This window comes from Pinus tabuliformis, chromosome J, assembly GCF_031772625.1.
Source record: "Pinus tabuliformis cultivar Carrire ecotype Pingquan chromosome J, CPIR1, whole genome shotgun sequence".
NCBI classification, from domain to species: Eukaryota; Viridiplantae; Streptophyta; class Pinopsida; order Pinales; family Pinaceae; genus Pinus; species Pinus tabuliformis.
The window spans coordinates 1,530,442,435-1,531,019,150 of record NC_142295.1 but is presented as its reverse complement, the minus strand read 5'-3'; the positions used below and the strand labels follow the sequence as shown (position 1 = coordinate 1,531,019,150).

General features: G+C 39.2%; 2 pseudogenes; both read right to left on the bottom strand.

The window, feature by feature from the left end:
* Nucleotides 1–26,604: 26,604 nt before the first annotated feature.
* On the bottom strand, nt 26,605–27,350 carry LOC149233342 (calcium-binding protein PBP1 pseudogene; annotated as a pseudogene).
* A 254,584-nt stretch (nt 27,351–281,934) lies between these two features.
* Nucleotides 281,935–282,451, bottom strand: LOC149233341 (calcium-binding protein PBP1 pseudogene; annotated as a pseudogene).
* Nucleotides 282,452–576,716: the final 294,265 nt, after the last annotated feature.

The window sequence follows — 576,716 nt, the reverse complement described above, 5'->3', positions numbered from 1 at the left end:
AATGGTGACAAATTACTATGTAATAGCTAGCCAAGGTCTTCCTAAGATGAGTGGGTGCCCTCCTAAATTACTCTTGGGAGTCAAAATCATGAAATCTATTGGATATTCCCAAGAATCTAAGGAGACTGAAATATCTTCTAATACACCATCTGGTTTGATTATTGATCTATCTACAAGTTACAGTAAGGTAGGTGTAAAAACAAGATTAGGAAGTTTAAGTTGTTCCATAGTCTGTCTACTCATAATGTTGATAGCAGCCCCTAAGTCAATCAAAGTATTTGGAATTTCTACCCCATTTATATGTGTCTTGACAATTGGACTACCAGGATCTACATACTTCTGCATGGTAATTTTTCCCATCATGATATCTGCAATTTTTCCTACCAGGTGGATTCTTCTTGTATCTCTTGGTTTCTTTCCTGGTCTTTTGAGACTCAACTCCTTTATTGTTTTTGCTAGAATAGGAATCTCTCTAATGGCTTGTAGCAAGGGAATCTTGATACAGACATTCTTTAATTCATCTAGGAAATCATAGTCAGGCAACAAGATTTGTTTTTCCACCCCTTTGTCAATTTGTAATCTTTCAGGGAAAGGAGGTGTGGATGAAGATGCAGGTTGCTCAACTATAGGAGTTGTGGGGGTTGACTCTTTTTCTTTTTCTTTTTGAGTGTTTGGGTTTTGAAGAGATGCTTCAGAACCTTTATTGACTTTAAGAGAATCTTCCTCAGAAGTATTTTTCTTTTGAGCATCTATAGAAGGTTTTTCTAAAACTCTACCAGACCTGAGTTGTACATCATTAAGAGGAACAATCATATAGGTAGGAAATTGTTTTCCTTCTACCATATAAGCATTCTGAGGATTTTTGTTATTAGGATTTGGCAATGGCTGGGTTGGTAGTTGATTTGTATTTTGTTGGAATGGAAGCAAGAGTTGGGAATTTGGATTTTGTTGAGAAGGTTGTTGTTGTTGTGGAAATGGAAATGAAAGTTGTGGGTTTTGGTTTGGAAGTTGTGGAGCTTGTTGATTTTGGAAAGATGGAGGATATTGATAAAATTGAGCAAATCTCCCATAAGGATTTTGCATACCTTGTACCCATGATTGATATGGATTTTGAGGTTGGGACCAAGGTTGTTGCCAAGGATTCCAATTTGACGGGGGCTGAAATTTCATGGGGTTGTTAAACCCTTGATTTTGTTGCCCCTGTCAAAGTCTCCTTGAAATAAAACAGAGAGATTCTACTGAATTTGGATCTTCTTGAAAGACAGCTTTGAGACCAGGAATTGAAGGACAATCCTTGGTCTCATGGCTTTTCGAGCAAATCATACATGTTTCGACAACTTTTGCATCCAAGGGCAATTCCCTTAGAGCATGTTTATTCCTACATTTTGGACAAAAGATGGCCAAGGCTTCAGCTTCTGCTTTCTGCTTGTTTTGTATTTTAAGGGTGTCTAGTTGTTCACTAAGGCTCCCTAGAATATCAGTTTTGAACTCATCAAGCATATTGCCAATCTCTGCCCTACTTACTAATCCAGTTGTAGATTTATTTGCTCTAATAAGAGAAGGATCTCTAGGCCCTTTTCTCGTTTTAGATTTTCCCCTTGAGAGATGGACACACAGTTCTACTATGTCACGAAGTGGAAGTTGAGAGATATCTCCCTTTCCCATCATGTTTAAAATATATATCCATTCATCTCTAATGTATTTTAATAGAAGTGCTTTCAAGGTCTCCTCATCTAAGTTAGTCATTTTTGCTCTTTTTAAGTTGTATTGAAAAGTTTCAAGTAAATCCTCCAAGTTTTCATCTTCTTTTCGCACCATTTTGAATACCTCATCCTTATGTTTGGTGGGCATGCAATAGTCCAGGTATCTATCCAAAAATGTTTTTTACATATCATTCCAAGTCCTAATAGATTGAGTGACTAATTCCATGAACCATTTCAAAGCAGCTCTCTTCAATGTTGAAGGAAACAATTTGAGTTTTTGAGAATCTTCCACATGGTCATAAGTTCGGCACACGACTTCAAACTCAAATAGAAATGTTTCAGGATCCTCACTTCGCAACCTATAAAAGTTTGGGAGGAAAGATGGTGAGATGTTTTTCGTTGTTGTATGAGATTCCTCATCAACTATAGGAAATCAAAATGAGTTATCTCCATCCCTATTTTCCCCATTGTTACCTCTACCTCCTCCATTGTTTCCTCCTCCTCTACCTCTACCTCTACCTCCTCCTCCAAATCCATTTACTACTTCCTCTGTCATGATAGTTTCCTCAGAGTTTTCAGAGTCCTTTGGTTCTTCTATTAATGGCGAACGAGGAGGAATTTCTCCCTCTTCTTCTTCAGGTCATTCTACTTCTTTGATTACAATATGTTCCCTTGTAGAAGTGAAGAAAGGTTCTTTCCCTAGGTTAGATTTGATGGATAGATTGGGAGAGTCTCCTAATTCAGCTAGTGCCCCTTGAATTCCAAGAATCCTAAGGCTGGGAGTGTGATTTGGAGATGATGGAGGTGTATCTTGTCTATGCCTTAAAGTAGATGGAGTTTAAAAATCGAACTCTTGGCCCTAGCTATAAACCTTCCCCTAGAATCTCTTGCTCTATGCATGTCATTTTATTTATTTTTATCTTCAAGTCAGGCTAATAATTCTCTTTCTGATCTTCCAGATCACACGAGGTGCAAGAAGAGAGCATACTCAAGAAATTATTGAACCAATAACTCTCTTTTCTGATCATCTAGATCACACTAGGTGAAAGAGGAGAGCATACTTTGAGAAGTTATCAATTTTTCCCTTCTTTGAATTTTTCTTCCTTTTTTTTTAAAGAAATTGGCTACCTAGTTACACTTCCCCAGCAACGACGCCAAAATGTTTGGTCAATTTAGAGTGTCCCAAATTGCTATATTAATTGTCAATCTAGGAGTCGTAAACTGTTGAAGTGTGGCGCACTATATGTGCAAGATAGCCTATTTCTTACTTTTTGTCATTTTTTTATTTTTTTATTTGTTTTTGGGGTTTTTATCTTCGTTTATCTCCTAATGAGAAATGGAAATTCTAAAAGACAAGTATGGATATAAATATTCAAGGCAATTATGTCCTTTAAAATGATTTCGAAAACTTCAAACTTCAGAAGGTCTTAGAACATGCAATGATGAGATTAATTCCTAAAAGAGAATGAAAATGTGCCATTATTCTAATCAAACAAACAATGAACTATTGATCATGAAACCATTATCCCTAGTGCTGTCTAAATACAAAAGAAATGAGTTAAGCTATTGTACTCAAAGAAATCCAAAAATTGCAAGCAAAGTAATGCTAAAATCAAATTATATCAGTTAATATTCTGACCCCTCGCCAGTTAGTCTCGCTATGGCTTTTGGAGGTAATCATCAACAACCTGAGCAATCTGATATCTAATTGCAGAAAAGTAAACTTAAAATCAAATCACATCAATTCATAGTCTGACCCATCGCCAGTTAGTCTCGCTATGGCTTTCGGAGGTAATCATCAACAACTTGAGCAGTCTGATATCTAATTTGCAGAAAAGTAAACTTAAAATCAAATCACATCAATTCATAGTCTGACCCCTCACCAGTGTTAGGATATTCCGACACATAGGATATAGTTAAGTTCAACTTGGTCTAGTGTAGAGTTAGGTATAGAGTTAGGTAAAGTGTGTTTCTTTACCGTTGTACATTTTGTAACTTACAATCCGACGGTCACGATATGTAGTGATCCGACGGTTCACTCTCTCCTCGGTATTACCGACACTTGATCCGTGGCTTGACACCCGATTGGTCCATGAGTTCTATTTAAAGCGCATGGAGGGTCATTGTTCGAGTAATCCGTGCATGAGAGAAGCTTATGTAAATTTTCATTCTTTGATTAATAAATTGACTGTAGTAGCCGCGTTGGCGCAGGCTGTGGACTGTTTCCCTCTTTGAGGGTTTTAACCACGTCAAAAATACTGGTGTATTGATCTGTGATCTGGTTGTGAGCGGTGTCCTTCTGGTGTTCTTTCTGAGGAACTTACCCTGTAAATTCCTACATGGTATCAGAGCTATTTGAGGGCCGCGTCCGTTGGTGATCCAAATCTGAAGCCTGTAGAACTGCATCCGACTGCCGTTTCCTAGATCTGCTGTATCTGACTGCTTTCGGGCCGAGAGGACTGCTCTGTTGTGTTCAGAGCATCTGTTCCAGTGAGGAACCCCTTTCGTTTCATGCGAAAAGGTTTCCGGTAGCCCTATCTGCGTCATTTTTAAGATCTGGAGGTATACAGTCTTTATTTGCAGTTTACTGTTATTTTCTCTCTGCTTATTTCGGTTTTGGTTTATTTAGTTTTTTTTTTAACCGGATCTATACCTTTCATTTTTGCGTATGATCTTTGCCCTGCGACTCTGTGCGATCTGGGCAAATCAGAAACAGAAAGGAAGGATTTTTCTCATGCGTATGCTCTTTTCCCTGCACCTTAGTGTGATCTCGGAAAATCAGAAACATTGAGAAAAATATTTAGTTTTTCGGCTAAAGCTAACTTTGAGCCGCAAGGTTCATTTTTAAAAATATCTAGTTTTTTGGCTAAAGCTAACTTCGAGCCATAAGGTTTGTTTTCTTTGCATGTCCATGTTGGGTTTTGTGTTTTGTGTTTTGTAGGGAAAAAGATTTTTCTCAAGGCAAGCACGCAAACCAAGCCCCCCCCCCCCCCCCCCTCTCTCTCTCTCTCAAATTTTTTGTATAGATCAATTGGTTCAAAGCTATTTTAAGAGAGTAGAGGTCTTGGGTTCAAGTCTCCATTTTGTGGGGGCGGATTTTTTCATTCCCGCACATTCGCGCACTTTGCCGGCAACTTCAACAATTTTTTTTCAAAAAAGCCATAACTTCTTCATCCGGAAGCCTTTTTTCAGAGCCGTTTTTTTTAAAACAGCCTAATTTTTCGAGATCTATCCATTCGAACACTTACTTTTAGCATCTTCAGCTTCAGTTTTAAAAAAAAATGGAAAGTCCATGCCAAGTCATTCTTGACAGCACTAACTACTTCCAATGGATAGCCTACATGGAAGATTTACTTAGAAGTAAAGGTCTCTACAGAATAGCCACAGACCAAGAGAAGAAACCAAAAGATGAAGACAAGGCTGCAAAATGGGAAAATAGACAAGATCAAGCACGTGGTTTGATAGGGATGTCTATTTCTCCTGATCTTAGATTCCATATTGCAGAACTTGAGACTCCTCATGAAGCATTGGAACAACTCACTAAAGTTTTTGGGATTAAAAATGAAATTAGAGCCCATCAACTTGAAAATGAGTTGCTTACATTGGATCCTAATAATTTTTATTGCATTGAAGATTTCTTGTCCAAATTCAAGACCCTTAGATATCTCTTGGAAGGTGTTAAGGTTAAGAAAGAAGATAGTAACCTTATTTATTCCATCCTTACTAAGTTGGGACCAGCCTACTCTGTATTTGTTTCCACCTTCCATTCTACAAGGGAAGCTTTCATTTGTCAAGGAAAAGACTACAAGGCCCCTTCCTTTGACTCTTTTTGTGATTCTTTAATAAGAGAACAAGAAAAACTCTTACACCTTGGTCTTCTTAATCTTGGAAACTCTTCCAAGAAAGCGTTAGCCGCCCAGCAGCAACCAAATTCAAAGAATCCTAAGAAGTCATATCCTAAAAAGAATGGTCCTAAACCAAACAAGGGTCCTAAGCAAACTCACCCTCAAAATGAAAGATCATTTCAGCAAAATGATAAGACCAATAAAAACAAATGGAAGAAGACTGATAGACATTGTAACTTTTGTAATCGAGATGGCCACTTAGAATCTAAATGCTTTAAGAAGATGGAAGCCTTGGAAGCCGCAATGAAGAAACATAACATCCATGTGGAGCATTCTTCAACTTCAACTTCAACTTCATCTTCAGGAATGGCACTTTCTGCATGTCGCTGTCAATCATCTCAGTCTGGTTATGCATTAAATGTATCTTCTTCTTCTCATTCTCATGAGTGGCTCATTGATTCTGGAGCCTCTTATCACATGGCCAAAAACAAAGCCATGTTTTCTTCTTTAAATGATTGTAACACCAAAAATATATATGTTGGTGATGATAGATCTCTTAATGTTGTAGGGACTGGAACTGTTCATCTAGACAATGGTCAGTTTAATGATGTATTATGTGTTCCAACCTTATCCTGCAACCTTCTATCTGTATATCAGATAACTCATTCAGGTGAAGGTAAAATTGTTGAATTTTCACCTCATGATGTTGTAATCAAGGATCTGAGAGATCCTAAACAGATTCTAGCTACTGGTATTGCTGATGATTCCACAAGGTTGTATAAGTTTCACAACTTTGGGTCATCAAATCTTCCCTCAGTATTTGTTGCTCATAATGATGAAGTGAGCAAACTTTGGCATGAGCAATTTGGTCACTTAAACTATCGCTCCCTTCAGCATCTATGTAAAGAAAATATGGTGACAGGTCTTCCTATGGTATCTTGCAGAGATGGTGTTTGTTCTGGATGTGTACTCGGAAAACATCATCGAGACAGTTTTGAAAAACGTGCCTCTTGGCACGCCTCAGCCCCTTTACAGCTTTTTGCACAGTGATTTATGTGGTCCACTTCCTGTTGCTTCATTCTCTGGCTGCAAGTATTTCTTAACTTTAATTGATGATTTCTCCATACGCACTTGGGTATACTTCTTAAAACTCAAGAGCGAAGTATTTAACACATTTTTGGCCTTCAAAGCCTTTGTTGAAAAACAATCTGGACATCAAATTCTTAAGCTAAGAACTGATAATGGTGGAGAATATGTTAAAAACACATTCATCAACTTTTGCACTGAAAATGGAATTCAAATGCAACATACTGTTCCATACACTCCACAACAAAATGGTGTAGCTGAAAGGAAAAATCGCACCTTAAAGGAAATGGCTAATTGTATGCTGCAATATAAAGGACTCAGTCTTAGTTTTTGGGCCGAAGCAATTAATTGTGCAAATTATATAATCAATCGCACTCCTACTAAGGTTCTAAAGAATATCACTCCAGAAGAAGCTTGGAGTTCCATTAAACCAGATGTAAGTCACTTTCGTGTTTTTGGAAGTGAAGCATGGGCCCATATTCCAGATGAAAAGCATAAAGCTTTAGAACCTAAGAGTGAGAAATGTACTTTTGTTGGATATTCTAAAGATGTAAAAGGTTATAGACTTATTCCATTTAAGTCCAAAAATGTTATCATTAGAAGAGATGTAAAATTTGATGAAAATAAATCGGCCTGCGAGCCTAGTCCGGCGGATGTGCCACCTCTTCCTATCTCTTCTTCAGATGATGAAAGTGAGGATGACAATCCTCCCCCACCTTCTCAGGATCCTCAACTTCCAAGATGGGTCCGTGCTACTCGGGATGCAGCAGGTGATCTTGCCGGTGATCCTACAGATCAGCGACGTACACGTTCTCAGTTTGAAAGAGCCTCTTCTTTACTGGCTCAAGCTCCAGTAAATCATGATCCTGACACTTTTGCAGAAGCTTCAGGCCATCCACATTGGGAAGCAGCTATGAATGAAGAATATCATTCATTGTTGACAAATGATACATGGGATCTTGTTCCTCTACCAAAGGGACGCAAACTTGTTAGATGTAAATGGGTTTACAGAACCAAGTATGGACCAGATGGGAAAGTTGATAAACATAAAGCTCGTCTTGTTGCTAAGGGCTTTTCACAGGTTGAAGGCATTGACTACACTGAAACCTTCTCCCCTGTTGCCAAAATGAACTCTATCCGCCTTGTTCTTTCCCTTGCTGCCTCTTTAAAATGGGAAGTCCATCAGATGGATGTTAAATCTGCCTTCTTGCATGGGGACTTGCATGAAGAAATCTATATGGAACAACCCATTGGCTTCATCCAAACAAACTCCAGCCTTGTATGTCGACTTAAGAAATCTCTTTATGGTCTCAAGAAAGCTCCTCGGGCTTGGTATGCCAAAATGGATAGCTTTCTTTTAGAATCTGGCTTTTCTAGGTGTTATTCTGACAATACTGTCTACACCAAGAAAGTGGGCAACTCTCTTTTCATCCTTGTTCTTTATGTTGATGATCTTATTCTTACTGGTAGTGATCCCAACCTTATAAACCATGTGAAGTCCAGCCTTAAAAAGAAATTTGAAATGACAGACTTAGGACACTTACACTATTTTCTCGGTCTTCAAGTCTTGCAATCCAAGGAGGGTATTTCCCTTTCCCAGTCCAAGTATGCTTGTGATATTCTTCGTCATTTTCACATGGAAGACTGTAAGCCAGCCCCTTCTCCCTTTCAGTCTGGAGTCAAACTTTCAGTCTCTTGTACTTCTCCTGAAGTTGATGCTACCTTATACCGTCAACTTGTAGGAAAACTCTTGTATTTAACCCATACTCGTCCTAACCTTTCCTTTGCTGTTGGCCTTGTTGCTCATTTTATGCAAAACCCCCGTGAAAGTCATTGGAAAGCAGCTAAAAGAATACTTCGTTATGTTCGAGGTACAGTACAGTTTGGGATTCATTACAGTGCCAAAGCAGCTCCTCTATTAGTTGGTTTCACTGATTCTGATTGGGCTGGTGACCCTGATGATCGAAAGTCTACTGCCGGTTATGTCTTCACTCTTGGTTCAGGACCTATTACATGGGCTTGTAAGAAACAGGCTGCCATTTCTCTTTCGTCAGCAGAAGCAGAATATCGTGGTGCCGTGGAAGCTAGTAAGGAAGCCTTGTGGCTTTGTCAGATCCTATCAGAGTTTGGCTTTGAGCAGCAGCATCCAACCACACTTTGGTGTGATAATCAAAGTGCCATTCAGCTATGCAAAGATCCAGTCCAGCATCAGCGCAGCAAACACATTGAACTACACATGCACTTCATCAGAAAGCTCATTCATGACCATGTTCTTGAAGTGAAATATTGTTCAACAGATGATCAAGTTGCAGACATCTTCACAAAGGCTCTCACAGAGGCGAAGTTCACTAAACTTCGATATATGCTTGGAGTTCAGGAAGTTGTCACTAACGGGGGATAGGCTCTAGTGCCTCCTTCCTTCTCCTATTGTGTCATATTTGTAAATCCTTCAATCCTATCCCAAGTTGTTCTTAAGGGGGGATGTTAGGATATTCCGACACATAGGATATAGTTAAGTTCAACTTGGTCTAGTGTAGAGTTAGGTATAGAGTTAGGTAAAGTGTGTTTCTTTACCGTTGTACATTTTGTAACTTACAATCCGACGGTCACGATATGTAGTGATCTGATGGTTCACTCTCTCCTCGATATTACTGACACTTGATCCGTGGCTTGACACCCGATTGGTCCATGAGTTCTATTTAAAGCGCATGGAGGGTCATTGTTCGGGTAATCCGTGCATGAGAGAAGCTTATGTAAATTTTCATTCTTTGATTAATAAATTGCTTGTAGTAGCCACGTTGGTGCAGGCCGTGGACTGTTTCCCTCTTTGAGGGTTTTAACCACGTCAAAAATACTGGTGTATTGATCTGTGATCTGGTTGTGAGCGGTGTCCTTCTGGTGTTCTTTCTGAGGAACTTACCCTGTAAATTCCTACAACCAGTTAGTCTCACTATGGCTTTCGAAGGTAATCATCAACAACTTGAGCAATCTGATATCTAACTTGTAGAAAAATAAAACTAATATCAAATTACACACTCATACTTCAATCCTTCACCATTAGTCTCGCTATGACTTTCAGAGGTAACTGACAATGATATGAGCAATTTAATATATAAGCTAACTAATAAAGCCAACGAATAAAACTGAAATAAACAAAACAGAACTGAAATTAAAAGCTAAGAAAAGTAAGTCAGCAGAAAGACTGATTCCATGTCATTAGTCATTGTGAAAAATATATGCAAATTCCTAGGCTGCCTACTGTAATCTGGAACATACACACTGATCAGCATTAACAACAATGTAAAGCATGTAAAATTATGAACAAAAAATGAAACGTTAGTACCATAGGAAATTCAATATACATAAGTGAATAACTATGGCATAATAAACATAAAAACACACCGTGAAACTGTACAGCAATATGAAACAAAACCTCGGCATGTGCAGGGGCCCTTTGCATAACCTCGGGCAACAACTATCAGTCAAGACTTATGCTCAGAAACAGAGTCTTCTCATATATTCAGAACACAGTCATAACAATGAAACAATGTCACGGCACAGTGGGATTTTTAACAGCAAAATTACATTACCGAAAGACTAACTACTATGCGTATAGAAACGCATTATTTATAGCAAAAGTTTACATAACTGTTTTCCTAAAAACTGCACTGACAGAGGACACGTGAATGACAGCGTCCATGGATCTAGCATCATGGCTGCCAAGATGATGCAATTTAATGAAAGTGTCTTGTTGGATTTACATCGTGGGAATCCTACAGGTGTCAGCGTGCCTCCAGAAATATAGAACTGGCCACGAAAATCTTTCACGTTCTCAGAAACAGAGACCTGTTGCCGTAGGACTCTTTTGTTGACCACCGTTGACCACGGCCTCTTCTGATGAATCCGACTGAGCCAATAGGACTCGGTCCATGTCCACATTATTTCAAACTTGCCCATGTGGCTCGATTTTCCTGAAGACACCTGCACTATAGACTTTAACAAAAACGGCTGCAGAAAGTGACAGGATTCCGCAGCTCAATGAGAAAAAATCTAATTGAAACAGCAGACACAAAACATAGTTAAAAACCACTTTAAATGCTCTTTTATGATTATATGCAATGATGTTGATAGCTTATGAGGTCCAGGTGAATGGAAAGAGTCTAGGAAAGTGTATAGGAAAGATGCAAGTTTGGGGCTCAATAGTGGGTGAGGCAAAAATATCCTTGTACTCTTCCATGACCTTGTCCATATTTTGTTGCTGTATAGAGGAGCCCTAACTGGAATCCATGGCCACAACTTATTTCCCTTGGGGAAAATCATAAGGAAAAAATATTCCTGGTCTGCGAAATGATCTTACTACATTACTTTGCAGTGATCAAAGAGATGGCGGTTGGCAGGGCTACCTCCGGTATCTTGTACAACTTGTTAGCCAAAGTAATAATCATATAGGGAGGTCTAGACTCATATACAACATGTGGCTTCCACAAGTATGGTTGTCCAAACAATACATCACAAACATCAAGAGGAGAAATGTCACACCTACCTCATCCGTGAAGGACTTGATGTTGTAGGGAAGGCGACACTATTGGCTAACATGAATATCTCTTCCTTGGTGAAACCACCTGATTGTGTATGACTATGGATGTGCTATAGTATTTAGACCCAACCGCTTCATGACCTTTGTTGAAGTGAGGTTCTTTTGGCTCCCACTGTCGACAATGAACTACAGTGAAGAACCCTTTACCCACATCTGTGAGTGGAAGAGGCATTCCCCCTCCTCTAGATATTTAGGCTCAATCTTCTGGATCTTGGTGGTGGCCATGGTGGCACTGGGCTCTACATCAATGATCTGCTTCCCTTTGTCAGTTCCCTTATCGGGTTTTGATTCAGAGTCAGAACCTGCATCTGATTTAAAAGCCTTCAGCTCAGCCACCAATGGCTGCTTGCCCTGACTCTGACTTGTATTGTGAGTGGAGCTCTTATGGAACTCACACCATTTTCCCATGTCCTTCTTCATCTTTAGGGTATTTTTATTTGCTTGTGGCTTCGGTGGGTTTTCCTGGGTAGCGCTGCCTTGGCTTGGTCCTTTGTTCTGTGGTTTGGGGGTGCCTTTTCCTTGCTTTGGATTTGTTATCACCCCAAGAAACTCTCCTAGGTTGTATCTTAGAGATCTCAGGAACATTACAAAATCAACAAAAATGTTGGAAAATGGTGGATGAATGAAAGAAATGCTGCATATTCAAACCAGATAACCACTTCTACTATGCTTAACCCCAAACATGGGTGAACACCCCCAGACTACAAGGCTTTAGACCACCAATTACTCACAGTTTTAAGAAAATGTGATAATGGAGAATATTGATCACACCAGCAGATGCACAGGACCCTATGATGGCCAACTTCAACCAGTAAAGAGGTTTGTAAATCTGTTTCCTAATACACAGATAGGATGACAATTCTCTGGCATTAAAATAACAGAAACCTACATACAAATTCAATGATACATGCTAGATCCAAACACACAGGTGGGATGACAGCCCCTCTAATGCTAAACATCTACAGCACATGAATAAATGCATAATAGGCACAACCTGGAACAAAGAAGAAGAAGTGGAAAGTGAGCAATTAACAACAAAAGAAGCTTGCATTAGCTGAAAATGAAGACCAGACACTGCAGGTATCGCAGTAGTTACAGTCTCCAGAAGTTGAACCTTACATCAAAATAACATTCATCAAACTTTTACATTTTGTCTTCTAGATATATATAGAAGTTGATTACAAAAACACTCTGTTGTGTTATACGAGGAAGGATAATAATGGGCCAACAACCATATTAACTCTTTGGAACAGTCCTCTGCCAAGATCTGCTACTTTAATGGACAAAATTGGCCTTTCTGGATATTCTTCTGTCCTCCTCGGGCAGATGGAGTACTGATTGATAGGAGCTCCATAACTAATAACTTCGTTTATCTGCTCAAGGCTGTCTTGTTTTCTTCTTGACCATGTTGTTCCTTGAATGTGGTGGTTGCAGATTGAATGTGCCAGGTACAGGGAATTGATGGTTGATTTCCTTCGCAAGCTCGTGACAATCAAAAGGAGTTGAGATTTCATGGTGGAAGCATGAGCAGGCCGGGAATAAAGCTCAGTCGTTGGATCACGTGGATCAATGGTAGGGATCTATCGGAGGAAAAAATCGGGAGGAAACGGGTGGGGACTAACAAAGGCCGTCAGATCAGGCAATAGCAGATCTAACGGTCATCGCACGCGAAAGGTGCGCGGACGATATCGGGCGGGGAAAGGCGGTTTGGTGGGCAAGCAGTATTCCCCGCACCACCCACGGAGCAACGGTGGTTTCCGTATGCAACAACGTGATCCCGTAAGATTGCAACACGTGGCAGCCAAAAACCACTGCCCCCACGAGTTAACGCGTGTGCAAGTCGCGTGATCGGGGCTTGCGACTGTCGTTCGATCGTGCGATGGACGGCCATATGACGGGGAACGAGCACAAAGTTTAATGTGCTAGAAAAATAAAATTGACCATTGGATCAGAACGATCAATGGCTACGGTTAAACAATGAGGAATAAATGGATAAGGCGCGCAGTCATGCGATTTAAACTTCGCGCCCGAGAGTTAAACAACATGGGTTTACACTAAAATTTGAAGGAAAATAGGGCTATCGGGGAAAGAAGAAATTTTGGAAACAAAGCAGAGAAAGCGAGGCTCAAAGAAAACATGGGATTAAATAGATTTTTAAAGGAGAATAGGGAAAGCAAGGGCTATGGAGTCACAAGGAGAACGAGGGGGGCAAAGGAAACCAACAACTGCGAGCACCCTTCTCGGCACAAACCAATCATCAGTCCTGAAGCTGACCTTTAAACACTGAAATTTAAGCAGAGGTAACACTGGCTCCTTCTGGGGATGAGATCCTCCCTGTGAGGTCTCAAGAACCTGCAGACCAATGCTTTCATACAAAACCAGCTTTAAAAACTGTGCCTAGTATCCATTGGGCATGGAGTCAAGCTAAGCCTATACTAAAAATTTAAAAGAAATTACTTACAATCATTATGGCCAGAGGACCTTACAAAACGTAATCATTCAAAAATTGGCCAACTGATGGGCCACCAAAACAGTTTCTTCTCCTCTTGACCGTTTCATCATAGAGCAGTAAAACTGGATTTATTTAATCCTTTACCTCAAAAAGTTTAGGACATTTGAGCTTAATAGGTAAATATGGATCAAATTTCATTTCCCTTCTATGTATTCTCCTCCTTGGATATTCTTCATGGGAGCCTTTGTACACCTGCTGAATAATCATTGTTGTTGTGTACTTGTCTGTGTCTTCTGTGGCCTGCACAATAAATATGAATGGTGTACCAATATGTTCATGTGTAGGGGACACAGAAACATTATCTGCTCCTGAATCTTTCTTTGAACAATCCTCATCCAAGGAGGAGTCCCATAACTGTACATCTTCTTCCTCTGTCATCTGAAAAGCTGCCCTTTCAATTTGTGTGGAGGCCACCTGAGCCTATTTTAGAATATCAAGACTGAGATGATCAATTTTAGCCTTGATCATTGAATTTTGTTCTGCCTCAGTGTTTAAGGGGCAACTTCGAGGGATTGCTACTTGAGCAGACAGAGGGACAAAAGATGATGGGGAACTTTCTTCTCCCTTATTGATCACTGTGCTGGGGATGATAGAAGGCTGGCTAATTTGCAGATCTGCATAGCCATGTGAAGATGGGCTAGCATCGAGCACAGATTCTTGGAGGATGAAGGTGCCTTCTGTTGATTGCTGCTGCTGATAAGCTTGTTGTTCTGCAGGCACAACAAACTGACAAGCAATGCCTCTTGATAATGCTTCTTCATATGCAGCTTTGGTTAGGAAAGGAGCACCTTCCAAACCATGGACCTCCTCCTCTTCTTCAGGTTGCTCTTCTCCATGACTAAATTTTGACAAAGGGTCTTCACCCTTTGATCTTCGTTTGCATCTTTGTTTCTCTGCAAAATCTGTGATTGCTCCCGTGTTTCTTTACATGGATATGGAGTTGGAAAAGAAAAGGAACAACGAGCTCTTGCTTCGTCAAAATGCTACTCAACCTTTAGCTTGGAAACTTCAGAGGCCAAAAACTCAATCATCCCAGCTAATTCATCTATCTCAGGCTCAGAGGATGATGAGGATTCACCTCCCTATCTTCTCCATTCAACATCGCCTTTGAGTATTTCTGCAGCAATGATGTTTGCTTCTACTTCAAAGGTTGCATCTTGCATATCAGCCAAAGAAGCACACCCTCTTTCTCTTAACAGCAGGCAGAACTGAGAATCGAAGGCATTAGCATAAGTGAGCATGGCAGAAGCAGGGGTGGGCTTTACTTCAACTGGAATTCTGTTGTACATATGATTGAATCTGATGTTGAAATCAGACAGCAGCTCACCATCTTCTCTCTAAAAGTTCCTAAATTCAGTATAATAAAAGAGCAGATCTTTATTATTCCCCTAGTGCCTTAGGAACACATCATCTAAGGCCTCAATGTCTGCAATAGACATAGGGGGTAATTCTCTAAACCATTTTCTAGCTTCCCTATTTAGGCTTTGGAAAAAAACCCTCATCCACACATCCTCTTCATTGATATCTAGATTATCAACATAGCTATAAAAGGACTCTAAATGCTCTTCAGCTGTTACTCCTTCTTTACCAGTAAACTTTGGAATAAATTCTTGATAATCTCCTGCAGGCATGGCATTCAAAGGGGTAGGCAAGACTAAGGGTCCATACCTAGCAGCAACTATTCTTTCTATCTTTGTGAGGGCTTGCTGGCCTGCCATGACTTAGCTAGGTGGAAGGATACTGGTAGACTAAGTGGAATGGATCAATGAAAAGAATGATAGAAATAGAGGAATATGATGGACAACATGGATGCTTTTTTCAACTGAGGTCGGAAAGGGAAATGAAAGACTAAGGAGCTAAATGAATCTCTGAAGGTGACTTTCACTGACAGAGATGCATGGAATTTCTAAGGCTTACATGGTCCTGATGCTCCTTACTGCGATATTTTCTTCTGCTTAACGATCCTCTCATGATCAGGCACTGATTCAGCTAATGGTTTCTAAGGATTTCTCCGAGCATACCTCACCAGTTGCGCCAGAACTTCAATGTGGAGTCACCAAAGGTTGGTCTTCCTCCAGTGGAGTCACCAGATAGATGATTACAACCAAATTATGTGCCCAGACCTTGTCTATCATTAAAATCTGGAACTGTGTCGTTCTCCCAGGGAAGCTGAGCTTCAATTCTCCTCTCCCCAGCAACGGCGCCAATTAATGTTATCACCCCAAGAAACTCTCCTAGTTTGTATCTCAGAGATGCTCGAGAACATTAAAAACTCAACAAAAATGTTGGAAAATGGTGGATGAATGAAAGAAATGCTGCATATTCAAGCTAGATAACCACTTCCACTATGCTTAACCCTAGAAATGGGTGAACACCCCCAGACTACAAGGCTTTAGACCACCAATTACTCAGAGTTTTAAGAAAATGTGATAATGGAGAATAGTGATCACACCAGCAGATGCACAGGACCCTATGATGGCCAGCTGCAACTAGTAAAAAGAGGTCTGTAAAACTGTTTCCTAATACACAGACAGGATGATAGCTCTCTGGCATTAAAATAACAGAAACCTGCATACAAGTTCAATGATACATGCTAGATCCAAACACAGAGGTGGGATGATAGCCCCTCTAATGCTAAACATCTACAGAACATGAATAAATGCATAACAGGCATAGTCTGGAACAAAGAAGAAGAAGTGGAAAGTGAGAAATTAACAACAAAAGAAGCTTGCATTAGCTGAAAATGAAGACCAGACGTTGCAGGTATCACAGTAGTTACAGTCTCCAGAAGTTGAACCTTACATCAAAATAACATTCATCAACCTATTATATATTGTCTTATATATATATATATATATATATATATATATATATATATATATCTATATATATATATATATATATATATATATATATATATATATATATATATATATATATATATATATATATATATATATATATATATATATAAGTTGATTACAAAAAAAACTCTGTTGTGTTATACGAGGAAGGATAATAATGGGCCAGCAACCATATTAACTCTTTGGAATAGTCCTCTGCCATGATTTGCTGCTTTAATGGAAAAAATCAGCCTTTCTGGATATTCTACTGTCCTCCTCGGGCAGATGGAGTATTGACTGATAGGAGCTCCATAACTAATAACTTCGTTTATCTGCTCAAGGCTATCCTATTTCCTTCTCGACCATGCTGTTCCTTGAATGCGGTGGTTGCAGATTGAATGTGCTGGGTACAGGTAATTGATGGTTGATGTCCTTCGCGAGCTTGCGACAATCAAAAGGAGTTGAGATTTCATGGCAGAAGCATGAGTAGGCCGGGAATAAAGCTCAGCCATTGGATCGCGTGGATCAATGACAGGGATCTATCGGAGGAAAAAATTGGGAGGAAATGGGCGGGGACTAATAAAGGTCGTCAGATCAGGCAACAGCGAATCCAATGGTCATCGCGTGTGAAAGGTGCGCAGACGATATCGGGCGGGGAAAGGCGGTTTGGCGGGCAAGCGGTATTCCCCGCACTGCCCACGGAGCAATGGTGGTTTCTGTATGCAACAGCGTGATCCCGTAAGATTGTGACACGTGGCAGCCAAAAACCACCGCCCCCGCAGGTTAATGCACGTGCAAGTCACGCGATCGGGGCTTGCAACTGCCGTCCGATCGTGTGACAGACGGCCAGATGACGGGGAACGAGCGCAGAGTTTAATGTGCGGGAAAAAGAAAATTGACCGTTGGATCGGGACGATCAACGGCTACGGTTAAATGATGAGGAATAAATGGATAAGGCATGTGGTCATGCGATTTAAACTTCGCACCCGAGAGTTAAACAACATGGGTTTACACTGAAATTTGAAGGAAAACAGGGCTAGCGGGGAAAGAAGAAATTTTGGAAACAAAGCAGAGAAAGCGGGGCTCAGAGAAAACACGGGATTAAATAGAGTTTTAAAGGAGAATAGGGAAAGAAGGGGCTATGGAGTTACAAGGATTATGAGGGGGGCAAAGGAAACCAATATCTGTGAGCACCCTTCTCCGCACAAACCAATCATCAGTCCTGAAGTTGACCTTTAAACACTGAAATTTATAGCAGAGCTAACAGGATTCGCAGATCCAAGGTCCTACTTCTTCTGTTTAAAATTATGCTCAATCTTGACAGAGTACTGATATGCCATTTCAAGCGAGGAAATGTCAAGGAACTCCATCTCGTCCTGGATGTACTTTTATAGATAGTCGTGGTACTTGAGCACCAAATGCCACTCAGTATCCTTGATACCCAGCTTCGTGCAAAGGGCATGGAAAGTATTTGTGAACTCTGGCACATCTTTGTCCCTTCCCTGTTGTAGCTTGGTCCACTTTATGTATTTGTCTTCATAGCTCCTGACAAGGTACTATTGTTCCTTGATGGCATCCCAGAAACAATTCCAAGTGGGTGTGGTTGAAAACAGTGAGGGTTCACTCTTGTCCTTTTGTTCACAGTAGGTTTCCCATCAATCCTTGATGTGTGGGGCAGCTTTAAGAAGTGCAAAAGCAATCTTTTCCCGATTGGAAAAGTCATGAATTGAAAAATATCCTTCCAATATATTTAACCATTTATCTACAGCATCTGCATCTATCAGGCCTTCTAATATGGGAATATCGAAGTTAACTTGTACCTTAAAAGGAGTGTCGCCTCCAGAGTGGCTACTACATGAAGATGCATCACCTGTGGGTAGTCGTCGAAGGATCTAGGAAAATTTATCCATCATCATGTCCCTCTATCACTCGAGAGCTTCCTCGACCGACATTTTGAAAGGATCTCCTACCCCCTCGTCTTTCTTTTCTTCCTCCATGGGAGGTCATTGGGTTTTGCGAGGTTGATCTTGCAATGGTTCAACTAGATCAAACCCTAACTCCTTATACCCTAACCTCATTGGGGACATGTAAAGAAAAACAAAGAAAGAGAAAATTGTTCTAATAACACTGATCCGAACTTAAACATGAATGCAACAACTTACATATATAATCATAAACACAAATATGCAATAGAAAAACACTTCATTTCATCAATAGAAAAATATTGAACTATGCTTACAAACAGAATGGAAATAAGATAACTTGGGTGATGGTAGATTATCTCTGAGTAGAGATGTGGTGGCTACATGCCTCTGAATTGTGTTACAATGAGGCTCAAGGGCCTATTTATTATTGGAAAACATGAGAAAACCCTAAACAACCAAAACCCTAACCCCAAGAGATGTAACACCAAGCGTTTGTGGGCCCTGTTGGGGTTAGTTGGGCATCCAAATTCACGAGGTTGTAACGTGGTCATATTATCTCCGTTTGGCACATACTATACCTTGTTGGAAAGGTCTCTTTAAGTATTGTAGGTTTCACCACAAGCCCTTAACCATGGCTTTAGGCCTACTGTGGACCCCAAAAAAATGTCGTTTAGGGGGTCAAAACTGCTCTGGAAGTTCAGGACCTGAAAAAACTACTAAAAATAGTAAATGATGAAATGAACAAGGAAACAGATGAAACTGATTGGGGGGTCTAGGTGGAATAGGCAGATGGCCACCAATATCCACCTGGATCAATCCTTGAGTTAGTCCTTAATCACTCCATTTTTTGTCAAAATTTGGCATGAGTTTCGTGTCGTAGACCCTCCTATGATGGATCGCTTCCTGTCGACTTCAGCTCATTATCTAGGAAGTTGATCTATTAACCTCTTTTAGTACCTTGGAGCCTGCATGCCTTAATTTTATGTTTCTCTCTTTCAACGACAGGTTCTCATCATTGAACTTCGATTGGAAGATTCTATGAGTGTTCGACTTCAAGAAATCTTTTCACACTCCATAAATTGTACTAGAGTACCTTGAGAGCCATTGCCATTATTGGTGGTTTCTCTCAAAACTATTAATGGTTCACATCATTAACTAGTAATCAGGTGGTTTCTACCATGTTCTACTTCAATACATTCACTCACATGGTCATATTCATACTATGGATCGATAGCAATGGAGACCAAGACCCTAGATCTAGTTTTATCCATCCAGGCTAGATGGAGTTTTAAATATTCATGATTGTATATATGGATCCATATCTGATGGTTGCGTCCATATTGTTTCTTCTATTGACATGGATCTTTGCACATTTCCACACTTGTTCTTTGAGATACTTATATTATGAGTATGGGAATGCCTACCTCAGTGATGATTATATGAAGATGTTGTATTGTAATCCTTGATTTTTTGTTTCAAGTCTCTAACCAATTGGTCTCTAATTTGAACTTTTGCATGATAAATCACTTCATTCCTCCAACATATTTTTTGACTTTGCACTTTAGGGGGCAATCTGTTACACATCATTTTGTCACCATTAGGAAAATGACCGCCAATTCAGATCTCTTGCTATCTGATGAAGTGTTCCAAAGCAGTCCCCTACATTGTTGGAAGCAAAAAAATCCCAAAGATAACAAGAATCCTAGATTACATTGCTAAAAAACCTATTTTCAAGCACTTGCGCACTTCTGCGCAATCCTATGATCTATTCTCCATTGAAAGGCACGAAAACCTATTAACGTAGGTAAAATAATAAAAAACTATTTCTAAAAGATTTTTTGCAGGAATATTTCCTAACTTAAGGCCTCAAGCCTGTGATTACTTGGGCCTCATCCCTTGGTTCATGGATAAAACTCCCTCTTTGTGGAACCCTAATCCATCTCTTTATGGATCTCATCCCTTGAGAAGAGGATCTCAAACCTCCTCCTCTTGGCCTATAAATTCAACATAGACTAGAGGGTAAACGAGAACTTTTTGAATGTAAACTTATGCTAGCACAATTGAGGTTGGAAGCTTTTCATTTAAAGGAGGATTGGAGACTATTGGAAGGAGGTTTTCAACATCAAGGCTTAGGTTGTATTTCTCCTTTTCATTCATTTATAATAAAAAAGAGTATTTCTTTCCCACTATATTGTTCAATGGAGCTGATATATTGTGTGTTTACTTCCATTTTTCCATCGATAATGATATTAGGCACTAATCTCCTTGATCACTAGTATGGGTTTTATTGAGTCATTTATCTATCATATGCCTTTGATCCTTTGTCGTTATTGCATTTTCAAGTATGGATTATGAGCATTGGAAAGATGCATCAAACCATAGCGAGGATCTTCATTAGGCATTTCATTGGAAAGGTATGGATTTCATATTTCAGTACCCTTGCTTATGATTCCATAGAAATGAACCTAGGGGAAGATTTACTAATTTGTTTGTTTGTTACTAGATTCAACCATTAAATCTAGGGAGATATTGTCTTGTCTGCGAGACGAGATTTTGTCTACCTAACATTAGCATCCAAGATTAATCTTAAGAAATTTACTTTACAATAACATAAAAGATTTAAAAGTGAGATATTTTAAATCAATGATATAAAATCTTATAAAAAATGGGCAAACAAAGTAAATATGATTTAAGACACTCTTTTTCTTTAAACACTCTCTTATGTTTTCTTGTTTGTAAAATCATAAAGGAAAATAATAACAATAAAATTGAAATAAAAACTCTTATAAAAAATGATAAAGGTAATATGGTTCAAGTTTTACTCCTATTTCCCGAGATGGGATGTCTAATGGTGACAAGTGGAGGTTTGCATTGTTGTTGTCCTACTAATATTTAAGGGGCAAGGAGGTGGCAATGCGTCCCCGTTTAAAACCTATGCTGGCATGCACCTTCACATTGCAGGTGATATAAGTTAATGTTTGATGACAAGTTTTGTGGTGTGATCATATACAATTTTAATGGAAAATTTCATCTTTTGTCTCAACAATCTACAATCCTAAAGGTTGGTTGGTACTAAGTTGTTGCTCGACCCACTCCAGTTTAGCCCCCCCATGGGCCACCATCCTTGCTAGTTAGAGTATTCCTTCATGATGCTTAGTACCATAAATTAGCATGAGGATTTGCTTCCCACGATGATTATGAATGATTTGAAGACCAAATCATGCAACATGATTTCCTTATTCAATCCTACATCGTTGGTTCATCATATTGTCATAATTGTTTTCTCTTTCTATTTAAATCCCTCATTTTTTGGGGTTTTCCCTGGCTTATCTCTTGGCTCATCGATGCCTTTACATATATTTCTCACTTTAACTTTGCCTTGACTTAGTTGGGGAAGATAGGGAGCTCAAAAATTCTAAGTTGTTCTCTCTTCATGGTGCCTATCATGTAGCTCTAGTTGGGTATTCCATCTTCATTGTGGCTTCTCCCTCAGTCCCCCATACTCTAGCCTATTTCCTGGTTCCTAGGCCTCCCCTCCTTGTTAGGGAAGATAACTTAATTCTCTATCACCCAATTTTCTATTGGGATCCTGTCTCTTCCCCCATTAGCAACACTCAACACTCTCTTGACCCCCTCTTGGTCAACTCCTAGGGAAATTAGTGTGTCTGTTGGTTTTGGTTCACCATGCCTTATTAACAAGCAAAAATTTAGCAAGGGACATCGTATTATAAAGAGAAAGGAGGATCTGAAGCACGCCAATGGGTTGACAAATTATTTTCATTATTGAGAGCATACCCCTTAGCTTATTTAGGAAGAAATAATGCAAGTGGTATGAGACATCATAAAAGAAACACATTGTTTAACAAAGACTAAATTTTTAGCTAAGGTAGTTGATTAGATGCCATATACTGGTCACACTTGTGAGCACTACAACTAGTACATGTACATGGTGTACATATGCTGACAGTTGAAGTTATTGTTAGGTATAAATTTATTGGATTGGAATGAGGAAAATGATGAGATTATTCTAATGCTTGATGAGGTGAACCTTACAATGGAGTCTTTGGATTATAGGCTCAACCACGTGGAGGCTCAGCTTGGCATACCCCTAAATATTGTATGCTCCCTTGGTGGCAACAAGGAACCTATTCCAATGGAGGCCTTTGAATATGATAAGTCCAAATGAAAATTTCTATGATAGTTATTGTTATAATATATTTCTTTAGTTCTATTTGTTCAATATATTCACAACCCTAGATGCAAAACTCTTGAATTTGTTTTTTTGTTTGTCAAACAGTTTTATCTCAACAGATACATTGTTGGATTGATACTCAAACTTAAATTATGTATCTGGTCTGGTTTCCCAAATGAAAAACCACGATCGACATAACTTTATTTTGTTGTTGTTTTTTTTTTGTTTCTAAATAATTTTTTGGCTTCTAAAAAAGAGTTTTACTACATTTAAAACATAATCCTATACCATCCCACTTGAAAAAGCATATGGAAAAAAACAACATTATTGAAACAAGAAAATAGAAGAGAAATTAATATTGAAAAAATATAATAATAAAAATAATTTATAAAATATAGATATGGTAATATAACTTTTTCCTGATAACATATAACCAGCCTAGATCCATCTTAATCTAGATCTATCAAGCATTGAGAGCAATCCAATCTCTCAAGGTGCAAATCTATTTTTTGAGTGCAAAAATTGAGGAAAGGTTTGCACCTCGAGAGATTTGAACCCTCTCGACACTTGATGGATCCGAGTTAAGATGGATATAGGCTGGTTATATAATACTATATAATATCTATATTTGTATCTATGTGTCTCTTTCTTATTCCCTCTATCTATCTCATCCTCCAAACATACACACACTCTCTCCATATCTATCTATGTCTCTCTCCCTCCCTCCTCTTCTCTGACTCTCTCTCTTCCCTCCTACTCTCCTCTCTCCCTCACTCACTCTCTATCACTCCCTTGTCACTCCCTCTTTCTCTCTCTACATTTCTCCCTATATGTCTTTATTCTTCCTTCCCTCTCTCCCCCCTCCAACTCCATCTCTCTCTCCTCTCTGGAGTCCTCTCTCTCTCTTTCTTTCCCACGCTCCTCTATCTCTCCCCCTCATCTCTCACTCCCCCATCTCTCTCTCTATCCCTCTCCCCAACTCTATCATTGTCTCGCTCCCTCTCCCCTTCTCTTTCTCCTCTCCATCTTTGTTCCTCCCTCTCTTTCTCTTACGCTTCCCTCCCTATCTCTTCCCCTCCTCTTCGCTCTCTTTCCTCCTCTCCTCTCTCCTTCACTCTCTCTCCATCTCTCCCTTGTCACACACTCTCTCTGTCTCCACCTATATCTCTCTATGTTTGTGTTCATTCCTCCCTCTCTCCCCCACTCCAAATCCATCTATCTCTCTCTCCCCTCCTCTCTCTCCCTTCCTCTCTCTCCCACCTCCCTCTTTCCGTCTCCCCCCATCACTCTCTTTCTCTTTTTCTCTCTCTTTGCCCTCCAACTTTGTCACTATCTCCCTCCCTCTCTCCCCCTCCCCCTCTCTTCCCTTCACTTTGCTTGTTGTCATCGCTTGGATCCTTAGTTAAGATGGATCTATGTTGGTTCTTACTAATACTATTTGTATTATATAAATTTCACATCTTTAAATATAAAAGTATTCTCATTTTTAATTTTATTAAAACCTTAATTTAATTTCTATGGGAATATTTTTAGTAGTCGTGAGGATAGAGGGTTTAGATATATCTCAAAACTAATTATAACCTTTTTCCTATTAGCTTCAATTAAAAAATTGTTATAAAATTAAATTAAAATAAAATATTTTTATTGTGAAATAAGTTATGGTTTTTGGGCATGTGGTATTGATAAGCCATGGTATTGGCCCATGGTATTATAACAAATCCTATTTACAAGTTAATAATATTCATGGTCAAGTGGAGGTGAGTAACAATGGTTAAGAATCTTGTCATATTGTTATAAAATATTTTGATTGTGAAATAAGTTATGATTTTTTGGCATGTGGTATTGATAAGCCATGGTATTAGCCCATGCTATTGTAACAAAGCCTATTCACAAGTTCATAATATCAATGGCAAAGTGGAAGTGAATATCCATGATTAAGAATCTTGTCATATTGTTATAAAATATTTTGATTGTGAAATAAGTTATTTTTTATTGGGCATGTGGTATTGATAAGCCATGGTATTGGCCCATGGTATTGTAACACAACCTCTTTACAAGTTAATAATATCCATGGTAAGGTGGGGATGAATATCCATGGTTAAGAATATTTTCGTATTGTTATAAAATATTTTGATTGTGAAATAAATTATGTTTTTTGGGCATGTGGTATTGATAAGCCATGGTATTGACCCATGGTATTGTAACAAAGCCTAATTTTTACAAGTTAATAATATCCACCGTAAAGTGGGGGTGAATAAGCATGATTAAGAATTTTGTCATATTGTTATAAAATATTTTGGTTGTGAAATAAGTTATGGTTTTTGGGCAATGTGGTATTGATAAGCCATGGTATTAGCTCATGGTATTGTAACAAATCCTATTCACAAGTTAATAACAAAATCAATATACAATAAATTGAATTCTATTATTTTTATTACTTTAACTTTTTGTTATTAATTGAGCACTCATCCCTCGACCATTTTTAACCCTTTTTTTTTAATTAAGCCAAATTGTTTACATACATTACACTTACACATCTACTCTATACTGGGTTGTAGAGTGCTTCTCGGCACAATAAATGCTTATTGAAACATATATAAAACATGAAACATATAAGGATAGGATCAAAAATCTATAAATAAGCAATAATCTATCAACAATATCATAACTAAACAATAATGTATCAACAATATCATAACTAGTACAACCACATTAAAAAGTATAAAAAGATTATGGGTCAACTTTAACTTGAGAAAAAAAAAAAAAGAATTACACATCTTATTGTAAAATGGGTCATTTTGTTAAATAAAATTTGGTTATACATTAATTTCCCCATCTAATTATAATATGAACTTATTAGAATTGGAATAATCACAAATCCCCAAGAAATTGGTGGACGGGAGCCACTTATAAGCTTATATATTAATTTCCCCATCTATAAACTTATTAAAATTGGAATAATCTAAAATCCCCAAGAAATTGGTGGGCGGAAGCTATGTCTAATTTAACTTAAAGGAATTACACATCTTATTGTAAAATGGACCATTTTTCTAAATAAAATTTGCTTATATATTAATTTCCCCATCTAATTAGAATATAGACATATTGGAATTGGAATAATCTCAAATCCCTAGGAAATTGGTGGGTAAGAGCTAGTGACGCAAATATAATTTTTTTAAATATATTAAAACTCAATGCAACTTAACAAACTAACACACTAAAAAAAGTCAACAAATATTATAATGTAAAAATTAAAAGTTCAAAAATTTAAGCGAGTATCCTAATAGCCTACTCACTTTACATTACAACATTTCTAGAGAGTCTCTTAGGACAATAATATTAACACTTTTAAGACTTATTATATTTTACTTAAATTTATTATGAATTTAGATTTTATAAATATTAAAAAAAAAATTATTATTTTTTAAATTTATATATAATTAAAATTTATATTTGAATTAAAAAATTATTGAAAAATTTAACTTAATTTTTTTTTTAATTTAAATAAAAAATAGCTTCAAATATATCACTTATAAATTGGATGGGAAAAAATAAAATCATAAAATAAAATTGTTGATTTCACTTTACTCTTAATTCATAGCATTAATAAATCGAATCACAAAAGCAAATTTCAAAGATATTTGATGGGAAATACAATTAATTATCTTATTTGTTAAATTTTTATATAATTATAATCAATTAAATCATTACCAAATTCAACAAATATATCATTAAAAAGTACAAAATAATTCCAAATATTAGTTTGGAACCTAACGCTTTCTGCAATAAACGCCCAATCATCTGGTTCATATCAACCATCAGCGAGGCCAAAAACTACAACTCTTCATTTTAAGCAGATACAGGAATTAACATATTTCAAAATAAAAGAGTGTACCTTTTTGTATTTCTGTAAAGGGAAGTCTCTTGGAATTCATACATAATCTATATGTGCAGGAGAGCTAAGCTATCATTTTTCCAAGCCGTTGGTTTTCTCTTGTACAGACTTCTGCAAATCATCAATGGCCGCCTTGCGGGCCTCTTCCTCCAGGAACGAGGGGCTCAATCTGACCATTAAAACACAGAAGTCCCTTTCGTCGAGGGCTCCATCGCCGTCCGTAGCTTTTTATTTCCATAAAGGGAAGTCTCATGGTATATATACATAATCTATATGTGCAGGAGAGCTAAGCTATCACTTTTCCAAGCCGTTTGTTTTCTCTTGTACAGTCTTCTGCAAATCATGGGTGGCATCATCCATGGCCGCCTTGCGGGCCTCCTCCGCCAGGAACGAGGGGCTCAACCTGACCATTACAATACAGAATTCCCTTTCGTCGAGGGCTCCGTCGCCGTCCAAGTCACCTTCTTCGATCATCGCCTGAAGCTCCTCATCATTTATATAATCGATTCCCATTCCCATTCCCAGGAGCGCGGCGTTCCTCTTGAGACTATTGAAGGTGATAACACCTTTCTCTGGATCTGCCAGGAGACGGAAGCCATTGCAGAGCTCCTCCATGAACCCCTCCTCCCCCAATTTCTCCGCCATCATGGGCAGATAGTCCTCAAACTGAAACCCGGCAGTGGGTTGCTCCTTAATTCCCTTTGGCATTTGGGCATGCAACCCTGTTTTCTCGGCCATGGCAAATTTCAGTGCCTCCGATGAAGAAGAAAGGATGCAGCGAAAGGAATGAAGGTGTCGATATATATTCAGCGATGAAGTCGAAAGATAAAGGAAGAGATTGAGGTGATATTCCCAGAAGGTGCAGAGGGAAGGCACGGAAGCTTCCCGGAAGGGAATGATAGACGGTGAGACGCACTCCCCAAGTTCCTACACAGCCACGTGCCCTGAATTTGTAAAGTAAGTTAACTCAGATGCGTCCAGAACTTGAAACCCACGAGAAGAGGAAGACAATTTAAACTTGGTATTTTAATTAAAAATATCTTTGCGTGATTAATTCTCTAAATTTATTGAAAAAACACAGATTAAACAGAATGAGCTTCTTATATTTCATCAAAGCGAAGCTTCCATTTGCTTTATTCTATTCGAAATCCACAAATAGAAACATACCATTATGTAATTAAAACTGATTGGGGATTAAAAATCCAAAAACATGTCCATGTAGAATAGGTTTACTTCTTCCCGAGTTGAAATAGCGGCGGATTTCATTTCCATTTGAATATGTAATTATGATATATTTGTTAATTTAGCTTGAAAATATTCATATTAATTTTAGATGTGTTGAATGGGATTGAACTTTTTAATTTAGTTTTATTTTTGAAAAGTGATTGGATTTTTTTCGAAATTTTATAGGTTAAGAATTAATTAAGATAAATTTATGCTTATTTTATTTTATTTTTATTATTAAATTGTATTAAATTAGAATAAAATAATTATTAATTTAATATATTAAATTAATAATTAATAATTTAGAATATTTAATTATTTAATGGAGATATTTAGAATTAATATATTGTTGTAACAAGATATTACTCTACAAATGTGTAGTATTTTAGGTTCTAATTTATCAGAATTGTTAGTAAGTTGGACACTTGTTATTTTATAAATGATGCACAATTAGAGGTAGTTAGGACATTGAGCTTATAAATAGCTTATTGCAAGAGAGTTTTGTTGTTCGGTTGTAAACTCTTGGCAAAATCAATATGTAATTTCTTTTTTCTGATTAATAAAATTACGTGTCTGAGGACACTTCTGCCATTATTGTGCATTATTGTGATATCAGAGCTCCAGTAATGTTGCAACTGATGTGAGGAGGAAATTCCAGCGCTACAAACACATGGAAAACTCCATTAATTTGAGTTTGAGTCAGGGCAAAATAGATAAATAAAAAGAAAGGAACTGTGGGTTGCAATTGCTAAAGGATGAAATGATGACGAATTCCATGTAAAGAAAATTGTTGTTGATTTCAGAGTTGCATCTTGTGAGGCCAAAGAAAAGCTCCCATTGCAAAGTGACACTTCTACTGGAGATCGCCCATATTCGCGCAATAATATGTCCAATTCGCACTCATCTTTTGTCTCGTAGTTGGCCTTCCCATATATCGAAAATGGAGAGGCACTCGAAAACATGTCTCTCCAGTCCATGCTGCGATTCTAGGCAATTAGTGTATTAATTACAACTCGCCCAGATTAGATACTGATTAAGATTCCAAACATCATTCGAATGGTAAGAAACTACAAGCAATTAGTATACCAAAGCTTTGCATTCAACATTTCTTTGATTTTTTTTAACATTATAAATGAATTAGCATGGTTGGATTTGGTTTTCTAACCCGGTAGGACGAGTTCAAATTCTGGTGATGGATAGAGGGCCCGGGCCTAGTGCGCTTGCACCCCAGAGGTCAATCTCGTGCAGCTTTTGTTGGTTCTTATTGCCGTACTAGTCGCGATATGTATTCCTACTTCAGCAGCACAAAACGTGTGGCCTGCAAAGTCCGAGCATATTTGTAAGCGTAATTCTGTCTACACTCTTTTTTCTTTCTTTGAAAACACAGCAAACGGAAACACCCACTTGTAAGCGTAATTTTATCTCTTATTTTTTCCTTCTTTGAAAACGCAACAAAAGGGTTTATGTAATCTTCATATATCTTTTTGTATTTCGATTCTATATCTGAACTGAACCCACTCTCTACATCTTCAGCACGCTTTCTCTGTCCTCGAGAGAGAGGCCAATTCTTTGTATAATCTTGTATGTAACGAATTTTCTCATACCACTTAACATTATCTGCTGTATTCTTTTTCAAATCGGGCTTGCGTTATATTTTCGCCGGTGAAGAGAGTATTGGGACCGGAAGAATAGCCAAGATCTGCGATGAAAAGTGTTGCATTCCATCAACATGTTCATTGATAAATTGGCTTCCTCCAAATAGGCTTTACAATCTCTAACGCACTCCTCTGTGAAAAGTTTATGGAGAGAAAAGCTTTTTTGGTAATGGGGCAATAAAGTTTTTTTGTAATGGAGAAATAAGGAGAATTGGATAATTTCTCAAAGAAGTGACTTTTTATTTTTCTGTAAATTTGGGTTCATCTCATTGTAACTCAAAGTAATTCTACTTTGAGGGGAGGTAACATTTTTGTTTACCAGGATTTGTAAGAGCGTCATTGTAAAAGTCAAATTTCGAAAGTTACCTTGTAAATATTTGAGAAATTGACTAGAGCCAAGTGCAAAGCTCAGTCATTTTTCTCCTGTTTCAATGACTATACGAGGGTCAAGGCCCAGCGCCGATAGATTGTTTTTTCATTTTGCGTAGTGTGTTGCATGTTGTGTTGCCCATCCTAATATTTTTTTTGAGCCTGATTCTTGGTGTGAAGTTTCAACACTACAATGTCAAAGTTGATTAATTTGTTTTCTGACTCTGACAAACTTGAAGGCACAAAATCTTACAAAACATGGCGACGCATCATCGAAAGCACTCTTATTTATAATGAACTATGACATGATATATGTGATGGTGATATTAAGCCAAATAAACCCACAGATGCAGTTGCACTAGAAAAATGGGAAGTTAAGAATGCCAAAGCCTTAGCTATCATTAAATCTTCTGTTAATGATGAAATGTATGTCCATATAGCAAATGCTACAGATGCATGGTCTGCTTTGTGAATTTTCAAGGACTTTTTTGATATTCAGCCTGAATCAAAGAAAGTTGATCTACAATTAAAATTGTTGCAACAAAAATTGACTGAAGGAGGTGATGTTCTTGAATACATCTCCAGACTTAAGAATATAAAGAAGGAAATCATTAATGTTGGTTTTCAAGTAGTAGATGATAGTTTTATGGTCACAATTTTAATTTATGGACTTCCTTCTTCCTACACACATTTTTTAGAAACTCTGCAATTAACTGGAAATTTAGAGAAGCTAAAGTTTGATGAGCTCTGCGAAATGTTGACCCAACATGATAAAACCTTTGGGAAGAAAAGAAAGTTGGTGAAAATGTCTTTTTCACAGAGGCTAGCACTAGTAAATCATCAACTGACAGTTCTAGAAACAGAGGCAGAGGGAATTTCAATCAAAATCAAGCAGCACATAATGTACAAAGTCGAGGTTGAAGCCAAAGCAGAGGAAACAACTTTAACAGTGGCAACAGTTCAGGCAGGAGTAATTTTCAAGGCAGAGGAAACAATCAAGGAAGAGCTATTTTCAAGGAAGAGGAAATAATAATCAAGGTAGAGGACAACCTCAAAACAGAAGTCAAAGCAGAGGCAGAGGACAATCTCCAGGAAGAGGAAGAGACTTAAGTCAAATTGTGTGTCGAAGATGTAACAAAGTTGGACATTATGCTGAAGATTATCGAACATCTCTTAATAAAATTCCCAAGTTTCATCAGCGCTCATCAAAATTTGCAAATGATCAAGAAGACGATAACTCAGAATATGTTTTTACTTCTTCGTTGACATTACAACTTTGATCCCATCTTAGAAGTGATTATGAAGATGCTTGGATCTTGGATTCAGGGGCAACTCAGCACATGACTTGTCAACGTGACTTTTTCTGGAATTTTCAAAATTGCCAACTTAATTCCATTTTTCTTGCAGATGATACAAAACATACTCCTTATGGAAAAGGAGCAGTTAAAGTTTTTCTCCTTGACATTGGAGAAAAAATGATTTCAAATGTATGGTATGTACCAACCTTTAAGAAAAAATTATTATCTTTAGTCATAATTCGACAAGTAGGACATCAGGTAATTATGGAAGATGGCCTAGTTAAGATTAATTCAGTCAAATAGAGCTTGCAAATTGTGATGACAAGTTATGAAGATGGGAAATTATTAAGGATGAAAGGGACAGTTAGTCCAAGGAATTATGACTTTGCAGGGTTAGTGACTATAGGAATTTCACCTATAAGATTATGGCATGTAAGATATGGACATTTAAATTTTGATAGTCTTTCTCAATTGTAGAAACAAGGGACGGTTAAGGGACTTCCAACTTTTAAAAAGGAAAATGAAAAATGTGAAGCTTGCATTTATGGAAAACAAAGTCAATAAAGTTTTCCAACAAGCTCATGGCGTGCAAACAGGCTGCTGCAACTAGTTCATAGTGATATTTGTGGACCACTACAAACTTCATTCGATGGTTGCAAATATTTCTTACTATTCATTGATGATTTCAGTAGAATGACTTGGGTTTATTTCTTAAAGCAAAAGTCAGAAGCATTTGAAAAGTTTAAAATTTTTCACCAACTTTTTGAAAATGAAGTCAAAGAAAAGATAGGCACTCTCAGGACAGATAATGGGGGAGAATTCACTTCAAATAAATTCAAAACTTATTGTAGTGATAATGGCATAAGAAGACATCTTACAAATATTTACACTCCATAGCAAAATGGAGTAGTAGAAAGAATGAATCACACCTTGTTAGGAATGACGAGATCTATGTTAACTTTCAAAAGGTTGAAGTCCAACATATTGGGCAGAAGCTACATCATTATTCATTGACAGCCAGTCAGCCATCAAGCTTGCCAAGAACCCAATTTTCATTCAAAGAAAAAGCATGTGGACACCAAGTATAATCATATCAGATCTCTCATTGCCAAAGATGTCCTCAAGCCAATTTATTGTCCTTCAGAAGATCAGATCTCCGACATTTTCATGAAACCTCTTGGTAGAATAAAATTTACTAAGTTCAGGGATGAACTTGGTATCTGTTGTAATGTATATTTGGATCATAGGGGGGAATTTTAGATGATCCAAAATAAATATTATCATAGGTTATCAAGTTAGAATAAAATAATTATTAATTTAAGGTATTAAATTAATAATTATAAATCTAGAATATCTAATTATTTAATGAAGACATTTAGAATTAGTGTATTGTTGTAACAAGATATGACTCTACAAATGTGTCGTATCTTAGGCTCTAATTTAGGAGAATTGTAGTAAGTTGTTTGAATAGCTTTTATTGTAAGTGGAAACTTGTTATTTTATAAGTGATCCACAATTAGGGGTAGTTAGGATATTGAGCTTATAAATAGCTCATTGCAAGAGTGTTTTGTTGTTTGGGTGTAAACTCTTGCCAAAATCAATATGTAATTTCTTTTTCTGATTAATAAAATTACGTGTCTAAGGAAACTTCTGCCAATAAATTGTAAAACATTTCACTTTGAATAGGGTGAACATGGACATGAGAGGGGTGAGGATGGCATAATTGTTATCATCTAAAGTATCCACTAAGGGAAAAATGGTTACTACCTTCTCTCATAAGTTGTGACATGGAGCAAGTTTGATGTGTTTCCCATTCATTCTATACTGAATTATTCTATAGGTCGGTTCTCTCTTGCATGTGTTGTGATTTTTATTAGATTGGATTTTGGCTCCTCTCCATCTACTCCACTAGAGTGACTATCATTACTCATTCTTCTAAACACATTGGATTCCTTTTTTCCATGACTTGAGATGAACTTGGGTGAACCTGAGGTCTTGAAGTTGGAGGAGAATTTATAGGCTTTCTACCCCTTTCTTTGTTTTTCCCTCTCGAAGTGATGTTGGTTTATTCAACAATTTGTTCAATAGGTGTAGGTGTTTCTCTTTCCTTTGATGGGCCATTTTGAATTTCTCCACTTTCTTCAATATTCTCACAATCAAATTATTAAATCTAACTATGGCGAGGTGTCTTTAAAAAATTCCTTCTGGGTTGAATCCTTGCATTACTTCTACTTTAGCTAAATTGAAAGTTTTCAATGCTTCAGAAAATTTCGCCAGGTGAGCTATGTTTTCTACAGTAATTGCTGCTACTGTAAAAGGAAAAGAAAAAAAATGCTTATTCTTCTTTCTTTCAAGAAAAATGAGCCACAGATGATCCTGTCTACATACTTCAACAACAAACTACCTATCCAATACAAAATTTGGAAGCAACAGGGCTTCTCCTAGATTTTGTAGATGCAAACAAGTGAGTTTTCCTCCCTCTCTCTTCATGTATCCCTTCCCCCATAGGAAGGCTTGTGCTTCATTTAAAATTGTGTTGGGCTCTTTCCTAGTTAATGTATAACTAACTTCTTCAACAAAAAATTCTTGTATATGAAAAAAATGAAATGGGGCCTTATGCTTCCATAGCACTAAATAACAAAATTGTGTTGATTCCATGTTTGGATTCAAATTGTTCTTATGGGGTAGACCGTTGAATGTATGACATGAGACTAGGGCTATGATAAAATAGGTTATCATGAAAATTTTATGATTTTTGGACGAATTAGTGAGTTGTAAGGAAAATTCAGTAGAGGTGAGGTCTACTAAGTAGAAAAGAACATCCCTTTTAAAAAAATAATATAATGTGTAAAGAACATACCTAGAGAAATTTGCAGTAGTTTCTCATCCCATTATTTGGGCGAAAAGCCATGAAAAAACTTTGAAGGGATCAACAAATATTGAAGTATCTAAGAAAGAAATGTCAGAAGGAATTTGTATAGAAGGAAACATGGACTCGTGAATAATGTTCATTCCATCAACTTGAGTGATCCAGGAGGATTCCGTTGATTCATTTGTACAGGTGTTCAAGTGTCATCATGAGTGTTCAGTGTCGTCATCGCTTCAGTTCAGCTTCGACAGATCGACAATGTTGGTTAGGGATTAGGTTGTTCAGGTAATGTTCATAGTTTTCATGGCATTCAGTTGGTATGGGTTTGTACCTGGCTATCGACTTATGTTCATCGAAAGTTCCACTAGGATTGGTTGATGACATGTGTTTTTGTCGTTCGTCTTTGCAGGATTGGTGTCGACATGTGTGTCTTCGTGGCAAAGGGTTGATATGATCGTCATCTAGTGTCGATTCAGTGTTTTGGTTCATGGATAATCATGTAGTGATTAATGTCGCTTAGTGACAGAATGATTGTAAATGGGTTGATGAACTTTATGTAGTAAACCCTAATCTACACCTAAGTCATAAACCTAAGCTAAATCCATGTATCAAACATGTTATATCCTAACTCTATACATGAAAATGTATTACAAACCATGTAACTAAACCTACCTAATCCATACCTACCACATTCAAACTAAACCTAAAAACCTATCACATATTTCTATGTGTTAAAATCCTACACATAAAACCATTTTAATTAACCCTCGGCCTATGTTTAATTATAAACTAAATGTAAAACACAGTTGACTGCACAGGTAGTCTAACTGCGTCGGAGAAAACATGTGACCAGGTTTATGGATAACCGTGGGGTCTTGGAACCGCAATAGCTTTGGAGTTAACTACCAACTGTAACCACGTCAGAGGTCCTAACCGCAATAGTCACATGTGAACGCTGCAGTGATAGACCGTCAGGGTCTTCAAAACTGCAGAGTTCTCACCATGGCAGAGTAACCAGGTCATGTGAATAGTCCAGTGATAAACCGCAAAGTTAATGTTACCGAAGGGTTAGCAGTGACTTGGCGTCTTCGGGAACTGCAGAGCAGCTGTCACATGTGGTAGTTAGCGCAACCGTCTCCGGAACCGCCAGGGGCAACATGGTAGTCCATGGTTTGACCGTGAGCTTGTTCACATGACAACCGGCTATCTAGTGCACCGTTAAATAACTATTTGCGATTTTATGGTTAATCCAATTTATTTTTGGGTTTTTATTAAGTTTTTTGTTACAAAAATTAATTCGACCATCATGGTGCTAGCCTAGGTGTCTCATGTCAACAGGATCGAGCTCAAACACAAACCAAATTCACCTCAAATGCAATCAGAGGAGGTTATCATGTATCCACAGGCCTATAAGAGGCAATTTTGTCCATGGAGGAAATTAGGAGTGGTTTTTGGCTTTTGTATGTAGATTCTCGAGGACATAGGCAATTTTGTTTTCAGTGTTTCAGGAGCATCTGGGCTCAGTTTTGGAAACCGTAAGCAGCGTTGGAAAGCTAGTTCAGAGGGTTGTCTGATGATAGTGATCATAAGTGCATGTGTGCACATCCATTCTAGTCTTTTATCTGTGTAATCAACACCTTCTCATTCCTAATAAAAATGGTCACCCATATTGAAAGCAGACCCAGAGATGTAGTCCATCAGGGACGAACTCTGTCATCAATTTGTTGTCTGGTATCGTTGTGTTTTTACTGTTTTCACTTCTGTTATGCATCGATTTTATGTTTAATCAACTGTTGTAAAGTGTTCTTTTCAAACAATTTTTCCTCGATTTGTGTGCTTCAACTTACATTCAAATCATTAATAGTTAATCAATTCTACATCAGTATTTAGTTTATGATAATTTTAGATCATATAATTTGGTATCAGAGTAGGTTGTGTTTGTAGAAATTTGCCATTGAATGTTAACTAGGTTAAAGTCTCAACAAGGAGAAGGAATCCTTGAGTAGATCAATCCAAAGATTGGAATCGACCATGTTAGGACCTGATGCAGGTGAAAACACTGAAACTAAGATGAGTGAAGAATAGTTTCAGCAGGCGTTCTTAAACATGTAGCAGATGTTGGGAGAATTGTACGAAGACAAGAAGGTGAGAGATGCAGCTTCTTCTTCAAAATCATCGAATAAGGACAAAGGTAAAGGGAAGACTGATAAACATCCTTCACCTCCATCATCTCCATCATCCTCTTCTTCTTCTTCTTCTTCTTCTTCCAGTGCAGAATCTTAAATGGAAAAGAAACCTAAGAAAACATCTCTTTTGAAACTTGATGTTAAATTTGAGTTACTTATTTATGATGGCGAAATGAATCCTAAAAAGTTAGATAATTAGATAAAGCGATTAGAAGTGTATTGTTGCATTTAGAATATTTCTAGTGATAAAAGTAAAATTCATTTAGCTACACTTAGAATGGGGGAACAACTTTAATCTGGTGGGAAAGTAAAACTCAGCTAGATGTAAAGCATAAAGGAAAAGCCATCTCTTCATGGTCTAAGTTTTTAAAAGCTCTTAGGAAACAATTCTATCCTTTAAGATACATGCATCAAGATGTTATTGACTGGAAGCATCTAAGGCAAGGTAAAGGGCAGAGTGTTCAGGAGTTTACTCAGTAGTTCAGAAAGAAAGCATTGGTGCTTGGTATTTCATTAGATACACGTGAAACTTTGTTAAAATACATTGGCAATTTACATTCGTATTTGTAGCATACTTTACTGATGTTTAATCTTGATGATTTTGATGAGGTGTGTGTTTAGGCCATACATATTGAATTAGGTGGTAGACCATTCAATTTTTCATTGTAGTCATCCAAAGAGTTGGAAACCAAAGATTCCAGTGATAGTAAGGGGAAGAACAATTCAAAGAGAAAGAAATCAGTGATCGTTCAGAAGGAAAGACCTACTTGTTCTCATTGCCAGAGAATCAGTCATGATGAATCGAAGTGCTGGAAACTTCATCCAGAACTTAAGCCCAAAAAGTTCCTTAAGGCGAAGGATGAAAAGAAGGCCATTGCAGCAGTCCAGCAAGATCTAGGTTCAGATTCAGGTGATGAAAGTAGGATAACTGTTACGGTTACGATAGGTAAAACTTCTGAAACTGGTTCAAGTTTGGAAACTATTGTATCTTCTTCAAACATAAATCCTTCACATGAAGATAAAAGAGTTGAACTCTTCCACATAAGGATAAATTCTAAGCATACAAAGATTGACACAATATTTGACAGTGGATCGCAAGCAAATTTAATATCTGAACATATAGTTAATCAATTGGGATTGGAGACACAAAATCATCCAAGACCATACCCTTTAGGTTGGATTAATAAATCAACTCAGATACATGTTACAAAGCAGTGTCGGTTGAAATTTGTAATTACATATAAGTACATTGATGAAGTGGAGTTAGATGTGGTCCCAATAGACATATTTAGAGTTGTCTTAGGAAGTCCTTATCTTTATGATAGAGGTGCAGTGTTTTACAGAAAAGAACATAAATATCACCTGAAGAAAGAAGGGGTTGAATTTATTGTTAGGGCACATAAAGTCAAAGTAAACTTGGATTTAATTGTTACAATTCAAGTTAAGCAGTTAATAAGTTCAAGTAAATATGTATTCATGTTTATTAAGGAACAACATAAGGATGATTGTTCGGAATGTGAGATTTAGTTTATAGATCAATTGGTCAAGGTGGTTAATTCTTTTCCAAGAAATCTTATTCATAAACAGGATAAGCAACATGAGATACATTTCATGTCCTATGAACATCTTCTTAAAGACAGAATGACTCTTAACTCATTCATTCAATTGAATTCTAGAAACTTTCATCATCAACAGTGTATTGCAGGGAATGGTACATGTGAGTCTAATCAGAGACTTGTTTCAGATGTTATGTTTATTTTCAGTTTCAAGGATACAGGTTAGTATTGGGGAAAGTCAGTGTTCAATTTCTCTTGTATTGTGTCGCCATGTCATGTCTCGAATAGTTGGGAAACCTCTTTTTAAGTGGAGAGGAAGCCCATTTTTTTTCATGTCAAAGACTTTTCTAAAGCAGTGTCAAAATGTTTAATGGGAACATATGCATCAGAGGAAAGTGCTAATCAATGGAAACATCATGTAATGAATGAGGGAAAAGTGATTCAAACAAATCAACAACTAAATCAATTCTTTCAGCATGAAACTAAGTTGCAACAAATTTCACCTTATAGTTGGATAGGTTTAGTGCAACAAGTTCACTTAGTAATCAGTAAGCAGGAAAGCATGTTAAATCAAGTAGCTGGTTTGATGTCGAAAGTATCTTTGAATGTCTTTGTTATTCCACAAAATATATTGTTTATATAGGTTGATGGTATTAAACAACATCTAGTAGAGATTGTTTTCAAATATTGTGAATCACTAACTCATGATTCTTCGTGGAAAAAATTCAATTTCCATTTTGATAACAGGTTTTTTTCCCATCGTCGCAAGTTGTGTATACTGTAGATGGATGAAACAGGTGACCGATTTAAAATGTGCCATGGTCAGCATCATTAGGGTCATCACTTTTAGGTGATTGATCGAATGTATTGGTACATTGTCAGGTCAAGGTGGAAAGAGAGGGAGTTCTACCCTCATTGACTAATTGTTTAGTCAAACTTTTGTTGTCCGAAATATTTTAAGTGGAGAGGAATGATCCAGGAGGATTCCGTTGATTCAGTTGTACAGGTGTTCAAGTGTCGTCATCAGTGTTCAGTGTTGTCATCGCTTCAGTTCAGCTTCTACTTTTCGACAGTGTTGGTTAGGGATTAGGTTGTTCAGGTAATGTTCATAGTTTTCATGGTGTTCATTTGGTATGTGTTTGTACCTGGCTGTCAACTTATTTTCATCGACAGTTCCACCAGGAGTGGTCGACGACATGTGTTTTTGTCATTTGTCTTTGCAGGATTGGTGTCAACATGGGTGTCGTCATGGCAAAGGGTTTATATGATCGTTGTCCAGTGTCGATTCAATGTTTTGGTTCATGGATCGTCATGTAGTGATTATTTTTTCTTAGTGACGGAATGATTATAAATGGGTTGATGAAATTTATGTAGTAAACCCTAATCTACACCTAAGTCATAAGCTAAATCCATGTACCAAACATGTTATATCATAACTCTATACATGACAATGTATTACAAAACATGTAACTAAACCTACATAATCCATACCTACCACATTCAAACTAAACCTTAAAAACCTATCACATATTTCTATGTGTTAAAATCCTACACATAAAACCATTTTAATTAACCCTCAGCCTATGTTTAATTATAAACTAAATGTAAAACACAGTTGACCGTGCGAGTAGTCTAACCATGTCGGAGAAAACATGTGACCATGTTTATGGATAACCATGGGGTCTTGGAACCACAGTTGCCTTGGATTTAACTACCAATTGTAATCATGTCGAAGGTCCTAACCGCAACAGTCACATGTGAATGTTGCAGTGATAGACCATCGGGGTCTTCGAAACCGCAGAGTTCTCACCGTGGTGGAGCAACCAGGCCATGTGAATAGTCCAGGACTAAACCGCGGAGTTAACGTTACCGCAGGGTTAGCAGTGACTGCCAGGTCTTCGGGAACCATGGAGCAGCTGTCACATGCGGCAGTTAGTGCAATCGTCACTGGAACCACCAGGGGCATATGTTACTGTGGCAGTCCATGGTTTGACCGCGAGCCTGTTCACATGACAACTGGCTGTCCAGCATGCCGTTAAATAACCATTTGTTGTTTTATGGTTAATCCAATGTATTTTTGGGTTTTTATTAAGTTTTTTGTTACAAAAACTAATTCGACCACCATGGTGCTAGGTTAGGTGTCTCATGTCAACAGGACCGAGCTCAAACACTAACCAAATTCACCTCAAATGCAGTCAGAGGAGGTTATCATGTATCCACAGGCCTATAAGAGGCAGTTTTTCCCATGGAGGAAATTAGGAGTGGTTTTTTACTTTTGTATGCAGATTCTGGAGGACATAGGCGATTTTGTTTTCAGTGTTTCGGGAGCATCCGGGGTTGGTTTTGGAAACCGTAAGTAGCGTTGGAAATCTGGTTCAGAGGGCTATCTGGTGAAAGTGATTAGAAGTTCCTGTGTGCACATTAATCTGGTCTTTTCTCTGTGTAATCAACACCTTCTTCTCATTCTAATAAAAACAGCTGCCCATCTTGAAAGCAGATCCAGAGACATAGTCCATCAGGGACAAACTATGTCATCAATTTGTTGTCTGGTATCGTTGTGTTTTTACTGTTTGCACTTCTGGTATGCATCAATTTTATGTTTAATCAGTTGTCGTAAAGTGTTCTTTTCAAGCAGTTTTTCCTCGATTTGCGTTCTTTAGCTTACATTCAAATCATTAATGGTTAATCAATTCTACATTAGTATTTAGTTTATGATCATTTCAGATCATTGAGAGTGCAAGAAAGTATAAGCTTCTGATAACTTGAGTAGTTTCGTAGGTTTCAGCTGCTTATGAAGAATTCTGAATGCTTTTGGATTAAGGAGGATCAAATTCTTCTTGAGTCCAAGCTTGATAGTTATGGTTTTTGGATCAAAATGCCTTGCACATAAGTAAATTATTTTTCTGAAATCAAAAACTTCAGGGACACATGCAACATTTGCTAGTCCTATGGTCCAAATCTCTTCTTGTTTGATGACAAGTTTAAATACCATTGGTATGTAGTCAACCAATGAATTTTTTTTATTTATGCGAGCAAGTGAATTGAATGTGTCACGACAAATTGACTCTTTCTTCTTGTAATAGTCATTTGTTTGTTGTACTTAGGGAATTATGTCTTTATCAATAAATCCATTTAAGGAATCTTAGCTATTAATTCCTCGTTCTTTGGTGCAATTACTAATATATTGAATTCTCTCATGCCATTCCATTGTTACGGCAAAATAATAAGTAGAATTTACTAGCCATGATCCATGTTTTACGAGGAGCAATGGCAACAGATCTCAAAGTACAATTTCCATCACATCGCCTTCACCTCGAGATAGATTTCATTTATTGATGCTTTAAGAGACCTCGAAACAAGCAAAGAGAGGAGTGGGAGAGTAAGGGTGGTGGAATGATTTTCTAACATGTGATATCCAGAATTAATGTTAAATATTAATAAGGAGTATCGATGAATGGATTGTGTAGAGTCTCATGTTGTGTGGGAGATGAGTGTGTATAGATGTATGGTGTGTGGAAGGGGGTGAGTGAAGAACATAAGTGAGTGAAACAAGATGTGTAAAGAGGAAGAGTGCAAAGAAATAATGTGTAGATGGAGATATGTGTGAAATTTCCCCATACATTAACAAACCAATTGTTGTACATAGAGGAGAGTGTGTAGGGAACTTATGTAGAGCCTTTTCAATGGAATTCTCTTTTCTGCATAGGACTAGACTATTTATTGGGTGAACAAGTATATTTTCCAATTTTAAGTTTTCCTTTTTCAATTACAAGTCAATTTTTGAGGTCTAAAATGGGTCTCCTAGGGAAAATACTAAAATAATATTATATATAGAATTTTTAAAGGAAAAGAAAAAAAATACAATTCTTAATTGTATTTTCAACTTATCAACTCATAGGTTTACTAAAGAAATAATGTGCAGAGGGAGATATGTGTGCAATTTCTCCATACATTGACAAACCAAGTGTTGTATATAGAGGAGAGTGTGTAGGGAACTTATGTAGATCATTTTCAATGGAATTCTCTTTTCTGCATAGGACTAGACTATTTATTGGTTCAATAGGTATATTTTCCAATTTCAAGTTTTCCTTTTTCAATTACAAGTCATCTTTTGAGGTCTAAAATGGGTATCTAAGGGAAAATACTAAAATAATATTAAAAATATACTTTTGAAAGGAAAAGAAAGAAAAATACAATTCATAGTTGTATTTTCAACTTATCAACTCATAGGTTTACTAAAGAAATAATGTGCAGAGGGAGATGTGTGTGCCGTTTCTCCATACATTGACAAATCAACTGTTGTATATAGAGGAGAGTGTGTAGGGAACTTATGTAAATCCTTTTGAATAGAATTCTCTTCTCTGCATAGGACTAGACTATTTATTAGGTCAACATTGTATATTTTCCAATTTTAAATTTTCGTTCTTCAATTACAAGTCATTTTTTGAGGTTTAAAATATGTTTCCTAGGGAAAACACTAAACTAATATTAAAACGTATTTTTTAAAGGAAAAGAAAGAAAAATAAAATTCTTAATTGTATTTTCAACTTATCAACTCATAGTTTTACTCAATTTCCAAGTGTAGGCACTCATTAGACACATACTTTATTTTAAATTGCAGAAATACCAAGTCTACATACTTCTGACAGCCCCATAATGAGATACACATGGAATACATGAAAAAATGTGTTTCCTAAAAAGAAACATGTTTTTTTTTTTCCATGTATTTATGTTTTATCTCACTTTGGGCTATCAAGAACACTTTACCCCCAACCCCAAATGTATTTATACTTTATCCCATTGTGGGGCTATCAAAAGTATATAGAGTTGGTACTCAGAGATGTAGATATCAATTCCACATCAAATGACCGCCTACACATAAAATTTGACTAAACCTATGAGGATATAAGTGAAAAATATAATTAAAGTACTTTTTAAATATTTCCCTCCTAAATTATTTACACTTACGGTTTTTGTTATCATCTTGATTCTATTAGCCATTTTTAAATTTGACTTTGCTACCCTTTTTTTAGGCTCAATTTTTCACTCATAATTTCTCTAATGTATTTAGTTACCTCTTATTATTCAATTTGTTCCTAGAGATCTATTAGTTTTTGTTGCAAATCTTTTCTTTCCACTATTAGTTACTTATATTTTGATTTAGGTTATACCTTTAGGGAAACCTTGATGGGTTTAAGTTTAATCTCATGTATAAATCCCAAGGAACCTTCAAGATTTTGATCATGCCTTTGCAATTGTTTCCATGGATTTTCTATCTGGTAACCACAATGAATTGAACTTCATTAAAAGGGGCTAAAATATATTTTTTGAAGGATCAAGAAAGTGATTGGGAGGTGATCGAAATATGCATAAATAATAATGGAAGATGATATTTCTATATCTTCTTTCATAAATTCCCATGGAGGAGAAATATATATTGTCATGTAGTAATATGTCCTTGGCCAACCCTTCTATTCAATTAAGTGTACTTCCCTCTTAGTAGTTTTACATATATAAAGTCCCATTCTACCATAATACCTTCCACATTTTTCTTATAAATATCATGGAGAGAATTTCCTCCTTGTTTCTCTTCTTGTGTTAACACCACGTTGAAGTCACCTGCTAGGATATAGGATTTTACCTAAACTTTACCTTTCACCTCCTCAATATCGCTCCAATATTCTTGGTTTTCTCTATAATGCATGGGGGCATAGAATTAAATGTCTTGAGGTGCATAATAACGTTTTGAAAAACTAGATTTGTGTAGATACAATGTTGTGAGTAGATAAATATATTTTCCTCTAGAGTATCATTATTACAAAGAGTGCAAATCCCTCTCAATGCTCATATGTGGCTTATTCCTATTGCTTCACTTCATCTCCCTTACCTCTTGCTCACTTCCTTAATTTCTAAATGAAATAATTTGGTTTCTTGCATTAGGAGGAGGTTTGGATGTTAAGATCTCATAAGATCTCTAATAACCTTTAGCGTGAACATATTGTCTACTTCTTGGAAGTTCCATAAGACTACTATCATTATTTGACTAGATGGTTTGTGGTGGTGTTGATTCTATTGGATTTTGTAGTCATGATATTTTAATGAGAATATGCTTGTTGCTTCCAGCTAACATGCTTTCAATGGATGCTTGAAGGCCCATATTCTTTTCTTTGTTAACTAGTTATTCTCGCTTTTCCTTGTGATACTTTCCTTCAAGATTCTTTAATGATTGATATTTTTGTTTTTTTCTCCTCATGATTACTCTAGAGAAGAGAGGGAGAGAGAGAGGATATTTTCTCAGGAATTTCTTGGGACCCCTTCAATGGTTTTGTAAATGGCGAAATGAGAGATTTAATTTGTGAATTAGAAAAGGGTGGGCTATAAATGAAGTGGAGGTTAGATTCAAGTAGGGGGTAGGTGGGAGGTGTTTGTGGGGGTGGACTACTTTTTAGAGGGATTTGATCAAGGAAGAATTAGAATGGACAAGTTCAAGATTCTCCAAATAAAATCACCCATTGAGAAGAAAGGTATTGATTCTAAATGTATGATGAAGTTATTGCTTGTAGAATAATATAAGGAATCTAAGATAGCCTTTCAAATATATTAGCCACAAAGATACAATTATTGGTTTCTGTCATAAAATATAATGTGTCCTTCAAGATCTTAAGAGAATTGCTAATCACATCTTATTTTTGACAACTTCCATTGTTTATCCTTTTATATTGGTCTTATTTTTGACAGCTTTTCATTGTTTATATTTTTATATTGGGCTTGGATCATGATTTTATTTTTGGTATTTTAGGGTGAAATGACCATATTCATGATCAATTTTATATTCAAATACGAGTTGCACATTTGGGGAATTTTGAGGTCTAGAATGTGTTGGCGTTGATAGTGTTTGGTGGGCATTGATGTCAACCTTGTAGCATGTGATTGATTGGTTGCATGTGTTTGGCTATGAAGTTTTGAGTGCATTCGATTGGTTACAGGCATTGGGCTAAAATTACCAAGGATTTTTTCCATGGTACTTGGTATGAGAGCTTAATGGTTTCTCATGGTATTTGGTGTGAGAGATTATTGGTTAATTAATTTTATTTTATTAGATATCCTCATTATGAGGTATGGAAGGTATTTAATGATTTGATTTGGTCCATTGTGATGAGAAGAATATTATAAAAGTATTATGCTAGTATTGGAGGATGTGTGAGTGAATGTGAGAGAGATACAATGCATAATCATTGATTCTTGTATATCTGTATCATTGATCAGCATGCCTTTTTAGAGATTATTTTGTAGATTTGAGATGTTTTTGTTGCATGCATGTTGAGCAGATCATATTGGACCTAGTTTGAAAATTTTGAAACAATGTCCACATAGAGGTTGAGGAGGTTTGGGCCTTCGGCAAGTGGTGGCTTGCCAATATAGGAGTATGGCTTCTTGCTGATGGTGGCCAATAAAAAGGTGACAAAAAGTTGGGATTTTCCACCTGTTGGTGACCAACAAACTGTAGTTGGGGTCGTATGTCATAGCTGGTAGAGGCCAACTAATCTATGCAAAGTTTTGCTTGACAAATAATAGAAAATTAGAGCAACACAACAATAGCAGGGTGGTTTTTCTCCCCTTGAGGATTTCTAGTAGAAAACATTATGTCTCTTTATGCATGATTTTCTTGATATCTATTATGGTATTTATGTGTTAAATTTATGTTGCATTTTCTTATTCAGGTCTGTTGTATTATATGTTGGTTTATTGATTGTTTAGCATTTTGAAGAAAAACTTTAAACCTTAGCACTACTTATTCACCCACCCCCACCCCCCCCGCCCTCAGTAGTGATTTGATTTTTAACAAGTGGTATCAGAGCTGGTGCCTTTTTTGCAGCTTAATCACTAGAAGGTGGATCTGGGTGAATCATGGATAATTAAGATGCTCCATGACTCCATGCCACAATTTTTTGAGCATGGAGAGAGAAGGTGAAATTAGAAATATTTGTTAGAGGACCTGAAGTTTGGAAAATGGTGATAAATGATTATGATGATAAACGTTTTCAAAATAAGCTCAACTATTGGATGCACAAGCCAAATGTGTAATGTATGATAAAATTCATGTTCGAGACATTGAGGAAATCACATATCTCAATACTACAAGAAAAATTTGGGATAGGTTGCATGCATTGCATGGAGGAAGAAATCTGGAGAAACGATAAATGAAATGAGAGATCCACTGAAGATCAATCTAAGCTTAGCTTAGCTTTGACAGAAATAGATTAGCTCTCAATAGAAAATAGAGATATGAAAAAGATTCTCCAAATACTTGAAGAAAAAGAGTACAATTTCAAGAAAGAAATTATGGATCTAAAAACCCAGTTGGAGGAAGCAAGGAGATTTGAAGAGGATATTGGAAGCCAACTCAAAGATCAAATCAACCTTTGTGAAAAATTGAAGGCTGAGGTGGTTTCAACAAGAGAAGAGTTCAAAAAGAGTAGATCTATCTCAAAGGGAGCTAATGAAGCAACAATAAAAAAACAAAGGCTTGTAGCAGTAAGAAAGGGAACCAACATCAAAACCAGGAGCCAAAGAACGTGTCAAGAAAAGTGTTAGATGTTTCAGCTGCCAAAAACTTGGACACATTTAACCTGACTGCGGGAGTAAAAATATCAAATAGTTTCAGCAAAAAAAATATCGAATAAGGATCATTCTCAAGCAATAAGTCAAGTAAGATCACTCTCATCACTATTTAGGTACACAAAACTCTTTTATGGCTATTGTTATTTTAGTAACGATTTTGGGAATAAAGTTGTGGATTGTAAGGTTGATGTAAAGAAGGTGAAAAAGATTAGAAGAAAGATTAGCAAAAGATTTGAGCCTTTTCCTCTATTTCTTGGGCACGTAAGATGTTTTACATGTGACCATCTTGGGCATATGGCCAAATATGACAAGCGTTCGGTGGCTCTTATGGGATCTAGTCAACAAAGAAGAACTTGGAAAAGAAAAGAAAAATTGGAAGGAGATTATACCATACCAAAAAACAACATATTGAGTTTGGAAAAAGAAGGAGCATCAAAAGGTTTCAAAGAGAAATTGAAGCCAAGTCGGTCTCATTGGTAGCATGTAGCAGAAGGCACGTAATCTCAGGGAGAGATCCTCAAAGAAAATCATTTTCTTAAGCGTAGATAACAACTGTGTAAAATGTTATGTCTTCTTTCTTGTTTGATTCGAATTGTAACATACCCTCTTTTGATCCCGTGTACCAGTATGCAACACCATGATCCGATTTAGAATTGATTCAATGCATGCTTGCAATATGTTGCATTGATGAACTTGGGAACCTGTAGTAGCCCATGGTTAAATTGCACATCTGCAACAAGGAGAAAGATAATTTAGTGTCCTATATTTTGTAAATGTAGACCATGAACATAACAGATTATATTAAAAAAAAGGATGAAAAGAAGCCCACTGAGCAATTTGACTGCAATTTTATTGGTTCGATTTATTTTAATTTCATAAATCTTTGAGTTCTTTTGGCATATATGGCTCAATCAAATAGAGCATATAGTGCGTATTTACACGATGGACATGAATGGAGATGTGCATATGGAGTTTAAAGCGCACTATAAAAAGTAATGGATTGTTGTGTTAATATTCATGTCAACGCCTTAATAGAAATATGGTCACTTTGATGGATTACTAATGGGTCTTAAGGTTTTGGTTGGGTTTTTTTCTTGAGGTGCTGAAATTGGTGATGGAACACTTTAATGAACAAGACATGACCATCTTGTACGGCCATGCCGAGGCTTCTTCAGTACTGAAAAAAGAAATGCGTTGGCATCGTGTGGATCTAACTGTGGGAATGTTTTTGGCCGAACAGTCGACCTACTGATGGAATGCTTTAATGAAATGCATTTCCATTGTGTGGATCTGACTGTGCTAATTGATTTGGTCCAACAGTAGTTCTAGTCTAGATTGTTGTGAACATATTCAATTGATTTAAATTAGTCTTAAACAGTTAGTTGATCTGGTCAAATGTTAGTGGTTTGACATTAATCTATTTATTTGGTCATCGATATGAATCTCATGCATGGATCTAAAGTTTACGGTGTGTACGTTGGTGATCTGCATATAGAATAAGTCGAGTGTCCTGCCTGGAGGTTCCTGCACATTGAAAACCTTATGAAACATCTGCTTTGCGACCAGAAAAATCATGGAGAGAGCTCTACCTTGAGAGAGAAGCTCGTAGCAAGGCTTTCCTAGGCCGTTTTTAAATAGATGTTTTCCATGGCCATATTGAACCTATACGGCCGGTTTGTCTTCTGCCATTTGCAAATCACATTTTTACTGCAGCATATGATACAATGATCAGAATGTGGAACATAGAGGAAATTATGTGTTATTGTATGGGACTCGACATTTTGATTTGGTACTTGAGTGAAATCATTGTTGAGGGAAAGCAAAATTGGTGAATGTGGAATAATTTTGACTCCTGCCGAAGTGTAGAGCAAGGGGAAATCTCCATGTGGCTACATGGAGGAGTGAGCCACCCATGGTAAGTGATGTGAATGTGTATGTCTTCTGAATTTTATCTCAGAAGAAAGGTGTGGCTTGTGTGGTTCTTCACTATAACTGACTAGTTGATTAGAAGTTCTGGAATAGACTACTAAACTGTGTGTTGACTTGTGTTAAGCTTACTAGTGAATAGTGAAGGAGTTGAAGCGTCAAAAGGGTTCAAGTGCTAGAGCATTGGGTGCTAGATAGTGGCGATTATTTGCATTGGGATACTTCTTTTACAACATATGAGTGAAATCAATGGTTGTTATGACTATTTTCCGGTGCAATGTTTCTTGACAAAGCTGGTAGACATTCCGTTCTTGGCATTGTAACACAACAAATTCTTTAGTTGGGTGTGTGATTTTGCAGATTTAGGTAGTGATTTTGTGTGCATGATGCTAGAATCTCTTCACATTTTAGAAAGTGAATGAGGAGACAATGTTGTGAAGGTGAATAACAAGGAGCCACCATCATCATTTAGGTTTAATGAGTAGTAGTGTTTGTAGAGACTGGAGCCACGATGAAGACGCATATGTTTTAATCATGTTGAAGTCGGGATGAGCGAGGGAACTTGACTTGCACAAAACATATGATCATCTATTTTGGGGTTCGTAGAAGTTGGAGGACATGGAGACACTCATGTATACAATGTGGTGGTTCACCAGAGCTGGTATTGGATCAAAATGGGCATTGAAGATTTCAAGATGGTCGTTATAATAATAAGTGTAAAGACACTAGACTCCACCTCAAAAGCACTGTGGCCAAATATAACATTTCATACTCAAATACTTTTAACTTTCAAGACGTTTAATTAGCATGAATATTTTTCTCAAATGGAACACTTTCATACTGCTCGTTCATTCTCTTTTCTTCATGGGTATGAAGAAATTTCAACCCCCACTCCGGTTATCAGTTTTCCTTATCAATCTATGCATTTAGTTTTAAATCCAAGCATGATAAAAATTCTAAAATCTGGAAATGACAATATTTTCTGAAAACAAAAATTTAGAGATTTCACATCTACTAAAATTGCATAAATAAAACACATGAAAAATATGACAGCCACACACAAAAAATAACACAGTGATTTTTGGTCAATGTGACCTTGGAAAAACCCCCTACAACTATTGGGGAAAACCAGTTTGAGAGGTCTTCTTTATTTCTGAAAATGCTTTTATAGAAAAACTGAAATACACAGTAAAAATTCCAGCAACCACAAATTACAACTTATCTCGATTTCCGTGCTTGAACTCCACCTCGAAAATCATGCCAATCAGCAAATAGCCAAAACAAAAATCTTGCAGCAATAAAACAACATTAAATGCTATATGGCCTGCCTCAGAAAACGTGCCCAGAACTTGTTTTACGAACTACATTGACCATATGGATTTCAACAGTACGACTGCCTCAAAAATCATACCCAAAACCTGCCTTGAAATTCGTGCCCTTGTTGTGGTCCCTCTTCCTCGATTTCTGTGCCTTTCTCTTGCTGTACGGTTTTTCTTTGGGATGCGTGCCAATAAATTTTGCTATCTAGATTTGCTGAAATGTCTTCTTGCTACTCTCCTTCACTTCCTCGCTGCATAAAATTTTTCTCTTTTCTCTCTCTTCTCTTTCTCTCAAATGCTCATGAAAGAATGAATTGATCTCTTTCTCTTCTCTTCTCCTTTTACTCTCTAAATGACCTTTTGGGTTACCCTAAGATCTAATGGCTTAGATTCATTTAGATCTAGGGATGAGAATAAATGTGCATTTAATTCTCACTTTCTATTTTTTTAACTCACCCACTTAAATAAAGATCCACTTAGCTTTTTATTTCCATATTCACTTTTTCACTTTCTAATTCTTCATTGACTTTAATAAAGTCACCTTTAAATTAGAATGTAACTTTACATTTATAAAGTAACTTTAGGAGAAAAGTACAAATAAATTTGGACACTTTTCCCTAGGCCAAAGATCAAATCCTTAGGGAACCATTTGTGTCTGGTACCCAAATTTTAACACTCCATCTTACCGAGAAAAGTGTTCCTCACCACTCCCATCTTGTCTCTGAAGTAGACATGCTTGTCCTGTGGTAAGGCTTTGGTGAAAATGTTCGCTACCTGCCCATTTGTGGAAATGTACTCAAGCTTGATAGCTCCCTTTTGGACATAGTCTCTAATGAAGTGATACTTGATCTCAATATGCTTTGACCTGTCATGAAAAACTAGATTCTCTGTGAGTTTTATGCAACTCTTATTATCATAGTAAATTACTGAAGGTCTCAATGCCTAACCAAATAGACCAAACAACATCTTGCGAAGCCATATGGCCTCACAACTAGCCAAACTAGCAGCCATATACTCTGCCCCAGCTGAGCTCAATGCCACTGACTATTGTTTTCAGCTGATCCACGACACAACTGCCGAACCCAACCCAAAACAACACCTGGAAGTACTCTTTCTATCTGAAGCACAACCTGCCCAATATGAATCCGTGTACCCTGCCAATGTCACTCCATCACCCTGTCTATAATCTAGACCAAAATCCACAGTCCCCCACAAGTAACGAAGAATGTATTTTGTAGCCACATAGTGCACTCTCCTTGGCTCACACATGAACTGACTCATAATGTTAACTGCAAAACATATATATGGTCGAGTGTTGACCAAATACATCAAACAACCAACCAGATGTCTGTATAGAGTAGGATCCACCAACTCGGAATCAGAAGTGTGAATCTTCTTCCAGTTAGTGATCATAGGTGTAGACATGGGTTTACAGTCCTCCATGTGAAATCTGATAAGAATATCCACAGTGTACTTCCCTTGTCTTAGGAAGAAATGACCCTCCTCCTGCCACACCTCAAATCCTAGAAAATAATGCATCAAGCTGATATCCTTCATCTCAAACTTTGAAGCAAGATCTTTCTTGTAGCCCTCAATGAGTCTCTCTGCACCAATGATGATCAAGTCATCAACATACAACACCAGAATGAGAGGCTCCTCACCCACCACATTGAAGTATAGGTTCGGATCAACCTCACTCTTTGTGAAACCCAACTGCTGCAAGTATGTATTAATCGTCGAGTACCAAGCTCTAGGAGCTTGCTTCAGGCCATAGAGTGTCTTTTTGAATTTGCATACATGGGACTCCTTCCCATGCACCTCAAAGCCCTGCGGCTGCTCAATATAAACCTCCTCTTGAATGAAGCCATTGAGAAATGCGGTCTTCACATCAATTTGGTGGATCTTCCAACCCATCTCTGCTGCAACTGATATAATGGAGCGAATAGATGTATACTGAGATACGGGAGTGAAGGTCTCCTCATAGTCAACTCCCTATACCTGTGAGAACCCCTCGCCACAAATCGAGCCTTAAACTTCTCGATGTTCCCATCTATAGCATGATTTAACTTGTAGAGCCATCTGGAAGTAACAACTAATTTACCTTCAGGCCTTAGCACTACCTTGCAAACATCATTCTTCATAATAGAAGAATACTCCTCCATCATGGCCTCTCTCTAAACCTGCTGGTTGGCTGCCTCCTCATAACTAGAAGGCTCGAAGTCAATAATGCTTGCTACCAATTCCATGTAACTACAGAACCACTCAGGTGGTTTACTCTCTCTAACTTGTCTCTTTGGCCCATCAATTGATGTGGCCTCACGCAAGGTATCCTTAAGCCACTTGGGCTTCCTCTTCCCTAAGCATACTTCTCCCACCGGAGTGAAAGAATCCTCATCATCATCAGAATCTTGAACTCCTGAAGGCCTGCCAACTGATTTCATGCCTGAACCTATGCCTGTAGAAGCTGAAGTACCATGCGAACTGTCCATTAGTGGACTACCCTGTGAACTGCTCAGCGGATTGCCCTGCATGTTGCCTGTTGGGCATGGAATCCCCCCAAGGCAAGTTTTGGGGCTCAAAGCCCAAGTTTTGACCAAATCTTGTTGTAAAGCTTTGCGAATTGCGGGCTTGGGGTGCGAAAGTATGATAGAGTCACAGGGTTTTCTGCCCTAGTGTTGTAATGTAATGTCAGCTAGATAGACCTACCCATGGCTCACGGATCATGGGATTGTATAAATAGAGTGAGGCTCTAAGTAGGGAGAAGAAAGAAGTAGGAAAGTCTAAGTGATTGAGTCGCAAGTTGAAGTGTGTCTTTGGGTCGTAGAGTGGGAGAAGGCTCGACAACTGAGTGCACAGAGGCCTAGTAGTTTGCAGCTGAGTGCGCGGACCCCTGCAGTTCAGTGCGTTGGGCGAGTCAAGTCTGTAACCAAGGAAGGAATTAATAAAGGGAAGTTTTGTCATAATTCTACGTATCTGTTCTTGGGTTAATGCATGTTTGATATAATTTGCAAATATACTGTTTATTTACTACGCGCACCTGTATGAATGGTTTATGTTGTTAAGTATAACTTAAAGCACGCAAGTAGGCTAAAATAATCAAATAACATTAGAATACTAGTAAGGTCTTGGGTAATAATGTAGAAGCGTGACGTTCAGCCCCTGGGTAGGGCTGTGCAAAGGCAGTACATCAGGCTGCGAGGTACAGGAAAGTGCGCGAAGTGACCTGCGCGTAGGGTCAAACCGCAGACCACTTGAACTCATCAGACATCTCCAGGGTGCGGAAACCTGGTTCTAGCACCATCCCATACTACTTCAGGTGAGACCTCAGTCTGCGCTCCACGGGATGTTGCCGAAAGGGCCAGTAGTACTAGGATTTGTTTGGCTAAATTAACTCTAAACCTGGGTCAAGGCCTAATAAGCCAACAAATAATTCCGTTGCCGAGACTGGGATCTGCATAGAGATGTTTGATGTCGTATCACTGGAATTCGACAAAGAAAGGAATTGAAGAGTGTTTGGATAGAAAGATTGACGAGTTCGCGGCGCAGGAAAACCGGAATCTGTGATTATCAAAGGAAGAGTGGTTAGATTGCTACTTATATACAGAAATCCATGAAATTTTCTTTGCATCCTTCCCCTCTGAGTTGTAAGAGTGGATCACGAAGCTAGCAAACAGTCAAGGAAGGTGTAGGCTCAACAAACTTATTGTGTTGACTCCAGAGTTGGTGCGCAGACTGGAAGCATCAGAAGATAAGATTGCGCATGCTGTGGATCACTGGCTTGATCGAATTATAGGAGGATTTATCACAAAGTTCACGGTAGATACTTTAGTTAGATATAGCGAGGCAGAACGATGCTTCCTCTAAGGACCGCGAGGTAAGTATGATAAATATTTGAACACTTGGATTAAGATGCTACTGTGTGAAAAGTGGGTTATGTGAATAAATTGATGTTTGGGGTTATGCAGAGTGGGAGGATCTATAGAAACAAAGGTAGCGAGGAACTAAAAACTAGCCCCTTGATTTCACCTCTGCGAGAAAGCAAGGAAGAGCTCGTGAAGGTTTCACCAAGAAGTGTGATCAGTTTGATAAAGCAACAAATTCCGCGTATACCACTTCCACCTACACCACCGCCAGTTTCACCATCTTCACCCACGTCTTCGCCCACGCCACCTTTTCCACCACCACAGTTCAATATGGAAAGCGCGTTAAAGTTGTTGGTGTTCAAAGGAGTAGGGAATGAAAATCCAGACCAGTTTTTGTTCATGGTAAGGGTTGTATGGCAAGTGCAAGGAGTCACAAATGACAATATAAAGAAAGCAACGTTGGTCAGCACTCTGCAGGATCATGCACTGACTTGGTACATTAAGCATTCCAATGACAATCTGAATGTAGGGATTGCAGATATCCAAGCTGAACTAAACAAGGAATTTAGCAAGCCCAAATCAGAGACACAATCGATCATTGGATTTAAGGAAATTGCGATGCTTCCAGGCAAGATCCCCTGAGAGCTGGATCAGAGATTGAAGTGTACAATTCATGAAGCCAATATGACTTTGATAGATGGGAAACACCGCGCATGGTTCGTAGCATTGCTAACACCGCATCTAAGGAACGCGTTGTCACAGTAGAAGCTAACCACTCAGGCTGAGGCCTTAGAGATCACAATGAGACTGCACGAGACCCCGATACAAGATCCTAACTTGGGAATTCAACAAATCCACGCGTGGTTGAAAAACTTGTGCCTTGAGATGCAGAGTTTGAAACAAGACATGACAGCTCGCCCAGAAGCGCGTGAGGAGGTATGGTGCACAAAGTGCAAGGGCCAAGGACATGACGAGGACCATTGTCTAGTCTTCGTGAAATACCTGGCAAGAGGAGGACCAATGCCATTGAGATGAGAGGCACAAGCAGGACTGAGCACGGCACTTGCATTATGGTGCGATTTGTTAGATAGGAGGGAAGCATGCTATAGATAACTGTCATCTATTATAGAAGTAAACACAGAATTCCCAGCAGTTGTTCTGTAATTTCTGTAGGTCAGTAGGCCACGATGAGTGCACCTATAGAAGTTATGAACTCATGATGGATTGGACTCCTACCTACAGAGTTCAGATTGAGACACGGGCCCTTGATCAAAATACATGGATGGCGTGCACTGGATTTCAACGGCGCAGACGAGGTCGAGGTGGAATGGGACTAGGAAGAGGTCGTGGACAACTGATATGTTACAATTGCGGAGGACCGGGGCATTATGCCTGCGATTGTACAAATCCGATGAGACCATCATGCTTATATTGTACCCAATTTGATCATGAGACAGAGGACTGTCCCACGCTGATAGCGAGGTTGCATGATAAAGGAGCACTCCAACCTCCCCCAACTCAAAACCTGCAAATGATGAGGTCTAAGCCACACGAGGAAGACCCAAATATAAATATCGTGCTCCGAAGTGGTATCACGACAGGAGATGACAAAGGCAAGCAGGGCGAAGAGAGTGTCAGGGTTCGCAAGGCTCCAACAAAGGAACTAGAATTTGATTTAGAGCATGCTAAGGAGACATTCATAAAAGCTAAGAAGAGCTTCGCGAAGGCCTCCAATTCAGGAAGTAAAGAAAAACTAGAACCGGAAATGGACCCATCAATGCTCACTACATTTTGGAGACATGCATGAAGCTACTGAATGACAACAATGCTGTAAAGGGGCTACAAGAACTCATAACTAGATGTGCTGGGACCGCGCCAGGAGAATCATGCGTAGTCCGGAAGCTTGGAAAGCACACAACGCGAACAGGAAGGGAGATGAGATTGACCGCGCAGATCGGGGAATAAGAGATGGATCAAGTGATTCTGGATCTAGGATCGGATGCGAACGTCCTACTAAAACAGACGTGGGAGCGCATGGGCAGGCCTGTGTTGTAATGGTCTCCGATTCAATTGCGAATGGCGAGCCATCAAAGGATCCTACCTATGGGAAGATTGCAGGGAATAATGGTAGATATCGAAGGTGCGAATGCGCTTGCAGATTTTGAAGTGATAGAGATTGTTGATGACAATAATCCCTATCCCGCAATATTGGGAATAGATTGGGCCACTGACATGAATGGAGTGATAAATCTAAAGAAGCGCAAGATGATTTTCGATAAAAAGTCACTGCACATAGTGGTACCTTTAGACCCTGTAGAAGGATCATGCTACATAGAGCCAGTAAGAGACTACGATGCGATGACGATCTTGACTGTATCTACAATATAACTGCACAAAAGTAGGACTTGGTAAATCCAACAGTGGATAGCAGGATTTCGTGGGAGCACGAAAGCTCCTACAACTCAGATTTGGACGAGGAAATAGAACGATGGCAGAACCGGTTACATAAGGTGATCACGCTCAACTGTAACATGATGACAAGGTTGCTGCGCTACGTGGAAAAAAAGGTAAGAGATTTGCATATGTATGATGGGTTGAGCGAGGTGGATGATTTCCTAAACAAATTTGAAAGAGAAGTACCATAACAACAATGTTTCAATGCTCTGAAATGGGTAATGCGCACTACGCGCGCAAGATGGTGGGGTACGCATCAAAGAAGTTTTGAGGACTAGTGCGAATGCAAAAGGATGATGCGCATGTTGTTTGGGACGCCTTAGATGCGGCTAACAGACAAGTATGACAGACAGGATGATCCACGTGCACACCTCACGAAATGGACCAAGGTCTACGGGGAAGAGCCAAAACCTGAGTGGGTGCACTTGTTCTATCATACCCTGGATATCATACCCATGAATTGGTATATGAGACGGAGCTCCGCCATGGCACGAGTGAATGGGATATCTTGCACGAAGGATTCCTGTTAACCTTCACGTTTGAGGATCATTGGTGGGATATTGTTGATGATGCGCTACAAGCAGTAAAAGCAGCTATCTTCAGAATACCCTAGGAGCCAATGGAAGTGCTTCAGCCGGAATGGGCGACCCAGCTGAGCTGCGCGCTAGAGTGTTACAATGTAAATATTGAGGAGGATGATGAAGATCCATGAAAAATTAACATTCCAGAAATTGAAGGCTATCGCGAGGTTCAAGGACCATTGATTGAAAATCTTGAAATCAATGCGCCAATAAAAACAAAGCAAATAAACATTGGGATGGAGGCTGAACCAAAGTATGCAATGCTCAGTGACTATTGGGATGATGCCACGGTGGATAAGGTCGTTGAGTTACTTCGCGAGTACCAAGACTTATTCCCAACCAAGATTATGGACTTAAAGGGGATCATTGGCGATTTAGGGATGATGAAGATCACCCTAAAACCCGACATGAAGACAGTTAAGCAGAGGCCTTACTGCTTGAATCCGAAGTACAAGGAAAAGGTCCATGTAGAACTAGACAAAATGCTCACAGTCAGAATTATTGAGCCGGTGGAAGAATCCGACTGGGTAAGCCCTATGGTAGTGCAGGAGAAAAAGTAGAAGGGTGAGATAAGAATATGCATAGACCTCAGGAATTTGAATGACGCCTATGTACACGACCTATTCCCGACCCCATTCATAGATGAAGTATTAGAAAATGTCAGTGGACAAGAAGCATATTCTTTCACCGATGGGTTCTCAAGGTACCACCAGATCAAAATCGCACTGGAAGACAAGAGCAAGACCACCTTCACCACTGAATGGGGCTGATTTCAATACACCGTCATGCCATTTGGGTTAAAAAATGCGCCAGCCATATTTTCGCGCATAGTTGTTGCCGCCTTCAAAGAATATGTCCACAAATTCCTAGAGGTCTATCTAGATGATTGGACTGTCTTTGGATTCGTTAAGCACCACGTAGCAAGCTTTCGCCTAATGCTAGGTACTTGCCGATGACACTAGATTGTGCTGAACCTTAAGAAGTGTACGTTCCTCGTTTCCTTTGGGAACCTACTAGGACATGTGGTCTACAAACAGGGACTAATGGTAGACCCTGCGAAGATTTCAGTAATTCTAAATTTGGAAGAATCATGAAGTGTTAAACAGTTGCATGCTACCTTGGGACACACAGGGTACTATAGGAAGTTCATCAAAAGATATGCCTAGATCACCGCGCCGATGGAGAAACTATTGAAAAAGGATGTCACATTCTGCTAGAATGATGATTGCATGAAGAGCTTAGATGTCCTAAAAGGGAAATTGGCCTCCGCTCTAATCCTAGTCTTCCCAAAATGGGATGTGGAGTTTCATGTCCATGTTGATGCGTCATGTATAGCGTTGGGAGCAGTGCTCACACAAGAGGGTGAGGAGGGCTTGGATCACCCTATTGCATTTGCAAGTCATAGATTGTCCAAAGTCGAAAAGAACTATTCCACAACTGAGTGTGAGGGATTGGCTATGGTGTACGTGCTCCAAAAATACAGGCACTATTTTCTAGGAGGACATTTCAAGATGTATACAGACCATTCCATGATAAAATACTTGGTCAATAAGCCTGTGCTGGGAGGGCGCATATGTAGCTGGCTCTTATTGTTCCAATAATATGACTTTGAGGTCGTGGTAAAACCTGGACACCTGAACACAGGACTGGATCACTTATCACGTATTGAGACAGGCGAGGAACCTACTAGTTTGGAGGAAGGATTCCCTGATGCACAACTCTTTGTTGTGTGCGTCGCGGACAGACACTTCGAAGATATAATCCACTTTCTGACAATAGGGACTGTGCTGAAGGAATACTCTGTCCAACAGAAGAAGGAATTAGTGGTGTGCGCGATGGATTTTTCTATCATCGCGGGGCACCTATACAAAATGGGAAATGATGAGATATTGTGAAGGTACGTACCTTAATTTGAACGAAGTCAGATCCTCGGGGAAGCACACGAGGGCACTGCAGGAGGACACTATGCAGGATGAGCAACCACACAAAAGATTCTCCGTGCATAGTTGTGGTGGCTAACCCTTCATCCAGATTTAAAAGCACACTGTAAGGCCTGCGATATATGTCAAAGGGCCGGTAAACCATCGTAGAGGGACGAGATGCTGTTGAATCCACAAATGACGTTGCAGCCCTTTGAAAAATGGGCAATTGACTTTGTAGGACCTGTCAAACCTCATTGGAAAATGGGCGTGCGATACATCATCACCGCGACAGAGTACCTGACTCGCTGGACAGAAGCGTAGCCGGTCAAAGACTGCACAGCCACCACAGTTGAAATTTTTTTGTTTGAACACGTGTTGACTCGATTTGGTTGTCCAAAAATCTTAATGAGTGATCGCAATACACATTTCCTGAACGAAACCATCAGCGCGCTCACATAAGAGTTCCTGGTGTATCATCAAAAAATCACAGTGTATCACCCACAAGCCAATGGGATAGTAGAAGCATTCAACAAAATACTCGAGACTGTGCTAACCAAACTGTGCAACGCACAGTGAAGCGATTGGGACCTATGCGTACCTGCAGTACTATGGGCTTATAGGACAACGTGCAAGAAACTGACGGGACAAACACCTTTCCGGTTAGTTTATGGCATGGAAGTTGTCATGCCGATGGAGTATATTGTACCTAGTCTATGCATAACAGTGCTCACAGGTATGATGGAACGCGAAGCTCTGGAAGAAAGGCTCGTGCAATTGGAAGAAATTGAGGAGGAATGGTTCCTTGGTGGCTTTCATCAGCAGTTACAAAAGAAATGTGAAAAGGCCTGACACAATCGCCATATTAAGTTGCGCACCTTCAAGGTAAATGACTTAGTGCTGTTGTATGACAGTAAGTTTGAAAAATTCCCAGGAAAGTTCAAAATGCATTGGCTGGGACCATACGTGGTTAAGGAGGTCACAGATGGAGGCGCATTACATCTAGTCAAACTAAATGGAGCGCCTTTCCTAGGCAAAGTGAATGGAAGCTGCTTGAAGCTCTACATGAGTGGCTCGGTTATCTGACTAACCGGTGGAAGCACAGTCTTCGCGCTCCAAGGATCTGGACAAAGGAAGAGGACTATAAAAAAATGCAAGGGATACCAGCACAGATGCAGAGAAGCAGTTCAGACATAGAGGTCTCAGAATAACGTATGCAGCAGATCCAGCAAGGAGCAGCTCAGTGCGTCGCTGACCTTCGCACAGTTCGAGAATAGCTAGAGGGACTCCGTGCAAAGATCGCCATGCTGACAGAGTGACTCGAGGGCGAGTCATGATGTTTGTGTTGGGGGCTTGTTGGGCATGGAATACCCCCAAGGCATTTTTTGGGGCTCAAAGCCGAAGTTTTGACTGAATCTTGTTGTAAAGCTCCGCGAATTGCGGGCACGAGGTGCGAAAGTATGATAAAGTCACAAGGTTGTCCACCCTAGTGTTGTAATGTAATGTCGGCTGGATAGACCTAGCCATGGCCCGCAGACCATGGGATTTTATAAATAGAGCGAGGTTCTAAGTAGGGAGAAGAAAGAAGTATGAAGGTCTAAGTGATTGAGTCACAAGTTGAAGTGTGTCTTTGGGTTGTAGAGTAGGAGAAGGCTCTGCAGCTGAGTGTGCAGAGGCTTAGTAGTTCGCAGCTGAGTGTGTAAACCCCTGCAGTTGAGTGCATAGGGAGAGTCGAGTCTGTAACCAAGGAAGGAATTAATAAAGAGAAGTTTTGTCATAACTCTGTGTATCTATTCTTGGGTTAATGCATGTTTGATATAATTTGCAAATATACTGTTTATTTACTGCACACACCTGTATGAATGGTTTATGTTGTTAAGTATAACTTAAAGCATGCAAGTAGGCTAAAATAATCAACTAAAATTGGAATACCAGTAAGGTATTGGGTAATAACGTAGAAGTGCGGCATTCAACCCCTGGGTAGGGCTACGCGAAGGCAATATATCAGGCTGTGAGGTACGGGAAAGTGTGCGAAGCAACCTACACGTAGGGTCAAACCGCGGACCACTTGAACTCATCAGACATCTCCAGGGTGTGGAAACCTGGATCTAGCACCCTCCCATACTGCTTCGGGTGAGACCTCATTCTACACTCCGTGGACTGTTGCCGAAAGGGCTAGTAGTATCAGGATTTGGTTGGCTAAATTAACTTTGAACCTAGGTTACGCCCCAATAAGCCAACACTGCGCGAAGAACCACCCACCTGACTTTGAGAGCCACTGCTCACTGATGGACCTGACACTGTAATCGATGTACCTCCTGATCCCTAACCACTGGATCCCTATGACTGACTTAGCTACTCTTGAGAGTCTGGTGACTCTGGATACTCTAACTCCCATGACCTCTTGAAAGCTCTCTCCTCCTCGAACTTCACATCCCACCTCACAACCACTTTCCTCTGTGTAGGAATATAAATCCGATAAGCTTTCGAGGTCTCACTATATCCGACAAAGATGCCCTTGTCTATAGTGGGCTCTAGCTTGGTCCTATTCTCCTTGGGGACGTAGGAACATGTAAGGCACCCAAAGATACAAAAGTGCCCAACATCAAGCTTCTTCCCAGAAAAAGCCTCCTTCAAAGTCACATTCCCCAAGGCATGATGTAGAATCCTATTCTGCAAGTAATAAAGGTAACCCCCGATCATGAAGCATGGCTTTGGCAACCCCTACAATGGATCTGTTCTTCCTCTCTACGACCCCATTCTGTTGGGGGTTGTAAGGAATTGTGAACTCCCTCCTAATGCATGCCTCAGCACAAAATCAACAAACTCACCAAGGGTATACTCCCCTCCATTTTCCGACTTGAGGACCTTGATCTTCCTACCTGTTTGGGTCTCCACAAGAGCTTTGAACTCTTGAAATTGCTTGAATACCTCACTCTTGGTCTTCAAGAAATAAATCCAAGTCTTCCTGGAGTGGTCATAAATGAATAAAACATAGTACTCATAGCCATTCAAGGATACATGAGACATCCGACCACTCACATCGGTATGAATCAAGTCAAGGATCTCAGTTGCTTTGTTGTCACTGTTGAGAAAATGGTATCTAGCAAAGTTCCCCATAGCACATCCTCTTCATACATCAAGGTGATCATAATTGAAATCTGACACACCAATGGTGATCTCCCGTAATGTACTCAAGGCCCCATGATACATGTGCCCCATCCTGCGGTGCCAAATCTCACACAACTCTAAACTGCTAGATCTGTTGTCGATCCTATCTCGGGTGCTGCTACTCAATGCCATCAGGGGCTGGAATGAGAACTTGTACACCTTGGCATGGCGCACACCAATCACTCTAGCTGAAGAAGCTAGAGCTTCCCTAGGATATATAAGCACCTGCCCTCTACTGAAAAACACATCATACCCTCTGTCCTTAAGTGCTCAGACAAATATCAGGTTCTTCTTCATTCCAGGCACATATAGAACATCTGACACTTTCAAGGGAGGTTTGGGTCCCCTATCAAATGTCAATGTCCCCACACCGACTGCTCTAACCATGCTATCATCACCAAGTACTACCTCCATATCAGTATCATCCTCTGAAAGCTCTGAGAAGTACTCTCTGACTCCTATCATGTGGAGGGAAGCACCACTGTCAACATACCAAATGCTAGAAGATGCTCTACTAGTAGCGGGGAGTGCACACTCCCTCTGAACCTATATGGCAGGTGATCCTACACTAGTGGCCTCACAAGCTATGAACCCAAACTCCTGATCAAAGATCTCTAAGAAACTCTCTATCTTTGTAGAAGATGCCATGGGTTTGCCTTTCCCTTTCCTGTTCTTCTTCTATAGACACACAACAACATAGTGTCCCAACTTTTGACAATTCCAACATTTGACTTTGGAATAGTCCTTCTCCTTGTTCTGTTGCTTGCCTTTACCTTTGCCTTTGCCTCCACTGTTGGAAGCTTGCTTCTTTTCTCTGCCCTTCTTGCCTCTTGCTAGCAATGCCACATTTTCATCCTCCTCCACCTGTTTGGCTGCCTCAAGATGGTTTTTTCTGATCTCATTCTGAATGAAATCATTCCACAACCTCTCCCAATCGGGAAGGTTTTCCCGTGCAACAATGCCATCCACAAAATTCTCCCAAGTATTGGGAAGACCATTCAAAGCAATCCTCACCAACTCAGTGGGTGCAATGATCTCACCTACGGCTGCCAACTCATCTCCCACTGAAGTGATCTTTGTGAGGTATGCTATAGCACTATCAGTCTTAGCCATTTAATGGCCTTTAGTTTCTCCTTTAGGACCATTTTTCTATTTTCATTTGAGCTTTGGTAAAGACTGGTCAAGGCTGTCCACATCTCATGTGCATAAGTCTTTCCTCTCACATGAGGAATGACATGGTCTTTGATTCCTTCCAGAATCAATTTTATTCCTTAGAATTCTTTTTTTTAAACTTTGCTAACTGTACAGCGTCACCAGGTCTACTATTGGGTTCTTTGTGGTATTTACCATAATGCCTCATACTTCTACTTCCGCAAAGATGCTCTGGATTCTATCCTTCCATGCACTGTAGTTGTTCTGCCCATCCAACTTGTCTTCAACTCTCAAACCCAAAGACATGTTTCATTGTCCTACCAAACTGGAATTTTCAAATAAGTGGTAAAGGTTTATGTTTTTTGTGTAAAAATCAGCTTGCTGTAATTTTCACTTTGTTGTACCAAACTGCACTTTTCAGCCAACCAAGCTCCAATACCATGAAGAAATTTCAACCCCCACTCCAATTATTAGTTTTCCTTATCACTCCATGCATTTAGTTTTAAATCCAAGCATGATAAAAATTCTAAAATCTTGAAATGACAATATTTTCTGAAAACACAAATTTAGAGATTTCACAACTGTTGAAATTGCAGAAATAAAACACAACAAAATTATGACAGCCACACACAGAAAATAACACAATGATATTTGGTCAATGTGACCCTGGAAAAAGCCCCTACAACACTTGGGGAAAACCAGTTTGAGAGCTTTTCTTTATTTCTGAAAATGCTTTTACAGAGAAACTGAAATACACAGTAAAAATTCCAGCAACGACAAATTACAACTTATCTCGATTTTCTGTGCTTGAACTCCACCTCGAAAATCGTGCCAATCATCAAACATCCAAAACAGAAATTTTCCAGCAATAAAACAACATTAAATGTTGTACTGCTTGCCTCGAAAAATTTTCCTAGAACTCACTGTATGGGTTGTATAGACCGTATAGATTTCAACAGTACGACTTCCTTGAAAATCATGCCCAAAACCTGCCTCGAATTCGTGCCCTTGCTACTGTCTCTCTTCCTCAATTTCTGTGCCTTTCTCCTACTGTACGGTTTTGCCTTGGGATGCGTGACAATAAATGTTGTTGTCTAGATTTGTTGAAATATATTCTTGTTGGTCTCCTTCGCTTCCTCACTGCTCATAATTTTTCTCCTTGCTCTCTCTTCTCTTTCTCAAATGCTCATGAAAGAATGAATTGATCTCTTTCTCTTCTCTTCTCATTTTACTTTCTAAATGACCTTTTGGGTTACCCTAAGATCTAATGGCTGAGATTCATTTAGATCTAGGGATGAGAATAAATGTGCATTTAATTCTCATTTTCTATTTTTTTAACTTGCCCACTTAAATAAAGACCCACTTAGCCTTTTATTTCCATAGTCACTTTTTCACTTTCTAATTCTTCATTGACTTTAATAAAGTCACCTTTAAATTAGAATGTAACTTTACCACTTCTAAAGTCACTTTTAAATTAAATTGACTTTACCACTTATAAAGTCACTTTAGGAGAAATGTAGAAATAAATTTGGACACTTTTCCCTAGGCTAAAGATCAAAGCCTTAGGGAACCACTTGTCCTCTGGTACCCAAATTTTAACAGGGTATGTGTGGGAAGATTGTGCTCATCGATGGATTTCTATCTGACTCCTACTAATAATATGAACATGTGCATATATGTCTTTACAATAGTTTAGGAATCTCCTTTTCCCTATTTGAATCCCAGGAGTTGTAATTTCCATTATAGAAGATATGTATATACAAGTATCTTTATAATATATTTGCTATGAAATATGAACTAGACCTTGGGTTTTGATGGAACGACGTGATTTTGATGGTAAATTCTTTAGCTACTGATTTCGATGGGAAAAAGAGCATATTTGCAACCTTAGAAATGGTAGTGACAAAGCTCGATGGAAAGTCAAAAGTGAGAGACCAAGCAGTGCACATGTGTAGAGTCTATCAAATGAAAAATAAGATTTCCAAAAAGAATGATGGATTGACTTTTTCATTGCCAAAGCATAGTGGATCAATTTTTGATTGCGACATTATGTTTTTGGTAGAACTATATCTATTTTTTTGAACATCATAATAAAATGTTCGAAGGGAGAATCACGGAGATCGATATATGTAGAAATGTGTTGTAGAGTGGCTAGAGTAAAAGTGTTGTGTGCATAGACCATAGGGAGAATATACAACACCTAATTGTATTGATCGATTAAGGAAAATTAACATGTTACATTATCCATTATGTGGGATGGTGTAACCTTGGGTATGGTTTGATGCATGCAAGATCAACTTTGTATTCACATTGCATAATATTGAATTTGAGTTGTCATAGATATAAAAATAGGTTTATGTTTATGTTATAATTTTGTTGTCTTTAGAATTTGGTAAACACATAATTGTATGCAAAAATGCACTTATTGTTGTTGTTGTAAATATTTTGAGTTAGTATATGTCAGGATGTGTGGAATCTTATCAAGTTGTTACCAGGGTTAAAAGCATGAGGAGATGTGATTATGATGTCTTGTGGTTTCCTTGATGCTAAGCCATGGAAACATTAGAGAAATTTTGAGATATAAAATGGGTTTCCTAAGGAAAATATTATTGGAAATAATAAAATAATATTAGATTACATAATCAAATTTTAGCGGGGAAAAAGAAAAAACTACTTTTTCAACTTGTATTTTCAACTTATCTCCCTTCGATTTCACTCAAATTTCGAGAGGGAGCACTCGTTGGATGTGGAATTTAATTCCTCATCCAAGGAGTACCCATGTTGCATACTTTCGATGGACCCTGCTACACGAAAAATGATACATACATGAAAAATGTGATTTGGATGTGGAATTTAATTCCTCATCCAAGGAGTACCCATGTTGGATACTTTTGAAAGACCCCGCTACACGAAAAATAAGAATTACATGAAAAACATGATTACAATCATGTTTTTCATGTATTTCTCAATTTATGTGTAGCAAGTGTTGTCGATTTTTCTAGCACCCATAGCACAAGTGCTTTGGGAGACATAGAAAGCTTCCTAGAGACAACCTCTAGGTTGATTGTAGACTAGTGCCTAGGACATCTTATATAGAGGAGTGCATGGAAGATTATCAATGGGGGCTTTCGGTTGCACTCCAATTTTCACGAGGTATTAAAAAATATAATAAGAGGGGGCTTGGTTCAATAGCCGTTCATTAAGGTAGACTCAAGCCGACACATGGATCCAAATGTTCAGGGAGTAAATTAGGCCAACCTTAAAGAGAAATGTCTGGTTCTAGTGGCTGACACACAACAACAGACAAGTTTATATTGACGTTGTAGTAAAGTGAAAAGGAGGAAAAGGAAGAGGGGATTCAGTGTGTAGGGATGATTTCAATGCAGTTGCCTAAGCCACGATGTTCCAACAGATATATGGAAGAGGGAGGCAGTGAAAGAGCGGGAAAAATGGAGCGTTAGTCAAGGTTTCGTACCATATACCTCATGGGCATATTTTTCACCAAAAACAGAAGTATATCTGTGCACATTACAAGTACTTAAGTAACTTTGTAGCTAACACATGTACTATTGCTACATTAGTAACAAATACACAATCATGAACAAGGGTGAAACCTGTTGCTTCACCACACTATTTCAGAGGAGGAAAAACATATATGAAAAAATATTTACAGAGGGGAAAACATACTATGCATTGATATGATAGGAATCAACAGAATAGTTTCATTAATCCTCGTGTTCCAATCCTCAGTCCATTACATTCATCAACGTACCACTGAAGTCCCTCATGAACAAGCATTTAGAACCAAAATGGAACCAAAGAATTTGGACCACTACGTGTGCAGAATTCTGGAACCTCTAGTAAGTGTTTCTCCCCCTTATTTATACATAAAAAAGGGGGGATTTGAATCAACATTTACAAAATATCTCAGCCTAGGGCCAGCTGTTAGATTGACTAGACATCTAGGCCTGCAATAGCTCTGTTGCCCGAACTGATTTCCTTGGATTTGGTTCCGTTCTTGGAAATATATAAATTACAGAATAAATGAAATTACAGAAAAATAGGAAAGAGGAAATTGAATGATGATGGAGGAAAATATCATCTTGCGGTTCTTGTGAAGGCCCCTGATCAAGACACGTCTCTACCACAATGTGTCCCTCCTGTTACTTGGTCGGTTTCTTTCACTTTCACCTTAAATGCCTGAATCGCTCATTCTCTAAAGCTGGGAGTGAATCGACTAAGAGTTGCTTATTACAGAGTATAAGTGGAGAAGTTTCTGATATTCCTTCATTGTGTATCTGAGTGAAGCCCCATGCCGAGCCATTAAGTCTTCCTGAGTCCCATACCTCCATTTACTCTCTGAAGACATGCAACAAAGCAATCAAATTCATTTATGAGGTGATTATAGTCCCGGGTTTCTTGTTGTAGCGGCTTCCATAGGATTGGCCAATATCAGTTTGCAACTGCTCCATGTCTTTATTCAAAGATTCAGTTGCCAACCCATCCTCCTTTAAAACTTTGTACCACAGTATCAGAATGTTTTCATATCGGGACTTTTATTCTAGAGGACGCTACCAACAACTAGTTTTGATGTGCCTTGGCCCCTTTTTTTTAGCCCCTTTCAGTATTTCTTCATTATAGGACTGAGGGTTGTGACCTGGGGCACAACCTCAAGACACTAGGGCCTTTAGACTCCTATCTAGGGGCCTTTTTCCCTTTATAAGTGTTTTTCGCCTGGTTTCCTTAAGTATTTATGACCATGCGCAGTTTATTAGAGCTCCTTTACTCGGCGGATCACAATTGGGGTTTATAGTCGAGACTTTTACATTGTAGTCGTAACATGTTTACGACCTCCAATTGTGATAGTGCTTTAGCGCTCGACCCTTAGTTTCTCAACCCTTTATGTGATCGCGGACTAGCCCCCTTATCGGAGCCCCCAATGACAATCAACAATTCCTTTTCGATGCACAACACACCACAACTTTCGATCGTCGATCACCAATCACCCTCTATGCTTAGCCCCTTGTTATTTTGGCTCTTTGTGTGATCACGTGATAGTACCTATCGGAGCCCGTGCTCGACGGATCGCAATCAGGGTTTTAACTTTGCGTAACAATATGTCTCAACCTACAAACACCAATTTGTGATCTCCTATGTGACATCATCCACTGTCACGTGTCACCTTATGAGTGGTGACACGTGTCACCTTGTTTTGTTCCCTTATGACCCATCAACATGTTGAATCTACATGCCACTTGTTCATCGTACTGCCACGTCATGCTGACATTAACACCACCATGTTTTTACTGGATCCAATAATACCCTACCATGTGGCCCCCTGGAGGGGAGAGGAAAAGGCCTGCCTGCCCCTGGTTTTGTATTGATTTCCTTTGTTAAATGTTTTCGTTCCTTTCCCAGTGATTTACATTATCGGCTTAAATCCCAACACTTTTAATTGCAATTGAAACTTTGAAATGGTGTCATTTGTTTTATCATTGATTGCAATGCACCGATATCGATGTCACTGTAATCTATGATATGCCATGTTTCCTAATCCTTCAATTTGCGATCTATGATTATTCTCCTGTACCTTGGACCATTGTCATTTGCGATCGCTGATTTGCGGGATCGCTGGAACCCCCGATCTGCGATTTACGATATGCTATCGGACCCTCGATCTTTGATAATCGATGATTGGTGATCATTGGTTTTCTCTACCCTCCCCTACACATACTTTTGGAAATCTTTGATTGCGATTTGTGATCAGCTGGGACCTCCGACATATCGAGAGCGTACCCTTGGTCGTTTTCTCTTTGTTTTCTTGCTTTTGAAGGGAAACTTCAATCTGCTCTAACTTATGATCCAGAAGTCCATTTTTGGACTTCCACATACTGTTGGAAAGCTTATTCCAATAAATATCCAATGGAGAGGGTACAATTTAGCTTTTAGAGCTTCTATGCCTTAGAATATGGCTTCAATATTCACTGCTCTTTTGCACTTCAAGCAATTCAAAACACATTTAGCAGTGAGTGACAACATTGGCTCCAATTGGAGACAGTGTCTTGCTGGCAAGGTGCTGAGAACCTGCAGAACAGTAGCCTTCACCATTGGGCATGGAGTCAAAAATATAATGAATCTATACAACCAGAAAATCTCCATGGGACTTTGTTTGTAGAGAGTCATTTCCTCATCAAACTGAAATGCTGAAAAATAAATTCTATCAACTGGAAAGTAAATTCTCAACTAGTGAGCTTATTTATGTATAAATCCTACTTATGTACAGGGCTCAACTCACCTAAGTGAGTTCAACCCTCCAATGGAGCCAAGACAACATTTGGGTGTTGGATCTAATGCCTCCATGCTATTGAAATTTGAAAATCAAAACAAGCATTCACAATAAAAAATATCCAACCGAAAAACCTGATACATGCTCTAGGAACAACCTTTGTTTCTGACTTAAATTTTGTCATGTAGTTAGCTACAGGGTCACAGAACTGACATGAAATATTTGCAGCTACCTTTTTTTCATGCAAAGTCTGCTGACCAATATCTTCTTGGTCAAGGCAACCACAAATACTGTTTAGCTCCTCATCTTTAGATTTTTTTAGAAAAAGGTTTTGATTGAAGCTTACTCCCCGCTTGCTGGTAAACCACTCCCTTTGAACAACTGTGACCATCTCATCCTCCTATGAATAATATGAATCATAAATCAGAGGATGTTCTTGAACATGTTCTCTAGGTGAGGGGTGTGCATTGTAAATTGAGACCTCTTTATTAACCTCCTAGTGGGCCCCCTCTTCTTGTGTAGCTTCCCATGATTGGGATTGTTGCGTCCCTGCATCACTTGAATCTCCATCAGAGCCATATACATCATAAGAAGGAGAAACATCAAATTCATCTGAATAAGACCTCTGAGGGTTTATTTGCAGCTTGATGATGTTTTCCTCTTCTCTTTCTGGATCATTGGGTGATGCTCCTTGATGCGAGTAGATTTTTTCTTGGAGTGAAGCTCCACAAACATCTTCAACAGGATCATTAACCTCAGGAATATTCTCAACATTAAAATGTGTGCAAAAATCTTCAAACAGAGCATTCAGTGGATATAATACTCTACAGTAATGATGGAATGCCATATGACATTATTTTAAGGAGGATATGTTTCCACGAGGTGTTGTTCTGTACCAAACTCTAAAATCTTCTTCTAAAGAGTACATGAGCAATTTCATTTGCGCATCTTCAAAAATAATACCTTGTTTCTCCATGCATTCATGAAATCCTTTGAGGTGCTGGTCAGGCCTTCTATATGTGTTCCCATTGAATCTAGGGAAATAGGTATTCCATTCATGAAATGAAGGGACATGATTGGGATAACCAGAAATAGAAGAAAAATCTTGTGGGGCAAATTGGTTCGCCAAGAATGCAGGAATGACCATTTTGAAAAACCCCTAGGTGAGTGATTTCAGGTTCAACGGTAGGGAAAGTTTTCAGCTGCTTTAGCATCATAGTGACTATGAGGTTGCTTGAAAGCCAGGATGATCAAATAGAGATATGGACAGTAGAGTCGCCAAGATGTTTACCATAAAATTGAAATAGTGGAGTCACCAAGGTGAGAGATATTCAACCCACACTTCCCTTGCTCACCTAATAGAGGGAATGTAAAAATTTGTCATACCCAGGGAAAAATATTCTAATCCAAATCCCCGACAACGGCCCCAGAAAGATGTTGTTGCTTTTTCTAGAACTTGTAGCACAAGCTTCAGGAGAAATAGAAGGCTTCCTAGAGACAATCTCTAGGTTGATTGTAGACCAGTGCATAGGACATCTTAGATAGAGGAGTGCATTTGAGATTATTTGAGGGATTGGTTGCACTCTAATTGTCACGAAATTTGAAAAAATAGAATTAAAGGGGCTTGGTTCAATCGGACTTCATGAAGGTAAACTCAAGCCAATACATGGATCCAAATGTTATGCTCTTGACCCGCGAGAAGATACTAGAATACCAAATATACGAAGAAATATACCCAAAACATAGAATAATAAGAAATAACTGCATGTATTTTATTATTCATAAAGGAAAGCAATGTTCACTTGCCTCTTCGAGGGGGCAACCTCCAATAGAGCTGGGCTCAATTACAAAATAAGACACGACGCTCCTCAAGGAGAGTCTCTATCCTTTATATAGGATTCATACATGCAATACCATGGGTCAGTACCATGGTTCTTATTAACACCATCTATCTAATACCATGGCCCATTTGCAACTAACCGTGGTCCCTTATTTAAATGCGGGTCAACCACTTACAATTATTAATATGGGCTTTATTGACTCTTTAACTAACTATAACTATGACTCGACCCTATTACATAAACAAGGGGGTTAGGGTTGGACCCTAACATCCCCTCCCCCATAAAAATAGCCTTGTACTCAAGGCTGAAGCTGCAGAAACTGCTGAAGAACAGTGGCTGGTTCCCAGGTCGCATCTTCTGGAGAGGTGTCTTTCCACTTGACGAGGACTTCCTTGATCGTGCGGTCGCGCAGGTGCCGTTCTCACGTGTTAAGAACCGGTTTAGGTTGGAGCCAGATTGAACCTTCTTCATCCAATTTTGGTAGATTGGTTTGAATTCTGCAATGGTTCCCAACCACTTTCTTGAGGCATGAGACATGGAAGACGGGATGGATTTTTGTAGTGGGTGGCAAGGCTAGCTTGTAGGCTACTTCTTCGATGCGCTGAAGTATGTGATATGGTCTGTAGAATTTTAGAGATAATTTCTGACAACCCTTGTCTTTGAGTGATGTTTGCTTATATGGTTGCAGCCTCAAGAATACCTGATCCCCTTCTTGAAATTTGCGCTCTGAACAATGTTGATCTGCCTGTTGCTTCATGCGATTTTGAGCTTGATGGAGATTCTCTTTGAGGTGGGCCAGCATGGTTGCATGGTTCTGTAGGAGTTGGTCCACTACTTGTACCTTCGAGAATCCCTGGACATAAGAAGTAGGTGAAGGAGGGATTTGACCATAAACTGCTTCATATGGAGTCATTTTGGTGGATGATAGTTAGTATTATACCACCATTCAGTTAGAGGTAACCACTGTACCCATAGATGTTGATTTTTTGAAGTGAAACACCTGAGGTAGGTCTCCAAACATTTGTTGACTGCTTCAGTTTGACCATCAATTTGGGGATGATAGGAAGTATTGAGTTGTAGTTGGGTACCTTGTCGCTTCAAGAGTTCCTGCCAAAAGTTACTGGTGAAGATCGGGTCACGATCAGACACAATGGAAGTGGGCATGCCATGCAATTTGAAGCTCTGGTCCATGAAAGTTTGAGCCACCAAACCTGGTGTAAAAGGGTGGGGTAGGGCGCAAAAATAAGCATAATTAGAAATTATGTCCACAACCACCATGATGACTGACTTTTTGCCTGACTTCGGAAGACCCGTAATGAAATCCATAGAAACCTCCATCCAGATTGAGGCCGGGATGGGCAATGGTTGTAATGTGCCCGGGGATTTGGCTGTTTCTCCTTTGTGGTGCTGACACACATCACACTCAACTACAAAAGTAAGAATGTCCTTTTTCATGCCTGTCCAAAAGAATGAACATCGAGTGCAAGCATAAGTCTTCTGAAAGCTTGAATGGCCTACAGTGGAAGATGAGTGCAACTCTGCCAAAAAACGACTTTTAATGGTGGATGTTGGTGATATCACTACTTTGTCCTTGTAGCGAAGAATCTCATCCTGCCAAGATTAGCCCACTATGGAATTTGGATCTGCTTGCAATTTATTAATGAGTTGGGAGAGCAAAGGATGTGAAAACCATTCCTTGCGAGCCTCTTAAATCGACTCTGGAATGGGAAGAGAGATTGCTAGCAAGGTGCTTTCCTCCTCACATTGGCATGATAAAGCATCCGCTACGACATTTTCTCGCCCTTTCTTGTAAATTATCTCATAATCATATCCCAACATTTTGGCTAGCCATTTATTTTTTTGTGGCGAGGATAGGCATTGCTCCAAAAAATATTTAAGGCTTTGATGGTTTGTGCGGATTTGGAAATGTCGCCCCAATAAGTATGGTCGCCAGGTATCCACTGCATGTAAGATGGCCATCATCTCCTTCTCATAGGTAGATTGTCCCAGATTCGTCCTACTTAGTTGTTGGCTAGTGAAGGCCAAGGGTTGGCCTTCCTGCATTAAGATAGCCCCAATACCCATACCTGAAGCATCACATTCAATCACAAAAGATTTGGTGAAGTCGGGTAGTGCCAATACAGGAGTGGAACACATGGCATGTTTGAGAGCTATAAATGCCTGTTGTGCTTCATCATTCTAGAGGAATGAATTTTTCTTGAGAAGGTGAGTGAGGGGTCTAGCAATGCGACCATAATTGCGGACAAATTTGTGATAGTAGTCAGTGAGACCCAAAAATCCTCTCAAGCTCTTCAAGGTCTTTGGTTGAGGCCAATCCTGCATTGCCTGGATCATTTTGGGATCCACCTTGACACCTTCACTCCCCACAATGTGGCCCAAATACTCAAATTCTTCCATGCCAAAAGAGCACTTAGACAATTTGACAAATGATTTATGCTTCCGAAGCTGTTGCAAGAGTAGATCTACATGTTGAAGATGTTTTTCCCAGGTGAGGCTGTAGATGAGGATGTCATCAAAGAAAACAAGGACAAATTTTCTGAGATATGGTTTGAGCAGGTGATTCATGAGGCTCTAAAAAGTGGATGGGGCATTACAGAGACCAAGTGGCATGACCAGGAATTCATAATGGCCTTCATGAGTTCGTAAAGCAGTCTTTGGAATGTCTACTTCTTTCATGCGAATTTGGTGATAGCCCGAGCGAAGGTCGAGCTTAATAAAGAATTGAGCCCCATTTAGTTCATCTAGCAAATCATCAACAACTAAGATGGGAAATTTATCTTTGACCGTCAGTTTGTTGAGGGCCCTGAAGTCTGGACACATACGCCATTCCCCATCTTTCTTAAGCACCATGACCACAGGTGATGAATAAGGACTAATGCTAGGACGAATGACACCGGCTTCTAGGAGTTCCTTGATGATTTTTTCAATTTCATTATTTTGGGCGAACAGAAATTTATATGGCCGCACATTTGGTGGTTGTGCCCCTGGGACCAAAGTAATGTTATGATCATGTTCCCCTCTCAAGGGTGGAAGCTCATGAGGCTTTTCAAAGACCTGCAGATGGTTGTTTAAGACCTATTGCATCTTAGGATGAATATGAAGAGAAGTGGGTTTGAAGGTCTAGATGGCATTAAATTGGGCTATAACTCCATGGTGGCCCTTTTTTAACAATTTTTCCATCTTATGTGAGCTAATGACAGAAGGAGCACCTGCCTGGAGTCTGCGGAGGGTATGTGTGTGGTTACTCTGCTTGAAGCTCATATATAACACTTGGAAATCCATTGTGATTGGGCCGAGTGTGCGGAGCCATTCAGCACCCAAGACAATGTCACACCCACCCATGTTGATGGCAAACATGTGGGTCTTTAGGTGATACTCCCCCATTTGAAGTTTGACATTTTCATAGCGGTTGTCACATTTCATTGTCCCCCCATCAGCAATCTGGACCTGGAAATTAGAGACTACTCTGACAAAATAATGTACTGCTTCCACGACGCTTTGATGTATAAAGTTATGCGTACTACCACTATCAATCAAGACTACTACAGGGTGATGCTTAATAAAACCTTGATTTTGAGAGTTTTGGGAGAAGAAATTCCTGCCAAAGCATGAAGTGAGATAACTGGTTCTTCCGGTGTAGATGGGAGCTCATTGTCTAGCTGGTTGTCCTCATCTTCCTCCTCTGGTCCCTCAAATGGTGGGGCTTCCTTAGAAGAACTGTGATCAGTAGCATCAATTTGAAAGAATTTGGGTTCCTTTCATTTATGCCCTGGGGAGTATTTCTCATCACAGTAATAAAACAATCCTTGCTTTCTTCTTTCCGCCATTTCCGCTGCTGACACCTTTTGAACCTTAAGTGTTTGGGTAGTGCTCGGAGGTTGGGTTGGGCGTCCCTTGGCTATGAAATTTGGATGAGTTGACTGGGCCACTAACGCGCGTTCTACTTCACGAGCTATCTTGCAAGCTGCCAACTATGAGACTGGGTGTTGTAGTTGGACGTGGGCTTGTATGGCATCTTTGAGACCACTAATAAAACATTCCAAGTAGAATTCATTTGTTAGAAGTCCTGTGCAGAAGGCTAATGCTTCAAAGGGTTTATGTTAAGATTAGGTATGTTCTATGCTAGAGCAATTTATTTAAATTTTCACAGTTAGCAATCACATCAGCATTATGATAAACTGCAGATAGAACATAAATATAAAACGCAGAAGACAAGCCAAGACAAGAGGACACAAGATATGGCGCGAGCCAGGGACAAACCCCACAATGTGTGGGGAAACCCTTTGATCAATCTTCTTTTATCTTCAAAGTTCAGCAGAGAAAGAGAGAGAGAGAGAGAGAGTACAATTACAACAGAAGTCAACAATTTGACTTATCTAGATCTAGCATAGATCATTTCGTATAGCGATGAGATCAGTTGAAGACATTCTGCTTCAACTGATTCTCAAGGTGACTCCTTCACCTATCATTCTGTTGTATCTTGTCCATGTGCTGCACCTCATCATATTGCAACATCATACCATGTTCCTGAGCTGCACCATGCTGCTTTACTGCTGAGTTGTACGCTGTACATAACTTGCTGCTCTTAATCATCATGCTGCTGCTCTAGCTGTCACTGCTTATTAGATAGGTCACCTTAAACTGTCCTCATGAACAACCTCATCACTACACTGGTTGGGGCACAAACTCCGTCTGCTACAGCACCCTATTCACACCCATCAGATTCAACACAGCCTCTTGATCAGGCATAATAGACTGCGGTATTGTCTCCCTTCCTAGCTGTTGTCAAACGCTGGAATATAAGGCTAGAACCAGCCCCTGTACTCACCCAACAGCTCACTAAAAGGGCTCAGTCCATCCGCAATGTTTTCTGTGCAATCCGCTGCTCAAGACAGAGATAAACCTTGCCACAAATGCCCTTACAAACAACCCAGAAGTAGACTCCTGTAATGTGGCCTTGATGTTGGTTCATTTGCACTTCAAAACAGTCATGAGAATGACCCTAACGTCCTTCTCTTCTTCGCTGAAGTTTCCCTAACCTGCGGCCCTAAAACAGAGACCCTTCTCCTTGTCTTAAGGCTCCTTCTCTTGCTGTGGATTAGGGCCTTCTTGACTGTGGCTAGATATCTCTTCAAGGCGGCTAGGACTTGTGATTGAGTCTCCTCTTCACCTGCGGCTAGATCTTCCTTCAAGACTACGGCTAGGTCTCCTTAATGATTGAAGCTATGGCTTCATAATCTGCAGCTACGGCTTTATTATGATAGTAGCTAGGTTTCCTCTCTAGGGCTGCAGTTAGATGTCTCCCAAGACTGCGTATAGGATGGCTCCATTTCAACTGCGGTTGTGCCTCCTTTTATCACTGCAGCTAGGGCTTATTACGATCACCTTTATACATCGTATAAGGATCCTCTGTGACTGTGTCTAGATGTCCAGCATTTCATCTTCGTTAGGGCAACGTAGATATTAGGGCACTCCTTTTAGATCTCTTCTCCATCAAAACCCAAAACAGGATGAAGAGAGATCACGAGAGAGTGAGCTGCCAAATGACTTCAAATCCTCTTCTATTTATACTAATGTGTAGATGATGAATAGACACGAAGTTTGGGCTTCTAGAGCCTACATAAGAGCTGGTCGGCTTGATAATAATTACATAAACAAAATAAATTCATATCTCCATAAATACTTATCGGAATCGAATGATCTTTGGATCAATCCTACACCTCTCGACGAGAGGGATCCAATAAAATTATCAGCTGCCATAAATAAGCTGACCCACATGGAGTTTTGCCCTAGTTGCCAATTTAACACTCCCTCTCAACTAGGGGGAACTCCATCTGCTGATCCATATGTTCGACTGTACTATCTCTGCCATCAGTGCCCTGCACTGCTCTGCTCATCTTTGCTCAACTCTGCTGGCTCGGCTCTGCTCTGCTCAGCGCTGCTGGCTCTGCTAGCTCTGCTCTGCCCAGCTCAGCTCTGCTAGCTTTGCTCTGCTGGCTTTGCTCTGCTCTGCTCATCTCTGCTGAACTATGAAGAAGAAGAATTGATCGAGAATGAGTCATATCATTCTCCACTGACCTGAAGTCAGTCTCAGAGTGCATACCACTAGTCCCAGACCAGTCTCAATTGACCCGAAGTCAGCTTCATAGTAAGTACCACTCCTACCACTGGTCCCAGACTAGTATCGCAGTCTCAGAGAGTGTACCACTGGTCCCAGACCAGTCTCAACCGACCCGAAGTCAGCGTCATAGTATGTACCACTCTCACTGGTCCCAGACCAGTACTGCACTGACACGAAGTCAGTCTCAGAGTATGTACCACTGGTCCCAGACCAGTCTCAGCCGACCCGAAGTCAACGTCATAGCATGTACAACTCCTACCACTGGTCCCAGACCAGTATCATTGATCCCAGATCAATGGAGGACATCCTAGCGTAGGGAGTACGATAGATACAACGATGCGTCCATCGGTATTACTATGGTCCCTAACTTCATTTCCCTACTCATTGATCAGATGAGAGGTACTTCCCATGAGTCCTAGACTACATGGGTAGGAAGCCTCGACAGGAGAACTTAATCAATCCTGTCCTCACAGGAGAACACATCAATCCTGCTACAATCGCCATGGAGAACACATCAATCTAGGCCTCACAGGAGAACACATCAATCCTGTTACAATCGCCATGGAGAACACATCAATCCAGGCCTCACAGGATAACACATCAATCCTGCTACAATTGCCATGGAGAACACATCAATCCAGGCCTCACAGGAGAACTAATCATCCTGCTACACAAGAGAGCGAATCATCTTGTCCCACAAGAGAGCGGATCATCTTGTCCCACAAGAGATCGAATCATCTTGTTTCAATGCGCACCACCAGGGGAGGGTGAGTCACCCTGTGGTCGTATGTTGCTCCAATAGAACTGCAAGCACCCCAAAGCTCCTAGAGCTCAATGTATGCAGCATGCAGGACCCTTTTACAAAGGTCTCTCGACGACTCCAAGTCGTTTGGGAAAATCACAAATTTGATCTTTCCTCAGGGCTCTGTCCTGTACATCATCTCAGTGTGATGGAGCCTCCTTGATCATCGACTTACCATATCTCAAATAAGGCAGTAATTGATGTCTATCTGCTGGAGCAATTGTCAAATACGGGATTCCTCAATAATTGAATCCCATCTCTGGTTGTCACAGAGATTCACAGTGGTATTCATCATGTGTACAAACAGCTCACTGAAGAGCTTCAGCAACCAGACTGCCTCATAGAAGGCCATACTATCAGTAATGTATTCTGCCTTGGTGGTGCTCAGAGTCACCGATTTCTGCTTCCTGCTCATCCAGGATATCAAGGCAGATTCCAAACAGCACTGAGAAGTGCTCTAGTGATCTTCCATACTTCCTGCCCACTCATCATTCGAATAATCATGTGGTTTCATATTTCCGGCAGTGTATCTCAATTCATGAGAGATTGTGCCCTAAAGATATCTTAGAAGATTCTTGGCACTAATCAAGTGAGGCTCAACCAAATATGAGCTCACCATGCTAACTGCAACATAGATGTCCAGACGGAGGTTCTCCAAGAACATCAACACGAATGAGTTTATGAAACTCAGAGGCATTTCCCAAATCTGGTCCGACATCATTACCATATAACTTCTGAAAGTTAAGATCCTCGAGGCAGTCACAAGCTTGCATCTTATCTTCCCACATTCAGAATCCAACTCCCTCTGTCTCCTATAAATGAGAGGGTCTGCACCTGTCAGACATAGGTGCCGATACGAGAGGTTTATCATCCACAACCTTTGAGTAATGGTTTGGATCGGTTTCACTCCTAGTGAATCTCAGCTGCATTAGACAGCTATCAATGTTTTTCTTCAAGCCATAGAGGGCTTTCTTCCACCTGTATACATGAGATTCCTTGATCATGATTCTCAAACTCCTCGGGTTGTTCCAAACCTGTGAACCTGCTGCATGAGGGGAATGGTACCCTTATAATATTTTCCTTTGGTACATTTCAGACATGTACCTTCATGCTTCCTTTTGAATTTAGGCATCCTAGTCACCATTTGACTCACAGACCTCTAGAGCTGAGTCAATGGACATGGTCCTCAGTGGACTTCCTGCGACTTGATACAACCCTGAACTAAAAATCATCTTTAAAAGATCTATTTTCAAACACGTACCTTTCCATCGATAAGTGCCACCCTGCAACCTTTGACTTCCATTTCCAAGATGGACATCAGGTTCGATCGGGTACATAAAAGAGATTTTGGGGTTCCTTGCTTTCGTGGAAGAGTCGACCATTTCCTTGATGACCTGCATTACTAGTCATTCTTTTGATCATTGAAGATGTCCCAGGAATGATTGTTATCTTCATCAAGAGATGTGTCTCTACCATTCGGACACTCCTTCGCATAATGGCCGAACTTATTTCAACAAGGCATCCGCCTTTCCTTCCACCCTTAGATCCGAACTTCCCAATGAAGTAATCTTAAAATGGACCATCAAAATCTTCCGCTGCGCCATTCTGATAACATTCTTTGCTTTGATTCCACCCTCAGTGAATTATGAGGAACCCATTGATCCTTCTGTCTTGTCCCAACTGTCTTCGGTGATTGCTATTTCACTCTTGCTTGGGCATTGTCTTCACCTCAGCTCTGATACCATGTTAAGATTAGGTATGTTCTATGCTAGAGCAATTTATTTAAATTTTCATAGTTAGCAATCACATCAGCATTATGATAAACTGCAGATAGAACATAAATATAAAACGCAGAAGACAAGCCAAGACAAGAGGACACAAGATATGGCGCGAGCCAGGGAAAAACCCCACATTGTGTGGGGAAACCCTTTGATCAATCTTCTTTTATCTTCAAAGTTTAGCAGAGAAAGAGAGAGAGAGAGAGAGAGTACAATTACAACAGAAGTCAACAATTTGACTTATCTAGATCTAGCATAGATCATTTCGTATAGCGATGAGATCAGTTGAAGACATTCTGCTTCAACTGATTCTCAAGGTGACTCCTTCACCTATCATTCTGTTGTATCTTGTCCATGTGCTGCACCTCATCATATTGCAACATCATACCATGTTCCTGAGCTGCACCATGCTGCTTTACTGTTGAGTTGTACGCTGTACATAACTTGCTGCTCTTAATCATCATGCTGCTGCTCTAGCTGTCACTGCTTATTAGATAGGTCACCTTAAACTGTCCTCATGAACAACCTCATCACTACACTGGTTGGGGCACAAACTCCGTCTGCTACAGCACCCTATTCACACCCATCAGATTCAACACAGCCTCTTGATCAGGCATAATAGACTGCGGTATTGTCTCCCTTCCTAGCTGTTGTCAAACGCTGGAATATAAGGCTAGAACCAGCCCCTGTACTCACCCAACAGCTCACTAAAAGGGCTCAGTCCATCCGCAATGTTTTCTGTGCAATCCGCTGCTCAAGACAGAGATAAACCTTGCCACAAATTCCCTTACAAACAACCCAGAAGTAGCCTCCAGTAATGTGGCCTTGATGTTGGTTCATTTGCACTTCAAAACAGTCATGAGAATGACCCTAACGTCCTTCTCTTCTTTGCTGAAGTTGCCCTAACCTGCGGCCCTAAAACAGAGACCCTTATCCTTGTCTTAAGGCTCCTTCTCTTGCTGTGGATTAGGGCCTTCTTGACTGTGGCTAGATATCTCTTCAAGGCAGCTAGGACTTGTGATTGAGTCTCCTCTTCACTTGCGGCTAGATCTTCCTTCAAGACTACGGCTAGGTCTCCTTAATGATTGCAGCTATGGCTTCATAATCTGCAGCTACGGCTTTATTATGATAGCAGCTAGGTTTCCTCTCTAGGGCTGCGGTTAGATGTCTCCCAAGACTGCGTATAGGATGGCTCCATTTCAACTGCGGTTGTGCCTCCTTTTATCACTGCAGCTAGGGCTTATTACGATCACCTTTATACATCGTATAAGGATCCTCTGTGACTGCGTCTAGATGTCCAGCATTTCATCTTCGTTAGGGCAACGTAGATATTAGGGCACTCCTTTTAGATCTCTTCTCCATCAAAACCCAAAACAGGATGAAGAGAGATCACGAGAGAGTGAGCTGCCAAATGACTTCAAATCCTCTTCTATTTATACTAATGTGTAGATGATGAATAGACACGACGTTTGGGCTTCTAGAGCCTACATAAGAGCTGGTCGGCTTGATAATAATTACATAAACAAAATAAATTCATATCTCCATAAATACTTATCGGAATCGAATGATCTTTGGATCAATCCTACACCTCTCGACGAGAGGGATCCAATAAAATTATTAGCTGCCATAAATAAGCTGACCCACATGGAGTTTTGCCCTAGTTTCCAATTTAACAGTTTAATATATTCTTGCACTATGCATATTTATCGGAGCTTAGTAAGACGACCCAAAAAGTTAGATTCATGGTCAAAGCGATCAGAAAGGGCTTTTGAGAATATCTTCCAAGTCAGTGGCATTGCATAGTAGTGTTGATGCCACTACCACCATTTCCATCTTTCTTGGTCCAAGTACAGGCTTCCCACACTTAGCTTTGTCGCATCATCTCTGATGTGATTCAATGTGAAATATTGCTCCATTTGTGCTAGCCATATAGCCAGATGAGAGCCATCAAACCTATACATGTCCAGCTTGGGTGGTCGAAGCTGGGACTGTTGGTGGTTTGCATAGAAGTGAAGAGAATGGCTAGATTCGCCCTCAAGGTTTTCATTAAAAGCATATGCCTCCGATTGTTCCCCTGACTTGCCCTTTGTGAGTGAGTCAGCTAATATCTGGATCTGCTTCGTTAATGCATCCAACAATCTTCTCATTGGCCATAGCTTGAGCTCTAGTTTGTACCATGCACCGATCCGGTGCACTTTTTGTTACTGTGAATTTTTTTTTTGGGACCACTTGAGATTTTGATGCTAGCAAGTGAATGGTACCACCTTGCTCAGCCTATTGACATGATTCTTATGGGCTAAGTCTCCTACTTCAAAAGGAGTTTTACTCCTCTCTTAGGAATACTGTAGTAGCCGATTCCCAGAAAAGTTACCTCTGCCCAATGTCCTGTGAGAATCACGCCCAGGTATAGGAGCCACACAAATAGTTAGATCTGTCGGTGAAACCCTCAACTGCAGAGTATGAGTAGGAATGTGGTAGTGATTAAACCCCTGCTACTATATCTGAATGGCGGATTTGATTGTTGCGACTGTTGTGGAACCCAAAATGATCGATCTGAATGGCGGATCTAATATATCTAATTGGCGGATCTGATAGATTGGAATGGCGGATCTGAGAGATCTGAATGGCGGAATTGATTGTTGCAGCTACGACATAACCCAACCTACTAGATATGATCTAGAAAAGATGATGCTTGATCTAGAGAGAGACAAGGGAACTATGGTCTTAAGGAGTGTCAAGTGCTATAGATCGCAATATACGTAAGGGTCCAACAATAGTACTCGGCCCAATATTTCAGGGCAGTAACCAAGGAGGGTCAACCATACCCTTAGTCGTACAACCTGACTACCCTATCGTACGCGCGAGTAATCTCCCCGAGTGCTGTTTTTGGTGTACTATAGTAGCAAGACGTTCGATGGTTTATCTATGGCGAGGTTTCAAGAGAGCCTATGGGGCTTCCAATATACCCATAGGGTACTTGGAAGACAGTCTGTGCGTGGTTCTATCTAATCGGCTACTACTCGAAGGGGTACCCAAATGGGTTACAAAGGAGTCCAACAAGCATGAACACCTCTTGTATTTCCTGTGTGCATGCCTCCCCAAATCCGCAGGTTTATGCGCTCAACGACAGATCCTGTGGTTTAAAGACGCCGGAACACATCTCTAGCAATTTTTTTTATACTAAAAATGGAGACCCCACCGGCCCTAGAAAGTGCTTGGATACCACTTGTTATGCTCTTGACCTGCGAGAAGATACCAGAATACCAAATATGCAAAGAAATATACCCAAAACATAGAACAATAAGAAAAAACCCCATGTATTTTATTATTCAGAAAGGAAAGCAATGTTCACTTGCCTCTTCGAGGGGGCAACCTCCAATAGAGCTGGGCTCAATTACAAAATAAGTCACAACGCTCCTATTACAGAATAGAAGTAGATAACGTCCTGATAGTCCTTCGTTGTGTATTTGAGTGGAGCCCCATGCTGAGCCATTATGTCTTCCTGAGACTCATACCTCCATTTACTCTCCCAAGATGTGCAGTGAAGCAATCGAATTCATTTCTGAGGCGATTGTTGTGGTGGGTTTCTTGTTGCAGAGGCCTCCATAGGATCGACCCATATCATTTTACAACTACTCCATGCTTCTATTCAAAGTCTCAATTGCCAACCCATCCTCCTTTAAAACTCTATACCTCATTATCGGAATATTTCCATATCGGGACTTTTATTCTAGAGGATGCTACCAACATCGAGTTTCAATGTTCCTTGGCCCCCTTTGGTTTAACCCCCTTCAATATTTCTTCATTATAGGAGTGAGGGCTATGACTTGGGGCTTGGCCTCAAGGCGCTAGGGCCTTTAGACTCTTGTGTGGGAGCCTTTTTTGCCTTTATAAGTGCTTTGCGTCTGATTTCCTTAAGTCTTCAGGACCGTGCACCCTTTATTGGAGCTCCTTTACTTGAAGGATCACAATTAGGGTTTCCGGTTGAGACTTTTACATTTGATTTGTAACATGTTTGCAACTACCGATTATGATAGCCCTTTAGCACTCGACACTTGGTTCCTCGGCCCTTTATGTGATCGCGGGCCAACCCCCTTATCAGAGCCCCCCAATCGGAGGTTCACAATCGACGATTCCTTTTCGATGCAAAACACACCACAACTACTAATCGTCGATCGTTGATCGCCCTCCATGCTTAGCCCCCAATTCCTTTATCTCTTTATGTGATCGCATGCTGGCCCCTATCGGAGCCCCTTTCTTGGTGGATCACAATCGAGGTTTGAACTTTACATAACATCTATCAACTTGCAAACACCGATTTTTGATCTTCAATGTGATGTCATCCACTGCGATGTGTCACCTTGTGAGTGGTGACAGTTGTCACCCTATTTTGGCCCCTTATGACCCGTCAACATGTTCAATTTGCATGCCACGTGTTCGCCATAATGCCACATCATGTTGATGTTAGTGCCACTGTGTTTTTACCAGATCCAATAATGCCCTACCACATGGACCCCCAGGAGGAGAGAGAAAAAGGCCTGCCATCCCTAATTTTGCATTGATTCCCTTTGCTAAATGTTTTCAGCCCTTTTCGGTGATTTGCACTATCGGCTTAAATCCTTACACTTTTAATCACAATTGAAAATTTGGAAGGATGCCACTTGTTTTGTCGCCAATTTTGATGCGCCGATATGCAATGTCATTGGAACCTACGATATGCCATGTTGCCTGATCCTAAGATTTGCGATCTACGATTATGCTCCTGTGCCTTGGACCACTGCCATTTGCGATCGCTGATTTGCGGGATCGTTAGAACCCCTGATCTACGATTTGCAATATGCTATTGGACCTCCAATCTCTGATAATATGTGATCTTTGATCGCTGGTTTTCTCTGCCCTCCCCTACAATTGCTTTCTGAAAGCTCCAATTGTGATTTGCAATGAGTCGGGACCTGTGATATGTCGGGAGCTTACCCTTGGTCGTTTTCTCTTTGTTTTCTCACTTTTCAAGGGCAACTTCAATCTACTCTAACTTTTGATCGAGAAGTCCATTTTTGGACTTCCACATAGTGTTGGAAATCTTATTCTGAGCACTATCCAATGGAGAGGGTCTGATTTAGATTTGAGAGCCTTTGTGGTTTGAAGATGGCTTCAAACTTCATTGCTTTTTTGCACTTCAAGCAACTGAAAACACATTTAGAAGTGAGTGACAATAGCAGGGTCCATCGAAAGTATGCAACCTGGGTACTCCTTGGACGAGGAATTAAATTCCACATCCAATGAGTACTCCCACTCGGAATTTGAGTAAACCTGTAGGGCAATAAGTTGAAAATACGAGTTGAAAAAGTAGTTTTTTTTTATTCTTTTATTTTTTAATCTTTTTACCTTTTTACTCCAAAAATGGTGAATCATCCCCCATGGTTTACATCATCATATTGAATCCTATTAGCTCTTACAAAATTGATTTTGGTTGTACATTTTTGCTTTGAGGCCCATTTTAGACCTCAAAATTTCTCTAATGGCTACGAATAAAGGTTGTTGATCTGAGTTGTCATATAATGGCATATTGTGTTAGATGATCCAAAAATACAAATTTTATCATAGGTTATAAAATTAGAATAAAATAATTATTAATTTAAGATATTAAATTAATAATTATTATTCTAGAATGTTTAATTATTTAATGGAGACTTTTAGAATTAGCATATTGTCGTAACTAGATATGACTCTCCAAATGTGTCGTATCTTAGGCTCTATTATAGGAGATTAGTTAGCTAGTTGGTTTGAATAGCATTTATTGTAAATGGACACTTGTTATTTAATAAGTGATCCATAATTAGAGGTAGTTAGGAAATGGAGCTTATAAATAGCTCATTGCAAGAGTGTTTGGTTGTTCAGGTGTAAGCTCTTGCAAATCAATTATGTAATTATTCTGATTAATAAAATTATGTGTCTGAGGACACTTCTGCCATTATTGTGGTATCAGAGCTCCAGTAATGATGCAGTGGATGTGAGGAGGATATTCCAGCTCAACAAAGTCCTGGAAAACTCCATTCAGTTGGCCAGCAAATCATTGGTATGGAAATTGTACAGTTTTGTTTAAAAGGAAAATAAATTTTATCATAAATTTTAGATTTTTTTAAATCTAAAATTCATTTTTTTTTTATTATAAAAAATTGCCTCTGCTCAGCCTTCACACTTTTCTTCTGCTTAGCCTTCACACTTTTCTTCTTCTCTTTAGAGAAAATGGAAGTGAGACTAGGATCCTCCTCGGTTTTATTATAAATTGAGTTTTCAATTTTCTTCTGTTCTTTAGAGATGAATTTTTTGACAGCAGAACCCTCCGCTTCATTTGTTTCCATTGCATCAAGTTTTGAAAATTCATCATCTTGAGATTCACAGAACTGTATAATCGATCGAGCACTTTGCATGCGATATGGGATAATCTGATCATTGAGACAGGCCTTAAAGATTATTATGATAAAGACATTGAGGAATTGATAACAGCGCTTCAGGAAAATATTACGGGTACCTGGTCTGATGAAGTACCTACATGGGAGAAATGCGGCTCGGATGAACTTGCTTGCCCAGGAAAGTATGCTAGTGAAAGTATCAAGCTAGCTTGCAATTGGGGTTACAAGGATGCTGAGAATAACACTGTTTTAGGAGATGACTATTTCCTCTCTCGCTGGCCCATTGTCGAGACTCAACTTGCAAAAGCAGGTGTAAGGTTGGCTGCAACTCTCAACCGCATATTCAGTTGAACATGAAGTTATTAGCATCATTGCGAACTATTGCATCATAGCAATTTGCCGAAGGAGAGAAAGGCAGATGTCTTGATGGTGCCATACAAAATTACACTTCATCAGCTGAAATTAAAAACTATTTACTGTTCAATGTAAAATAACTATGAATCAGCTGGCATTTTTATTGGTAACTGCTTTCCGGTCCCCTTGTATAAGTAACTATCGATTTTCAGTTAATTCCTGTGAAGCCTGTGAAACTGCTCTCGGATTGGTTTCTGCAGATGTTTCGTTATCTTTTTCTGTCACTCCTTAAGGTATCCCATTTCTTGATAATTATCTTTTTATTAATCTAGTTTTGGAATAGTCGGAACACCGAACATGCCGTCATTCACTGGCATGCAATAAGAATGTTATCTGCCATTCAACAGTGGGTTTTTGATAGAGATCTGGCGCTCCAGCGTTTTCAAATGTCATTTTCTCTCAGTCCAGGTTGATCTTATAACTTACAGGACATAATTTGTCTCAAGGAGAGAGAGATCATATACAAGACAACATTCTATAACATTACAATGTTGTTCAAAATTTGCCCTTTATAAACTGTCTGTAAGTCCAGTTGGAGTAATAAGGAGGTTTATTTGTAATTTGTAAATTGGGGAGATAAGGTGATTGTAATTTTTTGGAGCAATAAGGAGTTTTTTTTTTCTAATTTTTTGAAGGAGATAAATGTAACTCAAAGTAATTTTACTTTGAGGGGGGGTAAATTTTTTTTACCATATTGTGCAAAAGCACCATTGTAAAAAGTCAAATTTTGAAAGTTGCCCTGTAAAAATTTGAGAAATTGACTAGAGCCAAGTGCAAAGCTCAGTCAATATTCTCCTGTTTTGATGACTATTCGAGGGTCACGGCCAAGCCCCGATAGATCGTGTTTTTTGCATGGTGTGTTGTGCTGACTATCTTGTCCTTTCTGTTCTACTTCTTGGTGCGTCTCTTCAACGCTAAAAATGTCTAAGTTGATTAATTTATTTTCTGATTCCGACAAACTTGAAGGCACCAAATCTTATAAAACATGGCATCGTCTTATTGAAAGCACACTCATTTACAATGAATTATGGCAAGGAATATGTGATGGAGGTGTTAAGCCGAATAAACCCACAGATGCAGATGCACTGGCAAAATGGGAAATCAAGAATGCTAAAGCCTTAGCTCTTATTAAATCGTCTGTGAGTGATGAAATGTATGTTCATATAGAAAATGCCACAGATGCATGGACTGCCTTGAAAACTTTTAAAGACCTCTTTGATACTCAGCCTGAATCAAAGAAGGTTGATCTACAGTTAAAATTGTTGCAACAAAAATTAACTGAAGATGGTGATATTCTTGAATATCTCTCCAGACTTAAGAATATTAAGCAGGAAATTATTAATGTTGGTTTTCCCACAATTGATGATAGCTTTATGGTCACAATTGTAATTGCTGGGCTTCCTTCTTCCTATACGCATTTTTTAGAGACTTTACAAGTAACTGGGAAATTAGAAAAACTAAATTTTGATGAACTTTGTGAAATGTTAAATCAACATGATAAAACTTTTGGGAAGAAGAAGAAAGTTGGCGAAGATGTTTTTCTCACAGAAGCCAGCACAAGTAAGTCTTCAGCAGATAGCTCTCGAGGAAGAGGCAGATGGAATTAGAATCAAGCAACACATAATCGAGGTCGAAGCCAAAGCAGAGGCAACAATTTTAACAGAGGAGGAAGAAATAATTTTCAAGGTAGAGGAAACAACCAAGGAAGAGGCAATTTTCAAGGACAAGGATATAATAGTCAAGGTAGAGGACAATCTCAAAATAGAGGTCAAAGCAGAGGTAGAGGACAATCTTCAGGACGAGGAAGAGACTTAAGTCAAATTGTGTGCCGAAGATGTAACAAAGTTGGCCATTATGCTGAAGATTGTCGAACTTCACTTAATAAAATTCCCAAGTTTCAGTAGCATTCAGCACAATTTGCAAATGATCAAGATGAAGATAACTCAGAATATGTTTTTACTTCCTCACCAGCATCACAAATTTCATCTCATCTTAGAAGTGACTATGAAGATGCCTGGATCTTGGATTCCGGGGCAACTCAGCACATGACTTGTCGACGTGATTTTTTCTGGAATTTTCAAGAATGCCAACTTAATTCAATTTTTCTTGCTGATGATACAAAACATACTCCTTATGGAAAAGGAGTAGTAAAAGTTTTTCTCCCTGACATTGGAGAAAAAATGATTTCCAATGTATGGTATGTACCCAGTTTCAAGAAAAATTTGCTCTCTTTAGTCACGATCGACAAGCAGGACATCAGGTGATTATGGAAGATGGTTTAGTGAAGATTAATTTAGTAAAACAAAACTTGAAAACAGTTATAACAGGTTATGAAGATGGAAAACTGTTACAGATGAAAGGGACAGTTATTCCAAGGCATTCTGATTTTGCAGGGGCAGTGACTACAGGTATTTCCCCTATAAGACTATGGCATGTAAGATATGGACATTTGAATTTTGAGAGTCTTTCTCAATTGCAGAAACAAGGAATGGTTAAAGGACTTCCCACATTCAAAAGGGAAAATGAAAAATGTGAAGCTTGCATTTATGGCAAACAAAATCGAGAAAGTTTTCCAACAAGTTCATGGCGTGCAAACAGGCGGCTACAACTAGTTCACAGTGATGTTTGTGGTCCACTACAAACTTCATTTGGTGGTTGCAAATATTTCTTACTATTCATTGATGATTTCAGCAGAATGACTTGGGTTTACTTCTTGAAGAACAAGTTAGAAGCATTTGATAAGTTTAAAATTTTTCGCCAACTTGTTGAAAATGAAGTCAAAGAAAAGATAGGTACTCTCAGGACGGATAATGGGGGAGAATTCACTTCAAATGAATTCAAAACTTATTGAAGTGAAAATGGCATAAGACGACATCTCACTAATGTTTACACTCCACAGCAAAATGGAGTAGTCGAAAGAATGAATCGCACTTTGTTAGGAATGGCGAGATCCATGTTAACCTTCAAGAGGTTAAGTCCAACATATTGGGCGGAAGCAATTCATACAACTGTCTACTTAAGAAACAGATCTCCAACTGCTTCTTTAGACGGAATCAAACCTTATGAAGCTTGGTTTGGTTTCAAACCTCGAGTTAAACATCTTAGAGTTTTTGGGTCAGTATGTTATGCCTTAGTTCCGAAAGAAAAACGAACTAAGCTTGACTCAAGAAGTTTAAAATGCACAATGATTGGCTATTCTGATGAGAAGAAAGGGTATCATCTTTTGACCAATGGAAAATTCATTGTGAGCAGGGATGTCATTTTTGATGAAATAGAGAGTAAGAGTGCTGAAGAAATTGAAAATCTTCTTCACAAATTAGAAACTAAGGGAAGTAAAAGAAATGGAAAAATGCAAAGTCAACCAACTTCACCAAATTGGTATGAACTTGATTTTCCTTCCTCTGAAGATGAGTCATCCAGTCCATCTACATCAACAACATCATCTGGGTCTTCTAGTAGTTCATCCGCATCTCCAAGCAGCAGCAGTTCTTCTGACAGTGATTCTCCACATTCTTCACCTGAACGACGAACATCAGTTTATATTAATCCTCTTTAAAATGATGGGGACTTTACAGAAGTGCAAACAAGTGAGCACCAACTTCCGAAATGGGCAGTTCAACTTTTGAAAGATGTCAAGCCTGATGAACAGAATAAAACTGGCACCAGAAGGGCACATAGAAGTGAAGGCAATTTTGCCTTGATAGCAAATGATTTTACTGAACCTTCCACATACAAAGAAGCAGTAAAACATAAAGAATGGCAACAGGCTATGGTTGAAGAATATAAAGCAGTAATTGATAACAACACTTGGAAACTTGTTGATTGTCCAGCAAATGTTAAACCCATAGGCTGTAAATGGGTTTACAGAATTAAGTATAATCAGAAGGGTGAACTTGAAAAGTATAAAGCATGACTTGTCGCAAAGGGTTTTGCGTAGCAGGAAGGCATTGATTATGAAGAAACCTTTGCTCCAACAGCTAAATGGAACACCATCCAATTAACACTTGCATTGGCCGCTCAAAAATGATGGAAAGTTCATCAAATGGATGTGAAAAGTGCTTTTCTCAACGGGGATTTACAGGAGGAAGTGTATATGAGCCAACCACCAGGTTTTGGAATAGAAGGACAAGAACATAAAGTCTGCAAATTGATCAAGGCTTTATATGGGTTAAAACAAGCTCCCCGAGCCTGGTATGCAAAGATGGATGATTACCTTAAGAAAGTTGGTTTTCAACGAAGTGAATCTGATGATACTTTGTATGTGCGACAACAGGGAAAATATCTGGTAATTATTGTTATGTATGTCGATGATTTGATCATCACTGGCAATCATGATGATCATATTGCACAGGTCAAAAAGGAGTTACATGCAGGTTTTAAGATGACAGATTTGGGATTACTTCACTACTATCTTGGAGTTGAAGTCTTCCAACGTCCACATCATCTTTTCATTTCTCAGAGTAAGTATGCCGCAGAGATTCTTCAGAGATTTGGCATGCAAGATTGCAAGCCCGTTCTCACCCCCATGGAGCAAAACTTGAAAATTTCAAACTTTGAAGGGGGGGAAAAGGTGGACAGTACAACTTACAGACAGTTGATTGGCAGCTTGATTTATTTGACAAATACTCGTCCTGATCTATCTTATGCAGTCAGTATTCTTTCATGTTTTATGCAAGAACCACGAGACAGCCACTGGAATGCAGCCAAAAGAGTTCTTTGATATATCCAAGGAATAAAAGATTTTGGTCTTCTTTACACAAAGACTAAAAATTTTGTACTTGGTGGATATTCTGATGCCGACTTTTCTGGGAGTATTGATGATCGAGCATCAACATCAGGTTATTAATGAATATGGGGTCAGCAGCAGTATCTTGGAGTTGTAAAAAACAAGCTACAGTGGCCACTTCTTCAGCAGAAGCAGAGTACATTTCAGCATGGGAAGCAGCATGTGAAATTGTTTGGTTGCGCCGAATTTTGCAGGACTTGGGAATTTCTCAGGCAGAAGCTACATCATTGTTCATTGACAGCCAGTCAGCCATCAAACTTGCCAAGAACCCAGTTTTTCATTCAAAGACAAAGCATGTGGACACCAAGTATCATCATATCAGGTCTCTCATTGCCAAAGATGTCCTCAAACCAGTTTATTGTCCTTTCGAAGATCAGATCTCCGACATTTTCACAAAACCGCTTGGCAGAATAAAATTTACTAAGTTCAAGGATGAACTTGGTATCTGTTGTAATGTATCTTTGGATCATAGGGGGGAATGTTAGATGATCCAAAAATACAAATTTTATCATAGGTTATAAAATTAGAATAAAATAATTATTAATTTAAGATATTAAATTAATAATTATTATTCTAGAATGTTTAATTATTTAATGGAGACTTTTAGAATTAGCATATTGTTGTAACTAGATATGACTCTCCAAATGTGTCGTATCTTAGTCTCTATTATAGGAGATTAGTTAGCTAGTTGGTTTGAATAGCATTTATTGTAAATGGACACTTGTTATTTAATAAGTGATCCATAATTAGAGGTAGTTAGGACATGGAGCTTATAAATAGCTCATTGCAAGAGTGTTTGGTTGTTCGGGTGTAAGCTCTTGCAAATCAATTATGTAATTATTTTTTCTGATTAATAAAATTATGTGTCTGAGGAAACTTCTGCCATTATATTGTAATTGCTAGAGCTTGTTAGACTTGATGTATTTAGCAGAGGTGTTGGTTATGATTTGTGAGGAAGGTTTCTCTATGTGGCCACTAATGCTTGGCATAGTGATTATTCATATGTTGTTGTCAAGGTTTGGATTTCTCTTGTATGGGAGAGATGAATGCTGCTCTTTTGGGTTCATAGTCTTATTGTATGCTATACCAGCATTATTATTTCAATAATAGAGGACTTCTTGCATATGGAGCTACTAGAAAGAGAATATGGGTCAGATTATTAGTGTTGGTCCATGTTGTTAAAGTTTTATTGCCAGAGACCTATTTTCTATAATGAGTATATTTGTTATATGGTTGAGTCAATGATGTTGTTGCTACTCGCGACACAGATGTGTTGTTGTAGCTCTGATTAGAGCATTGCTATGTTGATGGCATGTATATGTCGTTGATATCGTGGAGTTTGTTGTTGCCATTTAATGGACCAAGTATTACTTACTCCCATGTGTGTATTGGGAATATATTGTTGTGTATGTTATGCATGAAACATGTTGGCCATGTCATATTTTTAAGAGTTAACATTTGTAAAGGGGGAGTTTATTGCACATATTTATCATCTATGTGATATGTTGATGACATTGATCATCTTTATCTTGTTGGAACCATTGACTTTATATCATATTTTTAGCCATAACCCTTTGCCATTGATGTCAAACGTGGAGAGTGACACAACCATTTGAGTTTGGTGTGATTATCAGTTGACATCAATGCCAAAGGGGGAGCTTGTTAGCACCGATAGTGTTTGGTTGGAATTAACTTCAACCTTGTAGCATGTGATTGTTTGTTTAAAAGTGTTAGCATGTGATTGATTAATTACAGGTGTTTGGCTATGCAATGTTGCGTGTTCAATTTTTTGCAAGTGTTGGGCTAAAATTACCAAGGATTTTTCCCATGGTGTTTGGAATGAGAGCTTAATGGTTTCCCATGTTATTTGGTGTGAGATCTTAATGGTTAAATAATTTTATTTTATTTGATATGGTCATTATGAGATATGGAAGGTAATTAATGCTTTCATTTGGTCCATTGGGTTGAGAAGAATATTATAAATGTATTATGATAGTATTGGAGGATGTGTGAGTGAGTGAGAGAGAGATACAATGCATAATGATTATTTTTGTATACTTGTAACATTGATCAACATGGTTTTTCACAAATTATTTCGCAGACGTGAGATGTTGTTGCTGCATGAACAAGGGGGGAATTCACTGGGGGAGAAATACCATACCACGTGCATTCATATTAGGGGATATATATTGAGAAAAAAATGACAATATATATTGAGCATATAATAGGGGATAACATGATTTTATATCGGTTGTTATAAAAAATGGAGCTCAAAGTTAATGAAAAAATATAAAGGTTTATAAACAATGTTAATTAAAAAATAAATACTTACAATATCTAGTGAAAATAGGGGTTTTTTATATTGGGAAGGTGTATTGGTTTCGTATTGGTAGGGGGTTAAATAATGTGATTTTTAGAGGTATTTTAAAATATGTAGTCAAATTAAGAGTATTGTTTAGTATGCCATGAACGCACATGATATGTCAGAGGTTCTTTGAGTGAAGCACTTGTGGTTGCATGCATGTTGTGCAAATCATATTGTGCCCAATTTGGAAATTTTGAAACAAGGTCCGTGTTACCACTCAAACTAGCAGGGGTCCTAAAAGGGGATCCTTGGAGGGCTACTACTAGGCTAAGGGCAACAAATGAAGTAATATCCCACTATTGCCTGGGCTAAGGCTCCCTGCTCTTTACGAAATTTCACTGATGGGAGGAGACCCGTTATGGTGAGGATCACTAAATGGATTAACCAATGATAGGGTGAGGTGTGATCCTAGAAGCCTATTCACAAGAGATGCTCAAACATATGGCTTGCTTGCTTTGGAGGCAAGGTTTAAATCTCTCAAGGAAGGGATTAAGGGGAATTTCAAGGCTTAGCTTTAGGGTATGTATCTTATAATGGAGGTTCCTAGGCCATGAAATTCTTGTGAAATCTTGAGTTCCCAATGATCCCTGAAGAATTATCCTTAATAGATTATGGGACCACACATGACCAAGTGGACTCGAGGGTAGGTCAAGGGGGTAGGGTAAGAAACCAATGATATGATTTACCTTTTTTGGAGGGGGAAGGGACCAACAAAATAATTGTTAATGCAAGACAATGTGAGGGTCCCAATGAGGCTTTTAGCCTAAGGAAACCAAGGGAAATATTCAATCTCAAGGCTAGGGCTTAAGATATCTCAAAATATCACCATATGAATCTCTTCAAAATTGGAGGGCACCTAGGAGACACACTAGCGTAGTAGGGGCCAAGAGATCAAACCTTTCTTATGGGTGGTTTGAAATATAAATGATTCCCTAGGATACCTAATGGGCTAGGCCTAGAAAAGGCAAGGGGGTTGGATGAGAAAGGCTTAAGATGATCACATTTGGTTGGACCAATGCCTAATCCTATGGAGATAAATGGAGTTAGGTATAATTATGATTATGTACCTTCAAAATTTCTAGGTCAAGGAGGCCTTAAAGACAACTTCACTTGGCACTAGGGTAGCATCAAAAGTAGCTTCAAAGACTTTATACTTCATTTTACAGATAAATGGATTATCAAGATGAATAATGAAACATTATAAATGGCCCATACATGAAGCATTCATTATCCAAAAACAAAATTTCCACAACTTTGCATAAGAGATGTAGCAAATAAGCCCCAGTATAGTGAAATCCCAACAACAATGTATGTGAAAAAACTAGAAAGAAATAATAGCATTAAAGTGTACTTACATGTATAAGAATATATCCAAACAACCAAAAAAAATTCCATCAAGAAGCTCCAAGACATATGAAAATTATCGAAACATCAAAATTCATTCCATACTTCAAAATTTCATCCTCCAAGAAGGATAACGAAAATCTCTAAAGAGATACAACTTCCAAATCCAAGTGATGATGATAAAATGAATTCCCGTCACTTCTATTTATACAGTTCTAATGAGTTCAATTTAGCTACTTGGGCCTACATTAGCCGCTAAGATAAAATAATGTGCAAAACAATTAACTTTTGGTGACAAGCCCACCAAACTAGATAATAAACAAAAGAATATTCCTCTCAAGAGTTTAAATGATCAATAATACATGTCATTGGGCCTTATAAGAAACTTGATTAAGTCCATATGTGCCACAATGATGAATAGGACTCCCAAAGGTAGTGGAAAAGGGTTTGGCCACTTCTCCAAATGATAAACTTGTGGTGCTCCCAATGGGTGTGAGGGAACACAAGTAACCTCATGGGTATCCAAGTAGGTCAAAGATGTATGTAGACCACTTGGAAGGGCTTATATCATGGTGTAAGTGATTCCACATCAACATACAAGTCCTGAGTCATCTTCCAAATTCATGGTACAACTATGGGGTCGGTGGGGCATGGCAAACCAGGTGCATCTTCCTCATCCAATAGGTGAATCTCGAACAATCTCTGAACATATCTAGGGAACCATGGAGTGTTTTCTACTATTGTGGAGGCCCATGGCTCTCAACAAACACCCTACGTGTGCCAATGTAGGCCTCTTGAGGGTTCGGATACCAAACCAGAAATGGAGACCATTTGCAATCTTGCATAAGATCCAATGCATCCCCTAGCCTTCCAGTACAAGAAGTCATGAGAGGATATTTATTAAAGGGATTACAAACCATGGAAAACAGGTGGGCACTTCATAATGGCATTCCATTCCATAGTGGTTTTCAACATGTGCTAATGTCTCCAAGCTCCAAATGGGGTTAACCAAGTATCCTATTAGGTGGTTTCTACCTTTAAACGAGATAGTATGTCCAAGGTACATCCTTCAAAGGGTGGTGGCATGTGATCAAGGGATGAATGGAGTAGGGAATGAAAGGGGAATTCCTGGGCCACATGTTGGGGTACAAGGGTAGCTAATAAAAGGGAAGCCTAGACTTGGGTATATAATGTATAGGATGGAGCCATCATGGTGTATGAGGTACCCCATCCTTGATCCTTTTATGATTTTTCTTTGATTAAATGCTCAGGGATCAAGGGATAAGAGCATGATGTGTAAGGTATAGTAGTGGATATCACCTTTAAGGTAGGGTGGTTCATTTCACACCAGGGTTTTGGACAATCATGTGTTCTTGAATGATAAATGAGGCTCATCTAGGGCCTATAGGAACTTAGGTGATGGCCATGAGAATGGGATAGAGCTCATGCGTTGACTTTTGCCCACATGCTAAATGTGTTTGCCCCGACCATCTTTTTTATTTTGTGGTGCATTTTCCTATTGAATGTGGTTAATTATGCTTTTACTTTTATTTTTAGCTGCATCAACCTTTGGGGCATCATACCAATCTCGAACCAAGGTGTGGGAAAGGGGAGGGAGAAGGCTAATCCTATGTGGACTTAGTGGAGGGATGTGGACCTAGGTGGCAAAAATTATGAATGCGGTTGTAATGAGTGGAATGGGAGTGATATATGTGGATACGGGAGTGGGACTACACAACCAAAATATGGGTTTCCCATGTAGTTCTATCACTAAAGCCCACAAGTCAGTAAAGAGATCCCACGGGACTAAGGTCCAAGGTTAACATCCAAAAGAGGTATAAGGGACAAGAGCACGGACCTAGCCCACTCTTTCCACTGAATCCCCCTATTAATCCATACCCAAAAGTATCCATGATAAGAGAACAACAATACTCAATTACTAAATGACAAGGCATACCTTTGGGTTTAGGATGCCCACCTTCAAACATACGATCACGACAGATGCGTGAAGGACCACATGGATGGATTAGGTGGTGGAGAAATGGTACAATGAGCTAGTTGGTGGCTGCAAGGGGTTGTTAGATGCTAGTTTAGGACCATCTTGGAGAAAAAATTTCTCCTAGGTATATCACCCACAAAATGGTGGGTAACATCTAGCTCCAACTTAGACGTGATCTCTCAAAAAAGTGGACGAAGCTACTAGAATAGGAGGTCATGATAACTCCAACAATCTCTTGGTTATCGTAGACCTGTTATATGCACATATAATAGATGAAAAACATGGGGCAACATGCTATCACGATGTGTCATGATCACACATGTTTGGATTAGACCCATAAAATAAACTCATAAAAATAAACTTTCAAATGCAGTCTTTTAAATCTAGATGCACCTAATCTATCATGAGAAATATCATATGATATTAGGTCAAATGAAAAATCAGAATTCAATGAAACCTACTCTAAAATACATATAATAATTCTAATGCTAAGTGTAATCATAAAGCCATTGCAACCAACATATCATTGTATCAATATAATATGCCTTCTAGTATGACTACTCATGTAGAAAATCCTAAAGGGAATGCAGAGATATTTGTATGGACAATAAAGCTGATGGGGGGTGGGAAAATAGGATCTCCATTCTAGGCAAAAGGAATCCCTAGGAGGAGAATAATCCAATCTAGAGGTGTAGGGATTTTCGTCTAAGTATGTAATGGTGGAATGAAAGATCCCTCTCAACAACTCCATATCATGATCATTGTTTATAATATCATTCTTTGTAGATACCACAAGGTCGAGATGAGAGGGGAACGAAGGGAAAGGGAAAGAAGGGGTGCAATAAATAGGTTTCTCAAGTTAATGATTACATTGGAGAGGGGAGGTCATGGAGTGATCAAAACCCTAAGGGTGTGTCCAAGGAGATAAAGTGTAGTCAATAATGGGCTTGTTCTTAACACTATACTGAAATGGGGGAAAGGGTTGATGGTCATTTGGGATCATATGACAATGGGTGAGGGAATCACTTGAGGAAGGTTAAAAATAATGAACAAGAGGAAGAGTCAAGGTGGAGGGTGAAGTGTCATATTTAACAGGCCTTTCTTCTTCAAGTGATTTGAATATAGAATCATAACGATGATAGGTAGGATCCTTATCGATTTCCTCATTATTAGCATCAAATATTGAGTATTCCCTAAAAGGAGAATCAATTACTTCCAACTTCCCCTCTTCATTCAAAGGAAAATAATAATTTTGTACTGATGGATATGTCATCATAAATAATGTCTTAGAGAAAGGGAAGACCACTCTCAACCTCATCTTCCTTGTCAATGTCATAAATGGGATCAAAATCAAATTGAGGACCAACGATTTCCCATTTCTCATTTTCAATATCGAAGTATTCCTTAGTGTCATCTTCTAATGGTAAAGTGGGATCACCTTCCTCAATGTTCTCAAAAGGAGAGTCACCAGGAGTAATATCCTCGAGAAAGGTAAGGTTGGTCTCAACTTCATCCTTCCCAACACATGTATTCTCAAGATCATCCTTTTCGTCATGTGGACCTGAGGAGGATTCATGTTCCTGCTCATTACTTAGATTCCCAATGTATTGATGATGGTTAATGAAGGCTTCCTATTGGATTGTTAATGTGGGGTATACTTGAAAATTTCCAAGAAAGTCATCAATGAACTCCTTAATAGATGAGATTCCCATAGGTTCATGATCATCCAGCTGTGAGTTATGACCACTGAGAGATTCCATGAACAACACCATAAGGACATCTTGGTGAACAACCTACTCTATTGAAGTACGTGCATTAAATATTTCTACGAGGTCAATTACGGAGAGTGGATCACCATCAAACACGGGAACCCCACGTACCATCCTTCTCGTGACATGATTAGGGTGCCTAGGGATACTAGCAATGTCCAAAGCGGGAAATTTATCAAAGAAAGACAACCTATTTGAGATATACATGAAAAATATGTAGGAGTTGTCAGGGTGAATTTAAATATGTCTAGAAAAAATGCTTTCTTCACCCAACAAGAATCGACCTTAAAGTTCAATGAAGAACTAGGGCTTCGTTCTTCCAATGGACTCGCCAATAATGTTATGTCAATATGTTGTATGCGGAACAAAACACATGTTTCATGTCCCCGATAACGACACCAAAATGTTACTGCTCAAACTAGCAGGGGTCCTAAAAGGGGATCCTTGGAGCGATACTACTAGGCTAAGGGAAACAAATGGAGCAATAACCCACTGCCACCTCGACTAAGGCTCCCTGCTCTTTAGAGACTTTCACTGATGGGAGGAGACTCATTATGATGAGGATCACTAGAGGGATAAACCAATGATAGTGTGAGGGGTGAACCTAGAATCCTATTCACAAGAGAGGCACAAATGTATGTCTTTCTTTCCTTGGAGGCAAGGTTTAAAGCTTTCAAGGAAGGTCTTAAGGGGAATTTCAAGGCTTAAGCTTAGGGTATGTATCTTATAATGGAGGTTCCTAGGACATGAAATTCTTGTGAAAGATTGGGTTCAAAGTGATCCCTGAAGAATTACCCTTAATAGATTATGGGACCACACATGACCAAGTGGACCCGAGGGTAGGTCAAGGGGGTAGGGTTTAGCAACCAATGATATGATTGACCTTTTCGGAGGAGAAAAGGGACCAACGAAAGAATTTTTAATGAAACACAATGTGAGGGTTCCAATGAGTCTTGTAGCCTAGGGAAACCAAGGGAAAGATTCAATCTCAAGGAAAGGGTTTCAGATATGTCAAAATCCCACCGTCGGAATCTCTTAAAAATTAGAGGGCACCTAGGAGACACACTAGTGCAATAGGGGCCAAGAGATTGAACTTTTTTGATGGGTGGTTTTCAAGATAAATGATGCCCTAGGAGACCTAATGGGATAGGCTTATAAAAGGTGAGGGAGTTGGATGAGAAAGGTTTAAAATGATCACCTTTGGGTTGACTAGTTCCTAATCCTTTGGGGAGAAACAAAGTGAGGTAGAATTATGACTATGGACCTTTGAATTTTCTAGGTCAAGGAGGCCTTAAAGACAACTTCGCTTGACACTAGGGAAACAATAAGAGAAGCTTCAAAGACTTTATACTTCATTTTGAAAGATAAATGGCCTATCAAGATGAATAATGAAACATCCCTAGGAGCATTCATTCATTATACATATCCCATACATGAAGCATTCACTATCCAAAAACAAAATTTCCACAACTTCACATAAGAGATGCAACAAATAAGCCCTAGTATAGTGAAATCTCGACAATAATGTATGTGACAAAATTAGAAAGAAAGAATAACATTAAAATTTACTTACATGTATAATAATATATCCAACCATCCAAAAAAAAATCCATTAAGAAGCTCCAAGACATATGAAAATTATCCAAAATCCAAAATTCATTCCATGCTCCAAAATATCATCTTCCAAGAAGGATAGTGAAATTCTCTAAAGAGATAGTAGTTCCAAATCCATTTGACAATGATAAAATGAATCCTCATGACTTCTATTTATGCACTTTTAATGAGTTCAATTTAGCTATTTGGGCCTACATTATCCCCTAAAATAAAATAATGGCAAAACAACTAACTTTTGGTGACAAGCCCACCAAACTAGCTCATAAAGAAAAGAATAACCCTCTTAAGAGGTCACATGATCAATAATACATGTCATTGGGCCTTCTAAGAAGATTTATGAAGTCCATAGGTTCCAAAATGATGAATAGAACGCCCAAAAGTAGTGGACAAGGGGTTGGTCCCTTGTTCTCCAAATGATAAAATTGTGGTGCTCCCAATGGGTGTGAGGGCACACAAGTAACCTCTTGGGTCTCCATGTAGGTCAAAGATGTCTATAGAACATTTGTAAGGGCTCAGATGATTGTGTAAGTGATTCCACATCAACATATAAGTCCTATGTCATCTTCCAAGTGCATGGTACAATTGTGGGGCCGGCTATGTGTGGTGAACCAGGTGCATCTTCCCCATCTAATATGTGAATCTCGAACAGTCTATGAACATATATGTGGATCCATAGAGTGTTTTCTACTACTGTGGAGGCCCATGCCTCTCACCACGCACCCTACATGTGCCAATGTATCGTTTTGGAGGGTTAGGACCTTGTACAGGCAGACCAAATAGAAAATGGAGACAATATGCAATCCTGCATAAGATCCAATGCATCCCCTAGCCTTCGAATACAACAAGTCATCAGAGGAAATCCAATTAAAGAGCTTACAAACCTTGGACAACAGGTGGGAACTTCATAATGGAATGCCCTTCCATAGTGGGCTTTGGAATGTGCTAATGTCTCCAAGATCTAAATGGGGTTAACTAAGTATCCTATTAGGTGATTCCTACCTTTAAAGCGGATAGTATGTCCAAGGTACATCCTTCAAAGGGTGGTGGCATGTGATAAAGGGAGGAATGCAGTAGGGAATAAAAGGGGAAGCCATGGGCCAAATTCTGGGGTACAAGAGTATCTAATAAAAGGGAATCCCACACTTGGGTATATAATGTATAGGATGGAGCCATCGTGGTGCATGAGGTGCCCCGACCTTGATTTTTCCACCCTTCTTTATATGCATTTTTCCTTTCATGATTTTTCTTTAATTAACTACTTGTGGGTTTCAATTGGTCAAGGTTGCCCAAGAGCAGTGACGTTTGGAGCCACTTTCCTAGGCCACCTAAGATCTCAGAGCTTAATCAGACCCTCTCTGTTGCCTAGTGCTTAGAAAAATATTTCCAATGATATATTGAAGTCAAAAAAAGGAATCCTGGATCAAAAGTTAGGGCATGTTGAAGATTTCCTTTAGAAAGCTTAGAAAATCCAAAAAATGCCTAAGTATGAGGGAATCTTGCAATCCTGCATCTCGCAAATCAGCTATCACAGCAGTCCCATAGTCACAGAAAACTCCATAACTTTCGGGTCCCGATCTTGCGATATAATGTGAAATTGCCAGGGGAAGGCCAAAGAAGTTTAACGAAGGAAATGTGGAACAAAACCAAGTCAGGGCCACCCCTTTCTCTCTCCTCCATGTGGCAGTATCCTACATCTCGGCAATCCTGTAGCCTCGAATCCCGGTGACCCCACAGTTCTTGTAGTCCCGCAGGTTCCCATAGTCCCGGCGAGCCCACAGTTCCCGCAGGTTCCCATAGTCCCGACGACCCTGCAGTTCCCACAGGTCCCGAGTCCCATAGGGCCCCACATCTCGCATCTCGGTGATCTCGTAGATCAACGGGTTCTAAACCTAAAAGATCATGTGGGGGGCCGATCTTGCGATATGGTGTGACATCATCAGGGAGGGACGAAAATTAAATACAAAGGAAATGCATGAAAAACAAGGGCGGGCAGCCCCCCTTCTCTCTCCTCCACTTGGCAAAATATAGTGAATCCTGCAGCCCGCATCCCACTGTCCCGCAAGATAGGCATATCAGCGGGTTCCAAACTTAAAATACCGTGCGGGGGCTGATTCTGCGGTATAGTGTAAAAGTTCTGGGGGAGGGTCAAAAACCATTAACAAAGGAAGTGCTTGAAAAAACAAAGGTTGGGCCACCCCTTTCTCTCTCCTCCATGTGGCGGTATCCCACATCCTGCAATCCTACATTATCGACGATCATAAGAATAGAGGGGCTACCTCCCCAATAACCTTGCGGGATTGCGATATTGTGATTTAGTGAAAAATCGTCGGGGAGGACCGAAATTCATTAACAAAGGAAATGCCTACAAAAACAGGGCCAGGAAAGCCTTTTTCTCTCTCCTCCAAGGGGCCACATTGTAGCCTCTAATTGGTCCTCAAAGCAGATATGGCAGCCTCTAATTGGTCCTCAGAGCAGACATGGCAGCTGACATCATAAGTGACGTGGTAGTACGGATGATGACATGGCAGATGACACGTGTCACCTAGTTTCAATGTTTTCAGGGGTGAAATGGGGCCATTTCTAGGTGCCACATGTCACCACTCATAGGGTGACACATGGTAGTGATGACATCACCCCACATATCGACAATCAAAATTGTTAATGGGAAAATCTAAAGGTAAAAGGATATCAAGTGCCCAGATGCGGGATTCCAAGTAACAAAGGAAAAAGACCCCCCACGGATGTGAAAAGTTATTACGACATGATTTATAAGGATCTCGCGTCCAGACTGTCGCCTTGCACTAAGGAAAAAGGTAAAAGTTCCCCCCATCCTGCAATGCGATTGCGATGTCTTAAGTGGGCCCGATCCTGCCAATCGATGATCGCAAGTGTCTGGGGAAGAAGCTTAAGGCAAAATCATGGTAAAGCACCGATATGCGAGATTTTGTGATACAAATGAAAAGGCTCCGAAACACGGGTCTAATGGCCTTAGCGCTTGAGGGCTAAGCCAATGGTTCCATACCCCAGGCATATGAGGAAAGCCACACAAGGGGCTATAATAAAGGGGGGCTAAGGGGAAAATAAAAAGTGCCTATTTCGCCTGTTTTAGAGGAAAAAAAGGCCCGCGCCTAAGAGACTGCAGTATTACATTGTAATGCATATCACCCACCACATCAAGGAACCGATAGTGCAGGACAAAGGTTTAAAGGGCGTGATGGGTTGGCAACTATGGTTTTAAGAGGAACAGGTGGTGCATTCAAAGCACAGGATGGGCTGATCTAGAAGAAGCCCACTGTGAAACATGTCCAGGAGCCAACATCAAATGAATTAAAGGTAGAAAATACAGAGGTGGGTGAAGTAGTGCAGGAAGCCATACCTTAAGTAGAACGACTCCTGCAGTAGAGACAATCACAGGATGGGAAAGGAGATCCTTCTATATTTTACATCTTATGTTTATTTATTTGTTGTACTGTAACATGCCTCCTTTCAATGAGGCTTTTAATTTTGTAATGTTTTGGGTCATAGAGCCATCTCTAATTGAAACAGCTAGTCGACCCGATAGCTAAGACTAGGCTAGAGATATTTTGTTGTACTGAATGTTCTTTTTCCCCTCTCTCGATAAATAGGGGAAAGCAGGACTTAGAAAAGGTTTAGAAATTCTATAGAAAAGACTACATGCTATTTTCAGACTATTTTCTTGGTAACACAAATCTTTTCAGAATATCAAGGACACAATGGTGATTCCCCCTTCAATAATTAAAGTATGTGGTCCCTCTATTAAATCTCATTTTGTGTTCATCTTTCCTCTCTGTATTCATGAAAATTATAGCTTCTGGAAATGTTTCAAGCTTCCTCATAGATTTATTTGTATTGATATGTGAATGCAAGTACCTGTAATTATATCACAAATTCACTTGTCTCAATACTGTAGATGCATATACTTGTGTGGGTTATTGAATTCGTCTCTTTAAATCTGCAACACATGAATCATAGCACTCTGCCCCTCCTTCACCCATTATTTCTACTTGTAACTCAAATAAGTATAGAAATCTTTAATGCCTCAAGCTCTATGTGTTAAGTGTATAATTATTGAAAACTTATGCTCTATGTGGTAAGTTTCTCTTTCTCTTTTTCCTCTCTCATATGATTTGCAAAATCTCATTAAGCTGTAAGCCCTTGAATTACCTGACCACCGCTCTTTTCATGCATATTTATGAGATATGATGTTGTGAGGAAATACTAGAAATCCATGTTTTATTTCTTTGGATAAATGAACCAACCCATTTCCTTTATATGTATATATGTATTTATAGAACATAAGTGATGTCTCCAGTTTCCTGTAAATCAATTGAGACACATCAATTTAGATGTTCCCAGGCACTGGTCTTGTAAGAAATCCAAGGCTATCTTTGGGAGCTACAACACGGGGCTCAAGGGCTAAGAGCATGATGTGTAAGGTATAACAGTGGATGCCCCCTTTAAGGTAGGGGGGTCCATTTCCCACTAGGGTTTGGGACAATCATGGGTTCATGAATGATAAAGGAGGATCATCTAGGGCCTATAGGAACCAGGGTGATAGTCATGAGAATGAGGTGGAGCTCATTCATTAGCTTTTTCCCACGAGCTAAATGTGTTTCTCCTTACCATCTTCTCCATTTTGTGGTACATTTTCCTGTTGAATGTGGCCAATTATGTTTTTACTTTTCTTTTCAGCTGCATCAACCTTCAAGGCATCATTCCAAGCCCGACCCAAGGTGTGGGAAAGAGGAGGGGGAAGGCTAACCCCATGTGGACCTAGTGGAGGGATATGGACCCAGGTGGGAGAAACGATGAATGGGTTTATAATGAGTGGAAGGGGAGTGATATATGTGGATGAGGGAGTAGGATCACGCAACCAGAATCTAGGTATCCCATTTAGTACCATCCCTAAAGCCCACAGGTGAGTAAATAGATCCCACAGTACTAGGGTCCAAGTTAACATCTAAAAGAGGTCTTGAGGACAAGAGAACAGACATAGCCCACTCTTTCCGCCGAATCCCCCGATTAATCCATCCCTAGAAGTATCCATGATAAGCAAACTACAATACTTAATTACCAAACGATAAGGCTTAACTTTAGGTTCGGGATGCCAAAATTCAAACATATGATCATGACATATGGGTGAGGGACCACATGGATGGCTTAGGTAGTAGAGAAATGGCACAACGAGCTAATTGGTAGCTACAAGGGGTTGTTGGTTGCCAGTTGAGAACTGTCTTGGAGAAAATGTTTCTCCTAGGGATATCACCCAAAAAATGGTGGGTAACAGTATGCAAAGAGGTTGAGGAGGTTGGGGCCTCCGGAAAGTGGTGGATTGCTAAGATATGAGTATGGCTTCTTGCTGGTAGTGGCTAACAAAAAATTGATAGAAAGTTGGAGCTTTCTAGCGGGGTGGCTAACAAAATATAGTTAGGGTCGTATGTCCTTGTTGGTAGTTGCCAGCTAATCTATGTAAAGATTTTATTGAAAAGTAATAGAAAATTAGAGCAACGCAACAACAATAGGGTGGTTTTTCTCCCCTTGAGGGTTTCCACCAGAAAAGTATGCTTCTTTGTGCATGTTTTTCTTGATATCTATTATGGCGTTTATCTGTTAAATTTATGTTGAGTTTACATGTTCAAATTTGTTGTATTATGTTGGTTTTCTATTTTTTTTAGCATTTTGAAGAAAAAATTTAAACCCTAGTGATGAGCCTTAATATTGTAACAAGAATGCTACAACTCCCATGGTTACCAACTTAAATTATCATCCCCGGGTTCGTACAACCTTAAGAGGTGTCGGCACTATATGTGCAACATGCAATGTGTACTTTTTTTGATCTAATGAAGTGAATGTCATAAAATCTAACCTAAACTAGTTGCATAAATAAACCATGCGACTCTAATTACAAACAAATCAAATAAATGATTCTACTTGAAAAATGGAAATCATTAATACAATTGCAAATTTATTAGAAAGAAGAAATTTGTTGTTTTGTGCTTGCAGTGGAGGAAGGAGGTGTCTAGAGTGGTCCTTATGTCTCCCTAATAAAGGATTTAGAGCCTAGGGGTCATTAGTCATCTATAATAAGTCAAATTTGCAGTGGGGATCAAAACTCGTGAAGGGAAGTAATGCTACAGGTTTGCTATAGGTGTTTGCTACAGAAGGCCTATAATGCTACAGGAGCGAGAATCTTGCTAAATGCACAAATAAATAAAATTGAAATGGTATGGTTTTTTTTATTATTAATCAAGATGTCTTAGGTCTCCATTCCAAGTGGAATTATTCCAAAATACCCTTGTTAACACGTGCTAAAAAATAGCAGAAAAATACTACTCTAAAAACTAGAAATTCAAAAACTAGTGAGCTAGTTAACCTATCAAATGCCTAACCTAATCAAGTGAAAATTCATTGGGGATTTTTTTTTATTAACTTGAATGTTGTTATGACCTAATTCAAGTGTAATCAACTCAAATTAAGCTCATTAACACGTTCTAAAAAATAGCGTAAAATTATTACTATTTTTCTACGAGGGACTTCCAAAAATTCTAGATTTATTTATTTATTTATTTTGAGGGGATACATGGAGTGAAACTATTTTACTTCAAAATTTTAGAATAAAGATAGCAAGAAGAGCTTCAGATCTCCAATTTCTCAATCCTATCACATAGCTCTTCTTATATCATCATTCAGATTGGTCTTGATGATGGATCCCTATTGGGATTTGAAATGTTGACAAATATGGTTTCTACTGTGGATACTCCGAGACAAAACTCAAAAAAAATGAACCACAGATGCCTAAAATCCAGAATTCTAGATTTGTGAACTAGTAAACCAATTCAAGTAGCTCAATGATGAAGATGACTTCGAAAATTTGTTCTAAGGATGCATCATGCTTGTGACTCTGTAAATAACCTGAAAAATAACTTACTTCAATCATTTAACCCAATCCTACAACAAAATAAGCATCAATACTAAATTAAACAATAGGAAAAACAAGAATAATAGATGCATGTGAATAAGAAGTGAAAAGAAGAAAAGAAAATTATACAAAAGGGCTCTGAGGCTCCTCGGATGGCCAACCTCAAGGATAATCAAATTCCTATGAAGGATGCCAAGCTTTAGAAGCTAAAAAAGGTGCCAAACTTCTTTATTTGAATCAATCCAAGTACATCCATGTTCGAAATGAAAGTGGATCTGCAAAAATACAAGTTTTCTCCAAAAGAAGACTAAGAAATACATCCCTCTAGAGGTAAATTCGAAGTGGTACTTATACCAAATGATGAGGAATAATTCTTCTTGAAAGTAGAAAGATTTCCCCTCCAAAATCCCTCAAATAGTGGATCTGGTTTCCAACACTAGGAATCTGCATTAAATAACAGGGAACGCATTTCTAGATTTTCTCAATCACTGGAGCTCCAAAATTTGTGCAATAATTTCATAATATCCTGTTGATTTATTATCCAATATTGATCCTTCTATAGTAGGGAGAAAGTCCCTTGATTATCTCTTCCTCCAAATCATCATAATCTGGCCAATATTCTCACAATATTATACAAAAATAAATAATATTAGGCACAAATATGCAATCATCTCTAAATCTTCCTAATGAACATATTAAAGCTAAAAATATGTCATCTAATGAAAAAAACAGAGGTTTAATGTACTGAAGGATGGTAAGATGGGCATTAATTTATGTCTAATTTGGAGGCCCATGATACCCCATGTTGAAAGTGTTGCTCATCTTCTGATCAACTTAGTGACCTAATTGTGCCTCATTCATGGCCCTAGTGGCCTCCTTAACATCGCAATCTACCTCACAAGGAATTTTGGCACATCTTCTCTTGCTAGATTCTCTTCATCTTCTTTTCCATCATATTCTTATGTAGATCCATCCTTTTCTCCAAGTTATAATTAGGGTTGTGATTGTGTCTTAAGAAAAGTCTCCCTGTTAATTTCCACAATGTTTTCCTCTGATACAAGTTTTTTGAACATTCTCCATAGCATATGTGATAATTAACATCCTTGATGAGTTTGTTCTTTAATTGAAACCACCCCCCATGATTGTCACTATGATTTTCCGAAGTTTGACAAACCAATACGCTGAATCGGCTACAGGGGTAAAAGAGAAATTTTATCCATACTGGTTACAGGAAGGAAAAATTTAGATTCAATTCAAAAAAAAATCTATTTCTTTTCTTATATGTCTTAACTTAAAAGAAACATTCTCATTGAACTTTTTTATTCTCAAACTGTTATCATAATTTTGTTACAGGATGCGTTGTTGAATGAATGAGAGTTTTTGTAGGTTTCTTGCCCACAGATGGTAGAGAAAAATGTGTACTTACCCTTATCTTAGATGCCCCTCTTCAAATATAGGGTTTTAGGCTTTTTGTAGCTCTCTGGACTTCCTTGTAGAAATTTTTTCTTCTCCTGTAGCAAATCTGTTTCTCTTGTAGCGCACAGTTTGTCTCTTCTGTAGCAGTCACATTTCTCCTATAGCAACCATGTTTCTCCTATAGATGTTATATTCTATCCTGTTGCACCTGCAAATCAATCGTGTATCTTTTCAGTAGCACACTAAGTAATCCCTGGTAGCATCTAGCTCTTCCTTGTTTACCTTGATTGGTTTCTCCAACGGTTTCTTGGGAATGAGTAATTGTGCAAGTGAATTTTAGCCTCTTGCTTTTATTCCCTTTTTTGGAAATGGCTCAAAGCGCTTCAGTGACTTGGCCTTTGCACAAATTTCCTCTTTTAATTGTTGTCCACACTCTTCATAATCATGACCCTTCTTAATTTGGCTTTTTCTTATTACATGAGTGAGGGAGTTAGCTGCAATTAAGTAGCTGAGGGTGGTTGAGAATGTTGACCCATCCTTAGATTATAAAACCTCATCTCTCATGCATTGACAACAAATTTCTAACCATAATATGATCAAGAAAAGAGATGAATATTATTTCATACCTATACCTACATGATGGTTATTGGAGATGCATGCATGCTGCTGCTGGGCTTCATGTCATGATGGATTAAAGGTGTTGATTGTGTTTGTTTGCTTATGTACAAGTCTTCATGGCGTGATGATTCTTTGAATGATAAAGTTTTTGTGTGCAGTCTTGTTCCCAACATTTATTCTGTGGCAGTATGAGTGGATGGATTATCTGCTAGTGTGCCCCTTCTCACTTCAGAAATGGCTTCATGATGCTCAAGGTGGATGGATCTTTTACTCTATGGGTAGAAAAAAATGATTATGGTATTTTGATGTGACTATACAAGCTACTACAGGAGGAATTTCCCCCTATAATAGTCACTTAATTCTTCTTTGAGACCTTATATTACATGTGGAACTGAGGGAAAGTCATAAAAGGTACAAGGACAAGTAAAATCATTAACAGGTGGTGTAGGTGGTGGAAAAATTGAAAGAAAAGATTTTTCTATGTTTTTTATGTATGGCAGAGTGGAATTTTAAGATGAATTTCTGCTAGATGGAGCGGATGTGTGATGAACATGGTTTTGGGGACCTATGTCAACCTTCCCTAAAGAAGACATGACCTTCTGACCCCTTTCTCTAATCAGAATTTCATCCTGTAGCATTTCAGGATAGTATCTTGTAGCAAAATTGTTTTATTCATATATCTCAAATGGTAGACTAGATTTACCTAAAAACATTTGAGCATGTTTCCATCATCCTTATGCACCTCCCCATAAAAACTCTTGGATAATGGATGCCCGAATCATGAGAAAAGTTAAAAATGGATGTAGGTGATGGAGGCCGATTTCTCGAAATGTGTGCACTAGAATTTGCTAAAATTTCTTGACCATGTTACCATCATCCATATGCATCTCCCCATGAAACCACATGGAAAATGGATGCATAGTATTCAATATACGATAAAAACAATTTTCTGCTCTGTGTATTTTGGCCTCTTGTAGCAAAATAGAGCCCTCTTGTAGCATATTAGGACAATGAGGAAAATGCATGAGAAAGGCTTGGGAATGATGGAAAATGTAAAGGAAATGGTTGAGGGTGATGGATTTACATGTCCTTGGTCCTCATTGAGCAGTTTTCCTAGAAGGTAAGAAGCCCAAGGTCGATTGTTTTTTACTTTTTTGTTTGTTTCATTGCTCATTTCTTTATTTTTCTCTTTTTGTGGTGCTAACCTATTTCTTTTACTTATGTAGGTGGAGGAGTACCTGCATGCAAGTAATTATATGCAACTTGAATATATATATATATATATATATATATATATATATATATATATATATATATATTATTATTATTATTTATTTATTTTTTCATTCTTTTTTCTTTTTTCTTTCTTTAGGCCTACTAGTTGTCTCAATGAGGTTTTCAACTAGTAGGTCTGTCTAAGCGCCTCAGAAGAGGTTTTCACCTAGGAGTTTATTAACTTTATATTTTTTTCCAACCCATTGACCACATCATGGATATTTTCAATCAATGAGACAATCTTAGGCACCTCAAAGGAGGTTTTCACCTGAGATTTTATTTTTTCCTCTTATTTTTCATTTTTTATTTCTTTTTCTATCCTACTCTACTTGAAAAAAAAAATCTATTTCAAGTATAGGAATACTTCCAATGGAGCCATGTGGAAATCAATATGATAGATAAACTCATGTGTAGGCTCGAAATGTATGCTTTGACATGTACCTGGTTTCTAGAGACAAAATACTTTGACTTTGACAATATCAAGTATTGTTGAAGAGGAGAGTGATGTTGCATTTTGTTGATTTTCTGGAACCAAACATCAATATAACTTTGATTCCATTGGTTCTCTTTCTTATCTGAATCATTCTGCATGTCTTCTTCTACCATGACATTCAATTATTCTTGTTTTTGCTGATTATTCTCTTGAGCACATGGAGGATCTGATGATAAACATGAGGGAACTTTCTCAATCTATGATTTTGATGTCTACTCTTCATCAAGTGCAGCCCATGATTCTTTGGTCATCTCATTTGATTTTCTTATTTTTATTTTTTGAATGTTGTCCTTCAATGACATCAAGATAATCTATTTTTTGCAATACTCTTCCAGAACTACGATGAATACCATTGAGATCAAGAAGAGATTTTAGGAAGTGTTGTACCTCAACATTGTAAGTGGGTTGAGCTGTTTCCTTTTGTGGGTTTGGAAATAGTGGTACATGTAGTTGAGTGGGAGTGGATATTTGAGATGGACGTGGTTGGGGTTGTGGTTATCATGGAGGTGGATGGTAGGGATAACATGGAGTTAGGTATGGAGGATATTGCAGAAAATATTGAGGATATTGTGGATTTCTCCCATACGTTTCTTGCCAACCTTGTTGCCAAGATTGGTTTTGGGTTTGGGATGGCCAATGTTGTGAAAGAAAGGGTGTGTTCCAATTACTTTGAGATAGATGTGCATAACCCTGAAATTATAAAATAGGTTCTTACATCATACTAGGTTGACTAGGCTGCCATGGTGCTCCTAGAGCTACATAAGATAGCTTCTTTGGTGATTGACTTGCTCCATCGTCCTCTTGGTAAACTTCCTTCAACATTGGTAATGATGGGAAATATTTAACAACATGTGATTCTGCATGCATTAGAGGAAATTTCATCCTAAAAGTGCCCATGAACTTTTCATGTAATTTTCGTGTCATAATATGTAAACCAATCAAAATACTTCAAATTTAAAAAGAGGTACATGTAAGTATTTTGGAGGGAAAAAAAGAAAGAAGAAAAACTGCTTTTTTTAATTGTATTTTTAGCTTAGCTCCTTATATGTTTACTAAAATTTCAAGTGTAGACACTCATTGGATGCGGAAATAAATTCCACATCCAACAAGTACCCATTATGCATAATTTTGAGAAGGCCACATTGATAAAAAAATGAAGATACATTCAAAAAGCTTGTTCAACACACCTTTTAATGTATTTTCAACTTTTATCAATGCAAGTCTTCTTAAAAGTATGCATAATGGGTACTTGTTGTATGCGAAATTTAATTCTTCATCCAACGAGTGTTCACACTTGAAATTTGTGCAAACCTATAAGAATATAAGACAAAAATACAATTCAAAAAATTAGTTTTCTCCTTTTCCCTCCAAAATTCATAACTCTTATTTTATTATTTTTCCCTAGGAGGCCATTTTTAGGCTGAAATTTCCTCTAATGGACAACAAAAATATCAACATATTCTTTTTTCTCATCTTGCATTCTTATCATTTCTACTTGTTCGCTTAGATTGCTAAGAATTTTTGTTTTAAAGTCATCAAACAAATTTCCAAGCTTAGCTTGACTTACCGATCTTGATATTAATTTACTTACTATTTCCCTTCCTCTTGATATGTGTTTGCATGTTTCACAAATTTCTTCAAATGATAATTGTATACATCACCTCTACTCATGAGATCAAGGATATCAATCCAAACATCCTTAATTGTTCTAAGTAAGATGGTTTTTAGTGTGTCAGATCGTAAATGATGTAATTTTTCCCTCTTTACATTATGCATGAACCTCTCTATTAGATCCTCAAGGCTCTCATCTTCTTTTTTAGTCATTCTAAAGATTTCTTCTTTAAGATCATGGTTTTTATATTTTTCTAGAAATATCTTTTGCATATCATTCCATGATCTTATTGAATTAGTCCCTAAACTCATTAACCATTTAAGAGCTCTATCTTTCAATGTAGTCAGAAGCAATCTCAATTTTTGAGTGTTTAATAAGTAACCATGAGATCTACAAACAATTTCAAATTCAAAGAGAAAGATTTCTAGATCCTATGACCTTATACCATGGAAGTTTGGAAGGAAAGATGAAGGGATTTTCTTCATATGAACACTGACATCAGTATCTTAAATGTGAAATCTAACATGATCTTCTTCATTGTTATCATCTCCATCTATTTCTTCTATCTTCTCTGCCACCTCTTCTTCTTTTACTTGAAAAAGTGGATGGTGATGTGGTTCTTACTGCACCGCGTGATCAAATGTGGGGGTTGGTTTTAGAGAAGTGTATATATATATATATATATATATATATATATATATATATATATATATATATATATATATATATATTGAATAAGAATGCTAATGTAATGCAATTTTTTATTTTTGAAATGAAATATTCCTAATGCAATTATTTTTTGTTTTTGTAGAAAGTAAAAGAAATGAATCAACTATGGAAGAAAAGAATAAATACTTGTACACCTCCTCAGAAATAGTGCCAAAACGTGATGAGCCCCAATATTGCAATAAGAATGCTGCGAGTCCCAAGGCTAACAACTTAAATTATCAACCCGAGGTCCGTACAAACTTAAGAGGTGTCAACACTATATCTACAACATGCAACGTGTCCTTCTTTCATTGATCTAATGAAGTGAATGTCATAAAATATAACCTAAACTAGTTGTAGAAATAAACCATGCTACTCTAATTGCAAAACATCAAATCAAATTTCTTGGAAAGAAGAAAGTTAATCTACAACACATAACTAGGAAATTCATAAACTAAGTCTACTTCACTTGCATTGAAGAGTTTCAAATGTGAAAAATGCTTCTTAACTCTATTTTTTGTTTTGTTCTTGCAGTGGAGGAAGGAGGGGTATAGGGTGGTCCTTAAGTCTCCCTAATAATGTATTTAGATCCTAGGGATCATTATTCATATAGAATAACTCAAAGTTCTAGTGGGGATCAAAACTGGTGAAGGGAAGTGATGCTACAAGTTTTCTACAAACGATTGCTACATGAGGCTTGTAATGCTACAGGAGTGAGAATCTTGATAAATGTCCAAGTAAATCAAATTAAAATGTGATGGATTTTTTATTTATTTATTAATTATGATGTCTTAGGTCTCCATTCCAAGTGGAATAAATCCAAAATACCCATGTTAACATGTGTTAAAAATAGCATAAAATTACTACTATAAAAACTATAAATTCAAGAACTAGTGAGCTAGTTAACCTATCAAACGCTTCACCTAATCAAGTGAAAATGTATTAGAGTGAATTTTTTTATTAACTTGAATGTTTTTATAACCTAATCCAAGTGGAATAAGCTCAAATAAATCTCATTAACATGTTCTAAAAAAGAGCATCAAAATACTATTATTTTGCTACAAGGGACATCCAATAATTCTAGATTTGTGAGCTAGTAAACCAATCCAAGTAGTTCAATGGTGAGGATGATTTTTCAAACTTTTCCCAAGGATGCATCATGCTTGTGACTCTGTGAATAACTTGCAAAGTAACTTACTTCAATCACTTAAGCGAATCCTACAACAAAAAAAGCATCAATACTGAACAAACAAGAGTAAGAGATGCATGTGAATAAGAAGTGAAACGAAGAAAATCAAATTATACAAAAGGACTCTGAGCCTCTCGGGGTGGCCAAGTGCAAGGATACTCACATTCCTATGAAGGAGACCAAGCTTTAGAAGCTAAAAATGACACAAAACTTCATTATTTGAATCAATCCAAGTACATCATGGCTAGAAATGAAAGTGGAGCTGCAAAATACAAGTTTTCTCCACAAGAAGTCTCAGAAATACACCCCTTTAGAGGAAACTTCGAATTGGTACTTGTTGACCACTACGTGTCAATGACCCATAGAAGTACAACCCATTTTTTCGCAAAAGGAATAGAACTTGATTGATGTGTCTGTGTCATTCATCTATCATCACTAGCCTGGTTATCATGTTATAATGTAAACCCATTTTGCATGTATATGATGTAAATAATCTCAAAAAAACCATGTCAAGTATGTAATAGACTAGGTAAACCTACTTTTGTAGTGACGATCTACATTCTGGGAGGTTTTTTGTCTCACCGATCTATTCTCGAATGGTCGGCAGAGTTTTCATTCAGTCTCACCCCAACGCCGGAATGTACCTTGTCACTGGGAACTTAGGCAAGTCCTAGTGTTCTAGATCGAGTCTATTTAAAATGATTTAGGAAAAATCCTAACTATTTGGTTAGGTTATTTTACTACAAATTGCTTAGTCTGCTCGATTATATTTGTGTCGCAGAAATGGGTAGTCTGTGAGGGTCTATTACAAACGGGTTTTCTCCCCTTGTGATGTAAAAAATATGAAAATTATGATGTAAAGTGTCTAGAGGGTTGGAAAAATATTTTATCCCCTCATATGTTAATTAATTAAATTTTCTGGCAAAAAATTAATTAAAATCCTAAGCCAGACATTTAATTGATTCTAGGTCCTAGATAAATTTAAATTCTCCAAAGGCAAAATTTGTCGGTCCTAAAAAATCAAAATTTAAAAGGTCTCATGACTAAGGTAAATTAATTATTTTGCTAAATTTTAAGCCTTTGGTCCCCCGGGGTTAAGTAAAAGTCAAATTTTTGAGGAAATTAACTCAAAATTTTTATTTTTGAGTTAATTAAAATGCATTTTATTGAAAAATTCGAATTTCCTCAAGAATTTAATATTTCGATGAATGAGATTAAAAGAAATTTTAATTCTCATCAGCGGTGGAGATTGCTTTGATGAGGATCACTCGAACTAGCCGTTGAAGGATTTATCTTTAATAGGAGGTCATTTGTCAATTGATCATTCCGATCTTTGAGTCGTCTGCTAAGCGAAAAGCTCTCATGTAAATATTATTTTTCGGATAATAAATAAAGACTTTGAGGTTAATTTTCGTCGATGTTACTCTTCATGGAAATACTGTAAGATGTGTCGTTTTTTATGCGTAACTTTGTTTTTAGTTATTGATGATAGCTTCTGAAGAGTGATTTGATTACAAGTATCTTGCTTAGTCACTGGGGTTTAAGCGATAATTTAAATTTTGAATACATAATAGAAACTATCTCCATTTATCTGAATTTTATTATCATTTTCTCACTCTATTTTAATGGTTGGATTGAGTTTTGTAGGAAAATCTTGATTTTTAGATCATCGGGTGTTCGCGGAAGCTTTTAGTTAGACTAGCCAACTCCCGATCCGTATTTTCTGAAGAGCTCAACTTAATTTGATCTTGGGCTTATTATAAGAATTTTTTTATTCGCGATGCATGAAGGGTTTTGAGCTAATCACCTCATTTAAAATTTAAAAATTTAATTTTTTATGTGCGAAATTGATAAATCTAGTTGTTGAGAGCCTTAGATTAGGAGATCTGAAAGCGGAGTTAGACTCACACGCCTCAGATATGATAGATCTATCATTCCTGTGCATAGATCTGTAAAATTATTTTTGGTTTTCTGACTTGGGGTCTCATAGGTTTTATTTTTATCATTGTATATATCGTTTGGGTGTTTCTTATTGTCTTGCAGCTACAGATCTGAGGAATAAATCTGTGTAGAGTCCAGATCTGGGCCCTGGAGGGTAAGATCCGGATCTTTGGGGTTTAACAACATGATCTTCTAGGGATATTATTTAGATTTTTTTTTGTGCAGTCAAGGGGTTTCAATTTAAATTTCATTTTAAATCTAGAAAAAATTTAAATTGTTAAGGGTTTCACTGGTAAATCTTAAGTAGAATTATAACATTAACCTAGAAATATTTCTTTGGTTTTTTGGCTAGCTATCTCTTGCTTGGTGTTTTTAATTTCTTTACTGTAGAAAAATTTTTGATTTTTTTTACAAGGTCCACAGCCTTTTGGTGCTGCCTTCTTTTTCTACGAATTTGCAAACTCCAACCTTGTTGCCATCTCTCTCATTTGCATTTTCTTCACTCATCCCATCATTGCCTTCAAACCCTCATCCCTCCTCATTCCTCCACACAACCCTTCCTTTCGATCTGTAAACCCTTTGAAATCCTCTAAAATCGCAGTCATACTTCCCGTCTGCCTATCCGCAGCCTCCCGTCCCTCATTGCTGCCACTTTTTGCACTGCCTCCTGCGTGCTTCTCCAACATTTCCCCTTGCTCCTTCAAGATTTGCATTAAACCTTCCGTCCATCTACCTATCCGTAGCCTCTGCGTGACTTCCCTTCCTCTCATCCCTCATCAATGCCATCGACCTGCGACTCTTCCAAACGCTACCTCGACCTTGCCTTCCTTGAACTCCATTTGCCCTGCCCTCTTCTCTTGCTGTGTTCTTCCATCCTCGCCACTACAAACTTGGACAAGCAAACTCAAACTAGTCCATCAATCTCCTAGACGTCGTCGAGAAGACCTCGAGCTCTCCTTCTGTCAACTTGTATGCACACACAACAAATACGAATTTCCTTTGCTTTTTTTTTTTTATTTCATAGGTTTGTATATGCATTAAGTTTTAGACTTGAGTTTTTTATATCTTTCATTAGAGTTTAGATTTTTAACGCAATTGATTTTCTTTGTTTCATTTACATTGTATATACATTAGGTTAGTGAATTTTTCATTTTTTTATTATTATTTGTGTATGCGTTAGGTGTTGGGATTAGTTTAAATTTCACTTTTGTATTGTATATACGGATTAGCATAGAATATATATATATATATATATATCTATATATATATATATATATATATATATATATATATATATATATATATATATATATTTCATTTGGAGTTCGATTTTGATTTGATTTATTCATTTTTATATTTTTATATTTTGTTTTGTTTTTACTTATGATATTGAAAAATATAAAATTTCAAAAAATCTAAAAATTTCTAAAATCTAAAAAATCCTAAAAATTTCTAAAAATCCAAAACATACAAAAAAAAAAATTTTGAAAAATTAAAAATCTAATGTATATATATATATATATATATATATATATATATCTCAAACATTTAAAAAATCTATAAAAAAAATTCTGGTGGCTAAGGAATTAAATTAAAATTGGATTTGCGCTTCCACATTAAAATTTTTAATGTGGCCTATGGTCCATTAAAATTTCAATTTATTAACCCTTTGGATTTACTTTGTCATATTAAAAGATTTTGATTTCTTCATTTACGACATTTAATTAATTTCCTAAGGAACAATTGAATTGATTACATAAATTTTCTTGGTGTCATTTTGTGGTAATATTTCTCTATTGTCAAGTGCAATTAATGTTTTAAATTTTATATTGGCGATAGGAGGAAGTTAATTAATTCTAGATCTGTGTCATTAATGAAAATAATTTTAAATTTGGAATCTCTTGTATGATAAAGTTGTGAGTGTTTATGTTTAATCGTTCATGATTATCACTATTTGTCACATTGATAAGTTTTCTCTGGATAGCTTGTTTTATTTTTTTTTTCCAAGGAAAAAAAACGGTAACCTTTTATTAAAGAATTAATGAAAAGTTACACTAGCAGATGCAATGAAGCATTCAGTAAGTTGCCACATGGGCTCGAGTGCTTTCGCACCCCACGCAACGTTAGAAGACTAACGTGCACAAAGAATAAGAAAGAGAAGAGAAAAGAGAAAGAAAAAGGGGTAAAAACCTGAATTCCGGCTGTGAGTAAGACTCACGCTTCAAGTTTTTCTCCCCTTTTTCTTTTCGACCTTGCGCCACTCTCCTTGAGTGGGCTCGATCGAAGCAATGACTAACTGTGTTGTTGTATTTAGAGGCCCTGTTTCCTTGTCTGAGTCTGAAGTATCTGAGTGATGATGCCGTTTGATGCCTCCCATGCTTTGATCCACGCTTGTCATCTCTGCCTGATTTTTCTGTGTCTCTGGCTGATTTGAGTGGAACTGAGATGCCTTGTTGTCTGCTACATTTTCCTTCTGGTTCTCTATTTCAACTTCCTCTATGGTGGTATCATCCTCTTCTGCTTCTGTTTCTTCATCTTCTGTTACCGAAGAGGCTTTCTTTTCCGCGTCTCTTTTCTTTAGGACATCATCTATATTCTGCCATCCTTTGGGCTTCCTTTGTTGTGTCTTGCTTTTGTTGAGGCTTCTGCATGCATTGAACAGATGGCCTGTTTGTTGACATCCCCTGCATCTGAATGTTGTATTCTCATAGTCCAGAGGTTGTTTCCACTGAGAATTGTTGAAGTTCAGAATGATGCTTTCAGGTAATCCTTGGCTAAGATCTACCTCGACACATATCCTAGCAAAAGTAAAGATTCCTTTTATGTGTCTCTCTGAATCAATCTTTAGCATTCTTCCAAGGGTATTCCCTATAGCTGATAAGGTCTTGTAGTGCCAAAAGTGTATTGGAAGATTATGCAGCCTTACCCATACTGGCATCCTTGATACCACCATAGTATTGGCATCAAACTCCGGGAACCATGGGGTAACAAACAATCCCGCACTGCCCCAGAACCATGGTCCTTCATCGAGAATTTTTTCCCTTTCTCCTTCTACGAGGAAAACTACTATGAAGAAACCCTTCGAGCATAGGTGGATCTGGCAGTTTTTTGTCCAGACCGTGTGAATACATTGATACAAAGCATCTGTTCTAGGCTAGAAACCGTTAAATCTACAAATAACAACATTTTTTTGTAGATCTGAGAATATGCACTTTACCTCTGGTGTATCCAGCGAGATGGAGGGACTCTCTGGCACTTGATCCACGATATACTGCCCTGGAGGTATATTGACAGCTGTGGATTCTTTCCCCTTTGGAGGTGGATAACTTGTTTTATTTCGTCTATGGTTAATTCAAATATTGAAGGAACTGATCTATACTCATTTATATCTTGTTATTGTGTCTTATTTTGATCTATCTATATTAATTGACCGAGACTTGCTTTAAATTCATCAAGTTGTTCATCCTTAAAATCTCTTAGAGCCTGTGTTCCACGGGTTATCCTCGTCCATTTATTTTAGGGACAACCCTCGTTGACTTGTCTAGGAGAGAGTCTAAACTGAATGAGTAAGTATTAAAGTGGCAACCCTTACTCTGAGCGTTGTCGCGGTGCGTAGACACTTTATGTGACAACATTTTTTGTCGCTGTTGTCGGGGATAGAGTTTTTCTATCCTTGGTGTCCTCGACATGATTTTAATCATCTCATCATTTCCGTCATTCATTAGCCCATCAAGCAGCACAAAAATTTTTGACACCGTTGTCGAGAACCAATTTATTGGGCCTTAGCTCTACGACATTCATATTTCATCTTTTTATCATTCATTTTAGTCGGCAATGCCAACATTTTTTGGTGCCGTTGTCGGGGATAGAGTTTTTTTGTCCTTGGTCCTCACGACGTTTTTCTAAATCATATAATCTTTCATCATTTCTTATCCCATTAGCACAACATTTCCTAGCGTCATATGATCTTTTCATTGCCTTATCTTTCACCATCTCATTAATTGTTTCATATGAACTTTTAGCACCTAGACATTTCGGTTCATTTCTTGTTTGGGTGGTGACTCCACTCATTCATCCATTATTTCTCAGACAAGAAATCCTCCCTTATATCCAGCTGCTTTTGCCTTTTGGATCCTAGAGTTAGATTCATATTCAAGTGGCAACTCCACTTCTTTCATTTCTTACAAGAATTTCTATTAGAAGCTCGCTTCTTGTGGATCTCTTGATTTCTTGAGCAAGGGTCTCTCTCTAGCATCCATTTGGTCCCTTTGTGTCCCTTTAATCAAGTCACCATGGATGACTTGTTTACCCCATGTCATTTTGATAACTTTCTACATGATATGCCGGAAGAGGCCATTCATAAATTTCCTTTGTTCTCGGGTGGTGATTTAGCCACTGCTAGAAAGCATCTATCTAGGGTTACTCATGTAAAAACCAGATATTGTCATTCTTCCCAATATAAACATGAAAATGTCAAGATGCGTCTATTTTCCTTTTCTTTAGAGGGTGATTCTTTGGATTGGTTTCATAATTTTCCTAAAGATTCTTTCACTTCTTTACAAGACATCACCAATGCCTTTAAAGATAGATATGGTGATCAAGGTGGCTCGCCTTGTGCCCCTAGTACTATGTAACAGGATGAAAATAATCTTGTAAATGATCCAACTGTCAATGAAAGATTTCAAGACAATTCTCCATATCAGAATGTGCCATCCACTTGTACCATTGCAAGACAAATCCATGATAGTGGAAAAGCAAGAACAAGTTGTCAAATTAGTGTCAACAATGAAAAGGAAAATGATAAGCGTCGTATAGAAGAACTAACGTAGTTGGTAAAAAATATGGAGCTTAATCAAGAAAAAATTATAGCTGATTATGCTAAGGATATGAGAACTTTGTACACCCAGCTGGAAAAACATGATAAGGAGATGGAAATCATGAAAATTAAACACTCTGATCACATAGCCACTGTAGTATAAAAGCGTGCTCAGAATATGGAGGCTATGAGGACCGACATGCAGATTCATCATGAGAAAAAAGGACTTCCATGAAAAACTATTTACTTGTCATGAGAGAAAAACATGCTAAGGAAATGGAAACCATGAAAGCTAATTATGATAGAGAAATGAGTTCTATGCAAAATTGTTTGATCACCATAAAAGAAGATAACGAAAAAGTAATAAAAGATATGGAAGCTTGTCAGATATGTCTCCAGAATAAGTCATTGACCATGGAGGAAAACCATGCCAAGGAAGTTAGTGCTATGAAGGTTGAACACTCTAACTAGATGGATGCCATAACAATACATGTATAGAAATTTCAGCACCAATCAGAGGATGAAAGAAACAAGGAAACATCAACAGATCATAAGCCTCCTTGTCTGCTGCAACAAACTCTATATTATTATGATGGGTCATTTGCTCCATTGAAAAGTGGCTAATTGACGGTGACCTGAATAAAATGGCAATTGATAAGAATCAGGTTGATGCTGACATGGTTAATCCACCAGTCATAAAAGATCAAGTTATAACTCATGACACATGTGAGACTAATCCATAATTATTGACAGAGCAGATGCTAAATGAAGAAAGACATGTCATGCATATCTTACATACTTCATTTGAGAGTTTTGAAGTAGAATGTTCCACATCATCAATGATACAGCTAGCCACAAAGAAAAAGCATAAAAGAAAGAGAATGAGAAATCTGTTTAATGCATCTAATGGCCGCAAGCAACTTGATTTTTAGATAGGAAAAAGTCATACCGTGTGTAGGATTGGACATGGCACATTTGAGAAACAACCGACAGATTTTCTTGAAAGTAGGAAAATGCTTAGTATGCACTATATTGAACGCATCTAGTGCCATGGGGCATATTTATATTGTATTTCTAGCCTTATACCCTGTTATTTCAGTATTTCATTTTGTAGTTAGATTTGTGTTTTTCATGTTATTAGGATAGTTAATAAATGAAGAGATTATATCTTTCCTGTGCTTAATGTTATATGATGATTTTTGGATGTACGCTACTTATGTTATATTGTGTGTTGCATGGATGCAGATTCTGGATTTTCACATTCCTCCGGTGCAACAACGTGTCCCCAAGTAAAGCCAGATGTTAACCACTACGTGTCAACGGCCCATAGTAGTACACCCATTTTTTTCGCAAAAGGGATAGCACCTGATCGATGTGTCTATGCCGTTTAGCTATCATCATCAACCTGGTTATCATGCTATAATGTAAACTCATTCTGCATGTATATGATGTAAATAATCTCAGCAGAACCATGTCATGTATGTAATGGTCTATGAAAACCTACTTTTGTAGTGACGATTTACATTCTGGGAGTTTTTTGGTCTCACCGATCCATTCTCGAATGGTCAACAGAGTTTTCCTTCAGTATCACCCCAAAGTTGGGATGTATCTTGTCACTAGGATCTTAGGCGAGTCCTAGTATTCTAGATCGAGTCTATGTAAAAGTGATTTGGCAATAATCATGTGGTAGTTGCGGTAGAGATAGAGATGTGCACCTCGGCGAGATGGCGTAATGACATATATAATTCATTCATGCATAATGACATATGCCCATAGGAGACAGGCCAGACGCAACAGAGCGACTGGGAGCGGATTACCCACCTAGGGGGGAAAAGAGACGGCCATCTCGAAGCACATTGTGACCTACAGGCAGCACCGGCGAGACCCAACACAAGGGAAGGCAACCCGATTGGGAGTCATAGCTGACATCTCTAAGCTACTCCTCCCTCTGACAGATCTTTACCTGACATATCTAAACTACTCCTCCCTCTGCTGTGTTTTCCCACCTAGATTGAGGTCAGTAGGTCTATTTTGTTAGGTTATTTTATTACAAATTGCTTGGTCTATTGGATTATATTTGTGTCGCGGAAATGGGTAATCTTTGAGGGTCTATTACAGATGGGTTTTCCCCCCTTATGATGTAAAAAAATGAAAATTATGATGTAAAGTGTCTTGAGGGTTGGAAAAATAATTTATCCCCACATAGGTTAATTAATTAAAATTTATGGAAAAAAATTAATTAAAATCCTAAGCCAGAAATTTAATAATTCTAGGTCCTAGATAAATTTAAATTCTCCAAAGGAAAATTCTTTGGTCCTTAAAAATCAAAATTTAAAAGGTCCTGGGACTAAGGTAAATTAATTATTTTGCTAAATTTAAGCCTTTGGTCCCTAGGGGTTAAGTCAAATCCAAATTTTTGAGGAAATTAACTCAAAATTTTTATTTTTGAGTTAATTAAAATGCATTTATTTGAAAATTTCAAATTTCCTCAAGAATTTAATATTTCGACGAATGAGATTAAAAGAAATTTTAATCTTCATCAACGGTCAAGATTGCTGTGACGAGGACCAATCGAACTAGCCGTTGGAGGATTTATCTTTAAATAGGAGGTCATTTGTTAGTTGATCCATCTGATCTTTGAGTCGTGTGCTAAGCGAAAAGCTCTCATGTAAATATTTTTTCGGATAATAAAGAAAGACTTTGGGGTTAATTTTCGCCAGTTTTACTCTTCATAGAAATACTGTAAGATGTGTCTTTTTTCATGCGTAATGTTTTTTTTAGCCATTGGTGATAGTTGGGGTTTAAGTGATAATTTAAAATTTGAATGTAATAGCACGTATCTCTATTTATCTGAATTTTATTATCATTTTCTCACTCTATTTTAATGGTTGCATTGAGTTTTTCAGGAAAATCTTGATTTTTAGATCATTGAGCATTCGAGAAGTTTTTAGTTGGACCAGCTAACTCCTGATCTGTGTTTTCTGAAGAGCCCAACTTAATTTGATATCAGGCTTGTCATAAGATTTCTTTTATTGGTGATGCATGAAGGGTTTTGAGCTAACAACCTCCTTTAAAATTAAAAAATTTTAATTTTTTATGTGTGAAATTGATAAATATGGCTATTGAGAGTCTTAGATTATTAGATCTAGGCATAGAGTTGGACTTGCACTCCTCAGATCTAATAGATCTATCATTCGTGTGCATAGATCTGTAAAATTATTTTTGATTTTCTAATTTGGGTTTTGCTGGGTTTTAGTTTTATCATTGTATATATTGTTTGATTGTTTCTTGTTGTCTTGCAGCTACATATCTAAGGAAGAAATTTGTGTAGAGTCCAGATCTAGGCCCTGGAGGGTAAGATCTGGATCACTGGGTTTACCAGCATGATCTTCTAGGGATATTATTTAGATTTTTTTCTGTAGTCTAGGGGTTTAAATTTAAATTTCATTTTAAATCTGGAAAAAAATTAAATTCTTAAGAGTTTCACTGGTAAATCTTAAGTAGAAGTATAACATCTTAATCTAAAAACTTTTCTGCGGTTCTTTGGCTACCTATCTACTGCCTAGGGTTTTCAATTTCTTTGCTGCAAAAAAATTTTGATTTTTTTTTCAAGGCCCATAGCCTCTTGTTGCTGCCTACTTTATCTACAAATATGAAAACCCCTACCTTGCTACCATCTCTCTCATCTGTGTTTTCTTCACTCATCCCATTGCTGCCTTCAAACCCTCGTCCCTCCTCATTCCTCCATGCAACCCTTCCTTTCGATCTGTAAACCCTTCGAAATCCTCCAAAACCGCAGTCATACTTCCCGTCTACCTGCCCACAGCCTCCTGTCCCTCATTACTGCCACTTTCGTGTTGCCTTCTGCGTGCTTCTCCAGGTTTCCCTTTACTCCTTAAAGATCTGCACTAAGCCTTCCGTCCATCTACCTATCCACAGCCTCTATGTGATTTCCCTTCCTCTCGTCCCTCATCACTGCCATCGTACTATAGCTCCTCCAAACGCTGCCTTGACCCTACCTTCCTTGAACTCCATTTGCCATGCCTTCTTCTCTTGTTGTGTTCTTCCATCCTCGCCACCGCAAACTTGCACAAGCAAACTCAAACCAGTCCATCGATCTCCTTACCACCGTCGAGTAGACCTCAAGCTCTCCTTCTGTCTACCTGTATGCACACACAACAAATACGAATTTCCTTTGTTTTCTTTTTTTTATTATTTCATAGGTTTGTATATACATAAGGTTTTAGACTTTTTTTTATATGTTTCATTAGAGTTTAGATTTTTAACGCATTTGATTTTCTTTATTTCATTTACATTGTATATACATTACGTTAGTTAATTTTTCATTTTTTTATTATTATTTGTGTATGTGTTAGGTGTTGGGGTTAGTTTAAATTTCATTGTTTGAGTTTTTCATTTTTGTAATATATATACATTAGTTTAGGATTAACATAGAATTTTTTTCATTTTTTATTTTATTTTCATTTGGAGTTTGATTTTGATTTGATTCATTCATTTGTTTTTTATTTCATATATATATATATATATATATATATATATATATATATATATATATATATATATATGATTTCACATCTTTTTGTTTTTTTTTTTTTACTTGTGATATTGAAAAATCTAAAAATTAAAAAAAAAAAATTTAAAGCATTTAAAAAATCTATAAAAAAAATTCCAGTGGCTAAGGAATTAAATTAAAAAGGGATTTGCACTTCCACATTAAAAATTTTAATGTGGCCTATGGTCCATTAAAATCAATTTATTAACCCTTTTGATTTACTTTGTCGTATTAAAATATTCTGATTTCTTCATCTACAACATTTAATTAGTTTCCTAAGGAACAATTGAATTGATTACGTAAATTTTGCTTCGTGTCATTCTGTGGTAATATTTCTCTATTGTCAAGTGCAATTAATGTTTTAAATTTTATATTGGCGATAGGAGGAAGTTAATTAATTCTAGATTTGGGTCATTAATGAAAATCATTTTAAATTTCGAATCTCTTGTATGATAAAGTTTTGAGCGTTTATGTTTAATCGTTCTTGATTGTCACTATTTGTCACATTTTTATGTTTTCTTTGGATAACTTGTTTTATTTAGTCTATGATTAATTCAAATATTGAAGGCAATGGTCTGTAGTCATTTATATCTTGTGATTGTGTCTTATTTTGATCTATCTATCTTAATTGGCCAAGACTTGCTTTAAATTCATCAAGTTGTTCATCCTTAAAATCTCCTAGAGCCTGTGTTCCACAGGCTATCCTCATCCATTTATCTTAGGGACTACCCCCCTTGACTTGTCTAGGAGAGAGTCTAAATGAAGTGAGTAAGGATTAGAGTGACAACCCTAACTCTGAGCATTGTTGCGGTGCCTAGAAACTTTGTGTGACAACAATACTTATACAATATGATGAGGAAGAATTATCCTTCAAAGGAAGAAGCTTTCCGCTCCAAAATCCCTCAAATAGTGGATATGGTTCCCAACACTAGGAATTTACATTAAATAACATGAAGCACATTCCTAGATTTTCTCAATCAATGGATCTCTAGAATTTGTACAATAATTTCATAATATCTTGTTGATTTGTTATCCAATCTTGATCCTCTTATAGCAGGGAGCAAGTTCCTAGATTATCTCCTCCTCCATATCTTTATAATCAGCCCAATATTCTCACAATATTCTACAAAAATTAATAATATTAGGCACAAATATGCAATTATATCTAAACGTTCCTAATGAACATATTAAAGATAAAAATATGTCATCTAATACAAAAAAGAGAGGTTTAATGTATTGAAGGATGGTCAGATGGGCCTTAATTTATGTCTAATTCGAATACCCATCACCTAGAACCACTAATTCACCCCCCTCTCTATAGTGATATGATAATAGTAAAAAAATAAAATAAGAATTATGATTTTTTAGAAAACTACATTTTTTATCGTATTTTTGACTTATCTCCTTGTAGGTTTACTCAAATTACAAATGTATACACATCTAACGAGTACCCACTCTACATACTTTTGAGTAGATCCACACTAAGAATACTCGTTGGATGTGAAATCTAATTTTGCACCCAATGAGTGTACACACTTGTAATTTAAGTAAACATACAAGGAGATAAGTCAAACATATGACTAAAAAAGTAGTTTTCTTCTTTTCCCACCAAAAAAATATCCCCTAGGGATGATATCATCATATTGAATCCTATTGGTTCTCTTAAATTTGATTTGGTTAGTACATTTTTCATTTTGAGACCCATTTTTTTATCTCAAAAATCACCTAATGTTATATTCTCGCTTTTGAACATGACTCTAGTGATCTAAGGAAAAATTGATCACTTCAAGTATCTTTTTTCCCAAATCAATTTCCACCAATATTGGAGGATAGGAAGACATGTCAGTCTTTGGCTCTTATTTATCAGCATAATTTCTAAGAGTAGTTCATATGGATATGAGATAATCATTGTTTCAACAATACAAGGGAAGGTGAGGAAGGTAGACCTAAATTGACATTGTGGAAGGAACATTAACACTTGGATTAAAATAAAGGGTTCATTTAGTGAAGTACATTCCTCTTATATCCATGAAGTAAGGGTTTTTCCTAAAGATCAAGTTGTGATTCTTGTCAAGGTCAAAGAGGAAAGTGTAAAACCCTCAAACAAAAAAGATAATTTTCTTTTATTAGAGGCATATTGTTGTTTTACATCCAAATATACATTAATTTGGAGATGGCCATAAATTAGTGAATTTCCCTATCAACCCTATTTTAGTTAGTGTTAAAGCTTTGTGTCATAGATTTGTAATAGGAAAAATTAATTTTGGTATCAATTCCATTTCTTGAGAAATCTAAATAGATGTGGTTTGGATGCCACCTTACCTAGTGAGTTGACTAGAGCATGGAAGTTTAGCGCCTTGTTCGAGGGTAGGACCCCCTTCACAAAAATTGAGTTCGGAAGGGCCATTAACAGGGTAAAAATAGGGGGACCAACCAAAGTTTTTCAGTAGCAAGAATGCTTGAGTTGTCATGCAAAACTAATATCTTAGTCCAAGAATCAAACACATATTATAAAACATTATCTTCATAACAATGGGAAGTACTGTTATTCATTACATGCAAATTATTTCATGTTCAAAATTTAAAAAAAAAAAAATTGTTAATGGTAGCACCTCTTTCCAATTTGGAGGTTTATTTTAAGGTTTAGGTTGTAACAATATTGATTAGTAGGTCTATGTTTTAAAACAAGTGTAACTTTAACCTAAAAAAAAGGGTGTCATAGGTAGCACCACTTTTTGATTTAGGGGTTGATTTTAAGATTTTGATTGCAATTACATCAATTATCAATGCCATAGCTTTAAACAAGTTGTAATTTTAATCCTTTTTTTTGTAAGCGCTTTTAGTAGCAACACTTTTTGATTTGGTCCAGTTGATTTTAACATTTTGATCACAATGGTACTAGTTGTTAAGGCCTTGGTTTCGAACAAGTTGTATAATGGCAAAAGAAAAAAAAATTATATTGATAACATCACTTTTCAATTTGGGGAATATTTTGGTTACAATGGTGTTGGTTGTTAAGGCTATGGTTTCAAACAAGTCGTAATTTTAACCTTGAAAAATAAAATTTTAGATAGGGAAAAATTTAAGGGAAAATTCGCCAATGGGGTAGTTTTCCATATCTTTTCCATAAGAAAGATGCACCAATGTTTTTTGCCTAAAAATTTGATTCACCCAAATTCTATAAGATAAAATTATTTTATATTGAAAATATCTAAGATTTTCAAAAACTATATAAAATCCTTAGAAATTTAAATATTTTTGAAAAAAATTCACCAAACATTTTATAGTTGGCATTTTAAGAATTGCTAAGATTTGATAAGCTTTCTACACTTCAAGACAAGTATGGATCATTAAAATTTATCTATTTCTAAGGTAGTACCAATTTTATATTTGATGGTAGTAACAATGACCATCACCATACATACAAAACAAGCACATATACATCTTATTTTCATGCATGACAAAGACATTCCACCCATATAGTCGAAGTGTTGAACCATGCTTTGATACCATTTTGTGGTATCAGATATCACCCAAAGAGAATGGAACCCACTCTGATGCCACTCTGTAACACCCTCCTCCCATATTTACCCAAGCTAATCGGTCCATTGGGGTAAACATGTGATGAAGAGTTACCGTGATGTTATTCAACTCCCCATGTACAATTAAGGAAGTGTAACAAACAAAACAAAACGAATCTGACCTTTCTCATGAACTACAAAAGCTTCAAGAGACAACCAACCCTTCCAGTTGCCCAACCCCTTAGACAACTTGTCATTTTTCTGAGCTAGACCCTTAGTTGCTGCCATGAAAATCCATGCACGTGACTGAGACCCTCCATTCGCTCCCATAGCAAGCCATGCATGTGAAGATGACCTTCTTCAGGCAGTTATGAGTCAGTGACCCCAAATTATATGCCATGTTTTCAGGGCTGGGTCTCAGGCCTTTGCCCATAACTTCATGAAACTTCTAGAAATGATAAACAATAATGAATTGAAGCTACTAATGCAAACATTGGTATAAGGACTTGACTTGACCCCTAGTAGCCATGATAGGAATTTCATCAAACATGTCACAAACATGTAATCTACAGGTCATTACCACAGATCTGAGAATAGGGGTCTCATACTTATCTGAGAATCATCAAGAAGGATTGATGCCTTATCACAATAGCTACAATATCATCCATTAGGTAATATATTCGTTATTCATTCATTTACTAATCCAAACATGATGAAATCCATGACTAAGATCTGTCATTAAACCATGCATATAACCAACATATATCCGACAAAATAACAAGAGTAAAACAACCATAAAAACCAAATATTAACCAATACATTTACACATGAAACACAAGAGAAAAAGAGCTCTTTTTAATATATGCAAAAGCCAAACAAGCAGGTACTTCCACGTACCACCCAACCATATATTTGGCTGAACCAAATATTTCTTTCAACCAATCACCCCGGTGCCATATTCCAAGCATGAACCTAAGACTCACAATAGAACCAATCAAGCTTTCTCAGACTTTATCATATATCCACCAAAGGATTCCTAGGCCTGAAATCCTCATCAACACAACTAGGTTTTACCGTAATCCCACCAGATCACTAGGCCCTAAACAAGCATGGGTGACTCTAGATCTCTCCACTTAAACCATGAGGAATTTGTCCATATCCACATCTAGGCTTTACCGTAATCCTGTCATTCATTGGTTGAAAATATCTAGGACCAAGGCTCCAGCCTCTAGGCTTTACCGTATATCCCTCCATTCACCAGTCATAATTAGGCTTTACCACAATCCCGCCTTCATCGATCTAGGGATTCATAGGCCTTTTGTTTCTCCCCTAAGATAACCCCACTCAGTTTTGAAAAACCATCCAACAATCTAGCTCAAACAAAACAACAAAACCCCATCACACCATGGCTATCCTGAATTGGCAAGGCAAGGCTACAAACCACTCTCACACCTGGAAATACCCTTGCCAATGACAACAAGAGAACCAAAAACACACATGCATGTACCATGCATGCCAAAACTAGTAAAGAAATCATACATGCAACTCGAAACCCGCAAGTAATTACATTGTAGCCGTTTGAATCTTGCTCTTTCTTGTTTGATCCTTGCTTCCTCTTTCTTTCTTTTCCTTCCTTTGTCTTCTTTCCTCCAATGCTAGAGTACTCTAAGAATACTCTAAGTGTCCAAGAGTATGAGAGAGTAGAGAGAATAGAGAGAGATCTACAAAACTGAACTGAAAAAAGGTTGTGAACTTATCCTCATAAGCCTTTTTATTAATGAGGCCTCTATTTTCTTCATTTTTTGTTATTTTTCTTCAATTTCCTCCTCACATGCAAACATGTGACCCTTCACCTTCCTTTTCTCCTAATTTCCATTATTTTCATAGATAAAATGCCAATTAATGTCTCTTGCCTTTTCAAATGTCTTTGCCAATTTCATTTAGCCATAATAAACCAAATGAACACCCACTAGGATGTTTTTTCTCAACATTCAGCTTGGAATACGTGTCCCATGACCTTGGTTATTATTTTGCCTTTATTACATGGAATTTTGACCAAGGTTATTACAATGTTTCTTGTTGATGACTAGACAAGGATGACGTTGTTTTCTTAAAAACAAGTTAGAAGCTTTTGAAAATTTTACAATATTTAAGGAACTTGTTGAAAATGAAACCGATTTGAAAATCAAATGCTTGACATTAGATAATGGAGGAGAATTTACTTCAAATGAATTGAATGACTACTATGAAAAACATGGAATAAGAAGACACTTCTCAACAATTATAACTCTTCAGCAAAATGGAGTGGTTGAAAGAAAGAACATAACTATGGAAGAAGTGGCTAAAACTTTGTTGCACAAATCCAAGCTATGTAATATATTTTGGGTACAAGTAGTACAAACAAATTTTCACATTTTGAACAAAGGATTTCTCAAAAGAAACAATGAAAAAGCTCCCTATGAACTGTGGCATGGAATACCAACTAGTGTCAAGCATTTCAAAATATTTAGAAACAAATGTTACATAAAGAGGGATGACCAAAAATTTGGAAAGTTTAACTCCCGAACAGTTTAAGGCATAATTGTTGGGTGCTCATGTAAAACCAAAGAATACAGGTGCTACAATCTTAGGCTAAACAAGATAGAACAAATAATCAATGTACAAATTGATGAAACAAGATTGTGGAAGACCAAGAAGGAAAGAAAAAATTTACACATCTTTGAAGAATAGGAAGAGGAGGAACCAAAGCAAGAGGAAGAAAAAGAAGAAGAGGAACACCAAGAAGAGAAGTAGCTAGAATTAGAACAAGAAGAAGTAGATAATAAATAAGATTTTCAGACACCTACTAGGACACTTAAAAATTGGCATCAAAAGAATAATCCATCAGAACAAATCATTGGGGAGAAGAGTGCAAGAGTAGAAACCATAAGAAGAAAACAAGCTCAAACACTAGAGCAAGGTCATCTATCATTATCATCCACAATTGAACCAAGTAACTTTGAGGAAGCTAGAAATTATGATTATTGGATCAAGGCCATGGAAGAATTAAATCAAATAGAGACGAATGATGTAGGGGAACTTGGTCCAAGACCTATGAACAAAAATGTGATTGGCACAAAACAGGTCTTCAGAAACAAACTAAATGAAGATGGAAAGGTGAAAAGAAACAAAAGAAGGCTAGTGTGCAAAGGATATGCTCAAGTTGAAGGGATAGACTTTGAATCAGATTTTGCTCCAATAGCCAAAATGGAAGCAATCAAAGTTCTCTTGGCCTATACAGGCTCCAAAACTATCAAAGTGTATCAAATTCATGTAAAATCAAGCTTTCTTAATGGGGAAATAGAATAAGAAATATACATAGAACAACGAGAAGGATGTATATTATAAAAAGATGAAGATTATGTTTGTAGATTGAAGAAAGCCCCTGTATGGAATTAATCAAGCCCCTAGAGCTTGGTACTCAAGATTACACATATATTTACAACAAGGATTCAAAAAGGGAAATGTAGACAATAATATCTACATAAAGGAAGATCAAGAAAATATGATCATCATTGAAGTATATGTAGTAGACATCATCTTTGGAAGTGACGATGATAGATTAAGTCAAACTTTACAAAAGATATGCAGAATGAATTTGAAATCTATTTTCTTGGAGATTTGACTTTCTTTTTGGGACTCCAAATATCTCAACTAGATGGAGGAATTTTCATTCTCAAACCAAGTACATTAAAGAAATGTTGAAGAAGGTCAAAATGGAATACTGTAAACCTATGAGCATTACTATGGTCACCAGATGTAAGTTGAGTAAAGAAGATGAATCCAAGTAAGTGGATCAAAGATTGTATTATAGATCAATGATTAATAGCCTACTTTTTGTGACAAATTCAAGACTAAATGTAATGCAAGTAGTTGGACATGTTGTAAGATTTCAAGCAACATCAAAGGAAACTCATGTTCTAGCAGTGAAAAGGATATTCATATATATCAAAGGAATGACAAAATTCAGGTTGTGGTATCCAAACGGAAAGGAATTGACATTGGTATCTTACACATATACAAATTGGGCAAGAAGTATAGATGACATAAACGTACAAGTGGAGTAGCCTTCTACTTGGGAGACTGCTTAGTATCATGGTTTAGAAAGTGTTAAGATATTCTAACACATAGGTAATAATTAAGTGTAACTTTGTCTAGTGTATATTTAGGTAAAGTGTGATTCTTTAGTATGTACTTTTTGTAACTTACAATCTGACGGTCACGATATGTTCTAGACATGAAGTGATCCAATGGTTCATTCTTTCCTTAGTATTACTGACACCTGATTCATGGCTTAGCACCCGATTGGTCCATGATCTCTATTTAAAGAGCATGAAGGGTCATTTGTTAGGTGACCTTTCATGAGAGAAGCTTATGTAAATTTTATGTCATTTACATTAATAAATTTTCTAAAGTGGCCATGTTGGCTCAGGCCGTGGATTGTTTCCCTCTTTGACGGCTTTAACCACGTCAAGAATACTGGTGTACTGATCTGTGATCTGTTTGTGAGTGGTGTCCTTTGGTGTTCTATCTAAGTAACATACCTTGTAAATTCATACATGATATCAGAGCTATTCGAGGGTTGCATCCATTAGTGATCCAAATCTGAAGTCGGTACAACTGCATTTGATTGTCGTTTCCTATATCTATTGTTTCTGACCGCTTTAGGGGCAAGAGGAATACTCTATTGTGTTAGGATCACCTGTTCCAATGAGGAATCCCTTTTGTTTCATGCGAAAAAGTTTCTGATAGCCCTAGCTACGTCATTTTTAAGATCTGGAGGTATAGAGTCTTTATTTGCAGTTATAGTTATTTATCTCTCTGTTTATTTGGGTTTATAGTCCTCTATAAAAAAAAAAATTATTACTGGATCTATGCCTTTCATTTTTGCATATGCTCTTTGCCCTACGATTCTGTGCAATCTGGGCAAACCAGAAACATAAAAAAAGAATTTTTCTCATGTGTATGCATCCATTGCACCTTAGTGTGATCTCAGAAAATCAAAAACATTAGGAAAATATTTAGTTTTCAGCCAAATCTAACTTTAAGATGTAAGGCTTGGATTACTTTATGTTTGTTTGTTTTGGGTTGTGTGGATTTTTTTGTTTTGTAGGAAAAAAAAGGTTTTTCAAGTAAGCATGCACTCCAAAGCTTCAGTAAGCAAAAAAAAAAAAAAATCCCCCCTTCCTCCTTTCCAAAAATTATTAACCTTTTAAATTAGCTCACTTGGTCCAAAGTTACTTTATGAGATTAAATGTCTTGAGTTCAATTCTTTCTTTTTGTTGAGTTATAATTCTAAATTCACTTTATATTTTATTTAAGTTACAATTTAGTGGGTAGTTCATAAAGTACCATTGTAAAAGTGAATTTCACTTATTTATAAAAGTGGGTCATATAAAGTAATATTTTTTTTTAAAGTGAGCTAATTAGATTAAGTTTGGAAAGGGGAGGAATTTTTTTTTTTTTAAATATAAAATTATCATTCACTTCCCAACATTCATGTGGTTCATTGGCATCTTCAACAACATTTCTTCAAAAAACCATAACTTTTTCATCCGGAAGCCGTTTCCAGGGCCTTTTTTTTTTTAACCAGCCTAATTTTTCAAGATTTTTCCATTGGAACACTTGGTTTCAGAATCTACAACATCAGTTTCTTTTAAAATAGAAAGTCCATGCCTAGTTATTCTTGACAGCACCAACTACTTCCAATGGATATCCTACATTATGGATTTACTTAGAAGTAAAGGTCTTTATAGAATAGTCGCAGGCCAAAAGTCTAAATCTAATGATGAAGATAAGTAAGCCAAGTGGGAAAATAAGCAAGATAAAGAATGTGGGATGATAGGGATGTCTATTTCTCTATACGTTAGATTCCATATTACAGAAATTGATGCCCCCAATGAAGCAATGAAACAACTCAATAATTTTTTTGGATTTAAAAATGAAATTAGAGTCCATTAACTTGAAAATGAGTTTCTTACGTTGGACCCCAATAAATTTTTTCCATTGAATATTTTTTGTCCAAGTTCAAGACCCTTAGATTTCTCTTGGAAGGTGTTAAGGTTAAGAAATAACATGGTAGCCTTATCTATTTCGTTCTTACTAAGTTAGGACCAACCTACTCTGTGTTTGTTTCCACCTTCCATTCTACTAGAAAAGCCTTTATTTCTCAAGGACGAGACTACAAGCCCCCCTCTTTTGATGCCTTTTGTGATTCTTTAATAAGAGAACAAGAAAAACTCTTACATATTGGTATTAATACTGGAATCTCTTCTAAGAAAGCCTTAGCAGCCCAACAATAATCAAGTTCAAAGAATCTTAAGAAGAAACATCCTAAAAAGAATGGTCCTAAACCAAACAAGGGTCCTAAGCCATTTCAATATCAAAATGAAAAATAAACTAAACAAAATGATAAGGCAACTAAAAACAATGGGAAGAAGACTGATAGACATTGCAACTTTTGTAATCATTATGGAAACTTAGAATCCAAATGATTTAATAAGATGGAAGCCTTGGAAGCAAAAATGAAGAAGTATAAAATCCATTTGGAGCAGTACTCTTCAAATTCAACTTCATCTTCAGGAATAACACTTTCTACATGTGGTTTTCAAGCATCTCGATCTGGTTATACACTAAATGTATCTTCTTTTTCTCATTGTCATGAGTCGCTCATTTATTTTGGAGCTTCTTATCACATGGAAAAAGACAAAGCCGTGTTTTCTTCTTTAAATGATTGTAACACTAAAAATATATATGTTGGTGATGATAGATCCCTTAGTGTTGTAGGGACTGGAACTATTCATCTAGACAATGGTCAATTTAATGATGTATTATGTGTTCCAACCTTATCGTGGAACCTTCTATCTGTGTATCAAATAACTCATTCAGGTGAACGTAAAACCATTGAATTTTCACCTCATGATGTTGTAATTAAGGACTGAAGAGATCCTAGAAAGATTTTTGCTACTAGCATTGCTGGTGATTCTACAAGGTTGTATAAGTTTAACAAATTTGGGTCATCAACTCTTCCCTTGGCATTTTTTGCTCATAATGATGAAGTGAGAAAACTTTGGCATGAGCGATTTGGTCAGTTAAACTATTGCTCCCTTAAAAACCTATGTAAATAAAATATGGTGACAAGTCTTCCTATGGTATCTTGAAAGGAAGGTGTTTGTTCCAAATGTGTACTCAGAAAACATCATCGGGATAGTTTTGAAAAATGTGCCTCTTGACACACCTCAGCCCCTTTGTAGCTTGTGCTTAGTGATTTATGTGGTCCACTTCGAGTTGTTTCATTCTTTGGCTACATGTATTTCTTAACTTTCATTTATGATTTTTCCAGATGCACTTGGGTATACTTCTTAAAACGCAAGAGTGAAATATTTAACATGTTCTTGGCCTTTAAGGCCTTTGTTGAGAAACAATCTAGACATCAAATTCTTAAGCTAAGATTTGATAATGGCGGAGAATATGTTAACAACAAATTCATCAACTTTTGCATTGAGCATGGACTTCAATAGCAACATACTGTTCCATATACTTCACAGCAAAATGTTGTAGCTGAAAGGAAGAATCATACCTTAAAGGAAATGGCTAGTTGTATTCTTCAATCTAAAGGACTTAGTCTTAATTTTTGGGCAAAAGCAATTAACTGTGAAGACTACATAGTAAATCGCACTCCTACTAAGGTTTTAAATAATATCACTCCAGAAGAAGCATGGAGCTCAATTAAACGAAATTTAAGTCACTTTCATGTTTTTGGAAGTGAAGCATGGGCTCATATTCCAAATGAGAAACATAAAGCCTTAGAACCTAAGAGTGAAAAATATATTTTTGTTGGATATTCTGAAGATGTCAAAGGATATAGACTTCTTCAACCTAAATCCAAAAATGTTATCATTAGAAGAGATGTAAAGTTTGTTGAAAATATATCGGCCTATGAGCCTAGTTCGACAAATGTGCCACCTCTCTCTATCCCTTCTACTTCTGAAAATATTTCTTCTTTGTATGATGAGAGTGAGGATGATAATCTGCCCCCACCTTCTCAAAATCATCCTTCAGCTCCTCAGCTTCCAAAATGGGTTTGCGCTACTCGTGATTCAACAAGTGCTCTTGTAGGTGATCCTACAGATCAATGTCGTACACGTTCTAAGTTTGATAGAGCCTCTTCTTTACTAGCTCAAGCTTCAGTGAATTATGATCCTGACACTGTTGTAGAAGATTTAGGCGATCTAGATTGGGACGCAACTATGAATGAAGAATATCATTCATTATTGGAAAATGATACATGGGACTGTGTTCCTCTTCCAAAGGGATGAAAACTTGTTAGATGTAAATGGGTTTACATAACCAAGTTTGGACCAAGTGGAAAAGTTGATAAACATAAAGCTCGTCTTGTTGCCAAGGGGTTTTTCACAAGTTGAAGTCATTGGCTATACTGAAACCTTCTCCCATGTTACCAAAATGAACTCTATCTGCCTTGTTCTTTCCCTTGTTGCCTCTTTCAAATGGGAAGTCCATCAGATGGATGTTAAATCCACCTTCTTGCATGGGGACTTGCATGAAGAAATCTATATGGAACAAACTCCTGGATTTATACAAACATACTCCAGCCTTATCTGTCAGCTTAAGAAATCCCTTTATCGTCTCAAGCAAGCCCCTCAGGCTTGGCACGCCAAATTAGATAGATTTCTTTTAGATACTCGCTTTTCTAAGTGTCATTCTGACAATAATGTCTACACCAAGAAAGTGGGTAAGTCTCTTATCATTCTTGTTCTTTATGTTGATGATCTTATCCTTACTGGTAGTGATCCCAACCCTATAAACCATGTGAAGTCTAACCTTAAAAAGTAGTTTGAAATGACAGAATTAGGACACTTGCATTATTTTCTTGGTCTTCAATTCGTGCAATCCAAAGAACATATTTCCCTTTCCTAGTCCGAGTATGCATGTGATATTCTACGCCACTTTTACATGGAAGAATGTAAGCCAGCCCCTTCTCCCTTTTAGTCTGGAGCCAAAATTTCAATCACTTGTACTTCCCCTCAAGTTGACGCCACCTTATACCATCAACTTGTTGGAAAACTTTTGTATCTAACCCATACCCGTCCTGACCTTTCCTCTTTTGTTGGCCTTGTTGCTTGGTTTATGCAAAACCCACATGAAAGTCATTGGAAAGCAGCTAAAAGAATACTTTATTATGTTTGAGGTGCATTTCAGTTTGGTATTCATTACAGTGCAGAAGCATCTCCTCTATTGGTTGGTTTCACTAATTATGATTGAGTTGATGACCCTAATGATCGGAAGTCTACTGCAGGTTATGTCTTCATTGTTGGTTATGTACCTATTACATGGGCTTGCAAGAAATAGAGTGACATTTATCTTTCTTCAGTAGAAGAAGAGTATGGTGCCATTGAAGCTAGTAAGGAAGCCCTGTGGCTTTGTCAGATCCTGTCAGAGTGCTTTTTAGCAGCAGCATCCAGCTACACTTTGGTGTGATAATCAAAGTGTCATTCAACTATGCAAAGATTCAATCCAACCTCAATGCAACAAACACATTGAACTACAAATGACCTTCACCGAAAAGCTCATTCATGACCATGTTATTGAAGTGCAATATTGTTCAACTGATGATCAAGTTGTAGACATCTTTACAAAGGCTCTCACAGAGGCGAAGTTTACTAAACTTTGATTTATGTTTGGAGTTGAGGAAGTTGTCAATAAGGGGGATAGGCTCTAATTCCTCCTCCATTCTACTATTGTGTCATCTCTGTACATCCTTCAATCCTATCCCAAGTTGTTCTTAAGGGGGGATTTTAGGATATTCCGACACATAGGAAATAATTAAGTATAACTTGGTCTAGTGTATAGTTAGGTAAAGTGTGTTTCTTTAGTATGTAATTTTTGTAAATTACAATCCGACGGTCACGATATGTTCTAGACATGAAGTGATCTGAAATTTCATTCTCTTCTCGGTATTACCGACACTTGATTCGTGGATTAACACCTAATTGGTCCGTGATCTCTATTTAAAGAGCATGGAGGGTCATTTGTTAGGTGACCGTTCATGAGAGAAGCTTATGTAAATTTTCTTTCCTTTACATTAATAAATTGCCTGAAGCAGCCGCGTTGGCTCAGACCATGGACTATTTCCCTCTTTGAGGGTTTTAATCACGTCAATAATACTGGTGTACTGATCTGTGATTTGTTCGTGAGCGGTGTCCTTTGGTGTTATATCTAAGGAACTTACCCTGTAAATTCCTATAGAAATAAGAAATATTAGTATCCTTTTCTACAACAGAAACATAATATATTATAGTAGCAACATGTTTTTCTTAGGTCACCTAAATGAATAAAAAAATTCAAGACATACAAGTAAAATATGATGAGCCTATTCCAATACTTTGTGACAACACTAGTGCAATAAACATCTCCAAGAATCCAATGATGCATTGCAAGACTAAGAATATTCCTATCAAGTTTCACCTTCTAAGGGAACAAGTAGAAGAAAAGAATATCAAGCTAGAGTATGTTAGGATGAAGGAATAGATTGCATGCATATTCACCAAACCACTTCCCATATAGACATTTAAGTATCTCAAATAGAAACTAGGAGTAATTTCTTCTCCAAATTGTTTGCACATAATCTTTAGGAAAGACAGAAAAGGGGAAGATAGTGTTAGGGGGAGTTACCCTTTGCAATTGATGTATGATCGCAGGGGGATTATAATGGTTTCCATCAATGAAAAAGGGGGAAATTGTTTAAAGAAGATTCCATTGATGTCAAAGGTTGTCCAAATGAAAGAGAAAGTTACATATTTAAATAGCACATTTCAAAATATTATTTTTGGATTTTTGTATTCCCCATTTGGATACCTATTTTTGAATGCATTTTTACTCCATTTACCTAGCTCAAATGGAAGCATATGATATAAGGTGGGAAATATTATTCCAAGACTTTTCCAATAATATATGACACTCCATCTAACTCCTCATGGTTGAAGAGAAATAATTTTTCAAATATGCACTATACATTCTCCCAGTTGCACAAGCCATTCCATCCAATGGACAAGTCAACCCAACCAGTGGATAGGTTAGCCTAATATAGGTCTCAAATGTACTGTGAATAGGCACGAGAAGGACAGTTTCAAGTCACTCACTCGAGCAAGTTCAAATATATTCAAACAAGTGAAGAGAATAAGGAGTTCTAAGGTTCATACTATCATGCACCAAAAGTGAAGAGGAGTTGATTTGGAGAGAATTTTGGGGAACTATTTTTGGCACATTTTTTAAGGGTTTTTAGCTTATGTTGGAAGGGTTTTTGACACATTTTTTGAAGGTTTCTAGTCTTCGTTACAAAATTGATTGTAGGCATGTTATTTAGGGACAAATTATGTCCCCTATGAAGGCAAAATTTCATATCTATGTAGAGAGTTGAATTCCAATGTGGAAGGCTGAATTTCAGGCATGTCTTCGAAGTAGTGACCTATCCTTGTTGAGGCCAAATTTTAGGATCGAAGTTCTAGTACAAATAAAGCCAAACTCAGGCTTATTTTGAGGACTAAATCTTAGTGTGTTTGAAGGTGAGTTTCACATCTTTTTTGAAGATATAACATTGTCCTCTGTTGAGGAGGATGAACCCTGTGGAGGAGGCATAGTTCTAGAGGCCAAGTTTTGCTAATAAGGAGGTTGAGTTCAAGGATCATTTTTCGAGGGAATTTTTGTTGCTAAGAATTCGTATTTAAGAATTCGAATGCTTGTGTGAAGGATAAAGGAGCAATTTCCAGAAGGTCATACTTTCTTTGACTAACATTGACTCTTGTACAAGCTTTGGTGCTCATAAATAAGGAATTTGGTGCTTCCATTTAGTTGATGTTGATAAATCAAGGAGTTAGTGTTGATAAACTCGAGAGTTTGTGTTTCCTTTTGACTGGTGTTGATGAACTAGGGAGTTGGTGCTTCCTTTCAGTTGGTGCTCATAAATTTGAATGTACTCTTTATATACATTAAGAAAAAATTTCAAGGTTTTCACGTAAAAATGTTTGTGTTATGTATATTTATGTGATTTTATTTGTACCTGTGGATGCATTTACAAGTTTTTGAAGTTAACTTTTTTTAATATTGATTCACCTCCCCTCTCATTGTTGTTGAATATTCCAACAAAAAATTATTAACATTTAACCTAAAATTTACCCATAAGGTGGGATATTGATCAAATTTGTTAACATTTAATTTCAACAGTGTAAACTTTGAAATGGGAAATATAAACTCAAAATGGGAAGTCTACCCAAAAAACCCCAAAAAAACATGAAAAACAGTTCTAAAAACGAAAATTGTGTATTCTGTAATGACGTTTTTTTTTAGGGTCAATTTTCAAGATTTTTAGAAAATGGCAGTAAAACCAAATTGTTTTGTGCAAAAAACATTTGTTTTTGAGGGAAAAAAACATACTAATGTTTTTGGTAGAATAACATTTTTCTTTTCAAAAATAAAATAATGGGATCTGAAACACATTAAAATTCCACTAGTTTTTATCCATGTTGTTAAACATATAATAACATGACAATTAAGATCGCTAAAATTCTAATTGTTTTCAACCATAACATTAAAGATACAAAGAAAATTGGAAAATTTTCAACCATAGAATTAAAAAACTCTTTTAACACATTATGAACGAATTACATGACTAAATTAATCAAAATGTCAATACTTGTAGATTGAATGAGACATAAATAATATCTCTAAGTTATTGTTGCATTGTAGATATTTTAAACTATAAAAATCATAATAATTAAAACATATAATCCAACAAACATAAAAATGACTCATAACTTCATTTAACACCATATGAGAATCAAAATTTGTATTTCAAGATATGATACAAACATCAGTTTTATAAACTGTCGTAGACAATTATTTAAAATCACTCATATTTTCTTGCACACCATCAAAATTCAAACCTTCAGATGAATGACTAGATGCATATGAAGATGTTCCATATTTTTCTCTTTCATCAACTAGTGCCCCATCTGAGTCCACATGCATGCCCACCATTTTAGGTTTCAAAATTATTCTGGATCTACGACTAGTTTAGTAGACTCCCATCTCAACATTTTTCCTTCTGGTAACAACCTCTTCAGAATCTCTATCGTCTTGAAGTGAAGAGTTCCTCTCTTTGTTAAACTAAAGTAATAAACAAGTATGTCAACATACTCCAATTTTAAGAGGTCTGTGCGGTGATGATTTATATTTGTACCCTTTCTTTTCCCCTTTTCACCATTTTTTTTTATCAACTACCATCTCTGGCTTGTACACGCCATTGAATGGGTGTGTATTTGTGGCATACCAATGTACTTCTACACCTGCAACATCTTCATTTTTTGTAATGACCTTGAAAACCTTAGCAACCAAGAATAGATAGCCATTGGGATCTCCATTTTCTAGCACTGCGATCATTCAACCCTCCTTAATATCCTGTATTGAACCCCTGTAAAGGTCTTCCATGGCTTCATGTTATGCACGAGATCTTCTAGAACCAATATACATTTCTCTTTCCTCTACTCGTGAAGAATTAATAATACCTTGAGATTGTTGTTGTACAACAATGTTTCTTTCCTCATGTTCATCTGACACATTTTGTGGCCAAATAAATGGAGTTTTCAAAGTTGTATCTTCATTTGTTCTTGAAATGATATCACTTTGATTATTGAAAAAGGACTCCCACTAAACTAAATCAGAAATATCAAAGTACTCATATGTATAACTATTATATTTTTTAATTTCTTCCAGGCAATCAGAATAATTTATATCTCTATTCTGCCTACGTGCATTATGAACTTCAACAACTAATTATAATAACAATATGTTTGACGCAAATATTGGATGATATAGAATGAACTTCAAAAATGCCAAACTGGATGATGGCGCCCATTATGTAGTATTTTGAATACTTCTTTCCCCATATTAGTGTTTTCCCATCAATTTTTTTGATACGAAATTGATGTTAGAAGCTAATGTCATTAAGTTGTTTAATGCATTTCTCCTCACCATGCAATCCCAAAATAAACCTTAGCATGTCCACAATTTCTTCCAACACATCAAAAATTGGCTCTGGCGTGTATGATTTCTTAATACATTCAATTAATGATGGAAATTTCCCCACTTCCTTCCTCCTCAATGTGACTGAAAAATGATTGAACATATGATCAATATGGTCATGGGTGTGCCCAACAAGAAGGAAACCAAGCTTTACTTTCTGAAAATTTCTGAATTCAACAACCATGTTTAGATATCCAAAAATAATTTTATTTTTGTTTTCATGACAAGTGTTGTCCAATTGTAGATACAAAACTTCAGGAAGATTAGCAGACCAATGAGAAAGCACATCATGAATTATGGTTATTGTCATATTTTCATCATTATGAATATTTGGCATTGTCAAGTATACCCTTGGCAACATTTTCCCATTGAAGACCATACAACTGACCAAATGATAATGAATAAATTCCTCCTATAAATTTTTGGGTGTGTGAACAAAATGTGGTAGAAGTGTTTTCTTCCAGTCCATACCATCAATTATCAAACCCAAATATTTATTTGGATTATCATAACACTTATTTCAATGCTTGTACAACTTTTTCCTTTCACTTGTTTGTTTTTCATGATGCTCTTGAAGCGCTTTAACAATGGAATCTACACAACATAAAATAAAGTCATTAATAAATACGTTTTCATAGTTGATGACTATACAATTTTAAAAATTAATGTTGTGAATGCTTACCTCTTTTTGCCCCTTCACGTTTATCCCTTTTTTATTTAAGAGAAGCACATGTACTGCAAATCTCCATCCTTGTCTTTTTAGGAATACGGACAAAGTTTAAATCTTTCTTCGATATGTTCACAAAATATTGATATGTAATAAATCGACCATGTCGTTCAGCACCTTCTGCATATTCTTTGTATAAGTTGTAGATTTATTGTCTTGAGAAATTATCTAGAATATGAATTGTCTCTCTATTTGACATACACTCTCCATGATTTGAAAATAAGTCTTCATCCATGACATTGCAGTATTTGATAATGGCCCAAACTACTGTCTATGATGTACTTCTGAATAAAATGTGGGATCCTTTTCCAAATTTTCTTGGATTCTTGACAAACAAAAATTACCCATTGAATGAAACATTTTGAAAGCCTTTCTACTGATAAATAAAGACCGAATATGATAATCATAACCTGACAATGTAGATTGCATGCACCCTGATGAGCCTCATAAATGGGTAATTATATGGGCTCATTTTACCTCCTAACCTAGTCAAATCAACCATTCTCTTAGCTTATTGTATGATTTTTTGATTATATTTATGCTTATAGAGTGAGTTGAGTTAGTTATTGTGCCATGTGGTCTAACATGTAATTAATGCAGATTATTGATGGATTTCGAGGTCAAAGTCAAGGATCAAGTGGACAAATGGCAGCAATAATTCAAAGTGGACAAAAGAGAGGACTTATAGGAGGGAATCCCCCTCATTTATTACTCCTCACTTCGAATTCTCCTTCACTTAGCTCGGAGTACAAGCAGCCAAATCATGCACTAGAAGGCAGTCGAGCAAGTGGAGGATGACTGATGATTATCTCGAATTTTGGGAACCAGGCCTCCCTGATTTTAAGGAAGCTGTTGGTAGCTTCATTTGTATAAGTAGAGAGGCCTAGGGCCTCACTAGGGTTGGATTTTTTCCTATGTAAACTCTACTCAAATTTCGAGCTTATTGTTGTGATAGTTTCATGTAATCTTGCTATTGTTTTGAAAATAAAGATGGAATTATTTTTTAGCTAGCACTGAGTCACCTCAGAGGGCTTAAGCTCTTGGGTTAAGGCCCAATCCAAGCAGCCAAGATCCTCTTTACTTTTATTTGTATGCCTTATTTTAGTTTGTAGATTATTTTGTTGTTAGATGTATTTCTCTTATGGTTAAGAATAGGTTGCTTTTGATGATTTAGTAGTTTGCTTCCATTTGTGCTTTCTGTAGTACGTTAAGCAGTGAAAAAAAGAAGATTCAAAAGGCTAGCAACAGTTCCTTGGCCTCTCTTCCTCCCTCTAGGACCATGATTTGAGTCAAAGACTCTCTTGCTGCCCCAAAAACACAGATTTTCCTCCATCATAGGACTTCTAGTGTTTGCAGTTTTTTAACAGTCTAGCTTTGTTTTGCTTTGCTTTAGATCTTCTTCATCATACTCACTTCCTGATTTGCAATAGTATTCTTTCATGCTTTCCTTTCCTACAGCATTTCCTTTCATAGATCATAGTTTAGACCATTTTTATGCAAAACTCTGTTTTTCCTAAATGCATTCATTTCACTTGTTGCTTGATTTCCTTGGTTGACTGTCAGTTTCTATGTAGCAGATCTCTTCTAGCTATAGGCCAGCTTATCACCAATCACACCCTCCATCTGATCCATGCCCTGTAGGTCTCCCAAATATCACCTCAATTCTACCCTAGTTTCCTGCATTCTTCCATAGAACTACTTCCTCTCTCCTTGAGCAAACCCAATCATATTTCTCTCTCTTGGTGATTCATGGTAGACCTTAGGTGCCCTAACACCTCATTCCAACCTTCATCCACCTTTTTCACCCACTCTCACACCCTCAAAACAGTGAAAAATTCTCTCGGCCTCCTCCTGTAGGACTCCTGTAGTTTCCCTGTTTTCCTCCTGTAGCTTTCCTATGTCTTCTTGTAGATTTTCCTGTAGGCTTTCTTTTGAAGAGTGTGGGAAAAGACTCCAGAAGGCCACTTGAGACCTCCTAGAACCCATCCACACCATCCTACATCCTCTCAAGTCCCAAAACCTCCCTTCAATGCCACCTATTCGTTGTTACACTCACACAGATTAAATTACATGCATGTCAAATTCACATAAAAATACATAAAAATCCAAAAATATGTTTTTTTGCTTATTTACTTCCAGAAATAACATATTTAGATGTTGTTTACTTCCTTGAGTAGGTAATTGCATTCCTTTCATGGTTTTCATAGTTCTTTCTGCAAAAGTAGAATTAGATGGTTAATTAGGGTTTACTAGGTTTTCTTTACATTTTAGTCTTTCTCCTTCCTACAGTTAGAATAGCATCTGAAGAGCAATCATTCTTTCCTTTCATCACATATAGAGATTCTTTTGGAAACCATAGAAGTTGGCTTGAGCTCCTAGTGATCTTGTGCCAGCTGACCAAGTGACAACCTACAGTGAGAACTAGTACTTGTGCATACAGCATCGACGCTTCCAAGTTTGTTACGAACTACCGGGTTGATAAGAGTAAAGTAGGCAGCCTAAGAGTTGCAGCATTATTGTTGCAATACTAGTGCTCACCACTTTTTGGCACCATTTCTAGGGAAGCATCAAAGTATTCTGTGATTACTTATTTCTTCTATTTCCTATTGCAACATTCTGCTAATAGTTTATTTCAACAAAAGTAGACTAGTCATTCATTTTCCTTCAGTTTTGCATTTCCTTGCTTTCCTTTTCAATTCTGAAAATTTCATTTCAGAAAGTTCATTTCAATTAGTTGCAATTTGTTTTGTTCAATCAATTTCAATTTTTGCAATTACCGTCAGTGTGGGGAAAAGAAACAAAAACCAACCAAAAAGATTTCCTTTCATGCCTTGTACGAATAGAGATAACTCAGGAAAATTTTTGCCCAACACCTCGACTGCTTCACACAACCAACCTTCTCTCGTCTTCAGTGGTTGCAATAAAGAAGAACCCTTAGGTGAACAGCCAGACATATTTGAAGAACCTATAGGGGAAGAAGAAGAAGAAAACATTCCTTTGGAGCCAATGGCTGAAAATAGAAATGCTAGGGGGAATGGAGAGAGAATAGAGGGTACCTTTCCCATTTGGGAGACCAATGGGGACACCAAAATGAAGAATATAAGCCCTTCCACCCTACCTCATTTCCATGGTTTGACTACAGAAGATCCTGACACCTTCTTGTTCGAGTTTGTTGTCATATGTCGAACTTATGACTATGCAGAAGATGAGAAAAAGTTGAAACTGTTCCCTTCTACTCTCAAGGATGCATCACTATGCTGGTTCATGGGATTATCTGGAAATAGCATCACAACTTGGGCTCAGATGTAGCAAGCCTTTAACAACAAGTATCGAGACTATTTTAGGTTAAAAGATACTAAAGAAGAAATCTTTCAAATGACCATAGGAAGTGATGAGTCCCTGGAAGACTATGAAGAGAGGCTCCAGCTTAGTTACAAAAGGGTCGGGTGTACACTTGACCCTGAGTCTTTGAAGTTGGTCCCGCTCAGGGGAATTCAGGAAGATCTTTTAGACACCCTCCATCTACTGGCCGGGGGAGACATCTACCAACTATCCTATGAGGACATAAAGACTTTTTTTAGAAACCATTCTAGAGTAGCCAAAAATAAAGGTAGGGAGAGTCAACCCATAGCCAATAACTCTTCCTCCAACTCATCCATTAAAGGAGAAATTGGAAACATGCTGGAAGACTTCAAGAGTGAGATGTTGCAGACTCTTGCCATGCAAATGGATACCTTACATATCAAAAGAAAACAAGAGGAAGCAAAGAGGGCTTTGGCCATTTTTTGCCCTAGATGCACCAGGAGGCATCCTAGGAATGAATGCCCATTGAGCTCTATAGAGGTTTGTTCAATCTGTGAAGAAAATAATTCTATAGATAAGTGTCCTTCCTTGCCCAGAATTAAAGTTGTATATCAAGGGACCGAGGGAGTCACTGAACAGCTCTATTACATAAACCAAAGAAGGCCGCATGGACCTAGACCATACCAACAGGGGGTGCAAGGGACATCTCAGGCATACTACAACCCCAACCAAGTCACCTCCATACCTTCTTGGGGCTCTCTTTCTCATCCTTCTTGGTCCACACCTCCTCCTTGGTCCTTCACATCTCAATATCATGCCCAACTAGTCACCCATTCATTTCGATCCTATGCTCAACCACAACCTCAGTGGAATGCATTTCATCAGGGGTGGAGGCCCCAATACAACCCTCTTCCCGCTCTTTTGCCTCCACCACCTGCCCAACCACAACCGTTAACTTCTACTCCACCAAAGCAACCCCAAATGCCTTCCCAGCCAAATCTAAACCCGAACAACAGACAAGCTCAACAAGTGTATAGTGGGGAACCATCATGCCCAACTTATGCTGTGGAGATTCAAGAAATTAACTTGAGATCTCAAAAAGTCCTCCCAGATAGCCAGCCTCCACCCAGGGAGTTTGAGGAAGATAAAGAGGAAAGCGAACCTAAAGCAAATCCATCCTTTCCTGAGAGACTATCCGTAACAGTCCAGCCTACCCTAGAAGAGACTAAACTCCTGGGAGAATTGAAACATCTATGTGTAAAGATACCACTTCTCCAAGCCATAAAAGATGTGCCTATCTACAATAGGTTGATCAAAGAGAAGTGCTTTAGGCATCCAGGAAGGCACAAGAGAGATGCCCCAACCATCAATGTCATAGGAAAAATGTCTGACCTGATGTTGGGGTAGGTAATCTATCCAAAATATTTGGACCCTGGAAGCCCAGTAGTTGATTTCCACATCAATGGCACAATGATCCTGCATACTTTGATTGATCTGGGAGCTGCCATTAATGTGATGACCAAGGACAAAATGTTCAAACTTAACCTCCAGGTCTCCTTCAGGAAGACCACGGCAGTGCTATAGCTAGCAAACCACTCCACAGTGACCCCTGAGGGGATTGTGGAAGATGTGGTGGTCTCCATTTATTCTTGGGAGTACCCTGCTGATTTCTTAGTTCTCCAGCCAAAGGCAAAGCTCACTAGGTATCCTCTCATTCTGGGAAGACCCTGGTTGGCTACAGCCAATGCCTACATCAACTATCGAGCTAGGAACATGACCATAAAGAATGGGCACATGTCCAAGCAGTTAATCCTATATCCTCCTGCCCAACCCTTGCTAGAACATGATCTACCTCTCTGGTTGGAGGAGGAAGATGAGGATGAAGTTTATTCTGCACCACTTTGTGCATTAGAAATTGCCATGGGGGGAAACAACAACATGAGGATGATATGATTGAAAATTTGATTCAGAATCCACCTCCCAATGTATGACCATTAGAGGACATAGTAAGAGAAACCCAAAACAACCCCTCAACTGATCTCTGTGCGGCCGAATCCACTTCTCTCCATGTTAATAATGTAAATTTTGGCCTAGAAAGAACATTGAAAATCAATCCATCCTTATCCACTTCCCAGGAGAAGGAACTGTGCAACCTACTAAGAAAACATCTAGATGCCTTCGCCTGGAGTTATAAGGAGATGAGGGGAGTGCACCCTTCAGTATGTACTCATCATATATACATTAAGGAAGATTGCAAACCAATCAGGCAGCCTCAAGGGAGGATGAATCCAGTAGTTAAAGATATTGTTATGGAAGAATTGTAGAAATTTCTTGATGCAGGATTCATCTATCCCATCCCTGACAGTGAACGGGTCTCTCCCTTGGTGCTAGTGCCAAAGAAAAATGGTAAGTGGAGAATCTTTGTCGACTATCGGGAATTCAACAAAGCCACTAAAAAGGACCATTTTCCTTTACCTTTCATAGATCAAGTGTTAGACGGTCTGGCAAGGAAAATGTTTTTCTCCTTCCTAGATGGGTTTAGTGAGTACAATCAAATTCAAACCAGCCCCGAAGACCAAGATAAGACCACTTTCACTTGTCCTTGGGATACTTTTGCATACTGGGTCCTTCCTTTTCGTTTGTGCAATGCTCTGGCCACTTTCTAAAGAGCGGTATTGAGTATATTTTCTAAACTAGTTCATGATGCAGTAGAAATATACATGGATGATTTTACTCCTTATGGTTCTGACTTTCAGGAAGCTTTATCTAACTGTTACACTAAAATTTGTCACCATGACTATTTGCAGTTAGTATGGCTCTATCAACTGTCATACTATCCTCCTTGGCAAGCCTCATACCTCTACTCTTCATGTCAAACTCCAAGAAAGAGAGAAAGTCTTTAAAAATCTATATATCTCTAGGTACGCAGTTTCTCTTAGCCTTACCTGCGTGTACGCACCTCAAGTTAACAATACCTGCGTACTTGTATGCTCTATCTGTAACGGGCTGGGTGTGTACTCCTGTAAAGGTCAAAAGGCGCAAGTTTCACTCCAAAAAAGTTACTTGTGGTCATTTCTAGAGCATTCTAGAAACTTGTTCGACGTGTATTGAGCGCCTCCAGATGGTTCATGTATCCCTATGAAAGAGGAACTTATCCCATCAAGAGGGGAGCTATCCCATCCAAAGAGGGGCTTATCCAATTGATGGTGGACCTGAATAACTTCCTCTAGAGCACTATAAATACAGGCATTGGGCCAGAAGGAGGGGAGGTTGAAAGCTGAACATTCCTAAGGGTAGATGCTGCAGGAATTAGGACTCCCATTTAGAGCTTGAGAGGAGAGATTCCCATCCTTTCCTAGCCTTATTTGGAAGTGGGTGAGCTGATCAAAGTAAAGGAAAACTCTTGTTGGACCCTAGGAGGGACCTGCACAACACCAAGGCTCAGGTTGTAATGGTTTCTTTTGTTTCCACTTAATGCAAATAAACTCATTTTTCTCAACAGATTGTTATTCATGATTTGTTTCATATACTCCTTGGTCTATATGATGAATATGTGTTATTTTATATGTTTATCAAGTGCTATTTAATCTTTTGGCTTGTTAGTGAATGCAGGTTTCGAAGAGAAGGAGGAGCTCATCCGGATCGGCGAGGCTAGACTACTACAAAGCGTTGGACTAAAGGTATGTTATAATCACCTGATTACTTGTATTCTTAATGCATATTTAGAGAAAGGTAGTGTTTATTTGTCTTGTTTGTCACTAGAAAGCCTTAGCTTCTAGGGAGGTCGGTTTTGTCTGCACTATCGAATCTTTCCGCTTGACAAAATGGCGACTCCAATCAACGCCGTGTCTTCGTTTGCATCTATTCATATGATTACTTCAGATACCATTGTTTATGACGATCCTTGGATCGTTCCTTCTGAATCTGAAATAGACTCATTTGGTGATGCGATGCCTTTGAGTCCATATGAAATTGCCTACGAAGCCGTGCAGTCTTTTTCCGACTTGAGTTCAACCAAAGTCGACCAAATGAATGTGGTCCATGAGGAATCACTTTTCACATCAACCTCGGAGTTAATAACATTTCCTGAAGTTGTGTCATCTGACGAACAACTTTGTGAAGTCCTGTGCGTAAACGATTTACCATGGGACGATCTCCATCATAGATCTTCGTTTTTACCTGAGGATGATCGTTTTGAAAATGATTTCTCATCAATCTTTACAGCTGAATATGTCAAAGAAGCTCAGAGTCCAATGAAACATCCTGATTCAGAGTTGAATTTGGGAAACATTTCTCGCACTATTCCCATTGACATTTCAGTCAAGCCCGGAATTTTTGAGCATATTCATATAGGTGCCTCATGTTCAGATGACGAAATTCAAACATACAAGGCCCTATTTCAAGAATTCCGCGACGTGTTTTCCTGGTCTTACAAGGAAATGCCAGGAATTGATCCTACTATTGTTGTCCATGAGATCAAGACTTACCTGGACGCTAAACCCGTCCGGCAACATTTGCGTCAGATTCACCCACGAAAAGCGGCTGCGATTAAAGCAGAAGTTGAGAAGCTGTTGAAAGCAGGTTTCATTTATCCGATCCTGTTAACGGATTGGGTATCGAATATTGTTACGGTTAACAAAAAACAGGGAACAATAAGAATATGTATCAACTATAGGGATATCAATCGTGCTTGTCCCAAGGACAGCTATCCAACACCCTACATCGATCAAATAATTGATGATTGTGCCGGCAGTGAAATATTTTCCTTTATGGACGGTTTTTCCGGTTACAACCAAATCAATATTCTACCTGCCGATCAACCAAAAACGGCTTTCATTTGTCCATGGGGGACATTTGCTCATTGCAAATTACCTTTTGGACTTAAGAATGCCGGAGCCACTTTTCAAAGGGCGATGTCTTATGCGTTTCATGACATCAAACACATTGTGCAACCGTATCTCGATGATTTGCCCGCTCACTCCTTACATCGAGCTGATCACCTTGTCCATTTACGAGCAATTTTTATGAGGTGTAGGCATTATCGTATACGGTTGAACCCACACAAATGTGTCTTCTGTATAGAAGTGGGACGATTGCTGGGATTTGTAGTTTCAAAAGCCAGCATCCGCGTCGACCCCTCGAAGGTAGAAGCTATCATCAAATTGCCTCCTCCTTCGAGTCTTTGCCAACTCCAAAGTTTGCAGGGGAAAGCAAACTTTTTACACCGATTCATTCCTAACTACGCTGAGATTACCAAAGGTTTTACCCAGTTACTGAAACAGAACGCTCAATTCTCTTGGGATGAGATTGCTCAGAAATCTTTTGATGCGCTTAAGCACGCGTTGACCCATGCACTGTTGCTGCATCCTCCCAATTACAACCAGGATTACTTTTTGTACCTCACCGCCGCTCATTCCACCATTGGAATGGTCTTAGTACAGGAAGATGAATTCCGAACGGAACATGTGATCTATTACCTTAGTCGGACGTTAAATCCCACTGAGCTCAAATATTCGCATGTGGAGAAATTGGCCTTGGAAGCCGTTCCAGCTGTCCAACGTTTTCGTCACTACATTCTACTCCGTAAAACTACAGTCATTTCGGATTGCAACCCTATGATCTACATTTTGACTAAACAATTGCTAGGGGGCAAGTACTCTAAATGGATCATTATCCTGCAAGAGTTTGACTTGGAATTTGAAAAATCTAAGTCTAAGAAATCTTTAGTTTTTGCAGAGTTGATGTGTGATTTCCCGCGTGCTGACACGGAAACTGTGGTAGAGGAACCCATTGCGGACGAATCTTTGTTTCTCATCAGCACTTTAGATCCATGGTATGGAGATATAATCGTCTATCTCCAAACCCAATCCTTTCGGCCCAAAATTTCAAAGTCGGAACGTCGGAAAATTCGATTCCAGTCCCAACAGTACAAAATTATTGGAGATACTCTTTATCGCCGTGGGGTGGACTTGGTTTTTCGCCGTTGCTTAACTCACGAGGAAGCTGAAAGGGTTTTGAATGACTTTCACTCTGGAGCGTGTGGCGGTCATATGTCTGGGTATGCCACAGCCCAAAAGATATTGCGCACTGGCTACTTCTGGCCATCCTTGTTTAAATACTGTATTATGGCGGTCCGGAAATGCCACAACTGTCAAGTGTTTGATCGCAAGATGCGCGCACCACCTGCTCCTCTCCACCCTATAATTGCCGTTGGTCCTTTTGACAAATGGGGTATCGATTTTATTACATGTAACCCTCACTCGGCCAGGGGCATGCGTATATCATCCTTGCGGTTGATTATTTTACTAAGTGGGCCAAGGCGATGCCTACATTCGAGGCAGATGGCAAGACAGCTGCAATTTTCGTATTCAATCACATTATTGCTAGGTTTGGTGTCCCACAAGCGATAATCACTGACCATGGGTGCCATTTTCGAAACGTTATGATGACAGAACTTACAGGCCAGCTTGGTTTGCGTCACGATCGCTCAACTCCTTATTATCCACAAGCCAATAGTTTGGTTGAGTCCATCAACAAAGTTTTAGTTATCATGATCCGACGAATCATCGGTATTCATCGGTTGAATTGGCACAACATGTTATTTTCCGCGCTTTGGGCGTACCGAACCTCAGTGAAAACATCAACAGGGTTCACTCCTTTCCAACTAGTTTATGGTTTGGAAGCAGTGCTGCCCATTGAATGCGAAATCCCGTCACTTCAAATGGCTGTCGAATTACTTCCAGCTACTTCCGAAGAGGAGAAGCGTTTGTTATACTTAGCTCAATTAGATGAGACTCGACGTGACGCTGCATTGGCAATCGAGACTCACGCAAAACAGATGAAAGCTCAGTATGATCGCAACGTGACCCCTCAAAATTTCTCGGAAGGAGACCTAGTGCTATTATATGATCAAGCTAACGATAAATTAGGTGCTGGAAAATTCGTTCCTATGTGGCATGGGCCCTACAATGTCAAGCGAAAGCTAGCAAAAGGGGCCTATGAGCTGGTAGATTTTGATGGGGACTCTTTGGGTAAACCCAGAAATGGACTTTACCTAAAGAGGTATTATGCTTAAATGATGGGTATGGAGATTTTAGTTAGGTTAGATTTTTTCTTTCTAGCTAGTGTGTTTGTTAGTATAGACAGTGTGCTTAGCCTAGAGAGTGTGTTTTTCGTCGTTATTCTGGCTTATCTTGGTTTTACTCTTGATATTGCAGATGTCGACACCTCTCCAAACGTACATTGGATTCACTGATGGTGCTTGTCATAGTACACAGAATATCTCTTCCACAGCTTGGGTTATCTATTCGCCCTCTGACGAGTTAGTTTCTATGCATGGGGTGAGCCTCGGTCAAACAACAAACAACATTGCAGAATACAATGCAGTGATTGAATTATTGTCTGAATCTATTTCGTTTGGGATTCGGAGTTTGATAGTGAGGTTAGATTCTGAACTCGTTGTATTACAGCTTAATAGAGTATATGCCATTAGAAATCCAGTGTTATTAAGGTTATTTCTGAGAGTGCGTCTCTTGGAACGTGAATTTGATTACATTGAATATTAGCATATTCCAATGTCTTTAAATACATTAGCAGATGCAATTGCTTCTCGAATGTTAGACAAACATTTGCGATAATCATACATGTAAATTTAAAAACATTTCATCACACATGTTTAACAAGATAAGCCGGTAATAATGATATATATATATATATATAGGAGTGTGTCAAAAAATACATCATCTTCGATCATAAGTTGAAAAACACCTTATGATCGGCAAAAATGATAAGTACGAAAAATCAAAATGTCACATGTGTCTACAAAAGTGACCGTCCAATCACTGGTGGTGCTCTCTATACGACACCATTGCACGGGCTACCCTACACAAGAACCTCCTAAAAGGTCTTGGGACTGCGACCACATAGCGCTGAAGTCTGATAGGAATATCGTCTATAGTCATCTCTGGTATGTCTGCCGTAAGACGCTCTAGGTCTTGTTCCAACTCAGCTAAGGTCTCTGCGGCCGCATCCTGTGGGGCCGGTGCCGGTGCAACTGGTACTCTTCTCTCGAAAGGCCGGAGATTGGCCGGACGCTGTGGACCTACATCTGCATTTTGAAAATTTGTCACTGTCAATTTTGAGACGATATAAAAAAAATATATAGATAATTTAAAAAACTTGTGAAAAATGAAGTACCTGTGTCGTCCCACTATTCTCCCGGTGGAAGAATCATGTCTGGATCTCCACGAAAATCTACTCCGGCATACGAAAAATCTTGTATCGAGAAGACCTGGTTCTCTAACCAGTGAAAATACTCCGGTCTAAATCAGACAACCTCCGTGCCCTCGTCAGGATGACGGGCCATTACCGCAACCCATCGCATCAACTTAGGCTCTCAGGGAGGCCTAACCTCAACAGTAAGCTGCTGTGGGATCAGCATCGGAACCCTCTCTAGGGCAAAACTCACAACTAAAGGCCCATAACCAAAAGTCTTCAACTGTCCATTTTTGGTCCTAGTCAGTTGGCCCTTTAAGTTGGCCAACACAGCATCGCACCAGTTGAAAATGGTGCCCTGATAGCAATCAATCGCCATCCGCATCTGGGATCCAGTGGCAATATGCAAAGCGGCAGCCCTGCAAAGTCTGGTAACTGTAAAGGCAATTACCATAAGTTCAGGTCGGGATATCTTTTTGATTTCTATCCCCTTATCCTGGTTTTGGTTATTACACCACTCTAGTCAGAGACTAGCAATGGACTGGCCACCCGGCCTAGTCCCGGACAGAGTCAATTGTTCGCCCCTCTTGGGAAAACCAGTGAGAAAGTAAATATCAGAGGGCTCTATCTCGAGCTGGTGCCCTCCAATGTAAAAGCACTGATCCTGAACGTTCCACCTTTCAACCAGCCACTCTAGAAAGCGCACCTGGGCCCTCATGCCAGGTATGGCCCAGTATTTGTAAAGACCGCATGCCTTCAAAGCATCAATGGAAGGTTGGTGATTAATCGCGGCCAAATCGACATCTTCGTGTTCCCTTTCGCGCCAATCAAGCATGGTGGGCAATCTACACACCATAAAACATCTGTTAGAGTCCATAAAATTGAAAGTTTTTGGTTCATTTTGGAGAAATGGGAGTGTCAAAATCCTTTCCGCGGTGTACGCAGCCCGCCTTTAGAGACAGGGCGTATGTACGCAGCTTCTCTTAAGGCAAGCTGCGTACGCCCGGCATTTTCCCAACTGAGAAAATGTCGGGGTACGCAGGTCACCCATGGGGCACCTGAGTACCCCGAAAAGCGGATCTTGAAACCCCCAAGGCCTCCAAAAAATAAAACTAAAGCTTAAAAACAAATTCTAAATGGATGGAAATGCAAGGGAGGATGTTGTAGAATACCTGATGAGACGGCGTTCGGTTTCGACGGTCGGATTCTCCGCAGTGTCCACGGGAAATTTCTTGCCAAAAGCCCTTTTTCTCTCCTCAACAGTGAAATGGTAAAAATGAAATAGTAAAAGCCCTTTTTATAGGTCTTTTGAGTAAATGAATGTCAAATTTGTTTATTTTCCACCATGAAAAGGTATTTTTCAAGTATTTTTATCTATCTTTAAACAGGTATGAGTAATGTGTTGGTTTTTGTGCAGGATTAAAGGATTGTCAGGGAAAATTATCATTTTTCGCAAATAAAAATATCAGAGTCATCTTTTAAGCCCTTTTCTGACTCCTAAAACATGAAAAGATTGTCGAGCGTTTCTTTTACACTCGTTAAAATGGAATTAAAAGACGGTCCCCTTATAGCCCTTTTCTGACCGTAAAAACAGGAAAAGATTGTCGGATTTTTGTCGTTTCAAATTCGATACTGGAAATAAAACGACGTGTCCTTGATCGCTTTTTACTTTTCAGGTCAAAGACACTAATCATGCAAGTACTCCTTGGTCGCAAGATCAAGCGGTTCTCTCAAGTATTATTTTATACTTTTTCGGGCTTGGGAGACACAAATTTACGAAAAAGTCCAACCTGGAGTCTTCTTAAGTTTTTTCAGACTCTCTAAAATTGAAAAACGCCGAGTTTCTCCTATACTAGACTCGTTAAAATTTCACAGTAAAGGACCTGTTCGATTACAAACAGGAACGAACCACTCCTTCTTAGGGTTCGAATCAAAACTAAGTTGGACTCATCTGAAGGATGAGCTTATAATCAAGCATATGTTATCCTCCTCAAGCTTGTAAAAAATAAAGAGGTACTTGCCAGAAATGGTGGGGGAAAAGAGAGAAAAATGAGCCTATTTGTTATCCTTTGTCTCAGAAGAAGCCTTATCACCACTCTTGAACACGACACTTTTCATTCACCTGGGTTGGGAAATCCTTTGCCTCACAGTTGATCAAACCACATTGAAAGTCTTTAGCCAGGTATTAACTTTGGGTCAAAAGTCACCAAGCCATCTGTTGTGTCGTTATGTGTTCAAGAGGTCTCTGCAAATAAACCATTCATCTGCAAAATACCCGTCATCCATCTTGACCATCCCTGAGTCAGTCCTTACAGCTACATTTCTTCAACTTGATCTATGATTTTGTGTTGTGGGCTTGCCTGCAATGGGTCGCTTTCTATCGACATCAGCACATTATCTAGAAAGATGACCTAGGAATCGTCAGTACCTTGAAGTCTGCATGCATCAATGGCAGGTTTCTCGCCTTTGACGACGGTTTACATCATTGACTTTCGATCGAAGGATTCCGTGAAATGTTCGACATCAACTCATTCATTCACATCTCATGGATTGTACTGGGTACTTTGAGAACCATTGACATCACTGGTGGTCTCTCTCACACTTGTTAACAGTTTCATCATTGACTGGTAATCAAGTGGTTTCTACCATGTTCGACATCAACTCATTTATTCGCATGGATAGAATCGTACATTTCGGGAAGTAGAAATGAAGACCCTGGATCTAGTTTCCACCATCCAAGCTGCGAGGAGTTTTGTATTCATTATACAATAGACTAACTATAAACAGATGGCTACGTCCATACTGTGTCTACAAAATTCTATGATTGTGATGTACTGCGAAATCATTCCTGTATCAGAGCAGTAGTTAGTTTCTTAGTTAAAGTTTCAATATGAGTATGGGAATGCCTACCTCAGCGATGATATGATCTTATATATGTATTTTGTGTTGAATATTTGTAGGTTCCGACTAGGCTCTCCACAAGATAATCCTTGAAATGATAAAGTACTTCACCCTTCCTAGATGATATGAAACCCTAATCTACTACAGGCTTCGCACTTTAGGGGGCAATCTGTTACACTAAAATTTGTCACCATGACTATTTGCAGTTAGTATGGCTCTATCAACTGTCATACTATCCTCCTTGGCAAGCTTCACACCTTTGCTCTTCATGTCAAACTCCAAGAAAGAGAGAAAGTCTTTAAAAATCTATATATCTCTAGGTACGCAGTTTCTCTTAGCCTTACCTGCGTGTACGCACCTCAAGTTAACAATACCTGCGTACTTGTACGCTCTGTCTGTAACGGGTTGGGTGCGTACTCCTGTAAAGGTCAAAAGGCGCAAGTTTCACTCCAAAAAAGTTACTTGTGGTCATTTCTAGAGCATTCTAGAAACTTGTTCGACGTGTATTGAGTGCCTCCAGATGGTTCATGTATCCCTATGAAAGAGGAACTTATCCCATCAAGATGGGAGCTATCCCATCTAAAGAGGGGCTTATCCCATTGATGGTGGACCTGAATAACTTCCTCTAGAGCACTATAAATACAGGCATTGGGCTAGAAGGAGGGGAGGTTGAAAGCTGAACATTCCTAAGGGTAGATGCTGCTAGAATTAGGACTCCCATTTAGAGCTTGAGAGGAGAGATTCCCATCCTTTCCTAGCCTTATTTGGAAGTGGGTGAGCTGATCAAAGTAAAGGAAAACTCTTGCTGGACCCTAGGAGGGACCTGCACAACACCAAGGCTCAGGTTGTAATGGTTTCTTTTGTTTCCACTTAATGCAAATAAACTCATTTTTCTCAACAGATTGCTATTCATGATTTGTTTCATATACTCCTTGGTCTATATGATGAATATGTGTTATTTTATATGTTTATCAGGTGCAATTTAATCTTTTGGCTTGTTAGTGAATGCAGGTTTCGAAGAGAAGGAGGAGCTCATCCGGATCGGCAAGGCTGGACTACTACAAAGCGTTGGACTAAAGGTATGTTATAATCACCTGATTACTTGTATTCTTAATGCATATTTAGAGAAAGGTAGTGTTTATTTGTCTTGTTTGTCACTAGAAAGCCTTAGCTTCTAGGGAGGTCGATTTTGTCCGCACTATCGACTCTTTCCGCTTGACACTAACCTAGGAAAAGTTCTAGACAAGTGTATTGAGATGAACCTATCCCTCAATCCGGAAAAATGTGAATTCTTGATGACTGAAGGGACCGTGTTAGGTCATGCAATATCTCAGTAAGGACTACAGGTGGACCCCAACAAAATTGCCATCATCCAAATGGTCCCACATCCTCAAAAGGTGAGAGATGTCAGAAGTTTCCTAGGCTTAGCTAGATATTACAGGAGATTCATTAAATATTTCAGCAAGCTAGCCTCTCCTTTGTTTGGCCTCTTAGTCAAAGATGTTGAGTTCACATGGTCATAACACTGTCAAGAAGCCCTAGATACCTTGAAGAGCAAGTTAGTGACTGCCCCAATTCTCAGAGGCCCAAACTAAGCCCTACCTTTCCACATTCACACAGATGCCTCAAAAAAAGCAATAGGAGTAGCCTTAGGACAAATTAATGAAAAGTTACCTTATGCCATATACTTTATAAGAAAAAACTTGTCAAAGGCAGAGTTAAACTATACAGTGACCGAGAAGGAACTCCTAGCTGTCATGCATTCCTTAAAAAAATTCAAAAATTATATCACAAGCTATCAAACCTTTGTGCAACTAATCATGCTGGAATTAGATATTTAATGAACAAACTAGATGTAAATGCTCGCAATATTAGATGGTTGCTTTTACTGCAGTAGTTTGATCTGACCATTATTGATAAGCCTGGTAAAGAAAATGTTGTTGCTGACTTTTTGTCTAGAGTAAATTTCCCTGCAGGTGAAGAAGGAATGGTGGATGACTAAATGCCAGATGAACATTTGTTTGCTATATCAGTACTCTCTCCATGGTTTGCTGATATAGAAAACTACTTTGTTTCAGCACAGTTCCCACCACACCTATCCTCAAAAGAGAAGAGCAAGATAGTAAGGAAAAGCGCCCCTTTCACTTGGATTGGAGGAAATCTCTTCAAACTTGGCCCAAATCAAATCTTGAGAAGATGTGTCAGGGAGGAGGAAGTCTTTGACATCCTCCTGGCCTGTCATGACAGGCCTTGTGGAGGTCATTTTGCAGCAAAAAGAACTACCTTCAAGATATTGCAAGCAGGATACCACTGGCCCACTCTTCATCAGGATGTGAGTAGATATACAATCCAATGTGATCGGTGTTAGAGGATGGGTAAACCTACTCCAAATGATGAGATGCCCATGCAATCTCAAGTGACCTTTGAGCCATTTGAGAAGTGGGGCATGGACTGTGTGGGGCCTATCATCCCTCCTTCAAAGCAGAAACAATACATCATTGTGTGCACCGACTACCTAACAAAGTGGGTAGAGACAAAAGCAATCAAAGAAGTGACAGAGGAAAAAGTAGTCGAGTTTTTGAGAGAAAACATATTCTTGTTTGGGTATCCGAGAGAGTTGGTCACAAATCTAGGCAGTTAGTTCACTTCCAACCTGATTGAAGACCTGCTCACACATCATAAGATCAAGCACAGGACTTCCACCCCTTACCATCCACAAGCCAATGGGCAAGTGGAGGTCACTAACAGAGCATTGGAAGGGATCCTAACCAAGGTAGTGAGCAACAACAGAAAAGACTAGGTGGAAAAATTAGTTGAGGCCACTTGGGCCTACAACACCACATTTAAGACCACCATCGGGTTCACACCCTATGAACTAGTCTATGGGAAGAAGGCTTTGATGTCAGTAGAATTCGAGTTCAGTACACTAAGGATGGCAGCTCAACTAGACCTGGACCTCAACCATGCACAGAAAGAGAGATTACTTCAACTCAATGGATTGGATGAATACAAATTGCAAGCCCTTCTCCAAACAGAGGTAGTTCAGCTTCAGAGAAAGATATGGAATGACAAAAATATCAAGGAGAAGCAATTCCAAGAGGGAGATTGGGCACTACTCTATGATTCAAGATACAAGGATTTCAAAGGCAAGATGAGGACAAGATGGATGGGACCCTACACTGTGGAGAAATGCAATGACAATGGTTCAGTTCTAATCAGAACCATTGATGATGAAGCCATCCCCATGCTTGTCAATGGACATCGGTTGAAGGTCTACAAGAAACCCATCTCCAATTGATAGTTCATCGAAGGTTTGAATAAAATAGTGATGGTAGTGGAGCATGTATTAGCTTCCACTTCACCCACTCACTGAAGAAAATAAAAAAAGAAAAAAGAAAAAATAAGGACTCAAGTGAAAACCTACATGAGGCGCTTGAATCCCATCGTTGGGTTGAAAACCTCTTCTGAGGTGGCCCAGTGATGTAAAAAAAAAAAGAGAAAAATAATAAGATCCCTAGGTGAAAACCTCCCTTGGGGGCATCCAGGGCAGGCAATTAGGGTGAAAACCTCTCTGAGGTGCCCTAGTTTTTTTCAAAAAAAAAAAGAGAAAAAGGAGAAAGAAAATGAATTTTTTTTGTTTGCAGGAGGACTAAAGGGAGCAAAAGAAGGTGCCAAGGGGACCCTAACATTCATAACAGCACCCATCTCATCTTCTCCACACATTCCTCCATCATTTTTGGCATTTCTTTCACCCCACTGTACCTCTTTTTAAAAAATTGTGTCTTCTACAGGAGGCTCTGTGTTTTCTACAGGAGGCTCCAGTAGGAATTATAGAGAGCTAGAAGTGGCTACAGAAGGTAGATTGAGGAACAAAGAAGCTTCATGAAGAACCTATAATCTCTCCTACAATCTCCAAACCCACTTGCCATCATTTCTAAACCTGCATCACACCTCAAGCATCATTTTTCTCCCTATCCAAGAAAAACACACAAAAACAATTTTTCAGTTTAAAAAAAAAACAAAAAAAAAACATTAAAAAAAACACAAAAAAATTAGAGGAAAAAGCACCATCAACCTCACCTGAAGCCTACCTACTACCTCTCCATCTTTATCTACACCTCTGGCATCATCCTCGAGCTCCAAGCACAGGAAGAAGCTGAAGTTTCAAGGGGAGAAGCAGCTACAGGAGCTCCTGTAGGAATTCCTGTAACAGCTGATCCCATAGAAATCCAGCACTAACAGCAAGAGAGTGCAAAAATAAAGGTTGAAAAGGCACCTGAAGCTTAGATCCAGCCAGAGAAGAGCCTACATAAGCACACAACCATACATCAAATACACTCGAATCGCAAGTAAGTAACTAAGTCACTCCTATGTTTGCATTTGTGTAATTAGAAGTCATGCAGAAGCAACGAGATGGTTGAGGTTGAATGAGGGAAAGGTGGCCAGTTAACTGGCCACCTTCATCTAGTTGACTCCACTCACCCGAGATGTCACCCACATGTGCGCATAGTCAACTCCAGCACAAGATGCCAAGGACAGGTAGTGGAGGAAGTGTGAACTCCAAGTATTCTCACCACCTTTTCCTTCATTCTCTCCTCGTAACTCAGTTACTATAGTCTCCTTGTGCCCCCACAGCCTTTTAACCACCATCCTCCATCGATCTCTCCCATATTCTTGCTCTCGGTGTTTTCTACAGGAGCACCTATGAGTTTTCTACAGGAGGGACAGCAGGCTTCTACAGGAGGGGCAGTGAGTCATTTTGAAGGGGGAAAACACAATTTTTAGCATGATTTTCGTTCTGAAGAGGTAGGGTTCATGCATGCCCCCTGTTGAATATCACTATGTGAAAGAAGTGGTTTCAATTTGAGGAGGAATTAAGTCTTTAGGAGAGGAGAAAATACATAAAAAAAATTCAGCTTATTTAAAAAAAATAGTCTCCTTTGTTTCTCTATTTTTCTCAAAATTCTTTGTCTCCACCTCCATATTTTGTTTTCCAAAAAACTATAAAAAATATGACAAGAGGGTTTATGAGAAAGGAGCCCACTAACTCCACTAGGCTCTATGCACATCCTCAAGTGGTGGACATCTTCACAAGGGCAAACTGGATGAATTTCTTTGGGAAATTTCAAGGGTTTGATGAGGAAATTGCCCAAGAGTTTTCTCTCTCTCTGGTCCCTCACACAAGAACTCATGCCACTGTCACCATTAGAGGTCTTTCCATGGAGATAACCCCTAAATTTATCAGTAGGGTCACTACCCTTCCTCTTGGGCTGCCTTGGAGTAAAGATGAGAAACAAATTGGCTAGGCTACCAAGAAGAACTTTTTCCAAAATAATGAAACCCCTGTTGAAGATAAAAATGGCATTAGAAGGGCTAGCATACCATATCCCTGGGATGAGGTTAGCTATCAAATAATCAAATACATTTCCTATGAGGGGAGGTACAACATTGTTTATGGTTATCACTTTAGAATCCTCCAAGAATTAAGGTATGGCATGGACACTCCAGCACCTCAAAAGCTCAGTATCCCTTACTTTCTCCTGCAGTCCCTCATTGACTCCAGCACGAAGGTTCAAACAGGAAATTCAGAGCAGCTAGCTCACCATGGCTTAATCAAAATCTTAGTAGAGGAAGCCCTCCATACCTTTACACTCCCTATAGCATGGGAGGTTTTCTGAAACATGACAGCTGAGGATGAGATAAAGGCCTTAACCTATGATGTAAGCCCTACTGGAAGTGAGGAGGAAGAATAGCAAGGGGGAGATGGTGGAGCTAGGGGTGACATAGCAGAACAAGAAAGGAAGGAGGAAGGAACTGAAATAGAGGAGGAGAGAGTTGAAGAAACAAAGTAGGAAGAGACAAAAAAAGAGACAGAAGAAGGAGAAAAAGAGGTAGAGAAGAAATAACAAGGAGAAGAGTTCCCTGAAACTTTGGAAAGGGAGGTAGTAGCTGCCCTCACTGCCCTCAATACGCCAATCAAGCCAAAGAAAAAAAGGAAAAGACAGACCTCCATGTATTTTAGGGCTAGGAAAAGCACATGAATTAAAATAGGCAAACCTCAGCCCTCTTCAAAAATTCCAATTACCATTGAAGATTCACCCTCTGCCGAGGGGAAAGAATCTCCTTCCAAGACACCTATAACATATGAAAGGGGGACTCCTAGATCTTCCATATGGAGGGAAAAGGCAGTACTACAGGACCCAAAAACAGTCCTACAGGAGGCTTAGACAATTCTATAGGAGACACTGTCAAAACTACAAGAGACCCAAAATCTTGAGAAAAGAATAGAAGGATAGCCACAGGTGAAGGAGGAAGAACAAGAGATACAAGAACCTGATCCCCAGCCTAGTCTTCCCTCCTATTACAATCTACTTGAGGGACGAAGGATAATCCCACAGAAATTTGCAATTCCACTATTTTTTGAATTGGAGAAAGAAAGAGTGAGAACACATAGGTGGATGCAGATAGCCAAATCCAAAGGAGTTGAAGATGTTGGCCATATGGAAAACAAACTCAGGGAAATGGGCAGAGTTGAGTGCTCTCAGAGACAGGGAAGAAATTACAAGAAGCCACCTTGAAACTGAAAATGAATTGCTAAGGAGGCAACTGCAAGAGAAAGAGACCCAACTGGCATGCATGGCCAGCTTATCCATGGAAGCATTGCAATGTAGAACACCAGTCAAATCCTATGGCTTATATCTAAAGGACCAATGGTTACAATTCCAAATAAAGACTTTGGCACAAATATGCACAATGTCTTTCCAAGACTATAGGAAGCTCATGGATTTGTGTGACCAGCGCACGTTAAAGGATAAAGAAAAGATGGCAGAATTCTACTTACACAACATGGCCCTCATAGACATGAATGTGTGGGATCCCAATGCCAAGCTAGGAGACCTGAAATTAATGGCCATGGCCTCATGGATGAACCATGAAGAATTTAGGGTAGTAGAAATAAAAAGATTGATGATAAAGGAGCATAATGAGCCATTAATGATAAGAGTTGAGCCATCAGATCCTATGGCACTCATCAGCACACACAACTTGCTTTCCAATCACCCTCAGATTGCCCCTAGATATCTCACCAACCAAGAAAAATCCATTGCACACTTTGAGGATATGCAAAGGCTACCTGGGGATGACTATGTGCATGCATGCATGAGGAGATGGAACACCTTACCACATCGTTTGCAGATCAGGGATATCATTCCCCCATGAAACTGAAGGAGGCATTGAGAAGAGTGCCAATGTAGAAGCGCTCCATGCAGAGGCTGAAGGTCAACTGGATTGGCCTCAAACTATGTCCCCCAATGCTATTAGGCATGCTGGAAGGAATAAGAGAAGAAGAAGAGGAGGAGTAGTGGAAGGACATAGACAGGAAGGTGGGATTCTATGGCGAAGAAGAATAGACCACATCATAAGCCCGAGATGCTAGGGAGGCCACCAAGGCCATAAAAGATGAGGAGATTGACTAGGTTGCTCAGAGGATGAGAAACACCTTCAATAGGGGGGTGATGATGAGCCTCATAAATGGGTAATTATATGGGCTCATTTTACCTCCTAACCTAGTCAAATCAACCATTCTCTTAGCTTATTGTATGATTTTCTAATTATATTTATGCTTATAGAGTGAGTTGAGTTAGTTATTGTGCCATGTGGTCTAACATGTATTTAATGCATATTATTGATGGATTTCGAGGTCAAAGTCAAGGATCCAATGGACAAATGGCATAAATAACTCAAAGTGGACAGAGGAGAGGACTTATAGGAGGGAATCCCCCTCATTTAGCTCGGAGTACAAGTAGTCAAATCATGCACTAGAAGGCAGCCAAGCAAGTGGACGATGGCTAATGATTATCTCAAGTTTTGGGAGCCAAGCCTCCCTGATTTTAAGGAAGCTATTGGTAGCTTCATTTGTATAAGTAGAGAGGCCTAGGGCCTCACTAGGGTCGAATTTTGGCTTATGTAAACTCTGCTCAAATTTCGAGCTTATTGTTGTGACGGTTTAATGTAATCTTGCTAATGTTTTGAAAATAAAGATGGAATCCTTTTTGAGCTAGCACTGAGTTACCTCAAAGGCTGAAGCTCTTGGGTTAGGGCCCAATCCAAGCAGCTAAACTCCTCTTTACTTGTATTTGTATGCCTTTTTTTAGTTTGTAGATTAGTTTGTTATTAAATGTATTTCTCTTATGGTTAAGAATAGGTTGCTTTTGATGATTTAGTAGTTTTCTTCCATTTGTGCTTTCTGTAGCAGGTTAAGCAGTGATAAAGAGAAGATTCAAAAGGCTAGCAACAGTTCCTTGGCCTCTCTTCCTCCCTCTGGGACTATGATTTGAGGCAAAGACTCTCTTGTTGCCCCAAAAACACAGATTTTCCTCCTTCATAAGGCTTCTAGTGTTTGCAGCTTTTTAATAGTCCAGCTTTGCTTTGCTTTAGATCTTCTTCATCATGCTCACTTCCTGATTTGCAATATTCTTCTTTCATTCTTTCCTTTCCTAAAACATTTCTCAACATTTCCTTTCATAGATCATAGTTTAGACCATTTTTATGCAAAACTCTGTTTTTCCTAAATGCATTCATTTCACTTATTGCTTGATTTCCTTGGTTGACTGTCAGTTTCTATGAAGTAGATCTCTTCTAGTAGTAGGCTAGATTATCAGAAATCACACCCTCCATCTGATCCATTCCCTATAGGTCTCCCAAATCTCACCTCAATTTTGCCCTAGTTTCTTGCATTTTTCCATAGAACTAATTCCTCTCTCCTTGAGAAAACCCAATCATATTTCTCTCTCCTGGTGATTCATGGTAGAACTTAGGCACCCTAAAACCTCATTCTAACCTTCATCCACCTTTTTCACCCACTCTCACATCCTCAAAATAGTGAAAACTGCTCTCGGCCTCCTCTTATAGGCCTCCTGTAGTTTCCCTATTTTCTTCCTGTAGATTTCTTGTGTCCTCCTGTAGATTTTCCTGTAGGATTTATTTTGAAAGTTGAGTGTGGGAAAAGCCTCCAGAAGGCCATTTGAGACCTCCTAGGACCCATTCACACCATCCTACATCTTCTCAAGTCCCAAAACCGGCCTTCAATGCCACCTATTCGCTGCTACAATCACACACAATAAATTACATGCATGTCAAATTCACATAAAAATACATAAAAATCCAAAATTATGTTTTTTTGCTTATTTACTTCCAGAAATAGCATAGTTAGATGTTGTTTACTTCCTTGAGTAGGTAATGGCATTCCTTTCATGGTTCTCATAGTACTTTCTGCAAAAGTAGAATTAGATGGTTAATTAGGGTTTACTAGGTTTGCTTTACATTTCAGTCTTTCTCTTTTCTGCAGTTAGAATAGCGTCTAAAGAGCAATATTTCTTTCCTTTCATCACATATAGAGCTTCTTCTGGAATCCATAGAAGTTGGCTTGAGCTCCTAGTGATCTTGTGCCGGCTGACCAAGTGACAACCTGCAGTGAGAACTAATACTTGTGCATACAGCACCGACGCTTCCAAGTTTGGTTGATAAGAGTAAAGTAGGTAGCCCAGGAGTTGCAACATTATTGCTGCAATACTGTTGCTCACCACACCCCACTATATATGAATTTTGCATGCTTCTATTCATTGACAAATATATCTTCCTTTTCTCGAATGAAAACTTGAAATCCATATGCTTCAAACAATGTTTTTGACAACATTCACTTGAAATGAGAGCACTGATAGAACTTCTTCTCGTCAGATATTCTACTCTACCCCTTGTATAACTAGAACATCTTGGATTGATACGAAAAGGTCTGTTCCTACTCCTCGATACAATATTTGCTGGAAACATCTCCATCATTAGATCATCATCTGTATAAGAATTTTCATCATCATTATGAGGAATATTATCCTCACTATGATCATTTGTGCTTTTGAAATACTGACTTGGAGGATATTCTTCATCTTTCCCTTCTTCAATGCTACCCTCATAGTCTTTAGAATTAGGACTAAATGGAAAATTTGACTCGATGTTTATTGGATATTCTTCATCATGTGCATTGACAGTGTTGCTCTCATAGTCCATATCATTAGGACTACGTGGAAAATGTGACTCTTTACTTACTGGAAATTCTTCATCTTGTCCTTCGTCACTATTGCTCGCATAGTCCTTAGGATTAGGACTAATTGCTTCATCTTGCCCTTCATCACCATTGCCCTCATAGTCCTTAGGATTAGGACTAGGTGGAAAATGTGACTCTCAATTTATTGGAAATTCTTCATCCTGGCCTTCATCACTATTGCTCTCATAGTCCATAGGATTAGGACTAAGTGGACACCGTGACTCTCTATTCATTTGAAATTATTCATCATGCTCTTCATCACTACTTCTCTCATATTCCATAGGATTAGGACTAAGTGGAAACCATGACTCTCTATTCATTTGGAATTCTTCATCATTCTCTTGATGACTGCTGCTCTCATAATCCATAGGATTAGGACTAAGTGAACACCGTGACTCTCTATTCATTTGAAATTCTTCATCATGCTCTTAATCACTGCTACTCTCATAGTCGATAGGATTAGGACTAAGTGGACATTGTTACTCTTTATTAATTTTAAATTATTCATCATGTTATTCATCATTGCTACTCTCATAGTCCATAGGATTAGGACTAAGTGGAAACCACGACTCTTTATTTATTTGAAAATCTTCATCAAGCTCTTCATTACTGCTGCTCTCATAGTCCATAGGATTAGGACTAAGTGGAAACCATGATTCGTTATTTATTTGAAATTATTCATCCTTCCCTTCATCAATGCTGCTCTCATAGTCCTTAGGATGAGGACTAAGTAGAAGATTTGACTCTCTATTCGTAGTGGAAGAATTTATGTTATATTCATCAATATGAATAGAGTTATTATGCGACAAAGATGTTAATGCTTCACAAAGCGAAATTTCACTATTAGAAGAATCCATGCCTTTCAAACAGAAGAGGTTGAATGATACAAATGAACTCTCTCCTAATGATAATATATAGCTTAAAAAATGAAAAATTCCCTACAAAATTCCCCTCTGAAATTTTTCGCCGAAATTTTTCCCTCCAAAACATTTGTTTCATGTATTTTCCTCCATAATTTTCTTCTACAATTTATTGAAAAATTTTAACTAGAATTTTCTTATGAAATAAATCTTTTACCTAAATTAAATTTTTACTTAAACTATATAACATTTACTAGACAATTGAATGTTTTGTTTAATTTTTATTATATCTTCTATTCCACATTTAAAATAAATTGTTATATCACCATAACACGATTTATATGTTACTTTTTTATAATAAAACAATTAATACCACATTCACCATGCGGTAAAACAATTCATAATGTTTGCTTTATCATAATTTACTATATCGTCATAACAAGATTTATATGTTAATTTTTTTATAAAAAAAAAAAAAAAATCCCACATTCACCTTGCAATAAAACAATTCCGTAATATTTGTTTTATCATAGTTCTCTATATCGCCATAACAAAATTTATATGTTAAAGTTTTTATGAAAAAAATTAATCCCACATTATGTAATGATCCTAAACAGGAATGTAAGTGATATACAAAGCATGCAAATAGTCCATCAATCAGAAAAATGAAATATACATTAAGCACCCATGGAAACGCTAGAAATAGAGAACTGTTGAGCCATTTTATTACTTTTTTCAGGAGAAAAATACAATAGTAAAATAGAATGGTGCACCTGGGCTTGTCTCAATGGACAAGCTTGACAAAACCCAGGTGATAAAATGTTGAACTGGAGGCCGCTACAACTGCTGCACCAAACTGAACTGCGTTTGCCTAGAAAACTACTCTATTTGTTGACTTTGAAGGGCTGGAATCACTGCTTCTCGTGCTCAGAAAATTATGAGATTTTAGATCCTTGCGCCTTGGTCTAAACCCATAAAAACCCACGAAGGGATTGGCCAAATGTTAACCTCAGAATCTTGGCCCAAATTCCACTTAGCTCCTCTAGCTACTAGATGAGTTGGGACCCTTGTTTGACCCCTTAGATTTACCTAGAAAATTCTATAAAATGAGGAGTGTTATCCTTTCCCAAAACTGAGAAAAAACCAAAAAGGGTTTCCCTTGGTTCCAACCTTCAAAAATTGACCTTTCACAGCTTGGCCCTCCTCCAATTTTGAATTTTGTTGTTGTGATTGATCTTATCAATCTATGCTCTCCCAACGCCAACAATCCTCCTCAAATGGCCCTCCAATTTATCTCCTACTTCTCCTGGCCAATTCCAACTCTACAATTCCTTCATCCCACTCCCACGTGAGCCTAGTGGTAGTTCTCTACGCAGGCCTTAGGTAACTATAAATCGAACTCTTGGGATCCTGGTTCTATTGGCTCCAAAACTCACAAGAAAGGTTGGACCTTTATTGCTCCCCCAATCCTCTAACTCTCCCAGCAAATTCTTTATCAGTGATAGGTCCAAACTCCCCTTGTGTATTCTCCAGCTAGCCAGAAATACGCACTCCCTGTTGTGGTTGAATGGTAGTGTTGTACACACTCCCAGAACTCTTGAAATACTTATGGAACTGCCTCTCTAGGGCGGGCACAGATGGTCCCCTAAAGTAGATGTTGAATCTCCCGCTTGAGAGATTCTTGGCTAATCAGCCGTTTGAATCATCTAAACAACAGAGCGAACAGTCAAGTAATTTTGATTTCAAGGTGTAACAAGGAATCCAAATGAGAGCTCTCTCCTCCTTTTATCTTTGTGGGCCTTCCTTGCCTCATATGGGCCCCTCCATCCAGCACTTCAAATTCCCTCCAACCATTCGAATGGCCTAGTTCGAATTCCCACGTGGGTGGGTCCCCCACCTTCCACTATCAACCAAATTAAGTCAAATTTCCTCCTAAGTCCCTATGTCAAAAATGATGGGTTCTTCCCTTCATCAAAATAATGCAAAAAAGTGTTGAAACACCCTATTGCAAATGTGTTTGAGAAGGGACATGATAGTCCTCCCCTCTGAAATGTTACTTTCCCTCAAGCAACCTCAAACCTGGGTGCTCCAAAATGTCGTCACCCTCCCAGGCGGCATCTTCATCCGGCAAGCTCCTCCAATGCACCAAAAATCACATGTCCTCAAGAAATTCCTAAGCAAGCATCCTCTTAAACTGCTGCTCCTCACTATCACTGTAAAATGTGCCAAGGTCCCAGATGTGCCACCGGATCGTGCCTAACCTCTTCATTGTCCTGATATAAAAGAATCCTTCAATACCAGGATCCTAGGCAATCCTGTCCAACATGAATCTCCCCTCGTTCCATTCACTATCATGTATGGTGAAAGTACCATAAGTCCCCTGCTCCATCAGTGACTCGCTAATGCCCAATGGAAGATTTGTATGATCTCCCCTTGCAATAGCTGATACATCCCTAAAGGTTACTGAGTTGTGAAGATCTGTGATGCTCCAGTTCCCTAATAATGCCAGAGTGGTGCCACCATGTTGACGTTGCGCTACTCTGACTATGTCATATTGATGCAGGAGAATTTAGACCTAGTCAGCAATGTGATGGTGTGATCACATGTTGTGGCTAAAAAGGGTTGGAAGACAAGATGAATTAAGTTTATTAATTTAAATGTATGAGAGTGTTTATTTGTTGTCAAAATATGAGCAGAAAAGGGTATAAGTGGTTAATTGATCCTCCCTGCGTGGATATCAGGCTAAACAGTTAGATTATCTAGTTTGAATAGGATATGAGGGATTTGAAAGCTTAAATTAGCATTTGTTTGAGAAAAGAGTGGGGTGAAGAGATTCTTTAGGGAAGAATGAGAAATTTCAGGATCTGAACTAAATGGGTTCATGAATCCGCATTTTGTATAAATTGTAATATTTTGGAATGAGTGGGAGGTTAGGTTAGATTCATATGGAAAGATAGGATGAATGAGTGAGGGGAGAATTGAAACAGTCGAGTGTGACTGTTCCTTCTGTAAATAGTTATTAATATGAATACAGTGTGGATTGTGTATTTCCTTGTGTAATTGAGTATTGAGTGTAATAGAGTAGGCAAAGTGTGTTACACAGAGGTTAGATAGTGTAGAGAGAGATAAGTAGAAGAGATAACATATCAGAGCACGAGATGTTATGTACACGATGTAAAGATGGTTATGAATAAAAGGGGTTTGCGTACAAAGATTGTTTTTCGAGATCTTTTGTATGTGATTGGCTTCATAGACCGTAGGTTGAATCCTCTGTAATTACAGTGAACAGTTAAGAGCCTGGATATGCTTTCAGAAATGGTGGAGCATATAGGTTAGAGACTGATTAACTTGGAGGAAGTGATAAGTCTTGGCGAAATTTGTTAAATTTGTCAAGAAACCCCTAAATAAATCAGGACCATCCGTTGGCTAGTAGATCTGATGGTGATCAGTAACTGCGTGGAGGTAGGAGTGTAAGGATATCCGATTGTGGTTGAAGCCCCGCATTAAATCCTATCCGCCGATCTCATTTTCAACTCTTATGCCACAGTCAACTGGAGGGGTTAAGCTATTTTTTTACACCATGCTCATTGCAGTTCCACAGGCTGTAGATCTAATGGCCTCTTATATACAACAGATATCGGGCCAATAAGTGATCGGGCTTTAATTTTGAAAACGAACCCGAACAATTATAAGCCAAGAATTTATATTCCTTATCGACTTCGATAGGGTGGTTAAACGTTGCGCATGGTCCCCGGGCGATATCGCTGCTGACCGTTGGATCAAGTGTGTTTTGATTGAATGGTGGAGGATCGGTGATTGGTTTCGCATCACAATATTTTTTTGCATCGCAATATTCCAAGAGAGATGAACCTGGCCTTACGAAAATTTGATTTGTGATGTACGATGATTGGTTGAACCATCAATCGTCGAATTGAAGGGTAAGATCAATGGCGAAGAATATATAGCGATAATTTTTTTGCAAAGGTGGACTCGATAGCAATGGAGCTGGGATTTATTTTATTTGGGTTCTAGTCTTTGGCGTCTAGAGTGGGACCGACGTGTGTTGGCGGGTTTTGTGTTATCCCGCTGGTTGGTGATTGGTCGAGTTTTTTTTTGGGATTAAATCCACCATGGAAAGGGCGATTGATGTATATGTGGCCCATTAACTCATAGGTCCACATGCGATTTGTAAAGGATATCCGTTACCTGGCATCATTTTTATATCAGAGCTAGACCAATGCTCTGTGGAGTTTGGTTGAAGGGCTGAATTTTATTCTCGGCAAGTAGTTGTGACAAAGAAGTGAATGAAGAAATTTCAGCAGAGAGACTATAAGGAAAAGCCTTGGAATGATCAGAAGAATATTGGGGATACCTGTCATAATTCTTAATTAGAGGCAGCTTGATATTCTGTTAGAATTATTGAAATCTGGGAAGTACTACAAAATATTGCAGATCTGGTAAGAAGATTTATGTTGCGATTTCATAGAGATTTGTTTTAAATATCTGAAGAACAACAAGGGAGTGAAATTTCAGAGGAGAATATGTTTTCCTTTCAGGACAATGAAATTTCCATGTAAGTTGATTGAATGATTGGTTTGATTTAAAAGGCAAATTGAAGTAGGAGGTTTTGAATTTAAAGTCAAATAGGAGAGTGGATTTCTATGACTGAAATCATTTAAATGATTTGAAGAATTTTAATGATTAAGGATTGCTTAAAGTGTTGTTGAAGACAATGATATTGATAGTTGAAAGAACAGAGATTGGGTTTAATAGGACTGAAAGAAGAACCAGTACAAGGAATGAATTTTGGAATTTGTAGAAGCAAGATAGGATTTACTTACAACAGATTATCAGAAGGAATTTGTAGTGTGTCATGATTTGTAAATATAGGTGAATTTCAAATTGAATCTTAATTGTAAGATGAAGAATAGTTACTGGCTGGATGGAGTCTTTTGAATGGAGAAGTTTAAATGAAATAGTGAACAAATGAATCATTTGGCAAAGATTTAACTGATGGAATGGGAATTAGTTTTAAGACATCTTTGAAGGAAAATTGGCAGGTTTGAAAGGTACTTTGATGTATCTTGAGATAAGATTGTACAGGTCAATGGAAGCAGCGAAATTGTTGGAAGGAAGAACGAATTGTATCAGCATCATAGCACATGAGCTATGTTAAAGAAGATGAAGCAAGGAGAAATCTCAGATGAGTAAAGGTGATAGTACCCAACATTAAATGAAATTACTGAATGGAAGAAGGAAGTGAGCAATTGAAGAGGCAACAGCCTAGAGAAAGGAGTGATCTAAAAATGGGGCTCTTAGGCTTCTTGTCTAACTTACAAGAACCTCTCCCACTTCCAAAGCTTTAAATTTTCCCAAGTCTATTTGAGTAACCAATGTGGAAATAAGAAATGCTTGAAAACATGGGTGTATGCTTGTATTTGTTTTCAGCGAATTATTTAGTTTTAAAATCTATTGTTTGTGTTGATATGGGAAAATACTTAAACTAATATATAAATGCATATAACAGTAGTTGAAGCAGCAGTAAAACAAACACATAAGGCAACAATATAATATGGAGTTCACCCTGATATCTTGGGCTACGTCTCCTTGAGCTCTAATCAACTCAATTAGACTCTCTGGGATTATGGCTTCAATTCTTTTACAAGTGCTACACTTAACTCCATTGGTTTACAGTTGAACCAATGAGCTTAGAATGCCATCTTACCCCTGGCTATCCTTGTTTTGCAGACAGGTCTAGGCTTCTCTAGTTTGGACTCCTTCTATCAGTGCTCTGAGCTTCTCAAGCTTTTGGCTTCTCTGATTCCCTTAGAATTCTGCCTTTGTCTCTGGAAATCCCTCTCCTGTCTTTGATACACCTCAGACAACCAGCCACAGCTCGATCATTTGATCTCTTGTTGTGCTATAACTTCACTGCAGCCTCGTGGCTCTTAGAAGTCTATTAGAGCTCTCTGGCTCTTCAGCTCTGCCTCCAACCTCTGGTGACTATGCCTATTACAGTGAGCTCGGCTCTAGTTTCTCCCAAGTCTGCTTACTGCTTCCTAGGCTGCTCTCTCTTTCTGCCTCTTTACTCTTTGTCTGTTCATGGTCTAAAACCAATTCGCTCCCCGACTGTTCGTTTCCACTTCCCAGCTCCCTAGATCTCTTGCCTCTGTCCATTGGAATCCCCTGCTCTTCGTCATCATCACTGTAACGCTTCACAAAGAGGTGGCCACCTACTTCCTCACGAACTGAGTGTCAGTTCTCTTTGAACGGTCGTTATTTCCGTTATTTCCTAGATGCTTGCGAAACAGTTCCTGCTGTCAACTCATTGGTCAAATCGGACTTCAAATCTTATGTGCCACAATTTATTTCTCCCTCGGGTCTGGTCATCCATTGGGTTAAACCTCTGCCATTGATCTGGAGCCCCCAGATCCTACGGTCTTTGCTCATATCGCACGGTTGAGTTGCTCGACCGTTACTCTGCGATGTAACCGGTTTTTCTCTCTCATCCGTCGGACACATGTCACTCGGCGTATGGAATCGCTTGGTCCTCGGCCAAACCCGCTTACCACTCGGAATGCCCCCAATATTCTGCTGGTTTTGAGTGCAGGACCTGCCTTGTCGGTTGTAGCACTTTCCCACGATTTTCCAGTTTCCCTTATGACCGAGTGCTCGGGGCTTTTCCTCTTCAAGGGGTTTTGCCGAGCGCTAATTGCGTATCAGAAACTGCCTCTGTTTCGGGATTGGGACTCCCATTTGCCAATTTTGCACCAGCACGCGGTTACCATGGGCCAACGGTCTGCGCGCTTTGACCGAGGGTCCTCGTTGCTCCGTGCTGACCACAAATTGTCGTTATTCAGAGGTTATTTCTGATAGTGACATCCACTAGAATTTAAACTTCGGTATGAGTTTTTACAGAGTTCATGTAGCTTTAAGAGAGTTTAAGGATCCAATTCGGATCACGCCTTCCCACTAAAAGAACTTTTGGTCCACCAAAATACTGATATACTGATCTAAGCAGTAAATGAGAGTAACAACATCCTCTTCTTTCAGCCTCCCTACACTTGCCTTTGCATAGTGCCTCTGAACCAAAATCTCTGACCACTTCCCTTCTTGGATGGGTTGGTCGTCTCCGGAAGAACTGTTTTCCTCCTTAACTTCATGCAGAACTTCTGCTGTGAAGTTTACAGAAGGTAGTTTGAACTTCTCTTCCTTGATCCTTGATCCAAGGTGGCTCAAAGAAATGTGAAGTACATCTGCTCCACAAAACTTTCATTTGTACCTATTTTAAAAGCTGCGACAACAACTATTAACAACAGTAGGCATACAGACAAGAACTACATGGGCTAACTCCCGCTTCAACAAAGAAACAGATTTCATGCCTTGTGAGCCCTTCCATCTCTTATATCTACATACAAATGATTAACTAGTTAACATGCCAATAAAACATGCCTTTACAACAAATGACCCTTCAAGTCAAGCATGTAGGAAAAAGACCTTTAGCACTCTTTTCCAAAATATGAAACACTTCATCGTTATCTCCATTTTAGAAACCAAGTTAACTTCTCCCAAGCCAGCATCACATGCATCTCATGCTCATGCATGCATTCCATCTTTCAACTTTCGCTTAAGTACATTGTACTTTCGAAGCTGAAATGAACATACTGTTGTAGCAATAAAGTGAGTTTCCTACTCAACTTCTTTCTATTTACCATTTTGGTAAGATCCTACAACTTGCATTTATTCCAAAGAAATGCAAACAGATGCATCACTAGACATGCAGCCTTAATTGGATAAGAATTATAACCATTTCTTACCAATCCATTTCAAAGGTCCCTCCTTTGTTTGCACATCAGCATCAATATGTGAATCATCCTGAACCACATCAATCATGGAATCTTTGTTTCCATTCCTGCCATTTTATTCCACCTTCTCCTTCAGCTTTGGTGGAAGCAGTGCTAGATTCAAAGTCCAACACCTTTCAGTAAGATGTCCTTGCTTATGGCAGTAAGTGCAACACATGTGCATCCTTTTGACAACATGATTTTCCTTGTCTTATGGACCTTTGGCTGCTTGGTTCTTTTACTGCAAAAGTTTCCTGTATGTGGCCATCCTTTTCCAACATCTAGAAACATAATGGTTATCCAAACCACAAAAGGAACATGCAATTATTTTTCCATGCTTTAAAAAATAAAAAGGAATGTGTTTAGAACCAGATTTATACCTACCTCTTTCACCTTTATTGCCTTCGTGAGGAGGTGAGACAAATGAAGAAGTAGCTCCCTTTGGAACACTATCACTTTCTTCAAGGCTGTCAGAGTTTCCACAACCCTCTAGTTCAAGTATGTGCTTCTGAACACCTGCATCATGCGAATGATGTTTCAAGCTATTGCATTCCTCCTGAATACCTTCCTCACACTTCTGAGGTAGAGGACATGCAATGAAACTCCTTTTGGGAACTATTTCAATGGACTTTATGGCAGCTTTGGAACTCTCTCCATAAGACTATCCATAGCCAAGACCCAAATACTTAGGCCTTTCCTCAACCATTATTGGCTAACCAATACCTTGTGCATGTTTTCCCAATCCTTTTCCTTCATAGCCCATCTTGGACATTAGCTTGGAACCTATGCCTCTGGTATGTTTTTCAAAAGAACCAATATAAGCATTCTTAGAAGAATTTGAAGACAAACAAGAATGGTTTAGCTCTTCTTCAAGCTGATACTTGGCCAAGGCTTCTTTTGCAACAAATAGTTGTGGCTCCAACTCATGCATCCTTTTTAGGTTCATACTTGCAATATGAAGTTGCCTCTCCATTTCCTGCAATTCTCCAGAAAGCATCTGCTTCTATTCCTCCACAAAATTCAACTACTCTCTAAGTATGTTGCTCTTCCTTCCATCCTCATACATTTCTCTCACCATATCCATCGTGGTGGACAAGTCTTGCTTCATGTCTCCATCAAAGGAACTTGGGGAGCAAGAAGAATTTGAGAACTCACTTGTAGAAGTTGTCATTTTCAAATGCACAAAATAAATTCAAACAAGATTATTAAAGAGCTTATCCAGTGACCTCTTGCAACAACCTTTTGTGCTTCAAGGATTGCCATAAGGTCCTTTGGGATAGAAGAATGCCTTCAGCCCTTTTTCCTTCTTGTCCTTCCTAGACTGAGTGATCAATAGCTTTCCCTTCACCTCTGCAAACTCAAACAATAGTCAGTCTGCAACCAAGCATACAATCGATGAGGCAATCAATTCTTGACTATCCAAACACCATTCAGACAAGCAATCTTTACCCTGTCAATCAAGCATTCTGATACAACCTTCTTTGAAGGTGGGGTTAATCAATTTTAAGCTTTGATACCACCTAATCTAAAAATGGGGCTCTTAGGCTTCTTGTCTAACTTACAAGAACCTCTCCCACTTCCAAAGCTTTAAATTTTCCCAAGTCTATTTGATCAACCAATGCGGAAATAAGAAATGCTTGAAAATATGGGTGTATGCTTGTATTTGTTTTCAACTGATTATTTACTTTAAAATCTGTTGTTTGTGTTGATATGGGAAGATACTTAAACTGATATATAAATGCATATAACAATAGTTAAAGCAACAGTAAAAACAAACACATAAGATAACAATATAATATGGAGTTCACCCTGATATCTTGGGCTACGTCTCCTTGAGCTCTAATCAACTCGATTAGGCTCTCTGGAATTATGGCTTCAATTCTTTTACAAGTGCTACAGTTAACTCCATTGGTTTACTGCTGAACCAATGGGCTTAGAATGCCATATTACCCTTGGCTATCCTTGTTCTGCAGACAGGTCTAGGCTTCTCTAGACTGGACTCCTTCTGTCAGTGCTTTGAGCTTCTCGAGCTTCTAGCTTCTCTGACTCCCTCAGAATTCTGCCTTTGTCTATGGAACTCCTTCTCCTGTCTTTGACACACCTTAGACAACTAGCCACGGCTCAATCATTTGATCTCCTATTGTGTTGTAACTTCACTACAGCCTCGTGGCTCTTAGAACTCTATTAGAGCTCTCTGGCTCTATAGATATGCCTCCAACCTCTAGTGGCTCTACCTATTACAGTGAACTCGGCTCTAGTTTCTCTGCTTCCAGGTCTGCTTACTGCTTCTTAGGTTGCTCTCTCTTTCTGCCTCTTTACTCTTTGTCTATTTTTGGCTTAAAACCAATCCACTCCCCGACTGTTTGTTTCCACTTCCCAACTCCCTGGATCTCCTGCCTCAGTCTGTTGGAATCCCTTCTTTGCATCATCATCATTGAAATGCTTCATAGAGAGGTGGCCACCTGTTTCCTCACGAACTCAGTGTCAGTTCTTTTTGAATGGTTGTTATTTCTATTATTTCCCATATGCTTGCAAAACGGATCCTTCTATCGACTAATCGGTCAAATCGGACTTCAAATCTTATGCGCCACAATTTATTTCTCCCTCGGGTCTGGTCATCCATCAAGTTAAACCTCTGCCATTGATCTGGAGCCCCCAGATCCTATCGTCTTCGCTCATATCGCACGATTGAGTTGCTCGACCGTTACTCCGAGATGTAAGCAGTTTTTCTCTCTCATCCGTTGGACATGCATCACTTGGTGTATGGAATCACTTGGTCCTGGGCCAAACCCGCTTACCGCTCGAAACACCCCCGATATTCTGCCGGTTTTGAGTGCGGGACCCGCCTTGTCGGTTGTAGCGCTTTCCCACAGTTTTCCAGTTTCCCTTGTGACCGAGCACCCGAGGCTTTTCCTCTTCAAGGGGTTTTTCCCAATGATACATGATTAGTGCTTTGCGCCGCTAATCATGTATCAGAAACTGCCTCTCTTTCAGAATTGGGCCTCCCGTTTGCCAATTTTTCACCAGCACATGGTTACCATGGGCCAACGGTTTGCACGCTTTGACCAAGGGTCCTCGTTGCTCCGTGCTGACCACAAATTGTCGTTGTTTAGAGGTTATTTCTGATAGGCTTCGACATCCACAAGACTTTAAACTTCAATATGAGTTTTTATAGAGTTCGGGTAGCTTTAAGAGAGTTTAAGGATCCAATTCGGATCAAGGAGTGTTCAAGAGAAACTGAGAACAACTTCCAACTTTGGTTGGGTAGAAGTTATTGAAGCAGCTCCACAATTGTGGTTGTGGGTACAGTTGTCTTAAAGGTAACAATTCCAGCAAGAGGAGTGATGGGTAGAATTATTAGTGAGTGAAAGGTTCGAGGAAAGAACCAATGGATGCCAAAAGGATAAACTCAGAAAATTTTGGTGAAGCATGAAGGAGACTTGTTACAGATGAAAGGAAGGGCTAGTTGTAGCTCACCAGTGAACAAGGAAAGTTCACCAAAGGAAGAAATGGAATTGACTATTGATAGTCATAACAAGGGCACATAGCAAAGTCACAGACAGAGGAAAAAGAGTGCCAAAGCAGTTGGACTCAATAGAATGAGTAAAGAATAAATGGACATAGAGTTGGCTGAGATGAAGGCAGAACTTAGTCATTTGAAGAAGTTGGTACAGAAAGGAATCAGAGAAGATTTGAAACAAGGATTTTATGTGGGGAAAAGAGTTAAGTGTCGTGTTAGAGAATTGTTTGCCAAGAAATTATACTCCAAACAGTTGAGGATGAAGGAGTAGAATACATTTGTGAACCAGGGAAAGGATCTCTGCTTGGGGAAGGAGACAGTGATGATAGTGATGATATGATGAAGAGATGATCTACATAGATCAGCATGAGAGAAAGGTGCTAGTAGCATCTTCACAGGCAAGAGAATCTCATAATTTTGGGATTAATTATTTGTGTGAATGTAAAGTTGTAGGTATGAAGCCAAATGAAATTGACTCTGTGAAAGAGGCAGAGGCAAAAAAAATAGAAAAGGAGGTGCAGGAAGACTTTCAAGACTTCGATTGGTGGAGAAAGTTAATAGGTATGAGTAAATGGTTGTGTCTTCTCTTAGTGAAAGCTTATTGGATCATGTTAGAAGGAATATTAACATGGAGAGAAAACCAATAGAAAATGGATAGAGGGAGAGAAGCTAATGCATTGCAGGGTTGTGAAGAGAAGAGAAGCAAAGCTAACACAGAAAACTCAGCTAAAGAAGTTAAGTCAAGGAAATATTTAAAAGATCAAAGTATTATCATAGAAGATAAGGAGACATTGTTTTGGATAAACTAAGTCCTAGAGAAAATTGTGAAGGATAGGGGGACGTTATGCAGACTTATGATGAAATTGTCAAGCAAAGTCAAGAAGTTGTGATCCCAGAAGTTTTCTTTAATGAAAAGGAAATCAGAGATGTTGAGGAAGAATTTCTCAATAACTTGGTGAACTATCCAAATAGTTCAAAGGAGCATGAAGGTCTAGTCAATGAGAGTTCAGATGAAGAGCCTTGTATTTTTGAAACTGACATGATGTGTATATTTTTAGGTTTGACAGGGAATGAACAAAAATTGGATAATGTGCTCATGCATGTTGATGAAGAAGTGAAACTGTTTGAGGAAATAGTTGAAATAGAAGGATATTTTGAGCATGTATTTAATACTTTTGAGAATGATGGTGTTGACAGGGAAATTGTCATGATTAAGGAAGTTGAAGACAAACAAATGGAAATTTATGATGATAACCAAAATGAAGTATATTCAATAGAAAATCTAGACAATGTGGAAATCGCAAAGGAATGTATGATGATGTTGACAAATACAGAAGTTCAGGAATTCTGTGATTTTAAAGTAGATTATTTTTATGAATCTGTAAACCATAAAGAAGCTTTAGAAAACCAAAATTTTGTTTTTGTTGTAGGTGAAGATGAAACAACATTAATTACTTGTACGAAAAGTGAAAGGATAATTCACAATGATATATTTCAGGAGATTTTAATTCTTGAATGGTTGAATGACTTTTTTGTGTCAAAACAAGGAATATTCTGTAATGAACAGGAAAGTGCTCAAATGAAATCTATTTACAGTTTTATAAATTTTGCAGAGGATCAGTATAAGGACTTCGTGGCAGAGTTACCTATGGAGACAGAAATCCATAATAACTTTAAATCCAATAATTGTGGAAGAAATTCTGCTTTATATAGGAAATAGGAGTCATATTCAATTGATGTGCTTATGGGAGATGAGGGAAGATTCAGATTACTGGAAGAACCTGATAAGATAAAGGGAAAGATTATCTTTAATGATAATGAAATGGAAGCTGTAGAGTACAAGAAACAGTTCGTAAATGGCAGAGGCAAAGAAGAAATGGACAGAAATTTCATAATTTCTATGGTAAGGGAAAATGTACAGCAAATAGATGTCAGTGGAGTTCAGCTAAGAAAAAATTGTAAAGTGGCAGTTGAGAAAGTGTGGAATATGAAGTCAGTTAAGAAGAAAGAAAGCAAGGACGAGAAATTAACAAAAGAAATTTGTATCAGCAAGGAAAGTGGACAGAAACAACATAAGATTTGGAATCCTGGAAGAACATAAGTGACAGTGGCAGAAGAATTGAATCAACAGCATGATGAAAGCGATGACTAGTTACAAAGTAAAGTTTGGGATACTAGATGATCAGCAGAAGAAACACATGACCAGGAGGTCATGAAAAATTTCAACTTTGGGAGTCTGATGCAGGAGCATTTAGACCTAGTCAGCAATGTGATGGTATGATCACATGTTGTGGCTAACAAGGGGTTAGAAGACAAGACATTAATTAATTTTATTAATTTAAATGTATGAGAGTGTTTATTTGTTGTCAAAATATGAGCAGAAAAGGGTATAAGTGGCTAATTGATCCTCCCTGCATGGAGATCAGGCCAAACAATTAGATTATCTGGTTTGAATAGGATATGAGGGATTTGAAAGCTTAAATTAGCATTTGTTTGAGAAAAGAGTGAAGTGAATAGATTCTTTAGGGAAGAATGAGAGATTTCTGCATCTAAACTAAATGGGTTCATGAATCTGCATTTTGTATAAATTATAATCTTTTGGAATGAATGGGAGGTTAGGTTAGATTCAAATGGAAAGATAGGATGAATGAGCGAGGGGAGAATTGAAACAGTCGAGTGTGACTATTCATGTAAATAGTTATTAATATGAATACAGTGTGGATTGTGTATTTCCTTGTGTAATTGAGTATTGAGTGTAATAGAGTAGGCAGAATGTGCTACACAAAGGTTAGATATTGTAGAGAGAGCTAAGTAGAAGAGAGAACATATCAGAGCACGAGATGTTCTATACACAATGTAAAGACGGTTATGAATAAAAGGGGTTTGTGTACAAAGCTTGTTTACATGATCTTTTGTATGTGATTGGTGATGAGCCCCAATTTTGGTACAATTTGGGCTCATTTTGGCCTATTCTACTTGCTCAAACCATTCATTTTTTATTGCTTATGCATGCATTTCTTAGTTTATTCGTGTTGTTTGCAGGAAGAAGGGTAGACACTTTATTTACGTGACTAATGCATTATGATTTCAGGTTTTTGCATTAAAAGGGAGAAAAGACCACATGAAAAGGAGACAAGGAGACAAGGAGGTGGCACTGCTGGTTTTTAGGAGAGGATGTCCACAGTCTTGGGACATTCCTCGTGATTCCCACCAAGAACTCTGAGCTCCAATCCATCTCCCCTCCGAGCTTAGAAGCAGCCAGCTGTTCTACAGGAACAGCAGTTACAACTGTTCTACAGGAACAGCACTTATGACTGTCCTACAGGATCAGCAGTTAAACTCTAGTTGGACAGCCGAGCTCCTAAAATCAAGGACACTTGTTGGATCGTTGTTTTGCATAAGTATAGAGACCGTAGCCTTTGATAGGTTGTTGAAACTTTCGCATTACTATTGTGATTTTGGAGCACAGCTCAGTTTTCGTTCCTCTTTGTAAGCCAATTTGGCATAACATCAGATTATGAATAAAGAAGGCAGATTTTGATCTAGCTCTGAGTTTTCTTAAGGAGACTATAGCTCTCAGGTTAGGGCCCAACCTGAGAGCCATAGATCGCCTCTGCTGTAGTGTTGTTTGCATTTTGTTTCAGCACTCTGAGTTTTCGTTTCCACATGCAATTCGAATTACAGGTTGTTAATTTAGTTGTTTTTCATGAATTCAGATAGGATTTGCTTATGGTGAGTTTGTTTACAGTTGTTTAGGTTAGCAGAGGATAGATATAATCCATTGGAGCTCCAGCAAAAAGGTTGTTAAGGCTCACTGCCATCTCCTTTGGGATTGGGGTGCAGTCCATGACTAACCACCAAAAATACGCATTTCTTTATTTCATGATTGCTGCAAACACAGTCACGTTATGTTAAATGCTTCCACATGATTCACACGTGCACACACGCCTTCATCATAGCTTCATGCACATTCTCCTTCGCGTTTTGGATTGCTGTTCATTGAATTTACAAGCACAGGTAGTTTAGGTTGATGCATTTTCGGTTTGGTGACAATCATAAGCATTTTTTTCACTTACATTGCTCTCAATCGTTCCATTACCTTCTCCATCTTGATCACGCATGCAAACACATCTTTGACCCCTGCTCCGCTCTGTTATCTCCCAAAGTCTTTCACTCCTCACGTACTTCCATTCTCTAGCCCTTTCGTTGACCTAGCCCTCTATCTTCCAACCTACTACCTACATTCACTCCCTATCCCCATTCCTCCACTTCTACAGCCATCACCAGCCTCATTCCTACCTTACACATCTCCCCCTACCATTTCATCACTCCTCCATCACGCCAAACACTCACGATAGGTCATCCTGTAGCCATTTGTAGACATCCTGTAGAAACCAGAGTATCCTGTAGGATCCCCTGCAGACTTCCTGTAGGAGGCCACTCACTCGGTTGCCGAGCTTCTGAATGCGAGGAACCTCTGTGGATGGATGCTAAGGATCCCTAGGAACCTCTCCTAGCCTCCCCAACCTGTCCCATGCTTTCCTTCCTTCTCCATCCCATCTGCACAACCAAACCCTAGTTAGCACAAAATCACAATCATTCCATTCACTTAAAGGAAAAATAAAAAAACATGTCTTTTATGATGCAAGTAGCTTAGATCCATGCATTTCCACTTATTAGAGGTAACAACAGCATTGGTAGAGGTTTCATTCACATTCTTTGCATTATAGAGGTTAGACTAGTTAAATTAGGGTTTCCTAGGTTAACATGCTTTGATTTGCTTTCAGTCCATTTTCATCAAGTAAAGTAGTTTTCCTTTGAGAATAGCTTTCGTCCATCAATTAGCAAGCTTCTTCTGAGAGCCTATAGAAGTTGGCTTGAGCCCTAGCGGACTTGTGCCAGCTGACCAAGTGACAGCTGCGACAAGAGCTAGTACTTGTGCATATAGCACCGTCGCTTCCAAGTTTGTACGAACTACCGGGTTGATAAAATGAGAGACAGGAAGCCCCAGGAGTTGTAGCATTATTGCTACAATACTGGAGCTCACCATCTTTTTGGTGCCGTTGTCGGGGAAGCATCAGAGTATTAGTAATTGTTGCTCTTCTTCTACTTTCGTACTCTTACTTCTGCTCAGTAGTTTATTTCATTTCCATTTTGCAAAAGTAGCTTAGCATTTCTTGCTTTCCTAGCTTAGTATTTCCTGCTTTCATAGATTAGCATTTCCTGCTTTCTTAGATTAATATTTCTTGCTTTCCTAGCTTAGTGTTTCCTGCTTTCATAGATTAGCATTTCCTGCTTTCCTAGCTTAATATTTCCTGCTTTCCTAGAATTAGCTTTCCAATTCCGCAAATTTCATTTGAGCAATATAGTTAGTGTAGATCACTCTGTTTCAGTTTTGCAGGTACCAAAGAAAAAGAAAAAGCACAAAAAAAAAAAAAAGTCCTTTCCATTTCATGTCTCGTAGGAACCGAGATAGATCAGGCAAATTCCTACCAAACACCCCCACCACATCACTGAGTCACCCTTCTCTCTTCTTTGGTGACAGTGACCCAGAGGAACCTATAGGTGAACATCCTAAGATATACCAAGACCCTATAGAAGAAGAAGAGTTAGAGACCACTCCATCCGAAGCCATGGCTGATAATAGAAGAGAGGATGAGAGAATAGAAGGAGCTTTCCCCATCCGAGAGACCAATGGAGAGATGAAAATGAAGAACATTAGCCCCTCCGCCTTGCCTCACTTCCATGGACTGACCACTGAGGATCCTGATACCTTCTTGTTTGAGTTTGTTGTCCTTTGTAGAACCTATGACTATACTGAAGATGAGCAAAAGCTGAAGCTTTTCCCTTCAACCCTTAAGGATGCAGCACTACGCTGGTTCATGGGACTACCTGGGAATAGCATCGCTACTTGGGCTCAAATGCAGCAAGCCTTCAATACCAAGTATAGGGATTACTGTAGGTCTAAGGAAACCAAGGGAGAGATCTTTCGGATGACCATGGGGAATGTTGAGTCCTTGGAGGATTATGAGGAGAGGTTCCAGCTTAGCTATAAGCGGGCCAGGTGCACACTTGACCCTGAATCCCTCAAGTTGGTTCTACTCCGAGGAGTCCCTGAAGATCTCTTAGACACCCTTCATATGTTAGCTGGGGGGGACATTTACCAACTGCCTTATGAGGACATCAAAACTGTGTTTAGAAATTATTCCAGGGCAGCTAGGAAACGAGGTAGAGGAAATCTCCTCTCCACTGGTGTCCCTTTCTCCAAACATGAGTTTACAAACCAATTAGAAGATCTTAAGAGTGAGGTGAGACAGACCATTGCCATGCAGCTGGACACATTTAGGATCCAGCAGAAGAAAGAGGAAGCTGAGAGAGCCTTGGCTGTCTTCTACACTAGGTGCACCAGAAGACACCCTAAGAGCGAATGCCCATTGCATTCGGTTGAAGTGTGTTTCGTTTGTGAGGAGGACCACCCAACAAATCAGTGTCCAACCTTACCTGGGTTTAAAGCCATGTACCAAGGGACCAAAGCTCCCACAGAGCCTCTCTATTACCTCAACCAAAGGAGGCCACAAGGATCTAGACCTTATCAGCAGGGGATGCAAGGGGCATCTCAAGCCTATTACAACCCCAACCAGTCAACTCCTATGCCTTCCTGGGGTCCCCCTGCTCATCCTTCATGGTCCATGCCTCCTCCATGGTCTTATCCACCTCAGTACCCCACTCAACCTACTTCTCATTCCTATCATTCACATACCCAGCCACAGCCTCAATGGAGTGCACCTCAGTCAGGGTGGAGGCCCCAGTATAACACTCCACCCGCCATTTTGCCTCCACCTCCAGTTCAACCTCGGCCTTTACCTCCTGCTCCTGCAAGGCAACCTCAGATGCCTGCTCAACCGAACCCGAACCCCAACAATAGACAGGCTCAGCAGGTATATACTGGGGAGACCTCATGCCCTACCTATGCTGTGGAGATCCAGGAGATCAATCTTAGATCTGGAAAGACTCTTCCAAATCGCCAACCTCCTCCCCCAGAGGATGAGGAAGACCATCAGGAGAGTGAACCAAAGCCTATTCCACCCTTTCCTGAGAGACTAACAGCCACCACACAACCCAACCCAAAGGAGGATGAGCTTCTGGGAGAGCTCAAGCAGTTGTGTGTGAAGATACCCCTTCTCCAAGCTATCAAGGATGTGCCAATATATAACAAGCTGGTTAAGGAGAAGTGTTTCAAACACCCAGGCAGACGGAAGAAAGATTCTTCAACTATCAATTTCATAGGACAACTGTCTGACCTTATGCTAGGACAAGTCATCTGCCCAAAGTACCTAGATCCTGGAAGTCCTGTAGTAGATGTTCACATCAATGGCACCATTATCCCCCACACCTTGATTGATCTAGGGGCGACCATCAATGTGATGACCAGGGATACCATGCTTAAACTCAATCTTCAGGGTTCCTTGAGGAAGACCTCGACAGTACTGCAATTAGCAGACCGCTCCACCGTGACTCCCGAAGGGATTGTGGAGGATGTCATGGTCTCCATCGATTCTTGGGAATACCCTGCAGACTTCCTGGTTCTGCAACCAAAGGCCAAGCTTACTGGATATCCTCTCATCTTGGGAAGGCCTTGGTTAGCTACTGCAGATGCTTACATAAGTTGTCGGGCAGGAAACATGACCATCAAAAATGGTCCCATGTCCAAGCAGCTAGTCCTATACCCTCCCGCCCAACCTTCTTTAGAGCATGATTTACCACTCTGGTTGGAGGAAGGAGAAGAAGACGAGGTGTATTCAGCACCTCTGTGTACCCTAGATACCACTAAAAGAAACCCCCCAACCGAGGATGACTTGATTGAGACTCTGATCCAAAACCCACCTACCAGTGCACTACCTTTAGAAAAATTGGTGGAGGATGCCCAAGCTAGCACCTTAGTGGATCTTTGTACAACCAACCCTGTCACTCCTAGAGTTAAGAATGTGGAGTTTGGCCCTGAGAAAGCATTGAAAATCAGCGCCTCCCTATCTCCTTCCCAGGAAAAGGAGCTGTGTAGTCTGTTGGCCAACCACCTAGATGCTTTTGCTTGGAGTTATAAAGAGATGAAAGGAGTCCATCCCTCGGTCTGTACCCATCATATATACATCAAAGAGGATTGCAAACCGGTTAGGCAACCTCAGAGGATAATGAATCCAGCACTTAAAGACATTGTCAAGGAAGAATTGCAGAAACTGTTGGATGCTGGATTCATCTACCCCATCTCAGATAGTGAATGGGTGTCCCCTCTAGTGTTGGTTCCCAAAAAGAATGGGAAGTGGAGAATCTGTGTGGATTACCGTGAGCTGAAGAAAGCTACCAAGAAAGACCATTTCCCTCTACCTTTCATAGATCAAGTGTTGGATGGACTGGCAGGAAAGAAGTTCTTCTCTTTCCTGGATGGGTTTAGCGGGTACAATCAAATCCAAATCAGCCCGGAAGACCAAGATAAGACCACCTTCACTTGTCCTTGGGGTACCTTTGCCTACCGAGTCCTTCCCTTTGGACTATGTAATGCTCCTGCTACCTTTCAGAGAGCGGTCTTGAGCATCTTCTCAGAGTTGGTCCATGATGCAGTAGAAATCTATATGGATGACTTTACTCCTTACGGGGCTAACTTCCAGGAAGCATTGTCCAACTTGGGAAAATTCCTCACCAAGTGCATCGATATGAACTTGTCCCTTAGCCCTGAAAAATGTGAATTCCTAATGACTGAAGGGACCGTGCTAGGCCATACCATCTCTTGCCAAGGGTTACAGGTGGATCCCAACAAAATTGCTCTAATCAAGAAGGTTCCACCTCCCCAAAAGGTCAGGGATGTTAGGAGTTTCTTGGGATTAGCGGGATACTACAGGAGATTCATTAAGGACTTCAGCAAGTTAGCCTCACCATTGTTTGGCCTATTGGCGAAAGATGTGGAGTTTAGGTGGACTGACGATTGTCAGAAGAGTTTGAATGAGTTAAAGGACAAGTTGGTGTCAGCACCAATCCTGAGAGGTCCAAACTGGGCCCTACCTTTCCACATCCACATTGATGCCTTGAACAAAGCCATAGGTGCAGCTTTAGGACAAGTTGAGCAGAAACTTCCATATGCCATTTACTTTGTTAGCAAAAACTTGTCCAAAGCTGAGCTGAATTACACTGTAACCGAGAAGGAATTCTTGGTTGTGGTCCATGCATTAAACAAGTTCCGACATTATATTACTGGTTACCAGACCTTTGTACATACTGACCATGCTGTTATTATATATTTGATGAATAAACCAGATGTGAATGCTCGTATTATTAGATGGTTACTTTTATTGCAGCAGTTTGATTTAACCATTGTTGATAAACCAAGTAGAGAAAATGTTGTTGCTGACTTTTTATCTAGATTGGATTTATCTGCAGATGAAGATGGGACGGTGGATGACCAGATGCCTGATGAGCATCTGTTTGCTATCTCAGTACTCTCTCCATGGTTTTCTGATATAGCAAACTACCTTGTTTCAGCTCAGTTCCCTCCGCACCTCTCTTCAAAAGAGAAGAGCAGAATCATCAGAAAAAATGCCTCATTTACTTGGATCGGGGGCAACTTGTTCAAGCTTGGCCCCGATCAGATCTTAAGGCGTTGTGTAAGGGAATAGGAAGTCTTTGACATCCTCCTCACCTGTCATGATGGGCCTTGTGGAGGACATTTTGCAGCAAAGAGAACTGCCTTCAAGATCCTGCAGGCAGGCTACTATTGGCCCACACTTCATCAAGATGTCAGAAGATATGTCAGCCAGTGTGACCAGTGCCAAAGAATGGGGAAACCGACCCAAAGGGATGCGATGCCTCTCCAACCTCAAGTGACTCTTGAGCCATTTGAGAAGTGGGGCATGGACTTTGTGGGTCCAATCAATCCCTCTTCGAGGCAAAGATCCTACATCATTGTGTGTACTGACTACTTGACAAAGTGGGCAGAGACCAAAGCAATCAAGGCAGCAACAGAAGAGAAAGTGGTCGAGTTCCTAAGAGAGAACATCTTCTACAAGTTTGGCTACCCAAGAGAGCTGGTCACCGATCAAGGGAGCCAGTTCACCTCCAACCTGGTTGAAGATCTCCTAGCTCATCGCAAGATCAAGCATAGGACTTCCACTCCCTATCATCCTCAAGCAAATGGGCAGGTGGAAGTCACCAACAGAGCATTAGAAGGGATCTTGACCAAAGTGGTGAGCACCAGCGGAAGAGATTGGGCAGATCGCCTGGTTGAGGCCACATGGGCCTACAACACCACTTGGAAGACCACCACCGGTTTCACACCATATGAGCTGGTCTATGGGAAGAGAGCTTTGCTGTCCATTGAGTTTGAGTATAACACTTTGAGGATGGCAGCTCAGCTGGATCTCAGCCATGCACAACAAGAAAGGCTACTGCAGCTGAATGGCCTGGATGAGCACCGCATGCAGGCCCTCCTTCACTCAGAAGTGGTTCAACTTCAGAGGAAGGTGTGGCATGACCAACATCTCCATGACAAGCAATTTCAGCCGGGAGATTGGGCCTTGTTGTATGACTCCAGGTTCAAAGACTTCAAGGGGAAGTTGAGAACCAGATGGCTGGGACCGTATGTAGTGGAACAATGCCATGACAATGGATCTGTCCTCATTCGAACCATTGATGAGGAAGCCATTCCCATGCTTGTCAATGGGCATCGATTGAAGATCTACAGGAGACCTATCTCAAGACAAGAGTTTATCAAAACTATGGAGAAATCTGTATTGGTCATAGAGAAGTGTTCTGCCTCTGCCTCCGGCACACCCTGAAAGAAGATCTAAAAAAAGAAAAAAAAAGAAAAAAAAAAAAAGGAAAAAAGAAAAAAAAAAAGAAAAAAGAGAAAAAAGAAGAAAATAAAGATCCTTGGGTGAAAACCTCTCTGAGGCGCCCAAGGCAGGTAGTAGGGGTGAAAACCTCATTGAGGCGCTCCTATTGCTTTTTCAAAAAAAAAAGAGAAAAGGTTGAAAAAGATCCTTGAGTGAAAACCTCTCTGAGGCGCTCAGGGCAGGTAGCAAGGGTGAAAACCTCTTTGGGGGCACCCCTGTTATCTTTTCAAAAAAAAAAAAAAAAGAAGAAAAAAGAGAAAAAATAATAAGCACAATGTGAAATTTGCATGCAGATTGCAGGTGTTCTATGGAGGAGAGGAAGCCTCTCAACTCAAGGCCAAAAGTCCTTATCATGCAGTCAGGACACCTCACCAGCTCCTCCTCCAAGAATGCTTATGTTCTTCAAGGTATATGCACTTTCATTATAGATTGAGTCTCCTATAGGAAGACACAGATTTTCTACAGGAAGGTGCAAATTTCTACAGGAAGAGCTGCCTGTCTACAGGAAGCTCTGTATTTCTACAGGAAACTTCTTGTAGAAGCTCAGAACGGCCCAGAATGTGTTTCATGAGCAGATCTGATGACTACGGGTTGGTGTGGACGCATGAAAGCCTCTTTTGGGCCCATGCACGATGCTGTTACCTTGCTCCACCACCCGTGTCGACATGCGGCCAAGTCCCTACACCCACAAAGAAAATCGATGAGTTCTCGCGGGCAAGCCATTTCCAAAGGAAACAAATGACGAGATCTCATACCATATGCATCAAGAGCACTGGGATCGTGATCGAGGAGCCAGAACCACCAGCGTGCAGCATGCACCCAAGGAGAAAGGACTGTGACGAGACCCCCCGCGGGGATCCTGTAACAGTTCAACCTGCTCAAGTGAATACCCTCCACAGCACCGCCATCCGAGATGAAACGCGGGTGCATGAAAGCAAAACCATCCACTCCAGCGTCAGCAACCTGTAACCATGAGCCTCCGGGTCTGTGTAAGCCGCGTGCAGCAGGTAGATCCGTCGTCCAAAAACTGAAAATCATGTGCAGACGCTCGCAGGTAAGTGTCTCAACCTTCTCTCCATCAAATCGCATGAATATTACTTTGATTTGTTTGCATGGCGTAAGAGTGAATGGTTGAGCAGCCGTATGGCCAGTTGACTGGCCACGTCTGCTAGTTATGGTATAGTCGGATGATCGGATGGCAGCCACGACAAAGAAAACACGCAGCACACACGTGAAGATAGTCCCGTCAACAGCGAAACGAGTTTAACCGAAAAGGGCGGTGGCAGATCTATGGGAATGAATGCGGCAGCGAGTGAATATGCAGGCGAATGATGGGTGATGTCGCCCAACGGTCCGGCGGGGACAGCTCACCCCCCGCGCCACGAGCTGCGCCGAATCAAAATCTAATCGGCTAGATTATGCGCATGTATTCATCAACCTCCACTTCAAAACTTGAGTGGCTCTTCTGATTTCCTCGGCACGTCGATACGCCAATCTTTCGGCTACCCGGTGAAGCGCACCTCAACCGCAGTCCAATTGTAGTCCTCCCCGAAGTTTGCATACTGCTCCTACAGGAACAGTTTCTACAAGAACGCAGTCCTACAGGAAGCAGTCTCTACAGGAACGCGGGTGTTCACGTAAAAAAAAGGTGGCCGAGTAACGAGGTAACCCTGGACTCCTCATGCAATTGCTCATTTAAGGTGGTAGGATTGTCAGTTACTGTCTGGGTAAATGAGAAAGTAGAAAAATTGCTGTCTGTGTGCCCATACTGCAATTCTACAGGATTGTTGCGTGGTTAGACTGTGTTGTAAAATTCTTGTGGGTTATACGCATTGTTCTGCACTCTGTCACCGAAACTAAACTCTCTCCCACCATCACCACCTCCGGTTAAGAAAATTGTGCCATCATTCCGGGTGGATTTATCAGGCGAGAACCCACAGATTCCACCAAATTAAGGAGAAATCCCGCAGTGGTAGAGCTCTTCACCAGAGCACAATGGATGCCTTTTTGTGATAAGTTGCAGGGCTACGATGATGAAGTAGCCGAGCAATTCTTGCAGGCATTGAAGCCTAAATCCCAGACACTGGCCACAGTAAGCTTCAGAGGTCTCAGCCTCCAACTCACCCCAGAGCATATAAGTCGAATCACAGAACTGCCCATGGGTCTGCCGTGGGATAAAGAAGAGCGGAAGCAGAGCCAGCAAGCAAAGAAAGAATTCTTTCCACCTGAGGAAGAATTCTCGGAGGATAAAAACGGGGTAAGAAGAACGAGTTTATCACCACCTTGGAATGAAGTCAGTTTGCAAATCATGAAATATATTACTTGTGAAAGCCGGTTCAGCATCATGTATGCATACCACTTTCGGTTACTCACTGAGTTGAGGCACCGAATTGACCTTCCTGTAGAGAAAAAGCTGAGCATCCCTTATTATCTCCTGCAGTCCTTAATGGAGTGTGCTACAAAGCTACGAGAGGGCATACCTGATCAGATAGCCCACCATGGGTTAATAAAATTGCTTGTGGAGGATGCACTGCACTCGTATAAAGTTCCCCTCTCCTGGGAGTCATTTAGGAATCTAACACGAGATGGGGACATTAAAATGTTGATCGAAGATAGTGGCTCCTCCAGCAGTGAAGACAAGGAAGCAGTGGCTGAGGAAAAGAAGGACAAAGAAAAGGGTGGCACACCTATCCTGTCAGCAAGGGAAAAGAGGATGAAGAACATAATGGACAAAGCAGAGGTGGCCCACGTCAGCCCAAGTACCTCAACAGCACATGCAACAAAGGCAAAAAGCAAAACTCCAGCAGGCAAGCAAGCGGAAGTGGAGACACCTGTGTCTACAGGAAAGCAAAAACTGGCTTCTACAGGAAGCCCGAAGATCAGTAAGGAGCAGGCTTCTACAGGAAGCCCAAGAGCAAAGACCAAGGCTTCTACAGGAAGCCCGAAAATCATTGGAGAACAGGCTTCTACAGGAAGCCCAAAAATGGAGACAAAGGCTTCTACAGGAAGCCCAAAAGTGCAACCACAGGCTTCTACAGGAAGCCCGAAAGTGCAACCACATGCTTCTACAGGAAGCCCGAAGACAGAGACAGGGGCTTCTACAAGAAGCCCGAGATTGGAAAGAGTGGCTTCTACAAGAGGCCCGAAAGTCATTGAGAAACAGCCTCCTACAGAGAGTCCGAAGACAAAGAAAGAATCTTCTACAGGAGGCCCGGAAGCGGGCAAAGCAGGGTCTTCCACAGGAAGCCCGAAATCTGAAAAGGAGGGGCCCTCTACAAGGAGCTCCGAGAGAGCAAAACGCAAGAAAGAGAAGGCTGGCATTCTCGAAAAGGAGGCAGCAGCGGCACTGGCTGCCCTCAGCACACCTCCAAAACCGAAAGAGAAAAGGGAGAGGGAGACCCCTCTACCATCTGAAGCCAGGAGAAGCAAGAGGATGACTACGGGCAAGCCACAGCCTCCACCCAGTAGCCAAACCACTTCAGGGGATGTCCCTACTTCACCCAGTGCAAGGACCCCCTCTAAAACATCAGCCACCCCGGAAAAGGGGAGCCCAAAAATAACTTCCTAGACACGAAAGATAGGCCAGTCGCCTTCCGAAGCCCGACTCAAGGAAATAGGAAAGGGGAAGGAAGCATCACCCTCGTCCCCACCAGGGGCAGAGAAGGCAGGGCCATCAAAAGCAGAAAAGAAAGAGCCTGTTCCGGTCCCGAGTCCTCGGCCAAGGACAAGGAGCAGGAGCAAGGTTGCTCAAGGATGAGCAAATGGTTCAGCTGGGGGGTGATGATGAGCCCCAATTTTGGTACAATTTGGGCTCATTTTGGCCTATTCTACTTGCTCAAACCATTCATTTTTTATTGCTTATGCATGCATTTCTTAGTTTATTCGTGTTGTTTGCAGGAAGAAGGGTAGACACTTTATCTACGTGACTAATGCATTATGATTTCAGGTTTTTGCATTAAAAGGGAGAAAAGACCACATGAAAAGGAGACAAGGAGACAAGGAGGTGGCACTGCTGGTTTTTAGGAGAGGATGTCCACAGTCTTGGGACATTCCTCGTGATTCCCACCAAGAACTCTGAGCTCCAATCCATCTCCCCTCCGAGCTTAGAAGCAGCCAGCTGTTCTACAGGAACAACAGTTACAACTGTTCTACAGGAACAACACTTATGACTGTCCTACAGGATCAACAGTTAAACTCTAGTTGGACAGCCGAGCTCCTAAAATGAAGGACACTTGTTGGATCACTGTTTTTCATAAGTATAGAGGCCGTAGCCTTTGATAGGTTGTTGAAACTTTCGCATTACTATTGTGATTTTGGAGCACAGCTTAGTTTTTGTTCCTTTTTGTAAGCCAATTTGGCATAACATCAGATTATGAATAAAGAAGGCAGATTTTGATCTAGCTCTGAGTTTTCTTAAGGAGACTATAGCTCTCAGGTTAGGGCCCAACCTAAGAGCCATAGATCCCCTCTGCTGTAGTGTTGTTTGCATTTTGTTTCAGCACTCTGAGTTTTCATTTCCACATGCAATTCGAATTACAGGTTGTTAATTTAGTTGTTTTTCATGAATTCAGATAGGATTTTCTTATGGTGAGTTTGTTTACAGTTGTTTAGGTTAGCAGAGGATAGATATAATCCATTGGAGCTCCAGCAAAAAGGTTGTTAAGGCTCACTGCCATCTCCTTTGGGATTGGGGTGCAGTCCATGACTAACCACCAAAAATACGCATTTATTTATTTCACGATTGCTGCAAACACAGTCACGTTATGTTAAATGCTTCCACATGATTCACACCTGCACACACGCCTTCATCACAGCTTCATGCACATTCTCCTTCGCGTTTTGGATTGTTGTTCATTGAATTTACAAGCACAGGTAGTTTAGGCTGATGCATTTTCGGTTTGGTGACAATCATAAGCATTTGTTTCACTTACACTGCTCTCTCTCGTTCCATTGCCTTCTCCTCCATCTTGATCACGCATGCAAACACATCTTTGACCCCTGCTCCACTCTGTTATCTCCCAAAGTCTTTCACTCCTCACGTACTTCCATTCTCTAGCCCTTTCGTTGACCTAGCCCTCTATCTTCCAACCTACTACCTACATTCACTCCCTATCCCATTCCTCCACTTCTACAGCCATCACCAGCCTCATTCCTACCTTACACATCTCCCCCTACCATTTCATCACTCCTCCATCACGCCGAACACTCACGGTAGGTCATCCTGTAGCCATTTGTAGACATCCTGTAGAAACCAGAGTATCCTGTAGGATCCCCTGCAGACTTCCTGTAGGAGGCCACTCACTCGGTTGCCGAGCTTCTGAATGTGAGGAACCTCTGTGGATGGATGCTAAGGATCCCTAGGAACCTCTCCTAGCCTCCCCAACCTGTCCCATGCTTTCCTTCCTTCTCCATCCCATCTGCACAACCAAACCCTAGTTAGCACAAAATCAAAATCATTCCATTCACTTAAAGGAAAAATACAAAAACATGTCTTTTATGATGCAAGTAGCTTAGATCCATGCATTTCCACTTATTAGAGGTAGCAGCAGCATTGGTAGAGGTTTCATTCACATTCTTTGCATTATAGAGGTTAGACTAGTTAAATTAGGGTTTCCTAGGTTTACATGCTTTGATTTGCTTTCAGTCCATTTTCGTCAAGTAAAGTAGTTTTCCTTTGAGAATAGCTTTCGTCCATCAATTAGCAAGCTTCTTCTGAGAGCCTATAGAAGTTGGCTTGAGCCCTAGCGGACTTGTGCCAGCTGACCAAGTGACAGCTGCGACAAGAGCTAGTACTTGTGCATATAGCACCGTTGCTTCCAAGTTTGTACGAACTACCGGGTTGATAAAATGAGAGATAGGAAGCCCCAGGAGTTGTAGCATTATTGCTACAATACTGGAGCTCACCAATTGGTTTCATAGACCATAGGTTGAATCCTCTACAATTACAGTGAATAGTCAAGAGCCTGGATATGCTTTCAGAAATGGTGGAGCATATAGGTTAGAGACTGATTAACTTGGTAGAAGAGATAAGTCTTGGCTGAACCTGTTAAATTTGTGAAGAAACCCCTAAATAAATCAGGACCATCTATTGGTTGGTAGATCCGATGGTGATCAATAACTGCATAGAGGTAGGAGTGTACGAATGTCCTGGTCGTGGTTGAAGCCCTGCATTAAATCCTAGCCATCGATCTCATTTTCAACGCTTATGCCACAGTCAACTGCAGGGGTTAAGCTGTTTTTTTACCGCGTGCTAGTTGTAGTTCCACAGGCCGTAGATCTGATGGCCTCTTATATCCAATGGATATCAGGCCAATAAGTGATCGGGCTTTAATTCCAAAAACAAACCCGAACAATTATAAGCCAAGAATTTATATTCCTTATTGGCTCCAATAGGGCGGTTAAATGTCGCGCATGGTCCTCGGGAAATATCGCTGCTAACTATTGGATCAAGTGTGTTTTAACAAACGGTGGAGGATTAGCGATTGGCTTCACATCGCAATATTTTTTTGCATCGCAATATTCCAAGAGTGATGAACCTGGCCTTACAAAAATGCGATTTGCGATGTGCGATGATTGGGTGAACCATCAACCGTCAGATTGAAGGGTAAGATCAACGACGGAGAATATATCGCGATAATATTTGTGGAAAAGCGGACCCGATAGGAATTGAACTGGGATTTATTTTTTTTGGGTTCTAGTCTTCAACGTCCAGAGTGGAACCGGCGTGTGTTGGAGGGTTCTGTGTTATCCCACTGGTTGGTGATTAGTCAGGTTTTTTTTTTATTAAATCCACCATGGAAAGGGTGATTGATGTATATGTGGCCCATTAACTCATAGGTCCACATGGGATTTGTAAAGGATGTTAGTTACCTAGCATCACATACTCCCCATCATGCGTAGTCAATATCCTCCTCTCCTGTAACTCGATGGTGGAGTAATGAAATAGGCGAGATACATCATGCTTGGGCATCTCCACGGAACCAATGCCTACCCATCCAAATCTAACTCCGAACCTGTGCAGCAACAGAGAATGCCTACCTCCCCATATGATGAAACCCTCTATGAACCCCCATATGTCATCCCATGAGCAAACTATATCACCTTCTGCCACGACTCCACTCATCACGAGTGATCTATTGATCAATTGAATCCCTGCATTCCATAGCCAGACTTGCTGCGACATAGCCCTGTCAATGGATGGAATCCCTCTGGCCCTCATCTCTAGTCCTTTCATGTGATCACTATATAGGCTCCATATATCGCGGGCTAATATGGTGCATGCTAATCTTCCATGTGCCTACTACTGTGTAGTACTGATGATCACTCGGAGCCACGTGTGCCAAAGAGCTACCCCCTAAATGCAACCAAAATATGGGTATCTGAAACTCATAATCGACTCAGAGTATGTTGACCCCTCCTGTCCCTGCCAACCATCTCCCCTGGGTCTACCATCCGCCCTCTCAATAATGTGCCAATACAATGTCTAGAGGTCTGACACATATTGGAAAGCTACCTCAATCATTCACGGTATCCTCTGCTCATACATGGTCCTGACATGCCCTATGGAAAGAGTGACACATGTCTCCCTCATGACCTACTCCCCAAGCGTAGGCTCACTGATGAACGATATACCACCCCTGTAGATGATCACCTCATCCCCCAACCTGTGGTTGTCAAATCGTGCATCAATGCCACCACTGAGAAGTCTCTCCCCTAGTGCATTGAGGGTCATCCCCATATCTCGAGTGAGCTCCCTGTCCCCACCTGCTCATGCCCAGAGTGTCGAAGGACAACATCCAAGTCATATGTGCTTGTAAGTGATGTATAAGAGGGACATCCATGTGAGTCCCCATGGATACCATCGAGTATCACTCATCTGCGTCCCCGTCAATCTAGGGTGAAGTACACCCAAATGTATGCTTGGTGTCTCCGTCCATAAGTCTCCTTCGAGGCAACCCTCCAAGACCTCGTTTTGCAACACCATATGCCCCTGCATCCCACCGAGTATCCATGTAGTCCTCAACCTGGCACTGTACCCTGCAGCCTATCCCTGTACACCACTGGATACCCCATGCTACTATTGTACCATCATGTACCTTCTCGCATCCTATCTGTGTCACTGTATCTGGCTCTCCCCACATGTACTCGATGCGAGGTGAGTCGCTCAATGCAAACCAACATGCTACATCAAACAACCACGCATATCCATGCTCCTCTACAGGCCACTTCTCATCACTGCATACCTCTATACAACACTTGATGCTAGGTTCGAAAATTGGGTCTATATGCGCAAGGTCACATCCCTCTGCATAAGACTGGACTCTGCAGCATATCCTTGTGCACCCCTGGGTACTACTTCCTATTGGTGTACCACCCTGTATCATATGCCATCCTGCATGTCCCAACACATCCACCAATTTGCTATATCTCCCCATCTACCCTAAAATACCTAAGCAGTCTGACTCCTCACATGCCAATGGGAATGACACTATTGTGCCTATCCTCAGTAGCTCCAATGTACAATGTATCAATGAGAGAGCATCATCTCCATGTAATTCCCTTGTCCGGTGGTCTACTGATCCTACCTCCTCCTACCAGCTCATGCCATAGTAGGCTAATCACCTTATGACCCCATGCACAATCAATATGCGAAGACAACTCATGAAATTTGTCTTCTTCCCTATCAAACCATATTTTCACTAGTGTTGTAACGAGCTCTGATGGATATTTGAAAATTTGTGTGTGCCCAAACGTCGAATCCATAACGCAACTACTACTGTCACCTAATGATTCTATGATGTGATGGGAAATGCCACCTGGATCCCAACAATAGTCTGGCCCTCGAGACCCTATGGTTATCCATGGCCCCTGCTGAAATGTGGCCATGGATGTATCCAACTGCCTAGCCCACTCCATCAGGTACCAGCTCAATACCTCTCACCACCCAATCCCAAAGGAGGGACCGAATGTACAATTCCCTATGGAAGAAACAAGCCCTCCAAGTTGATGTAATGTCATACTCAGCACATGTCGCTCAGTCCTGCTAATGTGACCATCCCCTAGGGTATGTCTAGACAATGCTGCCTCCCTCAATCCAATGCATAAGGGTGGGCTAATAACATTGTATATCTCATCACTATGCCTCTAAAACAAATTGCGTTGAAATCCCAACATGCGGTTTCTATGCTACCCCTCATCAATGGTTAGCCCAAAGGATGCTTGCACATCCTCCTCCATCATGGAATCAACATGAGCCTCCAACTTCTCCTCCATAGATAATCCAACACGTAAGACATTGTTGTTGGGAAAAGTGTCTACTCAGAATGCCCCTATCCCACTAAGGTGTGACAGTGCCTTAGCAACAAACAAGGAAAACTACTTTCGTATTCTTCTTTATGAACTGTAAATGAAGAGGAATAGGATGAACTAACCTGTGTCTTGCACTAGTCCTTTGATCCAATCTCTCTCCTCTTTGACAGCTTCCAGCTACCTGCTCCTTCACTTGCCCAGCTTCACCAAGTTCCTGCAAGATCACAGAAGAGGAAAACTACACAAAGACATGGATTTACATTCATAAATAGCTTAGGATCAGATTTAAGCTAAGCATGAAAATATAACAAAACATCATTGATACACAAGCATGTAGGAGAAACTCAAATAGTTTTATTGATATAACAAGAAGATCCAAGAGGAGATACAACCAAGTGAGTCCCGATCCAGCATCAACCTCCCAGCAAAGGAATCCCTTCTTCACCTCCAACAAAGCATAAATCACCCAATGCACTGATCTCTATCTCAAAACCAACAACAATTCTTTGCAAAGTACAAAATTCCAGCCTCTGGATCTCTGGGATGAGGGATCCATATATAGATGTATGCAAAGAGGATGATTCAGCTTATGATTTGACTTGTGGCTTCTCTCTGTCAGTTCTTGCTTCCACTTGGAGACTAAGAGCCTCTTACTCATCCTTGGTCGAACTCAGTGAGGCAAGTGTCATTGGGGAAGATTCTGGAAGCTTCCATTGTCTGTCCACCTCGCGGAATGACACTGCCATTTGTCATTTCCTGCTCAGCGCACCCTGGTAGTGCATTTAGGTGCGTTGCAATGCACCTAGATAGTGTATTGGGGTGCTATGCAACGCAGGTAGCTAGTGGAGCAGCTGAAATGATCCTGATTTGACTGATTCTGAGCAGTTTCTAGTGGAGAACTTCTGGGAGAAGCTGTAATTGGTTGACCTTGTTCCTCTAGGGGTAGGAACAACACTTTTAGGGACTTAGGATCCCTTGAATTATGGACATTTCATGCTTAGAGATGTAAGGCACAAAAATGTCTATAATAGTTGCCCCCTAAAGTATGAGGCCGTTTATTGGGTGAAATGCTTTATTAGGAGGATCCGAAGTTCTTTCAATGCTGGGAGGAGACCTGTAATAAGATACAATACAATACATTATCTTCATACTATTTTCATGATCTAGCTAAGGCGGGCATTCCCATGCTCAGCTTTGTAAATTCATCTTTATGTACACAGGACAGACAATCGTCTAATGGTAGACTGATGATTTTGATGAAGTCATCATCCTTTTGGTAGGATGATTATCTGTGCTGCAATGCTGTACATGTCAATGTCTTTATTTTTCCTAAATATATATCGCAGCCCGGATGGATGAAACTAGATCTGGGGTCTTCAATCTCGTCCGATCTTCACTCGAAGTACAAGTCGATCCATGTGAGAAATGTTTTGAAGTCGAACATGGACAGACATCGCTTTATTACCAGTCGATGATGTAAACTGTTAACAAGCGCGAGAGGAATCATCGATAATGTTGATGACCCTCAAGGTACTGCAGTACAATTCACGTGGTGTGAATAAAGGACTTGGCGTCGAACACCATGCAAAATCTTTCGGTCGAAGGTCATTGATGTATACCTATCGCCGGAAGTGAGAAACTTGCCATTGAGGCATGCAAGCTTCAAATTACTGAATGGGGTGTTCCTAGATCAACTTCTTGGATAATGAGCTGATGTCGACAAGAAGCGATCCGTCAAAGGAGGGCCTTAATGAATCCCACATCAATGACACGGAACGGAGCAAATGATTTTGATGGAGGTGAAAATGATCTGATGATATATGGTTCAGGATGGCGGTCATGAAGGAATGAAGTATAATGGATGGTAGTGGATGGAACACGGGTGACTTCTCTGGATGACTTCTCTTGAACATGTCGGCGACACTTATGTGATGGATTGGTAGCATTTACCCCAAATGTGGATGGTATGGCATGACCATGGTGATGTGACCGGTGAATGAAACAACCCAACCCGACTCAGGCACGGAGTGGAAGTGTCATGTTCAAGAGCGACGTGCTACCAATAAAGATTCTTTGAGTTTCTTCCCAATTTTTCCCAGTCATTGCTGACCAGTACCTCTTTATTTTTTTCAAGCTTGAGGAGGATAACATATGCTTGTTCTATAATTTTCCCTTTGGGCAAAACCATCGCTATGTTTTAACGAGCCTAGCGATAGTGAAACTCGTTCTCGTCTAAAGACAAGTTTGTCGCTATTAATGTTTTTAACGAGTTTAACGACAAAGATAACTTGGTCCTTTTCATTTTTAGAGAGTCTGAATAGGTACGTAAAGTTAACTCTGGAATTCCTTTTTCATCATCTAATCCCTTAAGTCCGAAAAAGTATAAAACAATACAGAAGGGATGAATTTTCGATAGTTTTAACGAGCCGAACAACACAAGCGCTCGATCTTTTTGTGCAATAATCCCTCAGGTCCAAAAAGATTAAAATCTAGAGGAGGGATAGCACTTTCGGTCGCTTTAACGAGCTGGAAGGCCAAAACTCGGCAATCTTTTCATATTTTACGAGTCAGATGAAAAGAGCTTAAAGAAGACTCATCTTTTGAGGAACGAGTGATAAAATGGGTAGCAGTTGATTCCAGGTAAGGGTTGGAATTTTCCAATCACGGCAGTGTCACAAGGATGGCTAGTGAAATCACTCTTCGCAGTTGTTCCTCAAAATGGGTAAACAATCAAATGGAGGTGAATAATCAGCCAATGAAAAGTGGAGGTGACGGTGCAAACACGACCAAGGCTTTAATGGCTGATAATGCTACATTCACGGTGGTTATTTACCGAAGGATAGTTCATTTTTTAACGAGCTTAAACGCGGATTGAAACACTTGCTCGGTCTTATGTTTATTTTTTAACGAGCTTGAACTATGTGCTAAAATTGCTCGATTAAATGGTCTTGTTTTGATTTCTTACCATAAATAGTTTCGTCTTTCCAAAGATAGTACTGTATTTTCAACTGCTTCATCAAACTAGTTAGAAATGAACAACATTTGCTTGAAAATGAGATTAAAACGCTAATATTTTACTTTGAACTACGTAAAAAGTAATTAAAAAGTGTTTTTACCTCTCATTTTACCATTTCATTTGAACTTGGTTTGTTGGAGCTTTGGAGGTGCCTTTTCCCTCTTGATTTTCATCAGCTGATTTCGGGAGATTCTGTGGACGATTCTCGGTGTCGTCTGGACCAGGTAGGAGCTAAACACGAGCTCTTTCATTTCATGGTTTCCTTTTTGCATTCTGTGCTTCATTCTCTGCTTTTCTGAGCCCTTGGGGTTTGATGGGTTCGTTCTTCCATCAACGCACCCTGGGTACATCGAAACCTGCACTGAATGTTGGCCAGTATGAAGGTAATTTGACATTCAACGCAGGTGGAACACTACTGCAGGTGCGTTGGGCGCAGAAAGGGAATTTGTTGCACAGTTTTTGATGAAAATTTTTGCCTGTTTCTCATCAAAATCAGGATCTAACTCCTCTCTTGTTTGTTTTTCAAAGATCTCAGAGCAAGATGACCCTTACATGGCGAGAACGAGAACATGAAGAAGAGGACATGATTGCCCTACATGATCCGGTTACAGTGAATGCGCTGCGGAACTGTGGCTTGTTGAAGTTCTTCCGCATCTCTAGCATGAGACAGCAGATTAACCTACTGCAGTATTTGCTCGATGCTTGGGATCCTATCAATCAAGTTTTCCAGATTAGGGGCAAATCTATCCCCTTGACTGCAGTAGACATTTACTTCTTGACTGGCTTGTCGAGGCGGGGTGCCCCCATCTCTTTGTCAGGTTCAGCCCGAGGAAGTGACTCTATGAGAGATTATGTCCGCCAGTATTGCAGGGAAGGATCTCAGCCGAGTAAAGATGGCAAGATCATCATCCGTGATGTCACTGACAGGTCCCTTAGGTCTATCTTGTTTACATTTGGTAGGATGGCCGGTAGTGCGTTTCTTCATGTAGCCAACAGATCCTATATGCAGCATGCCTTGGAATGCCTCCAACCGAAAATATTCAATTGGTGCGATGCAGTACTTCTTGTGATGAAAAATCAGCTGACCAAGATAAAGGACGGGAGATTGAAGAACTTTGGGTTCAGTTCTATTTTGACCGCCTTTGCCTTGGAGAAGATACCACTGATGCGGCCACAGTACATTGCACTCGACTTACCTTCTCCTACTGAACCACGTATGCAGAGATGGGTTGACCATATGTCTAGGCATGCTAGCCAGTCTCAGATTTCGTTTTCTGATACGTTCTTCAGGTGGTTTGATCGTCAAGAGATGGCTTATGCCGAGTATCCATATGCTGGCATGGACTTCCGGGGTGATCCAGATTTAAAACTGTCGGATGGCGAGCAGTGGGACGCTATTGGTAAAATCTTTGACCATATTACTGTTTACTGTTTTTATTTATAATGTCCTTGTGCTTTATTCTATCAAGATTTTAATCAAACTCATGTGTACATGCAGATGTTGGTCCTGTTCGTCCAGTAGTTTTCCTGAGAGTGCCAGCCGTTGCCCCAGCAGGAGAGGCTGCCGGGAGGGTTATTCTTCATGACCTTGATGTGGCCGAGACTCTCACAGCTGTGCAGGAGCAGGTTGAGAGCCTTACTCTCGGTATTCCAGATGTGAGGATTGACGAGCTACCTTTGCAGTTACAGCGGCATACTACTGGTGTGCCTAGACGATGGACTCATCTCTTACGCATGATCACACAGGCTGTGACTTTCTATCACGAGCATCATTAGACTAGGGTGCCCCCTAGCATTTTGAGTTTTTGGGTCCTGTGACCGATTTTGTCTTCGTTACAGAACATTATATGTAAACCATAAACAGCTATATATATATTTTGATTTTCGGGGTTTTATTCTGGTTGAGCTATATGATCCACATGTAAAACATTGATGATGTGTTTCCTTTTATAAATGTTGCAAATGTCTATCTAACACATAGTTTGCTAATGAGTCGGTTAATGTGTTTAAGTTTCTGGAAATATGTTGGTATTGAATAAGATCAAATTGTCTTTCCAAAATCTTAACCCTTAGGAACATGCGATAAATAGGTGGGTTTCGAAGGGAATATATACCATTGAGTTGTAGTATTACGAGTTGTGAGTCTAGCCTGACAATTAGTCGGCGTATACCATGGGTGATGGCATCAGAGAGAAGTTCTATCAATGCGCTATACTCAGCGATGTTATTCGTTGATTGACCAATACACACACCTCTGAAACTTACTAACTCGCCGCTTGGATAAAAAATGGCCCAGGCTGCAGAGGACAGGTTCCACGAACTACGACTCGCTCCGTCAGCATATCCAACACATGTCTCCAAAAGGTTTGACATCTTCAATAAATGTAAAAAGGTGGATTACTCAACCAAAACGAACACTTTAGCGAAAACAAAATACAACAAAAGCATATTGGTTACTATTTAAGCATAGTAACGCTTGAGGTACAACCCGTTACGAGGTTGCGCCAGTGGAATTCCGTCATAATCCATTAACTCGTAGGCTCCTTTTGCTAACACCCATTTAACAATATAGGGGCCCATCCATAAAGACTTAAATTCACCTGCTCCCAATTTATCGGATTCTTGGTCATAAAGCAAGACCAAGTCACCTTCTGAGAAGACACGAGGTTTGACATTTTTGTCGAACTGCGCCTTGACTCGTTTCTTATGGGCTTCGTTAGCCAAAGCGGCATCACGACGGGTTTCATCCAATTGGATTAATTCCAAGAAACGGGCCTCTTCTTCTGAAGTTCCGGGGAGGAGATCGATTGCGAGTTTAAGAGACGAGATTTCGCACTGGACTGGTAAGACTGCTTCCAGGCCATATACCAGTTGGAAGGGTGTGAACCCGGTTGCATTCCTTACCGATGTTCGGTAAGCCCACAAGGCTGAGTACAGGATTAGGTGCCACCTTCTTTTGTGAACTCCGATCATCCTTTGCAACATGCGCTTCAGGACCTTGTTGATCACTTCAACTTGTCCGTTGGCTTGCGGATAATACGAAGTAGAGCTGTCGTGAGACAATCCTAGTTTGGCAGCTAATTCGAGCATCATGTGATTGTGAAAATGCAATCCATGATCTATGACTATAGCCTGTGGTACGCCGAATCTGGCGACTACATGATTGAAAAAGAAAAGGGCAGCTGTTTCACCAGTATTATCTAATGTAGGCATCGCCTCGGCCCATTTGGTAAAATAGTCAACTGTGACTATGATATACCCATGCCCCCTAGTCGAGGTGGGGTTACATGTCATGAAATCGATGCCCCATTTGGCGAACGACCCAACAGCAACTATTGGCTGTAGAGGTGCAGGTGGTCTTCTGGTTTTGCTATCAAAAATTTGACAAGCATGGCAACTTCTGACTGCGGTTATGCAATCTTTGAACATTGTTGGCCAGAAGTATCCTGCTCGTAAGATTTTTTGTGATGTAGCATAACCAGATTGATGCCCCCCACAGGCCCCTAAATGACACTCATTCAGGGCTTTTTCGGCCTCCTCATGGGTGAGGCACCTTCTTATAACTGTATCGATACCGCGACGGTAAAGTGTATCATCGACGATCATGTAGTCTTTTGCTTGGTATCGAATACGTTTTTGTTCAGAGTGAGAGGTGTTAGGCCTAAAATTTTGGGTTTGGAGATAAATTATTATATCTCCATACCACTCATTGCTTGTAGATATTAGAAACAAATTTTCATCCACGATTGATTCTTTGGATGTTTCATCGTTGGACGATGATGGGAGATCGCATAATAGTTCTGCAAAAACTAGAGCTTTCTTTGACTTGGATTTTACAAATTCCAGATCAAACTCTTGAAGGATCGCTATCCATTTTGAATATTTGCCCCCCAGCAACTGTCGCGACAATATATAAGTCATGGGGTTGCAATCTGACAGAATGGTAGTTTTCCGAAAGAGGACATAGTGTCGAAATCTTTGTATCGCTTGAACAGCTGCAAGCACTAGTTTTTCAACATAAGAATATTTGCTTTCTGTATCATTTAAGTTTTTACTTAAATAATATATAGGGTGTTCAATTCCATCGACTTCTTGAACTAAAACCATTGCGATGGTCGTATCTGCTGCAGCCAGATACAGGTTAAAATATCTTTGATAATCGGGGGCGTACATTAATGATGCTTTGATTAGGGAATCTTTTAAAGCATCAAAGGAAGCTTGCGCAACCTGATCCCAGACGAAGGGTACCTCCTTTTTCAAAAGACGTGTATAAACTTTAACAAGTTCGGCGTAATTTGGAATGAACCTCCTCAGAAAGTTTGCTTTCCCTTGGAGTTTCTGAATCTGAAGCAAATTTGAAGGTGGAGGCAAATTTATGATTGCCTGGACCTTGCACGGGTCGAGATGAATCCCATCCTTGGAGACTACAAAGCCAAGTAAACAACCAGAACTGACGCAAAATACACATTTGTGCAGATTGAGTCGTATCTTGTAGTGTCGGCAACGTAGAAATATCGCTCTTAAATGCTGCGGATGATCAGTCCGCTTTCGCGAATGAGCCGGAAGGTCATCGAGGTATGGTTGAACGATGTGTTTGATGTCATGGAAGGCATAATTCATTGCCCTCTGAAACGTCGCCCCTGCGTTCTTTAAACCAAAAGGTAATTTTCGATATGCGAATGTGCCCCATGGACAAATGAATGCAGTCTTTGACTGGTCCTGTGGGCGGATATTTATTTGATTATACCCAGAAAATCCATCCATGCATGAAAAGATTTCGCATCCGGCGCATTCATCAATTATCTGGTCAATGAAGGGTGTAGGGTAGTTGTCTTTTGGACAAGCTTGATTTACATCCCTATAGTCGACACACACTCTAATTGTCCCTTGTTTCTTCATAACAGGGACAATATTGGATACCCAATCGGTTAAAGGAACCGGGTAGATAAAACCAGCATGGAGAAGCTTTTCAACTTCTGCCTTAACGGCAGCGGCTTTCTTGGGGTGCACCTGCCGTAGCCGTTGTCTTACCGGTTTGACATCTGGATACATCTTAATTTCGTGTTTAACGATACTCGAGTCGATGCCTGGCATTTCAGTGTATGACCAAGCAAAGACATCTCTGAATTTGCGAAAAAGAGCGTTATATATTTCCAATTCTGAAGGAGAACAACATTTTCCAACATAAATATTCTCTACAACATCTGTTTTAGTCGAGATATTTATGGCTATAGTTTCTTCAATGTTGGATAAGTTTCGCTCAAAATCCACCGTATTTACGGTATTTGAAATGAAATCAAATACTGATGGATGATAAAGGTCATTTTGAGTATCTTCTTCACAATCCGGAAGAAGGGAACAATGGTGGGAATCATTCCATGGTGCTCCTTCAATCAACATTGATTCGACAATTCCTTCGTCGGTTCCATGCACTCACGACCAAGGATCTAAAGGGGTACCGTATTCTCTAGACCTATCTATCCAAATGCTTGACGAGCGTTGATCTGGGTTTGCCTCCCATGCTAGGAACATTGATTGCTATAATATTTCTATTGGGCTTGGGGGCAAAACCATTGCATGATCCATGTTGATATCGTTTTCTGAGATCTTTGTGGAAGATATCATATTGCAGGTTCCTATCGACGCTACTTCTGCCAGATTGATTGGAGGTGGAAGAGCGAAAGTTCCCATTAGTATAGGATCTTTTAGTAGGCCTAATCCAATATTCTGAAGCGAATGGGGGCTTCCATGGATCATGGGAATGCTTCCTGTAACTTGAGAACCATTGGGGAGGAAGTTTTGTTGATTGACGATTGTAATCCCTCCTTGAAAGGGAAAAGAAATCTTTCTAAAATAGGTCGACACAACAGCTGCCATGGCATATATCCATGGTCTTCCTAATAGGATGTTGTATTCAAGATTCCCATCGATGACTTCAACATCTATTTCTACCGTTTTTCCCCCTAGTTCAACTTTCAAGTTATTTAGGATACCATATGGGGTATATGTCCTTCCGTCGTATGCTTTTAATGTCGTCAAAGATCACGACAAGGTTGGAGATCCTAAAGTTTTCCAGCAACTCATCGACATAATGCATGTGGATGCCCCCTCATCAATAATTGTTCGATGAACAGTTTTGTTGAGGGTTTTCACTTGAATAAGGAAAGCTAGTTGGGCTGGTAACTAAGGATCGTATCCTTTGTGGCCGAAGGACACAAGATTGGAATCCTTTGGGTCAACCCCACCAATGGCTGATAATAAAGCCTGCCTTTGGGATGGGCAATTTTGTAGTACTTCAAGAGTCGACATAGCGGATGGCGACTGGGCCAAATCTTCCACTATGTTATAATGTTGTGCCGCTCTAGCACGGGGATTAAATGTCGACTTGTGTACTACTCCCTTTGGCGGTTTTATTGTTAATTCAGGAATGGTGGGTGTTACAACTTCTGTCGAAGTTGTTGTCGAACTACTTGGTTGATCTTTATCCTTGTTGTTCGACAGCTGTGGATTCCCGTAATCTTTGTTCCTTGTCGAAATCAAAGCATCATTTTGTTGTTTTGAGACTGACAACATTAGCACTTGAGACGAGGAAGCATTTCCACTATCAACCAGATTTGTTCCTAGATTTGGGAATGGATCAGTTAACACAGCTGAGGTTTTCGAACTTTTAAAGAATTTCTTAAGCTCAGCTCTGTGTGGACAATCTACTATCCAATGATCCCCATCACATATATAGCATGGAGTTTTTGGTTTCCTATTTCCAGGAGGGTTTGAAGAAGATTTTTCAGGTGATGAATCATCCTGTTTCTTCTTCTTCCCTTTGCCTTTCTTCTTGCTTCCTGGTTGTTTGGTTTCTTTGCCCTTATCTGTCGATACGGCATTTACTTCTGAAGCAAGAAGTTCGTCTTTTTCATTTTGATCTGAAATCTTACGGGCCTTCTTAGATGTAGCCTTTGTCGATTTCGTGTCTGTTGTGCCAATCACGCCATCGCCGGCGTGAGAGTCATTGTTCGATTTAGGAGGAGGAGGAATTGAGATTTCCGGTCTAGGGGCGTCAGGTATTTTGTCATAGAGCATGCCGGACTGAGTATAGATCAAGTCCAGATATTGCGTGCGAGCGATAACTTGCTCTTCCGTTACGACTCCCCCCTTTGCCACATCTTCCGTAATGGAAGGTAGTAATGACTTGATAAACCATTCAGCTAATAGCTGATCGGGAACGTACGTTTTTACCATCCTATGACGATGTCGCCACTCATGTCTATGATCAGATATGTGAGTGGTTGTCGTCTGTTTGAAGTTGGTAAGGAGTTCTGTTCCCATTTCATACCTTATCGGTAATTGAAAATGGGTTAAAAAGGTTGTGGCTAAGGAACTGAAGTTGTCGAACGAAGCTCTAGGCAATTCAATATACCATTTTGCTGCTGGACCCATTAATGTCCTCTGAAAGAGGCGAAGCCTTATCAAATCATCATTTAGGGTGTTTGATGAACACCATAGATGAAATGTCATCATGTGATTTGATGGGTCTTCACCCGGATTTCCATTAAATTTAGGAATATCTGATGGAAGTTTATGAGGAATCGTTGGCCACCAAGGGGCGTAAGCAATTGGATCATTTGTTAACCGGTTTAAATCAGGTAACTCTAAAGTTGCCACGAATGGTAACTGCTGATTCAGATTAGGTGAAGCATACCCAGGGTAAGATGGGATTGCCTGAGCAGTTGGTCTTTGCATGCCGGCATAATGCATTTGATGCTGGTATGACTGATACGGTTGGTGGACATGACCATTGTAAAATGGTTGATTTTGACCGTTTTGAATGTACGGTTGTCCACTGTTCGCAAAGATTTGCTGCTCAGAACCTTGGTATACTTGTTGGAATTGTGGTTGTTGGTATTGCACCAGCCATGGTTGAGAAGCCATGTGCTGTTGCGCTATACTAACCGTTGGACCAAGGTGTGGGGTAATTGTACCCGTCTGGACCTGTGTCGCCCCACTAGTTGGCGATTGTGGTTGAGTCACAGGGTCAAGGGGTTGTTGCATTACAACCTGAGAAATCTGAGGTTGACATACAACAGGCAGCATTTGAACTTGTGACACTGTCACAATAGTTGGTGTAGTTGCGATATTCGACATAGGTACACATTGTTGCATTGAATACACAACCCTTGGTTGTTGAGGTAATATAGGTACCCAACCACTTGAGGTAATTCCAGTATAACCTGAATACTGGTGTGAACTCCCGTATGGATATCCTCCCGGAGGGGATAATGATAGGGCATACTGCCCCCCATACGGTGGTAATCCAGAACTCAAGGGGATTGTTTGCCCTTGGGGACCAGACTGCCCAAATTGACCTCCAAATGGATCAATTTGTTGAGACTCAACACAAGAGTTTCCGGATATTATTCCGATTAAACAAACAGGAACGGACCAGACTGTCGAAATAGCCCCTGAGTGGGCTCCTTCTAGCGGTTGAGAGCTAGTTGGGACAAATGGAATGCCGGCGAACATTGTCGGAGTGACGGCAGGGAGTTCTGCTGTCGCTGTGTCAGACGAAACAGTCCTAGATGTTGACGGTTGTTCATACATTTGGAGTCTATCCAAAAGATTACCTAGCGATTCTACAGGAACTTCCACTGGTGGTAGACTAACTTCTGATGAAGAAGGATATAGAGTGACCCCAACTCCAAAGTGCGTTGGAGTACTTGTTTGAGGATCTTCTACAATTTCTTCAATCGCAATCAAACTAGGTGGAAGGGGAAGACCGTGAGGTCCGTAAAATATTTCTGGTGCGGAAGAAGGGGTGGAATCAACAGCGACAGATGTTTGAAGAGCAAGACTCTCCGAACCGGTTGTAGATGGAACTGGTTCAGTAACACAAGTGTTTACTCTCAGACTAGGATTAGTATCACTGTCCCTCTGTGGCTGTTGAACTTCTTCTGTAGAGGCAGGATTTCCAGAAATGTTTGGAGTAACCGAAATCTCGGATGTTGTTGGAACACTTGTTCTAACTTTAATAGGAGATTTCGAACCGGTTAAACGAGTTCGCTTTGTCTGTACTGGTTTCGATTCCGGAGACAAAGACGGTTGACTCGTAAGCCTCCACGAACGAGGGGGTTTCAATTGACTTTCTTCCACGATTTTGGATTACTCGATCAACTAAAATACGAAAGGGGAAGTATGCTTCCAAATTAAATGAATTTTAGACGCTTTAGACAACTTGTTTTTTCAGTTTTTAAGAGTCGAGAAAAAACAAAAGATGACTCTAGTCTCCTTCGATTTTTAATGAGCCTGAAGTGACAAGTGCTCAGATGGACCTTTTCCGTTAAGGAGTCTGAAAAGGAACGAAAGGGACTGCTCTGGAGATCTAGGTAGAGGGAGTGCCAAACCAATCACAAAACTGCAGAATACGTTTTACGGTACGGCAGTCAATCTTCCCAAATGCTGTGTTTGGTGCATTGCGATCAGTAGGGCGGCCGACACAGCTTCCTATGGATAAAAGGTTTTAAGCCTATAGGGGTCTCCCAATATATACTCGATGGTACGTGGGAGCACAAGTCCATACTGGCACTTATCGTCTCACAGTGGAGGAATCACCCAACCATCAGTGAGGACAACAGTTACCAGGTTTTACGACGCCAGAACACGTCTCTACCCTAGACCTCTATGTTGTGCGTTAAGTTCCAATGCGTTGTTAGATTCATTCAATTTATTTTAAGTTGATATTTCTTAGAAGTTTGCCTTTTGGGATCACCACGATATGTTGTAATTCCTAAATGCAATCTAAAGATGATAAGCAAGCTTTTATCTCTTTTCAGCAATGAAAATCCTAGCTACAAGGGGGAAAAAAGACACAATCTTTTCTCAAAGAGCAAAGAGCACACTGTAAATGCACTTTTCCTAAATCAAGCCAAACAGACTATCAATATGCAAATGCACATATGCATGTATTTGTTTTCACTTTCTTAATATTGATGCCTAAAAAGAAAGTTGATGTGCAAATCTGAATTTGCTTTCAAGTGAAAAACACAAACAAGCTTCTTTTCGAAATCAAAAGGTAGAGAAGTTTACGACACTTTATGATTTTGAAATAAACACTCGTTTCGATACTAGAAAGAGACAAATTCAAACCAAAGGTAAAAGTAAAAAGTATAATCAACTGTCAACAGCAAACAAACTTTCTCCTAAGATCAAAATCGACACTTACGACAGATCTAAATCTAAGGACGACAGTATGACTATTCTACTCTTTCAATGGAAAACTGTAAATGATGTAACAAACACACAAAGAACATCTACAGTATTTTTGTACAAAGGAGGTGGAATTAAGGCAAAGAAAAGGAGTTTTCAGACAGGTACACACACTGATAACAGGCTGCAAAAATCAGAGATAAAACTGGACAAAATGAAGCAAAGAACCTCAGCTGCACAGGGCAAAGGCTGATCAGTGCACCTGTTGCACAGAGAAACTGAATTGCAGCGCAGGTAGCCCTCTCGGGACCTGCGTTGAAATGCAGAACCTCTTCACAGAGCCTGCGCTGGGGCAGAAACGAGACTTCTATCCGGGTTCTGGGTCACGGTTTGCAGTTTAATCTATGGTTTTTGGCCGAGTAAAAGCAATCAGTAAGGTACAATCAGAGGGATGATTTAAAGGAGGACTAAGAGCTATCACAAAGGGCAATCAGATCATTTGTGGATCAGCTATTCAAATCATAAAAAAATCCAGTGAGTGGATTGAAGTAGCAGCTACTTTGCATTTGATAATGGCAAATGCAGTTCGATTGCTACTTTTGTGTTTATGAAACAAACAACAAGAGAAACACAAACAAACTAACTAGACATGCTCCCCAGTGGAGTCGCCATTTTGTTGTTGGGAAAAGTGTCTACTCAGAACGCCCCTATCCCACTAAGGTGTGACAGTGCCTTAGCAACAAACAAGGAAAACTACTTTCGTATTCTTCTTTATGAACTGTAAATGAAGAGGAATAGGATGAACTAACCTGTGTCTTGCGCTAGTCCTTTGATCCAATCTCTCTCCTCTTTGACAGCTTCCAGCTACCTGCTCCTTCACTTGCCCAGCTTCAGCATGTTCCTGCAAGATCACAAAAGAGGAAAACTACACAAAGACATGGATTTACATTCATAAATAGCTTAGGATCAGATTTAAGCTAAACATGCAAATATAACAAAACATCATTGATACACAAGCATGTAGGAGAAACTCAAATAGTTTTATTGATATAACAAGAAGATCCAAGAGGAGATACAACCAAGTGAGTCTCGATCTAGCATCAACCTCCCAGCAAAGGAATCCCTTCTTCACCTCCAACAAAGCATAAATCACCCAATGCACTGATCTCTATCTCAAAACCAACAGCAATTCTCTGCAAAGTACAAAATTCCAGCCTCTGGATCTCTGGGATGAGGGATCCATATATAGATGTATGCAAAGAGGATGAGTCGGCTTATGATTTGACTTGTGGCTTCTCTCTGTCAGTTCTTGCTTCCACTTGGAGACTAAGAGCCTCTTACTCATCCTTGGTCGAACTTAGTGAGGCAAGTGTCATTGGGGAAGATTCTGGAAGCTTCCATTGTCGGTCCACCTCGTGGAATGACACTGCCATTTGTCATTTCCCGCTCAGCGCACCTTGGTAGTGCATTTAGGTGCGTTGCAATGCACCTAGCTAGTGTATTGGGGTGCTATGCAACGCAGGTAGCTAGTGGAGCAGCTGAAATGATCCTGATTTGACTGATTCTGAGCAGTTTCTGGTGGAGAACTTCTGGGAGAAGCTGTAATTGGTTGACCTTGTTCCTCTAGGGGTAGGAACAACACTTTTAGGGACTTAGGATCCCTTGAATTATGGACATTTCATGCTTAGAGGGGTAGCAACAACACTTTTAGGGACTTAGGATCCCTTGAATTATGGACATTTCATGCTTAGAGCTGTAAGGCACAAAAATGTCTATAACAGACATGCTCGCCAATCAGCTACAGGTGACTGTCATCTGGTAACTATGGCATAAATCTAGATGCCTCTATAGATATCAGCTCCTCATCAACAGTGGAGATGTCTCCCGACACCTCATCAACCTGTGGTGCACTACTATCACCTCAATACTTAGTCACAACCCCAAATACCTCATCAATGGATGCCTCAACAATGGATGGCACCTCCTCAATGGTGGACACCTCTGTGTCTCTTGGCACCTCGTTAACGGAAGGTCCTGTGGGTGTGTGCTCTACTATCTCCCCCAAAGTGTCAGCCAGAGCTATCAAAGGAATCTCCAACAAGGGTGACTCTGTGTCACATTGGACACATTGACAGGCTCCTCACACTCTAGTGTTCCCAAAAAAACCTCCTCCTTAGGCTCCTGATATCTAAAGCGAGGTCTTCACGAACAAAAGCGCCCCCTAGTCTCACCCTCTAACTGTCCCTGTCCTATCTGCTCCTTTTGAGGAGATCTAATGCCCTGATTTTGTCGACCTTCCCCACACAATGTAGATGGTTGCACCCCCACAACCTGCACACCACTAATGTCTCTATGTAAGGATGAGAATGGATTTGGTCTGACACCTTCCTCAACTGGGAAAATTTATCATCATTCCAGTGGATTCCATCCCAAAATTCCTGTGTACTAAATCTTCTTTGATCCACAAGTTTTCTATGGTTTAACCCGCCACTTTGCATACATGGTCAAATCTTCCATGATCTAGATGGCTACCCCACAGCTAGCCAAGATCATGGCTCTGATACCACTATAATGATCCTAAATAGGAATGTAAGTGAGATACAAAGCATGCAAACAATCCAACAATCAGACAAATGAAATATACATTAAGCACCCATGGAAACACTGGAAATAGAGAACCGATGAGCCATTTTATTACTTTTTCAGGAGAAAAATACAATAGTAAAATAGAATGGTGCACCTGGGCTTGTCTCAATGGAAAAGCTTGAAAAAACCCAGGTGAGAAAATGTTGAACTGAAGGCTGCTACAACTATTGCACCAAACTAAGCTGTGTTGTCCCAGAAAACTGCTATGTTTCTGACTTCGAAGGGTTGGAATCACTGCTTCTCATGCTCGTAAAATTATGAGATTTTATCTCCTTTCTCCTTGGCCTAAACCCAGAAAAACCCATGAAGGAATTGGCCAATGTTGACCTCGGAATTTTGGCCCAAATTCCCCCTAGCTCCTCTAGCTTCTAGCTGAGTTGGGACCCTTGTTTTACCCCTTATATCTGACCAAAAAAATCTATAAAATCGGGAGTGTGATCCTTGCCCAAAACCAAGAAAAACCCAGAAAGGGTTTCCCTTGGTTCCAACCTTCAAAAATTGACCTTTCACAGCTTGGCCCTCCTCCAATTTTGAATTTTGTTGCTCTGGATGATCTTGTCAATCTCTGCTCTTCCAACTCCAACAATCCTCCTCAAATGGCCCTCCAAGTGATCTCCTACTTCTCCCGACCAATTCCAACTCTATAATTCCTTCGTCCAACTCCCACGTGAGCCCAGTGGTAGCTCTCTGCGCAGGCCTCAAGTAACTGTAAATCAAACTACTAGGATCTTGGCTCTGTTGGCTCTAAAACTCACAAGAAAGGTTGCCCCTTTATTTCTCTCCCAATCCTCTAACTCTCTTGGCAAATTCTTGATCACAGATAGGTCTAAACTCCCCCTGCGTATTCTCCAGCTAGCCAGAAATACACACTCCCTGTTGTGGCTGAATGGTAGTGTTGTACACACTCCCGGAACTCCTGAAATAATTATGGAGTTGCCTCTCTAGAGTGGGTATGGATGGTCCCCTAAAGTAGAGGTTGAATCTCCCGCTTGAGAGATTTGTGGCTAAATAGCTGGTTGACTCAGCTAAACAATAGAGCGAACAATCAAGTAATTTTGATTGCAAGGTGTAAGAATGAATCCAAATGAGAGCTCTCTCCTCATTTTATCTTTGTGGGCCTTCCTTGTATCATGTGGGCCCCTCCATCTAGCACTTCAAATTCCCTCCAAACCATTCAAATGGCCTAGTTCAAATACCCACGTGGGTGGGGCCCCCATCTTCCACTAGCAACCAAATTAAGTAGAATATCCTCCTAAGTCCCTAAGTCGAAAATTCTGGGTTCTTTCCCTTAGCCAAAATTGTGCACAAATGTGTGGAAACACCCTGTTATAAATGTGTTTGAGAAGGGACATGACACATTAACCATGCGGTAAAACAATTCCGTAATTTCCGCCATATCATAAATTTCATTATCACTATTCCTTACATCACATCAAGGCTTTTTGAGGTTCGTTAAAAGACTTGGAGCGATTTTGTGGAGCAACTACATTGTTATCAACAACATATTCAACAGAAAATTATCGCATTTGAAAGGTTAGTTTCCCTTTTTCTATGTGCAAGTTTTAAAATTCAATAGTTTTACTAGTAGTTATGTGTCAGTTGGGTTGTTATTTTGTGTAAAGCATCTGAACAAAAACATATTCTAGTAAAATAATACTTAATTTTATATAAATGAAATTTAGATTTTTTTTTTACAAATTAAAAATTTAGATGAGCCAGGCTTACCCAACAGCCCTATGATAGGTAGAAGGTCACTACATCTGCAGTGGGCATGGTGGGCTCAGTTGTGCCTACTGGTGGCACCCACCCCTGTCGCCCAACCCACGAAGGGTGAGAGCTGATTCTGAGAATCGCGCATCCACCCCCACAGGTCTCCAACAATCATCCACCCCCACGGGCCCGTTGTGCCGCGGGGTAGCCCTCCCCCATGTCCCAATGGGTCCGTGGGGGTGGAGGCCTGTCGGAGACCTGTGGGGGTCACGAAGCCCCCTCTTGTGACCCAACAAGCCCGTGGGGGTGGAGGGTTTGTTACACTAAAATTTGTCACCATGACTATTTGCAGTTAGTATGGCTCCATCAACTGTCATACTATCCTCCTTGGCAAGTCTCATACCTCTGCTCTCCATGTCAAACTCCAAGAAAGAGAGAAAGTCTTTAAAAATCTATATATCTCTGGGTACGCAGTTTCTCTTAGCCTTACCTGCGTGTACGCACCCCAAGTTCACAATACCTGCGTACTTGTACGCTATGTCTATAAAGGAAAGGGTGCGTACTCCTGTAAAGGTCAAAAGGCGCAAGTTTCACTCCAAAAAAGTTACTTGTGGTCATTTCTAGAGCATTCTAGAAGCTTGTTTGACGTGTATGGAGTGCCTCCAGATGGTTCATGTATCCCTACCAAAGAGGAACTTATCCCATCAAGAGGGGAGCTATCCCATCCAAAGATGGGCTTATCCCATTGATGGTGGACCTAAATAACTTCCTCTAGAGCACTATAAATACAGGCATTGGGCCAGAGGGAGGGGAGGTTAAAAGCTGAACATTCCTAAGGGTAGATGCTGCTGGAATTAGGACTCCCTTGTAAAGCTTGAGAGGAGAGATTCCCATCCTTTCCTAGCCTTATTTGAGAGTGGGTGAGCTGATCAAAGTAAAGGAAAACTCTTGCTGGACCCTAGGAGGGACCTGCACAACACCAAGGCTCAGGTTGTAATGGTTTCTTTTGTTTCCACTTAATGCAAATGAACTCATTTTTCTCAACAGATTGTTATTCATGATTTGTTTCATATACTCCTTGGTCTGTATGATGGATATGTGTTATTTTATAAGTTTATCAGGTGCTATTTAATCTTTTGGCTTGTTAGTGAATGCAGGTTTCTAAGAGAAGGAGGAGCTCATCCGGATCGGCGAGGCTAGACTACTACAAAGCGTTGGACTAAAGGTATGTTACAATCACCTGATTACTTGTATTCTAAATGCATGTTTAGAGAAAGGTAGTGTTTATTTGTCTTGTTTGTCACTAGAAAGCCTTTGCTTCTAAGGAGGTCAGTTTTGTCTGCATTATCAACTCTTTCCGCATGACAAAATGGCGACTCCACTAGGGAATCCATTGATGTGAATGTTTTTTCCTTTGTATGAAATTTTGATCTGAAAAAAGTCGTTTGTTTTCTGGTTTTTGGCTGTCTGACTGTGTATTTGGGTGGGCTAGCTTAGGGTTAAATTAGATTTTAGTTTTTCTTAGTTTTGCTAGAAGTACGCAGCCTCTGCGTTGAGCACAGTGCGTACCTGTACGCACTGCAGCTTTGTGCACAGAGCGTACACGCACCTGTGCAAACAGGTTGCCTGCGTACCCTATCAAAATTGAGAAAATTCCAATTTTCTCCTTTTTTGCCTTTTAGATTTTGTTTTTCATTTGTTTTTTCTACCCAGATCCACTGGTTATCTGCCATCAATCTTCACCTAAGCTTGTTTCGTCAGTGTCGAGAGTTTTAGTGAAATTCATAGAGATTTTTCCCTAGGGTTTGATTTTTGCACTGGTCCTGTAGTGACTTTGGCTTTAGAGGTTGTCAAACTTTGGATCTCCCTGGTTTTGTTCAATCCTCTTAGGATTCGGGCCTTTCATAGAATCCACCCTTGTGAGAAACCTACCTTTGTGTCTTCTCTTTGCCGAATCTCGAAAAAGTTTGTTGTTTGAACTTTGAATTTTATTCTTGAGAAAAAGAACAAAAAATTTTGATTTTTGTTTTTGATTGGTTTTTGATTCTGCATTAACTATTCCTTAGTTACATTTTGACTAAGTAAAACATCCAGGAATCATCTTTAGTAGGCTTTTGCCTCATTAGATTTACATTTAGATTTATTTCTCTTAGATTTGCTTTTGTGTGAAATTGAGTTGATTTGATTGCCATAGTTTTTTTTAACTTTGATTTCTGTTAAAGTAAGTTTTACATGCTTTATTAATTAGGAAAAAATACAAAAAATATCTTTTGAAGGAAAGTTTGCTTTGGTAGCATTTGAGTCTTTGAAAGGAAAAGGAATTTTCGTGAAGTGATTAGTGGTCATGTGTTGTATGTTTTGAAAAGATAAAGAGTTTGTTTCTTTGATTTTCATTGCCAAGAAAGTTGTCTTTATATCAATTTTGCATTCTCCAACTCTCTTAGCTAGGGAATTCATTGAAAAAGAAAATTAGTATAAATCATCCTAAGCGCATCTTTTTAGTGGATTTGAGTCAAGTCTACACACCATCAGTTTCATCTCCACTACCTTTTGTCTTAAAGAAAAGCCATAAAAATTAACGCTTAAAGTAAAATCAACTTAGTAACTTTTTATTTACTAGGGCTCTGAAACACCAATATAGATCAGGCTAGTGTCTTGGAGTAGGAGAGTAATTAACTCTCCAAGACAGTAAAACCAAACAAGTAGCTCATCTTGTGGTAGGATAAATCCAACTGTTTCATTTGTACTCTGGGAAAGATCCTCTTAAAGGAGAAGCACGAGACTGTGTCCGAACCAGTGAGGGGATCAATCCTCCTTCCTTGGGAAAGACGCCAGATACGCACGTATTACAAACGGTAAACCTCGGATTATTGTCGAGGAGCCTGGGGTCACCTGTCGGTAAACCTTGGATTATTGTCAAGGAGCCGGCAAGGGAATTGAGCTTGTTACTCTGCCCTTGCATGCTATCGGGTCGTAGACTGTTCCCCCAGGTATATTTGTTGCTGTTGGTAACCTTAGTGACCATTATCTTTAGGATTCTACCGAGGTGACGGTGGAGGGAAGATCCCACTATACCTGGAGCAGATGTCGGCTAGACTCACTTGGATTTTCCGGGGGGTTCACTTCACTCGAGACGGTTAAAGTGGAGTAACTTGTGCTGGTCTATTCATTAAGCAGGTTTCCGGGGTAACTGTTCCACCCACCACTTCTGTACTGAATCCGGCGATGTTGGGTTTCATCTCCAACTAGTGTTTTCGGTCCGGAAGGCTACTGTTTGTGTATGGTTTGACGCCCTAGATTCTTTAGGCGTGTGATTCAAATTTGTTTGGTTCTTTAGAGACTTTAGGTGGTTTTCTTTGAGATTTTTCTTTGTTTGCGTGTGCAGTAGTTAAAAGTTTTTAACTGTGGCTGAATTACCGAGACAGTCCCGTAGACTTCGGGGCAAGTCTCCTGAGATTGTTACCGTGGCCGATTTATTGAGGAAGTCCCGTAGACTTCGGGGCGAACCTCCTGAAGAGGTTCCGGGTCATTACGAAGGTTTGAAAGTCCTTGTAACTCCTAGTGGCAGTAAAGTAGATTCACCTGAAGAAGGAGAATCGTCGTTGGTAGTCCATCCAGATTACCAAGGTCTAGAAATAGGTTATAATCCCGAAGCTGTTGCAGTTTCTGAGCTTGCTGGTAGTTTTTCATGTACTAGTGATATAGGCGAAGAACCTGAAATATCTGAACCTGTTACTCCAACTTCTAGTGCTCTTGATTCACCTAGGGTAGAAAGAGTCATCACTGAAAATCTTCCTGCTGGTTTGATTGCTATTGAAGAACTTGCTCCAGAGGAAGAATTTGGCGTCTCTATCCTTAAAGATCAACCTAATATTGATCTAAGGGAGCGTGAATCCATCTTTTACAGTCCTCCTAGAAGTACTACTTACACCTTTCGTTAACCAATTATTTAGACAACTCAGGGATAAGTTTTTCTCCACCTCGTACTCCTTATCCACCTGGAGGTATTTATACTCCTGTAAATATGTCTGGTCAGTCGTCCGTGTTCACTCAATCTCCTGAATATTTCTTGTACGATAGTCCTTCTGTTCCCTCCAGGTATCAGTCACTTTCTGGTACTTTTGCGGGAGCATCTCCTCAACCCATTGAACATGGGTTATTAGCTGGAAACAATGGTAATAAACCGTTGGGTGTAGGGGACATTTACATGATGTCAGGTTCAGTTCCCGGTTCTCAACCTCAAGGTGGCCAATTACCGCCTGGGGGGCAGCCTCAATTAATGCCTAGGGGCAACCTCAAGGTACACAAATTGCATCTGGGGGGCAACCTCAAGGACAGTATGTACCCATAGTACAATACATTCCTTAATGTCAACCCCAGCCTCAATATGTACCCCAAGGTCAAACTCAGTATCAATTTATAGCTCAAGGTCAACCCCAGTATCAGTATTTACCTCAAGGGTATCAACCTCCAGGTCAATATTCGAGTCAAGGTTATCAACCACCCCAAGGTCAGTCTTATGTTCAAGGTACGAGAAATGTACCTTTCAATTATCAATCCTACCCTCAATCCGGTTATGGATCTCAATATCCTCAACCTGTCATGGGTCAATACCCTGGAATGAACATAGTGTGGGATCCATCGCAAGTTCAACAGGTATTGCAGCCAAGCGTACAGTTTTCATCTCAAGCTGGACAACCCTTAGTTGCTGGTTCACCCCAGCAACCAGTCCAGTCTAATGTTCAAACTTATGTACCTTCGGTAGTTACTCAGTCGCCAATTGCACCTAGTACTCCATCTCAAACGACTGCTGCAACTACCGCAACATCTGTTCCTTCCACCACACTTGCTTCTGGAGTATCGACAGCTCCGGTTTCTACTGTCTCTGCAACTACTCCTCAGACATCTTTACCATTGTCTGGATCTACGATTCAAACTACGGTTTAGATGCCTGTAGGACAGCCTGGTTTAAGTACGGTTGTCACTAGTCAACCACAATTCGCTTATCAACCATACCAGCGACAGTACCAATACGGGCCTGCTGTCCAACAGCCAATTTACCAGTATCAACCGTATCCTGGGTACACTTATCAACAACCTCAGCAACCCCAGTACGGTCCGATTAATCCTGGTTTTCCAGGAGGATATAATATCCCAAATGCGATTCCTATTCCAAGTTATCCTGGATATCCTCCTCCTGGGACTGGTCTTGTGACCCAGAGTTTTAGGGATCCTAATCGGCAATTACCGTTTATCGCAACTTTGGATTTACCAGACTTGTCGCGCCTAACGAACGATCCAATAAATTATCTTCCGTTCTGGCCGCCAATGCCAAATAAGTTGCCCAGTGATATACCCAAGTTCGAAGGTAAGTCTGGAGAGGATCCATCAAATCATGTGATGACTTACCACCTCTGGTGTGCTTCAAATTCCATCTCGGATGATTCGATCCGCTTATGTCTTTTCCAGCGTACGCTCATTGGTCTCGCAGCCAAGTGGTACATTGAGTTACCACGGGCCTCTTTTTACAATTTTAGTCAGTTAGCTACCTCGTTCCTAACTCATTTTCAGTTTCCGGTCAGATATGATAATGGCACGGAGCTACTAACTTCATTAAAACAGTCGACGTCCACTTATATTTCCGATCATATACATGAATGGAGACGTCGACGGCGATTAGTGAAAGTTTTTATCCCGGACCAAATCTTAGCTGAATGGTTTGTTAAATCATTATTACCGAAGATTACTGAAGACGTAGCTAAGGCCGGAGTAGTTACTGAGGAGCAAGTAATTGCTCAAGCGCAGTACCTTGACTTAGTTTACACTCAGTCCGGTACATTACACGAAAAGATCCCAGATCTCCCAAAGTCAAATCAAATCGTTGCTGCTCCTTCGGGATCTCATGCTGCTGATGGCATGATTGGTACGGTAAATACTAAAAGCAAGAAGAAGTCTTCAAAGAATTCTTCGCCCATTATAACCTTACCAGATTCCCCGACAGGAGAATCTCCTCCTGAAATTTCCGCTGATATTCACGTTGTAGAGTCATCTACGGCTAAATCAAAAAACGGTGGAAAGAAGAAAGGTAAGAAGAAGAGTAAAGCAGACAAGACTCCAAAGGAGGAAACAGAAAAGTCGGAAACCAATGACGAAAAGCGCAAACCTCGGTATCCTTGTCTTATTTGTGAAGAGGATCATTTTACAAGAGATTGCCCTCATTGGGCCGAGGTTGTGAAAATCGTCAAAGGTTCCCCAACTCCTGCTGTCTTGAAAGATCCATTTCCAAAGCAGGAGAGTAAGATGATAGGTTCTTCCTCGAGTGCCACTGAAGAACCCATATTGATGATGTCTCATGTAAGGATTGCGACTCGATCGCAAGATTATGGTAGTAAGAGTCCTGTTGATGGATCGAAAGAAGCAGAATCTTCTCATTCAAATCCATCAACCTCAGCTCCCGGTTCCGATCCGCTACAGATCGAGAAACCTAACCCTGACTTAGTAATCAAACCGCCCGCCAAGGGTGTACTTCGAAGGTCTGCTTTCAATCCACATGCGAGAGCAGCCCAGAATTACAACATTGTTGAGGATTTAGCTGTTTCACCCTCAGCAATGTCGGCTTTAGAAGTGCTGCAATCATGCCCAGCACAGCGAAAATTACTTTTGTCGGCTATAGGAGCTGTTGATGTTCAGGACCCGAACCTAATAATCTTTGATCTAGAAAATAGTACACCGCGGTTGCCTCATCAGATGGCTTTCCAGATCCCAGTGATAGTCAAAAACAGGCCTATTCATCGGACTGTAATTGATGAGGGAGCTTCCATGTGTATTATGTCGATACAGTGTTGGAGATCGCTTGGTTCTCCTTCACTAAATCAATCCCTGACAATTCTTAAGGCCTTTGATGGCCGTGGGTTCCATCTGTTTGGCATTCTACAAGATTTGCCTATAGGGGTTGAAGGAAAAACCGTAAGTCTAGATGTGGAAGTGGTTGATGCCCCTCTAGACTACAACCTTCTTTTGGGTCGAAGTTGGTCTTACGCTATGACAGCGGTCATTTCATCGGTCTTCAGAGTAATAAAGTTTCCACACAATGGCAAGATCATAACCATAGACCAGCTGGCCTATTTTTCATCTGACCCAGCCTCTTCCGAGAGTATCCAGCATGTCGGTAAAACGACTATCCCTTACAAGGATGTTGGCGTAGGATTAGTTAAAGATGCCGGTTTACTGGGAACTTTTCCTTTTCCTCCAATCAACTCCGTGTCTTCATTTGCATCTATTCATATGATTACTTCAGACACCATTATTTACGACGATCCTTGGATCGTTCCTTCTGAATCTGAGATAGACTCATTTGGTGATGCAATGCCTTTGAGTCCATATGAAATTGCCTATGAAGCCATGCAGTCTCTTTCCGACCCGAGTTCAACCAAAATTGACCAAATGAATGTGGTCCGTGAGGAATCCCTTTTCGCGTCAATCTCGGAGTTAATAATGTTTCCCAAAGTTGTGTCATCTGACGAACAGCTTTGTGAAGTCCTGTGTGTAGACGATTTACCATGGGAAGATCTCCATCATAGATATTCGTTTTTACCTGAGGATGATCGTTTTGAAAACGATTTCTCATGAATCTTTACAGCTGAATATGTCAAAGACGCTCAGAATCCAATGAAACATCCTGATTCAGAGCTGAATTTGGGAAATATTTCTCGTACTATTCCCATTGACATTTCAGTCAAGCCCGGAATTGTTGAACACATTCATATAGGTGCCTCGTGTTCAGATGACAAAATTCAAACATACAAGGCCCTATTTCAAGAATTCTGAGACGTGTTTGCCTAGTCTTACGAGGAAATGCCAGGAATTGATCCCGCCATTTTTGTCCATGAAATCAAGACTTACCCGGACGCTAAACCCGTCCGGCAACGTCTGCGTCAGATTCACCCACGAAAAGCGGCTGCGATTAAAGCAGAAGTTGAGAAGCTGTTGGAAGCAGGTTTCATTTATCCGATCCTGTTAACGAATTGGGTATCGAATATTGTTCCGATTAACAAAAAGCAGGGAACAATAAGAATATGTATCGACTATAGGGATATCAATCGTGCTTGTCCCAAGGACAACTATCCCACACCCTATATCGATCAAATAATTGATGATTGTGCCGGCAGTGAAATATTTTCCTTTATGGACGGTTTTTCCGGTTACAACCAAATCAATATTCTACCTGCCGACCAACCAAAAACGGCTTTCATTTGTCCATGGGGGACATTTGCTTATTGCAAATTACCTTTTGGGCTTAAGAATGCCGGAGCCACTTTTCAAAGGGCAATGTCTTATGCATTTCATGACATCAAGCACATTGTGCAACCGTATCTCGATGATTTTCCTGCTCACTCCTTACATCGAGCTGATCACCTTGTCCATTTATGAGCAATTTTTATGAGGTGTAGGCATTATCGTATACGGTTGAACCCACACAAATGTGTCTTCTACATAGAAGTGGGACGATTGCTGGGATTTGTAGTTTCAAAAGCCGGCATTCGCGTCGATCCCTCGAAGGTAGAAGCTATCATCAAATTGCCTCCTCCTTCGAGTTTGCGCCAACTCCAAAGTTTGCAGGGGAAAGCAAACTTTTTACGCCGATTCATTCCGAACTACGCCGAGATTACCAAAGGTTTTACCAGGTTGTTGAAACAAAATGCTCAATTCTCTTGGGATGAGATAGCTCAGAAATATTTTGATGCACTTAAGCACGCGTTGACCCATGCACCGTTGCTGCATCCTCCCAACTACAACCAGGATTACTTTTTGTACCTCGCCGCCGCTCATTCCACCATTGGAATGGTCTTAGTCTAAGAAGATGAATTCGGAACGGAACATGTGATCTATTACCTTAGTCGGACGTTAAATCCCACTGAGCTCAAATATTCACATGTGGAGAAATTGGCCTCGGCAGCCGTTCAAGCTGTCCAACGTTTTCGTCACTACATTCTTCTCCGTAAAACTACAGTCATTTCGGATTGCAACCCTATGATCTACATTTTGACTAAACAATTGCTAGGGGGCAAGTACTCTAAATGGATCATTACCCTGCAGGAGTTCGACTTGGAATTTGAAAAGTCTAAGTCTAAGAAATCTTTAGTTTTTGCGGAATTGATGTGTGATTTCCCGTGTGCTGACACGGAAACTGTGGCAGAGGAACCCCTTGCGGACGAATATTTGTTTCTCATCAGCACTTTAGATCCATGGTATGGGGATATAATTGTCTATCTCCAAACCCAATCCTTTCGGCCCGAAGTTTCAAAGTCGGAACGTCGGAAAATTCGATTCCAGTCCCAACAGTACAAAATTATTGGAGATACTCTTTATCGTCGTGGGGAAGACTTGGTTTTTCGTCGTTGCTTAACACATGAGGAAGCTGAAAGGGTTTTGAATGACTGTCACTCTGGAGCGTGTGGCGGTCATATGTCTGGGTATGCCACAGCCCAAAAGATATTGCGCGTTGGCTACTTCTGGCCGTCCTTGTTTAAAGACTGTATTATTGCGGTTCGGAAATGCCACAACTGTCAAGTGTTTGATCGCAAGATGCGCACACCACCTGCTCCTCTCCACCCTATAATTTCCATTGGTCCTTTTGCTAAATGGGGTATCGATTTTATTACATGTAACCCTCACTCGGCCGGGGGGCATGCATATATCATCCTTGCGGTTGATTATTTTACTAAGTGGGCCAAGGCGATGCCTACATCCGAGGCAGATGGCAAGACAGCTGTGATTTTCGTATTCAATCACATTATTGCTAGGTTTGGTGTCCCACAAGCAATAATCACTGACCATGGGCGCCATTTTCGAAATGTTATGATGACAGAACTTACAGGCCAACTTGGTTTGCGTCACGATAGCTCAACTCCTTATTATCCACAAGCCAATGGCCTGGTTGAGTCTATCAACAAAGTTCTAGTTATCATGATCCGATGAATCATTGGTATTCATCGGTCGAATTGGCACAACATGTTATTTTCCGCGCTTTGGGCGTACCGAACCTCAGTGAAAACATCAACAGGGTTCACTCCTTTCCAACTAGTTTATGGTTTGGAAGCAGTGCTGCCCATTGAATGCGAAATCCCATCACTTCAAATGGCTGTCGAATTACTTCCAGCTACTTGCGAAGAGGAGAAGCGTCTATTATACTTAGCTCAATTAGATGAGACTCGACGGGAAGCTGCTTTAGCAATCGAGACTCACGCAAAACGGATGAAAGCTCAGTATGATCATAACGTGACCCCTCGAAATTTTTCGGAAGGAGACCTAGTGCTATTATATGATCAAGCTAACGATAAATTAGGTGCTGGAAAATTCGTTCCTATGTGGCATGGGCCCTACATTATCAAGCGAAAGCTAGCAAAAGGGGCCTATGAGCTGGTAGATTTTGACGGGGACTCTTTGGGTAAACCCAGAAATGGACTTTACTTAAAGAGGTATTATGCTTAAATGATGGGTATGGAGATTTAGTTAGGTTAGATTTTTCTTTCTAGCTGGTGTGTTTATTAGTATAGACAGTGTGCTTAGCTTAGAGAGTGTGTTTTTCGTCGTTATTCTGGCTTATCTTGGTTTTACTCTTGATATTGCAGGTGTCGACGCCTCTCTAAACATACATTGGATTTGCTGATGGTGCTTGTCGTAGTACATGGAATATCTCTTCCGCAACTTGGGTTATCTATTCGCCCTCTGAGGAGTTAGTTTCTATGCATGGGGTGAGCCTCGGTCAAGCAACAAACAACATTGCAGAATACAGTGCAGTGATTGAATTATTGTCTGAATCTATTTCGTTTGGGATTCGGAGTTTGATAGTGAGGTTAGATTCTGAACTCATTGTATTACAGCTTAATAGAGTATATGCCATTAGAAATCCAGTGTTATTAAGGTTATTTTTGAGAGTGCGCCTCTTGGAACATGAATTTGATTACATTGAATATCAGCATATTCCAAGGTCATTAAATACATTAGCAGATGCAATTGCTTCTCGAATGTTAGACAGACATTTGCGATAATCATACATGTAAATTTAAAAACATTTCATCACACATGTTTAACAAGATAAGCCGGTAATAATGATATATATAGATAGGAGTGTGTCAAAATATACATCGTCTTCGATCATAAGTTGAAAAACACCTTATGATCGGCAAAAATGATAAGTACAAAAAACCAAAATGTCACATGTGTCTACAAAAGTGACCAGCCAGTCACTAGTGGTGCTCTCTATACGAGACCACTGCACGCGCTACCCTACACAAGAACCTCCTAAAAGGTCCTGGGACTGCGATCATATAGCGCTGAAGTCTGATAGGAATATCGTCTATAGTCGTCTCTGGTATGTCTGCTGATGAGCCCCAATTTTTGGTACAATTTGGGCTCATATTGGCCTACTTACCTTGCTCAACCATTCATATTTTATCACTTATGCATTCATTTCTTAGTATATTTGTGTTATTTGTAGGAAGAAGGGCAGGCATTATATCTATGTGGCTAATACATGATGATTTCAGGTTTTTGGCATTAAAGAGAGCAAAAGACCACGCAAAAGGAGACAAGGAAACAGCAAAGGTGACATTGTGGGTTCATAGGGAGGTTGTCCACAGTCTTGGTGACCTTCCTCGTGATTTTCACCTTAACTACGAGCTCCAACAGCTCTCCCCACCGAGCTTAGAGGCAACCAACACGTTCTATAGGATTAGCAGTCTTACAGCAATTTGACTTTCAGTTGAACAGCCAAGCTCCACGAATGGAGGAAGCCAACTTGATCTTCATTGTGTATAAATATGAAGGCCGTAGCCTTTGTTAGGAGCTTTTTGAACTTTTGGACTGATATTGTAATTTATGAGCACAGCTCGGTGTTTGTTTTTGTAAGCCAATTTTGGCATGACATTAGACTTTTGATTATGAATAAAGGCAAGCAGATTTGGATCTAATTCTAAGCTTTTAAGGGAGCTATAGCTCTCAGGTTAGGGCCCAACCTGAGAGCAATAGATCTCCTCTTCTTGTAGTGTTATTTGCCTTTCTTTCCAGCACTTTGTTTCTTTGTTTTGATATGCATTTCAAGAACACAATCTGCTGATTTGATTTCTTTAATGAGATTGAGTAGGATTAGCTTGTGGTTAAATCACTTTCAGTTGCTTAGATTAGAATAGGAGGATTGTAATTCACTGGAGCTCCAAGAAAAGGTTGTTAGTGCCTTCACTGCCATCTCTGTTTAGGGATTGGGGTGCAGTCTATACCAACCACCAAAAAAACGCAGTCTTCTTCTACTTGTATGCAAGCTGCAACACAGTCGTTTTAATCGTGGATCCTTCCATGCATTTTTCTCTTGAGCCATACTTCTTCATCACAACTCCATGCACGACTTCTTTTCACGGTTTACATTGTTGTTCATAGGTTTAATAGCACAGGTAGCACAGGTTAATGGATTCTCGTTTTTGGTGCAAGACATAAGCAATTTGTTTTATTTACACTACTCAGTATCATTCCACTTCCTTCTTCTTCTTCTTAACCACGCCTAAAGCCACCTACTCGACCTCTGTTCAGCTCGTTTACCTTCCAACTCTTCCATTGCCACGTAGCTTCATTTTCTTGACCTTTCATTGTTTCCATCCTTCTATTCACCAACCAACTCCGTGCACTCTCTCTCCATCTTATTCCTCTGCCCCTGAGCCATCACAAGCTCCATCTCCACCTTACCTATCCACCCATACCGTTCCATCACTTCACCATCACCCAAAACTCCCACGGTAGAACATCCTGTAGAAGGTAGCAGACTTCCTGTAGAATTCCTTAGTTTCCTGTAGGATCGCCTGCAGACATCCTGTAGAAGCCTGCAAACTTGGTTGCCGAGCACCTGAACGTTGTGGACTTCTATGGACTGTTGCTAGGGACCCTCTGGGACCTCTCCTAGCCCTCCTGACCTTTCCCAAGCTTTCTCTCCCTTCGCACCACCTCTGCACAGCCAAACCCTAATAAGAAACACAACCGTAATCACTCCAACCACTTAAGCAAAAATACAAAAACAATGTTCTTTTCAATGGAAGTAGTTTGAGTTCATGCATTTCACATCATTAGAAGTAATGGCATCCTTTTTAGACATTTTCACTTTCACTATTGCATCATAGAGGTCAAACTAGTCAGATTAGGGTTTACTAGGGTTTCCATGTTTTGGTTGGCCTTCAATTCATTTTTGCAAAGTAGATTAATTTCCTTTGAAATAGCCTTCGTCCATCATTTAGAAAGCTTCTTCTGAGAGCATATAGAAGTTGGCTTGAGCCCTAGTGGTCTTGTGCCAGCTGACCAAGTGACAGCTGCGACAAGAGCTAGTACTTGTGGATACAGCACCGTCGCTTCCAAGTTTGTACGAACTACCGGGTTGATAAAATTAGAGAGAGGAAGCCCCAGGAGTTGTAGCATTATTGCTACAATACTGGAGCCCACCATCTTTTTGGCGCCGTTGCCGGGGAAGCGTCAGAGTATTATTAATTGTTGCTTTTCTTCTATTTTCTTACTCTTGCCTTCCGCTAAGTAGTTTATTTCATTTCCATTCTACAAAAGTAGCATAGACATTTCCTGCTTTCATAGATTAGCATTTCTTACTTTCATAGATTAGCATTTCCTGCTTTCATAGATTAGCATTTCCTGCTTTCATAGACTAGCATTTCATTTCTGCAAGCGTAGACTAGTGTTTTCATTCCTACAATTTCATTTGAGCAAAGTAGATTAGTTCTTTCCTGCTTTCAGTTTAATTCTGCATCTTTATAGTTATTTGTAGATCAATCTGTTTCAGTTTTGCAGGTACCAAAGAAAAAAAAAAAGCAAAAGCAATCAAAAAAGAATGTCTTTTCCATTTCATGCCTCGTAGAAACCGAGATAAATCAGGCAAATTCCTACCCAACACCCCCACCACATCACTGAGTCACCCTTCTCTCTTATTTGGTGACAGTGATCCAGAAGAACCTATAGGTGAACATCCCGAGATATACGAAGATCCTATAGCAGAAGAAGAATTAGAGACCACTCCATCTGAAGCTATGGCTGACAATAGAAGAGAAGATGAGAGAATAGAAGGTGCCTTCCCCATCCGAGAGACCAATGGAGAGATGAAAATGAAGAACATTAGCCCCTCCGCCTTACCTCACTTCCATGCACTGACTACTGAAGATCCTGATACCTTCCTGTTTGAGTTTGCTGTCCTTTGTAGAACCTATGACTATACTGAAGATGAGCAAAAGCTGAAACTCTTCCCTTCAACTCTTAAGGATGCAGCATTACGCTGGTTCATGGGCTTACCTAGGAATAGTATCACCACTTGGGCTCAGATGCAGCAAGCTTTCAATACCAAGTACAGGGATTATTGTAGGTCTAAGGAAACCAAGGGAGAAATCTTTCGGATGGCCATGGGAAATGATGAGTCCTTAGAGGATTATGAGGAGAGGTTCCAACTTAGCTATAAGCGGGCCAGGTGCACACTTGACCCTGAATCCCTCAAGTTGGTCCTGCTCCGAGGAGTCCCTGAAGACCTCTTAGATACCCTTCACATGTTAGCTGGGGGGGACATTTACTAGCTGCCTTACGAGGACATCAAGACTGTGTTTAGAAACCACTCCAGGGCAGCTCGGAAACGAGGTAGAGGAAACCTCCTCTCAACTAGTGTCCCTTTCTCCAAACATGAGCTTGCAAATCAATTAGAAGATCTTAAGAGTGAGGTGAGACAGACCATTGCCATGCAGCTGGACACATTCAGGATCCAGCAGAAGAAAGAAGAAGCTGAGAGAGCCTTGGCTGTCTTCTGCCCTAGGTGCACAAGGAGACACCCTAAGAATGAATGCCCATTGCATTCGGTTGAAGTGTGTTTTGTTTGTGAGGAGGACCATCCCACAAACCAATGTCCAACCTTACCTGGATTTAAAGCCATGTACCAAGGGACAGAAGCTCCCACTGAACCTCTCTATTACCTCAACCAAAGGAGGCCACAAGGACCTAGAACTTACCAGCAGGGGATGCAAAGGGCACCTCAAGCTTATCACAACCCCAACCAATCGACTCATATGCCTTCCTGGGGTCCCCCTGCTCATCCTTCCTGGTCCATGCCTCCTCCATGGTCTTATCCACCTCAGTACCCTACTCAACCTACTTCTCATTCATATCATTCACATGCCCAGCCACAGCCTCAGTGGAATGCACCTCAGTCGGGGTGGAGGCCCCAATACAACACTCCTCCTGCCATTTTGCCTCCACCACCAGTTCAACCTCAACCATTACCTCCTGCTCCTCCAAGGCAACCCCAAATACCTGCTCAACCGAACCCGAACCCCAACAATAGACAGGCCCAGCAGGTATACGCTGGGGAAACATCATGCCCTACCTATGCTGTGGAGATCCAGGAGATCAATCTTCGATCTGGCAAGACTCTTCCAGATCGCCAACCTCCTCCCCCAGAGGATGAGGAAGATAAACAGGAAAGTGAACCAAAGGCTATTCCACCCTTTCCTGAGAGACTAACAGCCACCACACAACCCAACCCAGAGGAGGATGAGCTTCTGGGTGAGCTCAAGCAGTTGTGTGTAAAAATACCACTTCTCCAAGCCATCAAGGATGTGCCAATATACAACAAACTGGTTAAGGAAAAGTGTTTCAAACACCCAGGCAGGCGGAAGAAAGATGCTTCAACCATCAATGTCATAGGACAACTGTCTGACCTTATGTTCGGACAAGTCATCTGCCCAAAGTACCTAGATCCTGGAAGTCCTCTAGTAGATGTCCACATCAATGGCACCATCATACCTCACACCTTGATTGATCTAGGGGCTGCCATTAATGTGATGACCAGGGATACCATGCTCAAACTCAATCTTCAAGGTTCCTTGAGGAAGACCTCGACAGTACTGCAATTAGCAGATCGCTCCACTGTGACTCCCGAAGGGATTGTGGAGGATGTCTTGGTCTCTATCGACTCTTGGGAATACCCTGCAAATTTCTTGGTTCTGCAACCCAAGGCAAAGCTTACTGGATATCCTCTCATTTTGGGAAGGCCTTGGTTAGCCACTGCAGATGCTTACATAAGTTGTCGTGCAGGAAATATGACCATCAAAAATGGTCCTATGTCCAAACAGTTAGTCCTATACCCTCCTGCCCAACCCTCCTTAGAGCATGACTTACCACTCTGGTTAGAGGAAGGAGAGGAAGATGAGGTGTACTCAGCACCTCTGTGCACCTTAGATACCACTAGAAGAGACCCCCCAACCGAGGATGACTTGATCGAGACCTTGATCCAGAATCCACCTTCCAGTGCACTATCCTTAGAGAAATTGGTGGAGGGTGCCCAAGCTAGCACCTTAGTAGATCTTTGTACAACCAACCCTGTCACTCCCAGAGTCAAGAATGTGGAGTTCGGCCCTGAGAGAATGTTAAAGATCAGCTCCTCCCTATCTCCTTCCCAGGAAAAGGAGTTGTGTAGCCTGTTGGCCAGTCACCTAGATGCTTTTGCTTGGAGCTATAAGGAGATGAAAGGATTCCATCCTTCGGTCTGTACCCATCACATATACATCAAAGAGGATTAGAAGCCGGTTAGGCAACCCCAGAGGAGAATGAATCCAGCTCTTAAGGACATTGTCAAGGAAGAATTGCAAAAACTGTTGGATGCCGGATTCATCTACCCCATCTCAGATAGTGAGTGGGTGTCCCCTCTGGTGTTGGTTCTCAAGAAAAATGGGAAATGGAGAATCTGTGTGGACTACCGAGAACTGAACAAAGCTACCAAGAAAGACCATTTCCCTCTACCTTTCATAGATCAAGTGTTGGATGGACTGGCAGGAAAGAAGTTCTTCTCTTTCCTGGATGGTTTAGCGGGTACAACCAAATCCAAATCAGCACGGAAGACCAAGATAAGACCACCTTCACTTGTCCTTGGGCCACCTTTGCCTACCGAGTCCTTCCCTTTGGGCTATGCAATGCTCCTGCTACCTTCCAGAGAGCTGTCTTAAGCATCTTCTCGGAGCTGGTCCATGATGCAGTGGAAATCTATATGGATGACTTTACTCCTTATGGGGCCAACTTCCAGGAAGCATTGTCCAATCTGGGAAAAGTCCTAACCAAATGCATTGAGATGAACTTGTCCCTTAGCCCTGAAAAATGTGAATTCCTAATGACTGAAGGGACGGTGCTAGGCCATACCATTTCTTGCCAAGGGTTGCAGGTGGATCCTAACAAAATTGCTCTCATCAAGAAGGTTCCACCTCCTCAAAAGGTAAGGGATGTTCGGAGTTTCTTGGGATTAGCAGGATATTACCGGAGATTCATTAAAGACTTCAGCAAGCTAGCCTCGCCATTGTTTGGCCTGTTGGCAAAAGATGTGGAGTTTAAATGGACTGATGATTATCAGAGGGCTTTGAATGAATTGAAGGAGAGGTTGGTGTCAGCCCCAATCCTGAGAGGTCCAAACTGGGCCCTACCTTTCCACATCCACACTGATGCCTCGAACAAAGCCATAGGTGCAGCTTTAGGACAAGTTGAGCAAAAACTTCCATATGCCATTTACTTTGTTAGTAAAAACTTGTCCAAAGCTGAGCTGAATTACACTGTAACCGAGAAGGAATTCTTGGCTGTGGTCCATGCACTGAACAAGTTCCGACATTATATCACTGGCTATCAAACCTTTGTACATACAGACCATGCTGCAATTAGATATTTAATGAATAAACCAGATGTGAATGCTCGTATTATTAGATGGTTACTTTTATTGCAGCAGTTTGATTTGACCATTGTTGACAAACCAGGTAGAGAAAATGTTGTTGTTGAATTTTTATCTAGATTGGATTTGTCTGCAGATGAGGATGGAACAGTGGATGACCAGATGCCTGATGAACATCTGTTTGCTATTTCAGTACTCTCTCCATGGTTTGCTGATATAGAAAACTACCTTGTTTCAGCACAGTTCCCTCCGCACCTATCTTCAAAAGAGAAGAGCAGAATCATCAGAAAAAGTGCCTCATTTACTTGGATCGGGGGCAATCAGTTCAAGCTTGGCCCCGATCAGATCTTAAGGCGTTGTGTAAGGTAGGAGGAAGTCTTTGATATCCTCCTCACTTGTCATGATGGGCCTTGTGGAGGACATTTTGCAGCAAAGAGAACTGCCTTCAAAATCCTACAGGCAGGCTACTATTGGCCCACACTTCATCAAGATGTCAGAAGATATGTCAGCCAGTGTGACCAATGCCAAAGAATGGGGAAACCGACCCAAAGGGATGAGATGCCTCTCCAACCTCAGGTGACTCTTGAGCCATTTGAGAAGTGGGGTATGGACTTTGTGGGCCCAATCAACCCTCCTTCGAGGCAAAGGTCTTACATCATTGTGTGAACTGACTACCTGACAAATTGGGCAGAGACCAAAGCAATCAAAGCAGCAACAGAAGAAAAGGTGGTCGAGTTCCTAAGAGAAAACATCTTCTATAAGTTTGGCTATCCAAGAGAGCTGGTCACTGATCAAGGGAGCCAGTTCACCTCCAACCTGGTTGAAGATCTACTAGCTCATCACAAGATCAAGCATAGGACTTCCACCCCCTATCACCCTCAAGCAAATGGGCAGGTGGAAGTCACCGATAGAGCATTAGAAGGGATCTTGACTAAGGTGGTGAGCAGCAGCAGAAAGGACTGGGCAGATCGCCTGGTTGAAGCCACATGGGCCTACAACACCACTTGGAAGACCACCACCGGCTTCACACCTTATGAGCTGGTCTATGGGAAGAAAGCTTTGCTGTCCATTGAGTTTGAATATAACACTTTGAGGATGGCAGCTCAGCTGGACCTAGATCTCAGTCATGCACAACAAGAAAGGTTATTGCAGCTGAATGGACTGGATGAGCACCGAATGCAGGCCCTCCTTCACTCAGAAGTGGTTCAACTTCAGAGAAAGGTGTGGCATGACCAACATCTCCATGACAAGCAATTATAGCCAGGAGATTGGGCTTTGTTGTATGACTCCAGATACAAAGATTTCAAGGGAAAGTTGAGAACCAGATGGCTAGGGCCATATTCAGTGGAAAAATGTCATGACAATGGATCTGTTCTTATTCGGACCATTGATGAGTAAGCCATCCCCATGCTTGTCAATGGGCATCGATTGAAGATCTACAGGAAGCCTCCCTCACGACAAGAGTTCATCAAAACTATGGAGAAGGCAGTGTTGGTCATAGAGAAGGGTTCTGCCTCTGCTTTGGGCATACCCTGAAGAATCTAAAAAAAAAAAAAGAGAAAAAATAATAAAGAAATAATAAAGATCCTTGGGTGAAAACCTTTCTGAGGCGCCCAAGGCAGGTGGTAGGGGTGAAAACCTCATTGAGGCGCCCCTATTGTCTTTTCAAAAAAAAAAAAAAAAAAGATTGGAAAAAGATCCTTGAGTGAAAACCTCTTTGAGGCGCTTAAGGCAGATGGCAAGGGTGAAAACCTCAATGAGGCGCCCCTGTTATCTTTCAAAAAAAAAGAAAAAAACAACAAAAGAAAGAAAACAAGGTCAGCAGATTCATTATGTAAAATTGCATGCAGGTGTTCTATGGAGGAGAGGAAGCCTCTCAACTCAAAGCCAAGGGTCCTCATCATGTAGTCAGGACACCTCACCAGCACCTCCTCCAAGAATACTCATTTTCTCCAAGGTATGTGCAATTTTATTACAGCTTGAGTCTTCTACAGGAAGACGCAGATTTTCTACAGGAAGATGCAGAGTTTCTACAGGAAGATGCAAACTCTCTACAGGAATTCAACCTTTCTACAGGAAGCTCTGTATTTCTACAGGAAACTTCCTGTAGAAGCTTAGAACGGGCCAGAATTCATTTCATGAGGAGATCTAACGGCTAAGGATCGGTTTGGACGCATGCAAGCCACTGTTGTCACCCTTGCACATTGTTGTTATCTTGTTCCACCATCCTTGTCGACATGCAACGAAGTTACCTGCACCGGCAAAGGAGATCGATGAGTCTTGAGAAAAAGTAAATTGTAAATGGGAAAAAGCGCTAGAGATCTCACACCATGTGCATCCCAGTCATCCAGAAGCTCCGGGAGCGTGATCGTGAGGCCATCCATCGTCGTGCAGCATGCACCCAAGGAGGAAAAACTGTTCCAAGACATCCCGCGGGAGTCCTGTAACAGTTAAGCCTGCTAGAGTGGATACCATTCACAGCGCAGGCCATATGCAATGAAACGTGGGCGCATGCAACTAAAGCATCCCATCCATCGTCGGCAGTTTGTGAACATGGACCTCCGGGCCTGTGTAAGTTCGCCAGCAGCAGGTAAATCCACTCATCAGCATCCAAAGAACCGAAACATCGTGTGCAGCCGCGCAGGTAAGTGTCTCGACCCTTCCTTCCATCAGATTGCATGAATGTTACTTTGATTGATTGCAAAGTGTAAAGGTGAATGGGTTGAGCGGCCGTATGGTCATTTGGCCGGCCACGTCGGCCAGTTAATGGTCTAGTTGGATGCGAGGGTGGCGGCCATGACAAAAAGAATGGGCAGCACGCACGTGAGAGCAATCCCGTCGAAAAAACGAGTTTAACAGAAGAGGCGGCGGCAGATCTGCGGGAATTGATGCAGCAGCAAGTGAACGCGCAGTTGAATGATGGGATGACATCACCCAACGGTCCGGCGGGGACAGCTCACCCCCCGCGCCACGGATTCCGCCGATTCAAAATCTAATCGGCTAGATTGCACTCATGCATTTATCAACCACCGTTTTGAACTCGAGCGGCTATCCTGATCTTGCTGCAGTTCGATACGCCGAGCCTTTGGCTATCAGAACGATTGTGAAGCACACCCAAGGCGCAAACCGACCGCAGTCCTTCCCGAAAATCGCGCGCTGCATTCTACAGGAACGCTGTCATTCTACAGGAACGCTGTCATCCTACAGGAACGCAGTTTCTACAGGAAAGCGGGTGCCTCACGTAAAAAGGTGGCCAGTTAAAAAGGTAACCCTGAACTCTTCATGCAACTGGTTATTAAAGGTGGCAGAAGTGTCGTCCACAGTCTGGTCATAGAAAAATGGTGAAATTGTTGTCTGCTGTGCCTATACTGTCATTCTACAGGATGTCGAGTAATTAAACTGTGTTAAGTTCCTCAGGGATAAGTTTTGTGGATTATGTGCATGACATTCTACGCTCTGTCTCAGTAAACCAAATTTCTTCCACAATCACCACCTCTGGTTAAGGAAACTGTTTTATCATGCCGGGTGGGTTTATTAGACGAGAACCCACTGATTCAACCAAGTTAAGGGAAAACCAGGAAGTGGTGGAGCTCTTCACACAGGTTCAATGGATATCTTTTTGTGACAAATTGCAGGGTTACGATGATGAAGTGGCAGAAGAATTTTTGCAGGCTCTGAAGCCGAAATCCAAGACACTGGCCACAGTGAACTTCAGCGGTCTAAGCCTCAATCTCACCCCGCAATATATCGGTCGAATTATTGAACTTCCAATGGGTTTGCCATGGGATAAGGAAGAAAGGAAGTTGAGCCAGCAGGCCAAGAAAGAATTCTTTCCACCTGAGGAGGAATTCTCGGAGGACAAAAATAGGGTGCGAAGAACCAGCTTGCTGCCACCATGGAATGAAGTCAGCCTGCAAATCATGAAGTATATAACCTGTGAAGGCCGTTTTAGCATCGTGTACGCATATCACTTTCGGTTGCTCACTGAATTGAGGCACCGAATTGATCTTCCTGTAGAACAGAAACTGAGCATTCCTTATTTCCTGCTACAATCCCTAATTGAGTGTGCCACAAAGTTAAAAGAAGGCATACCAGATCAGGTAGCCCACCATGGGTTGATCAAACTTCTTGTGGAAGATGCGCTTCATTCATATAAGGTTCCCCTCTCATGGGAATCATTCCGGAATTTGACAAGAGATGGAGACATAAGAATGCTGATTGAAGAAACGGGTTCCTCCAGCAGTGAGGAAAAAGAAGCAGTGGCCGAGGGAAAGAAAGAAACAGGCCAGAAGACCCCGACCACAGTGCAGAAGAAAGAAAAAAAGAAGAAGCATGAGAAAAAGGATGACAAAGAAAAAGGTGACACAACCATCTTGTCAGCAAGAGAAAAGAGGTTGAAGAGCAGAACGGACAAAGCTGAGGTGGTCCACATCAGACCAAGTACCTCATCAGCACCTGCAACCAAACCAAAAAGAAAAACCCATGCAGCAAAGCAAGAAAAGGAGGTGACACCCGTGTCTACAGGAAAGTGGAAACAGGCTTCTACAGGAAGCCCGAAAATAGAGAAAGGGTCTTCTACAGGAAGCCCGAAATTGGCAAAAGGGTCTTCTATAGGAAGCCCGAAAATTACCAAAACAGGGGCTTCTACAGGAAGCCCTGAAAAGGTGAAACCCAAGGAGAAGAAGGTGGACATTCTGGCAAGGGAGGCAGCAGCTGTATTAGCTGGCCTCAGCACGCCACCTAAGCCAAAATAAAAGAGGAAGAGGGAGACCCCTCTATACTTTAAAGCTCGAAGAAGTGTTAGGATAAAGACGGGCAAGCCACAGCCTCCGTCCAACAGCCCGATTGTCATCAAAGATACCCCTGCTTCTCCCAAGGAAAAGTCCCCCTCAAGGATAACCGTCACCTACGAGAAGGGGAGTCCAAAGAAAAATATGTGGCAAGAAAGGTTAGACCTGTTGAGTGAAAAAACTCGGCTACAGGAAGCTGAAAATGTTCTACAGGACACTCTGGCCCGGCTACAGGAAACGGAGAAGAGGGAAGGAGAAGGACCCTCATCACCACCAAGGAAGGGTGAGGTAGAGACACCTAAAGAGGCAGAAGAAGTACATACACTAGAGCCCAGCCCTCAGCCTAGTCTGAGTTCATACTACACCTTTTTAGAGGCAGGCAAAATCATACCGCAGAAATTTACTGTACCCCTATTTTTTGCATTAGAGGAAGAAAGAGTCTGTTCCCACACATGGATGCAGATCGCCAAGTCAAAGGGTGTGGCGGACATAGGCCCTTTACAAGAGCAACTCAAGGAGGTCAGGAGTGAATTCACCATGGCTAAACATGTGGCTAATTGCCAACGTGTGCTTCTACAGGAAGAAAATCAGAAGCTGAGATTGCAGCTACAGGAACTAAGGGCAGGGGCAGGTACATCCTCCAAAGACACCACAGAAGAACAACAAGGCAAAAAGGAGCTGACCACCGGTCTTGAAGAGCCAATGACACTTCTACAGGAAGCAGAACAGCAGGCACAAATTGAAGTGCAAGCCCTAAAAGAACAGCTGCAGCAAAAGGAAGCACAATTGGCCTGCATGGCCAGCTGGGCCATGGAGGCAATACAGTGCAGACAACCTGCAAAATCCTATGGATTGTACTTAAAAGATCAATGGTTGCAGTTCCAAATAAATACCTTGGCACAAAGAGGTATTTCTCAGATCCAAAACCCACAACAATTTTCTAAATTGTGCAGTACTAGTACGTCAGAAGACAAAGCCAAATTAGCAGAGTTCTACCTCCACAATTTGGCTTTGCCTAATGAAGTCTCCTGGGATCCCAATATTGCCTTGGGTGATATGCAATTAATGGCATTCGCTTCATGGTTGAACCATGAGGATCAAAGAGCAGCTAAAGCAAAATCGGTCATGAACCGAGAATTGAGCGAGCCACTGTTCATTCGAGCAGAACCAGAGGATCCGGTTACACTCATCTCAGCACACCAACAGTTGTCTACTGATCCCACAACTTCCTTGAGATTTATGGACCAACAGGCCCAAGCCATAGCTCACTTTGAAGACATGGAAAGATTGTTAGGAGAAAGTGTTTCCCAAGCATGTACACGTAGATGGAATACCTTGGCACACAGTTTGAAAATCCGAGAGTACCATACCCCAATTCGGATGAGGGAAGCTTTGGCAAGGGTAGACCTTTACAAGAAATCCATGCAAAGCCTCCAGGCCAGCTGGATTGGCCTTAAACTCAGCCCACCACTACTGCTAGGGTTGACTGAAGGCAATACAGAGGAGGATGACAGTGAACAATGGGAAGAGGTGAACAGGAAAGCAGGGTTTCATATCAGCAAGGAGGACACTACCACAGAGCCTTGGGATGTAAGGGAAGCAGTAAAAGCAATGAAGGATGAAGATTTGGATTAAGTTGCTCAACGATGAGCAAATATTTTAGCTGGGGGGTGATGATGAGCCCCAATTTTTGGTACAATTTGGGCTCATATTGGCCTACTTACCTTGCTCAACCATTCATCTTTTATCACTTATGCATTCATTTCTTAGTATATTCGTGTTATTTGTAGGAAGAAGGGCAGGCATTATATCTATGTGGCTAATACATGATGATTTCAGGTTTTTGGCATTAAAGAGAGCAAAAGACCACGCAAAAGGAGACAAGGAGACAGCAAAGGTGACATTGCGGGTTCATAGGGAGGTTGTCCACAGTCTTGGTGACCTTCCTCGTGATTTTCACCTTAACTCCGAGCTCCAACAGCTCTCCCCACCGAGCTTAGAGGCAGCCAACACGTTCTACAGGATCAACAGTCTTACAGCAGTTTGACTTTCAGTTGGACAGCCAAGCTCCACGAATGGAGGAAGCCAGCTTGATCTTCATTGTGTATAAATATGAAGGCCGTAGCCTTTGTTAGGAGCTTTTTGAACTTTTGGACTGATATTGTAATTTCTGAGCACAGCTCGGTGTTTGTTTTTGTAAGCCAGTTTTGGCATGACATTAGACTTTTGATTATGAATAAAGGCAAGCAGATTTAGATCTAATTCTGAGCTTTTAAGGGAGCTATAGCTCTCAAGTTAGGGCCCAACCTGAGAGCAATAGATCTCCTCTTCTTGTAGTGTTATTTGCCTTTCTTTCCAGCACTTTGTTTCTTTGTTTTGATATGCATTTCAAGAACACAGTCTGCTGATTTGATTTTTTTAATGAGATTGAGTAGGATTAGCTTGTGGTTAAATCACTTTCAGTTGCTTAGATTAGAATAGGAGGATTTTAATTCACTGGAGCTCCAAGAAAAGGTTGTTAGTGCCTTCACTACCATCTCTGTTTAGGGATTCGGGTACAGTCTATATCAACCACCAAAAAAACGCAGTCTTCTTCTACTTGTATGCAAGCTGCAACACAGTCATTTTAATCATGGATCCTTCCATGCATTTTTCTCTTGAGCCATACTTCTTCATCACAACTCCATGCACGACTTCTTTTCACGGTTTACATTGTTGTTCATAGGTTTAATAGCATAGGTAGCACAGGTTAATGGATTCTCGTTTTTGGTGCAAGACATAAGCAATTTGTTTTATTTACACTGCTCAGTATCATTCCACTTCCTTCTTCTTCTTCTTAACCACGCCTAAAGCCACCTAGTCGACCTCTGTTCAGCTCGTTTACCTTCCAACTCTTCCATTGCCACATAGCTTCATTTTCTTGACCTTTCGTTGTTTCCATCCTTCTATTCACCAACCAACTCCGTGCACTCTCTCTCCATCTTATTCCTCTGCCCCTGAGCCATCACAAGCTCCATCTCCACCTTACCTATCCACCCATACCGTTCCATCACTTCACCATCACCCAAAACTCCCACGGTAGAACATCCTGTAGAAGGTAGCAGACTTCCTGTAGAATTCCTTAGTTTCCTGTAGGATCGCCTGCAGACATCCTGTAGAAGCCTGCAAACTTGGTTGCTGAGCACCTGAACGTTGTGGACTTCTGTGGACTGATGCTAGGGACCCTCTGGGACCTCTCCTAGCCCTCCTGACCTTTCCCAAGCTTTCTCTCCCTTCGCACCACCTCTGCACAGCCAAACCCAAATAAGAAACACAACCGTAATCACTCCAACCACTTAAGCAAAAATACAAAAACAATGTTCTTTTCAATGGAAGTAGTTTGAGTTCATGCATTTCACATCATTAGAAGTAATGGAATCCTTTTTAGACATTTGCACTTTCACTATTGCATCATAGAGGTCAAACTAGTCAGATTAGGGTTTACTAGGGTTTCCATGTTTTGGTTGGCCTTCAGTTCATTTTTGCAAAGTAGATTAATTTCCTTTGAAATAGCCTTCGTCCATCATTTAGAAAGCTTCTTCTGAGAGCATATAGAAGTTGGCTTGAGCTCTAGCGGACTTGTGCCAGCTGACCAAGTGACAGCTGCGACAAGAGCTAGTACTTGTGCATACAACACCGTCGCTTCCAAGTTTGTACGAACTACTGGGTTGATAAAATTAGAGATAGGAAGCCCCAGGAGTTGTAGCAATATTGCTACAATACTGGAGCCCACCATCTGCCATAAGACGCTCTAGGTCCTGTTCCAACTCGGCTAAGGTCTCTGCGGCCGCATCCTGTGGGGCTGGTGCTGGTGCAACTGGTACTCTCCTCTCGAAAGGCCGGAGATTGGCCGGACGCTGTGGACCTACATCTGCATTTTGAAAATTGTCACTGTCAGTTTTGAGACGATATAAAAACAAAAAAAGAGTAAATAATTTAAAAACTTGTGGAAAATGAAGTACCTGTGTCATCCCACTGTTCTCCCGGTGGAAGAATCATGTCCGGATCTCCGCGAAAATCAACTCCGGCATATGGAAAATCCTGAATCGAGAAGACCTGGTTCTCTAACCAGTGAAAATACTCCGGTCTAAATCGGACAACCTCCGTGCCCTCGTTAGGATGACGGGCCATCACCGCAACCCATCGCATCAACTTAGGCTCTCGGGGAGGCCCAACCTCAACAGTGAGATGCTGTGGGATCAGCATCGAAACCCTCTCTAGGGAAAAACTCACAACTAAAGGCCCATAACCAAAAGTCTTCAGCTGTCCGTTTTTAGTCCTAGTCAGTTGGCCCTTTAAGTTGGCCAACACAGCATCGCACTAGTTGAAGATGGTGCCCCGATAGCAATCAATCGCCATCCGCATTTGGGACCCGGTGGCAATGTGCAAAGCGGCAGCGCCGCAAAGTCTAGTAACTGTAAAGGAAATTACCATAAGTTCAGGTAGGGATATCTTTTTGATTTCTATCCCCTTATCCTGGTTTTGGTTGTTACACCACTCTAGCCGGAGGCTAGCAACCACTCTAGCCGGAGGCTAGCAATGGACTGGCCACCCGGCCTAGTCCCAGACAGAGTCAATTGTTCGCCCCTTTTGGGAAAACCAGTGAGAAAGTAAATATCAGAGGGCTCTATCTCGAGCTGGTGCCCTCCGATGTAGAAACACTGATCCTGAACGTTCCACCTTTCGACCAGCCACTCTAGAAAGCGCACCTGGGCCCTCATGCCAGGTATGGCCCAGTATTTGTAAAGACCGCATGCCTTCAAAGCATCAATGGAAGGTTGATGATTAATCGCGGCCAAATCAACATCTTCGTGTTCCCTCTCGCGCCAATCAAGCATGGTGGGCAATCTACACACCATAAAACATCTGTTAGAGTCCATAAAATTGAAAGTTTTTGGTTCATTTTGGAGCATTGGAAGTTTCAAAATGCTTTCCGCGGGGTACGCAGCCCGCCTTTAGAGACAGAGCGTCTGTACGCACCTTCTCTTAAGGCAAGCTGCGTACACCCGGCATTTTCCCAATGGAGAAAATGTCGGGGTACGCAGGTAACCCATGGGGCACCTGCGTACCCCGAAAAGCGGACCTTGAAACCCCCAAGGCCTCCAAAAAATAAATCTAAAGCCTAAAAACGAATTCTAAACGGATGGAAATGAAGAGGGGGATGTTGTAGAATACCTGATGAGACGACGTTCGATTTCGACGGTCGGATTCTCCGCAGTGTCCACGGGAAGTTTCTTGCCAAAAGCCCTTTTTCTCTCCTCAACAGTAAAATGGTAAAAATGAAATGGTAAAAGCCCTTTTTATAGGTTTTTTGAGTAAATGAATGTCAAATTTGTTTATTTTCCACCATGAAAAGGTATTTTTCAAGTATTTTTATCTATCTTTAAACAGGTATGAGTAATGTGTTGGTTTTTGTGCAGGATAAAAGGATTTTCAGGGAAAATTGTCATTTTTTCACGAACAAAAATATCAGAGTCATCTTTTAAGCCCTTTTCTAACTCCTAAAACATGAAAATATTACCGAGCGTCTCTTTTACACTCGTTAAAACGGAATTAAAAGACGGTCCCCTTGTAGCCCTTTTTCTGACCGTAAAAACAGGAAAAGATTGCCGGATTTTTGTCGTTTCAAATTCGATACTGGAAATAAAACGACGTGTCCTTGATCGCTTTTTACTTTTCAGGTCAAAGACACTAATCATGAAAGTACTCCTTGGTCGTAAGATCAAGCGGTTCTCTCAAGTATTATTTTATACTTTTTCGGGCTTGGGAGACACAACTTTATGAAAAAGTTCAACCTGGAGTCTTCTTAAGTTTTTTCAGACTCTCTAAAATTGAAAAACGCCGAGTTTCTCCTATACTGGACTCGTTAAAATTTCACAGTAAAGGACCTTTTCGATTACAAACATGAACGGACCACTCCTTCTTAGGGTTTGAATCAAAACTAAGTTGGACTCATCCGAAGGATGAGCTTATAATCAAGCATATGTTATCCTCCTCAAGTTTGTAAAAAACAAAGAGGTACTTGCCAGAAATGGTGGGGGAAAAGAGAGAAAAATGAGCCTATTTGTTATCCTTTGTCTCGGAAGAAGCCTTATTACCACTCTTGAACATGACACTTTTCATTCACCTGGGTTGGGAAATCCTTTGCCTCACAGTTGATCAAACCACATTGAAAGTCTTCAGCCGGGTATTAACTTTGGGTAAAATGTCACCAATCCATCTGTTGTGTTGTTATGTGTTCAAGAGGTCTCTGCAATAAACCATTCATCTGCAAAATACCCGTCATCCATCTCGACCATCCCTGAGTCAGTTCTTACAGCTACATTTCTTCAAATTGATCTATGATTTCGTGTTGTGGGCTTGCCTGCAACGGGTCGCTTTCTATCGACATCAGCACATTATCTAGAAAGATGACTTAGAAATCGTCAGTACCTTGAAGTCTGCATGCATCAATGGCAGGTTTCTCGTCTTTGACAACAGTTTACATCATTGACTTTTGATCGAAGGATTTCGTGAAATGTTCGACATCAACTCATTCATTCACATCTCATGGATTGTACTGGGTACTTTGAGAACCATTGACATCACTGGTGGTCTCTCTCACGCTTGTTAACAGTTTACATCATTGACTGGTAATCAAGTGGTTTCTACCATGTTCGACATCAACTCTTTTATTCACATGGATAGAATCGTACCTATTCGGGAAGTAGAAATGAAGACCCTGGATCTAGTTTCCACCATCCAGGCTGTGAGGAGTTTTGTATTCATTGTATAAGTAGACCGACTATAAACAGATGGCTGCTTCCATACTGTGTCTACACAAGTCTATGATTATGATGTACTGCAAAATCATTCTTGTATCAGAGCAGTAGATAGTATGTTAGTTAAAGTTTTCAATCTGAGTATGGGAATGCCTACCTCAGCGATGATATGATCTTATATATGTATTTTGTGTTGAATACTTGCAAGTTCTGACTGGGCTCTCCACAAGATAATCCTTGAAATGATAAAGTACTTCACCCTTCCTAGATGATCTGAAACCCTTATCTACTACAGGCTTCGCACTTTAGGGGGCAATTTGTTACACTAAAATTTGTCACCATGACTATTTGCAGTTAGTATGGCTCCATCAACTGTCATACTATCCTCCTTGGCAAGTCTCATACCTCTACTCTCCATGTCAAACTCCAAGAAAGAGAGAAAGTCTTTAAAAATCTATATATCTCTGGGTACGCAGTTTCTCTTAGCCTTACCTGCGTGTACGCACCCCAAGTTCACAATACGTGCGTACTTGTACGCTCTGTCTGTAAAGGAAAGGGTGCGTACTCCTGTAAAGGTCAAAAGGCGCAAGTTTCACTCCAAAAAAGTTACTTGTGGTCATTTCTAGAGCATTCTAGAAGTTTGTTTGACATGTATGGAGTGCCTCCAGATGGTTCATGTATCCCTACCAAAGAGGAACTTATCCCATCAAGAGGGGAGCTATCCCATCCAAAGAGGGGCTTATCCCATTGATGGTGGACCTGAATAACTTCCTCTAGAGCACTATAAATACAGGCATTGGGCCAGAGGGAGGGGAGGTTAAAAGCTAAACATTCCTAAGGGTAGATGCTGCTGGAATTAGGACTCCCTTGTAAAGCTTGAGAGGAGAGATTCCCATCCTTTCCTAGCCTTATTTGAGAGTGGGTGAGCTGATCAAAGTAAAGGAAAACTCTTGCTGGACCCTAGGAGGGACCTGCATAACACCAAGGCTCGGGTTGTAATGGTTTCTTTTGTTTCCACTTAATGCAAATGAACTCATTTTTCTCAACAGATTGTTATTCATGATTTATTTCATATACTCCTTGGTCTGTAAGATGGATATGTGTTATTTTATAAGTTTATCAGGTGCTATTTAATCTTTTGGCTTGTTAGTGAATGCAGGTTTCGAAGAGAAGGAGGAGCTCATCCAGATCGGCGAGGCTGGACTACTACAAAGCGTTGGACTAAAGGTATGTTACAATCACCTGATTACTTGTATTCTAAATGCATGTTTAGAGAAAGGTAGTGTTTATTTGTCTTGTTTGTCACTAGAAAGCCTTTGCTTCTAGGGAGGTCGGTTTTGTCCACATTATCGACTCTTTCCGCATGATAGGGTTGATTCTTAGAATCGGGCCACCACACCCACAGTCCGATGGGCCATGGGGGTGGGGCGGAGGGGTTGCACCTAGCCCCTCCGCTCCATCCACTCGGCCCATCAGTGTCGTGGGGGTGGCAGAACGATTCTCAGAATCGAACCTCCAACCCCACGAACCTAATGGGCCATGGGGGTGGGGTCGTGGGGGTGGCAGAATGATTCTCGGAATTGAACCTCCATCCCCACAGGCCTGATGGGCCACGGGGGTGGGGCTCGAATCGAGCTACCACCCCCACAGGCCCGATGGGATGCAGGGGTGGGGCAGGGGCCTATTCTCGCAACCCCTCCGCCCCAACCCCGCGGCCCATCAGGTCCACGGTGGTGGAGGGATGATTCTGAGAATTAGGCCACCAACCCCATGGGCCCATTGGGCTGCAAGATGGCACAGGAGGGAACTTCGTTCTTTTAATTTTTTATTATTATTATTTTTAAAAGGTTATGTTTTGCAAAACGTTTTATGATTTATGATTATTTATCGGTTTTAGATTTTGTTTGTTTTTTTGTAATTTATTGATTTATATATGTGTATATTTTTTGCAGTAAAATGGCATAAAAGAAGATTTTTGTGAATCTTTCTGGACCAAAAACTGCTAAAATTAAAGGTGGATCCTCAAAAAACATTGTTGAACGAACCAAACCTCAAACGATAAGAAGACGATTTCATATTGGAAGAAATCAAAAGAAGTGAAGCTTACAGAAAATGTATGGTATTTGAAAGATAGAGAAGGCAAACAACAGGTGTAGATATATCTATATGTTCATATTCCTAACGATAATGGAATTTATGAGGTGTTGGGAAAAGTCATAGACATCTGTTTGATACTAGACACTGAATTTGTTTATGTACTTACAAAACCACCCAAGTCACATGACAAGATTAAATAGTAGTTATCATTGTCATTGTATGACACGACAGAGGAATCTACAAAGTTGTGTAAACAAATTATAAATGACATTACACAAGATATGGTACGTATTGTTATTTATATTTGTGTTTTGTGTTATTGTATCTGTATCATTATATTTTTATTAGTTTTATTGACATACGATATTTTGTTTGACATAATTTTATTGAAAATCTTTCAATTATGTTGAGAGACATTCATTTCATAGAGCAAGATATTATGAATCATGTCAGAAGGACTAATAAGTTTAATCAAAATATAAATTCTACATATATTTGTTTATTTTCTTAGAGATTAGGAAGGATGCAAATGTAGCACCAGATAGTTTCAGAACCTTTATTGAAAAAATTAAGATCGAAAGACTGAAAAAGCAATGTCTTAGGAATGTTGAACTTGATCCAACTCTTACTCGTTTCATTTGTAATGGGCTTGAAACTATTCAATATCAAGTAATACAAGATGACTATGAAGACATTGCTAAACTCATACCTAAAAGGGATTATTCCCTAGTTATTGCATATATTCCCCATGGTTTCAATATCCCAAACATTAACTATGATAGTGACCCTTATACTTATCAAACTCTTAATAAAGTGGTTACGGGATTTGTAGAAGTCACATCATCACCATTATGGAGATTTGTGACATTTCATCCAGACACACAATTGGAAATGCTATTGTAAAGCTTCAAGGGGAAAAAACTCAAGGATGTAGCTTACATGGTAAGACATTGAAAATGTATGTTTGATTAATGTTAAAAAATCATTTATGTACAAGTGAATTGAACTTTTACTATTTCATGTTACAGGGAAAAGTCAAATCTTCTTAACCGTGAAGATCAACCAATTATAAATGATTGTGAGTTCAACCATATTGATAGTTGGACAAAAGACGATGGCTATATGTCTATGCTTTTTAATTGGGTAGATGGAAAGAGTCATAACCAAGTACTAGTTTATGATGTTGTTGTGAAAAAACTAACTAACATATGAAGATAAAGAAGCAAAATGAGAGATAGTTAACATTTATCAAAAACCACAGTCATTGATTAACTATCGTATAGACTTATGTTCAAATGAAAGAGATTGGGTTCTGGATTTATTTTCTGCCTCAGGTAAGTTTTATTATATAGAATTAAATTTCAATATTCCCTTTCTTAATTTATATGTCATTATACTAATTTACTTCATTATTTCTTCTGTGCTTGATAATTAGGTACAACACTAGCATGTTGCCTACAAAAAGGAATAAATTGCATTGTCATTGAAAAAGATCCAGTACAGTGAAAATTTATTCAACAAAGGATTAATGATCTTCAATTTATTTCAGATGCAATGCAAGAAATTAGGTTGAAGAAAGGGGATTTTAGTGAATCGCGTGTGGAAAAAAAGGCAAAGGAACCTCAACCACCATTACATGGAATGATTGGAAAGACATACATTGGGAGATTCGCAAACATCAAAGATCCATTAGAAGAGGAAAATGAGAAAAATGAAACAGAAAATATTGTGGAAGAAGACAATGATGAAACTCTAGAGGATGAAGAGTTTGGATTACGTGATATTGTTGATTAAATTTAAGTTATGCTTGGAAATCAAACTCATTTTTTGTAACTATTAATTAGTTATACTTATAATTTTTTTACTTTGACATTTTATGAGAAGAATAAGCATTCAATTAATGTTGTTATGTGTTCAACATTTGTATTATGTGATTTTTGCTTTAATTTTTATGTGAATCATTATTTTTTGAAAAAAACAATGATTATTATTATTTTTTGACATGAAATTCATAAAAAAACTATTATTTAACCATTTTTTGTTAAATTTTTCCTATCAAAATTTTGATTTTGATATGTCATTTCTAGCAAAAAATTATCAAAATGTGTAATTTTTTAGTTATATTTATGTTCAAAATGGTTATTTTTATGCCAATTGTTAAAAATTGTTGTTTTTTAGAGACAATTATTTGATACGCATTGAAAAATTAATTAACGATATATAAATATATAGAATATCAAAACTTTAAAATATCGACATTCTTCTTTAACTATGCAAAAAAAATAAAAACCTCAGTACAAAAAAAAAATTAAAAAAAAAAATTTAAAAGAAAAATAAGAAAATATGAAGAATAAGACCACTTCAAAAATTGTTAAATTTAGAAAATAATTATTCACATGTAATACATTAGAAAATTAATGTCAAAAATAGGTCTTTTAAAAAAAGGGTCTGATGCACCATCAACACTTTTTAAAATCAGCATGCAAATAACTCACGTTCTAAAAACTAATGTACATAAAAAAATTGTGTCAAAAACTATGCTAAAAAAAATATGTGTATTCTACATCACCACTTTTCAAAATCGGTTGACATTTTTGCTACCTCAACAAAACGAGTAATCGTATTAGTTCATGTTTCAAAGTTTACATTGTTTTTTAAATTTTCTCTAAATAATGTCATTCATAGATAACTTTGAAGAAATCAATTTCAATAACATCAAATAAGGAAATAATAAAATGCCAAAAGTTTTAACAAACATTAGGCTCATCCAATATTAGTCTTAAGAAATTTACTTCAAAATAAAATAAAGATAAGAAATTTACTTTAGAATAAAAGGAAGGATTTAAAAGTGAGATATATTAAATCAGTTTATAAACTCTTTGAAAAAAATGGACAAACAAAGGCAATACCATTTGCAAGATCATAAAGGAAAACAACAACAATAACATTGAAATCGAAACTCTTATAAAAAATGATAAAGGTGATATGATTCAAGCTTTACTCTTTTTTCTTCAAATGGGGTGTCTAATGGTGACAGTTGGAGGGCTACATTGGTGATTTCCTACTAAGCCTTAAGGGGTGAGGACATGGAAATGCATCCCCCCTTGAAACCTATGTTAGGATGCACCTTTGCATGGTGGGTAATTGAATTTAATGTTTAATGACAAGTTTTGTGGTGTGATCTAATACAATTTTAATAGGGAAAATGATGGTTTGTCTCAATAATCTACAATCTTAAAGTTTGGATGGTACTAAGTTATCGCTTGACCCACTCCAATCTAGCCCCCCAAATGGGACATTGTCCTTTCTAGCTAGAGTATTCCTTCATGGCGCTTGGTGCCATATATTAGCATGAAAGTCAGTTTCCCAATGTGATTATGAATGGTTTGAAGGTGAAATCATGTAGCATGATTACCTTGTTTAGTCCTACATGGTTGGTTCCTATTCTTATAATTTCCATCTCTTTTTATTTAAATATCTCACTTTTTTATAAAAAAATTCCTTGCCTTCTCTCTTGGCTCATTGGTGCTTTTGTTGGTCTTTCTCCCTTTTACTGTGCCTTAGCTTAGTTGGGGGAAAATGGGGAAATTTGAATTCTAGGTTTATTTCTCTATGTGGTGCCTATATCATAGTTCTAGATATGTATTGCATCTTCATTGTGGTTGCTCCCTAGTCCCTCATCCTATAGCCTTTTGTCCAGTTTTTGGGCCTGCTCTCCTTGTTGGTGCAGATAACGTAATCCTCTATCACCCAGTTCACTATTGGGATCTAGGTTCTTCCCACATTTACAACACTCGTAACTATATTAACTCCCTCTTGTTCAACTCCTAGGTACAGTAGTGTGTTTTTTGCTTTTGGTGAGCATCATTCCTTAACAAGTAAAAAGTAAAATAGGGAAAAATGTATTCTAGAGAGAAAGGAAGCTCTTAGGCACAACAATGGGCTGTGAGTTCTTCTTTATCTAAAGCATATCCCTTATCAAATCAATAAGAAATAATACAAGTGTAAAAAGATATCGTGTATTAAAGAAGTTGTTTAATAGACACTAAAGTTATAACTAAGGTAGTTGATTAGGTGCCACATATTGGTCACACTCATGGGTGCTACAACCAGTACATGTACATAGCGGACATATACTGACACCTGAAGTTATTGTTAGGAAAAAAATTATTTGATTGGAATGAGGAAAATAAATAAATTATTCTTATAATTGATGAGATGAAGCTTACCATTGATTCTTTGGATTGCAGGCTCAACTACGTGGAGGGTCACCTTGGAATACCCCTAGATCTTGTTTGCTCCCCCCACAACAACAAGGAACCTATTCCAGCAGAGGCATGTGAATATGATAAGTCTAAATGACGATTTCTATGATAGTTTTGTTTCTAAATTATATTTCTTTAACTCTATTGGTTCAATCTATTCACAACCTTGGATGCAGGACCTTCAGTTCGATTTTTTGGTTAAGTAGTTTTATCTTAGCAAACACTTTTTCTAGTTGATACTCAAACTTAAGTTCTGTATTTATTTTGATTTCCTCACAAACCAAAATAGACATAACTTTGTTTTTCTAATTTTGGGACATGGGTGTGACTTAGGGTACATGTCGATGGATTTGGGTTTAATTAGAAAAATAAATGTAAATGACAGTTAAATTCACATGTAAAGAAAATGAAATTGAAATTAGATGCACATGAGATGTGAATTTGTAATGGAGGGAAAAGTAGGCGGGAGATTTATTTTAAAGTATCCCCCTATCTTCTCATTTAATATTTTTTTTGAGTTTGACTTTAGGGTTGGTTTGTAGCATTCGAGTTTGTCTCTTTTTGGATTTTTGCATATAAGGGTTTTAGGGCCTGGCGATTTTTAGAGGCAATGCCCCTCCCTACTGCCATGGCAATGACGGACTAGTTGTTTTTTATGTTACTGAAAGAGAGAATCCGGATTCCTGTCAACAACTTTTCATGTGCAACAATTTGTGTAATTTAATTTGTTGTTCATATAATATTTTTTGAGGTTATATTTCTACAATTAGTTGGTTCTGTTTTGTTGGCTTTCTTGGCCAAAAAGTTCTCCAACAACTATATTTTTTATTTCTAAACTAAATTTACCTTAAAAAAAATAGTTCATTTTAAAGCTATACTATCCTACCTAAAAACGAGAAGGAGAAAACCATTAATGAAAAAAAATAAAAAATTAAATTAATAATTAAAATTATATATATTTATGGGGTGATATAGCTTTTTCTCAATAATATATAATAAATGTTTACTCAAAAATATATAAAACAGGAAAGGACAGGGTCAAAAGTCTCCCGAAGTAAACAATAATCTATCAATAATAATAATTAAAAAATAATTTAATAATTATAAAAAAATATCATAATAATTAAAAATCAAAATTTTAAAACTATTATAATATAAAAATTAAAAACCATTTTTTAAAAATATTATGATATAAAAAATAATAGTGTTTTGTTTTTTAATTTTTATTACATAATTGGTAAAAATATAACATGTAAATAGGGATTAAGTTTAGGATTTATATGCTTAAATAGATAAATTTATTAATTAATAAAGTATTTTTAATATTCAAATACAAATTAAATTTGCAATTTAGATATTTAGAAAAACATTTGATTTAAAAATATTTCGTTAACTATTAAATTAATAAGGCTTATAGAATGTACAATATACACTCATGGCTGTATCGTTAAGATATTCTCTGATGTGAAGGTCATTGGTTTGAAATTTTATGGGAAAAAATCCAGCCATGTTAAGGGATGGTGTACCCTAGGAAGGGTGCGATCCCCAGATGATTTTGACGACGTAGATGCCCTAGGTCATGGTTTCTCAAGCAAAAGGTTAAGTGTGCAACACAACCTAGCAAACAAAAAAAATATAAATTAATAATATTTCTAATACATAAATAAAAATTAAATTTAAAATTTATATATTTAGTAAAACAATATAAATTTAAAATTGATATATTTAATAAAATAATTATTCAAAAAATAAATTAAAATAAATTACTTAAATAAAAAATATAAAAATATATCACTCATAAGATGAAGTCATAAAACAACCACCAATGGGTCAACTCTAAGTGATGTGGTTTTCTTGCATAATATTGATGAGTCAACTTGGGTTTACATATATTAGCTAATGATCATTGTCCCATTACTAATTTGACAACTAATTTATAACATATTTTCGCATTGTATAAAAAAACTAATATTTTTATTATGTCACAGAATTTTTATTATGTCCCTCCTCCTCAGTGACATATATGATTGTTGCAATGGTATTATTTTATGCAGTACCAAAAATTTTACACAAAAATTTGGCTTTTTGCATAATCGACTTTGTCATCTGCAGGGCCACCACTCTAGGGCTGCAAAAACCAAGGCATAAGGTCATCCTCTAGTATTGCATAATTATTTTTGAGTCCTTCTACATCAATCACTTGTCCCCACATAAATTGAAGCACCTATGATCATTATGCAATGGATCAAGAATTTCTACATTGTCGACGATGATCATTAGGAATCTCTCTCCACCTGTTACCATAGTTTTTGTTTTGCCAGAAAATTTCCAAGGATAATCGGGCAATGTCTTAGTTTCTATTCCATCGAACGATGATCCTCTCTAAAATTAATTGATCTCAAGTTTGTGTCGAATTTCGTTCCTTATGGATCAAAATAAATGTTAGTTTGATTGAAAATCACTAGATTCTGCTTCATTATGTTCCATATTCCCTGATTCATCTGCAGATGAATGACGTCCTTGTTTCAGTAATTGTTAGCCCCATTCCATCACAGGGATAACAACAAATAACGATGCCATAATCTTCGTTGCAACATTGCGGTGCGACATTGCGTACGCCAGTATAGAGAAAGGAAACATATAAATCCTGAATACTGAAAATTGTGGTGTGGTTCATGTGAAAATTGTCCGTTGTCAAAATGCATCAGTAAAGTCTTTTGTGGTAGTAGGAAACAGGGTGTAAAGTCCTCACAAGGATAAGAAGGTTCACATATGGAACCATCCAAGAAGGCCTCCTTTGTCTCTGAAAATATCAAGCACAATGCCAACCGACCATCTCGAGAATATTTTCTGATTAAACAATTTTGTTGAAAGAAGACACAACAAAATCCCATGATTTAAGCATTCTAATGAAATATCTTACTTGGCCATAGGGCTGGATGTTGACTTTCTGTATTCAGGTTCATGGGATAAGAGCGTGAAGGATGTTGTATTTAGTTTGGTGTGCGTGGAGTCAATCAAATCCCATGACTATGTTATTTCCATTGGTGGGCATAAGATGATGTTTACAGCTTTCGTTGATGGAACAGTAAAATTGTGGAATGGAGTGAATTTGAGTGAAAAGGGTCGATCTCATCATAAATTGGTCATAGAACTCAAACAAGGTAAGGATGTTCCCGCATCCTTGTCAATGCTATAGCGCTAAGCATAGATGAATCTCTTTTGCATAGTGTGAATTTAACATATGATATCAACTTCTCGACTACAAATGAGAAATCTCAAGAAATTATATCTTACAAAGGAACCATAAAGGGTCATGGACGTTCGGTTTCGTGCTTGACAAACGTTGGGAAATTACTATGCAGTAGATCCACAAACAAAACTATTAGGCTCTATAAGAGGGAGTTTGTATCAACCAACAAAATTTATCATGCTTGGTCAATTTTGTTAGACAGTTAATTTTTAGATTAGGTTTTTGTTATTGTGAGTGGTTATTGTCAGGAATTTCTGGTTATTCCAAACAAAATACAATGGAAAAATCCTCTGTTTCCACTGTTGAGAATTTTCTGATAAATTCCGAAACAACAAAAATATGAACAGAGAGTAATACTCTGTTTTCTGATAATTCAAAAACACAAGAACAGAGCATAAAATAATACTCTACTTTGCCTCAGGATCAAAAACTGATCAAAATAATACTCTGTTTTTGACACAGAAAAATACTCTGTTTTTAACTCAGAAAAATAGAAAAATTCGTTCTCTGGAAACGGTGTTGCAGCAACACAGTTTTTTTTTCAGTTGCTGTAACTTGTGTTGCAGCAACGCTGTTCGTGGTGTTGCAGCAACGTAAATTTTTTACGTCAAGTATTTTTTGAGTTACGGTGTAACAGCAACAGGGATTTTTGACGTCAAGTATTTTTCGACTTACGGTGTAACAGCAACAGGAAAAAAGAAACTTCTATTTATGAACGATAAACTAACTGATAAAATAAGTCTTCCTCACGTAGAGGGATCTTCACAAAATATTATGCTAAAGAGCATCTTCCTCTTGACAGAGGGATTACAACAGGAACGCTTCAGTTCCACAAAACAACTATCTCAGAAAATTTCAGCACTGCTGTGCAATACAAAAAAAAACTCTCTTGTTCTACACTGTTGTGTGTTACAAAAGGACTTTCAATCTATTTCCTCTGTTTTCTACTTCTGTTTCTGTTTCTATTTATAGTGCGGGAAAGGGTCTTCACCGCTTTAACTTGCTGATGAAGTCTCTGCTGCTCATGATTAACAGATTTGATCTTTTGCTGTATTTCTTGAGTCGGTGGTGATGAAATCTATGACTGATAAATGCTACGTCGGCTCGAGGCTGGTTCTTTTCTCTTTCAGCCGTTCTGCTCATTAATATGGTTGTTGAGAAGTAATGATGTAGTGCTGTATCTGATCTTCATCCTTCGGGAACTCAAAAATAATTAAAGAGTGAAAAGATGGTAATGGCGGTGACTTAAAAGATCGGGAAAAAATGTGGGGCGCCGGATCACGACAAATGAATAAAGTAGCTGCTGCTGTTCTGTTCACTGCAGTTGAAATTATAATTTCAACAGTTATTAATGTGCAAGAAAACTCCAAAATTGATTCAACAGTTTCTTGTATATATTTATATGTACACATTATACTGAAACATTCATTAATATATATTTGAATTTGGTTTCCAATATCATGTGTTTAACAGTGATATCAGAACTAGATTGAAATACTCTGTTGAATGAAAGTGTGGTTGATATGATCCGTCTAATAGAATGAGCCACAGTTGTGTGGCATTTTTATAGAGTGTTGGTGAAGCGGAGTGAGAAATATCATAGTGCAGTCATCTGAACTCTAGTCAGAAGGCTTAACAACAATTCCAATGAGATGCACGACAATTCATGTTTTCTTCTTTTTGGTTCAACCTGCTTTTGGGTATCATCGAGAAGAAATATTTCGGGCAAAACAAACTTGTAAATTCTGGCTTGAATGATTAGCGTTGTGTGGACCAGGCTATGATAAAATTTTTATGCCGATTGTTTACGCTGAAATCACTTATTTTCAAAAGCGTGTTATCCAAGGAGAGTCGATATGTGTTAATGGATTAGTATCAACGATGTTGGACTGCCTATGTTGAAGGATAAAACCGTAATTTATTGATTAGCATATATTCGAACGGTCTTCCAAGGAGGTATAAAGAGATTGGGATCGATCCGAGGATCTATGCCTCTGATTTCTACAACATATGCATGAGGGAGCAACACATGCTTGGTTGTTGTAATAATCAATTACATACATTCCCATTTGTCAAATTATCAATTAAACTCTGCACTGGTCATACGATGGGTTGATCAGAATGTGTCATTAACATAAAAAAATCTGAAGTTATGGATCTTCAAGGGTGGTAAATGTTGTTGTATACCTAAGAAGGGGCGGAGTCTAACATGAAAGAATCGTACTTTGTTACTACTCAATCCTTACCGATATTGTGATTAACCGTGCAGGATATGACGACATCTATAAGCTTTGTTGTATGCAATTGTCGTTGAATTCATGGTGGGATAAGTAAGAATACTCTCAAAGAAATTCATTCATAATACCAAACAAAGGCAATGTTTGAAGTCATGTGCAGTGAGGAGGAGTTGAAGCTGCTGATTAGCATATTGAGCATATAAGATTATGTTATATGAATTAATGTGTGTTTGAATTTGACTATTATGTGCCTGACAACACAACCCGCTGATTGAAAATAAATATTTATCGGTGAAATCATGGGAAATGTCAGAGCGTAGGTGGAGAAAAGACCGCACGACACAGTAGGTAAAACTGTCCAGAATTCTTGATATTTTCATCCCTTTGATGTCATGGTAAGAATGCAATGATAATTAAGAAATTGGCATCAAAATTTCATTGAGCTTTGAATTTTTTTGGTGAAGTTTCAATTATGCCATCTATGATTATGAAATCAATAAAAGGCATTGTGGTTAGAAGAGTTCACTTGGTATATTAAAGTTCACAAGGTTACAAGGTCAAATCCTCATTCTTGATGATTTTGTTTTTACAAAACAATAGGGAAATTAAATTTTGAAGTTGTGGTACTCACTACACTCTTTGGGAAGCAAGAAAAGGACATTTTGGTTACAGTGATTCCACTTTTATTTGAGCGTGTCACTATTTGTTATCTAGTAATTTTTTGTTTTTATTATAAAACGGGTGCATTTTCAGTTGAACGACACCTGAGATTGACAAAAATGGCTTAAATTAAAAATGTATTGTAAATTTTAAGCAATCTCATTAGTTCTATTGTTAATGAAAGTATAAATATCAACAAAGTAAGTCTTATTAATATTAGAGTCTGTTTACATGATGCATTGGAGACATATGAATTTCTCTAGATTGAGTCTCAAAGTACAATGAGACGATCCTAATTCCAAACAATAGTTGAAGAGTAATGAAGCCATTTCAAGAGAAAATTTGGATGCAACTGAAAGTCTTGATGAGAAGCATGTCTTTCCCAAAACCTTTATAAGACCATGGGAAGAGATTACGCATAACAAACATAGAACTCGTTTGGGATATAACAAGGATATCTTGGATGTATCTTTTAATCTTCCTGATTTTTCTAAACCTATACAATTTTGTAGTGTTGGAATTCTGGATGGTGTTGTTCTAGAACAAGTTGATCGATGTCAATAGTGTAATAGACTTCAACATGTGAAAGATCAACATTTTTATCTTCACTCGCGTGAGCATTTTGGAAAGCGAAATCACCATTCAAAGAAATGTTCCAGAAAAATGATGTAAACTATCAAACAGGAACTGTACCGAGTACCCCTTTTTTTGAGGTAGAAAAAAATAATCTGATTTTGAAAAGTGCAGATTCAGAATAAACTTTTTTTTTAACATATTTTTGACACTTCAAATTTTCTTGTATCAAGTATGAACATTATTTTTAAAATGTTAATTATTTTCATGTTGATTTTGAAAAGTGTTGATGCAACATCGACCCCTCTTTTTAGAAGACTTATTTTTGACACATTAAATTTTATGATGTATTAAGTGTTGATAATTATTTTTTAAATTTAACATTTTTTGAAATAGTCATCTTCTTTTTCTTCTTCTTCTTTCCTCGGATATTTATTTTTAAGTGTTTTCAGGTTTGTGTTTTTTGTTTTTCTTTTCATTTTATTTTTTTGTAGTGATATCTTCGTTTTTTTGCATATTATATTTTAAGTTACGATTTTCTATATATTTATCCATCATTAATTAATATTTCAATGCATATCAAATAATTGTCACTAAAAAAACAATATTTTTTAACACTTGACATAAAAACGCACATTTTGAATATAGATATAACAAAAAATACACATTTTGAGACTTTTTTGCTAAAATGACATGTCAAATAAGCGATTTTAATGGAATTTTGTGACAATTTTTTTTAAAAAGAGAAAATTTTATGAATTTTATGTCAAAAAATAATAATAATCACAATTTTTTTTCAAAAAATAGTGATTCACATAAATATTAAAGTGAAAATCACATAATACAAATATTAAACATATAACAACAATAATTGAATACGTATTCTTCTCATAAAATCTCAAAGTCAAAACATTACAAGTATAACTATTGAATAGTTCCAAAAAATGAACTTGATTTGCAAGCATAACATAAATTTAATCAATAATATCATAAAATCCATGCTCATCATCTTCTAGAGTTTCATTATTGTCTTCTTCCATAATATTTTGTGCTTCAGTTTGGTCATTTTCCTCTCCTAATGGATATTTGATGTCTGCAAATCTCCCAAAGTATCTTCTCATGGATCTTTGATGTCTACAAATCTTGCCCGCCCGTGCCCAGGTTTGCGACCCAAGGGCACTGCGCGCGCAGTCTCGCAAGCTTGGGCAAGGACACCTCATCTACCCCCGCCCAGGCCCATGGCCTAGGGGCCCTAGGTCGTGGGCCTTGCTTGCCCCCACCTAGGCCAATGACCCAAAGGCCTTGGGGGCCTATGGTCGATTCTCGGAATTGACCTTGGGTGCCCCAAGCCAATTCCAGGAATCGTCCTTGGGTGCCCAGGGCCCCTGGGTCATGGGCTTCAGTGGGGACAGGTGAGGCAAACCCATCACGGCCCAAGGGCCCTGGGCGCCCAAGGTCGATTTCAGGAATCAACCCTAGGCACCTAGGGCCCCTCGATTGTAGACCTTGGTGGGGGTGGGCAAGGCGCCCATGCCCAACCCCACGACCTAGGGGCCCTGGGCGCCTAGGAGCAATTCTCGAAATCAATCCTAAGCAATTCCTGGAATCAACCTGTGATTCCCGAAATTGACCCTAAGCGATTCTTGGAATCAACCCTGGGTGATTCTATGGATCGACCTTGGGCGATTCCTGGAATCGACCCTAGGTGATTCTTAAAATCGACCATATGCGATTCTCATAATGGACCCTGGCCCTGGGTGCCCAGGGGTGATTCCCATAATCGACCCTGGCCCTGGGCGCCCAAGGGAAATTCTCAGAATCAACCTTGGGAGATTCCTAAAATCGACCCTCAAAGATTCTCAGAACTGACCCTTGGAGATTCTCAAAATCGACCATGGGTGATTCTCGGAATCGACCCTTGGCGATTCCTAAAATTGATCCAGGGCGATTGCCCAACTCGACCCTGGCCTTAGGCCCCCAGGGGCGATTCCTAGAATCGACCCTAGCCTTAGGCCCCCAAGGGCAATTCCTAGAATTGACCCTAGACTTAGGCCCCCACAGGTGATTCCTGGAATCGACCTTGGCCTTGGGTGCCTACGGGTGATTTCCGAAATCGACCCAGGTCAATCTGTGGAGTTGACCCTGGCCTTAGTCACTCATGGGTGATTCCTAGAATCAAACCTGGGTGATTCCTGAAATCGACCCTAGGTGATTCCTCGAATTGACCCTCGAAGATTCCTGGAATCGACCCTAGGTGATTCTAGAAATTGACCATGAGTGATTCTTGAAATCAACCTTGGCCCTGGCCATGCAACGGAAATTCCCAAAATCGACCCTGGCCCTGGGTGCTGAGGGGCGACTCCCAGAATCGACCATCGGCAATTCCTGAAATCAACTCTGGGCGATTCCCGGAATTGACCCTAGGTGATTCCCGAAATCGACCCTGGACAATTCTGGGAATCAAACCTAGGTGACTACCAGACTCAAACTTAGGCGATTCCCAGAATCTACCTTGGCCCTGGGCACCAAGGGGCGATTTCCATAATCAACCTCTTGCGATTCCCAAAATCGACCCTAGGAGATTCCCATAATCGACCCTAGGTAATTCTTTAAATCGACCCTGGGAGATTCCTAGAATTGACCCTGGCCCTGAGCCTAGAATCGATATATGGTTTGATAACCTAGGTGATTCCCAAAATCGACCCAGGGTGATTCCCATAATCGACCCTAGGAGATTCTTGGAATCAGCCCTGGGAAATTCCTAGAATTGACCCTCGACAATTCATGGAATCAACCCAAGGAGATTCCCTGAATCAACCGTGCGTGATTCTCGAAATCAACCTTGGGCGATTCTCGAAATCGACCCTGGGTGATTCCCAAAATCGACCTAGGGAAACTCCCGGAATCCACCCTAGGCGATTCCCATAATCAACCCTAGGTGATTCTCGGAATCGATACCTAGGGTAATATCTGGAATTGACCCTAAGCGATTCCTGGAATCGACCCTGTGTGATTCCTGGAATCGACCTTGGCCTTGGGTGCCTAGGGGTGATTCCAAAAATTGACCCTTGGCAATTCCCAAAACCAACCCTGGAGGCCTAAGGCCCCTAAGCCGCGGGCTTGGGCAGGGGCACCTTGCACGCATTCGCTTAGGCCTGTGGCCCAGGGTCAATTAAGGGAATCAACCATGGTCACCCAAGAACCCTGGGTCACAAGCTTTGGTGGCGGCACCTTGCTCAGGCCCATAACATACGGGTGGGCGAGGCACACCCGCCTAGGCCCATGGCCGAGAAGCCCTGGGCGATTCCTAGAATTTACTTTAGGTGATTCCCAGAATCAACCTATGGCGATCCCCAAAATTGACCCTAGCCCTAGGCACTCTAGGACGATTCCTGAAATCGAACTAGGGTGAATCCCATAATTGACCCTGGCCCTAGGCACCCAGGGACGATTCCCAAAATCAAACCTAGCCCTGGGCACCCAAGGGCGATTCCCGGAATCAACCCTGGCCCTAAGCCCAGAATCGAACCTATGCACTTTTGGGAATCAACCCTGGGCAATTCCGGGAATCGACCCTAACCCTTGGTGCCCAATAGTGATTCCCGGAATTGACCCTAGATGATACCTAAAATGGGCCTTGGGTGATTCTTGGAATCAACCCTGGACAATACCCAAAATGGGCCTTGGGTGATTCTCATAATCAACCCTAGGCAATTCCCTAAATTGACCCTTGGCAATCCTTGGAATCGAACCTATCCTTAGGCACCTAAGGGAAATTCTCAGAATTGACCAGGATCGATTCCAGGAATCGTCTCTCGCTCTAGGTGCCAAGGGGTAGTTCCTGGAATCGACCCTTGCCCTTGGCCCAAAATTGACCTTGGACAAAACATTCGACGCTCTCCATAATTAACCCTGGGCAATTCCCGGAATTGACCCTGGGCAATTCCCGGAATTGACCCCAGTTGTTGCCGCCCAAGGGAAATTCCTGGAATGGACCCTTGGTGATACCGAGAATCGACTTTAGGCAATTCCTGGAGTAGACCATGGGCAATTCCCAGAATCGACCCTAGGTGATTCCCAGAATCAATACCCTTGGCGATACCCAAAATCGACATTGGTTGTTTCCACGAATCGACCCTTAGCAATACCCTAGATTCCTGGGGCGATTCTCATAATCGACCCTGAGCGATTCCTAGAATCGACCCTAGGAGATTTCTAGAATCAAGCCTGTACGATACCCATAATAGACCTTGGGTGATTCCTAGAATCGACCCTGGGCGATTCCTAGAATCGACCCTAGGCGATTCCTAGAACCAACCCTGGGCGATTCCTAGAACCGACCCTGGGCGATTGCCCATTATGGGAGTTTTGAGGTCTAAAATGGGCCTCCTAAGAAAAATGTACAACCAAAATAAAATTTCTAAGAACTAATAGAATTCAAGATGATGATGTCAACCATGGGGGATGATTCACCATTTTTGGAGTAAAAAAGTAAAAATATTAGAAATAATAAAATAATAAAACTATTTTTTCAACTCGTATTTTCATCTTATCTCCCTAAGGTTTTACTCAAATTTCGTGCAAGAGTACTCATTAGATGCCAAATTTAATTCCTCATCCAAAGATTACCCATGTTGCATACTTTTGATGGACCCTACTACATGAAAAATTGGAAATACATGAAAAATGTGATTGCAATCACGTTTTTTCATGTATTTCTTGTTTTTTTTGTAGTAGGGGCCATTGAAAGTATGCAACATGGGCACTCCTTAGATGATGAATCAAGTTTTGCATCCAACGAGTGTTTCCACTTGAAATTTGAGTAAACCATAGCGAGATAAGTTGAATATTCGAGTTGAAAAAATATTTTTTATTTTTTCCCTCTAAAATTTGATGATGTAATATAATCTTATTTTATTATTTCAACTATTATTTTATAATTTCTTTAGGAGGCCCATTTTAGACTTCAAAATTCCCCTAATGCAAAATTGACCCTGGACGATTACCAGAATCAACCTTGGGCGATTCTCAAAATGAACCCTAGGTGATTCCTAGGATCGATACCTTGGGTAATACCCATAATCGACCCTGGGCTATTCCTGGAATCGACCCTGGGCGATTCCCATAGTCAACCCTTTGTGCTTCCTGGAATTGAACTTGGTCGTAGGTGCCCAAGTATGATTCCTGGAATCAACCCTAGGTGATTCCTGGAATTGACCTTGGGCGATTCACAGAATTGGCCTCAGGAAACCCTGGGTGTGGGCGCCTAGGGACCCTGGGCTGGGGTGCCTGACCCACCACTACCCAGGCCCACAACCTAGGGGCCCTGGGTGGCCAGGGTCGATTCCCTTGCTCGTAGTCTGAGGGCCCTGGGCTGCGGGTCTGACCGGGGTTGTCTCTCTTGCCCCCACTGAGGTTCACGACCTAGGGGCCCTTGGTGTCAACACCACTAGGTCGTAGGCCTAATCTGGGGCACCTCGCATGCCCCTGCCCAAGCCCGTGGCCCACAGGCCCGGGGTCGATTTCAGGAATCATCCCTAGGCACCCAAGACCTGCTTGGGCCACAAGCCTTGTTGGGATCACTCTTGAGCACCCAGGGCCCCTGGGATTCAGGCTTGCGCGAGGGCACCTCGTCCACCTATGCTTGCGCCCATGCCTGCAACCTAGGGCCGGTGATACCCAGGGTTGATTCCTAGAATCAACCCTGGGTACCTATGTTGGCATTTTGGCACCGGTGTGGTGCTATGGTACATGTGTTGTCCTTGATGGCAACTCACTTTGGTGACATATCTCAGTTCAGGCGCTCAGAATGAAGGAAATCTTGTATACGCAGGTTCACCTTGCCGAAGATGCGTATACACGCGGGTTAGATGTTCAAAAGTCGCGTATGCGTATACACGCACTTTTATGCACAGAAAAGCATGTACATGGTGGGAAACTTATTTTTGGTCTGTGGTTGTTAGTCCTTGGAATTTGAACCTATGGTTTTGGACCATGGTATCTCGTTAGAAGTGTTGACCCCAGGTTTTGGGCCCTTGGTATTGGTTTATTATGGTTTTGGACCGTGGTATTTTGGAAGGCCTCAAACTATAAAAGGGGAAGGAGATCATGTGGCAAAGTATCATCTGATTTATTGAATATCTGATATTGTTCTAGATCTGGAATACTGGTGATTGGGTTATGGTGCAGATCTAGATCTGAATGAAGGCACTGACTACACTGAAACCTTCTCCCCTGTTGCCAAAATGAACTCTATCCGCCTTGTTCTTTCCCTTGCTGCTTCTTTCAAATGGAAAGTCCATCAGATGGATGTTAAATCCGCCTTCTTGCATGGGGACTTGCATGAAGAAATCTATATGGAACAACCTATTGTCTTTATACAAACAGACTCCAGCCTTGTATGTTGGCTTAAGAAATCCCTTTATGGTCTCAAGCAAGCTCCTCGAGCTTGGTATGCCAAAATGGATAACTTTCTTTTAGAAAATGGCTTTTCTAGGTGTCATTCTGACAATACTGTCTACACCAAGAAAGTGGGCAAGTCTCTTATCATTCTTGTTCTTTATGTTGATGATCTTATCCTGACTGGTAGTGATCCCAACCTTATAAACCATGTGAAGTCTAGCCTTAAAAGGAAGTTTGAAATGACAGACTTAGGACACTTACATTATTTTCTTGGTCTTCAAGTCTTGCAATCCAAGGAAGGTATTTCCCTTTCCCAATCCAAGTATGCCTGTGATATTCTACGCCTTTTTCACATGGAAGACTATAAGCCAACCCCTTCTCCCTTTCAGTCTGAAGTCAAACTTTGAGTCACTTGTACTTCTCCTGAAGTTGATGCTACCTTATACCGTCAACTTGTAGGAAAACTTTTGTATCTAACCCATACTCATCCTGACCTTTCCTTTATTGTTGGCCTTGTTGCTCAGTTTATGCAAAACCCACGTGAAAGTCATTGGAAAGCAGCTAAAAAAATACTTCGTTATGTTCGAGGTACAGTTCAGTTTGGGATTCATTACAGTGCCAAAGCATCTCCTCTATTGGTTGGTTTCACTGATTCCGATTGGGCTGGTGACCCTGATGATCGGAAGTCTACTGCAGGTTATGTGTTCACTCTTGGTTTAGGACCTATTACATGGGCTTGCAAGAAACAAGGTTCCATTTCTCTTTCTTCAGCAGAAGCAGAGTATCGTGGTGCCGTAGAAGCTAGTAAGGAAGCCTTGTGGCTTCGTCAGATCCTGTCAGAGTTTGGCTTTCAGCAGTAGCATCCGACTACACTTTGGTGTGATAATCAAAGTGCCATTCAACTATGCAAAGATCCATTCCAACATCAGCGCAACAAACACATTGAATTTCACATGCACTTCATCATAAAGCTCATTCATGACCATGTTCTTGAAGTGCAATATTGTTCAACAGATGATCAAGTTGCAGACATCTTTACAAAGGCTCTCACAGAGGCGAAGTTCACTAAACTTCGATTTATGGTTGGAGTTCAGGAAGTTGTCACTAAGGGGGGATAGGCTCTAGTGCCTCCTTCCTTCTCCTATTGTGTCATATTTGTAAATCCTTCAATCCTATCCCAAGTTGTTCTTAAGGGGGGATGTTAGGATATTCCGACACATAGGAAATAGTTAAGTACAGCTTGTTCTATTATAGAGTTAGGTAAAGTGTGTTTCTTTACTATGTACATTTTGTAACTTACAATCCGACGGTCACGATATGTAGTGATCCGACGGTTCATTCTCTCCTCGGTATTACCGACACTTGATCCGTGGCTTAACACCCGATTGGTCCATGATCTCTATTTAAAGAGCATGGAGGGTCATTTGTAAGTTAACCTTTCATGAGAGAAGCTTATGTAAATTTTCATTATTTTATTAATAAATTGCCCGAAGTGGCCGCGTTGGCTCAGGCCGTGGACTGTTTCCCTCTTTGAGGGTTTTAACCACGTCAAAAGTACTGGTGTATTGATCTGTGATCTGTTTGTGAGCGGTGTCCTTTGGTGTTCTTTCTGAGGAACTTACCCTTTAAATTCCTACAGGATAAGGACTATTGATGGATCAAAATCTCAAGGCTTGAACATTGGTATCTCTGTATGATTTTGATCTGTTATATGTGGCGCTCTCTTGATCTATAAATCTGATAATCTGGGTTAACTAATGGCTAAATGTTTTAAAAGAATAAATTATCCTTTATAGATCTGTACGCAGGTTCAGTGAAGTGCAGGTGCGTATACACGCTTTTTCTGTAAATGAAAGAAGCGTATACGTAGGTTGGTTGTGCGTATACACGCAGGTTGCTGAATAGTGAAGTAGCGTACATATCTTGATTTATGTTCTAGCTGCTTTTGTTTTATTGCTGCAGTGTTCTGGGTTCAGAATTGGTGTTTGATTACAGTTACTGTGTTCTGGGTACAGCGGTCAGAGAAGTGTTTATTTGATTCAGTTTTGATTGGTGAAAAGAAGTTTGGTTGATGCAGAAATTCTTGATGTTTGATTGATGCTATCTGTGGATCCAGTCTGAAAATTAATGAAACGAGGTCCCTGAAAGCAAAGAGAAGGTTGCAGCCTTCTGCAGGTAGAAGCCTGCGTACTAGTATCTCAAGCTAGTACAAGAACTAAGGGGGTTGGAGCTCCCTTCCAGGAGAAGCTGGAAAACGAGAGAGGGTTGTAGCTCTCTGTAGGTTGCAGCCTACGTACTGGTAAAGGACTGCACCAGTACAATTGTAAAAAGAAGTTTCTAATTAAAGAAAAGATAGAGACGAATTGCAGCAGGTGGTTTTCACCCACATTGGGTTTCCACCTTATATCTTGTGTTCTTGTGTGCGATTGTCTTTTGCTCTGTTTTACTGGTTCTGGTTACTGGTTATTTGCTTATGAATCACAGATTAACAATCAACATCAGAAAGATAAAGTAAATTAAAAAGTTTGCATTATATACGCGGGTTTTCTTCTGCATAGTTGTGTATATACGCGGGTTCAATTAACTGAAGTAGCGTATATCATTTGATTTTGAAAAAGGAACATTTGACTTAATAATACTGATTCACCCCCCCTCTCAGTATTATTTCCAACAATTGGTATCAGAGCAGGTCCTTCAGGAGAAGCTTGATCGCTTGAAGGAAGATCGTTCATCATGAGCAACTACGAGAGGGAAGCATCAATCAGGCCACCAATTTTTGATGGGACAAACTTCGTTTATTGGAAGGTAAGAGTTACTGCCTATCTTCAATCTCTTGGTACAGAAGTCTGGGATATCATAGATACAGGGTATACTTTTCCATCAGCAACTCCTACAGATCCGGCTGAGAAGAAGAAATATGAAACAAATGCAAAGGCGGTCAATACTCTATTAGGATGCCTATCTCAATCAGAATTTGTCAAGGTAATGCAGTTTAAATCTGCAAAAGAGATATGGGACAAGATTGTTCTGAGCTATGAAGGAGATGATCAGGTAAAACGAGCAAAACTTCAAACCCTCAGGATTCAGTATGAAAATCTCAGGATGTATAATGATGAAAGTGTGGCTAACTATTTTCTTCGTGTAGATGAGATTGTTAATTTTATGAAAAATTTGGGTGAAGAAATAAAAGAGGCTGTTGTGGTTGAAAAAGTTCTAAGATCTTTGTCCCCTAGGTTTGAATCTAAAGTTTTTGCAATAGAAGAAAAAGAGAATCTACAAAGCCTTAAAATGTCACAGCTGCACGGAATTCTGACTGCTTATGAAATGAGGAAAGGAGGTCCATCAGACAGGAGAGAAGTTGCCTTCAAGGCTTTAGGCAAAGGCGAGTACTACGAGTCAGGACACGTGTCAGAAGAAGAAGAAGAATCAAATTTTGTCAGGAATCTTCAACGGCGTACTGGACGGTTCCGAGGTAAGTTACCTTTCAAATGCTTTGCTTGTGGAAGAGTCGGTCACTATGCAGCCAAATGTCCTCACAAGGATAAGATTGACAAAGGAAAGGAACCTGTTAGATGGAACAAGAAACAAAATGCAAATAAGAAAAGCTATTACACTCATGAAGACAGTGATGGACTTTCAAATAGTGACGAAGATGAACGAGGTAATGAGTATAAACTTTTAATGGCTTTTGAAGATGATGACTACATGGATGCTATAGATGTAGAAGGTTTTTATAAAGAGATATCTAATCTCAAAATTTGCTTAGAAGGGAAAAATGCAATTATTGATTCTTTGCAATGTCAACTGGCTGAAAGGGAAAAACATCTTGAAAAATTGGAATGTGAAATTGTCGATCTTAGAAAGGAGATTGAGAAAACAAAAGCTATTAATCTTAAATTTGTTAAAGGATCTGAAACTCTGGATGAGATTATCAATGTGCAGCGTTCTCCACTAATCAAGACAGGTCTGGGATATAATGAAGAAACATCTCAAGCATCCACCTCCAAAAGTTATCTTGATGCAGCAAGGAGGAGCGAGCAAAGGCCTAATAGAAATCATCAGGTATATCAAGGATAGTTTACCTCAAGAACGAACAAAGACTATCAAGGAAATCGGGGGAAAGCTACCTTAAGGACAAATAGAAGCTACAATCAACCACAGGTAAAATCTTCCCAATTTGCCTCAAGAATGGATGTCAGTAGAAACTACAATCGGTTGGATGATAGATTTGATAATCGCAAGAGTTTCTTCAATGGCCAATGCTTCTCTTGCCATAACTTTGGTCACAAAGCAGCCCAATGTGTTGCCTTTAAGACAATCATGACTAGAGAAGCTCAAAAACAAAGGAATATGACTGGGATCACGAAAAGGACTTATAACAACTTTTCGGCCCTTGAAAATGAAGTTGAATGTTCTATTTATAATAAATTTGGTCATGAAGATTCTGAATGCAGAAGCAGGTTTTGGAAGACAACTCAGAAGGAACAAACCTCAAGTGCCAGAACATGGAGAATAAAGGGACCACAACCAGAATGATGTGGGATAGCCTTTTATGCAGAAGGACAGGAAAATCTATGGTATATTGACAGTGGATGTTCGAAGCATATGACAGGTGATAAAGAAAAACTTGAATCATATACTGCATTAGAAAAGGGAAAGAAGGTTTCTTTTGGAAACGATACCCCTGCAGCCATAAAAGGAAATGGCACTGCTCAGTTGAAAGAAAAGGTCAAGGGTGGAAATGTTTGTATGTTGATGGCTTGAAGCATAATCTACTGAGTGTTAGTCAGATGTGCGATCAAGGAACCGAGGTAATATTTCGATCAAATGGAGTTCGTGATCTTGATACAGGAAAAACAGTGATCAAAGGCAGAAGAACTCCAAATAATCTATACATATTTGAAGAAGGACAACAACAGTGCTATTTGATCAAGGATGATGAACACTGGTTATGGCACCGGAGGTTGGGGCATCTAAGCTTTTCACAAATAAGGAAAGCATGCAAATTCCAGGCAGTTCGTGGTCTTCTAGATATCAAAATTCCAGACAACACCATATGTAAATCATGTCAGTTTGGTAAGCAAACCAGAACTAACTTTCCTGAGAAGGAAGGATCAGCTAGTAGGCCTCTTGAGCTAGTCCATACAGATGTATGTGGTCCATTTAGGACAAGGTCACCTCGAGGAGAAGAATACCTTATATTATTCATTGACGACTTCTCCAGGTTTGTTTGGTTAGGGATTATGAAGCACAAAGACGAAGCATTCGAAAAAATCAAATCCTCCAAAGCTTTGGCTGTAAATGAAGCAGATTACAAAATTAAGTGCCTCAGGTCCGACAGAGGTGGGGAATTTACCTCAAATGAATTTTTCAATTTCTGTGAAGAACATGGAATAAGAAGGGAATTCTCTACAGTTAGGACTTCTCAACAAAATGGAGTGGCGGAAAGGATGAACAGAACAGTCCAACAAATGGCTCGTGCTATGCTTGATGAGTCTGGAACTCCCGCAACCTTCTGGGGTGAAGCTGCATATGCTGCGGTTGTTATTCTCAACAAAACAGATGTTCGAGTGAACAGCACTCAAACTCCTCATGAGCTCTGGTATGGTGAGACTCCTTCGGTAAAGCATTTCAAGATTTTTGGGAGTAAATGCTATATTAAGAATACTGATGAGCAGCTTGGAAAACTTGAACCTAGAGCAGATGAAGGCATTCTCCTTGGTTATTCTCCCCACAGCAAAGCATATAAGTGTTACAATAAAAGACTTGGAAGAATTGTTGACAACATTGATGTAGTGGTTGATGAAAAAGGATACATTCCTAGGCAAGTAAATCATGAAGATATCGAAGAGGATGAAGACTACTCTCCAAATCAGACTGATGATGAAGAAGAACCTCAAGAGGCACCAGAGGAGCAGATAAGGATAGAAGAAAAGACTCCATCCAGGTATGTTCAGAAGAATCATCCAGAATCTCAAATCTTGGGGCAAAAAGAGGCTGGCGTACAAACAAGAAGAACAATTGCAGAAGCCTCAAGCTATTTGGCATTACTCTCCTCCACTGAGCCACAAAATGTAAGAGAGGCATGCAAAGATGAATGTTGGGTCAAGGCAATGGATGAAGAACTTGAGCAGATAGAAAAGAATAACACTTGGGAGTTGGTCCCTAGACCAAAAGATAAGAATGTCATAGGGACAAAATGGGTGTTCAAAAATAAGTTGAATGAAAATGGGGAAGTAATTAGAAACAAGGCCAGACTTGTTTGTAAAGGGTATGCTCAACAAGAGGGAATAGACTTTGAAGAAACTTTTGCTCCTGTTGCAAGACTTGAGGCCATCCGAATGTTCCTTGCTCTCTCAAGCTTTCAGAAGTTCAAAGTATTTCAAATGGACGTAAAATCAGCCTTTCTGAATGGAGATTTAGAAGAAGAAGTATACATTGAACAACCAGATGGTTTCATTCTTGGGAATGATCCAAATCTTGTATGCAGACTGAAAAAGGCTCTCTATGGTCTTAAACAGGCTCCAAGGGCTTGGTACTACCGCTTGGACAAATACCTTCATCAACAAGGTTTTTCAAAAGGATCAGCAAATAGCAATCTTTATATAAAAATTGAAAATGACAAATTGTTAATACTTGTTGTGTATGTAGATGATATTATCTTTGGTAGCAATGAAGAAGCTATGAGTCAAAGCTTTGCCTTGGTGATGCAGAAAGAATTCGAAATGTCTTTGCTTGGAGAACTGACATACTTTCTTGGATTGCAAATCCAACAAAATGAGGGCGGTATCTTCTTGTCTCAAACCAAGTACCTCAAGCAGATTCTGAAGAAGTATGGCATGGAAGATTTGAAACCAGTATGTACCCCTATGGTTACAGGATGCAGTCTCAGTGCAAATGATGAATCAGCAGCAGTACATCAACCAACCTATAGATCTATGATTGGAAGTCTACTTTATTTGACAGGTACCCGACTAGACATCATGCATGCAGTGGGAATAGTTATAAGATTTCAGGCAAATCCAAAGGAAACTCATCTTCAGGTAGTCAAGAGAATCTTCAAGTACCTTCAAGGAACTCAAAACTATGGCTTATGGTACCCTAGAGATACAAATCTCAGACTTCATGCTTACACAGATGCAGAATGGGCCGGAAGCATGGATGACAGGAAGAGCACAAGTGGTGGTGCATTCTTTATGGGTTCCAGATTAGTATCTTGGTTCAGCAAGAAACAGAGTTCGATTGCTTTATCTACAGCTGAAGCGGAATATGTGGTTGCTGCATCTTGTTGCACTCAACTTCTTTGGATGATGCAAACCTTGCAGGATTTTCAAATCACTTGTACTCCACCTGTCTCTATCTTATGTGATAATACAAGTGCAATAAGCATTTCAAAGAATCCTGTCATGCATTCAAAGACCAAGCACATACCTATCAAATATCACTTTCTTCGGGAACAAGTGCTTGAGCAAAAAGTCAAGTTGGAGTATGTTCCTTCTAAGGAACAAATTGCTGATATCCTCACCAAACCACTACCCAGGGAAACTTTTGAATATCTCAGACAGAAGCTGGGAGTAGTTGATGCTTCATCCTGTTGTTGAAGCTTTTCTGTTTCAAAGAAAAGTTGGTGTACGCGAGTTGGATAAGGGGAATCCGCGTACATACGCTGATTTATGTAGGTGCAGTCGCGTATATGGAGTTCTGAAGAAAATCAACAAGGACAGACTCTAGTTGAAGAGAGTCTGATATGGGTCTGTCAGAGACCATCAGGCACAGGTTCATGGGGAGCAGATAATCTTCTAATAATGCATTGTTGGCATTACCTTAGAAGCTCTTGGTTCTAGTACTCAAGCTGTTTTTGGTTCAGGTGGATCAGCTGCAGAAAGAAGAACAGAAGGGGAACATGGTTGCTGATATATACAGTGATTGTCAGATGCTGTTGATAGTAGTTATTGGTGATTTGCATAGTCTTGATATTTTGTCTCTATGTCATGTATATGTTTTTTTTATCAAGGTCATGTAACAGCCTATTTTGGTTTCCCCACTATGCCTGGGATGATTGATGCACTTGGTTGTTATATGTAAATTTCTGATGTATCCCCACTTGGTTGGGTGGATGATCCCCACTTGGTTGGGTGATGGTTGTATGTATTGAGTCTTTTGGTGATAGGAAGGTCTTTTATGATGTATAAGTCATGGTTCTTCTTGAAGAACACCTTTTTCCAGATCTTGCCTACAGTCAGGAGGAGCATGTTCAGCACAGCACAGCAGAGATATCAGCATGTACTCAGGGGGAGCACATCCCTTTGCCCTTGATGAAAAAGGGGGAGAATGACTTTGAGGATCTTGGGATTGCCATCAAGTCCAAAGGGGGAGATTATTGGCATTTTGGCACCAGTGTGATGCTATGGTACAGGTGTTGTCCTTGATGGCAACTCACTTTGGTGACAGATCTCAGTTCAAGCGCTCAGAATGAAGGAAATCTTATATACACAGGTTCACCTTGCTGAAGATGCATATACACGCGGGTTATACGTTCAAAAGTCGCGTATGCGTATACACGCACTTTTATGCACAGAAAAGCGCGTACATGGTGGGAAACTTATTTTTGGTCCGTGGTTATTAGTCCTTGGAATTTGAACCTATGGTTTTGGACCATGGTATCTCGTCAGAAGTGTTGACCCCAGGTTTTGGGCCCTTGGTATTGGTTTATTATGGTTTTGGACCGTGGTATTTTGGAAGGCCTCAAACTATAAAAGGGGAAGGAGATCATGTGGCAAAGTATCATCTGATTTATTGAATATCTGATATTGTTCTAGATCTGGAATACTGGTGAATGGGTTATGGTGCAGATCTAGATCTGAATGAAGGAGGAACCTGAGCGCGTGAAGGATAAGGACTATTGATGGATCAAAATATCAAGGCTTGAACATTGGTATCTCTGTATGATTTTGATCTGTTATATGTGGTGCTCTCTTGATCTATAAATCTGATAATCTGGGTTAACTAATGACTAAATGTTTTAAAAGAATAAATTATCCTTTATAGATTTGTACGCAGGTTCAGTGAAGTGCAGGTGCGTATACACGCTTTTTCTGTAAATGAAAGAAGCGTATACGCAGGTTGGTTGTGCGTATACACGCAGGTTGCTGAATAGTGAAGTAGCATACATATCTTGATTTATGTTCTAGCTACTCTTGTTTTATTGCTGCAGTGTTCTAGTTTCAGAATTGGTGTTTGATTACAGTTACTGTATTCTGGGTACAGCGATCAGAGAAGTGTTTATTTGATTCAGTTTTGATTGGTGAAAAGAAGTTTGGTTGATGCAGAAATTCTCGATGTTTGATTGATGCTATCTGTGGATCCAGACTGAAAATTAATGAAACGAGGTCCCTGAAAGTGAAGAGAATGTTGCAGCCTTCTGCAGGTAGAAGCCTACGTACTAGTATCTCAAGCTAGTACAAGAACTAAGGGGGTTGGAGCTCCCTTCCAGGAGAAGCTGGAAAACGAGAGAGGGTTGTAGCTCTCTGCAGGTTGCAGCCTGCGTACTGGTAAAGGACTACACCATTACAATTGTAAAAAGAAGTTTCTAATTAAAGAAAAGATAGAGACAAATTGCAGCAGGTGGTTTTCACCGACATTAGGTTTCCACCTTATATCTTGTGTTCTTGTGTGCGATTGTCTTTTGCTCTATTTTACTGGTTCTGGTTATTGGTTATTTGCTTATGAATCACAGATTAACAATCAACATCAGAAAGATAAAGTAAATTAAAAAGTTTTCATTATATACGCGGGTTTTCTTCTGCATAGTTGCATATATACGTGAGTTCAATTAACTGAAGTAGTGTATATCATTTGATTTTGAAAAAGGAACATTTGACTTAATAATACTGATTCACCCCCCCCAAGTATTATTTCCAACAAACTAGGGTCACAGACATGGGCAGAGGCGCCTTAGGTGTCCCCACCCAATCTAGTGGCCCAGGAGCCTGGGGCACCCAAGGCCCCAGGCTCAGACTCGACCCTGGGCACTAAGGGCCTCTAGTAATCAACCCTAAGCAAATAGGGCCCTTTAGTCATGGGCATATGCTGGGGCAAGTGAGGCGCTCCTGCCCAAGCTTGCAACCCAGGGGCCTAAGGATCCCAGGGCCCCTGGGGCACGAGCTAGAGCGCGGGAGGGATAAGTTGTCTTAGGCTAAGTTTTCAAAAGAGCTATACTTTTAGCCTTTAATATAAAAATATTCTCTTGGAATAATGACTCTTTCATTCAAGTATTCATTTTTTAGATTTTTTTTAGTCATATAATTTGTTCATAATGTCATGGTTGAAATATGTTGAAAACTTAAGGTCTTTTAATTCCATGGTTAAAATATTGTCAAAATTTTAAGGTTATTTTGAATTATGATGGTTTATCTTTAATTTTATGGTTGAAAACAATTATAATTTTAGGGTTTTTTAGAGTCATGATATTTTATCTTTAACAACATGGATGAAAATTGTTGGAATTTTAAGCTTTTCCGAGTCCTGTTATTTTATCTTTAACACCATTGCTAAAAGATGTTGAAATTGTACCCCGAAGAAAAAAAATACGCTATTCTAGCATCAACACTTTTCGTTTTCAGTATGTTTTTTTCATTTTTTTTGCAAAAAAAAATTGGTTTTTACTGTCATTTTAAAAAAATGTTGAAAAATTACTCTTAAAAAAAAACATTGTTCCAAAATACACACTTTTCATTTTTGGGTTGTTTTTCATGTTTTTGGGGGGTTTTTTGGTTAAATTTCTCGTTTTGAGTTTACAATTCCCGTTTGAAAGTTTACATTATTGCAATAAGACTACTGCAAGAAAGAAACTAAATTTCGGATGGATTGCTTGTTGGGATTAGTCGAAAATAGTGAAGAAGATTTATAGGTCATATCTCAGGATATGTTCAAGAGTGTTGACCAATCTTGCACTGATGAAGAATACTTATCACCCAGTATCTAACAAGGGGGGAATTGTTGATGGTTTACTACATGCTCGAGATGTCAAGCGAGTTTGAGTCAGAGATCCACTAGTGAGCCTGAGCCACGGCCTGTATCAGTTGGAGCCAAAGTTGTAGCCAAAGAGACTTCAATTTTTGTTTGATGAATTATTTATTAACGAGCACTTCCAAATTCAGAATTGTTCGAGGAACTACATTGATAGTTCCAGAGTTAGTGGTCATCTTAAAACCACATTTTTTGTTGTTTTGAGAACTGCTATGAAGGTTCCAGAGTTGGTGTTGGTTAAGACATTGAGCTCTCCCACATTGGTTTGTGGTCATCCTTAAAATCCATTTCTAAGAAACATTCAACTCTTGGCTGAGATGCATTTTTGCATTTTTAGCTCTCATTCTTGGACTTTGATACATCCCTTCGAATTAAGGGAGGAATATTAGACAACTAATCCTCGGGATTAGGTTTGTGTTATTGTGAGTTGTTATTAGAGTCCAAGAAGACCCAGAAACTGATTCAATGATTTCTTGTATGTATTTATATGTACACATTATACATCATTCATTGAGACATTCATTAATATACGTTTGAGTTTTGTTTCCAATATCGTGTGTATAACAGTTTTGGAAGGTCATGTCATCCTAATGAAATGCACGGCAATTGTTACTCCTGCACAGATGACATATTCTTCCTCATTCTCACCAATTTCCTCAAATTTCTTGTCATTTTCTTCATATCAAGACAATAACAATTGTAGTACTAGTTTAGATGATGATTATGAAGAAGAAGGGTTTGAGAGTGATTTCCAACAATTTACATTATACAGTGGGAGCTTAGATGGCAACCTAAGGGTATGGTGGATAAATACTGAAGGCATCCTATGTGAAAACTCTAGCAGTTGTTAATTTAAGAAAGTTTTGTAATCTTAGGGGTGTGAATCTTAGGCATTCATGTCACTATTATGTTAATCCTTTCAGAATATAATACATTTAATCCTCAATATATTGCGTTGCAACATTAAGGATGATGCATATCAATATATTTTGTCGTAACATTTACCTGAACAACATGAATCAAGCGAAACAACAATATGAGTTTTCATTGATTTGGAATTCTAATTGAAATTGAGGTTTTAGGTTGACCTTTAGGCAATGTTTCGGGTAAAATTGGGACAATAATGAAACTTTAATAAGCGGGATTTTTTATCAAATAGAATTTTGCCATGAAATTACACTGGAATCAAGGTCTTTGTCCAACAAGATTAACATATTGTTGCTCTAAAAAATGAATTTATAACAAGTTCTTGGCTTTCCTGGTGCTCAACGCATAAAGGAAATTAACAATGGCTTTGTTGCTATTGAACACATTTTGATAAATGGAGATCGTCAAAATTTCAAGTCTATGTCAAAAATTTAGACTTGATATTGCGACTTCGAATTCAGCTCATCTATGCAACCCATAGATGCCTGCAAAGTTAATGCGCACCAACAGTGAATATGTGTGAAGAGATTACCCTACCTCCTATGGTATGTACAATGCATACAAAATGCATACAAATTTATCATAACGTATTTTTTGTTCATTGCTAATCGAGTTTTGTTAAACACACAATATAACCATAAAAAATGGATAATACATGACTCAATTTCAAGATTCTTTAGTTCTAGTATGTCACTGCTCATTAAATTTTATATGTCACAAACTAAAACTACATGCAAAAAAAATACATCTATACAAAAAAGCAGTAACATTGCCACTACATGACTCTTATTTTAGTATTAGAAAAATGAAACACAAATACAATTTTCAAAAAATATTAATATAGAAAATACAATATCACAAAATTTATATAAAAAAAGATAAATGCATAAATAAATTTATTATTTAAATAAAAAATAACTAAAAATATGTCAATGAAAAAAAAAATCATAAACTTAAATTTATGTTTTTTCTAAGTGTTAATTCATAAAATTGATGTGTTTACTTCGTTATGAAAATAATATATAAATCTATTAAAGAAACAAAAGCATATATGAATCTATTAAAAAACAATTTTTGAAGATATTGGGATATGAAATACAATATCAATTATTAAATGGTTATTTGTTTTAATTGGAATGAGAATTTATTGAAAATCAATGATTTCTATCACATCTTACTGTTACACAAGATACAACTATGTCACGAAGGGTCAATGATAATATATCTTGAAAAACTTGAACCCACATAATTTAGGAAACAAATTATTCACCAAACCCACAAAGGGGCAATGATAATATATCTTGAAAAACTTAAACCCACGTAATTCAAAAAACAAATCATTCACCAAACCACTAAAACTAAGATCCTTTCACATAAATTACATAATAACTTAATATTAATATTAATGGGCGAATAATTATAATTTATTAAAGTTTATCATGAATTATGATGATCCGAATTTAAACACGAACACAACAAATTACAGATATAACCATAAATACAGAGATGTAGCGGAAATAACACTTCCTTTCATTAATATCAAATAATAAAATGTGCTTACAAACAGAATGGAAATGAGACTAGCTTGAGCGATGGTAGGTTATCTCTGAGAAGAGATGTGGAGGACGAAGTGCATTTTTATTATTGAACAATAAAAGAAAACCTTAAACAACCAAAACCCTAACCCAAGGAGATGTAACACCAAGAGTTTATAGGCCCCGTTGGGGTTAGTTGGGCAGCCAACTTCCCAGGACCATAACTTGGTCATATTATCTCCGTTTGAAGCCCATGATACCTCGTTGGAAAGATCTCTTCGAGAAATACAATTGAAAACGCGATTTCATTGAAATCGCCTAAAAGAATATTGCCAAAAAAACATCGTTTAGGGCCGGAAAACGGCTCCAAAAGTTCAAAACCTGAAAAACTGCCAAAAATAACAAATTGTGCTACAATTAAAAAAAAAAACAACAAAACAATAATAGGGTTCAAGTAAAATAAGCAAGGAAGCAGCAATATCCACCTAAATCATAAGATCTTAGGTTTCATATATCATATAATCTTGAGTTTCGGGTAAAAATGAGAAAAATATTAATCCACCTAAATCATAAGATCTTAGGTTTCATATATCATATAATCTTGAGTTTCGGGTAAAAATGAGAAAAATATTAATTATTTTATGTGTTAACATCCTATGCAATTATAACCAATTAGATCATTAAGAAATACAAAATAATTCCAAAAATAAGATTGGAATCTAAGACCTTCTGCAATAAAAGCTCAATCGTCTGGTTCATATCAACCATCTGCGAGGCCCAGTAACTACAACTCTTCATTTTAAGCATATATAAGAATTAACGTATTTCAAAATAAGAAGAGTCCGTAGCTTTTTATTTCCATAAAGGGAAGTCTCATGGTATATATACATAATCTATATGTGCATGAGAGCTAAGCCATCATTTTTCCAAACCGTTGGTTTTCTCTTGTACAGACTTCTGCAAATCATGGGTGGCATCATCCATGGCCGCCTTGCGGGCCTCCTCCACCAGGAACGAGGGGCTCAACCTGACCATTACAATACAGAATTCCCTTTCGTCGAGGGCTCCGTCGCCGTCCAAGTCACCTTCTTCGATCATCGCCTGAAGCTCCTCGTCCTTTATATAATCCATTCCCATTCCCAGGAGCGCGGCGTTCCTCTTGAGACTATTGAAGGTAATGAGACCTTTCTCTGGATCTGCCAGAAGACGGAAGCCATTGCAGAGCTCCTCCATGAACCCCTCCTCCCCCAATTTCTCCGCCATCATGGGCAGATAGTCCTCAAACTGAAACTGCTCCGTCATTCCCTTTGGCATTTGGGCATGCAACCCTGTTTTCTCGGCCATGGCAAATTTCAATACCTCCGATGAAGAAAAAATATGCGCATGTTTTAAGTGAAAGGGATGAAGGTGTTGGTATATAAACAGCGATGGCAGCGAAAGATGGGAGGAAGAAATTGAAGTGATATTCGCAGAAGGTGCAGGGAGAAGGCACGGAAGCTTCCCGGAACGGAATGACAGCCGCTGAGACGCATTCCCGAAGGCCCTACTCAGTCTCGTGCCCTATATAATGTTGCCACGTCTTTCTAATTCCTAGGGTCGTCGTCAACCACATGTCACCCGTTATGGCTTATTTGAAGCGTAGGTGGTTCCCTACGGATGTTTTGGGTGCTGTCAAGTTGGTAACTTGTTTAGAATTTATAGATTTAAATAGATTTAACGACTTTTAATTACAAATACCTATGGCTGATTAATTCCCTAATTTACTTTAAAAATACAATTTAAATATATTGAACTTCTTGTATTTCATTAAAATGAAACTTCCATTTGCTTTATTCTATTTGAAATCCACACGCTAACATACCATTATGTAATTAAAATTGACCGGGCATTAAAAGAATCGAACACTATGTCGATGTGGGCCCATGTTTACCTCTCCCCTAGTGGGAGTAGTTGTGGTTGTGATTCCATTTCCATTTGAATATATGATCTTTTTAATTTAGGTTTAAAATGTTTATATTAATTTTAGATTTGTTGAGATTTGCCGAGAAAGATTGAATTCTTTAGAGATGTGTTTTAAGTGATTTGAATTTTAAAGATTCAATTTTTTTTAAAAAATTATACATGAGAATTAATTAAGATAAATTTATATAAATTTAATTTTTTATATCACTACATCTTTTATATATTGAATGGTAAAACATCTCATTTTATATAAGATGAGCATGGGTGTAGAAGGAGGTGAGGGCAATATATTTATCATCATTTTAAGTATTAACTAAAGGAGACATGGTTACCACTTTCTTTTATAAGTTGCGACGTGGAGCCAACTTGATGTATTGCACATACATTATATAATAAATTATTGTATAAGTTGATCCTTTCTCGCATGTCTTATGAGTTTTGTTGGATTGGATTTTGGATTCAAGAAACTTTTCGATATCCCTCCATGCTAGATAATGATGCTACTTGGTACAATTCAATTTGGTTATGTTAGTTTGTACCCAACTTTGACAAGTTATTTTCTCCTCCCACTTTTCTTCGTTGTACCTTGGGAAACATGCTTCTTTGGTAATTAGCGAGTGGCTTGGTGTAGTCACTCTTTGCTTGGTGTTTTATTGGGTGAAGGGCCAGGTCCTTCTCACCTAGGTCCTTACACTATATATTGTTTCATTTCTTGTTTACGTCTTCTCATCCTATAACTGAAGGGCTTGAGCTAGAAGGTGACTTTTTTTCCTATACATGTTGGGGGAGCTCAAAAGTGGCTCAAGCGATTGGCTATTTATAGTATTCAATCACTTCCTACATATAAGTATTGGTGGTCTTCAATGCTTGGTCAGTATGGCCCTGCATATCTCTTGCATTTCAGGTGGTCGTTTACTCTGTTGGGTGGCTATAATCACAACTAAATTACAACCTCTATTAGCTTCATTTTTGGTTTACATCCTCATAGGCTATAATTGAAGGGCTCAAATCTAGAGGCAAGTTATTCTTTATTCCATACTAGGGAGTTGTAAAGTGGCTGGTCGAAGTCTGTAGTACTTGGTCAACATGTCTCTAGGTTTGTTCTCTCCTATTTTTGGATTGGTTGGTTATTCTAGGGGATAGCTACAATCATAAGCGAATTCAATGTTAGACATGATGCCAAGGAAACAAGCTAGGTCTTGCAATGGTGTAAGTGCAAGGGGTTTGCATGGGGGAGCAAGAACAATCCTCCACAAGGCTTTACTACATGTAGACACCACACCAAATTCAACAAGAGATAAGAGAAGCAGAGGAGAAGATCATCAAAGGCCATGATTGGCATCATGCTTCTAAGGTGATTGTGACTATGTCTCAATGGGTGCTTGTCACTAGTCACATGAGAGGTTGACAAAATCAATATCTACACACAATCAACCTCTATTGATAGCTTAATTTTCCCTTGGGTAAATCCATCATAGAGAGGAATGACTCAAAATATGAGGTTTTATTGATGATGGCTGAGCTCAACCTACGGTTTAGAGAAATGGACAAGTGCTTAGTGAGGAGAGAGAGAATCATTTTGCATGGAAAAGGACAAACTCATCCTAACAATACTATGGATCCAATGGCTATTAAGTTATCCACCTCCACTTAATTCTCTAAATGATAGCGGTTATTTTATATAGTTGGTTTCTTAGTTGGTATTTACCTATGAATGTTATGACTCTAGTTTTTATTGAAATTTTCTGGTGTCTAGACGTTAGTCTTTGGTTAGTTCTACTATAGGCATTTAGGCTAAAAAGACTTGGTTTTGTTTAAGTTTGATATTGTATGCTTCATTTTTAAAAATGTATGTTATTCATTACTATTTTGGAGAAGATCCATCCCGTTTTGTCAATGTTCTAGTTTTCCAATATACACAAAAGACATAAAAAAAACTAGACAATATATCTTGTTCACTAATAAATTTGTTTAATTTTAAAAAACAATGGTAGATCATCTCTTCTTATAATAAATAGAATCATTCAAAATTATAATAATAATATAAAAATGTAAATACAATGTGAAAAATAATTTGGATTATTTCATGGTGTTAACTTAAAATTTCCATTATTGACCTTGGCATAGGTCATTTATTATTGACATTTTCTAATCAACCTATGTAATTTCATAAAGAAAAACATGATATGTTGTAGCGAATGTATCCACACTTGAAATAGGTGTCTTTGGTTGTGCATAAGTCGGAGGTATGAATAATTCATTGCATAATCTAAGCATTATGGTTATATTAAATTTTGGATGGACTTAATTTTCATTTCTAAGTTTGCAAATATGTCATTGCTTATCCATTAAGGATAAAATTTCGAAGTTTTAGGTTTATATATATGTTAGGGTAATAAGGATAAATTTCGAAGTTTTAGGTTTATATATATGCTAGGGTAATAAGAATAAACTTCACTGGGTCATAGAGTTAACGATAGGGTTATTAATGAGTTTATGGCTGATGGGTTAGAAGCTCAAGATTTTAGTAATTTATGGTTTTGTGTATGGTAATTTTATAATGCGTGATGATTTATTGTATTTTTTTTTGGATTAAATAAGAATATATCTATTATTAAGAGTTGGTTTAATATATTTTATGGTGTCTATGTATTGTTTCTTTTATGTGTTGTTACTATGTTTTTATTTATCTTTTTTTATATAATAATGGTAATAGAGCTAAGGGAAGAACTCTCTATGTAAAAGAGATTGTGTGGTTGCGCGTGGGCCAAGAGATATGGGTGTAGTAGATCTAGGTTGCATGAAGGATCCTCAAAATACAATAAAGAGGCCACATAAGTGCATGGAAAAATATCTCCAAGGTAGCTATTTAATATATGGCGAGGTGTTCTGTTGAAAGTGGCAATAACTTGCATCCATTGGTACATAAAACATTGTCAAGGCTAATGAGGAGCTTCCAATAGAGTGTGGGGCATGCTGAGAGTCCCATTGGGTGCCTAGAATATCGAGCCTAGGAGAGTAGGGAATGAGTGGTGAAGTGAGGCTTAAAGAGCACACATATGTTGTGTCTATGACAATTATTGAAGCACGTGATTTGAATTGGTCCAGGGAGTGAGTCACTAATCTCAATTGATTTGATTAGATTAGTGGAGATTAAGAAGTATGTGCAAACTATCACATGGGTTAGACATATAGCAAGAGAAAGGTCACGTAGCTACATGGTTGAGAGAATGTAGATAGAGTGATAGTGGTGAGACTTGGTGAAAGAACTAGCATGACGAGCACAATAGATGGTTGCTAAGTGGAGATTCAAGAGTACATCCAAATTATGGTTTGACATGGGCTAGAGATATAGTGAGAGAAATGTCACATAGATACTTGGATGAGAGACTGTGGATGAGGAATATGGAAAGCCTTAGTAGTGCATGAACACCCTAGAGTGCTTGATCCAAGTTGTAAATCCTAGCTATAGACTAGATGTATTCCATAAGGTTGTTGTAAGACCTATTATTCAAGCATCCACGATCTGTAAACTCCCGTGGATATTCCATTAGATAGTTCGTCACAACATATATGATAATATTATATTAAAAATCTAAAATTCTACATTATTACAATTTTATTAGATTTATGGAAATAAAAATTATGCAGAAAACAGAGAACGGAAAAATAAAAGCTCACATACACATTAGACACAATATTTTCTCTGAGAAACCCTTTTGGAGAAAAACCCAACTCGAAGGTGAGGTTGCTCTGCTCTCTTTTTCTGTATGGAAATATGGTTGTGAATACAAAGAAGTATGGCCTGTGGCCCATGGGCTACTACAATGCATAGATCATCTCTATGTGCTCTACCTCTTATCCCTCTTGACTATTTTTGCTCAATTATGGAAGAAATGCATTCGAAAGAATGGAATCCCTTTGCCTCTTAGTGGCCTAGTTATAACACAACCCAATAGCCTACTAGTGGTTAGGTTTGAATACCTCAAATCTTAACTAGAGTTACAATCTGAACTATTTTAGAGTATTTTACATCATAATCACATGGCTAGCCCCTTTGCCATGAATAATGGGAGCTGACGTGGAATTTTCTCGAATTATGGTGGTGAAAATAGGAAGTTCAACTTTTGAGTGGCATAATTTTCGCATAGAAAATACGATTGACACGCTTCTTACATCATTTGAAAGGTCTCCATGTGTAGAATAGAATGAAATATGACACACTAAAGAGACAAAGTTTTACTCCCCCCGCCCCCCCAAAAAAATCATTGTTTGATGCCTCAAAACGCTCTCGGAAGGTTGCAAACCATGTTTTTCCAAATTGGATCATGCCAGTAAAAGCGGTCCCGTGATAGGATTCCTCCACTTTTTCCACTCTGAAAACATCAAGATGGATGAAAAATAATATAATGAACCAATCTTGATCAATACATTTTGTAGTGTAGGAGCACATGATGTTATCCCTCTCATGCATACAAAGAGCATGAAGGATCAAGTTATGAAATGAATCACTTGAATAGACAAGGATGGTAGGTGTACTTTATGCTAACTCGAGGTTAATTTCTTGTCAGACTTGTTAGTCAAGCACAAATGTTGTAGTGTAGTTGTGCATAGAGTTATGTATCATCAAATTGTGGAATGGACCACTTGAATAGGTACGAGAGTGGCAAGTGTACTTATATTCTAGCTTGAGGGTGGAATGTGAGATGATTGATGAACCGTGTATAAGAAAAAGTGTCCTAGAACACAAAAGAATATAGTAACTGATTACCCATGGATTACGATGGATGGTAACTTTGTTATATGGACTTCAACAAAGATAGAGACTCTACCTAAGCTAAGATCAAGGGGGGAATCATTAGATTAGTTAGGGTAAACTTAATGTTGAAATGTGGCAACAAGAATATTCCAATTTAATTTGTCCTTGAATTAAATTGTGAATTAAAATCGAATTTAGTCTTAACAGCTACTTGGAAATAATTAATTAATATATTTTGACTTAAATAGTTGGAGAAATTCAAGTTAGAACTCTTTCTGAAGTCATGCAAGAGTTATCCCTTAAATTAAGGAGACAAGCCTTAAATTAAGGAGATAAGATTGAGTTATATTTGAGTTGTAATTAGTTAACTCAGTTTACTAAGTTAAGTCTAGTTAAATTAGTTCCAAACTGTTTGAGGAACTAATGGTGAGTTATCAATCAGTTGATGCATGCATGCACTCAACTAGTGTACTCCAGTTAACTAAAGATTCCCTCGTCAGTAACTCATGCATGTCTATTATGAGAAAGACCAAGTTGAGATTAAAGTCAAGGACAATGTACTATCAGTTTCATGTGTTTTCCTATAAAGAAAACTCATGCATGTAGAAGGAATCAATTCCTTGAGGATTGCGCAGTTCTGACAGTGTGTGAGAGCATTGTTCCACTTGGTGAGGTGAGAATCATCCACTAGGAACAATGCAAGGAAATAGGAGCTTGGAGGGCAAAGAGGAAGGCTTGAGAGAAGCCTGGATTGCCTGTGAGCATTTGTGAGGGTTATATTGAGAGCTTGCTAGCTGCGAGAGCTAAGGCTTTGTATAATTCCTATGTATTTCCACCTTGTATGATAATACAGATAGTGGGTTTTTTAGCTGAGGCTTTCCCCAAAGTATTTTCATGTGTATTGTGCATTGATTCTTCTTCTTCTGGTTATATTGTTCAGGTCGATCTTTAAGCTTCCGCAAATTGATATTAGAAGTCGGTTATAGTATTTTTCTTTGGTTATATTGCATTATCGAGTTAATCTACAGTCATATTTTCTACATGGTCTTAGAAGAGCGAGATTTGTAGAGAATTTGCAGAATTTCTACATGGTATCAGAGCCTAGCTTATCGAAGCTGTGAAAAATATATTAAGAATAGAATTCAAAGTTTGAAGTTCAAGGTTGCAAGAGAAAATCGAATTCATATCATACTTCAATTGAGATGGGACATTATGTGACTAACTGCCCATAGAAGAAGTCCAAGAAGGGATCCTCTAAAGGATCGGAAGGTGAGGCATTAGCCTCTCAATTCAAAATGGACTTTACCCTCATCGCATGCATGGTGTCATCGATGATGGGTTGTGTTTGGTATCTTGACAATGGAGCCTCATTCCACATGACTGGTGATAAAAGTTATTTAGTTCCTTGGAGGAGGAAGACCTCAAGATGCGCATAGAGATGGGTGACGACGGAAGGTATAATGCTTCAGGAGTGGGCACAGTTGCTTTTCAGAGGGAGTATGGAGCTCCTCTCACCTTGACAAATGTGATGTATGTAACTGGACTGAAGAAGAACTTGGTATTGGTCACAATATTGGAGGACAAAGGCTATGATGTTGTCTTTAGTAAAGGAAAGGTGTTCCTAAGACACATAGCCACAGGTCAGACCAAGAGGATAGGGATTCGGGTGAAGAATCTTTATAAACTAGAGGTAGATGATTGTGTAGCATTGAGTACGAAAGCGAAATTGGTGCAAATCCAAGACACTGGTGAGTTGTGGCACAGGCAGTTGGGCCATTTGCATCATGGGGCTTTGAAGATAATGCAGCAGATATCTACATGACTTCCCAAAGGTAAACATGAGCAAGTTGACACATGTAACGATTGTACCTTGGGAAAGTACACCAAGTCTTCCTTTCATGATTGAGACAGTCGAGTAGAGGCTATCTTAGAGCAAGTTCATACTGATGTGTGTGGACCATTCTCGACGACATCCACAGTGAAGCAAAGGTATTTTGTGATTTTCATTGATGACTATTCTCGTAAATCCTGGATTTATTTCTTGCAGAAGAAGGACCAAAACTTCATAAGGTTTTGTGAGTTCAAAGCTTTGGTCAAGAAAGAGTCAGGGAAGAATATCAAGGCCTTGAGAAGTGACAATAGTGGAGAATATGTCTCTCAAGAGTTTAAGGACTTCTGTGTAGCGAAAGGCATTAAACGAGAGTTGACGACACCTCATAAGCCACAACAGAATGGGGTGTCCGAGAGGAAGAACATAACTATTGTAGGGGTAGCACGGGTAATGCTGCATGACCAAGGCCTACCACTTCACTTGTGGGCTAGGGCATGCCACATAGTAGACTATTTGCAGAATAGAAGCCTGCATCACATACTTGGGATGAAGACACCAGAGGAAGATTTCTCTGGTAAGAGACCAGACATGGGTCACTTCAAGATCTTTGGCTCATTCGTATATTGCCATGTGACAAAGGATGCACAGAAGAAGCTTGAGCTGACAACAGAGTTGGGGATACTTGTGGGGCACACAGATACACCTCACAACTATCGGGTGTACTTGCCTACCAGTTGGAGGATAGTGGTTCGCAGAGATCTCAAGTTTGATGAGCAGAAGGCCATGCAAGTTTCCCTTAAGAGGGAGCTCCAACTACAGGCTATGGAGGAACTGTTGGTTCCTAAGGAGGAGGAGCCTCAGACTGATGCGGAGCAGCTGCATGCAGAGGTTCCAGGAGTGGAGACATCCACTCAAGCAGAGTCTTACAGAGATGGATGGAAGCGCACAAGAGAAGCTGACAGATTGTTGAAGGATGCGAGAGAGAATATGGGAGCACCATATTCTTAGTGCAAATAGAGAAGGTCACCTGATAGGTACACTGGATACATGGCCATTGCTGGAGAATGTGTTGAGACCGAGCCATCTTCCTTTGAGGAAGTAGTGCAACAGCTGATTTGGGTTGATGCTATGGTGGAGGAGTATGACTCCATAGTTTGTAACAGTGTTTGGGACGTGGTTCTGAGACCAGAGAAAAAGTCAGTTGTGAGTTCCTGTTGGCTTTACAAGGTAAAGAAAGCTATTAATGGTAGTGTGGAGAAGCATAAGGCAAGATTTGTTTCCTGTGGCTTTTCACAAGTCGAGGGATTGACTATGATGAGACTTTTGCTCCTGTCGCAAGGTACTCATCTATCAGATCTATGTTGGCAGTATCAGCACAGATGGGTTGGAATATCCATCAAATGGATGTGAAGACTGCATTTCTCAATGGTGAGATTGAGGAAGAGGTGTACATAGAGTAGCTGGAAGGTTTTGAGACCTTTGATCAGGAGTTGCATGTGTGCCGACTCAAGAGAGCATTGTACGGGCTAAAGCAAGCACCTCATGCTTGGTACACCAAGATAGACAACTACTTCACCAGGTTGGGCTTCACAAAGAGTGAAGCGGATGCGAACCTGTACAACATCGTGGTGGAAGATAAGTTTTTGATCATCATTCTTTGTGTTGATGATCTCATATTGACTGGTGATGATCAGTTGATCGTGTCTTGCAAGGAGGACCTTGTAAGAGAATTCGAGATGAAAGACATGGGTTTCATGCATTACTTCCTTGGCATGGAAGTGTGGCAAAAGGATGGGGAGTTGTTTGTGTCTCATGGAAAGTATGCCAACGAGATACTCAAGAGATTCCACATGGAGAAGTGCAAGCCCATGCAAACTCCTCTAGCAGGTAACTGGAGGAAGGAGGATGCTACTTTAGGAGAAGTAGTGGAGGCTACTGTGTATAGGTAGCTTGTGGGTTCACTGATGTAATTAGTGAACACATGACCAGATTTGTGCTATGCGGTGAAGCAACTGAGTTAAGCGATGGTTCAGCCTACCAAGATGTTTTGGAAGGCGGGAAAGCATGTATTAAGATACCTCAGAGGCACATCTCAGTATGGATTATGGTACAAATGGATAGAGGGTGTGAAGCTACAGGGCTTCACTGATGCAGATTGGGTAGGGAGTCCATCAGATCAGAAGAGCACATTAGGAGGGATTTTCAACCTTAGTTCAGTGATAGTTTCTTGGTACAACAGGAAAGAGAGGTCGGTTGCACACAGCTCGGTAGAGACAAAATACATGGCTGCAATTCAAGCAACATGTGAGGCCATCTGGATGCAGAAAATCTTAGTTGGTTTGTTTGATCAGAGGATGGATCCAATTGTGATCTATTGTGATAATCAGAGTTGTATCAAACTCTCTGAGAATCCAGTATTTCATGATAGGTCCAAGCACATCGACATCGGTATCATCATCTTAGAGACTATGTAGCAAGGAGGATCATGTTGCTGCAGTATATTTTGATAGAGGAGCCAGATGCTAAAATTTTGACAAAGGCATTATCAAAGTGTAAGTTTGAGTTCCATAGAAACAGGATCGGGGTGGTAGATAATCCCTTTCTTGTTGAGAGGGAGTGTTGAAATGTGGCAACAAAAATATTCCAATTTAATTTGTCTTTGAATTAAATTGTGAATTAAAATCGAATTTAGTCTTAACAACTAATTGGAAATAATTAATTAAGTTATTTTGACTTAATTAGTTGGAGAAATTCAAGTTAGAAGTCTTTCTGAAGTCATGCAAGAGTTATCCCTTAAATTAAGGAGATAAGCCTTAAATTAAGGAGATAAGATTGAGCTATATTTGAGTTGTAATTAGTTAACTCAGTCTACTGAGTTAAGTCCAGTTAAATTAGTTCCAAACTGTTTTAGGAACTATTGGTGAGTTATCAATCAATTGATGCATTCATGCACTCAACTAGTGTACTCCAGTTAACTAAAGATTCCCTCATCAGTAACTCATGCATGTCTATTCTGAGAAAGACCAAGTTGAGATTAAAGTCAAGGACAGTGTACTATCAGTTGCATGTGTTTTCCTATAAAGAAAACTCATGCATGCAGAAGGAATCAATTCCCTTAGGATTGCGCAGTTCTGACAGTGTGTGAGAGCAGCGTTCCACTTGGTGAGGTGAGAATCATCCACTAGGAATAGCGCAAGGAAATAGGAGCTTGGAGGGCAGAGAGGAAGGCTTGTGACACAACGCAAAAGTGGAACTCACAAAAACCCCAAAATCACCCCACGGATCCCCTTTTATACTATATCCAAATATTTCCCTTTTTAATCGAAATACATTGAAAAACAAAGCAAAACAATGGGATTTACCTTTTTTATATTGGCGCTCTTATCGTACACCGAAAGTGAATGAACTAATGCTTTGGAACCATCGATCTGGATCGGTGAGATCTAACGGTTGTCAGAGATTTCGGGAGGAACAATAGATCGGGGTTTAACCGCCCGATATACAGTTTTATTCCCTCCGCCTTTTAAAATACGTGGCAATGTTTCACTGGAATCAGGTGTGAGACCACTAAAACCACTTACAACTTATAACGCACCTGAAATAACATTTACTGTCGCAAAAAAGCATGGCGATCCAACAGTCACGATTGACCGTGATCCAACGATTGCGATCTAATCAGCCAATGGCAAGTCATGATGCTCGCCGTCTAGACTCCTTCCTCATCAAAGCGCCGATGTGATAGCACTTGCGGACCCAATAGACTATCACCCCTTCTCTATAACACTTTGGATCCGGTTATATCACGATGTCGGAATTCGGCGATTCAACAAGTCGGTTCCTCTCCACTTAAGCGATGTGATTTGGGCCTACGGACCCGATAACCTTAAAAGCCTCCATCCATAATTTTTGAAGTTCGGATTCTAAATCTGAATGTGTTTTGCATCGATCCTTAGTGTATTTTGGGTTTTCCGCTTGCGGAACCAAAATGATAAAATAAACTCCCCGATTGTTCTTTTAACTCAATGTTATCTATTGTAAAGCGTGAAAACACAGAGCAAGCATCAATATCATCTGAATACAAAGAACACAAATCATTCAAGGATTTCCACGGGCTGTAAATATAATCATGCGCACAACAACAATTTATTCATAAAAAAATAGTTACAGAGTCTCGGCCTTGGGATTGATTATATAAATAAATACCTCTGTCTCCAATACAATCCACACATGATCTTGTTCTTGCTCTACTAAATCCACTCCTCAATCCTCTCTCTGTTTCATTACATTTTTCCTCCTTTTTATAAGTTGGATACCACTCTAACTGTATCTAACAAATCAATCCCTATTTTTATTAAATCTAACAGAAAATCTTCTAATTCTTAGCTCTATCTCACACCTATGCTAACAACTCATCTTTGAGCCTAAATAAGACAATTTCTAACTTATTACAATAATGAAATACAACTCATTTCTTAAGAGATCAAACCCTCTCACTAAAACCTATTTTTGACCCATCAGGTCAATGAAATTCACTTGTTTAGCCACAACATGTGAAAAAACTTTCACATTGCCGCTAAGTCCGGATGCTCCTGCATCAGAATCCCAGGGAAGAAAAGAATCGTCCTTCAAACTTTCAGGACTTACTCCATACTTCTGTAATTCTGCTGTTGTCAACCAGCTACCATCCTCTACTGGTTGTCCTTTCCATTTGACTAGATATTGGAAATAATTCAATCCTCTGGTTCTTTTGGATACTCTCTTCTCCAAAACAGCTTCCACTTCTTTCTCAGCTGTATTTGGCATTTTTTCTTCCTAGTTCATAGTTTGAACTTCATCTCTTGTAGTTTCCTCCTGTAGCTCTGTCTCTGCCTCTTTGTATGGATACAAATCTACAACATTAAATATGGGGGATATTCCAATTCCTTCTGGCAACTCAATTTCATATGTATTAGCTGAAAACTTTCTTTTAGTTCTACATGGTCCTATCTTTTTCATTTTCAGTTTATTGTAAGTTTTAACAAGAAATCTTTATTTTCTCAAATACACCATCACTAAATCTCCTACTTGGAATTCTTTCTCTTTTCTTTTCATATCTACCCTCTGTTTGTATTTGTTGCTGCTTTCCTGTAATTTGCCTTTGACATCTTCCTATAGTCTCACCATCTGTTCGGCAAACTCTTCAACTTTTGCACTTCTGGTCTCCTACTTTCCCAAATCTCTGAGCTCATACACACCTCATGGATTCCAAAAACAATCTGAAATGGACTCATTCCAGTACTTCAGTTTGGAGTATCATTATAAGCAAACTCAACTTGAGCTAGTACTAAATCCCACTGATTAGGATTTTGACACACTAAACTTCTCAATATATTCCCCAAGCTCCTGTTTACTACTTCGGTCTTTCCATCTGTTTGAGGATGGTATGCTGAACTAAAACTGTGTTTAGCTCCCAGTTTCTTCCAAAGAGTTCTCCAAAAATTCTCTACAAACTTTGTATCTCTATCAGACACAATACTTGCAGGCAATCCATGTAATCTTACAATTTCTAAAAAGAATAAATTAGCTATGTGTGTTGCATCACTAGTCTTCCTACATGCAATGAAATGTGCCATTTTGGAAAATATATCTACTACAACATAAATAGAATCATTCCCTCTCTGGGTTTTTGGTAATCCCAAAACAAAATCCATGCTAACTGCATCCCACGGTCAGTCTGGTATTAGCAATGGTTGATACAATCCTGTATTCTGACTCCTTCCTTTTGCATGTTGACATATCCTGCACTTCTCAACAAACTTCTTAACATCAGTATGCATTTTTGGCCAATAATAAAAAGCATTCACCTGAGCAAAGGTTTTATCTTATCCAAAGTGACCAGATAATCCTCCACTATGTTTCTCCTTTATTATGTTTTCCCTCATGGAACATTTGGGAATACACAACTTGTTGCTTTTAAACAATAGGCCTCCTTGAATGAGATAGTCCAACCACTGACTTCTGTTATGACTCATTGGATTCTGAACTGTTGTATACATATCTTTGAAATCTGCATCATCCTTGTACATTTCAATCATTTCTTCAAATCCAAGAACACCCACTTTGAATTCTTTCACGATAAAACTTACCCTTCTCAATGCATCTGCTACTTTATTTGACTTACCACTCTTGTGATTTATTACAAAAGTAAAGCTTTGCAGAAATTCTACCCACTTGGCATGTTTTTGATTCAGCTTCGGCTGGTTATTGATGAACTGTAAGGCATGATTGTCTAAATACAATATGAATTCCTTTGGCAGCAAATAATGTCTCCATTTCTTTAAGGCCTGCACAATAGCATAAAACTCTTTATCATAAGAAGAATATTTCTTCTTTGCATCATTCAATTTCTCACTGAAGTATGCTATCGGTCTTTGCTCCTGACTCAGAACTGCTCCAACTGCAACTCCACTAGCATCTGTTTCTACTTGAAAGACTTTCTCAAAATCAGGTAAAGCCAAAATTGGTTCCTCTGTGATTTTCTTCTTCAGCAAATTAAAATTTCTGTCTATTGCTTCTGTCCACTTGAATGGTTGATTGATCTCCTTGATTGTTTCAAGAATAGGTGCACAAATCTGACTAAAGCTTTTGATAAACTTTCTGTAAAAACTTGCAAGACCATGGAAGCTTCTTACCTCAAATATATTTCTGGGAGTAGGCTAGTTCCAAATTGCTTGGACTTTCTCTGGATCCATCTTCAAGCCTTCTTTAGAAACTACAAATCCCAAGTAAACCAGTTCTTCCTTCATGAAACTACATTTCTTCAGATTTATTAGTAGTTTCTCTTTCTGCAGAGTTCTTAGAACCAACTTAAGATGCTCTAAATGTTCTTCTTTACTTTTACTAAAAACTAGAATATCATCAAGATAAACAATAACAAACTTGCCTACATATTCCTTCAAGACTTCATTCATTAATCTCATGAATGTGCTAGGTGCATTAGTGAGTCCAAAAGGCATCACTAACCACTCATACAACCCACTATTTGTTTTAAATGCAGTCTTCCACTCATCTCCTTCTCAGATTCTTATTTGATGATATCCACTCTTCAAATCTATTTTAGTAAAGTATTTTGGTCCACTGAAACATTCCATTAAATCATCCATGTGTGGAAAAGAAAATCTGTACCTGATTGTGATCTTGTTGATGGCTCTGGAATCTATGCACATGCGCCATTCTCCTCCTTTATTTGGAATGAGTACTGTTGGTACAACATATGGACTAAGACTTTATTTGATTAGCCCCTTATCCATCAGCTCCTGCACTTGTCTTCCAACTTCTGCATTCCCTTGAGGAGTTAATCTATATGCTGCTTTATTTGGCAAACTTGCTCTTGGTATTAGGTCAATATGATGACTAATGCTCTTGATCAGTGGCAATGCATTTGGCAACTCATCCACAATAATATCAACAAAATCATCTAACAACATTTTAACTTCTTCAGGCAAATCATCTAAGTTTGTGGAAGTCAAAATTACCTTTGGCCTTCCCACAATAGCAAAATGCAACTCCTCATTCTTCACTACTTCCTGCAGCAGCTCCTTTCCACTTATCAGCATAATACTACTTCCAGGTGTTCCTTTGTTAGCATCGTCCTTCAATGGCAACAATGTGTGTTTAGTTCCATCCTTCTCCAGAGTATAAGTGTTTCTCCTTCCATCATGAATAACTTTTCGAGAAAATTTCCACTGTCTTCCCAGCAATACATGGCATACATCCATGGGCATTACATCACATAATATCACATCTTTATACGTACCAATTTGTATCTCCACCTTGCATTGTTTAGTCACAATAATCTGATGTCCCTTCTGTAACCATGATACCTTGTAAGGAGTAGGGTGCATGGTCTTTGCTAGTCCTAGCTTGTCCACCCTCTCTATAGAAACAAGATTGTCAGTGCTTCCACTGTCAATTACTAATTTGCAGCGCTTACCTTTTGATTTACATGTAGTTTTAAATAAATTCTTCCTCTGTGTTGGTTCTCCAATCTCGAGCTCTGCCCTAAGCAAAGTCTTTCTCAATAACAGTGATTCACCTTCTTCAGGGGTTTCTTCCTTTTCCATAAGTCAAGGTGGTTCTGGCTTTGCCTCAGCTACATTCACATTCCTTTGACTTGTTGGTTTATTATGAGGACAGTCCCATGACACATGTCCCCATTCTCCACATGTATAACACTGAACATCTCTTCCTCGCCTTCTTCCTCTAGGCACAAATATTCCTCTGTTAGATTCTCCCCTCTGTGGTAGTCTGCTACTTGAGCTTCCTGCTTCGTTCGCATGTTGTTGTCCCCTTGGTTTGGTAGTTCCTCTACCTCTTACTGAGCTTTTTCCTCTATTCCTTTGACTCTGTTTCCTCAATATCTTTTCTTCTGCCTTCAAACTTGCTTGATAGGCATCCTCAATAGTTTTCAGACTTAACAAGCTAATTTCATCTTGTATGTCATACCTTAAGCCATTGATATATCTAGCTACCTTTTCCACATCATCCTCTACATGCCCTGCTCTAATACTCAATCTATAAAACTCTTTTGTATATTCTTTAACAAACATTCCTTTTTGCCTTAAATTTTGCAATTGCTTAAAAAGATTTAAATGATAGTATTTAGGAAAAAACTTGGCTTTCATTTTACTTACCATTTTGTCCCATAGCTTGATCTTGGACTTCCCTTTCCTCGTTCTTGATGTCTGTAACTCGTCCCACCAGATAGCTGCATGACCCTTCAATTTGGTAACTGCAAACTTCACCATCTTCTTCTCCTCAACCTCTTCATAGTCAAAGTACTGGTCTAAGGATCTGATCCAATCCATTAGCTCTTCTACGTTCAGACTCCCTTCATACATAGGGATTTCCGCCTTAGGTTTTCCTCCTACTTTCGCCAACATCTTAATGACTTTGGAAATTTCATTATCTTCGTCTATTACCTCCTCCGTAGGAGATTCTTCCGAAGAAATTTCATCTCCTTCATCAAGTTCTCTTCTTTGGGCAGTCTCAATTGTCTCAATTCTCATACGCAGACTTCATACCTCTTCCAATAAAATTGCATCTTCTCCAGGTCTTCCTCAACCAATGCCTTTCCTTGACAGTATTTTCACTGCAAACAACCCTTTCTTATGCTCTGATACCACAAATGATGCAGTGCGGAAGTGGGACTCACAAAACCCCAAAAGAACCCTGTGAATTCCCTTTTATACTATATCCAACTGTTTCCCTTTTTAATCAAAATACATTGAAAACCAATGCAAAACAATGGGATTTACCTTTTTTATATTGGTGCACTTATCGTATGCTAAAAGTCAACACATCGATGCTTTGGAACTGTCGATCTGAATCGGTGAGATCTGACGGTTGTCAGAGATTTCGGGTGGAACAATAGATCGGAGTTTAACTGCTCGATATACGGTTTTATTCCCTCTGCCTTTGCTACATGACAACGTTTCAATGGAATCGGGTGTCGGACCACTAAAACCACTTACAATTTCTAACATGCCCGAATCACCATTTATTGTCGCAAAACTGCTTGGCGATCCAAAGGTCGTGATTGATCGCAATCCAACGGTTGCGATTTAATCGTCCAATCGCAAGTCGTGATGCCCACCGTCTAGACTCCTTCCTCTTCAAAGTGCCGATGCGATAGTGCTTGCCTATCACCCCTTCTCTATAACACTTCGGATCCGGTTATATCGCAATGTCGGAATTCGACGATTCAACACGCTAGTTCCTCTCCACTTAAGAGATGTGATTTGGGCCTATGGACTCGATAATATTAAAAGCCTCCGTCCATAATTTTTAAAGTGCAGATTCTAAATCCGAATGTGTTTTGCATTGATCCTTAGTGTATTTTGGTTTTCCGCTTGCGGAACCAAAACGATAAAATAAACTCCCTGATTGTTCTTTTAACTCAATGTTATCTATTGTAAAGCGGGAAAACACGGAGCACGCATCAATATCATCTAAATACAAAGAACACAAAGCATTTGAGGATTTGCACGGGCTATAAATATAATCATGAACACAACAACAATTTATTCATAATAAAAGAGTTACAGAGTCTCGGCCTTGGGTCTCATTACATAAATAAAGACCTCTGTCTCCAATACAATCCACACATGATCTTTCTCTCACTCTACTAAATCCACTCCTCAATCCTCTCTTCGTTTCATTACATTTTTCCTCCTTTTTATAAGTTGGATACCACTCTAACTGTATCTAACGAATCAATCCCTATTTTTAATAAATCTAATAGCAAATCTTCTAATTCCTAGCTCTATCTCACACCTATGCTAACAACTCATCTTTGAGCCTAAATAAGACAATTTCTAACTTATTATAATAATGAAATACAACTCATTTCTTGAGAGATCAAACCCTCTCACTAAAGCCGATTTTTGACCCATCAGGTCAATGAAATTCACTTGTTTAGCCACAACGTGTGAACAAACTTTCACATTGCTGGCTAAGTCCAGATGCTTCTGCATCAGACTCCCGGGGAAGAAAAAAACCGTCCTTCAAACTTTCAGGACTTACTCCATACTTCTGTAATTCTGTTGTTGTCAACCAGCTAGCATCCTCCACTGGCTCTCCTTTCCATTTGACTAGATATTGGAAATAAGTCTGTCCTCTGGTTCTTTTGGATACTCTCTTCTCCAAAACAGCTTCCACTTCTTTCTTAGTTGTCTTTGGCATTTTTTCTTCCCAGTTCATAGTTTGAACTTCATCTCCTGTAGTTTCCTCCTGTAGCTCTATCTCTGCCTCTTTGTATGGATACAAATCCGCAACATTAAAGATGGGGGATATTCCAATTCCTTCTGGCAACTCAATTTCATATGTATTAGCTGAAAACTTTCTTTTAGTTCTACATGGTCCTATCTTTTTCATTTTCAGTTTATTGTAAGTTTTAACAGGAAATCTTTCTTTTCTCAAATACACCATCACTAAATCTCCTACTTGGAATTCTTTCTCTTTTCTTTTCATATCTACCCTCTGTTTGTATTTGTTGCTGCTTTCCTGTAATTTGCCTTTGACATCTTCCTATAGTCTCTCCATCTGTTCTGCAAACTCTTCAACTTTTGCACTTCTGGTCTCCTACTTTCCCAAATCTCTGAGCTCATACACACCTCTTGGATTCATTCCAAAACCAATTTGAAATGGACTCATTCCAGTAATTTGGTTTGGAGTATCATTATAAGCAAACTCAGCTTGAGCTAGTGCTAAATCCCACTGCTTAGGCTTTTGATACACTAAAATTCTCAATATATTCCCCAAGCTCCTGTTTACTACTTCGGTCTGTCCATCTGTTTGAAGATGGTATGTTGAACTAAAACTGAGTTTAGCTCCTAGTTTCTTCCAAAGAGTTCTCCAAAAATGCTCTATAAATTTTGTATCTCTATCAGACACAATACTTATAGGCAATCCATGTAATCTTACAATTTCTGAAAAGAATAAATTAGCTATGTGTGTTGCATCAATAGTCTTCCTACATGCAATGAAATGTGCCATTTTGGAAAATCTATCTACTACAACATAAATAGAATCATTCCCTCTCTGGGTTTTTGGTAATCCCAAAACAAAATCCATGCTAACTGCATCCCACGGTTGGTATGGTATTGGAAATTGTTGATACAATCCTGTATTCTGACTCCTTCCTTTTTCATGTTGACATATCCTGCACTTCTCAACAAACTTCTTAACATCAATATGCATTTTTTGCCAATAATAAAAAGCATTCACCTGAGAAAAGGTTTTATCGTGTCCAAAGTGACCAGATAATCCTCCACTATGTTTCTCCTTTATTATGTTTTCCCTCATGGAACATTTGGGAATACACAACTTGTTGATTTTAAACAATAGGCCTCCTTGAATGACATAGTCCAACCACTGACTTCTGTTATGACTCATTGGATTCTGAACTGTTGTATACATATCTTTGAAATCTGCATCATCCTTGTACATTTCAATCATTTCTTCAAATCCTACAACACCCACTTTGAATTCTTGCACAATAAAACTTACCCTGCTCAATGCATCTGCGACTTTATTGACTTACCACTCTTGTGCTTTATTACAAAAGTAAAGCTTTGCAGAAATTCTACCCACTTGGCATGTTTTTGATTCAGCTTCGGTTGGTTATTGATGAACTATAAGGCATGATTGTTTGAATACAATATGAATTCCTTTGGCAGAAAATAATGTCTCCATTTCTTTAAGGCTTACACAATAGCATAAAACTCTTTATCATAAGAAGAATATTTCTTCTTTGCGTCATTCAATTTCTCACTGAAGTATGCTATCGGTCTTTGCTCCTCACTCAGAACTGTTCCAACTGCAACTCCACTAGCATTTGTTTCTACTTGAAAGACTTTCTTAAAATCAGGTAAAGCCAAAATTGGTTCCTCTATGATTTTCTTCTTCAGCAAATTAAAATTTCTATCTGTTGCTTCTATCCACTTGAATGGCTGATTGATCTCCTTGATTGTTTCAAGAATATGTGCACAAATCTGACTAAAGCTTTTGATAAAATTTCTGTAAAAACTTGCAAGACCATGGAAGCTTCTTACCTCAAATATATTTCTGGGAGTAGGCCAGTTCCAAATTGCTTGGACTTTCTCTAGATCCATCTTCAAGCCTTCTTTAGAAACTACAAATCCCAAGTAAACTAGTTCTTCCTTCATGAAACTACATTTCTTCAGATTTATTAGTAGTTTCTCTTTCTGCAGAGTTCTTAGAACCAACTTAAGATGCTCTAAATGTTCTTCTTTACTTTTACTAAAAACTAGAATATCATCAAGATAAACAATAACAAACTTGCCTGCATATTCCTTCAATACTTCATTCATTAATCTCATGAATGTGCTAGGTGCATTAGTGAGTCCAAAAGGCATCACTAACCACTCATACAACCCACTATTTGTTTTAAATGCAGTCTTCCACTCATCTCCTTCTCAGATTTTTATTTGATGATATCCACTCTTGAAATCTATTTTAGTAAATTATTTTGATCCACTCAAACAATCCATTAAATCATCCATGCGTGGCAAAGGAAATCTGTACCTGATTGTGATCTTGTTGATGGCTCTAGAATCTATGCACATGCGCCATTCTCCTCCTTTCTTTGGACTGAGTACTGTTGGTACAACATATGGACTAAGACTTTCTCTGATTAGCCCCTTATCCATCAGCTCCTGCACTTGTCTTCCAAATTCTGTGTTCTCTTGAGGAGTTAATCTATATGCTGCTTTATTTGGCAAACTTGCTCCTAGTATTAGGTCAATATGATGACTAATACTCCTAATTGGTGGTAATGCATTTGGCAACTCATCCACAATAATATCAGCAAAATCATCTAACAACACTTTAACTTCGTCAGGCAAATCATCCAAGTTTGTGGAAGTAAAAATTACCTTTGGCCTTCCCACAATAGCAAAATGCAACTCCTCATTCTTCACTACTTCTTGCAGCAGCTCCTTTCCACTTATCAGCATAATACTACTTCCAGGTGTTCCTTTGTCAGCATCATCCTTCAATGGCAACAATGTGTGTTTAGTTCCATCCTTCTCCAGAGTATAAGTGTTTCTCCTTCCAATAGCTTTTCGATAAAATTGCCACGGTCTTCCTAGCAATACATGGCATACATCCATGGGAATTACATCACATAATATCACATCTTTATATGTACCAATTTGTATCTCTACCTTGCATTGTTTAGTCACAATAATCTGATGTCCCTTTTTTAACCATGATACCTTGTAAGGAGTAGGGTGCGTGGTCTTTGCTAGTCCAAGCTTGTCCATCATCTCTGTAGAAACAAGATTGTCAGTGCTTCCACTGTCAATTATTACTTTGTAGCACTTACCTTTTGATTTATAGGTAGTTTTAAACAAATTCTTCCTCTGTGCTGGTTCTCCAATCACCAGCTCTGCCCTAAGAAAAGTCCTTCTCAATAACAGTGATTCATCTTCTTCAGGGGGTTCTTCCTTTTTCATAAGTCAAGGTGGTTCTAGCTTTGCTTCAGCCACATTTGCATTCCTCTGACTTGCTAGTTTATTATAAGGACAATCCCATGACATATGTCCCCATTCTCCACATGTACAACACCGAACATATCTTCCTCGCCCTCTTCCTCTAGGCACAAATCTTCCTCTGTTAGATTCTCCCCTCTGTGGTGGTCTTCTACTTGAGCTTCCTGCTTCATGCTGATGCTATTGACCCCTTGGTCTAGTAGTTCCTCTACCTCTTACTAAGATTTTTCCTCTATTCCTTTGACTCTGTTTCCTCAATATCTTTTCTTCTGCCTTCAAACTTGCTTGATAGGCATCCTCAATATTTTTGAGACTTAACAAGCCAATTTCATCTTGTATATCATACCTTAAGCCATTGATATATCTAGCTACCTTTTCCACATCACCCTCTACATTCCCTGCTTTAATACTCAATCTATAAAACTCTTCTATATATTCTTTAACAGACATTCATTTTTTCCTTAAATTTTGCAATTTCTTAAAAATATTCAAATGATAGTCTTTAGGCAAAAACTTGGTTTTCATTTTACTTGCCATTTTGTCCCATAGCTTAATCTTGGACTTCCCTTTCCTCATTCTTGATGTCTGTAACTCGTCCCACCAGATAGATGCATGACACTTCAATCTGGTAACTATAAACTTCACCATCTTCTTCTTCTCAACCTCTTCATAGTCAAAGTACTGGTCTAAGGATCTGATCTAATCCATTAGCTCTTCTGTGTTCAGACTCCCTTCATATATAGGGATTTTCACCTTACGTTTTCCTCCTATTTTCACCAAATCTTAATGACTTTGGCAGTTTCATTGTCTTCGTCTACTACCGCCTCTGCAGGAGATTCTTCTAAAGAACTTTCATCTCCTTCATCAGGCACTCTTCTCTGGGCAGTCTCAATTGTCTCCATTCTCGTATGCAGACTTCGTACCTCTTCCAGTAAAATTTCATTTGCTTCAGGTCTTCCTCAACCAATGCCTCTCCTTGGCGGCATTTTCATTGCAAACAACTCTTTCTTCTGCTCCGATACCATAAATGACGCATCGCAGAAGTGAGACTCACAAAAACCCCAAAATCACCCCATGGATCCCCTTTTATACTATATCCGATTGTTTCCCTTTTTAATCGAAATACATTGAAAAATAACGCAAAACAATGAGATTTACCTTTTTTATATTGGTGCGCTTATCGTACGCCGAAAGTGAATGCACCGATGCTTTGGAACCGTCGATCTAGATTGGTGAGATCTAACGATTGTCAGAGATTTCTGGTGGAACAATAGGTTGGGGTTTAACAGCCCGATATATGGTTTTATTCCCTCTGCCTTTGCTACGTGGCAACATTTCAATGGAATTGGGTGCTGGACCACTAAAACCACTTACAACTTATAACGCGCCCGAAATACCATTTATTGTCGCAAAACCGCTTGGCGATCCAACGGTCGCGATTGATCGCGATCCAGTGGTTGCGATTGATCTAATCAGAAAATCGCAAGTCACAATGCTCGTCGTCTAGACTCCTTCCTCTTCAAATTGTCGATGTGATAGTGCTTGCAGACCCGATAAACTATCAACCCTTCTCTATAACACTTCGGATCCGGTTATATCACGATGTCGAAATTCGGCGATTCAACAAGCCAGTTCCTCTCCACTTAAGCGATGCGATTTGGGCCTATGAACTCGATAATCTTAAAAGCCTCTGTCCATAATTTTTGAAGTCCAAATTCTGAATCCGAATGTGTTTTTCATCGATCTTTAATGTATTTTGGGTTTTCCGCTTGCGGAACCAAAACGATAAAATAAACTCCCCGATTGTTCTTTTAACTCAATGTTATCTATTGTAAAGCATGAAAACGCAGAGCAAGCATCAATATCATCTGAATACAAAGAACACAAAGCATTCGAGGATTTCCATGGGCTGTAAATATAATCATGCACACAACAACAATTTATTCATAATAAAAGAGTTACAGAGTCTCGACCTTGGGCCTGATTACACAAATAAAGACCTTTGTCTCAAATACAATCCACACACGATCTTGCTCTCGCTCTACTAAATCCACTCCTCAATCCTCTCTCTGTTTCATTACATTTTTCCTCCTTTTTATAAGTCGGATACCACTCTAACTGTATCTAACAAATCAATCCCTATTTTTAATAAATCTAACAGCAAATCTTCTAATTCCTAGCTCTATCTCACACCTATGCTAACAACTCATCTTTAAGCCTAAGTAAGACAATTTCTAACTTATTACAATAATGAAATACAACTCATTTCTTGAGAGATCAAACCCTCTCACTAAAACTGATTTTTGACCCATCAGGTCAATGAAATTCACTTGTTTATCCACAACATGTGAACAAACTTTCACATTGCCTACTAAGTCCGGATGCTCTTGCATCAGCTTGAGAGAAGCCAGGATTGCCTGTGAGCATCTGTGAGGATTGTATTGAGAGCTGGCTAGCTATGAGAGCTAAGACTTTGTATAATTCCTATGTATTTCCACCTTGTATGATAATACAGATAGTGGGGTTTTTCACTGAGGCTTTCCCCAAAGTATTTTCATGTGTATTGTGCATTGATTCTTCTTCTTCTGGTTATATTGTTTAGCTCGATCTTTAAGCTTCCGCAAATTGATAGTAGAAGTAGGTTATAGTATTTTGCTTTGGTTATATTGCATTACCGGGTTAATCTATAGTCAGATTTTCTTCATGGTCTCAGAAGAGCGAGATTTGTAGAGAATTTGCAAAATTTCTACACTTAACTCAACCATAGAGAATTTAATGTGATCATTAACAAGTTTACTATTGACAATTTACTAGGTCGAGGTTTCAGTAACCCATGTTTTTTTGCATGATATTTTCATGTAATGTAGCCTATTTAAGGGTATGATGACTCCATTGTAAGATGTGTTTGGGCCAAATAGTAATAAATCTATTGTTAGGAGTTGGTTTCCCGCAACGATTTACAAGATAGTTTATTGTGTCCATGTGTAAATATTAATTTTTAAACAATTTCTTTTCTCTCAGGTTATTAAAATTTTGGGCATTGGGGACCCCTAGAGGGAACTAAAATTTTGGTGATTAGGAACTGCCTACAAGAATTAAAAATTTAGGCATTGAGGATCGTCCTAGAAGAATTAAAAATTTGGGTATTGGAGACCACCCACCTAAGGGTTGACTTAAAAGCACCACATGGTTACCCTATTACAGAGCGCAAACATGTTAACTTACAAGACAAGAATCTAGATAAGAAAGATCACAATAATCTCATCTTAGTGCCCAAACAAAACTCAATTGACAATTTTTTTTCTTTTTCTTATTTCATATAAAAACACTAGTTTTACTCTCATTATTATTGTTATAAATAATACAAAAATAATAATATTAAAAAATATTTAAATTAATATGTAAACCATAACTCCAACAAGCTAAAAATTAATCATTATTTAAAATTTTAAAATCTACACTTTTCTTTAACACATCTGTTTCTCTCTTTCCATTATAATTTTACTAAATTAATATTAATTATAAATTATATTAAATTAATAAACAAAATAAATTAATGATTAAACTAATAAACAAATTCTTTAATTAAAATTAAATAAAACATTAATTTTAAATTGTATCAAGAAATAAATCCAACTTTGAAATCAAAGAAAACAAGAAGTATCACGTAATGTATTTTTTACATTTTTTTTTTGCTTTTCTTTTGAATGTTCGTTTTCCCGTCAACCATAACATTAAAAACCCTAAATTCGATCGTTTGATATTAAAAAAATAATTATTATGCAATTTGTTATAAAATGTGATGTAATTGAAATGTAATTATTTATTGATGATAGCTAGAGAACTAGGCTTTGACGTTAAAGTTTTAATTATAAAATGTGATTTAATTGAAAATGTAATTATTCGCTGATGATGCGTCGACAGGTAGGCCTTTTCCTTTCTTCGCAGAGGGTATTCCTTTCTTGAAAGCGTTCAGGGAATTCCTTGATTCAAAGAATTTAGAAGGGAATTCATGGATTTCTTCTATTTGTTACATATCCCAAGTATGGTCGCCTAAAAAGACTGTACCACTGCAAAAAACATATTCACTATAACAAGGAGAAAGGAAAGGTTAATGTGATCAATTTTAACTAAGGTGGTGCCATCTTCTTTGTTTACATTTTATTTTTAATTCATATTTTTGTAAACAAATTAATTTACAAATGTAATTCTTTTTATTGCTAAGTAATATTTGTCATTAGATATAAATTCCATCTTCTTTGTTTACATTTTATTTTTAATTCATATTTTTGTAAACAAATTAATTTACAAATGTAATTCTTTTTATTGCTAAGTAATATTTGTCATTAGATATATAATTTATTTGAAGTGTTTATAAAGAGGTTAAAGCATGCTAGAGGAAAAATTAAATTATAGATAAATAAGAAACATTCATTATAACATGAGGAAGTAAATAGAGAATAAAAAGTAGGGCAATTTGAAGATGTTAATATAAAAAAAATTCCCATGTGTTTATTAAGATCAAAATAATATGAATATTATATTGAAAATGGGAAATAAAATGGAAGTACATATTTTTAGAATTTTTGTAAAAGAACAAATAAAAGGCAACATTATAGAGATAGTGAGAAATATATTTTTTTCTTTTCCAAGTTTCATAGGTGAGGAAGAAATTGTTAGGTTCCTATACTAATAAGTTTCATTTTTCACGATTGACCAGGGAAGTGCCAAATATGTTCATCTTTTTATGCTGCAAAGGTTCCATATTTTGTATACAGATAGGGAAAATTAAAAAATGTAAAGACGGTATTCGCTAAAAGAAAAATCAAAGGGCAAAAAGAGTAAATTGGTCAACAAAAGTAAAGAAAATGAACCCCAAACCAAAAGACCAGGAAAGTGGCTAGCCAAAATGCCACTATCATCTTATTTGTAAATTCACAATGTGCAAATACTGTTGTTTATCACACTTGATGGATGGCCCAACAGTTCAATCTGAACCATGCCATGTTTAAATTGCTTGTTATAGAATAGAGAATGATTACCTGTCCAAACAGTTCAAGCTTAGCAGATGAGTAGATAGGTAGAGAATTAAGGAGCCCAACTGCTTAATCTGGGCCCTTGGAAGAGATAAGGGTAGACTTAGATAGGAGGGTAACCAAAAGAAAAGAGGAACTTTAGGGTTTGCAAGTTCAAATGCACCCAATCCAAAGGAAGAAAAAATGTTAGGTGTATTAGGCTGGGTAGGCAGGTTAAGGTTGCAGAAGCAGGTGGGTGCTCACTTTGGTCTTGTCAAAAAAGACTCATCTCATCAATGGCATTGGTACCTTGGCAGTTCTTTGGTTGCAGAACAGTGGAAGCATGACTAATTTCCCCTTCATTCCCCAGAAATCATTTGCTAACATCCCTCAAGGACATTGGGATCTGCCCAAAAGTCCTGTTTCACTCCATTCTATAGTAAATACTAAGTTAAACTCTCGGTTTACTTAGTGGAAAGAAGCCATATTTCTTGTGTAAAAATCATCATTCCATAGTCCTTCCATCTTCTTATGTCTAAGTCTTCACTCCACATACTTAACATTCACCCATACAATTTCAATTCATAAGGTCATATTAACCTCTAATTCTATTATATAGCTCCCTTAATCATTTCCCTATCCCTATAGTACAAAAAACTATATTAAAAACCCCAAAAAATGTAAATATCCCCACCCCTTGGCACTATAGCCATATAACCCTAGCTTGGGAAATACTATGTCCATTTGGGATTTGTATTAGCCCTTCCGCATCCAAAATGCTTGGGATTAATTTAACATTTGGTTAAATTAATAACCATTCACCCCCTCACGCATAAACCTTATCACATTCCCCATCGCGCTCATATATTTTGGGTTTCATTTGATATTTGATTAAATGAATAACCGTGATCATCTGCGCCGAACCCACAAAACCCATTAACCTAAAGTTTTTCCCCCACCATATTTTTATAATGTTTAATATACGGGCGGGTCCTCGCGTGTATTGCACCCACATTTATGCATCTCGTCAGCGATTGATTCGCGCCCGGCAGATCGGACGACCCTCACCGATATCGGAGCGACCCCGCTGTACGAGGGTTAGCTCCCGATAGAGGGCGGTTTTGCCGCCGTACGCGGGGACGCGTGGCTTGTTTTTATTGCATCGGGCCCGCGCTGACACATACTGCCCCCGTACCAAAGGCGGTCCGATAGCAAACCGCTTACCGCTCATCCTCCTCGCCGTGCACGTCATCCCCACGTCAGCTGCTGCATCGGCGCCCTTGCTACTGTACAGTCCGCCCTGGCCGCCCCGTCACCCATCCACGTCAGGTGCCACCTTACCCGCCGTACCTTGCTACAGTACCATGTGATGTCATGTTGACGTCAGCACAAAAAAGTGCCAAAGGCCCGAAAAAACACAAGTTTTCGTTAAAAACCAATGAAAGTGATGTTTTTATTTGTTTTTGCGCGACCAATTGTAAAAGTTCATGCATGATTTTTTACATTCAGTCCGCCATTTACGTCCCAGTCGACCGCCCACGCGTGTTCAACCTGCCAACCTGACCTCCTCGGCTCTACCTGCAGCTCCTTTCCACCGCAAACTCTTGAAACAAACAGGTATTTACCCGGGAACACCCTTAACCCTGTTTTTTCATAAATTCTCTGCATAAGATCACTAATACACCTGAATTCAATCCAAAGACATTCCCGTTTGAAAACTCCTCCACTCTGCCTCACTGGGCAACCATATTTTTGGGCAAAAACCTGCCAATTTCTGTGATTCTGACAAACTGCCCATTAAAGCTCGAAATCTGACCCTTGTTCGCCTGCAAAACCACTAAAGAAAACCTGCAAAATCCCTGCTATTTCCATTCCTTTTTAAGCTTCCTTGTTGCAGAGCCCTGCATACTCTTTATTCCCCTTGAGCTCTACTCAGCAGGGGCATCTTCGCACAGAACTTAAAACTGTAAATTCCCTGTCAGAGATCCATCGTCGGGACTCTGTTCCCTGTTGAAGTATACACCGAATCCAATTATAATCCCAGTAAAATCATGGAGGCCCCAGTAGCCTTAAATATTGCACCATTAAATGCACCCCATAGAGAGTTAGAGTGGATACCTTTGGCAGACAGAGACTATCAAATTGCTGATATGGAGGGAGACAAGCCTCACCTTCAGGCTTTCTGTGAAATAAGGAATAAATTCAGAAACAAAGCTGACCTATTAGGAATATGGGAATCCAACATGCCTATGTACTACCTGCCCTCAGTGAATGTCTTCCCTGACCTTATCCACCAATGTTGTGCAAATTATGAGCCTTCTCAAAGGGCAGTGATGGACCTTGCTGGAAATATCCTCTTTTATATTACCCCTCAGTCCATAAATGAGATGCTGCAATTCAAGCCAACTCAGCCTCTGGTCTCCCTTTCCATGAAACAATTACTGGATCAAGCCTCAAAGTTGTCCTCTGCAGAAGTTGACCGAGTTGCCAAGCTATTTATGCCACCAGAGTGTTACTCCATATTCACAATCCCCTATCACCATGCTTGGTTTACTAAGGAGGGAAAATTGCTCATAGACATGATCTCTTATATCCTAGGATTCAGAACCAGTGAAATTGTGGATGAGACTGTCTTTGCTTTGATGTCCATATTTACTCCAGGACAGCCCCCTGCTGTCAAGTATGACTATGCCACCTTCATAGCCAACAAGATTCATGAGCAGTTCATGAACTTAGAGAGGGAAAGGGTATTCAAATACACCTCATATATCTATCATTTGCTGCTATACTATCAGTCTGAAAGTTTCCCGGTCTTCCTTAAGAAATTGGATGCTAGGGGGGAGCGAAGGTCTGTCATATTTTGGTCCTCAGTGTTCCATCATGTTAATCTCTCCCCCTACACATACTGTGAGTTCATTGACCTCTTTGTCTACCCAGCCACTTGCCTTTTATCAGCAGATCCTCCTCCTAGGCTCACTGCTGAAATGCAGAGAATTCTGCACCTCTCAAAAGGATACAGCATTGGTGACTGGTATTACTATCAAAACCACACTGTAATAAGGATCTATGGCTGTGAGTTGGCCCCATGCAGACTACCAAAATATGTCCCCATGAGACTCTTTGCCTTGGAATACTATCGGCAATTCAATAGTGCAGACTTAAAGCACTTCTATGGTGCTCGGAAAAAGGCACAGCTTAAAATAAGACATCAATTGGGCCCCTTTATTTTTAATAAAAGGGAAGAAGCATGGAAGGATGCTGATGAGATTCTGAGAGAGAAACTTAATCTCAAACTAAGTTTCCATTGGTCACCATATGACCCTGAACACTTCATAAGCTTTAGAAGGGTTAAGAACAAGGTCACAGGGTATCCCCACCACAGAATCCCTGAAATTGAACAATTTTCCAACCAACAAGAATGGGTAGAGGGCACACTAGTGGAAGAGCTTACTGAAGAAGAGGTTAGAGAAAAAGCAATCAAAAACCTTGAAAATCAGCTGACTTGGAATCTTTTGGACAGGTGTTTTTCACATCTCCTCGACATCTTGGAGAAGGCAACTCATCCGCCATAGCTTCCCAACAGCCTGCCCAAGAAAGTGCTCCACTAGCAGGAACATATAAAGGAAAAGAGGTGCAGCATTCAGAACAGCAAGTGCACCATTCAGAGCAGCAAGAGACAATGGCAGACCGGCCAGCTTCAACAGATGAACAAAGTCAAGGGCAAGACCCTTTAACTCAAGCAAAGTTGATTGAAATTATGTGTTACAGACCCTCTTAATGAGGAAAGGGCCAAGAAAAGGGATAGACAAGAAGAGACACCTCCAGGGACATCTGCAGATCATCAAGGAGAAAAGAGACAGAGATTAAATCCTTATTCAGAAGAAGAAATGCCAGAGGGGCCAACTGAACAGCAAGTTCCTCCAAGTATGGAGACATCAGTTAGCTCCTTCCAGCCAGAGCAAGAAAGACAACAAGGGGTGGGGTCACATCCACCAGGCAACAGAGCAGACAGGGCTCTGATATCAAAAAAGAATTCGCCGATATTAAAGCTAGAACTGAGCCAGTCAGGTTCCAGCTTTACAACCAACTGCTAAGAATGGCTCCCACTAATTAGCAAAGGCTAATGGCAGCATATGACATTCAAGAAGGGAAAATGACCCTCAGTCATTTCAGACCTACAACGCAGCAACCACAATCAGCTGCTGACTATATTAGAACCAATCTGGAAGTTCTCTCCAGGGATATCCATCCGATGGACCAGATTGAATTACACAAGCAGACCAGCAAAATGGTATATTCTACCTTGGCAAACAAAACATTGCTGGCTCATAGAATACAAAATTCATTGCATAATATTGCTGCCCAACTAGAATTGGAGAAAGCTTCATCACAGGAACAATAGAATCAAGTCCTTGAAGGAGATTATTATAGAGTTGGGACATGATCCCCAGGATCCGAAGGGCATTCAGGCTTTGATCAAAAAGAAAGAGGAAGACATAGCAGCCCTCAAAAGACAACTCAGGCTGCCAGCTACACTACATCCTCAAACCACAGAGGTAGCACAACAAAAAGAAGAGTAGGATGTGGTAACTTTGCTTATGAGCTTGCACAAAAGGTTGATAGAAACAGAGAGTGCCTTGGAGGCATCATTGCAAGGAAGACAGGGAGAGTTGGCCTCTCAGCCAATTCAAACAACTCAGATTCTTATAGCTGCTCCTCCTACGGCCACCACAATAGTCCCTCCCACTGGTCCAACATCAGAAGCAGGTACCTCAAGCTCAGCACCGATTTCAGCAACAACTACAGCAGCAGCAGAACAAGAGGCCAGCCTAAGTATGGAGGGGATGATGAAAGAAATAAAAGACCTGGAAGTACAAATGGCATAATTGAAAGAGGCCAAAGAAAAGCTGGCCAAAATTGAGGAAAGATATGACAAGTCAAAAATGGATGTAGCTGAGAAGACAAGGGAAGTGAAAACCCTGGAAAAAAGAATAAAAGAGCTAGAGAAAGAGCTTACTCTTGATAGGACTCTAGCTGAGGTCAAGAAAATTTTGTGGGCCAAGATTGGCCAATCCATTACAGACCATTGGAAATCCATTGAAACTATACATGAGCAGATGGAATTGATAGGCTTGGTTCAGTTTGAAAATCAAAAGGCTAGAGCATCTTTAGGAAATATGCTTGAGCAAGCCAACACAACGATTCAATTCCTGAAGACTCATACCAAGGAGCAGCTGGCTGCAATAGGTATCAGGAACAGGACTGATACCATTTTACTAGTAAAAATGGTGCTGACCCTAACGAATTTTGTGCAAACTCTAGGAAAAAAATGCCAAGAAATGCAAGCAGAGGTAAATGAGTTCAGAATAAAGTTTGCAGCATTACAGAGCAAAGGACTACCCAGTTTCGTAACCAGCGCTGGAAGATTGCTATCACATGAGCATTATTCCAATAGGGTAAACAACTATGCCTCCAATCAAATCACAACGTCCTCGAGCACATCAGAAGAAACAGGGCCTCCATCTGGACAAAGTCTTTATGACAAGCTGGAAAATCTATTTTATATTGAACATGAGATAAACCTCCTATTTGAAGTCCAGCCCAAATTTTACAGATACACTGAAGCTGATGAAACACTGATAATGATACAAAGACATTAGCTCCCTATAGAGGATTGGTGGAAATGAATGATGGAGACATTGCTCAGGTAAATTTTGTTTTTGATTATTTTTTATCAGCTACAGGTTAGCGAATACAGAGACATGATCCACCTGTCAAAAGATAAAAAGCAGCATAAAGCAAAAATGGAATGGTGATTTCAGCTCGTTAATGCAAAGAAATCAAACACCGATGACAAAGGCCAAGACAGCGACAAACAACATAGTAGCATCAAGACGGCAAACACAGAATCAATGCAAAGTGACCAGCCGACTCACTCAGCCCAGAAAGTCAAAATACCTTTGACAAATTGGACAGCTAGAACATTCATATTTATTGCAGCATTTATTCCCTCATTTACTGCTTCTTGAGAGTTGGTAAAGAAAGTTATGAGTTCAAAGACTTTTCTTCATGATATTTTGTATCTCCCTTGTGTATAAATACCTCCCCATAATATGTATTTGGGGTTGGTGATTTTCTCTCTAAGCTACGCTGTATTTTCTGAGACTCTCTAATACAAATGGCTATTGAAGTTCACGGTTTCTACGCTGTCTGAATATGGAAATGATGGTCTAGGACCTGCTACAGAATTCCTGTGTCACTCTATGGAACAATAAGTTATTCTAAACTCTGTTTTATGTTTTCTGTGTTTGTAAAATGTCATGTATGTTCCATAATCTTAGTAACATAGAAGAAGAATAGCCCAGGATTTGTTTAAATGCACCATGTGCTCAATCTCTGCTATTAATAATGTTTTCTTCAAGATTAGTCATAAATATGAATTCTTAACTGCTCATGTTTGCACTAAGTCCTTTCAGTTTGAATTTTGTTTAGGGATTCTTAATTGCTCCTGAATAACATTCATACACTTTCCCTCTACAAGCATAATGAAATATTCTTGATTGCCTTTCATTCCCTGACTTCATTCCACCAATTTCCAGATTTGAAAATTGTTCCAGAACTACCTATCTCACTTTGTAGTATTACCTTTACCCAGGAAACGCCTTCAGTTGTACACCATCATAGACTCCATAGCCCAATGGAACAGACTGTCTTAGACTTGCATCCCAGCTCTGCTTGAAATCACCATCCAACAAACTTAAAACAAAACCTCGCACATCATAACTAGCCTAAAATACTTCAAAACAAAGCTAAATCACAAAGAGAGAGCCCTCTCTGGTTGCAGGTAGGATAGGACCTATAGCTAAAAGATTGGTTAGTGGTTACCTCAACCGTATTCCCTTCAAGAGGAAGGGAACAACCTGAGTGATAACATCATTGGTGACTCCACTGGGGAACTTGAATGACTATTTGTAAACTGTTGTCTATTTTCTTAAAACTACAGATGGAGCCTGAAGTTAGCCAGGTAGCCTTTGAAACTGTCTTTTCTCTGCATTTATAGGAGTAAAAAAAATTTGCTTCAGTCAATCTCCAGTTTAGTTTTAGGTTTTAAACATCTGTTCCAAAACTTTGATCAGTTTCCCTGTTTCAACATATTTAAAGAAAAACCAAGCCTCCTATATTTGAAAGTAACTCTTGTAGAATATTGTGAAAAACTGTGATCTTAAAACGTTCTTAGAGAATACCAAAAACAAATTTAGAAGCTGGCTCCAAAGAAGAAAACTCGGTACACCAGGTCAAACCCTGACCCAGATCCTCTAGCTATTTTTGAAAACCCCAACTTGATTCCTAAGACCCTTAGGAAAAAAGAAGAACAAGAAATTTCTGCTAGTTTAGACCTTGAAACAGTTCAGCAGAGCTATATCCCAACTCCTGCTAAAGCCTCAGTCCGTCTTCACACAACTGCTTCTTCTCTTAGTTCTTCATCTACCTCTCAAAGCACCCTCCCTACACCTCCATCCACTACACATACTTCTACTCCAATCCCTGCTATTCCAGTTGTCCCATTTCTTCTAGTTGCCCCATTTATCCCTGTAAATATGGCAAACTGTTATGCTCCTCTTCAGTTGCCTGGAAATCCAGGGGCTATGCCTCAGGATTATCAGAGTAAAATCACATATTTTGATGGTACTGGCTCCTATACAGCCCAGCAACACACGAAGAAAATGCAAGATTATTTTGAGAATTATGAAATAGATGATGATGATGTAAGAATGAAGATTTTTGTCCAAAGTCTAACTGGTGATGTGAGGATTTGGTTTAGAGCACTTGCTGCAAATTCTATAGCTGATTCAGAAGTTCTTTATTAGTCTTTCTTAAACAGATGGGAAAAGAAGGACCCTTTACATATCTTAACAGAATATGACAAATTAAAAAGAGGCCCACAAGAAACCGTCCAAGACTATTGTGCTAGGTTCAACAATGTTTATAATGCTATTCCTCAAAACCTTAGACCTCCACCTGATTTAGCTTTGATCAAATTTCCCGATGGATTTGATTCTGACATGGCATACCAATTAAGGGAAAGAGCCCCTCCAAGCTTAGCATACATGCAGAATATAGCCGTTAGTGTGGAGGAAAACCTTATTGCTAAGCGAAATCGGGCAAGAGCTAAAAGAAGGACAACTTTCAAAGAGGAGCCTTCAGCATTTGAACAAAAACTTGATGCAATCATCAAAGGTATGGACAGGCTTGGGGATAGGGTGGAAACCATCGAAAGAAAATCATCATGGGAAGGTCAACCAAGTAGCACTGCAAGAAATCCAAACTTTAGAAAAAATCAAAATCCAAATGTTGGGAGGGCTGGCCCTGACCAAAACATCAGACCCCCATTCCAAGAGAACTATGCCGAAGCCTCAACATCTAGTGAACCAACAGAGGACACCCAAATCAACCTAATGGGATTGAATAGTGAGCAACAAATTTTCCTAACACAAGATGACCAAGAGGCTCACAACATCAATCAATTTCAAACCAAATCCAGAGAATCATTTGATTTCAGGGAGGGCTATGATGTAACAGTCTATGAGGTTCATAAACAGTACAAATTGAGAAGCAAAACCATATATGTGCCTGAACCTACCAAACTGAAGGATACCAAACAGCCAAAGAAGACAAAGGATAGAGTTGTCCTGATAGAGCCCTCTATTAAAAAAATCCCAGACCCAAAGGAAGTCATTGTGGAAGATGTATCAGATTCACAGTCTTTAAAAAACAGCCATACACATCCTATTCTTCGAAGGAAAGTCCAAACTGTTCTCTTGAAAATAATTCCAAATCAGATGTACCTCAAAATAGCACTCATAATCAAGAGAAGATCACTGAAAATCTAGCTGAAAAGGAAAAGTCTGATGTCCATAATGCGAAAATGCAGATAGAAAAACCTTTTAACTTAGAAACGGAAATAGGTAAGCTGAAAATAGCTATTCCTCTCTCTGGATTGGCCAAACACGAAGTTTACAGGCAGCAAATCAATAGGTCACTACAAATACCAGAGAAAAAGGATGCAGTCAATGTTCTAGATGATCAACCAGAGTTGATTTTCGGTCCGTAAGTCAATGGTAAAGCAGTAGATGGAGGAGTTCCTCCATTCCATGTAAGCTTGAACGTTCATGATAAGGTGCTCCATAATTCTATGTTTGATTCGGGAGCTTCCCACAATCTAATGCCTAAATCTGTGATGGAAAGACTGGACCTAGACATCACAAGACCCTACAAAGATTTGTTCTCATTTGATTCCAGTCAGGTCAGGTGTCTAGGCCTAATCAAAGACCTTTATGTATCTTTAGTCCAATATCCAGCCAAAAAATCTTGATGGATGTGGTGGTAGCTGATATTCCACCGAAGTATGGAATGCTTTTATCCAGATCTTGGGGTGCAAAACTCCAAGGATGCTTGCAACTAGACATGTCCTATGCCACTATTTCAGTCTTTTGACAGCCAAAGAGATTGTATTGGGAAACACTGATGAAATATGTGGTTAGTAGTCAAGAAAAACCCCAAAACTTCCCCATCTATTCTATGCATTCCGACATGGATTCATTCATCTTATAAAATGCTGGGATGTGTTCCAAAACTGATATCAAACTCATAGAAGCAGCACCAACACGAAGCATAGAAGAACAATCTAGTACCCAAGATCAAAAAACTGTTGATGTGGTTGATGAAACAAAGGGAAATGATATACCACATAAATTACATGAGCCAAATCTGCCCACTGAACAACCTTCTACACTATTAAGGCTAATCGTAGCCAAGAAATCTTATGGTACTTAGAGTTTGATGGCTCTGTGAACAAATTAGGAGCAGGGGCAGGGGTTTGGATACACAATATGCAAAATAATCATGCTAAAGGTCATGCATATAGGTTAAATTTCAGGTGCACAAACAATATGGCTGAGTATGAAGCCCTGTTGTTAGGACTCAAACTGATCAGAGATCTAGGGGCAACCAAGGTCTCGATTTTAGGGGATTCTGATCTGATCATACAACAGATGAAGGGAAATTTTGTTACGAATGATCTCAGGTTAAGGGCTTACAGAGGGGCAGCCATGGAAATACTTAACACTTTCTCAGAATCTCAACTCACCAAAATTCCTAGGAAGCACAATTTAAATGCGCATAGCTTAGCAACTTTTGCCAGCACTTGCAAGCTGCATTTTGAACCCAACCACCACTTCACTGCTGAAATTAAACATAGGCCTGCTATCCCAGATAATGTCAAAAACTGGCTGGTCTTTGAAAATGATAGCAGATAAATAATTTCTTGACTTTGAAAGAGGAATTCTCTGGCATAAACATTGATACAAGCACCACGGATGACCAACAACAGATAGACAAAATTGAACAAAGTATATTAGCTGAAACAACAAATCTGATTTTACACCCAACAACTTTTGATGACAAGAATTTACAAGAGCTAAAGTAAATAGACCTTGATGAAATAACTGAGGCAAAAGCTGAAGTAATTGAACTAAAAGACAATTTTTTGCCCATAGGCTTAACTCCTTTGGAGGATTTATTCGATTCAAATGATATTTCAAGGAAGCCAAAAATGCAACCACTCAATGCAGAAATTGAGGACTGTAACATTCGAACCTCAGAAAACCCCAAAATGGTAAAGCTGTCAAAAACATTGCCTGCTGATCAGAAACTGAAATACATTGACTTGTTTAAGGAATTCCAAGATGTCTTTGCCTGGAGTTATGAGGACCTCAAATCCTATGATACTTCGGTCATCCAACACACTATACCTTTCAAAGAGAATCAAAAACCTTTTAAAAAAAAGCTTAGAAGGGTGAATCCTGTCCTCCTTCCGCTAATTGAAAAGGAAGTTAAACGTATGTATGAAGCTGGAATCGTTACACCTATCAGGTTCTCATAATGGATCTCAAATCTAGTCCCTACCAGGAAGAAAACCGGAGAGATAAGACTGTGTGTTGACTTAAGAAATTTGAACAAAGTTTCTCTCAAAGACCATTACCCCTTACCAAAAATGGATCATATCCTACAAAGGGTAGTGGGAGCCTCTAGGATCTCATTGCTAGATGGATTCTCAGGATTCAATCAGATTTTAGTCCACCCGGATGATCAAGATAAAACTTCCTTTACAACACCTTGGGGAACCTTCAAATATGTCAAAATGCCTTTTGGACTCAAAAATGCAGGGGCTACTTTTCAAAGAGCAATGGACATAGCCTTTGCCAAAGAGATCCATGACTTCTTAGTCATATACCTTGATGACCTCACTGCTTTTTCAAAATCAGACCAAGAACATCTAGAGCATTTAAGGCAAGTGTTCCTAATTTGCAGAAAATATGGCATATCATTGAACCCAAAGAAATCATTGTTTGGCCTAGAAGAAGGCAAACTCCTAGGTCACATAATTTCAAAAGATGGCATTAGGATTGACCCGGACAGAATTCAAGCTATTCTCCAAGTGCCTCATCCAAGAAACATCAAAGAACTACAAGCGTTTTTAGGAAAGATCAATTTCCTAAGAAGGTTCATTCCCAATTTAGCTGAGCTAATTACACTGTTGAATAATATGCTGAAAAAGGATTCTAAAGTCAAATGGACGATGGAAGCTAAACAAGCCTTTGAGGACATCGAAACAAATTTGACAAAAACACTAGTGCTCACAAGTCCCAAGTTTGATAGAGATTTCATCATTTTTTCCTTTGCATCTGAGCATACTATTGTTGTTGTCCTATTACAGAAAGATGACCAAGGATGTGAGAAGCCCATTGCTTTCTTCAGCAAAGCCCTTAGGGATGCACCTTTAAAATACCAGATCATGGAAAAGCAAGCTTATGCCCTTGTAAAAGCCATTAAGGATTTCAGAGTTTATATCTTATACTCTCATGTGATAGCCTATGTTCCAAATGTTGTGGTTAAAGACATTTTAACTCAAGAGGGAATTGAAGGTAAGAGGGGCAAATGGATTGCCAATATTTTAGAATATGACATTGAAATCAAGCCTACAAAACTCATAAAAGGACAAGGGTTAGCCAAACTAATGACTGAAACCAATTTTCAAGCCCTTGACATCAATGAACTAGACAACGAACAGGAGATGGCGACTCCACAGTTCAATCAAGCCTTTTTACAATCCTCTTGGTATGCTGATATATGTTTTGTATTGTTAAACCTGCAGGCTCCTCCAAGGTTGTCCAGAACTAAAAAGAAATTCTTGAAAACGAAGGCATTAAAGTTTTGTGTTATAGATAATGTTTTATTTTGGAAAAATCATGAAGGTATTTTGCTTAATTGCCTAACATTGGATGAAACTGACAATGTCCTTAAGGAATTCCATGCAGGGGACTGTGGAGGACACTTGTATTGGAAGTCAACAACTGATAAGATCCTAAGAGCTGGATTTTATTGGCCTTCCTTATTTGCTGATGTGAAAAAGTTTGTAATGTCTTGCCATAAATGCCAGATCTTTGAAGGCAAAAGAAATCTATTACCTTTACCCCTCAAACCTATTTCAACTGAAAGACCATTTCAACAATGGGGTTTGGACTTCATTGGTGAGATTCACCCTTCATCCTCTGGCCAACACAGGTGGATTTTGACTGCCACAGACTATTTTACCAAATGGATAGAAGCCATCCCTTGTAGGCAAGCTAATGACTCAGTCATCATGCAATTTTTAGAAACCAACATCTTGTCTAGATTCGGTTGTCCAGAAAAGATTATCACAGACAATGCTGCTGCATTCAAATCCAAAAGAATGATCAACTTTTGCCACAAGTACCACATTACCTTGGGCCACTTCAGAGCCTATTATCCTCAAGGTAATGGCCTAGTTGAGCCCTCCAACAAAAGCCTCATCAACATCATCAAAAAGGTCTTAGAGGAGAACAAAAAGAATTGGCATAAAAAACTAGCGAATGCACTATGGGCAGACAAATTGACCACCAAAAGATCCATTGGAACGAGTCCATATGAATTGGTATATGGTCTGGAGGCAGTTTTCCCCTCCTCCTTGGGAATCCCTGTAATCAAGTTGCTACAAGAAATACAAGCAGAGCCCAATAATATTCAAAGAAGGATCAATCAAACTATTCACTTGCAGCAAACAAGAGAGGAAGTATATCACAGAACCCAGGTTCTACAAGATAAACTCAAAAAGATCTTCGACAAAAGAACAAAAGCTCAATATTTCTTCATAGGAAACAAAGTGCTGAGATGGGACCCTAGGAGGTAAGATAAAGGGAAGCATGGAAAATTTGATTTCCTATGGAAGGGACTTTATGTTATTCATGTTGTACAAGGTAACAACACCTATTTTTTGAAGAGTTTGGATGGCATAGATAATGAGGAAGGCTCGGTCAATGGGCGAATGCTCAAGCACTATTTTGATTCCCTTTGATCAACACAACGCAACTGTATATTGTACATTAATATTTGTATTTCCATCAGTTTTTATTTACAGCAATTAGATAAGGAACAAGATGCAGCAGATTTTGAGCTAAAAATCAAGGAATTACACCACTTTAGGTGTACATTGTGAAATTACCACAAGGTATCAAGAAGAAAGCTTGGGATTTATAAAGATGATGATAAACACTCAGAAAAACCAGCAAAGACAGAGCTGTAATTTTGCACCAATCAGCTCATAAAGACTGCACACATGCTACAAAGGTTCAGATCACCGGTTTCCAGCAGAAGGAAGTTTTAAACTACAATAGCCAACTGAGAATAAGGCAATCTGACCTACTGTTCTCGGCTTTTCACCAGGAAAAGCCATCCCCAAGTGGAGCCACTGTTAGGTTCCTATACCAATAGGTTTCATTTTTCATGATTGACCAAGGAAGTGCCAAATATGTTCATCTTTTTATGCTGCAAAGGTTCCATATTTTGTATACAAATAGGGAAAATTAAAAAATGTAAAGAGGGTATGCCCTAAAAGAAAAATCAAAGGGCAAAAAGAGTAAATTGGTCAACAAAAGTAAAGAAAATGAACCCCAAACCAAAAGACCAGGAAAGTGGCCAGCCAAAATGCCACTATCATCTTATTTGCAAATTCACAATGTGCAAATACTGTTGTTTATCACACTTGATAGATGGTCCACAAGTTCAATCTGGACCATGCCATGTTTAAATTGCTTGTTATAGAATAGAGAATGATTACCTGTCCAAACAGTTCAAGCTTGGCAGATGAGTAGATAGGCAGAGAAATTAAGGAGCCCAACTGCTTAATCTGGGCCCTTGGAAGAGATAAGGGTAGACTTAGATAGGAGGGCAGTCAAAAGAAAAGAGGAACTTCAGGGTTTGCAAGTTCAAATGCACCCAATCCAAAGGAAGAAAAAATGTTAGGTGTATTAGGCTGGGTAGGCAGGTTGAGGTTGCAGAAGCAGGTGGGTGCTCACTTTTGTCTTGTCAAAAAAGACTGGTACCTTGGTATTTCTTTGGTTGCATAACAGTTGAAGCATGACTAATTTCCCCTTCATTCCCCAGAAATCATTTGCTAACATCCCCTCAAGGACATTGGGATCTGCCCAAAAGTCTTGTTTCACTCCATTCTATAGGAAATACTAAGTTAAACTCTCGGTTTACTTAGTGGAAAGAAGCCACATTTCTTGTGTAAAAATCATCATTCCATAGTCCTTTCATCTTCTTATGTCTAAGTCTTCACTCCACATACTTAGCATTCACCCATACAATTTCAATTCATAAGGTCATATTAACCTCTAATTCTATTATATAGATTCCTTAATCATTTCCCTATCCCTATAGTACAAAAAACTATATTAAAAACCCCAAAAAATGTAAATATCCCCACCCCTTGGCACTATAGCCATATAACACTAGCTTGGGAAATAATATGTCCATTTGGGATTTGTATTAGCCCTTCCACATCCAAAATTCTTGGGATTAATTTAACATTTGGTTAAATTAATAACCATTCACCCCCTCACGCATAAAACCTTATCACATTACCCACCGCGCTCATATATTTTGGGTTTCATTTGATATTTGATTAAATGAATAACCGTGATCATCTGCGCCGAACCCACAGAACCCATTAACCTAAAGTTTTTTCCCCGCCATATTTTTATAATGTTTAATATACGGGAGGATCCCCGTGCGTATTGCACCCACATCTATGCATCCCGTTAGCCGTTGATTCACGCCTGGCAGATCGAACAGCCCTCACCGATATTGGAGCGACCCCGCTGTACGAGGGTTAGCTCCCGATAGAGGGCGGTTTTGCCGCCATACGCGGGGACGCGTGGCCCATTTTTATTGCATCGAGCCCGCGCCGACACATACCGTCCCCTTACCAAAGGCGGTCCAATAGCAAACCGCTTATCGCTCGTCCTCCCCGCTGCGCACGTCATCCCCACATCAGCTGCAGCGTCGGTGCCCTTGCTACTGTACAGTTCGCCCTGGACGCCCCGTCACCCATCCACGTCAGGCGCCATGTTACCCGCCGTACCTTGCTACAATACCATGTGACATCATGCTGATGTCAGCACAAAAAAGCGCCAAAGGCCCGAAAAAACACAAGTTTTCGTTAAAAACCAACGAAAGTGATGTTTTTATTTGTTTTTGCGTGACCAATTGTAAAAGTTCATGCATGAGTTTTTACATTCAGTCTGCCATTTACGTCCCAGTCGACCGCCCACGCATGTTCAACCTGCCAACCTGACCTCCTCGGCTCTACCTACAGCGCCTTTCCACCGCAAACTCTCGAAATAAACAAGTATTAACCGGGAAGGCCCTTGACCTTGTTTTTTCATAAATTCTCTGCATAAGATCACCAATACACCTGAATTCAATCCAAAGACATTCCCGTTTGCAAACTCATCCGCTCTGCCTCACTGGGCAACCATATTTTCAGGCAAAAACCTGCCAATTTCTTTGATTCTGACAAACTGCCCATTAAAGCTCGAAATATGACCGTTGTTCACCTGCAAAACCACTAAAGAAAACCTGCAAAATCCCTGCTATTTTCATTCCTTTTTAAGCTTCCTTGTTGCAGAGCCTTGCATACTCTTTATTCCCCTTGAGCTCTACTCAACAGGGGCATCTTCGCACATAACTTAAAACTGTAAAGTCCCTGTCAGAGATCCATCGACAGGACTCTGTTCCTTGTTGAAGTATACACCGAATCCAATTATAATCCCAGTAAAACCATGGAGGCCCCATTAGCCTTAAATATTGCACCATTAAATGCACCCCATAGAGAGTTAGAGTGGATACCTTTGGCAGATAGAGACTATCAAATTGTTGATATGGAGGAAGAAAAGCCTCACGTTCAGGCTTTCTGTGAAATAAGGAATAAATTCATAAACAAAGCTGACCTATTAGGAATATGGGAATCCAACATGCCTATGTACTACCTGCCCTCAGTGAATGTCTTCCCTGACCTTATCCACCAATTTTGTGCAAATTATGAGCCTTCTCAAAGGGCAGTGATGGACCCTGCTGGAAATATCCTCTTTTATATTACCCCTCAGTCCATAAATGAGATGCTGCAATTCAAGCCAACTCAACCTCTAGTCTCCCTTTCCATGAAACAATTACTGGATCAAGCCTCAAAGTTGTCCTCTGCAGAAGTTGACCGAGTTGCCAAGCTGTTTATGCCACCAGAGTGTTACTCCAGATTCACAATCCCCTATCACCATGCTTGGTTTACTGAGGAGGGAAAATTTCTCATAGACATGATCTCTTATATCCTAGGATTCAGAACCAGTGAAATTGTGGATGAGACTGTCTTTGCTTTGATGTCCATATTTACTCTAGGACATCCCCCTGCTGTCAAGTATGACTATGCCACCTTCATAGCCAACAATATTCATGAGCAGTTCATGAACTTAGAGAGGGAAAGGGTATTTAAATACACCTCATATATCTATCATTTGCTGCTATACTATCAGTCTGAAAGTTTCCCGGTCTTTCTTAAGAAATTGGATAGTATGGGGGAGCGAAGGTCTGTCATATTTTGGTCCTCAGTGTTCCATCATGTTAGTCTCTCCCCCTACACATACTGTGAGTTCGTTGACCTCTTTGTCTACCCAGCCACTTGCCTTTTATTAGTAGATCCTCCTCCTAGGCTCACTGCTGAAATGCAGAGAATTCTGCACCTCTCAAAAGGATACAGCATTGGTGACTGGTATTACTATCAAAACCAAACTTTAATAAGGATCTATGGCTATGAGTTGGCCCCATGCAGACTACCAAAATATGTCTCCATGAGACTCTTTGCCTTGGAATACTATCGGAAATTCAACAATGTAGACTTAAAACACTTCTATGGTGCTCGGAAAAAGGCACAGCTTAAAATAAGACATCAATTGGGCCGCTTTATTTTTAATAAAAGGGAAGAAGCATGGAAGGATGCTGATGAGATTCTGAGAGAGAAACTTAATCTCAAACTAAGTTTCCATTGGTCACCATATGACCCTGAACACTTCATAAGCTTTAGAAGGGTCAAGAACAAGGTCACAGGGTATCCCCACCACAGAATCCCTGAAATTGAACAATTTGCCAACCAACAAGAATGGGTAGAGGGAACACTAGTGGAAGAGCTTACTGAAGAAGAGATTAGAGAAAAAGTAATCAAAAACCTTGAAAAATCAGCTGACTTGGAATCTTTTGGACAGGTGTTTTTCACATCTCCTCGACATCTTGGAGAAGGCAACTCATCCGCCATAGCTTCCCAACAACCTGCCCAAGAAAGTGCTCCACTAGCAGGAACATCTAAAGGAAAAGAGGTGCAGCATTCAGAACAGCAAGTGCACCATTCAGAGCAGCAAGAGACAATGGCAGACCGGCCAGCTTCAACAGATGAAAAAAGTCAAGGGCAAGACCCTTTAACTCAAGCAAAGGTGATTGAAATTATGTGTTACAGACCCTCTTAATGAGGAAAGGGCCAAGAAAAGGGATAGACAAGAAGAGACACCTCCAGGGACATCTGCAGATCAGCAAGGAGAAAAGAGACAGAGATTAAATCCTTATTCAGAAGAAGAAATGCTAGAGGGGCCAACTGAACAGCAAGTTCCTCCAAGTATGGAGACATCAGTTAGCTCCTTCCAGCCAGAGCAAGAAAGACAACAAGGGGTGGGGTCACATCCACCAGGCAACAGAGCAGACAGGGCTCTGATATCAAAAAAGCATTCGCTGATATTAAAGCTAGAACTGAGCCAGTCAGGTTCCAGCTTTACAACCAACTGCTAAGAATGGCTCCCACTAATTAGCAAAGGCTAATGGCAGCATATGACATTCAAGAAGGAAAAATGACCCTCAGCCATTTCAGACCTACAACGCAGCAACCACAATCAGCTGCTGACTATATTAGAACCAATCTGGAAGTTCTCTCCAGGGATATCCATCCGATGGACCAGATTGAATTACACAAGCAGACCGGAAAAATGGTATATTCTACCTTGGCAAACAAAACATTGCTGGCCCATAGAATACAAAATTCATTGCATAATATTGCTGCCCAACTAGAATTGGAGAAAGCTTCATCACAGGAACAATAGAATCAAGTCCTTGAAGGAGATTATTATAGTGTTGGGACATGATCCCCAGGATCCGAAGGGCATTCAGGCTTTGATCAAAAAGAAAGAGGAAGACATAGCAGCCCTCAAAAGACAACTCAGGCTGCCAGCTACACTACATCCTCAAACCACAGAGGTAGCACAACAAAAAGAAGAGTAGGATGTGGTAACTTTGCTTATGAGCTTGCACAACAAGTTGATAGAAATAGAGAGTGCCTTGGAGGCATCATTGCAAGGAAGACAGGGAGAGTTGGCCTCTCAGCCAATTCAAACAACTCAGATTCTTATAGCTGCTCCTCCTACGGCCACCACAATAGTCCCTCCCACTGGTCCAACATCAGAAACAGGTACCTCAAGCTCAGCACCGATTTCAGCAACAACTACAGTAGCAATAGAACAAGAGGCCAGCCTAAGTATGGAGGGGATGATGAAAGAAATAAAAGCCCTGGAAGTACAAATGGCATAATTGAAAGAGGCCAAAGAAAAGCTGGCCAAAATTGAGGAAAGATATGACAAGTCAAAAATGGATGTAGCTGAGAAGACAAGGGAAGTGAAAACCCTGGAAAAAAGAATAAAAGAGCTAGAGAAAGAGCTTACTCTTGATAGGACTCTAGCTGAGGTCAAGAAAATTTTGTGGGCCAAGATTGGCCAATCCATTACAGACCAATGGCAATCCATTGAAACTATACATGAGCAGATGGAATTGATAGGCTTGGCTCAGTTTGAAAATCAAAAGGCTAGAGCATCTTTAGGAAATATGCTTGAGCAAGCCAACACAACGATTCAATTCCTGAAGACTCATACCAAGGAGCAGTTGGCAGCAATAGGTATCAGGAACAGGACTGATACCATTTTACTAGTAAAAATGGTGCTGACCCTAACGAATTTTGTGCAAACTCTAGAAAAAAAATGCCAAGAAATGCAAGCAGAGATAATGAGTTCAGAATAAAGTTTGCAGCATTACAGAGCAAAGGACTACCCAATTTAGTAACCAGCGCTGGAAGACTGCTATCACATGAGCATTATTCCAATAGGGTAAACAACTATGCCTCCAATCAAATCAAAACGTCCTCGAGCACATCAGAAGAAACAGGGCCTCCATCTGGACAGAGTCTTTATGACAAGCTGGAAAATCTATTTTATATTGAACATGAGATAAACCTCCTATTTGAAGTCCAGCCCAAATTTTACAGATACACTGATGCTGATGAAACACTGATAAAGATACAAAGACATTAGCTGCCTATAGAGGATTGGTGGAAATGAATGATGGAGACATTGCTCAGGTAAATTTTGTTTTTGATTATTTTTTATCAGCTACAGGTTAGCGAATACAGAGACACGATCCACTTGTCAAAAGATAAAAAGCAACATAAAGCAGAAATGGAATGGTGATTTCAGCTCGTTAATGCAAAGAAATCAAACACCGATGACAAAGGCCAAGACAGCGACAAACAACATAGCAGCATCAAGGCGGCAAACACAGAATCAATGCACAATGACCAGCCGACTCACTCAGCCCAGAAAGTCAAAATACCTTTGACAAATTGGACAGCTAGCACATTCATATTTATTGCAGCATTTATTCCCTCATTTACTGCTTCTTGAGAGTTGGTAAAGAAAGTTATGAGTTCAAAGACTTTTCTTCATGATATTTTGTATCTCCCTTTTGTATAAATACCTCCCCATAATATGTATTTGGGGTTGGTGATTTTCTCTCTAAGCTACGCTGTAATTTCTGAGACTCTCTAATACAAATGGCTATTGAAGTTCATGGTTTCTGCGCTGTCTGAATGTGGAAATGATGGTCTAGGACCTGCTACAGAATTCCTGTGTCACTCTATGGAACAATAAGTTATTCTAAACTCTGTTTTATGTTTTCTGTGTTTGTAAAATGTCATGTATGTTCCATAATCTTAGTAACAGAGAAGAAGAATAGCCCAGGATTTGTTTAAATGCACCATGTGCTCAATCTCTGCTATTAATAATGTTTTCTTCAAGATTAGTCATAAATATGAATTCTTAACTGCTCATGTTTGCACTAAGTCCTTTCAGTTTGAATTTTGTTTAGGGATTCTTAATTGCTCCTGAATAACATTCATACACTTTCCCTCTGCAAGCATAATGAAATATTCTTGATTGCCTTTCATTCCCTGACTTCATTCCACCAATTTCCAGATTTGAAAATTGTTCCAGAACTACCTATCTCGCTCTGTAGTATTACCTTTATCCAGGAAACGCTTTCAGTTGTACACCATCATAGACTCCATAGCCCAATGGAACAGACTGTCTTAGACTTGCATCCCAGCTCTACTTGAAATCACCATCCAACAAACTTAAAACAAAACCTCGCACATCATAACTAGCCTAAAATACTTCAAAACAAAGCTAAATCACAAAGAGAGAGCCCTCTCTGGTTGCAGGTAGGCTAGGACCTATAGCTAAAAGATTGGTTAGTGGTTACCTCAGCCGTATTCCCTTCAGGAGGTAGGGAACAACCTGAGTGATAACATCATTGGCGACTCCACTGGGGAACTTGAATGACTATTTGTAAACTGTTGTCTATTTTCTTAAAACTACAGATGGAGCCTAAAGTTAGCCAGGTAGCCTTTGAAACTGTCTTTTCTCTGTATTTATAGGAGTAAAAAAAAATTTCTTCAGTCAATCTCCAGTTTAGTTTTAGGTTTTAAACATCTGTTCCAAAAATTTGATCAGTTTCCCTGTTTCAACATATTTAAAGAAAAACCAAGCCTCCTATATTTGAAAGTAACTCTTGTAGAATATTGTGAAAAACTGTGATCTTAAAATGTTCTTAGAGAATACCAAAAACAAATTTAGAAGCTGGCTCCAAAGAAGAAAACTCGGTACACCAGGTCAAACCCTGACCCAGATCCTCTAGCTATTTTTGAAAACCCAAACTTGATTCCTAAGACCCTTAGGAAACAAGAAGAACAAGAAAGTTCTGCTGGTTTAGACCTTGAAACAGTTCAGCAGAGCTATATCCCAACTCCTGCTAAAGCCTCAGTCCGTCTTCACACAACTGCTGCTTCTCTTAGTTCTTCATCTACCTCTCAAAGCACCCTCCCTACACCTCCATCCACTACACATACTTCTACTCCAATCCCTGCTATTCCAGTTGTCCCATTTCTTCCAGTTGCCCCATTTATCCGTGTAAATATGGCAAACTGTTATGCTCCTCTTCAGTTGCCTGGAAATCCAGGGGCTATGCCTAAGGATTATCAGAGTAAAATCACATATTTTGATGGTACTGGCTCCTATACAGCCCAGCAACACACGAAGAAAATGCAAGATTATTTTGAGAATTATGAAATAGATGATGATGATGTAAGAATGAAGATTTTTGTCCAAAGTCTAATTGGTGATGTGAGGATTTGGTTTAGAGCACTTGCTACAAATTCTATAGCTGATTCAGAAGTTCTTTATTAGTCTTTCTTAAACAGACGGGAAAAGAAGAAGGACCCTTTACATATCTTAACAGAATATGACAATTTAAAAAGAGGCCCACAAGAAACCGTCCAAGACTATTGTGCTAGGTTCAACAATGTTTATAATGCTATTCCTCAAAACCTTAGACCTCCACCTGATTTAGCTTTGATCAAATTTCCCGATGGATTTGATTCTGACATGGCATACCAATTAAGGGAAAGAGCCCCTCCAAGCTTAGCAGACATGCAGAATATAGCTGTTAGTGTGGAGGAAAACCTTATTGCTAAGCGAAATCGGGCAAGAGCTGAAAGAAGGACAACTTTCAAAGAGGAACCTTCAGCATTTGAACAAAAACTTGATGCAATCATCAAAGGTATGGACAGGCTTGGGGATAGAGTGGAAACCATCGAAAGAAAATCATCATGGGAAGGTCAACCAAGTAACACTGCAAGAAATCCAAACTTTAGAAAAAATTAAAATCCAAATGTTGGGAGGGCTGTCCTTGACCAAAACATCAGACCCCCATTCCAAGAGAACTATGTCGAAGCCTCAACATCTAGTGAACCAACAGAGGACACCCAAATCAACCTAATGGGATTGAACAGTGAGCAACAAATTTTCCTAACACAAGATGACCAAGAGGCTCACAACATCAATCAATTTCAAACCAAATCCGGAGAATCATTTGATTTCAGGGAGGGCTATGATGCAGCAGTCTATGAGGTTCATAAACAGTACAAATTGAGAAGCAGAACCATAGATGTGCCTGAACCTACCAAGCTGAAGGATACCAAATAGCCAAAGAAGACAAAGGATAAAGCTGTCCTGATAGAACCCTCTAATAAAACAATCCCAGACCCAAAGGAAGTCATTGTGGAAGATGTATCAGATTCACAGTCTTTAAAAAAACAGCCATACACATCCTATTCTTCGAAGGAAAGTCCAAACTGTTCTCTTGAAAATAATTCCAAATCAGATGTACCTCAAAATAGCACTCATAATCAAGAGAAGATCACTGAAAATCCAGCTGAAAAGGAAAAGTCTGATGTCCATAATGCGAAAATGCAGATAGAAAAACCTTTTAACTTAGAAATGGAAATAGGTAAGCTGAAAATAGCTATTCCTCTCTCTGAATTGGCCAAACACGAAGTTTACAGGCAGCAAATCAATAGGTCACTACAAATACCAGAGAAAAAGGATGCAGTCAATGTTCTAGATGATCAACCAGAGTTGATTTTCGGTCCAGAAGTCAATGGTAAAACAGTAGATGGAGGAGTTCCTCCATTCTATGTAAGCTTGAACGTTCATGATAAGGTGCTCCATAATTCTATGTTTGATTCGGGAGCTTCCCACAATCTAATGCCTAAATCTGTGATGGAAAGACTGGACCTAAACATCACAAGACCCTACAAAGATTTGTTCTCATTTGATTCCAGTCAGGTCAGGTGTCTAGGCCTAATCAAAGATCTTTATGTATCTTTAGTCCAATATCCAGCCAAAAAATCTTGATGGATGTGGTGGTAGCTGATATTCCACCGAAGTATGGAATGCTTTTATCCAGATCTTGGGGTGCAAAACTCCAAGGATGCTTGCAACTAGACATGTCCTATGCCACTATTCCAGTCTTTCGACAGCCAAAGAGATTTTATTGGGAAACACTGATGAAATATGTGGTTAGTAGTCAAGAAAAACCCCAAAACTTCCCCATCTATTCTATGCATTCCGACATGGATTCATTCATCTTATACAATGCTGGGATGTGTTCCAAAACTGATATCAAACTCATAGAAGCAGCACCAACACGAAGCATAGAAGAACAATCTAGTACCCAAGATCAAAAAACTGTTGATGTGGTTGATAAAACAAAGGGAAATGATATACCACATAAATTACATGAGCCAAATCTACCCACTGAACAACCTTCTAAAACTATTAAGGCTAATCATAGCCAAGAAATCTTATGGTACTTAGAGTTTGATGGCTCTGTGAACAAATTAGGAGCAGGGGCAGGGGTTTGGATACACAATATGCAAAATAATCATGCTAAAGGTCATGCATATAGGTTAAATTTCAGGTGCACAAACAATATGGCTGAGTATGAAGCCCTGTTGTTAGGACTCAAACTGATCAGAGATCTAGGGGCAACCAAGGTCTCGATTTTAGGGAATTCTGATATGATCATACAACAGATGAAGGGAAATTTTGTTATGAATGATCTCAGGTTAAGGGCTTACAGAGGGGCAGCCATGGAAATACTTAACACTTTCTCAGAATCTCAACTCACCAAAATTCCTAGGAAGCACAATTTAAATGCGCATAGCTTAGCAACTTTTGCCAGCACTTGCAAGCTGCCTTTTGAACCCAACCACCACTTCACTGCTGAAATTAAACATAGGCCTGCTATCCCAGATAATGTCAAAAACTGGCTAGTCTTTGAAAATGATACGCAGATAAATAATTTCTTGACTTTGAAAGAGGAATTCTCTGGCATAAACATTGATACAAGCACCACGGATGACCAACAACAGATAGAAAAAATTGAACAAAGTATATCAGCTGAAACAACAAATCTGATTTTACACCCAACAACTTTTGATGACAAGAATTTACAAGAGCTAAAGTAAACAGACCTTGATGAAATAACTGAGGCAGAAGCTGAAGTAATTGAACTAAAAGACAATTTTCTGCCCACAGGCTTAACTCCTTTGGAGGATTTATTCGATTCAAATGATATTTCAAGGAAGCCAAAAATGCAACCACTCAATGCAGAAATTGAGGACTGTAACATTGGAACCTCAGAAAACCCCAAAATGGGAAAGCTGCCAAAAACATTGCATGCTGATCAGAAACTGAAATACATTGACTTGTTTAAGGAATTCCAAGATGTCTTTGCCTGGAGTTATGAGGACCTCAAATCCTATGATACTTCGGTCATCCAACACACTATACCTTTGAAAGAGAATCAAAAACCTTTTAAACAAAAGCTTAGAAGGGTGAATCCTGTCCTCCTTCCGCTAATTGAAAACGAAGTTAAACGTATGTATGAAGCTGGAATCATTACACCTATCAGGTTCTCATAATGGATCTCAAATCTAGTCCCTACCAGGAAGAAAACCGGAGAGATAAGACTGTGTGTTGACTTAAGAAATTTGAACAAAGTTTCTCTCAAAGACCATTACCCCTTACCAAAACTGGATCATATCCTACAAAGGGTAGTGGGAGCCTCTAGGATCTCATTGCTAGATGGATTCTCAGGATTCAATCAGATTTTAGTCCACCCGGATGATCAAGATAAAACTTCCTTTACAACACCTTGGGGAACCTTCAAATATGTCAAAATGCCTTTTGGACTCAAAAATGCAGGGGCTACTTTTCAAAGAGCAATGGACATAGCCTTTGCCAAAGAGATCCATGACTTCTTAGTCATATACCTTGATGACCTCACTGCTTTTTCAAAATTAGACCAACAACATCTAGAGCATTGAAGGCAAATGTTCCTAATTTGCAGAAAATATGGCATATCATTGAACCCAAAGAAATCATTGTTTGGCCTAGAAGAAGGAAAACTCCTAGGTCACATAATTTCAAAAGATGGCATTAGGATTGACCCGGACAGAATTCAAGCTATTCTCCAAGTGCCTCATCCAAGAAACATCAAAGAACTGCAAGCTTTTTTAGGAAAGATCAATTTCCTAAGAAGGTTCATTCCCAATTTAGCTGAGCTAATTAGACTGTTGAATAATATGCTGAAAAAAGATTCTAAAGTCAAATGGACGATGGAAGCTAAACAAGCCTTTGAGGACATCAAAACAACTTTGACAAAAACACTAGTGCTCACAAGTCCCAAGTTTGATAGAGATTTCATCATTTTTTCCTTTGCATCTGAGCATACTATTGTTGTTGTCCTATTACAGAAAGATGACCAAGGATGTGAGAAGCCCATTGCTTTCTTCAGCAAAGCCCTTAGGGATGCACCTTTAGACTACCAGATCATGGAAAAGCAAGCTTATGCCCTTGTAAAAGCCATTAAGGATTTCAGAGTTTATATCTTATACTCTCATGTGATAGCCTATGTTCCAAATGTTGTGGTTAAAGACATTTTAACTCAAGAGGGAATTGAAGGTAAGAGGGGAAAATGGATTGCCAATATTTTAGAATATGACATTGAAATCAAGCCTACAAAACTCATAAAAGGACAAGGGTTAGCCAAACTAATGACTGAAACCAATTTTCAAGTCCTTGACATCAATGAACTGGATAACGAACAGGAGATGGCGACTCCACAGATCAATCAAGCCTTTTTACAATCCTCTTGGTATGCTGATATATGTTTTGTATTGTTAAACCTGTAGGCTCCTCCAAGGTTGTCCAGAAATAAAAAGAAATTCTTGAAAATGAAGGCATTAAAGTTTTGTGTTATAGATAATGTTTTATTTTGGAAAAATCATGAAGGTATTTTGCTTAATTTCCTAACATTGGATGAAACTGACAATGTCCTCAAGGAATTCCATGCAGGGGAGTGTGGAGGACACTTGTATTGGATGTCAACAACTGATAAGATCCTAAGAGCTGGATTTTATTGGCCTTCCTTATTTGCTGATGTGAAAAAGTTTGTAATGTCTTGCCATAAATGCCAGATCTTTGAAGGCAAAAGAAATCTATTACCTTTACCCCTCAAACCTATTTCAACTGAAAGACCATTTCACCAATGGGGTTTGGACTTCATTGGTGAGATTCACCCTTCATCCTCTGGCCAACACAGGTGGATTTTGACTGCCACAGACTATTTTACCAAATGGATAGAAGCCATCCCTTGTAGGCAAGCCAATGACTCAGTCATCATGCAATTTTTAGAAACCAACATCTTGTCTAGATTCGGCTGTCCAAAAAAGATTATCACAGACAATGCTGCTGCATTCAAATCCAAAAGAATGATCAACTTTTGCCACAAGTACCACATTACCTTGGGCCACTTCACAGCCTATTATCCTCAAGGTAATGGCGTAGTTGAGCCCTCCAACAAAAGCCTCATCAACATCATCAAAAAGGTCTTAGAGGAGAACAAAAAGAATTGGCATAAAAAACTAGCGAATGCACTATGGGCAGACAGATTGACCACCAAAAGATCCATTGGAACGAGTCCATATGAATTGGTATATGGTCTGGAGGCAGTTTTCCCCTCCTCCTTGGGAATCCCTGTAATCAAGTTGCCACAAGAAATACAAGCAGAGCCCAATAATATTCAAAGAAGGATCAATCAAACTATTCACTTGCAGAAAACAAGAGAGGAAGTATATCACAGAACCCAGGTTCTACAAGATAAACTCAAAAAGATCTTTGACAAAAGAACAAAAGCTCAATATTTCTTCATAGGAAACAAAGTGTTGAGATGGGACCCTAGGAGGTAAGATAAAGGGAAGCATGGAAAATTTGATTTCCTATGGAAGGGACTTTATGTTATTCATGTTGTACAAGGTAACAACACCTATTTTTTGAAGAGTTTGGATGGCACAGATAATGAGGAAGGCCCGGTCAATGGGCGAATGCTCAAGCACTATTTTGATTCCCTTTGATCAACACAACACAACTGTATATTGTACATTAATATTTGTATTTCCATCAGTTTTTATTTACAGCAATTAGATAAGGAACAAGATGCAGCAGATTTTGAGCTAAAAGTCAAGGAATTACACCACTTTAGGTGTACATTTTGAAATTACCACAAGAGATCAAGAAGAAAGCTTGGGATTTATAAAGATGATGATAAACACTCAGAAAAACCAGCAAAGACAGAGCTGTAATTTTGCACCAATCAGCTCATAAAGACTGCACACATGCTACAAAGGTTCAGATCATTGGTTTCCAGCAGAAGGAAGTTTTAAATTACAATAGCCAACTGAGAATAAGGCAATCTGACCTACTGTTCTTGGCTTTTCACCAGGAAAAGCCATCCCCAAGTGGAGCCACTGTTAGGTTCCTATACCAATAGGTTTCATTTTTCATGATTGACCAGGGAAGTGCCAAATATGTTCATCTTTTTATGCTGCAAAGGTTCCATATTTTGTATACAGATAGGGAAAATTAAAAAATGTAAAGAGGGTATGCCCTAAAAGAAAAATCAAAGGGCAAAAAGAGTAAATTGGTCAACAAAAGTAAAGAAAATGAACCCCAAACCAAAAGACCAGGAAAGTGGCCAGCCAAAATGCCACTATCATCTTATTTGCAAATTCACAATGTGCAAATATTGTTGTTTATCACACTTGATGGATGGCCCAACAGTTCAATCTGGACCATGCCATGTTTAAATTGCTTGTTATAGAATAGAGAATGATTACCTGTCCAAACAGTTCAAGCTTGGCAGATGAGTAGATAGGCAGAGAAATTAAGGAGCCCAACTGCTTAATCTGGGCCCTTGGAAGAGATAAGGGTAGACTTAGATAGGAGGGCAGTCAAAAGAAAAGAGGAACTTCAGGGTTTGCAAGTTCAAATGCACCCAATCCAAAGGAAGAAAAAATGTTAGGTGTATTAGGCTGGGTAGGCAGGTTGAGGTTGCAGAAGCAGGTGGGTGCTCACTTTTGTCTTGTCAAAAAAGACTGGTACCTTGGCAGTTCTTTGGTTGCATAGCAGTTGAAGCATGACTAATTTCCCCTTCATTCCCCAGAAATCATTTGCTAACATCCCCTCAAGGACATTGGGACCTACCCAAAAGTCCTGTTTCACTCCATTCTATAGGAAATACTAAGTTAAACTCTCGGTTTACTTAGTGGAAAGAAGCCACATTTCTTGTGTAAAAATCATCATTCCATATTCCTTTCATCTTCTTATGTCTAAGTCTTCACTCCACATACTTAGCATTCACCCATACAATTTCAATTCATAAGGTCATATTAACCTCTAATTCTATTATATAGTTTCCTTAATCATTTCCCTATCCCTATAGTACAAAAAACTATATTAAAAACCCCAAAAAATGTAAATATCCCCACCCCTTGGCACTATAGCCATATAACACTAGCTTGGGAAATAATATGTCCATTTGGGATTTGTATTAGCCCTTCCGCATCAAAAATTCTTGGGATTAATTTAACATTTGGTTAAATTAATAACCATTCACCCCCTCACGCATAAAACCTTATCACATTACCCACCGCGCTCATATATTTTGGGTTTCATTTGATATTGTATTAAATGAATAACCGTGATCATCTGCGCCGAACCCACAGAACCCATTAACCTAAAGTTTTTTCCCCGCCATATTTTTATAATGTTTAATATATGGGCGGATCCCCGTGTGTATTGCACTCACATCTATGCATCCCGTTAGTCGTTGATTCACGCCTGGCAGATCGGACAACCCTCACCGATATCGGAGCGACCCCGTTGTACAAGGGTTAACTCCCGATAGAGGGCGGTTTTGCCGCCATACGCGGGGACGCGTGGCCCGTTTTTATTGCATCAAGCCCGCGCTGACACATACCGCCCCCGTACCAAAGGCGGTCCAATAGCAAACCGCTTACCGCTCGTCCTCCCCGTCGCGCACATCATCCCCACGTCAGCTGCAGCGTCGACGCCCTTGCTACTGTACAGTCCGCCCTGGACGCCCCGTCACCCATCCACGTCAGGCGCCACCTTACCTGCCGTACCTTGCTACAGTACCATGTGACGTCATGCTGGTGTCAGCACAAAAAGCGCCAAAGGCCCGAAAAAACACAAGTTTTCGTTAAAAACCAACGAAAGTGATGTTTTTACTTGTTTTTGCGTGACCAATTGTAAAAGTTCATGCATGAGTTTTTACGTTCAGTCTTCCATTTACGTCCCAGTCGACCGCCCACGCATGTTCAACCTGCCAACCTGACCTCCTCGGCTCTACCTACAGCTCCTTTCCACCGCAAACTCTCAAAATAAATAGGTATTAATCGGGAAGGCCCTTGACCCTGTTTTTTCATAAATTCTCTGCATAAGATCACCAATACACCTGAATTCAATCCAAAGACATTCCCGTTTGCAAACTCCTCCGCTCTGCCTCACTGGGCAACCATATTTTCGGGCAAAAACCTGCCAATTTCTTTGATTCTGACAAACTGCCCATTAAAGCTCGAAATATGACCCTTGTTCACCTGCAAAACCACTAAAGAAAATCTGCAAAATCCCTGCTATTTTCATTCCTTTTTAAGCTTCCTTGTTGCAGAGCCCTGCATACTCTTTATTCCCCTTGAGCTCTACTCAACAGGGGCATCTTCGCACAGAACTTAAAACTGTAAATTCCCTGTCAGAGATCCATCGACAGGACTCTGTTCCCTGTTGAAGTATACACCGAATCCAATTATAATCCCAGTAAAACCATGGAGGCCCCAGTAGCCTTAAATATTGCACCATTAAATGCACCCCATAGAGAGTTAGAGTGGATACCTTTGGCAGATAGAGACTATCAAATTGTTGATATGGAGGAAGACAAGCCTCACGTTCAGGCTTTCTGTGAAATAAGGAATAAATTCATAAACAAAGCTGACCTATTAGGAATATGGGAATCTAACATGCCTATGTACTACCTGCCCTCAGTGAATGTCTTCCCTGACCTTATCCACCAATTTTGTGCAAATTATGAGCCTTCTCAAAGGGCAGTGATGGACCCTGCTGGAAATATCCTCTTTTATATTACCCCTCAGTCCATAAATGAGATGCTGCAATTCAAGCCAACTCAACCCCTGGTCTCCCTTTCCATGAAACAATTACTGGATCAAGCCTCAAAGTTGTCCTCTGCAGAGTTGATCGAGTTGCCAAGCTGTTTATGCCACCAGAGTGTTACTCCAGATTCACAATCCCTTATCACCATGCTTGGTTTACTGAGGAGGGAAAATTTCTCATAGACATGATCTCTTATATCCTAGGATTCAGAACCAGTGAAATTGTGGATGAGACTGTCTTTTCTTTGATGTCCATATTTACTCCAGGACATCCCCCTGCTGTCAAGTATGACTATGCCACCTTCATAGCCAACAATATTCATGAGCAGTTCATGAACTTAGAGAGGGCATTGGTATTCAAATACACCTCATATATCTATCATTTGCTGCTATACTATCAGTCTGAAAGTTTCCCGGTCTTCCTTAAGAAATTGGATAGTAGGGGGGAGCGAAGGTCTGTCATATTTTGGTCCTCAGTGTTCCATCATGTTAATCTCTCCCCTTACACATACTGTGAGTTCGTTGTCCTCTTTGTCTACCCAGCCACTTGCCTTTTATTAGTAGATCCTACTCCTAGGCTCATTGCTGAAATGCAGAGAATTCTGCACCTCTCAAAAGGATACAGCATTGGTGACTGGTATTACTATCAAAACCAAACTTTAATAAGGATCTATGGCTATGAGTTGGCCCCATGCAGACTACCAAAATATGTCCCCATGAGACTCTTTGCCTTGGAATACTATCGGCAATTCAACAATGCAGACTTAAATAACTTCTATGGTGCTAGGAAAAAGGCACAGATTAAAATAAGACATCAATTGGTCCCCTTTATTTTTAATAAAAGGGAAGAAGCATGGAAGGATGCTGATGAGATTCTGAGAGAGAAACTTTAGCTCAAACTAAGTTTCCATTGGTCACCATATGACCCTGAACACTTCATAAGCTTTAGAAGGGTCAAGAACAAGGTCACAGGGTATCCCCACCACAGAATCCCTGAAATTGAACAATATGCCAACCAACAAGAATGGGTAGAGGGCACACTAGTGGAAGAGCTTACTGAAGAAGAGATTACAGAAAAAGCAATCAAAAACCTTGAAAAAACAGTTGACTTGGAATCTTTTGGACAGGTGTTTTTCACATCTCCTCGGCACCTTGGAGAAGGCACCTCATCTGCCATGGCTTCCCAACAGCCTGCCCAAGAAAGTGCTCCACTAGCAGGAACATCTAAAGGAAAAGAGGTGCAGCATTCAGAACAGCAAGTGCACCATTCTGAGTAGCAAGAGACAATGGCAGACCGGCCAGCTTCAACAGATGAACAAAGTCAAGGGCAAGACCCTTTAACTCAAGCAAAGGTGATTGAAATTCCTGTGTTACAGACTCCTCTTAATGAGGAAAGGGCCAAGAAAAGGGATAGACAAGAAGAGACACCTCCAGGGACATCTGCAGATCAGCAAGGAGAAAAGAGACAGAGATTAAATCCTTATTCAAAAGAAGAAATGCCAGAGGGGCCAACTGAACAACAAGTTCCCCCAAGCATGGAGACATCAGCCAGCTCCTTCCAGCCAGAGCAAGAAAGACAACAAGGGGTGGAGGTCACATCCACCAGGAAACAGAGTAGACAGGGCTCTGATATCAAAAAAGCATTCACTAATATTAAAGCTAGAAATGAGCCAGTCAGGTTCCAGCTTTACAACCAACTGCTAAGAATGGCTCCCACTAATCAGCAAAGGCTAATGGCAGCCTATGACATTTAAGAAGGGAAAATGACCCTCAGTCATTTCAGAACTACAACGCAACAACCACAATCAGTTGCTGGCTATATTAGAACCAATCTGGAAGTTCTCTCCAGGGATATGCATCCGATGCACTAGATTGAATTACACAAGCAGACCGGCGAAATGGTATATTCTACCTTGGCAGACAAAACATTGATGGCCCATAGATTACAAAATTCATTGCATAATATTGTTTCCCAACTAGAATTGGAGAAAGCTTCATCACTGGCGAACGACAATAGAATCAAGTCCTTGGAGGAGATTATTATAGAGTTGGGACATGATCCCCAGGATCCGAAGGGCATTCAGGCCTTGATCAAAAAGAAAGAGGAAGACATAGCAGCCCTCAAAAGACAACTCAGGCTGCCAGCTACACTACATCCTCAAACCATAGAGGTAGCACAACAAAAAGAAGAGCAGGATGTGGTAACTTTGCTTATGAGCTTGCACAAAAGGTTGATAGAAACAGAGAGTGCCTTGGAGGCATCATTGCAAGGAAGACAGGGAGAGTTCACCTCTCAACCAATTCAAACAACTCAGATTCTTATAGCTACTCCTCATACGGCCAGCACAACAGTCCCTCCCACTAGTCCAACATCAGAAACCGGTACCTCAAGCTCAGCACCGGTTTCAGCAACAACTACAACAACAACAGAACAAGAGGCCAGCATGAGTATGGAGGGGATGATGAAATAAATAAAAGCCCTGGAAGTACAAATGGTAGAATTGAAAGAGGCCAAAGAGAAGCTGGCCAAAATTTAGGAAAGATATGACAAGTCAAAAATGGATGTAGCTAAGAAGACAAGGGAAGTGAAAACCCTGGAAAAAAGAATAAAAGAGCTAGAGAAAGAGCTTACTCTTGATAGGACTCTAGTTGAGGTCAAAAAAATTTTGTGGGCCAAGATTGGCCAATCCATTACAGACCAATGGCAATCCATTGAAACTATACATGAGCAGATGGAATTGATAGGCTTGGCTCAGTTTGAAAATCAAAAGGCTAGAGCATCTTTAGGAAATATTCCTGAGCAAGCCAACAAAATGATTCAATTCCTGAACACTCATACCAAGGAGCAGCTGGCAGCAATAGGTATCAGGAACAAGACTAATACCATTTTACTAGTAAAAAGGGTGTTGACCCTAAGGAATTTTGTGCAACCTCTAGAAAGAAAATGCCAAGAAATGCAAGCAGAGGTAAATGAGTTCAGAATAAAGTTTGTAGCATTACATAGCAAAGGACTACCCAGTTTAGAAACCATCGCTGGAAGACTGCTATCACATGAGCATTCTGCCAACAGGGTAAACAACTATGCCTCCAATCAAATCACATCGTCCTCGATTACATCAGAAGAAACAGGGCCTCCATCTGGACAGAGTCTTTATGACAAGCTAGAAAATTTGTTTTATATTAAACATGAGATAAACCACCTATTTGAAGTCCAGCCCAACTTTTACAGATACACTGAGGCTGATGAAACACTGATAAAGATAAAAAGACATCAACTGCCTACAGAGGATTGGTGGAAAGGAATGATGGAGACATTGCTCAGGTAAATTTTGTTTTTGATTATTTTTTATCAGCTACAGGTTAGCGAATACAGAGACACGGTCCACCTGTCAAAAGATAAAAAATAGCATAAAGCAGAAATAGGATGGTGATTTTAGCTCGTTAATGCAAACAAATCAAACACCGATGACAAAGGCCAAGACAACGACAAACAACATAGCAGCATCAAGGCAGAAAACGCAGAATCAATGTGCAGTGACCAGCCGACTCACTCAGCCCAGAAATTCAAAATACCTCTGACAAATTGGACATCTAGCACATTCATATTTATTGCAGCATTTATTCCCTCATTTACTACTTCTTGAGAGTTGGTAAAGAAAGTTATGAGTTCAAAGACTTATCTTCATGATATTTTGTATCTCCCTTGTGTATAAATACCTCCCCATAATATGTATTTGGGGTTGGTGATTTTATCTCTAAGCTACGCTGTAATTTTTGAGACTCTCTAATACAAATGGCTGTTGAAGTTCATGGTTTCTGCGCTGTCTGAATATGGAAATGACGGTCTGGGACCTGCTACAAAATTCCTGTGTCACTCTATGGAACAATAAGTTATTCTAAACTCTGTTTTATGTTTTCTGTGTTTGTAAAATGTCATTTATTTTCCATAATCTTAGTAACAGAGAAGAAGAATAGCCCAGGATTTGTTTAAATGCACCCTGTGCTCAATCTCTGCTATTAATAATGTTTTCTTCAGGATTAGTCATAAATATCAATTCTTAACTGCTCATGTTTGGACTAAGTCCTTTCATTTTGAATATTTTTTATGGATTCTTAATTGCTCCTGAATAACATTCATACACTTTCCCTCTACCAGCATAATGAAAGATTCTTGATTGCCTTTCATTCCCTGACTTCATTCCACCAATTTCCAGATTTGAAAATTGTTCCAGAACTACCTATCTCGCTCTGTAGTATTACCTTTACCTAGGAAACGCTTTCAGCTGTACACCATCATAGACTCCATAACCCAATGGAACGGACTGTCTTAGACTTGCATCCCATCTCCGCTTGAAATCACCATCCAACAAACTTAAAACAAAACCTTGCACATCGTAACTAGCCAAAAATACTTCAAAACAAAGCTAAATCACAAAGAGAGAGCCCTCTCTGGTTGCACGTAGGCTAGGACCTGCAGCTAAAAGATTGGTTAGTGGTTACCTTGGTCGTATTCCCTTCAGGAGGCAGGGAACAACCTGAGTGATAACAGAAATGATGAAATGATGTCATAGGCCTTGAAAGAAGAATTCCAATATGTGATGGATTCCTTTGAAATGAGAAAAACCTGATGGAATATATAATTATTTATAGGTTTTTATGAGCTTGTTGAAGATGATTTGATATTAGTGGTCTAAGAATATAAAGCTTTAGAGAAAATGTTGAGGTTATTCAATTCTACATTCTTAGCTCTTAGCTCTAATTCATAAAAGATATATTCCATCCTTGTGAAGAGTTTATACCAATCTTCGAAGTCGTTACAATGAGACTTAACGAGGTACCATTAGACCTTATATTTGGTTAGAAATTTGTTTCCTCTGAGATAGAAAAATACATGATATTGTGGTGGTGGCATAGGATGGGTCACACATCATTAAAGTCAAGAAAAAATCAACAGTGGTCATAAAACTAGATCTATCTAAGAAAAAATCAACAGTGGTCATAAAACTAGATCTATCTAAGGCATATCATAGAGTAAGTTGGATGTACAAGTTAGGTTTATGTATATTCATATTGAAATGAGGCTTGATATGGTGCATTTGATCATAAATTATCTCTTAACAAATTTCTTCTTTATATTTATTAACAAATCGACTTCTAAGTTCCTTTGTCCACTTTGAGCTCTAATGCAAGGTATTGGCACAAAATTTAGTATGGAAGACCAAGGTTCGTACACTAGGTGCCAATAAATATCTCTGTTGTAGTCTAGCACATCAGTGGCATTTTCACTTCTCCAAGGGAGAGAAGCATCTCACTTGAGGCATGACGAGATATAGAAGAAGAGAATGGATCATGGAACAAGACGGAGGAATGACTTAACATTCAGATCATTTATTGCATAAATATTACATCTATCATTATAATGACATTCATAGTTTATTCAATAATTATAATAGAAACATTATATATCCATAAACATCATAAGATAAGTAGTGTCCTATCATCTCAAAAAATTTAAGAGGTCAATTGATTAACATCCATTCCAACACATAGACGCAAAATCATTCCCCACAACACTTCATTATATTACCAACCTAAATCATTACATTAGAATACAAATCTTCACAAGGATGCAAGATCCTACATAACTTATCAAGGCTAAATGATAAAACATAACACATAATTACAATGTAGAGATTGTAATCAAATTCATATTTCACTCCAACAACATCTCGACACACTATAAGAATTCTTTGTCTCTGACTTCGTTTCTTTATCTTTTATAGATCTTCCTCCGGGATCCCATTCCCTTGATCTAGCCGGTTTTAACAAATTCCAAGTGTTTTGGTCCTTATAATCCTTGATATTTTCAAAATACAATATGCATTTCCTCCTTTTGCGTCTTTTGTAAATCCCAAGGTAATGCATCTAACTTTTCTGCCACTTATTTTTTCTGTTCTCAGATTTTTATTGGTTTGATCATTTGTCTTTCCATTCCTAGTGATCTTGTCTGCGATTATTTTCTGACGAAAACCTAATGAAAAATTTCTAACACCATTACCAAAATGAAGGACCTAACAGGCCCCGACCACAATCCATTGAATCACCCTCGAGCCAATCTTTCACTAGTGCATCTGACTCTTCTTATGGTTACACTACTTCTGACACTTCTCTTTCCTATGTTGTCGGTTCACCTTCAAACGAAGTACCCAACTCTGGCACCATTTTCAGATTCTCGACATTGAAAGCAATGTACTCATCTATAGAAGTTTTCCAAGTATCAAGAACAACAACAACAACCTGATCAATAAACTAGGTGGTATTTTTAGCATCGGGCCATTCCAAGCGAGCACTAATCACAACTTTCCATTGAACATCAGCTTCACATTTAATCTATCTCAATTGTAAAAAGTTTCTTTGAGTAGGTGGCCGAAGATCCCACAACACAATTTTAGTTGCATGCAAGTCTTCCTCTAACTGATGAATTTACTTCTCTAGCGCATCAACTTGAGAAAATAAGTATTGATGTTGAGTTCGATCAGTAGTAGCCAAGGCTTGATCAAAGAGTTTTTGTATTTGCTTCTACAACTCATACAAAGGATATTTCTTCCTTGCAAGTGGATCGATCCAATCTTGGACTTGCTGAAATATTTGTTGTGAATCATCAGTGAGTTGTCTGAGAGTGTCCCTGAAAGAAGAGCTATCAACCAACTTTTGATCAATTTGTGTTATGTACCGACTCATAAGATATGGGAGAGCCTTGCGAAACTCTATCACTATGCCACACAACTAGGATTTGGGATCACCCTATGAAATCCATGCAATTTGGAGTATTCTTGAACAAGATAAATATATTTGTGAAAAATTAAAAATACGTAATTGTATTAATGTTACTTATGGGTAAATAAATACTCTCCAAGTTGCATCATTCAATATGGCCTTGAAATGAAGGTTGGGTGTGCATTTTTGTGAAACAAACCAAAATAGCCTCACTTCACTAAAATGCATGTCGAGGCTTCATTTCTTGGGCAATCTGATTGATTCAATTTATAGATTTTTTATTTTACTATTTTACACACTTTTACATTGTTATATTTTACTAACTAATAGAGTAGTAACAATGTTAATTTTCTTAGGGGTGTTGGGCCGCCAAATTAACATACATTTTCACTCCATTTTCACCTTTATCCTCATTTTGTCACCTCATTTCATCACATTATCATTACATAACTCTATATTTCCAATACCATATGGGTTCATATCTTCATTTTCCAAAGTTATTAATTTTATGTATTTAGAGTGAATTTATGATTAAAAGTTAGAGAAATAACATGTATTTGCTTATACCTAAAAGTGGCTTGAGTTTGATGACATGTGTAGATCATTTGGAAGCTTCCAAGGCACCCTTATGTGGCCTCCCAAGATCAAATTCGAATTTCAACTCAAGAGGTGGACCATATTCCAAGGAGAAAGATCATGGAGATTTTGATGTGTCATGGGATTTGTATCTAGTATTTAGGGATAAGTTGAGACAAGTATGGGTCTAGTAGATATTTAAGGGATCTACATTTATTGAGTAGATATCCCTAATTCATGTATAAATAAGAGGAGCATCCTTCAAAGGAGAGGAGAGAACAGTTATCAATTATTCATTAGCATCAGATTTATGATTGTTCATTCAACATGAATAATATCATTTTCTCCAAATCATGAGTTATGAGTGTTGTTTGATTCTTAAGGTGTGATAGTTGTTCATGTGTGCTCATTGAGGAATGGAAGGATCCCCATACTGAGATAAGTACACTTTGTTGTAGAGTAATGTTGTGAATATACTAATTTTAATTATGATGTTCATCTTATTTCTTTGTTGTAAATACTTGTAGATAATTTCAGTATGAATTCATGTTATGGCCATGTTTTTGTTGTGTGAAGGTTGATCTCCTTTTAGTAGCTATTTTTTATGTGGGAAGGACAACCAAGAACTCCTAAGTTAGGAGCCTCTTCTCCAGGAGCTAGACTGAACTGAAACAAGATTTACTTTCTCATATGATTTCCTATCTTACATTTATGTTAATATTGATTTCCTTTCAGTAGCTAGCTTTTATGTGAGAAGGGCAATCAAGTCCTCCTAAGTTAGGAGACTCTCCTCCATGAGCTAAGAACTGAACTGAAAACAATATTCACTTGCTTTCATTTCTTTCTTGCTTTCTTAGATGTTTGGCAATGTTATTATAGAAAGATTGTAGAAGGACAATCAAGACTCTTGAACAAGAGACTCTTCTCTATCTTCTAAAGTAAAATAATTCCATTGATCAAACATTTTTATGCTTTTATAAAATAGATATGATAGTTTAGATTTGTAATATGCATTTCCATTCTAAACAAACTTCCTACACCTGTTTCATCTGAGGTCCCATATATTTTGGTTTGCTTCTAAGTTTACGAAACCCCCAGGTTGATAAATTAAATGACAGGGATTTAATAGACAATTAAATCGCCCAACATTTTGGCGCCGTTGCCGGGGAAGCAAACTTAGATGTAAGCTAGTTAGGAGGATTGTTTAGGAAGAATTTTTATTTAGGATCATTTAGGGTTAATTGCATTTAGGAATTTTCATTTAAGTTTATTCTCATATGAAAAAAACAGAGAAATAGAACACAAATAAAAAACCCCCATTCACTAAAAAAACACAATAAAAATGATGATTATAAGTTTGGAACAACTCGCTCAGATCCTAGCAAGTGTCAGAATCTCCTCTTCTTGCGAAGAAGAGTTCTTAACAACAGCCAAAAGTTTAACTTCTCCTCCAGAAGAAAACAATGAATTAAAATTCGAAGAATCCTATATATCTGACGATGAACAATTATTTGAACAGGAGATTGAGGAGGACGAAGAGAAGTTGCAGCATGATCTGAATCAAAGTGGAAATCATGCCTATGAAAGTCTTATCGAGAGGTGGTTTCGATGGTTTCAAACAAGTACAAGGTTAGATCAATTTCATTTTTATTTCATTAAATCACACTCACAAAACTAGATTTGATCATCCTTGTATATTTTCATTTTAAATTTTCAAATTGAAAATGAATATACTTTTACTACTATTGCGTGAATGGTTACATTGGAAATTTAATTACACGTAATAGTTTCTAATTTTCAATTAGCATAGAGTAGGTAGGATGATATTTTATGTTTCAAATAAGTATGCTCTCCTCCTGCGTTTTTGCACGACCTCAAAAAATAGAAAGTAGGATGTTTATAAACATTTTCAGGGTTTGCAATATACTTGTCTCCATTTGCTAAAAAGTATTTTTCTTCATCCTAAATCAATAAATTTTCTAAATTGTTTTAGAATTAGAATAAAATTTAAATTATTTTTAAAGATTTTAATTTTAATTAAAAATAAAAAAATAAAAGAAAATTATGAATAATTTTTATTATTATTTATTGTTTTAAGGAAAAAAACAACATAAAAATTAAAAAAACCATTAGGAATAAAATTTATCTTTTCTTTGTTGCAACATATAAAAAAAATAATAAAATTTAATTGTTTTTTTTTAATTTTTGTTTTCTTAACCATACAAAATAAATTTTAATTTTAATAACAATACAAAACAGTAAATAAAAAGTTTTAATTTCTTTTTAAAGATTCTAATTTAAAATAAAATAAAAAATAAAAAAATTAAGAATAAGATTTAATTTCTTGAATACCATACAAAATAAAACAATTTTAGCTAAAAATAAATAAATAAATAAAAATATTAAAATATAAAAACGCATTCTGCATCCTACAACAGAGGAAGCAACAGTGCAGTTGTAATGTCGGCAGTGGCCATGTTCAAGAAGATTCCATGCTCGACCACACTCTTTGACTAGCGAATTAAGAATTTAATAGATTCAGTAATGAAGTCCAGAGCATGTAAAGACCTATCAGCTCCATTTGGGCAGCAGGCAGACCACACAAGGGTAGTAGTTCTCCTAAAGATGAAGACAATGTTGTTTTCTGCCTTGAATACATCTACGACAATTATTTCCAGCACCGCAGACGAAAATGTTGAGGCTAAAAAGGATTCCGAGAATTTGATTTTGCGGGAGCTGATGGAGAAGGTTGATGAGGTCAATGCTCAGATTTTGTGCAAATACATTCATCTGGCCTCCACAGCTTGTGAACAACTATTGATGAAAGATCTACTTGGGAGATGGGATTAAGGCATCATCAAGCCATGGATTTTTTCTGCGATAATAAGATTACAATTCACACTGCCTCCAACCCAGTATTCCATGAAAGAACAACGCACCATATAGAAATTTTGGACTGTCACTTAGTGAGGAAGAAAGCCATTTTGATGGTTGTTTCTGATTTATTCACTGGGAAAATAAAAATTGAAATTTTGATCTATAATTTAGTCGATTTTCCATGCCAAAGAAAGAAACCTAACCTAACGATGTCGTGGCCACTCTCCCAATTAAAGAAATGTTGCGTTGGAGAAAGATGAAAAGATGGAAACGAATCCCAAAAATAATGGAGATTTCCCCTAAAAACCTAAACTCCTACCCCCACTACCTTATCAGTTTGATAACTGTATTTCTAATGAGGGACATTTGCTAGAAACCTTATCAGTTCGATAACTGTATTTCTAATGAGGGACATTTGCTAGAAATTGAGTGCATTTGCTAAGTTTACAAAGAACAAAATCCTCGAAAATCCATGAGAAAAATCAGGTTTCAGTTCCTCGAAGATCGCGCTAATTCCTGATGCAATCTACTTGCAGCAGGCAAGATGGGCCGATTCAATGCACTTCTCTTCTTGGTTTTCACCTCTGGATTGATGATCTCAGCCTTAATGGAAAAGGCTCCCATCGTTGCAATGCCCAAGCAATAGCCGACTGACTCTCTTGAAGCATCTCCACCGGCCTCCGCCCCAGCCCAGCTTCAAGCCACAATTTCTACGATTCAAATCCAGTGGCAGTGAGGTTACTGCGCCACCACTGTCGGTCCAAGGTTCGAATCCTGGCAAAGTGGGGTTCAACAACTTTTTAAATCCATAGGCTCGAGAGCCTGAGGCTCTGCCAATGCCAGTGGCAGGGAGGTTTTCCTGTGTCTGTATTTGAGCTTTCCGTATCTTCTGAGCTTTAATGGCGGACTCTCTCGTCCTGTTGCGGTCGTCACCATGAACTCGTTGTCCATCTTATCTATTTATCGTGTCCTTTGCTCTCCACCTCATGATTACTGTCTTCTAATGCTGGAAATCAAGCAGGATGCCTGATGCCAAAGAGATTCAACACTGTTGCCACGTCTCGAGTTCGAATCCCGCGATAGCAAACTGCAAGGTGGTTCTGTGGATATTTTTCTTTATGTTTCTAATGGTGTTGTTGGAGGATTTTGTTCACACAGATCCGGAGGAAGTTTCCTGTCTCTCAGGCATCAAGGGTTCAATCTAGGATCCCACCAACAAGCTCACGCAGTGGACAGGAGACTACTACATTGACAACTATAACACAACTGGAAATCAAATCAAACCTAAAGATGTAGAGGGAGCAGGATCTATGAGACAATTTTTGAACAAGGGACATAGAAGAAGAATCCATATCACAGGTACTGTCGATCCTCAAGATGGTATGGAGCATCAACATTCTGTTGTGCGCTTCGATTCCCCTGATGAAGCAATCTTTAAATTAGTTGCTCGTTTGAATCTATTGAGTCCAAAGGTAGCTGCTCGTTTGAAATCAATACAGAAAAATTTGGATCAATAACAAAAATGAGGGCAAACTGGAGACGGAAAAGGCCTCATTGTTTGATGCTCTTGCTCATGGCGCTAATCAGTTTGACTGTATAGGAGAAGGGTTTTTTTAGGTCGATACAATTTTATTTTATTTTTTATTTTTAGTTAAAAAAAAAAGACAAAGTTTTGTATTTTCATTATTTTTAACAATCCAAAACAAATTTTAATTTTAAATTTTAGTTAAAAAAAAAGCAAAACAATTAAAAAATATAAAAAAATCAAAACAATTGAAAAAAAAAAACTCAAACCAATTAAAAAAATAAGAGGATAAAATTAAAATTTTTGCAAATGGACATTTCATAACTCTTGAAAACAACTTATGCTAACTTGTTGTTGTGGGATTACTTCAAAGGAACTTGTGCACAAAGGCAACAGGTAAAAAAAATTCATTTTGTTTTATTTTGTTGCTAGCATTTAGAGTTGCATTTTGTGTCCTTCAAAAATCTCTCATAGTTTTCATGCAGGATTTGTACTAAGCTTTTACAGGTGCGTAACAAGTCCATGCCGATGTGATCTCTAGAAATCACATTCATCATTGGAAGCTTGAAGGAGCTAATTACATATGTCGTGACATTTGTCGATAGACAAAAATCTTTTGCGTCATGATATGTTTACCCACACCTCTCCTTCAAAGCCTCATTAGTCATCCATGTTAAAGACCAATGATTCATTTCTTTATCCATCATGACTTCATACATGTCTAATTTTCTGAGTCGCATACATTTTTGCCTTCTTTTCAGTTCATCTTTTTCCCTCACAAATAAACCAACCATCTCTCTACATTGCCTTGTATTCCTTACCATAAAAATTGTTTGACCATAACATCTTGTATCTATAGTCCTACTAATCATTTTCTACGAACTCATGTTGACTGATGTGGGACTCCTTAAGGCCCACCTTTCAACAAGTCTTGACCCATCGACAACAAAATAAAATAAAATCCTCCTTCAAAGGAGAGGAGAGGACAATTATCAGTTATTCATTAGCATCAGATTTGTGATTGTTCATTCAACATGAATAATATCATTTTCTCCAAATCATGAGTTATGAGTGTTGTTTGATTCTTAACGTGTGATAGTTGTTCATGTGTGCTCATTAAGGAATGGAAGGATCCCCATACTGAGATAAGTACACTTTGTTGTAGAGTAATGTTGTGAATATACTAATTTTAATTATGATGTTCATCTTATTTCTTTGTTGTAAATACTTGTAGATAATTTCAGTATGAATTCATGTTACAACCATGTTTTTGTTGTGTGAAGGTTGATCTCTTTTTAGTAGCTATTTTTTAAGTGGGAAGGACAACTAGGAACTCCTAAGTTAGGAGCCTCTTCTCCAGGAGCTAGACTGAACTGAAACAAGATTTACTTTCTCATATGCTTTCCTATCTTACATTTAAGTTAATATTGATTTCCTTTCAGTAGCTAGCTTTTATGTGAGAAGGGCAATCAAGTCCTCCTAAGTTAGGAGACTCTCCTCCATGAGCTAAGAACTAAACTGAAAACAATATTTACTTGCTTTCATTTCTTTCCCGCTTTCTTATATGTTTGGAAATGTTATTAAAGAAAGATTGTAGAAGGAAAATCAGGACTCTTGAACAAGAGACTCTTCTCTATCTTCTAAAGTAAGATAATTCCATTGATCAAACATTTTTATGCTTTTATAAAATAGATATGATAGTTTAGATTTGTAATATGCATTTCCATTCTAAACAAACTTCCTACACCTGTTTCATCGGAGGTCCCATATATTTTGGTTTGCTTCTAAGTTTACGAAACCCCCGGTTTGATAAATTAAATGATAGGGATTTAATAGGCAATTAAATCGCCCAACAAGGGGTAGAAGTATTTGTTCTAGATATTTTCATTTTCAACATTTTCACATTGCATTCAACCCATATGATCATAAGTAATTATGTAGAGAGAAAATTAACAATAACAATGTAGCGGAACAGTCGTAGGTCTGCTATGATATCTTTGTCATAGGCCTATCATGATATCTCTATCATAGGCATCAGAATATATCCTTCATATCGTTTTTATAATCTTTTCTCATATCATAGATAAGAAGGCCCAAAGATACTACTGTCATACCCAAAGACTGAGGCCCATTAGGGCGTTGTTACACCACAAGATTGAGGTCCATTAGGGCGATGTTACACCACAAGACTAAGGGCCAATTTCATAGATCCATAGGTCCATTAGGGCGATGTTACACCACAAGACTAAGGGCCAATTTCATAGATCCATAGGAAAAAATGATAATTATATTACTACCAATTAGTTATAGGTTGCGATGTGCATTTATTTGAGGCACACAAACCCTTCCTTTTACCTTATGAAATCCATGCAATTTGGAGTATTCTTGAACAACATAAATATATATGTAAAAAATTAAAAATATTTAATTGTATTAATGTTACTTATGAGTAAAAAAATATTCTTCAAGTTGAAAAATTCAATTTGGTCTTGAAATGAAGGTTGAGCATGCATTTTTGTGAAGCAGGCCAAAATTGCCTCGCTTCGCTAAAATGCATGCCCAGGTTTAATTTCTTGGCCAATCTAATTGGGTCAAATTGTAGATTGTTTATTTTACTATTTTACACACTTTTACATTGTTATATCCTTACTAACTAGTAGAGTAGTAACACTGTTAGTTTTATTAGGGTTATAAGTCTTTGTTGTGGATAATTGTAGTTTAAAACATTTTCACATTGCATTCGCGTAATATCGTCATAAGCAATTATGTAGATAGAACATTAGCAATAACAATGTAGAAAAATAGTCATAGGTATGTCATGATATCTCTATCATAGGTCTATCATGATATCTCTATGATTGGGCTCAGCATATCTCCATATATTTTTCATAATCTTTTCTCATATCACAAATAAGAGGGCCCAAAGAGGTTGATGCCAGACCCAAGAACTGAGACCCATTAGGGTATTGTTACACCACAAGATTGAGGTCCATTAGGGCGTTGTTACACCACAAGAATGAGGCACATTAGGGAATTGTTATACTACAAGACTGAGATACAATTTCGAAGACCCATAGGATAAAATGATCATTATATCACTGTCATTAATTACATGTCTTGGTGTGCATTTATTTGAGGTACATAAACACTATATTTTACCCTATGAAATCCATGCAATTTGGAGTATTTTTGAACAACAAAAATGTATATGTGAAAAAATTTAAAAATTTAATTTTATTAGTGTTGCTTATGAGTAAAAATATACTCTCCAAGTTGAATCATTCAATTTGGCCTTGAAATGAGGGTTGGGCATGCATTTCTATGAAGCAGTCCAAAATTGCCTTGCTTCACTAAAATGCACGCCCAAGCTTCATTTATTGGGTAATCTGATTGATTCAAATTGTAGATTTTATTATTTTATTATTTTACATACTTTCTCATTGTTATGTCTTTACTTTGATGTTAAATATTTACAATTGTTTTCATACAACATTCTAAGTTTTATTTTGACTTGCCTTATCTAAAAGTTTTGTATAAGTGGGAAACATAGTTATGTAGGATATTTGTCAGACATGATGCAAGGTTATATCTTAAGGTTATGTATTGTCTGATCATGTACCATTTCAAATTTCATTACCAAGAGTGTAATTGGTTTGGCCCTGGAGTGCATATTTCTTTCAACTTGAACATTGACAAATATGATGAATTGCTACATTGACAAACTCGAATAGAGTAGAGAAAGTCAATTTTTTTTCCATGAGGCCTTTCGGGTCAAACTTATTGGTTGAAAATGCATAGGAATGGTTATTAAATGTGATTTTTTATCAAGGGAAATGTTTGAAAATTAGGATGGCCATGTGAGATAAGGATGTTGGATACTTTTCTTGTCGAAATTCTGGCTCGATGTATATACCTAGGGTCATAAAATTTTGTTTTTCAACTCCAAATTAACATGATATCAATATGTCAAATATATGACTAAAGTGAAGTTTTTGGTTGATAGCATATTCATTTAAATGATAAAATTGGTGTACAAAACATTATTGAATATGTTGTGTCTTACAGGAGCCAGATAAGGCCATGGCAACAGATGATGTCATATCAAATGAGGACACAATAGATGACACAAGACATCAGGTACTCAAATTTTGACTTAGGAAAAATTGATATAATGGAATTTTGTGAGACACCCATCTTTTTTCACAATATTATCAAAATTTATAGTGTATTATCCAATCTTGATAGAAATTAATGCATGTTGTTGATTATTTAGATGGAGATTGGAGCAAATGCAGAGCCCAAGCCTTCAACTAGCAAAAGGAAAAAATATGTACGTGGATGTGGACCTAAAACTATTAAGCCACGTAGAGGATAGTGGGTGGAAGAGGATATGACAATGGACATTAAATACAAAACAAATGATTGCACTGGACAAGAGGTTGGTTAGGACTATAGTACATGAGATGAATACTTTGAGAAAATTGTTGTTTGTGGACGTTCTATATGTCATGGAAAGAAACAATTGAAACGAGCGATTGTACAAATACATTACATATATTATGAGATTCCAGTGGGTAGTATGCCTCCTACAATTGATTTTAATCCAATACGAATTTTGGTAGGGAATTTTCCAATTTGATTTAAATAATATGTATTCTTCTTTTAAACATTTTTTTATATTATTTAAATAATTTTTTTTTTTTTAATGATTACTTATAGGATAAAGTTATTGGTTTAAAGTTCCTTGGAGCATTGACTTCCATACTAGAGGTCGATGATCATTTATTTGATGATACATCTAACAAAAATATGTACAAATATACTAGCTCAAAAGATGAGAATTGATGAAAACAAGTAACTGAACAAGAACCAATTTAAAGATGCATAATTTGATGAAATACAAAGGTAAGGTGAACTACATACACTATAAGAGTGAATGTGATGGATATGATGACTTTCCCTTTAGTTTGAGATCAATTTACAAAGAGACATTTCATCGTCGACTATATTGCGCTTGCCCCAATGATCAACAACTACCTAGAGTGTATGAGGTGTTTCAATTTTGGGGATATAACTACATGATACAACTCTCCAATATTCATGGAGCAAATCTAAGCCTCTTTATTGTCCAAAATGTCCATGTGGGATATAAACATAGAAACAATTAACAACAAACCAATAGGAGATTATTGCCATATTATGGTCCATCATAATATAGTGGTGAACGGAGAAGGCTAACAGAATATAAGCATAGCATGTCAACATATGGTCTACATTTGAATATGTATACACATAATCTTCAATTGGAAAGTGTAAAATAAATGAATAAAGGTCATATTATGTATATATATGGATGTTCATACACACACAAAAAATGCATGTTTTAAAAATAGTTGTAAGATAAGGGACCATACTGTAAGACCAAATTGTCAATTTGTTAAGGTCATAAATGATAAAGATGGAGATACGAAAGAGAAGTTGATATATTGATAGTGGTTGAGGCTATTATGGACCTTACTGTTGGTCAGGTAAATCCCCTCTGCGGACAGAGGCGATCCCACTAGCCTATAACAGAACTAGCCACAATCAAACCACGCTGCTACGCAAGTTCCTAGTTATGAATCAAAGGTGAATCAAGAAGACCAACCTGGAGTCCAACGCTATGATTGAAGCAGAGTTGATATCCCCGCTCCCTCGCTCCAACAGATCATAAACGAACACCTGCACATGCAAAGGAAGAGACAGATACCAACATAAAAACTACCAAGGCACAACTATATTTCAGTCAGAAAGGAAATAAATCAACACATCACCATAATAGACAATGAGATTGGAACTATAATAGCAGTCGCTCATCAATTAATAATAAACAGGAAAAGTTACAAACATTGTTCTGACGTCGACCCTTCTCCTGGCTGGGTGAGTAACTATATGTGTCCTGCAATGCATCTCCTCTCCGGCAGCATAACCTCTCTAGCACTCACTAGCATTCCTCCAAGAACTCAACATCTAACACTCCATGACTAATGATTATCACTACTATCACTAGCTTGTCCAATGCATAATGACAAGCTTATATAGATGAAGAAAGGAGGAGGATACGATGAACCGGGACACCTTTTGTGGATTAACATTATCCCCAAAAGCCATTAAAGATGGAGATAGGATAGAGCTCGACATAAAGCTGATTTTTTATCCTCAGAAAAGCTCCATGTAATGAAGGAAACAATAGTCGGACGTGCGTTAAGGAAAAAGCATGACTAAACTTGGTTGGCGCGACTGTTGCTCTAAGACAGAGCGCCAATGGTCGCGCCCTCTTTTGAGGATCTCCATGATTGGCGCGGGTAAGATACTGTGGACTTGCGCCAATGGAAAAAGATCACTTTTCAGGGATAATCTGCAGAAGGTGTCTTCAGGGAACATGGAGTACATACTCAGGGGAACATAATGTAAGTGTTTTTAGACTTTGTCACTTCTTATAACTCCCGGGATGAGTCCTCCAAGGTACGACAAGAGGAGTAACAGGGATGGTGACAAATTACTGTGTAACAGATGCCCCCTAAAGCATGAAGTCCGAGAGGTGGAGAGGGGTGAAATGCTTTACAAGAACACACAAGAAAACATAAGAGCACATATAGTTACTGCCGCCGAGGATCTGTATTAAGAGACATGACTGATAGTTCAATTACATGATGTACGTGGTATGGCCGCAGCCATCCATAAGAGAGTACATAAATAATCTAGATCCATAGTATGGACGCAGCCATCTGGTTAGGATCAAATGAATTGACTCAGGTATGGTCGCAGCCATCCAGTGAATGAGTCAAGTATCAAGAATCATGCCTGGATTACAATAGACACAATCCAGGGTCTTGCGCTCCATCTCGCCCCGAACAAGAGTACAATTTCAAGCATGTGAATATATGAGCTGAAGTCGAACATGCATGAACATCGTCTGATTACCAGTCAATAGTGGAAACTGTTAACAGACGCGAGAGGTACCACCAATAATGACAATGGCCCTCAAGGTACTTATAGGTACAATCTACGGCGTGTGAATCAATGATCTGAAGTCGAACACCTGTAGAATCATTCGATCGGAGGCCAATGATGAAAACCTCACGTCGAACACGAAGAACCTGCCATTGAGGTATGCAGGCTCCAAGGCACCGGAAAGGAGTCTCTAGATCAACTTCCTGGATAATGAGTTGAAGTCGACAGGGAGTGACCTTGATCGAAGGTGGGCCATAATGTTTCCCACATCATCGACACGAGACAGAGAGATAATGTTGTGAATCGAGATTGTGCGAACTATCAGAGGGAGGTTTCTTTGCAGAGGTCAACTTCTCTTGAACATATCGGCGGCACATTAACGGAATTGGCAGTATTTGACATCAATGTATCAAAGGTCATGATGACGAGGAAATGAGTGGATGAGAGGTCAAATAGGGTACCCAAGTCCATGGAAGCAAGTGAAAGATATGAGATGAAATATCCCCACCTCGGACACGAAAGCAAAAAGTGCCATGTTCAAGAGCAACATACTGCCGTTACGGTAATAATTATGGTTCAAAAATTTTCTTTTCCCCCCGCCATTTCTGGCGAGTACTCCAGTTATTTTTAACAAGCTTGATGGGGATAGCATATGCTTGTGTTGTGACAAAATCCGATGTCATTAAGTTTTAACGAGTCTGACAAAGGAAGAACTCGGCGCCTTTTCATGTTTAGAGAGTTTGAAAAGACAGCAGAAAAGGAAACTCCAGGGATGTCCTTTTTCGTAAAGTTGTGTCTCTCGGGCCCGAAAAAGTATAAAATAATACCCGAAAGAACCGCCCGATCATTACGATCGAGGAGTACTTTTCATAATTAGTGATTTCGACCTGAAAAAGTAAAAAAGCGGTCAAAACCACGTCGTTTCGTAACCATTAACGAGTTTGAAACGACAAAAACCTGGTAATCTTTTTATATTTTAACGGTCGACAAAAAGAACTTAAAACGACCGCCCCTTATTAACATTTAACGAGTCAAGAGGAGCGACTCGGCAATCTTTTCCTCTTTAAATGGTCAGAAAAGAGCTGAAAGCGGACCTCCATTTTTATTCTCTTTAACGAGTCAAAAAGGAAAAATACTCGGCAATCTTTTCATATTTTACGAGTCAGAAAAGAGCGTAAAGGCGACTCGTCCTGAAGGAATGAGTGGTATAAAGGATAGCAACTGGTTCCGGTAATGGTGGAACTTACTCGAAACATGTAAAGGTTAAGAGGCTGGCTAATAAAACCACTCATCGCTGCGGTTCCTCAGGAAAGGAGAAACAACCAAGTGAAAGCATATGATCGGCCAAAAAGATGGTGGCGATGGAATGAAACAACCAAGGCTCATCTAGCAGAATTTAGCGGATAAAAGGCAATCACGGGATGTAAATGGGTTCATTTTTACACAAGCTTGAACCATGGAGAACTTTGCTTGTTAAAAATTTTTTTTGTTGCATGCCCCCAGCATGATCATACAAATCGAGGTACATGCCCCCCAAGCTTCATGGCATTCACGGAGTGGATGGAATGAAGGTTTACTTGGAAAGACTCGATTTTGAAGGAGGATGCATGCCCCCCGGGCTTCAGTCATGCGCCTGGGTGAGCTGCCGTCATCAGAATGACGGGGTGGGTGCTGGGGCATTTCCTGTGGAAATAAGACCATTTAGGAATGGTAGATGACTATATGTGAAGTGGGAACCGGGGAATGAAAGTTGGTCTACGACTTTAATCGTCCTTCCTTCATGCGGAAAACACATCACTCTGAAGAGTGAGGACACAATAGCACGTATGCGATAAATATAGTCTCGTCCAAGGAGTAAATTGTAATCTAACGGACCTTGGACTACCATGACACCCATTTGAATAGTCCCTTCTAACATAATAGGTACATTGGGAAGAATTCCTAAAGGTCGAGTGGTTTCTCGATGGAAACCTATAAGGTTTCTCATCTCAGGCAGAAGCAGTGGGGAACCAAGTGCTTCCCAAGCTGTTGAAGAAAGGATACTCACAGGAGATCCCTCATCAATAATTGTACTGGCCATAACCATGCGGTAGACTTGGACTATAATTCGAAATGGTATGGAGGCTGGTAACCGAGGATTGACTAGTTGATCCCAATTGAAGGAAACAACCAGGTTGCTTGGAGGTGGGACTGGATAGACAGCCGGATATGATTCTGATGGACTTTCTTCCTGGTGCGAAGGAATGAGAGGGATGCTCACTTGATCATCTACGTTGATAAATAGAACTTGGGCGGTGGGATATTCATTCTTGGCAGTGATAACATCATCTGAGGAGGTAACTTCTGAAGGCAAAACCGAGTCACTTGTAATCTGGACCGTTTGACTTTTGTCTGGTATGGATTCAGGTGTAAGATCATCTAAGGCTGGAATTTCTGAAAGCAAAACCGGGTCACTTGTAATCTGGACCTCTTGACTTTGGTCTAGTTTGGATTCAGGTGTAAGATCATCTAAAGATGGAACCTCGGTAGGCAAAACCGGGTCACTTGTAATCTGGACCTTTTGAAAGACCGGGACAACTGTAATCTGGAACTGTGGACTTTCGTTTGGTTTGGACTCAGATGGTTCATCTTTGATGATAGAGTGGTGTGTAGATGATGAATGTAAATCAACACTCGTTCCGACCAGGGACTGGTCTGGAACAGGCGGAGCACAGGTAGGTTCAGGAAGAGAGGTCTGGACCAAAGAGGAATCATGTTTGATCACTTGGTTAGTGGAGAGATGATCTGCAGCTGCAAAGAGACGCTGATATCCAGCGGGTAGTTTGGGTAAGGGAGCTGACAGACTTGCCAAAAGACGGGAAGCTTCATCCATAAGTGGACAAAGGCGAAGGAGATGATTACCTTCACAAAGTCGACAAGGGAAACGAACCTTCCCTTTTCTCTTACCAACTGACAAGGTATCGTCGATTGGCGACGACAAGGAGCGAGTCGGGTCACGGGACCATATATCGAGGATCCTGGGAATACCAGGACAATCAGAAAGAAAGTGGTCCCCCTTGCATAATCGACAAGGAGACTTAGCCTTCCGCGGAGGAGCAGAAGGGGATTCCACTTCAGATATTTTCGTGGTAGATGTGACCTTTCCCTTAGGAGACTTCTTCTTGTTGGTCTTCTTCTTCTTTTTCTTAGCCACCTGGTTAGTGAAATCCACGGTTTCACCAGGCGAAATAGAAGATGAGGACGCAACAATGGGCGAAGAAGGGAAGGGGTCCACCTTAGAATCAACATGGTGTTGTTCGGGTGGAGGAGGTAGTGGCGGAACAGGAGTCACCACACTTGAGACCATCGAGTTTGAAAACAACCATACGGGTAAACCAATGGTCAACCCAGGCAAAGACAATGTTGCGATATACTGAACACCGACATTTCCAACAGAAGGAAATGGACGAGGGTTCCCATCAGAAGGAACACCTTGGCCGGTGGGCGCCGGGAAGGCTGCCATTGAACGAGAAACAATCCTACTCAAGCTAACACACACAAAATCTAATTGGGTAGATGTTATCGTGGCCAATAAATTTTAAGACACTGAACTTAACCTTTTCATTTTTTAAGAGTCGAGAAAAGGATAAAAAATGACTCTAGTCTCCTTCGAATATTTAATGAGCACGAAGTGACAAGACGCTCATAGGCACCTTTTCGTTTAGGGAGTCCGAAAAGGATCAAAATTGACTGCTCTGGAATTCTAGGTAGAAGGTGTGCCAAACTTTTCGCAAAACCACATAATACTTTTTAGGGTACGGGTGGTCAATCTTCGTGAATGATGTGTTCACTGCATTGCGAATCGTAGGGCGGCTGACACGGCTTCCTATGGATAAAGGCTTTATTCCTATAGGGGTCTCCCAATATATACTCGATGGTACGTGGGAGCACAGTCCGTATTGGCACCTATCGTTTCACCGTGGAGGAATCACCCAACCACTCGACGATAAACTACCAGGTTTAAAGACGCCGGAACACGTCTCTAACCTAGACCTCTAGAGTATTTGCGTTATGTTCCAATGCGTTGTTATGTTCATTGAGTTCATTTTAAAGTTTATCTTCGATTATGTTTCAGTTTTTGGTCCTACCGTATGTGATATCTCAAAAACTTCTTAAATGCAAACAATATGCCAAAATTAAATCATTTGATTCGATGAATTCTACCTACAGGAGGGTTGAGATTTTTACACAAACGAAGTGATCACTCAACAAATAACAAAGATCCTAATGCAGCTAATAACAAGAAATGAAATTTTTTCTTTTTCTTTTTAATAGCAACAAATAACAATAAATGCTAACTAATACGATGCAAAAGATTTTTTTGTTTTTCTTTCCTTTAAGATGGCATGATGCATGTAAACAATTTTTAAGATATATGCACAATCCAAGTTCACTCAATGAAATAGAACCAATTCTGAAACACCACAATGAACCATGCAAGCAAGGAAAAACACAAAAGACTTTCACTGAACCATGTAATCTAAGTTCGAATGAAATCGAGTGAAATCCAAAGAGGCTAGAAGTGAAGCACTCAGAGTATAGAAGATCAAGCTTTAACAAAGCACTGGATAGGCGCAGAACACAACTTACAAGTTGACTGGATAATCAAGAGATCAAAACTTCCCACAGAAGGCTAGACATGCAAAGTCACTAGATGTTCTAGGGCTGAGACGAAAATCAATAAAAATAAGCAAACAACTGAGGGATAAAGGCTAAGACCAGTCAAGAAGAGGTTCAACATAGTTCCAGAGGCTGTAAGAGATGTAAAAAGAGATTGAAAGAGCTTTCCACCCACACACAGGCAAAATTGACAGAGCTGGCATGACTGTCAGCCTGCAACTTGCGCTACCACAGGATTGGCGCGAGTTGCCTTTGAGCAACATGCGCCAACTGGCGCAACTGTCAGAGAAATAACCGCGCCAATTAAGCTTGCCAACTAGAAAAATAAATGATACGACCTCAGGTCGTGTTGACAGTGCTCAGATGGGTCAAACAGTAAAGAATAAACTCAAAACTGACTCAGGAAGCTCATTCACTCAAGCAAGCAGAAGAAAATTAACATGCAAGACAAAAATCAAATAGCTACTCCCCAGCGGAGTCGCCAAATTGTTGGTCAGGTAAATCCCCTCTGCGGACAGAGGCGATCCCACTAGCCTATAACAGAACTAGCCACAATCAAACCACGCTACTACGCAAGTTCCTAGTTATGCATCAAAGGTGAATCAAGAAGACCAACCTGGAGTCCAACGCTATGATTGAAGCAGAGTTGATATCCCCGCTCCCTCGCTCCAACAGATCATAAACGAACACCTGCACATGCAAAGGAAGAGACAGATACCAACATAAAAACTACCAAGGCACAACTATATTTCAGTCAGAAAGGAAATAAATCAACACATCACCATAATAGACAATGAGATTGGAACTATAATAGCAGTCGCTCATCAATTAATAATAAACAGGAAAAGTTACAACCATTGTTCTGACGTCGACCCTTCTCCTGGCTGGGCGAGTAACTATATGTGTCTTGCAATGCATCTCCTCTCCGGCAGCATAACCTCTCTAGCACTCACTAGCATTCCTCCAAGAACTCAACATCTAACACTCCATGACTAACGATTATCACTACTATCACTAGCTTGTCCAATGCATAATGACAAGCTTATATAGATGAAGAAAGGAGGAGGATACGATGAACCGGGACACCTTTTGTGGATTAACATTATCCCCAAAAGCCATTAAAGATGGAGATAGGATAGAGCTCGATATAAAGCTGATTTTTTATCCTCAGAAAAGCTCCATGTAATGAAGGAAACAACAGTCGGACGTGCGTTAAGGCAAAAAGCATGACTAAAATTGGTTGGCGCGACTGTTGCTCTAAGACAGAGCACCAATGGTCACGCCCTCTTTTGAGGATCTCCATGATTGGCACGGGTAAGATACTGTGGACTTGCGCCAATGGAAAAAGATCACTTTTCAGGGATAATCTGCAGAAGGTGTCTTCAGGGAACATGGAGTACATACTCAGGGGAACATAATGTAAGTGTTTTTAGACTTTGTCACTTCTTATAACTCCCGGGATGAGTCCTCCAAGGTACGACAAGAGGAGTAACAGGGATGGTGACAAATTACTGTGTAACACTTACCATTGGGGATGAGTTGTTGATTAATTACCCCTTCTTAAAACACGTTCCTACGTGAAAGAAAAGAGAACAATGTCTCCCTTAGGATGTTTTTAAGGGCAGAAAACCAAATAACAATCAATGAGTGGGGATTGATGTTTTATAAAATATGTTGTCAAAATTGTGTTTTATTTCAAATTACTATATAAAAAAGGTTTTTTATGAAATAATGTTCCATTATTATATATGTGTGTGTGTGTGTGTGTGTGTTAAAACATATTTCATTATATTTCTTTGAAATTGATACATTCATGATTTATCCAATTGTTGTCTAACATTAAATAATGTTTGTGTTTGTTGATAGCTAGAAGATATTGATGATACACCTATTAATGCCCAAGGTGAAACTGGGTTATTAAGATTTAGAAAGGATGATTCAAACCATCCTTTAAACCATACCAAGGCGAGAAGAACATGATTGAAGAGAACACTACCAACTGAGAAATTTGAAGCGCTGATGAGATTAACATATATAAATGACATGCCACCTAGCCTTAATGATGGTGATGATAGTGAAAATGCAATGCATGAGGAAGGATTGAATGAAATTATTACAGGTTTCTTTAGGGATGGAAACAATGATGACGATAATGACCATATGGTTGAGAGTAAAAATGATAGCAAGGGAAATTACCACCAACATAATCTTGATGATAACAACCTGAAAGACTCAAGCAAGCAAGCAACTAAGATGTGAGTGTTCAGATCGGGTGCAAGTAGAACCTCAAAGTTTGCATGCACATTAATATTATTAGAAATAAAGTCACTATTTGGTTGGTCAGGCACAGGTTTCACTACCATACTGAAGAAATATATTCCTTACCTTGCATTGTTAATTAGTGTATGTAATTTGTAAACATTCATCAGCTGTGTTTATATTTCTTTAAGGGGATTTTAAAATCATATATTGTATATAAATTATCCTGGTATAGATTGACATATCAAACATGTTCATCATAAGTTAAACATCCAAATGATTTAATCTTGGGCAATCTTACATGGCACTATAAACTAAAATATTCCCTAAAGAGAATGTGTTGCCATCAACTTGCAGAGAAGTGCGTCAATTGTTGGTTGAGTTGGAAAAAAAAGTTACTGATCAAATGAGAACTATTACCTAAAAACAATAACTATAGAAAAAAACATGAAAAAATGACCCAAAAATGAAAAGTGTTGATTCTGCATCACCACTTTTCTTTTTCTTTTTTCGTTAATCGAGGGCACATTTTCAACATTTTTGAAATGACAGTAAAAGCCAATAAAAGTCATTTTTTTTGGTACAAAAAACACCCTTAAAATGAAAAGTGTTAATGTATGAATAACGTTTTTTTTTTTTGGTAAAATTTCAACATGTTTAGCAATTGCATTAAAGATAAATATCATGACTCCAAAAAAACCTTAAAATTCCAACAATTTTTAGGCATGACATTAAAGATAAAATATCATGTCTCTGAAAAGCCTTAAAATTCCAACAATTTTCAACCATGATGTTAAAGATAAAATACTTATAATTGTTTTCAACCATAGCATTAAAGATAAAATATTGTGACTTAGAAAAACCTTAAAATTTTGACAATTTTTCAACCATGGAATTAAAACCAAATATCATGACTACAAAAAACCTTAAGTTTTCAATATATTTCAACCATGGCATTATGGAAAAATTATATGATTAAAAAAAACTTTAAAAATTAACACTTGAATGAAAGAGTCATTATACCAAGAGTAATTTTTTTTTAAATGCTAAAAGTATAGCCATTTTAAAATCCTAGCCTAAGACAACTTGACACATTGCAACAAGAATTAAAAGATAATTGTCCAAGATAATCTTATAAGCTTACATTGCAATGAAAATAAAAAATCAACCATCAAAATGACATGCGGTTTAGGCAAACTCAACCAAATGCAATGAAATATTAAAAATCAACCATCAAATTGACACACTCTGCGGGCAAACCTGATCCATTATAATGAAAACTTTAAAATCAACTATCAAATTGACACATAATGGGGTCGGATTGCTAGTCGAGAATCAACACGGACCATGCAAAAAAATGAAATTAAATAAAATAAAAATAAATAGATAAATAAATAAAAATGAAAAATACAAAACAAAACAAAAATTAAAAGATTGAAAAAAATTAAAAGTAAAACAAAAACAAAAGCAAAATTTAAAAAAAAAATAACTAATAAATAAAAATATATATTAAAACATAAAAAGTAAATAAAAAAGATAAAAAATGACAAAAAAAATCAAATATAAAAAATATATACAAAATATCTTCGAGAGAAGTCACAAAGTATTTTTCAGGGTCGCTTTGAACTGCAAAAAACACAAAACAAAAGCACTATATATATATATATATATATATATATATATATATATATATATATATATATAACAAACAAACAAAGCATTAAAAAAAAAAAAGATTAACTCAAAGAAAAAACAGTAAAAAATTTAAAATTTAAAACAAATATTATAAAAAATTTAAAGAATAAAAATGAGATATGAGGCAATGGTGAAAACCTGCGAAAATGGAGGGTCTGAGGCAATCGATTTCTGTGGCAATGGTGAAGGTATGTGGATCTATTTTGTAGGACGATGTGAATCAAATCACTGATTGGTTTCAAGGGATGGAGAACGCTCGGGCTTCATTGCTCTTTGCAGTTGAGGGGTTTGTTGACTTTGGGGTTGCATCTCTCAGCTAGTATGTTGAAAGACAGATCCAAAACCATTGCTATGTGCTAAATGGGTTAGGGCACCGTTAGATCTCCCTCCTTTGGCTCTTGAGAATTAATTTTGTACCCTCTATTGTCTGCGAAAGAGAGCGAATTTTTTCTCCTTTTATCAATTTTTTGTTTTGGGTTAGATCTGCTCTAGTAGCATTGCAACATTCACTCGGATCTCCCTTCTTTGTTGCTTATGGGTGGATTGATGCAGTTGTGACCAATCTCACTAGGTCTCCAAACAAATCACTGAGGTTATTCTTCTTGTCAATGTTGGGACCCGATCTGTCCAGGTCATAAGGGATGAGTGGAAAACTTGTTCAGTGATAAGCAATTACATGCTAGATCTATCTTTCTAGAGGCTGGCTAGTATAGATTTGAACATTTCTTTGTCTCAGTCTCCTATCTTAGAAGATCCACCACAAGAACTTAACCAATGGCCTGAATACATATCAACGATATCTCCCATGTCAGATCTAGAACCTTCTCCCATTTGATACACAATAAGGCTCAGGAAAGATGGATCGAGACAAATATTGAGGCTATTAGATCCCTTTGTGTTAGTTCTGCCCTCAATCATAACAGATCATAGAACCATACAGACTTCACAAATGCAAAATATACCCACAATGCACTCTCCAATACAGGCATCAGAATCGCCATATGACACTGAACCCAAAACCATTTCATATGACCTCCTGGACTAGGAAGAACAGAACATTATCCAAATTTTCTTAAAAACCTTGGCTACTAAATCTACATCAGTTTGGGTATAGGCTTCTGAAAAGGTATTACAATTGAAGCAGAATATTATGCACAATCTACACTATCCATCAAATGTGCAAAACCTAATCTGTGGTGGTAGATCTCTACAGGATGATCACAATCTACATGAATACAAAATTATACCAACGACCACCATCATCCTCAATTTGAGATTGAGAGGTGGAGCAGCGGGATCAAGTAAGTCAAAGGGAACATGTGGTATTGTTGGATCTAGCTTACCCAAAGGTAAAAAACCAAACCAGAACACATAAATGATGCAAAATCCTTCAAAAATATCCTCCAAGGGAAATGAGTAGCTACAACAAATCCAAAAAAATACATAATATTCCCAGCCCCTACATAGTGGATCAAGTGAATTATGTTTCAGAACTGATCATAGATACTCCAAAACCAAACGATCTCTGCACAACCTATGAAGCACAAACCATCATATGCAGATTTAACAGTTTCTGGCCAACACCAATGGATCTCATCCATTGGATCTTCACCAATTAGACAACAAACTATGAAATACACCTCTGCTCCAAAGTTTTCTTCATTGTAAAGTTTGCATCATCAGAGGAACGAGAAGTTATCCTTCAGAAGGATCATGGTTTTGGGGATCGACGAGACTTTTCATTACCCCATGGTTCCCAGATTTCGATGCTAATACCATGATTGTATCAAGAATGGAAGTATGGGTTAGGAAACATAACCCCCGCCCTTCATTTCTGGCATAATCAATTGCTAAAAGGCATTGGGAATATCTAAGGGTGATTCATAAAGATGGATAGACAAAGAATGGAAGAACGAATCTATACCTTCGCACGAATATGTGTGGAGGTGGAACTCAATAAAGGCCTGAAATATTGCATTCAATTGTCACATGATAAGAAGAGATGGACTCAACTCCTAGATTTCAAGAACACAACTTTCAGATGTCAAATATGCCAACAAATGAGACATATACAAAATACGTGTCATGATTCCAAGAAAGAGCCACAAAGGAAAAATAAACTAGGAAAGAAACCCAAAGGATGGTAATTTCCCCCAAATGAGCCAAAGGAATAAGAGGATGAAGTTGAAAAAGATCTCATTCCAAATGTGGAAGAACAAAACACACAAGAAAAGGAAGGGGGAAACATCTCAAGAACTAGAATTACCGGTCGCTACGGCACAAATAATCAGGATACATGAAGCAAAGGATATTGGAGGATACAAACGTCATCATGCATCCGACATTTTAGATGCAGAAAATGAAACTACAAGAATGGAAGGAAATCAGTTAGCTATTGTTTCATCCACGCCATCTCAAGGAGAATGGTGGAAGGTTGAAAAGAAGAAATGGAGAAAAGGTTAACCTTTTCTCCTCATCTTTTAGTTGATTATCATGTATGAACTTATGATCATCAGTCTTTGGCTAGATGATGTAATGCTTGTAAGCATCTACAACAAGCAATTTTGTTTTCATTAATAAAATTACGCTTTTTTTCTTCAATTTTTTTTTTATTTTTTATTTTTATATAAAAAGTTTAAAATTAAAAATAATTAAAAAACAATTAAAATGAATTAAATTAAAAAAATAAAATAAATAAATAAATAAATAAAAATTAATTAATTAAACTTAAAAAAAGGGCGCCCCTCGGCCCCCACCTCGTTGAGGGTTGATTCTGGGAATTGACCCCCGACTAGGAGAGGGCCGAAGGATTGGGGCCTAGAGGGCCTTCCACCCGCCCTATGGCTACGCTTAGGCCCTCGCCTGGTCGAGGGTCAATTCTCGAAATCGACCCTGGCCAACAGAGGTCTTGATGGAAGACAGAGCAGGCCTCCCTGAGGCCCCCACTTGGCCGAGGGTCGATTCTTGGAATTGACCCTTATCTAGGCGGGGCTAAGGGTCACCATTTTTTCTTAAATTTAATTAATTTCATATATATATATATATATATATATATATATATATATCTTAAACTTGGTAGTACTTTCGCTATTTATATTAACTGGCCAAAATTAGGTTTTTCCATTTGTTTGAGGTGGCCTCAACCAGCCCGTAGGAAACCAGGTTGACCACCTGTTAGCTTTAAAATCTGTCCAAAATTTGTGTAAGTCTTTCTCTATCAACCTAACAGCATTATCTATAGTATCTATACTGCAATTCAAGTTTGAAAAGTAAAAGCTATTCGTCATGAAACAGAAACAAAATTTATCTGAATCACTATTTTACTCCTCGTCCGAGGAAATCACGGGGGCTGGGGCTTTGGCACTAGAACCCAGCGTCTCGCTTCTCTTCATATCATGTAGAGTTTGTTTAATCCTTCCCAATGCTAGGTTGTTTCGATAAGTTTGGATCTGGACTTCCTCTATCTCCTTGAGTAGCTCTGCTCTGATGGGATCTTTCTCTTTGGTGTCCTCCTGTGCCTCTGGACCTTTGCTTGTTGCATGTTCTTTGTTGAGAGTCATGGCTCGGGCCACAACATTCTTCATGACCCAGTATTACTGAATTGTTTGTCTGAAGAGTGTGTGTCGTCCGCGGGTGTTTCCCAAGTCTTGAACCATGTCTTCCCATTCTTCCATGGGAATTTCTTGGTTTTTGATATTGTCATTTAATTCTCTCTCCCAAACAGCTATTTGGGCTCTAACCTCAGGTGGATTCACTACCATGTACGCGTCAATGAGGGTCTTCATATGCTCACGTCCTGTCTTTCTCCCTCTCTTACTTTTTTCTCTACTGGAGCATCTCACACCCTCAGTGTTCCTTTTATATGTATCTCTCTTTCCCTTCTTGGTCGCTTCTTTTCCATCTCTTCCCATTCTATCTTTGTCACTGTTGTTTTTGGCTTCTCCCTGTTTACTTGCCTTCACACTGTACTGGACGTAGATTATGATTAAACCTATAACATAACCATGAAAAGTATCAGTATTCTGTTGGTCTAACACCCAATCAATTTTACAATTAACTGAGCCATATTTGGTGTCCAGCTCAAGACCAGAAGGCCTGATATTTCTTGGAATTCCCTTCATCTTTCCCCCTGCAATCTCTTGGTTTTGCTCTTTGCTAGCCCTCACTTCTTCTTTTCTCTAGTTAGTCTCGCTCTATAGGCCATAGCCCAGAAGGTTTGACAGAGACATCCTCACGAGGACACCACTAGGGGGGACTGTATTGTTGTTCTGGACATCGCAAGGAAGTTTAACCATAGAGAACCTATCGGGGGAGTTAGACATAAGGGCCATGGCCCTGTTCTACACTGCACCAGGTAATTTCATTCCCTTCTCGCTCTTCTCTACCTTCTTTGTTCTAATTGACACTCTGGTTTTCCTCTCATTTTTTCTCAAGAAATTCCAAGTAGGATTCTTAGGGGCCACGGTATCTCGTGTCTCATCTCCTTAGGTCTCCATGGTGGATTCCTCTCTATTCCAGGTACTTACAACATCTCCTCCGAGCCTCAAGCATGACTTGGCAAGAGCGAGATTCCTCAAACCAACTTCCTTACTAGGTTCGCTCTTCTCTGCCTGCTTTCTCCTTTCTCTCTGTGCACCTTCTTCAGAGCCAAGGTTTTAATTCTTTCTTCTCTCATTCTTATATCTACATTCTCAACCCAGCTGGTGTTCTAGAAGTTTTTGGTTTTGGCTCTTACCGAGTCCATACCTATCCTAGTCTCCTTCCCTAGGACTATAGAATTTAGCATCACTAAACTTCTGAGGTTTAGGGGTAGGAGAAGAACATACCATCTACCAGAGATGGCATCGCTACAATCCCCGCGCTGCATCACCGTCTTTCTACCACCTTTCTCTGCTTCTGCTCTCGTTCTCGCCTTCTGCATGTAACTACCAACTGACTCTCTACCCATATGTTTTATCCCCCTTCCCCTTCTGTCCTTCCATGTATCTACCACATGTCCTTCGCATTTACTCACCGCCCTTTTCCCTATGCCATCCCCTTGGGATGATGACCCTCCATCCCTTCCCACTTTGGCTCTCATTAACTCATGCATGCCTCCGGCTGCTCTCGCTGCGAGTCCTCCTTCATTGTCTTGCCACTTGCTGGCATCATTTTGCTCGCTCTCCCACTGGCTCCCCTGCCTTCCTCACTGTCTTCCTTTCTTGGCTCCACCTGTCGTCTCTTGGGGCTTGCTCCTTCCCTGCCCTGTCCTTCCACCTGCCCTTCCCACTGTCCTCTCCCTCCACTTCCCGAATTTATCCCTGTCCTTGCGCTTGTGTGGATGATGTCTGACATCTCCACTTCCCATCTCTGTTGGCCCACCTCCTCTGCGTTGCTACACCCCGATCAGTGGATATTTTTAATTATATCTATATCTATATATATATAATCATTTTTTTTTGTTTTTAGTTTTTAGTTTAATTTTAATTTTTTCTTTTTCTTTTTAAAATGTTTTTCTTAATTGTTATTATTATTTTTTTAATGTGTTTTTATTTTATTTATTTATTTATTTATTTTAAGGATTTGTCTTTTTAATTTTATTATTTTTTTAATATTGTATGTTTTATTTATTTTTAACAATTAATTTTTGTTATTTTTACTTAAAATTTTATCTGAATAATTTATTTTGGGAAAAAAACTTCCACTGTCATCATCTTTGGATATAAAATTAATAAAATTTTCTATTTTTCCAACTTTTTTATTCATTTTTTTCATAAAAATATCTCATTTAACATGTTATTTTTAGTGAAAAAGTCCTCAAATACGTATCTTTTTAATTATATCTACATGCAAAATGTGTATTTTTTGTCAATTGTTTAAAATTATTAATTTTTGTGACAATTATTTTATGTTTATTGAAGTATTAATTAACGATATATAAATTTATAAAAAAAATCTTAACTTGAAAATATTAATGTTATTATTTTTTTAAAACTTTGCAAAAAAAATTGAATATTTCATTATAAAAAACATTGCAAAGAAAAAAAGACATGTTTAGAAAACCCTTAAAAAACAATCACTTAGGACGAAAAACAAAAAGAGGAATAAAACAACTTGAAAAAGGGTTAAATAATCAACATTTAAGAAAATGTGCATACTCAGGATATGAGAAAATTTAAAGTGTCAAAAATATGCTTTTAAAAAAATGTTGATGTTTTTCAAAATCCGAATGAAAATCGCCAACATATAAAAAACGTTATCCACACTTAATCCATTAAAAAATTTAGAGTGTCAAAAATGAGCCCTCTAAAAATAAGGGGTTGGTGCTACATCAACATTCTTCAAAATCAATATGAAAATCACTAACATTTATAAAAAAAAATTCATACTTGATACATAAGAAAATTTATAGTGTCAAAAATATGCTAAGAAAAAAAGGTGTATTCTGATTCAACACTTTTTAAAATCGGATGATTTTTTTGCCATCTCAAAAAAAGGGTAATCAGTAAAGTTCTCTTTTCATTGATAACTATGTTGGGATTAAATATAAGAAAATTCATTCACGTAAAAATTATTGCATTTAATATAGAGATGAATGCCAAGACAAGGTAGAATGCCTTGTTGATCTGTAAACTGTCATGGATATTCCACTGAACAATTCGTCGCAATAGATCTGACAATATTATATAACAAAAAAAAAAAAAAAAAATCTACATTACTACAGTTTTATTTAATTTCTAAATCTGTAGATTTTATTGTAATTAGTGCATGCATGCGAATCGAAATTATGTAGAAAAGTAGAGAACGAAAAATAAGCTCATACACACACACATAAGACACAAAATATGCTTTGGGAAAAACTTTCAGGAGAAAACCCAGCTGGAAGGTGAGGTCACTTCACTCTCTTTCTCTATCTGAAAAATATGGCTGCAGTTACAAAGAAGTAATGTTTGTGGCCTGTGGGCTGCTAGAGTGCAAAAATCTTCTTTATGTTCTTTTCCTCCTATCTCTTTTAGTTATCTTTCATCAACTGTGGAAAGAAATTCTCTCGAAAGAATAGAATGCCTCTTCCTCCTAGTGGCATTGTTATAACACAACTGAATAGCCTTCTGGTGGTTAATTTTGTCTACATTAACTCTCAACTAGAGTTACAAAATAGGTCTTTTACATCAAAAACATGTTCCTAGCCCCTTTTCCATGAATAATGTGGGCTAACTTGACATATTCCTGAATTATAGGTGTGAAAATAAGAAGATCAACTTCTGAGTGGCATAACTTTTTCACATGGACTCTGATTAATGCGCTTCTTCCGCCCTTGGAAAGATATTTGTGTGTAGAATAGCATGAAATGGTGTGGCGCTAGAGCAACAAAGTTTTAGCCCCAAAAAAATCATTTGATGCCTCAAAATGTTCCTAGATGGTTTCAGACCTCATTTCGCCAAACTTCGTCCCTCCAATAAAAACTGTCTCATGAGTTGATTCCTCCACTTTTTCCACTCCAAATGAATCGATATGGATGAAAAAAATAAAATGATCGAATATGGATCACATGTATGCAAAGAGAAGAGAACCTGTACATATGTACAAGATCCTATAGTTCTAAAGAAGGTTTTACGTCACATGCCAATTATAACTAGACTTCAACGAACATTTTGTTGTAATTCATTTGCATAATTGATGGATTGGCATGCAAAGAACAAGAGTAAACATGGGTTCATGTGAATTCTGGCTGACTCCGAAGCAATGAAACACAAAAGAGGAAAAATGTCCAAGAAAATTCAAAGATGAACCTAGTAGTATTAGGTTTGGTCTTGCAATTGATGGAGTTTGCCCATTCTCTTTCCTAAGATCAAATTATAGTGTTTGGAAAGTTGGATTGATAGTATACAATATTCCCCCATAGATGAGTGTTAAAAAGGGGCACCTTATACTGACTCTCATCATTCCAGGAAAACATCAAGTAAAAAAATGAATGCTTATCTTGTGCCTTTTATTGATGAAATTCAACTACTATGGAAAGGCATAAGAATGTATGACATATCATGTCCACCATCAAATAGTTATTCCTACTGTATGGCATGTTATGTTGGACTATTCTTGATTTCCTAGGACTTGGTGTTTGTTCTTGTAAGATAAAATATTTACGTATTTACACTCATAATTTATTTTCATCCCAACTTTCATACTTACATTTATTGATTATTTTGATGTTATTAACATTACTTGTTGAATTGTAGGGCGTCAAACAAAGGGGATATTTGCATGTCCAAGATGTGAAAAAAAAAATTCAAGGGCGTTATTCTAAAGATCTTCATAAATTTATTTATGCAAACAACAAGGTTTTTCTAACACCATATCATAAGTTTAGAAATCATCTAAACAATCAATTTGATAGAAAAGTTGAAAATAGAGGCCCTCCCCTGATTATGGGTCTAGGTGGTTGACTTAATAAGTATGAATATGCTGAATCAAAAGCATGAGAGGAGTTTTTTGATTGGGGTGATTCAAATGAAGGACCATAACAAATTGTAGTTAATATGCTCGAAGGAATGAAAAGGAAATTCATATTTTATGAGCTCCCTTACTAGAAGAATATATTAATAGCTCACCTATTATATCCTATGCACATCTTAAAAAATGTCCCAGATTCTATACTTTGAGATAAATAAGCCAAAAATGAGAACACCTTGTCTTCAAGGAGAGATGTTGTTTTTTCATGTACCAAATTTGATAGAAGACATTTGTAGCCAAACAAGGAAAATGAAACATATGTAGAAGCTCCATGGATTTTGAAAAAAGAGTTAGACCAACTATAAAACGTCATCCGTTCAATGAGGACACCTACTAACTATGGGTCACCATTGGAATTTTTTTTACAGTTGAAGGACATTTGACAAGATTTAAAACACAAATTTTTCATAATTTTGTTAAGGTATTATCATCATTTAATTTTTACTGGTAACATTGATTAAATACAAAATATATTTTGATATTCTTTTGTGTGAGAAAAATACTAATGACCTTTGAGAATTTTATTTGATAGCATATCATGCCATTGAAAATTGGGGGGATTCATGTCTTACCATTGACTTAAGGAATTCCATAAATTGATTGTCAACATTTGCAAGGTATGTGATATGAAATGTTCGTGTGCGAGAGATATAGAGATATTATATTGCTTTTTAATTTTTGACTATAGGTTCATACTAATTTTCTATTCTTATATTAGGTGGGTAACCTCCAAGGAGATCCAAGAATGTAAATTTGTTGGAAATACTAAGAGGGGAGGTGAATCAATATTTCTTTTACAATTGTTACTTTTATGCCAGTTAATATCACTTATAAACAAACACAAAATGAACAATAACAAAATAATAACTTTATTAATAAGAACAATGAGAACTCCAATCCTCTTTTTACAACAATTTAAGTACAATAACACTTCATTGCTCCAACCCTAAATGAAGACTCCAATATGAAAACCACTAGCCTCCAACCTGTATTTTTCCAAGCACCAACTTGGTCTTCTTAAGGACTCCAATCCTCTAGGGCTCCAACCTGGTCCTTTTTAGGACTCGAATCCTATAGGGATCCAACCCCCTCAATTGGTCTAGGCTCTAACATGGTCTTCTTGAGGAATATAATCCTCTATGGCCTCAACCATTAGCTTTATTTATTCAAGATGGTTTTAGTTACTTTTTCAGGACATCGAATATGCTCTTCAACAAGTCCAAGATGTGAGACAAAAATTCTCTAAAAAGGCTCCAAGGGCTATCCGTCAAGGTATTCTTCTACAAAGTTACTCCATGTGGGCTTCAACAATGTTTCTTCAAAAGTGTCTTCAAGGAGAACACAACAACTTTATTAGAAGTTTCTCCAACAAGACTTCAAAAGTGTCTCCAATAAGGACTTCAACAATGCTTCTCAAAAAGATGTCTTCAAACCAATGATCCAAGGATGCTTCAAGGATATCTTCAATGGTTTGAACAAGTCTCCAATGTTGTTTCAATTGGTGTTCAAACATGTACTTTAATTAGTTTTCAAATATTTAAGTCTATATATATTAAAGCATGCTCATCAAAGATATGACAAAGACATTTAATCCTCCAACAAATCTTTAATAATTGCTTCAACCAATCTTTTCATAATTGGTCCAAGGTCTGCTCATGAAGTGCTTCAGAGGTCAATTCTAAGTCTGATCCAGACCAGATATAAAGTAAGTTCTATATGGTTTCCAAAATATACTCCCAAGAGTCTTCAAGAGTGCTCCACAAGGTCTTTAAAAAAGCCTTCAGAATGTTAGCAAGGTTCACTCCACAAATAGCTCAAAGGTTGCTTCAAAGACAGATCAAAGCTTCATTAAAATTTAGAGGACGTCTTCAACACATTCTTCACAAAGACCACAAGTGATATTTTCTTCAAGTTCCATTACACTTCTGCTAAAAACTTCAACAATAGGTTTCAACCCAAATTCCGCTACAACTCCTTAAAAATTTGTTGAACTAGTTTGCTTCACAAGAGATAAGATAGGTCTAAAACTCCTTATCACAAGGTTAAGGATGTTTTCTTCCTTTGTGTCAAGTCCCCATAATAATAGTATGCCTCCCTTATTATCACTGTTGTTCCCCATAGAATCCCACCATTGTTATTGTTGTGCCCTTACATTATTATTGCTATGTAGGCTCTGATTATGTTGTGATCCCTTAGACTCCTATATATAACAAGAAGGTCTTATCATTTGTATCATCAAATGATTTTTAATTTATGTGATGTAAAGCAGGTTTCCTCCTTGAAGAGGCTAATTTTAAAAAGTTGATCTATATTTTCTTCTATTTTGTGATCTCGTTGCATAACATTTGGTGTCAACGCTTTCAATTCTAGGGTTTCATTGCTTCAAATAGGTCATCTTGGAATTTTCACTATAAAGTTTTTTCTCTGAAGCTTCAAAAGCTCAAATATTAACCATGTGGAACAAAAATCTTGGTGAACTTTGTGTAAAAATTTTAGATATTGTTTCGCTATATTTTCTGAGATATGGTCCAAAGAAGTAAAGGTTTTGTCGTGTTCCATAATTCAATCTCAAACAGGTGAGCTAGGGAAAATCGTCATAAATTTCTCTACAAGAATTGGACTTGAGTTTCATAAAAAGTGACTGAAATTTCACTAACTTTATCTTGTTTTATATGATTTTTAGAGTCGAAAGTTGAAACAGTGACATGTGGCATTCCTTACAAGTTCGCTCTACTGAACCAGTCCATAATCAGGTCATTGTGGGAGGTTGGGAATAACTTTATCTTGAAGAATCCAATTTTGGTTTTACTTGTGGCATTGGAAACAAGACTCAAAGGGATACTAAAGTATGCAATTTAGGACTTTTAAGAGGCAAACTTACAGAGATACAACAATTTCAAGATTAATCTCCAAAAGAAAAGAAAAAAGGTGTGTATACGCTTTTTAATTTGCATAACCATTGTTTGAAAAATCAGTTTGAAGTGATTCAAAGAGAATAGTTAAGCATAGATATCATTGTTTAGTTATAATATTACTTGGAAAAAAATGGGTCCACCCATTAAGCGCCTAGAAAGCTCTAATATGACGCATGAAGAAGAGGAAGAAATGCAACATGATATATCAAAATTACGACTAGACCAAGTGCAAAAAAATTCGCATTCACAAAGAGTAACCAAAAATGAATTGGAAGAGATGATGAATGTTAATATGGATGGATTGAAAGGGAACATGGATGGTTTAGAATAAAAAATAGACATGGAAATGGAAGGTTTGAAGGATGGTTTAAAAGCATAAATGGAAGGTTTGACAAAGTTGATACAAGAATTTCTTCCTAATGGCGACAAGGTATTTCATGAAACCCCTGATGAGAACCAAAATAATGTGAATAATGATTTTAGAGACTCTAACATTGGGTTGAATACCAACCACATTCCAAATATCAATATGAGGAATTTTTATGGAAAGGATTTGGTAACATGGACACTACATATGGAGCAATTCTTTGATCTGCATGATGTCCCACACACACAAAAGGTATGCATTGCATATTTATATTTAGAACAAAATAATTTTTTGTGGTATAGATGCCCTTGTTCTCGTAACTAAATTGTCACTTGGGAAATTTTTGCGGAAGAATTGGTAGCACACTATGAGGATACAGAGAGAAATACCTTCTTTAACCAATTGGTAAATCTCAAATAAAAGGGTTCAATGGTGGAGCACATTTAGGACCTACAAAGATTGAATATCAAGGTAAATGATATTCCAAAGGAGCATAGGATTGATTTCTTTATAGGGAATTTAAAGGATAATATCCAACATGAGGTTTGCCTTTGAGAAACTGATTCATTAGAGAAGGCATTCAAGGTGGCAAAAAAAGGTGAAAGAAAAATTATGGCAAGAAGGAAGTCTACCACTCACAACTATAAAGATGGAAGTGTTGCTCCTCCTAGGCTCCCACAACCTAAAAGGTTAACACCAAAAAAACTGGAGGAAAAAGGAGAAAAAGGGATTTGTTACAGTTGTGATAGAAAATATACTGAGGGTCATAAGTGTGCTAAGAAGAAATTATTTTACATAGATTATGAAGAGCAGGAATAAAATGAACAAGAAACATCAAAATAAGAGGATATACACTAGGAAACGACCCCATAGAAAGAATAAATGCATCCGACCATATCTTGTAATGCATTGGTAGGAATTACCACTCCTCAAACTCTCAATATATAAGGATATATCAAGAAAAAAAAGGTAATAGTGTTGATCGATTCTGGTAGTACCCATAATTGTATTCATTTTAAGATAGCCAAGGAATATAATTTCTTTCTATATCTAGTACCAAAGTGTCAAGTGATGATTACAAACGAAGGAACTATAAATTGCTTAGGGAAGTGCCATAATATCAATCTAACCATGGGGAATACATGTTTAATAGTATAATGATTTCTATTCCAATGGGTGGTGTTGATGTTATATTAGGATTCTAGTGGTATCTTTAGGGATGATAACTTTTAATTTTCAAGAAGTTTTCTTGAAATTTTCTTGGTATGGAATGGAAATTGACTTAAGGGGCATCACAGGGAAATTGGGGAATATAATCATTTATAATGGCATGACAAAGCTTTTGAAGAAAGAAAAATGAGGCATAATTTCACAATTATGCTCATTAGATGTTGAAACATTGAAATCACCTATTTCTCGAGATCTCCAAAGAATATTGAACAATCATTCCAAGGTATTTGAGACTCCCAAAGGCCTCCCAACTATTCGCGATCATGATCATACTATTCACTTAATTCCAGGAAGTGTTCCTCCAAACATCAGACCTTACAGATATCCTAATGCTCAAAAGAGTGAAATTGAACGTATGGTTACTGAAATGCTAGAGACAGGTATAATTAAACCTAGCCAACGTTCTTTCTCTACTCCAGTAGTATTGGTACACAAGAAGGATGGATCATGGTGTATGTTTCTAGATTATATTGAGATCATCAAGCTCACTATTAAAGATAAATTTCCCATTCCTGTCATTGATGAATTGTTGGATGAATTACATGGAGAAATTTACTTCACCAAGTTGGATCTTCGTATTTGATATCATCAAATTAGAATGAAGCCTGAAGACATTCCAAAAACAACATTCAGAACTCATGAAGGTCATTATGAATTTTTGGTCATGCCTTTTGGCTTTACTAATGCACCTTCCACATTTCAAGGTTTGATGAATTCCATTTTCAAACCCTTCCCTAGAAAATTTGTGTTAGTATTTTTTGATGATATACTAATCTACAACAAGCCTTGGAAGGATCATGTTCAACATGTTGATAGAGTGCTCAAAATATTCGAGTAGAAACAACTGTATGCAAAAATATCCAAATGTTTATTTGGGGTACAAGAGGTGGAGTATTTGGGTCATATTTTATCTCACAAGGGTGTTATGGTAGATCCTAACAAAATTAAATCCATCAAGAAATGGAAAATCCCCACAACCCTAAATCATATTCAAGGATTTCTTGGGTTGATAGGGTATTATCGCATGTTTGTTAATAATTATGGGAAAATAACAACACCTCTAACAACATTGCTGAAGAAAGATGCATTTTTTTGGATTCCAAAAGCAACTAAGTCCTTTTAACATCTTAAAGAGGCAATGTGTCAACCTCTAGTTTTACCAAATCTAGACTTCACAAAAACCTTGATGGTGGAATGTGATGCCTCAGGAAATTGAATTGGTGTTATTTTAATGCAAGAAGGAAGACCCAATTCTTTTGAAATTCGTCTAGTCAAGGGAAATTATTTACATAAACCTATTTATGAGAATGAAATTATGGAAATACTGCATGCCCTAAAGCAATGTTTCCCTTACCTAATGGGAATAGGCTTCAAGGTAAAAACAGTTCATGACAGTCTTAAATACATTTTGGAACAAAGATTATTTTCAGAAGAAAAATAGAAATGGGTCACTAAGATTTTGGGTTATGGCTTTGAAATCATCTACAAAAGATGGAAGCAAAATGTTGTTGTAGAGGCACTCTCAAGAAGGGATGAGAATGTGGAATCATTGCTCTATGCCATTTCTTTTATCCAACCTGTTTGGATAATTGAAGCAAGCGAGGAATGTAAGAATGACGAAGAGGTGTCGATAATCATTCAAAAGTTGCAACAATATCCCAGTACATCTGATACCTTTATCTGGATAAATAATTGATTATGGTACAAATATCGCTTATATCTATGTAAGAATTCCCAACTAAAACAAAAGATTCTTTTGGAATTGCACACCTCTCCTATAGTAGGGACTCAATATTTTTGAAACTTACCACATGGTCACGAAGGGTTTTTTTGGGATGGAATTAATGATATTTAGAATTTTGCATCAAAATGTTTGGTTTGCCAACGAAATAAATTTGAGACAATTGAGACCCCAGGTCGGTTACAACCTTTATCCATTTTAAGTTAGCGTTGGGAGGAGGTATCAATGGATTTTATCACATGTTTACCCAAGTCCGAAGGAAAGAGTGTCATCATGGTGGTAGTTAATGAAATTCCCAAGTATGCACACTTTTGTGCATTATCTCATCCTTTTAAATTCAGTAGAGTTGCTATTTCATTTATGGAAATAATTCAAAAGCAATATGGAAACTCAAATATAATTGTAAGTGACGAAGCAATAGAAATTTTTGGGCGGAAATTTTTTCTTTTCTTGGTACTCAATTAGCTCATAGTTCATCTTATCATCCTCAATCTCATGGGAAAACTAATATAGTGAACAAATGTTTGCAAGGATATTTTCGTTGCTTTGTATCTGATAGAAAAACAAAATGGGTCAAGTGGTTACCTCTGGTTGAATGGTGGTATAACAATTCCTTCCATAGCATTTATGTTTTCTTCATCATCAACATTCTTCACTTTTATGCCTAGGACATATTAGGATTGGCTTCTTTGTTGACCTAAGGATTCTTCCACGTAAGTTTATCCATGGTAGCCTTTAGGGTGTCATATACAAAGGAATTTTGTCATCTTTATCACTTATGGTTTCATACATGTATCTAGGGTTTCATTTATGCTTGCATTTTCATGCTTAGGGTGTACTTCTAGGGCTAGGGCATTAGGGTATCATCATTTACATTAGGAAAAGTGCTAGGGTTTCATCATTTTCAACAAGATATTCAACAATGTTAAGGCATAACATATAGGGTTTCATTATGTAGCGAAGAAATATCAGTTCATAGGGTTAAGGATTGTCATCATCATGCATACATGTTCCTAGGAGGGATTACTTCAATAATGCTTCAACAATCCTATTGGGATCAATGACAACCTAATCTAATAATCTCCCCTTTTGAAATCAATGGAAAATGGGGTGTTTTTATTGACAATGTTTTCTCATCAAGTTCTCCACCTATCATCATGCTTCTCCTTGTCATTAATTCCCATGTCATCATGCTTCTGTATTTGTCATATTTTCCCTTTTTCTTCTTCAAGGACAATTCTCCATGATAAGTATGCTTCTCCCCCTATCAGCATGTCGATATTCATGTCAGAGAACTACTTATACTATCATAGTGTTTGAATTGTGCTCCCCCTAACAGTATGCATGATTTTCTTAATAAGCATATATTCTTTTTGCCTATGATGACCTAATTTGATTAGCAACAAATATTGATACCTTGAGAATTCAAGGCACATTCAACATGCTCTTCTTTTGGTGCAAACTTCTTCCTTCTCCAAACCTTTGTGATTATTTTTCCTTGGTTAGTTGATGACTCTTTAGATTGTTTAGGAACCCACTTCAACTTTAAATCTTGAGCTATATGTCCAACATTATGGAATTTGAAGCATTATGTTTTGTACATGAATGATGGAGCATACTTTTTGTAGGTGTTCACATTAGATTACCTCCTTGCAGAATTATTTTTGGGGAACTAATTGAAGTCCTCATACATATCCTTATTATATTCCTTCCAATCCTTTTCCATGTGCCCAAAATTTGAACAAGAGTAACAATAGCTAGAAAATATAGTTTGATACCTGGAAACCGAGGATTGCCTTTGTGCATTAATGAAATTGTTCTTCCTTGAGATTATTTGATGATGTTTATTGCTAACTTCAACATCAACATTTCTTTTTGGAGCAAAGGATATTCCAATGTTATATTGGATCATATCCTTCCTTCAGTTGGAGCTAAGAGGATTGGCACAATTTTGAAGCTTCTTGATGTTATTGTCTTTTGATGCACTAGGGTTTACATCATTTTGGCTAGAAGACTCACCTACATATCCAATACCAGATTTGTCAATAGGGGATCTTTGAATGCTGAGGATGTCATCCAAGTCTTGATAACTCTTCAAGTTCTTGTTTATTTTATCAACTTCTTTCTTTAGAAGAACAATTTCTCCTTTCATCTTTTCACAATTTTCAACTTGCATTACTAGCTGGTTCTCCATTTTTGATTTCATCCTTGTTACTTCACATGTTTGGACCTTAAGAGAGATGAAATCTAATTTAAATTTTAATATCTCTCCAAAATTTTCTTCTAGTTTCCATGCCATGACATTTCTTTCCTTTTCTGCTTCATTAATTTGTCCTTCTAGGGGGACTAAACCTTCCATTACATTTGCAACTCCTTGTGCTTGTTTCTTTTCATCTTCTAGATAAGCTTTAAGGGAAGTGAATTCTTCATTATACTGGCCAATTTATACTTCTTCTTTGATAAATTCTTCAAACCTTTGTTTAAGGTGATTTTCCAAATTGTCTTCCTTTCTTTTTTCCTTGTCTAATTGTTTTTTCATGGATGTGACTTCTTCATGATGTCTCTTCTTGTTATAATGCAATTATTCCTTAATCTTGTTGATATCCTCATACCGTTCTTGTATTTGATGCCTTAAAAGAGAAAATTCCTTCTTTGTCTTGTCAAGATCATGATTAAAATCTTGTACTTGCTTTGAGTTCCTCATTTTATATTTTCAAATTGTTTATTTCTTATAGGGAAGCTACAAAATTTGACTTGAGATCTATTTCAATTAAAACTTCAGAGATCTCTTCATCATTTTTAGTTATGAAATTTGTGCCCTCATATTTGTTTTAAATTATATTCTTTGTTTCATATTTGTGTTCTTTGTCACCATCTTCTTGATCAAATTTCACGACTAATAATCCTTTTGAATAAAGATCTTGAAGCTTTTCCCAAAGCTCTTTTGCTAACGAAGATTTATCCACTTTGTCCTTTATAGGATTTGGTAGCCCACTCATTACTATTGAATTATGTTCCTTGGATTCTTCTTCTTCCATTGTTCTTCCCAAAACGATTGATTCCTAGACTTCAAAACCTTGAGTCATTAAAAAATTCTTCATTCTCACCTTCCACATTTCAAATTTTGTTCAATTGAATATGGGGGATTTTAACATCTAATTGTATTATAATTTCTCGACTGAGGATGAGACATATTTAGAGGTTTTGGAGGTATTCTTCCTTGATTTTACAATACTAAGGGGGGGGGGGGTTGGGTGGGGATGAATCAATATTTATTTTACAATTTTTACTTTTATGCTATTTTAGATCACTTATAAACATAACACAAAATTAATAATAACAAAAGAATAACATCATTAATAAGAATAATGAGAGTTCCATTCCTATTTTTAAAACAATTAAAGTACAATAACACTTCAAGGCTCCAACCCTAGATGAAGATTCCAATCTTCAAACCACTAGGCTCCAACCTGTACTTTTCCGAGCACCAACTTGTTCTTCTTGAGGACACCAATCCTCTAGGGTTCCAACCCTCTAAACTAGTTCAGGCTCCAATCCTCTATGGCTTCAACCCTTAGATTTAGTTCTTCAATATGGCTTTAGTTACTTTTTCAGGACTTCCAATATGCTCTTAAACAAGTCCAATACCTTATTCAACAATTCTCTAAGAATTCTCCAAGGGATAGTGTTACCGGGAAAAGTGTCTATTTAGAAATGCTCTATCCCACTAAGGTGTGACAACTGCCTTAGAAACAAACAGAGAAAAACTACTTTTGTATTTCCTTTATGAATTAAAGATAGAGGGGGATAGAAAGAACCGACCTGTGTCTTGCGCTAGTCCTTTGATCCAATCCCTCTCTTCTTTGACAGCTTCCAGCTACTTTCTCCCTTACCTGCCCAGCTTCACCAAGTACCTGTAAGATCACAGAAGAAGAAAACTATACAAAGACATGGATCTATATTCATAAATAGCTTAGGATAAGATTTAAGCTAACCATACAAATGTAACAAGCATCAATGATACAAAAGCATGGAGGAGAAACTCAAATAGTTTTTATTGATATACAAGAAGATCCTGGAGGAGTTACAACCGATGATTCTTGACCCAGCATCAACCTCCTAGCAAAGAAGCCCCTCTTCACCTCCAACAAAGCATAAATCACCCAATACTCTGATATCTATCTCAAAACCAACAGCAATTCCTTACAATGTGCAAAATTCCAACCCCTTGGATCTCTGGGATGAGGGATCCATATATAGATGTATGCAAGGAGGATGAGTCAGCTTATGATTTGATTAGTGTCTTCTCTCTGTCGATTCTTGCTTCCACTTGGAGACTGAAGGCCTCTTACTCATCCTTGGTCGAATTCAGTGAGGCAAGTGTCATAGGAGAAGATTCTGGAAGCTTCCATTGTCTTTCCACCTCGCGGAATGACACTGCCATTTGTCATTTCTCGCCCAACGCACCCTCATAGTGCATTTAGGTGCGTTGCAACGCACCTAGCTAGTGTGTTTAGGTGCTATGCAATGCACTTAGCCAGTGGAGCAGCTGAAATGATCCTGTTTTGACTTATTCTGAGCAGTTTCTGGTGGAGAACTTCTGGGAGAAGATGTAATTTGTTGACCTTGTTCCTTTAGGGGTTAGAACAACACTTTTAGGGACTTAGGAGACCTTGGTTTATGGACATTTCATGCTTGGAGCCGCACGGCACAAAAATGTCTATAACAGTTGCCCCCTAAAGTATGAGGCCGTTAATCGGGTGAAATGCTTTATTATGAGGATCCGAAGTTCTTTCAATGCTGGGAGGAGACCTGTAATAAGATACAATACAATACATTATCTTCATATTGTTTTTCATGATCTAGCTAAGGTGGGCATTCCCATGCTTAGCTTTATAAATTCATTTTCATGTACATAGGACAGACAATCGTCTGATTGTAGACTGATGATTCTGATAGAGCCATCATCCTTTTGGTAGGATGATTATCTGTGCTGCAATGCTGTACATTTAATGTCTTTATTTCCTTGAATATATATATCGCAGCCCAGATGGATGAAACTAGATCCGAGGTCTTCAATCTCGTCCGATCTTCACTTGAAGTACAAGTCGATCCATGTGAGAAATGTTTTGAAGTCGAACATGGAAAGACATCGCTTGATTACCAGTCAATTATGTAAACTGTTAACAAGCGCGAGAGGAATCACCGATAATGATAATGACCCTCAAGGTACTACAGTACAATTCACGTGGTGTGAATAAAGGACTTGGCGTCGAACACCACGCAAAATCTTTCGGTCGAAGGCCATTGATGTAAACATGTCTCCGGAAGTGAGAAACTTGCCATTAAGGCATGCAAGCTTCAAAGTACTAAATGGGGTGTTCCTAGACCAACTTCTTGGATAATGAGCTGATGTCGACAAGAAGTGATCCGTCAAAGGAGGGCCTTAATGAATCCCACATCAATGACACGGAACAAATCAAATGATTTTGATGGAGGTGAAAACGATCTGATGATATACGGTTCAGGGTGGCAGTCATGAAAGTATGGAGTATAATGTATGGTAGTGGGTGGGACATAGGTGACTTCTCTGGATGACTTCTCTTGAACATGTCGGCGACACTGATGTGATGGATTGGTAGCATTAACCCCAAATGTGGATGGTATGGTGTGACCATGGCGATGTGACCGGTGAATGAAACAACCCAACCCGACTCGGACACGGAGTGGAAGTGTCATGTTCAAGAGCGACTTGCTACCAATAAAGATTCTTTGAGTTTTATTCCCAATTTTTCCCCAGTCATTGCTGACCAGTACCTCTTTATTTTTGTCAAGCTTGAGGAGATAACATATTCTTGTTCTATAATTTTCCCTTCGAGCAAACCCATCGCTATGTTTTAACGAGCCTAGAGATAGTGAAACTCATTCTCGTCTAAAGACAAGTTTGTCGCTATTAATCTTTTTAACGAGTTTAACGACAAAGATAACTCGGTCCTTTTCATTTTTAGAGAGTCTGAAAAGGTACGTAAAGGTAACTCCAAAATTCCTTTTTCGTCATCTAATCCCTTAAGCCTGAAAAAGTATAAAACAATATAGAAGGGATGAATTTTCGATAGTTTTAACGAGCTGAACAAAACAAGCGCTCGATCTTTTTGTGTAATAATCCCTCAGGTCCAAAAAGATTAAAATCTAGAGGAGGGATAGCACTTCCTGTCCCTTTAACGAGCTGGAAGGCCAAGGACTCGGAAATCTTTTCATATTTTACGAGTCAGTTGAAAAGAGCTTAAAGAAGACTCGTCTTTTGAGAAACGAGTGATAAAATGGGTAACAGCTGATTCCAGGTAAGGTTTGGAATTTTCCAATCACGGCAGTGTCACAAGGATGGCTAGTGAAATCACTCTTTGCAGCTGTTCCTAAAAATGGGTAAACAATCAAATGGAGGTGAATGATCAGCCAATGTAAAAGTGGAGGTGACGGTGCAAACACAACCAAGGCTTTAATGGCTGAAGTACTACATTCACGATGGTTATTTACCGGGGAATAGCTCATTTTTTAATGAGCTTAAACGCGGGTGGAAACATTTGCTCATGCCTTATGTTTATTTTTTAACGAGCTTGAACTATGTGCTAAAACTGCTCGATTAGATGGTCTTGTTTTTATTTTACCATAAATAGCTTTGTCCTTTCAAGGATCGTACTGTATTTTCAACTGCTTCATCAAACTAGTCAGAAATGAACAATATTTTTTTGAAAATGAGTTTAAAACGCTAATATTTTACTTTGAACTACGTAAAAGTAATGAAAAAGTGTTTTTTACCTCTCATTTTACCATTTCATTTGAACTTGGTTTGTTGGAGCTTTGGAGGTGCTTTTCCCCCTCGATTTTCATCAGTTGATTTTGGGAGATTCTGTGGACGATTCTCAGCGCCGTCTGGACCAGGTAGGAGCTAAACCTGAGCTCTTTCATTTCATGGTTTCCATTTTGCATTTTGAGCTTGATTCCTAGCTTTTCTGAGCCCCTGGGGTTTAAGGAACTCGTTCTGCCATCATCGCACCCTCAGTGTATCAAAACCTGCGCTGAATGTTGGTCTGTCTAAAGGATATATGACATTCAACGCACCTAGAACACTGCTGTAGGTGCGTTGGGCGCAAAAAGGGAATTTGATGCACAATTTTTTATGGAATTTTTGCCTGTTTCTCACCAAAATCAGGACCTAACTCCTCTCTTGTTTGTTTTTCAGAGGTCTTTGGAGTAAGATGACCATTACATGGCGAGAACGTGAGCATGAAGAAGAGGACCTGCTTGCCCTACATGATCCAGTCACAATGAACGCACTGTGGAATTGTGGCTTATTGAAGTTCTTCCGCATTTCTAGCATGAGACAGCAGATCAACTTACTGCAGTATTTGCTTGATGCTTGGGATCCTACCAATCAAATTTTCCAGATCAAGGGCAAATCTATCCCCTTGACTGCAGTAGACATCTATTTCTTGACTAGCTTGTTGAGGCGGGGTGCCCCCATCTCTTTGTCAGGTTCGGCCCGAGGAGGCAATTCTGTGAGAGATTATGTCCGCCGGTACTGCAGAGAAGGATCTCAGCCGAGTAAAGACGGCAAGATCATCATTCGTGATGTCACTGACAGGTCCCTTAGGACTATTCTGTTTACTTTTGGTAGGATGGCTGGTAGTGCGTCTCTTCATGTAGCCAATCGATATTATATGTAGCATGCCTTGGAATGCCTCCAACCGAAGGTGTTCAACCGGTGCGACACAGTACTTCTTGTGATGAAAGAACAGTTGACCAAGATAAAGAATGGGAGGTTGAAGAACTTTGGGTATGGTTCTATTTTGATTGCCTTTGCCTCGGAGAAGATACCACTGATGCATCCGCAGTACATTGCACTCGATTTACCTTCTCCTACTGAACCACGTATGCAGAGATGGGTTGACCATATGTCTAGGCATGCTGGCCAGTCTCAGATTTCATTTTCTGATACCTTCTTCAGGTGGTTTGATCGTCAGGAGATGGTTTATTCTGAGTATCCATACGCTGGCATGGACTTCAGGGGTGATCCAGATTTAGTACTATTGGATGGCGAGCAGTGGGGTGCCATTGGTAAAATCTTTGACCATATTGTTGTTTATTGTTTTTGCTTATAATGTCCTTGTGCTTTATTCTATCAAGACTTTAATCAAACTCATGTGTACATGCAGATGTTGGTCCCGTTCGTCCAGTAATTCGCCTGAGAGTACCAGTTGCTGCCCCAGCAGGAGAGGCCGTCGGAAGGGCTATTCTTCGTGACCTCGATGTGACTGAGACTCTCACAGCTTTGCAGGAGCAGGTTGAGGGCCTCACTCTCGGTATTTCGGATGTGAGGACCGACGAGCTACCTTTGCGGTTACAGCGGCATACTACTGGTGTGCCCAGACGATGGACTCATCTCCTATGCATGATCGCACAGGCTGTGACTTGTTATCACGAGCATCATTAGACTAGGGTGCCCCCTAGCATTTTGAGTTTTTGGGTCATTTGACCGATTTTGTCTTGGTTACAGAACATTATGTGTAAACCATAAACAGTTATATATATTTTTTATTTTTGGAGTTTTATTTTGGTTGAGCTACATGATCCACATGCAAAACATTGATGATGTGTTTCTTTTTATAAATGTTGCAAATGTCTATCTAACACATAATTTGCTAATGAGTCAGTTAATGTGTTTAAGTTTCTGGAAATATGTTGATATTGAATCAGATCAAATTGTCTTTCCAAAATCTTAACCCTTAGGAACATGCGATAAATAGCTGGGTTTCGGACGAAATATATACCATTGAGTTGTAGTATTACGAGTTGTGAGTCTAGCCTGACAATTAGTCGGCGTATATCATGAGTGATGGCATCAGAGAGAAGCTCTATCAACGCGCTATACTTAGCGCTGTTATTCATTGATCGACCAATACATACACCTCTGAAACTTACTAACTCGCCGCTTGGATCAAAAATGGCCCAGGTTGCGGAGGACAGGTTCCGCGAACTACGACTCGCTCCATCGGCATATCCAACACATGGCTCCAATAGGTTTGACATCTGCAATAAATGTAAAAAGTGGATTACTTGACCAAAACAAACACTTTAGCGAAAACAAAAACATAACAAAAGCATACTGGTTACTATTACGCATAGTAACGCTTGAGGTACAACCCATTACGAGGTTGCGCCAGTGGAATTCCATCATAATCCATTAACTCGTAGGCTCCTTTTGCTAACACTCGTTTAACAATATAGGGGCCCATCCATAAAGACTTAAATTTACCTGCTCCCAATTTATCGGATTCTTGGTCATAAATCAAGACCAAGTCACCTTCAGAGAAGACACGGGATTTGATATTTTTGTCGAACTGCGCCTTGACTCATTTCTTATGGGCTTCGTTAGCCAAAGCGGCGTCACGACGGGTTTCATCCAATTGGATTAACTCCAAGAAACGAGCCTCTTCTTCTGAAGTTCCGGGGAGGAGATCAATTGCGAGTTTGAGAGACGAGATTTCACACTGGATTGGTAAGACTGCTTCTAGGCCATATACCAGTTGGAAGGGTGTGAACCCGGTTGCATTCCTTACTGATGTTCGATAAGCCCACAAAGCTGAGTACAGGATTAGGTGCCACCTTCTTTTGTGAACTCCGATCATCCTTTGCAGCATGCGTTTCAGGACGTTGTTGATCGCTTCAACTTGTTCGTTGGCTTGCGGATAATATGGAGTAGAGCTGTCGTGAGACAACCCTAGTTTGGCAGCTAATTCGACCATCATGTGATTGCGAAAATGCGATCCATGATATGTGACTATATCCTGTGGTACGCCGAATCTGGCGACTACATGATTGAAAAAGAAGAGGGCAGTTGTTTCACCAGTATTATCTAATGTAGGCATCGCCTCGGCCCATTTGGTAAAATAATCAACTGCGACTATGATATACCCATGCCCCCCGGTCGAGGTGGGGTTACATGTCATGAAATCGATGCCCCATTTGGCGAATGGCCCAACAGCAACTATTAGCTATAGAGGTGCGGGTGGTCTTCTGGTTTTGCTATCAAAAATTTGACAAGCATGGCAACTTCTGACTGCGGTTATGCAATCTTTGAACATTGTTGGCCAGAAGTATCCTGCTCGTAAAAAAAAATTGTGCTGTAGCATATCCAGATTGATGCCCCCCACACGCGCCTGAATGACACTCATTCAGGACTTTTTCGGCCTCCTCATGGGTGAGGCACCTTCTCAGAACTGTATCGATACCACGACGGTAAAGTGTATCATCGACGATCATGTAGTCTTTTGCTTGGTATCGAATACGTTTTTGTTCAGAGTGGGAGGTGTTTGGCCTAAATTTTTGGGTTTGGAGATAAATGATTATATCCCCATACCACTCATTGCTTGTAGATATCAGAAAAAAACTCTCATCCACGATTGATTCTTCGGATGTTTCATCATTGGACGACGATGGGAGATCGCACAATAATTCTGTGAAAACTAGAGCTTTCTTTGACTTGGATTTTACAAATTCCAGGTCAAACTCTTGTAGGATTGCTATCCATTTTGAGTATTTTCCCCCCAGTAACTGTCGTGACAATATATAAGTCATGGGGTTGCAATCTGACAGAATGGTAGTTTTCTGAAAGAGGACATAGTGTCGAAATCTTTGTATCGCTTGAACAGCTACAAGCGCTAGCTTTTCAACGTAAGAATATTTGCTTTCTGTATCATTTAAGTTTTTACTTAAATAATATATAGGGTGCTCAATTCCATCGACTTCTTGAACTAAAACCATTGCTATGGTCGTATCTGCTACAGCCAGATACAGGTTAAAATCTCTTTGATAATCAGGGGCGTACATTAATGATGCTTTCACCGGGGAATCTTTTAAAGCATCAAAGAAAGCTTGCGCAACCTGATCCCAGACAAAGGGTACCTCCTTTTTCAAAAGACGTGTATAACCTTTAGCAAGTTCGGCGTAATTTGGAATGAACCTCCTCAGAAAGTTTGCTTTCCCTTGGAGTTTCTGAATCTGAAGCAAATTCGAAGGTGGAGGCAAATTTATGATTGCCTGGACCTTACATGGGTCGAGCCGAATCCCATCTTTGGAGACTACAAAGCCAAGTAAACGACCAGAACTGACGCAAAATACACATTTGTGTGGATTGAGTCGTATCTTGTAGTGTCGGCAATGTAGAAATATCACTCTTAAATGCTGTGGATGATCAGTCCGCTTTCGTGAATGAGCCAGAAGGTCATCGAGGTATGACCAAGCAAAGACATCTCTGAATTCGCGAAAAAAAAAGCGTTATATATTTCCAGTTCTGATGGAGAACAACATTTTCCAACATAAATATTCTCTACAACATCTGTTTTGGTCGAGATATTTATGGCTATAGTCTCTTCAATGTTGGATAAGTTTCGCTCGGAATCCACCATATTTACAGTATTTGATAGAAAATCAAAGACTGAAGGATGATAAAGGTCATTTTGAGTATCTTCTCCACAATCTGGAAGAAGAGAATGATGGTGGGAATCATTCCATGGTGCTCCTTCAATTACCATTGATTGGACAATTCCTTCGTCGGTGACATGCACTCGCGACCAAGGATCTGAAGGAGTACCATATTCTCTAGACCTATCTATCCAAACGCTTGATGAGCGTTGATTTGGGTTTGCCTCCCATGCTAGGAACATTGATTGCTATAATATTTCCGTTGGGCTTGGGGGAAAAACCACTGCATGATCCATGTCGATATCGTTTTCTGAGATCTTTGTAGAAGATATCTTGTTGTAGGTTCCTATCGTTGCTACTTCCGCCAGATTGATTGGAGGTAGAAGAGTGAAAGTTCCCATCAGTATAGGATCTTTTAGTAGGCCTACTCCGATATTCTGAAGCGAATGGGGGCTTCCATGGATCATGGGAATGCTTCCAGTAACTTGAGAACCATTGGGGAGGAAGTTTTGTTGATCGAAGATTGTAATCCCTCCTTGAAAGGGAAATGCAATCTTTCTAAAATAGGTCGATACAACAGCTGCCATGGCATATATCCATGGTCTTCCTAGTAGGATGTTGTAATCAAGATTCCCATCGATGACTTCAACATCTATTTCTACTGTTTTCCCTCCTAGTTCAACTTTCAAGTTATTTAGGATACCATATGGGGTATATGTCCTTCCGTCGAATGCTTTTAATGTCATCGAAGATCGCGACAAGGTTGTAGATCCTAAAGTTTTCCAGAAACTCATCGACATAATGCAGGTAGATGCCCCCTCATCAATAATTGTTCAATGAACAGTTTTGTTGAGGGATTTCACTTGAACAAGGAAAGCTAGTTGAGCTGGTAACTGAGGATCGTATCCTTTATGATCGAAGGATACAAGATTGGAATCCTTTGGGTCAATCCCACCAATGGCTGATAATAAAGCCTGCCTTTGGGATGGGCAATTTTGTAGTACTTCAAGAGTCAACATAGCGGATGGCGATTGGGCCAAATCTTCCACTATGTTATAATGCTGTGCCGCTCTAGCGCGGGGATTAAATGTCGACTTGTGTACTACTCCCTTTGGCAGTTTTATCGTTAATTCAGGGATGGTGGGTGGCACAACTTCTGTCGAAGTTGTTGTCGAACTACTTGGTTGATCTTTATCCTTGTTGTTCGACAGCTGTGGATTCCCATAATCATTGTTCCTTGTCGATATCAAAGCATCATTTTGTTCTTTTGAAACCGACAACATTAGCACTTGAGACGGGGAAGCATTTCCACTTTCAACCAGATTTGTTCCTGGATTTGGAAACGGATCAGTTAACACTGCGGAGGTTTTTGAATTCTTGAAGAATTTTTTAACCTCAGCTCTGTATGGACAGTCTGTGGTCCGATGATCCTCATCGCATATAAAGCATGGAGTTTTTGGTTTCCTATTTCCAGGAGGGTTTGAAGAAGATTTTTCAGGGGATGATTCCTCCTGTTTCTTCTTCTTCCCTTTGCCTTTCTTCTTGCTTCCTGGTTGTTTGGTTTCTTTGCCTTTATCTGTCGATACAGCATTTGCTTCCGAAGCAAGAAGTTCGTCTTTTGCATTTTGACCTGAAATATTACGGGCCTTTTTGGATGTAGCCTTTGTCGATTTCGTGTCTGTTGTGCCAATCATGCCATCGCCGGCGTGAGAGTCATTGTTTTATTTAGGAGGAGGAGGAATTGAGAATTCCGGTCTAGGGGCGTCAGGTATTTTGTCGTAGAGCGTGCCGGACTGAGTGTAAATCAAGTCCAGATATTGTGCACGAGCGATAACTTGCTCTTCTGTTACGACTCCCCCCTTTGCCACATCTTCCGTGATGGAAGGCAGTAATGACTTGATAAACCATTCAGCTAGGAGCTGATCGGGGACGTACATTTTTACCATCCTACGACGACGTCGCCACTCATGTATATGATCAGATATGTGAGTGGCTATTTTCTGTTTGAAGTTGGTAAGAATTTCTGTTCCCGTTTCGTACCTTATTGGTAATTGAAAATGGGTTAAAAAGGTTGTGGCTAAGGTACTGAAGTTGTCGAATGAAGCTCTAGGCAATTCAATGTACCATTTTGCCGTCGGACTCATTAACGTCCTCTGAAAGAGGCGAAGTCTTATCGAATCATCATTTAGGGTGTTTGATGAACACCATAGATGAAATTTCATCACGTGATTCGATGGATCTTCACCCGGATTTCCATTAAATTTAGGAATATCTGATGGAAGTTTATGCGGAATCGCTGGCCACCAAGGGGCGTAAGCAATTGGATCGTCTGTTAACCAATTTAAATTAGGTAACTCTAAGGTTTCCACAAAGGGTAACTGTTGATTCAGGTTAGGTGAAGCATACCCAGGATAAGATGGAATTTCCTGAGCAGTTGGTCTTTGCATACCAGCATAATGCATTTGATGCGGGTATGTTTGGTAAGGTTGGTGGACATGACCATTGTAAAATGGTTGATTTTGACCGCTTTGAATGTACGGTTGTCCACTGTTCGCAAAGATTTGTTGCTCAGAACCTTGGTATACTTGTTGGAATTGCGGTTGTTGGTATTGCACCAGCCATGGTTGTGAAGCCATGTGCTGTTGCGCTATACTAACCGTTTGACCAAGGTGAGGGGTAATTGTACCCGTCTGGACCTGCGTCGCTCCACCAGTCGGCGATTGTGGTTGAGTCGCAGGGTCAAGGGGCTGTTGCATTACAACCTGAGAAACCTGAGGTTGGCATACAACAGGCAGCGTTTGAACTTGCGACACCGTCACAATAGCTGGCGTAGTCGGGATATTCGACATAGGTACGCATTGTTGCATCGAATACACAACTCTTGGTTGTTGAGGTAGTATAGGTACCCAACCACTTGAGGTAATTCCAGTGTAACCTGAATGTTGTTGTGAACTCCCATATGGATATCCTCCCGGAGGGGATAATGAAAGGGCATACTGCCCCCCATACGGTGGTAATCCGGAACTCAAGGGAATTGTTTGCCCTTGGGGACCAGACTGCCCAAATTGACCTCCAAATGGATCAATTTGTTGAGACTCAACATAAGAGTTTCCGGATATTATTCTGGATGAACAAACAGGAACGGACCATACTGTCGTAATAGCCCCTGAGTGGGCTCCTTCTAGCGGCTGAGAGCTAGTCGGGACAGATGGTATGCCAGCGAACATTGTCGGAGTGATAGCAGGGAGTTCTGCCATCGCTATGTCAGATGACACAGTCCTAGATGTTGACGGTTGCTCAGACATTTGTAGTCTATCGAAAAGATTACCTAGCGATTCTACAGGAGCTTCCGCTGGTGGTAGACTAACTTCTGATGAAGAAGGATATAGAGTGCTTGTGATCCCGACTCCAAAGTGCGTTGGAGTACTTGTTTGAGGATCTTCTACAATTTCTTCAATTGCAATCAGACCAGGTGGAAGGGGAAGACCGTCAGGTCCGTAAAATATTTCTGGTGCCGAAGAAGGTGTGAAATCGGCAGCGAAAGATGTTTGAAGAGTAAGACTCTCCGAACCGGTTTTAGATGGAACTGGTTCGGTAACACAAGTGTTTACTCTCAAACTAGGATCAGTATCACTGTCCTTCTGTGGTTGTTGAACTTCTTCTATAGAGGCAGGGATTCCAGAAATGTTTGGAGTAACCAGAGTCTCTGATGTCGTTGGAACACTTGTTCTAACTTTAATAGGAGATTTGGAACCGGTTAAACGAGTTCGCTTAGTCCGTACTGGCTTCGATTCCGGAGACAAAGACAGTTGACTCGTAAGCCTCCGCGAACGACGAGGTTTCAATTGACTTTCTTCCACGATTGTGGATTAATCGATCAACTAAAATAAAAGGGGAAGTATGTTTCCGAATTAAATGAATTTTAGACGCTTTTGACACAACTTGTTTTTTCAATTTTTAAGAGTCGAGAAAAAACAAAAGATGACTCTAGTCTCCTTCGATTTTTAATGAGCCTGAAGTGACAGTGCTCAGATGGACCTTTTCCGTTAAGGAGTCTGAAAAGGAACGAAAGGGACTGCTCTGGAGATCTAGGTAGAGGGAGTACCAAACCAATCGCAAAACTGCAGAGTACTTTTTACGGTACGACAGTCAATCTTCCCGAATGTTGTGTTCAGTGCATTGCGATCGATAGGGCGGCAGACACGGCTTCCTATGGATAAAGGATTTAAGCCTATAGGGGTCTCCCAAAATATACTCGATGGTACGTGGGAGCACAAGTCCGTACTGGCACTTATCGTCTCAAAGTGGAGGAATCACCCAACCATCAATGAGGACAACAGTTACCAGGCTTTACGATGCCAGAATACGTCTCTAGCCTAGACCTCTAAATGTTGTGCGTTAAGTTCCAAAGCATTGTTAGATTCATTGAATTTATTTTAAGTTGATCTTTCTTATGAAGTTTGCCTTTTGGGTTCACCACGAGATGTAGATGTAATTCCTAAAATGCAATCTAAAGATGATAAAAAAACTTTTATCTCTTTTGTGCAATGAAAATCCTAGCTACTAGGGGAAACGAAAGACACAATCTTTTCACAAAGAGCAAAGAGCACACTGTAAATGCACTTTCCTAAATCAAGCCAAGCAGACTGTCAATATGCAAATGCACATGCGCATGTATTTGTTTTCGACTTTCTTAGTATTGATGCTAAAAAGAAATTTGATGTACAAATCTGAATTTGCTTTCAAGCGACAAACACAAACAAGCTTCTTTTCGAAATCAAAAGATAAAGACGATTACGACACTTTAAGATTTTGAAATAAATACTCGTTTTTGACACTAGAAAGTCACAAATTCAGACCAAAGGCAATAGTAAAAGTATAATCGACCATCAACAGTAATCAAACTTTCTCCTATGATCGAAATCGACACTTGCGACAGATCTAAATCAAAGGACGACAGTACGACTATTCTACTTTTGCAATGGAAAACTGTAAACGACTCAACAAACACACAAAAACATCTACAGTTCTTTTGTACAAAGGAGGCGGAATAACAGCAAGGAAAAGGGGTTTTTAAACAGACATATACTGATCACAGGCTGCAAAATTCAGAGACAAAACTGGAAAGAATGAAGCACAAGAACCTCAGCTGCACAGGGCTAGTCTGATCAGCGCACCTGTAACACAGAGAAACTGGATTGCAGCGCAGGTTGCCCTTTTGGGAAGGGCGTTGAAATGCAGGAACTCTTAACAGTACCTGCGCTGGGCCAGAAATGAGAATATGTCCGGGTTCTGGGTCACGGTTTGTAGTTCAGTCTTTGGTTTTTGGCCGAGTAAAAGCAATCAGTAATGCACAATCAGGGGTAGATCTAAGGAGGGTATAAGAGCTATCACAAGGGCAATCAGATCATTTGTGAATCAGCTGTTCAAATCATAAACAGATCCAGTGAATGGATTGAAGCAGCAGATGTCTACTTTGCATTTGTTGTGGAAAATGCAGTTCGAATGTTACTTATAAGTTTATGAAACAAACAACAACGAGATACACAAACAAACTAATTAGACATTCTCCCCAGCGGAGTCGCCATTTTGTTACCAGGAAAAGTGTCTATTTAGAACTGCTCTATCCCACTAAGGTGTGGCAGCTGCCTTAGAAACAAACAGAGAAAAACTACTTTTGTATTTCCTTTATGAATTAAAGATAGAGGGGGATAGAAAGAACCGACCTGTGTCTTGCGCTAGTCCTTTGATCCAATCCCTCTCTTCTTTGACAGCTTCCAGCTACTTGCTCCCTTACTTGCCCAGCTTCACCAAGTACCTGTTGTAGGAATTTACAGGGTAAGTTCCTCAGAAAGAACACCAAAAGGACACTACTCACAACCAGATCTCAAATCAATACACCAGTATTTTTGACGTGGTTAAAACCCTCAAAGTGCAAGGAGGGAAATAGTCCACGGCCTGTCCCAACGTGGGTACTACAGGCAATTTATTAATCAAAGAATGAAAATTTACATAAGCTTCTCTCATGCACGGATTACTCGAACAATGACCCTCCATGCGCTTTAAATAGAACTCATGGACCAATCGGGTGTCAAGCCACGGATCAAGTGTCGGTAATACCGAGGTGAGAGTGAACCGTCGGATCACTACATATCGTGACCGTCGGATTGTAAGTTACAAAATGTACAACGGTAAAGAAACACACTTTACCTAACTCTAACCTAACTCTATACTAGACCAAGTTGAACTTAACTATATCCTATGTGTCGGAATATCCTAACATCCCCCCTTAAGAACAACTTGGGATAGGATTGAAGGATTTACAAATATGACACAATAGGAGAAGGAAGGAGGCACTAGAGCCTATCCCCCCTTAGTGACAACTTCCTGAACTCCAAGCATATATCGAAGTTTAGTGAACTTCGCCTCTGTGAGAGCCTTTGTGAAGATGTCTGCAACCTGATCATCTGTTGGACAATATTGCACTTCAAGAACATGGTCATGAATGAGCTTTCTGATGAAGTGCATGTGTAGTTCAATGTGTTTGCTGCGCTGATGCTGGACTGGATCTTTGCATAGCTGAATGGCACTTTGATTATCACACCAAAGTGTGGTTGGATGCTGCTGCTCAAAGCCAAACTCTGATAGGATCTGACGAAGCCACAAGGCTTCCTTACTAGCTTCCACGGCACCACGATACTCTGCTTCTGCTGACGAAAGAGAAATGGCAGCCTGTTTCTTACAAGCCCATGTAATAGGTCCTGAACCAAGAGTGAAGACATAACCGGCAGTAGACTTCCGATCATCAGGGTCACCAGCCCAATCAGAATCAGTGAAACCAACTAACAGAGGAGCTGCTTTGGCACTGTAATGAATCCCAAACTGTACTGTACCTCGAACATAACGAAGTATTCTTTTAGCTGCTTTCCAATGACTTTCACGGGGGTTTTGCATAAAACGAGCAACAAGGCCAACAGCAAAGGAAAGATCAGGACGAGTATGGGTTAAATACAAGAGTTTTCCGACAAGTTGACGGTATAAGGTAGCATCAACTTCAGGAGAAGTACAAGAGACTGAAAGTTTGACTCCAGACTGAAAGGGAGAAGGGGCTGGCTTACAGTCTTCCATGTGAAAATGACGAAGAATATCACAAGCATACTTGGACTGGGAAAGGAAAATACCCTCCTGGGATTGCAAGACTTGAAGACCGAGAAAATAGTGTAAGTGTCCTAAGTCTGTCATTTCAAATTTCTTTTTAAGGCTGGACTTCACATGGTTTATAAGGTTGGGATCACTACCAGTAAGAATAAGATCATCAACATAAAGAACAAGGATGATAAGAGAGTTGCCCACTTTCTTGGTGTAGACAGTATTGTCAGAATGACACCTAGAAAAGCCAGATTCTAAAAGAAAGCTATCCATTTTGGCATACCAAGCCCGAGGAGCTTGCTTGAGGCCATAAAGGGATTTCTTAAGTCGACAAACAAGGCTGGAGTCTGTTTGTATGAAGCCAATGGGTTGTTCCATATAGATTTCTTCCTGCAAGTCCCCATGCAAGAAGGCAGATTTAACATCCATCTGATGGACTTCCCATTTTAAAGAGGCAGCAAGGGAAAGAACAAGGCGGATAGAGTTCATTTTGGCAACAGGGGAGAAGGTTTCAGTGTAGTCAATGCCTTCAACCTGTGAAAAGCCCTTAGCAACGAGACGAGCTTTATGTTTATCAACTTTCCCATCTGGTCCATACTTGGTTCTGTAAACCCATTTACATCTAACAAGTTTGCGTCCCTTTGGTAGAGGAACAAGATCCCATGTATCATTTGTCATCAATGAATGATATTCTTCATTCATAGCTGCTTCCCAATGTGGATGGCCTGAAGCTTCTGCAAAAGTGTCAGGATCATGATTTACTGGAGCTTGAGCCAGTAAAGAAGAGGCTCTTTCAAACTGAGAACGTGTACGTCGCTGATCTGTAGGATCACCGGCAAGATCACCTGCTGCATCCCGAGTAGCACGGACCCATCTTGGAAGTTGAGGATCCTGAGAAGGTGGGGGAGGATTATCATCATCTGAAGAAGAAATGTTTTCAAAAGTAGAAGAGATAGGAAGAGGTGGCACATCCGCCGGACTAGGCTCGCAGGCCGATTTATTTTCATCAAATTTTACATCTCTTCTAATGATAACATTTTTGGACTTAAATGGAATAAGTCTATAACCTTTTACATCTTCAGAATATCCAACAAAAGTACATTTCTCACTCTTAGGTTCTAAAGCTTTATGCTTTTCATCTGGAATATGGGCCCATGCTTCACTTCCAAACACACGAAAGTGACTTACATCTGGTTTAATGGAACTCCAAGCTTCTTCTGGAGTGATATTCTCTAGAACCTTAGTAGGAGTGCGATTGATTATATAATTTGCACAATTAATTGCTTCGGCCCAAAAACTAAGACTGAGTCCTTTAGATTGCAGCATACAATTAGCCATTTCCTTTAAGGTGCGATTTTTCCTTTCAGCTACACCATTTTGTTGTGGAGTGTATGGAACAGTATGTTGCATTTGAATTCCATTTTCGGTGCAAAAGTTGATGAATGTGTTTTTAACATATTCTCCACCATTATCAGTTCTTAGCTTAAGAATTTGATGTCCAGATTGTTTTTCAACAAAGGCTTTGAAGGCCAAAAAAGTGTTAAATACTTCGCTCTTGAGTTTTAAGAAGTATACCCAAGTGCGTCTGGAGAAATCATCAATGAAAGTTAAGAAGTACTTGCAGCCAGAGAATGAAGCAACAGGAAGAGGACCACATAAATCACTGTGCACAAGCTGTAAAGGGGCTGAGGCGTGCCAAGAGGCACGTTTGTCAAAACTGTCCCGATGATGTTTTCCGAGTACACATCCGGAACAAACACCATCTCTGCAAGATACCATAGGAAGACCTGTCACCATATTTTCTTTACATAGATGCTGAAGGGAGCGATAGTTTAAGTGACCAAATCGCTCATGCCAAAGTTTGCTCACTTCATCATTATGAGCAACAAATACTGAGGGAAGATTTGATGACCCAAAGTTGTGAAACTTATACAACCTTTTGGAATCATCAGCAAGACCAGTAGCTAGAATCTGTTTAGGATCTTTTAGATCCTTGATTACAACATCATGAGGTGAAAATTCAACAATTTTACCTTCACCTGAATGAGTTATCTGATAGACAGATAGAAGGTTGCAGGATAAGGTTGGAACACATAATACATCATTAAACTGACCATTGTCTAGATGAACAGTTCCAGTCCCTACAACATTAAGAGATCTATCATCACCAATATATATATTTTTGGTGTTACAATCATTTAAAGAAGAAAACATGGCTTGGTTTTTGGCCATGTGACAAGAGGCTCCAGAATCAATGAGCCACTCATGAGAATGAGAAGAAGAAGAAGATACATTTAATGCATAACCAGACTGAGATGATTGACAATGAGATGCAGAAAGTGCCATTCCGGAAGTTGAAGTTGAAGTAGGCTCCACATGGATGTTATGTTTCTTCATTGCGGCTTCCAAGGCTTCCATCTTCTTAAAGCATTTAGATTCTAAGTGGCCATCTCGATTACAAAAGTTACAATGTCTATCAGTCTTCTTCCATTTGTTTTTATTGGTCTTATCATTTTGCTGAAATGGTTTAGGACCATTCTTTTGAGGATATGACTTCTTAGGATTCTTTGAATTTGGTTGCTGCTGGGCGGCTAACGCTTTCGTGGAAGAGTTTCCAAGATTAAGAAGACCAAGGTGTAAGAGTTTTTCTTGTTCTCTTATTAAGGAATCACAAAAGGAGTCAAAGGAAGGGGCCTTGTAGTCTTGTCCTTGACAAATGAAAGCTTCCCTTGTAGAATGGAAAGTGGAAACAAATACAGAGTAGGCTGGTCCCAACTTAGTAAGGATGGAATAAATAAGGTTACCATCTTCTTTCTTAACTTTAACACCTTCCAAGAGATATCTAAGGGTCTTGAATTTGGACAAGAAATCTTCAATGCAAGAAAAATTATTAGGATCCAAAGTAAGCAGCTCATTTTCAAGTTGATGGGCTCTAATTTCATTTTTAATCCCAAAAACTTTAGCAAGTTTTTCTAATGCTTCATGAGGAGTCTCAAGTTCTGCAATGTGGAATCTAAGATCAGGAGAAATAGACATCCCTATCAAACCACGTGCTTGATCTTGTCTATTTTCCCATTTTGCCGCCTTGTCTTCATCTTTTGGTTTCTTCTCTTGGTCTGTGGCTATTCTGTAGAGACCTTTACTTCTAAGTAAATCTTCCATGTAGGCTACCCATTGGAAGTAGTTAGTGCTGTCAAGAATGACTTGGCATGGACTTTCCATTTTTAAAAAAACTGAAGCTGAAGATGCTGAAAGTAAGTGTTCCAATGGATAGATCTCGAAAAAATAGGCGGTTTTAAAAAAAACGGCTCTGAAAAAGGCTTCCGGATGAAGAAGTTATGGCTTTTTGAAAAAAAATTGTTGACGTTGCCGGCAAAGTGCGCGAATGTGCGGGAATGAAAAAAATCCGCCCCCACAAAATGGAGACTTGAACCCAAGACCTCTACTCTCTTAAAATAGCTTTGAACCAATTGATCTATACAAAAAATTTGAGAGAGAGAGAGAGAGAGAGGGGGGGGGGGCCTTGGTTTGCGTGCTTGCCTTGAGAAAGCTCTTTTTCCCTACAAAACACAAAACACAAAACCCAACACGAATATGCAAAGAAAAACGAACCTTGCGGCTCGAAGTTAGCTTTAGCCAAAAAACTAGAAATTTAAAAAAAAATCTCAAAGTTAGCTTTAGCCGAAAAACTAAATATTTTTCTCAATGTTTCTGATTTTCCGAGATCACACTAAGGTGCAGGGAAAAGAGCATACGCATGAGAAAAATCCTTCCTTTCTGTTTCTGATTTGCCCAGATCGCACAGAGTCGCAGGGCAAAGAGCATACGCAGAAATGAAAGGTATAGATCCGGTTAAAAAAAAAAGGCTAAATAAACTGAGACCGAAATAAGCAGAGAGAAAATAACAGTAAACTGCAAAAAAAAACACTGTATACCTCCCGATCTGAAAAATGACGCAGCTAGGGCTACCGGAAACCTTTTCGCGTGAAACGAAAGGGGTTCCTCACTGGAACAGATGCTCCGAACGCAACAGAGCAGTCCTCTCGGCCCGAAAGCAGTCAGAAATAGCAGATCTAGGAAACGACAGCCGCATGCAGTTCTACCGGCTTCAGATTTGGATCACCAACGGACGCGGCCCTCAAATAGCTCTGATACCATGTAGGAATTTACAGGGTAAGTTCCTCAGAAAGAACACCAAAAGGACACCGCTCACAACCAGATCTCAAATCAATACACCAGTATTTTTGACGTGGTTAAAACCCTCAAAGTGCAAAGAGGGAAACAGTCCACGGCCTGTCCCAACATGGGTACTACAGGCAATTTATTAATCAAAGAATGAAAATTTACATAAGCTTCTCTCATGCACGGATTACTCGAACAATGACCCTCCATGCGCTTTAAATAGAACTCATGGACCAATCGGGTGTCAAGCCACGGATCAAGTGTCGGTAATACCGAGGTGAGAGTGAACCGTCGGATCACTACATATCGTGACCGTCGGATTGTAAGTTACAAAATGTACAACGGTAAAGAAACACACTTTACCTAACTCTAACCTAACTCTATACTAGACCAAGTTGAACTTAACTATATCCTATGTGTCGGAATATCCTAACACCTGTAAGATCACAGAAGAAGAAAACTATACAAAGACATGGATCTATGTTCATAAACAGCTTAGGATCAGATTTAAGCTAACCATACAAATGTAACAAGCATCAATGATACAAAAGATGGAGGAGAAACTCAAATAGTTTTTATTGATATACAAGAAGATCCAGGAGGAGTTACAACCGATGATTCCTGACCCAGCATCAACCTCCCAGCAAAGAAGCCCCTCTTCACCTCCAACAAAGCATAAATCACCCAATACCCTGATATCTATCTCAAAACCAACAGCAATTCCTTACAATGTGCAAAATTCCAACCCCCTGGATCTTTGGGATGAGGGATCCATATATAGATGTATGCAAGGAGGATGAGTCAGCTTGTGATTTGATTAGTGTCTTCTCTCTGTCAGTTCTTGCTTCCACTTGGAGACTGAAAGCCTCTTACTCATCCTTGGTCGAATTCAGTGAGGCAAGTGTCATAGGAGAAGATTCTGGAAGCTTCCATTATCTTTCCACCTCGCGGAATGACACTGCCATTTGTCATTTCTCGCCCAACGCACCCTCATAGTGCATTTAGGTGCGTTGCAACACACCTAGCTAGTGTGTTTAGGTGCTATGCAACGCACTTAGCCAGTGGAGCAACTGAAATGATCCTGTTTTGATTTATTCTGAGCAGTTTCTGGTGGAGAACTTCTGGGAGAAGCTGTAATTTGTTGACCTTGTTCCTTTAGGAGTTAGAACAACACTTTTAGGGACTTAGGAGCCCTTGGTTTATGGACATTTCATGCTTGGAGCCGCAAGGCACAAAAATGTCTATAACAGTTGCCCCCTAAAGTATGAGGCCGTTAATCGGGTGAAATGCTTTATTATGAGGATCTGGAGTTCTTTCAATGCTGGGAGGAGACCTGTAATAAGATACAATACAATACATTATCTTCATACTGTTTTTCATGATCTAGCTAAGGCGGGCATTCCCATGCTTAGCTTTATAAATTCATTTTCATGTACATAGGACAGACAATCGTTTGATTGTAGACTGATGATTCTGATAGAGCCATCATCCTTTTGGTAGGATGATTATCTGTGCTGCAATGCTGTACATTTAATGTCTTTATTTCCCTGAATATATATCGCAGCCCGGATGGATGAAACTAGATCTGGGGTCTTCAATCTCGTCCGATCTTCACTGGAAGTACAAATCGATCCATGTGAGAAATGTTTTGAAGTCGAACATGGAAAGACATCGCTTGATTACCAATCAATGATGTAAATTGTTAACAAGCGCGAGAGGAATCACCGATAATGATAATGACCCTCAAGGTACTACAGTACAATTCACGTGGTGTGAATAAAGGACTTGGCGTCGAACACCACGCAAAATCTTTCGGTCGAAGGCCATTGATGTAAACCTGTCGCCGGAAGTGAGAAACTTGCCATTAAGGCATGCAAGCTTCAAAGTACTGAATGGGATGTTCCTAGACCAACTTCTTGGATAATGAGCTGATGTCGACAAGAAGTGATCCGTCAAAGGAGGGCCTTAATGAATCCCACATCAATGACACGGAACGGATCAAATGATTTTGATGGAGGTGAAAACGATCTGATGATATACAGTTCAGGGTGGCGATCATGAAAGTATGGAGTATAATGTATGGTAGTGGGTGGGACACAGGTGACTTCTCTGGATGACTTCTCTTGAACATGTCGGCGACACTGATGTGATGGATTGGTAGCATTAACCCCAAATGTGGATGGTATGGTGTGACCATGGCGATGTGACGGTGAATGAAACAACCCAACCCGACTCGGACACGGAGTGGAAGTGTCATGTTCAAGAGCGACTTGCTACCAATAAAGATTCTTTGAGTTTTATTCCCAATTTTTCTCCAGTCATTGCTGACCAGTACCTCTTTATTTTTGTCAAGCTTGAGGAGATAACATATGCTTGTTCTATAATTTGCCCTTCAGGCAAACCCATCGCTATGTTTTAACGAGCCTAGCGATAGTGAAACTCATTCTTGTCTAAAGACAAGTTTGTCGCTATTAATCTTTTTAACGAGTTTAACGACAAAGATAACTCGGTCCTTTTCATTTTTAGAAAGTACGAAAAGGTACGTAAAGGTAACTCCAAAATTCATTTTTCGTCATCTAATCCCTTAAGCCCGAAAAAGTATAAAACAATACAGAAGGGATGAATTTTCGATAGTTTTAACGAGCCGAACAAAACAAGCGCTCGATATTTTTGTGTAATAATCCCTCAGGTCCAAAAAGATTAAAATCTAGAGGAGGGATAGCACTTCCTGTCCCTTTAACGAGCTGGAAGGCCAAGGACTCGGTAATCTTTCCATATTTTACGAGTCAGTTGAAAAGAGCTTAAAGAAGACTCGTCTTTTGAGAAACGAGTGATAAAATGGGTAGCAGCTGATTCCAGGTAAGGTTTGGAATTTTCCAATCACGGCAGTGTCACAAGGATGGCTAGTGAAATCACTCTTCGCAGCTGTTCCTCAAAATGGGTAAACAATCAAATGGAGGTGAATGATCGGCCAATGTAAAAGTGGAGGTGACGGTGCAAACACAACTAAGGCTTTAATGGCTGAAGTACTACATTCACGGTGGTTATTTACCGGGGAATAGTTCATTTTTTAATGAGCTTAAACGCGGGTGGAAACATTTGCTCATGCCTTTGCGGGTGGAAACATTTCTTCAAGTTCCCTTACACTTTTGCTCAAAACTTCAACAATAGGTTTCAACCCAAATTCTGCTACAACTCCTTAAAAATTTGTTGAACTAGTTTGCTTCACAAGAGATAAGATAGGTATGAAACTCCTTGTCACAAGGTTAAGAATGTTTTCTTCCTTTACATAGATTTGAAATTGTACAGGAGTTGCCAAAGGTTGTATTACAGGAAACTTACTACAGTTAGGCCGAAATCATAGAGGAGGGGCCAAAAATCCTCCACATATCAAAATATGAAGTTTGTAGAAGACCTATTACAGGGACAAATTCAGAACATTACCGCGGGAGCTGAAATTTGCATACGACCTTAGAGATGAAGTTACAAGTTTGTTTAGGATTGAATTGCAAGCCTATTTAGGGTTAAAAGTTTTAGGCCTGGTTAGAAAAAAATTATAGGCTTATTAAGGGCCGAAATTCAGAGGGCCTCAGGGCCGAATTTTAGAGGGATATAAGGCCAAAATTCAGGTCTATAGGAGATACTTTCTCTGCTCCAAATAGGCCAAGATTTCAAGTCCTTAGCCACACTAGGGAATACTCTTTTAAGGAAGGTCGAAACCTTATTCCTTTAATGGTTAAATCTTGCGAAACAAGGTTGAAATCCTCCAAGACAGTCATAGAAATTTATTACTCCAAAATCTCACAAAGAACATAGAAAATGTTGCTCCAAAATTCGATTAAAGTGGATTGATTCTACACTTGTATATCATATTTTAATTTCCTGAAAATATGAGTCATATTGACCTTCTATTTATACTTGTTTCAACCTATTAAGAGACACATTTGTTGGGGGAAGAGTTAGAGGGAGTGTAAATAGTTGTTGGAAAGGTATAGATGTGCTCTACAAGATGATCTAATTTTCTTCCAAAGAAATTGTCTCCAATCATGACAATCTTAATTATATTTTCATCATTTGAGTGTTTTCCAAAAAAACTCTACATAAATCTTCTCTTTCATGGATACAGGGCATCATGTAGCTAGGGCTTTTTGTTATATTAACATGCCTTGGTACATTGGGACTTTTTCCATTGTCAAAGGTAGTTTCAGTTACATGTCCAAGATTTTTGTGCCATATAAATTTCTTCTCTTCGAACTTTCCAAGGCAAAGAGTCTTTTGTAGGTTGTAGGGTTATATGGTGACATTCATCATTATTTTCCTGGTACAACATATTGATGGAAATACCTTTCCATAGCATTTAGGGTTTCTTCATCATAAACATTCTTCACTTTTATGCCTAGGACATATTAGGGTTGACTTATTTATTGACCTAGGGATTCTTCCACATAAGTTTATCCATGACAACCTTTATAGTTTCATATACAAAGGAATTTTTTCATCTTTATCACTTATGGTTTAATACATGTATCTAGGTTTTGATTTATGCTTGAATATTCATGCTTAGGGTGTACATCTAGGGCTAGGGAATTAGGGTATCATCATTTTCATTAGGGCAAGGGGTAGGGTTTCATAATTTTCAACAAGGGCTTCAACAAAGTTAGGGCATAACATCTAGGGTATAATGATGTAGCTTAGCAATCACATCATAGAGTTAGGGTTTTTCATCATCATGCATACATGTGCCTAAGAGGGATTGCTTCAACAATGCTTCAACAATCCTATTGACATCAATGGAAACCTAATCTAATAGAAGTGCCAAAATGGAAGAAGGAAATTGTAGAAGTTTTATGTGTATTTGAGAAGGAGCTCTATACAAGTTTCATGGACCTACAAGTCCATTTACTAATACAACTAGTCGATGACATTGAATTGGCATGTGTTGTATCAATGATGTGGGTATTTTTCTTTCAGAGGTATATGAAAAATATAAAAATATATGTCTAAAAAAAGGCACATCCAGAGGGTTGCATGGATGAAGGATATGTATTGAATGAATCGTTCTTCTTCCTATGTGAATTTCTTGGTAAGGATTTTGAATATGGGCCACACTCTTGGGATGAAGAACGAGAATCATATATTATTGATGGAGGAAAACCACAATCTAATGGTGTTGAATTAGAAATTAGTAAGTAAATTCATGATCATTGTGGTTGTTTTCCTTGCAATCATTAATTTAATATGTAATTTATTTGTCAAATATACAACATGGCATTTGTAGTTTGAAATAAACATGTTGACATGTAATAGGTGTAGACAAATGTGTTATATTCGAAAAGTTCATTTTGTACCACATGGAATTTATGAAAAAATGGGTTGACTTATATGATAAAAAGAGAGAAGTGTTATAAGCAAGGAGACAATTTAAGAGATCAAACCCAAGGAATGCTCCAATTCCCATTGATTTGATTGGGGAATGGGGCAAAGATTACACACTACAATGGATTACTGAACAAATTCAAAATCAAATAGAAGATGTAGGTATAGATTCAAACATAAAAGAAGATGAAATCAACATGTGTAGAGGATGTGAAAGAAAGGTACAATTGGAATTTTACAAAATGTTCTTTATTTAGAATTTTAACACTATTAACTATTTTAATATTTGTCATTATATTTGTTTTCACTGAAATAAATGATCTTTCACAAGCTAGGAAATATCCTGTAATGTAGGCATATGGTCAACATTATCATGTAGAAAGTGTAGATGTAAAGAGACGATCCTTTGATTGTGGAATCATGGTTGATTTCAAAAAATCCAGTTGATCAAGCTCAAAAGATAAGAATATTATTGAATGGAATTTACAATATGTTGGGAAAATCCAACAAATTATTGAGTTGGATTACCGCTCTTTTAAATGTTGTATTTTAAGTGTAGATGTTATTAAGCATTTGAGAGGAAACAAAGACATGATACCCATAATGGATTGTTTTATATATATTCCTCAAGGTTTCTACCAGAGGATAAGGAGCCATATGTTCTACCAGTTCATTATCAATGGGTATTTCTTTAACTTAAACAAGAAGCGGTAGTGATCATATATATGTGTGTGTGTGTGTGTGTGTGTGTGTGTGTTTATTAAACAATAAAATTGTTATAACATAGGTATAATATATGTATGTTGTTCATGTGCAGGTATTTTTCTATGAGGATATTTTGGACCCAAAATGGATATTAGTCGTACATTATGATCCAAGATTAAGGAATGTATTTGATGATGAATAAGTGGATACTAAGCAGAACAATGATGGCCAACAAAATGAGAGAGAAGAATTAAAGAACATAGAAGAAATTGCATCCATGATGATGTTGAATATTGCTATGTTCAAGTACAAGAAGACAACAATCCAGAGTTAGATCATTTTATAGAAGACAACAATATGGATGGTATAGAAAATGATGATCCAAATAGATTTAGTAACAATATAGATGGTCTGCAGTCAAATTTCCGTGATGATGAAGATGATGCATGTCAATACGAGGATGATCATAATATTAAATGCATGAAAGAACGTGTGAACATTGACAATGATACAATGAATGACATTGTTGCAGACAATAATGTTAATGGGCAAGACTTCTAAATTTTCAGAATTATTTGTAATCGATGTTTAAAAAATGATGATTTTTGTGGCCCAAATTTTGAATGCTTCAATATTATTTTTGTCGATACAAATTAACTATTGCAATATCCTTAAAGTGTTCAGTCTCTGGTATGAATTGTTGGTAGAAAAAAAATAAGAGTATGGGATAAGAGTTAGCATGGTTAGTTGCCATTTATTGGTTTAATGGTTTAGAGGTGTTTTCAACGTATTGTTTAGATTAATATTGAACTAGGATGAAGAGCCTATTGAATAAAAATACATTAAATAAAAATATAAAAAAATATGAAAATTTTGTTCATTAATTTATATTATAAAACAAATTGAAATATTTCATTGAGCCTAAGAAAAATTCTTTTCTAGGGGAGAAATTAAAAAAAAATAAAAAAAATTGTATTAATGTTCTTTATGAGTAAAAAAATACTCTCCAAGTTGAATCATTCAATTTGGCCTTGTAATGAAGGTCAGACATGCATTTTTGTTAAGCAGGCCAAAATTTCCTTGCTTCACTAAAATGAATGCCCAAGCTTCATTTCTTGGCCAATATGGTTTATTCAAATTGTATGTTTTTTATTTACTAAGTAAAGACATTATGTCTTTTGGTTGATAGTTTGGAATGTTGGAGTTGGAGTTGATAATTTCTCGAGACTTGAAGCCTTATTTTTGTACTATTTTGTCAGTATGAGAAGGATATTTTGTCTTGTGAGATAAGGATATGTGGATTATATTCCTAGTGATGTTAGTATATACAATATTATTATGCAACTATTTTTTTTTATGCTTCTAAATTTGTATGTCGTTAAAGCGTTATGCAATTTCTTATTAATAGAATAAACCATGCTAGAGAAAACTGGAGATTCTTTTTGATCCAGGAGGGTCTTGAGACACCAAGGGGATGAATAAAGACTTGAAATTCAAAATGGCAGAAAGGAGAATTTGATGGCATCAATTGATAGGGCTCGTCTTCCTAATCATGATGGTGCGAACGGTGCGTCAATCTGAGATCGTATGCAAAAGATAGAGCTCTTCAAAGATTGGTATGGCAGAGAAAAAATGGGGCCCATAGTGCGCCACATGGCATCCCAGTCAACACATGGGACCCACATGAAACCCCATCAAAGTCAAGGAGTTGCCGCACCATGCAGGAATAGGATACACTAGAAAGGAAACGGGGGAAAGTTCCAATATAGCTAGTAACCAGCCAAAATCAGGCGATGAAATTCCTTCCTCACAATCCAACAATAGTGAGGTCTCCATGAAACACCTTTCGAAGAAACACCAAGGGGAAGCGCCCCAAGGCAGCCCCGAAACGTTGGAGGAGAAAAAATTGTTGTAATCATTGCAACAAAGAGGGACACCAACAAACCACGTGTCCTATGCTCCATGTTCCGGAAACATCGCCAAAGGAGCCGAAAGATGAACATGTTCCACAGATGAATCTGCACCAGTCACGATGGTTTGCTTTGTTAAGATGGTTTTTTTTAGGGTAGTAGCTTGTTATAGCCACCATTGTAAATCATACGTTGCAATGTAAAATTGATGGCATGTTTCCCATCACTTCAAGATGCAGCAATGATAGTTTGGCCTTTCCGTATTAGTATTTGAGGCATTAATTACTTTTTATGTAATTCTTGGGCAATGAGTGTGTGTTATGAACTCTTGGCAAGGAGGGGTTGTTGAGTCATGTGTGGTGTGCATGATTGCAAGAATGTACCAATTTCGCATGCAAGAGATTGACAGTGTGGATTGACAGTGTGCTAATGCTTTTGGAGGACCAAAAGCTCCTCAATGGGGAGGATTGATCCAAGAGGATCTCGAGACACCAAGGGGATGAATAAAGGCTCGAAATTCAAAATGGCAGAAAGGAGAATTTGATGGCATCAGTTGAGAGGGCTCGTCTTCCTGATCATGATGGCGTGAACGGTGCGTCAATCTGAGCTTGTATGCAAAAGATAGAGCTCTTCAAAGATTGGTATGGCAGAGGAAAAATGAGGCCCACAATGCGCCATATGGCATCCCAGTCAGCACGTGAGATCCACATGGAAACCCATCAAACGCTGACACATGGCAGCCCATCATTAACCTCCTAAACCTGCTCAAGAAAACATGGGATATTTTGGTTACAACTACAATTTTTATATAGTTATCCAATTAACTATATAAATAACCAATCAAAAAAATATATATATATATATAATAACCAAAATATATGAAACCATATAATAATATGGTATATCCCAACCATATATTCAAACCAACGTAACATCACAAAACCATATATAGCATATAATCAAACTATATATCATAATATGGTTATATAACAAAACGGTGGAGGGTTATAATAACCAACGTATGAGATGTTATGGTTATACCATATAACATATATGGTAAGGTTGACATACGATGCACCTAAACCAAACTATATATAATAGTTTGTTATCCAACAAACGTATGCCATATTTAAACCAACGAAGATCATGGTTGAAGTGAAGTTTGTAACCAACGGAGATACGGATATGGGCATGGCTTGGGGCAGCCACGTGGTGGTCCCGCCGCCCATAAATATCAACGTACAGCACCCAAGTTAAATACGGTTTCCGTAGGATGGGGATGGGATGGGTGCGGTCCCGTGGAGTACGGGCCCACCCCACAATGAAGTTTTAAAAAAAATATATATATTAATTGTAAATATGTTATACGGTTGTTTTTAAAGTGGCATATGATATTTATCTATGTCAAACCAATAACTAAATTGTAATTTAACCCGCCCTAAGTTACATAAACTCAGTTTTTAACCATTTGAAAGGGAGAGAGATGAACGGGCACGGATTTCGAGGCAGAACGCTGTTGGCACGTTTTTCAACGTAGTTTTAATAATTTTTTAATGCCGGAATCATGAATTTTGCAGGAGGGCAAAATTTTCAACTTCTCAGAAATTGACAAATTTTATATGGTTTTTACACTTCTCGTCGCCACGAACACAATGGTGTTGTTCGTTTCTTCATCAGAGGTCTGCATCTTCCAGTCATTTCCAGAATGCACGTGGAACCATGATTTCAGCGAAAACAGGGAGCGGAACCATGAGCCATGAAATTTTCCTACGGAGGTAAAATTTCACTTTGTCATAATATAGTCAAGTTTATGCTTGTTTTTCATGCTTTTTCACAGGGATCCTAATAGTGGAATCAGATTTGACATCTGAATAGCGGATTTTCAACTCATCCCTGAAATAGAATCTTTGAGGAATCCTGAGGGAATCTAAAAGATTCTTTGAGCTCTGAATTTTCAAATTCTCAAAATTTGGCTTTTGGATAGTCGTTTTAGCACTACTCGACGCCACAAATATGATGGTGTATTCAGATTTGTCTTTCTCTCATTCCTTCTTTCAGTCACGTTTCTAAGTGCCAGTGCAGATGTTCATCTTCATGTGCGAACAGTCTTTTTCTTGTGATCGATGATGTGAGATCGATGTTTCAGCAAGCTTCAACACTTTGACAACCTTTGCTTCAGATGGCCCTTGGTTGTGAGGTATATGATTCGTCATGTTCATGTACTTCTTGTTTCTGCATTATGTTGTACAGATCGATGATTGATGATTGATGCAGGATCTTGTTATTTCATGTTGTCACGATTCCTTGGTTCATGTTATGCGGAATATTTTGATGTGATGTATTTTCTGTCATAAATTTTTATGTTATGCTTTGAGATCCCTTGTTGTATGTTGTTGGGATACTCTTGTTATCGTCATGCATGCGTTTTGCTTTGACATCCCTTTTGTGCCATATTGGTGGGATGCGCACCATGCTTGTTTTTGTGTCATACTGATACGAGGCTTTTGATTGAGATTTCTAGCTGTGGAACATCTCTTAGAGCCACTCTTGCATGAGGGCATTCTTCCTTGTATGATTGAGACATCATCTCTGTGTACATCATCTTTATTGACAACACATAATGCAACGCCCTACACCATCTTGACACCGGGGCCCAGAGACGTAGTCCCTCCTGGACGAACTTTGTTATCAACGGCTTTTTTTTCTCATGTGTTGATGATTGTTATATTCCTATTCTTTATAGTCTGCAACCATATTTGTTAATGTTATTTTAAAAAACAATTTTAACACATCACAAAAGTAAAAGGTCTTGGAAGGGTCTTTCTTCACACCTAGACCTGGATCACCTTTCGAGGCATCCCACATCTCTACCTGATTAATTGAGGCAGTGCCAATCCCCTAGGCACAAGATAGGATTTTTTTACCATTTTGGTTTAAAATTACACCTCCAGCTCTAGCAACCCCCATATTTCCTTTTGAGGCACCCTATGGTAAGATTTTTCATATGATGCACTAAACATATGGTAAATTTGTCCTACTATGGAAAGAATGCATATTTTGTATTTCAAATAGAAACTTAGTACATTCCATAGCACCGATTTCTCGACTCAGTAAGCTATCAACTTATAAAAGTTCAATACCTTGTCCAAAAATTAAAGAGTAACTCGATCTCAATGAGACCTGTTAACGGTGATGGACCTGCCAACATTCAGAGGATCTCCCCGGTATGAAGTCCCAACTAGACCTCACACCATTTGGTGTAGGAGTCCCATCTAGTATGATGGTCCAATTGCCATTATCTTAAATGTTTGCCTTAGCTCTCGCTTGTTAGCACATGAGAGTGGTCTGCTTTGTCTTTGAACAATGAGGTTCGCGTGCCTGGTGAGTGCTAGTGTTACCTATGTCAAGGTTATTTCACCGTAGAGAGAGAGGGTGGGAGTGAGTCTCAAGTCAAAAGGCAAAAGTACCAACTCTTTCATAGACACACAACACAACAGAATATGTGTAGCTTCCGGTAGAGCAGTCCACACGGATGCAGAAATCACACACACAAGAAGGAATAACATGTACAACACTCAACGGAGTAGTTCGCATGATTGTGATAGTCGTTATAACAAGTTTATGGGAAAGGTTCTATCTAATGTCTGGTGAGGCAGCCCATGCGGGTAGGAAAACATTAACAACCTATACAACACATTTTCATAGACATATGTATTAAAACAACCGAAAGAGTTCAACTATTTTAACACAGGTTATAGCAACATGCATTACAAGTGTTCCAATACTAGTCTTACAAACAATTACAATACATGTGTGAAAACGCGCTGGCCTGTTATAAGGCTTCTAAATTAAGCGAAAGTTCCAAGACACATCAATACACCATACATCACTAACCCCGTGAGAGGGGCATTGGAGCCACTACTCGCTCCTCAAAGAAAATATTACAGACTCTCAAGGTTATGTGGGAGGAGCCAAGGTGAAAACTCTTTTGCATGTACAAATGAGGGGTATTTATAGCTAAGGGTAAAACTGGCCCTTGTGACTGTTCGACTTCCCTCATGACTGTTTGACTTATTTGACTCTTCAAATTTACATGATTCTTCATATTACATGTGGGTCTCTTGGACTTCCACATCACATTATATTAATTTACAGCAGTATGGTCCATAGTAGTGATGTGGCCGCGATGACTGATGACATGACTCAACATGACAGCGTTGGTATGTTCATGCTACTGGTGGTGTCCATGTCGAGCTGCGGTGCTACTGAGTGATGGATGTCCTCTTGGTGTATCATAGATTCACCTCCGCATGGAAATGTGTGCGGAGTCTTTGGTGGTCTTGGTGTTCACTTAATGTCGCATGTGCACATCTCTCCTTCGCTTGTACTTTAGCATGCTTTGCATGATCATCTGTTTGCGAAATATTCTCCTTGCATGCATCCTTCGTTCGTCCATTCACAAGTAAATCTCCTTGCATGTGTTCTCCTTGCTCATCTTGTTCGTCGTCACATCATGTGTTATCCATGTACCTATATTTGTAGTCACTCATAAGGAGACGACATCAAATCCATAAATCTCCTAGTCTACCATGATGCATTGTCGTTTGCTTTTGGATGTAGGTGACCGAGAGAGAGGACAAGGCTATGAAAGTGCACAAGGAAGATTTCAAGTTGGGATGTGGGATCCAGGCATTGCTAGTGAAAATTGTGCAGAAGTCACTGGGAGACTGAGATGGACAATCTGATCAGTAGTGATTGTCCGCAGGTTCTGGCTTGGCTTGAGGGCAGATTTGTACAATTTATTGAGGGAAGTAGTGCAGGTAGCAAAGGGGGGTTGGCAGCAAAAACTATGCAATTATTTCGGGGAGATGACAGTGGGCTACAGGAGGCTTTTCAGGAAAAAATGTGCATCTTTTTAAGGGAGCAGGTGGCAAGATGCGGGAGTGCTAGTGAAAGAAACTGTGCAATTACTGGGAGGTTAGCTCGCTGAACATCTCTACACAGTTTCTAAACTGAGCGGCATGCTGGGAAGTTGAGGGACTGCTCATGAAATTTCCATAGTTTTCTGGGTGAGCAGCAAGTCGGCTGACTGGGTGACTGGCTGGAAAAACTGTGCAATTTATTGAGGGAGATAGTGATAGGAACTGGGTGTTTGTCTGGAATGTCTGCGCAGTTTCTTCAGTTAGTGGAGCATGCATGCTTGGCATATTTTGTGCAATTTTTGAGGCGAGTGATTCCCGAGTTCACTGCCTAGTCAAACTCTCCAATTGACCAGTTGGAGGCTTGATTGATGTGCTTGCCAGGAGAAGAGATTGAAATGGCTTGCTGGGAAACTTTTGTGTTGTTCTGGGCAATTGTCGGTCGACTCAATTCTCGGGTGGAGGTCTGGCTATTGGAGGGTGATCCGATCGTCACAACTTCAGCAAAATGACTAAGTGTATGAGTGAGTGAACTTGTGCATACGTGAGCTTGCAAACATACACTCAACATGACTCGACGACAAGATGCCTCAAACTATCAAGATAACATATACTCAACGTTACTGACCGAAGGTGTGGGCGAGAAGCGTGACACTTGTGATAGATCATTGAATGGCTGCGAAGACTCTTGCACGACAATGCATACAACTTCGTGTGTGAGTGCGACGAATGTTTACATAGCGAATACAACTTGTGCACACGAAGCGGAACCTTATGTCTGGCCAAAACATGACTGCAAGCATGACATTGTGACCAACATGCAAAAAGATGTCCGCTAAATGGTCAAGCTAGGAGGGTGCAAAGACTACCTACAAGCTCACAGGATGAGCCCAAGTGCTTGCAAACATCAAGGAAAAACCTTCCTTGGCCCAAGTTCTTGCAAACATCAAGGAAAAACCAAGGTATTGGCACACATATTCGTACCAAGAGTTTCCGCTTGCAGTGGATGGTGTTCACACTACATCATACATTTCAATTTCCTGGTCCCAACCGACGAGCTTTGCCTCTTCCTCCTGTGTGTGTACTTCCTCAATTGCGAGTCTGCAGATACCATGACCCTTGACAATGTGAACTGGCTTGATGTCAAGATCATATTCTTACAGGACTGTCATCCAGTTCGGACGTCGTTCACCCAGGTCTTGTTGTACGAGTAGTGAATGGACTGTTGGGTGAGGCACATACACTATAAAATGGTTCTTTAGCAAGTAGGGTTTGAAGTGTTTCACTGCCTTGTATAATGTATATGGTTGTTTGTCAACAGCGGGATAGTTGAGTTCGGGTTCCTGCATGCTTGTGCTCATGAAGGAGATGGGATGTTCGTCATTTAGTTCATCCTTCTAAGTGAGTACCGCAGCGAGCGATTTGTCAAAGGCAAAGGTGTATAGCAGGAAGCCTTTGTTGAAATCTGGGTTGTAGAGTGCAGGCGCTTCTACAATAACCTACTTGATATGGGTGAATGCGTAATTTTCCCTCTTACCTCAGATGTAGATTGTATCCTTCTTAATCATGTCTTGCATTGGCTTTACCATCCTCGCATAGTTCGAGATGAACTTCTGGAGGAAGTTTATCTTTCCCAAGAAGGACTGCATTACCATCTTATTGGCTGGGTGAGAGATTTGTGTAATAGTCTGGACCCTGTCTGGATCAACCTTGATCCCACTTTTAGCAACGATGTTCCCAAGGATTTTTCCCTCAAACACTGCAAATATGCTCTTTTTTGGATTCAAGGAAATCCCATATTTCCAGCATCGCTCAAAAAATTTCTTCAGATGGCATATGTGATCTTCCCGTTTTCTTGAAAACATATTCACATCATCGAGGTACACCACTACGCTCTGTCCAATGAGTCTACGGAAGGTGATGTCCATCACGCGCTAAAAGGTTGTGCCTACATTCACAATCCCAAATGCCATTTGCCTATATGCGAACGTACCCCACTTGGTAAGGAAAGTAGTTTTTAGTTGACCAGGTTCCGCTACCAGGATCTGATTATATCCTGAAAGCCCATCAAGTAAGGAAAAAATTTGTGCCCCAGATACTATCTTCAAAATGTGCTCCATAGACGACATGGGGTAATTATCTTTTTCCAAGGTGCAGTTCAAGTTCCGAAAATCAACACACAAGCAGATTTCCCCGGACTTCTTACGTACAGGAGCAAGGTTTGAAACCCATGTGGAATGAAGAACTTTGTATATGATATATGCATCCAACAGCTTGGTAAGCTCTTTCTGTATGAGGGGTTCAAGTGACAGATATACTTTCCTTAGCTTCTGCTGATATGGCTTGACCCTTTCTTTGATCAAAATGATGTGTTGGATTATTCACGTGTCGTAAGTTTTTAGATCATCATATGTCAACGCGAACACATCCCAGCACGGTTTGAACAAGAGGACAAAGGCTTGTCACTCCTACTGCGTGCAACACGTACTGAGATTAACGAACTTTGGATCTTATTCTGTCCCCAAGTTAATCAGTTCGTGCATCATGGTAGAGTTGTGGGTTTTTATGTTCCTTGGCCCCTCAAAGAATTCTTGCAAGTCATAAAGCTTTTCAAATGATACCATACCCTTGGGGATGAGGTTGTCAATCTTGTTACCTACCCCATCTTGCAAAGACTGCTCATGCTCGTCAATCGCTGCATCCTTGAAGATATCAGCGTTGACCATGATGTGCAGTATTTGTTGATCATCATCAAACATGCGTAAATTAGTTATGTTATCTAGGATAGAAGGTATATAAAAAATTTCAACAGTAAATCTATCTCTAAGCGGTGACATTCTAGAAGTTTTGTTTGTTAAAGCATTGGCAGCTGCATTACACGTTCTTGGTACAACAGTGATATTAAATTCTTGGAAGTTAGAGAGCAGTCACCATACCTCTTGCTGGTAACTTTTGAGATGAGGTGATAAATTGTGTATGGTATTATGTACTTTTCGTACCACCATTTCTAAATCACCTACCACTTTGAGTGCGACCATGTTGAGGCTAATGGATTTATTGGGATGGGGTCCCCTAGGGTCAATTTTGGTGGAAATCCCAAGTTTTGTTGTATAAAAATGTAAAGTCTCCACAAGTTGTGGTCGCAGAGTGTGTAGATAATTAAATAGCCATAAAAGGTTTTACCCTTCTTTTATGTAAGTTGAGTCAGCTTTTGAAGATGCATTGTATAAATAGGTGTGTATTAGGATGTCTAAGGTAGAAGAAATGAAGTTTTTTCTATGGGAGAAGTCTAAAGAGTTAGCCAAGAGTAGTAGGAAGAAAGGCTCTGCAGCTGTGTGCATAGAGGCCTAGAGTAGAGTCCGCAGCTCAGTGTGTGGTTCCCTGCAGCTGAGTGTGCAGGGAAGTCTTGAGTTTGTAAGTAGAACTGAGTATTAATAAAGAAGATTGTTACATAAATACGTTTGTTTATCTCTTTACTTATGTTTATATGAATGCGTATTATGTTATAATGGGTTTATTAAATAATGATGTAATGATGCATGACTTTACATGACTTATACTGTTATATGAACGCAATTACTGTCAACTATTTACGTGAAGATTATCTTGTTGTATGTTGAAGTTATCGAACACTTAAGTTGATCTAAGTAATTACTGGGTTATAAGTAATCTTTGATGCACGTAAGTAGTGGATCCACCGATTCCGGGTCCGCGAAAGACAATCATAGACCTTCGCAGAGGTTTAGAGGTTGATTAAGGGAAGTTACATTGATAAGCCTTAAAGGCTTATCAATCTGTTCGAAGGAATATTTAGGGCATGAAATGACATCACGCTCATCTCTGGGTGTAGAAACTTGGTTCCAGCATCCCCCCATACTACTTCAGGTGAGACTTCAGTCTGCGCTCTACAGATTGATGCCGAAAGGGCCAATAGTGTAGGGATTTGTTTCACGCAACTAGCTCTGAACCTGGGTCAGGACCCATTAAGCCAACAAGATTTTTGCAAGCCCAACACAAGTGCTTCGTATACAACAACGTTATTTCTACACTTGAATTCCAAGCATCTTGAAATCAAATGTTTCCTTTTTTTGGGTCAATCAAGACACACCCGGCTCCTAAGCCATTGTATGTCTTTGATCCATCGAAGTACATGGTCCACAACTCGTCTGTACACGGATCGTTCGACGTGCTTGCACTACTACTAATGCTACTACTAATGTACAATGTACTGTACAAGTTTCATTTCCATCAGTTGGGCAAGGAAGGAGACCCAACTGCATGTCTGGTGGGGTCGAAGCTGCATGTGCACGATAACAGACCAACATTGTTTCCAAGAGGTAGTTTCTGAACATGAGCTCTGTGAAGGCCAACAATTTGTTCTCGCCATTGATGGGAGTGACATTATTCCTCATGTATCTCTTAGATAACACATGGATTTTATTGCTTTTTCCCTTGTACGAAAGCCAAATGTGTGACCAGTCTATAGCAAAGTATCCATTCATTTTGCTAGACTAGTCTCTACTGAGTAGTAAGGCATATGCTTCCGGTATGTCCACAACAATAATGTTTATGCATTGGTGAACTCGATTGTCATGAGATAGTCAAATGATCACATATCAAAGTTCACCAATGGCGGGTACAGATGTTTGGTTTAGTTGGATGATCTGCGTGGATGTATTGCTCCATTGCGCATTGATATTTTTGGCAATGGAGAGCGGCATGACGTTGGCTACCGCACCAGAATCAACCAAAAAGTTGTTAACATTACAGTTAAAGATTTCAAATGAAAGTAGGAATGGAGGGCAAATAGAATTTGCTTCTTCCATTGAGAGTGTGTTTAACATAGTTGACAATGATCTAGGAGGTGCTTTTTCTCCCCTTGCTGGTAAAGGTTGCGCTATCCATTGACGTCTTCCCTAGTGCGTGTAGCAAGATGTCCCGCTGACTCTGAATCTTAGCTAACTTGAACAAACTGATGTTTGCATGAGTTTTCTTCATGTGTTCCACAATGTTGTAATCTAGAGCGGGTAGACTCAACGATATTTCTGGGATGAGACTGGTGTTCATGTTTTCCGATGGAGTGTTCTGCAGTTTGCTGGTCATGGATGTACTCTTGTCTGCCATTGTCTTCCCGGGATTGCTTTGGGTTTTCTTCTTTTGGAGGGCTGGTGGATCAACCTTCCTCAATAGTTCAAGCCTTTATTGCATTTCCCCATGTGTGGGGGGAGCCCCTTGAATTCTGAGATTGTAACAACCATTTTTGTTTTGGGGTTGTGTCTTGGTGTTTCTCTTTTGCGCTTCTTGCGAGCACTAATACATGTTAATCACCTACCCAATGCTAGAGGTCTCACTAGGTGCAACATCTCCATCATCATTTGTGTCTCCCAGCTATCCCTACGCACTACTCATCATGTTTTCCATGTGATCACATACTGAGCCTACAACTCGTTTCCAGTCCGAACAAGACCCTTTCAGATGCTCATCTTCATGAAATGAACAAAATTCATTGTTCACGCAATGTTTGACCTAGAACACTAAGTTGGAGCTTTGTGCAGTTTTAGTTGGGAAGTGATTGTTTCCTGATCACATGCTTCCTCGTCTTCGTGTGGGCAGCTGATTTCTCGCAAATGTGTCAACTGTTCATTGTTTGAGCTCGGACACTTATGTTGCCAAGTTTTTGACCATACGAGTAAGGGTTTCAATATCACTTGCTTCCTTGTCTTTACCCTCACTCACTGCAGCCTGGGGCTTCTTGCTTGCATATCTGAAGTCCTTCATTGGTTCATCATCCTTAATGACTCCAATTGCATGCAGGTCTTTCTCAATAATGATTGCCTCTTCGCAGTTTTCTAACAATGTTGGTTTTGCATCTCACTTGACAAATTACGCAATGCTAGTTGGCAGTGTGGACGTGTAGTTATTAAGAGTGATGGAGTCATGAGGTTTCATGTCTACTGCAAACTTATGCAATATGCGCAAAAACCTTTGATTGAAATATTTTACCTTTTCTTTCCCCTCCATCTTCAGGCTTTCTAATTCTTTGAGCAACATGGCTGGGGTCTAGTCATCAAAAAACGTTTTGAGAAACATGCATTTGAACGTACCCCAATTATGGATGGAGTTGACAGGAAGGATGTGATTCCATACTATTGCGTGACCATCCAAGGTACACGGAAACAATCTGCATGCAACGTTGTCGTACCATACCTTGCATGTCTGCATCTATAGGTAGAAGTTGTCCAAATGATCTTCTGCCTTCACTACTTTGTCAAGGTTGTACTTCATGAGAATTCTCTCTGAATGCTTTGGCATCTTGTGCAAAGCATCCGGGACAGCCAATGGTCCCTGCGTTATCCATTCCATATTTTGGTCAGCTATGTTTTCTTCTTCTTCTTCGTTCTCGTCCTCTTCTTCTGAATTTGATGGTTTCGGCTCTGAATCTGTTGGTTCGTCTCCACCCCCACCTCCTCCGCTACCTTCCCCTATGCCTCCAACACTAGAATCTGAGCCCAAGATCACGAGGGTGTATAGTTCTCCCTGTTGGAAGACTAGAGATTCATCTCCGTTCTCAACAGATTCTATCAGACCTTCAAGTGTGGCAATAAATTCTTCTTCAAGCGATGACACAATAACCCTTGTGGGAGTGGTTTTTGGCTTTCTTGATACATATGGAAGGTGTTGTATTCATGGGATCAATCCGACTACTTTCGAAAACTGACGGGTGATGGGACAGATGGAGGCGGAGGTGATGATATGAAATTTCATGTTCACGTATGGGAGGTGAGGAGTAACCAAATTCATAGTTGCGCGTAGGTGAGAGGGAGTGTTAGTTACTGCCTTGACTAGATGATTGATGTGTGGGGGTGAGAGGAAATTCAGCCATAAAAAACTAGCAGCCCTCCTTCTAGCACCAGAAATGTTGGTAGTGATGGACTCACCAACATTCAGGGGATCTCCCTAGTATGAAGTCCCAACTAGACCTCACATCGTTTGGTGTAGGAGTCCCATCCGGTATGGTGGCCCGATTGCCATTATCTTAAATGTTTTCCTTAGCTCTTAGTTGTCAACACATGTGAGTAATCTGCTTTGTCTTTGAACAACGAGGTTCACATGCTTGGTGATTGCTAATGTTACTTGTGTCAAGATTCTTTCACCGTAGAGAGATAGAGTGTGGGAGTGAGTCTCCAATCGAAAGGGAAAAGTACCAACTCTTTCAAAGACACACAACACAATAGGACATGCGTAGCTTCCAGCGGAACAGTCCACACAGATGCGGTAGTCACACACACAAGAAGGAATAGCACGTACAACACCCAACAGAGTAGTCCGTGCGAGTGCGGTAGCCATTATAACAATTTTATGGGAAAGGTTATGTTTGATGTCCAGTGAGGCACCCCATGCGGGTGGGACAACATTAACAACTTATACAACACATTTTCATAAACATATGTATTAGAACAACCAAAAGAGTTCAACTATTTTAACACGGGTTAAAGCAACATGCGTTACAAGTGTTCCAATATTATTCTTACAAACAATTACAATACATGTGTGAAAACATGCTAGCCTATTATCAGGCTTCTGAATTAAGTGAAAATTCGAAGACACATCGATATGCCATACACCACTAACCCCGTGAGAGGGGTGTTGGAGCCACTACTCGCTCCTCAAAGAAATATTACAAACTCTCAAGGTTATGTGGGAGGAGCCAAGGTGAAAAAGTATTTTGCATGTACAAATGAGGGGTATTTATAGCCAATCGTAAAAATTACCCTTGTGACTGTTCGACTTCCCTCATGACTATTTGACTTATTTAACTCTTCAAATTTACATGACTCTTCATATTACATGTGGGTCTCTTGGACTTCCACATTACATTACATTGATTTAAAACAGTATGGCCCACAGTAATAATGTGGTCGTGATGACTCATGACACGACTCGACATGACAGTGCTGGTATGTTCATGTTGGTGGTGGTGTCCATGTTGAGTTGTAGTGCTACTGAGTGATGAATGTCCTCTTGGTGTATCATAGATTCACCTCCGCATGGCAAGGTATGTGGAGTCTTTGATGGTCTTGGTGTTCGCTTGATGTCGCATGTGCATGTCTCTCATTCGCTTGTACTTTAGCGTGCTTAGCAGGATCGTCCATTTGCAAAAAAATCTCCTCGCATATATCCTTCATTCGTTCGTTCACGGGAAAATCTCCTTGCATGTGTTCTCATTGTTCATCCCATTCGTTGTCATGTCATTTGTTATCCATGTACCTATATATGCAGTCACTCATGAGGAGACGACATCAAATCCATAAATCTCCTAGTCTACCATGATGCATTATGATTCACTTTCGGATGTGGGTGACGAGGAGAGAGTACAAGGCTATGAAACTGCACAAGGAATATTTCAAGTTGGGATGTGGGCTCTGAGCATTACTGGTGAAAATTGCACAGAAGTCACTAGGAGACTGAGATGGACGTTTTGGATCAGTAGTGACTGCCCGCATGTTCTGGCTTGGCTTGAGGGCAGATATGCACAAATTCTTGACGGAAGCAATGCAGGAAACAGAGGGGGGTTGGCAGAAAAAACTGTGCAATTCCTCCGGGGAGCTGGAAATGGGCTACAAGAGGCTTGCTGGGAAAAATGTGCATCTTTTTCAAGGAGTTGGCAGTGGTCTGCGGGAGTGATGGTGAAAGAAACTGCACAATTGCTGGGAGGTTGGCTTGTTGAACATCTTTACTCAATTTCTGAGCTGAGCGGGATGCTGGGTAGCTGAGGGACTTCTCATGAAATCTGTGTAGTTTTCTGGGTGAGCAGCAGGTCGGATGACTAGGTGACTGGCTGGAAAAACTGCGATTTTTTTAGGGAGACAGTGACAGGCACTATGCGTTTGTTGGGCATGTCTGTGCAGTTTCTTCTATTGACAGAGCGGGCATGCTTGGCAACTTTTTCATAATTTTTTAGGGTAGTGAGTCCCGGGGTCACTTCCTGGTCAAACTCTCCGGCTGACCATCTGGAGGCTTGGTTGATGTGCTTGTGGGTTGTGCAGATTGAAATGGATTGCTAGAAAACTTCTGCATTGTTCTCGGTGACAGTCGATCGAGTCGATTCTAGGGTGGAGGTCCAGTTGTTGGAGGGTGATCTAGTCGTCAGAACTTTAGAAAAATTACTAAGTGTATGACCGAGTGAACTTGTTCATACGTGACCTTGAAAAAACACACTCAACATGACTCAATGAAAATATGCCTCAAACTATCAAGACAACATATACTCAGCGTGGCTGACTGACGGTGCGGGTGACAAGTGCGACACTTTGCGAAAAATTCAAAAATCATGAGAAATTAGTTAGTTACGACTACCTCTCATGGAAATGGTCATACGTTAATGACTTACTTAACGCAGTTGAATCCCAAAAAATATCTAATATAATGCACTGCGTAAACCCCTAATACTTAAAGTGCGACACTTGCAATAGATCATTGAACGACCACGACGACGCTTGCACAACAATGCATACAACTTCATGTGTGAGGGCGATAGATGTTTACATAGTGAATAAAACTTGTGCACACGAAGCGAGACCTTGTGTGTGGCCAAAACATGACTGCAAGCATGACATTATGACCAACATGCAAAAATATGTCAGTTGAACGGTTAAGTGAGGAGGGTGCTCACTACGAGATCATGGGATGAGCCCAAGTGCTTGCAAACATCAAGGAAAAACCTAAGGAATGCTTCGAAATTGGATGCAGGCCAAAATTTGGAGGGTGTTGTAGCCGCTACAACAAGATCACAACCAGATAAAAAATCCATGAAGGAGACATAACAGTGCTTGTCCTAAAGAAAGAATAGCAATATATTAAAAAATACACATTAATGGAAAATATAATGATATATAATTCACGTTAATAGAAAAAATAAAATTATATATATATATATATATATATATATATATATATATATTACATGTTGAAATGTGTCTACATAGATACAACAGATAAAAATTGCTATTCTGAAACTTGAGGATGCTTGGGAAGATTCTGCAAGCCCTCCTCTTGAGAAGAAGAGTGTCTCTTTCCCTTTGTGGAGACATTTGATTGTTTAGGCACTACAAAAAACAAATATATTGGTCCTTACTGAAGCTGCCGAATTTTCCTTTCATAAGTTTCTCTCATATCAACTTTTTCTTGTCTAGCCTATTCAATAAATCCACATTCTTCTTATATTTTTTCTTGTGCTTAATTTCCTTCATTTCAAGATCTTCGATTGTAGATTTAATTTGATATCTACATTTTGCCAATTCACTAGTGTGTTGTTGTGCTTTATCCTAAAGCTCTTTTTCCCTCAATTGTTGCTAATAGTTGCTGATTTGTTGATTTGCTAATTGTTTCTATTTTTCCCTCTCTAATTGTTGTTGCAAATCAAAAACCTAGGATTTCAAATTTTGTATGTCCATGTGACATCCCAAATGTTTTTCTTTTCGACCGCTCATGAGATCGTTGTGTAGCTCTGTAATTATTTTTTCTCTCTCAGCTATTGTCTGCTTCAGTGATTGAATAACTAGTGGTGAGACATACATAGCCCCCATAGAATCCATGGTTGAGACAATGGTCTCTAAAACCTTCACAAGTGTTTCTAGCTTGGATTTCTCCAAGTCCTTTGAAGGAATTTGTTTTAATCATGTACCATGACTTCCAAATACCAATTCTTTGTCGGATACTTCCTCATTAATGGCTTTGAGTTAATCTCTTATTTGGGAAATTCTAACAAAGTATGATTCCATAGTATCATTCTTTGTCATGTTGTTATTATGAAGTTGACCTCTTAAATTTATGGATTGATTGATGTTGTTGATAGTGTACAATCCAATAATGGCATCATACATCGTTTTGGAAGTTTAATGATCAACAATATACATAATAAAAAGATCCATAACATATTCTGTAATAATTCTTCTTGCCAAAACTTTCGCTTTTCCTACTTTATCAACAGGTTCAGTTACTTTTCCTACAACAATCCTGAATACCTTGTGTCTTGCAAATACTAGGTCAATCCTAGCCTTCCATGCCCTATAATTAGTGGCTCCTTCAATCTTGTTCTCTACATTCCTAAAGGAATTCATAATGAAGATGAACATGACCAACCAAAATAAAAAGATGAAGAATTCCAAAAATATTCAATGCCCTTCAAGGTGTTCTCACAACTCTTTCCCTTCACCAAAGTTCTGATTCCATGTTGATTTTCTAGTGAAATCAAACTAGTATTATTTTTCACAATTGATAACTACTTATAATAATATAATTAGTCTTATAGAATTCTATTCATTAAGCATTTATGTATAAAAAACTTCAACTATTCACTTTCATCAATAGAGCAATAGAGATCACAATAAACAATAAACAAGAGACAAGAGACACCAGAAATTAGGCTCATAGCTAGGGAAAAACCCACAAGGGAAAATCCCAACCAATATTTCCTTATGAGAGAGAAATTATGTTCATCAAAGACTAATCAAAATTTTCCAACAAGATTCCAAATTCCGACCTCAACAAATACCAAGTCAAACTTGTTAATGGAGAGAGAAGAAAGTCAACATTGGTCAAAATCATAGTTTACATCAGAGGACCAAATTTTAGCCTAAGGTAGCTGTTGCATACCTACAATAGGTATGAACATGTTACATGATCTTATCAGCAAGAACTCACACATATACATATACATGAAGACAAGAGATTATTAGGAAGGGAATTCCAATCCGTGTTTGCATTGAACTTAGTGTATACATATACATGATAGATGTGGCTAGAGTGATTGTACCCACTCTCAACCACCTATTTACTTTATCTTTACACATTTACTAAGGTTTACTAACATTTAAATAATGCATGATGACAACCATAGGTCTAAGACACCTCTACAACATCTCCCGCACCCTCAATGCCTTACTCATCTTGAGAAAGGGTGAAATGTCTTAAACCACTGCTCGCTACAGAAGTTTCCTTAATGTGCATCGACCATGCATACCGGTCTGCATAGGGAACTCAGTTGCAACAACTTCCATATGGATAGGACAATGCACATATACCAGGTTTACTGTGACTATTTTTTATCTGATAGCCTCTTCATGTAGATGTACATTGTTCACACCTTCTGCATTCTTCTCAATCCTATAGACTACTACTCCAACCAGGAAATGTTGACAACTCCTCTCCAGTATAAGGGAATCCTCTTTCACTCTCTCTACAAATGAGTCAGTATGGGACTGCCATTCCTAAGAGTCCTCCATAAATAAGTGAATCATTTGCATAAGAACCATCCTGCTTTTTGTTCTGCCACAATCCACGAAAAACTATGCAAATTTATACGAGGGAGTTTAATTTATTCATAATTTTTATATTTTCATCATTTAGCTCCGTGTGTGTTCTTCTCATATAATTTTCTATTCTTATTATTTCTCTGTTGCAAGTCTGTTACATTTCAAGTTCTGCTTCTCCTGCTATAGATTTATAAAAATAAATAGATCCCATTTTTAATAAATTACATGAAGGATTAAAGATGACCCAAACTTCCTATAACTTGACTAATTTTTACAATTATAGTCAATTAGTTGTCGACAAACATTTGAAAAATGGAAAAGACTCGACTTATCTCATCCTTAATAATAAAGCGACTCATTATTACAAGAGGTAGACTATGACACTAAGATATCGACTATTATTAGTTAATGTTTGGTGACTGACCAACACATTCCCGTCAAGACCACATTGGACTTCAAAGTCGATGGTTACTCTATTGTTGAGAACCCTATTCAACCAAATTTAATATATTTGAATTGCCACACGTTGACTAACCAACATAAGTTAATCAAATTTGTGCATATATAGGTAGACGATGGTCCATCGTGTTGGTATTACAGTGCTTCATATATATCATAAAAAAATTACATCAACCTACTTAGTTGACAAAACTAAGTTGAGTTCACTGTCAATCATCATGCTAGAAAGACAAAGTCTAGTTATAATGCACATACTAGTTTTCTTAATTCATGGGAACCATTAAAGAGTCGACTGTGTGGCTCCACTAAGGTAAGAAAATACGACAGTGTCATGCAATGAATGGATTGTAAAAATCAATATACAATTGGTTGGTCGACTAGTCACTAGACCATTATGTAATCTTTCTCATTGCATCTAAAATATAAAGTCAGCCTACAACTTTTACATTTATGAGAAGGATGAGAATAAAACCTTCCTACATGGAAAGTCGACAACCTAGAATGACAAGTCTTTAGAAACTATGGCCAGTGTGATTTCAACTCACTAAAAGTGCAAGAATAGTAGTGGTATTACCTACCACACTGTTTATAACCAATTTTCCACCATAACATATCTTGACTTTCAAGTTTTGGTACATGCTTCCAAAGTTCATAAACTCCAGAGAATGTCATTAATCTGTCAGCATCTAACATTAGTTGTCTGGCACCTCTCAAACAAAAAAAAGTGAGCAACCCCGACCTATATAAAAAGAAGAAAGCTCAAACTTAAATAAAATATGTGAAAATATATTATCAAATTCCAGACATCCAATCAAGAAAGGAAGTAGATTTTTATTCATTAATGTCTCTTTTGTCTCTCTAATGGCCAGGAAAACGACCCAGGAAAGGGGAAGAACTTCACTTTTTCCATATAATTGATGAACTTCCAACACATTCATATCCTTCAATATTTCTTCCCTAGTCGACCATATATTTTAACTTGTGTGATCCAACCTCCTTGATAGAATTGACAGCGACTCTGAAACAACACTTACAACACAACAGGTGGTCTATGAACGATATATAGAGTAGAATAGTTTCTTGGTCTAATAAATATTTTTCCGAGTAGAAATATTTTTGTTTAGTAGCAAATTGTAATATATTTAGAATATTTGATCGAATGTCAATTACTTTCTTACTTTTCTTTAATAATATTTTTGATAAGCAAATTTACCTTGATAGAGTAGCGTCCAAAAATAGCAGCCAAGATTTTTTTGTATTTCTCGAATAATTTATACTTGCAGCATTTTTGTACTTACAAATTTCTCATTTAATTCCATCGCCTTCACTTTTTTTTATGCGGGTTTGAACCACCTCCATTTGCTACTGCTATCACCCAGCCAAATGAAGGAGGGAATGGCACCAACTATTTTATACCTACAACAAGCAAGAACATGTTACATGATGCTATAAAAGAACACACACACATATACATATACACAAAGACAAGATATTATTGGGAAGGGAATTCCAATCCATGTTTTCATTGAACTTACTCTATACTTATACATGATAGATGTGGTTGGAGCAGTTGTACCCACTCTCAACCACCTATTTACTTTATCTTTATACATTTAACAAGGTTTACTAACATTTACATAATGCATGATGGCAACCATAGGTCTAAGGGACCTCTACAATAGTAGCTCATAACAGAGCGTTGAAATTTGGTTAAACTTCAGTCAAACAACCTCTTGCAATTATCAATCAAACCTATAGTAAATCCAAGTCAACGAGCCAAAAATAGCAGAAAAAATTCAATCAAACTAGGTCAACAAATATCTAATTTTCGGCCTCTTCCAACAATCAAAATTTTAGTAAAAAAGAAGCAATTCCTCGCAAGTCAACATTGGTCAAATAGAAGAGAAGAAGTTAGTCAACACAGACAAAAAAGACTCCTTTGACTCCCTCGCACGTGTGGATATATCTCTGTAATTTTCATATCAAATGTGTGTGATGATTATGTGAACATGAGCTCCAATGAAGTCATATTTATATGTGGTTTAGGAGGTGGTTTTTCTAAATGTGAAGGACGAATTAGTCAACTATCAAAATGTGATTTTTCCTCCATGATTTTGCAATGAAAACATGACCATAGCTACCCATTTTTCAATAAATGAGGCACCATTAGACTTTACATTTGGTGAGAAATGTGTATCCTCTGAGATAGATAAATACATGATGTTGTGGGGTTGGCCTAGGAGGGGTTACACATCATTAAAGTCAAGAAAAAATCAGCAATGTTCATAAAACTAGATCTATCTAAGGCATATGATAGTGTAAGTTGGTTGCAAAGGTTAGGTTTATGCTTATTCACGCTGAAATGAGGCTTTGTATGGTGAAATTGATCTTAAGCTGTCTCTCTTAAAATTCCTTCTCTATATTTATTAACAGATCAACTTCTAAGTTCTTTTTGTTATCACCTAAAAAGTGATCACCTAGCCATTTTCGACTAGCATGATCAAAATTCACCATGTACTATGAGTTTTACACATAAACCCACTTTCACCTTAGTAAATAATTTAGAGAACCACTTTTCCTAAGTTATATTTGTTTACCCTCTTGAAAATGACCCAAAAATTCATTGTGTTGAGAGGCACTCTACAACCCACTATCAGAGAGATGTTGTCACATAATGTTACATTTAAAAATAGTAAAAGAATGCTTTAAATTAAAAAAAAAAAAAGTAATAAAAAAAAATGTAATGTAGCCATAATTAAAATACTTCAATTTGCACCTTAATTTTACAAAACTTTATATAGAGATATAAAGTAACCCGAAAGTAAAAAAAATAATTTACCTTTTAGTATGAGGAAGAAATGTAATTTCTTCACTATTTATATGGAAATAATAGGAAATAGTATTATTGATATTACAAGATGTACAATTCATTCCAAATTCAATTTATATGTGATATTTAAAACAAAACCAAAAAATATTGTCAACCATAAGTAAAATATTTCAATGTACATATTAAATAACATAATTTTATATCGAGAACAATAAAGTAATTTGACTTATAATTTCTTATCTTTTCACTTTCCATAACTAGGAAAATGTGTAATTTATTTCATTTTTTAATATGGAATAGATATATAAGATTTTAAAAATATCAATAACAAAAAAGTTAAATGTTGGTTATAAATAAAATATTTCAATACACGGGTTGAATAAAATATTATAACATGAAACATATGTAGAGAGAGAAAGATTGAGAGATTTCTTATTCCATTAATAGTTACTTTCTTATTCAATATATGAAGGAGATTTGTTATTCTTTCAATACGATGGGTTTGATATGTAATATTTTAGAAAAAATTAATAAAAAAAATTAAATGTATGTATATAATAAAAAATATGAGGGGAATTTTTTAAGATTTTAATATTAAGAACATGAATTATAAATAAAATATTTCAATGTCAAGTACATATATATTATAACAGCCTAGATCCATCTTAACTCTGTATCTACAAAATGTTGAGACGGATCAAATTTATTTTCACTCTAAAAGTGGTTTGCATCTCAAGAGATTTCATCTCTCTCGACGCTCTGTAGATCCGAAGTTAAGATGAATCTAGGATGGGTTAGATAATTTCATGTTATTTTCGTATTTACTTATTTAGTGAAAATAATTAAAAATATTTTAACTCATTCATAGGAATAATTAAATAATTCGTTATTTTTTTAGGATTTCTTAATTGTTTAACTTCTCTCCCTTGAAATAATTATAAATCATAATTTACTAATTATTTCTAACCCCTTTGACTGTATCACCCAGGAATAATTAAATAAATTATTATTTATTTATTATTCCTTAATCATTATAGATATCTCCTACGAAATAATTATTAAATCATTATTTAATAATTATTTCTAAATCACTTTGACCATATATTCTTAAAGTCATTAACAAATCAATTTTATTTGTTAATTATTTTAACCATTTTTCTTGATTAACTCAATAAATCATTATTTTTCTAGTTATTCCACTAAATAAACATATTTTGACTATTTCATGAATATTTTCATCTCTTAAATATAATAAAATATTCCTAACAACTAGGTCTTGATTTAGTCTAATAATTTTTTATTATTTTACTAGATCTAGATCTATCCTAACATTTTATTATAAATATAGAGGTTTCTCCTCACTCTCTACACATGACCATTTCATATCGTCTTATGACTTTTGAGCTCCCACTTTGATTTCACTTATTCACTCTTCATTCTACCTATTGCAACCAATGAGAGAGAGAGATCAACTGCAGAGGCATAGGGAGTAAAAGAACCCATCCCACGGAGGGGGATGATATAGACCCAAGTCTACATTCTTCTCCAACATGTGTATTCTTCCATTTTAATAAAAAATATTTTATCTCCATTGGGTTTTTAGTGTCTCATTTGTTATTATCTATTTTTCAATATTTGCAAAATATTTTTGTAGGGTTTTCTAACAATATTTTTTCAAATATGAATAACATTATCATCTATTTGTTTTTGTTCCCTTTATTGTTAGGCGAATTGTCACCAACTGAATAAGAAGAGGAATTTTGGTGCACTTTCTCAAAAATATTCTCCTAACAAATAGTGAATCTATTGGTTTAGATGTTCAAATTCCTCATGACTTCATTTCTACATTTTCCTCTCTTTCATTTTTATTAATATTTTCATATTTTCAGTGGTTTTTTGGGAAAATATTTGTGTTTATGTGCTTTCGCTTCTTTTTTACATGTCACAAGTACTAGCCGATTAGGAGACGAAAAATTGTGTTGCAAATTTATGAAGCAAGAGTCTTAGGATCCTAGTGCACTTTTTTGGAGTTTTTTGTTCTAGATGTGCAGTATTTAGCCCAAAACCATTAAAGAAATTTTGAGGTAAAAAATGGGCCTCAAAACAAAATTGTAAAACCAAAATCAATTTTATAAGAACCAATAGGATTCAAGATGATGATGTCAACCATGGGTGATGATTCACCATTTTTGGAGTAAAAAATTAAAAGGATTAAAAAAATAAAAAAAATATGTTTTCAACTCGTATTTCAATTTTTCTCCCTATGGTTTTACTCAAATTTCGAGAGGGAGCAATAGTTGGATGCATAATTTAATTCCTCATCCAAGGAGTATGAATGTTGCATACCTTTAATGGACCCTGCTACACGAAAAATGAGAAATACATGAAAAAAACGTGATCTACATGAAAAATGAGAAATGTTGGACTATTGGCATTGTCTGGATGGCTTGTGGCATTTGGTATGTTTGTAGTTTTTAACCCCGTATAGAAATTATGTACATATGAATTCTAAAAACATAAAATAAACAATGGAAAGAGCATAAAACATAAAACAGATAGACACAAATATTTTCCCTTGGATCCCAAAATCGGGACTACCAGATTGACTTTTCATTATATTCGTTTCAATGTTACAATACATATATATACATGCCAAAGTATCCATAAACCCCAATCCATTAACCTTGGATTAGAACACAATAATAGTTCCTTTAACTAGATCTACAAAATACCATGGGCAAAAAACCATCATGGCCAAAACCACGTATGGAATCCATGCACAAAACCATAGGTAGGTCTGCCCACCTAATATAGGGTCCAAACATTTTTTCTCTGGGGAACTACCCTAGACCCCGTAGAGGGGGGCTACCGCCCCCCTCAAACCTGCAACAGGAGGCGCTACCACTCCCCTTGTGACCCCCCTGCTATGCCCAACGTAACATATAGGGGGGTTGTCACCCCCCTATGACCACCCCCCCCGCGCGTGGTGTATTCCTAGAAAGAATATAACATACACCCAAAAATGTTGGCATTGATGTAAACCGAGATAACATTGAGGTGGAGAGTTTGTAGCCATGTTTCGGGTAACATATTGGCCCAAAACCTACATCTAGCCTTCTCCACTGGGAAATGCTCTGAAAGAGCTTTCCAGCGGTATGTGGAAGTACAGAAATGGCCATCGGGATCAAAATTTATTAATAACCAAAATAAAGGAGCTTGGAGTCCTTTGAAGCAAGTTGGATATCGAAGCCGATTTTCAGAGGTTTGGAACCTTAGAGCCTAAGATTTTGGAACTCGAGGTATCAGATCAAGTCACAATATCGGAGGTCAGAGTAGATGGCATAGAAAGGCATAGCGGAACCTCAAAGCATAGGTCCATAGGAACCTTGGAATATCATAAGTACATAAAAATTGCATTTGCTTGGAAGCATCAAGGTTTGCGAAGGAGAGGAATTACAGAGAAATTTGGTGAAAAACCAAGGACCAAGAAGACCCTTTCTCTCTCCTCTAATAGACATATGGAAGTAGGTGATTGGGCCCTTGAGAGCTGATGAGGTAGAATGATGTGATTGTATGGTGGACACACGGGAGTCAGATTCGGCATTTTCAATGGCCTAATTGGGAAAATATGGGTGACACATATCACCACTAAGGGGGCACCACGTGGAGTGATGAAGAAAACATGACGTCATCTTGTACGTTGAAATATCAGAGGTTGGAGTTTTCATAATTCTTGACTAATTTCCTTATAGAAGGGGTTTCTATGTGGACTGGCACATGGTCATGGGAAATCGAAAGGAAAAACTGTGCAGAGAAGGCCTAAGCACCTAAGCGATATGTGATGCCAAGTATTTCAGATGTCTGAACTTTGGAACTCCGCCATAATTGTAATTCAGAGAGAAGTTATGAAACAGGGAGATCTGACGGTGTTTAGCACTTGGTCGTATGGATCCAAAGGACCAATGGCATAAAGCAGACCTTAGCACCTGAGTTTTGAAATGACACGTGGAAAGTACATTTCAGTGTTCAAAATTTCAGGGACCTCTCTAATTGAATTATGAGAAAGTTTCGATATGCAGGAGCTCCAACGTGTTGGCGCTTGGTTAAGGAAACCCAAAAGAACCAAGGGTGAAAGAGAAAATACAAAGGGAGATAGGCCCCCAACTAGATATGAAGGCCTTAACACCTAAGAGCTATGCTCTCGGTCACGAAACCCAGTCCTATGGAGGAAATGTGATAAAGGGAAAAGCAGAAGGAGCTAAACTCCAATCAATATTTTGCAATTTCATAAAGTCTTTTCAATAAAAGTTACAATATGGAGGGGGTCTGATACAACACTATTATGGTATATGAGGCCACTAGTCATAACTCCCAATCCCATGGTGGAAGAACAAGAGGAGCTAAGCATGTAGGGGCTAAAGGCATCAGAATGGTGTGTTTTTGTAAGGTAATTTATATAAGTTACGATGTGTTATGACTCCGATACTACACTACAAAGTGAAAGGATGAATGGGTTGGTAGCGAGAGAGTAAATTCAAGCCAGAGAAGTTGGTTAATGGAGTTAATGGCATCTGCAGAGATCACTGGGTCAAGGAAATGAAGAAAATGATTCACAGAGTATAACTGTTGGGCTTGTTTTGATGTTGGAAGAAATCCATCTCTGATCTTCCGTGCATGCCTTATGACCTTAAATAAGGAACATAGAAACCATGATGTTGTACAAACAAGCTCTGCGAGCCATTAACAAGCATGGGGAACCTCTTTGGAGTGTGTAGGTGGACTGAGATTAAATTCTCAGCATGGAGAATCACACAAAGTGTTGGTGAAACGCTCAAGAGCCCATTCTCTTATTTAATATAGTGGTAGAATTCCAACATCAGATGCAACATTAGAAGGAGGAGCCATATAGAGGTACACTTGGGCACTGTGGAAATAGGCAGCAAAGGAAACATTGTGAAAAGTGCAGCAGAGGATCAAAACCAGTGATTTCCATTGAGAAAAGGGGGGACGAGTGTGTTGTTGCATGAGCTGAAGAGTGAACAGTAGAGGACTGAGAGCTGAGAAACTAGCCCAAGTGTTGAACTGGAGCAGAGTGTAGCATAGAGCTTGTGGAATAGAAGGTAGAGTGCAGAGGATAGGGTGGTGTTGTGTGAGGCTGAGCGAGCATGTGGAAAAGTATATGAATAAGAGAAAAAGTTGATTTTGCAGTAAACGAGGTTGGTATTTTTCTGTATTTGTATGTGCCTCTATTTTCAGTTTGAAAATTTTATGAAAGGTAGAACGCTGGATAGAGCAGTTGGTGGCTTGCATTCATAAGAGGTCGGTGCCTCTTGGAAAGTATGTGATTTATATCCTAAGGGGGTCATTGTCTCATGTGAGTGAGTGCTCAGATACAAACTAATGTAATTAAGTAGGTTCTTGATTTACATCATAACAACAAACAGGTTGGTGGTTTTTTTCCTTTGGGTTTCCACATCAAAATATCAGTGTCAATATGTGTATGATGCTCATGTGATGGACTGCATGTACATATGAATGTGTCATCTTGTTGCTCTTTTGGATTATGTATGAATGCACTCATAAGTAATAGGAAATGGAGTCTTCATCCTTTCATTTTTCTATTGGTAGGGTTCATCCTCTAGTGGAGTCTTTGAATTAAATTTGAAATTGATTTGGAGTTGCCAGATGAATGATTTCAGCCTTCATATGTGTCTGATCATTGTCCACCATTAGCAAATCATATTTGATGCTTGTTGTTCTTTGCCATGGAAGATATGATCTCTCGTTTCCCCTGCAGCAACGCCAAAATGTTATCGTCCACAATGTCCCAGGCTGAGAGGAATTGACGAAGGTAACCACAGACTAAGATTTTAATCTAGTAGCTAGCCCTACCAAACTAGAGAGGGATCTCTCTATGAAATCACATCCAAAGAATTGATTGGAATATAAAAGGATTTTAGTCTAGATATGTTAGGCTCAGGTAGATTTTGAAAATTTAACGTTTTGATGGTTGTTGGATCAGGAATGAGAAATAGGCAGCTAGGTCTAGGCCTCAATGCATTACAATTGGAAGCATATGGAGGAGCAAGGTAGCAATGCCTTGTGATGGATCTGAGAGTTTAGTCGATGTAGTGTATGGTTTGAAGAGATTTAGAAGGTCTTAATGAGCATGTGTACCATGAATTCATTAATCAAGAAGAAAGAACACATAAAATATTTTCCACCAAAACAGATCTTTACAACAAAGAATTCTGCTTATAAACTATAAGGAAAACCATTGAAGAAGCTAAGCATATTTAAGAGATATGTATTGATTCATAGGAAACTAACATAGAAATAAAACAACATCACAAACTCATTGCACATGAATTCCTGAATAATAGTTGCAACCGCTCCTTTGATTAGCTGAGTGAAGTACAAGCTACAAAATTCTCACCTCTGATGTCCAACCGGTCCTAAGATTGAGAAAATGATACATAAATACCAAAAACAACATCTCCTCACTATTAGGGGTCAAATCCATGAATCTAAGAACTACTCCATGAGGTGTTCTAACCAAACCCTATTGTCTAGGGAAGTTAAAAAAGATTTCTTCAATTAACTTTGACTCCAACCACTCTCATAAATGAGGCCAAATTTACATCAAAACCACTTACAAAGACTAATCACCCACTATCACACCATATTCACACTAGGATTACTCAAATACATCATTTAAACAAGTGAAAAAGTCAAACTAGGTCGAACTGCTAAAGGAACTAGCCTCCTGGAAAAAGCGCAGTGAATCTGTGAAAGGCGCAGCTTGAACTTTCAGGCCACTTTTGGAGGCCTCTCTAAACTCCAAATGGAGATCATGATAGCTCATTGGAAATCTCTCTCTCTGCTACAAAATGGAATCCTTAAGCACTGAAAAGGACCAATTATAGCCCTTAAAAAATTAGTTCTCCCTAGACTGGTCAAAAAGTGTAGCATGGCCTCCAAAAACAGGGCAGAGAGATGTTTTTGGGCATTTTCTCCTCGTAAAAGCTGATAATTTGGGCTTCCATGTGTCCAAAGATGATGTATAAGTCAATATATATACATCCATGTATATTTTATATCATTTAGAGCCCTCCAGAAAAAGCATAGCATGATTTTCAAAATTCGTTATGTTTAAAGAGATATCACTCCACATTTCAGCCCTATGTTGCATAAATTTGGAAATTTTTGGCACAGTCACCCTGCCAAAAGTGTAGTGTGGCCCACGCTACGCTTTTGGCAGGGTGACTGTGCCAAAAATTGCCAAATTTATGTGAACATAGGGCTGAAAGGTGGAGTGATATCTCTTTAAACATAACGAATTTTGAAAATTAGAGAGCGACTTTTGTTCTTTGGCATCTCTTGAACAATAACCCCCTCCAATTTTGAAAACTTCATCTCTTATTGGCCACAATCGGCTCTGCAAAAATTTGACTAAAATAGAACATTGCAAAGTCAGAAAAATAGGCTGAAATGAGGAAAGCTTATCTCCCAATCCCTGATACCTGTGTGAACAATGAGAGAGGTTTTTGTATCTTGGCATCTTTGGATCACAAACCGCCTCCAGTTTTCAAAAATACTTTTCCATTTGTTCAGAATCCAAGTGTGTAGTTGGTCCCTAAACTATTGAGCAACTCTCCCATAGAAACTATAGTTTGGGAATTTATCTCAAATCATAACACCTGTGAATAAAATGAAGGAGGCTTTTTTTCCTTGGTCTATGGTTAACAAAAACCTCTTTCACTTTTGTAAAATTCATCTTCATTTGGTCACAAACATATTTTGAAGCAAAATTGTCTCTATGTGCAGCAAATGATTTGTCAATGTCCCTTTGACCTAGTGGAAGAGATGGCTCACTCTCTTTCTCTTTCTTCCTCTTTTTCTTTGTCTCCTTGTTTTGAACTGCTTTGTTGTATGGCTTCTTTTCTTCTCCGTAGTAAACTTGTGAGTGCAAAACCCTAGATGGAAAAACGGGGAAACGGAATGAGGGAATAGGATGAAGGGGTTAGGGAGTAGGAATGGGTGTATGAAACATTTATGAGATGGGGATGGATGTTAGGGAACTTAGGGAAGTGGATGGAAGTGAAAATAGTGAGGTTAATAGATCTAGGGAATTTATACATAGTCCCAACTATGAAGGCTGCCAAAAACACAATGTAGGGCTAGGTTTTAGGTGTAGGAGGTTTTAGGAATGAGAGTTAGGGGGCGTGAGAGTTTTAGGAGTGTGTTTGAGTGTGAGGGAGGATAAAATGTATAGGAATAGGGTTTTTAGGTTTTAAAACATGAAAAGGAGGCCTTCCCACATAAGCAAGGTAGCTTGAAACCAATTTTTTGAAATGTCTTTGGCCATAAAAATGTTGAGGAAGTGGTTGATGATGAATGAGATCTCTTTAGAAATGAAATGAGTGAGGAAATTAGTTATGATGGATTATATCTCCCTTGACAATGTGATGAATGAGAGGAATGAGATAAAAATGGTCTTTATAGGCCATAGAACTAAACTTTGTAATGGTAGGGTTGCCCACCATAATTTTCATTTTTCTTTTTGATATAAACTATGTAGCTTGGAAATTTTTCATAAAGATTTGGAACATAACTTACTACATTATTCTGAAGTGAATTACACTTAGAAACATAACTTTTTTATCAAACCCTACCACTTCTCCTTCATTCCCAGTTTATTGAATGAAATGACAACCTTGATGACTCTAACCCTAATGAGCTGATGGATGAACAATGAACTGAATTACAACCATGATACTGAAACTAAGATGACCATGACACTTTTCAGAGATGGCACATCCAAATGTATTATGACAGTGACCAAAACATGGAAATTTTGTGAAGGAGTAATTGAAAACCTAGACACATGATCCAGTGACCAAATTTTATTCTGAAAACCTAGTGACATGATAAAATTTGACTTTGAGACCCCTAACAAAACTTGGTAAAATCATATTTGACCATTGGAATCTCCTTGGAGGTGTCAATAAAACCGTAGACCAAGTAGCCTTATTCATTGGGCATGGAGTGAAAGTGCAAAGACCAAACTCAAACTGAAAACAGACTGACAAACTGACTGACTTAACTATAAAAAAAACATAATGATTGAAAAACTGCCTTTACTACTTTTTTAACAAAAAGAAAACAACAGTTGATCATAGAGGCCTTATGGCCTTCTCCTTGGGCTTTAAACTTCTGATGATAACTGCCAACCTACTGAAGATGTATATACAATCATGTGTAATGATCCCTCCAATGTAACCAATCCAACAAATGGCTACTTATTTGAATTATGCTCTTACTTTCCTTGAGCGGGTAGAAAAACAAAAACTAGGCCACTCCAAGTGTCCACTGAACATGTGTACATGATCCATAAATATAATAAAACTCATCTCCCTTTATGATTGCAACAACTTGACAAAAGGATACTGAAACTCGTGAATGACTACCTTTTCTTGATGATCAACAACGAGAGAAGAATCTTCTCCCTTTTTAGACATTGGTTGTTTTATAAAATGAAGTTTGTCATTCTCAAGCAAAATAGATGTAGACTATAAATTATTGGATGAACTTTGTAACGAGACTCCTGCTATGCAAGACAATGAAGCCAGTTGCCTAATAAAATTTGTGTCATCTTTGTTTTGAAGCTCATACTTAACTAATGGAGAAGGACTTTGACTACATACATCATCCACAATATTAGCTATTGGGTCAAGGAGAACTTGATAGGACTGCTGCAACTTGTCATACATTGGTTCCAACAGGCAACATGATTTTCTATAAACTCTTCATGTTCCACACTTTCGGCTGCATTTTCAAACTGAATGTTGCTTAGTAACGGTGATTGTGGACTGAAAAAAGGTTCTATATTACAAACAACATTCTCAAAAACTTCAGGAGAAGGTTTCCAACTACTATTAACTTGCTTATTTGCTTCCTTGGTAACCTTATAGTTTACTCTTATTATTTCGAAAGAAGAGAAACACAAAGGTAAGGAGTCTTGGTCAATAATTTCATGGTCTTCTCTGTGCTCAACATCAAAACTGAAAGATTGCTTATTTATAATCTTAGGAAAGTTTTCTCTCAGTAAAAGAAATGAAGTAAAACATAAAGGCAAAGACCTTTCACTTGATTTGAAATTTTCTGGATTCTCTTCATTGCTATCATGATTGATATGCATGGGCTGAGTGCTACATTTGAGCTGTTGTAATGAAGCTTCTACCTCGCAACAACATGTCGATGATTGCCTTGTAGAGTCAGCCTCTATTTCAACAACATAATCATCACCATACTGATCATACTTGGGTAACTCATCGTTACAAGGAATGACGTCAAACATACACATTAGATCAATAGATTGATCAATAGATTGATCCTCCATGGGTTGATCTCATCTTCATGACTATCCATAAATGAATACATAAAACAATCACTTTCTGATCTATGGTAACTGGAATGAGTAGGATAATGGTTAGGATCATCAACCTATTCTTCTTTAGCAATAAGTGGGACATGGTGTTTTTGAACATCAAGTTTATCTCTCATGATGATCTTTTGCATCATTTCTTCCATTGTGCTTACTAAAATGTCGAGCTTCTCTTCTAAATATGTTAGATGTTCCTTCTTTATATTCTCCCTTGCTTCTTCTTTCAAATTTGACATTTTGACCAGCAAATTAGCTTCCACAGCTATTGCACTATCCTGCATTTTTTCAAGTGTGGTAGGATCCCTTTCTCTTAATTGAAATTCCATTTCTGGATCAAAGGCATCTGGGTAGTGTAAGAGAGCTAAATGGAGGTGTGGTTTGATATTAGCAGGGATCGAATGATATACTTGATTGAACCTGGCTAAAAAAATATTGCATTGTTTCTCCTGGTTCTCTTTCCAACTAATTAGATTCTTCTAAAATAAGAAAATGATTCCTCTTGATCACCCATCTGTCAAGCGAGACTTTCACAAATTGATGGAAATCAAAAATTCTTGCAGCTAGTAAGTTCTTAAACCATTTCTTGGCTTCACCTTGCAAAGATAAAGAAAAAATCCTTATACTAACATCATCTTCTTCAACCTCAAAAAGGTCAAGAAAATTTTCAAAACTCTGAATGTGTTTTGTGATGTTACCATATTCTCCATCAAACTTGGGAAGATATTTGTAATAATTTTATGGGAAATCATCGAGTATAAGAGGTAAGATGAGTGTCTTGTATCTATCTATAATTTTACAAGGTGTAGGAGTATGGACAGAAGCTATAGGATTAGCCTTGATCTCTTTAGGCTCATCAAGTTGAAGATGGTCAACATAAGCTTCGGAAGAAGGGTCTTGATCAAAATCAAAATTTGTATTCACAATCTTCAAAGGAAAGGAATCAAATGCAGATCTGGTATCTTTTCTCAAATCTAGTATACTCTGGAAAACCTTCTTGACATTCTCACGAAAAGAAAAGAAATAATTTACAAAAAAGAACATGAAGTCTTGGATGAAAGTCCAATTTGAATACCTGATCTTCCCATATTGTCCTTTCATTTTTCTATTGGTAGGGTTCATTCTCTAGTGGAGTCTTTGAATTAAATTTGAAATTGATTTAGAGTCGCTAGGTGAATGATTTAAGCTTTTATATGTGTCTGATCGCTGTCCACCATTAGCAAATCAGATCTGATCCTTGTCGTTCTTTGCCATGGAAGATATGATCTCTCATTTCCCTTGCAATGACACCAAAATGTTATCCTCCGCAATGTCCCAGGCTGAGAGGAATCGATGAAGGTAACCATAGGCCAAGCTTTCAGTTTAGTAGCTAGCCCTACCAAACCAGAGAGGGATCTCTCTATGAGATAAAAGCCAAAGAATTGACTAGAATATAAAATGATTTTAGGCTAGATATGCTAGGCTCAAGTAGGTTTTCAAAATTTACGGTTTTGATGGTTGTTGGATCAAGAATGAGAAATAGGAAGCTAGGTCCAGGCCTCAAAGGGTTACAGTAGCAGGCATATGGAGGAGCAAGGTAGCAATGTCTTGTGATGGATCTGAGAGTTTAGTCGATGTAGTGTAGGGTTTGAAGAGATTTAGAAGGTCTTAATGAGCATGTGTACCATGAATTCATTAATCAAGAAGAAAGAACACATAAAAGATTTTCCACCAAAACAAAGCTTTACAACAAAGAATTCTGCTTATAAACTATAAGGAAAATCATTGAAGAAGCTAAGCATGTTTAAGAGAGATGTATTGATTCATAGGAAACTAACATAGAAAGAAAACAACATCACAAAATCACTGCACATGAATTCCTGAATAATAGCTGCAACTGCTCCTTTGATTAGCTAAGTGAAGTACAAGCTACAAAATTCTCACCTCTGATGTCCAACCAGTCATAAGACTACAAAAATGATACATAAAGACAAAAAACAACATCTCCTCACTATCAAGGGTCAAATCCATGACTCTAAGAACTGCTCAATGAGGTGTTCTAACCAAACCCTATTATCTAGGGAAGTTAAAAACAACTTCTTCAATTAACTTTGACTCCAACCACTCTCATAAATGAGGCCAAAATTTACATCAAAACCACTTACAAAGACTAAAAACCCACTATTACATCATATTCAAACTAGGATTACTCAACTTCATAATTTAAATAAGTGAAAAGGTCAAACTAGGTCGAACTGCTGAAGAAACTAGCCTCTTGGAAAATGTGCAGTGAATTTTGTGAAAAGCGCAGCGTGGGCTGCAAAAAGCACAACTTGAACTTTCAAGCCACTTGTGGAGGCCTTTCTAAACTCAAAATTGAGATAATGTATCTCATTGGAAATCTCTTTATATCTCCTACAAAATGGAGTCCTCAAGCACTGAAAAGGACCAAGTATAGCCCCTAAAAAATCAATTCTCCCAGGACTCATAAAAAATCGTAGCATGGCCTCCAGAAATAGGGCAGAAAGGTGTTTTTTAAGTGGCTTTTGGGCATTTTCGCCCTGTAAAAGATGATGATTTAGGCTTCCAAGTGTCCAAATCTGATGTAAAAGTCAAGAGCTATCCTACCATATAGATTTTCTATCATTTAGAGCTCTCAAGAAAAAGCGTAGCATGGTCCACGCTATGATTTTAGCAGGGTGACTGCGCCAAAAATTGCCATATTTGCACAAAAATAGGGCTGAACGGTGGAGTGATATCTATTTAGCCACAAATAATTTGGAAAATATGAGATTTTTTTGTTCTTTGTCATTTTTTGAACAATAACCTCCTCCAGTTTTCAAAACTTCATCTCTTATTGGCCACAATCGTCTCTGAAAAAATGTGACCAAAACAGAGCATTGCACAGTCAGACAAATAGGCTGAAATGAGGAACGCTTATCTTCGAATTCATGATACCTGAATGAAACATTAGAGGGGTTTTTGTAGCTTGGAATCTTAGGAACAAAAACCTCCTCTCGGTTTCAAAAATACTTTTCCATTTTTTTAGAATCCAAGTTTGTAGTTGGTCACTAAAACACTGAGCAACTCTCCCATAGAAACTGTATTTTAGGCATTTATCCAAAATCATAACACCTGTGAATGAAAAAAAGGAGGCTTTTTTTCCTTGGTCTATGGCTAACAAAAACCTCTTTCACTTTTGTAAAATTCATCTTCATTTGGTCACAAACATATTTTGAAGAAAAATTGTCCCTGTGTGCAGCAAATGATTTGTCAATGTCCCTTTGACCTAGTGGAAGAGATGGTTCACTCTCTTTCTACCTATTTCTACCTCTTTTTGTTTGTCTCCTTGTTTTGACCCGCTTTGTTGTATGACTTATTTTCTTCTCCACAGTAAACTTGTGATTGCAAAACCCTAAAGGGAAAAACAGGGGAAGGGAATGAGGGAATAGGATGAAGGGGTTAGGGAGTAGGAATGGGTGTAGGAAACATTTATGAGATGGGGATGGATGTTAGGGAACTTAGGGAAGTGGAGGGGAGTGAAAATAGTTAGGGAATAGAGCTAGGGAATTTATACACATTTCCAGCTATGAAGGCTGCCAAAAACGCAACGTAGGGTTAGGTTTTACGTATAGGAAGTTTTAGGAATGAGAGTGAGGGGGTGTGAGAGTTTTAGGAGTGTTTTTGAGTGTGAGGGAGAATAAAATGTATATGAATATGGTTTTTAGGCTTTCAAACATGAAAATGAGGGCTTCCCATAGAAAATGCAGTGAGGTAGCTTGAGACCAATTTTTTGGAATGTCTTTGGCCATAAAAATGCTGAGGAAGTGGTTGATGATGAATGAGATCTATTTAGAAATGAAATGAGTGAGGAAATGAGTTGTGATGGATGATAGATCCATTGAAAATGTGATGAATGAGAGGAATGAGAGAAAAATGGTCTTTATAAGTGTTGTTTGTGTGGGTCGTGACCCAGGTTCTGCATTAGTTAGCCAAACAAATCCCTACACTACTAGCCCTTTCGGAATCAGCTCGTGGAGCGCGGACCAAAGTATCACCCAAAGAAGTATGGGGGGATGCTGGAACCAAGTTTCCGCACCTTGAGATGGTTGTGATGTCAGTTTATACCCTCTATTCCTGCTTTCGCGCAGGTCGTTAAGTTCTAGGGCACTGTCAGTCTAGCCCTTTATTCCGCCCTTCAGTACGTCCGCGAAGGAGTGTGATTGAAATTCATGCAGCTCTAACCTATGGTCCAGGTACTTTCGTGCTGCTATGACAGTGTATTTGTACAAGTTCCCAAGTTATCTTAAGTGTTTTACTTATCTTACTAAACAATCACAGTTAGCACAACGTAAACTGATATTCTTACTTGCATTCAATTAACCAATATAATCGCATATATTCGAGCATCACATAAACATTGTAATATTAAACCCAAAATGGAATATAACTAGATGCATTAACATGAAATAAAGACATAGAATTTGCAGAATACTTCTCTTTATTGATATCTCCAGATTATTACAGACTCTACCCACCCTGCGCACATAGTTGTAGGGGTCCGCGCACTCAGCTGCGGACTTCTACCCTAGGCCTTTGCGCACTTAGCTACAGAGCCTCTACCTACCCTAAGACCCGAAATAATTAGACTTCACTATCAAGATTCATCACTCCATTCTTCGCTAAAGACTTCTAACTTATTACTACTTAGAGCTTACTTACTTGACCATGGGTAGATCTTTACAACTGATTTTACACTTTACAAAATAAGGGTGGACAAACCTTTATGACTCATGACACCTTTGCACTTCGCAACCACAAAATGTGGAGATTTTACAACTTTATTACAAAACTTGTCCCAAAACATGGGATTTTAGCCCCAAAACTGTCCTTAGGGGATCCCGTTCCCAATAGGCCCCCAACACAGGCATCATGACTCGTCCTCGAGTCACTCGGCGGGCACAAAGATCTTTGCGCGAAGACCTCCTAGCTCAACCTGTATGACCGCAACCTCGGCAATGAACTGTGTGGCCTCCTACTTCGCTTCTTCAACCATCTGCTCGGCCACTGCTCCTAAACTATCGACCTGAAGCTTCTACTGAGTTGCTTGCAGAATTGCAAGCTTTCCTTCAATAGAGGTTGTGACCACATAAGCCTCATCCAACCAGGGCTTCAATCGGGCCTTCAACATTGCCTCCTTGTGTTGCGTTGCATCTACCTTTTCTTTCAACTGCTCGGCCTCCTGCAGCTTTGCCAGTCTTTGCATGAGCGTGATGGTTCACACTGTGCCTTTTAACTCATCATAGTGCTGCTGCTGTTCTCACGCTTCTGTCTCTAGTCGTTGTACATTAGGGTCCTCCTGCAGGCTCATCAGGACCTCGAATGACTGTTCAAAAAGTTTTGTGTAGTTTGCTACTACACTAACGACCGCCGCTATCACCTCTGTGATAGCGGTTGCACGCTGCTCCTTTACTTCTAGTGGAGTTGAAGGATGGGCCTTCAATTGTAATTCTGTAATTTGTAGCTTCAACTCCAGTTGAACCCGAGCCATCTCTGTGTGAGCATCACGCACCCCTGTAGCAAGCTTGCGGACACACACCTCGACTGGTTCTTCCTCAGGAATGGTCAACTCCGGGGCCATTTGACATGCCTCCTCCATGACCTGAATTATTCACTTGTTTTGGGCGGTTACCTCGGTCATGGCGGCGATGACAGAGTTGTGTTGTAGGGCCATCTACTCATTGTTAATCCGTTGCTCGCTAATCACCTGTAGAGCGTGGTGTTCACGAGCCCTCAGCTCTTTGATCACTCCATCCTACAATAGGTGGAGCGCCTCACTAGGGAGCACTGCCAGATTGAACCCTACTCCCTTGAGCCCGCTGATAGTGGGCCTGCCAGCTTCATTCTTCGTGGTTAGTTCTCCATCGAGCAACTGTTATGAAACCAACTCACAAAAAGATAGAAAAGATAGATCAACGCCTTAGAATTTAGCCTCTTTGAGGGGGCAACCTTCTTTACATTACACAAATGAACAATTCTTGGATGATACAAATGAGAAGACCTCCTTTCTATATATAGGAGTCTAAGGGGTCATAATATAATCAGAGCCAACATAACAATAATAATGTAAGGACATAATAATAACAATAGTGGGCTTCTATGGGACACAATAATAACAATATGGGGACTACATGGGCACAACAATATAATAATTGTACTAATAACAATAAGGGGTTACACTAGTATTATAGGGACCTAACATGCCCCACTCCTTCAAAAAGTGTTGTCCTCAACGCTTGAGTAGTTCTTGATGCTTCTGTATAAATTCTTGTCCTCCCATGTGGAATCTTAAGCAGGTAAGTTCTTCCACTTGATGAGATACTCTGAAATTGATCTATTTCGTAGCTGTTGTTTTCTTGGTTCTGTGATCGCTTCAGGTTCTAATATTATTTTTTCTTCCTTGTCAAGTTCTCACAATACTGTTTGAACTGGCATCTTCTACAACTTTTGAATGAGTTCCCACTCCTTTGGACATATGGATATCTGTAAGGCCTGATGTTTGGAGGAACACTTCCTGGAATCAAATGAATAGCATGATCATGATCACGAATAGGTGGGAGGCCTTTGGGAGTCTCAAATACCTTGGAATGATTGTCCAAAAAGTTTTGGAGATTTGGAGAAATACATGATTTCGATGTGGGATCCTCTAGTGAACATAATTGTGCAATTACGCCCCATTGTTCTTTATTTAGAAGCTTTGTCATGCTGTTAGAGTTGATTATCTTTCCCGGTTTCCCCTTGATACCCCTCAATTCAAATTCCTTTCCTTCCCAAAAAAAATTCAAGAAAAGTTCATGAAAATTAAAAGTTATCGTACCCAAAGATTGTAGCCATTGGACTCTTAGCAAAACATCAGCACCACCCATTGGAATGGAAAGAATTGGGCCATTCAGTACATATTCTCCCATGGATAGCTTGATATTATGGCACTTTCTAGAGCAATTATAGCGAAAATGCCACGATGACCTGTTTGGAGTAGCGAAACCCTAGAATCTAAAGCTCTGATACCAAGCGTTATAACCAGCTCACAAAAAGATAGAAAAGATAGATCAATGCCTTAGAATTCAACCTCTTTTAGGGGGCAACCTCCTTTACATTACACAAATGAACAATTCTTGGATGATACAAATGACAAGACTTCCTTTCTATATATAGGAGTCTAAGGGTTCATAATATAATCAGAGCGGACATAACAATAATAATGTAAGGGTACAATAATAACAATAGTGGGCTTCTATGGGGCACAATAATAACAATATGGGGACTACATGGGCACAAAAATATAATAGGGGATTTTACTAATAACAATAAGGGGTTACACTAGTATTATAGGGACCTAACAGCAGCACTATCGCATTGGAGACCTTCATGCGCAGCATCTCGACAGCTTCTGAAGTGCCGATAGCGAGGCTGGTGGACACCGTGCCAGCCTGTGATACCCGGGTCTGCAGCTCCTACAGACCTGTCTGGATGACCCCCAATATTAGTTGCTACTGTTGCTCAAACTTTTGTAGGGCCTCTATGGTGACATCTTGCACCGTGTCTCCAATGTCATGCAAATCACTCTCTGTGAGGATGATTAGGTCCAGCGACATGTTAGTGGCCTTGGATTTCTTCATTGACCCTCCTTTCTCTTGTTCCCTTGGGTGCTTGATGTGGGCGGACGTTGCCTGCAGCTCTGCGCCATGTTGCTCTGTTTGCTCGTCCATCTCTTCCTCTTTCTCAGGCGAAGGTGACCTCAAGCCTTTGTCAGAGCCCCGCTGTATTCCACCTGTTTGTTTCTCCATCTGCTAAGCGGCATCGCACTCCATGTGGGCCTTGTCAGTGGTCTCCTTCTTCCTCTTGTCGGCCAGCTTCACCATCTTAAGCTTGGCCTCCTTCTTCTTGTGCTAGACGGCAAACTTGCTCGCCCCCACCACCAAGTCTGATGTAATGTGCCACTTTTCCACCCAACGATCAAGCACTGCATCAATTGCATTGTCCATTTCCAAGTAAGGCAAGTCATACCATGTCTACACAAGGTCCTTCCACACCCTGATTGACACATGGTGAAAATCTTCCTTGAACTTTGCATAGCCCTGTAGGTTGGCAAACACAGTAGGCGACAACCGCAGTTTGTGATTGATAGCCATGCAGATCTTCATCTCCATCAAGATCCAGAAGATCTTGCTGTCCTTGATGCACTATGCATCCTTGGTCACCCACAACGAAGCATACTTCACTGATTCTGGTAGGTCTAGCGCGACCGAGGGGAATTGACTATATTCCGACAACTCCCATGCTACCAACACAATAGACAGCAAGAGCCATGCATAGTGGAAAGTGTTGTTGAGCTCTTGTGCCTTGCGACAATTTGCAAGGAGATCACTGCAAAGATAGTGTGCCCAATTGAACTGGACTCCTTCTGCGCATTGGGCTGCTAGCATGACGATAGGTTTGGGCACCTCGTCTATGTGACACTTCCTCATCACCTTTCCGGCCAAAATGTGCGTGGCCACATTTATGGCAGGGTCACTGATACTTGATATGGCATATCCACGTGGATTCTTCACAAGCTTAAATTTCTCCTTCATGGCCTCCGCGAGGGCCTACTCACCACCTTTTCCCCCAAACATCATGGCCGAATTTTCACCTGTGTAGGGTACCTGTGTGATCCTGTGGATTAATATTTCGGTGATGGGTATTGGCTCCTCCAGCCACAGACACCCATCATGCACCAAGCATAGAAGTTGCTTGATGACCAATACTATAATCGGGGTATTGTTGTAGTATGACACCCATAGCAAGTTGAGCATACCTGCCTTGTCTACTCCCCTGAGCCACGTCCGCAGCTCCAATGTGGTCATCCCGATGGTTGTGTTGATAATACATTAGCTGCTCGGCCACCAAGTGTGATAACTTCTCATGGTCATCTCAGTCCCAGTCTTCAAGCTTTAACAGAGGGACCCGCCCTAGGAGCGGTCCTTCAAAGACAATATCATCCGGTAGCAGAGGGGTTTGTAAGGGGACCTTGCTTTCGTTGATAACTTTTGGCACCTTAGTCTTTCCCTTGCATGGATGGATGTACTCAGGCAACCGAGTGATGGGGTCAGCACCCTGGACTTCAACTTCCTCCACGTTTATCCCCAAGTCCTCATTATCCATCGGGATTTCTTCAATTTCTTCCTCCTCTAGCTCTAGATTGATCGATTTACCCTTTTTTAGTGTGGTGAGCTTGTCCTTTGGTGGGTTTCTTATTGGTGACGTGCACACCGATATTGCAGGTGACTTGCCCTTTTTATCCTTCGCACTCTCTTTGGATGGGGTCGGCTTCGGTCTAGGTGTCTGTGGTTATTTGAGAACTTCCGCTAATACTTTTGCAACCTCTGGAGTAGCTTCCTCTACCTCCGTAACAACCTCCAGCACAGCCTCCTCGACTATCACTGCTTTGGTTTCCATAGCTTCTGCGGGTGCCGACATGATGTTATGCAATAACTCCTGTGTCGCCTTCGGCAAGGTCTCAAATACTGAACTGGCTATCAAAGCTTCGAAGTTATCGTGGCTCATGTGCACTTGAGAGCTCAACAACTCAATTATCAAAATGCCGAGTGTTTTTTTTTTTTTCTGGGCAGCCGCTTGAAATTTATAGGGCATTTTGAATTCAAATCCAACTGTTCCCCCCACATTCGCTTCATTAATGCCAGATTAGCGGCAGATTTTCAAGGATCTGACCCATAAATTTCATCTTAAATGCTGGCCGCCTGCTCCATTTTCCTGCATTTCTACCATCAAATCATGAATAGTAAATTTAACGGTCACTTTCTAGCTAACCTGCGTGATTTCTCCCTAGGTAGCATAGCTCGCTTCACGCTGTCACCAACCCTATGACACTTCCTTACTTCCCACAATCCTCCAATCGTGTAGCTCCCCAACCCGGGTAGTGTAGTTTATAGTCCCGTGCCTCCTTTCAGATGCCTGGAGTGCTAAGACTATGCTACCCTCATATAGTCACATGGCCAAACCACCGGTGTAAGGCTTCAATCGACTGCCATTCACCTTTCCTGGGAAGGGATCTCCATTACCAACTGAACTACTCCATCATCAGTAATTTCCTTAATGACATAGGGCGCTAACCAGTGCATTTTGAATTTCACTAGAAATTTATCAAAATTGTTGTCATATAACAAAAGCAGGTCATTCACCTTAAAGGTGCGCAGCTTAATGTGCTGATCATGCCATGATTTTTTGCGCTGCTTTTGGAGCTATTGGTGGAATCTAGCTAGAAATCTCTCTTCCTCAAGCTCAGCCAACTGCGCGAGCCTCTCTTCTGGGGTTCCGCAATCCATCATACCTGTGAGTGCCGCTATGCACAGACTAGGCATAATGTATTCCATGGTCATCACTTCTTCAACACCATATACAAGCCTAAAGGGTGTCTGTCCAGACAACTTCTTGCATGTCGTCCGATAGGCCCATAGTACTGCATGTATGCGTAGGTTGCAATCACTTTATTGAGCATTGCAAACCTTGGTTAGCGCATTTTCCAGTGTTTTATTGAATGCTTCCATTATCTGATTAGCCTGTGGGTGATATGGCGTGCTCTTCTGGTGATATACTTGAAATTCATCCATCAATGCACTGATCGTCTCATTCCGAAAGTGTGTACCACGATCACTCATCAAAATATTTGGACACTCAAATTGTGTCAGTACATACTCAAAGAGAAAGTTCACAGCAGTTGCGCCTGTGCAATCCTTCACAAGCTGGCCTCCGACCATTGAGTCAAATATTCCATCGCGGTGATAATGTACTGCGCTCCCATCTTCTTCCCTTGGGGCTGAATGGGTCCTACAAAATCTATCGCCCATTTCTCAAATGGTTGTAATGTCATGTGTGGATTTAGAGGTAGCTCATCCCTCAGCAATGGCCTGCCTATCCTTTGGCACACATCACATGCTTTGCAGTAAGATTTTGAATCCTGATGGAGGGTTGGCCACCACAACCCTGCGCGTAGAATCTTCTGCGCGGTCGCTCTTCCTACATAATGACTTCCAGTGGCACCGGAATGAGCATCCACAAGGATATTGCTACTTTCAAACTTCGGTACATATTGTCACAATATTTCATCACGCCCGATTTTGTATAGATGCTCACCAATGACAGAAAAGTCTGCCCCATGCACCACTAACTCCTTCTTCTGCTAGGAGGTGTAACCTTCCAGGGTAGTTCCTGTCGTTAGGAAGTGTATGATATCTTCAAAATGACCATCCGCGATGTGCACTACAAATAGCTACGCATCAAGCAATCCCTCCAAATTAGTGGATCTCCCCCTGTTTCGATGCGTGACAGATGGTATGGTCCCGCATTTAGTCGTCCAAGCTTCACAATAACTTCAAAATCATACTCCTGGAATAATAACAACCACCAGAATATTCTCCCCCCCAACACAGGCTTATTGACCAGGTATTTCAACACGAAATGATCTGTATACATCTTAAAATGTCCATCGAGCAAATAGTGTCTAAACTTTTGGAGTGCGTATACCATGGCTAACCATTCACGCTCGATGGTGGAATAGTTCTTCTTAGCCTTGGATAACCTTCTACTTGCGAATGCTATAGGATGGTCCAAGTCTCCTCCGCCAGCCTATATCAGCACTGCTCCTAGCACTATACATGCTGTGTCGACATGTACATGAAACTCCTTCTTCAAATTTGGGAGGGCTAAAATCAGCGCGGTGACCATATTTTCTTTGAATACATCCAAGCTTTTCTTACAGTCCTCATTCCAAAAGCACGTGACATCCTTTTTCAACAACTTTTCCATAAGCACGGTGATCTGGGCATAGTCCTTGATAAACTTCCTGTAATACCTAGTATGTCCTAAGGTTGCGCATAGTTGTTTCACACTCCTCGGCGCCTCCAAATTAAGTATCACTGCGATCTTCGTGGAATCTACCATCAACCCCTATCTACAAACCACATGACCCAACAGAGTCCCAAAAGGAACACAAAACAGGAAGTTCTTCAGATTGAGCGTGATTTGGTACCTTTGATAGGTATCTAGCATCAAGCGCAAACTTGCCACATGGCATTTCACTAGACCAAACATAGTCCAGCCATCAAAGTACACTTCTAGAAATTTATGAATAAATTCCTTGAACGCAACAATGACTATGCGCGAAAAAATCATAGGCGCATTCTTCAATATGAAAGGCATTACAATGTACTGAAAACATCCCCACTCAGTCACGAGGGTCGTCTTGCTCCTATCCTCTAGCACGATTTTGATTTAATGGTACCTAGAGAACCCATCAGTGAAGGAATACGCTTCCTGGCCACCTACATTGTCCAACACCTTATCAATGAACGAAGTTGGGAAATGATCATGTATGCAAGCGTCATTCAACTTCATGAGATCTACACATATCCCTATTTCATCCTTCTGCTTCTTTTCTTGTACCACCCTTGGGCTTACCCAATAATATTCTTCTACGGGCTCAATGATGCCTGCCACGACCATCTTGTCTAGCTCTAAGCAGACATTCTCCTTGTACTTCAGATTGAGACGGTAAGGTCTTTGCTTAGCCAGTTTCATGTCAGGTTTTAACGTGTTCTTCATAACAACTAGGTCTCCTATTATCCCTTTTAGTTCTGTAAACTTGGTAGGGAACAAATCCTAATATTCACAGAACAATTCAATGAACTTATCCATTGTCACATCATCCCAGTAATCTCCAATCTTCATGAATTTAGGCTCCGCCTCTGTACCAATATTTACTTGTTTCATTTTCAGTGGCACGGTTATATCAGGATTCTCAATCTGCAGTCCCGCAACCTCGCAGTAACACTCTGTTTCGGGGATGTTAATCTTTCGTGGATCCTCATCTTCTTCTTCAACAGTCACGTTATAGGATTTTAGTGCGTGCCTCAGCTGAGTAGTCCAATCAGGTTGAATCTGATCTAAATGATCTTGCGGTTTCCTAAAGATTGCTGCTTTCACTTCTTGTAGCACTTCTTCAATACAGTCAAACCCATCTTCAAAGTTGAATGTCAATATGAATCCTTCGCTCAAAATATCCCATTCACCTGTACCATGGCGGAGATCTGTTTCCAAGTACCAGTTCATCGATATGACATCCAAGGTATGACAGAACAAGTGCACCCATTCCAGTTGGGGCTTCACTCCATAAGCTTGAGCCCATTTGGCCAAGTGTGTGCTCAGATCATCCTTTCCATCATACTTGTCTATCATTTGTACCTTTGGCTTCCCAAAGCATGTTCTCATGATCCTACTACACTCGCACCAATCATCAAAGCTACCCTTGTGCGTACCCCAACACCTTGTGGGTGTAGCGCGTATTGCCCAGTCCAAAGCCTAAAAACGTTGCTTCTATGGTACCTCCTTCTCAAATGCATCTAAAAATACATCTACATCATTCAGGCCATCATAAGTGGGTAGATTTCTTACCCCTAAAAACACACAGCACAACGACCAGGTCATCATGTTACAACTTAGTGAGGTTATTTTGTGTAATCAATTCTATCTACACTCTAATTCTTCATCAGAGTCTAAGGTGTGGTTATTTCGTGTAATCAATTCTACCTGCACTCTAATTCTTCATCAGAGTCCAAGGTGTAGGAACTCTCGCGATCCCATGTAATTCACCCATAGGCTGTTGGATTCACCCAATCTTGGTCTCATGCTGTTATCTTATATATACAGTGCAAATCGTCATCGCTCTCATAATCGTGGACTAGTTCAGTATAGCGTGATCCTTCAGCAGGATCTAGGGGTACTATTATGTGGAGAAATTTCTTCTCAAATATCATCTTTCGCTTCTTTAGGTTGATTACCCCGTTCATGTCAGTAGCCCAATCAATGCCAAGGAGCGCAAGGTAGGGGTTGTTTTCATCCACAATTTCTATTACTTCAAAGTTAGCCAACGCACTTGTGCCTTCAATATCTATAGTCACCCCTTGCAGTCACCCCATGGGAATGATCTTCTACTGATTTTCTATCCTTAACTGAATTAGGGACCACGACAGCACGGGTCTTCCCATCCGCTCCCAAGTCTATTTTGGTAGGAAATTTGCGTCTGACCCCAGATCCAAAATAACCTGATCCATTTCATATTCTCCTATCTATGTGGTCAGTCTCATCTCTCGTCCTGTCCTTTCTTTATGCTTACCAATCTTTCGTACCATGTGTGGTTCACCCGGAGTGTTTCCGGTGCATCTATTTATAAGCTCCTGTAATCCCTTCACAACCTTGCTATCACGTAGTAGCTTCATGTAGGTCTCTAGAAAGGTCGTAAGCATAGAGGGGTCCATTTCCTTATCACACTTATCGTTGCTCCCTGAGGTGGAGGCCTCAGCGAAGCTCTTCTTTGCTTCCATGAACGTTTCATGTGCACGCTCCAAATCAAATTCGGCCTCTTTCGCTAGCACTTTGCAAACCCATACATTTTCTTCGGGTTGTTTCCCCCTGTTTTTTATAGAAATTTTTGTGCCCTACAACCCCAAGCATGAAATGTCCATAAACCAAGGGCTCCTAAGTCCCTAAAAGTGTTGTTCTAACCCCTAAAGGAACAAGGTCAACAGATTACAGCTTCTCCCAGAAGTTCTCCATGAGAAACTACTCAGAATTGGTCAAAACAGGATCATTGCAGCTGCTCGACTGGCTAAGTGCATTGCATCTCACCTAGATACAATGTGAGGGTGTGTTTCATTTCAAAAGTTCCTTCTGTGGGGTGCGATGGGCGAGAAATGACAAATGGCAATGTCATTCCGCGAGGTGGAGAGGCAATGGAAGCTTCCAAAATCTTCTCCTGCGACACTTGCCTCACTGAATTCGACCAAGGATGAGTAAGAGGCCCTCAGTCTCCAAGTGGAAGCAAGAACTATCAGAGAGAAGACACTAATCAAATCACAAGCTGACTCATCCCCCTTACAGATATCTATATATGGATCCCTCATCCCAGAGATCCAGGAGGCTGGAATTTTGCATATTGTAAGGAATTGCTGTTGGTTTCTAGAGACAAACATCAGATTGTTGGGTGATCTATGCTTTGTTTGAGGTGAAGAGGGGCTTCTTTGCTGGGAGGTTGATGTTGGGTCAGAATAGCTGGTTGTAACTCCCCCTGGATCTTTTCTTGTTTATCAATAAAAGCTATTTGAGTTTTCCTCCATGCTTTTGTATCATTGATGCTTGTTACATTTGTATGGTCAATTTACATCTGATCCTAGATTGTTTATGATTATAGATCCATGTCTTTGTATATTGCTATGCTTTTGTGATCTTACAGGTACTTTGTGAAGCTGGGCGTGCAAGGGAGCAGGTAGCTGAGGACTATCAAAGAAGAGAGGGATCGAATCAAAGGATTAGCGCAAGACAGAGGTTGGTCTTTCTGTTCCTCTCTATCTATAATTCATAAAGGAAAAACAAAAGTAGCTTTTCTCTGTTTGTTTCTAAGGCAGCTGTCACACCTTAGTGGGATAGAACAATTCTATATCGACACTTTTCCCTGTAACAAAATGGCGACTCCGCTGGGGATATAATTAGTTTGTTTGTTTATCATTATTTGTTGTTTGTTTCATAAACTTACAAGTAGCCTTCGAACTACATTTGCCATAACAAATGCAAAGTAGATAACTGCTGCGTCAATCCATTCACTGGATCTGTTTATGATTTAAAGAGCTGATTCACAAACTATCTGATTGACCTTGTGATAGCTCTTAGATCCTCCTTAGATCTACCCCTGATTGTTGAATTACTGATTGCTTTTCACTCGGCCAAAAACCAAGAACTGAACTGCAAACTGTGACCCGGAACCCGAACAGAGTCTCGTTTCTGGCCCAGCGCAGGTACTGTTCGGAGATTCTGAATTTCAGCGCACTTCCCGAGTGGACAACCTATTCTGCATTTCAGATTCTCTGTGTTACAGGTGCGCTGATCAGACTAGCTTTGTCAAGTTGTGGCTTCTGTGCTTCATTCTTTCCAGTTCTATTCCTGAATTTTTCTGCCTGTGATCAGTATATGTCTATTTGAAACCCCTTTTCCTTGTTGTTATTCCGCCTCCTTTGTACAAAATAACTGTAGATGTTTTTGTGTGTTTGTTGAGTCATTTACAGTTCTCCTTTGAAAAAGTAGCATAGTCGTACTGTCGTCCTTTGATTTGAATCTGTCGCAAGTGTTGATTTCAATCGTAGGAAAGAGTTTGATTGTTGTTGATGGTCGATTATCCTGTTACTATTGCTTTTGGTCTGAATTTGCAATTTTCTAGTGTCAAGAACAAGTATTCATTTCAAAATCGTAAGGTGTTGTAATCGCCTCCATTTTTGATTTCGAAAAGAAACTTGTTTATATTTGTCGCTTGAAAAGAAATTCAAATTTGTGCATCAACTTTCTTTTTAGCATCCATATACTAAGAAAGTCGAAAACAAATACATGCATGTGCATTTGCATATAGACAGTCTGATTGGCTTGATTTAGGAAAGTGCATTTTAGAGTGTGCTCTTTGCTCTTTGTGAAAAGATTCTGTCTTTCTTTTCCCTAGTAGCTAGGATTTTCATTGCATAAAAGAGATAAAAAGTTTGTTTATCATCTTAGATTGCATTTTAGGAATTACATCTACATCTCGTGGTGAACCCGAAAGGCAAACTTCATAAACAAGATCAACTTAAAATAAATTCAATGAATCTAACAACGCTTTGGAACTTAACGCACAACATTTAGAGGTCTAGGCTAGAGACGTATTCCGGCATCGTAAAGCCTGGTAACTGTTGTTCTCACTGATGGTTGGGTGATTCCTCCACTTTGAGATGATAAGTGCCAGTACGGACTTGTGCTCCCACGTACCGTCGAGTATATTTTGGGAGACCCCTATAGGCTTAAATACTTTATCCATAGGAAGCCGTGTCTGCCGCCCTATCGATCGCAATGCACTAAACACAGCATTCGGGAAGATTGATTGCCGTACCGTAAAAAGTATTATGCAGTTTTGCGATTGGTTTGGTACTCCCTCTACCTAGATTTCCAGAGCAGTCCCTTTCGTTCCTTTTCAGACTCCTTAACGGAAAAGGTTCATCTGAGCACTTGTCACTTTAGTCTCATTAAAAATCGAAGGCGACTAGAGTCATCTTTTGTTTTTTCTCGACTCTTAAAAACTGAAAAAACAAGTTGTGTCAAAGCATCTAAAATTTATTTTAAACGGAATATTCATTACCCTTTCCTGCGTTGATCTTGAGTTGAGAAAATGGAGTCCACCAACCAAGGAATTCCCCTTGGAGGAAATCCTAGTCCCTTCTCCTCTTGGGGAGATGTTGGTGCACCCCATATGGCCACATTGTCGCTTCCAGGACTGACAATTGGTTTGCCTGTATGGCTCTTCTCAACCTCTGTCGTTCAGAACACCACTATTCTTGAACAATCGAATCAGCAATTAGACGAGTCCAGAGTTACCCACCAACCTTCTACTTCCTCTAATTCTTCCTCTCCTCCTTCCTCTTGGCTTGATGGGGCTGGTAAAGCCAAAAGTCAAGTTCCGAAGGAGAAGAAGGAAAAGAAGAAGAAAGAGAAGAAGAAGAAGGAGCCAAAAGCGAATGGGGGCAAACGAGTGTCGGCTAACGAAAATCCACACATTGCACCGACCAGGCCTAAATCACCATGTGTCATTTGCAAGGGAGACCACTATCATAGAGATTGTCCTTGCATCCCTCGGATCTTAAGGGACTGGTCTCCTCGTTTGCACAACCCGGTGTCATCAACCTCTGATGATCATGTTGAAACACACCGTCAACTAGTGAAAGTGAAGCCCCAGGACAAAAAGGAAAATATAGATTTCCTTCTAAACTGTGCAAAGGCGATCACGCCATCCACCATTGTCTCTTCTTAGACAAGGCTAAAAGAGTTTTGGACGATCGTCCGGTTTCACCGTTACGACTTCCTCCTGGATATAAAAAACTCTTGTCGAGTCCATCACCAGTTGAAAATTCGGCTGGCCCACTCATGTGGTTGGATGAAACATCTATCATTGAAGATAAACCATCTGAATCCATACCAGACGAAAGTCAAAAGGTCAAGGCGATAGTTGACCCGGTTTTGCCTTCAGAGGTTCCATCTTCAGATGATACAATCACTGAATAGAACAAGGATGACACCGTCCAAATTCTTTTCATAAGCACAGACTCCAACGAACATGGGGAAAATTTACCCGTTCCTTTACCGTAGGAAGGAAGTTCGTCAGAGTCGTACCCGACCGTCTATTCGGTCCCACCTCCAAGCATCCTAGTTGTCTCCTTCGACTGGAATCAACTAGGCAGACCCCATTTACCAGCTAGTGTACCATTCCAAATTATTGTTCAAATATATAGAATGGTTATGGTTGGTACCATCATAGATGAGGGGGCTTCTGTGAGTATCCTTTCCTCAACTGCTTGGAAAGCGCTTGGTTCGCCATCGCTTTTGCCTGAGATGAGAAATATGACAGGCTTTGATAAAGGAACCAGTCGACCGTTAGGGATCCTTCCCAATGTGCCCATAACATTGAGAGGAAAAACCGTTCACATGAATGTGATGGTAGTTCAAGGACCCCTGGATTACAATCTACTCCTTGGACGAGACTGTATTTATTGCATGAGAGCCATTGTCTCATCACTCTTTAGAGTGATGTGTTTTCCGCACAAAGGAAGAGTGGTCAAGCTCGTAGACCAGCTTTCATTTCCCAGATCACGCATAGCAAATAGTCATATACCATCCCTAAATGGTCTTTTCACGCAAGAAATGTCTCAATCTCCAGTCCGTCCACCCGATGAGCGCGAGTGATTCAGGGGGACATGATTGAAACCCAGGGGGCATGCACCCTGGTCTGCTTCGGCAGGAAAACTTCGGGTATAAGGTAGGTTTCCACGAGAGAATATGACTAGTCTATACCCCCGTCCATGATTGGAAGAGGGAGTTATTCTAGAACAAGATTCTCTTGTCAAAGTTATGTGAGTTGGCGGGCATCGCCGCTCACCTTTGTTTATTTCGATAGACATCGCCGAAGAAGTGTTTTGTTTGCGCTGTGAATAGAGCAATCTTTGGGTAACCTGTAATAGGTAGGCCTCTCTCTGTAAAACAAATGTTTTAACGGACTAAAGAAGGGGTAACCTTGAAACTCTGTTTTATACCTGGGGGCATGCAAACCTTTTGGAGTGCAAGCGAAGAGCGGCTGTTTATTTTTTAAATTTATAGGACCTCTAACCCTTTAAACTCGTAGGATTGGTCGTTTCCTAACTTGCATAAAGAAAGGATGTGGGGAAAATCTCTAAAAGTTTTCGTTTTTATATGAGACATTCTTATCACACGACTGGATTAATCGAGCAGTTTTAGCACATAGTTCAAGCTCGTTAAAAAATAAACATAAGACATGAGCAAATGTTTCCACCCATGTTTAAGCTCGTTAAAAAATGAACTATTCCCCGGTAAATAACCATCGTGAATGTAGTACTTCAGCCATTAAAGCCTTAGTCGTGTTTGCACCGTCACCTCCACTTTTCATTGGTCGATCATTCACCTCCATTTGATTGTTTACCCATTTTGAGGAACAACTGCGAAGAGTGATTTCACTAGCCATCCTTGTGACACTGCCGTGATTGGAAAATTCCAAACCTCACCTGGAATCAACTGCTACCCGTCTTATCACTCGTTCCTAAAAAGACGAGTCTCCTTTAAGCTCTTTTCAACTGACTCGTAAAATATGAAAAGATTGCTGAGCCATTGGCCTTTCCAGCTCGTTAAAGGGACAGGAAGTGCTATCCCTCCTCTAGATTTTAATCTTTTTGGACCTGAGGGATTATTACACAAAAAGATCGAGCGCTTATTTTGTTCGGCTCGTTAAAAGTACTGAAAATTCATCCCTTCTATATTGTTTTATACTTTTTTGGACTTAAGGGATTAGATGACGAAAAATGAATTTTGGATTTATCTTTACGTTCCTTTTCAGACTCTCTAAAATTGAAAAGGACCGAGTTATCTTTGTCGTTAAACTCATTAAAAAGATTAATAGCGACAAACTTGTCTATAGACGAGAACGAGTTTCACTATTGCTAGGCTCGTTAAAACATAGTGATGGGTTTGCCTGAAGGGAAAATTATAGAACAAGCATATGTTATCCTCCTCAAGCTTGACCAAAATAAAGAGGTACTGGTCAGCAATGACTGGGGAAAAATTGGGAAGAAAACTCAAAGAAACTTTGTTGGTAGCAAGTCGCTCTTGAACATGACACTTCTACTCTGTGTCCGAGTCGGGTTGGGTTGTTTCATTCACTGGTCACATCACCATGGTCACGCCATACCATCCACATTTGGGGTTAATGCTACCAATCCATCACATCAGTGTCGCTAGTATGTTCAAGAGAAGTCATTCAGTGAATTCACCTGTGTCTCACCCACTACCATACATTATACTCCATTCTTTCATGACCGCCTCTCTGAACCTTATATCACCAGATCGTTTTCACCTCCATTAAAATCATTTGCTCCGTTCTGTGTCATTGATGTGGGATTCATTAAGGCCCTCCTGTGACGGATCACTTCTTGTCGACATCAGCTCATTATCTAAGAAGTTTATCTAGGAACACCCCATTCAGTACTTTGAAGCTTGCATGCCTCAATGGCAAGTTTCTCACTTCTGGCGACAGGTTTACATCAATGGCCTTTGACCGAAAGATTCTGCATGGTGTTCGACGCCAAGTACTTTATTCACACCACGTGAATTGTACTGTAGTACCTTGAGGGTCATTATCATTATCAGTGATTCCTCTCACGCTTGTTAACAGTTTACATTATTGACTGGTAATCAAGAGATGTCTTTCCATGTTCGACTTGAGAACATTTCTCACATGGATCGACTTGTACTTTGAGTGAAGATCAGACAAGATTGAAGACCCCGGATCTAGTTTCATCCATCCGGGTTGCGATATATATTCAGGGAAATAAAAACATTAACTGTACATCATTGCAGCACAGATAATCATCCTACCAAAAGGATGATGGCTCTATCAGAATCATCAGTCTACACTCAGACGATTGTCTGTCCTATGTACATGAAAATGAATTTATAAAGCTGAGCATGGGAATGCCCGCCTCAGCTAGATCATGAAAATATTATGAAGATAATGTATTGTATTGTATCTTATTACAGGTCTCCTCCCATCATTGAAAGAACTTCGAATCCTCATAATAAAGCATTTCACCCGACACCAAAAGGTTAACGGCCTCATACTTTAGGGGGCAACTGTTATAGAAATTTTTGTGCCCTACAACCCCAAGCATGAAATGTCCATAAACCAAGGGCTCCTAAGTCCCTAAAATTGTTGTTCTAACCCCTAAAGGAACAAGGTCAACAGATTACAGCTTCTCCCAGAAGTTCTCCATGAGAAACTACTCAGAATTGGTCAAAACAGGATCATTGCAGCTGCTCGACTAGCTAAGTGCGTTGCATCTCACCTAGATACACTGTGAGGGTGTGTTGCATTTCAAAAGTCCCTTCTATGGGGTGCGATGGGTGAGAAATGACAAATGGCAGTGTCATTCCGCGAGGTGGAGAGGCAATGGAAGCTTCCAGAATCTTCTCCTGTGACACTTGCCTCACTGAATTCGACCAAGGATGAGTAAGAGGCCCTCAGTCTCCAAGTGGAAGCAAGAATTATCAGAGAGAAGACACTAATCAAATCACAAGCTGACTCATCCCCCTTACAGATATCTATATATGGATCCCTCATCCCAGAGATCCAGGAGGCTGGAATTTTGCATATTGTAAGGAATTGCTGTTGGTTTCTAGAGACAAACATCAAATTGTTGGATGATCTATGCTTTGTTTGAGGTGAAGAGGGGCTTCTTTGCTGGGAGGTTGATGCTAGGTTAGAACAACTAGTTGTAACTCCTCCTGGATCTTTTCTTGTTTATCAATAAAAGCTATTTGAGTTTTCCTCCATGCTTTTGTATCATTGATGCTTGTTACATTTGTATGGTCAATTTACATCTGATCCTAGATTGTTTATGATTATAGATCCATGTCTTTGTATAGTGCTATGCTTCTGTGATATTACAGGTACTTTGTGAAGCTAGGCATGCAAGGGAGCAGGTCGCTGAGGACTATCAAAGAAGAGAGGGATCGAATCAAAGGATTAGCGCAAGACAGAGGTTGGTCTTTCTGTTCCTCTCTATCTATAATTCATAAAGGAAAAACAAAAGTAGCTTTTCTTTGTTTGTTTCTAAGGCAGCTGTCACACCTTAGTGGGATAGAGTAGTTCTATATAGACACTTTTCCCTGTAACACTATTGCAATTCCACTTTGGAGCACTATATTCACATTTGGATCCTCTTTGCGAGGCTCATATCTCATCATCTGCAAGTTCTGAGTTAGCTGAGGTGGTAGTGCCCCTTTGTCACGTATCCTTGCTATCAATGTAGGACAGTCTTTTGTCTCATGATCAAATTGAGTACAATATTTGCACGACGGTCGCATAGGGTTAATGAATTCAAAGGCATAGTGTCCTAGTCATCCCCAATTGTAAAAAATTAGTTGTCCCCGACCTCTCCCAGGTCCTCCTCCACCTCGGCCTCGGTCGCACCCCTGAAAGCCTATTCGTGCCATCCCTGCGCTTTGGTCAGGGGGCCATGTTTCTTCCTGAACCCTATAGGCAGGTGTTCTGTCCATCATCAATTCATAACTTCTACAGTTGCGCTCATCATGCCCTACTGACCTACAAAAGTTTCAGAACAGTTGTTGTGGTGTTTGTACAAACTTTTGCAGCAAATGACAGTTATCCATCGTATGTTTTCCTGCTACTTGACATATAGCGCACCACAACGTAGGCCTCACGCTTGGTCCTGCTTGAGCTTCTGGCCTCAAAGGCATTAGTCCTCCTCCTGCAATATAGTTCACAAAGACTGGGCAATGGTCTTTGTCATGCCCCTGACCTTTACATTTCAGGCACCATACCTCTTCACGCACCTCCAATCAAATTGTTCTGTCCTGCTTCAAACTTTGCATTTCAAGGCAAAGATTTTGCAACTGCGCATGGATCTGTTGAACCCCCAGATTCGGATCTTGCATCGGTGTTTCATGCAGTCTCATTGTAATTTCCAAGGCCTCTACCTGAGTCGTAATCTTCTGTTGCGACAGTGCAACCCTTAGGTGTGGCAAGATCAAAGCCACATACCACTCGCGGTGTTGTCCATCTATTAAGTTCATATTAGCTTCGTAGATTTTACACTTCAACCTCTGATCCAATTCCCAAGGTGTCTGACCTAGTTTAATCATGATTTCCATGAACCCCACAATCGACTGTGTCTCGGATTTAGGCCTACTGAACTCTTTATTCAATGTGGTCTGGATGTCCGCCACCCCAGCATTTGGGTTATCATTAGAGTACTTGATGTATCAGGTTAGTGCACGATCCTGCAAAACACTAACCAATGTTGCCTTCTTCATGTGAACATATGTGATGCCCTGAGCTTCCCATACAACTTTCACGACGAACCATAACTAGTCTGAGTCCTCATTCCCCTAGCCTTTAAACAAAGGAAGCTTCACTAAATTTGCCATGCTGAACTACGGTGGAGGTGTTGGTGGTATGGTTGAAGTCGCAGGTGATGGTGGTGAAGTTGGAGTTAGTGTGGGTGGAGGTGGTAGTCGCAGGAATCCTTGTCTTATTAACTGAATTGCACTTCGCGGAGAAGCCAACGCTACTCCCTCTTCATCACCTAATGGAGGTGAAATCAGTGGGCTATATTCAAGACCCTTTTTTCCTTCATTCCTGTAAGTCTTTCCACTTTGTGTAGCGTTGAACATCAAGGTAGCTACACTTCATCGCAATTTCCATGAACCCCAAAATCGACTGTGCCTCGGATAAAGCCCTACTGAACTATTTATTCAATGTGTTCTAGATGTCCGCCACCCCAGCATTTGGGTTATCATTAGAGTACTTGATGTATTAGGTTAGTGCATGATCCTGCAAAGCACTAACCAACGTTGCCTTCCTCATGTGAACATCTATGACGCCCTGAGCTTCCCTTACAACTTTCACGATGAACCAAAACTAGTCCGGGTCCTCATTTCCCAAGCCTTTAAACAAAGGCAGCTTCACTGAATTTTCCATGCTGAACTATGGTGGAGGTGGTGGTGGTATGGGTGAAGTCGCAGGTGATGGTGGTGAAGTTGGAGGTGGTGTGGGTGGAGGTGGTAGTCACGGGAATCCTTGTCTTATTAACTAAATTGCACTTCATGGAGAAGCCTACGCTACTCCCTCTTCATCACCCAATGGAGGTGAAATCAATGGGCTATATTCAGGACCCTTTTTTCCTTCATTCTTGTAAGTCTTTCCAATTCATGTAGCTCTAAACATCAAGGTAGCTGCATAACCCGTTTTTCGCACAATTACATCTTAATCCAGGTATTCAAGGACTTCAAGTACTTAGCTCGTGGACCTTTTGAAAAAGTGTTGCTCCGCCTCACTGTAGCTAACTAAGGTATTGACCGCGAATTCAGTCACAAATCCTCCTATGATGCGGTCAATCCAATTATCGACAACACAACGATCTTATCCTTAAAGGCTTCCAGTCTCTGTACCAGATTCGGGGTACAGACAATAGGACCATCAATTCTGCACCTTCCTTGGCTATCTGCTAGCTTCGCGATCCACTCATATAACTCAACTTGAAAGGAACATAAAAAGATCGTGGATTTTTGTATATAACTACCTGTCCAACCATTATTCCTTTGTCAGTCATGGATTTCTATTCTCCTGAGCCACGATTTCGTGGATATTTTTGTCCAACCAGTCTTCAATCTCTTTCTTAGTTGGATTCTAGTGATACGAAATCACACATCTCTTATGCAGATTCTGGTCCCTACAATGAAACCATTTTTTGGCTGTGTGGGGCCTAACACAGGTTCAACGTTAGTTAGCCAAACAAATCCCTACACTGCTGGCCCTATCGGCATCAACACACAGAGCATGGACCAAAGTCTCACCCAAAGCAGTATGGGAGGATGCTGGAACCAAGTTTCTGCTCCCTGATATGGTCATGATGTCGGTTTATACCCTCTGTTCCTGCTTTCATGCAGGTCGTTAAGTTCTAGGGCTCTGTCAGTCTATCCCTTTATTCTGCCCTTCAGTACCTCCGTGAAGGAGTGCGATTGGCATTTGCGCAGCCCTAACCTGTGGTCCAGGTACTTTGACGCTGCTATGATAATGTATTTGTACAAGTTCCCAAGTTATCTTAAGTGTTTTACTTATCTTACTAAACAATCACAGTTAGCACTACGTAAACTAATATTCTTACTTGCGTTCAATTAACCAATATAATCCCATATATTTGCGCATCACATAAACATTGTAAATTAAACCCAAAATGGAATATAACTAGATGCATTAACAGGAAATAAAGACAAAGAATTTGTAGAATACTTTTCTTTATTGATATCTCCAGATTATTACATACTCTATCCACCCTGTGCACACAACTACAGGGGTCCACGCACTCATCTAGAGACTTCTACCCTAGGCCTTTGCGCACTCAGCTGCAAAGCCTCTACCTACCCTAAGACCCAAAATACTTAGACTTCCCTATCAAGATTCTTCACTCCATTCTTCAATAAAGACTTCTAACTTATTACTACTTAGATCTTACTTACTTAGCTCTTTTTATACAATCCCATGGTCTGCGGACCATGTGTAGATCTTTACAACCGACTTTACACTTTACAAAATAAGGGCGGACAACCCTTTATGACTCATGAAACCTTGGTGCTTCGCGACCACAAAATGCAAAGGCTTTACAGCTTTATTATAAAACTTGTCCCAAAAGATGGGCTTTTAGCCCCAAAACTGTCCTTGGGGGATCGCGTTCCCAAGAACAGGCCATAGAACTCAAATTTGTAATGGTAGGTTGGCCCATCATAATTTTGCTTTTTCCTTTTGATATAAACTATGTAGCTTGGAAATTTTTCATGCAGCTTTGAAACGTAACTTATTACATCATTCTGAAGTGAATTACACTTAGAAACATATCTTTTTTATCAAACCCTACCACTACTCCTTCATTTCCCATTTTATTGAATGAAATGACAACCTTGATGACTCTAACCCTAATGATCTAATGGATGAACAATGAACTGAATGAGAACCATGATACTGAAACTGAGATGACCATGACACTTTTCAGAGATGGAACATCCAAATGTATGATGACAATGACCAAAACATGGCAATTTTGTAAAGGAGTAATTGTCAACCTAGACACACGAGCCAATGACCCAATTTTATTCTGAAAACCTAGTGACATGATAAAATTTGACTTTGAGACCCCTAACAAAACTTGGTAAAAGCATATTTGATCACTGGTGACATGCAAAACTGGATGACACTAACAATTTCAACATCAAAATCAGACAATTAAAACTCTTTAGAAGATGATTCAGAAAAGAACTTACTCATGGCATTTGGAGCAGACTCCAAGAAACAGAATATTACTGATTCTAGAGAGGAAGAAGAAGAAGAAGGTGTAGTGGACTTTGAAGGGGAACTCATCATTGCTTGATGAGTTAAATAAGTCCAAGAAAAATAAAAGGCAACTAAAAGAATAGCTACAATGTGTTGAAGAAGGTATGTACAACTCAGACAATGAAGAGTTTGTTTATTAAAAAGAAAAACTTGAAGACGCCATTAAAAGAAAAGATATTTTATCCATTCTACTAGAAGAATAATATGGAATGTGTGAGAGACTAGAAGAAGAGAAAAATCATTTAAAACAAGAGTTTTTCAAGATGCAGAAGGAAACAATCACAAAAACATGCAAATATGAAAATATTTCCTTGAAATTCAAATTAGAAGAAGCTAAGCGAAAAGAAGATTTTCTTCGTGATTTGATACATGAATGGGAAGAAAATTTCCAGAGTCTTGAGGCAGTGGTCATCTCCCTGAAAATGGATCTTGATAGAATGGAAACCGAGAAAGGTTTAAATGATAAATTTGCAAAAGGTGTAACATCCTCCTCCCACATCTACCAAGAGACTGACTAGTCGGGGTAAACATGCAATGAGAGGACGCTATGATATGATTCGACATCCTAAGTCACATTAAGGAAGTGGAACTAACAGAAGCACACCATACGAACATTCAAAAACAACATTAGGATTCTCAAGAACCAATCCAACCTTTCTTCCAACTAACTCGTGGGTCCCACTGAGATTTTGGACAACTTAACCTATGGATTCTCTCATGCTATAGGCATGCCAATGTCCAGGGACCTCTGGACACTCTCATAGGCCTGCAAGCCAGCACCCAGGGACTCTTTTTGTCAGTGTTGTGCCAGCTACCCTAGGATTTGAACCACTTTTTTGGGCCCAAAGCCCAAGTTACTGCCCAGAATTGTGTCATATCTTCAAAACAGTAAAATAACAATGAAATGACAGTATCAATGCAATCACTTGAATTAGACCTTGACTGGATCCATACTAGCCATGCTAGGCATTTCATCAAACATATCACAAATATGTAATCCATGTGTAAATAATAGATATGAGCATAGGGGTCTCATACTTAGCTGAGAATCACTAAGTAGCATTGATGCGTCAACACATCAACTACCATTTCATCCATTAGGTCATAGATACATTGTCCATTCATTTACAGGTAAAAACATGATGAGATCCATACATAGATATTGTCATAAAACACATACATAACCATCATAATAACAACAAAAATACCAATGAAATCACAACCATATAAACCACTTATAATCTAGTATAATACTCATAAAAATACAAGGAGAAATATCCTCATATTGATGATGTAAAATCAAAACCTGGGATGGGACTTCCACGTTCCACCCAAATTTAGAATGGCTGTGCCAAATCTCTCTTCAGCATTCACCCCTGTGCCATATTCCAAGCATGAATGTGGGATCTCATAGAACACATCAATCCAAAACCATCCAGGGCTTCCAGAGGCCATCCACCTCAACCCATCAAACAATGATTCCACCTCACGGTTGGACACCACAAAACCATCATCAGATTGGTTTCTATCTAAGCCTTCTAGAGCTCCAGAGTGTTTGTCCAACCAAGGCTCTAGGACTAGTAACTCAACCCACCAAGGGATCCATAGAATTTTTCCAGCCAAGTTTATGGGACTAGTAACTCAACCCAAGCTGTTATAGGGCACCAGAGCTTTTTTCCAACCAAGGCTCTAGGACTAATAGCTCAAACCAAGCTAAGGAAACATGAGAACCAACCAAAAAAAATGAAAATAAACCCACAATCTCCATGGTTATCTAGGAAATGGCAAGGCTATGAAATCCACTGTCAATCCCAACCATCCTCCATGCCAATGACATATCACAACCAAAAAACCACATGCATATGCCATGCATGCCAAAACTAGTGAGGAAAAAATACATGCAACTTAGTACCTGCAAGAAAATTTCATTGTGGCTACTAATCCTGATGTCCTCTTGCACCTTCCTATTCTTCCTTTTCCTTCTTGCTCCAAAAATCCAAGTATGCCACACCCTCCAAGAGTGCTCCAAGAAAATTGTAAGTCTCCAAGAATATGAGAGGGAGAGAGAGAGAATAATGAGAGAGCTCCAAAACTGAACTGAAAAAAGGTTACCAACTGATCCTCATAAGCCTTTTTATGAATGAGGCCTCTATTTTCTTCATTTTCCATTATTTTCCTTCATTTTCCTCCTCACATGCAACATGTGAGCTTTCACCTCCCTTTTCTCCTAATTTCAATTATTTTCATAAATAAATGTGCCAAAATGCCATTTTTCCTTTCCAAAGCCTTAGCCATTTCCTTTGCCAATTTCCTTAGCCATTAATCAATCACAAGTGATCCCCATCACTAGGATTTTTCCCAACATTTAGCTTGGAATAAGTGTCCCATCAACCGTGGTTATTATTTTGCCTTTATTAACTTTTATTACATGAAATTTTCACCAGGGTTGTTACATAAGGCACAAGAAATCTAGATCAGATTCGAAACCGTCAAAGGTAATCAGGAAACAAAATAGGTATGGGATACTCAAGAACACAATAATCATCTATGGGAAAGACTTTAGGTCCGTAAGATTTTAGGAACCATAGAGCTATGCAAAGAATCTTCAAGAAAGAACTAATGAATAAAAAAGGGAAGCAAAGAAAAGAGGATATCATCACTGGAATAATAACTCTATCCATCCCATGGAGCCACACCAATGAATAATGAATCAATAAACCAAAAAATAGAGGTACCTACATGCATAAACTCATAAAACTTCCAAAAACATGTACACATATTTATTTTATGGTTATTGTTATAAGTGTCACATGTTTTGACATAAGGTTTTTGATTGTAGAAGGATCAAACTTGAAAGAGATGAAAATCCTAGATATAATAAGAATCATAATTTTAGATCTCAAAATTCTCCTCTTAGAGATCGAAATGCGTTCTCTCCCTTGTTAAGTGATGTTGAGTGTTTCAAATGTAATAATTTTGGGCACAAGGAAAGTGAGTGTAGAAGCAGGTTTGAGTACCTATCTATGTCCCAAAATATTCTTCATCCGACTTCTAAAAAGGATAAGAAGAATTGGAAATGAAAAAACTAAAAAGAGCATGCAGTGTGGACTTGCTCTATTTGCACATGATCAAGAGAACAGATGGTATGTGGATAGTGGTTGTTCCAAGCATATGACTAGGGATAAGAGAAAATTTCTATCACTAAAAGAAAAAGACAGAGGGAACAATGTCACTTTCGACAACAATGCCCCAACAATAATTAAGGGTAAAGGCATAGTCAGTCTGGATCAAAAGACGAAAGCTCAAAATGTGTTGTACGTGGAAGGTCTCAAGCACAACTTTCTTAGTGTAATCCAGATGTGTGATAATGGCTATGATGTGATATTTTGATCCAAGGACTGTGATATCCAAAATGAGAAAGATGGAAAGCTAGTGGGAAAAGAAATCAGAACTCACAACAATGTATATGTGTTTGATGACTCCAAAGTAAATTGCTATTTAAGAAAAATGAATGAAGCACGATTGTGGCATAGGAGACTTGGTCATATGAATTTTGACAATTTGATAAGAGTCAGCAAGATGGGAGTGGTGAGAGGTTTGTCACGATTGTCAAGGCATGATAATTCAATATGTAAGTCATATCAATTTGGCAATGAGACTAGAACTCATTTCAATTCAAAAGAGGTCTCTTCATCTAGACCACTAGAGCTCATTCACATAGATATCTGCGGACCAACTCGAGAAAAAACCCCAAGAAGAGAAAAGTATTTTATGTTGCTCATTGATGATTTTACCAGACCCACTTGGATCATGCTCTTAAAATATTTTTTTTTTTTTGCTAATGCAAGAGTCGAACCTTCTTTTTCATTAAAAAAATACATAATTTACACCAATCCATTAGGAGCTGTGGACCAAGGAAGAAACCCAAAAAAAATAGGAAATGGGCCCCAGGCAAAATCCCCTACCACTACAAACCAAACCTCTAAACTCTTAAAAGCAAGACAAAGTTGAAGCTGGAAACGGACCCGAAGAGGAACAAAAGTACCGGTCTATACGGATATCATGTCCGAAAAACCCACAAACCTGCGAATTTGTAGAGCGAACCAAAACCTTTTGCATCCCGCCAAGAATAAAAAGCATTAACGCCTCCCGCCATCTTCCTAACGTGCATCTTTAATCTCCATCGTTGAACCTTCTCACTCGATCCAACAGTTGTGGCCAGTTTCGCAATACTGAGAAGCATGACACTTACCCACATGGACCACCAACATGCTCGATCGATCCTAGCTGTAGATCTGCCTCGCTTGATCCTATGGCTGAGGATCATATCGCACTGGCCAACATCACCAAACAATAGCGTGCAATGAGGGTGATATTATAGCTGACCCCACTGCCACGTGTAGCCCGTTGAATGGAATCGCTTCAAATTCAGAAAAACGATTTCCCGCTTACAAGGCCCGCGATCACTGGAAAACTGCCCCAAACCTGGTATAGCGATCAAAGACGGAAAACCCATGGTTTTGAGGCCACCGAGAGTGCCTGGATTCTGACCTTTCACTGTGTCTTCTCTTCCAGAACCTAAGAAAGAAGAAACTCCCACCATCCTGCCTCTCTTCCAAGAACCAGAGCCACCTGATCAGCTACCACCTGGATCCGCTAAAAAAGTACTTACACGGGTTACAAAGGTCGAGATTGACCTGCAACCCACTAAAGACCTTGCTACACAAAAATATCGTCACTATGATTATTTGCAGTCAGTATGGGTCTATCATCACTTGTACTATCCTCCTAAGCAAGTCTCAGACCTCAACCCTTGAAGTCAAGCTTTGAAAATGGGAGAAAGACATTAAAAATCAATGAAACTTTGGTTCTGCACTTTCTCTCACTGTCACCTGTGGTCCCGCACCTTCTGTTTACAAAAACTGCGGACCTGCCCGCTCTGTCCCTAAAGGTGTGGGTGCGGACCCTTGTGAAAGTCAAAAGGCGCAAGTTTTATCTTAAAAAACTCACTTTGGGTTAATTCTAGAGGATTCTAGAAGGAATTTTGACGTGGATTGTTCGCTCTGAAGTGGTTCATGGATCCCAAAAGAGAAGGAGCTAATCCCTTGATGAGAGGAGCTATCCCTTTGAAGGAGGGCTTTATCCCTTTGAAGGAGGACCTAGTAACCTCCCTCCATTGCACTATAAATTCAGGCATTGGGCTGGTTGCTGGGGAGGTTAGAAGTTGAACATTTTTTAGGGTAAATGCTGGTGAAATCAAGACTTCCTAGTTGAGCTTAAGAGGAGAGATCACATACCTTTTTGGCTTCATTGGGGAGTGAGTGAAACTTGTCAAAGTAGATGAGACTTCTTGCTGGACCCTGGGAGGAGCTTGTATAGCGTCAAGGCACAGGTTGTAAAGTTCTTCTTCTTTTGAATTAATACAATCAAACTCATTTTTCTCAACAAGTATCTCATGTTATTTGTTTCATGGACTCCTTGACTTTCATGTTGAATATGTTTTATGATATTGGCTTTTCAAGTGCTATTTAATTTGTTTGCCTTGTTTGTGTTTGCAGATTCGCAACAAAGGAGCTCATTTGGATCGAAGGAGCAAGGGCATCCACAAACTTGCGTAGGACCTAAGGTAGGCCCTAAAAACACTTGTTTTCCATTGTTTATAAAAGCATATCTAGAGAAAGATAGTGTCTGGTTGGTTTGCTTGTCATTAGGTCTTCTTTAGATTCTAGGAAGGTCTATCTTGTCCGCAAGATCGACTTATTCCGTGTGAGAAAATGGCGACTCCGCTGGGGACTTGATTGTTTTCCTTGTTTTTACTTTGACCTGAGAAACTGTGTTTTTGTTTTTGTTTTTGGCTTGTTGTGTGTAAAATTGGGTAGAGTTTGTAGATCCAGGGTTATTTTTTGTTTTTCATAGCTTTGGGAGAGGACCGCACCCTAGCCATTTGACACAGTGCATACCTATCCGCACCTTTGCTTTTAGCACAGAGCGGGACCGCACCTGTGTCAACTATGGGCCTGCGGACCCTGTCAAAATTTTGAAAAACCTAAGATTTCCTCTGTTAGTCAGCTTAGTTTTTGTTTAGAAATTGTTATCTACTGCCCAGACCTGCATATAACTTGTCAGAAGCTTTTCTTAGGTTGATTTCATTAGTGTTAGGGTTTTAGGTGAAATTCCTAGGAGTTTTGCTTGTTGGGCTTGTTTTTCATTTTGGTTGTGTAGTGGCTCTGAGCTTAGAAGCTGTAGGGACTTCAGATCACCTTAGTGTCTACCATCCTTCTTATGAGTCTGACCATTTATGAAATCTCCTCTTGTTGAGGAATCCACTTTGAGTTTTCTCTTTACAAAACTTCGAAAAGCTTGTGTTTAAAAGTTTGGATTTTCATTTTCAAAAAGAAAACAAAATTGGTTGTTCTTGACTGATTTGTGATTCTGCATAAATTGGTCCTTAGTTTACATCTAGCTAAGTAAAACATCCTTAAAAAAGACATCTAGTAGGCTTTGACTTCAAATAGGTTTTTATAATTTATAGATCTCAAAGTTAGTCATTTCCATAGTTTTGAGTGTTTTATAAAAATATAAAAAATCTCTTTTGGAAAAAAGTTTGTTTTTTGTAGTGGTTGAGTGCTTTGAAACAGAAAAGGGAAATTTTTGTGAAATAACTAGTTGTCTCGTTTTGAGTGCATTGGAAAGGACAAAAGCTCTTCTTTAAATTTGTTTGATTGAGAAAGGTTTGTGTTTACAAAGTATTTGCATTCTCAAACTCTTTCTTAGTTAGAGGTTCATTGAAGAGAAAAAGATTGTTTAAATCATCTTAGGTGCATTTTTAGTGATTTTGAGTCGAGTCTTCATACCACGAGTTTCATCTCCGCACCTTTTGACTTAAACAAAAACCAATAAAAAATAATGCTTAAAGTAAAATTCATATAGTAACATTTTTATTTCTAGGGCTCTGATACACCAACTTAGCTTAGGCTAGTGTCTTGGAGTAGGAGAGTAATTAACTCTCCAAGACAATAAAAACAAAAAAGTAGTTGTATCTTGTGGTAGGGAAGAAATCCAATTGTTGCATTTATGCTCTGGAAAAGCTCCTCTTAAAGGAGAAGCACGAGATCATGTCTGAACCAGTGTGGGAATCAATCCTTCCTCATTGGGAACGACGCCAGATATTCACGTATTAAAAACGGTAAACCTCAGATTAACCATTGTCCAGGAGCCTGGGGTCACTTGTTGGTAAACCTTGGATTATGTCAAGGAGCCTTCAAGGGGATTGAGCTTGCTACTCTGCCCTTGCGTACGTATCGGATCGTAGACTGTTCCCCCAGGTATATTTGTTTCAGTTGGTAACCTTAGTGGCCATATTCTTTCGGATTCTTCCTAAGGTGACAGTGGTGGGAAGATCCCACTGTACCTGGAGCAGACGTCGGCTAGACTCACTTGGATTTTCTGGGAGGTTCTCTTCACTAGAGACGGTTAAGTGGAGGAACTTGTGCCAGTCTATTCATTAAGCAGGTTGCTGGGGTAACTGTTCCAACCGCCATTTTTGTATTGAACTCTGCGACGTTGGATTTCATCACCAACTAGTGTTTTCAGTACGGAAAGTTACTGTTTGTGTGTGTTTGATCTCCTAGATTCTTTAGGCGTGTGATTCAAATTTGTTTGGTTCTTTAGAGAATTTAGGTGCTTTTCATTGAGATTTTACTTTGTTTGTGTGTGAAGTAGTTAAAAGTTTTTAACTGTGGCTGAATTACCAAGGCAGTCCCGTAGACTTCAGGGCCAACCTCCTGAGTTTGTAAACGTGGCTTGTCAGGCGGAAAGAGTTGATTGTGCAGACACAACCAACCTCCCTAGGAGCCTAAGACTCTCTAGTGACAAACAAGACAAACAAGAGCAATCCTTCTCTAAACATGCATTTACTATATAAGAAATCAAGTGTTTAGATCCTACCTGTAGTCCAACGCTGTTGTAGCAGTCCAGCTCCGCTGATCCAGATGAGCTCCTCCTTCACTTTGAAACTTGCATCCACTAACAATCAAATGATTAAATAGCACTTGATAATCTCATAGAATAAAACATATTTAACACATAGACCAAGGAGTACATGAAACAACTCATAAATAACAAGTTATTGAGAAGAATGGACTCATTTGCATTAATAGGTAACAAAAGGAACAATTACAACCTGAGCCTTGGTGTTGTGCAAGTCCCTCCCAGGGTCCATCAAGAGTTCTCCTTTACTTTGACAAAGCTCACCCACTTCCAAATAAAACAAGCAAAGATGGCAATCTCTCCTCACAAGCTTCTAAATGGGAGTCCTAATTCCTGCAGCATCTACCCTTAGAAATGTTTAGCTTTCAACCTCTCCTCCTTCTGGCCCAATGCCTGTATTTATAGTGATCTAGAGGAAGTTATTCAGGTCCACCATCAATGGGATAATCCCCTCTTTGGATGGGATAGCTCCCTTATTGATGGGATAAGTTCCTCTTTGATAGGGGTACATGAACCATCTGGAGGCGCTCAATACACGTCGAACAACCTTCTAGAATGCTCTAGAAATGACCACAAGTAACTTTTTAAAGATGAAACTTGCGCATTTTGACCTTTACAGGGGGACGCACCTGCCCCTTTACATACAGAGCGTACAAGGACGCAGCTTTTGTGAACATTGGGTGCGTACCCGCAGGTAAGGTTGAGAGAACCTGCGTACCCAGAGATAAATACATTTATAAAGACTTTCTCTCTTTTTGGAGTTTGACATGGAGAGCAGAGGCATAAGACTTGCCCAGGAGGATAGCATGACTGTTGATAGAGCCATACTAACTGTAAATAGCCATGGTGACATTTTTTAGTGTAACAGATTGCCCCCTAAAGTGCGAAGCCTGTAATAGATTAGGGTTTTGTATTATCTAGGAAGGGTGAAGCGCTTTATCATTTCAAGGATTATCTCGTGGAGAGCCTGGTCAGAACCTGCAATTTTCAACACAAAATACATGTATAAGATTATATCATCACTGAGGTAGGCATTCCCATACTCAGATCAAAACTTTAACTAACAGACTAACTACTCTGATACAGGAATGATCTTGCAGTACATCATAATCATAGACTTTTGTAGACACAGTATGGGCGCAGCCATCTGTTTATGATTAGTCTACTTAGATAATGAATACAAAACTCCTCGCAGCCTGGATGGTGGAAACTAGATCCAGGGTCTTCATTTCTACTTCTCGAATTGGTACGATTCTAGCCATGCGAATAAATGAGTTGATGTCGAACATGGTAGAAACCACTTGATTACCAGTCGATGATGTAAACTGTTAACAAGTGTGAGAGAGACCACCAGTAATGTCAATGGTTCTCAAAGTACCCAGTACAATCCATGAGATGTGAATGAATGAGTTGATGTCGAACATTTCACGGAATCCTTTGATCGAAAGTCAATGATGTAAACTGACGTCAAAGGCGAGAAACCTGCCATTGATGCATGCAGACTTCAAGGTACTGACGATTTCTAAGTCATCTCTCTAGATAATGTGCTGATGTCGATAGAAAGCGACCCGTTGCAGGCAAGCCCACAACACGAAATCATTGTTCAAGTTGAAGAAATGTTGCTGTAAGGACTGACTCAGGGATGGTCAAATGGATGACAAGTATTTTGCAGATGAAAGTTTTGCTTGCAGACCTCTTGAACACATAACGACACGACAGATGGCTTGGTGATAAACGACTCAAAGTTAATCCCCGGAACCCGGCTGAAGACTTTCAAAGTGGTTTGATCAACTGTGAGGTAAAGGATTTCCCAACCCAGGTGAATGAAAAGTGTCGTGTTCAAGAGTGGTAATAAAGTTTCTTCTGAGACAAAAGATAACAAATAGGCTCATTCTTCTCTCTTTTCCCCCACCATTTCTGGCAAGTACCTCTTTATTTTTAACAAGCTTGAGGAGGATAACATATGCTTGATTATAAGCTCATCCTTCGGATGAGTCCAACCTAGTTTTGATTCGAACCCTAGGAAGGAGTGGTTCGTTCCTGTTTGTAATTGAACAGGTCCTTTACTGTGAAATTTTAACGAGCCCAGTATAGGAGAAACTCGGCGTTTTTCAATTTTAGAGAGTCTGAAAAACTTAAGAAGACTCCAAGTTGAACTTTTTCGTAGATTTGTGTCCCTCAAGCCCGAAAAAGTATAAAATAATACCTGGGGGAACCGCTTGATCTTGCGACCAAGGAGTACTTTCATAATTAGTGCCACTGACCTGAAAAGTAAAAAGCGATCAAGGACACGTCGTTTTATTTCCGTATCGAGTTTGAAACGACAAAAACCCGGCAATCTTTTCCTGATTTTACGGTCAGAAAAGAGCTATAAGGGGACCGTCTTTTAATTCCGTTTTAACGAGTGTAAAAGAAACGCTCGGCAATCTTTTCATATTTTAGGAGTCAGAAAAGGGCTTAAAAGATGACTCTGATATTTTGGTTCGTGAAAAATGACAATTTTCCCTCTAAATCCCTTTGTCCTGCACAAAAACGACACATTACTCATACCTGTTTAAGATAGGCAAAAATACATTGAAAAATATCCTTCCATGGTGAAAAATGAACAAACCTAGCATTCATTCATCCAAAAAACCTATAAAAAGACTTTTTACCATGTCATTTTTACCATTTTACTGTTGAGGTTGAAAAAAGGGCTTTTGGCAAGAAACTTCCCGTGGTCGCTGCGGAGAATCCGACCGTCAGAATCGAACGCCGTCTCTTCCAGGTATTTCACAACATCCTCCTCTTCAATTTCATCCGATTAAAAGTTTGTTTTAGGTTTTAGTTTTGATTTTTGGGGGGTTTTAGGTTTCAAAAATCGCTCTGCGGGGTACGCAGGTGCCCTAAGGGTGACCTGCGTCCCCCGACTTTTTCCCACACAGGAAAAAGGTCGGGGTACGCAGCCCACCTTCAGGCCAGCTGCGTCCCGACGCTCTGTGTCCTAAACGCGGGGTGCGTCCCCCGCGAAAGGCGGAATTTGAAACCCCAAACTCCACAAACAACCATTTGAATTTTCCAAAATCAATTCTAATCTTCATTTCTTGGTGTGTAGGGCACTCACCATGTTGGATTGGAGAGAAAGAGAGCACGAGGACGTTGATTTAGCCGCAATTAATCATCAACCTTCCATTGATGCCCTAAAAGCATGCGGACTATATAAATACTGGGCCATACCTGGCATGAGGGCTCAGGTGAGATTCTTGGAGTGGCTGGTTGAGAGATGGAACATTCATGAGCAATGCTTTTACATCGGAGGGCACCAGCTCGAGATAGAGCCCTCTGACATATACTTTCTCACTGGCTTGCCAAATAGGGGCGAGCAACTCAATCTAGCCGGGACTAGGCCGGGTGGCCAATCCCTTGCTAGTCTCCGGGCAGATTGGTGCATACCCAATTCACACCATGCGAAAGGCGTAGAAATCAAACACATCTCTCTGCGTGAACTCAAGGTTATAGCTTTCACGGTTACCAGAATTTGCGGTGCAGCCGCTTTACATATTGCCACCGGGTCCCAAATGCGGATGGCGATTGACTGTTTCCAAGGCACCATTTTCAACTGGTGTGATGCTGTGTCGGCCAATATGAAGGGCCAACTGACTAGGGCAAAGAACGGACAACTGAAGACCTTTGGATATGGGCCTCTAGTTGTGAGCTTTGCCTTAGAGAGAGTTCCGATGCTGATCCCTCAGCAACTCACTGTTGATATCTTGGGTCCTCGGGAGCCAAAGCTGATACGATGGGTTACGGTGATGGCCCGGCATCCTGACGAGGGCGCGGCGGTTGTTCGATTCCCTGATAGTTATTTTCACTGGTTAGAGGACCAGGTTTTTTCGATCCAGGACTTTCCGTATGCCGGAGTAGATTTTCGAGGTGATCCGGACATGGTTCTTCCACAGGGAGAACAATGGGACGACAGAGGTACTTTATTTTTCACAAGTTTTCAAATTATATATTTTTTTGTTTTTTATATATATCGTCTCAAAACTGACAGTAAAAATTTTCAAAATGCAGATGTTGGTCCACAGCGCCCAGCCAACCTCCGGCCTTTTGAGAGGAGACATCCAGTTGCACCGGTACCGGCCCCACAGGACGCGGCTGCAGAGTCACTAGCTGAGTTGGAGCAGGATCTAGAGCGTCTGACGGTGGATATACCTGAGACTACCATAGATGATATTCCTATCAGACTTCAGCGCTATGTAGTCGCAGTCCCTGGACCGTTTAGGAGATTTTTGTGTAAGGTAGCCCGTGCAGTGGTGTCGTATAGGGAGCACCACCAGTGATTGGCTAGTCACTTTTGTAGACACATATGACATTTTTGGCTTTTTGTACTTATCATTTTTGCCGATCATAAGGTGTTTTTCAACCTATGATCGAAGACGATGTATATTTTTTGACACACTCCTATCTATATATATATATCACTATTACCGGCTTATCTTGTTTAACATATGTGATGAAATGTTTTTAAATTTACTTGCATGATTATCGTAAATGTCTGTCCAACATTCGAGAAGCAATTGCATCTGCTAATGTATTTAAAGACCTTGGAATATGCTGATATTCAATGTAATCAAATTCACGTTCCAAGAGACGCACTCTCAAAAACAACCTTAATAACACAGGATTTCTAATGGCATATACTCTATTAAGCTGTAATACAACAAGTTCAGAATCTAACCTCACTATCAAACGTCGAATTCCAAATGAAATAGATTCGGATAATAATTCAACCACTGCACTGTATTCTGCAATGTTGTTCGTTGTTTGACCGAGGCTTACCCCATGCATAGAAACTAACTCGTCAGAGGGCGAATAGATAACCCAAGCTGCGGAAGAGATATTCCGTGTACTACGACAAGCACCATCAGCAAATCCAATGTATGTTTGGAGAGGCGTCGACATCTGCAATATCAAGAGTAAAACCAAGATAAGCCAGAATAACGACGAAAAACACACTCTCTAAGCTAAGCACACTAACTAAACTAACAAACATACTAGCTAGAAAGAAAACCTAACCTAACTAAAAATTCTCCATACCCACCATTTAAGCATAATACCTCTTTAGGTAAAGTCCATTTCTGGGTTTACCCAAAGAGTCCCCATCAAAATCTACCAGCTCATAAGCCCCTTTTGCTAGCTTTCGCTTTACAATGTAGGGTCCATGCCACATAGGAACGAATTTTCCAGCACCTAGCTTATCGTTAGCTTGATCATATAATAGCACTAGGTCTCCCTCCGAAAAACTTCGAGGGGTCACATTTCTATCATACTGAGCTTTCATTCGCTTCGCGTGAGTCTCGATTGCCAATGCAGCGTCACGTCGAGTCTCATCTAATTTAGCTAAGTATAATAAACGTTTCTCCTCTTCGGAAGTAGCTGGAAGTAATTCGACAGCCATTTGAAGTGATGGGATTTCGCATTCAATGGGTAACACAGCTTCCAAGCCATAAACTAGCTGGAAAGGAGTGAACCCTGTTGAAGTTTTCACTGAGGTTCGGTATGCCCATAGCGCTGAAAATAACATGTTGTGCCAATTCGACCGATGAATACCAATGGTTCGTCGGATCATGATAACCAGAACTTTGTTGATAGACTCAACCAAACCGTTGGCTTGCGGATAATAAGGAGTAGAGCTATCGTGGCGCAAACCAAGCTGGCTTGTAAGCTCAGTCATCATGATGTTTCGAAAATGGCTCCCATGGTCAGTGATGATTGCTTGTGGGACACCAAACCTAGTTATAATATGATTGAATACGAAAACTGCAGCTGTTTTGCCGCTTGCGTCGAATGTAGGCATCGCCTCGGCCCATTTAGTAAAATAATCAACCGCGAGGATGATATACGCATGCCCCCCGGCCGAGTGAGGGTTACAAGTAATAAAATCGATACCCCATTTGGCGAATGGACCAACGGCAATTATAGGGTGGAGAGGAGCAGGTGGTGCGCGCATCTTGCGATCAAACACTTGACAGTTGTGGCACTTTCGGACTGCAATGATACAATCTTTAAACATAGACGGCCAGAAATAGCCAGCGCGCAACACCTTCTGAGCTGTGGCATACCCAGACATATGACCGCCACATGCTCCAGAGTGACAATCATTCAAAACCCTCTCAGCCTCTTCGTGAGTTAAACAACGTCGAAAAACTAAGTCTGCCCCCCGGCGATAAAGTGTATCTCCAATAATTTTGTATTGCTGGGATTGAAACCGAATTTTTCGACGTTCCGACTTTGAAGCTTCAGGCCGAAAGGTTTGGGTTTGGAGATAGATGATTATATCCCCGTACCACGGATCTAAAGTACTGATAAGAAACAAAGATTCGTCCGCAATGGACTCCTCTGCCACAGTCTCTGTGTCAGCACGCGGGAAATCACACATCAATTCCGCAAAAACTAAGGATTTCTTAGACTTGGACTTCTCAAACTCCAAGTCGAACTCTTGCAGGATAACGATCCATTTAGAGTACTTGCCCCCTAGCAGTTGTTTTGTCAAAATATAAATCATAGGGTTGCAATCCGAAATAACTGTAGTTTTACGGAGAAGAATGTAGTGACGAAAACGCTGGACAGCTTGAACGGCTGCCAGGGCCAATTTCTCCACATGCGAATATTTTAGCTCAGTGGGATTTAAGGTCCTACTAAGATAATATATCACATGTTCCGCTCCGAATTCATCTTCTTGAACTAACACCATTCCAATGGTGGAATGCGAAGCTGCGAGGTATAAGAAGTAGTCCTGGTTGTAGTTGGGAGGATGCAACAACGGTGCATGGGTCAACGCGTGTTTAAGTGCATCAAAAGATTGTTGGGCAATCTCGTCCCAAAAGAATTGAGCGTTCTGTTTCAACAACCGTGTAAAACCTTTAGTGACCTCGGCGTAGTTTGGAATGAATCGGCGTAAAAAGTTCGCTTTCCCTTGCAAACTTTGGAGTTGGCGCAAACTCGAAGGAGGAGGCAATTTGATGATAGCTTCGACCTTCGAGGGATCGACGCGAATGCCGGCTTTTGAAACAACAAATCCCAGCAATCGACCCGTCTCTATACAGAAAACACACTTGTGGGGATTCAACCGAATTCGATAATGCCTACACCTCATAAAGATTGCTCGTAAGTGGACAAGGTGATCAGCTCGATGTAAAGAATGAGCAGGCAAATCATCGAGGTACGGTTGCACAATGTGCTTGATGTCATGAAATGCGTAAGACATCGCCCGTTGAAAAGTGGCCCGGCATTCTTAAGCCCAAAAGGTAATTTGCAATAAGCAAATGTCCCCCATGGACAAATGAATGCCGTTTTTGGTTGGTCGGCAGGTAGAATATTGATTTGATTATAGCCCGAAAAACCATCCATGAAGGAAAACATTTCACTTCCGGCACAATCATCAATAATTTGATCGATATAAGGCGTAGGATAGTTGTCTTTTGGACAAGCTCGATTTATATCCCTATAGTCGATACAGATTCTTATTGTTCCTTGTTTCTTGTTGACCGGAACAATATTCGATACCCAATCCGTTAACGGGATTGGATAAATGAAACCTGCTTTCAACAGCTTTTCGACTTCTGCTTTAATCGCAGCCGCTTTTCGAGGGTGAATCTGACGCAACCGTTGCCGGACGGGTTTAGCATCCGGGTAGGTCTTTATTTCATGAACAACAATGGCAGGATCGATTCCCGGCATTTCCTCGTAAGACCAGGCAAACACATCGCGGAATTCTTGGAATAGGGCCTTGTAAGTTTGGATTTCATCTTCTGTACATGAGGCACCTATATGAATGTTCTCCTCAATTCCGGGCTTCACTGAAATATCAATGGGAATAGTACGAGAAATATTCCCTAAATTCAACTCTGAATCAGAATGTTTCGTTGGATTCTGAGCGTCTTTGACATATTCAGCGGTAAAGATAGATGAAAAATCATTTTCAAAAGCATCATCCTTAGGTAAAAACGAAGATCTGTGATGGAGATCTTCCCATGGTAGATCGTCTACACTTAGGATTTCGCGAAGTTGTTCGTCAGATGACACGACTTCGGGAAACGCTATCCGTTCTAAGGTTGATGTGAAAAGTGATTCTTCACTGACCACATTCATTTGGTCGATTTCGGTTGAACGCGAGTCGGTAAAAGACATGACAGCTTCATAAGCAATTTCATATGGACTCAAAGGCATAGCATCACCGAATGAGTCTATCTCAGATTCAGATGGGACAATCCAAGGATCATCATAAATAATGTTTTCTGATGTAATCATATGAATTGATGCAAATGAAGGGTCTGCGTTGATTGGAGGGAAAGGAAAAGTTCCCAGTAAACCGGAATCTTTAACTAAACCTACGCCAACGTCCCTATAAGGGATTGTCGTCTTACCGACATGCTGGATACTCTCTGAAGAGGCTGGGTCGGATGAAAAGTATGTCAGCTGATCAATAGTCACGATCTTACCGTTATATGGAAACTTAATTACTCTGAAGACCGATGAAACGACCGCTGTCATAGCATATGACCAACTTCGACCCAAAAGAAGGTTGTAGTCTAGAGGGGCATCAACCACCTCCACATCCAGACTAACGGTTTTACCTTCTACCCCTATAGGCAATTCCTGTAGAATACCAAACGGACGGAACCCACGGCCATCAAAGGCCTTAAGGATGGTCGGGGATTGGTTCAACGAAGGAGAACCAAGCGATCTCCAACATTGAATCGACATAATACACGTAGAAGCTCCCTCATCAATCACAGTCCGATGAATAGGCCTGTTTTTGACTATCACTGGAATTTGGAAAGCCATTTGATGGGGTAGACGCGGTGTACTATTTTCTAGATCGAAGATTATCAGGTTCGGGTCCTGAACATCAACAGCTCCGATAGCCGACAAAAGTAATTTTCGTTGTGCTGGGCATGATTGCAGCACTTCTAAAGCCGACATTGCTGAGGGTGAAACAGCTAAGTCCTCAACAATGTTGTAATTCTGGGCTGCTCTCGCATGTGGATTGAAAGCAGACCTTCGAAGTACACCCTTGGCGGGCGGTTTGATTACTAAGTCCGGGTTAGGTTTCTCGATCTGTAGTGGATCGGAACCAGGAGCTGAGGTTGATGGGTTAGAGTGAGAAGATTCTGCTTCCTTACCATCAACAGGATTCTTACTACCATAATCTTGCGATCGAGTCGCAATCCTCACATGAGACATCATCAAAATGGGTTCTTCACTGGCAGTCGAGGAAGAACCTATCATCTTACTTTCCTGCTTTGGAAATGGATCTTTTAACACAGCAGGAGTGGGAGAACCTTTGACTATTTTCACAACCTCGGCCCGATGAGGGCAATCTCTCGTAAAATGATCCTCTTCACAAATAAGACAAGGATATCGAGGTTTGCGCTTTTCGTCATTGGTTTCCGACTTTTCCGTTTTCTCCTTCGGAGCCTTGTCTGCTTTAGCCTTCTTCTTTCCTTTCTTCTTTCCACCGTTTTTTGATTTGGCCGTAGATGACTCTACAGCGTGAATATCGGCGGAAAGTTCAGGAGAAGACTCTCCTGTCGGGGAATCAGGCAAAGTGATTATAGGAGTAGTTGAAGCCTTGGAAGACTTCTTCTTGCTCTTTGTATTCACGATACCAATCATACCATCAGCGGCATGAGATCCCGAAGGAGCAGCAGCGATTTGATTCGACTTTGGAAGATCTGGAATCTTCTCGTGTAACGTACCCGACTGAGTATAAACTAAGTCAAGGTATTGCGCCTGAGCAATGACTTGCTCCTCAGTAACTACTCCGGCCTTAGCTACATCTTCAGTAATCTTCGGTAATAATGATTTAACAAACCATTCAGCTAAGATTTGGTCCGGGATAAAAACTTTCACTAGCCTTCTTCGACGTCTCCACTCATGAATGTGATCAGAAATATACGTGGACGTTGATTGTTTTAGTGAAGTTAATAACTCCGTGCCGTTATCGTATCTGACCGGCAACTGAAAGTGAGTTAAGAACGAGGTAGCTAACTGGCTAAAATTGTAAAAAGAGGCCCGTGGTAACTCAATGTACCACTTGGCCGCGAGACCAATGAGTGTACGCTGGAAAAGACGTAAGCGGATCGAATCATCCGAGATAGAATTTGAAGCACACCAGAGGTGGTAAGTCATCACATGATTGGACGGATCCTCTCCAGACTTACCTTCGAACTTGGGTATATCACTGGGCAACTTATTTGGCATTGGCGGCCAGAACGGAAGATATTGAATTGGATCGTTCGTTAGGCGCGTCAAGTCTGGTAAATCCAAAGTTGCGATAAACGGTAACTGCCGGTTAGGATCTCTAAAACTCTGGGTCACAAGACCAGTCCCAGGAGGAGGATATCCAGGATAACTAGGAACAGGAGTCGCATTAGGGATATTATATCCTCCTGGAAAACCAGGATTAACCGGACCGTACTGGGGTTGTTGAGGTTGTTGATAAGTGTACCCAGGATACGGTTGATACTGGTAAACCGGCTGTTGGACAGCTTGCCCAGGTTGGTACTGTCCCTGGTACGGTTGATGAACAAATTGAGGTTGAGTAGTGACAACCGTACTTATACCAGGCTGACCTGTAGGCATCTGGACCGTGGTTTGAATCGTAGATCCAGACAACGGTAAAGATGTCTGAGGAGTGGTTACAGAGACAGTAGAAACCGGAGCTGTCGATACTCCAGAAGTAAGTGTGGCAGATGTAGCGGTAGTTGCAGCAGCCGTTTGAGATGGAGTACTAGGTGCAATTGGCGGCTGAGTAACTACCGAAGTTACAGAAGTTTGAACATTTGACTGGACAGGTTGCGGTTGCTGGGGTGGACCAGAAACTACGGGTTGTCCAGCTTGAGGTACCAACTGTATACTTGGCTGCAACACCTGTTGACCCTGTGATGGATCCCACACTAACATTCCGGGGTATTGACCCGTAACAGGTTGAGGATACTGAGATCCATAACCGGATTGAGGATAGGATTGATAATTGTAAGGTGCAGTTCCCATACCTTGAACATATGACTGACCTTGAGGTGGTTGATAACCTTGACTCGAGTATTGACCTTGAGGTTGATAACCTTGAGGTAAATACGGATACTGGGGTTGACCTTGACCTTGAGGTTGATACCCTTGAGGTTGATACCCTTGGGGTTGATACCCTTGAGGTTGCCATCCTTGAGGTGAATATTGATACTGAGGTTGACCCTGGGGTACATATTGAGGCTGGGGTTGACCTTGAGGTTGCCCCCCTGACACAAATTGTGTACCTTGAGGTTGCCCCCCAGGCGTTAACTGAGGCTGCCCCCCAGGCGGTAATTGGCCACCTTGAGGTTGGGAAACGGGAACTGAACCTGACATCATGTAAATGTCTCCTACACCCAATGGTATATTACCATTGTTTCCAGCTAATAACCCATGATCAATGGGTTGAGGAGATGCCCCCGCAAAGGTACCAGAAAGTGATTGATACCCGGTGGGAACAGAAGGACCGCCGTGTAAGAAAGATTCAGGAGCTTTAGTAAACACGGACGACTGACCAGACATATTTACAGGAGTATAAATACCTCCAGGTGGAAAAGGAGTACGAGGTGTAGAAAAACCTACCCCTGAGTTGTCTAAATAATTGGTTAACGAAAGGTACCAAGTAGTACTTCTAGGAGGACTGTAAAAGATAGATTCACGCTCCCTGAGATCAATAGTAAGTTGATCTTCAAGGTTAGAGACGCCTATTTCTTCCTCTGGAGCAAGTTCTTCAATAGCAATCAAACCAGTAGGAAGATTTTCGGTGATAACTCGTTCTACTCTTGGTGAATCTGGAACACTAGAAGTCGGAGTAACAGGTTCAGATATTTCAGGTTCTTCGCCTGTATCACTAGCAGACGAAAAACTACCAACAAGCTCAGAAACTGTAACAGCTTCGGGATTATAACCTGTCTCTAGACCTTGGTAATCTGAATGGACTACCAAGGAAGATTCTCCTTCTTCAGGTGAACCTACTCTACTGCCACTAGGAGGAGTTACAAGGACCTTTAAACCTTCTAGATTACTGGGGTCGTCTCGAGGAGGTTCACCCCTAAGTCTACGGGATCTTCTCAACAATTCGGCCACAGAAACAACTTCAGGAGACTGGCCCCGAAGTCTACGGGACTGTCTCGGTAATTCCGCCACAGCTAAAAACTTTTAACTACTACACACGAAAACAAAGTAAAATCTCAAATCAAACCACCTAAAGTCTCTAAAGAACCAAACAAATTTGAATCACACGCCTAAAGAATCTAGGGCGTCAAACCAAGCACAAACAGTAGCCTTCCAGACCGAAAACGCTAGTTGGTGATGAAACCCAACATCGCCGGATTCAGTACAGAAGTGGCGGGTGGAACAGTTACCCCGGCAACCTGCTTAATGAATAGACCGGCACAAGTTCCTCCACTTTAACCGTCTCGAGTGAAGTGAACCCCCCAGAAAATCCAAGTGAGTCTAGCCGACGTCTGCTCCAGGTACAGTGGGATCTTCCCTCCACCGTCACCTCGGTAGAATCCTAAAGATAATGGTCACTAAGGTTACCAACCGCAACAAATGCACCTGGGGGAACAGTCTACACTCCGACAGCACGCAAGGGCAGAGTATCAAGCTCAATCCCCTTGCCGGTTCCTTGACAATAATCCAAGGTTTACCGACAAGTGACCCCTGGCTCCTCGACAATGGTTAATCCGAGGTTTACCGTTTGTAATACGTGCGTGTCTGGCGTCGTTCCCAACGAGGGGGGATTGATCCCCTCACTGGTTCGGACACGAGCTCGTGCTTCTCCTTTAAGAGGAGCTTTCCCAGAGTACAAATGAGACAATTGGATTTATTCTATCACAAGATAAGCTACTTGTTTGGTTTTGTTGTCTTGGAGAGTTAATTACTCACCTACTCCAAGACACTAGCCTGATCTAAATTGGTGTTTCAGAGCCCTAGTAAATAAAAGTTACTACGTTGATTTTACTTTAAGCGTTAATTTTATGGTTTTTCTTAAAGACAAAAGGTAGCGGAAGTGAAACCAATGGTGTGTAGACTCGACTCAAACCACTACAAAGATGCACCTAAGATGATTTACGCTACTTTCCTTTTTCAATGAAATTCCTAACTAAGAGAGTTGAGAGATGCAAATTTTATAGAAAACAACTTTCTTAGTAAAGACAATCAAAGAAACAATTCTCTTTATCTTTCCAAGCATACAAACATGACCACTCCTTACGTGCACGAAAAACTCTTTTTCTTTCAAAACTCTTCAAAGCTACTTGAAACAAAACTTTTCAAAGGAGATGTTTTTGTATTTTCTCTTATTTAATAAAGCATATAAATCTATTTTAACGAAAATCAATCTCAAAAGCTATAAAATCTATGAAAACTTGACTCACAAGCAAATCAAAAAGAAATTTACTCTAAGCAAACCTAACGAGGCAAAAGCCTACAAAGATGATTCTAGGTTGTTTTACTTGACCAAAATCAAGTCAAGGACCAGCTAATGCAGAATCAAAAGACTAGTCAAAACAAAACTCAAATCTTTTTGTTCTTTTTGTAAAATGGAATTCAATACTCAATCAACAAGCACTTCGAAATTTGCCAAAGAGACAACTCAAAGGTAAGTTGCTCTCACAGGTAGACTTTATGACAGGTCTGACTTCTAAGAATGCTGACAAAACCAGAGAGATCTAAGGCTTGACAACTTCTACCGCCAAAGTCACTACAAGACCTACTCAAAAATCAAACCCTAGGGCTTAAACTTCTATGAAATCCACTAAAACACTCAATGCTATCGAAACAAGTTCAGGTGAAGATCTTTGACAAGAGACTAATGGATCTGGGCAGTAAAAACTAAGAAAAAACAAAATCTAAGAGAAAAAATGCAAAAAATGGAATTTTCTTAAATTTTAGCAGGGGACGCAGGCAACCAGTTAAGCCAGGTGCGGGCCCGCTCTGTGCACACAGCGACAGTGCGTACAGGGACGCACTGTGCAATACTCAGAGGGTGCGTCCTACTGGAAAATTCAAGAAAAACTAAATTGAATCTAACCCTAAGCTAACCCACCCAAAAACAAAGTCACAGAGCCAAAAACCAGAAAATAAATGACTTTTCTCAGAGCAAAGTTGCATACAAAGGAAAAGACTTTCACATCAATGGAGTCCCCAGCGGAGTCGCCAATTTGTCAGGCGGAAAGAGTCGATTGTGCGGACACAACCAACCTCCCTAGGAGCCTAAGACTCTCTAGTGACAAACAAGACAAACAAGAGCAATCCTTCTCTAAACATGCATTTACTATATAAGAAATCAAGTGTTTAGATCCTACCTGTAGTCCAACGCTGTTGTAGCAGTCCAGCTCCGCTGATCCGGATGAGCTCCTCCTTCACTTTGAAACCTGCATCCACTAACAATCAAACGATTAAATAGCACTTGATAATCTCATAGAATAAAACATATTTAACACATAGACCAAGGAGTACATGAAACAACTCATAAATAACAAGTTATTGAGAAGAATGGACTCATTTGCATTAATAGGTAACAAAAGGAAAAATTACAACCTGAGCCTTGGTGTTGTGCAAGTCCCTCCCAGGGTCCATCAAGAGTTCTCCTTTACTTTGACAAAGCTCACCCACTTCCAAATAGAACAAGCAAAGATGGCAATCTCTCCTCACAAGCTTCTAAATGGGAGTCCTAATTCCTGCAGCATCTACCCTTAGAAATGTTTAGCTTTCAACCTCTCCTCCTTCTGGCCCAATGCCTGTATTTATAGTGCTCTAGAGGAAGTTATTCAGGTCCACCATCAATGGGATAATCCCCTCTTTGGATGGGATAGCTCCCTTATTGATGGGATAAGTTCCTCTTTGGTAGGGGTACATGAACCATCTGGAGGCGCTCAATACACGTCGAACAACCTTCTAGAATGCTCTAGAAATGACCACAAGTAACTTTTTAAAGATGAAACTTGCGCATTTTGACCTTTACAGGGGGACGCACCTGCCCCTTTACATACAGAGCGTACAAGGACGCAACTTTTGTGAACATTGGGTGCGTACCCGCAGGTAAGGTTGAGAGAACCTGCGTACCCAGAGATAAATACATTTATAAAGACTTTCTCTCTTTTTGGAGTTTGACATGGAGAGCAGAGGCATAAGACTTGCCCAGGAGGATAGCATGACTGTTGATAGAGCCATACTAACTGTAAATAGCCATGGTGACATTTTTTAGTGTAACAGGCTGAGTTACTGAGGAAGTCCCGTAGACTTCGAGGCCAACCTCCTGAGGAAGTACCGAGCCAGCTTGAAGGCTTGAAAGTCCTCGTAACTCCTAGAGATAGTAGAGTTGGGTCACCTGAAGAAGGAGAATCTTCTTTGATAGTACACCCTGATTTTCAACCGTTAGTGGCAGATTATAATCCACAGTCAGTGTCTGTTTCTGAAGTTACTGGTAGCTTTTCATCTACTAGTGATATAGGTGAGGAACCTGAAATATTTGAGCCTGAAAGTGAATTTGCTGCTACTCCAGCATCGGGGTTTGTTTCTCCAGCTTCTAGTGGTCCTGGTTCACCTAGGGTAGAAAGAGTAATCACCCAAGATCTTCCTTCTGGACTTATTTCTATTGAAGAACTTGCTACTCCAGAAGAAGAAGTAGGCATCCCTATCCCTGAAAATCAACCTGTTATTGAGCTAAGGGAGCGTGAATCAATTTTTTACAGTCCACCTCAGAGTAGTACTTGGTATCTTTCTTTGACTAATTTCTTAGAAAACCCAGGGTTAAGTTTTTCACCACCTCGCGTGCCTTATCACCCAACACCTAGAGGTTATTATCCTTCGTTAAATATGTCGAATCAGTCATCCATGTTTAGTCAATCGCCCGAATCCTATTTGTACGGTGGTCCTTCTGTTCCCTCTAGTTATTAGTCCCTTTCTCGTACTTTTTCGGGAGCATCTCCTCAACCCATTGAGCAAGGGTTATTAACTGGAAGCAATGGTACTAAACCATTGAGCGTAGAAGACATTCTTATGATGTCAGTTTCTATTCCCAATCCTCAACCTCAAGGTGGCCAGTTACCACTTGGGGGGCAGCCTCAATTCTCGCTTGGGGGAAACCTCAAGGTACCCAATTTGCATCTGGGGGGCAACCTCAAGGACAGTACATACCTACTGGATAGTACGTTCCTCAAGGTCAACCCCAGACTCAATATGTACCCCAAGGACAACCCCAGTATCAATTTATACCTCAAGGTCAACCCCAGTATTAGTACGTGCCTCAAGGGTATCAACCCCAAGGTCAGTACTTGAACTAAGGTTTCCAACCACCCTTCGGTCAAACATATGTGCAAGGAACAGGAAATGTACCTTTAAATTATCAATCCTACCCTCAACCCGGTTATGGTCCTCAATATTCTCAACCTGTTATGGGTCAGTACCCCGGAATGAATATAGTGTGGGATCCATTGCAAACTCAACAGGTGTTGCAGCCAAATGTACAGTTGTCATCTCAAACTGGACAACCCTTAGTTTTTGGTACATCCCAGCAACCAGTCCAGTCTAACATTCAAACTTTTGTACCTTCGGTAGTCTCTCAGCCTGGGCCTAGTACACCTCGTACTCCGCCTCAAACGACTGCTACGACTGCCGCAACATCTGTTCAATCTACCCCACCTACTTCTGGAGTATCGACAGCTCCGGTTTCTACTGTTCCTGTATCTAATCCTCAGACATCTTTACCACTGTCTGGATCTACGATTCAAACTTCAATTCAGATGCCTGTAGGACAACCTGGTTCAAGTATGGTTGTCACAAGTCAACCACAATTTACTTATCAGCCGTACCAGGGATAGTACCAATTCAGTCCTGCTGTGCAGCAGTCATTCTATCAGTATCAACCGTACCCTGGGTACACTTATCAACAACCTCAACAACCCCAGTATGGTCTAGTTAATGCTGGTTTTCCGGGAGGATACAATATCCCGAACGCAATTCCTATTCCTAGTTATCTTGGATATCCTCCTCCTGGGGCTAGTCTCATGACCTAGAGTTTTAGGGATCCTAATCGTCAGTTACCGTTTATCGCAACTTTGGACTTGCCTGACTTGTCGCGCCTAACGAACGATCCCATTAATTATCTTCCGTTTTGGCCACCAACGCCGAATAAGTTGCCCAGTGACATTCCTAAGTTCAAAGGTAAATCAGGAGAGGACCCCGTTGAACCATGTGATGACTTACCACCTCTGGTGTGCGTCTAACTCCATTTTAGATGATTCAATATGTCTTAGACTTTTCCAGCACACTCTAATTGGTCTCGCAGCCAAGTGGTACATTGAGTTACCGCGAGGCACTTTTTATAATTTTAGTCAGTTAGCTACCTCATTTTTAACTCATTTTCAGTTGCCAATCTGATATGACAACGGCACAGAATTGTTAATTTCGTTAAAACAATCGACATCCACTTACATTTCAGATCATATTCATGAGTGGAGACGTCGACGGCATTTAGTGAAGGTGTTTATTCCGGATCAGATCTTGGCCAAGTGGTTTGTAAAATATTTGTTGCCAAAGATCACTGAAGATGTAGATAAAGCCGGAGTTGTTACTGAGGAGCAAGTAATTTCTCAAGCACAGTACCTTGACTTGGTCTATACTCAGTCAGGTACGTTACACAAGAAAATCCCCGATCTTCCCAAGAAAAATCAAATCGTTGTAGCTCCTTCGGGATCTCATGCCGCCGATGGTATGATTGGTACGGTTAACACTAAAAGTAAGAAGAACTCTTCCAAGAATTCTTCTCCTATCATAACCTTGCCTGATTCCCCAACAGGAGATTCTTCTGCAGAGCTTTCCGCCGATATTCACGTTGTAGAGTCATCTACAGCCAAATCAAAGTCCGGTGGGAAGAAGAAAGGAAAGAAGAAGAATAAAACGGACAAAAATTCAAAGGAGAAACCTGAAAAATCGGAATCCAATGATGAAAAGTGCAAACCTCGTTATCCTTGTCTCATTTGTGACGATGAACATTTTACAAGAGACTGCCCTCATCATGCAGAGGTTGCGAAGATTGTCAAAGGTTCCCAAACTCCTGCTGTTTTGAAGGATCCTTTTCCAACTCAAGACAGTAAGATGATAGGTTCGTCCTTGAGTGCCAATGAAGAACCCATAATGATGATGTCCCATGTTAGGATTGTGACTCGGTTGCAAGATTATGGTAGTAAAAGTCCTGTTGATGGTAAAGAAGCAGAATCTTCTCATTCTAATCCATCAACCTCAGCTCCCGGTTTCGATCCACTATGGATCGAAAAAACTAATCCAAACTTGGTAATCAAACCGCCTGCCAAGGGTATACTTCGAAAGTCAGCTTTCAATCCACATGCGAGAGCGGCTTAGAATTATAACATTGTTGAGGATTTAGCTGTTTCACCCTCAGCAATGTCAGCTTTGGAAGTGCTGCAATCATGTCCAGCACAACGTAAATTACTTTTTTCGGCTATAGGAGTTGTTGACGTTCAGGACTCGAACCTAATAATTTTCGATCTAGAAAATAGTACACCGTGTTTGGCTCATCAAATGGCTTTCCAGATTCCAGTGATAGTAAAAAACAAGCCTATTCATCGGACTGTAATTGATGAGGGAGCCTCAATGTGTATTATGTCGATACAGTGTTGGAGATCACTTGGTTCTCCTTCGCTAAATCAATCCCCGACGATTCTAAAGGCCTTTGATGGCTGTGGGATTCATCCTTTTGGAATTCTATAGGATTTGCCTATAGGGGTTGAAGGAAAAACCGTTAGTCTAGATGTGGAGGTGGTTGATGCCCCTCTAGATTACAACCTTCTCTTGGGTCGAAGTTGGTCCTATGCTATGACAGCGGTCGTTTCATCGGTCTTTCGGGTTATAAAGTTTCCACATAATGTAAAGATCGTAGCAATAGACCAGCTGGCTTACTTTTCATCCGACCCAGCCTCTTCTGAGAGTATTCAGCATGTCGGTAAAACGACTATCCCATATAAGGATGTTGGAGTAGGACTAGTTAAAGATGTTGGTTTACTGGGAACTTTTCCTTTTCCTCCGATCAACACATCGTCTTCATTTGCAACCATTCATATGATTACATCAGAGACCATTGTTTATGATGATCCTTGGATCATTCCTTCTGAATCTGAGATAGACTCTTTTGGTGATGTCATGCCTTTGAGTCCATATGAAATTGCGTATGAGGCCGTGCAATCGTTTACCGACCCATCTTCAACCGAAATTGACTTCATGAATGTGGTCCGTGAGGAATCACTTTTCACATCAAACTCGGATTTAATCACGTTTTCTAAACTTGTTCACTCTAATGAGAAAATTCGTGAAATCCTATGTGTAGATGATTTACCATGGGAAGATCTCCATCACAGATCTTCGTTTTTACCCGAGAATGATCATTTTGAAAATGATTTCTCATCAATTTTTATGAGTGAATATGTCAAGGAACCTCAGAATCCAATGAAACATCCTGATTCAAAGTTAAATTTGGGAAACATCTCTCGAACTATTCCTATTGACATTTTGGTTAAGCCCGGAATTGTTGAGAACATTCATATAGGTGCCTCGTGTACAGATGATGAAATTCAACTATATAAGGCCCTATTTCAAGAATTCTGCGACGTGTTTGCCTGGTCCTATGAGGAAATGCCAGGAATTGATCCCACGATTGTTGTTCATGATATCAAGACTTACCCAGACGCTAAACCCGTCCGGCAACGTTTGCGTCAGATTCACCCAAGAAAAGCTGCTGCAATTAAAGCAGAGGTTGAAAAATTACTCAAAGCAGGTTTCATTTATCCGATCCCATTAACGGATTGGGTATTGAATATTGTTCCGGTTAAAAAAAAGCAGGGAACAATAAGAATATGCATCGATTATAGGGACATTAATCGAGCCTGTCCAAAGGACAATTACCCAACTCCCTATATCGATCAAATTACTGATGATTGTGCCGGCAGCGAAATATTCTCCTTCATGGATGGTTTTTCCGGATACAATCAAATCAATATTCTACCTGCCGATCAACCAAAAACGGCTTTCATTTGTCCATGGGGGACATTTGCTTATTGCAAGTTACCTTTTGGGCTCAAGAATGCCGGAGCAACTTTTCAAAGGGCCATGTCTTATGCGTTTGATGACATCAAGCACATTGTGCAACCGTATCTCGATGACTTGCCTGCTCATTCATTACATTGAGCTGATCAACTCGTCCATTTACGACCAATCTTTATGAGGTGTAGGCATTATTGGATTCGGTTGAACCTACACAAATGTGTCTTCTGTATAGAAACGGGTCGATTGTTGGGATTTGTAGTTTCTAAAGCCGGCATTCGCGTCGATCCCTCTAAGGTCGAAGCTATCATCAAATTGCCTCCTCCTTCGAGTCTTTGCCAACTCCAAAGTTTGCAAGGGAAAGCAAACTTTTTATGACGATTCATTCCTAACTACGCTGAGGTTACAAAGGGTTTTACCTGGTTGTTGAAACAGAATACGCCATTCTATTGGGATGAGATAGCTCAGAAATTTTTTGATGCACTTAAACACGCGTTGACCCATGCACCGTTATTGCATCCTCCCAACTACAACCAGGATTACTTCTTATATCTCGCTGCCTCTCATTGCACCATTGGAATGGTCTTAGTTCAGGAAGATGAATCCGGAACTGATCATGTGATATATTACCTTAGTCGAACATTAAATCCAACTGAGCTAAAATACTCACATGTGGAGAAATTGGCATTGGCAGCTGTTCAAGCTGTCCAACGTTTTCGTCACTACATTTTACTACGTAAAACTACAGTAATTTTGGATTGCAACCCTATGATCTACATTTTGACCAAGCAATTGCTAGGGGGAAAGTACTCTAAATGGATCGTTATCCTGCAGGAGTTCAACTTGGAATTTGAGAAATCCAAGTCTAAGAAATCTTTAGTTTTTGTGGAGTTAATGTGTGACTTCCCGCGTGCTGACACGGAAACTGTGGTGGAGGAACCCATTGTGGATGAATCCTTGTTTCTAATCAGCACTTTAGATTCGTGGTATGGGGATATCATCGTTTATCTCCAGACCCAATCCTTTCGGCCAGAAATTTCAACTTCAGAACTTCGGAAAATTCGTTTCTAGTCCCAACAATTCAGGATTATTGGAGATACTCTTTATCGCCGTGGGGCGGACTCTGTGTTCCGACGTTGCTTAACTCAAGAGGAAGCTAAAAGGGTTCTAAATGACTGTCACTCTGGAGCGTGTGTCGGTCATATGTCTAGGTATGCCACAGCCCAAAAGATATTGCGCGCTGGCTACTTCTGGTCATCTTTATTTAAAGATTGTATTGCGACAGTCTGAAAATGCCACAACTGCCAAATTTTTGATCGAAAGATGCGTGCTCCACCTGCTCCTCTCCACCCTATAATTGCCATTGGTCCTTTTTCCAAATGGGGTATCGATTTTATTACATGTAACCTTCACTCGGCCGGGGGGCATGCATATATCATCCTTGTGGTAGATTATTTTACCAAGTGGGCCGAGGCGATGCCTACATTTGAGGCAGACGGCAAGACAGCTGCAATTTTCATGTTCAATCATATAATTGCTAGGTTTGGTGTCCTGCAAGCGATAATCACTGATCATGGGCATCATTTTCGAAACGTTATGATGACCGAACTTACAGGCCAGCTTGGTTTACGTCACGATAGTTCAACCCCTTATTATCCACAAGCTAATGGTCTGGTTGAATCCATCAACAAATTTTTAGTTATCATGATCCGATGAATCATTGGCATTCATCGATCGAATTGGCATAACATGCTATTTTCAGCGCTTTGGGCGTACTGAACTTCAGCAAAAACATCAACAGGGTTCACTCCTTTCCAACTAGTCTATGGTTTGGAAGCTATGTTACCCATTGAATGTGAAATCCCGTCACTGCAAATGGCCATCGAGTTACTTCCAGCCACTTCCGAAGAGGAAAATCGTTTGTTATACTTGGCTCAATTAGATGAGAATCGACGTGATGCTGCATTGGCGATCGAGACTCACGCAAAACGCATGAAAGCTTAGTATGATCGAAATGTGACCCCTCGAAATTTTTTGGAAGGAGATCTAGTCTTAGTTTACGATCAAGCTAATGATAAATTAGGCGCTGGAAAATTCGTTCCTATGTGGCATGGTCCCTACGTTGTCAAGCAAAATCTAGCAAAAGGGGCCTATGAATTGGTAGACTTTGACGGGGACTCTTTGGGTAAACCCAGAAATGGTCTTTACTTGAAGAGGTATTATACTTAAAGAATGGGTATGGAGATTTTTTAGTTAGGATAGTTTTTCCTTCTAGCTGGTGTGTTTTAGTTTAAAGAGTGTGCTTAGCTTAGAGAGTGTTTTTTCGTCATTATTCCTGCTTATCTTGGTTTTACTCTTGATATTGCAGATGTCGATGCCTCTCCAAACATACATTGGTTTCGCTGATGGTGCTTGTCGTAATACACGGAACATTTCTTCCACAACTTGGGTTATTTATTCGCCCTCTTACGAGTTAGTATCTATGCATGGGGTAAGCCTTGGTCAAACAACGAACAACATTGTCGAGTATAGTGCAGTGATTGAGTTATTATCTGAATCTATTTCATTTGGGATTCGGAGTTTGATAGTGAGGTTAGATTTTGAACTCGTTGTATTACAACTTAATAGAGTGTATGCCATTAGAAATCCAGTGTTATTAAGATTATTTTTTAGAGTGCGTCTCTTGGAACGTGAATTTGATTATATTGAATATCATCATATCCCAAGATCTTTAAATACATTAGCAGATGCAATTTCTTCTCGAATGTTAAATAGACATTTGCAATAATCATACATGTAAATTTAAAACCATTCCATAACATGATTTACAAGATAAGCCAGTAATAGTGATATATATATAGGAGTGTGTCAAAAAATACATCGTCCTCGATCATAGGTTGAAAAACACCTTATGATCGGCAAAAATGATAAGTACAAAAAACAAAAATGTCATATGTGCCCACAATGGGTGATCATCCTATCACTGGTGATGATCTCTATAAGAAACCACTGCATGGGCCACCTTGCAAAGGAACCTCCTAAAAGGTCCCAGGAATCTAATCACATAGCGCTGAAGTCGACGAGGAATGTCATCTATAGTGGTCTCTGGAATATCTCCTGTCAAGCGCTTGAGATGACCTTCCAACTCGGCCAAAACCTCTGCTGATTCGTCCTGTGGGGCTGGCGCGGATGCAACTGGTTGTTTCCTCTCGTAAGGCCGGAGAGCCGCTGGTCGCTATGGACCCACATCTGCATTTCAAACTTTTGTTATCAGTTTTGAGACGATGAAAAATAATAAAAAAATTAATTAAAATAGGAAAAATGTTGAAAATGATTTTACCTGAGTCATCCCACTGCTCTCCTGGTGGAAGAACCATGTCTAGGTCACCACGATAATCTATCCCAGCGTAAGGAAAGTCCTGAATAGAAAAGAACTGGTTTTCCAACCATTGGAAATACTCAAGTTTGAATCGAGAAACCTCTGTCCTCTCGTCTGGGTGACGGGCCATAACTGCGACCCATCGCATCAGTTTGGGCTCTCGAGGAAGCCCAGCTCCAACAGTAAGGTGCTGCGGGATCAACATAGGAACCCTCTCCAGGCCAAAACTCATAACCAAAGCCCCATAACCAAAGGTCTTTAGTTGTCCGTTTTTGGCCCTGGTCAGTTGGCCTTTTAGATTGGCCAACACGGCATCGCACCAGTTGAAGATGGTGCCTCAGAAGCAATCAACTGCCATACACATCTGGGATCCAGTGGCAATATGTAATGCGGCAGCCCCGCAAAGTCTGGTGACAGTAAACACAATCACCATGAGTTCAGGACGGGATATGGTCTTTATGTCTATCCCTTTGTCTCTAGCCTGGCTGTTGCAGTACTCTAGCCTGAGGCTATCGACAGACTGGCCACCTAGCCTAGCCCCAAACAGAGTCAAGTCTTCGCCTCTCTTAGGCAAACCAGTCAAGAAATATATGTCCATCGGCTCGATTTCGAGCTAGTGGCCACCAATGAAGAAGCACTGGTCCTGTATGCTCCATCTGTCAACCAACCACTGTAAGAAATCCACCTGAGCCCTCATGCCAAGAATGGCCCAGAATTTGTACAAGCCGCACGCCCTCAAAGCATCAAGTGAAGGCTGATGATTCCATGCGGCAGCATCCACGTCCTCATGCTCTCGTTCGCGCCAATCTAGCATGATGTACTCTCTGCATCAAGTATAAGGATAAATTAAATTGCTAGAAATTATTTTGATTGGTCCATTTTTGAGAATTTTTGGGTTAAAAACCCTTGCGACGGGGACCGCACCCTCTGGGTTAGACACAGTGTGTGGGACCGCACCTTGTCTACATGGAAGGTGCGGACCCCGAGCTTTTTCCCAATGGAGAAAAAGTCGGGGTCCGCAGGCCAGCAGTGGTAAACCTGCGGGCCCCCGCGCGCGGGTTTTAAGCCTAAAACCCTCCCAAAAATGAAATAAATGACTAAAAAAAAATTGAAACGGTTAAAAATGAAGAGTAGGATGATGTGGATTACCTGGAGAAGACGGTGTTCGATTCCGACAGTTGGATTTTCTGCAATCTTCACGGGAAGTTTTCTTAGCAAAAGCACTATTTTCTCACCCAAAACTCAAACGGTAAAAATGAATTGACGAAGGCCCTTTTAATAAGTTTTTTTAGTAAATAAATTGCAAATTTGTTTATGTTTCACTTTGGAAAGGTATTTTTGTGACATTTTTATCCATTTCAAACAGGTATGAGTGATGTTTGTGTTTTTGTGCAGAATAACGGATTATTCAGGCGAAATCTATCATTTTCGACGAAAAACATTTAGAGTCACCTTTAAGCTCTTTTCTGACTCCTAAAACATGAAAAGGTCGTCGTGTTTTTCTTTTAAACTCGTTAAAAAAGAATTAAAAGACGGTCCACTTACAACTCTTTTTCGACCTAAAAACATGAAAAGATTGCCGGATTTTTGTCGTTTCAAATTCGATATTGGTTATAAAACGACGTGTCGTTGATCGCTTTTTTGCTTTTTCAGATCAAGGGCACTAATGACGAAAAGTACTCTTTGGTCGTAAAATATCAAGCGGTTCTCTCAATTATTATTTTATACTTTTTCGGGCTTGGGAGACACAAATTTACGACAAAGGTCAACCCTGGAGTATTCTTAAGTTTTTCAGACTCTCTAAAATTGGAAAACGCCGAGTTTCTCCTATACTGGACTCGTTAAAATTTCACAGTAAAGGACCTGTTCAATTACAAACAAGAACGAACCACTCCTTCTTAGGGTTCGAATTTAAACTAAGTTGGACTCATCCGAAGGATGAGCTTATAATCAAGCAAATGTTATCCTCCTCAAGCTTGTCAAAAATAAAGAGGTACTTGCCATAAATGGTGGGGGAAAGAGAGAAAAATGAGCCTGTTTGTCATACTTTGTAACCACTCTTGAACACGACACTTTTATTCACCTGGGTTGGGAAATCCTTTGCCTAACAGTTGATCAAACCACATTGAAAGTCTTCAGCCGGTTTATGGGTATTAACTTTGGGTCAATTTTCACCAAACCATCTGTCGTGTCGTTATGTGTTCAAGAGGTCACTGCCAATAAACCATTCATCTGCAAAATATCTGTCATTCATCTTGACCATCCCTGAGTCAGTCCTTGCAACTAAATTTCTTCAACTTGATCTATGATTTCGTGTTGTGGGCTTGCCTACTGTTGTTGGGAAAAGTATCCAATTCGGAATGCCCCTATCCCACTCTAAGGTGTGATAGTGCCTTAGCAACAAACGAGGTAAACTAATTGAGTATTCTTCTTTATGAAATGTAAATGAGGAAGAAGGATCTAACTAACCTGTGTCTTTCGCTAGTTTTTCGATCCAAATCACTCCTCTCTTCAGTAGCTCCCAGCTTCCTGCTCCTTCACTGGCCCAGCTTCACCGAATTCCTGCAAGATCACAAGAGAGAGAAACTACACAAAAATACAGATATACATTCATAAAAAGCTCAAGATCAGATTAAGCTAAACATGTAGGCATAACAAAACATCATTGGTACACAGCATGTAGGAGAAACTCAAATAGTTTATTGATATGATAATAAAGTCCAAGAGGAGATACAACCAAGTGAGTTCCGATCCAGCATCTACCTCCCAGCAAAGGAATCCCTTCCTCTCCTCCAACAAAGCATAAATCACCCAATGTACTAATCTCAATCTCAAACCAACAACAATTCTCTGCAAAGTACAAAATTCCAGCCTCCTGAACCTCTGGGTGAGAGATCCATATATGGATGTAAGCAAAGAGTATGAGTCAGCTTATGTTTTGACTTGTGGCTTCTCTCTGTCAGTTCTTGCTTCCACTTGGAGGTTGAGAACCTCTTACTCATCACTAGTCGAATTCATTGAGGCAAGTGTCATTGGAGAAGATTCTGGAAGCTTCCAGGGTCTTTCCACCTCGTTGAATGAGCTTGCCATTTGTCATTTCCCGCTCAGCGCACCCTGGTAGTGCTTCCACCTGCGTTGCAGTGCACCTAGCCAGTGTAGTCTCTGCATTTCAATGCAGGCAACTAGTGAAGCCTCTGAATTGATCCTGAATTGACTGTTTCTGAGTGGTTTTTGGTGGAGAACTTCTGGGAGAAGCTGTCATTGGTTGACCTTGTTCCTTTAGGAGCTGTAACAACCTCTTTAAGGACTTTGGATCCCTTGAATTATGGACATTTCATGCTTATAGCTGTAAGGCACAAAAATGTCTATAACACCTACGACGGATCGTTTTCTATCGACTTCAGCTCATTATCTAGAAAGATGATCTAGAAATCGTCAGTACCTTGAGATCTGCATGCCTCAATGGCAGGTTTCTCGCCTTTGACGACAGGTTGCATCATTGACCTTTGATCAAAGGATTTCGTGACATGTTCGACATCAACACATTTATTCGCATCTCATGGATTGTACTAGGTACTTTGAGAGCCATTGACATCACTGGTGGTTTCTCTCACACTTGTTAATAGTTTACATCATTGACTCGTAATCAAGTGGTTTCTACCATGTTCGACATCAACACATTCATTCACATGGATAGAATAGTACTGTTTCGGGAAGTAGAAATGAAGACCCTGGATCTAGTTTCCACAATCCAGGCTGCGAGGAATTTTGTATTCATTATATAATGGACTATTCATAAACAGATGGTTGCGTCCATACTGTGTCCACCTGAGTCTATACTTGTGATGTTTTACAAGATCATTCCTGTATCAGAGCAGTAGTTAGTTTTCTAGTTAGTTTTGATCTGAGTATGGGAATGCCTACCTCAGCGATGATATGATCTCATATATATATCTTGCATTGAATGTTTTTACAAGTTCCAACCAGGCTCTCCACAAGATGATCCTCGAAATGATAAAGTACTTCACTCTTCCTAAATGATAAATGAAATCCTCATCTACTACAGACTTCACACTTTAGGGGGCAATCTGTTACACAAAAATATCGTCACTATGATTATTTGCAGTCAGTATGGGTCTATCATCACTTGTACTGTCCTCCTAAGCAAGTCTCAGACCTCAACCCTTCAAGTCAAGCTTTGAAAATGGGAGAAAGACATTAAAAATCAATGAAACTCTGGTTCCACACTTTCTCTCACTGTCACCTACAGTCCTGCACCTTCTGTTTACAAAAACTGCGGACCTGCCCGCTCTGTCCCTAAAGGTGTGGGTGCAGACCCCTCTGAAAGTCAAAAGGCGCAAGTTTTATCTTAAAAAACTCACTTTGGGTTAATTCTAGAGGATTCTAGAAGGAATTTTGATGTGGATTGTTCGCTCTGAGGTGGTTCATGCATCCCAAAAGAGAAGGATCTAATCCCTTGATGAGAGGAGCTATCTCTTTGAAGTAGGGCTTTATCCCTTTGAAGGAGGACCTAGTAACCTCCCTCCATTGCACTATAAATTCAGGCATTGGGCTGGTTGCTGGGGAGGTTAGAAGCTGAACATTTTTTAGGGTAAATTCTGGTGAAATCAAGACTTCCTAGTTGAGATTAAGAGGAGAGATCACATACCATTTTGGCTTCATTGGGGAGTGAGTGAAACTTGTCAAAGTAGAGGAGACTTTTTGCTGGACCCTGGGAGGAGCTTGTACAGCGTCAAGGCACAGGTTGTAAAGTTATTCTTCTTTTGAATTAATACAATCAAACTCATTTTTCTCAACAAGTATATCATGTTATTTGTTTCATGGACTCCTTGACTTTCATGTTGAATATGTTTTATGATATTGGCTTTTCAGGTGCTATTTAATTTGTTTTCCTTGTTTGTGTTTGCAGATTTGCAACAAAGGAGCTCATTTGGATCGAAGGAGCGAGGGAATCCACAAACTTGCGTAGGACCTAAGGTAGGCCCTAAAAACACTTGTTTGCCATTGTTTATAAAAGAATATTTAGAGAAAGATAGTGTCTGGTTGGTTTGCTTGTCATTGGGTCTTCTTTAGATTCTAGGAAGGTCTATCTTGTCCGCAAGATCGACTTATTCCGTGTGACAGACCTGATAGTGGAAAAATCGATAAACATAAAGCACCTGCTTCAACTAGACTCCGTCTCCATGGCTCTGCTCCGAAACACGATCCTATCTTCATCTGCCTGGTCATGACAATTCTCCTTTAACCTGCTCTGAGGCAGCTCTTTTCAGCTCATCGCAACCCTATTCTCTGTGCTGATCACTCCTTGATTAGCCAGAAGATCCGCCAATTTATTGGCTGTTCTTTATACATGTTTAAAACTAACTGTACGAAGGCTCTGGAGGTGATGCTGAATCCATTGAAAGCCCTAGATCAGCCTCCAGTTTCTTGAGACTTTTTCCAGCTTTTCTCCCCAGCTGATTCTCTTGACCGATTTAATGATTAACTCAGAATCAGCTTCAACAATCACATTTTGGTGGTTATTCTGTTTCAGGAAATCTAAACATTGCTCCATATCCATCAATTCTACCATTATGTTGGTGCCTATTCCTAAATGAAAATAGAAGATGAAAAGGATACTTCCATTCTCATCCCTTAACACCCCTCCATAATCGGCAGTGCCCGGGTTTCCTTTTGTAGCCCCATCAATGTTGTACTTCAAAAAACCCTTAGGGGGAGGATGCCAGAAATTTTGCTCAAATTCCATGGATATTACCTTCCTATCTAGTCCTTGAGGAATAAGTCCTTGCAAACCCAAATCTCTGAGAATTCTCAATTCTACTGCTGAAGGTGGGTTCTTAGGGAGATTTCGCATAATAGTGTTGACCGTTTCCTTGAGCTGTTTTAAGATCTACTCAAAAAGGCATTGGGATGGCCTCTTTTCATTCTTGAAGACTCTATTGTTCCTTTGTTTCCAGACATTCCAAATAAGGAAGCTTGGCGTGATAGCCCATGCTGAGCCAAGAACTTCAGAATCTAAAAAGTTTCTTCTCCATTTGTTTAGGGTGTTGATGATACTCCCTTTGTCCCTATCAGTCTATTGGAAAATGGTGGCAAAAGAGTCCCACAACCTGGAGGTGAAAATGAAATTGTTGAGAAGGTGCTCCATTGTTTCCTCTTGGGCTTCACAGAGCTGACATCTGGAAGGCCCTAGGACACCCCTCTTCCTAATATTATCCTAGGTCAGCATATTCCTATGCTGAACCAACCACATGAAGAGTTTAATTTTCATCTAGCCTTGATGTCTCCATAGGTCTTGCCAAATCCTATCCGGAGCATGGGAATTCAAGTAAAGGAGAATGAGTTTTGCCTCCTTAAGATTAAAGATACCCTCATTATTGTTGCCCCATCTCAGTTGGTCTTGCCCCTCTGACATCAAAATCTTCCTTTGTTCTAACATTTTTATTAGTGTCTCTGCTTTAGCTTTTAGGGGGCTATCATCCCTAAAATCAAAGTTCCTCTAGGTTCTCCATTTTCCTATACTGTTGGTTTGGTCCCAAAAGTCTTTTAATTTAGATAACCCTTTAGTATCTATCTCTTCCTTGAGGTCCCTCAAGTCTTCTTTTAACAATATAGGTTCTTGTTGCCATTTATCCTCCCAGAATAGAGCTAGGTCTCCCTCTCTGATTTTCCAGAAGTTGTTTTCTTGAACTAAGCCCCAGTTCTCCCAAGCCTTATTCCAAATTTGTGAGCCCTTTATATTTCCATACATCCTTATGAGATCATTATTTTTCCAAGTTCTGGCATATTTTTCTTTCCAAATAATAGCCCATTGAGTCTCTAGGTCTTTTACCCATCGCCACCATAATTTTTCTCCTAAAACCCTCCTTAGAATCTCAGGATCATCCAATCCATGCCCTCCATGGTTTTTAGGTTTGCAAATTTTTTCCCATGCTACCAAGGCCCATTTCTTTCTTTCTTCCCCTTTGCCCCAAAGAAAGTCTCTTTTTATGGTTTTGAATTGTTGCAGGACTCCTTTTGGTGCTGGGAGAGCTGATAGCATGAAGACTGGGATTGATTGTAGGACAGCCTTGGTGAGCACCAACCTACTAGCCAAGCTTAAAGATCTGATAGTCCATTTCCTTATTTTATCTTGAAATTTATTAATCACTGGCTCCCAGATGCTCTTGTGTAAAGGTTTGGCAGTTAGAGGAACTCCCAAATATTTTGAAGGGAGGATCTCCCTTTGAAAGCCAAAAATTCTGGATATATTTCTCTTAATAACAATATGAGTATTAAAGAAAAAAATCTTAGATTTGGAGAGATTAACTTCCATACCTGAAGCCATGGCAAAGTCTCTCAGGATTTGTCTATAAGCAAGAGCTTCTTTGATCGTGGAGATTCCCTGCAGTGTGATGTCATCTACAAATTGTTGATGAGTCAAGGCCTATCCATTTTCAGAAAGTTGGAGACCTTTGACTTTACCAACTACTCTAGCATGCTTAATAGATCGACCCAACCCTTCCATGATGAGTATAAAGAGAAAGGGAGAGAGTGGATCTCCCTGCCTGAGGCCTCTTGAAGGAATAAAAGTCTCCGAGGGAGAACCATTAACAAGAATTGAAAAGTTGGGAGAAGTAACTAGGGCCTTTACCCATCTGATCCAATTGTGATCAAACCCAAAAGCAATGAGAACTTTCTTGATATAAGTCCAATTCAGATTATCATAAGCTTTGGCTATATCCAATTGCATGATCATTCCAGCCTTCTTATTGATAGTCAGTGAGTGCACCACCTCATGAGATTGAATGATGTTGTTGAGGATTTGCCTACCTTCCACATATCCAGATTGTTCCACCACATTGCACAAGGCTATGGGTCTAAACCTGTAAGGAGTTTGATCCAATTCCTGTTTAGGGATCAGGGAGATAAAGGTGGTATTAAGTGCCTTCAAAATGGTTATGTCCCTCCTGGAATCTTCAACTACATTCAGAATTTCCTGTTTGACTATATTCCAGCAAGCTTTAAAGAAATCTACATTGAATCCATTCGGGCCTAGTGCCTTACCATTTTGCATTTCTTTTAGGACCTCACTAACCTCCTCTTCAGTCACTGGTCTATTGAGGTTGAAATTGTCCTCTCTGGATACCAGCTTAGGTATATGTCTTGTTAAATCCCTGATGGAGTGTTCTCTATCTGAACAGGTTTCCTTTGCAATACCATGAAAGTGCTGAACTAGCACTGCTTCTATTTCTTCATGAGAATTGAGAAGGTTACCTCCCTCGTCCTTGATCAAAGAAATCCTATTGTGAGCTCTGTTCGCCATAGTGGATCTGTGGAAAAATCTAGTGTTACGTTCTCCTTCTTTTAGCCATTGAACTCTAGATTTTTGTCTCCAAAATATCTCCTCTTGTTTACATAAGTTCTCCCATTCTTGGTGATATTTGGTGGCTTGATCACTTCTATCTTTATCAAAACCCTCCATGATAAGGGTTTGGTTGAGTTCCTGCATTTTGCCTTCAACAAATTTTTTTGCTTCAAAAATATTGCCATATTCATTCTTGTTCCACTCTTTGAGCCTGAGCTTGATATGTTTTAGTATTTTTTGAAGAAGGAACATTCTTGTGCCCTGAATATTCAAATATTCTGACCACCAGTTGGCTATGTTGTTGATGAAATCTAGGTGTGAGAGCCAGATGTTTTCAAATCTAAAAGGTCTATTCCTTGGGGTACCAATGCCCTGAATCTCCAGTTGAACAGGCCAGTGATTGGAGCCTCCAAATGGGATAACTCTTGCTACTATATCCTTGTCCTTGAGCATAAGATCCTCTGAGATTATGAATCTATCTAATTTGGAGGCCACCTGAGACTCTCCTCCTCTTTTATTGTTCCAAGTAAAAATACCATTACTCATTACAATGTCCACTAGCTTCATATTATCTATGAAGGTTTGAAATGCCCAAGAGTCTTTATTTAGAGTTCTGGTTCCCCCTTTTTTCTCCGAAAGTGATTTAATCATATTGAAATCACCCCCCAAGATCCAAGGTATTCCTGCATGTCTATCTCTGAGATCCTCCAGAGAATCTAGAAGTTGGAGTTTACCATCCATTCTTTGGGGACCATACACATTCGTGACCAGGTAGGTTTCCTTATCTCCCATAGGCTGAATGACCATTGATAAATAATCCCTAGATGCCTCTGCATCTATAATTCCAATTTTTTGGGGGTTCCAAAGCGTGAGAATGCCTCCTATTGTATTCTGTGCTTTGACTTCCAGAAACTCAAATCTATTGAGCCATTTGCTGTGAATCTCTTTTATTCTTTTAATGGAACATTTAGTTTCCTGGATGAAGATCACATCCGGTGCTGCTTGTTTCATTCTATTACTAAGTAATCTTTGTTTTCTTTTAGTGCCTAGACACCTAATATTCCAAGAAGTGAACTTCATTATTAAATATTTGTAAAGGAGTAGCTGGTTGGGTCTTTCATCTTACCTATGTCTATCATTAGCTTTCCACATTCCATCAAAGGCTCGTTCTCCTTTTTCCTGCCTCTTTTCTTTCCTGGGTTTCTGGGTGCTAATCCTGGTGTGGTTTTCATAGTTTTCACACCTTTGTTGCCCCGCCTTTCATTATTCCTTTGCTTCTCCAGCCCTGTGGTCTAAGTTTTCCATATAAACAACCGTTGAACTCTATTGAACCCCTCTGGAGGTAACAAATCCACTCCCTACCTGGTTCCTTGTTTCAAGAATCCTTCTAGATCTAGATTCTCTTTATCAAGAATCTCTTGTAGTTCATGGTCCTCCATCTCCATCTCACTCTGGGTCAGTTCCTAGTCCATTTCCAGTTCTATGTCACTCATCATTTCTTCTTTCTGTTTATTAATGTTTTGTGTTTGTTCACCATCTTCTTCATTCTCCTCTTCCACTGAACTTCCTCCCTTAGCTTGATCTGCTTTTGCTATCACCTCTTCATCTTCAAGTACTTGAAACCTATTTTGACTGGCCTGTTGCCTTTCTATTTGGTGTAGCTTCGGTCCTCTTTTGCTTCCTTTCCCTTTCTGTACCACTTTGTGAAATCTTTTAGTGTCTTTCATGGTGTTAGCTTTACTCTTGTTTTCTATTTTATTGAGAGGGAAATCTCTAAATAGATGCCCATGCTCATGGAATTTACGACATCTGAATGGAATATTTTTATAATCCACTGTTTGCACCCATTCTTCATGAAACACTTCCAAGATTACCTCATCCGACAGAGTTACAGAAAGATCCATCTCCACACATATTCTTGCAAAGGATGTATATTTTCCCCTTCTAGTGGCCTCAAAAGCTTTGACAAAATGCCCTAACTTGTTTCCTATGGTAGATAAGGATTTTGTTTGCCAATAATCCAAAGGTAGAGAGTAGAGTCTAACCCAAACCGAGACTGAGGTAAAAGTCTCACGTTCTGGGACAAAATTCATAACCCATGGTCGCATATACAGGCATGCAGCTGCGTAAAAGTATGACCATCCTTCAAACACTCTGTCCTTATCTTCAATATTAGCAAAGACCACAGTAAAGAATCCCTTTGACCCAAGATGTAGGTCTATGCTTCCTTTTGGTTTCCAGTGGCTTTTAATCCATGTTTGTAAAGATTTTTCAGTGGGCCATAAATCCATGAATTTACAAATGATAGCATATGTCTGCATGTGGTTCCTATGCGCCTGCAGCGCATGATCATTTAAAACTACTCTGGGAGTAGTTGTAGTTTTGGTTTTGCATGGTCCCTTTTGTGCTTTGTCTTTTGTTCCCTATTCCTTGTCTGCTTCCTCATTTTCTCTAGTGCTATTATTCTCCGTGGATTTAGAACCATCTTGCTCCTCTTCACTATTTCTTTGCTTTCCATCTGAAGGACCTATATCATATTCTATTGGTTTTTCACCTCTGCTGGCCACCGTCTACTTGTAGGAGGGAGTGGAGCTCCCTCCTTTGCGTCCTTCCATGGAAAACAAACTCTGCAAAAGTATGTAACCCTAGCTCAACAATCGCTCCCCGTCCTCGTCCTCATATACCGATCTAACCCCATATTAACCACTCTTAAAATAAAAATCATAAGCAATTAACCATTTAAAAAAATTAATGCTCAAGTAGAAAATGAGAAATACTTAAAGATCGAATGCTTAAGATCAGAAAGAGGGGGAGAATACACTTCAAGGGAGTTTGAATAATTCTGTGAAGAGAATGTAATTAGGAGGAAGTATTCAATGGCTAGAACTTCATAACAAAATGGAGTAGTTAAGATCAGAAAGAATAGAACAATCCAAGAAATTTCCAGAGCTATGTTGGATGAAGCAGGTGTATCCCACAGTTTTTGGGGAGAAGCAACAGTGTACCTATCAAACAAAAATCAACTCAAGCCTAATAGTAATAAAACTCCCTACGAGTTGTGGAAAGGAATACCTACATCAGTTAAACACTTCAATTTGTTTGGGAGAAAATTCTTTATCAAAAGGAATGATAAAGATACATGAAAGTTTCACTCCCGCGCTGATGAGGGTATATTACTTGGGTACTCTACTCGAAGTAAAGGATATAAATGTTACAATAAACAGACAAAGAATTTTGAGGATTGCATTGATGTAATAGTACATGAAATAGATTCACAACCTGATTCCTCTAAAGGAAATATGAACTTAGATGGAGAAGAAAATTCAAATATGAGGCCCTCAGATAAAGAAGAAACAGATTCAGATAATGAAGGTGAGGAAACGAGCACAACTCCAAGACCCAAAATACCTTCTAGGTATGTACAAAAGGAAAATCCTGAGAATAAAATTCTTGGAGATCAAATTCATGGTGTTCAGACTAGGAGGAAACTTGCTGGCAGTTCAAGTTGTGCAAGTCTTGCTCTGTTGTCTCAGATTGAGTCTAAAAATCTCAGCGATGTAATAGAGGAAAAATTCTAGGCGAGAGTTATGAATGAAGAACTTTACCAAATTGAAAAGAATGACACTTGGGAGCTTGTTCCAAGACCTAAAGAGAAAAATGTCATTGGAACCAAATGGGTTTTAAAAAACAAGCTAAATGAGCAGGGTCAAGTAATTAGGAACAAGGCTCGATTGGTCTGCAAAGGGTATGCCTAGATAGAAGGGGTAGATTTCGAGGAAACCTTTGCACCAATAGCGAGACTGGAAGCTATCATAATGTTTCTTTCCTTTTCTAGTCATAAAAATATCAAGGTATATCAAATGGATGTGAAGTCTGCATTTCTCAATGGATATCTGGAAGAAGAGGTTTATATTGAGCAGCCAGAAGGATTCATGCTTACCGAAGATAAAGAGTTTGTGTGCAAACTAAAAAAATCCCTATATGGACTCATATAGGTTCTGAGACCTTCGTAGGTAAGACTGGATCAATACCTTCAACAACAAGGCTTTAAGAAAGGTAATGTAGACAACAATTTATACATAAATTTTGAAGGAGATCATCTACTAATTGTAGTAGTATACGTGGACGACATAATCTTTGGCAGCAACATGGAACAATTGGGACATTAATTTTCAAACTATATGCAGACAAAGTTCGATATGTCCATGATCAGAGAGTTTTATTTCTTCTTGGGATTGCAAATTTCTTAGTCTCAAAATGGAGTGTTTATCTCCCAATCCAAATACCTATGAGAAACTCTGAAAAAGTTTAGGCTGGAAGATTGTAAGCTAGTTAGCACACCTATGGTTACAGGCTGCAAATTGTGCAAAGAAGCTGAGACACAACTGCTAAATCATACTAAATACAGATCCATGATAGGAAGCTTATTGTATCTCACAGATTTGTGACCATACATCATGCAAGTGCTAGGTCTTGTGGCCATATTTCAAGCTTTCTCTCATGAAATTCATGACATCCATGTGAAAAGGATTTTCAAATATCTTCAAGGGATAGTAGATTATGGACTATGGTATGCTAAAATTCTAGAAACTCCCACCTATAGATCACCTGATAATGCAATAGACTAAAGCAAAATACTTGATCTACTTCTACAAGCAATTTAGCAGAAGTTTAATCGAACATGAGTAACATCAATTGAACACATATAACTGATAAGAAGGAATCAATCACACATAACACAGAAGAAATATCCAGGGGAAAGCACCAGCCTAAAACCCCATCTCTGTAGTATCATACAAGTGGAAATATAACCAGTATTACAAAAATAATCAGCGCAAAAGCAATCCTACTCTCTCTGCAATACCTCTTCTACTCATAGACAGTCAAAGCCTCCTATTTCTTTGCACAATTTTGATTGGGGTCCAGTGCAGCCACTTGTGTGAATTGGCCTCTTCACACACTCACTAACCTCTGATCCAACTACGCAGTCCTGAAGGAGATAAATCCTCATCATGGATGAGCTTCCTTTATAGGAAAAATATTCATCCAACTGATAGTACATTGTCCCTTCTCTAATCTCAACTGGATCTCTGTCTGAATTGACATGCATGAGTTATTCATGAGATAATCCTCAGTTATCTGAAGTGCAGCAGTTATATGAAAGCATGCATTAACTAACTGAATTTACTTAATTTAAACAAACGGTTTAAATCAATTATAACTATAATTGACTCAGTTAATTGAGACAACTAATTACTACTCAAATTAGAACGCATCCTTATCTCTTGAAATGATGGATAAATTCCTCAATTAATAGATAAACTATTGCATGTCCTCACATAGACTTCATGTTTGATTTTTCACAACTAATTAACTCATGGTGAATTAATTTATTTATTTTCAAATAGTTGTTAAGTTCAAATTCGAATTTTACTTCCTATTTTAGTCTAGGGACTGACTAAAATAGGAATCCATCCAGAACTGCTAAAAATAACAATTCTATTTTTAGCACTTCCATTTTTCACTCCCTATTGCTCTATCCAGCACTGGTACCCAAACTGCTATTTTTAGCACTTCTATTTTTAGCATTTCTTGTTGCCATTTTTAAACACTCCCTCTCAACAAGAAAGGCTTCAACTCGAACCTGATCCTGTACCTTTGGAATGTTCTACATGCAACACTTCTACCAAGTGTGATTTCTCTAGCAACTCTAGGAACAAAAAAACTCCCAGCTGACCTCTCTGTTGGGCTAGAAACATACTCTAATGCTGAAGCTCTACCTGCTGCTAACAAGTGCTCCCTCTCTGACCTCTGAGCTACTGCAACACTCCATGCATCTTGCATCATTTCACACCTCTCTGTGCCATCCTGCATTGGTGCAACACTCCTGTGCCTCTCGCATTGCTACAGCCTGCTAGGTCTACGCAGTCCTGGGACTCCTACACTGTAGCTCTCTCTACCGCTCCATCTGCATCTGTCTCTACCCAATCATCCAGTCTTGCTACTCCTCGTCGGGGCTCTTGTAGCAAAATTGAATCAAAGAGGTTGGGTACCTCAAGGATCCTGCCCCTCCTACTTGGGATGATCACTCCACATCGCCCCACCTCCTACCTAGAGGTATGGTTACATGTGATCCCTCTACCCACCTGGCTCAAAGTTTCCCCCTACTGGAGTTCTCTGCATGAGTAGATGTCTCTACTCGATCTTCTCTCAGCTTCCCCTATTGTGGCTGCTCCACAACCTCCGGAAACTGTTGCACCAATCATGGATCCTCCACAATCATCTGAGACTTCTTCTAGCACTGCATTTTGAGAGGTAATGTACTCTCCCTCTCAACCACCAAGTCTCCATCAGTATCCTTGCTCCTCAAGGCTTTGCATGCATCTTGAACCTCAAGATCATACAGGTTCTTGACCCGTGAACCGATCTGCTTCACCTGTCTAGTGATGATGTGTCTAAGGAAAACCTTTCCCTTACTGAAGACTACATCATAGCCTATGTCTTCCAGCATCACGATCGACACCAAGTTTCTCTTCAGTCCTGGTACATACTTGACATCGGTCAAGGTAAGGCGAGCTCCATGCTCCCTCTGAAAAATAACCGTGCCTACACTTAAGACACTATACTTTTCATCATTACCCATCGCTTTGAGTATCTAGAGATCTTTCTCCTCCAAAGTACTGAACAAACTCTTGTTGCCAGTCATGTGGAAAGAAGCTCCACTGTAAAGAAACCAACCACTTCCCACCATGGACGAAACCATGCATGCGAACAGTGTGAAATCCAACTCGAACTGTGAGGTCAGTGCCTCACCTTCTGATCCTTCCACGGATCCCTTCTTGGATTTACTCAATGGACAATTTGTAGCAAAATGTCACACCTCATGACAACGAAAGTATCGCACTTTTGATTTGTCAAACTTCTTCCCACCATGGGAAGAACTAGATTTGGAATGAGAAACCTTCTCCTTCCCCTTCTTCGCCTTACTCGCTAAGGCACAGTTTTCTTCATCCTCCATGGATGAAGAACCATCTCTAGTGCTTCTTCTTATCTCCTCTTGCATCAAACATTACCAAAGTCATTCCTAATCTGGCAGTTTATCTCTTCCATTAACCGAGTCCTGGTAACTATGCCAGCTCTTAGGAAGACCGAGGAGTGCAAGACTCACCATGTCATCATCAGTTGTCGTGATCCCTACACTTCCAAGCTCATCCCTGCATGTGGTGAACTTGTTCAGTTACATAGAGATTGTGTCACCCTTTTCACACTTGATGTTCCAAAGCTTGTCTTTCAGTGCCAGCTTCCTCTGATCACTGTTATTCTGATATAGATCTTTCAATATTTTCAACATTGAAAACGGTGTCTCCTTCCCATGGAGACTCGATAATGTGTGATCTCGAAGTCCCTCCAGAAGGATTCTCCTTGCTCTGGCCACACATTTCTTCCATTTAGCCAATTCAATAGCACCAATTAGCTTGGGGACTTCTTGATCAATGAAGTACTTTATACCATTATCCTCTAGTATTGTTTCAATGTGATTCTTCCAGGTTATATAATTTGAACTACCATCAAGGGCATGTTCAAGTCTCAAACCATTGAACACCATAGGTGAAATAGAGATGTGATAAGAACTCGATTTCTATATTCAAGAATCACAAACTTCAACTTCTCCTTCTTGTATACTGTTCTTCCTTGATCACCTGTGCTCCGATACCATGTAGAAATTCCCACCTATAGATCACTTGATAATGCAATAGACTAAAGCAAAATACTTGATCTACTTCTACAACCAATTTAGCGGAAGTTTAATCGAACATGAGCAACATCAATTGAACACATATAACTGATAAGAAGGAATCAATCACATGTAACACAGAAGAAATATCCAGGGGAAAGCACTGTTGAGCGATAAAAAGGTGTCTTTTAACCCCTATTTACCCTACATTAATTATCAATCCAGGTACGATTTTTTATCTCAAGAGTGTACTCAGTCTGAGGCGGTCACTTGTTCAAGAGTAATGTTTGCAGTATAGTGCTTTGCAAAATTAAATGAATGTTGGAAGCAAAATCTAATTGTAATGGCAAGAAACTTAAATGCTTTGCAACTAAAATCCTTCACTCAAGAAACTACAACAATCATCAGTCAAGGATGCAGTAATGATAACTCTTTCCCCTGTAAACTGATGTAAATGGAAATCAATTATAGACAAGACCTCCAATCTGAGAACTTAGACAATAGTAGTAAATGTTTGTTACAGTTGTGGATCTTTCGATTCACACTAAAGAAAATATTGGAAATAACAATTTGATTAACAGAAAAGGAACAACAACTAAATATATTGAAAAGATCGAATGACAAAGCTTAATCTACAGAAATGAATTAAGCAACAATATTAAACAAAATGAATTGAAAATCAATCTTAACTAATAAAGGAATTGAACAGCAATCTAAGAAAGGAACAACAAACCGAATTAAGCATAACCACACAACAAATATAAATTGAATCAATAATCTTATTCTAGCATAATGGACATTAACCATAGTTATAAAGGAACGACAATTGCAGTTATAATGGAACAATAATCAAATGAACAACAATCGCAATTGTAAGAGAACCATAGCTAAATGAACAACAATCACAACTGTAAATGAACAACAATATCAATTTGTAAATGAATAGCATAATCCGAATTAGACAGTGCAATACTATTTCAGAATGAACAACATAACATTCCGGTTGTAAATAACAATCTTGCTATCCAATTACGATTTCGATATAACAGAGCAATTAAGTGAAATGTTTATAAACAAAGGATTACTGAGTAAAGAAAGTTAAGGAAATGCAAAGGAAATCAAACCACACACGACTGTAATTGTAAAATAATGATACAAGAAGCAAGTGATCCACTAGGGTCGGGCCCTTAGCCACCAGGGAAGCACTGCTGCGTTACTCCAGAATTAGATAATGAAACAGCAACTGAGTTATATCTCAATCATAAATGGTAGAGTTACAGCTATCACTCTTTAAAGAGAGTCGATGATCAAAGTTAAGATTACAACAATAAGTCCTACAAATTGACAATAATATCCACCCCCTTGGACTACCAGCGATGTCCCTTTTTATAATGGCCAAGCGGAAGTATCAAGAGTACTCATAAGCATTGAAGCAATGATCCCTTAGGATCAAAGGATCCTGAGGGATTCACTATATCTTTGATCTTTAGTTATCTTTTTGTCTTCTTACGCTGATGCTACGTTTTCTCTTCCTCTTCCTGGACCATGCGCTCCGATCTTGATCTCCTCGTCTAGATACGACTTCCTGTCAAAGGGACGGCAGTTGCTTAATTAGTCATTTTGCATCAATCACAAATCTCCTTAATTCTATCATAATTATTTCACATATGACCATCTTAGAATGTAAAGGAGTTATGATTCAAAGGAAAAGATAAAGAAATAAATGGTAAATACATACCTTTTCCAATGCTCAACACACCCCCCTGCTTACCCTTTTTCATGCCCTCATGAAAACATTGTAATTTACATGCAAGGCAGTTAGGGAATATGCTGGAAAAGGATTTTCATGCAGTGGTATAAAACCATGATGTGTAGCTAAAACTTCAAAAATATGCCCTGTTTGGCCTTCAGGCAATTCATATAGGGCCTTATACCCTGGTGTAGGATACCAGATAATTGGACTTCGAAACCTACAGCCTAACCAATACGGGCCTTCTCTCAGGATGAGGTTACTATAGGTAACCAGGCGATCAACAGCTAACTTAAAATTTTCATAATTGAATGGCTCTCTGTCCTGAACATTCCGATTGGAAGTCTTCCATCGGAGTTTAGCTGCTGCTATGGCAAGGTCTTTGATGGATAGGAAGTATTCTACCCCTTGTTGGACAACTGTTGTGTGAATGGGTCCCAATGTCTGGATCACACCCTTCTTTCTCATTAAGCTTCTATGCTTATTCCACAGTTGCAATGGGTTTCTTGGTTCACCCCTTACCCATAGATCTAACCCGTTCTCCTGTCTCTGAAAGGTATTATGGGCTTTAAGCCACTTTATCTGGTTAACAACAAAAGAGATGAATGCCTAAAGCTGAATATCACCCACAAAAGGACTAGGGTTCTCTTTCGTTTCACCGTCCAACACAAGATTATGCAAATAAAACTCACATAGAAATCACTGGACTTTCACCCCATAATGTTTACAACAGTTTATAAAATCATCAATAGTTTTTAACTCTATAGGTACCCCTGCCTTGACAGCCTTAATTTTTAATTATAAGTACCTTTCCATAAAAAAAACATAATTTTTGGCAAGTGCCCTACAGGCTAGAACATTAGTATATAGAGAACATAGGGTATCCATTTGACTCATAACTATGTCTAGTCTATTGGTTACCTTTTTAACTTTTTCCTCTACTCTCTGACATCTATCGAAGGCCTCGCTCTCCGATGTATTGATGTTCTTTACTTGCTACTGTAATTTCTGATATTTCTCCTGAGGAATAGTTTCCTCAGTGAGCTTTTATATCATTTGATGGGCTTGTGCCAGAACCTTTTGAAATCTCACTATCCTCGGATCATTGTCCATCAAAACATTTTTGGGCTAGAGATCTGCCTAGATCTCCTTATTGCGGCATCAGGTTCCTATAATCTGCGTTTCCTTCTCATCAATTGTCCAATCGGTCGTGATGCTAGAGGATAATGCCTTTGTTTGGACATCCTTATTACAGAATGGTGTGTCTTCTACTTGGGCCTCTGTGTTTTTAACAGCCGCATGCTGTTCCTTGCGATCCTGAATGATAATGGGTTTGGTTTGAGTCCTTTTGGTCTTCATTTTATGGGGTTTCGTCTAGGTGGCCACATCCTTTGCTTCAGGGGTTCTTTTTGAGATTCTCCTCATTTTAAGAACCCTTATTTGTTGTCTGAGCTATTTTACTACATTTAGTAGTCTCTGTTGTTCCTTTCACAGCCTTTTGATTTCATTCATTTTCTTCAAAGGAACAACTATTTCTTTTCTCAGGCTTGGGCTTTGTTCTTCAGGGATTGTACCCTTGCCCTGGCTTATCTCCATGTTTTCTGCTTGGAACACTTCTTCAGTGTTCTCATCCTCCTGATTAGGTTTCTCAGGGGAGGAAACCCTAGTTTGATATGCTATTTCTCGGGCGGATTCTGCTTCTACTTCTTCTTCGTCATTCATTTCTTCAGATGCACTCTCACTGTGAGCAGAGTGTTCCTGTGATTTCCCTTCTTCTTCTTCCTCATCATTCAGCTCCTCAGATGCACTCTTACTGTGAGCAGAGTGTTCCTGTGATGGTCCTGCCTCAATATCGAGGTTGAGTGGGCTGTGGGGCTAGATGTATTCACCCATATTGGCCAAAATTTGGGCCAATTCGTCTTCTTGCAGAGGGTTTTGTAATGGGCTTTCACTAGGTTGCTCTGCTTCCTCCCCTTCTTCCTCACTGGAGTGTTCAATTTCCTCTTCTAGTTCCTCTTCTTCATTTTCTTCTAATTCTTCTTCTTCATTTTCCCCTCCTTCAAGTTTTGGGGGTTGCTCGTCCTCTGAGTCATATATCTCTAGTGGCTGGCTACTGTTTTCTTTGGGATTTCCCAACATTCCTCTGCTTCTCCCATTTTGTTCAAGCTTAGCACACTGTTACTTTTTACAAAGCAAAAACGCAGAGATGACGATGGAACAACAAGTTGTTCAAGCTTTAGCTCGCTATTAAGTTTTACAGAACAAAAACACAGAAATGGCGATGGAACAACAAGCTGTGCATATTGGGAAATATCAATACCGTTAAACTTGCTATTCCCGAGTTTTTATGGAGTCATAGTACCTCCAAATAAGGAGTTGACACGTATGCCAGTGTATTATGGAGGTCACCTGCACCCCCCTGAAATGTGATAGGCCGTCCTCGGCTAGCAAATAAAGGAGCAACATGCTGGACTGCAGTCGTATAGTAAAATAAAGGAACGACGTATATATCCATGACATGATTACAAAAATCAGCGGATTACTGAAATCGAGGCTTATGATGGAAATCGCAAATAGATATGGAAATGTCATGAAATGATGCGAAAAATAGAGGATAGGACAATTGATGTAAGTAAAAGTTCTTATGCGGTCATTATCCACTTTAACCATTATGATTGATTTATAAATGATTTTTCATGTATAAAAGGTTTGAAAGGGTTATATAACATAATATCATTTGAAATCGATATAAATATATAAGAAAAAGGATTTATAATGACTATTGGTGTATGAAAAGTATGACTTCGATACTATCAACAGAGGTTTGTTGCCCACAGGTGTCCATAACCTTAACAGAGTTTCTTGTTTCACCCTTGGAACCATAATCCTTCATGTATGCCTAGGAAAGTGTTGTGCGATGTCAGAATGGATGCCATTGTGCTAGCTTGTTAACCAGATGAATCACAATGCCATTCACCGGGAAGGAGTGAAAAGTGGGCAAGCCGGCTTGTGATGAGACCTCCTGTTCCAAGGACTTTTTTATTTTTCTGATATGCCTCTTGGATCATATCCCTGGTGTGGTGGCCATAGTGGGAATGCCACTTCACTTGCTTCCTTATGATCATGGTAGGTTGGCTCTTGATGAGACCCCCTATCCTTCATCTGACAAATCATGTTAGTAATCATATATATATATATATATATATATATTTCTCTTTTTTTTCTTTTCTTTTATATAGCACTTTCCTATTTATATACAGAGGATGGCTCAACACTCCTTAAGAGTAGGGATGGTGGAAGAAGTCTGAACATCTCAATAGAGAAAAATATGCCCTTATTCTTATTCAATAATAATGATCAAAGAGAATTATGAAGATTTTAAGAAGGAACCATCATGATAAAAATAATCAATCAAATTGGTTTTAGTGAAAATAAAGACAACAAAGTGATATAAATAACTGCGTTTTTTCCTCTTTTTTCTTATCGATTCAAAGAAATTTGTCTAAAGATAATGATTTTTATTTGGTTTGTTGATTTCAGTATCCTCTATTTTTTGTGTTCTAGCATAAATGTATAGCTATGCCTTAAATGAACTGTCATTCACAAAAATCCTCTAAATGATGAAACACACACACACACAAAAACATAAAAAAATGCACTCAAAAAGTGTTTTTCCTTGGATGGAACAGTTGTTGTTCCTTAAGAGGGACAGCAAAAGAACATCTGCACACAAAAACCGTGGTTCCTTTAAGAGGAACAACAAGCAAAAGAAAAAATACACTTGAAACTATTGTTCCTTAAGAGGAACAACAAATAAAGCAAGTGTGAAATAAAATACCGCTCCTTTGGCGGAACAACCTAAGATCATCCAAAATCAAAACTGTTGTTCCTTTGGAAAGAACGGCAGAAAGAAAAAAAATGCAAAGGAGGGTTGTTCCTTTAAAAGGAACGGCAAAACAATCTGGCAGAAGTGCTATTCCTTCGGAAAGGAACAACAAAACAATCTGGCAGAAGTGTTGTTCCTCCGGAAAGGAACATCAGAAAACAAAAGTGTTGTTCCTTCAGAAAGGAACAACAAAAAAATGAAAGTGTTGTTCCTTCAGAAAGAAACAACAAAAATGTGGAAATGTTGAAGGAACAACAAAATGCGAAAGTGTTGTTCCTTCGGAAAGGAACAACAAAAAAACGAAAGTGTTGTTCCTTCGGAAAGGAACAAAAAAAAAAAAAACAAAAGTGTCATTCCTTCGGAAAGGAATAGAAAAATGCGAAAGTGTTTTTCCTTCGAAAATGAACAACAAAAAAACGAAAGTGTTGTTCCTTCGACAAGGAACAAAAAAAAGAACAAAAATGCTATTCCTTCGGAAAGGAACAACAAAATGCCAAAGTGTTGTTCCTTCTGAAAGGAAAAACAAAAAGGTGGAAATGTTGTTCCTTTGGAAAGGAACAACAAAATTCAAAAGTGTTGTTCCTTCGGAAAGGAACAACAAAACAGCGGGAATGTTGTTCCTTCGGAAAGGAACAACAAAACGGCGGGAATGTTGTTCCTTTGGAAAGGAACAACAAAAAGGCAGAAATTTTGTTCCTTTGGAAAGGAACATCAAAATTCAACAGTGTTGTTCCTTCAGAAAGGAACAACAAAAAGGCGGAAATGTTGTTCCTTCGGAAAGGAATAGAAAAAATGCAAAAGTGTTGTTCCTTCGGAAAGGAACAGCAAAACGGCGGGAATGTTGTTCTTTCGGAAAGGAACAACAAAATGAAAAAGTGTTGTTCCTTTGGAAAGAAACAACAAAATGCAAAAACGCAAAAATTTGTACAGAAAGTAGTTTATACAGCAGAAAAGAAAAACTTATGTACAAAATTTAATAACAATGAAATTACTTAGTGAACCAATGCCAAGGAAAGATTATTTTCCTCAGCAAGAATCTGCATATCTGAATCTTCCCGAAGCTATTGCTAAAAGGATTCCCGAGTAAGTGGTTTATGGTACAGTCACACTTAGTGGCCATTAGCTTTAAAGGTATGTCCAGATCTGTTAATACTAGTCAAAGTAATGGTGTCATTTTCATGCACTTTCTGGATTTTATACGGTCCAAGAAATCGAGTCTAAAGTTTTCCCAAAAAATCCTGAAACCTGGAATCGTATAGGAGTGCCCAATCTCCTTCGTGGAAGATTTTCTTTTTGATCAGGGCATCGTGCCATTTTTCTCTCTGTTGTTGGATTAATGCAGTGTGTTGAAGAGCCGAGAGCCTAATTTCATCTAGCTCGTTAATTTGTTGTAATCTGTTAGTCTGGGCCTCATTTAAATTCAGACCGATCTCCTGTGCTGTTCTTAATGTTTGTATTTCAAACTCTATTGGAAAGATGGGTTCCTTTCCAAATACTAGCTGATATGGTGAATAACCGGTGGTGTTTCTCCACGTTGTTCGGTATGCCCACAAGGCCTCCAGCAATCTTGAAGCCCAATCACGCCTGTGTGATGCAATGGTTTTTGTCAATATTTCCTCGATCACTTTATTCGTGCTCTCTACTTGGCCATTTGCCTGTGGGTGATACGGAGTGGTAATTTTGTGCTGAATGTGATAATTTTTTAATGTTGTAGCAAGTTTATTACCTACAAACTGTGGTCCTCCGTCCGTGATTATGTCCCTTGGGAGGTCATATCGCACAAATATTTGGAACGGGAAATGAATCACAGAGTCCTCTGTAGCTCTTGGAAGTGCCTCTACTTCAACCCATTTGGTAACATACTCTGTTGCTACTAGAATATATGTTTTCTGATTTGATGATGGGTTGATCGGACCAACAAAATCAAGTGCCCAACGCTCAAATGGTTCGATTAATAACTATGGGTTTAAAGGCATTTCATCGGACTGTCCAAGGCGTCCTGCTCTTTGGCAACTGTCACAGGCTTGAACAAATTTCTTAGCATCTTTAAAGATTGTGGGCCAGTAATAACCTGTTTGCAAAACCTTGTGACTAGTCCTTCGATCTGCGAAATGTCTGCCACATGGTCCATCATGACAAGCTTTTAGAATGTCAAATATTTCGTCTTCGGATGCATCTTCTGATGTGCATATCTTCCCCTGTATGAAATAGGTAGCCCCCAATCCAAGAAAATCGGGTACTACGTTGCACAATCTGTTTTCGTTCATTGGGGGTTAGATGCTTTGGTAATTTTCCTACTACTAAATAATTTGCAACATCAACATACCAGGGTGTCTTGACAGTGACAACAAACAAATGTTCATCTGGGAATTGATCTTCGACTGTTGTTGCGTCCGCTGGCTTCGGCATTCGTGAGAGAAAATCAGCTACAGGATTTTCTTTCCCAGGTCGATCTTTTATTGTGATGTCAAATTCCTGCAATAAGATCAACCATCTTGTTACTCTACCGTTTGTAATAGGTTTATTTGCTAAATATTTTATGGCAGAGTGATCTGTATATAAAAAAACAGGATATCCAGTGATATAATGCCTAAATTTATTTATAGCATGTATTACAGCTAAAACTCTTTTTCAGTAACGGTATAGTTTAGCTCAGTAGGAGACAAATTCTTGCTAATATAATAGATTGCATATGGTTTTGTGTGTTCTTCCTGCCCAAGGACTGCTCCAATAGCTGTGTCTGAAGCATCTGATGAAATTTGAAATGGCGGGTCCCAATTTGGGCCTCTAAGCACGGGCGCTGTTGACACAACCTTTTTTAAATCCTCAAAATCACGATCGCATTTATCTGTCCAAACGAAATCAACATTCCCTGTCAGTGGGTATAGAGGTGCAACTATTTGAGAAAAATGTTCGATGAATCTCCTATAATAACCAGAAAATCCTAGAAAACTGCATACTCTGTCTATGTGGTAGGAGTAGGTATTAACAAAATTATTTGAATTTTGTCCGGATCTACCTGTATTCTAGCTTCTGAGATATAATGACCTAGGATGAGTCTTTTGGTCATCATCATATAGCAATTTTCATGGCTCAAGCAGAGCCTAGTGGCGATACATCGTTGCAACACCTTTTCCAATGTGTCTAGTGCTGGCTCAAAATCATCTCCGTATGGTGTGAAATCATCCATATATACTTCGAGCCCAAAGATGCTGAGGATGGCCCTTTGAAATGTGGCAGGGGAATTGCATAGGCCAAAGGGTAAGACTCTGTAAGCAAATGTTCCCCAAGGATAGGTAAAAGTAGTTTTATCCTGGTCTTCAGGGGCAATCTGAATCTGATTGTATCCACTGAAGCCATCCAAGAAAGAAAAGAATTTCTTTCCTGCTAATGTGTCTAATACCTGATCAATGAATGGAAGGGGAAAGTGGTATTTTTGGGCTTCTTTGTTTAATTCTCTGTAATCCACAGAAATCCTCCACTTTCCATTCTTCTTTGGCACCACTACTAGTGGAGAGACCCACTTGCTATCGAAGATTGGATAAATAAAGTTTACATCCAAAAGTTTTTGTAATTCAGCTTTCACAATATCTTTCAGGTGAGGGTTGAGTCTCCGTTGGGGTTGGTGAATGGGTCTAACATCCTTTTCTGTATAAATGTGGTGTGTACATAGCTGGGAATCAATTCCCTTTATGTCTGGATAATCCCATACAAAAGCTTCCTTATATTTTCTCAGTAGTTGGACCAACTTTTCTTCTTGTTCAAGAGTCAGGTTATAGTTAATGTTCAAGGTTTTTCCTGGCTCAATCTCTATAGTTTTGCTGTTTGAAACAGAGGTAGTGGGTATTGTTTGATGATGAGTGTTTGTGAGAGGATCTTCTTCTAGTTCATTGTCAAATGCTGCCTCTATCATGTGACATTGTACATGGGATTTGGATTCGGATTGGTAAATGAAGTTGTTAATAATGTCATCCTCTATTTGATCTTTAAAATCGAGGGCATATTTTATGGTTAATGGGGTCCTAATGTTTTCTATGAGGTATGATATAGGTTTTTGTTAGTTTTTATTATTGTTACACTTGGCTGGGCTAGAGGGTATAGAGCTAGATTCTTAATATTACTCCCTCTAGTTATAGTCATACTGCCTTGTCAGCAACCAATGTAAGCATCAACAGTCGCAAGCCAAGGTCTACCTAAGATTAATGGGTGTCCATCGAGTCGGTTTTTGGGGTTTAAAATCAGAAAGTCGGCAGGATATTCCTAGGAATCTACGGATACCATTACATCGTGCAGTGTCCCTTCTGACCTAACTACTAGTCGGTTAGCCAATTCCAATAATGTAGAGGTTGGCTCCACTGATGTAATGCCACGTTTTTGAAAAGTGGTGGTTGTTAAAATATTAATTGCAACCCCCAAATCAACTAGGGCATTTGAAAAAGTTTGTCCATTGATTTGCACCGTTACTATAGGATTCCCTGGGTCTTCATATTTGACAGGTGCTTGTCTTCCCGATAATAGATCAGAGAAGGTGCCAACTACTTGGATGGTTGGGTTAGTTGTTATTCTCCTCTTTGGCTTTCTTATACATAGCTCTTTGATGGTTTTTGCATATATTGGGATATCTTGGATAGCTTGGAGGAGTGGGATTTTTATACAAAAATTTCTAAGTTCTCCCAGAATATCAAAGTCAGGATGTTCTATAGGGTGTGGTATGATTAATCGTTCTGGGAATGGGGGAGAAGACATGGTTTCTTAATCATGAGTTTTTTGTCTGACCACATCCTCTTCTTATAGTGGTTGTTCTGAAGGTAACTGATTTTCAACTTGAACATTTTTATCTCCCTCAGTTTCTACTATGTGCCCAGACCTTAATTGAAGGTTGTTGCACTCCCTTAGATCAGTTTCTAGTTCTAGTGTTTCGATTATTTGAACAGATTGAACCAGTCTATTATTTGGGTTCAGGTTGGGTTGGGCTAGGAGTTGCGGTCTTAAGTTGGACTGGGGGTTTTGTTGTAGTGTATATGGCGCTGGCAGTGTGGGTTGAGGGAGTGGGATGGTTCCAGCTGGCTGATTCATCGGTCTCTGCCAGTTTGTCTACCAGGCTTGACTCTGCAAAGTGGGAGGGGACCATTGTGTTGGATATGCATTGTTTTGCCAATATGGTGGAGAGTAGGGAAAATTTGGCCAATTAGATTGGCTTGTTTGATTTGGCCATGGTGATGAAGGAAATGGTTGTTGTGACTAGTTTGAAAAGGGAGGTTGATTTTGCCACATTGTATTATATTGCTGAGCATGATATTGTGGAGGTTGGAAAGAAGAAGATGGATCAGAGGACATACCTGGTTGTCGAGGTTGCCATTGACGATGCTGATTGAGTAGGTACACTAGTTCTTATTCTTCCTCCGCTTCCTTATACACTGCTTCCAAACCCGGGAGTGAGGGGCAGTTCTCTGTGGAGTGATATTTTGTACAAATAGTGCAGACTTGAACTGCATCTAGTGGGCACTCTTTGTGGTTGTGTTTCTTTCTGCATCTAGGGCAAAATATTGCTAGATTTTGCTCTGCTTCTGCTTGTTTCTGTTTTTCTTGCATAATATCGAGCTGCATTGTTAAAGTCTCCAATATATCAGTTTTGAAATACTCCAGTAAATTCCCGATTTCTGCGCGGGTTAATCCTCCACCAGAGATCTTGCTGTCCCTTGTGAGAATGTCACGTTCCGCTGGTTTTAGCCTTGTACTGCCTCGTGAACTCCTGATGCACAAATCAATAATGTCAACAAAGTTTTCTTAATAGATGTCACCATTTCCCATAATATTTAGTGTTTCAACCCATTTTTCCTTCATCCCTTTAATTAATGTTGTTTTTAGTACATTGTTAGGTAAGGGTAATGATGCATAAGGAGATCTCTAAAGATTATACTGAAAACGTTCAACATATTCTTCTAGTGTCTCATTAGGTCTAGCCACCATTTGAAATATTTCATCCTTCAATTCTCTAGACCTACAGTAATCCTGATATTTCTTTAGAAAAGCACCTTTCATCTAATCCCAGTCGTTTATGACACCTCCACCTAACCCCATAAACCATCGTAAAGCTTCTCTTTTTAATGTGGAGAGAAATAATTTTAGCTTTTGGGGATCGGTGGTATAGTCATACCCCTTGCATAGTACATCGAATTCAAACAAAAATGCGTCTGGATATTCCAATGTTAGGCCATGGAATGTAGGAATATGTTGAAGAGGAATGACCTTCACGGGTGCATTAACTGCGGTATCTACAATGGGATATTGCAGTGTGGAGGTTTGAGGTGTTTTCTGGTTCTGGGCCATTTGGTCAAATATGTGCCAATATCCTTCTGGTATTTCTAGGGGTGTATTCCTAGGCTGGTTAGAAGGAGCAGGAATGGCCTTAACAACACTTCCTTTGTCTGGGATGATGAGAGTTCCTTGTTGAACTAATGTCTAGGGGGATCTTAGCTCTTTAGGTTCTTTAGCTTTATTCTGGATGATTTTGACAACACTTCCCTTATCTGGGCTGCTTAATGGCTGAACTATTCCAAGAGGAGATCTTGGTTCTTCGGTTTCCCCTGTTTCTCCTCCTCCTTCGCAGAGATTACTAAGGTTCCCTTCTTGTAACGATTTTGGGCTAGAATTCTCAATTTCTTGAAAATCTTGCTCCTCTGTTTGGCTATGCACCTCAGCAAAGGCTACAGATGGTGATTTTGTGGCCTGAAGGGAACTAGTAGGTTGTCTAGAAGCAGCTTTTCTAGGTCCTACTGACGGCTGAGATTCTACTTTTTTAAGGATTTTGTCTATAAAGGTCGATTGACCAAGGGTCACTGGTCCCTTAGCTTTATCAGGTTTGGGTAGTGGTTTAGGATTCTTTTCAGGCTTTTTCTGCTTAGTCATGCACACAAATCAAATACTTATTTCTACCCAAAATAACAACAAATCTACAGGAAAGCGGGCGGGGGAGCAGGGCCGTTACATGCTCCATACACAGGTTCATACCTTTCATTTTTAAAACCCAACTTTCTCCTAGCAGGTACTTACACTACTCTCTTTTCAAAAGAAACAAATGGCTACACTCTCCTAGAAACAGCGCCAAAATGTTGAGCGATAAAATGTGTCTTTTAACCCTTATTTACCCTACATTAATTATCAATCCAGGTACAATTTTTTGTCTCAAGAGTGTACTTAGTCTGAGGCGATCATGTGTTCAAGAGTAATGTTTGCAGTATAGTGCTTTGCAAAAGTAAATGAATGCTAGAAATAAAATCTAATTGTAATGGCAAGAAACTTAAATGCTTTGCAACTAAAATCTTTCACTCAACAAATTGCAACAATCATCAGTCAAGGATGCAGTAATGATAACTCTTTCCCCTGTAAACTGATGTAAATGGAAATCAATTACAGACAAGACCTCCAATCTAAGAACTTAGACAGCAGTAGTCAATGTTCGTTACAGTTGTGGATCTTTCTATTCACACTAAAGAAAATACTGGAAATAACAATTCGATTAACAGAAAAGGAACAACAACTAAATCTATTGAAAAGATCGAACAACAAAGCTTAATCTATAGAAATGAATTAAGCAGCAATCTTAACTAAAATGAATTGAACAACAATCTTAACTAATAAAGGAATTGAACAACAATCTAAGAAAGGAACAACAAACCAAATTAAGCGTAACCACACAGCAAATATAAAGTAATTGAATCAGCAATCTTATTCTAGCATAATGGACATTAACCACAGTTATAAAGGAATGACAATTGCAGTTATAATGGAACAGTAATCAAATGAACAGCAATCGCAACTGTAAATGAACAGCAATATCAATCTGTAAATGAACAATAGAATCCGAATTAGACAGTGCAATATTATTTCAGAATGAACAACATAACATTTCGGTTGTAAATAACAATCTTGCTATCCAATTACGATTTTGATATAACAGAGCAATTCAGTGAAATGTTTAGAAACAAAGGATTACTGAGTAAAGCAAGTTAAGGAAATGCAAAGGAAATCAAACCACACACGACTGTAATCATAAAATAATGATACAAGAAGCAAGTGATCCACTAGGGTCGGGCCCTTAGCCACCAGGGAAGCACTGCTGCGGTTACTCCAGAATCAGATAACGAAATAACAACTGAGTTATATATAAATCATAAATGGAAGAGTTACAGCTATCACTCTTTAGAGAGAGTCGATGATCAAAGTTAAGATTACAACAATAAGTCCTGCAAATTGACAATAATATCCCCTCCCTTGGGCTACTAGTGTTGTCCCTTTTTATAATGGCCAAACGGAAGTATCAAGAGTACCGATAATCCTTGAAGCGGTGATCCCTCAGGATCAAAGGATCCCGAGGGATTCGATATATCTTTGATCTTCAGTTATCATTTTGTCTTCTTGTGCTGATGTCGCATTTTCTCTTCCTTTTCTTGGGCCATGCGCTCCGATCTTGATCTCCTCGTATGGATACATGTTATAGACATCTTTGGGCATTGCAACCCCAATCACATATGTCCATAAACCAAGGGCTTATAAACCCCTAAAAGTGTTGTTTCACACCCTAAAGGAACAAGGTCAGCTGATTACATCATCTCCCAGAAGTTCTCCATGAAAAACTACTCAGAACTGGTCAAAACTTGACCATACAGACTGCTCCATGCATAGGGTGCGATGGATCTCACCTATTACACACAGGGGGTGAGATGCATACTGGAAAGCCCTTCTGTAGGGTGCGATGAGCAAGATCAGACAAATGGCAGAAGCAGTTTGCTAGGTGGAAACTCAAAGAATCTTCTAGAAACTGCTCATATGACACTTGCCTCTCTGAAGTCGCCCAGGGATGAGTAAAAGATCTGAAATCTCCAAGTGGAACCAAGAACTATTAGTGAAATGACACTAATCAAAATCCCCGAATCTGACTCACTCTCCTGTAAACATCGATATATGGATCCCTCATCGTAGAGATCCAGAGGCTGGAATTTTGTAATTTGCAAGGAAGTGTTGTTGGTTTCTCTTTGAAGACATTGTTGGGTGATCTTGCTTTGTATGAGGTGAAGAGGGCTTTCATGCTGGGAGAATGATGTTGGATCAGACAGCCTGGTTGTAATCCTCTTTTCTACTACTTCTATCAATAAAGCTATTTGAGTTTTCCTCCATATGCTTGTATATCTCTGAATCTTGTATTTGTATATGCATTTATATGGTTAATGTACATCTGATCCTACATTGTTTATGGTTATAGATCTTTATTCTTTGATGGTATTTTGCTGCCTTGACTCTACAGGTGTTCTTTGAAGTGGGACAAGTGAGAAAGGAGTGGCGAAATCTCTATCAAGGGAGAGGGGAAATGAGCAAGGAGACTGTTAGGCCCCTATACTACTAGTGTAACCCCTTATTGTTATTAGTACAACCCACTTATTATATTGATGCACCCATGTAGTGCCCATATTGTTACTAATGTGCCCCATAGAAGCCCACTATTTTTATTATTGTGCCCTTACATTATTATTGTTATGTCGGCTCTGATTATGTTATGACCCCTTAGACTCCTATATATAGAAAGGAGGTATTTTCATTTGTATCATCCAAGAATTGTTCATTTATGTAATGTAAAGGAGGTTTCCCCCTCTAAGAGGCTGAATTATAAGGCGTTGATCTATCTTTTCTATCTTTTCTTGAGCTGGTTTCATAACATTCGGTATCAGAGCTTGGATTCTAGGGTTTCGCTGCTCCAAACAGGTCATCGTGGAATTTTCGCTATAACTTTTTTTCTGCCACGTTTCAGAAGTTGCAAAAAAAAACCCATTTGAGAAGAAATCACACTAAACCTCGGATCCAAATTTCAGAGCTTTTCGCGCTATATTTGCGAAGATATGATCTGAGGAAGTTGGTATTTTTGCAGACTACTGAATTACATTCCAAACAGGTGACCTGGGGAAAATAGTTATAACTTTCTCTCTAAGCATTGAATTGAAATTTCGTAAGAAGGTACAGAAAGAGGATGGACTGTAGTTTCTTGTATATATTTTTCAGAGCTAAAGGTCGAAAATTGACACGTGGCACTTCATACAAGTTCGCTCTTCTGAAAAGGTTTATAATCAGGTCATCTTGGGAGAATGTGCATAACTCTTTTTTGGAGAATCCAATTTGGATCAGACTAGTGGCATTGGAAAGTGGACACATAGGGCTACTACAGGTAGCAATTTTAGAACTTAAATATCCACAAGTATAGAGTTACAGTTGTTTCAAGATCGAGGTCCTAAAATCAAGAAAAAGCAAGATGAGGAAGTTTGATGGCAAGGATCCGGTAAATTGGATACTTCGGATGGAGCAATATTTTGATCTACATGGTGTACCACTGTTACAAAAGGTATGTATTGCATCTTCATATTTAGAACCGGATCAATTTTTATGGTATAAAGGGCTTTGTTCTTGTAAACAACTTGTTACGTGGTCAATTCTCACAGAGGAAATGATAGCACATTATGAGGATACAAAGAGCAACACCTTCTTTAGAGCAACACCACAACAATTGGAAAGAGTAAAAGGGCTTTGTGACATATTTGAAAGTAAAATTATGGCAACAAGGAAGTCTACCCCTCACAACTTTAAAGATGGACGTGTTGTTTCTCCTAACTTTCCACAACCTACAAGGGTTACACCACAACAATTGGAAGAAAAAAGAGAAAAAGGGCTTTGTTACAATTGTGACAGCAAATGCACTAAAGGTCATAAGTGTGCTGAGAAGAAATTATTTTACATAGAGTACGAAAAGGAGGAAGAAAAGGATCAAGAAACATCAAAAGAAGAGGATATATGCCAGGACCCGACCCCAGAGAAAGAAGAAATGAATCAGAACATATCTTGTAAACTATTGGCAAGAATGACCACTCCTCAAACTCTCAAGATAGAAGAACATATCAAGAAGAAAAAGGTGCAAGAAGTGAAAGATCACATCAAGAAAGAAGAAATGAATCCAGCCATATCTTGTAATTCACTAGTCTGAATTATCACTCCTCAAACTATCAAGATAGAAGGACATATCAAGAAGAAAAATGTTCAAGAAGTGAAAGATCACATCGAGCATCAAGAAATGAATCCGACCATATCTTGTAAAGGATTGGAAGAAATTACCATTCCTCAAACTCTAAAGATAGAAGGACATATCAAGAAGAAAAAGGTTCAAGCAGTGAAAGATCACATCGAGCATCAACAACAAGTTCTCCAACTTTTAAAGGATAACGCCACTTCGATGCAAAATCAAATGAAACAACAGGTAGATCAAAAATCATAGTGAAAAATGTTTTGATGTACGCGACTGGGTATTTTTACTGCTACATCTAAAGCAAGCTATTTATGAGAAGGAAATGTTGGCAATACTACATGCACTTAAAAAATGGCGACCTTACCAAATGGGAATACTCTTCAAGGATGAGGATGTGGAAGCATTGTTTTGTGCTATTTCTATTATCCAACCAGATTGGATAAACGAAGCAAGGGATGAATGGAAGAAGGACAAAGAAGTATGGCCACTTATTCAAAAGTTGCAAAAGATCCCAATTCAAACAATATTGCCAGATATTGAAAAGGAAGGAAAAATCATATTGGAACCTGGAGCAGTGACAAAAACGAGAACCCGACAGCTACAAAATTGATCAATTTCAGAGTATCTCATCAAGTGGAAGAACTTACCCACTGAAGATTCTACATGGGAGGACAAGAATTTTATACAGAAGCATCAAGAACTACTCAAGCGTTGAGGACAACGCTTTTTGAAGGAGAGGGGCATGTTAGGCCCCTATACTACTAGTGTAACCCCTTATTGTTATTAGTACAACCCACTTATTATATTGATGCACCCATGTAGTGCCCATATTGTTACTAATGTGCCCCATAGAAGCCCACTATTTTTATTATTGTGCCCTTACATTATTATTGTTATGTCGGCTCTGATTATGTTATGACCCCTTAGACTCCTATATATAGAAAGGAGGTCTTTTCATTTGTATCATCCAAGAATTGTTCATTTATGTAATGTAAAGGAGGTTTCCCCCTCGAAGAGGCTGAATTCTAAGGCGTTGATCTATCTTTTCTATCTTTTCTTGAGCTGGTTTCATAACAGAGACTAGCGAAAGACTGAGATTCGTACTCTCTGCTTCTCTCTCATCTATCTCTCATAAAGGAAAACACAAGTAACTTTAGTTTGTTTGTTTCTAAGATAGCTACCCGTCTTAGTGGGACTAGTAGCTCTGAATGGACACTAGTTTTCCCGATAACAATACGGCTTCCTGTCAAAGGGACAGTAGTTGCTTATGCTTTGTCTTTTCCTCTTGAATGGTGATTTTTCATTTTCTTCATTCTTTGTATAGAAAAAGACAATAATTAGTCATTTTGCATCAATCACAAATCTCCTTAATTCTATCATAATTCTTTAACATATTACCATCTTAGAATGTAAAGGAGTTATGATTCAAAGGAAAAGATAAAGAAATAAATGGTAAATACATACCTTTTCCAATGCTCAACAAGCACCAGCCTAAAACCCCATCTCTGTATTATCATACAAGTGGAAATATAACTAGTATTACAAAAAGAATCAGCTCAAAAGCTATCCTACTCTCTCTGCAATACCTCTGCTGCTCATAAAAAGTCAAAGGCCTCTATCTAACCTCTGGTCTGCCCTCCAAGCCTCCTATTTCTTTGCGCAATTTTTATTGGGGTCCAATGCAACCACTTGTGTGAATTGGCCTCTTCCACACTCACTAACCTTTGATCCAACTACGCAGTCCTGAAGGAGATAAATCCTCATCATGGATGAGCTTCCTTTATAGGAAAAATATTCATCCAACTGATAGTACACTGTCCCTTGTCTGATCTCAACTGGGTCTCTATCTGAACTGACATGCATGAGTTATTCATGAGAGAATCTTCAGTTATATGCAAGCATGCATTAACTAATTTAACTTAATTTAAACAAACTGTTTAAATCAATTATAAATGGACTTAACTCAGTTAACAGAGTCAACTAATTACTACTCAAATTAGAACTCATCCTTATCTCTTTAACTGATGGATAAATTCCTCAATTAATAGATAAATTGTTGCATGTCCTCACATAAACTTCATGTTTGATTTTTCACAACTAATTAACTCATGGTGAATTAATTTATTTATTTTCAAACAATTGTTATGTTCAAATTCGAATTTTACTTCCTCTTTTAGTCCAAGGGCTGACTAAAATAGGAATCCATCCAAAATTGCTAAAAATAACAATTCTATTTTTAGCAATTCCATTTTTCATTCCCTATTGCTCAATCGAGCAATGGTACCTAAACTGCTATTTTTAGCAGTGCTATTTTTAGCACTTCTATTTTTAGCATTTCTTGTTGCCATTTTTCAACAAAAATCAGAGAATTTGAGTTGAAGGCCTACACTGATGCTGATTGGGTAGGCAGTATTGATGACAGGAAGAGCACCTCAGGTGCAACATTCTTTTTGGGAAACTACTTAGTGTCATGGGTCAACAAGAAACAAGCCTCCATTTATTTATCAACTATTGAAGTAGAGTATATTGCAGCTGCCACTTATTGCTCGCAAATTCTATGGATGAAGTAGACCTTGAAGGATATTAAGGTAGAGTTGACTGATCCTATTCCAACCATGTTTGATAATACAAGTGCCATCAATATCTCTAAGAATATTTTCATGCATTCAAAGACCAAGCATATCCCTATCAAGTTCCATTTCTTAAGGGAACAGGTTGCAACCAATGTTGTTCGAATTGAATATGTGGCCACTAAAGACAAACTTGTAGATATCTTTACTAAGACACTGACAATGGAATGCTTTGAATATCTCATGAAGAAGAGAGGAGTTGTGACTCCTCCTCTAAAATGACTCAATTTTGGTGTATGTTTGCAACTATTCAACACGTGGGATCAATGGAAGAGTAGGTTGCAGTGGTTTAGGGGGAGTATTCGAGGACATCCTTTGCCATTGATGCCAAAGGGGAAGAATATTATTGGAGCAACTGAGAAGAATAATAGTAAAGAATACAGTGCCTAGTTTCAGGGGGGGTTTATGTTGTTTCCATTAATGCCAAAGTGGGGGATTGTTGGACAATTGGCATTGTTTGGATGGCTTGTGGTATTTGGTATCTTGGCATTGATTTTAACGAGACTAGCGTTGAGGCAGAGATTTTGCAGCCATGTTTTAGGTAACATATGGGCTCAAAGCCTACATCGAACCTTCTCCAATGGGAAGTGCTCTGAACTAGATTTCCAATGGTATGTGGAAGTCCAGAAATGGGTATCAAAAGTTATTGATAGTCGAACTAAAGGAGCTCATAGCCCTTTGAAGCAAGTCAAATATCAGAGCTGATTTTCTGAGGTTTGGAACCTCAGAGCCTAGATATTTTAGAACCTGAGATATCAGAGCAAGTCACAATATCGGAGGTTAGACCAGATGGAAAATAAAGACATATCAGAACCTCGAAGCATAGGGCCATCAGAACCTTGGAATATGTTAATTCCTTTAAAATTTCATTTTCGTGGAAGTGCCGAGTTTTGCAAAGGAGAGGTAGAATTGGAAAGGAATTCAGTGAAAAACATAGGGCTAAGATGACCCTTTCTCTCTCCTCTAATAGACACATGGTAGCAACTAATTGGCCCCTTAGGCATTGACGAGGCAGATGACGTCAGCATGATGTGACTGTACAGTGGAAACATGGCAGTTAGATTCGCATTTTCGGTGGCCTAGTGGGGAAAATATGGGTGACACGTGCCACCACTAAGGAGGCGCCACATGGAGTGATGGTGACAACATGACTTCATATTGGATGTCGGCATATCAAAGGTTGGAGTTTTCGTAACTCCTGACTAATTTCCTTATAGAAAAGTTCTAATCTGATAAAGGGGCTTCGATGTGGATTGGCACATGGTCATGGGAGATCCAAAGGGCCAAGGGTGCAGAGAAGGCCTAATCACCTAAGTCCTATGTGATGCCACATATAATTATTTTGGAGGTTGGAACTTTGGAACTTCTCCATAATTGTAATTCAGAGAGAGGTTACGAAAGAGGGAGCTTCGATGGTGTTTAACACTTGGTCGTCTGGATCCAAAAGACCAATGACATAAAGCAGAACTTAGCAGCTGAGTGCTGAAAAGACACGTAGAAAGTAAATTTCATAGGTCAAAATTTCGGGGACCTCTCTAATTGAATTATGATAAATTGTCGATATGTAGGAGCCCCAAAGTGTTGGTGCTTGGTCAAGGAAACTCAAAAAAACAAAGGGTGAAAGAGGAAATACAAAGGGATATAGGACCCGACAGGATCTGAAGGCCTTAACACGTAAGGGCTATGCCCCTAGTCACAACACCTAGACCTATGGAGGAAATGAGATAAAGGGAAATTCAGAAGGAGCTAAATGATAATCGGGATTTTGCGATTTCGTAAAGGATTTTCAATAAAATTTACGATATGTAGAGGGTCTGATACAACACTACTGTGGTATATGGGGCCGTTGGTCATAGTGCTTGGTCCCATGGTGGAAGAACAAGAGGAGTTGTAGGGGCTAAAGGCATCAAAATGGTGCATTTTCGTAATGTTCTTTTTGTATAAGTTATGATGTGTTATAACTTTGATATTGCAGTACAAAGTGAAAGGATGAATGGGTAGGCAACCAAAGAGTAAATGAAATCCAAAGAAGCGGGTTAATGGAGTTAATGGAATCTGCATAGATCACTGGGTCAAGGAAATGAGGACAATGCTTTATAGAGCATAACTGTTGGCCTTTTTCCAATGTTGGAAGAAAGCCATTTCTGATCTGCCGTGCACACCTTATGAACATAACTAAGGAACATGGAAGACATGTTGTGGTATAGTAAAGCTCTACAAGCCATTAACAAGCATGGGAACCTCTTTGGAGTGTGCAGGTGGGCTGAGATTAAATTCTCAACATGGAGAATCACATAGAGTGTTGGTGAAATGCTCAGGATCCCATTCTCTTATTTAATGTAGTGGCATAATTCCAGCATCAGATTCAATAGCAACATGAGGAGCTATACAGAGGTAAACTCGAGTAGTGTGGAAATAGGAAGGAGATGCAGCATTGTGCAGAGTGCAACAGAGGATAAAAACTAGTGATTTCCATCGATTAAAGCAGGAAGAGTGTATTGTTGCATGAGCTGAAGAGTGACAATAGAGGACTGAGAGGTGAACAACTAGCCCAAGTGCTAAACTGGATAAAAGTGTAGCATAGAGCCTATGGAATAGAAGGCAGAGTGCAAAGGATAGGGTGTTGTTGTATGAGGTCAAGGGAGTCTGTGGAATAGTAGAATACCGAGAAAAGAAGTTGATTCTACAGTAAACTAGATTGGTATTTTTCTGTGCCTCTATTTTCAGTTCAAAAATTGTATGAAAGGTAGAACAATGGCTAGAGTAGGTGGTGGCCCACATTCATAAGAGGTTGATGCCTATTGGAAAGTAGGTGCTTTCTATCCTAAAAGGTTAGTCCCTCTTATGAGCGGGTTCTCACAAACAAACTGGTGTAATTAAGTGATCAAGATCTTTTAACTTCAAGGATGCATTCAAAATTGCATTAAAATAGCATATTAACCAAGTAACTAAACACATGAAAAAGAAGCGAAAATCATAGAGAAACCATGAGATTAAAGGCACACAAATGATTTGATTATGGATTTCACCTAATATGGGCTATGTCTTCGGGCCCTGCTCAAAGTGGGGAGGCCTTCTTTCATTAAGTGGCATCAAAGAAATCAATTACAAGCAACTTTACAAAAATGACCCTTATACCTCCAATTCGGATAATGGCATGAAAATGGAGATCTTGGATGGAGAAACAAACATCACAGTTGGATTCCTGACACGTAAACATGAAAAATAAACTATAAACTTGTCAAATTTTGACACTAGCACCTCTGGCCCTCTAAAGGAATCTTTTCAGCATCTCAATGATTCCTTCACTCATGGTTCCACACCCCTGGTCCACTCAGGGTTCTGCGCCTGTCCTCTACCTCTCCTCCACCGATCCCCCATCAAATTAAAAAAGGAAGGTTTAAATGCTATATGTCAGGTGAACTTGTCAAAAAACGAGTCGTTGGATCATTGGTAAGTGGCATGATTATCGTGGGGGCAGGTCAGGTTCAAAACCTGCCCACCCCAATTTTAAACACGACATATATTTTTATGGTGTGGCAGTTGCATATGGTTGAATTTGATATAATTTTAAGAATTGCCCAAGTGTCGAACCAACCCACCAGGCCGGGTGGGTTAAAGCCCCATTAGTTCCACTACCTTATATAACATATGGTTTTGTCGTTCGACGTTTATATAATGTGGTAGTTACATATAATTCGGCCACAGTAGGTGGGTGGGGGTAGGTTCGCTGATAGGTGGCCTGCCCACCATGTTACAATATATAAGATGACATATCTGTTGGTTCTGTTGGGGGGTGGCAGGGGTGGCATCCCACCACCCCAACTCATATAATTTTTTTTAACATATATTGTTAAAATATTCAGCTAGAAATTAAGGGTTATCAGAAAAATTAACGATTTGAAAAATTCTCCCTTTCTAGTGGTTAGATTCTATGCATGGGAATTCTCCGAAATTGTTGCCTTGTTAGTGACTACCGCTTAGCCTAGTTTGACTAGAACTTTGACCAACTATAATTTGAGCATACGAACTCGGATTTAAGTGTCATTCACACCATTGGAATTAGGGAAACAAGAACTACGATATGGTCCTAGGTTCTCTTCTATCTGATGACTTTTATTTTTGAGCTATTTTCATGGCCATTTCTATTTTTGGACACACCCAGATCATTCCTCCCCACTAATGAGCTTTTGGATCGCCAAAGGCTTTATCAATCCATTGGAAATTGAGGGAATTTATCCCTCACATTTTAATTTTCAATCCATAGAGCCTTACTTGGATGCATTCTTTTGAAGCCAGAAGGTACTCCATGTCTCCTCGTCATGGAGTCCTGGTCTTCTAGTCAAGAATGATGTCCTCTAATAGCTTGTCCAAGTATTCAGGTGTAAAATAATCCACTATAGGAACTTGTCCAACCTCTTCGATATCCATGATCAAAGGAGGATCATAAAGTTTCAAATTTTCAACGTTCACCACTAAGTACATCTGCATGTATGCTGGAAAATTGAGTGAAAAACATTGTCTCCAATCTTCTCCAACATGGTGAATGGGCCATATCAGATTGGTCACAACTTCTTTCCTTCACATTTCATTCTTTATTTGCTAATGTGGAAAAAAGCCACACTTTGTCTCTAACCTGAAATTGGTGGTTGACTCAGTGCTTGTCATGTCAGGCTTTATATTGAGCTTGACTTTTCTCCAACTGCTCCTACACTACCTAGTGAATCAATTAAATTTGTTGGATGAAATTTTACGCTTTGTCCCTGTCAATTTTCCCACTAGAATATTCATCTCTACCAAATACCATGTCTAAGGCATCCTTTGGTAAATAACGAAAGCATTTCTAAAATGATGAGCTCTACATGGTTGAATGCATTGCTCGGTTGTATGCATGTTGTACATAAGGAAGTTTCTCGTCCCACAACTTGGGAGACTTGCCAAAATAGCCTTGGAGTAAGTGTATCATGGTGCGATTGAAAAAGTCTATTTTTTCATCAGTCTGCAAACGAAATTTCTTTCTCCTCTTCAACTTGTTGTCCATCATTATCCACAAACTCGTCCAAAACTCTCCAAGAAAGAGAGAGTCTCAATCAGACACAATGGATGTGGGCAGCACAAAGTGGACCCATACAAATTGGAAGAAGAGATGAGAATTCTTCTCTGTAGTGACCTACTTCTTACAAGGCATTAATACAAATATTTTTCTAAACTGATCCATAACCACATACAAATAGTCATGACCTCTCCTAGACAAAGGCAAATCACCTACAAAATCCATCGATACACTTTCCCATGGACGACTCGGAAAATGGAGTGGTGTGTAGATCCGCAATTTTCTATTAGTGGGCTTGCCAACTAAATACAACACACATCCCTTTACATATCAAGTCACAACATTTTTCATGTGAGGCTAATAACATAACCTCTGCAAATGAGACAAAATTTTCCCTACACCAAAATGACCTGACACAAGAGAGGTATGTGCCTCTTACATGTATTTGTTCATTGGTGGGATACAAAGTTTTCCAAGGTGATACAACTTTCCCTACAAATGGTAATTATCCACCAAGTGAAACTGCTGAAGGAATCCCATCCATATTAAATGACATGATTGTTGAAGCTTGGTCTACAACTGAAGACTACAAGGGTTGGTGATCTGTGTGAATGATGATCTCCTTACCAATAAAATAGTGTTTCAACTTATTCACGCTTTGAAACAAGGCATACAACTCTTTGTCTTATGTGGGATAGTTCACGACATATTGGAGAATGTATTTGAATGGTAACATATAGGTTTCCTCAATTGCATCAATGCTACTCCCATGTTGTATCCACTAGAATCGGCCTTGATCTCAAAAGTTCGTTGGAGGTCAAGTAAGGCCAAAACTGGTGCAATGTTGATCTTCTCTTCCAGTGCATCAAAGGCTTTCTGCCTCTTTCCTCACCACTGAAAGGTTTGCTTCACACTCGTCAATGCATTTAAGGGGGATGCAATGATGGATAAGTTGGAAATGAACCTTCTCCAATATTGTGTTGCACCCAAAAAACTACGAACCTCTGTAACATTGGTGGGTTTAGGCCACTTTACAATCACATAAATTTTAGAAGGATCTATTTTCAATTCTCCACCACTAACAATGTAACCTAAGTAAACTAAATAGGTCTTCCCAAACTCACACTTAGACATTTTAACATACAACTTTTCTTTTTTAAAAACATCAAGCACTTTTAAACATGACACACATAATCATCCCATGTCCTAATGTAAACAAGAATTTCATCAAGATACACCACTACAAATTCATCAAGAAAAGGCATGAAAATATCATTCATCACCCTCATGAATGTGGCTGGAGCATTGCATAGTATGAATAGCATCACCAACCATTTAAACAACCCCTGTTTCGTCTTGAATGTAGTCTTCCATACATCCTATTATGCAATCCTAACCTGCGCAAGTCTAGTTTTTTGAGATAGATAGATTTTTTCAATTTATCTAACAAATCATCAATGAGAGGGAGAGGGTACTAATTCTTCGCCGTTATTTTGTTGAGTGCTCTATAGTCTATGCACATCCTCCATGTGTTATCCCTTTTTGGCACCAACATGATAGGTTAACTGCATGGAGAAGAACTTGGTCTTATGACCCCTTGGTTCAACAATTCTTGTACCTGCTTCTTTATCTCCTCCATCTCAATGGTTGAAACCATGTACATACCAATATTTGATAAAGGATCATCCTACTACAATTGAATCCCATGTTGAATCTCATTCTTTGGAGGCAACCCACTTGGTTCTTGAAAAAACCCATCATAGTTAGAAACAATTTCATACAATCCCTTTTTATGAGTGTAATCACAACCTTGGAAAGCTTCAGATGTCTTGGCATATTTTTCTCTCACAACTATGAGCATGCACCCTTTGCTTGAATATTTAATAAATCTCTTCATCTGACTTGCACTTACAAGACTAGCACTAATTTTTGCGCGATGAGCTCTAACAATATATTCCACCTCATCTTTTGTGAGATGATACTCATTTTCATGGTGAAAGAAAATTGTTTTCCTGTCATACAAATATGGACTCCCCAATACAATACCACAAATATCCAAGGGTACAACCTCAAGATCATCCTCATCTACCAGTTTGGATGCAATCATAAATCTAGCTTTACACTGCTTGGTTACATGTAATTTTGCTTTATCACACACCCAACCAAGTGGGTATGGTATCAAATAATGCTTGGTCTCTAATCCTAACTTTTTAACTAAGGATTTTGAAATCAAGTTTGCTTGTGAGCCTGAATCAAACAAGGTTTCCACTTTAGTAAGTTTCATTACAACTCTAATGTGGAACAATTCAATTCTCTTTCGTTCATTAACAAGAGGCTCATTTGAAGAACTTGTACTTTCATGTGATTCATAATTTTCATTAGCATGAACAGAAAGAGTACCTTGTGTGCCCATTGTTGTGATCAATGTCTCGTCACCAGAATCGGATCCAAGGTCCTCCTGCATGGTTTCCATCGTCTTTTTCTTGCCCTTTCCACCAAATCTTTTTGGTTTCAACTTTGGATGAAATTTCCAACAATGTTCATCATCATGGCCTTCCTTCTTGCATTGTGTGCAAGATGGCTTTGCTCCTTCCTCCTTCTCGATTGTAGCTTCCTTCTTGTCCTTTCCCTTGCCTTTTCCTTTGAACTTTCCATTATGAGGTTTGAAAGATGATTTCTTTGATTGATCTTGTTTTTCACTGTTGCCCCTATTTTCAAGGTGAATGGCCTTCACACTCGCCGTATCAATAGTAGTAGGCTCAAATAATAAAAAAGAATGTATGATGTAACTATGTAAAGCACCAATATACTTTGTTACAGTTTCGGGTAAATCAAGTGAAATTCCCAAATCCAATGCTTGTTTTCTAAACTCTTTTGTGAAGCTATGCACATTTTGACCATTTCTTTGCCTTAAATATTTTCATTCTATTAAATCACTTTTTCGATAACCTAAAAAATACAACTAATCTTTTAATGAAGAAATTTAATTGGACCAAGAAGAAAGAATATTACCCAAGTTTTTGTTGCCTTTCTACAATTTTCTCTCCCACTAGACGAGAGTGGTTCCACTCAGCCGAAGAGATGCTAAGTGGATCTTTGCCTCATCTTCCTTGATCTTCTGAATCCGGCAATAAACCTTGATCTTTCTAATCCAATTGTTTAGTTTCTCTGCATTACATACTCCATTATATGTGGGAAAATAAAACCTTACATCTAGCTTAAAAAAAGGCTTCTTAGATGTATTCCTATGATGTCTGTTAGAGTGATGAGAAGAAGAAGAAGAAGACCTATCACTAGAGGATGGAGAGGGCGGTTTAGGAGGATCTCCTCTTCCACTTTCATGATTTATTGATGCATGGTAATCTAGCTCTTTCTTCTCATGCTTGATTGTCTTCTCATATTTGAAAACATCTTATCAACTTTCTCTGCCATGGTGAAGAAGATATTGCAATAATTTTGCTCTTCCTCCATTCAAGCTTCCTCATCTACCATGTTCCATCTTCGTGGTCCATGCCCTACTTTAGGATTAAAGGATTTAAGTTTTCCTTCACCTCTTCGGAGCTTGTTCTTGGTTAGCATTCACTCATGCAACTCAAAAAAACCTGTTCTGTTACCAAACTTGATCCAACTATTTTAACTTTAAGGAAGTATTCATAATTGCATAAAAAAGAGCATATTAACCAAGTAACTTAACACATGAAAAAGAAGCATAAATCATAAAGAAACCATGAGATCAAAGGCACACAAACAATTTGAGTACAAAGTCTACCCAATGTGGGCTATGTCTCTGGGCCCTGCTCAAAGTGGGGAGGCCTTCTTTCATGAAATGGTATTAAAGAAATCAGTTACAAACAAATTTACAAAAATGACCCTTATACCTCCAACTTAGATGATGGCCTGAAAATGGAGAGATCGACTAGAGAAACGAACAACACGTTTGGATTCCTGGAGCAAAAACATGCAAAATTGACTATAAACCTCTGAAATTTTGACATTAGCACCTCTAGCCCTCTAAAGGAATCTTTTCAGCGTATCAATGATTCCCTAACTCATGGTTCCACACTACTAGGCATCTCAGGGTTCCACGCCCATCCTCCATCGGTACCCCATGTAATGAGAAAAGGAAGGTTTAAATCGTGTATGTCAGACAGACTTGTCAACAAATGAGTTGTTGGCTCATTGGTAAGTGGCGTGATTATTGTGGGGACGGGATGGGTTTAAAACCCACCCACCCCAACACGACATATATTTTTATGGTGCGGTGGTTGCATATGGTTTGAATTTGATATAAGTTTTGGAACCACTCAGGTGGCGGGCTAGCCCACTAGGCCAGGTAGGTTAAAACCCTGTCGGTTCTGCTACCTTATATAACATATGGTTTTGTCATTCGACGTTTATATAATGCAGCGAAAATTGGCGGGTGGGGGCAGCACTTCTGGCAAGTAGCCCGCCTACCACATTAAAATATATATAATATTACATATCCATTGGTCTTGTTGGGGGTGACGGGGGTGGCAGCCCGCCACCCCAACACACACACACACACACACACACACACACACACACGCACACACACACACACACACACATATATATATATATATATATAGATGTATATGTATATGTATATGTATATGTATATATATATATATATATATATATATATATATATATATATATATATATGTATATATATATATATATATATATATGTATACATATATATATATATATATGTATATATATATATATATGTATACATATATATATATATATATATATACATATATATATATATATATATATATACATATACATATACATATACATATACATCTATATATATATATATATCTATATATATATATATATATATATATATATATATATATTTATTTTTTAATGTATACAGTTAAAAATCTTCCAATAGAAATTAAGGGTTATTAGAAAAATTAATGATTTGATAAATTTTCCCTTTTTGGTGGCTAGATCCTATGCACCAGAATCCTGCCAAATTGTTTCCTTGTTAGTGACTACCACTTGGCCTAGTTTGACAAGAAATTTGACCAACTATAACTTGAGCATACGAACTCAAATTTAAGTGTTGTTCACACTATTGGAATCAGGACGATGAGCACTATGATCTGCTACTGGTTTCACTTCCATTTGATGACTTTTATTTTTGAGTTATTTTCAAGGCCACTTCTATTTTTGGATCCACCCAGATCATTATGTAGGTGCCTAATTTACATCATGAAAACAAATAGATTGGTGTTTTTTTTCCCTTTGGGTTTCCACATGAAAATACTAGTGTCAATATGTGTATGTTGCTCATGTGATGGGTTGTATGTACATATAAATGTCTCATCTTGTTGCTCATTTGAATTATGTAAAAATACTCTTATAAGTAACAAAAAGTAGAGGAAAAAACCAAATACATATTCATAAAAAAAATTAAGAACCTCACTATTGCTAATTCACCACCCCCCTCCCCCCCCCACTAATTCCTTATTCCAACAAGAAATACATGAAAAAAATGATTGCAATCACATTTTTTCATATATTTCTCATTTTTCGTGTAGCAGGGTCAGTCAAAATTATGAAACATGTGTACGCCTTGGATGAGGAATTAAATTATGCATCTAATGAGTGCTCCCACTCAAAATTTGAGTAAAACCATAGGGAGATAAGTTGAAAAAATAGCTTTCTCTTTTTTCCCTTTAAAATTTGATGATGTAATCTAATCTTATTTTAGATGTAAAAATTTCTCTAATGCTTCACTATAGTGTAGGAAATAGGTGAGTATCCGCGTTGTTGTTTTTCTAGTCGTCTACAATTTTTTCATGGTTTTTCTAAGTCTTGGTTTTGTTTTTCTTTCAGGGGGCTTTCCTTTGTTCTTGTTTAGTTTATTAGGCCTATATACTCTTAGTTTTCCTCTCTTTAGGAGGAAAGGAAAAAATCCTCTTGGGATTCAAAGTACACCTCTACCACTTGATAAAGGGTTTGTTGAGTTGGGTAGTCTATTGTTCAAAACTTGTAGCCATTGTTTTCCAGCATAATAAGCCTTTAAGTTTAGTCATTTTAAGCCTTAGTAACATCACTTTGGATTCCATTGGAACCTTGTGTTGCACCACTTCTCTAGGGTCTTTCTATGTATCATTTTCTTTTTGGTTTATTTGTTGTTCTTTGCCAGTATTTAGTCACTCTTATTTGCTTCTATTTGTTACATATATCTAGTACCATTGACCTTATATTCTAGCTACACTTAGTTTTTGATCTCTTGGTATTTTTGTTCCTTTCGGTTACTTTCTTTTTCATGGTACTTTTACGTTATCTTGGGTGGGAAATAACGTGTTCATTTTATCGTTTTCTTGTTGTTCAATTTTTAGTATAGTTTACAATTTCATGCTTTATTTTCCAACAAGACATTTCATTTGAAAAAATGCTCCAATTAACCCATTGAAACACAATTTTACACACACACTCACACACCATAAGCAAACAAGCGCTTGGTTAGCGCCTTCAATCCAAGACTTTTAAAATCTCACATAAATAACTTAACAACACACATAGATCTAAGCCCACTTGGGAATCATGGCAAAAGAATCTATTAATTAGGGTTGGATCGATGGGATAGGCTTCCAATAACACCTATTAATCATTTACATTGAGACATAGAAGTTGAATTTTTGGGGAGTTTTCAAATCCTCCAACTTCCAATGGATAAAATTGGAGTCGAGTAGAAACCTACATAAGAGGGGCTTAGGCTTAGGTAACAGAGCGAGTGGTTCTCCTCAAGGCTACCCAACTCATGGTAGGGAATCCCATGTTAGAGGTTGACTACCTAGAAGCCCAAGATTCAGTAGACCTTATTGGATGGAGGTAACTTCGTGGTTATTCTTAGGATAAACACCCTATAGGTGGTGGTTGTGGGCAATGACCATCCCTCTACCATGCGTTCCCCTAGACAACTATGATTGCAGAGACTAGACTCCACAAGTAAGAAATATTTTGGAATCCCATCAGAAACATGGTACTAGGACTTGTTTGAGGCACAGAAAACCTTTAGGCTAGAGGTAATTTTCTTTTTATACGACACACTTGCTTAAACTACAGTAGTAGTGCATCATAGTTAGCTTGCACTTTTCACCACTGCACTAGGTGTTTGCTTGCTCTTTTTTATTCTTCTTCTTAAAGCTTACCCTTTAACCTTCAAAGTATTACCTTATCCTGACACCATTGCGCCCCCAAGGCATTTTTCCCGGATACTCTGTGGTTTTCACCCTCAATTTCCCTTAGGACATCCCTTAACACTTGCTTGATCAGCCAGGGTCACTCTCCCTAGTCCACCTTCGTATTCTAGTCTTTCTGATTCCTCTAGTTCATCCTCTAATTTTGAGTCCTCTCAACCACGAGATGCTACCATGTCAAGTGTCAATGTTGGTGCTAAAACCAATAGTAGATGAAATTCTAGTGGTAATGATGTTAATAATCAAGGTCCCCCTCCTAGAGGTAATATTGGGAGCTCACAAGGAATGGCTCCTTCCCAACACCTACTCCCATACATGGCTGGTTTAAGTCTCATAGATTTGAACCAACTTATTAATGATCCTCTTCACCATGACCCGAGTTGGCCACCTATGCCAACCAAACTCCCTTAAGATATACAAAAATTTGGAGTGAATTCCAGAGAGGATCCCACCAACCATGTCTACTCATTTCACATGTGATGTTCCTCTAATTCTATCATAGAGGATTCCATATGTAGATGTCATTTTCAATGAATCCTCACTGACGTTGTTTCCAAATGGTATGTATACCAACCCCATGCCTCGCATTCCACATTCACGACCCTTGCTAATGCCTTTTTATTTTACATCCAATTACCTCTCCACTATGACATTGGTACCAAAATCTTGACTGCCTTCTATCAAACTTCTGCTCCCCTCCTTTCTAACCATGTAAAAGAATGGCGTAGAAGATGGAGCATATGAAAAGCTATGAATTCGAAGACCATGTCTACATGAATTAATTCTTATGAATTCTCTTGGCCCCATAAATATGCCGCTTCAGATTTCCTTCAAACCGAGGAATAAGCTCTCCAAATAACTTTGAACTATGATCTGATCTATGCCCAATCACGATATGTGTATATCGTCCTCCCTAAACTTCCTAGGCCTTGTCCTTCATTTTCACCGGGGGAGTCTCACATTGTTGATAGTATCATTGGGTCAGTATCTTACCCCCAACCATCTCCATATCCACAAGCACCTATGGGTTATGGCCAACCTCAAGGGGGGCCCAGTTCCACCTTCGCTTACCCTCCCCATGACCCTTCGTGTGTTAAATCATACTAAGGCATGAGTACATATTATGCATTTTCCCATCCACTTCAATCGATGCCAATTTCATTTGTTACTCATCCTGGTTACCAAAATGTTACAGCGGATCCTTATTATCCATATGCACCACCTAGTGCTCCAGCCCCAATGACATCGACACCTCAACCTCCCATGCCTCAACCACCTCTGTCATAGCAATAACCACCTTTTCAAGGCCAATTTTATGGTCAGCATAATGTTTCCATTCCTCCCAATCCAAAAATAAGGAACAAGGGCAAAGGTAACAAAAATCATCCATCTTATAGAAACTAAGGGAACGAAGGTCGTCAACCTAATCCCAATAAGGGTAAATAGTCTAATCTTGCAACCCAACAACAAGGCAAGAAAATAAAGCAAAACAAGGTCCTTCATACCAATAAACCTTGTGCTTGTTGGAGTACTTATGGACATTATACTCATGAGTGTCCCCTTCTCCGTCAGATGCATAAGGCATGGGAAAGTCAGGAATCTTCCTCTAGAGGCAAGTAACCTATTATTCCATCCCCTCCTTCTTCCACGTAGTCGACAATACTTACCAACCCCTTCTCTCATCAAGGATATGTGGCCTCCCAAACTAGCTAAAATTCTCCACCTCCCCCCTCTCAGTAGTCAGGGAATGGGTCCTATCAAATTATTATGATGAGATCTGAGGAAGTTGACCTTCAAACTCGGTCGTGCGAATATGACAAACCTCCTAAAAATTTAGCAATTGAGGCGCAACCAATTCCATCCACAAAGCCTCTTTCATCACCAAACGGTACCTTACAGATCCCTCCACCTAAATTTGAAGTTCCATCGAACATCGAAGATCATGTTTCTAAGGTGATTGCAACTATGTCTAAATTGGTGCTTGTCATTGGTCACATGAGAGGTTGAAAAAATCAATATCTACACACAATAAACTCTATTGATAGCTTAAGTTTCTCTTGGGTAAATTTATCCTAAAGAGGAATGATTCAAAATACAATTGAGAGAAATGGAAAAGTGCTTAGTGAGGAGAAAGACAATCATTTTGCATTGAAAAGGACAAACTCATCATAACAGTCCTATGGATCCAATGCTTATTAATTTATCCACTTCCAATTATTTTTGTAGATGATAATGGCTATTTTATATATTTGGTTTCTTAGTTGGTCTTTACCTATAAAGGTTGTTACTCTAGTTTTCACTGATAGATTATGGTATCTAGATGTTAGCCTCTGGTTATTTTCTACTATAGCCATTTAGGCTGAAAAGTTTTGGTTTTGTTTAAATTTTTATACTATATGCTTCATTTTTAAGACGACATGTTACTCATTACTATTTTAGACAAAAGCCCTCATGTTTTTTCAATGGTTTGGTTTCCCCAATGAAAAATAAAAAACTAACAAACATAAACAAACAAACAAACAAACAAATCATTCAAAATTATAATGAAATTATAAAAATGTAAGTATAATGTTTCAAATAATTTGGATTATTTCATGGTGTTAACACAAAACTCCATTTATTATTGACCTTGACATACGTAATTTGTTATTGACCAAACATATGTAATAATAAAAAAACATGATAAGTTGTAGCGAATGCATTGACCCTTGAAATAGTCTCTCCGGTTGTGCGTAAGGTCGAGGTATGAATAATTCGTTGCATAATCTTAGCATTATGGTTATCTTAAATTTCAAGTGGGTTTAATTTTCCTGGCTAAGTTTGCAAACATGTCTTTGCTTATGCACTAAAATTTTGAAGTTTTATGTTTATATATATGTTAGGGTAATTAGGGAAAAATTAATTTGGTTATAGAGTTAATTTAATAGGGTTATTAATGAGTTTATAGTTGATGGCTTACGGGTTTGAGATTTTAGTAATGTATGGTTTTGTGCATGGTATTTTCATATAATGTTATTTATTTAAGCGTGTGATGACTTTATTGAAAAATGTCTTTGGACTAAATAATAATACATCTATTATTGGGAGTTGGTTTGAGGATAATTTATAGCGACCATGTGTTGTTGCCTTTATGTGTTGCTATTATGTTTTTATTTCTCTCCTTTTTATAACAGTGGTATTAGAGCTGAGGGAAGAACATTCTATGCAACAAAGGTTGTGTGGTTGTGCATGGGCCAAGAGAGATTGATGTAATAGATCTAGGTTGCATTAAGGATAGTCGAAATACAATAAGGAGGCCACATAATAGTATGGATGGATATCTCTAAGGTTTCCATCAAATATGTTGTGAGGTGTTTAATTGAACATGGAAATAACTTGCATCCATTGGTATAGAAAACACCACCAAGGCTAATGAGGAGCTTCCAATAGAGTGCGAGGTGTGGTGAGAGTCTCATTGGGTGCTTAGAAGATCGAACCAAGGAGAGCAAGGGATGAGTGGCATAATGAGGCTTAAAGAGCACACTTATGTTGTGTCTATGACAATTCCTGAAGTGTGTGATTTGGATTGATCCCTAGAGTTAGTCACTCATCTCAATTAATTTGATTAGATGGGAATGGAAAGTGTATAGATTATTTTTGGGTAGAGATTAGGAAGTATGTGAAAAATATGGTTCAACATGGGTTAGACATATAGCAAGAGAAAGGTCAGGTAGCTACATGGAAGGGATAGTGTAGATTGATTGATGGTGGTGAGGCTTCGTGAAGGAACTCGCATGGAAAGCACAATAGATGATTGCTAAATGGAGATTAAAGAGTACATGAAAATTATGGTTCAACATGGGCTAAAGATATAGTGAGAGAAAGGTCACATAGTTACTTGGATGAGAGAATATAGATGAAGTAGATGGCATCAAGGCCTGATGAAGGAGCCAAAATGTTATGGAGAGCCTTAGTAGTGCATGAATGCCCTAGAGTGTTTGATTTAAGTTGTAAATCCTAGCTATAGGCAGGATGTATTCCCCAAGATTGTTGTTGTAGAAATTTTGCAAATTCTCTACAAATCTCGCTCTGATACCATGTAGAAAATCTGACTGTAGGTTAACCCGATAATGCAATATAAATCAAAGCAGAATACTATAACCTACTTCTGCTATCAATTTGTGGAAGCTTAAAGATCGATCTGAACAATATAATCAGAAGAAGAAGAATCAATCACATAATACACATGAAAACACTTTGGGGAAAGCCTCAGCTAAAAACCCCACTATCTGTATTATCATACAAGGTGGAGATACATAGGAATTATACAAAGCCTTAGCTCTCATAGCTATCCAACTCTCAGTACAATGCTCATAGATGCTCACAGGCAATCTTGGCTTCTCACAAGCCTTCCTCTCTTCCCTCCAAGCTCCTATTTCCTTGCACTGTTCCTATGGGATGATCTCCTTCAACCAAGTGGAAAAACTTGATTTACCAAGTGGATGATCTCCTGATCTCACACACTGTCAGAACTGCGCAATCCTCAAGGAATTATGCCTTAACTGCATGCATGAGTTTTCTTTATAAGAAAACACATGCAACTAATAGTACACTATCCTTGTCTTTAATCTCAACTGGGTCTTTCTCAGAATAAACATGCATGAGTTACTAATGAGGGAATCTTCAGTTAACTGGAGTACACTAGTTGAGTGCATGCATGCATCAACTGACTGTTAACTCTCTATTAGTTCCTCAAACAGTTTGGAACTAATTTAATTGGACTTAACTCAGTAAACTTAGTTAACTAATTACAACTCAAATATAACTCAATCTTATCTCCTTAATTTACGGGATAACTCTTGCATGACTTCAGAAAGACTTCTAACTTGAATTTCTCTAACTAATTAAGTCAATTAATTATTTCCAAGTAGCTGTTAAGACTAAATTCGATTTTAATTCACAATTTAATTCAAGGACAAATTAAATTGGAATTTATGGATTCTATTTTTATCATTTCTTGTTGTTATTTTCAACACTCCCTCTCAACAAGAAAGGAATTCAACTCGATCCCAATCGTGAACCTTTGGAATTTTATGCATGCAACACTTCTCTTTATTATTGTTGCTCCAACAACTCTAGAAACAAATAAAACATCCAACCTGAATCAATATGATGCATCTGTCATCAAAGTCTCTGACTGTTATTGCCTCTGTCAACTGAAAACTTTGCACTTCTGCTAACTCTGCCTTTCGGCACTATTTTCAATCCTTCTCTGTGCTCTTCAGTATCTGACTGCTCTAGCCTCTGACACTTTGACCTCAGATTGCATCAATCCCACTGATTCCTCCCGCTACTATGTACTTTGGGCTCTCGTAGCAAGGTATGATCCATGAGATAAAACCTCTCAATGGACCCTGCCCAATTTCAACCTTCATGGGACTATCACTTCACATCGCCCCACCTCACACCTAGAGGTATGGCTACATGTGACCCCTCTACCCACTTGGATCGAAATTCCCCCCTAATGGAAGTGTCTGCATGAGTGGATCTCTTCACTCGGTCTCCTCTCTACTTCTCTAATTGTGGCTCCTCCACAATTGTCTGAGACTTTTTCTAGGGTTGCATGTTAAGAGGTAATTTACTCTCCCTCTCAAGCACCAAGTCTCTAACATTTTCCTTGCTCCTCAAGGCTTTGCATGCATCTTTAACCTCAAGAACATACAAGTTCTTAACCCGTGAACTGATCTGTTTCACCTGTCTTGTGGTGATGTGTCTAAGGAAAACCTTTCTCTTACTAAAAAACACATCATAGCCACGGTCTTCCAATACCACGACTGAAACAAGATTCTTCTTCAGTCCAGGCACATATTTCACATCTATCAAGGTGATAGGAGCTCCATGCTCCCTCTGAAAAGCAACCATACCCACTCCTGAAACACTATACCTTTCGTCGTCACCCATCTCTATGCGCATCTTGAGGTCTTTCTCCTCTAAGGCACTGAATAAACTTTTACCACCGGTCATGTGGAATGAGGCTCCACTGTCAAGATACCAGACATAACCCATCATCGATGACACCATGCATGCGATGAGGGTAAAGTCCATTTTGAACTGAGAGGCTAATGCCTCACCTTCCGATCCTTCCGAGGATCCCTTCTTGGACTTCTTTGATGGGAAATTAGTTGCATAATGTCCCATCTTGTGACAATTGAAGCATCTCACTTTAGACTTGTCACCCTTCTTCCCTCCATGAGAAGAATTCGATTTGGAATGGGAAGCCTTCTCATTCCCTTTCCTTGCCTTACTCGCTAACGCCAGATTTTCTTCATCATCATTCTTTGATGAAGAACCATCTCATGTGTTCCTCCTTATCTCCTCCTGCATCAGATCCAACCACAGTCGTTCCCAATCCGGTAGTCTCTCCCTTCCATTCATAGAGTCCTAGTAGTTATTCCAACTCTTTGGAAGGCCAAGGAGAGCGAGGCTCACCATATCATTATCGGCAGTAGTTATTCCCACACTACTAAGCTCATCTCTGCAGGTGGTGATCTTGTTCAGATATGTGGAAATAGTATCACCGTTCTCCATCTTGATTCTTCGAAGCTTATCCTTGAGTGCCAATTTCCTCTAGTTGCTATTGTTCTGGTAGAGGTCCTTCAATGTCTTCCACATTGAAAATGGAGTATCCTTCCAATGGAGACTCGAGACAATATGGTCTTGAACTCCCTCAAGGATGATTCGTCTCGCCTTCGCCACACACTTCTTCCACTCAGCCAACTCTTGTGCATTAGTTGAAGTTGGCTTTGGGATTTCTGGATCAATGAAATCCTTCAAGTCATTGTCTTCTAATACAATCTCCATTATATCTTGCTATGTAATTCGAGCTACCTTCCAAGGCATACTTGAGTTTCAAGCCATAAAACGCCATTGGCCAACCTTGAAGTATGATAATAATTCGATTTGCACCTGCAACCCCAAACTTCAAGCTTCGAATTCTCTTCTCCGTATACTGTTCACTGCTCTGATAAACTTGGCTCCAATAACATGTAGAAATTCTGCAAATTCTCTACAAATCTCGCTCTGATACCATGTAGAAAATCTGACTATAGGTTAACCCGATAATGCAATATAAATCAAAGCAGAGTACTATAACCTACTTCTACTATCAATTTGCGGAAGCTTAAAGATCGAGCTTAACAATATAATCAGAATAAGAAGAATTAATCACATAATACACATGAAAATACTTTGGGGAAAGCCTCAGCTAAAAACTCCACTATCTGTATTATCATACAAGGTGGAAATACATAGGAATTATACAAAGGCTTAGCTCTCACAGCTAGCCAGTGCTCAGTACAATCCTCACAGATGCTCACAGGCAATCTTGGCTTCTCGCAAGCCTTCCTCTCTGCCCTCCAAGCTCCTATTTCCTTGTGTTGTTCCTCTGGGATGATCTCCTTCAACCAAGTTGAAAAACTCGATTTACTAAGTGGATGATCTCCCGATCTCACACACTGTCAGAACTACACAATTCTCAAGGAATTATGCCTTGACTGCATGCATGAGTTTTCTTTATAAGAAAACACATGCAACTGATAGTACATTGTTCTTGTCTTTAATCTCAACTAGGTCTTTCTTAGAATAGACATGCATGAGTTACTGATGAGGGAATCTTCAGTTAACTGGAGTACACTAGTTGAGTGCATGCATGCATCAACTGACTGTTAATTCCCTATTAGTTCCTCAAACAGTTTGGAACTAATTTAACTATACTTAACTCAGTAAACTGAGTTAACTAATTACAACTCAAATATAACTCAATCTTATCTCTTTAATTTAAGGGATAACTCTTGCATGACTTCAGAAAGACTTTTAACTTGAATTTCTCTAACTAATTAAGTCAAAATAACTTAATTAATTATTGCCAAGTAGCTGTTAAAGACTAACTTCAATTTTAATTCACAATTTAATTCAAGGACAAATTAAATTGGAATTTCTGGATTCTATTTTTATCATTTCTTGTTGCTATTTTCAACAGTTGTATCACCTATTATTCAAGCATACATTTTGTAGTGTAGGAGTATATGATGTTATCTGTATCATGTATTGAGAGAGAATGGAGGATCAAGTTGTGGAATGAACCACTTAAATAGACAAGTGTGGTAGGTGTTCTTTTATGCTAGTTTGAGGTTAGTTTGTTGTAAGACTTGTTATTCAAGCATAAATGTGGTAGTGTGGTGGTGCATAGAGTTATGTATCATCAAATTGTGGAATGTGCCGCTTGAATATGTACGAGGGTGGCAGGTGTAATTTTATGCTAGCTTGAGGGTGGAATATGATATGGTTGATGAGCCATGTACAAGAAAAAGTGCCCTAGAACAATAACGAATATAAAAACTAATTACCCGTGGATTACATTGGATGGTAACTTTTTTATATGGCCTTCAACAAAGATATTAGGACTCTACCTAAGCTAAGCTTAAGGGGGGAATCATTAGAGTAGTTAGGGTAAACTTGACTCAATCATCTAGAGAATTTGATATGATCATTAACGAGTTTCCCATTGACAATTTACTAGCTCGAGGTTTTAGTGACCCATGGTTTTTTGCATGTTATTTTCATGTAATGTAGACTAATTAAGGGCATGATGGCTCCATTGTAAGATGCCTTTGAGCCAAATAGTAATAAACTTATTATTAGGAGTTGGTTTCCTGCAAGGGTTTATAGGATAGCTTATGGTGTCCATGTGCAAATATTATTTAAAAAAAAAAAATCTGTTCTTTCAGAAAATTTAAATTTTGGGCACTAGAGACTACTCGCCCAAGGAGTTGACTTAAGAGCACCACATGGTTACTCTTTTACACAATTCAAACATGTTAAATTACAAGACTAGAATATAGATGGGGAAGATCACAATAATCTCATTCAACCACCTAGGCAAAATTCAATTGACATTTTTAAAATAAAATCTTATTTCATATAAATCATCATCACCATTGTCATCATCATAATCATCATCAAATTATTATAATATAAATCTAATATAAACCATAACTCAAAAAAAATCATTATTTAAAATTTTATAAATTCAATAAATTATATTTAATAAAAATAAATAATTTATCAAATATTCTATACTTTTCTTTAACGCATCTCTTTCTCTTTCTCACATTATAATTATACTAAATTAACATTAATTATAAATTATATTAAATTAATAAACCAATTAAATTAATTATTAAATTAATAAACAAATTCTTTACTTAAAATTAAAGAAAACATTAATTTTAAATTGTATTAACAAATAAATTCAACTTTGAAATCAAAGAAAACCAGAAGTATTACGTAATGTTATTTTAGAATATATATTTTTTTCTTTTCATTTGAATGTTCGTTTTTCCCTTAACCATAACATTAAAAAAAACTAAATTCTATCGTTGGATATTAATAACATAATCATTATGCACTAAATTAATATTAATTATAAATTATATTAAATTAATAAAGCCAATTAAATTAATTATTAAATTAATAAACGAATTCTTTACTTAAAATTAAAGAAAACATTAATTTTAAATTGTATTAACAAATAAATTCAACTTTGAAATCAAAGAAAACCAGAAGTATTACGTAATGTTATTTTAGAATATATATTTTTTTCTTTTCATTTGAATGTTCGTTTTTTCCCTTAACCATAACATTAAAAAAAACCAAATTCCATCGTTTGATATTAAAAACATAATCATTATGCACTTTGTTGTAAAATGTGATGTAATTGAAATGTATTTATTTATTGATGGTAGCTAGATAACTAGGCTTTACCCTTAAAGTAAAGCCCTTAAAGTTTTAATTATAAAATATGATTTAATTGAAAATGTAATTATTCGATGATGATGTGTAGACAAGTAGGCTTTTCCCTTTCTTCATAGATAGGATTCCTTTCTCGAAAACGTTTAGAGGGAATTCCTCCATTCAAAGAATTTAGAAGGGAGTTCATGGATTTCTTCTATTTGGAACATATCCCAAGTCATAAGATCATAGAAAGAAGATAGTTTCGTCTTATAACTTTGTATTATTACAAAATTAATTAGTAGAGGTTTATTTTAATTACCGATGTAGTATAAGTTGAGAGGGATTAAAATTTTTTACTTATAATTTTTTAAGAATGTAAAATAAGTTGTATTATTTTTCATTGTTTAACTTGTATTTTTGAATGCTAAATGAAATCTTTATAAAACCAAATAAAAAATTTAACCATAAAAACTTAATATTTTTCTATCGATATAAATATATATGAAGTTGATATTGTTGAAAAGTATTAAGTTTTAAACATATTCACACATTGTTTTATTTCTAATTACTTTAAAGCATATTCATTTTGTTTTAATTATAGCTAAAAAAAAATTTGTTTAGAACATAAAGGGGCAGACAGATAGACAAACTTACACATCCCTTCATATTGGGTTGTAGAATGAGCCTCTAGGGTCAACAATGAGAAAGGAAAGGTTAATATGATCAATTTTATTCAATATAACATGTGGAAAGAAAAGGTTAACACGATAAATTTTAATTAAGGTGGTGTTATCTTTTTTGTTTATATTTTATTTGTAATAGACGGTAATTGGGTGTTCTGTTAAGGCACTCATTGATGTGAAGTCACCAATTCAATTCTTCATTCTGATAAAAGTGATATATTGGACATGATGATGATATAATCCCACCCAAACTTACAAAAATAATTACATTTTATTTTTAGTTAATATTTAAAAAAGATATATTTGTAAACGTAATTATTATTATTGCCTATTGCCTAATAATATTTGCCATTAGATATGAAATTTATTTGAAAGGTTTATAAAGATGTAAAAACATGATAAGGAAAAATTAAATTAGAAATAAATAAAAAACACACATGGTAATAAGGGGAAGTAAATAAATAATGAAATGTAGGGCACTTTGATAATGGAAGGAGACGTTAATATTAAAAAATTCTTATATTAAGGATAAAAATAATGTAAATATTATATTGAAAATAGGTAGAGAAAATGGAAGTATAGTGAATAGATTTTCAAATTTAGTAGTGTTAGAGGTTACGTATTTTTAGAATCTTTGCAAAAGAACCTGTAAGGGCCAACATTGTAGAGATAGCGAGAAAGTTTTTTATTTTTCCAAGTTTTATAGATGATGAAGCAATGATGAAATGATGTCATAGGCCTTGAAAGAAGGGTTTCAATATGTGATGGATTTGTTTGAAAAGAGAAAAACCCTAGGCACAAATGGATGGACTATATAATTTATAGGCTTTTACAAGCTTATTGAAGATTATTTCATTTGAGTGGTCGAAGAATATAAAGTTTTAGGGAAAATGTAGAGGGTAATTGATGCATTGATGAATTCCCATCCCAAATAGACTTACAAGGACTGTGTTCCAAAACAATGGGGTTCATGATTCTCAATTGACGTAGACGGAGATGGGTTCGGAACTTAATGTTAGGGAATTGCTCTCGTGGAGTAGATTCGCCTCGGAAGTTTCACAGGGACGTAAGGAGGACTGGAAATGAAATCGATGGGATTGAATCTGTTAGTCACGCTATTTTTCGCGAGGTGATTTTGAAAAGGATTAAGAACCAGGAAAGGGGCTATAATATAGTTGGAAGGACCAGTGAAATTTCCCTGTAGACATTATATTAAGAAGTATTTTCTCCCCCCACATTCTTACATGAACACTGTCATTCCACAGTCATGATTTGAGTGTGTGTGTACATATATAGTCTTGGTTACGGTAGGTTTACTCAAGTCTAGGGCCCACACATGTTGTATGGTATAAAGGTTTGAATTCGGTTGTTTTTTGTATTACATGCAAATTCTTCCCCATTGTTGTTAAGGAGTTATTCACTCTTGTTCCATAGTCATGATTGAGGAAGAACCTTCTTGCCGTATTATTTGCATGGTGAATTTTGTGGCATAAAAGTGGTATAAGGCCTAGAATATTCTTTGGAGTTCAAAATAAAGAGGTTAAAGATTTTTGGGAAAAATAGATTTTGCACAAAATCAGATTTGGAGGAATATGTATGAGGTAAATTTTCTTTTTTTTGAAATTGATATTGTAAGTGTGAATTGATAATTGCATGGGTGAATTTCTATGAGAAAGAACACTGAAATTCTTGGAATAATTTTTACTTTGGGAAGAAAGTAGAATGGATCTGGCTTGAGAAGCAAACCAGAGGAAGAATGTTCTTTAGATGCAAAAGAATAATGGACATGCAACAACAAAGTCAACAAAGAAGAAATTAGTAAGCATAAGCAAACATAGTGTTGAGTCTTGAAAATGTCATTCATTTGCATTATACTTTCACTATTATGTCCATTATATCACCTCCATTTCACCTCCATTTCACTACTATGTCACCACATTCATCCCACTTTCATTATCATTGGGCCACCTTTATGTTTTTCCAATATTTATAATTTCTAAGCCTTTTAAGTGAATTTGTGGTTAAACATTAGAAAATAATGTGCATATGCTTATACCTAACAAATGGGTTGAGATTGTTGACATGTGTAGGTTGAAAGGAGGCTTCTAGAAGACCCTTATGTGGCACTCTAAGGCCAAATTCGAATTTGGTTGGAAAGAATCATGGGATCCTGAGGATATGTGTCACATCTCCTAATTGTATTGTAACTCTAAGAAGACATGTGTCTTATCAGTTCCTATTCTGATTAGGACTCTAGAGGTAGAGTGAGAGATTCATGGATTCTCATTAATGAGATGGCTCTCATCTTTTTGTATAAATAGGAGATCTCTCTCCTTCATTTGTTAGTCTTTCCTTTAGTCTTTTCTTAGTCCTTTTAGCTTGTTAGTCCCATGGCTTTTGAAAGCTTTTGTACTTTGTACTTTTGAAGAAATTGAATAAAGCTTTGATGTTCTCAACATGGAAGGAGATGTGAAGTAGATGTCATGGAGCATATTAGGATGTAAGTAGAGTAGATTTCATTTTGTAAATATTGCTTTGTAGAATGTAAGGTAGATTAGATTTTTCATTCATGCAATTTTAATTCATGCAAGTGTGTTTAATTTTGCTTTGATTTCATCACTAATGGCATATGTGATCATCTTGTCTATGTTGTTGACCTTTATTTTTCTAGTTTGATTTTCATTAGTATCATTTCTTTAACTTGCACTTTACTTTCTGCTCTTAGATATCAAGTTGTTCATCTATTGATGGTTCTTTTTCCATAATCAAATAACTTTATTGGAGCCAAAATATCACTTAGTACAGCTTGGTTTAGTTTGCTTTACGACTCGCATTGCTGACTTGTTCATAACTGTTATCACATGATAAATCTAGCTGAAAGGCAAAAAGGTTAAGAAAAGGTTAAAGTAGTGTGATTTGTCTCCTTTATGTAGTGTCACTTAGATTTCACATTTCATTTTCATTTTAAATCAGCAGCATAGATACTGGGCCGATGTCATTAGTTCTTTATTTGATGTCTTTATTTTCCTTTAAGCATTTGATTTCATAGGTGGTAGGGGCCCCTGCCTTGTATAGTTGTCATTTTAATTTCTTGTATTTCTTTTTCTGATTTTCATGTATATTAATGTACAGTTTGAATTACTGCATTTTATTTTCTTTTTAACATGTATATTATTGTACATAAATTGCTTTCAAGTTGATTGTAGATTAGTGATGCACATAGCCTTTTAATGAACTAATGACATGATAGAATCATCTTGTCCTTTTGCTGAAGCAGCAAGGATACTGGGTCTCATAGTCATTCTCTCATTATTTGATTATTGCATTTTATTTTGATTGAACTAGTTGTATATTTACACTTTTGTTTAAATACTAACTCCATCAATAACATGTTTTAAGTTCTTTTGAAGTGCTAAGTTTTGGAAGTTACCATTAAGGACATAGGTCTTGTCTTGAAATCTTTATCCATACTTGTCCTTTAAAAGTATTCTTAAGACCTTAGAAAACCAACAAGAACAAAACCCCAAAAACAAAATAAACTATAAAACAACGAAGTAAGAGAAAGGTTAACTAAGCACATATAGTGCACCACACTTCATCAGTTTACGATACCCAGATTGATAATTTATGTAGAGCAATTTAAGACATTAAATTGACTAGACACATAGATCAAAGGAGAAGATCTTTGCGGTGGAAACATCAATTGGTTTTGTAACAGGGGTTAAGAGTCTAGCAAAAGAGATTGGACATAGTGGGAAATTACAACAATACAAATTTGAATGAATGATGGTAAGTAACCTTGGTTCTGTCTTCATATTTTCATTTAATAATTGATATAAATTTGTTGTTTAAAAATGCACCAATATGTCAAACCCCAAATTGGTGCAAGAACTAAACTAGCTGCAATTTTGTTGCGCACAGTTGAACTCACATAATCGTGTGCAAGTCGTCCATTAAGCAAGTCCACATGGTGATCCCTATGCCCATCAATCGCATGTATGACCTCCTCTTTCGATTGCAAGACCTGGTGCAGGACATATGGTACGTAGGCACAATTAAGCCTTCATTAATGGAATTTTGATGGAATTCTTATTGAAATAAAAGAAATATGAAAAATAATAATCATTTACCTTATTGTGCCCGAATTTAAGATAATTAACCCAAGAACACACAAAACAATGACAATAAGCATAAAAACTAAGTAAAAGCATGAGGGATTTCAAAGAAAAAAATTTATAAGGTTAAACAAAATGAAAGCTTGATATCCCCACATGCTAATCATCTTGCATGTCCTCATGCAAGAAAAACCTTTGAACAAAGATCAAGACTTGTAAAACTATAGTTGTTGTAGAAAATTTGCAATAGGTTAACCCGATAATGCAATATAAATCAAAGCAAAATACTATAACCTACTTCTACCATCAATTTGCGGAAGCTTAAAGATTGATCTGAACAATATAACTAGAAGAAGAAGAATCAATGGCACAATACACATGAAAATACTTTGGGGAAAGCCTCAGCTAAAAGCCCCACACTATTGTATTATCATACATGGTGGAAATACATAGGAATTATACAAAGCCTTAGCTCTCAGAGCTAGCCAGATCTCAGTACAATCGTCACAGATGCTCACATGCAATCTTGGCTTCTCTCCAGCCTTCCTCTCTGCCCTCCAGGCTCCTATTTCCTTGCGATGTTACTTGTTGATGATTAGCCTATTACCAAGCAGAAAACCAAGCCTTCAAAACTACGCAATCCTCAAGGATGAATCCTTGACTGCATACATGAGTTTCCTCCATGATGAAACACACGCAACTGATAGTACACTGTCCTTGAACATTAATCTCAATTGGGTCTTTCTCAGAATAGACATGCATGAGTTTCTGATGAGGGAATCTTCAGTTAACTGGAGTAGCACTAGTTGAGTGCATTAATGCATCAACTGATTGTTAACTCACTATTAGTTCCTCAAACAGTTTGGAACTAATTTAACTGGAATTAACTCAGTAAATTGAGTTAACCAATTACAACTCAAATATAACTCAATATTATCTCTTTAATTTAAGGGATAACTCTTGCATGACTTAAGAAAGATTTCTAACTTGAATTTTTCCAACTAATTAATTTAAAATAAATTAATTAATTATTTCCAAGTAACTGTTAAGACTAAATTAGATTTTAATTCATAATTTAATTCAAGGACAAATTAAATTGGAATATTCTTGTTGCCATATTTCAACACTCACCCTCAACAAGAAAGGGATTATCTGCCACCCCGATCCTGTCTCTATGGAACTCGAATTTATACTTTGACAATGCCTTTGTCAAAATGTCAGCATCTTGCTCCTCTGTCGAAATATACTGCAGCAACATGATCCTCCTCGCTACACAGTCTCTGAGATGATGATACCAGATGTCAATGTGCTTGGACCTATCATGAAATACCGGATTCTGAGAGAGTTTGATACAACTCTAACTATCACAATAGATCACAGTTGGATCCATCCTCTGATCAAACAAACCAACTAGGATTTTCCGCATCCAGATGGCCTCACATGCTACCTGACTTGCAGCCATTCATTATGCCTTTTCTGAGCTGAGTGCAACTGACCTCTGTTTCCTGCTGTACCAAGAAAATGCCATTGACCCAAAGTTGAAAATCCCTCCTGATGTGCTCTTTCGATCTGATGGACTCCCTGCCTAATCTGCATCAGTGGAGCCCTGTAGCTTCACTCCCTCTATCTGTCTGTACCATATTCCATACTGAGATGCGCCTCTGAGGTATAACAATACATGCTTTGCCACCTTCCAAAACATCTTGGTAGGCTGAACCATCGCTTCACTCAGCTGGTTCACCGCATAGCACAAATTTGGTCGTATGTTCATTAAGTACATCAATGAACCCACAAGCTGCCTACACACAGTAGCCTCTACCACTTCTCTTGAAGTAGCAACCTCCTTCCTCCAGTTACCTGCTAGAGGATTTTGCATGGGCTTGCACTTCTCCATGTGGAATCTCTTGAGTATCTCATTGGCATACTTGCCCTGAGACATAAACAACTCCCCATCCTTTTGCCACACTTCCATGCCAAGGAATTAATGCATGAGACCCATGTCTTTCATCTCGAATTCTCTTGTAAGGTCCTCCTTGCAAGACACAATCAACTGGTCATCACTAGTCAATATGAGATCATCAACATAAAGTACGATGATCAACAACTTACCTTTCACCATGATGTGGTACAAGTTCGCATCCGCTTCACTCTTTGTGAAGCCCAACTCGGTGAAATAGTTGTCTATCCTAGTGTACTAAGCACGAGGTGCTTGCTTTAGCCCGTACAATGCTCTCTTAGGTCGGCACACATGCGACTCACGATCAAAGGTATCAAAACCTTCTGCTAATCTATGTACACCTCTTCCTCAATCTGGCCATTGAGGAATGCAGTGTTCACATCCATCTGATGATCTTCCAACCCATCTGTGCTGATAGTGCCAACATAGATCTAATAGATGAGTACCTTGCGACAGGAGAAAAGTCTCATCATTGTCAATCCCCTCGACTTGTGAAAAGCCACGGGCAACAAATCTTGCCTTATGCTTCTCCACACTACCATCAGCAGCTTTCTTTACCTTGTAAAGCCAACAGGAACTCATAACTGACTTGCTCTCCGGTCTTGGAACCACGTCCCAAACACTGTCATAAACTATGGAGTCATACTCCTCCACCATAGCATCAACCAAAATCGGCTGTTGCACTGCTTCCTCAAAGGAATATGGCTTGTTCTCAACACATTCCCCAGCAAGGGCCATGTATCTAGTGTACCTCTCAGGTGACCTCCTTTGTCTACGCTGAGAAGATGCTGCTCCCACATTCTCTCTCGCATCCTCCAACAATCTGTCAGCTTCTTTTGTGCGCTTCCGTCCATCTTTATAAGACTCTGCTTGAGTGGATGTCTCCACTCCTAGAACCTTTGTATGTGGTTGCTCTGCATCAATCTAAGGCTCCTCCTCCTTAGGAACCAACAGTTCCTCCATAGCCTATTGTTGGAGCTCCCTTTCAAGGGAAACTCGCATGGCCTTTTTCTCATCAAACTTGAGATCTCTGTGAACCACTATCCTCCGACTGGTAGGAAAGTACACCTAATAGTTGTGAGGTGTATCAGTGTACCCCACAAATATCCCCAGCTCTAATTTCAACTTAAGCTTCTTCTGTGCATCCTTTGTCACATGGAAATATAACAATGAGCCAATTATCTTGAAGTGACCCACATCTAGTCTCTTACTGGAGAAAGCTTCCTCTGGTGTCTTCTTCCCAAGTATGCGATGCGGGCTTCTATTCTGCAAATAAACCACTGTGTTGCATGCCTCAACCCACAAGTGAAGTGGTAGGCCTTGGTCATACAACATTGCCCATGCTGCCCCTATAATAGCTATGTTCTTCCTCTTGGCCACCCCATTTTACTGTGGGTTATGAGGTGCTGTCAACTCTCGTTTAATTCCTTCCGCTACATAGAAGTCCTTAAACTCTTGAGAGACATATTCTCCATCGTTGTCACTTTTCAAGGCCTTGATCTTCTTTCCCGACTCTTTCTCGACCAAAGCTTTAACTCACAAAACTTTGTGAAAGTTTGGTCCTTCTTTTGCATGAAATAAATCCATCATTTACGAGAATAGTCATCAATAAAAATCACATAATACCTTTGCTTCGCTGTGGATGTCATTCCACAAAAATCAGTATGAACTCGCTCTAAGATAGCCTCTGCTCGACTGTCTCGATCATGAAAGGAAGACTTGGTGTACTTTCCCAAGGTACAACCTTTGCATGTGTCAACTTGCTCAAGTTTACTTTTGGGAAGTCCTGTAGATATCTGCTGCATTATCTTCAAAGCCCCATGATGTAAATGGACCAATTTCCTGTGCCACAACTTGCCAATGTCTTGGCTTTGCACTAATTATGCTTTCGTACTCAATGTTGCAGAATCATCTACCTCTAGTTTAGAGAGATTCTTCACCGAATCCCTATCCTCTCGGTCTAACTCGTGGCTATGTGTCTTAGGAACACCTTTCCTTTACTGAAGACAACATCATAGCCTTTTTCCTCCAACATCGCGACCAATACCAAGTTCTTCTTTAGTCCAGGCACATACATCACATCTGTCAAGGTGAGAGGAGCTCTATGCTACCTCTAAAAAGCAACCATGCCCACTCCTAAAACACTATACTTTTCATCATCACCCATCTCTATGTGCATCTTGTGGTCTTTCTCCTCCAAGGTACTGAATAAATTTTTATCACCAATCATGTGGAATGAGGCTCCACTGTCAAGATACCAAACACAACCCATCATCGATGACACCATGCATGTGATGAGGGTAAAGTCCATTTCAAACTGAGAAGCTAATGCCTCATCTTCCGATCCTTCCAAGGATCCCTTCTTGGACTTATTTGATGGGAAATTAGTTGCATAATGTCCCATCTTGTGACAATTAAATCATCTTACTTTAGACATGTCACCCTTCTTCCCTCCATGAGAATAATTCGATTTGAAATGGGAAGCATTCCCCTTCTCTTTCCTTGCCTTACTTGCTAAGGCCATATTTTCTTCATCTTCATTCTTGGATGAAGAACCATCTTGTGTGCTCCTCCTGATCTCCTCCTGCATAAGATCCAACCATAATCGTTCCAAATCCGGCAGTTTTTCCCTTCCATTCATAGAGTCCTGGTAGTTATTCCAATTCTTTGGAAGGCCAAGGAGGGCGAGGCTCACCATATCATCATCGGTAGTAGTTATTCCCACACTGCCAAGCTCATCTCTGCAAGTGGTGTTCAGATATGTGGAAATAGTATCACCCTTCTCCATCTTGATTCTTCAAAGCTTATCCTTGAGCGCTAATTTCCTCTAGTCACTATTGTTTTGGTAGAGGTCCTTCAATGTCTTCCACATTGAAAATGGAGTATCCTTCCCATGGAGACTCGAGACAATATGGTCTCGAACTCCCTCAAGGATGATCTGTCTCACCTTCACCACACACTTATTCCACTCAACGAACTCTTGTGCATTAGTTGACGCTGGCTTTAGGATTTCTTGATCAATTTATTCCTTCAAGCCATTGTCTTCTAATACAACCTCCATTCTATCTTTCCATGCTATGTAATTCAAGATACCTTCCAAGGCATACTCGAGTCTCAAGCCATAGAACGCCATTGGCCAACCTTGAAGTATCATATGAATTTAATTTGCACCTGCAACCTTGAACTTCAAACTTCGAATTCTCTTCTCAGTATACTGTTCACAACTTCGATACCATGTAGAAAATTTGCAATAGGTTAACTCAATAATGTAATATAAATCAAAGTAGAATACTATAACCTACTTCTACTATCAATTTGTGGAAGCTTAAAGATCGAGCTAAACAATATAACCAAAAGAAGAAGAATCAATGGCATAATACACATGAAAATAATTTGGGGAAAGCCTCAGCTAAAAACCCCACACTATTGTATTATCATACATGGTGGAAATACACAGGAACTATACAAAGCCTTAACTCTCACAGCTAGCCAGTGTAGAAATTCCCACTGTAGATCAACAGATTATGCAATATACTATAACAAAATACAAGATCTACTTCTACAACAAACTATGTGGAAGCTTAATCGAATATGAACAAGATCAAATAGAACACATATAACTAAGAATGAGAAATCAATCGCACATGAACATAGAAGAATAAACTGGGGAAAGCCTCAGCTAAAAACCCCTCTATCTATATATCAATCAAGTGGAAATATACCAGAGATTACACAAATATTTAGCTCACAAGCTATCTAGCTCTCAGTACAATCCTTCTCTGTTGCTCGTAGACAGTCAAAGGCTCTCACAACCTTCTCCTATGACCTCCAAGCCTCCTATTTCCTTGCTCAATTTCTCTTGGGGTCCAGAAGCTACCACCTGTGTGAATTACCTCTCACATTGCTCACTGACCTCTGATCTAACTGCGCAAACCTGAAGGAGATAAATCCTTCTGCATGGATGAGTTTCCTTTATAGGAAAAAAATCATTCAAGTGATAGTACATTGTCCCTCCTCTGATCTCAACTAGGTCTCTGACAGAACTGACATGCATGAGTTATTTATGTAAGAATATTTGGTTATCTAAAGTGTAGCAGTTACATGCATGCAAGCATTAACTAGCTGAACTCACATTAATTCAACAAATTGTTTGAATTAATCTAACTAGACTTGACTCAATTAACAGAGCCAACTAATTACAACTCATCCTTATCTCTTTAACCGATGGATAAATTCCTCAATCAATGGAGAAATTGTTGCATGTCCCCACATAGACTTCATGTTTGATTTTCTACAACTAATTAACTCAAGATGAATTAATTAATTGATTTACAAACAGTTGCTAAGATCAAATTCGAATTTTACTTCACTATTTTAGTTCAAGGACTAACTAAAATACGAATCTAGCCTGAATTGCTAAAAATAGCAATGTTATTTTTAACACTTCCATTTTTTATTCCCTATTTCTCAATCCAGCACTAGTACCCAAACTGCTTTTTATAACAATGCTATTTTTAGCACTTTTATTTTTAGCATTTCTTGTTGCTATTTTCGACACTCCCTCTCAACAAGAAAGGCATTCAACTCGAACCCGATCCTATACCTTTGGAATGTTCTGCATGCAACACTTCTACCAAGTGTGGTTGCTCCAGCAACTCTAGAAACAAAAAAAACTACCCACCGACCTCTCTGTTGGGCTAGAAACATACTCTAATGCTGAAGCTCTACTTGCTGTTGACAAGTGCTCCCTCTCTGACCTTTGAGCCGCTGCAACACTCCATGCATCTTGCACAGTTGCACACCTCTCTATGCCATCCTGCACTGGTGCAACACTTCTGTGCCTCTCGCATTGTTGCAGCCTGCTGGCTCTACACAGTCTTGGGACTCTTGCATTGTAGCTCTCTCTACCACTCCATCAGCATCTGTATCTACCCAAGCAGCCATTCCTGCTACTCCTCATCGGAGCTCCTGTAGCAAAGTTGAATCAAAGAGGTTGGGTACCTCAAGGATCCCACCCTTATTCCAGCCTTTTTGGGACGATCACTCCACATCGCCCCACCTCCTACCTAGAGGTATGGATGCAAATGATCCCTCTGCCCACCTGGCTCGAAACTTACCCCTACTGGAGTTCTTTGCATGAGTAGATGTCTCTACTCGATCTCCTCTCAACTTCTCTAGTTGTGGCTGCTCCACAACCTCCTGAAGCTGCTTCACCAATCGTGGCTCCTCCACAATCGTCTGAGACTTCTTCTGGCACTGCATGTTGAGAGGTAATTTACTCTCCCTCTCAACCACCAAGTATATAACCTTTGCCTTGCTCCTCAAGGCTTTGCATGCATATTGTACCTCAAGTGCATATAGGTTTTTGGCTAGCACACCAATCTATTTCATATTTCCCGTCGTCACGAAATTTTTTGGAAAAAGAGTTGATTTTAAATTAGCGATGTCTCCCTCATCTGAACTTCGATTCAGCTGATTTTTTTTTTTGAATTTGGGTCTTTTTCTGCAAGGAATCCAGATCTACTATTTGTTTCTGAAAATTTTGCATAAAATTGTTTAGATATGCTTTGAAAACTCACAGTGCAAAACTCAAAACTTTGAAATCTCTTCTTCGTATACTGTTCTCCGCTTTGATCACCTTTGCTCCGATACCATGTAGAACGTTTTCTACAAAACCTCACTCTAATACCATCGTATATTGTTCTCTGATTTGATCACCTTTGCTCTGATACGATGTAGAAATTTTTCTACAAAACCTCGCTCTGATACCATGTAGAAATTCCCACTGTAGATCAACAGATTATGCAATATACTAAAGCAAAATACAAGATCTACTTCTACAACAAACTTTGTAGAAGCTTAATCGAATATGAGCAAAGATCAAACAGAAGACATATAATTAAGAATGAGAAATCAATCACACATGAACACAGAAGAATACACTGGGGAAAGCCTCAGATAAAAACCCCTCTATCTGTATATCAATCAAGTGGAAATATATCAGAGATTACACAAAGATTTAGCTCACAAGCTATCCAGTTCTCAATACAATCCCTCTCTGTTGCTCATAGACAGTCAAAGGCTCTCACAACTTTCTCCTCTGCCCTCCAAACCTCCTATTTCCTTGCACAGTTTCTCTTAGGGTCCAGAAGCTGCCACCTATGTGAATTACCTCTCACACTACTCACTAACCTCTGATCTAACTGCCAAACCTGAAGGAGATAAATCCTTCTGCATGGATAAGTTTCCTTTATAGGAAAAAAATCATCTAACTGATAGTACAATGTCCCTCCTTTGATCTCAACTAGGTCTCTGACAGAACTGAAATGCATGAGTTATTTATGAGAGAATATTTAGTTATCTGAAGTGGAGCAGTTACATGCATGCAATCATTAACTAACTGAACTCACATTATTTCAACAAATTGTTTGAATTAATATAACTGGACTTGACTTAGTTAATTGAGCCAACTAATTACAACTCACCCTTATCTCTTTAACTGATGGATAAATTCCTCAAACAATGGAGAAACTATTGCATGTCCCCACATAGAATTCATGTTTGATTTTATACAACTAATTAACTCAAGATGAATTAATTAATTGATTTATGAACAACTGCTAAGATCAAATTCGAATTTTATTTCAATATTTTAGTTCAGGGACAAACTAAAATAGGAATCTATCCTGAACTATTAAAAATAGCAATGTTATTTTTAACACTTCCATTTTTCATTCCCTATTTCTCAATCTAGCACTGGTAACCAAACTGCTATTTATAGTAGTGCTATTTTTAGCACTTCTATTTTTAGCATTTCCTGTTTCTATTTTCAACAATCAGATCTCAGTACAATCCTCACATATGCTCACATGCAATCTTGGCTTATCTCCAACCTTCCTCTCTGCCCTCCAAGCTCCTAATTCCTTGCGATGTTCCTTGTGGATGATTATCCTATTACCAAGTGAAAAACTAAGCCTTCAAAACTGTGTCATCCTCAAGGATGAATCCTTGACTTCATGCATGATTTTTCTCCATGAGAACACATGCCACTGATATGACATTGTCCTTTAACATTAATCTCAACTGGGTCTTTCTCAAAATAGACATGCATGAATTTCTGATGAGGGAATCTTCAGTTAACTGAAGTAGCACTAGTTGAGTGCATTAATGCATCAACTGACTATTAACTCATTATTAGTTCCTCAAATAGTTTGGAACTAATTTAACTGGACTTAACTCAATAAACTGAGTTAACTAATTACAACTCAAATATAACTCAATCTTATCTCCTTAATTTAAGGGATAACTCTTGCATGACTTCAGAAAGACTTCTAACTTGAATTTCTCCAACTAATTAATTTAAAATAAATTAATTAATTATTTCCAATTAGTTGTTAAGACTAAATTTGATTTTAATTCACAATTTAATTCAAGGACAAATTAAATTGGAATATTCTTGTTGCCATATTTCAACAATTGTTTCTATTAGAGTCTTGTTGCATTGACTTTAAACTATAGGGCTAATTGAGTGAGAGCGTGTAGGTAAGTGTCAAATGATGTCAACCTCATTTGTAGACTTGTGACCAGAGATTTAGTGATGTCAAGACTGAGCTTTATTATTTCCCAAAGATTAAATAATGTCAGGGTTTCCATAGTAATGCTAACAATGTTGTTATTGCAGGAATAAAGTGTCATCATGAAATATCCAACCATCAAAATTTTTACAAAGCAACTTAGAAGTAGCCTTAGTCAGTAGTTTTTCACCTTAATTACGTCATGATAAATAAAAGTGACATAATCATGTTTTGAATTCCATGAATGGAAATAGGGAAAAATAAAGGTGATACTATAATACCTTCCTAGGATGACCATCTTACCATCATCCAATTGTATAGTTGAAGCTCCTCTTGTTCGAGCAAAGGGAATCATGTCCATGAAAACCTACTTATTTTCAAAAGATAAAACTCCAAAGCACAACACTTGAAGGATATTAATGTAATTCTCTAATAGATATAAAGTTCATTTCTTAGCTTTAATTCTAATGATAAATATACATGCAAAACTATTTCATAGTCATGGGACTCAACCAATATAAGATTTTATAGTTTAGTATATAGAGCAACATCACATTTTCAATTTTAGAATATAGTTCATATGATAAAATGGTATTATTAATTGATGGATACACCTATCTTGTAGTGATCACACTGAAAGATTCATATTAGGAATGAAAACAAAATGAAAACACCTTGCCCATGAGTATTCATGTTGAAGGTTGCTCCGTTTCCAGGGAGCATCCATAGCCCTAATGAAGTCATTCATCATGCCATAGTACATGAAACCTATATCCTCCTTGTTTAACCTTATGACAGTGAACAAATGATTTTTTCTTTTTATTTCACATAATGGGAAGATTGCGCACTAGAAAAACCCAATGCCACTAACATCGCTATGTTGTTAGCAAGTGCCCATAGCCCCACCGAAGTTGTTAGCATACCCCATTCAGATGTAACCACTGCATATGGAAGTGGGAAGATCACACATTAGGGAAAGACAATGGCACTAACATTCCTCTGCCACCAGTGAGCGTCCATAGCCTCGAAGGTGTTGTTAACAGACTCCATCCCAAGAAGGTTTAAGCAACTATCCCAAGCGTGGTATAATTAGCAATGAAATATCCCATGCGGGGAAAAACGATGGCTTACAGTCCTTGATGAATAATTAAATTAATGAGTGACACTAGCACTAAGTAACAAATATAGAATTATACTAAACATATCTTGATGGACCAATGGTATATGAAAATAGGCCAAGTCTAAGTAGTGAATTTAAAATAATGATTGGTTATACGTCCCTTGACTATCATAGTTATTGCACAATAATTGTAATATCAGTTATTCAATGTATAATAAAACATCTTAGATATTGATTGAAAGGTCCCCCTACTTAATTATGTTAGGATTCCCAAGAAAGATCATTAGGGTTTTGTAGGAGTGGTCAACCATAGGATGCTTTTCACCAATACCTTCAAAGAGAGACTTGGAAAGATTTCTTAGATAGTATCTTGCTCAAGTGACTAGGCCAAGGTTAGGGTTTGGGCTTGTGAATGGAAAGTGTGTTGACGAATCCTCCTGACTAAACCAATGGATGATCTTGGCCATGTGAAATGGATAAAAACTAACTAATCATCAATCAAGGTCACTTTACAAAATATGAGGCATTAAGAGTGAACTGCTTCTAACAAGACTTACGACAAGAGTATTGAATGGTAGTTTTGATGGTTGTGCCTTAGGGAGCTTCAATTTCAAGAGTGTTGCTATAAAAAATTTATTTTCAAATTGAATTTTTATTTATTGCTCTTATACTACCCTACCCTAATTTAGAGAGAGGAATATCCTTCAAGTGTAGGAGTACTTCCAATGTAGCCATGTGCATTAGAAAATTCTAAATATATTCACACTCAATTTTAAAAAGTAAACTTCAACACATACTAGAGTATGAGAAACCAGTTGCTTTAATTGATATGGTACCAAGAGTTGTTGAATGATGAGGGAACGAGGTGTGTTGACGATTGTTTGAAACTAGGCTTCAATGGGATCCACATATTCATGATTCTCCAACTCATACAAGTCTTCCACAACTTGATAATCACTCTCTTGGAGGCATAAGGGGTCTAGTGAAAGACAAGAAAGAAACTCCTTAATCTCAAGCTCCAATGTTTGTTCCTCAGATTGGCAAGGATGGTTAAGTGAAATTATAGGGTTTTGAGCTTCAATAATAGCTTCAAAACGACTTCCAACCATAGATTGTTCCTTTAATGGTATTTGCATTATGTTTTCCGAGGGTAAATGTTCTGTAGTGATAGGGGAAGTTCCTAAATTCACTCCCTTATCCAATCTGGAAGATATAACATTACATTCAGTTGGGGAGTTAGCAGGAATAATAAGAGTTTTAAAATGTTGCAACCTATTTTTTTTAATTAGGGTTTGGACAAGGGATTGGATTAGGGTTTGGTATAGGATTTGGATAAAGGTTTGGTTTAGGGTTGGATTTAGGGTTTGGATTAAGGTATGGGCTAGGGTATGTATTAGGGTTTGGGCTAGAGTATGGATTAGGGTTAGGTCTAGAGTTTGAATTAGGGTATGGATTAGGGTTTGGCTTGAAGTATAGGATAAGGTTTGGATTGAAGTATGGGATAAGGTTTAGATTGGATTATGGGTTGGTGTGTGGATTAGGGTATGGTTGCACATGTAGTTGGGACCATGAAGGACAATAACTTGATTGTGCATTGAGTAGAAATTGTGGTAGTTGTTGTCATTCATGTAATTTGTTTTGCATGAATGACTTCCCTAGGGAAGAGGCTCCAAACCATTCTTAAGGCCATGGGGATATATGACTCAAGGAAGAGGTCTAAGGAGATGGCCACTGTGGCCATGAAGTATGGTATTAAATCAGAGGAGGACATGAATTTTTCCATGGAACTACAAGATTATATATTTGTTGAGGAACCTGCTGAGGATAATAAGTGCTAGCCCAAGTATTAAATGATGATGAGTTTTGAGTTATACCTGGAAATCAATTTGATTCCTTACTTGATTCCCAAAATACTCTTAGTAATATTGGCAGTGATGGGAAATATTTTGTTGGGTGATCCTCCTCACAGATACGACACTTTCTACAGTTGGAGCAGAGAATCTAGAGTAGTTCTTCAATTTTAACCTACATCTTTTCTTCATGCAAATCATCCAATTGTGAACTAAGAGAAAAATAACCTATTTTTAAAAATTTCAAGAAAAATATTGATTTCTGCACTTGCAATTTCTCCTTTGGATGATTTTCATATCTCAGTAGTAGCTTTAGACATTATCCTTGAACTCCTCATCAAATTTTTTCTCCAGATCCATCTTTCTCTTCTCAACAAGATTCTGGTATATTCTGTCATCACATGGATGAGTATATATAGAGGGGGTTCTTATATCACCCTAGAGATGAAAACCTTAAAAATGTGTAGGTAAGAAACAAGTTCAAAGAATTAACTCTAAAGGAAAAAAATTGCAAAAAAAAACTAAGTAAAGAGCAAACCAAATTGTAGCCAATTATCAAGGTCAATCCCCT